General features: G+C 41.0%; 7 protein-coding genes, 1 long non-coding RNA gene and 3 other non-coding genes across 16 annotated transcripts; 6 read left to right on the forward strand and 5 right to left on the reverse strand.

Moving 5' to 3' along the window:
• The first annotated feature begins 69 nt into the window (after positions 1–69).
• trnas-gcu (transfer RNA serine (anticodon GCU)) lies at positions 70–150 on the forward strand. The gene has a single exon. It is a non-coding gene; the product is annotated as a tRNA-Ser (tRNA).
• Positions 151–1,551: 1,401 nt separating this feature from the next.
• On the forward strand, positions 1,552–1,633 carry trnas-gcu (transfer RNA serine (anticodon GCU)). The gene has a single exon. It is a non-coding gene; the product is annotated as a tRNA-Ser (tRNA).
• Positions 1,634–3,025: 1,392 nt separating this feature from the next.
• On the forward strand, positions 3,026–3,107 carry trnas-gcu (transfer RNA serine (anticodon GCU)). Its single transcript has one exon. It is a non-coding gene; the product is annotated as a tRNA-Ser (tRNA).
• Positions 3,108–91,070: 87,963 nt separating this feature from the next.
• ccdc85a (coiled-coil domain containing 85A) lies at positions 91,071–151,056 on the reverse strand. Of its 2 annotated transcripts, XM_049600629.1 has the most exons (4): positions 150,332–151,056; positions 147,096–148,173; positions 96,051–96,108; positions 91,071–91,337 (listed from the first exon to the last, which is right to left on the reverse strand). In XM_049600629.1, the coding sequence occupies exons 1-4, from the start codon at positions 150,569–150,571 to the stop codon at positions 91,322–91,324; spliced, it is 1,392 nt and encodes a 463-aa protein (XP_049456586.1). In that variant the 5' UTR covers positions 150,572–151,056; the 3' UTR covers positions 91,071–91,321. The 2 variants fall into 2 exon arrangements, with proteins under 2 accessions (XP_049456586.1, XP_049456587.1); XM_049600630.1 differs by lacking the exon at positions 91,071–91,337 and having other exon boundaries at positions 147,085–148,173.
• A 22,984-nt stretch (positions 151,057–174,040) lies between these two features.
• LOC125903613 (uncharacterized) lies at positions 174,041–181,168 on the forward strand. 2 transcript variants are annotated; one of them, XM_049600638.1, is made up of 5 exons: positions 174,041–174,078; positions 175,585–175,753; positions 175,847–175,958; positions 178,444–178,588; positions 178,942–181,168. In XM_049600638.1, the coding sequence occupies exons 1-5, from the start codon at positions 174,056–174,058 to the stop codon at positions 179,117–179,119; spliced, it is 627 nt and encodes a 208-aa protein (XP_049456595.1). In that variant the 5' UTR covers positions 174,041–174,055; the 3' UTR covers positions 179,120–181,168. The 2 variants fall into 2 exon arrangements, with proteins under 2 accessions (XP_049456595.1, XP_049456596.1); XM_049600639.1 differs by having other exon boundaries at positions 175,588–175,753.
• A 5,620-nt stretch (positions 181,169–186,788) lies between these two features.
• On the forward strand, positions 186,789–190,948 carry LOC125903608 (uncharacterized). Its single transcript, XM_049600631.1, has 4 exons — positions 186,789–186,955; positions 187,051–187,162; positions 189,871–190,015; positions 190,369–190,948. The coding sequence occupies exons 1-4, from the start codon at positions 186,836–186,838 to the stop codon at positions 190,544–190,546; spliced, it is 555 nt and encodes a 184-aa protein (XP_049456588.1). The 5' UTR covers positions 186,789–186,835; the 3' UTR covers positions 190,547–190,948.
• Positions 190,949–224,901: 33,953 nt separating this feature from the next.
• Positions 224,902–373,511, forward strand: slc24a3 (solute carrier family 24 member 3). Of its 2 annotated transcripts, XM_049600622.1 has the most exons (18): positions 224,902–225,231; positions 279,794–279,919; positions 340,617–340,693; positions 345,839–345,913; positions 346,062–346,146; positions 348,424–348,527; positions 349,206–349,280; positions 349,493–349,518; positions 349,639–349,692; positions 349,934–350,061; positions 352,187–352,347; positions 353,558–353,798; positions 358,369–358,535; positions 360,808–360,922; positions 361,582–361,694; positions 367,517–367,582; positions 367,698–367,849; positions 367,898–373,511. In XM_049600622.1, exons 1-17 carry the CDS (start codon positions 225,051–225,053, stop codon positions 367,845–367,847), a joined length of 1,944 nt encoding a protein of 647 aa, XP_049456579.1. In that variant the 5' UTR covers positions 224,902–225,050; the 3' UTR covers positions 367,848–367,849; positions 367,898–373,511. The 2 variants fall into 2 exon arrangements, with proteins under 2 accessions (XP_049456579.1, XP_049456578.1); XM_049600621.1 differs by having other exon boundaries at positions 367,698–373,510.
• A 1,810-nt stretch (positions 373,512–375,321) lies between these two features.
• LOC125903603 (ras and Rab interactor 2-like) lies at positions 375,322–446,512 on the reverse strand. The gene is made up of 12 exons (XM_049600620.1): positions 446,292–446,512; positions 424,831–424,930; positions 415,923–416,023; positions 412,028–412,238; positions 410,553–410,664; positions 402,879–402,951; positions 398,686–398,777; positions 387,572–389,203; positions 380,486–380,794; positions 380,213–380,344; positions 379,952–380,115; positions 375,322–379,771 (listed from the first exon to the last, which is right to left on the reverse strand). Exons 2-12 carry the CDS (start codon positions 424,885–424,887, stop codon positions 379,295–379,297), a joined length of 3,360 nt encoding a protein of 1,119 aa, XP_049456577.1. The 5' UTR covers positions 424,888–424,930; positions 446,292–446,512; the 3' UTR covers positions 375,322–379,294.
• A 2,713-nt stretch (positions 446,513–449,225) lies between these two features.
• Positions 449,226–476,821, reverse strand: si:dkey-187a12.4 (uncharacterized). 2 transcript variants are annotated; one of them, XM_049600637.1, is made up of 4 exons: positions 476,444–476,821; positions 455,113–455,336; positions 454,825–454,984; positions 449,226–451,007 (listed from the first exon to the last, which is right to left on the reverse strand). In XM_049600637.1, exons 1-4 carry the CDS (start codon positions 476,715–476,717, stop codon positions 450,823–450,825), a joined length of 843 nt encoding a protein of 280 aa, XP_049456594.1. In that variant the 5' UTR covers positions 476,718–476,821; the 3' UTR covers positions 449,226–450,822. The 2 variants fall into 2 exon arrangements, with proteins under 2 accessions (XP_049456594.1, XP_049456593.1); XM_049600636.1 differs by lacking the exons at positions 449,226–451,007; positions 454,825–454,984 and adding an exon at positions 473,986–474,518 and having other exon boundaries at positions 455,210–455,336.
• Positions 466,743–470,234, reverse strand: LOC125903609 (uncharacterized). The gene is made up of 8 exons (XM_049600633.1): positions 470,065–470,234; positions 469,743–469,948; positions 469,529–469,628; positions 469,273–469,435; positions 469,073–469,170; positions 468,678–468,825; positions 468,264–468,390; positions 466,743–467,610 (listed from the first exon to the last, which is right to left on the reverse strand). Exons 1-8 carry the CDS (start codon positions 470,130–470,132, stop codon positions 467,279–467,281), a joined length of 1,242 nt encoding a protein of 413 aa, XP_049456590.1. The 5' UTR covers positions 470,133–470,234; the 3' UTR covers positions 466,743–467,278.
• Positions 471,917–473,977, reverse strand: LOC125903614 (uncharacterized). 2 transcript variants are annotated; one of them, XR_007451319.1, is made up of 3 exons: positions 473,158–473,977; positions 472,092–472,258; positions 471,917–471,993 (listed from the first exon to the last, which is right to left on the reverse strand). It is a non-coding gene; the product is annotated as an uncharacterized LOC125903614 (long non-coding RNA). The 2 variants fall into 2 exon arrangements; XR_007451320.1 differs by lacking the exon at positions 473,158–473,977 and adding an exon at positions 472,677–472,736.
• Positions 476,822–507,743: the final 30,922 nt, after the last annotated feature.

The raw sequence follows: 507,743 nt of genomic DNA on the forward strand, positions 1-507,743 counted from the left end.
AGTTAGGATCAACTTTGTTCGTCTTTATGGTATCCGGCTCGGTGGTCACCTGAAAAGTGGGTCACCAGAGAGCAGGTGGCCAGTGGTTAAGGCGATGGACTGCTAATCCATTGTGCTCTGCACGCGTGGGTTCGAATCCCATCCTCGTCGTCATTCAGTTGCCTTTAAGCTGCCCTAAAAAATTACCTGTCAACAAAATAACCTTCTCCGTTATCTTTGGAACAAAAAGCTCAGATCCTCCAGACCATGTCCAAAGCAAGCCAACTAACGTTAAGAATGCACTTTAAGTGTAAAAGCAAGTCGCGTGACCAGATTGGTGCTTTCAAGAGCTCTGAAACACAGGGAGTTTCTTCATCTCATCTCCATCCTCCCCTAAGGTGGTAGGCATCAAAACTGTCATCATAGCTACGCTGTGGTCTTAAACCTACCAGAAACCAAAACATAGCTTCATTTTTTTCATTGAACTAGTGCAAGAAGTCCCACTGTGTTCTTTATTTCACTCATTTATTTCCAGTAATTACAAACACAGTACAAGCCAAAGTCCTCGGGAGACTGAAGGCATCGACCCAAGTACCTCTCACATGCTAAGCAAGGGCTCCACCATTTGAGCTTACTGCCCTGTACAGAGTACAATAGTACAGCCCCACCTTCCTCGTCCCGTCCGCTTCATCTCGATGCCACACTTTTCCTGACTTTCAGGTCCAGTGTAAAGATTCTGGAAGGTGAGCTGGATATGACTTTTACTGGAAAACACAAGGAACCTCAGGTGAAGTTTCCCAGCTTAATGCCATGTACTGCTAAACGATTGTGATCTGCGTGCAAGCTTTCCAATACCATCTGTAGTACAGTTTACTGTAGTATACAAGTAGCTGCCAGACACCAGGATAAAGCAACCACAGGGCAGCTTAGACCAGCCAAAAACAGGGCTGAATTCACTCCTGCAATGGATAGTCTGAAGAGAAGTGTCCTTGCGTGCAGAGCGCCGCTTGTTCAGTGGCATGGGTATTGCCATGTGGGGGAGGGAATTTTTGTTAGAATTTTTGTGTCTCCGTAGTAAAGCAAAGACAATGGATTAGGAAAGAGGGCCATTCTGGCAAGATGCACTCTGATTTATCACAGGCAGATGTTGCAGGGAACCTACTTGCCCTCTCAAAGGGATACATGTTACACCCTTTCAAGCAAAGAGCAGTGTGACTAAGCTTGCAAACCACAGGTTTCACTTCAGGCAGTGATATGAGGTGCTTGACAGTATGTCACTCTTTCCATCCAATCAGTGTTTTATATATCACTTACTTTCACTCTGTCCATCCAATCAGTGTTTTATATATGACTTACTTTCACTCATTATCTCCTCAACTGGAAGTAAAGCATGTGGAGAATGCGGGCATCGATCCCGCTACCTCTCTCATGCTAAGCGAGCGCTCTACCATTTGAGCTAATTCCCCTTTAAAAACCGATGAATTGCATTGCAAAAAAAAGTTGAGTTAGGATCAACTTTGTTCGTCTTTATGGTATCCGGCTCGGTGGTCACCTGAAAAGTGGGTCACCAGAGACGAGGTGGCCAAGTGGTTAAGGCGATGGACTGCTAATCCATTGTGCTCTGCACGCGTGGGTTCGAATCCCATCCTCGTCGTCATTCAGTTGCCTTTAAGCTGCCCTAAAAAATTACCTGTCAACAAAATAACCTTCTCCGTTATCTTTGGAAAAAAAGCTCAGATCCTCCAGACCATGTCCAAAGCAAGCCAACTAACGTTAAGAATGCACTTTAAGTGTAAAAGCAAGTCGCGTGACCAGATTGGTGCTTTCAAGAGCTCTGAAACACAGGAGTTTCTTCATCTCATCTCCATCCCCTAAGGTGGTAGGCATCAAAACTGTCATCATAGCTACGCTGTGGTCTTAAACCTACCAGAAACCAAAACATAGCTTCATTTTTTCATTGAACTGGTGCAAGAAGTCCCACTGTGTTCTTTATTTCACTCATTTATTTCCAGTAATTACAAACACAGTACAAGCCAAAGTCCTCGGGAGACTGAAGGCATCGACCCAAGTACCTCTCACATGCTAAGCAAGGGCTCCATTTGAGCTTACTGCCCTGTACAAAGTAGAATAGTACAGCCCCGCCTTCCTCGTCCCGTCCGCTTCATCTCGATGCCACACTTTTCCTGACTTTCAGGTCCAGTGTAAAGATTCTGGAAGGTGAGCTGGATATGACTTTTACTGGAAAACACAAGGAACCTCAGGTGAAGTTTCCCAGCTTAAGGCCATGTACTACTAATCGATTGTGCTCTGCGTGCATGGGTTCCAATCCCATCCGTAGTCCAGTTTACTGTAGTATACCAGTAGCTGCCAGACACCAAGATAAAGCGACCACAGGGCAGCTTAGACCAGCCAAAAACAGGGCTGAATTCACTCCTGCAATGGATAGTCTGAAGAGAAGTGTCCTTGCGTGCAGAGCGCCGCTTGTTCAGTGGCATGGGTATTGCCATGTGGGGGAGGGAATTTTGTTAGAATTTTTGTGTCTCCGTAGTAAAGCAAAGACAATGGGTTAGGATAGAGGGCCATTCTTGCAAGATGCACTCTGATTTATCACAGGCAGATGTTGCAGGGAACCTACTTGCCCTCTCAAAGGGATACATGTTACACCCTTTCAAGCAAAGAGCAGTGTGACTAAGCTTGCAAACCACAGGTTTCACTTCAGGCAGTGATATGAGGTGCTTGACAGTATGTCACTCTTTCCATCCAATCAGTGTTTTATATATCACTTACTTTCACTCTGTCCATCCAATCAGTGTTTTATATATGACTTACTTTCACTCATTATCTCCTCAACTGGAAGTAAAGCATGTGGAGAATGCGGGCATCGATCCCGCTTACCTCTCGCATGCTAAGCGAGCGCTCTACCACTCGAGCTAAGTCCCCTTTGAGAACTGAGGAATTGCATTGCAAAAAAAAGTTGAGTTAGGGTCAACTTTGTTCGTCTTTATGGTATCCGGCTCGGTGGTCACCTGAAAAGTGAGTCACCAGAGACGAGGTGGCCGAGTGGTTAAGGCGATGGACTGCTAATCCATTGTGCTCTGCACGCGTGGGTTCGAATCCCATCCTCGTCGTCATTCAGTTGCCTTTACGCTGCCCTAAAAAATTACCTGTCAACGAAATATCCTTCTCCGTTATCCTCGGAACAAAAGGCTGAGATCCTCCAGACCACGTCCAAAGCAAGCCAAGTAACGTTAAGAATGCACTTAAGTGTAAAAGCAAGTCGCGAGACCAGATTGGTGCTTTCAAGAGCTCTGAAACACACGGAGTTTCTTCATCTCATCTCCATCCTCCCCTAAGGTGGTAGGCATCAAAACTGTCATCATAGCTACGCTGTGGTCTTAAACCTACCAGAAACCAAAACATAGCTTCATTTTTTTCATTGAACTGGTGCAAGAAGTCCCACTGTGTTCTTTATTTCACTCATTTATTTCCAGTAATTACAAACACAGTACAAGCCAAAGTCCTCGGGAGACTGAAGGCATCGACCCAAGTACCTCTCACATGCTAAGCAAGGGCTCCACTATTTGAGCTTACTGCCCTGTACAAAGTAGAATAGTACAGCCCCACCTTCCTCGTCCCGTCCACTTCATCTCGATGCCACACTTTTCCTGACTTTCAGGTCCAGTGTAAAGATTCTGGAAGGTGAGCTGGATATGACTTTTACTGGAAAACACAAGGAACCTCAGGTGAAGTTTCCCAGCTTAAGGCCATGTACTGCTAATCGATTGTGCTCTGCGTGCATGGGTTCCAATCCCATCCGTAGTCCAGTTTACTGTAGTATACCAGTAGCTGCCAGACACCAGGATAAAGCGACCACAGGGCAGCTTAGACCAGCCAAAAACAGAGCTGAATTCACTCCTGCAATGGATAGTCTGAAGAGAAGTGTCCTTGCGTGCAGAGCGCCGCTTGTTCAGTGGCATGGGTATTGCCATGTGGGGGAGGGAATTTTTGTTAGAATTTCTGGGTCTCCGTAGTAAAGCAAAGACAATGGATTAGGAAAGAGGGCCATTCTTGCAAGATGCACTCTGATTTATCACAGGCAGATGTTGCGGGAATCTACTTGCCCTCTCAAAGGGATACTTGTTACACCCTTTCAAGCAAAGAGCAGTTTGACTTAGGCCTAGTCCACATGAGCACCACTGGAACTTTAGCGGCGAGCAGTTGTCATGCGATAATTTGTGGAAACCCTGGAGGTATAAAGCAGGGCTGGACTGGGACAAAAAAATGGCCATGGCGGCCCACTATGATTGGTGAAATGCCCTACGCACACGCTATGCTTTTACCATAATTAAAATAAATCTCAGTATTACCCTACATGCCCTGGAAGTGTGACTAATGATGACAGCAGCAGCAGGAGGCATCTGGCAGGATTACAGCAGCAGCACAACCACACACGTCACATTATCCAGGCACTGCTGCAATATGAGTTAAGCTGACAGACAGTGGAGCACAAAGACTCCGGAGAAGAAGCCGAGTTAGTGACATCCAGAATGGCCGAGTTAGCAGATGCAGTAATAGGATACGAGAGAGAGAGAGAGAGAGAGAGAGAGAGAGAGACAAGGAGAGAAGGTGCCTGGTGTATTATAGGGGGTCCTCCGGCAGACTAGGCCTAAGTCAGCCTAACTAGGGGCTGGTACAAGGCAAGCCTGAACCAGCCCCAACTCTTAGCTTTATCAAAGAGGAAAGTCTTAAGTCTAGTCTTAAATGTGGAGACGGTGTCTGCCTCCCGGACTGTAACAGGAAGATGATTCCACAGGAGAGGAGCCTGACAGCTGAAGGCTCTGGCTCCTGATCTACTTTTGGAGACTTTCGGGACCACGAGTAACCCTGCGTTCTCAGAGCGCAGTGTTCTGGTGGGATTATATGGCACTATGAGCTCTCTAAGATATGACAGAGCTTGACCATTTAGAGCTTTTTAAGTTAACAGTAGGATTTTAAATTCAATTTTGGATTTTACAGGGAGCCAGTGCAGAGAAGCTAAAACAGGAGAAATATGATGTCGTTTCTTAGTTCCTGTTAGTACTCGTGCTGCTGCATTCTGAATTAGCTGGAGAGCTTTTAAGGATTTACTAGAGCTACCTGATAATAGAGTTACAGTAATCCAGCCTTGAGGTAACAAAAGCGTGGACCAATTTTTCTGCATCTTTTCGGGTCAGGATAGGCCTAATTTTCGCAATATTACGCAGATGAAAAAATGCAGTCTGTGAAGTTTGTTTTAAATGAGAATTAAATGACAAATCTTGATCAAATGTTACTCTGAGGTTTCTTACGGTAGTGCTAGAGGGCAGAGCAATGCCATCTAGAGAAACTATGTCATCACATAAAGAGTCTCTGAGTTGTCTGGGGCCAAGAACAATAACTTCAGTTTTGTCTGAATTTAACATCAGGAAATTGGTGCTCATCCAGGTTTTTATGTCTTTAAGGCAATTATGAAGTTTAGTTAATTGATTACTTTCTTTCTTACTGGCTTCATAGATAAATACAACTGTGTATCATCTGCATAACAATGGAAATTTACAGAGTGATTTCTAATGATGTTACCTAAAGGAAGCATATATTTAGTAAATAGGATTGGTCTGAGCACAGAACCTTGCGGAACTCCAAAACAAACTTTAGTACGTAAGGATGATCATTATGAACGTGAACAAACTGAAAACGATCAGATAAATAAGATTTAAACCAGCTTAGTGCAGAACCTTTTAGGCCAATTAAGTGTTCCAGTCTCTGTAGCAGAATTTGATGGTCAATAGTGTCAAACGCCGCACTAAGATCTAATAAAACAAGTACAGAGACGAATCCTTTGTCTGAAGCAATCAGAAGATCATTTGTAATTTTAACTAGTGCTGTCTCAGTGCTACGATGCACTCTAAATCCTGACTGAAATTCCTCAAATAAATTATTTTCATGGAGAAAATCACACAGCTGGTCTGCGACTACTTTCTCAAGGATCTTTGAAAGAAAGGGAAGATTAGATATTGGTCTATAGTTGGCTAACACCTCTGGATCCAGGGTGAGCTTCTTTAGGAGAGGTTTAATTACAGCTACCTTAAAAGACTGTGGTACATAGCCTGTTAATAAGGATATATTGATCATATCTAATATATGAGCGTTAACTGAAGGTAAGACCTCCTTAAGTAGCCTAGTTGGAATGGGGTCTAAGAGACGATGATTTAGATGAAGAAATCACTGCGGTCAATTCTTGAAGAGAAATTGGGGAGAAGCAATCTAAATATATATTAGGTCTTACAGCTGTGTCTGAGGTTAGATAGGTACTATCTGAGGACAGGGGGTCATGAATTTTGCCTCTAATAGTTAGAATTTTGTCATTAAAAAAGCTCATAAAATCATTACTGCTAAGAGCTAAAGGAATACAAGGCTCAATAGAGCTCTGACTCTCAGTCAGCCTGGCTACAGTGCTGAAAAGAAACCTGGGGTTGTTCTTGTTTTCTTCTATTAGTGCTGAGTAATAATTTACTTTGGCATTGCGGAGGCCCCTCTTATACGTTTTGAGACTGTCTGCCCAGATTAAACGAGATTCTTCCAGTTTGGTTAATCGCCAATTCTTTTCAAACTTTCGCGATATTTGTTTTAACTTACTGGTTTGAGAGTTATACCAAGGAGCAAACTTTCTTTGCTTTGTTAACTTCTTTTTAAGAGGAGCTACAGAGTTGAGTGTTGTTCGCAGCAAGCCTACGGCGCTATCGACAAGATGATCAATTCGGGAGAGGTTAAAGTCGGTACTGGAAACCTCTGTTACTGAAGGACATGGTATTGAATTTAACGACGGAATAATCATTTCCTTAAATTTTGCGACAGCACTATCTGATAAACATCTAGTATAGTAACTGTTGCTGAGTGGCGTGTAATCAAGTAAAAAGAAATCAAAAGTAATCAAATGATCCAATAGCGAGGGATTCTGTGGAAAGACTGTTAGGTTATCAATTTCAATTCCATACGTCAGAACTAGATCGAGGGTGTGCTTAAAACAGTGAGTGGGTTCATGTACACCCTGACTGAAGCCAATGGAGTCTAATAATGAGATAAACGCGATAGCCAGGGAGTCATTATCAACGTCGACATGAATGTTAAAATCGCCTACAATAATAACTTTATCTGATTTAAGAACTAAACTGGATAAAAACTCTGAGAATTCAGATACAAATTCAGAATACAGGCCAGGAGCATGGTACACTATAACAAATAAAAGTGGCTGCGAGGTTTTCCAGGTCAGAGGTAAAAGACTAAGAACAAGACTTTCAAATGAATTATAATCTAGTTTAGATTTAGGGCTGATTAACAGACTAGAGTTAAAACTGGCTGCAACTCCCCCTCCTCAGCCGCTACCTCGAGGAATGTGGGTATTATTATGACTGGGAGGAGTGGATTCATTTAGACTAACATATTCATCTTGACACAGCCAGGTTTCGGTGAGACTGAGTAAATCAATATGATTATCTGATATTAGTTCGTTTACTAACACTGCTTTAGACGATAGAGACCTGATATTTAACAATCCCCATTTAATTCTCCTGTTTTGTCTTTCTGTCACAGAAGAGGTTTTAATTTTTATGAGGTTGTTATGCACAACCCCTGTTTGTTTAATTTTGAATTTAAATAATTTAGGTAGTCGGGGGACAGACACCGTTTGTATAAAACTATGAAAACTATGGCTGGGTAACTGAACTAGAAGCTCAGAGAGGCGTATAGGACTGCGACTCTGAGTCCTGATCTCAACTCTGGGTTGTCAGGGATTTAAATTACTAATAAAGTTTGCCAGGTTCCTAGAAATGAGAGCAGCTCCATCCAAAGTGGGATGAATGCCATCTCTCCTAATAAGACCAGGTTTTCCCCAGAAAGTTTGCCAATTATTAACGAAACCCATATTGTTTGCTGGACACCACCTGGACAGCCAGCAATTAAATGATGACATGCGGCTAAACATGTCATCAGTGGTCAGATTTGGGAGGGGTCTAGAGAAAGCTACGAGTATATTATTCACACACCGAGGCAATATTAATTTTAGTGACCTCCGATTGGCGTAACCGGGTGTCATTGCCGCCGACGTGAATAACAATCTTACTGAATCTACATTTAGCTTTAGCCAGCAGTTTTAAATTTGATTCAATGTCGCCCACTCTGGCCCCAGGGATACATTTGACTATGGCCGCTGGTGATGCTAACTTCACGTTCCTCAGAATAGAGCTGCCAATAACCAGAGTTTTATCCTCAGTGGGTGTGTCACTGAGTGGGGAAAAACGGTTGGAAACGTGAACAGGCTGGTGGTGAGCCATGGGCTTCGGCTTGGAGCTACGCCTCTCGCAAATGGTTACCCAACCTCCCGGCTGTACGGGTGTTACCAGAGGACCACTAGCAGAGGCTATGTTATGTGGCTCCGCACCGGCTACAGGGGACTGGCTAACTACCACAACTACTGAATGGTTTTCCATGGTGCGGAGCCGCACTTCTAATTCACTAAGTCTCGCCTCCAGCGCAGCAAATAAGCTACACTTGTTACAATTACCACTGTCGCTAAATGAGGCAGAGGCATAGCTAAACATTTGGCACACCGAGCGAGAAAGAGCAGAAGGAGAAGCCATCGCTAACTGTAAAGCTAATGTAGCTAACAAGGCTAGTAACGTGCAAACAACAGCTAAGAGATTAGCAGGGAAGTTGTAAAAAGGAGGAGAGCTATAAGTGCTTAAACAGAACTAGTGTGGGTTAAGACTTGAAGTAGATGTTAAAGCAACTGAAGTGTGAAAGCAGAAAGCCGGCTAGTAGAATTCACTAGAGCAGTACAGAGACGCTGTCACAGAAACACCGGAAATGACACAACTCGCTTACCGCAATATGTCAGCATGTCAGTCTCTACTGGTTAGGTATGTTGCTGATTTTTTTTTTTTTTTATAACGAGCAATTTTCTAATGTAGGTTGTGAATTAAGTCAGATGGGGAAAGACAGGGATATCACATACTGACGTTGAGTGAAGGACTAGGTGTCATTCTCTTCTGCAAATTCTGATTCAATACTTTATCTCTATGTCTCGTGATACCCTTGTGGTTTTATTTCTCATATCAATGGTAAAAAAAAAAATGGCGACCTGAGAGTATGTATTGACTCAAAAGAAGAATGAGAACATCAAGCGTGAGCATAATCAGATACAAAACGTTATGAAATCACCAGTGAGATGGCAGGTGTCACAAGGCTTCTGGCAGCTAAAGCTGGATGAAAGCAGCACCAAGTACTGCACCTTTAATACACCCTTCGGCAGATATTGCTTCTTGAGGTTACCCTTTGGTATCGTCTCAGCATCTGAAATATTTCATAGAGATATGGAACACATCATCGAGGGACTGGATGGTGTGAGAGTCTACACTGATGACATCATTGTCTGCGGGTCCACAGTCCAAGAACACAGTGAGAGGCTAACCAGAGTGTTTTAGCGAGTACGAAAATATGGACTGAAGCTCAACAAAAGCAAATGCCAGTTTGGAGCTTAGGAAGTTATCTTCCTCGGAGACAAGCTCTCAGCACAAATTGTTTAGCCCTGACCAAGAAAGGGTCAAAGCCATACATGCCAAGACCCACAGACAAGACAGGTGTATTACGCATAATGGAGATGGTTAACTTTGTAGGAAAATTCATTCCTAACCTATCTGCAAAGACATCCTACATTCACGAGCTCCTGCATAAAGACAATGGGCCTCATTCACAAACAGTGCATACGCACAAATCTGTGCTTAAACTGTGCGTACGATTGTTTGACGCACAAATCCGGGATTCATCAATATTTTCTTGCCAGAATTTGTTCTTAATCTGCAAACAAATTTAGAACTGTCTCAGACCATGCGTACACACAAATGAGGATGGCAGAACTGACTTAGAAAATGCAAACACATACCTTTTAAATACATGCAGAGCCTATAAAACCACATTCATTAAAAAGAGATTTAATTATCATTTTTTAAAATCATTAATTTACTAATATAACTAATATATTGGCCAAATGTATTAAATAACCATGAAATTGACACCAGGGTTTCTGCAGATATCAGCAAATCTAATTGAATACTTTTTAATGCCCTTTTTAATGCCACTTTTAACAAATTTAATGCCCAACTGCAGATACAGTTTTTTATTTATTTTATACATACATTATATATATATATATATATATATATATATATATATATAGACAAAATTGTAAGCATTTGACAATGCTAATCTTGAATATTTGAGAAAATCTAAATTTACATTAACTGTCACTCTATAGTGAATTAGAAATGGCTCACAAGATGGTTTACAGCTTCAGAATTTATTTGCACATTTCAAAAATAACAAAACCAGCCTGAAGAATGATGTGAAAAACTAACTCTAACCTGAAAAGGCTGGAGGCGGTCACTGTAGCAGTAGGTGTGGTGGTGGTAGCAGCAGCTGCAGTTGTGGTGGCGACAGCACAAAGTTGCGTTGCTGGTCACAGCAAAGAAATTCGGCACAGTTAACTGCTGCCTGCCTTTAATCGCTGACTTGTGACTATCTGACAACATGTGTAATTTCACCGCACTGACGCCCATTGTGCAAAGTTTGAAGATCTTTTTGCACACGCTGCAAAATGCCTCTCCAGGTTTACCGTCGATGGGCTTTAACCCTATGGGCCCGAACGACGCATAGTGCATCCAAATTCATGCTTTCATACAGCTTTGCACACACATTACTGTTGGATGGATTACTCGCAAACGCAGGCTCGCACAGACATGCCACGCATATTACATGAAAGCGCAGGAGCAGAGCTTTCCAGGGATACCACACACATCATTGTACTGTCATCCCATCATGCTATAAATACAGATTGATTGTCTACAAAATAAAAACCTGACGAATTTCTTTACAATCCATTATACAGATCTTGTTATCAGTCACTTCATATAGTGAGGAATATCGTATTGTAGTAAACCTGTGGTGGGAGGAGACCTGCAGGTGCTGCACGTCTTCACACACTTGATGAGCTGAGTGCCAGCAGCTGTGTGACTGAACTGAGACACCGAGTCAAAAGGAGAGTGGCAGGCAGACTTTCTTTGTCACTGGTGAGAGTTGTTCTGTTCTGTGAACTTGCACGCTCGTTGGGGAGAGGCATCGCTCACAGTTTTAGTGCAGCCAGCGATGAAGACAGCTGAACAGGGGAGCTGTACCAGAATCAGGAGGGGGGGCTAGTCGCCTCCTGTAGTTAGCTAGGGCCCGGGGTTTAGGAGCGTGTACGCTGACCTCCTCTCGCCAGTCCTGTGTTCCAGCACTCGGCACGCCGCCGCCCACTACCTGCACCGCCGGCCAATGCTACTTTCGCCAGGGAGTTGGACGGTGCTAACGCTCAGACCCCGGGGGAGGGTCTCGCCAGCTGGGCGAGATAAGTTTTATCACTTTCATTCTTCTCTCTGTTTATACATATTTGACTTGTATGTTTTGCTTTATTGTAGTCCACATATGAGCTCGTTTTAGATTGCAGAGTGAGTTACACTGACGACACTGTTAACCTGTGGGTGGGGGGACATTTGACACTGGCCACACTGTAGGGGTTTTGGGCGATACAGCCCCGTTTACACTTTGGCATGTGTGTTCATCTGATGCGTGCAGTTTTCTGTTTGCTGTGCGGAGTCCTAGAATTGGTTGTGTGTATTCACTCTTAAACGTGTCTGTATGTTGCACTGATTATCTGCGTGTGTTTTGCCGGTTACGGTAGAAGTCTGCCCATAGGTGAATCAGTTAGTTCAGTGTCTCACTGCCCTATTTTGTACATTTTAAATAGTATCTTTAAAGGCCCAGTGTGTAAAATGGGTTGAAAACAGTGACATCAGTGGTCAAATTCTAGATTGCAGGGCTCTCTCGCTCACCCCTCCCGTTGGGTAAATGACGGTGGCCTCGTAGGGACAAAAAGCCTTGTGCACGAGTTTTTCAGGAGTAGGTCTATCTAGCGACGAGGTGAATGTTTATTTAGAAATCTAAACCATGTTACAATATTGTAATGAATTCCTCACGAGCAGGAGACCAGAGGAGCGTTCAGGAAAAAGGCCTGTTTATTTGAGCACTCTAGAAACTCCGGTAACACTCCACTCCGTTCCAAACTCTGACTCTTCTAGCGTAACAGACACACTTCATAACTTCACACACATACTCGTTTACCACACTGAGTGGGGACCCCCCTCCCCTCTCTGCTCCACCAATCTCCAGCCCGCACACTGTCTGACAGCGTAGCCTGTAAACAGAGCTCAACTGTTTATTTAGCCTAGCAATATCTCCGGACTATAGTAGCTGCAATGGACGACTTTGAACGCGATTTTGAAGAGTTTCTTGTAGCGGACACAGACCCAGAGCCATACCTGGTCGAGCCGGAGCATACAGATGAGGAACTCCATGTGTTTGATGCTGAGCGGGTGAGAAGAGAGGCTGAATGCACAGAATGGGATTCGGTGCTACTGCTGCCACTGTTGGGAAGATATTTCTCCAGGAGGAAAAGTGCCGCAGAGAGTGCATCACAAGGAGTGAAGTTGCGTCTTCTTTTCCTCACAGATGACGGTTCGGGTTCATTCTCTCCTGTCGCATGATAAGTGTGGTCCATTCGCAAACTTTATAACTAAAAAAACTTTTCACTACTCTCCATCGACAAACTACTAACACTCTCTGTTGTTTCCTCCTCCTTCTTCCTTCCTTCCGCTGTCTTCGTTGGTTCATTTATACACACGAAACGCGTTCTGTGGCTGGCTGGATTGTCCACTCGGTCTGCCATACATACATGGCGGCGCAAGATGGCAACCTCTCTAAAGCAAGGTCCTTGCTATATATATATATATATATATATATATATATATATATATATATATATATATATATATATATATATATATATATATATATATATATATATATATATATATATATATATATATATAAGCATAACTATAAGGCTACGAAAACCAAACGAATTTTATTTTATAGCGATCATACACTTGTATAAACATATGAATGGGTAGAATATTCAGATTCAGATTCAGATTGACAATAAACCATGCCAAATATTACACACTGGCCCTTTAAATAAAGTTTTGTCTTTTATTTACATCCTGAGTTGTAGTGTTTGTTGGCCTCTGACAATGCCCGTTCCGGGCTGGTTCATTACAGTATCTTACCACGTCTTAGGCTTGCGTGTGTTTCTCCCTGTCTATCCACATTTGTAGTCCGGCTTTCAAGATGCAAATATCTCCATATTGTCCAGTTGACACTCCATCAAACTTTGTATGACAAGACCAGCGCACTTCACCTTTGCGCACCCAGACAACTGCAGCCTAATTATGCATGCTGACAGGGCCGTAGTCACCATATACATTGAGGGGGACATGTGCCCCCCCCACCAATGCCCAAAATGTTCCCCCAGTATATAACTGAAACTGAAAAACAACAACAAACTTTGTTTACTGCAAACAAAGTGGCAAATATTATCTTGGAGGACATCATTGCACTTGGTTGATTATTTTTCTATGATCTTAGATGTAAATATTGCATGTTTTGCATGTATTGCAGATAAAACACATTTTTGACTTGTGAATGAGTCAATGGAATTTCTTGCAATAATGAAAAAATATTGAAAATCATGTCTGCCTGGCACAAACCACATGTTTTGGACAGCTGTGAAGTGACAGAATGTCCCAGCATCATGGTTCTTATATTGCCAGATTCAAGAGAGTCTCCTCTCTTCATATATGGCAGAATATGTCTTCTTCCAACTTGCTATGATGAGATACATGTAAAAATGTAAGAATTTTGTTTTTTTCATTGATATAAAAATCAATATAAAATACAGGCACATAGAAGGACATGGGATGATGGCAAATCTGGTTAGCCCAGATTGTCCTGAAAAAAAACCCCAAGATATAGCATGTGTATGTAGCCTTTATAATGACTGTGATATGAGCTTAAAAGTAAAGGCAGTAAAAATACCCCAAAAACACCTGGGGCCCAAAGGGTTAACCAGGTTCTGAATAGTTCCTCATCCAACCACTTCTGCTGAAACTTGCATTTCCCCATTTTTACGACATTTGCTAATATTCCCTCCGCTCTTTCGCCACAGCATGAGCACGCTCACAGAACGTTGCATTCCAAGCATCCGGTGTTGTGACTTCGTGCACCGGCCGTAAACAATAGCCAATTAAAGGGTTCCGCCTGTCAGTCATCACATTATACTTCTGAACAAAATTATTAAATGTTTATATAATCAAAATAAATCGTGAATAACAATGTTTTTTTTCCATCAAGTGTATTTACTTTTTTAATGCCTCTGGACATTGAATTTAATGCTTTTAAATGCCATTTAAGGCCTTAATTTTCGCAAAATCTATTTAATGACTTTTAATGCTTTTTAATGACCCGCGGAAACCCTGTGACACACTTTCACCCTCATCATTGTGACAATTAAAATATTCAACGATAACAACAGTCCTACTTTACAAAGGAATATATGAGAATGTACATTTCGAAATGTAGGCCTAACAGTTTTGGCTTTCATTTAATTGTTTTGGCCAATAACGATCACCCACTCCCAACAATTTCTTGTGCCATGAAATTACGCATCTGTGGCCAAAGGCAATTGGTGAATTGGTAGCATGTTAAAGGGCATGCAGGGTATATAAACGATTCTGATTCACCTGACCAAGTGTTAAGATGGCATATCTAGCCTTGCTAGAGGATATTGCAGCCCGTGCCCTGAGGAGAGAGCGCATATTCAGGGACCGACACAATATGTTCGAGGAAAATGATGAATGGCTTATCAGCTGTTTCCGATTGCCAAGGCATGTGCACTGCAACTATGCGATTCTCTGGAGCATCTAAATCACCTGATACGCCGTTCTCTCCTTGTGTAACCTCTTCCTTCATTCATCAATCAACTCTACGCAAGCAGTTTCCTTATATGGAGAAATGGGGGCGTGGTAGTATGCTAATCACAAATTGTGAGCACGCGCCTGTCAATTTAGAATGATTCTGATTCACACACATGCGCAAGGTGGTGAGAACAAAATTGGCCGGTGCGCAGGTGTCACGAATCCCACGGTGATTTTGCGTACGCACTTATTTTGTGCACAAAGAACATTTCCACGCACATATTAGTGAATGAGGCCCAATGACTTCAAGTGGACAGTTAAACATGACCAAGAGTGACAAAGGCTCAAAGAAACACTAACAACAGCACCTGTGCTAACGTTCTTTGAACATTGAGAATGGATGGCCTGTGGGTTCCTGTCCACAGTTTTACCACATCAGAGGTGAGCTGAGTGTTATTAATGGACTGTTATTGAGACAAAACCGCATCATTATTCCACAAAACCTTAGACAGGACATACTACACAGAAGCACCGTGGCACAAAGTAGGTATGGACTTGTTTCATGTCAGAGGTAAAGACTATTTAGTGGTCAATGACTATTATTCAAACTTCTCTGAAATGGCATTGTTGTCAAACACATAATCAGCCTGTGTCATAACACATGTAAAATCCATTTTTGCTAGACACGGCATACCCAGCATGGTAGTGAGTGACAATGAACCATGTTTCAACAGCAGAGAGTGTGTGTCATGACTTCAGTAAGGTGGATAGCTTGGGAGTGGTCTGGGCTTGGTTAAGTGGTTGTTAACTTTTTCACCTGGGTTACACCAACCTTATATTATTATCTGGTAACTTGTCGTTACGTCATGATTATCTCACCAACACGTCTTATGTGAGTGCACCCCTTGAAGGACAACTTTGGTATTTTTCAACCTGGGCCCTATTTTCCCATGTGTATGTGTGCGTATGATTCATGGGTACAACTCGTTCTAAAACTGGTTCAGTATTGAGGGAGACAGATGCAACCGAGAGCCACAAAATGAGCTAAAACGGTAACGGGGGCAAATGCGTCCTGTATAAGTTTGCGCATTAAAAGTGCTTTTTTTCGCCACTGACCGGTTCAGATCGCCAGTGCTATGAGTGCTATGAGTGGAGTCAGCTGTCAGTCAGTTTTGGAGCAGAGAGGGGGAGGGCTGCCCCGCTGGGTACTGTAAGTGAGTATATGTGTATGAAGTATGTGTTTTTTCGCCACTTACCGGTTCAGATCACAAGTGCTATCTCTGTAAATAGCATACTAGCCTATCCCTTACCTCTGGGCTGTGTGATGTCACGAGCTTTGCTCCACTGTGTCTGTAGCTCTCTCTACTCGTGGGACAGCCGTCTTCTTGAGGAAGAGGTGTTTCGGGATTGGATGTCTTCTCTACTTCGGCTGGCAGTAGTCATCTTGGGAGAAATGAGCAATGCAGACCCGATGGTCTGCAAGGTGCAGTGTCTGGACAGGAGTGTTAGCATCCATTTGTAGCAAAACTAGCCACAACTTCAGCATCTCGTCGTCCGACAAAGGCAGCCTGTGAAAGCTGTACGGGGTGTTGTGCGACATCCTGTTCTTGCATTCGGGAAAAATGCCCGTTTGTTTGAGCACTCCAAAAACTCCGGTAACACTCCAGGGGGTAGCACGTAAAAGACTCTGTCCCAAACTCTGACTCTTCTAGCGTAACACACACTTCATACACACATACTCACTTACAGTACCCAGCGGGGTACACAGTTACATTTTCTTATGTAAAAACTGTCTATATTTGGGACTAACTGCGAGAGTAGGTGTTTCTGTGATGATCTGGAGAATGCAAGAATGAGGCAGATCACGGAGTTCTTTCTTAATGCACGTTTATTACGAGCTTGGATCAACATTTGCTACATGCGGGAGCCAAGTGTGATACATAAATAGCAAGAGACATAGTGCAATAGCAAGATGAAAAGGGTTGACATTTCACAGTCAAAAACTCCACATCCTGAGAGCAAAACTGGGAGATCCTCTTCACATCACAGTACCATGAATTGTTTGTGTATATTGCCGGAGCTTATTAGATGATGGCAGCCTCCCTGTCTGCTCTATGTAGTGTTAGCCTCGTTAGCTCAACACCAGAGTCTGACATGTTACCATTCATCCATGGTGTTGCTTTAACCCATAGATTGTTCTGTAAAAAAAAAAAAAAATCCTAATAAATAATAAGTACAGCAACTTCTGATCAACCCATACACTTCCAGGTCTTAATCACAACTTGTGGTTAAATTGTTTCAAACTCCACCCACTTCCAATTCAAACCAATTACAAGTACAGCACTGGAAAGAGAAGGTCTAGTTGGTTACGGACACATTCAGGTGTCAGATAATAGATAACAGATATCCCTAAAATCAATGAATAATCGTGATAAATAGTCGTGATCTAAAGATTTGTTAAAATATCCGTGATCATCATTTTGGCCAGAACTGTGGATCCTAAACAAGAAGACAGAAGAGCAGACAAAGTGGATACTCATCAGTCTCAGTGGGGAGTCTGGTCAGAGTTTGTTGGTGACTTGTTCACACTTGTATCAACAATCTGCTGTCTCCTGCTGAGTGTCACATACAACAGCAAGCTGGGGACATCATTTGTTCATTGTCTTATAAGTAATACTGTGTTACAAGCAAAAGATTCTCTGTATGTATCTGAAAAACTTTACTCTCCGTTCTTGGTTACACAATGCTAAAACACCTCTGCTGACACACAAAAAACACACACGGAGCAAAATTAAAAGAACACAGGCCATTTGATAGACTCACCTCCTCTCACTTCCAGCATGTGCTAGGAAGGGATGGGGGATGGGGTTGCCATGGTAACCGACCGGCAAGCGGCCAGACCGAGCCTTTAGGTGGACCTCAGCCGAAAAAGATGTATGGGTGTATTCCCCCGAGGCTCAGCTTCTCATGGCCAAAGCAAAGGCAATACATCTCCTCGTGTCCTTTGGAAACATGAAAAATCAATTAGATATATTGTCAGCCCGTGCTGCATGACTCAAAAGTGTATCTCAATTCTACTATGAATCAATGCCAGGAGCGCATGTAGGACTGCTGCCATTAGAATAGAATGGAGTAGAATAGAAAATGTGCTTGCAAAGCTTTAAAATGTAGATTTGATTTAAATAAACTGTTCCCTGATAGACCAGATGGTTTAAAGCAACAATTCAAAGAAGCAGTTTGTGCCTTTGTCAACAATTCAGAAGACAAATTGCCTGATTTTCAGCAGGGTTTTGCATCACGTTCCTTCCATTCATGGTACCCACATGAGCTTTTGTGGCTTATGTCACATGTGATATTGTTGTGTGACATTGTTAATGTGTTACCCCAGATGGCTTTTGTGACATTTGCGAAGGCATTTCTCTGACTTCACTCTGAACCAATATCAGGACAGGTTGGGCTTTTCTTTTTCCTCTGCCCAGTTGTGAGATGGAGTCAGAGTCTTGTTACTTTAACCCTCTTTGGATAAACCTGGAAATAAAAATCCTTTGTTTGTCTGATTAAGACAAGAAAAAGCTCTTTAGACAAGTCTTTACAAATCCAGCAATCTTTCCAGATGTTTTTGAAGTTTAATTTGTGAATATCAAAGCTTATTATGCAATTATTTAAAACTCCCAAAGCATTCTCTCTATATCTTTTTGATATTTGGACAGGAATGATTTCTGTTTAAATAGGGCTGCTGTCTGAGTAAAGGGAAGCTGATGTTTACTCACCTCAAATAAGGATGATGTGCCTTGGTGGGCATACAGCTCTGCGAAGGGAAGATTGGTCTGACAAACTCCTGAAACTGATGAAGTAAAGCCAGTTATGGCACAGTGCTGTATATAAGACCATTCTGAAAGGAACATTCACAGCATCTTTAAGTACAATACACAGGGTCCTATATGTGTGGTTTAACCTTTGGAACACGATGCTCACCAACATCTGCTGCAACTCCCATTATCCAAAGATGTCTTTTGCAGCAGTACACAAAAGGTAAAATGTAAACAGAGAAACATCCATGTTGAGTAAACATAGTATGATGTACAGCTTAATCTGATGAGGTACAGCTGTTGTAACAATCTACAACTGACTTAGGCTACATTAATAATACAAGTAGCGTGGACATGGAAATTAGATTTTTTCCCATCAGATCCGTGTTATACTTCTGCATTGAATCAGCGCCATACCCAAGCCATACCCTTACATGCACCTTGCCAGAAATCTAACTGCACATGGTGGCCATTCAGACCTGGCTATTTTCCTAAGCTGAAAACCATTTCCCTCACTGGAAACAAATATTTTCTTACTTTAATTTCACAGATAAGAAACAATAAATTGTGAGGACAGCCTCCGCAAAATAGCATTTTCTTGTGTGTGATTTATCCTGGCTTCATTTGAGTACAGGAAAACTCCGCTAGTTGCTAGGCTAATTTATACAATGTAAAATGCCTTAGGCTTGTGCCAATAACGTTAGCAGGTAATATTTGTTTGGAAAATGTGTTTAGTATGAGACCGTTGTTTTGTCGGTGAACCTTGTGAGTTGCAATGGAACCGAATTTTGTAATGTTACCTATGTTGAATGTTGCTGTTGTCCCTGGCTTCATATGAGTAGAGGAAAAATCTGTTAGCTGTAGACTAATTTATACAATGTAAAATGCCATAGGCTAGTGCTAATAACTTTATCATGTTGTATTTGTGAGGAAAATGTGTCCAGCAAAAGACAAATGCTTGCCTTAGAAGTAATCTTACTGGATTTTGGCTTTTAGATTGGATAAAATCTTGAAAATCATTTGTTCAAAAGAAGAAAAAAAAAAATCTGAAATCAGATTAGAGCATGTAATCCAGTTTTGATTTTGACCTGGATCAAGGTTCAGTATGTGTTGTTCTACACTTTTTAGGAGGATTGCGATACCTTTGAATCCAGAGACGTTGTTCTTTTGCTTGTAGCCTAAATTGTTGTATGTAGTCACATTTGGAGCACTGGTTATTAAAATTTGGTCATCTTCCCACTGAGCAAGCAACGTCTGTGGACGTCCAAGTCTAGTTGATATCATGTCCACAGACGTGATATCAACTAGACTTGGACGTCCACAGACGTTGCTTGCTCAGTGGGTTGAAAAGTTTGTATTTGGATTAGGGTGATCCAATCAGATGTTGTTTTGTAGAGCCGGCATAGAAGTAAAAGGGATTTGCTGATACTGGATAGCAAAACATGGGATTTCTCAAAATGTTCGAACTATGGGCCAAGATTGTTAAAACTGTTGTTTAGTGTTTCAGTGTGTAAAGGGGAAATAGACCTACCCAGTGTAGGCTGCGAACTGTGTGGCACTAAAGTTAAGAAAGACTTCCTGCCTTCTCTAACTTTCTCATTAATTGATCATTTTAAATGTCAGTATAGTCAAACAGCTGTTGTCATCAGCAGTCTATGATGTTGTCATTATAAAAAAAAAAAAAAGATGAGCATAGCAACTTGAGAATTATTTTTAACATTTAGTGATTATGAACTGCCATTAAATCACAATTTCATACCCATTCAGTTGCTTAACAACAGAAACAGGAAAGTATGTAGCCTAAATGATAACAACTCATGGTGAAGTCAGCTGCATTAAACACAATGCAGGTGTGTTTCTAACTTTCTCTGCGGTCACCCACAACCAGGGGCGGGCTGGCCATAGGGAGGTTCAGGAGTAGCCTATTCCCGAACGGCCGGTCTGTTCCAGGCCGAACCGGCCAGTGGTCGGCACGTTTTTTTACCCCATAAGACGCAGCCGCGGTTGAGCGCATCAACCTGCCCTCGCAGCCGCAGGTGGCAGTGGTACAGAGTGGAACATCAGACTGGGTCAATCTAATATTTTGCATATTAAGGGGGATACGAGCGGTTAGCAAGCACTGCCTACATGGCCCTATCATCCCAGACGGGTCGAGCCGGCCCAACAAACCCGACCGGACCCACGGGTTCGATCCAGGTTCGGGCCGAAAAAATATGCAAATGACTCGGGCCGGTTCAGGCCTCGGGCTTCCTTTTTTTCGGGCAGACAATTAGGCTAATGCTGGTGTGTCGGCTGTGTCGGGTATGGGCTTAAAAACCCGCAGGGTCGGGCTGTAATTTTCAAGTCGATTGAGAACTAGTTTGTGTTTTTGGATGTGTTCAGGGCACACGGAACATTAAAGGTAGCCTGTCAGCAATGTTACACCATACGTGCATAAATCATTAATCTGCTTTATCAATTAAAAATAAAATCCATACTGGCTGACCAGAAAAACACACAAATTTCTTTATTGCAAAAGAAAACATAGCCTATTTCAGGAGAGAGTCTGTGTTCAAAGTTAAAAAGATAATATTGGAATATAAAGGCTATACAGCTGTTTTCCTGTTCTGTTTCTACATTAATATATAGACATTTTTACCAGCTCAAGAAAAATACATTAAAGTGAGTAATTCATTTACAGTGTGTGTGTGTGTGTGTGTGTGTGTGTGTGTGTGTGTATGGCGCTTTTGTTAAGTTGATTTTTATATTGTATTTGTGTTCTAACACTGTGAATTCTTTGCAAAAGTGCTATAACATTTATCATTGTTGCTGTTATTTTTATTATTAGCTGACAAGGCCAGTGTCAGAGGGACAGGATAATGCCAGTCATAGGAGTGAGGAGGAGGAGAAGGAGGAAAGTGGAGCAGGAACCACCAAAAAAACAGTGCCAGGTGGTGCAGTGTGCAGTACTGGGTTGGCAATAGGTCTTTGCATAGAATTATATTATATTCAATACACTCTACTGACTGACTAATCTGTGTGTGTTGTGTTTAATATCATTACATTGTTGTTATACTGCAAATAAAGTATTCGTGTTAAAATTACAGTTCCACTTGCGTCCATCGTGCAATCAGAAAAAAGGCCTCTCCAAATCAAGCTCCCGGGTTGAATTTCAAACTGCCGGAACAGTTATCTTAAAACACTTTGCGATCTTCTTATAGCCTTTTCCTGCTTTGTGCGCATCCATTATTTTGTTGTTTGGAGTGCTAGGCATCTGTTTAGATGAACCCATGGCCGCTGATTGTTGGGACAATGTTTCAGAAAGAGTATTTATAAAGCTTTCAATTTTGCATCACCCGGCCTTTCCTAATGACGACTGTGACCAAGCCACAGTCCTAACAAGCTAATTAAGGTCAGAAACCCTGGTAAAAGTTGTCTGAGAGCTTAAATGTCTTGGGGTGCCCAAACTTTTGCATGGTGCTCCTTGCCTTTTTTTCACTCTAAAATTTTACAAAACAAAAATAATACACTAATCTTGCTTAAAGTTACAATGTGTAATTTACGTGGTTGTTTATTAGCAAATATCAACTATTGCTTTCATAAATATATATTTGCTAAAGTGTAATGCAATTCACATACAAATGGAAGCTTTCTCATAGGCTTAGAATGATTTCTCTATATATACACAGGCAGGGCGCGGTATGCTGGAGGCTGCCCTCTTGCGTCGCCATATTTGAATACAGTGGCCGAAAGGGATATATGCACTTCACGTTCACCTAGAACTTGCCGTCACTGGAGACAGAGAAGGTGAAGCTCAATCCGGGGGCGTGAACCTGCTTTGTACTTTTATGATTCTGTTGCACTTTAAATGGAGGACCACACATATGTTTTGCCCCGGAAGAGGGAAACCACGCCACCAAATAAAAGAAAAAGATCAGATAAGCGAGGACGGGACAAAACGCTAGTGAATATCGGCGTCGCTTATTCCAGGTGGAAAGAACTCCTGTGGAAGAACACTCTGGAAACGCATATATTATAATCGTACCAACCTATATTTGTCGCACTGTGCCGTGACTAAAACATAAAACGTGTTATTTTAGCATTACTGTGCTAATGTTTGCTTGTGTTACCAAAACAATTAGAAATAAAACACCCCTAACATAACGTTATATCTCATAGATAACCTATATGTACAAGTTACTGTTGGCCATAACTACGCCAAAATAACCAACAAACAAGAACTTAGCTGTAACTCCAACTGTGCACACAGCACACCAGCACGCGCACTCACACAGCTCTCATTCCCGTCACACTTGCACCCCGCCCCCCTACCTATAGCCTACTCATTCAATCCCAAACATGCCATTAACTCACAGAACATTGACATTATAACAGAACATTTACTGCAGGGTCGCTACAATATTGTAACATGGTTTAGATTCCTAAATAAATATTCACCTCGTCGCTAGATAGGCCTACTCCTGAAAAACTCGAAAAACTTGTGGATGGATCTCTGCTGTCTGCGCAAGGCTTTTTATCCTACGAGGCCTCCGTCACTTACCCGACGGGAGGGGCGAGCGAGTGAGCGCAAGTGAGCCCTGCAATCTAGAATTTGACCGCCGATGTCACTGTTACTCACCATTTTTACACACTGAGGCTTTAAAATGTTGAAAAGCATGTTTCATCTTTAACTTCATGCCTTTTGGAGATCAGTTCATCAATAGTTAAGGGAGTCTTCCACTCACTTAACTACTCACATTAAACAAAATTTTGACCAGGGGTGCCCAAACTTTTGAATGCCACTGTTATAAAGGTATAGGTTTATAATATATGAAATATCCATAGTAACCACCATGTTAAAGAAATGTATTTAATGTATATATACAGATTTATGAAAACAACTATATACACACATTTCGTATGCTTATATGTTTTTCTTATTAATTTATGACATAATAGTCTTTTATATTTACTTATATAATATCACATATATTGATATGCGTTTAGATGAATAGATATGTAGGCCTACATAACATATATGTCTTCAATATAAGCATATATTTCATATGTACATATATTAAAAAATATCTCTATGATGAACTTTTCTATGGTATTGTATGCTGCAACCATCCGTGTTAGCAAAATATGTTTAATTCATACATGCAAGTTTCTGAAAACAACATACAAAAATTCTACATATCAATTATTTGTGTAACAGTTATAGCAATAAATGTATCACATATACAAATATACATATTTGTTTGGGTTAAAAAGTATGTTAATAAATTTAATTGTTCTATTTTCTTGGTATCCTGTAGTATTTGTACATGTACATATACATATATCAATCAATCAATCAATCAATCAATCAATTAATCAATTTTATTTATAAAGCTCAATATCACAAATCACAATTTGCCTCACAGGGCTTTACAGCATACGACATCGCTCTGTCCTTAGGACCCTCACAGCGGATAAGGAAAAACTCCCCACAAAAAAAAACTTTGATGGGGGAAAGAAATGGTAGAGGGGGGCACGGTGGTGTGGTGGTTAGCACTCTCGCCTCACAGCAAGAGGGTTGCCGGTTCGATCCCGATTGTCCGTAGGTGTGAATGTGAGCGTGAATGGTTGTTTGTCTCTATGTGTCAGCCCTGCGATAGTCTGGCGACCTGTCCAGGGTGTACCCTGCCTCTCGCCCGATGTAGCTGGGATAGGCTCCAGCCCCCCCGCGACCCTCAAGAGGATGAAGCGGTTAGAAGATGAATGAATGAATGAATGAAAGAAATGGTAGAAACCCCAGGAAGAGCAACTGAGGAGGGATCCCTCTTCCAGGACGACAGACGTGCAATAGATATCGTACAGAACAGATCAACATAATAAGTTGACAGTAATCCATATGACACAATGAGACAGAGACAGAGAGAGATGCAGGACAGACGGTAACGGTAATAGCTTACGACAACATTAATGAAAGTAATAATATTATAATAATAATTAGGGCTATTTTGGTACAATATGTTTAAAGTATATGTTTTTATTTAATATGTATTTATATTTCATATATGGAAATTAAATATATATATATACATACATATTACATTTCCATTTGGGTAGATAAGGCAGGCCATTGTACAAGTACTTTTTCTTAAAGGAAGACACACGACAACAAAGTGAAACAAGTGAAACACACAACCTTTATATGACATGAACATGATTGGTGATGGAGCTTAGAATGATGAAAGATGTCCTATAATTGCCACTGTGCTATTGGTAGAAAAATAACGTTACAGGGACGCCAACAGTCACGTTCAGGTATATTACTCTCCTCTAAACTTACATTCTGCATAACAGAAGCTGCAATAATTTGTTGGTGATGAAGGTGTGAACGAGACACTTCTGCAGAGGAGACACCAGCAGCAGCACAAAGGAAGGTTTAACTGGAGACATTTGCAGCTTCAGTTTTGTGATATCCTCGACAACAGGAGCCCCAGCTGCCTGACTGCAAACACTGAGACACAATAAGCCAAATGGGAAATTACATTACAGCAGCTAAGTTATGCTAACTTCAGCGCTGGGATTTAGTATCCAATTCTGTTAGATTGGTCTCATTTGCAGCCTCCTAATATCGAGTTTGGAATTCAGCACAGGGCTCTCTGACTCATACAAGGTCATCACATACATCTTCAACAGAAATTCAAGAGAATAAACTATTGGTAATCCATGACCCTGCTGGCAAAATGTCAATTAAACAATCAGTGTCATGTTGTCCTCACTTTTTCAGTGGCAGATCAGTGCAGTCCAACATAAATGTTGTAGGTTGATGTTATTAGTGTCATTCTAGTAACTTGGTGAACGTGGATTAACAGTAGACTGATAAAATGATTTAAAAAAAAAAAACACACTCAAGGACACCATTAAAGTCATCCAAACATCCAGTTATCCAACTGCAGCCAGTCTTTTTTTATCATCACATTAGAGTCTCAGCTATAATGCATGCTTGGCTTCATGCTATGTTTTTTTTTCTCATCCCCTAGCAGATGATGTAATCACCTTAAAGGGGCACCTCACCAGTTTTACACATGACGCTCAGTATACTAACAGGGAGTAGTGCTCAGGCTGTGATGCAGTTGTAAGATGTCTTTTGTTGCTGTGGAGGGAACATCAGGCTATCTTATTTTGGGCTTTAAGACTACTAGCAGTATTGAGGTGCATTATAAAAACTGTATAGGATCCAGCGTTTTTGGAGTATGACATAGCCCATGCAACCTTGTCTCCCAGATATTTGGTTTACATACTACTAATCTGCAACAGCAAATATGTTTTGAGAGAAACAAGACTCAAATTCATTAACAGTTGACCACAACCACAATTTGTCCTTATTTTTCCTTTAAATTTGAGTAGGATTGGGGGGAACTGTTGTGTTTTTGTAACCTTAGAATGAGCCTTTTTATACTGAATGGGACTTTTTCTCAGAGTCCGCCATGTGGTTCGACAGTAGCCCATCTGCCGCACCACCACTTTTGTGAAGGCCAAAATATCTTAACAACTATTGGATGGAAAACAATGACGGTATGTACAGACATTATTGTTCTCAAGGATGAACTATAATGACTTTGGTTTTCACCTTGGCAAAACCAGCAGACCAGCAAGAAACAACGACCTGTTTCAGAGCCAGCGTTTATTATGTGCATGCGTGCAAATTTCAGAGCCAGCGTTTTAGACGTGCGCATGCCCAAGTTCCGGACCCTCAGTTTTATGTTGTACTGACAGAGATTGCTATTGGAGATATTTCTTATAAAAATGAAAACCTTTCCACTAGCTAGCACACTTGCAAACTAGTTCACTAGCTAAAGCTGACTGCTTATCAACTCCTTAATCATGGATTATTACAGAATTTAGTAACTTTCACCTTTGTCCATTTTAGGAGAACAACTGCAAGGGAAAGTGTTCTTTGATTTGATTATCAAACAGACAATGGATCATAGATACCTGTTTCTGGCTGCCAGCGTTAGCTAACATAAAGTTGTCTATTTCCACTTAAAATGCTGATTAAAATAGCGCCGTCTGTTGATACTTTGAATTGGATAAGTGCTCAAATGAATGGTCCAGAGAAACAAGGCTCCCTGTCCGGAGGGCAGCCTGGCTCTAAGCCCCAAGGACCCTCCAGCAAATCCAGCACTGACCCTGGCTGTGTTCTGCTCCTCCACTAGAAGACCCAGAGGTTCAGACCCTGAAAAAGTATTAACAGAGGGGAACATTTTTAATCAACATTTTGAAGCAGAAATAAACAACTTTTCAGCTAACTTTGCTAGCATGCTAGTTACACTACCTAACCCTGGCAGCCACGAACAAACAACTATGATTCATCGTCCATTAATTAATGAATAATTAAACAAAGAACATGCTCTCTTGTGGCGGTCCTTCTAAAATGAGCAGTGGTTGAAGTTACTATATTCTGTTATGATCAAGGAAATGATAGACACTACCTAGTTGAAATACTGACTAATCCAACTACTGTGAAGTGAAATAAAAACTGCTAAGTTTTTGACTGTCATGTCATTGTGAGCCTCAATAATAAATGATTGACAGATAGCCCACCCTTTCGAACCTGTGCATGCACATGTCTAAAACAGCAACTCTTTGGCTCTGCAGGTGGATGACATTGAAATTTCAGCTATCAATATTTGGTGTCGGGTGGCACGGTGGTGTGGTGGTTAGCACTCTCGCCTCACAGCAAGAGGGTTGCCGGTTCGATCCCGGGCATGGGAGCCCTTCTGTGCGGAGTTTGCATGTTCTCCCCGTGTCAGCGTGGGTTCTCTCCGGGCACTCCGGCTTCTTCCCACAGTCCAAACACATGCAGATTGGGGACTAGGTTAATTGATAACTCTAAATTGTCCATAGGTGTGAATGTGAGCGTGAATGGTTGTTTGTCTCTATGTGTCAGCCCTGCGATAGTCTGGCGACCTGTCCAGGGTGTACCCTCCCTCTTGCCCGATCTCAGCTGGGATAGGCTCCAGCCCCCCCGCGACCCTCAAGAGGATGAAGTGGTTAGAAGATGAATGAATGAATATTTGGTGTCATTCTATCCTAATGACTTTGATGATTCCCTGCCACTTTACCCAGCTCCATCAACAGGTAAGAATTGTAGTTTTTCCTGCAAAACAAGTTTTATTCCCATCAGCCTCAGCTGCACTTTGTGTTTAGCTCCCAATGTTAGCGTGCTAACATGCTAATCTAACATAGTGACTAATATACCTGCTAAGTATCAACGTGCTACATAGACATTGTTAGCATGTTACCATGCTGATGTTAGCATTTAGCACAATATGCCAAGTAGCCTACAGTACTACAGCGCTGCTAGCATGGCTGGAGACTGTTGCACTGTGTTTCTGAATAGTATACTTTACTTTCTGTACCAACTAGTACATACGAAGTATGCATATAATTGGGAAATACTTCTTTGTCTTAACATTGCACCTTGAACTTTAACCCTCTTGCTCATATATCCATCGCAATCTGTAGTGTGACCTGTCTTCTGTCTGTGGCTCAGTTGATGATAATGGTGATGGTAACGTTAGCCAGTAGTTAAACGTGCCTTTGCAAATCAGTCCTAAAGTGTTGAAATATTTTTATTTGTTTTCACTAAGAAAATCGAGCAGATACATTTTTTAAATTACAAAACTAGTAGTGACTCTCACTGTTGTGCATAGAGTGCATAGTGTAAACTGAGGACTTAATAAAAACACCATTATTGCTACTGCAAATACTGCACAGTAAATCAATAATAATAAAGACATTTTAAATAGTTGCAACTGTTACTTATACTTTTGGGGGGCCTTGGTTGCTGGCGGATATTAAAAATTGTGACATATAATGGATGGTTATTACATAGAAAAAGTTTGTGGGCTCTGCTTGTCTTTTATACCATCACATCTACAGCAGAACGGACAACAGAAGGCTGTAAAGACTCACTGTATGACCTTGTTTTTTCTTTACAACTGAATGTTTTATTCATGTGATTACATCTAACACAGGTAGTCATTAACAAGAGCCGTTAATTAGCAACCTGGAGATGTCTAAGAAGAGTCCAGTCAATTACCACACAGAGCTGCGGTTCACAAAGTGCTTAGGCTGGCAGAAGAAAAGCCCTTGTACCCTTTCAGTGCTCATCTCTGTATAATGCACCATGTGTTATCACGTTGACCTTAGCCAACAGTTTGACTAGAGAGCAGCTGATAGGGACGTACATTTCATATCCTGATATTTTTAGACATTAGAAGAAGCGCTATTTCTAAAAGGGAAGGCCTCTAAAAATATCTCAAGTTGGCATTAGGACAACTCTTCTATCGTACCCTATCAGTGGGTGTTTTTAAAAGTTGACTTTTTTTTAATTTACACACCATCTGTGTTTTAATTAAAGCCATACCTTCTCACACAGCTAGCATTTTCAAACCAAGTGTGATGTTTACTGCAAAATTAAACAGTGAGACAGTGCCGATTCTGACAGTTTCTTTATGTGTGGAGTTTGGCACGTGTTCACGCTTGTTGCCATGGTGACCCCTACATCATCTTCCACTCATCCCTTCATTATTCTCCCCAATGTGCATAGGGTGAGGTTACAGTTAGTTTTACCTTACTGCTGTACACAGAGCGCTTTATCATTTCTTTTAGACTGTGTGTAGGGAGTGTCTCAGGTGGCTGTGTGCTCCACCTGTGACCTTTTGTATTTACATGGTAATTTAAACTATTTCCCCTGTGGACACAATTATTCTAGTTTGAGTGTGTTTTCTTTACTCGTTTAATAATCTAATAATGTCTTCAAATTCAGTCTCATTAAATCTCTGTCCTACAGTTCATCTGACAGATCACCTGCCGTACAAGCTGCATCTCATCAGTGTTCAGTGCCAGTATACAGCACTGAGGGCATGCACATCATGTCACTGTATGCCACTGTCATCACTGTAATCAGACAAAACACATAAAAAAGAACAGTGAAACCCAAAAATACAGACGTGTTCAGGTAAAGTTTTTTTTTTCTTTTTTTTCATGGAAATCTTCAAGAAATGAGGAGACAATGGATCATTACAACCACAGTAAATCAAACCTAATCATCTTTTGAAGCTACTCAGTGAGTTATCCCATCACCACCACAGAAAGGGTTTCCTGTTTAGAGATGCAGCACTGACAGCAGCTTTTTCTCTTCACTGAGTGTTGCAGCTGCTGACATGACATCTATTTCTTCTGTCATATAATATTTACCAACTGCAAGATGTTGGGATGGATGATATTGTGTATGTGTGTGTGTGTGTGTGTGTGTGTGTGTGTGTGTGTGTGTGTGATCCTGCAAAATGGTCCTGAAGGCACTTATTGTAGCGGGAACTACCTAAGATGTTGTTTGGAGTATTTTGTCAGTTCTTTTTATGTCTGTCTGTCCTTGGACTTCGTAGTCACGCTGGCATGACAACTTTACAGGTGTGTAGATGAGATCAGAATAAATGGCCAGGTCTGAAAATGGGTGTAGTGCGAGTTGTAGGAGGGTAGGAATTATTGACCTCCCACTTACACCCCTGGCCCATATTTGCAGATCGTAGCAAAGACTGCCATCGATTAAAATGTTAAATTAAAAATACTTTAAAGGGGCTTCTTACCAGTCCTGTTAAATTCACCTAAAATTCCTATCCAAGGCATATCCAAAGTAGAATGAAAGCTGTAGGCCTACTTGTTAGATTTTTAGTAGGCATACATGCGTAGTCTTATTCAAAAGGTAATACTGAGTTAGATAAGCTTCAGCACCCTGAAATAAAAGTTGTTGGGGTTTTTTCTTTATCTGAATATTATCTTGTAAAAAGATGTTGTGGATTACTAGAACTGGGAGGTAATATCTGGAAAACACAATGGGGCCATATCATAAAGCCTTACATAGTCTAAATTCAAAGAAGATAACAATATAAAAAATATATATAAACATTTTCCATATTTTTTTCTAAAGTTTTGTCTCGCCGCTTTTCAAAGAAAGGGGGTAACACAATGTGTGAATGTGTGAATATGAGTGAACAACTCAGCACAGGCAGCGATGTCTATTTAGGAACTTACTCTGTATAGAAACATTCCTAGAAAACCTAAATTGATAACAAAGACCGTTTTTCCCTTTAGACAACAGAGGATCCATTTGTTTATTATTTATGTACATTCATAACAGTCTGTGGTGAAAGGAAGGATTTCAAAGCTCCTCTGGGGGTGAGGAGTGTCATTAACTACAACACCCATAAGTCACTGGGCCAATAGCTGGCTAATGATTGTAAGGCAGACCCTTTCTTTGAACACAGGCCCTTGTCAGCTGTTGAAGCTTATACTGTACTGTACTGTACTCTACAGTATCAGAGTTCCCATTAGCTCAAGTGAAGTATCAATCAAAAGCTCAGATTTTAGCCACCATTTTGATACCGAGTTTACATGCAAACAGATGTAATAATGTGTTTGGAGTAAATATTTCGCTGGATTTAGATCATCTGGACCTTTGGGAATGTATTTAGAATGTATGAGCTACATTGTTGTTGGCAAATAATTGATCTGTGGATCTAGCTTCTATTAAAAGGTCCTGAGAGCAAACTAATTGACCTATGGCTATGCCACGCCCCCCTCCACTCACTCGGACTATCAACATTCAGTGACCGGTGCTATGGCAGGTGTCACATTACACGGCATTTCACAGGAGGCAATTGATGTTTTTTGGGGACATAACCAGGGGCGAAAATCCCATTTCATAGTTGGGGGGGACAATAAACAGTAAAATTTTAGAGAATAATTCCAGAGGGGGGACAAGGAAAAAAGTTGTAGCCTGTCTTTTATACAGCATCTTTTACCGCAGTTTGACGCTTTAATCTTCTATCTCTCCAACAGGGAGAGTGAATGTCTACACTTACCTCCTCAGTTGCTCTTCCTGAGGTTTCTACCGTTTTTTTCCCCCGTTAAAGGGTTTTTTTTGGGGAGTTTTTCCTTATCCGCTGTGAGGGTCATAAGGACAGAGGAATGTCACATGCTGTAAAGCCCTGTGAGGCAAATTGTGATTTGTGATATTGGGCTTTATAAATAAAATTGAATTGAATTGAACTTATGAGAAATGGCTTAACAACTAAACATTTCCTGCAATTAAACCGGTGAACTGGTTTATAAACAGTGTGCTGTGAGATCTGCCACTGCGCACCTCACAACCGTGCGTAATAGTCGCGCGTAATGACCGCTCCTCGGTTAAACTGCACGTCTTTCATGTTTGTCTCACTGACAGGTGGAGAGCCTACAGACAGGTATCCATAGCTACGAGCCGCTGCGCCACAACCGTGCATAATAGTTGCGCGTAATGACCGCTCCTCGGTTAAACTGCACGTCTTTCATGTTTGTCTCACTGACAGGTGGAGAGCCTACAGACAGGTATCCATTAGCTACACTCCGTCACAACCGTGCGTAATAGTTGCGCATAATGACTGCTTTCATGTTTGTCTCACTGTCAGGTGGAGAGCCTACAGACAGGTACCCATTAGCTACGCTCTGCCACAACCGTGCGTTATAGTCACGCGTAATGACCGCTTCTCGGTTAAACTGCACGTTTTTCATGTTTGTCTCACTGACAGGTGGAGAGCCTACAAACAGGTATCCATTAGCTACGCTCCGCCACAACCGTGCGTAATAGTCGCGCATAATGACCACTCCTTGTCGGTTAAACTACACGTCTCTCACACGTCTCTCAGGTACCCATTAGCTACGAGCTGCTTTTATCTTAGCAGCACACGTAATTGAGTAGGCTTTTGAACAATGCAGGAGAAATGTTGCAGACAGTTTATATTATCAGCCTGGGCCTGGGGCTTGTTGTAACAGTAAATGGGATGTGTTGTAACTTGTGTAAGTTAAACTGTGTCTGTGTGAGTGTACATCTTACCCTGCGATGCGCGATGTGGGCAGCGGGTCCAGCCACACATTGCTACTGCTGCCATGCAGCCCTGCCCATTGGAAAGAGTGTGGGATATACCACTACTAGGAATGGGAGGGGGGGACTAAATCTTTTAAGATTTAAATAGCACATTATTGCGCGATTATAATGAGCACCGCTTATATTGTGCTTTTAATAAATACTACTGCATTGTTCAAAAATTATTAATTGTGTCTCAAATGATTCTAGGGGGGACAGCTTTACTGAAGGGGGAGTCATGTCCCCCCTGTCCCCCCCGGGATTTCCGCCCCTGGACATAACGATCAGATGTCATTAGCCGTGTTTCCATCAGCCTGTTTAGATGCGCATCTACAAGTATCGCATCGGAAAATTATGATGGAAACTCCAAAATTCGAATTAAAATCCCTTGATTCGCACAAATTAAAATATGCTCCCTTTAGCCGGGTTTTGGTTGATTCAAAAAAATGTTGATTCGCAAAAGTCTGACGTAGTGCACCTCTGTCCATGGTGATATCCACACTCCGGGTCGGGAAGGTGGTAATGCATTTACAAGCTGGTTGCCAACTGCCAGAAAACGTAGAAGAAGAAGAATGTGAGACTTGTTTTGTTTCCAGTTCTGCACAAAAATTTAGGTGAGTTCGTAGTTTTCACCAGAGTCCGTACATTTAATGGAAACACACAGGATTCGTCTTTCTTTTAATGCGCATTTCCCAGTGATTCGAATCACTTTTGGATGGAAACATAACTATTGAGAAGTAAGCAAAACTAAACTACGCATTGGAGGGATATATTCATCATTTTATTGTTGAGAAGGTCGATAAAAAGCTTAAATTACAAGCCAAAATTTACAGATCACAGTGTACGCTTGTGAACTGCATCACCATCAAAGACAACAAGTTAAAGTGCCACTGAAGTTAAGGTTTTTGGCTCAGAATATAAGAAAAGGATAACAGCCTTTTTATCATCTTTACCACGAGTGTCTCTGCATTAGTTTGGTGCTACAGTATTTACACTGAGTCATTCAGCATAACGTTTGCCAACCTCTGTTATCCCTGCGATTAAAGATAAGTTAATGAAGCTAAGCTCCAGAAGTTAACGTTAGCTTATCTAGAGCCCTTTGGACAACAGCTAACAATGATGTACGATCACCAAAGTATAAAACTGGAACAAAATAGGCTAATGAACTCCCAGCAAACAAGGTGACATGATGAACAACGCAGCTAGGAGCTAACATGAGGCTAACCTTAGCTAACGTTAGCTAGAGATGTTAAAGATAACTTTATATTTCTTTCCAGCAAAGTGACAATATGCTGCCTCAAACACAATGTTGACTTACCATAGAGCAGATGTAGACATCATTGTTAATCTTATTCACGTTGAGTTGATGTTGTGGTCTAACGTTACCGCACAACTTCATCCAAAGGCGACACTTGGTTCAAAGTGTAGAAAATACACCTCATCGCCCAGCCTCTCAGGATACCTTGTGTCGGAGTTGCATGTACCCCATGCAGACAGTTTTTAACACCATTTTTAAACTTCAAATCTCCGAAGAAGCTCATAAAACCAAACGAAACTGACTTTCTGTAATGTATTTCAATGAACGTCCAGGCAGAGAATGTCCGAGTGTATGGGAATGGCTAACTGACAGAGCTCATGGTGTTAAGGGGGTGCTAAACTTCTACAACAGTACTATGCTTCTGTGATGACGCCTTCTTGATTTTAGAAGTAACTGCTGTATGAGCACAGTGCAAAGCGGCAGTGATAAACACATGCACTAACATGCACATGCCACAGGACAGGCTTAGCACAAAAAAATACAGAGAAGCTCAGTTCATAACACACAAAGAGGGAGTATGACTTCATTCTCTGCACAGCATGCCATTACTCCACTATATCTTTACATAGCAAATAGTGGTTTGCTACTACATTAATGCTCTGAATGTTGCATACGTAGTCTTTAATGATATTAAAAATCATATTGCATTTTTTGGTTTTTTTTTTTGGACAACTAAAAAGAAACTACAAATTAAAAGTTACAAAGCCTAGCAACACCAGCAACCGGTTAAATAGAAAGTTAGGGCTGTGTGGGAGGAAAAGGAGAGGAAATGGCAGACCAGGTTGCAGAGGAATAAGTATTCTGAGAGGATCTACTTATTCATTAAAGATGAATTCATTAGCATCCAAAAAGGTTTTAGATGTGACTGTGAGTAACTTTGGGAGTGTCCTCCGGTACATCTCTGTGTCACTTTCTTATTGTTAAAAGACGAACTTGGCCAAGGTGAGAGGGAGCCCCAGATTGGGAAGGCATCCTAAACATTTTTAACAGCCCCGCACACACGCAGGACTCCTAATGAGGAGGCAAACTGCTGAGTCATGCTTCTCTTTGTCTGTGTCACTCTGTGCTGCTCTCATCACAGTTTCTCTGCAGTATTAGATGATGAAATTTTTAGCGATTGTATTGGCCATCAGTTTTTATGCTGTGGGGGAATATTATGACATAATTTGATTTCTCAAGAAATCTCTGAAAATCACCAAACACACAGGCCATATTTTGTCTTATGTACACACACATGCCTCTACAAATACCTCTGAAAATCACCAAACACACAGGCCATATTTTGTCTTATGTACACACACATGCCTCTACAACCTCAGAGGTATCATCAGAATACTGTGCACACTCTCACAGGGCATCCAATGACATATGCCCTGTGTGCTGATTTATTTCTGTAAAATTAAGTGCATTGATTTTGGAGTCTCCTGCTGAAGAGCTGAATGCTGGGTAGGACCTCAGCCACTGTGCCTGCATGAGAGGAAATAACTCTGACCAGCAGGTGGCAGTAGTTTGTATTCATCATTAAAAAATGGAAACTTGAAGACTGACAGGAGACATTCAAGATTCTAGTTAGCCAGTTAGCACATTAAAAACACAACACAATATTCATTTATTCATTCATTTATTCATTCATTTTTCGTAACCGCTTATCCTGCTAGGGGTTGCGGGAGGCTGGAGCTTATCCCAACTGACATTGGGCGAGAGGTACAGTACACCTTGGACAGGTAACCAGACTATCACAGGGCTGAAACATAGAGAGTGTTGGGAATAGAATGATTTTATGCATTTTACTATCAGTTGTGTTTCACTATATAAGTTTTAGATGTGTGAACAATGAGAATACTAAGATGATTTCAGCTGATCTGAATGTGTTTGCTTTGCAGAAGCGGAGAAGTACAGGAGAGGAAGAGACATGAAATCTGAGGAGCACATACCGCAATGCTTAGATAATTAGTTTCATATATGGTAAAAATAATAGAAAGTGATGTACAGATAGTAAGGTACAGCACGTGTAGGGAGTTGTGTTGTTCTCTTGTCTTTCAAAACAGGAACCACGCCCCCACTGTCAGCGGGAAGGAGTCAGATTAACACGAGGCAGGGGCGTGGTGTGGTGAAGGAGGAAGTGGAACTGCCAATGAGAAGAGGACAACGCCTTGCGTGCACAATGACACTCTGTTACGCTCAAATATACTGGGTCAGGGAAAGGACAGGAGGTCAGACTTAACTGACACACCTTTGTTGTTCGTCAGGGACTTGAAGTTGAGACCCAGAGCTCTGTAATTTTATTCCTTTACTGCTTAATAAACTACATTAACTGAGACCGAATATCTTCTCCTATTGCTTCATTAAAGAACATGCAGGACTGAGCTCACACAGCACATTGGAGAGTAGGATGAGCCCCAGTCCATCAATTGGTGACCCCGACGTGATTTGAAGCCGGAGAAGTGACGGGATAAAAGACATTCAACAGCGGAGGACAGCAGTATTGTGACAACACCTGCCGGCCTAAAAGAAGGTAAGCAGACGCCTGTTTTATCAAAGTTCTGCAATTGGAAACACTAAAACTTGTGTTGTCATTGTACTAAAGTCTCCTAGTCTGAAATGTAAAGGAATAAAGTTAGAACAAAACACAAAAGTGAAAGCCCGGGCAGGGTGAAAGGCCCTGGAGCAAATCATAAATTTGACTCCTAAATACGAAACATAGTCAACACCTCGACAGGACAGGGTGAAAGGCCCTGGAGCAAATCATAAATTTGACTCCTAAACATGAAACATAGTCGGGTGAAAGGCCCTGGAGCAAATCATAAATTTGACTCCTAAATACGAAACATAGTCGGGTGAAAAACCCTGAGATTAGGTTTTCCATCTAATCTCTAAAAAAGAAAAAGACAAGTGTCCTGAGGTGGATAAGCTCGGGGGGGAACCCATAAGGTTGCCTTGGACAGCTGAGAATATAGTCTGAAGACACGGGTTGTCTGAGGTTGAAAGACCTTTGTGTAGATTGCTACAACACAAAAAGAGGTTACAGAGTTCTGCGGGCAGGGTAGCGTTTTCCATGTGATCCCTAACACTGAATACTATCGCTCATGTTGAGACATCTATTCAGTGGTCCGCAGAACCACCCTGATATTGGGAGTGTAAATAAATAAGTCTTTTAGGGGATATTGTTTTGTGGGTGGCTTACCGACAACCAGCTATCTTTACGGGGCGGAAGAGTTGTGTAGAGTCTATTAGAGGTGACTCGAATTCCAACTCTTTCGTGCCTGAGCGGTGGTCGCGTTCTGTGGGGAAGAAAAGAGGAAGCTGTGTAATTTTGCCTTAAGATAGAAGCCAATTGTCGCCGAGCCATAGGCATCCCGCACCCTCCTAGGAGAGTGGTGTAGAAGCTTGGATGTGTCGGCCTGCAATTGGTGGAACTTAAGCAGCGAAATCACAGCGATAGAAAGGGGAAAATAAGTCCGCGCAGACTGCGCTGCAGAGCGGTCACGTGGCGCTGAGTATTGTGTGTATTGTTGTAATTGTGTGAAGTTTTTTTTTTTTTTTTTTTAACATCGTGACGAGTAGTACCCTCTGAGTAAAATAAGTAAGGACAGAGGAGGGACAGAGAGACATCATGGACGGTGAATTTGACAGGGACTGTCGAGCAGGGTGGATGTCCTCCCATCCTAGTAAAAACACAGTACGGGAGATTAGGAAACAGTTATTGTCAGGAGTAATAGATAAGCAGAGACAGGCTGTAGGAAAGGAGTTTGATGATTTATGGAAGGCATTACAGGCCCAAAATGAGCTTCCTCGGGATGAGGAGGCAGTAAATGTTACAAAGAAATTGCTGGCTGCAGAGTTAAAGGCGAGAGATGATTTGGAAGAACACGCTAAAAAGGAGAACGAACCTAAATTTATAAAGAGAAAATGGAAACATCAAAAAGAAATGAAGGAGCGCAAACGAGCTCTGCTCCATCAGATGGCAGTTACAGCCATGGCCTATTGGAAAAACACAGACAAAAGTCACAAAAAAACAAAACAAAGATAAGCAACCGCTGTCTGCTCCTGCAAAGGATCCAGCCTCACCCCACCAGAGCCCACCTCTAATAGGTTGTATCCTGAGATACCCCAAACACACACACCTCCAATTCCCCACCATATTCAGGAAAGAATATGCAAATGCCAATGTTGATGATTAAAGACGGTGTGCTTAATACAGATGTGATAGGGGAAGGAGAGTATGTGAAGGCCAAAGAGGAAGTGATGAAGGAAATAAGACAGGGAATAGTACAGGTGGAGGCAATGAAACAGGACGTGATGAATATTGTGGAGCGCAGAATGTGTATCAGGAGACTCTGAGATCTATAGACAGGAGTAGGGACATGCAGGATGATGTGTGCAGCATAGAGAGCAGAGACAGTAAGAGAAGCATGAAACAGGGCCCTCTTTCCTCCAGCACCTCTAACGTGGAAGCAACGGAGGAGGAGCCGAGGCCACTAGCAGAGGCAGTGTTTCAGTTGAGGGCACAAAGAGAGGTCAGATAGAAGCAACAGAGAAAGGAGAAATAAGGAAAGGAAAGAAGAACCAGAGGAGTGTTCTGAGATAGAGGAAATGGAGGATGAGGAAAGTCAAGGATGGTCAGGGTCAGACTCTGAGAGTGACCAAGGTAAGGCTGTAAGACTAACAGGAATAATAAAGTCAATCAAAAGGCCACACAGTGCTGCGGGCTCACGTTCAGGTTGTCCACATTCTCCTTATAATCTCCGACAAAATAAGAACAAGCCAAAAACATTTGCCATGCCACTCCTGGAAAAGACCCCAGGAGGAGGAGAGGTATACCAACCCTTCTCCTTTACAGATATGCACTGCATCCTGGATAAGATGCCCCCGCCATTAGAGGAGGAGGCCCCTGGATGGAGCGTTTCTGTAAACAGACCATGGGTCACAAAGTAGCATTAGGGGACTGGAGAGCGCTATTGGGACAACAGCTCTCCAGCTGGGATTTAACTGCACTTGAGACGTTGGCAAAAACAGTTAATTTAGCGGATAAAGAGCCATTCGCCCAACATGCCACTGCTATCGGTCGGGCCATGCGACAACAGTTTCCCATTCCATCTGGCGCCATGCACACGCTCACGTTTCACATCGAACCTGACGAAACGTCGCAACATTCCTTAGCAGATGTAAGAACACATGGGTAGATGTGGCTGGAGTACACCCAGGGTCTTGTGACCTACAAACCACCCTGTTCAGAAAGGCCGTGTTAGAGGGACTGCCTACGAAGGTAAAAGAATCATTAGAGAACAATCCTGACCTTCCTGGCTGTTCCACTGAACAGTGGGAGAAACACCTCACACACCACATGAAAAAACACAGAGCTAAACAGGCGGAAGAGAAGGAAAGCACAGACTCAGCACAGGTTCAGCTGCTCAAACTTCAATTGGAGGATGCACGTCGTAAAACGAACGATGTGAAAAAAGACAAAAAATCAAACAATCAAATGATTCAGCAGCCTCAGCCATCACCCACAGTTACCCCTGATCTTTATCCAACCCCTGAGGGGTAGACCCTCGCCTCCCAATTGGAGCGGCTCCGAGGTGGTACAGGAAGATTCAGAGGCAGGGGAAGACGCGGCGGCCCACGACGCCGTCAGGTTGATGGGGGGTGCTTCCTTTGTGGAGACCCATTGCATTGGCGGGAACGCTGTCCACACCAGACCCACTCATGTAATGCTGACCCCGAGTGGTTGGAGGACAGGATGCGAGGCAGGCAGCTCGGACCTCCCAGGGGTGGCGGAAACAGAACCCCCAGGGGCGGGTATCAGGGACCGCACAGGGGAGGTTATCAAGATTATGTGCATCAAGCACCCAATGCCACTGTCGCTCCGCAGGGTCAATATCCTCTGATGACCTGGGAAGATTCCCAAGGATATTGACGGGGCCCAAGAACCCCTACGCGGGAGGGACTGGCAGACCCCTACTTGCGACTGAAAGTACTGAATCAAGAACTGCCTTTCATGTTGGACACGGGGGCACGGTATTCCACATTAAACCTCCCTGTGTCTGCTACTCACATGTCATCATCAGCGGTTGAATTAACTGGGTTCTCGGGTCAATCAGAAAATCTGCCACTCACAAAACCACTCACCACTACCATACTCCAAGCAGATCAGACATTTCCTCACACAGTTGTTTCCTCAATGGCATGTCCTGTTAACCTTTGGGCAGAGATGTGTTATTAAAGTGTGGAGCCTCCATCCTGTGCAGCCCGGACGGACTGATAGTGACGTTCCCAAATGGATACACTGTGAACTGCTCATTGTCAACTGTACATTCATCTTCACAAATGTTGTTATCTGCAGACACATCCCCCACAGCTGAAGGACAGTGGGCAGATATCTACTGGGGCCTCCTCGAGCCAAACACCACAGCAACTCCTGGGATTTGCGCTCTCTATCAGTCATGGCGCCTTGGGTTCAGTCATTAAATCCTTACACACCTCCTCCTGATCCCTTCCATGTAACACTTTATTATGATAGAAAAGGGGATGAGATGTATCAGCAGGCATTTTATAACGAAATTGAAGGTCACAGGTGGGATATACAGTCGTCCTGTATACTGGTGGGTAATGAGGGAGTGGCTGCAGCTGTTGACCTCGCTTCAGAACAGCAACAGTGGTATAAGGGGGAGGAAGAAGCCTCCCCTCACATATCTCTGGCAATCCATGCAAAACATCAGGCCAAAGACTTGGGCCCTATGTGTAAGAGGCTAATGCAACTCACTGATTGGATCCGCACTCAAATTCCTCAGGTGGATTTCTCACCCTCTGAGAAAGCATATCGCATCAGGCAGGGAGCTACAGACAAGGCGATCCTGGAACACCGACAGATAGAGAGGTTTCATGGTAGGAAAAGACTGACCATCCAGACGCAGAACACATGTTACACACACTTCCTGACTCTCTCTGGTCTTCTGGGCCCACCGATGTGGGCTACTGTGCACAGGTCACCCCCATTACATTTGAGTTAAATGATTGGACACCGATTTGGCAGAATCAATATCGCCACAAGCCAGCGGCTGAGGCTGGTATTGCAGATACTATCGAGGGTCTGTTACAGGCTGGAGTGTTGGAGGCCTCAAACTCCAGCTGGAACACACCCATTCTTCCTGTAGAGAAACAGAATACAGGCAAATATCGCATGGCGCATGATCTCAGACGCATTAATGCAGTAATCTCCACACCCACAGTACCAGTGCCAAACCCATACACCGCCATGTCTAGCTTGTCGCCAGAACATAAGTGGTTTTCTTGTATAGACCTTGCGTAACGCCTTTTTCTGCCTACCTCTCGCGCCGCCCTTCGCGACATTTTCTCATTCACTCATCGTGGTAGACAGCTACGTTCCACCCGCGTCCCACAGGGTATGAACCTGTCACCTCGTCTTTTCAATCAGGTTCACAAACAGCAGCTGGCCGAATTGTCACTACCAGAAGGGTTGTGGTAATCCAGTACGTTGATGATATCCTCTTGGCCGCACCCGATCCCTCCACCTGCCTGGAGGCCACACGCTCTGTCTTACTACGCCTACACCACACAGGGTTCAAAGTCTCTAAAACCAAGCTACAATGCTGTAGGCAGCAGGTCTCGTTCCTGGGTCGCATAGTGTCGGCTAAGGGCACGGCCGTGTCCCCGTCACACAGAGAATCGATTCTGCATCACCCAAAACCACACACCGTGAAAGACATGTTGTCATTTTTGGGCCTCACCGGGTACAGCAAGCACTATGTGGCCTCTTATGGCGAACTAACCCATCCTTTGCGTGCCATGGTTAACGCACAGGGCATGCGCAATCTTACTGCTCCCCTGGTATGGACCACTGACGCTGAAACCTCATTTATCTCCCTCAAACAGGCACTCTCTGCTGCTACGGATCTAGCCATCCCCGACTACAAGCTACCGTTTTTCTTGATGTTTCGAAAAGACACACACCACCTCTGGTGTGCTTTTCCAGAAAAAGGGGAGGCAGACAGGTGCTGATGTATGTAAGCATATCCTTAGACCCAACCGAGGATAGACACCCACCGTGCACTCGACATGCAGCAGGAGTGGCAAAAATTTTGCAGAAAATAGCACACATAGTGATGGGACACGCACTGACTGTACTAACAACGCACAGCATAGTGGCATATGTAAACTCAGCGGCATTTACTATGACATCACTCAGACAGACGAGGCTGGAAAAGATCTTAAATGCACCACACATAACATTCACACATGAAGGTGTAAACATGGCAGATAACATGGGAGAGGCGAGCCACACAGATGTGAGGAAAAGGTGCAGAAAGACACCAGGGTGAGAGAAGATTTGCAGGCGAAGCCCTGACTAACGCAGAGGAAACACTGTTCACAGACGGATGCTGTTTCAGGCATCCAACTGAGGGACTGAAAGCAGCATATGCAGTGGTGAGACAGACAGAAACAGGGTTTGAGGAAGTCCTCACGGAAAGGGTGACAGAGAAAGAGTCCTCACAGTTGGCTGAGCTCCAGGCAATGATTGCAGCATTAGAATGGTCAGAAGGGAAGAGAGTGAACATCTACACAGACTCTGCATATGTTGTAGGAGCAATCCATGTGGAGATGACACAGTGGATCAGATCGGGTTTTCTAACGGCAGCAAAAACCCCCATTAAACACGAAAAGATATGAAGAGGCTACAGGAGGCTCTGATGAAGCCAGCACAGGTAGCAGTCATTAAGTGTAAGGGCCATGATAAACAGGGACAGCTATCGCTAGAAATGAGGCTGCAGACATGGCAGCCAAGAGAAAGGCAGGATATAGTCCACAGTATATCATGCTACAAACAGAGAAAACAGTACATGATCTCCTGCCACCGTGTAATGTAAATATGTTAATAGCAGAGCAGCAGAAAGCTTCTCCACAGGAGCTTACAATCTGGAAAGAGAGAGGAGCAGTGAGAACAGAGGGTGTGTGGAGGTCTCCGGACGGAAGACCAGTGTTACCCCCAGGGCTGATGAGATCAGTCCTCCAGGAGGCTCACGGGGTGGCTCATTGTGGAAAGGTGCAAATGGTGCGAGGTCTCACTCATTGGTGGCACCCTTTTCTGCCAGCCATGATTGAGAATCACATCAGAGAATGTAAAATATGTACAGAATATAATGTCAGACCCACAGTGAAACCACACCAAGGGAAATTTCCTCTCCCCAAACTCCCAGGTCAAGAGGTCATTATTGACTACACAGATATGATAGAGAGAGTGGGAGGGCACAGGTATCTTCTGGTGGCGGTGGATGCATACACCGGCTGGCCAGAAGCCATACCTGCCAAATCAGAGGATGCAAAAACAGTAATCAAATTTCTGATAAATCAATATATCCCCAGGCACGGGTTCCCCAAACGAATCAGATCTGATAACGGAACTCACTTTAAAAACAAAGACCTACAGCAGGTAGAGAAGGCATTGGGGCTAAAACACACATTTGGCACAGTCTATCATCCTCAGTCACAGGGCAAGGTGGAAAGGATGAACCAGTCTATTAAGGGAAAAATAGGCAAAATCTGTGCTCAGACTAAAATGAGCTGGGTAGATGCTCTACCCCTAGCTCTAATGTCAATCAGGAGCTCGGTGAACGCATTGACAGGGTTCACGCCATATGAACTAAAAACAGGACACCAGTTCCCGGGACCGGGAGCTGGGATCCAAACTACAGAAGAAATAGAAAGCCCTATGCAATACAAACCATATTATGACCAACTAACAGCATTGGTGTCAGCTTTCTCCAAACAGGTGACCACAGCTCGGGAGGGAGCAGAAGGGAAAGACCCCCCAACATCAGAGTGGGTCCTACTCAAGGTGATCAAACGAAAGTGGTCAGAGCCTAGGTGGACTGGTCCCTACAAAGTCGTGGAACGGACGTCCCACGCCGTCAAACTACAGGGAAAAGGTGACACATGGTATCACTGGAGTCAGTGTGCAGTGGCAGAGACACCTGCCCGAACACTGGAGGACATAAGAGACACTAAAGCTTAAAAAAAAAAAAAAAACACACGCACAGCTTACTCACACCGACATTTATTCATTTAGCTTAGCATAAGTGCGGAAGAGATATCCTGTGATCAATGTGAAGGTTTGAAGCTCCTCTGGAGCAACACTTTGCCCAGAGTACGTTTGAGTAATATAAAGCCAGGATACAAGAAAGACTCTTGCAGAACATTTACACTCCATATTTACGCTTATATTTTACACGTTTATATTTACCCTTTTGCAAAAAAAAAAAAAAATGAAATTATTAGTAGAATTATTAGGATTAGAACCACGCCACCATAAGTGGTTTGTGTTGGGAGTTGTTGTGTTAACCTGTGTTATTGTTTTACCTCTGTTGTATTATGAGTCTTCCCTCAGAGACAAAGCCGTAGAACCACCACGAAACCGAACCAGGAGAGACACCCCAGGGAGTGGAACGTCAGACTCCTGCATAGCTAAGTATGGTGGAGTAGAATTGACATACATCATAGGGCAAAGTACAGGGTTCCAGTTTGACTTGTGCTCCGTAATAAACTGTAAAGGAAAGGATCCAAATTGGAGGGTATGACGTGTACTTATGCGGATTCTCATGGGAGGGCCCACACACAATCCGTGGTGTGGAAGATGGAGAGATGTGATGACGTATTCTGGGCTTTGGGACCCACCACCATATAGGGTAGGAGGACAGGACATTGGGAAAAAGATAAAGATACAGAGGCAGCAGCTTCAGCCTCTTCCAGGCTCCCATAAGCAGAATCCGATATTGCTAAGTGTGTATAATCTCACAACAAACCCATGGTCAAACTCAATTAGGCACCGCACCAAATGTGGAGATCGCACCAACACCACAATGTATTTGGTGTTGGGAGTACCACAGTGGCACCGATACCATGGGACTAATTAAACTAACCTTATTGAATCCTCCCCCTACTAATACCACCGTATCCCCAAGTAATGGAACCAAGGCGCCTGAACCTCAACAGAACACAGGCGTGATAAACATTGACTACTCTAAATTGACCCGCAGTGACGTAGTCAGATTGGCCACAGGCTACGGAGACAAAAACCTATGGTTAGACTGGGTGACGGCGACAGCAGAATCCATGAACATGTCCAATTGTGTCGTATGTTCATCCGCCAGACCTACGCTGTTCACCACACCAGCCCCTTTGTATCCTGACACAGACCCTATTGGTTTCAACTGCATGATAAATATGACCATGTATCCTGATCCTGCTAATTGTACCACTCTGAGTTCTCTGTTTCCACACATAAAGAATCACACCATCCCACCAACGTTTAGTCCCAGAATCGCCAATTACACTTGTTTCCATAGGAACCTCTCCACCGGGTAGTAACTGATATGGGACAGATGCAAGCTGACTGGTGCCAGAGAACATTGAATGTGAGTACGTGGCAGAACGCCAGCAGCATGGTTCAGGCTAGAGGGGACCTGTTCTGGTACTGTGGAGATAAAACCCTCCACTTGTCCCTGCCATCCTCCTGGGTTGGTACGTGTGCACTGGTCCGACTGGCTGTACCCCTGATCTTGTTGGGGATGAGGATACCCAGACCAACTCAGGTAGACAGAAAAGAAATGCATTTGATATGAGCCAGGAACAACCACGTATATGGATGCCATAGGTGTTCCTCGCGGGTCCCAGACCAGTACAAATTGGCTGACCAAGTGGCTGCTGGTTTTGAAAACATACCCATATTAGCTGCACTGTTTCCCATCACCCCTAACAAAAATGTGGACAGAATTAATTATGTGCATTACAATGTTCTTAGACTGGCCAACAGCACTAGGGACGCGGTTGGAGGACTCTCTGAACAACTGGCAGCTACCTCCCTGATGACAGTACAGAACCGAATTGCGTTAGACATGCTTTTGGCGGAGAAAGGGGGTGTCTGCTCTATGTTCCAGGGCCTCTGCTGCACCTTCATCCCAAACAACACAGCTCCAGACGGGTCAGTAACTAAGGCGCTAGAAGGGCTGCGCACGCTCTCTGAGGAAATGCATGAACACTCAGGCATTGATAAACCCCTGGGTGGTATCTTCGAGAAGTGGTTCGGTAAGTGGAAAGATTTAGTGGTATCGGTATTCTTGTCTCTGGTGGGAATGCTCGCGGTGTTAGCATTATGTGGTTGTTGTTGTATCCCATGTATCCGGTCCCTCTGTGAAAGAATCATAGTGACAGCTGTGGAGAGAAAACCTCCACAGCCCCCACCATATCAGATGACTCAAATGGAGACGGCCACCCTGTTAGGAGAGCCGCCTACTGATTCAGATTCGGACTCAGCCTCAGGAGAAGACAGGTGTGAGTGGTCTCATGTGTATGAGACCAAAAGGGAGTTATAACTTTTGTTTCAAAAGAAACAAAAGTGCAGTAATCACAAGACCTAAAAAGGGGACCTGGATACGTTGGGACTGAAAAAGAAAAGTGGCCTCAGTCCTATGAGGCCAAAAGGGGACTGTTGGGAATAGAATGATTTTATGCATTTTACTATCAGTTGTGTTTCACTATATAAGTTTTAGATGTGTGAACAATGAGAATACTAAGATGATTTCAGCTGATCTGAATGTGTTTGCTTTGCAGAAGCGGAGAAGTACAGGAGAGGAAGAGACATGAAATCTGAGGAGCACATACCGCAATGCTTAGATAATTAGTTTCATATATGGTAAAAATAATAGAAAGTGATGTACAGATAGTAAGGTACAGCACGTGTAGGGAGTTGTGTTGTTCTCTTGTCTTTCAAAACAGGAACCACGCCCCCACTGTCAGCGGGAAGGAGTCAGATTAACACGAGGCAGGGGCGTGGTGTGGTGAAGGAGGAAGTGGAACTGCCAATGAGAAGAGGACAACGCCTTGCGTGCACAATGACACTCTGTTACGCTCAAATATACTGGGTCAGGGAAAGGACAGGAGGTCAGACTTCGTGAACTGACACACCTTTGTTGTTCGTCAGGGACTTGAAGTTGAGACCCAGAGCTCTGTAATTTTATTCCTTTACTGCTTAATAAACTACATTAACTGAGACCGAATATCTTCTCCTATTGCTTCATTAAAGAACATGCAGGACTGAGCTCACACATAGCACATTGGAGAGTAGGATGAGCCCCCAGTCCATCAAGAGACAGACAACCATTCACACTCACACCTACGGCCAATTTAGAGTCACCAATTAACCTGATGTACATGTCTTTGGACTGTGGGAGGAAGCCAGTGAAAACACCCGCTGACCCACAGAGATTGCAAACTCTCACTGTGCGCTCGCAAACTATAACACAAACAAGTACGAAATTTAGGGACAATGCAGTTAACATATTTTCATTACAAAGCATGAACATGGTGTGCTGCATATAGAGTTATAGCTACAGCTAATGTATCTGTTTACGACTTCAGTGGCTAAAAAGACTTAATCCTACCTTCTAGAATATGTTTGTTTCAACCTCGTGCCTTCTTGACTTTGGTCATTTGCTTGCTTTTCTCAGTTGTTTTTCTCTTCTCGTGAGCTGAACTGAAATGCCAATCAGAGTGATTTCTCTCATCGACGGGTTTCACTGACTCCGACACCAATTTCACATGCCGAATGGGCCAAACTAAAATGACTAAGGTGACTAATGCCAATAGTGCAAAACACACCGCAAAATCTAGGATGACAGATGCTCACCATAGCCTGACATCAGTGGTGTAGTGGTAGTTGATGAAGTGGGTGCACTACTAGATAGATATATAGGTTACTAAGAAATGAGAATAATCTCCAGTATATTCTAATGGCTTTTTGGCTGATAGGTAGGTATACTGTAACTGGTCAGAAAAAGAGGTGGGTATACTACTATACCTGCATATACCCTCCACTCCACTACTGCTTGACACTGACCAACAGCCAACCATCGGCTTGGTGTGTCAGGGCCAATATCTACCTCCGAGGTTGTAACTAACTAACTACCACCCATTGTGTAACGTTGATGCACCAGAGAATTTACGTGTCCACCGTGACAAAGTATCCTAATTTTCCATTTCCACTGGCAATGTTTGCATTAGATATAAATGATAGAAATGAAAAGGTCATGTTGATCATTTTTTTATTTAAAAAAAACAGGACTGTCATTACATGACTGTAATAAACACAACGTGAGACTGAATAAATTAAGTAAAACAAAACTAAGTCTGATTAGGCTAATGTTACAGAGGTAAGCAAACAATTACATACCATTATGCTCAATTGACTGTACAATAATTACCACTCCTACTACTACCACCCATTGTCTAGTCACTGATTGACCAATTAAAGTGTTTTCACTTCCACTGACGATGTACGTGTACGCATTTTCTGATTTATGACCTTGCAAAGTTGAAATTAGCGTGTGTGTGTGTGTGTGTGTGTGTGTGTGTTTAATAGCATGTGTCTGACATTGTATATCTCAGCTAATGCATTGATACAGTGCTAATTACAAGTGTTTATCTACCTCAAATGAACCGTGCCATCGTCTTCCACTGCACCTCTCCTCAGCATGCAGCTCACCACCAACAAACAGGGCAAGTGTGTGCCTTTGTCTATCTTTGGGAAGGTGTTACCATACATGTTCCATGCATGCCGTATGTAGGGCTCGATTGTTCTTAGCCAAAAACATGTCTTATACATCTTGTAGTGTTGCAGAAACAGAAACAGTTGTAGCGCTAGTGAATAAAATTTTGTCACTGAGCCCATGTACAGATGTGATAAATAAAATAAATGTGTTTTAGACTTTGTACTGTTTAATGCAAGCATGTGTGTGTTTGTGGATTAGTACATTTTCTTGGACAGGAAAACACAGTTATTCACATCCACTCATTGTAAGCCGGCTCAGTCCAGTGGTATTTATCCATCTGGCCCGCAGCCATGCTGGCCTCATTCAAGCAATGCTCTTATTGATTACAGTTTGAATGAAATGGATTCCCTCATTACTGGGCTATTGACAGAAATACCAGGCCATTACATTATCAACAGCTAATGTTACTGCTACTATTTATCTTGTAATGCATTGTTAAAAACACATTAATGTCAGAGATACAACAGAACTAGCCAAAAACGAACAAATCAGTGTTAGTGTGCCAGGATGAAAGGCCTGCAGTCAGCACAAAACACGACAGAATCAGCACTCAGTGGATCACTGAGGTATATAGGCCTTCTTTCTCTCACTGCCAAAACCTTTGGTGCTACACAGTGTCCCTCTGAAGAGTGAATGGTGTAATTTGTCCATTTAAATTGTTATAAAGAAAAGAGATTGCTGTAGTGTTTGTCTAAATGTTCTGTTTGTCCAGATCAGGAAACCTGCTGAAAACGAGGGTTTACATTTAGCGGAAAATGTGAAACTGTATTCTATGGATGGAAAATTATTTTGCTGGAGGATAACCATGTTGCTGAATTTCAATTAGTGACAAACACCAGACAATGCACTATTCGTGTTTCCGCTCCCACAGTTAACTATACACCAGTGCTGACACACCCTTAATTGCCTACTTGCACATTGATACTCCACCCATCTCCACCAGTCAATTAAAGAGAAAGTGTGTAACACACTTTGAATGGACAGAGCGGCAAAGAAGTCCTTCATCAACAGAGCAGCTGTCATAATGCATGACATTGCATCACAGTTGTGGATATTTATAGTACGTGCATTATCATTAATTGATTTAGTTTACAGTAGAGTGATCATATGGGGAGAGTATGAGAGTATGGTTGTATGAAGTGCTTCACAGTAATGCAGACAAGAATTAGCGCCTTGGGGTTGTATGCCCCGACAAACCCATCAAGTTGCAGTACATCCATGCATCTCAAAACATGGATATGTCACAAACTGGAGCCTCAAGTGAACGTTCAAAGGTGAAACAAATCTTGCAAGTTGAAACTTGCAACTACTTGCAATGCCCCATTCTGCAATGTTCTGAAAACCTGCCACTTGCCAGATGAGACCTTCTAGCATCTCCATAGCAACGACGATATGCACTTAGGTTCTAATTTCTATTTTTCCTTGCTTATTTTGTAGCTGAATATAAACTGTACATTTGCTTCTTAAAATGCTCATCTCTACAACAGAAATAGACATACAGTACAGAAGGCATCAAAACTATGAATGAACACATGTGGAGTTATGTACTTAACAAAAAAAGGTGAAATAACTGAAAACATGTTTTATATTCTAGTTTCTTCAAAATAGCCACCCTTTGCTCTGATTACTGCTTTGCACACTCTTGGCATTCTCTCCATGAGCTTCAAGAGCTAGTCACCTGAAATGGTTTTCCAACAGTCTTGAAGGAGTTCCCAGAGGTGTTTAGCACTTGTTGGCCCCTTTGCCTTCACTCTGCAGTCCAGCTCACCCCAAACCATCTCGATTGGGTTCAGGTCCGGTGACTGTGGAGGCCAGGTCATCTGCCGCAGCACTCCATCACTCTCCCTCTTGGTCAAATAGCCCTTACACAGCCTGGAGGTGTGTTTGGGGTCATTGTCCTGTTGAAAAATAAATGATCGTCCAACTAAACGCAAACCGGATGGGATGGCATGTCGCTGCAGGATGCTGTGGTAGCCATGCTGGTTCAGTGTGCCTTCAATTTTGAATAAATCCCCAACAGTGTCACCAGCAAAACACCCCACACCATCACACCTCCTCCTCCATGCTTCACAGTGGGAACCAGGCATGTGGAATCCATCCGTTCACCTTTTCTGCGTCTCACAAAGACACGGCGGTTGGAACCAAAGATCTCAAATTTGGACTCATCAGACCAAAGCACAGATTTCCATTGGTCTAATGTCCATTCCTTGTGTTTCTTGGCCCAAACAAATCTCTTCTGCTTGTTGCCTCTCCTTAGCAGTGGTTTCCTAGCAGCTATTTGACCATGAAGGCCTGATTCGCGCAGTCTCCTCTTAACAGTTGTTCTAGAGATGGGTCTGCTGCTAGAACTCTGTGTGGCATTCATCTGGTCTCTGATCTGAGCTGCTGTTAACTTGCCATTTCTGAGGCTGGTGACTCGGATGAACTTATCCTCAGAAGCAGAGGTGACTCCTGGTCTTCCTTTCCTGGCTCGGTCCTCATGTGTGCCAGTTTCGTTGTAGCGCTTGATGGTTTTTGCGACTCCACTTGGGGACACATTTAAAGTTTTTGCAATTTTCCGGACTGACTTACCTTCATTTCTTAAAGTAATGATGGCCACTCGTTTTTCTTTAGTTAGCTGATTGGTTCTTGCCATAATATGAATTTTAACAGTTGTCCAATAGGGCTGTCGGCTGTGTATTAACCTGACTTCTGCACAACACAACTGATGGTCCCAACCCCATTGATAAAGCAAGAAATTCCACTAATTAACCCTGATAAGGTACACCTGTGAAGTGGAAACCATTTCAGGTGACTACCTCTTGAAGCTCATGGAGAGAATGCCAAGAGTGTGCAAAGCAGTAATCAGAGCAAAGGGTGGCTATTTTGAAGAAACTAGAATATAAAACATGTTTTCAGTTATTTCACCTTTTTTTGTTAAGTACATAACTCCACATGTGTTCATTCATAGTTTTGATGCCTTCAGTGAGAATCTACAATGTAAATAGTCATGAAAATAAAGAAAACGCATTGAATGAGAAGGTGTGTCCAAACTTTTGGCCTGTACTGTATGTACAACCTGTTACAACAAAAAGGGTTTGGTCTCTATTAACGACAGCCATACACAAGGTGAATTTTTATGCAACTCACCCATTTACATTTTATTTAGGCTTTAAGTTACGCATAATAAAGTGTGGGGACACTTTGAGTGACAGGCTGTTTGCAGGTAGCATCCTCAGCATCTCAATCAGATTTACCTGTTGCAAAGATGGTCACTTCTGGCTCCAAAAAAATGAAGATGATGATGGCCAAAGCGCAGAGTTTGAGGTTTCAAATAGGAGTCCAAAAACAAATGGGGATATCACTGTAGCTACATCCATTATTTCTTGCAGTCTCTGGTCTGATCTGGGCTTTAAAACAAATGTAGGCCAGGGGTGTACAGTTGGGGCCAATGGTCCCTATCCTACTTCTTACTTCCTGTCCCCTTGCTTGTATCACATCCATCTTAAAACCCCGCTCTAATTTTGGTCTGAACTACACACCTGTAAAGATTCATGACTGCATCTTGCACAGTTGCTGTATTGCGTGACAAAATCTGTCAGAGAGACAGACATTAACACCTAGCAAAACCATTCTCACACTGACCTTGTCACATATTGATGTTTGGTCATGGGCTTTCCACATCAACCTATGACATGCAAGGTACATTGGTTATGGTATAGGAAATGTACAGTTTGTATACAGTCTCTTTCAAAATAAACACACTACTTTGGTACAACAGTGTGCAGTGTGAACTGTTTTTTTCTTTCATAACAAATGCATGTGCTCATGTTTAGCAAACACCTGCACATGGTTGGATTAAGGCAACAAAAGCATGTAGTTGGGTTTAGGAAAGAAGAACAGGGTCTGACTTTGCAATCTTTCGGGAAGCGAACACTGACCTCTTGGGTAAAGGTTGGTGGTTGCTGGACCCATCCACCACGACTTCCGCACACCCTACTTGGATCTCTGCCGCCTTAACTTCAGTTGTTGTCCTACTGGGTTTCCCCCTGACGCTGGTGACCAGTTTCATATCATGTTGACGTGAATAGACGGCCTTTTTCGTCGGTGTCTGATGCCAGCCTACTCACTGACCAAGTGTCGGATTTCAACGACTTTGGAGTGAGATCAGGTTGGGCAAAATACATCTTCTGTGGTAGTTCCCACTACAAAAGGTGTCACCAGGACCACATTTTGCCATGATGACACATACACACTAACACAGACTCACAAAGTGAAGACAATACCAGCCACAGCCCTTAAATATGTGTAATTTTGGACCTCAATAAAATGTAAGTGTGTGAGTTATTAAAAACAAACCTGGTTGTCATAAATGTTGACATTAGCTACAGAGACCAAACCAGGCCGTAATACATGTTTATTTCTGTTGAAAAGTTGGCCATTTTAACATGAATGTCTATGGGGACTGACTCTGTTTTGGAGCCAGCCTCAAGTAACCATATGATGAACTGCAGTTTTTGGCACGTCAGTGTTGGCTTCATTTGTCAGACTCGGAGTTTGCCATTTGGTATTCACTACATTCATTACTTGTAGCAGCATTACTTGCTCTGTTAAACTGGCACTAGCCGCTTCCTTAAATAGGAAAAATGTTATTTGTTTTTCACAAATATTGAAGTCGTACACACATTTTGAGATGCAAAATGAGGATTTGAACTGCTAGTGAACAAACAGCCACCAGCACTGCACTGATATAAAAGCCCCAGAGCAGCCTGGGTGTCACTGATATGAGTCATCCACATGGATCCAGATGAGCAGTTTGTTGCATTTAAAGCAGAGATGATCAATAAAAGTCATCTCTATCCATCTTCACAGCTCTGAAGTTACTTTGCAACATGAGCCAGCGTGGGAAAATAGCATTAATCCACCAGAGTGACAATTCCCATTCCAAGTCTATTATCTTGAGATGGAATTGTGAGGGTATGGTGGATGGAGGAACTGGGAATGTGTGGAGCTGGGGACGTGCACCCATGGGTCTTCAGTCAGTCTGTTTAAATAGCAGGGAGACTGAGCCCATCCATCACCATGGGAATCTCATTTCCACCATGTGTCCAATGCAAATGAACAGCACTCGCAATCACGGGGCTGTTGTTTTGCCAATAGTGGCAGAGGAGCAGGAGGGATGTTAGCTCATCCGTCTTGGCTTTGAGTAAACAGAGCATTGCTCAGATGAGGGGCTCAATTCACATTTGCATAGTCAAGCTGGGAACACAGTCAGTGTTTGTCATTTATGAGTATTTGTTAGCAGTGTTATTTTTGGTTATGAGTGATTACAATACTTTCATTGCAGAAGATTAGTTAATACAATACAGTGTGTATTGTGCTTCTTGTGGTTTTATCTCTAACATTTAAAGACAGAGGGAGTCAAGAAGGATGAAAGGGGGAGAGAAGGAGACAGATCTTTTTCTATTATAACTCAAGTTATCTCTCTGTACTGCATAACCTTTTCACCAGTAACAATAAGCCCTTTTATAGCACTTTTTACCAAATAGTACCAAGAAATAAGGAGCACCAGGAACTAAACTTTGGATATTTTTACAGGCCTTAGTATCACATGTCAAGGAGAGTGATAAAACATCAGTTCAACAAGTCTTTCACCTTTGGAAACTTTGAAAAAATCCTATTTTTACAGCAAAGAAACAAAAAGTCACAATCAGCTCCAATTATTGCACTTTTATTACTTTGACGTGATAAATGACATGTTAGGACACATTATGCCTGGTTCACACTACACAATGTCAGCCCGATTATAGCCCGATGAAGCGACGTGGGCTGTCGGCATGGATCGTGAACAAAAAAGAGTATCGTTCACGTTCATGATAATCCGTTGTTTCATCTCATATAGTGTGTCATAGTAGACGACAACCGATGCCACGTCTAGGACGTTACAACAGAAAGTCTAGCATGTTTGATTTGCTTTTTGTCGTTCACAACTGTTCCTGTCACAGCCGTCACTTTGACCAATAGGAACACAATGCAATCTGCTGCCGTGGACAACTGTATGACAACAACACCATAGCCTTTTTGATATTTCCTCTAGGGATGTTACCACCCAGAGTAAAAACGGAAAAACGCTGGCATGAAACAGCAGAGGCACTTTAGCAACCCTCTGAGTACTGCCATTAGCATCAAGCTAGCAAAGAATGTTACTTCTTTATAATGGAGATGGACATAAAGTAAGAAAATTTAAAAATAGTGGCTTTTACTCACCACAACTGCAGAGGCTACCGGCTTCATTTGACACAGACTACATTATAAATGGATGTTATTTATTATTCCCTCTGTATCTTTATATTTTTTACTTTTGATCTGTTCCCGTTGCCTTGATAAAGTTAATGCATGGCGCCATGATTTCAAACTCAACACTTCCTGTATCTTTTTCAAATTAAAAGCCCCTTATAACCTCGGCTGAGAGAATCCCTTCATTTTCTAAATATGCTTCTATCGTGAAACATTTGCAGGAACCTGTGGAGGATACAGTAACTTGCATGTTTACATGCGGTGCGGTCAAATGTAGCTCCTGACATCTGGTGGCGCTTTTTTTTACATTACTACAACAACATTTCGGCTGACACATGAACAGACACAGTGACTGAAATAATAGTAAAAGTAATAGAAATAGTACAAAAATAACCTGATGACATCACACACATCGTGAAAGACAACCAGGGATAATTGGTGTGGACCATTGTGTAGTCTGTCATGTCTGTTGGCCAAGTCACGACAGCAATGTCATGTAGTGTGAACCAGGCATTAATGGGTGTATGCAGGGCTGCATGTAAAGGGGAATATTAGTAGAATATTCATTTTCAATAGACATATGAATAGCTTAATAGGAATGTTGCCTTTTCAGAATAAGGGCAAAAAGCGGAATATTTTGTGCATGTAAATATAGTCACAGTAACACGCGTTTAGTGTTGTGAAATGAATGCATTAAAGTTTAGGCAACATAACTACTTGGTTAGGTTTTGAAAGAGAACATATTTTGCCTTAAAATAAGTATATTTGTTATGTTATAATAATGCTCCATGATGTAAAGGTTTCATGTGAGTGACATAAATACTGAATGTGATCGACAGGCATGAGTTATGTAATATTGCGTGAAAACAGCACTAACTTTTCACTTTAAAGTGTACAGTTCTGGTACAGTACAGTGCTGACATCAGCTTCATGACCTCTGCAGGTTTCTTTTGCAATGATTTTCCTGAGAACAATCGTCAACTTTCTTCCCTCAGCCCCTCTTGATCTTTCCTGCTCAGTCTCCCAACCCTGCAGAGTGGCGTTACAGATTGTGATGTGATTCCTTAAACACAGTGCTCCTCATATATCCTCACACGCATGCGCGCGCACACACACACACACACACACACACACACACACACACAAACACACTCATTTACACACACAATTTAAAGTGTGCTGCTGAGGGATCTAAACCAGAGAATTGCAGACAGTGGCGGCCTGGCTGACACTGAAGGATGAGAAAGCAATAAAGCTACTGAGACACTTTTTCATCTTCTTTCTTTCTTCAGCACACACACACACATTACTGTGGGGATAAAAGCATGTTTTATTCTGGTCTGAGTGCATATCCTGTGACTGGCTAAAGAAAATAATTTTTATCTTGGCATCATTATGATGATGTAAAATGTGTGCACACAGAACTGTATTATAATAAAAAATGCTTATCATAAATATATTTTTTTTTGTAGGACAAAGTACTAAGCAATTAACATGTATTACCTATTAATTGGACATAACTTAGCACAGAGATAATATGTGATGTATGGTATGTAGGGCATACAGCAATTATAAACAATAAAATGAGAGCTAAATATCATTCATCATACTCAGTGTGCCTGGAGAGGAATGCTTCATGTAAATTTCATTAATACGTCCCAGGAGTGAAACAATTTCATTTACCAAAGGCTTAACTGGAGTTACAGTAAACTGCATCTCCAGCATTTAAGGTCTGATTTCTTTTTCTCTGACTCAGCACAGACTGAAGTGTAGAACACGTTCTCTGGTCATACTATCAAGTCAAACTGAAATATTTAGGTTAGTGACTCTGTGTAGTCATAGTGTTTGCCTCAGCTCTGGAGAAACTGAGTCAAAATCCCATAATTTCACTAAAACAGGTCCTGTAAATTTCACCTAAACTCACCTTTAACACATATCTAAGACATACCCAAACTAACTTGAAAACTGTTCTCATTCCACTTTTAGAAAATTACGAACGGATGGTCTCCTTAGTATGAAGGAAAAGTAGGGCCAAGTTTTTTGTAAATCTATGAGAAAAAAGTTATAATATTACGAGAATAAAGTTGTAAATTTATGAGAATAAAGTTGAAATATTATGAGATTAAACCTCTAATCTTAGGGGAAAAAAGGCACAAATTAAGAATGGAAAGTTGCGCAACGTGGTATAAGAAGTGACAAAGTGTGATTTACAACTTCATTGTCATAGATTTACAACTTTTCTTCTTGAAATCTAAGATTTTTTTTTCTTTAACATGGCTCTAATCCTTCTGCATACTTTTGACAGGAAACACTGAAGACTTCTCCCCAGCTAGTCAGAATCACTGTGAATGTTACTGTCCTTCTAGTATTTTATAGTTTTGAGCACACTGACATAAAAGTTTTTCTTTTCTTTTTTAAAAATATTTGCCTTAATATTTTCTTGGAAAAAGATGCTGCACATGACTAGAACTGGACAACACAACACAACTGACGGAGCTTGCTGAATACAAAAACACTTCTAGAAAACCTAAATTAATAAGAAAGACTGCTTTTTCCCTTGAGACAGGGGAGCCATTTGTTTCTCATTTTATATATAATTTCAACATTCTATGGTGCAAGGAAGAAATTCAAAACCTCCTATGGAGGTGTGGAGTGTCATTGACAACAAGACCCATAAGCCATCGGGCCAGTTGCTGACTATTGATTGGCTATGAGACCAGGAAGTGTGAGGGGTGCACCATCCTTCAACACAGGACTTCTAATGCTCCTTTTGGCTCAGTCGAGGTGTTAATGAACGGTCAGGATGCCGCCTCTATTTTGACAGCAAGCAGTTCACATATTTACATGCAAACGGAAGAAATTATGGATAATATCTGAAGAAATATGAACACTTGAAACAAAGCAATGGCAGTTTGTGGATGTCATTATATGTTTGGACTAAATGTGTTGTTGGACTTAGATTGTTTGGACTGGTAGGGGTGTATGAGAATCAAATGGAAGTTGATGTCTTTTGCCTCGGTACAACTCCTTATTATTTTGCAGACAATGCAGATGTATGTTTACTTATGAATAAGGGTCAAAGTTCAAGTCTGAGCTCAAGATTCGTATAAAGATAAATGACTTCATCAAAAAAAAACAAAGAATTGCCACATTTCCAATTTTATGCTTACAATTAATTTAGCTAGGCACTAAAACAACTTTAGAGTCATTTCTCTCAGTTCTACACTCTGCTGAGTTAAGGTCTTTTGCTTGTGGAGGGCAGAATAGCTGGAATATCATTATAAGTTTCCTTACACAAAATGTGAGGAGACTTCAAATTTCAGTTCAACTTTAAAACTGACTCGTACTGTATCTCATTTATTTCTACAGATTCATTTTTGAGAGATTACTCTGCCAAGATAACTGATTGATATGCAAAGACTTGTGTTTATTTTGAAATCTTCCTTCTGTGTGTTTTATGACCATCCATTAATAATTTACAATATGAACAATCAGGCAAGTGGGTGTGTGTGAGCACTTCATGTGCTAATGTCTCTTGTTGGTAGTGCTGTGTGTGATTGTGTTGCATCATGTCAGGCTGCATTCAGCAGGATTAGGTTTCAGGGTCACAGTGTTTCACCCTCTGTGATCTTAATGATGTGACATGATCCTCTACACATTCTGTATATAATCTGATGTAACCTTGTGCCAACGGCTGTGGTCTTCATCTAATCTGATGTAACTGCAGCTGTCTCAGTCCAGTGCAGCAGATTCTGATTCTGATCATGCAGATTGATGTTCTGCACCTCAGATAACAGACAGCCTGATAATCTGGTTAACCCTTTAACAGTGTTTCCCACAGGACAGGAATCTATTCGTGGTGGTTTGGTCCTGGTTGGGGGGGGACCACACGGCCGGGCTCCACCAGCTGCAAACCTACGTCACATTAGCGTAGCGTCACAGCGTATTCATTTGGGCTCCACTGACTGCGTACGGAAGCGACACGTAGAGACGCCAGCGGGGTTGTTTACTGTTTTCCGAGCCAAGAGGCTGCATGAAATGTTAAAGCATTATCCACCCAAATTATTACATATATTTGAGTTATCTACAAGTTTACTGTACTGTTTGTCATCTACTCGCTTTCAAATGTCCGCCACGGACATTTACACAATGTCACGGATAAACATGGGTAAATGCATGGAAAAAATCATCACATATCACCTCTAATAATGGTTTATTCATTTAAAAACACATTGTGCTCGTTTAGCACAGTATTTCATATAGTTTTTATCTGCTGGAGAGTCGCGTAGCGGAGCATAGCGCGACAAAAATAAAAGAGCCGCGTAAAATAGAGAGTTGTCGCGCGACAGACGGGGGTTGTCGTGCCGCTCCCGTTGCCAGTGGAGCCGCTGTAATTGATTAACAGGGGGGCGAGCTGCTACGGGACTCGCGCTGCAGTTAACACCACTAACAGCGTGAGTTAATGTCTCTGCACATGTTGAGCTTCCAGCTATGTTAATACAGACACAGGCTAATAAAACAGCTAATATAACATGATGAGTTAGAGTTGTTCGGACAACTTTTGGACTTGTTTGCCCACATATTTGTACTGAGAGGTCTTTGGATCTGTTCTGCTACTACGTCTGCTTCTTCTTCTTCTGGTGGACCAGGTGCGTTAAGTGTGTCTTTACGATGAATACCGCCACCTATTGCACCGGAATTGTAACGACAAGCTACATTCACAGACAGTGAGTCCCATTATAATGTGTTTATGAGCGAGGTCGAACAGGTAGCGCCAAAAGCAGAAAAATCTATATGTGGTGGAGATAATTTATTCGTGGCGCACCGCCACAGATAAATGAATGTATGGGAAACACTGCTTTAACATTTTCACCCAGTAAGAGACAGTAAAAACAATAATATCAAATTGAGAACAGTTTATATCACACAACTTTGCTATGTGCTTACTGAGCGTAATGCTAATGTCACTATACTAACATGATAGCGTACCCTTATACAACAGTTTGTATGATATTCTACAAAAATGCACACCATGGTTTGTATAATATCTTATGTATATTAGCGCCCCACAAATGATGCTACATGCTTAGCGTAAAGTTACGTATTTTATGTAAAGATACAGCAGTTAGGTTTAGGCAAGTAAAATTACTGCGATTGGGTTTAGGAAAAGAAACACTGTGATGATGTACCTTAAAATGACTCAAAGCTCTCTCAAAATACACATGGTTCTAAAAACAGATCTCCTGGGAAAAGTCCCATGTTTTGAGAGCCATCCACAAACCCAACCTGCTTTCTTAAGGGAGCCCTTCCTTCTTTACTTCCATAAACACATTGGTCACATGCAAAGCATGAGAGTGCAGTGGAGCGGAGCGGGGAGCGGGGAGCGGGAGGATTTTGTGTTGCGCGAGGAGCGGCTATTTTTTTAAAAGGTGGAGCGGAGCCTTATCTCTCGCTCGAATTTCGCTCCAGTCGCTCATGCCCCACCCAGAATGCATCTTTGCACCTGTGCACACCCACACTATTTTCTTTCAAAACTATGGAGTTTACTGTGTACTTCAGAAAAGAAACTGAGAAGAGATGCAGCGGTACCTTGGAGAACGGTCCCTAAATGCGGGGAGAGGCGAGAGGGCTTCGGAGGTCGGCCGCTTAACCTGGTCTGTCTCTTCTACACTTTGACTATTTCCACCCTGCCATTGGTACCGTGTAGAACGGTCCCTAGCTACGAGGAGAGGGCTTCCCCGGAGAATCTACCAAGCTCATGTTTTATTGGTGCCGTAGCATTGTTCCGACCTCTCATTAGTCCAACGTCCCATTGTTCCGATATGTGATTATTACTGTATTTGTGTACCATAGAGGATCAGCAACGCAACAAAAGTAGGCTACTGGTCGAGATACAAGTGTCATAGAGAGGAGAGAATGAAACACCATAACCTCCTGTTATTAACTCTGGGGTCTGGGTTGTGTGGGGAGCTCTCCGCGGCTGAACGGCTCCCGGCGGCGGCTCCATGACCGGCTCTGGGTCAGCTGGGAAAGGCTTGAGGCGAAGCAGACTCACGGCTTATGTGTTTGCCACTTTCTTTTTCATTTTAACCCACACTATGTTCTTTTCCTGACCCTAACCAAGTGGTTTTTGTGCCTAAACCTAAACAGACCTTAACCACAGGGCATCATGATGATTTCGGAACAACAGGACTTCGGAACAATGGGTTTAATATGGTAGGAACAATGGGATGTCGGACCAATGGGCTGTCGGGAAAAATGGGCAGACCCCATTTTATTTGTGAATAGAAGATTACAGATTAGGGTAGTACACGGAGTGTTGAGCAAGTGGAGCGGGATAAAATTTATGATGGAGCAGAGCGGAGCGAAGAATGCGCAGAACCAAGCAGAGCGGACGAGCGGCGCAAAGTTACAGGTCTGTGAGCAAGGAGCGGAAATTTTCACCCACTCACGTGCTCTGGTCACATGATTACAGCCTTCACAAAAACATAGAATGTGTTACTCTTTATAGAAAAGCGTACAAACAGCGCACGAGAAAAGCCTTTAACATGCTCTTAATGACAATGCTAACATACTGATGCTAGGTAAGTATAATGTCTGTCATGTTCACAGTATTAGTTTAGCATGGTAGCATGCTGACACTAGCACTAAACACAAAGTAGAGCTGAGGCTGATGGGAATGTCATGAGCTGATCACCAAAGTTATTGCAATTCATTCTGACGGTATCACGAATGTCTGTTGCAAATTTCATGGCAAACCATCCATGGTTGTTAAGACAGTGAAGTGAACCACACGCTGGTGCTAGACAAAAACTAAGGGGATCACCAAAGTCATCAGAATTCCTCTGGACACCATGAATGTCTGTACAAAGTCTCCTGGTAATCCATCCAATAGTTGTGGAACTATTTCCCTGAAAAAACAAAAATGTCATCTTCATGGTGCTGCTAGAGAAAATGACGGGGCATCAGCAGTCATTAATGTTTATTTTTTGGGGACCTGAATGTCTGTACAAAATGTCATGAGAACCCATCCAGTGGCTGTTGAGATATTTTGGTCTGAACTAAAGTGGTTGCACAACTGATAGAAGAAACTGCCATCTCTAGAGTCATGCCAACAGCATGGGTAAAAATTATTTCATAAAATCTGACCCAATATGTTGTGTTAAAATAGAAAATTTGATACTAATTTAAGAAGCAGCACCTTATTGACAAGTGAAAAGATACAATGCATGTGAGGGTTAATAAACCACAGGCTGCTGAAGAGTACATATTATGAGCAGCTCAGGAAGTCTCAGCTTACATTTAAATGCAGACAGTCAGACTCTCTTTGATTCTGATACCAGTTAAAGATGTCCCCTTGTGTGAGTGTTGCCAGTAATTGCTCTACTCATTTCTTGATAGGTATTCAGTGTTGCTTCCCCTATTGTCAGGGGGTGCCCATTATAGCTCTGAGCTACTAGAATAAAGATTAGCCTTCAACAGGAATTATCTCTCAATGGAGAGCTAATTAAGTAAGAGGCTGAAGTTCTTGGTCTCTCATGTATCTGTGTGTGTGTGTGTGTGTGTGTGTGTGTGTGTGTGTTCTAAAGGAAGGATTGATTAGGATGAGGTAAGGGTGAGGGGCCCTTTAAAGGCCCTTTATACCCATCCATAGCCAAATTCAATATTAACCTGTAATTCAACAAAAATCAAAGACATAACATGAGCAATTGTGGTTCTAGACAATTTCAAATAGTCTTTGGGGATAAATGTGGGGTGAAAAATGTACAAAAATAGATGCCACAGTTAGGGTAGACAGAGGAGGGCCCAGCCTTGATATAACTGGGTAGTGCCCCCCTCTTAGAACTGCAAGGGGTAAGTGTCTACAGCCATCCTAGGCTCTGTGAGGCTGTACATTGAGCTAATGCTAACATCAGCATGCTAACATGCTCTAAATGACAATACTAACGTACTGATATATAGGAGGTATAATGTTTATGTTACTATAGAGCAAAGGCTGATATGAATGTTTTCAGTTTTAAAGGTGTTTGGTACCAAACCACCGTTTTTGACCTGATATTGGTGCTAGATGTGTACATTTTATGACAATCCACCCAAATGTTGAATTATGATACATTTCACGTAAAACTACAGATGTGAACATGACCATGGGACCAGAGGAAAAATCTGAGGATAAACAAAGTCATTAGGATTCTGGGAACCTCAACCAACACTGCCATAGAGCCATACTGCTGGTGTGGCTAAAGACACCTTCCCATCCCAAGTTGTCACATATTACCTCTTTGTCAGTGGCCTTAAACGTCTATATTTACATGCTAGGTATCGTCCTGTGTCTGCTGTTGAGGTTCCAGGATACCGCAACCAATGCCTGGACATCAACAAAAGCAAGAGGTCAGGTTTAGACAACAAAAGCACATGGTTAAAAACATCTGTTCCATTTATGAAATAAATCTCTCATTTGGTAATTCTTTCAGATCAAATGGAGCAGTTCCTGGGATTCCAGTTTCCATATTCTCTGACAAGTCAGCATCAACTACAGCTCTGGTGAAACATTTGTGAATTCAATAAAGTTAAACAGCATAGAAAAAAAACTACAGCTCCAATTAAAATTTACCACTGTGGCAGCGCAAGAACCTAATTCATGTCTGTTCAAGGTTGGATTTGTAGTTAAGCCGTGTTATTACAAATGTCAATGGGACTGTAATTGAGAATTTTCTTACTTCAGAACCCTAAAGTTCCAGTTTAACTTCAGTGACACCCATGTAGTTGAGCACACATGGTCTACATTTAATAAGAACATCTAACTCTTGAAAAAGATGGTAGATATATATTTTGATGAAGTATTTCTGACTCAAGGTCTGCTTTTGTATTTTTAAAGCTTTTGACTATACCTTACAGTGTTCGGCACTGGACTGAGTTTGCTTTAATAGGATATTGCTGAAAGAAGGAGGAGGTCCTCCCAGTGATTAAGGGTTAGCAGATAGAAATTGTCCAGTCCTACAAATATCTTGTCTATCTGGACAGTAACTTAAATTGGAAAAAGAACACTGACGTTGTATTTAAGATGGCTCAGTCAGTCAGAAAAATCTAGCAATTTATCAAATTTTAATAAATTTCCTCAGTTACCACTGTCTTTGGATATTCACACCCCTGAGTATGTAATATTTGGAGGATTTTCTCAATATCACTGCAGAATAAATCTTCAGTCCTGAATATCTCACAGTGGCAGTGTCACTGTGAAGTAAATCACAGAACGAGCAGAAAGGTTGAAAGCGCATCCAGTAGTCTGCAGGCAGTATCAATTCGTAGCACAAGCATTGATTCAAAAGGCTGCTGCTCAGTGAATGTGTGATCACACAGACATCGCTCACAGCTGATTTCATTCAGTCTACAAGAATATACTGATCTCAATACAGCTAAAAGGAATGGGTTTCTACACACTTGGCTGCAAAATCACAGAGACAAGACTTGAGAAAACAGAAAATGCATGTTAGAGTGGAATGCATAACTTTCTAAATGTACATGATTGTTTAGTAACACATAAAGAGAGATTGATGAAGCACAATTATTAACGATTTAAGAGAAAAGGAATTGCCTTATCAAAAGCTTCAACACAATAGGAAGAAGACATGATGATGGACGGGACTGCAACAGCAAATTGTGTTGGCATTAAGGTCATGAATGTATTAGGAGGCCCTATACAGTGGAGGGGCCCCGTTCATTCCTATGAAAGTTTCTCAGTGGTGCATGAAGCCCAAAAAGTTCTACATCCTGGTTGTCAAATGTCCCAGACCTTCCATATCATTTAGTACATAGAGCATAGACTTTTGCCAGCCAAGTGGCTAACTTATGCTGGTCAAACTGATGACTTCCAGGTTAGCCCACCACTAACTGGACTTGGGATAAACCTTTTATTCACGCACCTCTTCTAGACTTTCCAAATGTGGACTGATCGGACTGAGTGAATCAAATCTTGGTAGTGAAATGAGTCATTTCATTGGTATTGTGATGCTCAAAAAATGTATCCACTGATTTACAGATGTCTCTTTCCCAGTGTCAGCCTATGGGAAAAAGTCCTTCTGGGCCCAGTGGCATCACGTGACAGACCTGGAAGCTGTAGTTACACGGTTTGGCCACAATGTGAAATTGGCTTCAAATTCTGGCACACTTCCTGGGGGGATAAAGATAGCAGCAGAGTAATACTAGGAGTGTCATTATGGCTACTATGCACATCTATTAATATGATTGGACATTACCATTTAGCTGGTGTATGAGCCACTCATGTATGAGCTGCTGATGCTAATCAGCTGCTTTATCTGGTTCAGCTACAGCAAGCATGACTTGAGCCAGTTAGAACATAGTCTGGTTCTCAGGGTGTAGACTGTGGTTATAAAGCCTGTCACTGTCTGCCTATCTCAGATGGTAACTGTTATCAAAGTTCTCAATGTGAAACTAGCCTTGCATAGCCAGAACTTTTTCCACACTTTGTTTTAAAGCTATGCATTAAACAACAGCCTTCGAGTTAGCAATTTTCATGCTATAACATCCTTTAATGGTTTAAGTCGCATTTTTTTCAGAGATTTAGCCATATTAATGCCAGTGCTCGCCTCTCTACCCAAACAAGTTCCCTTCTATTGCTATATTGCAAAAGCACTGTCACTGCATGCTATGCTTAGTGCCACCAAGACGATTGTGATTGGTTTAAAGAAATACAAATGACCCAGTGTTTCTTCCCTTAGTGCTGAATTATGATGCATTCCACCTGCACTTTCTCCAGTGCTTGCGCAGGGCAAAATAAGGTCTGACTATGCCAGACTAATTAGTGAGCTTTGACAGGCAAATTTGTTGGCCAAGAGCAAGCTTGAAAGTACTGACATTTGAAGGACTAGAGAGCCAAACAGTCCAAAAAGTTATCATGGAAGCCATCATGGATCCACTTGTAATCTTCCTCTACCTGAGTATAAACTGTTCCATCAAACTGGTATTGGTTTGCAGTCAGTTGTGAGGGTCAACTGCAGCTAAGGAGGTAGAGTGGGTTGTTGTTCATATTGTTGTACTAACCAATGCAAGCTAATTAAGGTAGACATCAACCACAAGCATTCAGCATTCATGGAGAAATAGAATATGTTGCAAAGTATTTAAATACAACCACTGGCTTGCTCATAGCAGCTGAGTTTTTACTGGTTTGTGAGTTTCAAATCCAAAGCTGATCATGCTGGAAGATGAGTTTTAAAATCCATAAATCTCTGCATCCAGTAACGCTAAATCAGATGCTACCATGGCGACAATGTTTGTTATATAACATAACCAAGGTGCAAACCCAGATTCACAGTGTAGGCACAGCTATATCTATTTCAGTGTTTTCAGTTCATGAAGTTAATTGTAACATTTGGGTCATCTAAAAAAGTTTTGTGTAGCATTTGGTTGTACTTAAAGACCCTTAAAGGGAAATTTTGGTTTATTTCAACCCGTCTCCTATCGTCCTAAATTTGTTTCAAGTCACTAGTGACATAGAAATAACAGTTAGCATGTTAGCCATTAGCCTAGATACAGCCGTAGCGTCAGACCTGTTAAAACGTAAGTGAACGGGCATCCTTTCAAGTGCAAAGTTAGTCCACTAAACAAGCTTTTTCTCCACAAAGACCGCCTCATATCGTTAGGATAAATGTCAGAGAACATGTAGAAAATGACATGTAAACGTGTTGTCTTACCTTACCGGTGTGGTGCCACGTTTGTTGTTTACCATTTAGCTAAGGCTGCAACCGGTCCCATTCCTTGCAACAGAGGCATTCCTCTTCTGTGGGCACTGGGGCACAGCATTCACAGGTAACATTACACCACCAATCTCCAGAGCTAAATCCTTCCAGCAGCCATTCCTCCTCTGCCGTCCTCTACCTTTTGTGCCTCTCTCTCTCCTCCTCCATTCTTCAAGTTTCACGAAGCTCTTCGTCAGTGTATTCTGGCTCAAATAAATAAGGGCGGCCATCGCCTCTCGATGTGGAAAGCCTATATACTAACATTCCACATTTAGGTGGTCTTCCTGAGTTGTTGTCTTACCTTACGGTGTGTTTACCGTTTACCTCTGCTTCCCAAAGCGCGGCCGACATATCGCGAGAACAAGCAGCGATCTCATACCGTGCCTGAAATCTCGCGAGAACAAGCAGCAGCTGCAAGGCAGAACCGGACAGTAGCCTGAAAAGTTCATTCATTTATTTTATGAAAGATTTATAGAATAATGGCTGACCTTTTGCCAGACTTCGACTTTGTGGAGGAGGAATTTGATTTTGCAGAGTTTTATGGCCGCCCTTATTTATTTGAGCCAGAATGCACTGACGAAGAGCTTCGTGAAATTGAAGAATGGAGGAGGAGAGAGAGAGAGGCACAACAGGTAACGTTAGAGGACGACAGAGGAGGAATGGTTGCTGGAAGGATTTAGCTCTGGAGATTGGTGGTGTAACGTTACCTGTGAATGCTGTGCCCCAGTGCCCACAGAAGAGGAATGCCTCTGTTGCAAGGAATGGGACCGGTTGCAGCCTTAGCTAAATGGTAAACAACAAACGTGGCACCACACCGATAAGGTAAGACAACACGTTTACATGTTGTTTTCTATATGTTCTCTGACATTTATCCTAACGATATGAGGCGGTCTTTGTGGAGAAAAAGCTTGTTTAGTGGACTAACTTTGCACTTGAAAGGATGCCCATTCAATTAAGTTTTAACAGGTCTGGCGCTACGGCTGTATCTATGCTAACGGCTAACATGCTAACTATTATTTCTATGTCACTAGTGACTTGAAACAAATTTAGGACGATAGGAGATAGGTTGAAATAAACCAAATTTTCCCTTTAAGTGTAGCTACACTGTGTGACATGGATCTAATAAACTTGGGTAAGATATCAAGTTTGATATATGAAGACTGTGCGATGACAATTCCTACTGAATAGCTTCCAATACTGAGTGCACAAGGATGCTGCACAAGTTATTACTTCTCTATCTGTGAAGCAGAACATAGAGTGTCACATTATTAAAAATCTAAAGTTTGTGGGAATCCCACACATTTCTTTTAGCGTGTTTTGCCTTCATGGCAAGCTGCTATCCATCTGTTTGTTTGTGTTTAGTACCAGTGCATCATTTCATGCTGCATTTCTATTGGTTTGTTAGCAGGCATAGGTGGTAACAGCAGTCACACAGTGAAATGGTCATTCCAAAGTTCTGACCCTGTCAGAATTCTATCCCTGGTTGTCTTTGATCACAAGAACGTGACAACAGCCATACTTAGATCTCTCTCACTGTGCGATGTAGGACCACCGTTAGAGCAACGACCAAAGTTGTCGCCACTTTTGTTTACGTTGTTCATCTTTCGTCTTGGACAGCCCAAAATCACAGTGTGTACCAGGCTTAAAGAGTCAGATATTCAGTTTTTCTGGTTGTTTTAATAGTTTTAAGCAAAACTTCACATGAACATTTTGCCACCCTCTATGCCTTAAAATGGGATTACCCAAATCAATTGATGACATCACGTGGCTACATCCGTTGTTTTTATACAGGCAACATTTTATTGCAATGCCCAGCTCAAGCTCATATTCTTCATATTTGTATTTTGGAATGAACACCTAAGTACAGGGCTTGTACTGATCACCCTTGAATCTTCTGAGGGATTGTCAATGTATCAAATGAGAATTTCTTCAGTAGTTTCACTGTTTTGGTAGCAGAGACAGCATGTCAGTGTACATATCTGATACGAACTGACAAGCTGCTGTCTCTCACACACCCACTCAACAAACCCCCACACACAGGAAACACACCAAAGCCTTAAGCTGAGAAGCTGTCCTGCATCATAACTCGCTGCTTCCTCTGAAGACATGGTAAGAGACAGGAGCACGCCATGTCTCATATTGCATAATGCAAAGTGATGTCACTATTTTGCATCCCATCATTAAATATCAGGGATACAAAATGAAATGACACTGCAAATCATGTTGAGTTTCACTGAGTTTTATTTTTGCAGATATATCCTCCTGACAAAGGATACACATCATTTCCCAGTCCAAACTGCTTCTGTGAGTGCTTGGAGCAGGGCGCCTGCAGTGACTCCTGGGAACGTGAGTTTTCACAATCCAGGATTAGTGGAGCCCAGTGGCTGATACTAAACCAGTGGAAACATGGATAATCCCATCATAGCATGGGAGAAGAGTTTAGGTCTGTTACCATCATGACGAGGTTATGTTAGCCAGCAGTTGTTCACAGCTCAGCAGACAATTATGTAAGAACAAGCAGGGTCAATGAGGCAGAAATGAGTGTGTATCTGCTGTGTGTGTGTGCCAGTGATGTAAGGGGGGTAATGTGCACAGGATATATGCCTACATTTAGCTTGACTATCTGCCTCACTGCCCATTGCTCACTTCTGACTGCTCATTCAGAACAAAGAGAGATAGAAAAAGAGCATTTTTAAATGACATCAAACTGCCCACTTCTCCAGATCTTCATGCCAAAACCTAAAATAGGCCCTCAGCCTCAGGGCTGGCAGTAGGAGGGCCAAGCAAACTCATGACTTACACACTCAGCCTGTAGAATAAAGTAGATTCAAATCTAAGTCAGACTGCTGGCATGTCATATTTTATCACAATGCATCATATTGTAAGTAATCATATTGAAAACAACAGAACATGCCATTTTGGTCATGTTTATATTTTAACTATAGGCCATTGCAGTTACAGTACAATGCCCTCTAACTGTACAAACACAGGGCTTATGTAAGTCTATCCAGAACCTTCAGATAGACCTGGAATCAAAAGTTTTCATCTGACAGTGACAATATAGTGCGTGACAGTTTTATGTTGTGTTATATTGTAGGGTCTGCAATTGACATGCCTGATTTACTCTTCTTGTAACTGGATTTGGGGCATGGCCCTCTTATCTGAATGCATGGGTTCTATGGGTACCCACAAGTCACCCCTAAATGTTTCCCAGAAAATGGTTTGGCCCTTACAATCAATGCACTCCCTTAATTAAAGCTGTATGGGTTTTTTATTTTAAGGAAAAAGACAACCAGCCTATTTGAAGAGCCTATTTGTATAGATGTATTAAAAAGGGGTTGTTGTGGAACCTATGATGCTAACTCTACTGGTATTAGTGTCTGCACATCAGGTCATTGTTGTATTAACTGTACAATGAGAAACCAAAGTATATCAGTTTAAAATTCTCTAAATCTCTATATTCACATAGTTTTCAACGAGCTCGTACTTCAACAGCATAACAAAATTTCCAAAATTCACTTTTAGCTCCTAGTTTTGGTGTGCCACCCTAAGGTTGTCAGTGGCCCCGTTTAGCCACCTATGAAACATTTCTGGGGGCGCCACCGTGTATATTGTAGCACAGTTATCTTAGATGACATTCCTTTTTACTGCCCAAAGTGAGAGACGGTAAAAAGTAAATGGTCTTGCATTTGTACCGCAACTTTGTGCTTTTTCACTACATGTCACATATACCGAGTCATACACAAGTAACTAGGGTTATCATTCAAGATGCCACCCGCTACTCAGTTTAAACATTCACATGCACTTACATACCAATAGCACAGCCATCAGAGGCAATTCACAGTTCAGTATCTTGCCCAAGGATACTTTGAAACGCAGACTGGAGAAGCCTGGGCTTGAATCATCAATCTTCCAATTAGTAGACCCACTGTACCTCCTGAGTTAAAGCCAAAGCAGTCCAGATGTCTCAGGATCCTGTTTACAGCTGAGGGTTAGATGTCTGATTGGTGTTGTAATGAGGACACTGTGCCTGAACGTCCATTAGAGTTGGTCCAGGCGTCCGATCTGGATGCATCCCGGAAGCCTAAAGGTCTTCTGTGCTCATCCAATGGGGAGATGACTCCAGGGCAGACCCTTGATCCTGTTGTTGACCCATCAGCATACTGGGTTCGAGCTGTGAGGAATAACATAGTAATGCAACAGTTAATACCATCCTGCTAGATTGTTGTGACAGTGTAGAGTGCTCAGCAAAAATAAGGACCTTTTATTAAACTCTTTTTCTACACAAAAGCACAAAAATAAATGATAGCAAACTAAACTGCGTCATTTATGAGAACCAAGGGAAGATTGCTCATGTAGGACACTAACCACCTCTAAAGACGAGCTAATTCAGTAGAAAACAATGAGACCACTGCCAAGATGATTTGTGTTTGCTGTAATGTAATTGTAACAATGTCATCAGTGTATTTAAAATTTTCTTTAAATAGATTACTATATCAAAATCTCTTTTTTTATAGAGGAAAGATTGCTGTCCAAAATTAATGAGCGTTTATAAAACACAACAACTTCTCTTTTAATCTAGTACTTTTTAGAAAAGTAAAAGAAACTAGTTGAAAACTAGTACATTTTAGAGGAATAGTTTACCCCAAAACAATATAAACTGTATACAATACTTACCTCCCAAGGCTCTCTATTCCGAGAAGTTTTCTATTGAATGGCATTCAGGAATGTAGAATGCCCAAAAAAATGACAGCATGTCAGTGCAAACAGACTTCAGAGTCTGAATGAAAAACAGCCAAAACATTATAAACTTTCTAAAAAAAAACTTTTTTGAAATGTCCTGTGCAATGTTATCCAACTGTCGTGAGCTCATAGAAAGTCTAAACACAGTTATTGTCACCTGACTACAGCTAACTAAGCATTTTTGTATTGTCCTCCCATGATGGGATTTGTTGTGCACAAGCAACAAATTCAAAATGGTTTTTTTTAGCCATAGTTTCGCAAAAATAGTTGAATATATCTCCTCCATTGGAGTCTGTTTGCACTGATATCCTGTCTTTTTCAAATACTCTGCTATCTTTAAAGCTGGTGCAAGCGGTTTTCTGGAAAAGGCCCCCTGTCCTCTCTGTCCTAAGCCCTTTTCACCAGACAAGCATGGGCATACGCAAGCGCTTTATACAGTAACCCTGTGTTTTCCATACATTGATTTATGTGTTGTAGCCTGCAATAATATCAAGACTGAATACCACATATTGATTATTTATGTTGTAGCAGTATTTAAGGGTTATTTTGCCCAATGACACACACAGGCTCAATCCCAATTCTCATTTTTACCCCTACCCCTTCGTCTGTCCCTTCCCCTTCGTCTAGCCCTTGCCCCTCAAAACGGAGTGCCAAGGGCTAGGGGTGAAGATATTCCCCTAAGAAATGGGACAGCACTCAATTACCGCTACGTCATCAAACATTGTTGCTAGCTGGCTGCTATGTCAGCAGAGGCGACAAGTGTTTATCACAAACATTTAAAAAGGCCGTCTGCAAACGTTGTAATGTCCATTGCTTGGGTTTTAGTGTTATTTCTGTGGCTGTCCACAAGTCGCAGAAATCAAAGGAGGAGAAGATATCTTTGACACATACAAGTGCTGATGGACCAGTTTTTGGTATGTATGGATTGGCTGTAAATAGACGTTTTGTTGTATTTAACGTTAACCGAGCTAATCAATGCTAACGTTAGCTAACGAGCTTACCTAAATATGTGTCAACATTCGTGTATACATTTATAGCTCGCTTTGGCTGCTCATTGCGCCATTTTGCCGGTGTTTGCACTTAACTGTGGGAAAATTCCATGTACCCCTTGGTTGCTAGTGTGGTCCTGGAAAATCTTCGTTTTAAGGGCTATTTGGTACCTGCCCTCGATACACAGGAGAATTGGGATACCCCTTCCCCTCAGGCGAGTGCGCAATACTAAGGGGTAGGGCTAAGGGGGAGGGCTAAGGGGTGGAATTGGGATTGAGCCACACACACACACAAAAACCCCTGCATACTCTGTCTTAAAAACTTAGAGAACTAGACTAGTTTTTGGGGGGAACACAGACAGGTAATAGGTGAGTACTATGCACCATTTATATTGTTTTTGGATGAATTATGATGTTGCAAACATTTTCTGAGGAACCATCAGATAATGTAATAAAGCAGCAGAGGTGAGTAGTGTCATAGGTTTTGTCCTGTAAAGGAAAAACATGTTGTAAGTGATTTGCCTATCACTCTTTTACTCCTTCCCCCTTTGTAAGAATTTCTCAAAGCTTAAACTTTTGGAAGGCCCTCTTTCTATTTTGGCAGTAAAGCAGTCCTGCAGGTTTCCTGTCCCAGTTTGAACAGAGACACACTCTCTCCTGTCATCCCTCTCAACTCTCTTAGAGACTAGGAAGAACACCGGGAGGCCTTTTGACTGATTAACCAGAAATCATGAAATATGTGAAATCAGTTGGGTGTTGTCAGAAAAAAAGGACAGAGAGAGATAGACGAACAGACAGGGTGACTCACCAGCACAGACGGTCATTGAGCAACTGGGACAGACATGTATACTGGCAGACTGACAGAGACATTGAGAGCCCAACACTGCTGCATTGCGGAGTGAAGCTACAAGTACTGTATACTGTATGTGTGTCTGTGAGAAGGACAAAGTGGGAGTTTTATGCTTACAGTGACATATCTTAATAGGCAAGTTACCTCCTCTACTATGTGTGCCTGAGAGAGAGAGAGAGAGCAAAAGAGACGAAGAGAGAAAGAGAATGATAAGTAAATAGAAGAGCAGGTTGGTATATCATGCTGCTTGTGTGTGTGTGTGTGTGTGTGTGTGTGTGTCTGTGTGTGTCTGTGTCTGTGTGTCTGTGTGCATGCTGTGTGGGTGGCTCATATTCAAATTTGTTTGATCCTTTGCCATCCCAGCTAATAAATAATAGGGGACCATTTCCTCTGGCTGGCAGCCAGCCAGCCATCTGTTCACTGTACACAGAGCACACACACACATACAGAGAAATACACATACACTACTGCTATAATTGAATGAAATAAATAAAGAATGCCTGATTTGCTTACCATACACACACATGCTCACAAACACACACACAGACACACACACAAAGCAAGTAATGTTATTGATGTGGCAGCAGTGTGTGCACCATAAGCAAAGTGCGCCGCCACAGAGCAGGGTAAGCCATCATCTTAAACCAGCACATAGTAAATGGCAGCAGTCGGGTCCTGAATTGATCACGTTTTAACAGAGCTGTTGAAAAAGGAACTGCTACGCTTCACTGGAGCCATCACTTCAGCTGATTTTTAGTTTTGGTTTTCTCTGGATGTACAAATGGCTGACATTTTGTACCAACCATTCTTTTTTTATTTGAAACCTTTCATAAATGAAATGTGAAAGAGCTACTCCATATTTTTGTAGACTAATAAAGCATATACCCTTGCAACAATTGAATCCAGATGTATGAGGGGACATTAAAGCCAAAATCCATTCCAGCCCTCTCAAATACACATTCTCCTCTCAAATACATTTTAACATTAATTTATTTTAATATGATTTTATCATTCTTACTCCCACACATTTTTATTCTCATATTTATATATTTTAACCCACTCCATGCACTGTGTTCTCATATTCATATATTCCTAATTAAAACATTCATATAATTTAACAGACACATTCATAAATTTGTTCTCATGCACATGTAGTCAGTCTATGCATTTAATAAAAATATGTAGATAAAAAGAAAATGTATGTTGTCAGAAGAAAATATGTGTAGCCTGTCAAAGAGAGGAATGTATATGCGTGTGAGAGAGTATATTGGAAACTGAAGGCAGGTCATTTATCACGTTATGATTGGATTAAAGCGTTATCTTTTTTGGGGAACCCTTCTCTGTCATGATTGGCTACTACTCCTTACCTCATGGCATCCTTTCCTTGCTAGCTCAACTCTTTTTTTTTTTTTTTTTTTTTTTTTGACAAAGTCCCGCAAGCAACACTGGCAACACTACTGATGTTGACAATAATGTGCTGTAACAATAATACAAATATAAATATATTTTAAATAATTTATCCACAAGGGGTTGTAACTCAGTTTAACTATATGCAATAAAAAAATAAAACATATAACATTTCATATTATGATATATTTACAACCATAACTTTATTAAATGAGCAAATACATGTAATCTTCAACCATTTGTTTCCATTGAGATGAACAACAGTTGGAGAACTGAACAAAAGAAATTGATACAATTTACTAAATAAAGCATTTGTAATTTTATCAAGGGAAAAGTTACTAGTATAATTTTAATGTATGCCACTACTGTAAAAGGTACTAGTGTCCATTTTGTAAATTGACTACTTCCTATATTAAAACTTGCAGTCCTTCAAAAAAAAAGCTATGTGCCAGAAATGCACTGTACTTCAAAAGAAAGTGTGTTTTTTACAAACTTGACACATTCATGAGTCACTTGAAGTCTATTCAGAATGGATCCGTGAACCACTTTTGGACCACAACCCACCAGTTGGGAACCACTAGTGTAGATGATGCTGGGCTGCCTTCAGGTCCCCCATGGCTCCTGCCACTGGCCCCTGAACACCTTCGATCGGGATCTTGAATACAGGCAACCATACATGCACCAATAGTGCAACCGAGTAAAATACAATAGTATGACATTCAACACATCACATGTTCACTTGTCACCCTGTTTGTATTATAGCATTATTGTGAATGCCAGTAGTATCAATATTGTTGCTAGCAGGAGTTGGGGAAAATTCCAAAGAAAAACTGGTAGATCTAATATCCAAGTCCTGCATATGTATTTTCTGGAGTGACTTCCTTCTTAAAGCAGCTGTGCGGAACTTTTTACCATTAATAAAACTGTCCCTAGTTCGTATCACCCCCCCTTGAAGATCCGCATATTTATTTGAACCCAACAGCGACAAAAAAGCCTTTCTCTATATGGCTATTTAGCGTAGCCTCACTTGGGTCGGACACACAGCAGAAGTCAGCAAACCAGAATACGGCACCCGAGGCAGAAGTGATTCTGCTCGCCCGCCATGGCCCACAGCGATTAAACCACAGAAGAAGGAGCCGTGTTTACAGTGTTCTTCGAGTAAGCAGTACGCAACGGGCATTGCTGAACACATAACACATAACAGTTTTACCAGAGATGTATCTATGAGGACTTGGATGTACTTTTGTTGTCATGGCGGGTAACGAAGGAGCATCATCTAAAATTATCTGTGACTGTGACCATGAACACAAACATACAGCAGGCAGTTGTCCTCAGTTTATAAGAAATTCAGAGCTACACCAGAACATTTATGAACAGGTCTTACTTCGCTACTAATTTGTGTGTAACGTTAGCATGTTAGCATGTTTCCACTAATTACTTGGACTGACCTAACGTTAGTAGCGTTAGCTTTTAGCGTTTAAGGCTGCAGGTAACAGCTTTGCTGTGTTAGGATTATGTTATGTCTTCACTGTGTATCTTCACATAAAAGAATACTCCAACGATATGGGAGTTATGCCCTTTCTCTATCATTTTCATATTGAGACAACATGATCGATATCTTTTTTGTGTCTGTACGTCCAGTGGCTGGGCCTCAGCGTTTAGCATTGCGCTTATAGGGGGTCAGTACGTCCTGCGCTGTGATCCGCGGAGGGATACACCGGTGAGCAAGCACAGACGTAGCTTGTAAACAAAACTCAGCTGTTTATTTAGCCTAGCGATATCTCCGGATTATAGTAGCTGCAATGGACGACTTTGAACACGATTTTTAAGAGTTTCTTGTAGCGGACACAGATCCAGAGCCATACCTGTTTGAGCCGGAGCATACAGATGAGGAACTCCATGTGTTGGATGCTGAGCAGGCGAGGAGAGAGGCTGAATCCTCCGTTCCCATTTTGCTGCACAGAATGGGACTCGGTGCTACCATCGTTGGGGAGATATATCATCATGAGGAAAAGCGCCGCAGAGAGTGCATCACAAGGAATGAAAACTTTGCAGCAATCACTAATCCTGGCGTGACTGAAACTTTTTTTCATGTTCCTAACATGAACTGGAAAAACGCCCCAGGCCTGCAGGAGCTGATGGACAGCTTTCAGTCGGGTGAGTAATATCGTCCGTGTCGTCTCTTTGTTTGCTTTTACCGAGTGACCTAGCGTACCTGTCCCAGAGCCAGCTGCAGCTGTTGCTCACCGGTGTATCCCTCCGCGCAAGATGTACTGACCCCCTACAAGTGCCATGCTAACTGCTGTCTCAATATGAAAATGATAGAGAAAGGGCATAACTCCCAAATCGTCTGAGTATTCTTTTCACATAATAATGCGGACTCAGCAGATGACTTGTTAACTGTTTATTCCTCCTTACACCGAACGTACATGGCTGTTTCTCATTGTTTCCAGCAGCACAACAACGGTTACTACATTACCCAGAATAACTTGAGGCTCACACTACTACGGTAGCCTTAGTAGCTCAAAATACACAATAGATTAGATTAGATCAGAACAGAAACACGACAGGAGGATTTACTGAGTAATTTTGCTGTTTCCACTAATTACTTAGACTGACCTGATGTTAGTTAATCCTCTCGCTCTCCAAAACAAATGCATGTGGTAATTGCCGGCTGCAGTTGGAATTTTACAACACCAGGCTGTGGGTGTCATACCGCTTCGACCAAAGGGGCGCTATAATCAACGAAAACGAAAAGTTCCGCACAGCTGCTTTAAGGAAGAATTTCCTGACAGTGAAAGTACCAAAAAATATGAGACGAAGTACATGTATGTGAGTGTGTACATATGTTACAGTGACAATACATATATGTAAGTTGATTGATTTTAAATGTGAGTTCTTCTTCATAATATTCACTCGATGTCTCACTATGGGATGCAGCCTGCAGCCCTGATAGAAGCATTTATCTCAATCCGCCAATCTTGATTGGCTGGTGAAAGGTGTTCATCCGCGCCGCACCCAGTAGTCCCACCTACTGTATATAGTGTGCGTGGATAACACCCCCCCCCCCCCCCTCCCCCCCACCTCTAGGGTGACCAGGTCCTGATAAACCAAATGTGGGACAAGGAGTAGATTTGTGAGGGACAATGTGGGACACCGCCCCCAGCGCGAAGTTCAGTCATCAGACTTGTCACGGTACCAAAATTGGGATCCACGGTACAATACCAGTAAAAGTATCACGGTTCTGAGTAGTATCACAATACCACAACAAAAATTAGGCAGATGTGCCTTTTGTCATTTATAAAAAGATAAATCACTTTTCTATAATACATCAATGATATTTCAATGGAATAAATTACTTATTGACTTATTCATACTCCAAAAACAGCATCAATAAGTGATTAACATAGGGGGGATCAAAATAAAATAAATAAATGAAATAAAAATCAACCAGCCACCCTCCTCCCCTGACAAGTAAAGAACAGTCCCTTCACAAGTAAAGAACAGTCCCTAAAGTGCGATGAGGTTTGTGGGCCGTTACCTGCCACAAGAGAGAAATGTGAACGGCTCGTTTGTCCTCTGACATGCCACATACCTGTGTGCCGCCATGGCTCGGCTGTTCAGGTATTTCTGGGCAGTCATGAAATCAACAAAGAGGAAATTATTGGACCTGGAGCCGGACTTCTCCGTCGCCGGTAAGCCCTTATCTTGCGCCATATTTGACAGGAATACGGCATCTGTGACCCCCATTCAACCCACAACCGGCAAGATTCGGTTTTCATTTCTGCTGCTGGTTGAAATCTGTACTCGCACAGCTGCTACTGAATGATTTGTTTTGTTTGCGTAAAACTATTTTTAGTCGCAAATGCGAGTAAAATGTTCGCACCGTAGAGCTCTGTGGAAAACAAATCACTGTAGCATATATAAACAAATCTAACCTACAAGTAAAAAGAAATAAATAGTAACTTTCACTGCTTAAAGATACTCAATAGCTCAGCTAATACCTGAAATGTCACTGGATACAAACCACTGCAGCAGCATATTGAGTGCCAGGTGGCCAGCACGCACCGTTATTGGACGGCGCATGGACACTCACCCTCTTGCAATTGGACTTTGAACTTATCCCACAGTAGTGGTACCGTGAGGTACCATAGTACTATGGTATTCCAACAATGCTAGCACGGGTGGCAACCAATCATGCGGGATATGGTCTCAATTTGAATGACGCGTGAAAAGAGAGAGAAATGCTGTGCAGTCCCGCACAATGCAGGACATCTCGTCACCCTACTTAGCCACTCGCAAGCAGCAGCTAGTAGGGGGCCCCATCAGGGGGATTCCAACGTGTTGTCGTTGTTGCAGTGTCTATAGGGGTTCCATCATATTGTCATTGATATGGACCAATGTCAGCAGTCTCTGGGGGCCCCCTTCCAACTCGGGGCCCTAGACAATTGCCTAGTTTGCCTGTCCGGTTGCGACGGTCCTGCTAGTGTCGTGCTCTGGCTTCTGCCTTGTCCGTTCACACCAGACCGGACCGGTAAGTATTTTTCTTCCAGACCATCCACGGTGGAATTCCTCTTGGCTCCCCACCACAGACGTTCGAGTCGGTCGAGCTAAGCTAGCATACCAGCTACTCCTTTCGACCCCACACTAGCACACCAGCTAGCCACGGCCCTTTTCTCCGTTAGCACTCCAGCTTGTTGGCGAGATGGCGACCGCTAAAGATCCTCACACCAGAGGAGACTTTCGGCTCTGTTGCAGCGGGAATAAAATCTCGGGGAAGGACGCCCATCTGGTGTGCAGTATCTGCCTTGGGGTTGACCATGCCAGGTTAACCCTCGAGATTCCCGGGTCCTGTGGACACTGCAAAGTGTTCACAGTCAAGAGCCTCAGATGCAGGCTAGCCTGCCAAGTTAGCCTCGCGGGCCATGACCTGTTTCTCCCCACCGCTGACCAAGGCACAGCCGCGGAGGAAGACGAGGACATGGCCGGAGAAGCTCCAGAGACTGGCTTCGAATAGAACGCCCAGTGCGAGCAGCTCCGAGCTCCCCCGTTTCCCGAGGAAGACGTGCTGGAGATTGGCATCACGGCGGATGACGATGACACCACATTCCTCATATCAGAGGACGAGGAGGAAAACGACATCTTCATAACTCCAGCCCCAGCTGAAAACCCGAAGCTGCCCACTACCAACAGGGAGGAAAGCGGGGTGAGCTCTCCAGCTCCCTCCATCCATGTGGACCTGCTCGACATGTGTAAACGTGTGGCAGAGAAGCTGGAGGTACCCTGGCCGGTTGCGGTCGTGGAGCCCACCCGGTCCTGCGACAAAGGCAAGCGGCTACCCCTGGCCCGTAGTGTGGTGAAACAGCTTCTCCCTGTCTTCCCCCGAGTTGCTGGCCGAGCTGTCCAAAACTTGGAGTAACTGCCCATACAGCATCCCATCCTGGGCGCAGCATGCCTCAACTGCGAGGCGATGGAAGCCCAGGGCCTCCTCTCACTACCTCCGGTGGAAGCCCCCATAGCTGCGCATCTCTGCCCGGGCAGCACGAGCCAGCTATCTGCAGCCTCCTCCAGGCGTCCAACGCTGCCAACCAAGCCCGAGCGGTTCCAGTCTGCACTGACCGAAAGGGCGTACTAGGCAGCCGCGCTCTCGGCCAGAGCTCTCAGCGCTCTCTCCATCCTCACTGCCTACCAAGCAGAGCTGTTTGGGGCATCCGCTGACAAGCAGGACCCTGAGGGAGGAAATGGCGGTCATCGCTGATTTATCCCTCCACATCCAGCTTGTCTCAGTCCAGGCCACGGGCAAGGTGATGGTAACCTTCGTCACTCAGGAGCATGCGAGATGGCTCAGCCTCGCTAACTTGACTGACAGGGAGCAGGATGACATACTGGATATGCCAATTGTCCCGGAGGGTATCTTCGGCTCTGCATTGGCCATGATGCAGCAGAGATGTGAGGCAAAAAAGAAGGACAACAAAGACCTGAAACTTTGTCTCCCCGGCAAAGCATCCACGCCTTCTCCTCCAGTGCAGCGCAAATCATTTGCTCAAGCTGCTTCCCAGCTGCCGCATTTCAAGATCCCGAAGCAGCCGCAACAGCCCGGCCTGCCCCTCCCGCCGAGAAAGGAGTCCGGAGCCGGCTGGCACTGAAAGTCTCCCACCCTGACTGCAGTCCTGCCGCCCCCGACCGCTGCGGCCTCGGTCCCCCAGGCGAGGAAGAAAAAGAGAGTGGCCTGACAGCCGTCCTCTCTCCGGGTGGAGCATCCTGCCGTTCTCCGTTATGCAGGCCCACTGTTTTGGCTTGTTTGTGTGTGTCCCACGCCGCTGCTGCCTACTCCAGAGCCGGTCCACGAGAGGAGAGACATCGCCTCGGAGGTTTGCGCTGTTGCGCCCCGAGCCACATGTCCACAAACACACACATACACACATGTTCCCAAAAGTGTGAAAATAAAATGAAATCTGTCACAGCCAGGCCACGAGCCGAGGGTGCAGATAACAAAAAAAGCCAAAGCAAAAGGAATATACCCTGTCTATAAGCAGTGTGGCCACCGAGCCCTCTGCAGCTCTGCCTGTGGGATGGGCATCACCATTCCTGGGAAGCGGAGTGACAGGCCCCACTGTTCCTGCGATGCCCTTTCGTGCATGCGCAGTACAGCTCGGGGGTTATTTCCTCGCTCTACCGCAAGAGGGTGCCACAGCCCTGCTGTTGGGACCTCCTGTGATAGAGTAGGAGCTGCAATATGTTTTCTCGTTTCCCGTTTTCTCTTAAATGGTAAAATTGGAAAGCGACCGCAGCTTCACTGTGGGTGCTACGCACAATTTCTCTGGGATAGAGGCTCCAATTCGCCACCGTCCCTCCCCGTTTCTCCAGCGTAATACAGTCACAAGCACAGGGAAATCAGCTCGAGTCTTACAGGAGGAAATCCTCTTCCTGTTAGAAAAAAGAGCAATTTCTGTCATATCTCCCGAACAGAGTCTGTCAGGTTTTTACTCCAGATATTTCCTCGTTCCCAAATTGGGGGGAAGAGGAATCTGCCCTATTCTGGACCTGCGGGCTCTGAACAAATTTCTGCGGAAATACAAATTCAGGTTGCTGACACATGCGGCACTGCTGTGTCTAGTAAGACTGAACAATTGGTTTTTGGTCCGTGGATCTAAAAGACGCGTATTTCCACATTCCCATTTACCACCCTCACAGACAATATCTCTGATTCGCCTTTCAGGGGGTGTGCTACGAATACCGTGTTCTCCCATTCAGCCTGTCTCTCAGCCTGAGGGTTTTCATATGGTGCACAGAGGCTGCTGTCGCCCCACTCAGACGTCGGGGCATCCGGCTGGCCACGTATTTGGATGACTGGCTCCTGTTGGCGCAGTCAGAACAGGAGGCTAGGGTTCACACACACATTGTCATGAAACACCTAATAGATTTGGGCTTTGTGATGAATACGGAAAAGAGCCAACTCTCTCTGACGCAGGAGATATTCTTTCTGGGATTATCCCTGTGCTTCGTACCATTCACAGCTCGCCTCTCGGAGGATAGAGTAAAAACATTCAAAGCTTGCCTCGCGCACTTCCGTCGACACAGGTCCGTCCAGTTCAGACTGTGTCTTCGGCTGCTGGGTCTGATGGCTTCAGCCGTCCTCGTGATCTGTCTTGGCCGCCTTCACATGCGGGAATTTCAGTGCTGGGTTGCTTCACTCAGGCTGGATCTCTGCGCACTCTGGACGCTCCCCTGGGCGTAGACGCACTAGCACATGCTTGGCCGCACGAGCTGCTCTTCGCATTTCCCCCACTGGCCCTGATTCCCCCCACTCTCGCCAGAGTGAGGGGACACAACCACAAGCTGATCCTGATAGCTCCACACTGGCCAGCGATGCACTGGCTGGTGGAGATATATCGGATGCTGTGCGCCGAGCCTTGACAGCTGCAGGTGCGCAGAGACTTGCTCTCGCGGGGGCGGGGGTGGTGTTCCACCTGCACCTGGAACAACTGCAACTGTGGGCCTGGGACATGAGTGGCTCAATTTGACCACTGCTGGGCTCCCTCAGAGTGTGGTTAACACTATCCAAAATGCCAGGGCTCCCTCTACTAGGTCTCTGTACGACTCTAAGTGGGGAGTGTTTGAGCGGTGGTGTCTTGAACGGGGCCACATCCCCTTTCAGTGTTCTGTGCCAGCGATACTGTTGTTTTTACAAGACCTGATTGATAAAGGAAAAGCCTTTTCCACGGTTAAGGTTTATGTGGCAGCTATAGCGACTTGCCATATAGGATTTGGGGACAAAACAGCGGGCCATTTAGCGGTGGTTCTGGAAGGGCTTAAAGGCCCCCCATTTGAGCCATTGCTGGAGGCAAGTCTCAAACACCTGTCCCTTAAGACAGTGCTGTTACTAGCTCTTGCCTCTGCAAAACAAGTGAGTGACATCCATGCGCTCTCTGTGCACCCTGAGTGCGCTCAGTGAATACCATCTCTCTTATGTTCATGTGTGTCTGCCCTAAGGCTATACACTGGTTCCAAAACTATTTGGTAGATCAAACTAAGTGTGTTTCTGCAGAAGGCCATAAATCGGAATTTCTTAAGATAACCAAAGGTGTCCCCCAGGTTTCCATCTCGGAGCCTATTTTGTTTTCTGTTTTTATGAATGATTTGGGTAAAGACATTCAAGCAAAAATACACTATCAGAGCTTCAGACTGAGCTTTAGAGATTTAGTCATTGCAAACTGCTCTGCTGAACTTAAAATTGATTTTAAATGCTCAGAATGAAGTTCACAGTCTTCTTGCTCACAGTTGCTTGATGATGTGAGCATTTTCACTTCTGACGGTATATCCATTGACAGGGTGCCCTCATACAAGTATTTGGGTATATGGATGGATGACAAGCTTTCATTTAATGTACATATTGCCTCTCTAGTGAGGAAGCTTAAAGTGAAGATGGGCTTTTATTTTAAAAATAAACCTTGTTTTACTTTCAGTGCGTTGAAAAAAAAAACCTGTGGAAGCTACTTTCTGTCTGTGATTGATTACGGTGGCATATTGTTTATGCATGCAGCCTCCTCCATTTTACATAGTCTTGATTCAGTATGCCATGCATCTCGATGCTTTCTTACAAATGCAAACAAGTCCCCACCTATCACTGAATTCATTGTGATTTGGTGGGTCATCATTGACCACTCGCAGAAAACAGTACTGGTATATTTTATCTATGAAGCAATATTGGGAAAACGTCCGGCCTACCTCTGCACCCTTGAGTGTGTCAGCTCTGGTAATTACCAGCTACACTCCTCCAAGTGGGTCCTTTTTGATGAATCCTGGTTTTTAACAGATGTGGGAAAACTGCATGTTCCTACTATGCATCATGGGCATGGAACAGTCTTCAGAAAGATCTAAGATTAGAAACATTGATAATGACATTGATCATTTTAAGGGCATCATAAAGACTGGTGATGGAGACGTGTTCTTGTTTTTCTTGAGAGGCCACAATGTTTGAATAGTTGATGTTGTTTTATTGTGGATTTTTGAATTATATGTTGTACTTGTTGCATTTTAATATGTTTTGATTGGCTGCCAACTTGGCCAGGTCTCTCTTGTAAAAGAGATTTTCAATCTCAATGGGGCTTCCTGCTTCTTGGTTAAATAAAGGAAAAAACAATACAATAAAACAAATAGGCAACAGAGAGCATGTGGGCTTTATTCAAACAGAGGTTATGACCTAACCAAAGTTCTATACCTAACTCACACGATGACACCAGTTTTTTTCTGTTGCTTTTTAATGACCGAAATAAATCAATCAAAAAAAAAAAAAAAAAAAAAAAATGCAGTTAAAAACTGAAAATGGTCGTAAGTGGACCTTGTATCAAGATCATTTTGTGAAAACATGCCTCAGACAGAGCCAGGCTCTGTGTCATTCCCTGCTTCTTATCTGTAAGCTTAGCTAACCAAGCCTCTCATCTCAGTCTCGTAAAGTTGGCAAATATTTCCCAAAATATTGACCATGTCCTTTAAGAATGATTGTCTACATCACTGTACAGCTGTTGGTTTACGTATCCAACAAAAGCACACAGATACAATGAAAACTTTCACAAAGGTGTTGATTTTACATAAAGACACTTTATTAGCTTATACATACATCTCTGGTTATAATAATTAGTTATATTATACCAAGAAGTCAAAAATAATAACTGTAGTTATATATTTATAAAACTAAGCAGATATACTACTCTTGACTTTTAAAAACATAAAGGTCTTTGATAATATATTATAGTTCTGGTCTTGTTTCATCTGTCACCAAATCTAAAAAAAAAGGGGGAGGGTAAAGAGGTTATACAGTATGGGTTCAAGATAAATGTACATATATGTGTGTATGTCTGTATGTGTATACTATTGTGAGCCACTGTGTGTGCACAAAGTAAAATGTCACATTTTCCACACATCCAAGCATCCAGTCTTATAAGGACAACACATCTTGATCATTTCATCTGCTCTGCTTTTAAAGAGAAAGTAAACATTCTGGCATAAATCACTTCACTTATTTTGGTAAGGACAGATATCCCCCTAATGCTAATCCTGCTGAAACTAAGCTTGCTGTCAGGAAACGTACTGGCCCTGGTGAATCTCTCATGAATGATTTTAAACACATTCTCAACACAAACCTCAAGTTCTATTTTGCTAAGTCAGTAAGTCATTTCTTGTTAAATCTTGACCTTTGATTTGGTGCATCAGTGCTTCCAGTTAAATCTATTTTCCTCTGTGAAAGCAAAAAACAAAACAGAATTTGAAAATGTATGTGTATGTGGGAGCATTTATTCATTAAATCCAAGAAGTTTCCACTAACTCACCTACAGTAACTAGAGCCTTATTTTAGAAACTTAAAAGATGATTCTACACCTTAAAAATCTAAGAGCACAAGACCTATGGGCACATTTATGGGTTGACTAAAGGTTTGCGATTTTTATAATGAAATTGTGATACTAAAGAGTGCAGGTTGTTCTCACAATTTTTTAATTTTTATCCTATCCTAATTTTCCTATGCTTTTGGGAAGGCTGTGATCAAGTAACCAATGCGCTGACAGGAGTAAGGGAGGAAACGCTCCCTTAAGGCCGCAGGTTGGGGTGGTGGATGGGTCACAAAACACAGGACTTTCACGTAACTTTATGTTAAGTACATAACCTCATTCGTGGGGCATTCATTCACAGGATACAAACCATTGTATGAGGATACGCATGCCCAAATTCCTTTATTAAGGAGGAAAGAGCACTTCGTGTCATTTTTTTATTTATTTTTATTTTTGAAAAAAAAAAGAAAATATGTGTTTTTTGTCATTTATAAAAGACTATCAATGTTCAGAATCTAGCTCAGTAGATATGAAGTGAAAATAACACAAAGTTGTTGAAGAGTTGTAAGAATTCCTGTTAAATTTGTCAGCGCATCATTCACTGTTCACATTCACAGTCAAATGTTTGTATTCCTTGCCATTTATGATTTTTTTTTTAGTCTACCTTATGTTGACTCGAACGCATATGCATCAATGCATAATTTACTTTGTAAAATATACAGTATGTATATTTTTCTAAAACTAACTACTGCACAGAACATAATTCATCTGATCAACCGTTAACATTAAGATTCTATTGCACATAATTGCCAACAATAAGAGAATGCTATTTGGACAAAATTGCCTGCTTGAGCCTAAGTATAGTTGTGTGGTTACATCTTGAGCCAATTTGGCTGTTATCAGGCCATAAAATGCCTGTTATCAGTGGTGATAAGCATCATCTATATGGATAAGAAAGGGCCTGCCACACCCACTATTAGGTTGAGAGGGCCATCATCAGATCATAAAATAAAATGCTCCTCCAGAACAGTGGCGGCTACTAGTCTTTCAAACAGGGGAAGCTCACTTTAAGTTTACATCATAAAATTTGTCATATTGTAGCGAGGCAGTAACTTATAAAATGAATATTTAATTGAAACCGTTTTTCAACCACACTCATGAACCACAGCAAAACACACCTCAAAGATTTTCAGATGGGTTTAACGGTGAAAATGAGCTATATCGCTTATGGAAATAAGGAACTCCGGATGGCACTCTGACAGAAGACTCCACTCGCAAATATCTGCATGGGACTGAGCTCGAAATGCGCTGACTCCGGTGTGTATTTCAAAAGCGCTGTCAATCACTAAGGGGTTCAGCCTTTTAGACAGTTCCTCCGATCATCATGCATACACCGAGCCTCCTCTCCTGCCTACCGCTCCATTAGGTCCCAGGGAAGCTGATCCTCCCTGGAAGTGACAATTTTGTCGCATTTATCCAATGACCGTCTCGCTTTGCTGCATGAGAAAAACCCGCTCAGCGCTTTCTCATAGGAATGCTTGGAGGCTCCGCGTTCACCATGCTGACACAAGGATGTATGACAGGGAGCTCGCATTTGAAAACTGGTGATAAACAGCTGACGGTTAAACATCATAGTCATGAGGTTAAACGCATCCTAGCGCACGTTTAATGCAATGTAAATTCTTATTTTAACGTAAATTCAGTAGTGCATATTTGACCATTTCTTCTATGAAATTTTAGGGGATGTTCAGCCTCCCTTGTTGTCTCAGAGCAATCGCTCCTGCTCCAGAAAGACTTTTCCCAAAACAATACTTGCATAGGACTTTCTCCCATGTCCGAGAAAGTCTGCGTATAGGGTGGTATGGAGGGGTGATGGATTTCACCTGGAAACAGGGGTCCAATATTGAGGCCCAACTATGATTCTGTCTAAACACAACCATGTCGGTTTTTTGTGCCTAAACCTTCGGAAAGTGAAACCTAATGACTTGGTAACAGCTATGTATCAGCCCTCTGAACCTACTGACCAATATCTATGAGGCTTATAACCACAGATAACAAGATGAAGAGCAAGATGAAGTTTTTTGTTTTTGCGGGCATTGTTGACAATAAGTTATGTTTCTAACATCTCACATGTAGGAGACAACATCCCATATGTAGGACATAATATCGCCTACGTGAGATACCATATTGCATATGTAGGAGACGGACTTAGGTTCTGGCTAACACTGCCCACAGTTTTGTTTTGTTTTTTCACGTTGCTTCTCATGGCTTCTGTAGATCTGGTCATATTTATCTTGGAAAATGATGTTTTTGTCTAATTTTTTTTTTTTTTGCCTTAATGGGACTTGAACAACAAAAAACTAATTCTGACTCTTTTAATGCTTCTACCTGACTCTATTCATGACTTGTTTAAAATTATGAAGACTAATTCTTAGAAAATAAGAGCAATTTCAACACAAAAAAAAGAAAAAAAAAGATACTTTTCTCTTAGTTCTGCCCTAAATTAATGTTTGTGCTGCCTTGATAAACTTTCAAGAACTAGAATAGAACTAGTCTTTACTGTACGTTAATGATTTAATACATTTTCATTTTAGTGTTGCTGAATATCCACTGTACAGCCAAAAAATCCTTTCCTGGTCTGTCTTTGTCTTCTTGCAACTACATCATCTCTCATTAAAGGTGCAGTCAGCGATTCTAATCCAATACACTTTTTGTTAAATTCAGCGAATACCTCCTCATGGTTGGCTAGCTGTCAGTTTTGTGTGTGTGCTAAGACATACAGTGCACAGCCCTGGCTCTGTGAATGCAAACAGAGTGGCTTGTAATGAGCCACACAACACTATGTTGGCTGTTCTTCCTCTTCTACATCCCTCCTCCTCGGCCATGAGGAACAGAGCTACACCTTGACAGTAATGACACCTTAATAACATCAGAGGTGTATTTGATTGGGTGTTGAGTTTAAATATCAACAAGCTTTCTCCAGAATCGCTGACTCCACCTTTAACATGCTGTGATGAAATGAGGCACAAGGCATGTTGTCCATGTCTAAATACTCGGGAGTGTAGAAAATGACAAGCACACACACACAGCACCATATATATGACTGAACGCTGACACAAGGTTTAGAATACTCTAACACTGTCGGTATAGGAACAGACCTTGACACAAAAGCTGAACGAGGAGCAGAAGATGAGCAAACCTTTTCTCCTCCTCTAAACAACAACATATTTAAATTTTTCCCCCACATATCCCTATATGTTTTCTCTGTAACCCATTCAGTTACTGCACCCTGGGTAAATACCTCAGAACTACACAGGAACAAAATTTCTCACAGAAGCTATGTATACTTCCAAATATGGCAACTGGAACTGGTTTGGTTCTCCGTTAGCTTATTTTCATCAAATGGTGGTAAATGCTATCTGTGCTGGTAACTGCTGTGTCAAATTCTAGTAATCTGAAGTAATGGCTGTGTTGTAATTTCATCAACAAAATATTTGTTTGACGGAGGTCTTTAAAGTATAATTTGTCTTCATTACAACCTAGCTTTTTGTAGTCGTAGTAATAATAACAATGTACTCATCAAGTTTAGGGCTGCAACTCGCCTCGCATAGCCAGACCTGCCCTAGAGGTGAAGCCTGATTATACTTCAGCTCTAGAGGAGCTCACTGGACTTGTTAAAACCCCAGATGATTTGCTGGCTGGCAGACTTGGCAGACTTGGCAGAAGTGGCTAAAGAGCTCCAACTGACCATGCCAGAAAACGGATCAACATTGGGGGCCCCAGAGTCCTGCAAGTTGGAGTCTGGGATTTTCCGAGGTGCGTTCACAAGTTGTTTTATTGGCTGTAGATCTTTACAACAATTCACAGAAAGAACAAATAAGGCATGTGTTATTTGCACGTCCAAAATGTACATCCAAACTTGCCATTTTCAGCATGTAAGTTGTTAGCTCGGAGGTTGTTGTTGTTGTTTCCTGTAGTGAAGGGGATTTTGAAAATGGTAAAAGGCTTACAGCCACAGTCTGTGCGGTGAGTCAGACTTGGCTGCAACTAACTGCTATTTCAACCCAATCGCTAGAAATAATGTTAGCATTGCACATTTCTGCAAACCTCGGGTATGTTACATTTGTACTTTATTATGTAGTGGATACTGTGAAATTCAAAGGTTTAACAACATTGTGGTTTCGTCACAAAAAAAACCCACTTGGTTATGGTTAGGAAAAGATCAGATTTTGACTAAAAATACCTTGTTTGGGGGGCAATTCCAGCAGCAAAAGCAGCAAAAAATAATTCATTTTTGTCCCTAAAAATAGCTGGAAAAACATAATGACTGGCTATATTACAACCTGTTTGTTGGTCTCAAAAAGTGGTACACAGTACAGTGGGCTGGTGCTTGGCAAACATGTCCTCCACAACTTGAGACAGTCAACTCTCATATACTAAAGAAACATTGATATGATACAATGAAACTTGCAATTGTTAGCGTTTTTGTGGTTTGCAGAAATGTACAATACAAGTTTTCATTTGCAGTGAGGGATTACTTTTAACATGTGTGGTGACCTCACTTTCAGTGTAACGTCCAAATAAAGGTGGTTTTGATAATCTACCTAAACTTACTGGCTAAACGAATGTTTGAGAACTGCTGCTTTGTCAGTGATTTCGGCCTCAGAGACGGATGCACAGAGGCCCCTTTTGCAGCAGTATGATACGCACTGAGCACGTCAGTTCTAGAGGCAACAAGCAATGCTGCTGAGTCAGTGGACCTCTGCATTAGACACTGACGCAAAGAGGCATCCTTTTTGGAGGTATGATACGCACCAGTCTGCCGCAGTTTGTAACGCAGCCGGCAACTACTGTAATTATAAAGACCGAATAAGTCCTTCCAGGGCAAATGGGAGTGGAAGTAGAAGGGCAAAAAAGGGCCCGCTGTTCGGTTCTCATGTGAATTTTATGCCAAATCATGTTCTTTCTAAACCTAGCCATAGAGTTTTGCCTTAAATTGTCTTGCCTTAACTTCAGGATATCAACCTAAAAACAAAGTATTTTACCTACTTTGTAAGTTTATTTTGAAGAAGGCCTTCTGCACTTGAGCAGAAATTGTACATTTCCTCTGAAAACAGAAGATTTTTGTCATGTTGGATTGTTGTAGCGATGCTGCCGTGTTCTGTGATCTCAGCTATTACTTTGGTGAGTACGATGTTACTATAATTAAGGCTACAAAAATAAAGAATAATGGGAAGAAGCTGTAATAAAAACAGAAATATCTTTTATATAACTAAAAAACTTTTAGTTAAAATGACTCAGTAATTTCTTTTGTGCTTTAATTCCAGGCCCACATTGACTTTGTAAAAGTAGTTACCATCATCACATGTTGGGTATTAAGTTTAAAAATAATCACTGGCGCTGTGATTGTAAAGAGAAGGGGCTGTAACCTCCAGTGTTACTCTTCCATGCACAGGTTCTTTCATCCAGACGGTCTGTCTTTCCAAAGAGGTAGGACTATTTTGTTGGCAACACAAAGATTCTCAGCTGTCTTATCTCTCTTCCTGTCTTCATTTTGGCAATGCAGGGATGAGCCTCTGCCCATCCAAACAATGACATTCAGTCTTTTCTGGTGGTACACGGGAATGCATAGCAGCAGCAGCAGCAGCACAGCAGACAGGGCAGACAGAGTGTTCAAGTATTTCCAGTGTTTTGTAGCCTTGTTTCACTCATCTGCTCCCTCGCCCTCACTGCTTGATTCTGAATTTCATGATGATTTCTCCATCCAGTTATGTCTTCGATCAACTTGTCCTTCCATCCATCCAGCCATCCAGCCTGCTAATAACCCTCTGCTTCTCTCTCTGGGGTGTGTTGTCACAGCAGCATCTGATCAAGAGGCATGTCATGGTCAGGAGGCATCGAAGCTGAAAGACAAGAAGGAAACCATTCAATTACTGCATGTGCATGCATGTATATGTGTGTTTATATAGATATGTGTGTGTGTGTGTGTGTGTGTGTGTGTGTGTGTGTGTGTGTGAGAGTGCATGTGGAGCCTGTGCTCAGCAGAATGCAGGGATCCATCCTCTCCAGGTAAAGATGGAGGCTGATTTATTCACCCATTAGGAACTGCTTCATCATTAAATATTAACCCAGCGCCATCACTCACCCTGCGGCCAATGCATTAAAGCAGGGGTCACACCAGGGTGACCTCTCCTACTCATACACTCTCTCTCACACACACACACACACACACACACACACACAATTTCCCCTTTTCCATACTGCAAACCACCTTCACCAAAAACAAAAATATCTCCAGTCAGAGCCATAGCTACAACTGAGGACTGACACGTGATTTCTTTTGCTCTGTTTGAATCAATTAGAAATGACTGCCTAAATGCTGTGGCGATAATATTAGCTTGAAGCATTTGTGTTGCTCCTTGTTTTCATCTAGTTCCACCTATTGACTGATTGACATGTTTGAAGTATTCTCACTAATTTAACCTACTGTTGTGTAGCAGATGTGTCTTGTTTTTTAATCCATCACTCTCCCATCATCGTCCTTATAATTTACAGCAAAAGCAAATTGGCTCCAAACGTCAGACCTGTAGGTTATTGGAGGATCTTACATTTCTGGTCTAGTAATGGCCTAACTAACCATATTGAAACAAGCTAGCATAGCTTATCTGCCTCCCAGTGTGTCTCACTGGAGTAGAGTGTTTTGGTTTAGGGGTGGGAGGGGCAGACAGCATGTTGCCCGTCATGTTGTGCAGGCTGTCTTGTTAAGTGCAGTAGCACTGAGAACATTATAATGCACACAACACACCCAACTCTGATTCCTGTCCCTGCGAGTGGTGGGCCCACAGGGCACGCTGAGCCTGACCAGGCCCCATGGTCCAGGGCCCAGCCACCAGATGCTCGCTGGTGAGCTCCTCCCCACAGGTCTGGCCCATACTGGACAAGGTATTTGTGGTGTAGATGTGCCAAGTTATCAAGGCCGTCTTGGATCGCGCTTAGTCTGGCCCCTCCCCTGGGACCACTTTGCCTTGGGAGACACTATGGGGTCACGCAAACGACGCAAAGGTGGTGATTTTTGATATATATTTAATTTTCCAAATGTAATGGGGTTAGTTCAACAAACTATTTAGTTCGCAATGCATACGGAACCTAAACTCCACATTTATATATATGTGTGTGTGTGTGTGTGTGTGTGTGTGTGTGTGTGTGTGCAGAATCAACTTCCATTAGTGCTTATTTCATAGAAAAAATAATCAAGTTTTCAGGGGCTTTGAAGTGGATTCTGCTATTTCTAGAGTCAATATTGTTATCCTTATTACCCCTCCAGAATAATATGTAAAAGCAATGTAAAAAGGGTCACCCAAATTCCCTCAGTGCTGTAGTTCCTTAGGAGTGCTTTAGCGTATTTCAGATCATTGTTTTGGGGTTTTGTGGGGGGGCTTTTTTGCGCCTGCACCGATTGTTCTCCAAAATCTGTTTTCCAGCTGCAGAGGGCAGCTGTTTTGTAGAAATAAAGCTCTGATAACCCCACTGTACACCACCTGCCCAGTAGGGTTGGGTAACACATTGAAATTGTCCCACCAGCCACATTTAACCCAACAACCAGAGATTGTCAATACAGATGTGCTGTGTTTGTTTAAACTCAACAAGACAATTGTCATTAGTCATTCGAGTGTTCCAAAAATGACCATTTCATTTCAAAAACTGTTCAAAAATGTACTCTCGTAAAGCACCTATAGCTGATATACAGTATTTGTCCATTCGCCTAAGCCTATGACAGGCTACAATTCATACTTGGTTTCACATGTAACATCATACTCTCATACATACACCACTATACTCTTAGACAAACACTACTATAATCTCTTACATGCACAATCATACTCTCATACATACACCACTATACTCTTACACAAACACTACTATACTCTCTTACATGCACAATCATACTCTCATACATACACCACTATACTCTTACACAAACACTACTATACCCTCTTACATGCACAATCATACTCTCATACATACACCACTATACTCTTACACAAACACTACTATACTCTCTTACATGCACAATCATACTCTCATACATACACCACTATACTCTTACACAAACACTACTATACCCTCTTACATACACAATCATACTCTCATACATACACCACTATGTATGAGAGTATGAGAGTGAGAGTTCACATATGTAAGTTCTCTTACATATGCTATTATTCTGTTTCAAATATAATATTATTCTCTCATACATATATTAGAACTTTGTTTTACACATACTGTTACTGTCATGTACATACTATCGTGCTTAAACACATATAATATTATCCTCGGTTAGACTAAGAGTATGACAGTAAATAAAAGAAAACATGATGATAAATATAAGAGAGTGTAGTGTTTGTGTAAGAGTATAGTGGTGTATGTATGAGAGTATGATTGTGCATGTAAGAGGGTATAGTAGTGTTTGTGTAAGAGTACAGTGGTGTATGTATGAGAGTATGATTGTGCATGTAAGAGAGTACAGTAGTGTTTGTGTAAGAGTATAGTGGTGTATGTATAAGAGTATGATTGTGCATGTAAGAGGGTATAGTAGTGTTTGTGTAAGAGTATAGTGGTGTATGTATGAGAGTATGATTGTGCATATAAGAGAGTATAGTAGTGTTTGTGTAAGAGTATAGTGGTGTATGTATAAGAGTATGATTGTGCATGTAAGAGGGTATAGTAGTGTTTGTGTAAGAGTATAGTGGTGTATGTATGAGAGTATGATTGTGCATATAAGAGAGTATAGTAGTGTTGGTGTAAGAGTATAGTGGTGTATGTATGAGAGTATGATTGTGCATGTAAGAGGGTATAGTAGTGTTTGTGTAAGAGTATAGTGGTGTATGTATGAGAGTATGATTGTGCATGTAAGAGGGTATATTAGTGTTTGTGTAAGAGTATAGTGGTGTATGTATGAGAGTATGATTGTGCATGTAAGAGGGTATAGTAATGTTTGTGTAAGAGTATAGTGGTGTATGTATAAGAGTATGATTGTGCATGTAAGAGGGTATAGTAGTGTTTGTGTAAGAGTATAGTGGTGTATGTATGAGAGTATGATTGTGCATGTAAGAGAGTATAGTAGTGTTTGTGTAAGAGTATAGTGGTGCATGTATGAGAGTATGATTGTGCATGTAAGAGAGTATAGTAGTGTTTGTGTAAGAGTATAGTGGTGTATGTATGAGAGTATGATTGTGCATGTAAGAGGGTATAGTAGTGTTTGTGTAAGAGTATAGTGGTGTATGTATAAGAGTATGATTGTGCATGTAAGAGGGTATAGTAGTGTTTGTGTAAGAGTATAGTGGTGTATGTATGAGAGTATGATTGTGCATGTAAGAGAGTATAGTAGTGTTTGTGTAAGAGTATAGTGGTGTATGTATGAGAGTATGATTGTGCATGTAAGAGAGTATAGTAGTGTTTGTGTAAGAGTATAGTGGTGTATGTAAGAGAGTATGATTGTGCATGTAAGAGAGAATAGTAGTGTTTTTGTAAGATTATAGTGGTGTATCAGAGTATGATTGTGCATGTAAGAGGGTACAGTAGTGTTTGTGTAAGAGTATAGTGGTGTATGTATAAGAGTATGATTGTGCATGTAAGAGAGTACAGTAGTGTTTGTGTAAGAGTATAGTGGTGTATGTATAAGAGTATGATTGTGCATGTAAGAGGGTATAGTAGTGTTTGTGTAAGAGTATAGTGGTGTATGTATGAGAGTATGATTGTGCATATAAGAGGGTATAGTAGTGTTTGTGTGAGAGTATAGTGGTGCATGTATGAGTATGATTGTGCATGTAAGAGTGTATAGTAGTGTTTGTGTAAGAGTATAGTGGTGTATGTATAAGAGTATGATTGTGCATGTAAGAGGGTATAGTAGTGTTTGTGTAAGAGTATAGTGGTGTATGTATAAGAGTATGATTGTGCATGTAAGAGGGTATAGTAGTGTTTGTGTAAGAGTATAGTGGTGTATGTATAAGAGTATGATTGTGCATGTAAGAGGGTATAGTAGTGTTTGTGTAAGAGTATAGTGGTGCATGTATAAGAGTATGATTGTGCATGTAAGAGGGTATAGTAGTGTTTGTGTAAGAGTATAGTGGTGTATGTATAAGAGTATGATTGTGCATGTAAGAGAGTATAGTAGTGTTTGTGTAAGAGTATAGTGGTGTATGTATGAGAGTATGATTGTGCATGTAAGAGGGTATAGTAGTGTTTGTGTGAGAGTATAGTGGTGTATGTATAAGAGTATGATTGTGCATGTAAGAGAGTATAGTAGTGTTTGTGTAAGAGTATAGTGGTGTATGTATGAGAGTATGATTGTGCATGTAAGAGAGTATAGTAGTGTTTGTGTGAGAGTATAGTGTTGTATGTATGAGAGTATGATGTTACATGTGAAACCAAGTATGAATTATGTCTCAAATGGCCTCTCATACAAGCCTGTTACCCAACATCAAACAGCAGACAAAGTTAATGACTTGCTATAGTGGAGCATTTAGCAGCTAAAGAGCCAGATACTGTCCTTGGGGATAGGCAGAGTCTAAAACAGAGCTAAAAGAGCTAAAGGTATGTGTGTGTTTATGACTCACCTGTCCCAAAGCTTTACACTCCTACAGGAGTTGGTGCAGCAACCGGCAGATATCAGAGCTGCAAAAAAAAAAAAAAATCAGAGAAAAACAAATTAATAATCAAATCAATCTTAGCACTCATTGTTAAACATGGATGTGAGTGATTGTGTCTGACTTTCAGCTTCTGTCTGGTGGTTTCATCATTTCAGCCAGTTAGCTGGTGCTTATTCCAAACACGTACACGCACCTACAGCAAAAGGTGTATCTCTTCTGAAGTGCTTCGCTGACTGTATGACACACACTTTTCTCTCTATGTCAATCCACTCTGATTCCTGTCATGGATGGGTAGCCACTGGCAGCACTTCCTGTTACCCATCATCCTCTCCTGTACTTTTCTTTTGTGACAGTTACCATAGATACAGTATGTCAGTCTGAATCTGCTGAGCAGCAAAAAGTCTTTTTAACATTCTGATGCATTAACGTAAGAGAGGAGCTTCACAGTCAGACCTTGATAGGTTATTCTGTGCAATAATGATTATGAAAATGAACTGTCAGAGAGAAAATGCATGACTACTATGCTGACAAGTAAAAATGGATGCTGGTTTCTTTCCTTTCTCCAGGTGTGACCCTTTCTGTTCCACCAACACTTTCAGCTGAATGATGTGGCAGTTTGTAGGAACAGAGCCTGCCACGACAAATACTGTCACTGTCTACCACACACATAATGACACTGATTAGTGGGAAAAGAAGCTGTAATCTAAATTGCGGGTGAATTCTGCTCTGTTTCACTGAAAGCAGCTCTTTTGTCTTGGCAACAGAGGGAGAGTGTTTGAGACCAAGATGTCAGCTCAGTTTGATAGGCAAGAAGACAATTTCTCATTATCTGACAAACAAACTGTTCGCTGTTTCACACATCACACAGACATTTCTCTCATTGTCCAAGTGCCAAAGATGAACGTTGATTGGATTATACATAACATTGTGGTATTAATGCTGTTTCTCAGCAGTGATCCTTATATTTTTTTCAATAAGATACTCAGGACTGTTGATAAAACTGAATTGCAGCAGTGCTGATTATTTTTTGCAGTGTGTTTTTAACACAGATGGGATTGGCATGAGTTACAGTATCAGACACTAGTGGTTGTATCTTTCAGAGGATGTTGGCAGCCGGCTTTTATTGTTGTGCATGATTGCGCTAAAAGAGCACTTTTACTGAGCTTGCTCATATTTTTTGGTGAACAGTAAACTGAATGCATCTGTCCTCAACTTATAAACTTGAACGTGAGCGTTGTTTACTCTAGCAACAGTTAACAAAGCTTGATTTTTGGCACCCTTGCTGACACAACACAGCAGTGGCATGGCTAGTGCTAATGCTAATTTAGACAACACAGCTACAGGTACTGCTGTAGCCAGTCCATATGGATTTAAAGGATGTTTGTGAACAATTCAGTACAGATTCTAGCAAAAAAAAATCTTATATTCATATGCAAATTTCTGAGTTATGACTTTGAATGTTGGCCAAAAAAGGGTTTTTGTAGAACACTTCACTTCATCATTTTATCATATTAGACATCTGTGTGAAACCTTGTCATAATTAGCTACAATTCTTGAGTTATGGCCAAAACAGGTATTGTGGGGTCACAGTGATGCTCTTTGACCTTCAACCACCAAGTTCTAATCAGGTCTGTCTTGAGTTCAAGTGGGCATTTGTGCCAAATGTGAGGAAACTCCCTCAAAGCTTTCTTGAGATACTGCATTCAAAAGTGACCTTGACCATTGACCACCAAAATCTAGTCAGGGAATTGTTGAGTCCAGATGAATTCATTAAAATTTATAATATATTATAATATATATTATAAATATTTGTGCCAAATATGAAAAACAAAAGGTGTCCTTGAGATTTCATGTTGACAAAAATGAGACTGACGAGGTCACTGTTACCTTGACCTTTGACTTATGACCGCCAAAATATTCATCGCTGAGTCCAAGTGGACGCAAATTTGAAGACATACAGATGTATGGACAACCCGAGAACATTAATGCTTGCAGCCAAAGATTCTCAAACATTTAAAGAAAACAATTAGACCTTATTTCCAAAGAAATTAAGCTCCAGCAAAAGTTCAGTCAAGAGGACAACACTTTTCATGATCAGGCTGTAAGTTTTCTTTCTCACCCTGCCATTCACTCTTTGCACACATGCTCACTCACTATCTCTAGCTGTCATTGTCTGGGTCTGTCAGTTGAGTCATCAGCCTTATAGCATAGCGGCGCACCTTCTCTGTCAGCCTATCATCTTACTGCTCCTCATTTTAAATATGGTTCCTTCTCTGCCATAGTTCTTTTTTGTTGCAGCTGTGCACGCCCTCCACCTCCTCATCACCACCTAGTCTTTACAGAATCATCAGCTTCATCTGCCTCAAAGTCAGCAGCTACCACCAACAGTGCCTGGACTCCATGGGAGGATTTATTTTGCTGCCGTTCAGATGCCCCTCAATCACAAAATGTCTCTCTCCTGTGTTCAATCACCAAAGACTTCTGTTAAATCCTAATCTGTTCAAATCATCTGTTTATCTGTACACTCATTTTCCTTATGAAATATTACCTTTACTTTATTCTTCTATCGCTCCTGATTGAACTAATTTCTGTTAGTAATTTGGAAAAAAATTTGAACATTTGAACAAAATTTGATGATGTACCTCTCTGTGTGAGTTATGGAGGCCGCGCAGCCATCGGCCATTATCGGAACCAAGTTCCACTGATACTGATAGTTTGTAAAACCTCCTATTGGCGCCAATTAGTTGGCCGAGCTGATGTATTTGTCAACCTCTAGAACAGAGTGAGTTTTTTTTGTATTTTATATTTCTATATTTCTGTTTTAAATCATGATTTTGATATAAAAATGATTAATCATACAGCTTTTAACCCCAGTTGTATGCACCACAGTAGCAAAGGTTGTGTGCAGACAGAATATCATGGATGAAATGTCTTATATGGAAGCAGCGGTAGATCATATCCAGCAGGGGTGACAGTAACATGCAATGCAATTTACAATTTTATGCCCAATTACTCAATAATGTCTTAATTAAGACTTACAAGGAACAAGCTGAGCATTCTTTAATGTCATTTCTAACATTATTATTATATTATGTAATTTATATTTTCTTCAACAGCATCCCATTTTAACTACTTTATCAACCTTTATTGTAGTTGACTGACTATATTATATTTTTCTCATGTGATATCAGAGTAATATCATATAGCCTGTCAGTATGTACATCCCACTGAGAGGTGGGATGTACATACTCCAGACAACAGGGAAGATCTGTGTGCCATTCATATATCACTGATGTTACTGCACTCGTCAAAGCTGAACAGTATAAGTGGAAGATTAAGATTCAAAACACTCATATCAGCAAGTCCAAACCCAGCAGGGCACTGTGTACCAGTGCAAAGGGAAGATTACTTTAAGTGAACACACACTGCTGCAGCATAACAACTATTCCTGCCAGTTACCACAGTGTAAGCAGCAGCCTGCTGTACGTGTTGTACAACTCCAAGTGAGCATGTGGCAGAGCAGCTGTGGAGAGGAAGTGAAGCTGACCACTGACTGTGGTCATTTATCAACCCACAAATGCAGCTTAACCAGTCAGCGTGTGTGAGAGTGTGTGTGTGTGTGTGTGTGTGTGTGTGTGTGTGTGAGGGTGATGAATATTCTAATTACAGACGAAACACTGACAGTTCTTTGGATCAACCTGTGTTACTCCACCTCTCTCTCTCTCTCTCTGTCCCTCTGTTTCATACATTCATACTGTCCTCATTCTCATGTTGACCTGCTTACGCCTCTGGTTTAGTCTCAGTGGTCCAGGCTGTCAGACACATTCAAACACACACACACACATACGCCTCTGGGTTGGTTCACAGCTGTGTGCTCTGCTTCGCTTCAATGCACCTCACTGTGTGTGTCAGAGAGAGTGATGGACAGAGGGAGGAAGGGTTGGAGGAAGAGAAGAGAAGTCTCCATTTTGGCAGCTATTTTAGATTTAGTCTTTAGGCGAAATACTTACTGCTTTTAGACTCGTTTTAGTCATTTTTATCCCTTATAGTTTTAATCCAGTTTTGGTCAACAAAGTCATGACATTTTAGTCGTTACTTTTGGTCAAAATGTTTTTCTCTCTTTAGAACCTCTTCCACTCTATGGAGACACTGGCGGCGTCCTCAGCTGATAATACTGTCTGTAAGAGGCTGAGTTTTAATTCAGAGGAGTTGAAGATACTGCTAAAAGTCATAAGGAATCCTTTGGTACCATGTCATGCTTGTCGGGAAGGGCGTTAAGTAATGCATCAAAGTTGAGCTATACTTTGGCAAGGGAGACGCTGGCATGGCCTTTTTCACAAGGATCCCCTGACTTCTCAACTTAAGATACTGGGGTCCACAAACAGTCTTGGAATTGCATAAATTATGTCTGCAAAGCTGAGACTCTTGTGAATTCAATAAGTCCAACATATATATCTATATCTATATATGTATATATATATATATATATATATATATATACATACATACAGTACAGGCCAAAAGTTTGGACACACCTTCTCATTCAATGCATTTTCTTTATTTTCATGACTATTCACATTGTAGATTCTCACTGAAGGCATCAAAGCTATGAATGAACACATGTGGAGTTATGTACTTAACAAAAAAAGGTGAAATAACTGAAAACATGTTTTATATTCTAGTTTCTTCAAAATAGCCACCCTTTGCTCTGATTACTGCTTTGCACACTCTTGGCATTCTCTCCATGAGCTTCAAGAGGTAGTCACCTGAAATGGTTTCCACTTCACAGGTGTGCCTTATCAGGGTTAATTAGTGGAATTTCTTGCTTTATCAATGGGGTTGGGACCATCAGTTGTGTTGTGCAGAAGTCAGGTTAATACACAGCCGACAGCCCTATTGGACAACTGTTAAAATTCATATTATGGCAAGAACCAATCAGCTAACTAAAGAAAAACGAGTGGCCATCATTACTTTAAGAAATGAAGGTCAGTCAGTTCGGAAAATTGCAAAAACTTTAAATGTGTCCCCAAGTGGAGTCATAAAAACCATCAAGCGCTACTGTGAAACTGGCACACATGAGGACCGACCCAGGAAAGGAAGACCATGAGTCACCTCTGCTTCTGAGGATAAGTTCATCCGAGTCACCAGCCTCAGAAATGGCAAGTTAACAGCAGCTCAGATCAGAGACCAGATGAATGCCACACAGAGTTCTAGCAGCAGACCCATCTCTAGAACAACTGTTAAGAGGAGACTGCGCGAATCAGGCCTTCATGGTCAAATAGCTGCTAGGAAACCACTGCTAAGGAGAGGCAACAAGCAGAAGAGATTTATTTGGGCCAAGAAACACAAGGAATGGACATTAGACCAGTGGAAATCTGTGCTTTGGCCTGATGAGTCCAAATTTGAGATCTTTGGTTCCAACCGCCATGTCTTTGTGAGATGCAGAAAAGGTGAACGGATGGATTCCACATGCCTGGTTCCCACTGTGAAGCATGGAGGAGGAGGTGTGATGGTGTGGGGGTGTTTTGCTGGTGACACTGTTGGGGATTTATTCAAAATTGAAGGCACACTGAACCAGCATGGCTACCACAGCATCCTGCAGCGACATGCCATCCCATCCGGTTTGCGTTTAGTTGGACAATCATTTATTTTTCAACAGGACAATGACCCCAAACACACCTCCAGGCTGTGTACGGGCTCTTTGACCAAGAAGGAGAGTGATGGAGTGCTGCGGCAGATGACCTGGCCTCCACAGTCACCGGACCTGAACCCAATCGAGATGGTTTGGGGTGAGCTGGACCGCAGAGTGAAGGCAAAGGGGCCAACAAGTGCTAAACACCTCTGGGAACTCCTTCAAGACTGTTGGAAAACCATTTCAGGTGACTACCTCTTGAAGCTCATGGAGAGAATGCCAAGAGTGTGCAAAGCAGTAATCAGAGCAAAGGGTGGCTATTTTGAAGAAACTAGAATATAAAACATGTTTTCAGTTATTTCACCTTTTTTTGTTAAGTACATAACTCCACATGTGTTCATTCATAGTTTTGATGCCTTCAGTGAGAATCTACAATGTAAATAGTCATGAAAATAAAGAAAACGCATTGAATGAGAAGGTGTGTCCAAACTTTTGGCCTGTACTGTATATATACATATGTGGGTGTGGGTGTGTGTGTGTGTGTGTGTGTGTGTATATTTTTTTCCAGCAGTTTCCAGAGCAGATTTGCTCACCATCCAATTGCCGAAAAATCTCCAGATGTCACAGCATAGATTTTTCTATGGTTTTCCTCTAGTTCTGGGTGTCTTAAGTGGAATTTTGGAGGTATTTTTGACCCTTTTTAATCAATTTTTGGGTGGTCAAAAAGGTTTAAATTTAGCACCAAATCTGTGTGATTAATGGCATCAACCCCGAAGTTGCTGCAACAACTTAAGGTCATGATATACTTGCATCATAACATTCTAAGCCCTGAAATACTAAACTTTTAAAGTTTGAATAGGCACCTTATCAAACACAAACTCTTACATATTTAAAATCAGAAAAACCGCTCAAATTCTCAAATTAATCTTCAGGTTCCCAGCTTTCAGATGATGTAGCCTATACCACTTCTACGTGACATATACTGTTGAACTGGTATCTCCCCCTAAAGATCCCCTGTCCAAAATGGAAATTGAAATAAAGGTGACAGTCAGCTGCTCAGTAACACAGATTTAACCATAGCAAATGTATATGCTCAGTTAACACTGGTACTTTGTTTACTTTAATGTATCTGTCAGTTTAATCTGTCAGTGTAAAAGCATGGCAGAAGTGCTCAAAACTCAAAGCAATGCAGTTGCAACACGCAAGCATTCCCGAGCACCTACTTTTCAGGGTGCCACGGCTGTGCTCTATGATTGATAGAGTTCAACTTTTGGAATGCAGCAGCACGCACCGCATGTCATGTGACGAGCAACAAATAATGACAGCTGGCAGATATTTTTCCCTTTAAAAATCAATCTGTGGTAAATATGATGATCATTTAGGCAGGGCTACCCAGAGCTTTATGTCTGTCCCACGGACAATATCATAGGCCTAATACAACGCTTGGAAGAAGACTGCCCTTTTGGCCGTGATACGATGCTAGTTATGGTTGTTTAGCAACCTTAGATGCCACCTGCTTGCGCCCTTGAGAGATGGCACAGAGTAGACAGAGCGGCAGCTAGCACCAGACCTTGCATTTTCCAGGCAGTTAAAGATGCGGCATGTCTCCCGGCTCTGAACCAATACAAACGTTTACGTTGCTTAAATTTTGACAAACAGATTAATGCATAATTGAGGGAACATACTCTTCGTCATAGTTTTAATCATCCAAAATCTCTGGCCTGTCAATGTCTCACCTTTGTCATGGGAAAAAAAAGGTTGTTGACTTACATTTTTCATTATGGTTTGTGTTAGTGAAATTAACTCCAATTCCAAGAAAAAGAGAGATAAGGCTTGTGCGTATATGTGTGTACATGTATGTTCGTTTTTTAGCATTTTGTTTTGCAGTGATCTTTATTTCAATTGAAAAAAGATGGAATAGAGATAACAGAAGCAAAGGATCTCTTTGAATGAGAGAACTGGCCTTCTGTCCCACATCAAAGAGCAGACACACACACAAACACCTCACATACACACAATAGATGGTCCAGGGACAGAGCGGCGGCTTGTCTGAATTTCAACAAACTCTAATTTCTGTGGTGCTCTATCACACTGCTTCACACACACACACACACACACAGAGAAGATGAATATGCCGCATCTATTTGAATACATAACACACAAAGCAGGCTGTGAGCCGACACCTGGACACTTGTATTTTTGGGTGTGTATGCTTCTACAAAGGGGTTTTAAATGAGTCTGTGTACGTGTGTATTTAAGCGTGGTGCATGTACATGTGTGCGATGGACAGTGTACTAGAATATTAGCTCCACTAATATGCAAAATGTTCCTGTTTTGAAATAATAGGGGAAAAAGGCTTCAAAGCTGACTGGAGATGAATTGCCAGGGAAGCAGCTGTTGGCCTAGTTAGCAGGCCTGTCCTTAACACAGGACCTCTGATCACACACACATACAGTGTCATATTACACAAGTTCATGCACGCTCACACACACACACACAGACACACACACACACACACACACGGCCTGTGCTTGAACACACCCACACAAGCTGCCAGCCTCAGTCGAACTCTGCCAGAGACCTTTGCTGACCTCCCTGACCATCTCACCATTGTATATGTGTGTGTGTGTGTGTGTGTGTGTGTGCGTGCGTGCGTGCGTGTGTGCGTGCGTGTGCGTATTAATATACAGTACAGGCCAAAAGTTTGGACACACCTTCTCATTCAATGCGTTTTCTTTATTTTCATGACTATTTACATTGTAGATTCTCACTGAAGGCATCAAAACTATGAATGAACACATGTGGAGTTATGTACTTAACAAAAAGGTGAAATAACTGAAAACATGTTTTATATTCTAGTTTCTTCAAAATAGCCACCCTTTGCTCTGATTACTGCTTTGCACACTCTTGGCATTCTCTCCATGAGCTTCAAGAGGTAGTCACCTGAAATGGTTTTCCAACAGTCTTGAAGGAGTTCCCAGAGGTGTTTAGCACTTGTTGGCCCCTTTGCCTTCACTCTGCGGTCCAGCTCACCCCAAACCATCTCGATTGGGTTCAGGTCCGGTGACTGTGGAGGCCAGGTCATCTGCCGCAGCACTCCATCACTCTCCTTCTTGGTCAAATAGCCCTTACACAGCCTGGAGGTGTGTTTGGGGTCATTGTCCTGTTGAAAAATAAATGATCGTCCAACTAAACACAAACCGGATGGGATGGCATGTCGCTGCAGGATGCTGTGGTAGCCATGCTGGTTCAGTGTGCCTTCAATTTTGAATAAATCCCCAACAGTGTCACCAGCAAAACACCCCCACACCATCACACCTCCTCCTCCATGCTTCACAGTGGGAACCAGGCATGTGGAATCCATCCGTTCACCTTTTCTGCGTCTCACAAAGACACGGCGGTTGGAACCAAAGATCTCAAATTTGGACTCATCAGGCCAAAGCACAGATTTCCACTGGTCTAATGTCCATTCCTTGTGTTTCTTGGCCCAAACAAATCTCTTCTGCTTGTTGCCTCTCCTTAGCAGTGGTTTCCTAGCAGCTATTTGACCATGAAGGCCTGATTCGCGCAGTCTCCTCTTAACAGTTGTTCTAGAGATGGGTCTGCTGCTAGAACTCTGTGTGGCATTCATCTGGTCTCTGATCTGAGCTGCTGTTAACTTGTCATTTCTGAGGCTGGTGACTCGGATGAACTTATCCTCAGAAGCAGAGGTGACTCTTGGTCTTCCTTTCCTGGGTCGGTCCTCATGTGTGCCAGTTTCGTTGTGGCGCTTGATGGTTTTTGCGACTCCACTTGGGGACAAAGTTTTTGCAATTTTCCGGACTGACTGACCTTCATTTCTTAAAGTAATGATGGCCATTCGTTTTTCTTTAGTTAGCTGATTGGTTCTTGCCATAATATGAATTTTAACAGTTGTCCAATAGGGCTGTCGGCTGTGTATTAACCTGACTTCTGCACAACACAACTGATGGTCCCAACCCTATTGATAAAGCAAGAAATTCCACTAATTAACCCTGATAAGGCACACCTGTGAAGTGGAAACCATTTCAGGTGACTACCTCTTGAAGCTCATTGAGAGAATGCCAAGAGTGTGCAAAGCAGTAATCAGAGCAAAGGGTGGCTATTTTGAAGAAACTAGAATATAAAACATGTTTTCAGTTATTTCACCTTTTTTTGTTAAGTACATAACTCCACATGTGTTCATTCATAGTTTTGATGCCTTCAGTGAGAATCTACAATGTAAATAGTCATGAAAATAAAGAAAATGCATTGAATGAGAAGGTGTGTCCAAACTTTTGCCCTGTACTGTACATGTATGTGTGCCTCCTTGTGTTCATCTGGGCCCGTGTGTGTGTGTGTGTGAATGATCTCCCTCTACTGTAGCATCCCATAATCCACCAGGCCCTCAGACTTTCAGACAGACTTCCTGCCAAATATTCAGAGGCACCGCCACCTTCCTGACCCACTTGCTTATAAAAAGAGGCCCCACATTACTGTACATGTCATACATAAAATTAACCTGCAGCAGGCAAGATTTTCATGTACAAATTCATTAATTTCTATCAGCCAACATCATGAAATGTGGGGCTGTAAATGAGAAAAGAGTGCTGGGAAATGTATTCTATCCACAGGACATGTTGAATCACATCTTATATGTAAAATATGTACACGAGGATGCACTATTTACATGTCCATTCACTTTATGTGATTTCTGGGTAATGGAGTCCTTGGTCAGCCATTTGGCTTATTGCAGCTTTGCATCTGTCCTGAATTAAAATAATAATTCAACATTTGGAAAAAAATATGCTTATTTATTGTCTTTCCAAGAGTGAGATGTGAGAATTGGTAGTACCACTCTCTGTAGTCAATCACCTAGCTTAGCATGATGACTTGAAGCAGGAAGAAAACAACCTACAAACACCTCTAAATCTTAATAATTAACACACTGTATCTTGTTGGTTTATTCTTAATCTCTACCTGCATCTGTATGCTGTGCAGAATATGTGGGCAACAGGACAAGATTTTGGTATAGGAAGCATTTTGGTTTCCTTTTGTAGTCTGAGTAGTATTGACCAATACAATTTGGTCTCACTATAAAGTCACTGAATACTGGCGCTTGGTCAGTGACTTTCAGCACTAGACATTAACAAAATAAGCTGTCCTTTCACATCGCCATGATGCCCAGCCAGTTGTTCAACAGTGCATAATAGCACCAAGGGGAAAGTCAAAGTACGGCAGGTGGGAGGGGTGGTGCATGGGTCCAATTACCATCGACTTTCATCTGGGAGGCTGGTGTTCGTTTCCTGTAAGATTGTAAAGCTAAACCCTGTTTTTTTCCTTAATCCTTTCTGGTTGAAACCTGGTCTCGGAACCCATCGGCTATCGTCTAAAGAAAATTTAGCTGCTTTTTACCTTTTTTTAAATGTATCTGCATTCATATGTAGATATCTGTTTATAGCAATTAGCCGTAATGAGCAGCACATGGAAGAGGAAGTCTTGGCCCATATATTCGCCAAAATATTGACCATTGCCCCCAGAGGCTTTATCATCGTCAGATGGGTTCCAAGATTGGTTTAATCCAAAAATGTAAAAAAGGCATAAAGACTATAAAAAGGGGGAATAAGGCTAGCTTGGCTCTGTCCAAAGTGGAAAAAAAAGAAACACCAAGAAACACTTCAACTTATTACTTAACCATGAAATTCAAGACCAATTGATTGTGTTTTTTAGGGGGAGTTATGTGTTGCTACTATTTCTTGGCTAACAACTGCCTGGTGCAGTATCTATGTGCAGGTACCCAGAGTCTTGTTGCCAGTCAGGTTGGCAGATTTGGTTGCATTTTGATTGCACAGAGGCCTATACCAAAACATGTACTCAATGAAAGCATCTGGTAGCCCATGCTGTGACAGGAGTGTTGAGTGGATGGATAAACTGTTCTTCCCAAAATCTTTAGCTATTCAGTACCGTATTCACTAGGAGCCAACTTACTAATAAAATTGTATGTGATAAAAGCAATTCCATTTTTTTCTGCTTTAGCCTTAAAATGTGATTTCTGCTTTATTTGGGTTGAAAATGATTCCATTTTAATTTAATAATTAAATGTTGTGATTCTAATTCATGAATCTACAGAGACAAGAAGAAAAGTTAAAAAAACTGGAGGGATATAACAGAACAAACTGGACTTATATCAGTGTGTGCACTGCTAGCTATCAGCTATAGCTAATACTTGTACAGTCAGTAGTACATTGGCTGTTTATGTAAAAAAAAAACCACATGCACACAGACAAAAACACACAACAACAACAACAACAACAAAAAATGCTTTGCATTCAGTCAGAACTCAGTTGTCTGTGTTGCCTGATGGTTCACCTTAATGAAAAAGGTGACCTGGTCTGACTGTTGACATGTTTATAAAACAAATTTCAGATGTTGCATCAAGTGCTTTGATGTTTCACAAAGTGCTGTCAGTCTTTTTGGATGCATTTAAGTAAGCATGCAATGAATACGCTAATAATCTGTCGTTATTGTAGAGAGCATCCTTAAGCACAGTGACACACAATAGATGAGCAGACAGGGATTTGCTGATTGACACCTTGACAGGAGGGGATGACTGATGATGATGCTGAGAGCCTTTGGGGTCATGCTGAGGCCACACTGTTCAGCACTAGCATGGTATGTAATACTTAGGGGCATTGAGAGAGACAAGGTATAATACTACAGTGAACTGGTTTAAACATTTTTTTTAACTATTTGAACCTTCACTCTGAGTTGTTGGCATGTGTATAATGGTATATTTCATGCTGGAGTTTGAGAAAATGAATTGTAGTGGATGCTTGAGTCCACAGAGGAAACTGTACATCCACTCCTCTCACTCTTTTGTTATTAATCTGTCTTTCTTGAATACAAACTGCTTCTGATAAACTGCTTTCCCCGTATCTCTTTTTCCTTTATGTGGTAAGTACTGCAAATAGGCTTGTTTGGATTGAGTTACACTGAGGTAAAAAAATGGCAGTGGAGCATAAACTACTGTATACCACACACACACGCACACATATAGACACACACAACAGTGAACATCTCACAGGAAATTAGTGTGTCATCACTAGTTCAGCCTGGAGCATACACCCACATACTGCCTTCACTACATATCTCTCTCTCTCTCTCTCTCTCTCTCTCTCTCTCTCTCTCTACATTGATGCTACTGTCAAATTAAGTGTGCCTAGGTAATGTTCCCCTCCATTAGCAACACACCAATTGTGTTTCTGTGAGGTAGTCACAAAGACAAACATACATATGCACAGCACAGCAAGCTGGATACAGTTGGGTAGTGAGCAATGATCAGGTTTAAAATAAATCTGTATCAGTACGTGCCCAGTAGCAAAAGCATCCAATCCATCTGTGGATGCGGTTTAACAGCCCTGCTGCCCAGTGAGATCAAAGTAGAGGTGAGGTCTTATTCCATTCCTCCGTTGTGTTCACACCAACTCGTTTAACAAGTTTATTTGACTCGCTTCACATGTGTGAATAACTCGAGTCATACACGCGCAAAATCCCTGAATCAATGAATGAACTTCAGCTCATACATCCTCGGCGTCGTCATGTTGATGGCGTTCATTGTGTCGCCCGGTGGTAGTTTGCGTCTAATCGCATCTTTACATGTAATTCACTCACACGAATTGCTTTATTCCCCCGGTGTGAACACAACGTTGGTTAGAGCCTGTGTCCTCATAGACACTAGCTCTCATTTTTCTGAGTGCTAGTGTCTTTTTTTTTAATGTTATCAGTGAGGAATGTGAGACCTCATACGGCTGCCCAGAGAAAATTTCAGGCATCTTTTTCCAGAACTTTTTTACTCAGTAGCTCCAAGTGCTCCATAATTGAAAATGTATTTTTACTACACAAGTTCTAAGCTTGTTATTAGCTGTGTAGACAACCCTCTGTTAACATAGTGTTGCCTAGCTAATGCTAATATCAAGAGTTTGTCAGAAAAACAAACCTACAATAACGCTTCATTTAAAAAAAGCACTCGGAGGGCTTTTTTGTCAACTGCTGAAATGAAGCACCACTGCTTTTCTGCCAAAGAAAAATGCTATGTGGACACACACGCTGAGGCTATACAAGTAATGTGTTTGGCCACAGCATGTGCTTGATGCGCAATTACAGATCATACCAGTGTTAACACAGTGTAAAGTCCCTATTTCAACAGAAAGTACATAGCTAGATGAGCAAATAGGTGACAAGCTAACCCCTGACATGCTAGCCATCAGGGAACATGCCAGACCCCCAGGAACTGGGGTTCAAGGCTAATTTTCATAGTGGCCAAACAACGGTACTGCAATTTTGCTTATGAATGCAGATAAAGTAGAAAAACCTAAATCGCCTTCAGACAACAGCTGACGAATTCCGACATTGCATTCAGTCAGTGCGTTCTGCCTCTTTTTCTCTTTACACTAACTCATTCCCTGTAGGCAGCCAAAGGTTGCTCAAGCGTGATTGTACAATATTACTCTGACAGAATTCCAATACCAAAATCTTCTGCTGCCTACAGATTCTGCATACATGTGCAGATATCGGTTTATACAGAGTAGTCAAACACTGAATAAGCTACACTAGATTCCTCTGGTTTGGACTCTGTCAATATGGTTTCAGTGGTGTAAGTTGAACTGACTTTCAACGTGGAGCCCAGTGGTTGCATGTGTCTTTCTTGAAGAAAAAACTAGACATATGTACATGTGTATCAAACACTCTCCATTTGATCTTGAACGCAGCTCAGAGCAGGAAGTGCAAGGTGCCCCGATCCCTCCCCCACCCCCCCCGTTATGCAGCTTTGCCACTTCAGTTAGGCTGCAATCCCAGCCTCAAAAATATCCTGACACTATGCAGTGTCTGAAACCCCAGAGAATAAATACACACACACACACACACACACACACACACACATTTACTCAGTCTCTGCCTGTGACTCTGACACAAACTCTGATTGTGGTCCATCTCTGAGGGGGCTGCAGGTGGTGTAGGGAGCAGATGCAGGTGTATTTAACCCTTTGATGTTGAAGAAAAAGACAGTTACATCATGTTCCAGTACATTTATATCTAAAAGAGGGCTCCTGATCCCACCACGAGCCATGGCATCTAAACAACATAATCCAAGTACAATCCCAACACCTTTCTTTCCATATGCACTCTCTGTCATCGGCTAAATTAAATGATAAAGAAGATTTTGGCATTAAAAGAAAATTTTAAACACTTGCCCTAAAATCGGCAAAATTAAAACATATTTGAAACTAGAATTGCCTCCTCACAGTTGTATGAACAAGTCACGTTGCAGTCACAGTTTATATCCATGTCTGTCCAGACTCATATGTTGCCATGACAGAAGACAGTGCTACAAACAAGGATGCTGCTGCAAAGAAGTTTCCAGTTTTTAAACCTGGATGGATACATAACACACATCTTCAACCCAACAGCACACAAGATCTATACAATCACCACAGTTTCAAGGTGTGCACATAGGATTAGTGTCACCATTAAAGTGTCTGGCCAAATGTCTCCCCTTCTGTTGTCTTGAATAATGGCCAGAAAAGTGTTTTTACAGAACATTATGATGTCACAGTGAAGTTGACCTTTGACCTTTTGGATAGGAAATGTCATCACTTCATCATTTTATCCAGACATTTGTGAGAAATGTTGTCATAATAAGACACAATGAGCTCAGTAAACATCAGAGCAATCTGCCTGATCACTTGTAATTGTTGGACACGTTAAAGTTTTGGCACAATGTGGGTGCTAGAGAAAAAGTCAAGGGGAACACTAAAACTTTTAGGAATTGTCTGGTGGGAAACATGAATACCTAAAGCCAATTTCAGGGAACTCCTGACATTCATTTTACAGATATCTAGGTTTTAATGGTGGCACTAGACTAGAAGTGGAATTAAAATGAAAATCAGGGGGGATCAAACCAAATTTCATAGTTATCTGCCCAGTTTTATATTAGCTTTTGTAAAAAATACAATGTATCCTCAAAAAATGGCACATATAATATCCTACGAAAATGCACAAACAACAGTTAGTATGATATTCTACAAATTTGCACCTCACCATTGACGTTATGTCCTTAACATAAAGTCACGCAATTAATGCAAAGTTATGGAGGTTAGATAAACGAAAAGGAACATGGTGAGGATGTAGGAATAAAAAAAGGTTTCTCTTTATTGTCAGGTTTTTAGAGAGAGAAAGGTGTATGGGCAATAAAGAGTGACATGGATTGAGCAAAATACAGAAGCCCTGAGACGAAAGGTGAATTATGATGGCCAATGATGGCTGAAAGTTTATCTCATACATGGGAGATAATATCTTGTGAGTAGGAGATACTATCTCCTATGTATGATAATATGAGAAAACATTTTCACCTTGCCTCTCAGGGCCTCCGCAGCAAAAGAAGTTTCAAGAGAGAAAAAGGGGAAGAAAGCAGCACGAATAAGGGAGGGATGTGCGTGCTTCACCCAGAGTTACTCACAGTGATCCTGAAAGACGCAGCGACCTTCAGCTTGGCACATAGCTGTTATGACACATCACCAAGGTAAATACTCACTGTTCTTCAAACACACACACACACACAGTCACCGCCTGCGTCAGCCTGTCAACATGCGTCACACACATTGTTAGTCGTCCCACAGTCCCCTATTCAGTTAGATTCAATCTGAAAGTCTCAGTGGTGGAGTTAGACAACATATTTTCACTTTGGTGGTGTGAAACAAGAAGGCTCATACTTCTGCCCACAAACACCATATTGACACACACGCGCACACACACACACACTCAACATTTGATTTCCGGTTTTCTTACAAACACACATGCAGACATGCCAGTTGTCAGTAGCGTGGGGAACAGATTGTGGGGGCTTAGCTGGCACTGAGGGTCATGAACGTCTGTTCCAACCCCCCCCCCCCCCCCCCCCCACAGACACACACACACAGGGAATTCAATCTGGGATAAGAGCCAGTGAACTCTCCCTTCGTTCTGCCCTGCTGGACCTTCATCCTCACAGACCACTGCTGGACGAGGAACACACGCCCACATGGTGGAGATGTAAGTTTAATGATGCCCGTGGGGAAATTTCATCATTGCAGCAGCTGATTTTAACTCAAATTATAAAACCTAGAAACTCAGACTACATAGGAATGAAAAAAACAAAGGGAGAAAACTAGATATGTTTATAACCAGAGTCAGTAAGTGTAATATCAGATCAGCATCAAGCCTATTTCCTGCTTATTGGTACATGACTTACAGAACTCATTGGCCAGTATGTCCAATTATCATAGTTCCAGCATTGTTTCATCATCACTGGAATTTAATTGGTGGAATTCAAATACTTTTCTTCACACGCTGTAACAACACAACTACAGCTCCTAAAGCTAAGTGAGCCTTATTGCTTCATTCATTACAGTTCAGGGTGCTATAAACACAAATAAACAAATAAATTCTCAAAGATTATACTTATAATTACCTCAGCTGCAGAGAAAATCTGTATTTGAAATTGAATTGCCCTTGCTAGGGCTGCAGCAATATACCAGTTTTAAGGTATATCATGATATGAAAATTGACGATCGTCATATCGTTTCCATTTTCTACAATATTGGAAAAAAAATGCAACTTAGTAAAACATTTGTTCAACCGAATATTTTCTTAGATGGTTATTTTACCATAAAAATCTTCAACCCCTGCAACCCTACCCCTTGTTGTATTAGTATGTTTTAACATGTTTTTTTGTAGGACGCCTCCTCCTGATTTGCCCTGTCATTAACACTTACGGCTCTTTTATTTCGAGTCACTTTCACTTTGCAGTTTTTCATTCAATGTTAAGCTACAGTCAGTTACACTCAAAACTTCATACAAAGATGTTTCATATTCAAATCCATCCCCTTTTTCAGGAATGCAATGGGCTGGCTAAATATGATGTTAAAATAGAGCTTGGACGTTTATCAAAAGCACACACTTTTTTTTTTGTTTGAAGTAGCAGACACACACAAGCCCATGATGACATTACTACATCAATGAGCACTTGAGCAATAGTTCAACCATGCTGTTGCTGCGATGCTCGTAGTTTGAACCGATCATAAAGGTCAGGTTAAGCCTCCTCACCCAGAAAGCCATGAGTCTTAAATGATCAAAACTATTAGCCTTATCAATCAATCAATCAATCAATCAATTTTATTTATAAAGCCCAATATCACAAATCACAATTTGCCTCACAGGGCTTTACAGCATACAACATCCCTCTGTCCTTAAGACCCTCACAGCGGATAAGGAAAAACTCCCCAAAAAAACCCTTTAACGGGGAAAAAAAAACGGTAGAAACCTCAGGAAGAGCAACTGAGGAGGGATCCCTCTTCCAGGACGGACAGACGTGCAATAGATGTCGTACAGAACAGATCAGCATAACAAATTAACAGTAATCCATATGACAGAGAGAGAGAGAGAGAGAGAGAGAGAGAGAGATGCAGGTAATGACAGTAGCTTACAACAACATTAATGAAAGTAATAATATTATAGTTATAGTTCTGGTTACTGCGGTACAATATGTTGAAAGTATGTATTAATACCTGGCAGTATACATGTGTGACAATAATCATATGTGTATAATAACAGAAGAAGTATGACTAATGACTAATGATGGCAGCAGCAGCAGGAGGCATCTGGCGGGACCACGGCAGCAGCACGACCACACACGTCACGCTGTCCAGGCACCGCTGTGATATGAGTTAATCTGAGAGACAGTGGAGCACAAAGGCTCCGGAGAAGAAGCCGAGTTAGTGACATCCAGAATGGCCGGGTTAGCTAGATGCATTATCAACCTGTAAACCATGGGCACTAGCTGATTAAGCATCTTGCCAGCCACTGTACAGGCGCTGAATAATCAACTGAAAGATCTCTGTGCCTGCTGCAATTTCAAATGGGATATCACGAACTGTAATGCCTTTTGTTTTACCAAAACTTGGCTTAATCCTGGAATACTTAACAGCACTATTCAACCAGGTGATGCTCTTTCTTTATGCTTATCTGACAGAGAAGAGGACTCAGAGAAGGGAAGGGAAGGCACGTGATGTATGGTGAATAAGGACTGGTGTGACAGTTGAAATGTGAGATGCTGTCCTGTTCCTGCTTGCCCTGCACCACACAGGGAATGAACAATTTGGATCACTGCTGTACATTCAGAGGTGCCTGCAGAGCGCAGTTGCTGCCGCATTTGGGAAAAGTGACCTTGTGGCCATCTTGTTGAGGTCCAAATATGTAAGCAGCGAGAAATGGAGCGAATCAGAGCCTGCAGCTCATTCCAGAACACCACCATCAATGTCACCAATGGCAGCAATGAATTCTCCAAGGCTTCCCCCGATTTCATTTATTTGTGGCATCCCTCCACGATTAAAACATCTGCTGCCACTTTTTGATTTTCAATTTTTGGAGCTGGATGGTTCATTAGGAGCATTGTGGGTATATGCAATTCGGTTATTGACTGCTGCACAGTCTCGCAGCACAGAGAGAACTCTGGACACAGATGGAGCAGTAGAACGTCAGGTGTAGTGAAAGTGAAATTTAACCATTCATTGTGCTGAGTCTAAAAGTTTGCCTCTACAGCAGCTGCCCCTCTCATCCATCAATTTGAACGACTGATCAATTATCCACCCACCACTCAAAACTCCACAAACAGCTGCTGAGGGAAAAAAGGGATTCATGATGAGTTCCACCTGCACTGCATTCATGAACTCCATACCTCCAAATTTTGAGAGGGGATACAGACTGATACACAAGGACACACATTTAGAGATTCCCCCCGCCCTTTAGTGCACCCATGTTTACATTCCTCAGAAACAAGGGGCAATTCGGTAAAAATATAGTGGTAAATATATCTTCATATAACCTCCATTTCCTATTAACACTATGTGATTAAGCACATCTCCAGACAGCTAACAAGAACCAAGAAGCTTAGGTTTCAATGATTTTCTTCCATGGTCATGTTATACTTTCCAGCCTTTCAAGTTGACAGGGATCACCTGAATGCTGCAGAAAACTATTTACAATATAGTGGTTGTTTCCTCCAAATTTAGCCAAAACAAGAATCCATCTCTCAGCAAAAGTTGAAGACAGAGCTTGCCAGCCCTTCATGACACATTCATACTTAAGAGGGCCCATCCCCTGAATGAGACACAGCACTGTTGTTTATGTATGACCATAACTTCACCATTCAAAGATAGCCACTTATCTCTCTGTCTGCCATCTTTGTCTGGAGGGCAAAAACATTGCCTGTCATTACAGCATGATTTAAACCAATTGTTTTTATGATGGCACGGGGACAGGCTGTCTCAGAGGCACTTAAAGAAATCTCCCATTGCTGCTGAATTAAGATCATTTGATTATTGAGGGATTCAGTTTGTGACTCACTGTGACCGTTGTCTTTAACCCACTACAGCCGTAATGATGGGGCTCATCACACAGATAAAAGCTGACTCCGTCGAGGGAGGAATGCATCATGGGAGGAAGGTCAGCAGCAGAATCATTATATTAGCAATTATGTTCTATCCATTTTAAGGATTCTTCCCCTTGACCTAAAGTCTGGTACTAGACAACTGTTTTTCTTTCAATGTTTTGAGACCATGTATACGTACTCCTCATGGCTACATGTAATTAAATAATAAAGTAAAACCTTGTCATAGAAAAAACAAACTGCCTGTGTGAAAAACAGAGGCTGCTGCCTGCCTGAGTCTCAGTGTCTTGGCAAAGACACACTAATTAGGAAGAAGATGGAGCCTCCTCTTTCAGATATGTTGCTTGGTGCTTTCTCAAAATTCAATGAACAGTAACATGTCCTTTGTTCTTTGATATTTCAACCACTCAAACATGGGAAAAAACTACATATTCAATCAGTAATAACATAATTTAAAGTGGGTGAGTGCAACAAGCCATACAACCCATACTCCAGCTGGGGGATTTCCTAAAATGCACTGTCATTCTATTCATAAAGGAGCTTAACTTACCACTGGGAGGCATCCTGAACAGCACTTAACGTTTCTAGGTAAGAGAACGCCTTGAGAGTTATTCACAAAGCATCTCAGAGCAACTTTTATTGTAGATCAAAAAGAAAACCTGAACTAAAAGACAGGGTGGGGTTGACCCTGTTCCTGTGGATGATATCATGTTTCAGGAGTGAAATGGTTAGATAGATAGATAGATAGATAGATAGATAGATAGATAGATAGATAGATAGATAGATAGATAGGCTACATGGGTTTTGTTGAAATTAATTCTAAAAAATTGTTACCTTTCATGCATTCAAACTCGATTTAGTTTTTTCATTAAATGCAGATTTCGTTTTGAATTTTTCATTGTAGCCGAGAAACTTAAATTGCACAGACACACTGATCCCAGTGTTTAACGTGACAATTTGACCAATACCGATACCAAGTCATTCAGTCCTTCATCATAGTATCTTTGAATGAGTACAAATTCAATCATTTATCAAACTTAAAATAACCTTCTTTCACATGAAAAACATTTTAAAAAATAATTTCTTCAAAAGCCTTCTTGCCATGTATAGTGTATCATAGTTTGCTCTATAACATCTTTTTTATATTGTGAAAACACCAACAAATTTCTCCAAAAAAAACCCGTTCATTCATGTTTCTGATCAAAACCTACATTTTACAACAATACAAAGAAACACATCATGAAAATGTTATAATTCACCTTCACCCAATGCTCATTTTAACAGAAGTGAGCTTGAATGCATCACAATGTAACGCACCGCAACTTCCATCAGCGGTTAGTTCTGGCCACCAGTTGTTAACAGTTAACGCTAACGGGCTCTCCTGCTGATTTCAACACAGATTTGCTGTTCACAATGTGGAATTATCAGAATAAAAATAGGGTGTGTCCCGACATGTAGCTTGTGAGTTTATTGCATCCCCATCCCAGGGAAGATCAGGGTCATCCCTATGTTTCCCGGGTTCTATGTTTCCCGGGTTCTATGTTCCCCGTTCAACCAAAAAGGGTTCTATGTTTCCCGCTTGGTTGAGCGGAGAACATAGAACCCGGGAAACAGAACCTTTTTTGTGTATGCAGGGAACATAGAACCTTTTTTGCAGGGTTAAGTGGGGAACATAGAACATCCTAAATGTCTTTTCCCCCAGGAAAACTGGATGCTGTTGGTTTGGAGCCACTGCCATCAGTCAATGTCATCTTATTTCGCGAATATTAGCAGATTTGGATGTGTGGCCAATAAATTGGTGCATCCCTATTAAATTGGTCATATGTGACATCGTCTAGTGAGTCATGTCTGCTCTCAGGGCAAATGTAGGGAGGAAGGTGTGATGGATTGTATCAATGTCTCACTTTAAGTAATGCTGGTTTCAATCCTAAATTGTTAAAAACCCCATATAATACAAACCAACACAACAATACAATATTTTACTGTGGAAAAACCCACCAGAAATGAAGATTTGTATTGTCTTTAGTTCTAAATGTTCAGCCATTCTCACAGTTCTTGGAGGTAGATGTTTATATTTTTCAACCCGACTCATACAGTGACGATAAGATTACAAACATTTGTAGATGGTTTAATACCAGGATAGATGGATAGATTCATTATTCTTTAATGTTTTTACCTTTATTTTAATTTGCTCCCATTTTATTAATTTATGTGATTACAACAAGATGTAACAAATGGAAAATGTATTTGAAACACCTCACTGTCAACTCTTCACTGGGAGTGTTTTTCTTGTATACAATGCTGCAAGGCATTTTTATTTACATGGCATATTTTATTACAAGTAAAGCCAATGTGCTTTCAACTGTTCATAGCAAGCTCTGTGGATTATCTAGAGCAGTGGTTCCCAAAGGGGGTGACGCAGCACCTTGGGGTGTTTTGAGAATTGGCCAAGGGTGCCACAAGATTTGTTCATTTCCATTTCTTTCCATCAGTATTAGGGCTTTTCACACTGCATATTCTTAGCCCAGGGCTATATGAGTCACAGTGCACTTCTACTAGCCCTCGGTTAAATACTCATTAGAACACATGACTAATGTTTGCATTGTAGAAGGAGGCTTGACTACTCTTTAACAGCAAACAGCAATGTTGAAAAATCACCGTTAACAAAGTTTTATGTGAGAGTGGTGCTGGAATATCAACAAGAGATACAGCAGCAGAGAAAGTAAAGACTGAAAAAAAAATGTCTATTGTTTTACCTTTTCCAGCAAGCAGAGGAGATGTTGCTGTTTTCGCACCTCATGGGTGTCGTGTTAAGCAAAGTAAGACAACCTAACCGAAAGATTTGTTTTAAGCCCGCTAGCTTGCTTGGTAACTATGATTTCAGTTAGTAATAGTTACCATGGCAACAATGTAAACATAAAGCACTGGCATACTGATGACATGACAAAGAAGTCCTGTGATTGGGCAACAAAAAACGTAATGCAAATTCCATAAGTTTCGTGTCACACTGGCAACTTTTAGCCTCGTAATTAGTCAAATGTCTGGGGATAACCCCACAAACTGAAGGCTAACCCTGCTCCACAGCACAGAAAGCAAAGTCAGGGTAAGCCCAAACTGGAATGCACCAGGGTTTGCCAGTGTGAGAGCCTTCTTACCCCCTGTAGTTAACTGCAGTGTTGTGTGTTAAACAAAATAATTCTTAACAACATATACCCATGGTGTTATTTTAGCTGAAAACATTGCACCTCTATGAGTGTTGTGTGGATGGGTGGGCAGTATTTTCTCTCATTTGAGTATCAGCTTAGTATTTTGATTGTTTTTATTATTTGTACAACACCAGGAAGACTACATTAATGGGCATCTTTGAATAAACAATGAAAAATAAATAAAGGAGGATGGCTATGAAAAGACAATGATTATGGAGGGGTGGAGGCAGATATCTCAGAGACTGATATCTGAAAATCTAAAAACATAACTAAAACTATCTGCATACCATTTTTGATACCATCCATCCATCCATCCATCCATCCATCCATCCATCCACCCATCCATCCATCCATTTTCATCTGCTTAGCCAGGGGCACAGGGGCAGCAGGCTGACCAATGTACTCCAGACGTCCCTCTCCCCAGCAAAGCTTCCCAGCTCCTCCTGGGGGATCCTGAGGCATTCCCTGGCCATATGAGATATAAAATCTCTCCAGGGAGTTCTGGGTCTGCCCTGGGATCCTCTACCAGTTGGACATGCCAGGAACACCTCCAGTGGGAGGGGTCCAGGAGGCATCCTGATCAGATGCCACCTCAACTGGTGCCTTTCTACACAAGGAGCAAGAGCTCTACTCTGAGCCTTCTGACAAAACTTAAAGCTAAAACACTTGGGATAAAACTGGATTTATACATGACACGAGGAGTTAATTGAAATCCATTTGTTAATATCTACTCTTTAGGTTTTGATTTAGATTTCAGTGTCAGATTTCATTCACTGATGACACCACCAAAATACAACTTAGAACCACACTTAAATAATTGTATTAATGTATCTTTGAAGGAAAAGTTTGACATAGATTTTGGAAATTTGCTTATTGGTCTTTTTGTGGAGAGTTAGATACCACTTTAATGTCTGTGGCCTCAGCATATAGACTGGGGTCAAACAGCTAGCCTGGCTCCTTAAAATCCAACTGTTAACACTTCTAAAGCCCACTGATTAACAGATAATGGGCTCTATCATTGTGAGCCCATACAATACAATACAACACAGCAGCTCAAATAGATTGCAAAGAGCATGTCTGCTTTTAGGTTTATTTACACATAAGCAGCACCCTGATGCTGGTTGCAAAAATGTACCCAGCAGATCTGCCACACTTAATTGTGGCTTCACAGTGTGCAACATCACTCCAGTTAGAGCCTGCAGATGGAACAGCCTTAAGATGGCTGTACAGAGAGTCGCCAAGGTAACAGACAGGCCTTCAGTATGGACCACTAAACCTCTGAATCCTGTACAAGCTGACTACCTTTCATTGATGGCTGTCTGGCTGTTTGTGCTAATGACGGTCATGTCTCTAACTGAATATGGAAATGACTGAGTAATGTTAAAATGCTAATAAATACAAAGTAAATACACAGCAAGTTTTCTTAAGTAGTTCAAATGGTCACAAATGTGTTTGTGCTCAGGTTTATTTTAGTGACAGTCCAAAAGCTGCAGGTATCCAGAACTATGTGGCTTATGTTTATTAATAGCAGCAGCACTGCAATATATTATGTGCTCCCTTGACAGAAACTAGATGACTGACTCTGTGTGTGTGTGTGTGTGTGTGTGTGTGTGTGTGTGTGTGTGTGTGTGTGTGTGTGTACTTTCAGCTCGCCATGAAGATACTTTATGCCTATGCACAGTAATGTGAGCTCGGGCCAGCTGAGCCCAACAAAAACTGCTGTGTTATCAATTTCACCTAGGGCACTGATGTAACACACACACACACCCACACACACACAGAAAGACATGCAGACACTGTAATATACACACAAACATGCATGCAGGCCATCTGTTGCAGTCAACACCATCCCTGACCCTTGTAAACAAACAATAGCGCACCAAGAATACATGCGCTCTATACACACGTGTCACACACACACGCACACACCTGCTTCCCTCATTCATACACGCAGCCAAGAATTAATTAAAGAAGGTTATTTTGCAACAGAGCACAACGTGAGGGTGCACCAAAGGCCTTGTGTCACTAAATTCCTCGTAACACTACATTAGTAAAACTGTATAAAGTGTCTCTGAATAGAAACAGTTTGGGACTTTACACTCAGTAGTAAAGCTAATCAATAGGCCATTGTAGAGGATTCAGCCTATTTAACTCTGGGTCCATTAGCAGATGAATGATGACAAAAGAGGCCTTTCTCATTTCCTAAATCGGCTGTCAAACTGATAGTGCCGGGTGTGATGTAAGAGCCACAAATCCTCTCAGCCATTTGCTGGAATTTTAGATAGGAGAGGATGTAATGGAATAAAAAATGTCTTTTTAAATCAGTAAATGACTTTACCCTCTGACCTGGGTTCAGAGGTATGTTGCTTTACAGTATTCATTATGTAACAGTTTCATAATTGTAACCCTCCATTAGAATGTCCACAGAAATTAAGACTTCTGAAAGAACTTGTGGGAGTATGTAGGTTGTAGAATTTAAAAACATGTCAGTGATGCTAAGCTGATGTCCTAGAGTGTAAGAGGTATACAAAAACATGGTTCCCTGAATGTTTAAAGAGTAGCTTTGTAGCTTTTTGCTTCCACTGGCCCTGGGCCTTGAACTCATTTCTACATTTATTTACAAAGTATAAATCATTAAAAAAGAAAAAAAAAACTTGAAAACTTGAATAATAAACAAAAAAGTTGTTTTGGCCATTATTGTTATCAGTTATGACCACAACCCAACAAACACTAGGTTTTCAAGTCTTTATTTTCAAAGTCAGGGGACACTTCATGGCGTTATTGGATTCGTAATACTGATGCAACACTCCTAAGCAGCATTTTACTGTTGTAGGTGCTCGAGGTGGACTTTATCTTAGTTATACACATTGGTAGTTTAGTCCAAGGGTTCTCAACTAAGGGGTCAGACCCAGTGGTGTAGTTGTTGTTGATGAGGTGGTTGTATTTCTAGGTAGATGGGTAGGTTACAGATGAAGTGGGTATACTCTCCTATACATTCCAACGGCTTTTTGGCTGAAAGGTGGGTATACTGTGAACTGCCAGAAAAAGAGGTGGGTTTACATTGTATCTCTGCATATATACACCAAAAAGGTCATAGGATAAAACTGAGGGATCTTGAATTGATTGAGACTGAAAAGAAGAAGAAGAATTAAATTAAATTAAATGGCCAGTCCCTTTTACTAGCCTAGTGTGGACAAATAAAGGTCTGTATCAACTCGACACCTGGTCTGGTTGCCAAGCAGTTCATTATTATAGACGTCTTTTGGATGTATAAAACCAGGCTGTTGTCTATCCACTATAAATTGCACATATAAATATGAATATTTAAACTTTTGTCAGTACAGACATGCTACACATCATTAGCTTGGTTAGAATACAGTCTTCACAATTCAGTCATTCAGTTCACTTTACTGAAACCATAAGAACCAAAGAATAATTTATTTAGACTTACAGGCCTGGAAAACAAGAGGGACCAAAAAAAAAAAAAAAAGTGGTGACTCTCTACCTACCCACCCTAGTCAGAATATGTGTCCATTCCTCAATTATCCGGTAAGTTATTTATATTTCTTTAGTCCGTAAGGGTTCACTGATCAAAAGAATTAAAAACTTTCTTTCAAAAAAAAAAATTCAAGGTATGAATATTGTTTTAACAGGATGTAGTGGTGTTGTGTCAGTATGCCAGGGGCTGTAACCCTTAAGTGCCGTGAAACAAGTGTCATAACACTCTCTGATGCGCTGTCTGTCAGAGCTACATCAAATGAGTAATGGCATAGGCCTAATAAAGATGTTATTCAAAGCCTAATTTTTAAACAAGTAATATTCATACCAGTTCAAATAAACAACTTGATCATATTTTTCCAACTTTGCTTATCAACAGTTTTATGTAAAAGGAATTAAAGGCCTGTCCGTTATAGACGCCTCTCTCATATATAAGTCTGTTGAGTTCAGTGATTTAAGCAAATAATTGCCCGGGCTATGAATTGAAGTCTTACCATATTCATGAAAAAATATAAAGCATTTCAGTGGAACTGCTAATATACATTTGAAATGTCTGAAAGAGCCACAGCCAGACACTGTTTTTTTTTTTTAAAAATCTGTGGTCACATGCCTTACAGGATAGGATCCACTGAATTAAAATGATAGTTTGGATTTCTGATGTGGGGTTGTATGAGGTAGTTATCCACAGTCAGTGTATTAGATATAGTAGATGTCAGCTGTCACATGCCCAGTTTGGAGAAGCAGATGGGAGTACCACCACAGAAGCTATGCATTACTGTGGATGGAGATTACCCACAAAACGTATTTTAGCCACTTAAGAAAGGCCTACCCCAAAAACTTAATATCAGTTTACGTGGACGCTATATTGAGGATGCCATCGTTACTTTGCCGTCAGACAGCCATCTGCTTTGGCCCTACATTTTCTCAACCGTAGAATTTCTGTATCCTTACGCATCGCTCCCTTTCAGCCCATTCCAAGAAGCTCCAATCCTGACCGCATGGACAGCAAGACCATCTCTGCCTCCATCTCTGCATCCATATATACTTTAGAGGCACTGCTGCGATCCTGATCGCATGCATTTTTCTGCCAAACTAGCATCCTGCTAGTCACTGTACAGGTGTTGGATAATAAAGTGGATAACCTTTGTGCCCCATCAGTTTCCAATGGGAGAGAAATAGTGGAGGCATGTGCTTTATGGTGAATAAAAACTGGTGTGACTGTGGGAATGTGAGGTGCTGTCCCATTCCTGCTCACTCTGTTCCAGAAGGGGAATAACCACTCTGGAACACTACGATACATCTCTCAGAGGCTGCTGCAGAGCGGGGTTGCTGCCTGTGTTCTGAAGGGCGGCAGTAGCTCAGTCCATAGGGACTTGGGTTGGGAACCGGAGGGTCGCCTGCTCGAGTCCCCGTCCGGACCAAATATGGAGCGTGGACTGGTGGCTAGAGAGGTGCCAGTTCACCTCCTGGGCACTGCTGAGGTGCCCTTGAGCAAGGCACCAAACCCCCCCAACCGCTCGGGGCGCCTGACCAAGGGCAGCCCCCTCACTCTGACATGTCTCCACTTTGTGCATGTATAGGTCCTGTTTGTGCATGTGTGTGTCTTTCGGACCTGTGTGTAATTGACAAGCAAGAGTGAAAACACTGAATTTCTCCTCAGGGGGATTAACAAAGTAAATAAACTAAACTAAAGAAGTGACCATGATGCCATATTGTTGAGGTCAAGATATGTTAAAAAAGACAAAAAAAACATGACACATGCCTCTAGTGATGCAAGAGATGAAGCCAATCTGAGTCTGGAGCATATTCAAGGACACCACCATTGATGTCATCAATGACATCACTGAATTCACTGAGTCTGTGTTGGATTTAATTTGTAAAACAACAGAACAAACTGTACCTAAAATTACACTTAAATAATTCCACAATCAGAAACCATGGATTACCAGAACAATCCGGAGGCAAAAAAGGACTACACTGTAATGCACAGTATGAAGGAGCTGAAAGGATCACATCTGAGTGAAGCTGTACCTTGTATGACCTTATGTGACAAAAAAAGATTGAGAAATGACTGATGATTGATTGAATATATCAGAATGTCAGAACATAAAAGTTAATGTTAAATAAAAACGAAATAGCCAAAGTGATAAAAGACAATGGACCTTGATAAAGAGAGCTGTGGAAAAAGGTAAAAGGATTTATATATAGGAGCGGAATGATGAGAGAATGGCGGGTGGACGAGGTGGATGGAAAATGTCAGTGTGTAGATGGACGAACACTGAGCCACTGCCAGCTCCATCCCTCCCTCCGACAGTCAGGATCTCTGGAGGGCGTAAATTACATTCCAGTTTGACACCAAAGCAGCTGAGGTTCATGTTATGCACTGACACACACACACACACACACACACACACACACACACACACACACACACACACACACACACACACACACACACACGCACCACACAAATCACACTCATTTCAGTCTGGAGCAGACAAATTCAATTAGAGCAGCACTGCTTAAATGGGTTTATCTGAACAGTGCGAGCTTGTTACATGGAGCCCCTAAGCCTTGTGTGTGTGTGTGTGTGTGTGTGTGTGTGTGTGTGAGAGAGAGAGAGAGAGAGAGAGAGAGAGAGAGAGGGAGCTTTAAAGCATGAAACCACAAAAGCTAAACTTGCATGAGGGCATGTTGTGTTTCAAATCTTTAACGCTAATAGGAAACCATGAATGGAGAATGATTCTGTCCATTTACACACCACAGCTAAGTGACTGACAGAGGGGCTTTAACAGTGGGACTTAACAGTATACAGGAGATTGTCATGGCCAAGCCTTCCCCTTTAAGATTGGTTAGGTGTGTATGTGATATAGTCTGCCCGCGGTCATAATTGGAAGTGAGACTCTCCTGTGTTACCAAAACTCCAGTGGTCGGCAGAAAGTGTCTTGGCTCAGGTTACAGTATAACAACTATACAAAGGGCGATGCTTGGTGTTTGCTACACAGAATAAACAAAGCATCAGTTTAATGCATTGTTATCAGTGTGTCTCTTGACCATTCTTCACCACAGAGTTGTCAGCAAAAGTTGTGGCTGGCTACAAGCTAGGCTAATGCTAACAAGGTTAGCCTGTTTTGGCGGGGGCAGGACAATAAACAGAAATACTTCTCAAGAGCAATTTTTTTTTGCAGTCAAATTTACTGTTGTAACACATATAAATGGAACCAGCATGATCAAATTTTTAATAATTATATTAAACATAATATAATTAGAACAGCATCTTTTATCAATAGAGTAGCCTCTGCAGTATATAAAGGTTTTTAATATGTTCCACCTGTATTACCAAGAATGACTTCCCTGCCTCTATGTGTCTGGCTTTGCTCTCTGTGCTTCCTTTGCCCAATGATGCCATTATGAAAAATTTCCATAAGCACTTTTTTAAAGATTTTATTAAACTGCCTTTCATATTACGGGGTCTCTCTACTTTCTTGGCATTTTGGTGCACTGAAAATTGTTTTTTTATTTTTGCTGACCTAAATGGCCAATAAATTAGACACACACACACAAACACAAACACACACACACCATGCTGGTTATTTACAGTAGTAGGAGAGAGGCAACACCTGAATTAAAGCTAATATATGCCTAATTGGATTTAATTTTCCCAAAGAAACATAATTATTTGTTTTGCTGTCAATGTAAAACAAAAAAAATGCTCACTATGAAGGCTGCCAGAGACTTGATGTTTTTAAAATGTTTGCTGTAATTGTATCATTTTCTTAATTAAGTTATCATTTAACAAAATCTCACCATGGCAAGGACTTTAAATGCAGGAAAAATATACTTCATTGTTTAAGGTACGTTGATCTTAAATGTAGAAATATTACAGTTACCATTTACAAAAGATTAAAAAAAAAAAAGGTATGCGAATAAAATATTCTCTTTCATAAACACACCTCTGTAAATTGTAACAATCCAAACTGCACTAAAATTGGTCTAAAATTATTTGAGTTTGAATGATTTTTAGTGGCTGGGCTATTTGTATGACTGCTGCATTCACACAGAAGATTCAACCGCAAATAAAGTGAACAAACTGCTGTCTGGTTACAACTGGTAACGTGTGTTTTTCAGTTGAAAAGTAGAAGTAAATGAAGGTGTCCGACGTGTCTTGTTTAAAGTGAACTTTTGCAAAGTTACTTACTGGAGCTCAGTTTCCTCTACTCTGACACACTTCCACTGATCCTCCTGCCAAGTGCTGCTGTGTGCCGGTGTATGCAGACACGGACCAAACCATTGTGAGGCAGATGAGGGGGGAGGATGCAATCTTTTTAAAGTTATAAATGCATTGTGTTGCATATATATTTGACACAAGTGTTTTCAGTTTTTGTATAGTTTCAAATTCTATAGTTTCGTGCTCAGCTGGACGTGCTGACGTATTGCGGTAAGCGTGTTGTCATTTCCGGTGTTTTCTATGACCGCGTCTCTGTACTGCTCTAGTGAATTCTACTAGCCTGCTTTTCTCACCTCAGTTTCTTAACATCTAATTCAAGTCTTAACCCACATTAGTTCTGTTTAAGCACTTATAGCTCTCCTCCTTTTACGACTTCCTTGCTAATCTCTTAGCTGTTGTTTGTGCGTTATTAGCCTTGTTAGCTACATTAGCTTAATAGTTAGCAATGGCTTCTCCCTCCGCTCTTTCTTGCTTGGTGTGCCAAATGTTCACCAAGAGGTATGCCTCTACCTCCTTTAGCGACAGGGGTAATTGTAACAAGTGTAGCTTATTTGCTGCGTTGGAGGCGAGGCTCAGTGAATTAGAAGTGCGGCTCCGCACCATGGAAAATCACGAGTCGGAGGTCACTAAAATTAATATTGCCTCGGTGTGTGAATTCACTAAAACTATGTCGGACTCCGTAGTTTTCTCTGGATCCCTCCCAAATCTGACCACCGATGACATGTTTAGCCGCATGTCATCATTTAATTGCTGGCTGTCCAGGTAGTGTCCAGCAAACAATGTGGGTTTCGTTAATAATTGGCAAACTTTCTGGGGAAAACCTGGTCTCATTAGGAGAGACGGCATTCATCCAACTTTGGATGGAGCTGCTCTCATTTCTAGGAACCTGGCAAACTTTATTAGTAATTTAAATCCCTGACAACCCAGAGTTGAGATCAGAACTCAGAAACGCAGTCCTATACACTTCTCTGAGCTTCTAGTGCAGTTACCCACCCATAGTTCTATACAAACGGTCTGTCCCCCGACCACCTAAATGATATAAATCTAAAATTAAACAAAGAGGAGTTCTGCCTAACAACCTCATAAAAATTAAAATCTCTTCTGTGACAGAAAGACAAAATAGGAGAATTAAATGCGGACTGTTAAATATCAGGTCTCTCACATTGAAAGCAGTGTTAGTAAACGAATTAATATCAGAAAATCATATTGATTTACTCAAACAACTCAGAGACTCTTTATCTGATGACATAGTTTCTCTAGATGGCATTGCTCTGGCCTCTAGCACTACCGTAAGAAACCTCGGAGTAACATTTGATCAAGATTTGTCTTTTAATTCTCATTTAAAACAAACCTCACGGACTGCATTTTTTCATCTGCGTAATATTGCGAAAATTAGGCCTATCCTGACCCGAAAAGATGCAGAAAAATTGGTCCACGCTTTTGTTACCTAAAGGCTGGATTACTGTAACTCTCTATTATCAGGTAGCTCTAGTAAGTCCTTAAAAACTCTCCAGCTAATTCAGAATGCAGCAGCACGTGTACTAACAGGAACTAAGAAACGTGATCATATTTCTCCTGTTTTAGCTTCTCTGCACTGGCTCCCTGTAAAATCCAGAATTGAATTTAAAATCCTACTGTTAACTTATAAAGCTCTAAATGGTCAAGCTCCGTCATATCTTAGAGAGCTCATAGTGCCTTATTATCCCACCAGAACACTGCGCTCTGAGAACGCAGGGTTACTCGTGGTCCCTAAAGTCTCCAAAAGTAGATCAGGAGCCAGAGCCTTCAGCTATCAGGCTCCTCTCCTGTGGAATCATTTTCCTGTTACGGTCCGGGAGGCAGACACCGTCTCCACATTTAAGACTAGACTTAAGACTTTCCTCTTTGATAAAGCTTATAGTTAGGGCTGGCTCAGGCTTGTCTTGTACCAGCCCCAAGTTAGGCTGACTTAGGCCTAGTCTGCCGGGGGACCCCCTTTAATACACCGGGCACCTTCTCTCCTTCTCTCCCTCATGTCCTATTACTGCATCTTGCTAACTTGGCTATACTGCATGTCACTAACTTGGCTTCTTCCCCGGAGCCTTTGTGCTCCACTGTCTCTCAGGTTAACTTATATTGCTGCTGCCGTGGTCCTGCCAGATGCCTCCTGCTGCTGCTGTTATCATTAGTCATACTTCTACTGTTATTATACACATATGATTATTGTCACATACAGTACGGGCCAAAAGTTTGGACACACCTTCTCATTCAGTGCGTTTTCTTTATTTTCATGACTATTTACATTGTAGATTCTCACTGAAGGCATCAAAACTATGAATGAACACATGTGGAGTTATGTACTTAACAAAAAAAGGTGAAATAACTGAAAACATGTTTTATATTCTAGTTTCTTCAAAATAGCCACCCTTTGCTCTGATTACTGCTTTGCACACTCTTGGCATTCTCTCCATGAGCTTCAAGAGGTAGTCACCTGAAATGGTTTCCACTTCACAGGTGTGCCATATCAGGGTTAATTAGTGGAATTTCTTGCTTTATCAATGGGGTTGGGACCCTCAGTTGTGTTGTGCAGAAGTCAGGTTAATACACAGCCGACAGCCCTATTGGACAACTGTTAAAATTCATATTATGGCAAGAACCAATCAGCTAACTAAAGAAAAACGAGTGACCATCATTACTTTAAGAAATGAAGGTCAGTCAGTCCAGAAAATTGCAAAAACTTTAAATGTGTCCCCAAGTGGAGTCGCAAAAACCATCAAGCGCTACAACGAAACTGGCACACATGAGGACCGACCCAGGAAAGGAAGACCAAGAGTCACCTCTGCTTCTGAGGATAAGTTCATCCGAGTCACCAGCCTCAGAAATCGCAAGTTAACAGCAGCTCAGATCAGAGACCAGATGAATGCCACACAGAGTTCTAGCAGCAGACCCATCTCTAGAACAACTGTTAAGAGGAGACTGCGCGAATCAGGCCTTCATGGTCAAATAGCTGCTAGGAAACCACTGCTAAGGAGAGGCAACAAGCAGAAGAGATTTGTTTGGGCCAAGAAACACAAGGAATGGACATTAGACCAGTAGAAATCTGTGCTTTGGTCTGATGAGTCCAAATTTGAGATCTTTGGTTCCAACCGCCGTGTCTTTGTGAGACGCAGAAAAGGTGAACGGATGGATTCCACATGCCTGGTTCCCACTGTGAAGCATGGAGGAGGAGGTGTGATGGTGTGGGGGTGTTTTGCTGGTGACACTGTTGGGGATTTATTCAAAATTGAAGGCACACTGAACCAGCATGGCTACCACAGTATCCTGCAGTGACATGCCATCCCATCCGGTTTGCGTTTAGTTGGACAATCATTTATTTTTCAACAGGACAATGACCCCAAACACACCTCCAGGCTGTGTAAGGGCTATTTGACCAAGAAGGAGAGTGATGGAGTGCTGCGGCAGATGACCTGGCCTCCACAGTCACCGGACCTGAACCCAATCGAGATGGTTTGGGGTGAGCTGGACCGCAGAGTGAAGGCAAAGGGGCCAACAAGTGCTAAACACCTCTGGGAACTCCTTCAAGACTGTTGGAAAACCATTTCAGGTGACTACCTCTTGAAGCTCATGGAGAGAATGCCAAGAGTGTGCAAAGCAGTAATCAGAGCAAAGGGTGGCTATTTTGAAGAAACTAGAATATAAAACATGTTTTCAGTTATTTCACCTTTTTTTGTTAAGTACATAACTCCACATGTGTTCATTCATAGTTTTGATGCCTTCAGTGAGAATCTACAATGTAAATAGTCATGAAAATAAAGAAAACGCATTGAATGAGAAGGTGTGTCCAAACTTTTGGCCTGTACTGTATGTACACTATCAGATATTAATATATAGCCAGAATTAATTAATGTTGTTGTAAGCTACTGTCATTAACGTCGTCTGCATCTCTCTCTCTCTCTCTCTTTCTCTCTGTCTCTCTCTTTCTATCTCATTGTGTCATATGGATGACTGTTAATTTATTATGTTGATCTGTTCTGTATGACATCTATTGCACATCTGTCCGTCCTGGAAGAGGGATCCCTCCTCAGTTGCTCTTCCTGAGGTTTCTACCTTTTTTTTCCTCCTTATCTGCTGTGAGGGTCCAAAGGACAGAGGGATGTCGTATGCTGTAAAGCCCTGTGAGGCAAACTGTGATTTATGATATTGGGCTTTATAAATAAAATTGATTGATTGATTGATTGATTGATATATCGGGGGGTTACTGTATATACTGATGTGTACATTTCTGCAAGTATGCATCTTTGCATACATCTCTGTGTGTGGTTAAATAAGCTTGTGTGCGTATGTAATGAGCAATCATTTGTGTGTGTGTGTGTGTGTGTCTGTGTGTTTATGTCATTAGCTCTGACACACATGCTTCAATCAAGACAGATGTCGGGCTCCTAATGAAGTGTGGAGAATCTTCTGTTCTCCTCCTCTGTGGGAACAAAGCCTCTATCCCAAATCAACAGTCATCTGTACTGGAGCCTGCTTCGGGTTCTATGTACAGAGCCTAATGAGTTTTGCACACTAATTCTTCCCATCTGATTCAGCACATATCTACCCAGGGCTGACTACAACACCAGCTGGGTTCCACAGAACAGCTTCACCACAGAAATACCAGACAGTCTTCACAAAGCAGCGTCTTGTTACAGCAAAATGAATGTAACAGGAAGTTCTGCTTGTCTTGAAAGGGCCACTGCAAAAGTTTGTGTAATGTCAAAGTGTTGCTTTTTTGGGGGGGGTGGGGCTTTTGCCTTGATTGGACAGGTTGAGCGTGTAAGAGGGAGACGGGGGATGACATGCCGCAAAGGGCTAGAGTCAGGAATCAAGCCTGCAGCTGCTGCGGCAAGGACATTGCCTTTGTAAATGGGATGCCCACTTTACCAACTGAGGTACTGGGCACCCCAAGTCTGGAGGAGTTCTGTATAGTCTAAGAAAATAATGTTAATGATGTCACAGTGATGTCAGGCTATCGAAGCTTGCCCTTAGAGAGTACACATTTATTACTGAAAGCCTGTGCTACAAATCTGAGGTGGGGTAAAACAGGCAAACATTAAAATTTAGCAACCATTTAGAGATCCAGTGTTTCTGGGGCTTCTCCCACAGCAGGAACAAAAAACAAGGATATATCCATTGCCTTTTTTTAAATTTATATTTTATCTGTCTCTTGTGAATCGTGTTGTTTTAATGTAACATTGTGTAATTTACATACACTTGCATGGATGTCACTGGATGCACCAGTCATTTTGGCTAATCTCTATTACTGATATCTGCATATGAAAATGAATAAAAAAGAAAGAAGTGACTTGGTTGTCAGACAAAAGCTGATGTGTTCTAAGACTGCATTTCAGCCAATATGTTCTGCCTCTTTTGCTCTCCAGATAAACTGTTTACCTGCTACTCACATGCGATTGGTCAGTCGGACTACAGAGAGAAACCAGAGTGCTTCTGGTACCAAAATTTGTCATGTCGCGCTCCGATTCTGCATACATATGCAGATACCTGCTTAAAGAGTAGGGCGGACCAAAGAAAGAAATCACTGCTCAGTTGGCTGTGACGATTTTGCTTCCCACAACCACAGATGAAACCTTGCAACAAACACAAGGCGAGAGCTCAAATCAGCAGTGTCTTTTTTACAGCCTGTTCCTTCAGTGAATGCAAATGTTATATTTGCGAAGATAGTCGAAGCCAGCTTGCCATCTGGAGCAGGCCCAACCCACAGTGACAGAGTAGTGTCATCACGAAAGCGTAGCCCCATCCAATGCCATCCTCTAGTTTAAGGGGCCATACACATGCCATGTTTTTTTGTGACCTAAAATGTATTGTTTTCAATGTAGACATTCAGCAGGAGCTCTAAAACGCCAGAGTAATGCTGTCACGGCGCCTACTTTTCAGGGGTGCCGTGGCATTGTTCCGACCTCTCATTAGTCCAACATCCCGTTGTTCCGATATGTGATTATACTAGGCTATACTGTATTTGTGTACCATAGAGGATCAGCAAACGCAACAAAAGTAGGCTACTGGTTGAGATATAAGTGCCATAGAGAGAAGAGAGTGAAACACCATAACCTCCTGTTATTAACTCTGAGGTCAGGGTTGTGTGGGGAGCTCTCCGTGGTGCTGAACGGCTCCCGACGGGCGTATTTCTGCCTTGATGGTGCGCTACAACCGGCTCTGGGTCAGCTGGGAAAGGCTTGAGGCGAAGCAGACTCACGGCTTATGTGTTTGCCACTTTCTTTTTCATTTTAACCCACACCATGATCTTTTCCTGACCCTAACCAAGTGGTTTTTGTGCCTAAACCTAACCAGACCTTAACCACAGGGCGTCATAATGATTTCGGAACAACGGGACTTCAGAACAACGGGTTTAATATGGTCAGAACAATGGAATGTCAGACCAATGGGCAGACCCCCCTTTCAGGTCGCACCAGCTACGCCCTGAGATAAACACGGTTCTGCTTTTGGAACACAGCAGCACACACAGCATGTCATGTGAAGAGAGACAACCAATCATAGCCGGCAGATATCTTTCACTTCTTCTATAAATATCAGTCTGTGATTAATATGGAGAAGAAGTTGATGATTTTAGTGCGGAGATGCCCGAGCTTTACATCTGTTCCTAAGACAATATTTTTGGCCTTATACACACTACACAATAATGCTTGGAAGAAGATCAGCACTGCACTCAGGATTTCTGGTAAGTAGGCTATAATACGGTGCTGGTTATGGTCACTTAGCAACCTCAGACACAACCTGCCTCCACGCCCTTGAAAGCATCCAGTGCCAACCTCACATTTTCCAGGCAGCTAAAGATGTGGCACGTCTACGGTCCCTAACACCGTTAGCTCTGTCTGCACTGTTAGCACTGTTCATGCAGTTAACACTGTTGACTGCTAGCTGCTGGCTCAGCAACCTCCATGTCAAGAGCCATGTGCAGACAGTCCTAGCTCAGACTTTTAATCATAGATATGCTCTAAATGTCTTATGTAGCCCTTTTAAAAAATGTCATGCTAAACTTACTTAACTTTAACTAACTTTGTAATTAGCTAACAGCCTCACCACACAGCCCAGTGCTGTTCTGGAGGTCTGCTCTGCACTTGCTGACTTCTGACTCTGCACTAGTTCTCAACTGGCATGAAAGCACAGCAGTCACAGCACTTCTTGAAAATGTCGACTACATACAACCCAGACTGCTGTGCACAGGAACTTATGGCACAGTGCACGGGCTACTGTAGAAAACCAAATACAGTAACCCCTCTATCATCATGATGCACAGGTATCTCATGAAAGGACAACCTTCAACTCAAGCACTCTCAAACACAAACAGACACCCTGAGGGTCACATTAGTTTTAGAAACAGCATGTATTGATACTAGCAGCACTACTATAAAACGGGAAAATCACACAGGGCCTTTTCAATTATTTAGTGCACTAAGGCAGCGGTGCAGAGAGACCACTGAAGTTAATGACCTCAATTTGTAAAAGTGGTGGCCCTTGATGGAGGCAGCTTAATGAAGATTTACGCTGGTTGTAAGCGCGGCAGCAGCAAGAGGTGGAAGGCTGCAAAGAATAGGTATTATATGCTGGTGGCACGGTGCAGAGGCTTGGGGCTGACAGATGTTAACGGGGAGAAAATGGAAGTGGAATGAATGAAAGGTGGAGGAGATGGATGACACTGAGAAAGAAGATGAGGCCTGAGGAGCAGTGGGAAGATAAAGGCTGCAGAGAGAAACGGGGAAAATATAAATGAGATGTGTCATACAGAGCACTCAGCACTATAGGACAGATTAAAGAAGCAAGGAACTAATGATTATTTTCCATAAATATGACTGATTCAGCTGTTGATTAATGAGTCGATTGTTTTATCTATAAATTGTGGGAACAAATTATCTTGCATGCCTGCTTGCACAGTAAAAACACTAAACTCACCCTGAATGGTTTAATCAACTGATGATTTCATGGGTGCTCACACTGAATGTAAACCAGGAAAAACTGTCAAGTCCAAACTTACTCAAACAAGGTATTAAAAAGGAGGCTATGGTGAGGAAATTTTCCCACCAGTTAATATACACATGAAAACACTAGTGATATAGATGACACCTGACATTTTACAAGAAAAAACATGCTAAATATCTTATGTTTATGGTGCTTAAGATCTTTTCTTACTCTGAACAAAACAGAACAAGGACAGTTGGTGTGGCTGTGGCAGCACCTGCCTTTCTTTTTAATAAACTATCTAAAGTATTTTTCTCTCTTGGGCTGCAGCTCAAGCTCAGTGGCAGCTTCATCCTACTCTTCAGGAGGCACCATTCAGAAAGTCAAATCACACCAACATCTTCCTCATACAAGAATATAAACAAAAGATTGTACTGGTAGCTGAGGGAGGTCAGGGGTTGAACAGCCCTATCAGAGGCTACACTGTGGGACACATTCAGTATGTTAACATGACATTAGAGAAGATTGATTTATTGTGATAGTCCGATTAAGATTGGGCTTTTAAAATACATGTAATCATCAGTGTTGGGTAAGGGTTATTTTAAAAGTAATCAAAGTACATTACTGCGTTAATTTTTAAAAAAGTAACTAGTTACTTTACCGCGTTACTCCCTGAGTCAAGTAACTCAATTACTTTAAAAGTACTTCCAACGTTACTCCCTGAGAAAAGTAACTCAAGCACTTTTAAAGTACTTTTGAATATTCTACATTTCCTATTGGGCAATGGACCACAGGGCGCTAAGCCTACATTTTTTTGTCTCCAAAATTAAAGTTATGGACCACTTGCCCTTCACTGAGATCCAATTCTCCATCACAGCCGTCACTTTGACCAGTAGAAACACAGAACAATCTGCTGCCGTAGACAACTGTATGACAACAACACCCCAGCATTTTTAATATTTCCTCTCGGGATGTTGCCACACAGAGTAAAAGGGGGAAATGATGGTGTGAAACAGCAGAGGCACTTTGTCAACCCGCTGAGTTAACGTTACTGTAATTAGCATCAGGTTAGCAAACAATGGTACATCCTCACGGTCAGACATAAAGTAATAACATTAACAAATAGAGGTGTGGTTTTTACTCACAACAACTGCAGAGGCTCCCAGCTTCATTTGAAACAGACTACATTATAGATGGTACGTTATTTATTAATCCCTCTGTGTGTTTATATATTTACTTTTCATCTGCTCCGTTGTCTTTGTAAAGTTAACATATCGCACCGTCATTTCAAACTCAACACTTGTTTCAAATTAAAAGCCCTTTACAACCTCGACTGAGAGAATCCCTCCATTTTCTAAATGGGCTTTTATTCTGTTTTGTCAGAACTTCCTGTGGAAGATACAGTAGCTTGACAGTTTACGTATGGCGCTTCAAATGTAGTTCCTGCCACCTGCTGACGCTTTTAGGTGACTACAACAACATGTCGGCTCAGTGGCGGTTCTAGGCCAGTTTCAATGGGGGGGCCAAGCTAGGGCCAGTCCTTTTGATACAGGGGCACATACAAGTACGGTCAAATATCTAAGTCTGAACAATAAGATATATATATGTGTAAGGGGGTCCGGGGGCATGCTCCCCCGGGAGAAAATTTTGTATTTGATTTAAAGGCATCAATCTGGTGAATTCTGAGAGCAAAGTTATGATGGCAGAATATGCCTAGATTTCAACATCTTTGTGCTTTTTATGTGTGAAAAATGTTCCATTTTTACTGATAAAAACACTAGCTGTATGTTATGGTGAAGGGTTACACTTAAAATACAGCCTAAATACGTATTAGTGGTTAAATATTTCAGTAATCAAAAGAAAAATGACTGACGTACTGATCTGCCTCTGGAGGGCTATTTTAATATTTAAAATCATGTGCAGACAAAATATTCTTTTAAAATTCTCACACTCACAAGTACAGTTCCAGATACGCAAAACAATACAAAATACGCAAAACGAAAGGAAAACAAAAGGTGAGATTCAAATAAATTATACACAAACAGGCACAAATTACTGCTTTCCTCCCTCCCTCTCGATTTGCAAGTACAGCACCCTGAATCAGAGCATTTCAAAAGCCCTCTGGTAGTTGAATGCCTCTGGGACAGGCCCATTTATAGCAACCCACTGGATCCGTGGCGTGCACGATCCGGCCGAGGCGCGGGTGCTGGAGCTAATAGCAGCCATTCAAGAAGCTGCTCCACCAGCCGCGGCCTAGAAGCGGCTCGGCGCTCCGCTAAAATTACGCGCCGCGTCTATTTCTGACGGCGCGTCAATTTGCACAGACCAAATGAGTCAAACAGGAAGTCAGGCGCAGAAAAGACGAGAGTATCCAGTCGATTTTCAAAATAAAAGACCCATGAAAACTCCGGATCATATTTCACATCACTACATAAACATGATGTGACAGGCATGAGTCAAATGAAAAGGAAAAAGTTTTCAGAGCTTACCTCAATGGTGCTGTATGTTGCCGTGCAGGCTCAGAGTTGTCTTAAATACAGCCACACAATTCTCTACTGATGTGTTCTGGGTGTTTTCAAGAATGCTCACAAAGTGGATGTCAGTATTCCTCAATATTCCACTTAGAAATGCGGTCTGCTCTATCAACTCAGGCTCACATTAGCGCTAGGAGAGCGACGTCTGTGGTGAGGCCGGGGAGGGTGAGGGGGAAGGAGGGGGGAGCCGAAGAATTCCCAGTTGGAGCTCCAGCCGGTGCGCTACAGAGTGACGTTCATTTACCGGAGGCATTTTATATCTGGCCAGTTTTTGGAGACTGTGGCAGGGCAAATTAGTCAATGTATGGGAAACACTAAACACTAGAAAACTCAGGCCCTTTTCCTTCTTGTGTGGTGTATTCTGCATGATTCACTGGGTGCGCCTCTTTAAGTGGTCCGACCGGCAACCTGTTGAGACGATTTAGTTCCGCGTTCCCCCTCCAACTCCTCGGCGGGGGGGCCACAGGGGGGGCCGGACTCGGAGTTACGGGGGCACTGGCCCCTGCTGGCCCCCGCCTAAAACCGCCATTGTGTCGGCTGGCACATGAACAGACACAGTTCTGGCAGTGACTCAAATAATAGTGAAAGTAATAAAAATAGGACAAGAATAACCCGATGACATCACACACACTGTGAAAGACGATCAGGGATAATTGGTGAGTACCAGCGTGTAGCGTGTACCAGGCGTAATGCAAGTCCTGAGTCTGAAATATGTCTGTCAGCGAGTCCTACTCCACCTATTTAAGGTCCGTTTCCACTGAAGAAGTTCCTGGTACTATTTGGGGGGCAGGAACTACTACAGGAACGTCCTCTCGCTCGGCCCTTTCAACCGCCGTGTCTCCACTGAGAGAGTGGAGTACGAGGAAGGTTCCTGTAAAGTTACGGGTTCTGGATGTGACGTAATCGTTGCGTGACCATTTTGACCGGGGCGATGTAAGGACGCCATTAGCCAATAGCGGTGTCTGTAATAACTCACTAAATGGTCCATGAAAAAAATATTTTTTCCAGCGGATGTCTTAGTTACAACATGATTGAGCTAACTGGAGTAGTTTCATGTCATATCTGACAACAGGAGGCTTTTAACAGATCACATCCTGATGTTAGCTTTGCTGCTGCTGTTAGCTGTCCCTGTCAGCTGATGCTTTCTAGACATTGTGATTTCCCAAAACTGAATAAATACCACACATAGCAACACAAAACTGCTTTGCTAGCTCAATCATTTTGTAACTAAGATATCCGCCGGAAAAAATATTTTTTTCACGGGCCATTTAGTGAGGTTTTTTTACATGGCGGTAGAAGCTATATGAACGAACTAACCCTCGTCTGCTGAGTTTTAAAAATGCCGGCTATTTTGTTGCTTTCTGTTGACATCACATCCTTCCTTGAGTATATCCAGTCAGCACCAAGTAACCCCCAAGCCCCAGCCAGGAGTCTTTCGGGGCCGTTCTGAGTACCTACCCCGAGGCAGGGGCTTGTTTAGCCCCTGTAAAAGTTCCGGAACTCTGTCCTTCGGGGGTGGTTCTTGCAGTGGAGACACGCACCAACGACCCCGGCCCCGTAAAATTACCCCAAAGTTCCTGCGGTGGAAATGGGCCTTTAGACTCCACTGTAGACAACGGCAGCATTTCTCCGACCACGTAGCGAGCCACAAGCTCCATGGCTTCTTTCAGACTGATAGGTTTAACTTTATCTCTGTTATTAGAACCAAACAACAGCCATTGCTGTTTCGGAGCTGAAGGACCAGTGTTCTAAAAGTAACAGAAGTAACTGATGTCTTGTTTGAAAATGTACTTAAGTATTTGATTACTCAGACAGCAAACTAACGTGTTAGGTTACTCGTTACTGCAAAAAGTAATCAAAGTACTCTAACGCGTTAGTTTGTAACGCGTTATACCCAACTCTGGTAATCATGTTGGTCCAACGGAAATCCTACTAAATCAAATTTCTCAAAGTTGGACTAACACACCCAGATAATGTGATGGGGGGTCGGGTTATGGATCCATCCGTGCAGCTGCTTTTGGCTCAGGATTTTCTGTCGGAGATGTGAAGAAAAACAAAATGGAGTCCTACAGGCTGAGACATGAGGGCCGACTTGAACCTCCTCCACATCCTCAGGTATGTCACTCCTGCATTTTACTGCACATATTGAAAAATCTTAAAAGATGACTAATAAATCATTGAATCTTAATCTTGCAGTAATACAGAAAGATTCTAAAATGAGTTGGGGGCGACCACTTTGGGGTAAATATTAGGGATGCACGATAATATCAACATGTCAACAGTATCCGCCGATAATGGATTTGAAATGAAATGTCAGAACTGCCAACATGCTGATAATATCAGTACATCACCGGTATTGAAACTATCAGAATCAGCCAACATGCTTATTTCTTATTTGTTCAATGAATGAATATTACACACTTTAAAAAGTATCCTATCTCCATCTGCTGGTGGTCCCATCATGACAAGAGTACGTATACATAATATGACATTAATTCCACTACAGAAGAGACTCGATGATCACTAAAATTAGGGAGGGAAAAAGTGGATACATTGGTATTGGTTATTGGTCAAATGAGTTGTTACATATTGGCATATTGAATATCAGCAAAAATTCCAATATTGTGCATCCCTGGTAAGTATTAGGCTAACTGGATTTCTAATTTGCTCTTTTACATGTGCAAATGTGGTCAAGTCTGCACCTGTCACTGGAGTTCCCACTGGCTAGCTTTCATGTCCTGACAGTAAGGCTACTAAAATGTAGCAATTAAAGAAAACACATTACAGGGCAGTTGTGTTTTTTCAGAATTAAGTTGGTAAAGTGTTCATTCAAATTGATAATTTCATCATAGTAAACATGTGCAAACTGTCCTCACACAGGACAACCCAATCTGGTTGGGCTGTCTTTCTAAGTTAGTTGTAGACAAATCAAGACCAACATGTGAACGAGGGCTAACTGCATTTGGGGAGTTTCTGCTGATTCTTTGGTCTCCAAGAGGGGAAGTGAATTGCTGACAGGTATTATTTCCTAAAAAACACTATTTTCCAATCTAAACACACTGGAGAAGCAAGTAAGGAAGACACTGATTGGAAATGGGTGTCTATTCAATACCAAAAGGAGGGAGAAACAAACTTTAAAAAGAGGTGAGAATGAACAGGAGAGAGACAGCATAAAGCCTTTCTAGGCAGCAGCATCAGTTCACTAAACCCTAAGCTACAGTGAGCCTGGACTGACAAATATGTGAACAATCAGAGATTAATGACTTTTTATATGATAAATGGCTTCTAAAGAGCTCTCTGGATATTTCAGTTTCCTTATGATTGTACAAACTCATTAAATGTGGGCCCACTGAAGCTAAGTTATGGCAAGTGACACATCTTATTAAACTATATTAAGTTTCATGTATCTGCCACCCACAGTGTTCCTGAAAATGTTAATTCTGTCCTCTTCAGACAAAATTATAGCTCAATATGATGTCTGAATTAATCCATTTAAATCCAAATTGTTCTCCACGTCAGTTGCAATCTGAGTCATATGCTGATCAATGCATCTATTTTTTTACTGAACCGGACACAGTGTTCTCTACCAAGAATCCTAATGGGTGCTACAAGGCAGAAAAACTCAGGAGAGAGCTGAAGATTTACTTATCTTTCACTGTTTCTAAAGACATAGAGTATGCTGTAAATGGTATTAAGGTGCGCGTATATGTATGCATCATTTCAGCTCACGGTACAGTACATTCAGGCACTATTGTTTCCTGGTAACAGCTGAGTCAGCGATCCTGCGTCCACCCAAGGCCCAAGGTACAAAGCTATTTCCCATGGCCTCAGCTGTAATATAGAGCACTTTCACTCAGCACTATAGAAATCATTACTGCTGCTGGACACCATAGTACAGCACCGACACACTCACATTTCAGCAAATAGCATCAGATACAACATGAAGACTGTTCTATTATATAACCTCCAACATAGAGTCTAGAAGTTAGCAGTTGCAAAGAGCGTCACGGGTGCAAAGAGCATTACATCAGTCCGGTTGCTATGCTACACAAAGTAGCTCCAGAGCATCAATAGTAATCAATGAATATTCGAAGCATTGGCCTAAAGAGGGGAGGTTGTTAATAAAGATTTGTTTCCCAAAGGTACTGTGTGTTTTATGCATTGTTTGTGGCATAATAACAGCTTGTTGTTTTCTCATCATCGATAAATTACAGATGCACATAAATTCTTATAATAACAGGTTCTGAATCAGAGGCATTGTGCCACAAAACAGAGTGAAAAAGACGTGCAGAAACAGCATACTAGCTCAGACAAATGAGATTTGATTTTATAAGATTCATTGTTTCTATTAACATTTGGTCATGGACTTTCCACAGCGAGATATGACGTGCAAGGTACCCTGGGTGTGTTGGTTGTTGACATTCTGGGATACCATGTCAACCTCAGCCTGTTAGATGCATTGTCTGTTTTGAAAATACACCTCTGTTTTCACAGGAAATGTACAGTTTGCATACAGTCTCTTTTATAATGAGCTCACTACTGTATGTTGGTACAACACCAGGAATTAACATCTTTTTCCTCCAACAACATATGGATATGGTTACATTTATCCAACACATGCACATGGTGGGGTTTAGGAAAAAAGAACAGGATTTGGCATCACATTTATACAGGAAGCGAACACCGGCCTCCTGGGTGAATGACAGTGGTTGTTGGACCCTACCAACACCCATCCCACCCATCCTACTCTTTATCCCCCTTAACTTACATTGTTGTTGTTTCCCCGTGACGTCATAATGATGGTGACCTGCAGCGTATCATGCTGATGTTAATGGATGGCTTTTTTCGTTGTTTTCTGCAGCAAAAGTCACTGCCCAATCGCTGGTATTCGAGACCTGGTTGCTTCAACACTGAGCCATTAAATGGTCTGAACAACCTCACATTGGAGCCAAAATGGCTCAGATCTGTACTTAAACCTATTAACTATTTGCTGTCATACAAATAATTGCAATTAACAAGCAGATTAGTGTAGAATAGGTGAGATTTATTATTGTTGTCAAGCAGTTTGAGAGGAACTTTACTCAAGGTACTCAAGGTTTCTTATAAGCCACTGGCCAGCCTCAGGCTTGTAATAACAATGATAACACTTCCTTCATCATGTGCCTGTCCTGTGGTCATATATGTGGATGCACTGAGCTACAGAACAGTACAGCTGGTTGCTGTATGTTTGACTCCTACTGCTGTATGAGTGCACACTGGATTTCCCATACGCAGGGCTTTATGGCTCTGCAGTGTACAAGTTCCCCTAAGCACCTCATAATGCAAAAAACATTTCTCACGACCAAACAATGGTCACAAATGCATACGCAAAGAAATACACTTAACCAAATCTCGGAACCAAGCCACTATAGGTCTGACCATGATAAGTCTCTTGGGGAAACAGCTAATATGTCGAGAGATCCGGTGTTGCATATGAATGCAGATACATTTTTAAAAAGCTATTATAAAGCTAACTCATCGGCTGCTGATAACCAGTCAGATCTCATATTGCATTTCAGCCAATGGTTTCTGCTTCTCCAGACTGACAATTTACCTGCCACTCAAACATGATTGGTCAATACTAGTCAGACTACATAGGACTACCAGAACGCTTCAGGTACACCCTGGATGGCTGACACATAGAGAAAGACAACCATTTATGCTCACATTCACACCTACGGCCAATTAACCTCACCTGTATGTCTTTGGACAGTGGGAGGAAGCCGGAGTACCCAGACAAAACCCAGATGTAAACTCTGCATAGAAGGGCTCCCCCACCCCAGGGATCGAACCAAAAACCGTCTTGCTGTGAGGTGACAATGCTAACCACTGCAACACCGTGCCGCCCTATGTCAAAACAGCTGCCCCTATTCTTTTCTATTTACAACCTCATACCATTTGTGGCTTGGAGCACTCTAGCACCCCTGAACACGCCACTCCATGTCGCTTCATGCCACTGTCCTATTTCCAGCCTGATTTTAAGCTAATGCAGAGGTGGAAAAGGTACTCAGATGTGTTACTTTTGAAAATGTAATAATAACTTCTGTTGCAGCCAATGGTGTAGTGGAGGGTATATGCAGGTAAATGGGGTATACCCACCTCTTTTTCTGTCTCTTTACAGGACACCCACCTATCAGCCAAAAAGCCATCAGAATGTATAAAAAAGTATACCCACTTCCTCTGCAGTAACCTATCCATCTACCTGGTAGTACACCCACCTCATCAGCTACTATTTCACCACTGGTTGCAGCGCAAGCCTTCCTATTGGTGCCACGGGTGACACTTGACTCATGACATATGACACACCGCTCCGCTGCAGCAGCAGTGTGTTTTCAGCTTTAAAGAGTGCTCCTCCCAAACACCTTAAATGCTAACAATCTTTTTCAAATAAGCCAGCTTTGAGGTAACAGCCCCATAAACACACTCAAGTCAAATTCTGTTGCACAGTTCCAAAGATGGGTAAAGTGAGTCGATGTGGGTTTACCCTCAACTGACTCTCTGGACACAACACATTAATTTCGTCACACTCAGAATCACATAAACACAGAGAAACAACTACATCAGACACATCACAAGGGAGTGCTTTGGATCTTTTAATGGCAGCACAATTAAATCAGGCTGAAAGCCAAGAAAATGATTTTCAGGCCTCCATCGTTTCAGAGCACAACACGTGTCCTCTGCTGTCAAAAAGCTCCCTTTTATAGTGTGCATAAGGGAAAAATCAATTTGAACATATCAGAAGAGTTGAGCAACTGTCAAATGTGAGCTAATTAAAATGAGCAGACAGCCTACTCACAAAAACACACACTGTTCATGTGTGTGTGGACCTGTCTTTCATGTGTACATACATGTTAAAATCTCAACTGTCTCTCCAAAGTGTTGCTGTTGTGAGACTGACTCTCTCTGTTTTCACTTCAGTTTCTCAAAGGTGTGAATGTGTGTGTAAGTGTGTGTAAGTGTATGTGTATCTTGGCCCTGAACACACCTTTGCGTACCTATGTAACCCACACACCCTGGAGAGTTGCATCACCCACGTTTCCCAGCATACAAACACACACAGATGAGTACATATCGCCCTCACTCTCTGACAACTATTGCTATGGCCAGTAAATCCCAATGAGCCCTGTGTCTGTGTGTGTGTGTGTGTGTGTGTGTGTGTGTGTGTGTGTGTGTGTGTGTGTGTGTGTGTGTGTGTGTGTGTGTGAAAGAGAGAGAGAGATGGTAAGTCTGGCCTCTAAACTGGGTCTAAGCTTAGTTGAGCTCTTGAGACTTTGTGTGGGTGAATTTGCTTTGTGTCTCCTTTCTGTACATTAAGCCAAGGTCATCTTTGACTGTTGCTCAGCACTAACAGTCTAAACCAAAACTTGCAAGTATGTGAACACACAATTTGAGTCTATGGGAACATTTAATGTATGTGAATTTAGCAAACAAATACACTGGATGAAGAACCAGGTTCTAACCAGGTTGGAGGAAAGGCTTAGAGGCAAGGGAGGGTAAAGAACAGTGGAGTATATTATAAAAACTATCTCTGAATTTTTCTTGGTTCCAAATCAGTAAACAATGCATTGTGTAAAGAAAAATGACCTATAGTTAAGTATCACAACAAGTGAATTCAACAAGCATACTGTTACATGCCATTGGAAGGACAATTCTAAGATTTTATATATTAATTTTCAAGAGACATGGAAACAAATCCCTTGGGAGTTTTCAAGACCATGTCAGATAATCCTAAATTAAGGTCCATTTGTTTCTGTTATATTTTTCCAGAGCCTTTAACTAAATCTCATGGTCTCGCCCGGCAGATGGAATTTCCCCATTTGTCATGGAGAGGGCTCAAGCATCAACATGTGATTCATTAAACTTAAATGACATGATAGCAGGTGTTTGTAAATGTAAGGATTGTCATAACTCCTGTCTGAGCAATTAAGCAATCTCCATCCACTGATGAAGACTGAGATGCAGTTAAAAAGGGCTAACCTGTGCTCACCATCCAATATGGCCTGTTTCCTGGGTTTTGTACCCACAATTGTGTCCATTGTGACTACGAGCAAGGGCTTACCACATAAATTATACATAAATAATACCAAACGTTTGACTCTGATTCTGAGCGAAAATAGCTACTTCCTGGGCCACTTGCCAGCTAACCACACTAGGTGCCTCCTTATCTGCACATACCTGTATGTTTGCATGTATGAGGTTGTGGTAGAGCATGGACATGGTGCTTGTGCAAAGTTTTGTTCTGGATTATAAGTGTTCAGGTTGTTTTCAAATTCAGCAAGGAATGACATTTTACCAGCAATGTTTATCTGGTGAATTTTGGGATGTGACACAGCCAAACAGTTGCATCTGAACAAACCACAAAGACTACAGCCAACAGCCAAGGAGCACGTGCCTTCTGCACCTGTATGAGAGGAAGAACTCCTCTTACCAGCAGGTGGCGGTAGTTTGTATTCGTCATTGAAAAAGGGAATCCAGAAGACCGACAGGCCATATTTATGACAATAGTTAGCCAGTTAGCACATTAACAACACAACTCGATGTTGAAAGAATAAATGATGCATACTGTGCACATGCAAACAGTAATGCAAACCATTACGAACCATTTCTGCCAAAAAGCTCAATGCCTAAAAAAATAAACTTAATCTAACACAAAACACTTTTTGATCTCATGCTCTTGACTTAAGTCATTTGTTTTCTTTCTACATATCTGTTTCTCTTTTTGTGCACTGAACAGAACTGCTTATCAGAGGGATCACCATCGGGCTGAATTGGTCAAAAAACAGCTGACAAGGACTGACTGATGCCAACGGTGCAGGATACCAGGGTGACAGATACTCACCGACAGTGACGCCCGACCACTGGCTTGGGCCCTAAGGCAGATAATTTATTATTTTGAGATGCTACAGTGTTACATGTTGGTAGTGACTGCAATGTTTGTATTGTTACTAAACCTATGGCTTATTAGCTAGCAGATATTATATGAGTTTTGTGCTGGTGGGCTTTGTTGCCATTGTTATATTATTTATTTATTATTTTATTTAAGAAAAAAAATAACAAAAATATAGCCTTTATCTCAGATCAGGTTTGGGATTTCAAATTCAGCAGTACCAGGTGGGTTCAGCTGGGGCAGACAGGAAAGGTACGGGTTTGGGGCTGGGTTCAGGTCTTAGTTTTATGCACATGCAGAACTCTAGGTTGTGGGTCTCTGTTGATTTAGTGTGTTAGAAGATAAAGAAGTATAACTATAATAAATATGTATGAACTGAGAAATAAAATAGCCTCATATCCATTATTTCAAAGCCAGATGACACTGACTCAATCAGCCCAGGTGATTCTAAACCAACATTCCAGCATAACTTGATGTGAATTTATGAATGTTATCCTGTATGGGTCATGAATGAGTTATGAATTGAAATACAAGATAAGAGTTACCCTGTGCCTACCGTTGTACAGACTCTGGTGGTGGGGGGACATCTCCTCTCCTGCCATCCTCCTCTGACCCCCATCCCTGCCAGGGGAGCCACTGCTATACCTCCCCTTGTCGTGCTCCATCCCAGAGCTGTGCTGATAGTGATGGTGGTGCCGTATAGACTCTGGACTACCCACAATCACCCGCCCCTTTCTCAGGTGCTCAGGCGTCCCCACCGCTGTCGGCTTGGCCTCAGGACTCCCACAGCCTGCCCCTGCCATGTTAACCGGCCGGTGTCTCTGACTCAGCTCTGGGCTGGACTTGGCTGTTCCCTTCCCACAGCCTGCTGATGCCTGCCCTGACATCAATAGCTGTTTCTGGGCCAGTAGGTCAGAGCTGCAGGGTTTGGGGTGGGAGTCACATGGTTGCCTGGTGGGAGACTTGCTGTGTTTGTCTGGGCTGTGTCCCCGAAGACCACGGGGGTCCAGGTTGGTGAGGGACCCCCCACGAGGGCGACAGGCCTGGGGGAAGGTGTGGTACTCTGGGGTGGAGCTGTGCCTCCTGCCTGTGGATTCACACACATCTCCTGGTTTGTGGGGGTGCTCTGCAGAGACACATCTTGATCCAGGGCTGTGGTTGGAGCCCAGGGGAGGGGGTTTGAGGTGTGGGTTATCTGGGCTATCTGTACTCCCCGCACTGGAGGTGCTGCTCCCGTCGCCAACGTCCCGCAGTAGTCCAGGTGCTGGGACACCTCCAGCAAGCTGAGACAAGCTGCTCTGACTGTCTATAGAGCTCCTACGGCCAGGAACCCCATGACTGCCCACACCTCCACCTCCTCCCCCTCCAGCCACAGCCACAGCCCTCTCCTCCTCCAGCATGAGGCACACCTCCTTGAGCTCCATGTTCTCCCGGATGACCTCCACCTGCCGCTGCTCCAGTTCCTTCAGCTTCTGCAGGTAGATGGCCACCTCCTTTCTCATCAGGCCTGCACTGTAGCGGCCCAAGCGCTGCCACTCCCGCGACACCCGCTTCCCCTTCTGCCGGTCGTCATCCAGGAAGCAGCACAGGTCCCGCAGCTCCTGGTTGTCCTCCTGCAGTTTCTGGTTCACGTCCTGGTTTACACAGACACACACAGGAACAGAAACACACACACAAAGAGCAGCACAGTGAGGGATTACATGCATGCTCCTGCTGGGATTGATCATTTGATGAGTGAAAAGCGTGTTCCCATCATGCAGTTGTGTGTGTGCTAGTGTGTGAAGTGATTCTTGTAGAGCTGAACTGATGAGTTGATGGACAAAAAATGAATGTGCAACCAGGGGCGTAGCACCAAACTCTGAATCCTATGCATAAGCAGTCTCTTTGGGCCCCCACCCTTCCTTTCTTGATCCATGTCCCTTTCACGTACCTTTTGATTTTTCTTTTTTTCTTTGTGGAACCCTAATTTTCCTTTGTTGATGATAGACATGACAGTCTACTATTTATTCTGACAATTTCAATTCAGGTGCGCCACTAATTACAACTGCAAACAAAACCAAACTTGTCATGCCAGGCTTGCCTTTTTCACCATTTTCTGACATTTTATAGACAAAACCTTTCTCAGTTCAGACAAATTAACCATGAACTTGGACTGCAACCATCGATTATTTTCATTATCAGTTGGTCATTACTTATTTATTATTGAATAACTGATTAATTGTTTGGTGTCAAGAGATAGTGAGAAAAATCTCTTGTTTTTTTCAAACAGCAGTCAAAACCCCAAAGGTCATCAATTAATTACAACACGTTCTCATCCCAAGTTTTCACATATCGCCGCTTTGTCAGTGGACTTCCACGTCTATGTGCACATGGTTAATTTTAGAATAAAACAACAAGATTTGGCTCTACACTCATACGGAAAGTGAACACTGGGCTCCTGGGTGAAGGTTCAGGGCCAGTTGGACACATCCACCTCCCTTTCTGCCCGCCCTACAGGGACTTTCCAGCTCCTTATGTTACATTATTAGCAGTAGCATTTCAAACTGTCACCATCCAGCAGCATATCATACCACCATGGTAACATGTGTCATTTGGGTAGGTGCCGTCTGGACAACCTGCAACATACCATAACACTGCGACAGGTTCTGACGCTGCCAGGCGGTGTATCATACCTCAGCGAAAGGTGGCTTTTAGCGTCAGCATCTGATGCTGAAATCACTGACAGAGTGGCGGTATTTATTATGATACAGGGGTGGGGAAAAATTGATACAACATCGTATCACGATATTTTGTGTGGCAATATCAATACACGCCAACAAGTATCCACTTCTTTAATAACTAAAATTATTAATATTGCAAATACAAATTAAGGTTTGGGGAGCTGACTAGATTCATAAAATGCTTTGCCTTTTCAGTCCACTGAAAACATTTTGCTGCAATAAAAATGACTGAAATGAGATGGACAAACTGAAAATTGTATCTTATTAGATAACACAGACACTGACAAAGTTCCCTCTGGGGATAAATTCCCATCTGAAAAAAGGATAATAAATTACTTTTTATATCGTAATATATGTTATTGAAATACTCAACATATTGCAAATGGTAATAATGTTGTATTGTGACTTAAGTTAAGTTAAGGTCCTTTGGTGATTCCCACTCCTGTTATATAGGCCTACAATAAAACAGTGAAAAGCAGCAAATTTTCCATCAGAGAAGCCAGAACCAGAAAATAGTTATAGTTAAAAATAGTAATTTTTGCTTGAAAAATGACTGAGATAATTAATCCATCATAATTATGGCATAGGTGTTAAATATTCTGTCAGTCAACTCGATCAATCAACTTTTGTTAAACAACAATACGGTATAGAACTGACAATATTCTTAACACAATCATAGTTTAGTTTACTCATGTCTAACTGATAGCTACACCAGCAAACATTTCACTATTTTTGGACCAAAACAGGCTAAATGTCATAATTTTTATATGCTATTGGAAAGGCATTTAATCCTTAATACAGTTTATATTATGAATATAATGAGCATTAATTGCATCATTCCATGCAGTATTTTGTTTATCCCATATGCAACAGGTTTTATGATATAAGAATTATTTAGTGACCATTCTGGCCCTGATGACAATCTTTTAAGTGCCCATATGTCAGAAGGCTTCCCCTCTTACTTATTCTGTACAGATCCAAGATCAGCATGCTTATTATAGCCTACACACCTGTGTAAAACCCCACGGAACCTGGTAAAGCCTGGGTCCCCGGGGTCCCCCACCCATCTCACCTTTAAACTCCGTATTTCATTGAGGTGCTGCTGGAGTCTCCGGTTCACCTCCCGCATCAGATTGCCGTGCTCCACGATGGCGCTCCTCTTCCCCGCCTCTGCCCTCCGCAGCCGCCGCACCAGCTCCTCCTTGCCCCACTTCAGCAGCTCCTCGTCGTTTAATTTGGAGATGTCGTCCGCCGGACTCTCTGCGCTTTTGGACAGCTGCTGCGGCGGCTGCTGCTGAGCGCCCTTCTCCATCCTTTTAAACTACACTGGAGGTTGGCAGGAAAAAAAAGTACTGTGTTTGGAGAATTTAAGAGAACAAGACACCAAACTAAGCCCCAAAATACACCCGGGACAACTCTGATCCAACGCTACTCGGGTTCCCCCCACCCACCCTTCTTATGTCCGTGGAATTACATCGCTTTCCTTTAGGCTGTGCCTCTCTCCCACGCCCATGCTGCAGCTCCGATATCCGCCCGGTGCTCTGCTGCTATATCCCTGCTGTTAGAGCATCAGTCTGCATGCTGCTGTGTCTCCAGCTGAGCCCTTGGACGGCTTGGCGGGGCGGTTTCTCTCCAGGTGCATGCCGGCCGCCTTGCGCACTCCCGCTGCTCAGTGCGCACTACCGCTGTCCGACCGCCGGGGAGGAGGACAGGAGGAGGAGGACTGCAAGGGGAGGTTGCAGGTGCATAGCCGGAGAACCAGGATGGTAAGGTGCGTTAGTGTGGAGAACAGACTCTCTCCTCTCGCTCCTTCATCCGCTCTCTCTCCAAACGCCTCTTTGTCTTGTTGCGCCATCTGCTGTAGTTGTAAGGTATCAGGCCATGACTGCTCTACCTGTTCAAGGTGAGATTTCCATTTTGTAAATTTACTTCATAATGAGGACACTGTTGGCAGAACAGTCTACAGTAGGCCCTATAGCCTATATCGTGTATGAATAGAATGTGATCTCTTAAGAAACACAAACGCCAATAGAGGAACGAGGTCTGCTTATAGGCTATTACTGTTATTTATACTATATACAGAGATGGGCACAAATGCATCAAAAAGTATCTTGTTACAAATTACAAATACTTAATTCAACCTCAAATGAATCATAATAAAATAGGAAATACTGCTATGAGAAAAATGTATTCAACTGAAAAAAAGTAGTTTGTAAGTTGAAAATAAATAAATAGGCAAATTTCGATACAAGTCGATATTGGATGTCACATTCTAAGTATTTACTAGCCTTAATATGGGTATGACCTTAACCCTTCTAAACTATAAAGATGAGCTCTGCTAATTTCCCTCATACAGAGTACAGAATAGTAGAAGAGAAAGAGAAGCTCCCCTCTTTCAAACCTAAAAAAAATATTATCCTTTGTGTATCCCTTATCAGTGTAGTCCAGAAGAACACAAATTAAATACATGCCCTATAATTCTAGGGATGCATGATAATACAAGCACATCGTCAGTATCGAGTGATATTGGCTTTAAAATTGACTAAAATTAAATGAATTATCAGAATGAGCCAACACGCTTTTTCTTATTTTGCACACTGAATGTAAAATACATATATAGACAAGCATTCTATCTCATGTCTCCATCTGCTGGTGGGCCATCACCATAAGAGTATGCATGCATAATATGATGTTAATTTCACTACAGAGGAGACTTTATGATCACTAAAATTAGGTGGGGAAAAAAGTATATATTTTAATGTCAGTATCGGTTATCAGCCAAATAAGTTGTTATATATGGGATATTGGCAAAAAAAAAAATCAATATCATGTATGCCTACATGATTCACTTACATTAAAGGTCCAGTGTGTAGGATTCATGTGCCATCAGGGTAGGCAAAGTAGGCAGTGCCTACCCTATCACCCTTGTACATCACATTTTCCAGACCATATTATTTCATGAAATACATTTTTGTGTGTAATATTACTGTTTATTCTTGTGATTTCTATCTTTCATTTGTGTGTTAATGTGTTAATTCAGTAGTTTAGATGTTGAGAAATTTAGCAGTTGCACATCGAGTACAAAAATGATTGGGAGAAAGACAGTGCTTTTAATCCCCATTCATTGTGAATGCAAGCAAAAAGCATGTTGCACATACGCACATGGATCATGCATTCAGCAACACTGACGTCAAAAAGCAGAACTCTCCTGTGCCTTTTTACGTAAACATGCTAGAAATGCACTTTAAAGCATATAATACGTACAATAGAGATTCTAGGGGTGGGCGGTATGGCTGAAAAGTATATCACGATATAGCTGGTTCATATTGATTGATAACGATAATTATCGATTTTTTTAATGACCTATTTCAAATAAGGGCGAGGAGAAAAATACATTTCAACACATTTATTTTAAACTCAATAGCTTTCTTCTGATTTCAGTCACAGTCATCACAATCATCGCGCAATTTAAATGTGAAAAGTCTCATTGACTGACCTGTCACCTGTGTTTATGCGGAGAAGGAGAGGGGCGGAGGGAGCTGAGCTGTGGAAACATCCTGCAGTCCGACATACTATCATGCGCTTAAATTAGGCTACTTATTAGACGGATATATAGAGAAAGGCAGGGAGGCTACATTTTACAATGCTAATTGAAAATGTTAGCTGGGCTGCCAGGCTAACTTACTGACTTAACACAACCGTAATGCCTGACCCATTGCTGGGACCGAGCTGCTAATAACTCAAGCTCCAGACATTAACCCATCCTGGTGTTTCCTCTGCAGCCTCCACTTCACCCAGCTTCACTCAGCTGCCGGGGCTAGTTGGGAAGCTAGCGGAGGCTAACTGGCTGTGCTTCCCTCCGGTCATGCTGTTGCTAACGCCTTGCCAGCCACTCCCAGCTAGCTCCGGATTGTTATTGAGGTTAAAGTGGGAGAGGCAGCAGATCTGTGGGGCGGCTGAGTGAAGTGGAGCCTGAGGAGGAAGCACCGGTTAGCCCTGGTTTCATTCCGCTCTCTGCCATTTTATTTCCAAAATATGCTCTGCCATTGCTCACTGGCTGTAGCCTTTCATAGCAACCTGATCTCACAGAAATACGTGAAATGACCACGACCACCGCATTCCGTGGTGGCAGCACGTAATGGGTTGAAATTACGTGCTGCCACCACGAAAACAATGCCAATGTAAAGTCAATTAGGGTCCTCTCCTGTGGTGGACACACGGATTCCCTGATTCAATCACGTCACGTCAACCTCGTTTTCCTCAATGATATCTTTAACATTCCTGTATACACACAAAAACGCGGAAGTGTCCTTGATATTAAAACGGCAAATACATTCCTCTGTTATAATTTCCCACCAGTAATAATAATAATGGTAATAACGTGATAGTTCGGCTGTTCTAGATATTTGTTATAGCCTATTCAAATATTCAATCACAAAAACATCGTTTCTAGAGAACTTGCTAAAATATCTGAAATGAACCATCATGCTTACTTTTTCTTAACATATTTCATCTAGGTGCAGTGTCATTACTAGTTCAGCTTTACTAGACATTTGATATATTCAGTAGATGTATCTTTTTACGACCCTGTTTTACAACAAGCCGCAAAAAACCTACCGTCCCCAAAACGCCGTTTTTAGAGTACTATCTAAAATAGCTACGATTAGCCAACATCCTTTGCTTTTTCTTAACATGGTTCATCTAGATGCAGTGTAATAACTACGGCTTTACTAGATATTAGATTTATTCAGTAGATCTATCTTTTACAACCCTATTTTACAAGCCATAACGAACCTACTGTCCCAAAAACGCCTTTTGTAGTGTATTAGCTAAAATATCGAAAATTAGCCGACATCTTTACTTTTTCTTACCATATTTCATCTAGGTGGAGTGTAATAACTAGTTCGGCTTTACTTGATATTAGATATATTCAGTAGATATATCTTTTTACAACCCTATTTAGAGCCCTACTTTGCAAATCAGAAGAACTACAACTATGTTGCTGATATGTATCAAACTGCATGGCCGGTCCCAGGGAATTGTAGTTTTTTAAAAATCTAAGTGTTTTTCCCAGATTTGGAAGTTGTAAATACTGAATTGAGAGTACAGTGTGGACTTTAAGGGGATGGTAAACACATTTGTGTAATCAGATTTTAAATATCTAATTTCTAAATGGGTGAAAATGAATTTTATCCATATTTTATCCATATCTGACAGCACCCTCAGTTGTTGACTACACTCACATGATAGCTGAGGTCAAGAGCTCTCTATAACAGTTGGTCCCATGTCTGTACCCCCTTTCGTTGCTGAGTTAAAAGCCCTCAAACATGCACTGAGGTCAAGGTTCAAAGGTCAATGGCTGAAAGCAGGAGCCACGTAGAATCTTCATACTGACATATGTTACTCTCCAGGTTGAGACCTTTCCAATGATGTATTTGGTTTAGCTCTACGACAAAGTTTAGATTTTTTCATTTTTTGGACACAGGCCATGCCAGGTGTAGTTTCAGAGAGCACTTCGAAGGCCCAGTATATAAAATGAGTTTTGTTTGTTTCTTTGCTCGTTTTTTCTTTTTTTACTGTAGATAGTTACTAACATGAGTCATCCTCAGACAATACAATACTACTAAAAAGTAAAACCAATAATAACAATAATGAAATTAGCAAAAATAATATTAAAATTATATTGAAATTTTAAAATCTATTTACAGAGTGGAATGGTAGCCTAATAGATAACTTAGATAATATTTATTATTGTTTAGACACTTTATTATTGCTTAGATACTATTTAGCCTATTATTGTATTTACTTTTAGCATGTTCTACTTTTTGTTGGCTTTTTATAATACCTTTTTTTTTTTTTTTTTGCTGCTGTCTCCAGTTGAGAGTGATGATTTGCTAAATACATTCTACAATAATAATTAGATTAACATTTGGTCTATAATATTGTTGGCTATATTACGCATTTTAATTAAAACGAACGAACATGAACGCGCAGCCGGACCGGCTTGTAAACAGTGGGCTGGAGATCAACACAGAGGGAGGGTGTGTGAGGTCATGCTATACTCCAGATGAAATTACACCTGTAGTTCTTCACATAGCAATTTTTTAATTCCTTCAATCTAGAAATGATGAATTTCACTTATTGCTCCTTTAAAAGTGATGAAATATTTCATGAGAAATGCTGAACAGTAAGTTATGAAGTTAATCACTATTGTGTTACAGTAGTGTTTGAAGAATTTTGATGTGATTTTATTATGGCCATAAGAGACAGGAACTCAGACATAACCCAGAGAGTAATAGCCTTGTTTCTGCACAGGCTAGGTTTTTGAGATTCCCTAGAGAAAACCCCTAGATTTGGATGTGGATTCAGATTCTCCTTGGCGAAGGAGATGGCGAGCCAACTGTGAAACTGAGGATCTCCTCATCCGAGGAGCTGGAGTGACATCACCCTTGCCCCAAGGAGGAAACCCCCATTCCCGTCTTTTCCCCTTTCACCTCTGTGATATGACTAAAGGTCACACCTCACTACCTGATGTGACTGATATAAAAAGCGCTTGACTGAAATTGACTGTCTGAGTGATGTTATCCGAACTGAACTTAAAGGAACGGAACAAAGGAACATTGAACTCTTTTTCAATTAAAGGGACATTTTCTGTTATTTAAAGTGAACTGTGCAATTTTATGTGATTTGCCTTACCTGTTCAAAAGGGTGAAATATTGTTGAGTTGTTGCATTGAATGCACTTACGAGTCTCAACTGGCTGAGTGAAGCTAGAGTGTTGGTTTACACATTTTATTTTGTTATTTTTCCAAAGTGCCTTTAATATAATTTTACATTTAATACATCATCTGGCTCCAGCTACTTATTGTGTCTGTCATTCTCTCTTTAAATCCCTCCTACGAATCTAGACACTGGTCCTAACTATTTAACTACTCTGTGTACCCTATCAGAAGTGGGTTACAGTTGCATTCTGATACTGAACACGTTACTAGTGCTTGGTAGTTACATTTCAGAAACAGTTATTTTATATTCTGCTCTTGCACAGTATGTGAATCCTGTGTCATCGCTGATGAGAACTGGCATAAAGTGAAAGAGGAAACTGCATGAGGTTTAATCTGGTCTTGCACCCCTGAATTCAAAGCTTCTCACTTTTAACATTTCTTGATTGGTCACTTTGGAAATTACCAGAGCTCATTTTATCAACACAGCGGGGGTTAAAATCAGACCCATATTGATGCTACCTATGACTAGAATGTGATAATATCACTTTGTACCGAAATGTATTTTTGTATTTTCAACTTAACAAATTACTTTTATTTTAATCAAATACATGTCCATACAAGTATTCTGTATATTATTTTGATACACTTGATGAGCAAGTATTTGTAATTTGTAAAAAGAGATTTTTTGATGTATTTACCCATCCCTGCCATATGTGCAGCACGCAGTATTTGTTTTACAGTCCTTCTTTAAGGGGCATTGGCATCACTTCCATTTGCCTGCCCCAGCTGCAGCCTCAGGTGGATCAGGACCAGAAAAACTCACGTCTACAACCTGCTGGGCACTGACACTTGCACTGACACAGGCTTCATCACAGAGAGAACTAGGGGTACTGTCATCTGCAGAACCTTCATAGCTGACAAGACTACTGATGCTCACTGTGTTCCCCATTAGTAAACAATGCTTTGAGGAAGTGTCTGTTTTGTTTTTTGTTTTTTAGAATTTTGTCTTTGAACACGAGTCATGTCTTGGGTCTTGGCAGGGACAAGCCCAAGACAGTTTTTTGTTTTGTCTGAGTTCAATCTGTAGCACATATACACTCACCGACCACTTTATTAGGTACACCTGTTTAAGTGCTCTTTAACGCAAATAGCTAATCAGCCAATCACATGGCAGCAACCCAATGCATTTAGGCATGTATACATGCTCAAGACGACCTGCTGTCACCTTGAGTTCAATCAGAACGGGAGAGAAAGGTCATTTAAGTGACTTTGAAGGTGGCATGGTTGTTGGTGCCAGACGGGCTGGTCTGAGTATTTCAGAAACTGCTGATCTACTGGGATTTTCATGAAAAACCATCTCTAGGGTTTACAGAGGATGGTCTGAAAAAGAGAAAATATCCAGTGAGCGGCAGTTCTCTGGGTGAAAATGCCTTGTTGATGCCTGAGGTCAGAGGAGAATGGCCAGACTGGATCAAGATGATAGAGGGGCAACAGTTACTCAAATAACCACTCGTTACAACCAAGGTACACAGGAGACCATCTCTGAATGAGCAACACATTGAACCTTGCAGCAGATGGGCTACAGCAGCAGAAGACCACACCAGGTGCCACTCCTGTCAGCAAGAGACTGAGGCTACAGTTCACACAAGTTCACAAAAATTGGACAATGGAAGATTGGAAAAACGTTGTCTGGTCTGTTGAGTCTCGATTTCTGCTGTGACATTTAAATTGAGGGTCAGAATTTGGTGTAAACAACATCAATCAATCAATCAATCAATCAATCAATCAATCAATTTTATTTATAAAGCCCAATATCACAAATCACAATTTGCCTCACAGGGCTTTACAGCATACGACATCCCTCTGTCCTTTGGACCCTCACAGCGGATAAGGAAAAACTCCCCCAAAAAAACCCTTTAACGGGGAAAAAAAACGGTAGAAACCTCAGGAAGAGCAACTGAGGAGGGATCCCTCTTCCAGGACGGACAGACGTGCAATAGATGTCGTACAGAACAGATCAGCATAATAAATTAACAGTAATCCACATGACACAATGTGACAGAAAGAGAGACACAGAGAGAGAAAAAGAAAGAGAGAGAGACAGAGAGAGAGAGAGAGAGATGCAGGTAATGACAGTAGCTTACAACAACATTATTGAAAGTAATAATATTATAGTTATAGTTCTGGCTACTGTGGTACAATATGTTGAAAGTATATATTAATACCTGGCAGTATACATGAGTGACAATAATCATATGTGTATAATAACAGTAGAAGTATGACTAATGACTAATGATGGCAGCAGCAGCAGGAGGCATCTGGCAGGACCATGGCAGCAGCACAACCACACACTTCACGCTATCCAGGCACCACTGTGATATGAGTTAATCTGAGAGACAGTGGAGCGCAAAGGCTCCGGAGAAGAAGCCGAGTTAGTGACATCCAGAATGGCCGAGTTAGCAAGATGCAGTAATAGGATACGAGAGAGAGAGAGAGAGAGAGAGAGAGAGAGAGAGAGACGGAGAGAAGGAGAGAAGGTGCCTGGTGTATTATAGGGGGGTCCTCCGGCAGACTAGGCCTAAGTCAGCCTAACTAGGGGCTGGTACAGGGCAAGCCTGAGCCAGCCCTAACTATAAGCTTTATCAAAGAGGAAAGTCTTAAGTTTAGTCTTAAATGTGGAGACGGTGTCTGCCTCCCGGACCATAACAGGAAAATGATTCCACAGGAGAGGAGCCTGATAGCTGAAGGCTCTGGCTCCTGATCTACTTTTGGAGACTTTAGGGACCACGAGTAACCCTGTGTTCTCAGAGCGCAGTGTTCTGGTGGGATAATATGGCACTATGAGCTCTCTAAGATATGATGGAGCTTGACCATTTAGAGCTTTATAAGTTAACAGTAGGATTTTAAATTCAATTCTGGATTTTACAGGGAGCCAGTGCAGAGAAGCTAAAACAGGAGAAATATGATCATGTTTCTTAGTTCCTGTTAGTACACGTGCTGCTGCATTCTGAATTAGCTGGAGAGTTTTGAAGGACTTACTAGAGCTACCTGATAATAGAGAGTTACAGTAATCCAGCCTTGAGGTAACAAAAGCGTGGACCAATTTTTCTGCATCTTTTCGGGTCAGGATAGGCCTAATTTTCGCAATATTACACAGATGAAAAAATGCAGTCCGTGAGGTTTGTTTTAAATGAGAATTAAAAGACAAATCTTGATCAAATATTACTCCGAGGTTTCTTACGGTAGTGCTAGAGGCCAGAGCAATGCCATCTAGAGAAACTATGTCATCAGATAAAGAGTCTCTGAGTTGTTTGGGGCCAAGAACAATAACTTCAGTTTTGTCTGAATTTGACATCAGGAAAATTGGTGCTCATCCAGGTTTTTATGTCTTTAAGGCAATTATGGAGTTTAGTTAATTGATTACTTTCTTCTGGCTTCATCGATAAATACAACTGTGTATCATCCGCTTAAGAATGGAAATTTATAGAGTGATTTCTAATGATGTTACCTAAAGGAAGCATATATAGAGTAAATAGGATTGGTCCGAGCACAGAACCTTGCGGAACTCCAAAACAAACTTTGGTTCGTAAGGATGATTCATTATGAACGTCAACAAACTGAAAATGATCAGATAAATAAGATTTAAACCAGCCTAGTGCAGAACCTTTTAGGCCAATTAAGTGATCCAGTCTCTGCAGTAGAATTTGATGGTCAGTAGTGTCAAACGCTGCACTAAGATCTAATAAAACAAGTACAGAGACAAGTCCTCACAGAGGTCTGTGGGGGCGCATGCTCGTGCAGCGACCGGCAGCAAGCGTAGGCTCAGTGTTAGTTGTTTGTCAGAGTCTTGTGTGTTTTTCATTTTATTGTCGTTCTTTTTCCCCTGTTTCCCTTGCTTTATTGTTCTTATCATCCTAGTGTTAGTCAGTCAGTCCACTATTTATGCATGAAAACTGGACGGCGGCTCAAGGACTGTCTAGCCCCGTTGACGCTCTCGGGGGGCTGGCTACGGCGAGGCTAGTTAGCATAGCTAACACAGCAGCTCCAGGGAGGCTAAACATCGCCTCTGCAAGCTCCAGGGCTAACCAGCGTCCCGGCTGCCTCGATCGGAGTGGGGACGCGCCGACGCCAAGCGGCTAGCAGCTCCAGTGAGGCTTAACATCGCCTTCGCTAGCTCCGGGGCTAACCAGCTAACCAGCGTCCAGGCTGCCTCGACCGGAGTGGGGATGCGCCGACGCCAAGCGGCTAGCAGCTCCAGGAAGGCTAAAAATACATCGCATCAACCATGGATCTCTTCACCTTTCTCCTGACAGGGCTGCTATTCCACCTGGCCTGGTGTTTTGGTGGTTTACATACTATGGACTCCCATCCGCGGATTCAGTACAATAGGGAGCTACTTCTCCAATGGAGTACAGTCCATGTCCCCCCATCGGATCTCCGGGTGCCAAATTGGGACGAGGTGCAGTTAATAGGACACAGTGAGCTGCCCGGGGGACCATCACACCGTAAACCAAGGATTAGAAAACGGGGGAGCAGAGGGGGCGTACGCCTTAGGATGAAAAAACAGCCCCTCTCTCGCATTCCTTTGCCCTCCATCATCCTCTCAAATCCTCAGTCCCTCCGCAATAAAACCGACGAGTTGCAGGCCCAGGTCCGATATAATCACGAATTCAGAGATGCCTGCATCTTAGCCTTAACCGAGACCTGGCTGACTGACAGAGACCCGGACAAGGACCTGGAAATAGACGGATTTGGCGTACCAATTCAGCTGGACAGAGATGCTGCAGCTACGGGCAAGTCCTCGGGCGGGGGGGTATGCCTTTATGTTAATGAACGCTGGTGTAACACAAAATCTGTTCTAATCAGAGAAAAGTTTTGTTCTGCTGATCTGGAACTGCTCTCAGTCTCACTACGGCCTCCCTATCTGCCCCGGGAATTTCCTCAGGTATTTATTACCTTAGTGTATATTCATCCAAGAGCCAATGAGAGTAATGCATGTGATCTTATCCGTCAGAAAATACAGAGACTACAACTTTTGTCCCCTGACGCTCCAAACATCATATTGGGTGATTTGAACCACTGCTCTCTGTCAAAAGTTCTGAGGGACTTCCATCAGTGTGTCACCTGCCCCACCAGACTTAACAAGACCTTGGATTTGTGTTACTGCTCTGTTAAAGGCGCATATAAGTCTATTCCCCTCCCACCCCTGGGCTCGTCTGACCATAACTGTGTGCACCTCATCCCAGCATACCGCACAGAGCTTAAGAGAGGTAAAGTGGAGAAATCCGCGTGAAAGACTGGTCTGATGATGCCTGCCTGAATTTACAAGGTTGCATTGATGGCACTGATTGGAACATGTTTATAGAGTCATGCTCTGATATTGATGAACTGACTGAGGTTGTTAGCAGCTGGATAACATACTGTGAGAACACTGTTATACCAGAGAAAACTGTTAAAGTTTTTCCAAATAGTAAACCATGGGTGTCTAAAGTATTGACAAAATTACTGTACAAAAAGAGAAGAGCATTCAAAGATGGGAAATGCGTGAATTGACAAAGGAAATTAAACGTGAAATCAGGGCTGGTAAAAGGAAATACAAGGACAAAATTGAAACTCAGCTCAGGATGAATAATTTAGGCTCTGTATGGGAAAGTATGAAAACTATTACAGGTTTAGGAGAAAATAGTAGAAATAACTTGGAGCTTCAAGGCTACAGATCGGATTTTCAACTGGCACAGGATTTTAATGAGTTTTTTGTCAGATTCGACACATGATTTTAGCGACAAACATTTTCAACTTAGGAACAGTTTACAGTCTACATCCTCTTTCTCTCCCTCCTTTGATGAGCGCAGTGTAATCAGATGCTTTAAAGCATGCAAACCTAGGAAAAGCTCAGGACCTGATCACATATGTAGTAAGATGCTGAGAGTTTGTGCAGAGCAACTTGGCCCTATTTTTAACTACATTTTTAACTTGTCTATCACACAGCAGAAAGTGCCGGCATTATGGAAGCAGTCTACTGTGGTTCCTGTTGCCAAATGCAGTCTCCCCAAAGTTTTAAATGATTTCAGGCCTGTTGCTTTAACTTCTTTGGTCATGAAATCGTTTGAAAAATTGATTAAAGCAGAACTGCTGGACAAAACTGAGCACCTCCTGGACCCTCTCCAATTCGCTTATAGAAATGGGAGGGGTGTTCAAGACGCTACCATCACTTTAATGAACTTCTTATATAAACATCTAGAGGGAAACAGGAACCACGCTAGGCTGCTTTTTGTTGATTTCTCATCAGCCTTCAATACTATCCAGCCACATATGCTGGTTGAGAAACTGATTCACAATTTCAGTTTAGATCCAAGTATTGTCGGCTGGCTTCTTGATTTTCTCATCAACAGGACTCAGAGAGTAAAGGTGAACGGGAAATTGTCAAATGCCCGCATATCTTCTACCAGCTCTTAAAAAAGCTGTGTCCATTCAGTCCCACAGTGACCATCCTCTCAGCTCAGAATATAACCTGTTACCTTCTGGCCAACGGCTGCGAGTTCCAACTGCCACAAAAAACAGATATAAAAACTCCTTCATCCCAGTTTCCATCAGAGCCTTAAACGACTCCTGTAGGAGGTAACTGCAAAGGCGTGTCTGTGAATTTAATCAAACAAATTGGATTTGGATCGTGTGTATGATTGTATATATTGTATGTGTATTATTGTATATTTACTCTGTGGGGTGGGAGTGTTGGCTCTGACTGACAAAATGTGGAACTGACTTGATGCAGACTTTATTTACAAAGGACAGATATTGTCTAAATCTCTCATAGTTAATTACCTGTGTGGTAAATGGATTATCCATTCTGGTCTGAAAGACTGTGAAATTGATTGACAGATGTGATTTGATACTGATACTGATCATGCCTGATCTCGTTAGATCTCGGAGAGACCTAGCCTGATCCACGGGTTCTCTCTAACTGGTATGCAAATCGCACATAGTACTTTGAATTGCACTTTATGAACTCTGTCCCCCACCCCCACCCCCATGCAAAAATACTTGTCTGACTGACGTATGCTCTTAGGTTTTTATTTTTATTTATCTGTGTGTTTTGTTTCTCATGCAAATGTACTTTTTGCAAAGGTACTTTCTGCAATTTGTTTATAATGCCTGTGCCTGCTGCAACCCAATTTGCCCATATTGGGACATAATAAAGTTGAAGTGAAGTGAAGTGAAGTCCTTTGTCTGAAGCAATCAGAAGGTCATTTGTAATTTTAACTAGTGCTGTCTCAGTGCTATGATGCACTCTAAATCCTGACTGAAATTTCTCAAATAAATTATTATCATGGAGAAAATCACACAGCTGGTCTGCGACTACTTTCTCAAGGATCTTTGACATAAAGGGAAGATTAGATATTGGTCTATAGTTGGCTAACACCTCTGGATCCAGGGTGGGCTTTTTTAGTAGAGGTTTAATTACAGCTATCTTAAAAGACTGTGGTACATAGCCTGTTAATAAGGATATATTGATCATATCTAACATATGAGTGTTAACTAAAGGAAAGACCTCCTTAAGTAGCCTAGTTGGGATGGGGTGTAAGAGACACGTTGATTTAGATGAAGAAATCACTGCGGTCAATTCTTGAAGAGAAGACTGTTAGGTTATCAATTTCAATTCCATCCTGCTTTGTGTCAGCGGTTCAGACTGGTGGTGGTAGTGTAATGGTGTGGGAGATATTCCCTTGGCACACTTTTGGTACCAACTGAGCATCAATTCAGCGCCACAGCCTACCTGAATATTGCTGCTGACCGTGTCCATCTTCTTATGACCAAAGTGTACCCATCTTCTGATGGCTACTTCTAGCAGGATAAAGTGCCGTGTCACAAAGCTCAAATCATCTCAAACTGGTTTCTTAAACATGACAATGAGTTCACTGTACTCCAATGGCCTCCACAGTCACCAGATCTCAATCGAATAGAGCACCTTTGGGATGTGGTGAGATTTGCATTCAGGATGTGCAGCTGACAAATCTGCAGCAACTGTGTGATGCTGTCATGTCAATATGGACCGAAGTCTCTGAAGAATGTTTCCAGAACCTTGTTGAATCTATGCCACCAAGAATTAAGGCAGTTCTGAAGGCAAAAGGGGGTCCAATCTCGTACTAGCAAGGTGTACCTACTAAAGTGGGTGGTGAGTGCATACTCAGATTTTATGTGTGTGTGTGTGTGTGTGTGTGTGTGTGTGTGTGTGTGTGTGTGTGCGTTAGAGGTGTGCAGAGGCACCATTATCGGTATTTGTTCAACCAACACAATGATCCATCTCTGTGTCTGTATTTGGATAATACACCAGAGGTGGGTGCAGTTTATACCATACTATAAGTCACATTCAAGGGGGGGGGGACTACAGAATACCGATGACTTTTCAAAACTGTGTAGTAGTCTAAGTGAAACTACTTAGTGAAATCAAACGTTTATGTTGCAAAGAGAATAGGTATTTTTATCTTGTGGCCATGAACAATGATTGATGATCATCAATTTGATTATAACAATCAATTTAGGGTAGAATAAATCTGTTTCCATCACATTATTTGTGCTTTCCCAAATAATCTTGATTCAGGTTAAGATTGGACATAAACTAGTCAACGCATTTGTTACTTTTAGGCTGGGCCACCACAATTCCTTACTATCAGGCTGCTCTGATGAGACTCTGAAGACTGCACAGTTGAACCAGATTGCTGCAGCGCATGTAATGACAGGAACTAGGAAAAGATATCATATTTCTCCTGTTTTAGCTTCTCTCCACTTGCTCCCTGTAAAATCCTTAATTGAATTAAAAAACCCTCTTCTCACCTACAAAGTTGTTGATGATCAGGCACTGTAATAAGTTAAAGAGCTCATAGTACCCCATTATCCCACTAGAACACTGTGTTCCAAGAAGAAAGACCTACTTGTGATTCTCCAAAAATAAAACAGGAGCCAAAGCCTTCAGCTATCAAGTTCCTCTCCTGTGGAAAGCATCTTCCAGTTTCAAACCGGGGGGGCAGAAACTGTTGCCATATTTAAGAGCAGGCTTAAGACTTAACTATTTGATAAAGCTTATAGTTAGGGCTGGCTCAGGCTTGTCTTGAACCAGCCCCTAGTTAGGCTGCTATAGGGACTTATCATGATACACTGACCTCCACCAAATAAAGGCCTGTCTCAATCAGATGCCTGGACTGTTTGCCAAGCAGGTCTTTGTTGTTGTTTTTTTTAATAGAAGTTCTTCGCATGTAAAAAAGCGGGTTGTTGGGTGTCTCACATTACGTTGTCAGTCTTTGATTACTCTTTAAGATATTCATTCTTTAGTCTGTCAGAGTCCTCAGATCAAAAGAATCAACTCTTTTTTCATGAACATTAATCCAAGTTGTGAGTACTGTTTTAACAGGATAAAGTGGTGTTGTGTTGGTATGCTGGGTGCCGAAATCCTCAAGTGCCGTAACTCGCTCTCTCTGATGCGCTCTGTCGGAGCTCGATCAAATGAATGATTCATAATCGATATGTTATTCGAAGCCTAATTCTAAACAAGTAATATTCATAGTGGTTTAAATAAACAATTTGACTGTATTTCCTGATCTTTGCTGAGCAACAGCTTTGTGTGAAAGGATTTAAAGGCCTGTCCCATATAGATGCCTGTCCCAAATATTGGCCCATTGATTTCAGTGATTTGATGAAAGAAGCAACAGACAGCCTTTTTGCCTATATATATATCATTATGAAAATAATGTGGGTTGCACAGGGTAGTATACACAGTAAAATCAGACTATCAACGTTTACATAGGTTACTTAATGGCATTGCAATCTTTGCAATAAGCTTCTGCCACCGGGGACGGATTTTCGCAGAAAAAATCTGCTTTATGGCAGGAAATGTGTCATGTATTGCCAAACTGGTCGGTCAACCAATCAGGGACTGGAGCTGGTCCTTATGAGGAACTGGCCGGGGCATGAGATAGTTGAGTCAGGAGCACAATGTTAGATGGACAAAGTTTGGAGATAAGTGAAAAACGGCCTCCCAAAAGAAAATGAGCTAATCTGTCTGAGGAGGCAAGGATGCACAAAAAGGAGAGTGATAAAAGAAGAGGAAATATGAGTAAACCTCAGTCAGGCGGGTTTTTTTTTAAATTTTATTTAACCTTTATTTAACCAGGCAAGTCATTAAGAACAAATTCTTATTTACAATGGCAGCCTGGCAAAAGGCAAGAGCCTCTTGAGGAGAAGGGGACAGGGATTAGAGGGGTATCAAAGGATAAAAGAAACAGCAACACATACAACGTGCGCCACATAAGGGACAAACAGCATAAAGTGGCTAACAGAGAGCAGCATCACGCAGCACAGCAACAACAAACATAGCGCACACATGCAGCAGGACGGACAATGCAATATCAGCAAAAAACAAAACAAGCAATGCAACAAACAACAACAAACATACAAACAGACAAACAACAAATAGCAAGACAGACTGGCAGAGCAATAACAATAGCAGCAGGAACAAGAAGCATACAATGAGCAAACAGAAGGCAGCCAACAGACAGAAGTTCCAGAAAGAAATACGACTGGGTCATGAGCAGCTACATGTTTCAGTGAGAATGTCCAAAATTGTGCCCTTGAAAACTGACTTAGGAATAAAGTTTTCCAGCTTTAGCATTTTTTGCAGGTCGTTCCAATCTTTGGCTGCAGCAGCCTGGAAAGATGACTGTCCAAGTACACTATTTGTTTTGGGGATTTTCAACAGAATATGGTGAGCAGAACGAGTGTTATAGGCAGCAGATGTGGTTTGCAACAACCAACACAAATAAGGAGGAGACAGACCAAGGAGAGTTTTATATATAAGCATAAACCAGTGAATATTGCGCTGGGTGTGTAGGGATGGTCAGTTTACAGAGGAGTAAAGAGTCCAGTGATGTGTTTTAAATGGTGCATTTGTAGCAAACCGGATAGCAGAGTGATAGAGAACATCTAGTTTCTGGAGCAAGCCCTTGCAAGCTGACCTGTAAATGACATCACCATAATCTAACATGGGGAGGATGGTCATTTGAACAAGAGTTAACTTTGCAGAGGCAGTGAAAGTAGAACGCATTCTGTATAAAAAAAAAAAACCTAACTTAGATTTGACCCTAGACTGTAACTTGCTAATGTGGTGTGAGAAAGACAAAGTGCTGTCAAGCCAGATACCCAGATATTTATATTCAGTGACTTGGTCTAGAACAGTTCCGTCAAGAGTAGTAATATTTAGTGGTGGAAGGGGCATCAAACCCTTCCTACCGAACCACATGACCTTAGTCTTATTAGTGTTCAGCAGGAGGTTTAAAGAAGAGAAAGCCTATTGGACCCTATAAAAGCTATTCTGAAGTGATGTTAGTACTGCATCGGGGGAGGGACCAGCTGTGTAAAGAACCGTATCGTCTGCATAAAGATGGATTGATGAGTCTCCAGCAAGGCAAACAATATCATTTATATAAATAGAAAATAGTGTAGGGCCTAGGATGGAGCCCTGGGGGACACTATTTGTAACTGGAAGGGACTGCAAAAGAAGATGTTCTAACTTTACACATTGTACCCTATCCGTGAGGTAGTCAGAAAACCACGCCAGTGAATGAGAAGAGACCCCAATGTTAGCCAACCTACGAACAAGGATAGAATGATCAACAGTATCAAAGGCCTTAGCTAAATCAATAAAGATTGCTGCACAAAATTGTTTAGAGTCTAAGGCGGATATAACATCATTAAGGACCTTGAGTGTTGCAGTGATACAGTCATAACCAGATCAAAAACCAGACTGAACATCAGACAAAATATTATGAATACCCAAATAATCCTTAAGTTGCTTGTTTACAATTTTTCCTAACACTTTTGATATGCAAGACAGTATAGAGATGGGCCTAAAACTGTTTGGGTCAGCCTGATCTCCTCCCTTAAAAAGGGGACGCACTACGGCTGCCTTCCGTGCACGTGAGATTTCAGATGTGTGGAGGGACAGATTAAAAATATCTGCAATAGGACCTGCAATGACAGGAGCCGCAAGCTTAAAAAAAATAAGGATCCAAATCATCAGACCCTGCTGGTTTTCTTGAGTCCAACCTAAGCAGCTCATCCAGGACTTCACGCTCCGAAATAGCCTGTAGGGTGAGGCTGTGTGAGGGGGTGAAAGGCCTCGAGGGGGTAGGATGAGAGGCTACAGGTGGATTTGGGGGAGAGGTCACACTAGAGGAGTTAGCAGCTGAATAAATATAACAAGAGATGGAGGGAGCTCCGTGACCAAAGAGGCTTCAAAACCAATGTCCAGCTAGCTTTCTTTCTAATGGATCAGTAAGTAACACGGCTAAATGTTAGCTAGCCGAGAGAGGACTGTACTATACTGGCTGCTAGTTAATTCCTAGCTGGCCAGCATCCCAAATCACCGCAACCAGGGACCAGGTAGCAAGTGTTGGTCGGCTGACATCCTCGTTGCCATTCTATGGCAGCCCTCGGACAGTGATTACCCCCACTCCCCCCACCGCCGCCGCCGCAGGTACTGGGTACCCAGCATCTCCGACCGGGAGAAGTGGAGTAAAATCCTCTCCTCCGCTCCCGTTTGTCTGGTGAATGCCTCTCCTCTGTCAATACACTCTGCCAGCAGTTTAATAATATTGATGCCAGCTGTAACATTTGAATGTCTTAGTAGTAAGCCATGTTCTAAGCAGGATAATGTATAGTGAGCCGGTGACTGTTGAAAAATAACTCCACTGTGCGTCGGGGTTCCATTCCCCTGTCGGGAGTTATTTATCGGGGTCATCCCTATGTTTCCAGGGTGCTATGTTCCCTGCTCAACCAAAAAGGGTTCTATGCTTCCCGCTTGGTTGAGCGGGGAACATAGAACCCAGGAAACATAGAACCTTTTTCGTGTAAGCGGGGAACATAGAACCTTTTTTCCAGGGTTAAGTGGGGAACATAGAACCCGGAAAACATAGATACGCTCCCTATTTATCAACAGTCACCGGCTCACTATACATTATCCCTTACGTGTCTACTGTTGTTTGTACTGATACTGTGCATATTGGTATAATTTACTGTGAGTTGTTTGTACTGGTACTGTGCATTCTGGTATAATTATTTGCATTACTATTTGTTTTTTTTCTTCAGATAAATCTGATAATTGCTGCTCGGTCTCTTTACTCATTTATTTAGTATAGTGTCCACACACCTTCTCATTCTACATATACATAGAGGTATACTGGTGGCTTTACAGCCTATATTTTATTGATTATCTCTGATCCCCATGGTCAATTTGGTCTTTGCAACAGTGCAAGCAACACTGCTGACGCTAGGTGGCACCAAGCTAAAAAAAACCGAATCCTATCTGTTGCCTCTTTAAGCAAATCGTAGCCCAGGCTATTACTTGAAGCTCTAAGTAGCTCTTATTTTGTTCATGAATTTGTTAAAATCTGTGTCAGGTCAGAGATATACTTGTTTTTGTGTTTGCATGCACATGATGGCTGCCTCACGTCACGTTGGCAGAACGAGAGGAAGAAACTCATCATTGTAAAGATATGCTTTACACATTATCGCATCTATAATGCTGTCACTTTTTGATCTTCTGTCAGAATTAACCATACAATAACCTACTCAGTGTTACCATGTTTATTTTACATTGTGCAAATCTGAAGGTTCTATATAGTCGAAGTTCTCTAGTGTGCCCTCTAGTGGAATCATCCAGTATTGTGTGTAGTACATTGGTACATTGTTCATGATGCAGCCAGTTGTCTATGCAAATATAAAGCGAGTATTTCTCCAGCCTTAATAATAATCCATCAGATAATCCATCCACCTGATAGCGGTATCAGGATGCTACTTAAACAGCATCATCACTACAGAAGTGTGCCCAGGGTTACATTCCTGCAGACACCATGCCAGAGACACACTCCGTCAAAACTTGTGACTTCTATGGTATTGTGTTGCATGATCAAACTGCAAATTTAGAGTGGCTTTTTATTGGGACCATCCCAAGGCACACCTGTGTAGTAATGTTGTTGTCAGAGGGCCCATAATAGCGCCCAAAATGTCCAACAAGTAGAGCCGGACGGAGAATGTGCTCACCATGAAAGTAGGAAAGTCCCTAAAAACACGTAAACTGGTTTTGCAGAGTGCAGCAGTCCATGCTTCAGTGAGCTCCGTCACAGCCTCAGCCCATGTTCTGAGTGCATGTGTCATAGGTGTGTGTCTCACACACATACCATCACCATTAGCCTGTGACAAAGGGAATGGAGGGAAATGAATTGATTGGTGGCACACTTTTTTTTTTTTTTTTAAAAAAAACTTTGGGCTTGGGAGAAGTTATCAAGTACTTTAAAGTCAAAAGGCTCAAGTGCAAGTGACATCACGAGTCATTGGTGTTAAATTCAAGTTGAAAGTCGAGTCTAAAGTCATCAAATTTGTGATTCGAGTCTGACTTAAGTCCAAGTCATGTGACTCATGTCTTTTTCTTTATCTATTACTTAAATATGTCTGCCATTTTGATAGGTCCTCCAGGCAAAACAATTCTCTATAGACATTAGCTAGTGCTAGTTAGCAAGTTCTGTTGCCCTGTTTTAGACAATGGATATCGGTGATGCGAATGGTGCATTCAGCAATACTCATTCCAAGTACTGGAGCACGCTCTCTTACAAACTGGACTGTTTGTAAATTCACAGTGCTGTTGGAATGTACAGTTCGGTTATCCAGAGCACAGCACTCTCAAAGTAGCAGAGCATGAATGTGTGATTTGTTAATTTATATAGAAATATAAGGCTCCATTTCTTCAACCAACAGGGCTCTAATTTTAGTGTAGAGCGTCAGATAGAATTTATGAATGCACCATGTCAGATCACTCACTCTATGGGACAACAAGTGTTGCTTGAAAATGTAAGCACAGAGGAGGACGACACTTGAACGGTTTCCTCCAGTTTCTGCTATCAAAGTGAAGCTAATGTTTACAGAGAATATTCCTCTTATGACCTTCCCAATTTTGATTAGGTGGACTTGATAACCCTTAATACACATTAACATTGCCTCCAACTAATAAAATGCTGTCATTGTGACGTCCACCCTAACAGGGTCTATAGAGACAAATGGTGCTGCTGTGGTGTCGCAACATCCATCTACCACCACCTGCAGAGTCAACAATTGTCTTGGATTTCAGGGCACCTGCCTCTACAGCATCTGGATACTCGTTCCACCTCTTTCAGTGTTTTCGTTGTTTTCTCTTTACTATGCATCTCCTAAGCAAGTTCAACAACATAGTTTCTCCCTTTACCCCTGGGGTTTTGGCCAGGTTTTGTGTGAGTTGTTTATTGTCAATTTTCTGCCTCCACCCCAGTACAGTGAAGATCAATGAATACATTTTGTTTGTGGTGCTCACAGCATGGAGAAAGAACATTTAAGCAATTCAAGCGCAACATGTCCATATTCTCCAAAACACTGTTGTTGACCCTTTCAACAGTTTTTAAAGGGGCTTTCAGTATCCAAAACAATTCACTTTAAGGTTTATGTATTATCCAAAGAAAGTACGACATTGTTTCTTCAAAGAGCCCATGTTAATGATGATTAAAATGTTTTGATACTGTAAATGGCACAAATCAAATTCAGTTCACCTGCATTGTTTTGGCACAGAGGCAGACTCTCACACAGACATCTTGACTAGATTTGTGACATAATGGTGTTTTGTTGTTGGTTGTTTCTGTTTTGATGACTTTCATATTGTTGGGTTTAATGGATAGCGCAGCTGCTATAGGGGCTGCTGAAGCTGCTCATGTTCTGTTTAGAACAGTACCACAATCCATAGTGTTTATGTGCATATAGTGTTTGAGGTGGACATAGGACTTGACTGTAGTCATGATGTTTCATGCTGCTTTCATGTCAGAATGGGTAAGATTCCCTTGTTTACAATTTACAACTTGTAACTACACCCATTCGTCCAATACCTTCTTTGCATATGACGTCATACATCAGTGTGCAGTCCAGATGGAGGGCAGCAACTGGAGGCCACCAACGCTGCACAAATGCTTATGATTTACACTGATTAGAGCTGATCCAATCGATCAAATTGGGAAAAAATAAAGACCACTTAAAGTCCTAAAAACAGTGGGACATTAAGCAGAGAATTAAGAAGGAAAAAAGGGATCAAGGTGGATCAAAAACAACAGTCTTCAGTCTGGAGGAGAGGAGTCAACTAATTTCAAAGGTAAACATTAAAACATTCATTAAACATGCCTCAAGTTGGATACAATTTCAATTTTCTGTAACAACTTCTCTGTTTTCGCCACTACCCACCGAGCAGCTTAAGATAGCTATCATTACCTAGTAACCTTAGCCTGACAGCAGTACATCCATGTGAAGAGTTGAAATATAAAAGACTGTGATACAGCACATTTGCTCACCCAATCAAAAACAAGCAGTCATTTCAGTCATGGACCCAGCCGCACACAAAATAGTTATAGTCCACTCGACTCTTGTACACTTTCATCAGCTCGTTCATGTAACATTAGTAACGTTAGGAGGTCTGGAGGATGAGGTCATTTGACTAAGGTCATGTCCACCAGGCAAATTGGTTGTACTGTAGTTGAAAAATCACTTTTCTTTGCTTTGTATGGATCACATCCAACACAGTTTTCTGACAATACCTGTTGCCTGCAGGTTCATCAAACCCTTTTATGTTGTCACCGTCCTCATTATCCAGTTCACACACTATATGGATTTATCACTTCCTGCCCTCCATCTGAATTGTGCACATCCTACTAGTTACGTGATTGCAAACAAGCTGTTGGTTATAAAACAAGGTATATCAAAAGGTAGAGCTCAAGCAGGTGCAGGTATTTAGTGGTAATCCATCACATGGCCAGCGGCAGGAAGTAAACGTATGAAATCAAGCAAATCTTTCTACAAAAAATGCTATATAGAATAGCTAGAACAACATAAAAAATATAACTACAAGAAAAATAAAACCAATTCTTCCGCCATGTGACAAGCAGAGTTGGTCATGTAAAAATACCATTCACTGACAACACAACACTTTGTGCATTACATTTGTGTTTAATTACCCATTTTCTAAGTAGCACTTACAACATAGATGTTACGCTAGGCTATTTACAAGTTGGAAACTCAGGAGTGGCTTTGTTAGCAGGATTATTGCAGACGTTTACTGTGACGTTCTTCCACTTTTGCCTGTCACTTGTATGGTTGGTTTGGTTTCATGGCTTAGGAGCCAATGGGCAGGGTATAGAAGGACATCAGGAAACTGTCTACACTTAAGTAAATTTGGACTCAACCTATTTTAGTGGTTTCATTGTGAACGTCTCTCCTCCCTTCAGGTCTCCACCAACTGGTTTGGTAAAGGTTTTGTTTGCAGTTATAAAATCTTCCTCCGTACGCTGCATGAGTCACTGACCTACCTGATGAACATTATTATGTTCCTCCAACGCATGCTCATCCCAGTTCGTCACATGTTGCTCCTATATCACTGGCTTTTCACGTCTATTATGCAATAGGTATCCTTCTGTATCTGCTGTCTATGTTCCTGGATGCTGCTACCAACACCACTACCAACAAAAGCATGTGGTTAGATTTAGAAAAAAACATCATGGTTTGGCTCTATATTCATACAGAGAAACAAAAACATTAAAGTGTGGGTGTTTGTTAGACCCATTCAACACCTCTCTGCCTGCCCTATAAGGATTTTCCTGCTCCTTATCTTTCATCATTACCGGCAGCATCTCATACCACCACAACAGGTGCCATCTGGCTGTATTATGACCTCATGTCACCCGTCCACATATCAAACTAACAGGTGTGGTCCGGCTCTCTCTCTCCTCACTTTCTGAAAAGCTGGTTCTTCTTCACTTGCTAACATTCACATTCTATTACTGCATGTCACTAACTCGGCTTCTTCTCCGGAGCCTCCACTGTCTGGCAGGTTACCTCATGACGCAGCCGTCTCTCTTTATGTTTCATTTTGCAATATGGAACACTGTAAATTTATCATGTTGATCTGTTCTGTATGACATCTATTGCATGTCTGTCCATCCTGAATTTATTGACGACTTCGGAATGAGAACTGGCTGGTTCATCGGGTAGGCCAATTATGTCATTTTACCTTAAGTTTACAATAAACTTTTAATTTGTTTTATTCCCTGTGTTATTCCCTGATTTTTGTCACTGACTTTAGGCCAGTTTGTGACAATTACCATAGTTTATAGTCTATCTGATAAGGACATCACAGTAGAATTAAAAATGTATATTTATGCACAAGAACCAGATGCCTTGTGTTTAGTGTTTGTAGCAAAATGCTCATTTGCAACACTTGTTCACAGGTGACTGTGGTCATCTTCTTAGTCTAGCATATTAGCATACTAACATTTGCTTTTTAGCACTTAGTCAAAGTCAGGGGACAGCAAGGCAAATGTATTTAAATTGAAAATTATATACCCAAAGGCAACACAAAGTGCTTACACAGGTAAAAAGTAGGGCTGTCAAGTGATTTAAAAAAAAAAATCTAATGAATTACATGGTCTGTGATTAATTAACCTAAATTAATCTCATACATCAATTTTTGCTGTGAAAGTATTTTAAAATTTCAATTCAAATGAACGTTTTGCAGATGTGTCCTGGTCAAACTGCTGGATTTTGGACACAATTGTCCCCCTGTCCTCTACCACCAAAACTGGTCTGCAGTCCATTGCAATCCATTTTGCGAGGGAGTTAGTTTGTTGGTCGCAGGTAGACTTACTCAGTTTGCGTTTGAATGCCTGGTCAAGTGTGGCTTGACGAGGCAGGCTGCTAGCACTAGCATCAGAGGCTGTGCTAGCTTGGAACTCCAGGTTTGCTGCTAAATGGTCTTTCAGGCTTGAAGTACTCTAATGGTACAAAACCGCAGAAATTGCAGAGAATGGTGCTCCTATTAACAGTTCCATCTGGGCATTTTTTAATGTAAATGTTCACAGGGCTAAGCTGAATCATCTTGTCTGCCTCCATCATATGACAAAGCCACTGAGATGAGCGTGATTTATCAGCTTTTATCTTTTTAACATGTTCTTTTGTGTGATTAATTCATTGAAATTAACGTTTTACTTTGACAGCCTTAGTAAAAATCAAGACACAAATGACAACAATAAAAACAAACAAAAGCCCATAGAGTTTTATGATCAAACAAAACAAATAAAAAGACTGATAATATATGTCATATCATATCCCGAGTATATCTGTTTCTTACTGCAGTACAGTATGTGCTCTTGTCACATCATTTTGGCCTTGATCTTATTTGCAGTTAAGCATGATAAGATGAATCCCTGTTGACGTCTTAGACTTCTCTCTGGAGTGTAACGGAGGATTACTGACCTTACACCCTATAACCCAACAACTTCCACAATTGATGCATAATGAGAAGTAATTCAGGACAAGACATACATAACATATCTGTTGAATTTAAAAAAAAAAACAAAAACAAACAAACAAAAAAAAAACCTGTGAAACTAAGTGTGGCAGCAAGTGTGACATGAAGTAGAGAACAATGTAGGCATGCCTGTTTGACCTGATAAACTGCAAACGTCACTGTGTCATTATCATTTCCTTTAAATCAGCAGGACTGTTTGTGCAGATGAGTCTGTGGAGCTACTTTGGTCTGTGAGGATGGAGCTGCAACTGTTTCTTCTTCTATTGGTGTTGTTCTGCAGAGGACAGAGTTGGACGCCTCCAAAGTATTGCCATGACCTGCCATGCCCCAAATTCACATCTGGGAAGACATCAGTTGTAGGTTTTAGAGTAGTTCACACACACACACACACACACACACACAATAGAGTATATGCAGAAAAACAATTGTATGTTTTTTGTTTACCACAGAAAGATGTTGAGGAGCGTTTGCTTGATGACACTGAATGGATTTCCACCACGATTACAAACCCTACGTCCTCTGACCTTATGGCGGCACGTGAAAGGCTGAGTAAAGTTACAGGTATGTATGCCGAAAGTTTCACTCATAAAGTAGTTTGGTTGTGTGATGCTAGTAGCTAATTTGATATACTAGAGGAGCCTGTGCTATAATCAAACAAGTTAAACTTGAACTACTTAAATGAATCAAAGAATCGTAACTTTATAATGTTGTTCATCAATAAACAAAATCATGTAGATGAGCAAAACATCAGCTGAGACATTTCATTCCATTGTAATTAACTACCTACTGTATTACCTTCTGACACATCCTAAACAACAGTAAGAACAAAACAACTAAGTATGCATTCACCTGTTCCTGTAACTCAAGTGTAAATCAAAGCAAGCTCTTATTAAAAGGGCGAGGATTATTACTGAAAGAAGAACAAAATGGTGTGAGAGTGAGATTGCTGGGTATTGAGAGAAAGATTTATTGTGTTGGTCTAAATCAAGCTGTTTTTCATAGGGGTAGCCAGATGGGGCCATGGAAAATCTTGAGGTGGCACAAGCAAAAAAAAGCCAAAACTGAATTTCAGGAATCTGATTATGCTGTGGTACTATACACATGTATGCTAGCTGAAAAGTATGTCATCTTGGAAAGTTAGTGAATCACTAACTGATATACTTACTGGGCAACCATAGAGCCCATTTTCGTTAAGATATTCTGAGGTGAGAGTTCAAGGAGCCCCTTCAAAAATGGTTATGCCAGTTGTTACCATGCCAAAAATTAACCTAAAGCCCCTCTCTGCTGCACAAAAAATGCTAACATCTGGCTTTTTAATGTAATGGGAATTACAACTGGCAGTCACACCCAGGTCAAATGACTGCAGCAGTCATGGGTATTTATTAGGGATGGGAATCACTAGGGGATTCAGCATATGATATTATCATGATACTTCGATCATGATATGATATTATTGCGATATACTGAGTATTGCGATAAAATACATTGCGATACACTGTGTAATCACTGTGTAATCATTTTTATTGCAGCAAAATGTGATGCAAAGCAGACAGACTGAACAATAGCGTCATACAACCTGTCAGAAATGCTGCATACACCTGACAAACTGTACTGTTGGCAGATTTAACGTCCTCTCTGAGGCCAGATTAAGCGCATGAGTGAAACACTTGACATGCAGATATCCTTCTAACTGAAGGGCAACTCCTATGTTAGAAGTGTTGTCTGTTACAACCACAATCCCCCATTCTTGTGCTGCATTTTGCAGGAGGTCTGCAATGTTTGCTCCAGTGTGACTTTTGTGTACTGCTCTAGTTAGCTAACATGAGACAGCAGTCACCAGTTCGCTGTGAGATAATGTGCCGTTAGAGTCACATATGAATCCACTGACCTTGAAATCCAGGCGTCACAAGTTATTGCCACCCTTCCTGCTGTACTCAAAGATTCCTCAACTTTATGCTTCACTTCTCTGTAGAACTTTGGTACAGCTGTGTTGGTTAAAAAAAACATTGGGATGGAGTCACATACCTGGGTTCCAGCGTTTCTAGTATGTAACAAAAGCCTTTGTTTTCAACAATGCTGTATGGACACAGATCTTTGCACATGAAGTAGGTGATGGGCTGTGTTATTTTCTTTGCTCTCTCAGAGTTTGATGGTAGTTTTGTCAAACTAAGTGTGTCCAGTGTTGGTTGATTTTTCAGCGGAGCAGGTTCAGTGTTAGCTTGACCGTCAGTGGCTAACGCTTTCTCTGGATGGTGGCGTGTGAAATAAAGCATCAGCACCACCTAGCTGACCAACAAACCAATTGGTTTTATTATTCTAGTACTGTAAATTGTAATAAAAGGTGCATTGGAAAAAAAAAATTGTGATGTATATAATAAAAGATTGATATTTGGTGTCTGTGTATCGATACAATATCTCCACACAAAATATCACGATACTATGCTGTATCAATTTCTTCCCAACCCCTAGTATTTATTGGCTCCGGCTCTGACGAGCATTTATAGAAACACAATTTTGGCCCCTTAACCGATGAGATACAATAACATGCCATGACAAACACTGCAGTGCTCAAACATTGATCCAAATTAGTCTGCACCAAATTTGAAAGAGAGGCTGAGTAAGAAAGAGATAAATTAAAAGAGGTAACCATTGTAAAGTTTTCACTTACCTCTTGCTTCTTTTTACTGTTTACTAACCTGTTTTCCGGCACACAGAAAGGCGTACTGGCAATGGGAAAGGAGTCCATAGCCTATTTTTAGTGCTACTTACCTCCTCCAACATGGTTTGGACCACTGGATGTCTTAGGTTGTCTAGTTTCACGAGATACTACTACCTTTGCTCTAGCGTGAAGCATTCAGGTTAGGGTGGCCAAGATTTCAGACATAATTGTGAGTTTTTACTCAAAGAAGCATCAGAAGTTTTGTAACTGTTGGCAAGATGACAAATCACTGTATGCTTTACTCAGACACCTGCCTGCATCCCTGTAGTGCAGGACAGTTTTATATATAAGCTTGTTGACATTTTGTACCATGTTTGCCTTTTCCAGGTTATGTTAACTCCTGGCCAGTGTTGATCAACGTCACTAACGGCAAGACTTTGGCGTTATCCTGGTTTGTTGCTCCTGGATCAGTGCCCAAAATCAGTGATTCAGAAGTCAGACTAGAGAGAGGACCTAAATCTGTCTATGTCAGGTGAGCAGAACCTGTACTTTTACCTGTCACTTCATTGTTATATTGGAGTTTTCCTTAACACACACCGAATTCACAGTAACTGAGAATTCACAAACATCAAGCTACCTACTGCAGATTTAAATGATCAGACAATTTGGCAAATGCCAGCGATATCAACATGCATACAAACGAAAACAGAGGTAAAAGAGAGGGTAAATGTGAAAAATTAATATGTCACACATATATATATATATGTATATGTATATATGACCATTACACATGCCAGTCTAGACCTCACAGTAATTGATGACTTTGACAAAGTATTTGATGTACTTTGAAACCATTCTTTTCTTTGTTTCCAAATCATATAAAAGGAGCTCAGATCACTTTCCAACCTTGGAGAAAGGTCAAGAAGATAAAAGGGCGCTTTGTGACGACTTGCGTAAAGGTGGGAAAACCTGCACTGATGACCAAACTTATTTTGTGGCTGTCTATGACTCCTTTTTCTCTGTTGAACACTACAGTGAGATCTGGATCGAAAAAAACCCGTAAACTGCACATGATATAATCACTGCAGTAACTCTGGACTTATTCATTAAATTAAGATATTAACTGTTTCACTTTTGTGGTAGAAAGCCAAGAAGATGTGATAGTATCATACTCACTTTGCACACTTATTGCATTAATCCCACCGGTCACAATAGTGACCGTAAAAAAAAGTTTCATTTCTAAGGCTATAAAAATGTTACTGAATGATCTATCAATGCATTTCCAGCAGATATTGAAATAATAAAGGGTCTCAATGAAATATGTGCAGTGTCGCATGTTTACTGTACATTGTCACATGACCAGAGCTGTTTACTTCCTGTTTGCGCCAAGAGAAGAGGATGGCAGCAAGGAAGCTCACACAGAAAATGTTAGTAAAGTATGTTAACATAAATATAGGACATAGATTTTTGGTACACATCATGTTTAAGGTGTCTAGTATTGACATATGCATTTGCAATTTCTCAACTTTGTTTAATGTGGTCACAGAACTCACAAAGATGTCACCGGCAACAATAGTGACCGGTGGGATAACCCATTGTATCTACATGCTAATACACGTAGGCTAACTGTTCTACCTTACTTTCTGCTGCTACCTAACTTCCTACCTAATTTTACACACAGAAACACACACACACACACACACACACACACACACACACACACACACACACACACACACACGGACCCAAGGAAGACTAGCTAGCTAGCTAATTCTGCTGCTACCTAACTTCCTACCTACTGCAACTTTACACACACACACACACACACACATGAAGACTAGCTAGCTAACTAATTCTACCTAACTTTCCACACACGCACGCACACACACACACGCAATTACAGGTAGGCACACACACGCACACACCACACACACACACACACACACACACACACACACACACACACACACACACAAGTGGTTGCATACAGTTACAAACAAACAGTACTTTGGAGTCTAGGGAAAAAAAGCTGAAAAAAAAAACATCAAAATGTCCTAAATGTTCCAGGAAAAGATGTTATTTTTTAGTCATTCAAGGCATTGCTTTGCTCTTTGTTCTACAACCTATTTTATTTTGTTGTTCAGTCAGTCAGTGTAGGCCTATACTTGAAAGCATGTTCAGCAGCTACCTCTATCCTAAATGTTTACCTTCATGTTCAGTGTGCTCAATGTATACTGCACTAAAAATGAATGTGTTCAAATGAATGTTGCACTAAAGTAAGTTGCACTAAAGTTACAATGTTGAAATACATTGATGATTGTTGTTGTTTTTTGTCTTAACCTCAATATTCATAACGGTGCTCCCAGTATTCATATTGCTAGCCGATAGTATAGGGCTTATATGTAAAATATTCACACTACAATGAGAGAGCATTTAGAGGCAATGCTGGAACTTTTAAAAGTGATAATAACTAGCCTTTATATATAAGGATGTTATACACTCACGCGCACACACGCACATACACACACACACACACACACACACACACACACACACACACACACACACACACACACACACACACACACACACACACACACACACACAGAAACACACACACAAACACACTGCACAGGTCAAATAGACCTATATTTAGTCTGTCCAATGGTTGATATCACACAGTATCCCACCGGTCACAATTGTGACCGATCATAAAACACACTTTTTCACACACTTTTCCATGAAAATTTCTAAAAATTATGATTGATTGTTTCAAAGGGATACTAATGACACATGATTTGGATATTTTTGTGTCTGGGAAAAATTTGGGATTAAATGGGTTAACAAATTCTGTATACTACCTTATTGCAGTCCTGCTGAAATGTACAGACATAGTAGGTAGCCAGCAGACAGACATTCCTGCATGCTTCTGTTGCATGCTGGAAACTGGTTTGGGGAATGTTCTTGGTGTTTACCAGCAGCTCCTCCCGCTTTTGCTGATGAGTGATAATATTTTTGTCATGTGATAATGCTTCTTGCTCTGAACATACCTGCTGTAAATCAAAAAACAACCCGTGTCCCTGCCCTGAACAATAAATTGTTGACAGCTTCATCTTGGTTTGTATGTGTGATTAATGCCAAAAGCTATTCCTACCTCTCTCTCTCTAATGAATAGAAAACTGACTTCAGATCACCCCTGAAGGAACTCCCTGCCAAAGGTACAAGCTAAAAGCTAAAAGTACAAGAACGGCACATCTCCCATTACACAAAATTGTTACTGTGCGACAGGGTGTCACCTCCTCACATGACGAATATGGACTAAACAGGTGATTTGTAGTATTATGACCCAGCTCATAAAGGGAAAAGGAAGCAACATAAAACCAGATTTTTTTTGGTGACTCTTAAGGCTCATTTATGCTTCTTTTACGTTTGAAAATAGATGCATTGGTTTCAAACATTGTAAAAGTCTCTGCCCTCATACTTCCATGCGTTCTTTATGGTGGCATAGATATAGCCAATAGATGGCACGAGAGGTCATAAAAAGTCAAAAAGAGTCAAAAGTTTCACACCACAAATGAAACGACAGTGAAGGAGGTCGTAATAATGTACCTTTTCATGGAAGCAGCACTGTAGAGGTGTAGTGGTGGTCTGTGCGCTCATTATATATATCCTGACATGTGGATGGAGAATTCTTTTCACTAATTTCACTATATTTTATTTTTTTTAATATGTCTTCTTTTCATATTCTTAATATTATTACTAATTTTTTATTACTAATTTTTGGGGTGTATGGACTTTTCATGTTCTCCCCCTCTTAGTGTGGGTTTTCTCCAGGTGCTCCAGCTTCCTCCCACAGTCCAAAGACATGCAGGTTAATTGGTGACTGAATTTTTGTGAATGTGAGCATGAATGGTTGTCTCTATATGTCAGCCTTGTGATAGTCTGGCGACCTGTTCAGGGTGTACCCTGCCTCTCGCCCAGTGTAAGCTGGGATAGGCCCCAGCCCCCCCGCGACCTCTAACAGGATAAGCAGTTAGGAATGAATTATTCTTTATATTCCACCATTATTTGAATTTATTTGTAACCTCCCTCTGTAGTATCTCGCTTGAACTACCCTGCACTGCCCCCAAGATCTCTGGTGCTACTCCTCCATTTCATTTGTGTCCGTAATCTCTCAGAGAACATGCGCAAATACAGACAAAATAAATGCAGGGTACAGACAGAAGGCGCTTACAATATGGGTCATTAATCTTACCTGAACAAAACCAAAGGCGAAAATACAAACCTAACTATTCTAAAATACTTCATGGAAAACAAAAATACAGATAAAACAGTACCCTTGTACCCAGTGTCTATAACAAAGGAAATTATGCTGTGTGTGCTTGGTCAGTTCTTAAATCTACCCATTCCCCAGTCTCTGAGGTAGCTCAACAAGTAGGCTACCTCAGAAATAGTTTTGACCAAATGCTGATTCAATAATTGGCACTATCACTTGAAACAATAACAAATGGAGTGGGAAAAGTACCAGCTAGGACAATTAGGCTGGCCAGTCATGTTTAGATTCCGGCTGCACCCTCTGGATTGGAGAAGCCAGACTGGGTGCCGTTCCAATCAGGTCAAGGTCAAGGTCACAAAGTACATTTCTCTATATTTTTTGATTCACAATCAGGACACCCTGGCAAGAATAGCTTAACCATGTTAATATGAACTTCCAAACTGTTTTGAAATGCAAAATAAAGGAATTTTGAATATGGGATTAAAAATATGGTTAATCGCGATTAACTACTAGATTAGACTTTTTGGGACTTCCGGGAGTGAACGCTGGCACGTCTGGCTGCCGCTGCTCGCGGGGGGGACGCTTTTAGTGTTTTTTTTTAACGCTTTAATGATATTTTATTGTCCTACGGACTATGCAATTGATGTGAGTGTGAGTTTTATTCATACTTTTAATTCTGATGAGCTATCAGGGCTAACGCTCGTGGACGGATACCGACCTTTGCTTCACCTGACAGACTGGCTTACCTGGACGTACTGCTGCCTGTCCTGCCTACAATGCTGGGTGTTAACTCCTGCCTTTGCTCCGGGATCCTCTGGTTCCTCCTGAGTTTAATCCATCAACCAGTGACAGGAATCCTGCAGTACTCTGCTGACGAGCTGCTTCGTCTCCGCTTCCACGCGACAGGGCACTCGCCGGCTGTGCTTCACCTCCCGCCGGACATCGCTGTTCCTCTCCGCCGGAGATACATCCACCGAGGATCCGGTCGGTCGTTCCACCTGGACAACTCGGGTCAGATCAAGTCCATTTGGTCCACATCTCGACGCCCTCCTCGGAACACTGGCCGGGTTGCTGACTCCAGCGTGTTAGCCAGGCCTGCTAACCTGCTTTACACGGCTGGTAACCATGGTAACACCAACGCCAGCGTCTGCATTGGACAGCTTAACATCCGCTCGCTTACGAGTAAAGGACATCTTGTTCATGATCTCCTCACCGACCGTAAGTTTGACTTTCTATGTTTATCTGAAACGTGGCAACAGCCCAATGACTTTATGTCCCTGAACGATTCCACTCCTCCCGGGTTTGTTTACACCAGTCAACCACGTGACTCCGGCCGGGGAGGAGGTCTCGCGATGATTTACCGTGAGATGTGGAGAGTCTCGCCGGTCTCTTATCCAGCTCCAAAGTCGTTTGAATGCCTTGTTTCACAGCTTTCTGGTTCTGTCCCCACAATAATTGCCACAGTTTATCGACCTCCTAAGCCTAACAAGGATTTTTTAACTGAATTCTCTACATTTCTCACCCATCTTACCACACTCACCTCAAATGTTATTCTGCTGGGAGATTTCAACATTCACATTGACAACAGTAATAATCCCCTTACCCGTGACTTTACATCCTGCCTGGACAGTTTTGATTTACAGCAATACACCACTTTCCCTACACATTCCAAAGGACATATCTTAGATTTAATTTGCTGCTCTGGTTTTACTCCTTCTGACTGTAAGGCAGATCCTCTCACGTACTCGGATCACATGCTGCTCTCCTTCAGTGTAACACTCAATCTTTCCAGGACAATCCCCCCACGCACCATCTCCTTCCGGAATATTAAAAACATTCAAGTTGACTCTCTCACTTCTGGTATTGACTGCCTCCCCATTGCTGACTGCTTTTCAACCCCGGACAACCTGGTCTCCCATTATAACAGCAGTCTCCAAAATCTCCTGGATAACCTGGCCCCTCTCAAAACCAGATCAGTCACCTTCACCCGCTCGTCACCTTGGTTCACTCCCACTCTACGTCAACTTAAGGCCAAAGGACGTCAGCTAGAACGTCTCTGCAAGAAAACCGGACTCACCATTCATAAGGACATGTATATCAACCATCTCTCCCACTATAAAAACTGCATCTCTCAAGCCAAATCTACCTACTATTCCACTCTGATCAACCACAATGAAGGGGACTCCAAAGCTTTATTCTCCTTACTCAAAAACATCACTCAGCCCCCCTCCTCACTTCCTCCTCACATGTATTCAAATGCTTCCTGCAATAAACTCATTTCCTTTTTCTCTGACAAAATCACAAACATCCATCAGCAACTTCTTCCCGCCATTCCCGCTACCATTCCCTCCTTTCTACCTGCTGTTCCCCCTTCTCAGTCATTCTCAGTATTCAACCTGCCCTCTGTCTCTGAAATTGCTGATCTCATCAAAAAATCCAAAACCCCCACCTGTCAACTGGACCCCCTTCCAACGGCTCTTGTTAAAGCTGCTGCTTCTTCTCTGGCCCCTCTCATCACACACATAACCCACTCTTCCCTCACCACTGGTATTGTCCCCTCACCCCTTAAAACAGCTGCTGTCACTCCCACACTCAAAAAACCTGGTGCTGACCCCAACAACCTCAATAACCTCCGTCCTATCTCTAATCTTCCTTTTCTTTCCAAAATCCTTGAAAAAACTGTTGCCAATCAACTTCACTCTCATCTGCTCCACAACGACCTATACGAACAATTTCAATCTGGTTTCCGTCCCCTTCACTCCACTGAAACAGCCCTCCTAAAAATAACCAATGATCTCCTCCTTGCTGCTGATTCTGGTCTTTTATCCATACTCATCCTGCTTGATCTGAGTGCGGCCTTTGACACCATCTCCCACACCATCCTCCTGGACAGACTTTGCACTATTGGCATCACCCACACCCCCCTCACCTGGTTTAAATCATACCTCTCTGGCCGCACTCAGTTCATTCAGCTCAAATCATTCACTTCCCACCCCCTCCCAGTCACCACAGGTGTGCCCCAGGGCTCAGTCCTGGGGCCCCTGCTCTTCATCATTTACATCCTCCCACTTGGTCACATCCTCCGTAAGCACAATATACAGTTCCACTGCTACGCGGATGACACCCAGCTCTACATCTCCTCCAAACCGGACTCCATCCTCCCACCTTCCTCCCTCACCAACTGTCTCCTTGAAATAAAGTCCTGGTTCACATTCAATTTCCTCAAATTAAACAGTGACAAAACAGAAATGTTAATAATTGGCTCTAAATCCACTCTCAATAAATCCAATAACTTCACCATTCCATTCGACCACTCCTCCATCTCCCTTCCTCAGGTAAAGAGTCTGGGTGTCATCCTCGACAGCACACTCTCCTTCACAGCACACATTAACAACATAACCCGGTCTGCCTACTTCCACCTTCGAAACATCAACCGCCTCCGCCCCTCTCTCACCCCTCACACCACCGCCATTCTGGTTCACAGTTTAGTCACCTCCAGACTTGACTATTGTAATTCCCTTCTGTTTGGCCTCCCCCAGAAAACCCTCCATAAACTTCAACTGGTACAGAATTCAGCAGCTCACATCATTTCAAGAACACCATCCACTCACCACATCACACCCATCCTGCAGCAGCTCCACTGGCTCCCCATCACATACCGCATTCAATACAAAATCCTACTCCATACATACAGAGCCATCCACAGTCTTGCCCCTCCATACCTCTCTGATCTCATTAATATCTCTGTACCTACCCGTACCCTCCGATCCTCTTCCTCCATCCATCTCTCTGTCCCCTCTGCTCGCCTCGTCACCATGGGGGGCCGAGCATTCAGCCGCTCGGCTCCCCAGTTTTGGAACTCCCTCCCCCCTGACCTCCGCAACACGGACTCCTTACCCCTCTTTAAAACCAGACTGAAAACCCATCTGTTCAAACTCTCATACTCCGTCTGATCCTTGCACTGTCCATTGTATTTTATTGTTTGTTTTTATCCCTGTTTTTATGCACTTCTGTACTTTTGTAAGGTGACCTTGAGTGCCATGAAAGGCGCCCTTAAATAAAATGTATTATTATTATTATATTATTAACTATTGAAATTCAGCAAATCATCACAACTTAAAAAATAAACATTTGACAACCCTTTATTTTTAATAAAGTAAACTGTAGCATTAATATGTTCTCAAAAATCAGGATTGTAAACATGCCTTTAGAACCAAGGGGTTTTTTGTTTGGGTTTTTCCCAACTTGGACTTTGACTGGATCTTATTTTGATAGTAAGGGTATACATTCATAAAAATGCCCTGTGAGGCAAATTGTGATTTGTGATATTGGGCTGTATAAATAAAATTGATTGAAATTGATTGAAGTGTGACATGAAGTAGAGAACAATGTAGGCATGCCTGTTTGACCTGATAAACTGCAAACGTCACTGTGTCATTATCATTTCCTTTAAATCAGCAGGACTGTTTGTGCAGATGAGTCTGTGGAGCTACTTTGGTGAGGATGGAGCTGCAACTGTTTCTTCTTCTATTGGTGTTGTTCTGCAGAGGACAGAGTTGGACGCCTCCAAAGTATTGCCATGACCTGCCATGCCCCAAATTCACATCTGAGAAGACATCAGTTGTAGGTTTTAGAGTAGTTCACACACACACACACACACACACACACACAATAGAGTATATGCAGAAAAACAATTGTATGTTTTTTGTTTACCACAGAGAGATGTTGAGGAGCATTTGCTTGATGACACTGAATGGATTTCCACCACGATTACGAACCCTACGTCCTCTGACCTTATGGCGGCACGTGAAGGGCTGAGTAAAGTTACAGGTATGTATGCCGAAAGTTTCACTCATAAAGTAGTTTGGTTGTGTGATGCTAGTAGCTAATTTGATATACTAGAGGAGCCTGTGCTATAATCAAACAAGTTAAACTTGGACTACTTAAATGAATCAAAGAATCGTAACTTTATAATGTTGTTCATCAATAAACAAAATCATGTAGATGAGCAAAACATCAGCTGAGACATTTCATTCCATTGTAATTAACTACCTACTGTATTACCTTCTGACACATCCTAAACAGCAATAAGAACAAAACAACTAAGTATGCATTCACCTGTTCCTGTAACTCAAGTGTAAATCAAAGCAAGCTCTTATTAAAAGGGCGAGGATTATTACTGAAAGAAGAACAAAATGGCACAGAGTGAGATTGCTGGGTATTGAGAGAAAGATTTATTGTGTTGGTCTAAATCAAGCTGTTTTTCATAGGGGTAGCCAGATGGGGCCATGGAAAATCTTGAGGTGGCACAAGCAAAAAAAAGCCAAAACTGAATTTCAGGAATCTGATTATGCTGTGGTACTATACACATGTATGCTAGCTGAAAAGTATGTCATCTTGGAAAGTTAGTGAATCACTAACTGATATACTTACTGGGCAACCATAGAGCCCATTTTCGTTAAGATATTCTGAGGTGAGAGTTCAAGGAGCCCCTTCAAAAATGGTTATGCCAGTTGTTACCATGCCAAAAATTAACCTAAAGCCCCTCTCTGCTGCACAAAAAAATGCTAACATCTGGCTTTTTAATGTAATGGGAATTACAACTGGCAGTCACACCCAGGTCAAATGACTGCAGCAGTCATGGGTATTTATTAGGGATGGGAATCACTAGGGGATTCAGCATATGATATTATCATGATACTGCGATCATGATATGATATTATTGCGATATACTGAGTATTGCGATAAAATACATTGCGATACATTGTGTAATCACTGTGTAATCATTTTTATTGCAGCAAAATGTGATGCAAAGCAGACAGACTGACCAATAGCGTCATACAACCTGTCAGAAATGCTGCATACACCTGACAAACTGTACTGTTGGCAGATTTAACGTCCTCTCTGAGGCCAGATTAAGCGCATGAGTGAAACACTTGACATGCAGATATCCTTCTAACTGAAGGGCAACTCCTATGTTAGAAGTGTTGTCTGTTACAACCACAATCCCCCATTCTTGTGCTGCATTTTGCAGGAGGTCTGCAATGTTTGCTCCAGTGTGACTTTCGTGTACTACTCTAGTTTGGAGAACAGCAGTCACCAGTTCGCTGTGAGATAATGTGCCGTTAGAGTCACATATGAATCCACTGACCTTGAAATCCAGGTGTCACAAGTTATTGCCACCCTTCCTGCTGTACTCAAAGATTCCTCAACTTTATGCTTCACTTCTCTGTAGAACTTTGGTACAGCTGTGTTGGTTAAAAAAAACATTGGGATGGAGTCACATACCTGGGTTCCAGTGTTTCTAGTATGTAACAAAAGCCTTTGTTTTCAACAATGCTGTATGGACACAGATCTTTGCACATGAAGTAGGTGATGGGCTGTGTTATTTTCTTTGCTGTCTCAGAGTTTGATGCTAGTTTTGTCAAACTAAGTGTGTCCAGTGTTGGTTGATTTTTCAGCGGAGCAGGTTCAGTGTTAGCTTGACCGTCAGTGGCTAACGCTTTCTCTGGATGGTGGCGTGTGAGTTTGTAATATTCCCAGAGTATTTTGTTCTCATTTGACACTGCTTCCAAATCACGTGTCATATCAAAGTCCTCCTCGCCTTCTGTGTTAAAAAATCCCAAATAAGTCCGGGCCTTGGATTTAAATGCCAACGTCGCATTTCTAATTTTTTTCTGTGGTACCTCCATCTTTGTTTATGATGAACTTTCTGCCAAATGATGCTGACTGAGACCTCTGTTCACCTCCCCAGGAAATAAAGCATCAGCACCACCTAGCTGACCAACAAACCAATTGGTTTTATTATTCTAGTACTGTAAATTGTAATAAAAGGTGCATTGGGAAAAAAAATTGTGATGTATATAATAAAAGATTGATATTTGGTGTCTGTGTATCGATACAATATCTCCACACAAAATATCATGATACTATGCTGTATCAATTTCTTCCCAACCCCTAGTATTTATTGGCTCCGGCTCTGACGAGCATTTATAGAAACACAATTTTGGCCCCTTAACCGATGAGATACAATAACATGCCATGACAAACACTGCAGTGCTCAAACATTGATCCAAATTAGTCTGCACCAAATTTGAAAGAGAGGCTGAGTAAGTAAGAGATAAATTAAAAGAGGTAACCATTGTAAAGTTTTCACTTACCTCTTGCTTCTTTTTACTGTTTACTAACCTGTTTTCCGGCACACAGAAAGGCGTACTGGCAATGGGAAAGGAGTCCATAGCCTATTTTTAGTGCTACTTACCTCCTCCAACATGGTTTGGACCACTGGATGTCTTAGGTTGTCTAGTTTCACGAGATACTACTACCTTTGCTCTAGCGTGAAGCATTCAGGTTAGGGTGGCCAAGATTTCAGACGTAATTGTGAGTTTTTACTCAAAGAAGCATCAGAAGTTTTGTAACTGTTGGCAAGATGACAAATCACTGTATGCTTTACTCAGACACCTGCCTGCATCCCTGTAGTGCAGGACAGTTTTATATATAAGCTTGTTGACATTTTGTACCATGTTTGCCTTTTCCAGGTTATGTTAACTCCTGGCCAGTGTTGGTCAACGTCACTAACGGCAAGATTTTGGCGTTATCCTGGTTTGTTGCTCCTGGATCAGTGCCCAAAATCAGTGATTCAGAAGTCAGACTAGAGAGAGGACCTAAATCTGTCTATGTCAGGTGAGCAGAACCTGTACTTTTACCTGTCACTTCATTGTTATATTGGAGTTTTCCTTAACACACACCGAATTCACAGTAACTGAGAATTCACAAACATCAAGCTACCTACTGCAGATTTAAATGATCAGACAATTTGGCAAATGCCAGCGATATCAACATGCATACAAACGAAAACAGAGTGAAAAGAGAGGGTAAATGTGAAAAATTAATATGTCACACATATATATATATATGTATATGTATGTATGACCATTACACATGCCAGTCTAGACCTCACAGTAATTGATGACTTTGACAAAGTATTTGATGTACTTTGAAACCATTCTTTTCTTTGTTTCCAAATCATATAAAAGGAGCTCAGATCACTTTCCAACCTTGGAGAAAGGTCAAGAAGATAAAAGGGCGCTTTGTGACGACTTGCGTAAAGGTGGGAAAACCTGCACTGATGACCAAACTTATTTTGTGGCTGTCTATGACTCCTTTTTCTCTGTTGAACACTACAGTGAGATCTGGATCGAAAAAAACCCGTAAACTGCACATGATATAATCACTGCAGTAACTCTGGACTTATTCATTAAATTAAGATATTAACTGTTTCACTTTTGTGGTAGAAAGCCAAGAAGATGTGATAGTATCATACTCACTTTGCACACTTATTGCATTAACAAATTCTGTATACTACCTTATTGCAGTCCTGCTGAAATGTACAGACATAGTAGGTAGCCAGCAGACAGACATTCCTGCATGCTTCTGTTGCATGCTGGAAACTGGTTTGGGGAATGTTCTTGGTGTTTACCAGCAGCTCCTCCCGCTTTTGCTGATGAGTGATAATATTTTTGTCATGTGATAATGCTTCTTGCTCTGAACATACCTGCTGTAAATCAAAAAACAACCCGTGTCCCTGCCCTGAACAATAAATTGTTGACAGCTTCATCTTGGTTTGTATGTGTGATTAATGCCAAAAGCTATTCCTACCTCTCTCTCTCTAATGAATAGAAAACTGACTTCAGATCACCCCTGAAGGAACTCCCTGCCAAAGGTACAAGCTAAAAGCTAAAAATACAAGAACGGCACATCTCCCATTACACAAAATTGTTACTGTGCGACAGGGTGTCACCTCCTCACATGACGAATATGGACTAAACAGGTGATTTGTAGTATTATGACCCAGCTCATAAAGGGAAAAGGAAGCAACATAAAACCAGATTTTTTTTGGTGACTCTTAAGGCTCATTTATGCTTCTTTTACGTTTGAAAATAGATGCATTGGTTTCAAACATTGTAAAAGTCTCTGCCCTCATACTTCCATGCGTTCTTTATGGTGGCATAGATATAGCCAATAGATGGCACGAGAGGTCATAAAAAGTCAAAAAGAGTCAAAAGTTTCACACCACAAACGAAACGACAGTGAAGGAGGTCGTAATAATGCACCTTTTCATGGAAGCAGCACTGTAGAGGTGTAGTGGTGGTCTGTGCGCTCATTATATATATCCTGACATGTGGATGGAGAATTCTTTTCACTAATTTCACTATATTTTATTTTTTTTAATATGTCTTCTTTTCATATTCTTAATATTATTACTAATTTTTTATTACTAATTTTTGGGGTGTATGGACTTTTCATGTTCTCCCCCTCTTAGTGTGGGTTTTCTCCAGGTGCTCCAGCTTCCTCCCACAGTCCAAAGACATGCAGGTTAATTGGTGACTGAATTTTTGTGAATGTGAGCATGAATGGTTGTCTCTATATGTCAGCCTTGTGATAGTCTGGCGACCTGTTCAGGGTGTACCCTGCCTCTCGCCCAGTGTAAGCTGGGATAGGCCCCAGCCCCCCTGCGACCTCTAACAGGATAAGCAGTTAGGAATGAATTATTCTTTATATTCCACCATTATTTGAATTTATTTGTAACCTCCCTCTGTAGTATCTCGCTTGAACTACCCTGCACTGCCCCCAAGATCTCTGGTGCTACTCCTCCATTTCATTTGTGTCCGTAATCTCTCAGAGAACATGCACAAATACAGACAAAATAAATGCAGGGTACAGACAGAAGGCGCTTACAATATGGGTCATTAATCTTACCTGAACAAAACCAAAGGCGAAAATACAAACCTAACTATTCTAAAATACTTCATGGAAAACAAAAATACAGATAAAACAGTACCCTTGTACCCAGTGTCTATAACAAAGGAAATTATGCTGTGTGTGCTTGGTCAGTTCTTAAATCTACCCATTCCCCAGTCTCTGAGGTAGCTCAACAAGTAGGCTACCTCAGAAATAGTTTTGACCAAATGCTGATTCAATAATTGGCACTATCACTTGAAACAATACCAAATGGAGTGGGAAAAGTACCAGCTAGGACAATTAGGCTGGCCAGTCATGTTTAGATTCCGGCTGCACCCTCTGGATTGGAGAAGCCAGACTGGGTGCCGTTCCAATCAGGTCAAGGTCAAGGTCACAAAGTACATTTCTCTATATTTTTTGATTCACAATCAGGACACCCTGGCAAGAATAGCTTAACCATGTTAATATGAACTTCCAAACTGTTTTGAAATGCAAAATAAAGGAATTTTGAGTATGGGATTAAAAATATGGTTAATCGCGATTAACTATTGAAATTTTTTAATAAAGTAAACTGTAGCATTAATATGTTCTCAAAAATCAGGATTGTAAACATGCCTTTAGAACCAAAGGGTTTTTTGTTTGGGTTTTTTCCCAACTTGGACTTTGACTGGATCTTATTTTGATAGTAAGGGTATACATTCATAAAAGTATGTAAATTACAAGCAAAGCTACTCGCTCAAAACTAGAAAAAAGTTATATATGAAATACTGATATCTTGCTTTGACAATTTAGAAAAATTATATGTGACTGGAAAAAGATAGGATGCACTTCAACAGGTAAACATTTTTATGAAGAAATTTGGAAACCATTCAGACTTTATTTAAGATTTTCTGATGTTGAGAATCTCCTCATGAATTTAGTATTGGGTTATGTTTAAATGGAAATGTGATGATAAACCTAACGAAATTTAACTTAACCATAGGTGGACTATATAGGCTCTATATATTTCACTTCCTATTTTATTTTATAGATGTCAATGTTGTTGATTTTTTTTTTAATATACATTATTTTGGTGTATGTTAAAAGAAAGAAGTAGGAAGAAAGTGAGGGAAATGAATATGAAGGGTTTTTCCCTCTTTTTTGGCCACCTTCTGATTTGTATATGCTGTTTAAAAATCTAAACTAACTCAGTGCATTACATGACAGTGCATTTTTGCTAATCTTGGGTTTTTATGTTTGCACATTGCACATACTCTTCACATTGTGAACAATTGTGTATTCTTTTTTCAGTATTTTGTACATTCCATCCTTTTTGTTTTAAACACAGCACAGCTATTGAAATTTTAAACAGATATGTTTTACATATTTTACTGTAAATTATTTTAATTATGTAATTATGATTCATGACTTTTAGAGTACTTTTTCCTTTTCATTTCTCTATTGTGAAATTAGACCAAAATACCAAGGCAAATTCCTGTGGTGTGAAAACCTACTTCGCAATAAACCACTTTCTGATTCTGGTAATGGAAAAAGACATATATATTTGTTGAAAAAATTGGTAATATAAAGAATCTTTAAAAATGAAGCAAACACATAAAGTAGTCAATCAACACAAAAATAATATAAATGAGACAGATGATCTGTGGAGCTTTTAAGTCAACATGTCAACATAGTCAACATGACTATAAATAACTGTACTTAAAACGTCACTGATGAATTCCAGCACTACTGGGCTCTGTGGCATGTGATGTCTGATATGTAACACTAGATGGCGCTGATGGTGCATTATTAAACTTTATTTATATAGCGCCTTCCAAAACACAGTTACATAGTGCTTTACAAAACCCAATAAGAGACAAAGCAAATGAAACAAGATAAAAGTAATAAAAACAGAATACCCAAAACAAAGTAAAAGACATAATAATAAGGCAGTTAAAATCACTGAACGGCAATTTTAAACAAGTAGATTTTCAGAAGTGATTTTAAGGATGTGACTGAGTTTGCAGCCCTGATCTCCTCAGGCAGGTCATTCCAAAGTTGTGGAGCTCTAACTGCGAAGGCCCTGTCACTTCTGTGAAGTACTCTAGAACTCGAAACACCAAGAAAGGATGCATCTGAGAATTTAAGGGTGCAAAAAGGAACATATGAGCAAAGCCTCTCAGGGCTTAGTAAGTAATCAATAATTTTTATATTATATTTCCTATACAGCTGTCACAAGCATCATTTATTTGTTTAGTGGAACTGTCTCCAAATATTACACAGTCTACTGTACAGAGATACAGCCAAAACAGAACTATGTGAACAAGTCTGTGATAATGTTTATATCAGTTTAGTAATGCCCAGAGCAGGGCAGCACAAAGATTTTACTAGTTAGGTGAAGAACTATTACTAAAGTTAAGTTTAACGGATTAACTGAATTTCCAACAACAAAAAAAAAAATCATTTCATTTTTCATGTGCTCTTTCTACTGTCTGTAATAAGTGCAGAAAAATGCCCCAAAAAGAAGTTTAAAAAACAATTAAGTCTTAAGCAGTATTATGGGCAATGTGTTACAGTAATGTATTACTATTTAGCAATAACAAAGCAGAATAATGCCTTACCAACTTTTACAATGTCACGTAATGCATTAACACCCAAAATAAACTGTTGTTTAGTGTCATGTCAATACAGATTACATTATAGAAGGCTGATCAGCACATCTGGGACTGTGCATTATCATGTTCAGTGTGTTTCCATTAATATACCTGCACGTCTACAATGTTTCCGTTCTGCTTTTGCATCCTAATGCTGCCTGAAAGCAATGGGGATAAGGGGCTGGCCTCCGGTTTGCTTTTTCCTTGTCTCGATGATCAGCACATCTGGGTGAGGTTAGTATATGTTGGATGTGTTTCCACTCCCATCCCCTACAACTACAGAGTAACGCCGGCACATTGTCCCGTTCTTATGCATAACCCTCTCCAGTGCTGCCGTAGCTGACGGGCGCACGGGGAACCTATTGGTGGGTGACTGACTCACATGCCGTCCCATTTGTTTTGCTAACCTCAAAATTTGTTTATTGTACATGATGTATGATCCTCATCTATTTAAAATGAACATTAGTTCCTCTGTGGTCATTTTGGTGAAAGTAACTCAAAAGTAGTGTAATAAGTACCCTATTACTCTACACAGAGATTAATGTTGTAAAGTAACATGACTGTCGAATAAAGGTAACTAGCAATAGCCTATATAATGTATTGCATTTTAAGAGTAACTTGCCCAACACTGGTCTTAAGTCATGACCATGTATGGCAACAAGGTTAAAATCACAAACTGACCAGGGATATTTGTTTTGTTTAACACTGGCATTGATGTGCAAATAAAAAAAAAAGTGTAATGTTTTTGTTCTTTTATGACTCTGGAGGAGATACAGTACGGAGGTACAGTATGTCAACAAAATAACTGTGATGATGTCATGGGGAGTTACCTCAGCTGAGATTTTAAATCTTTTACAGAGAGCCTGTTGTAGACTGGTGGTGTGGAGTTTCAAGGACGTTGGCCAGCAAGAGGGTCTAATGGAAGATGCTAAAAAATATATATATTGCCCTCTGCTGCTTTGATTTTAAAATCTGTCAAAGTCTCCAACTTTACAAAATAGCAATACTTAACTGCTGAAATACCCCTTTAAGGATTTGCAGAAATGACCCCTATCAAGAGTGCTTCCTCTAGGGCCACAGAGGGCATTACACAACTGTTCTGACAGGCCAAACTGTCGTCCCAATTACCCGAAAACTGATCTTAATACGAAAAGCTGATTGAATACCCCATTGATATCAAAATCTCTGCATAGGAGAGTCAATGACAAAAAGTATTCATCTAATTGTTGGCTAATACTGTATGTATCTGTATGTAATGGCATAATCCAGAGGGCTCCATCAGGCTTTTATATGTTCTCCATACTGTACCATGGGCTGCATGTCATTGACTGTAATCACCATCATCAGTGTTGGCGCGTTGAGTGTGTGAGTGCAGGCTGGGGTTATTGAGTTGTCTTCTCCTATCATGTACAGTATGAGTCATTGATAAAGATCCACAGCATCTGTAGAGGGCTCATGAAACTCTGTTCAGCTACTGCTGCACAGCAGGTTTCTCTAAAGGAACAGAAAGTAACCTTGAACCAGAGCGGCGTATGGCTGTTCCTCATCACAAGACCGTCATCCACTCAAAGGACACGCTCAGTCACCACAGCAACCGTTTCTATAGCGGGAAGCCAGGCCCACTTCACACACTTTTATGGAAGGCTGGAGTAAAGGTAGAAGAGTGTGACCGTATGACTCACACTTAATAAGGACTTACTCACCCATCTACCCTTTTACATGCCTATTACCTCCCTATGGAGAAAAGGAACATTTTTAGAATCTGATTTTTATCTTTGACATAATTCAAACCTAACATGATTTAGACTCATTTTTGAACACAGAGACTTAAAACCTGGTACTTAGAGTATGTGCTACTATGCACCATAAATGGACCGCCTTTATACAGCTCTTTCCTTGTCTTAGAGACCACTCAAAGCACTCTAGAACGTTCACCCACACACATTTATACTCAAGCTCAAGTTTTCACTCGCTCATCAGGTGTAATGACCAGTCACACATACAATCACACAACAATGGTACAGCCATCGAGAGCAATTTTGGGTTCAGTAATTTGCCTAAGGACACTTGACATGTACACTGACCTTCTGATTAATGAACCACTGCTCAATATATCCTGAGCCATAGGAGGTAGACAAGGAGGTTGAAAAGAGGAGAAGTCATATAATGATATCGCATTATGTCAGTGGGGCACAACACCTGCATGCTAAAATCTGGTCTGCACTTCCTGCAAGGCTCGATAGCTGGCGCACTGGCGCATATGGGGATGATTGACCTGTTTCACTGAGGCGTTCACAGTCAGAAACATATTTGAAAAGATATGGGTGAGAATTACAATTCTGCAATTACTGAAAAGACTGTTAATAACAGACCAAAAACAAATGCTTTTAATGTAAACATGTTTTATCGGCCACCGTCAGGCTAGCGTACTCAAAAAGTTCTGTCAGGTTCAGCGCACCCAAAATGGCAAAAAAAAAAAAAAACCGCACCCAAATAGCACCTGAGTGGACACTATCCCTTTAGTCATAGTGCCGTCTACTGTAACCCTGTAACATCTCAGCTCCAGGTACATAATGCATGTATCTTACCCTATAGCTCCCATAGAATCATAGAGCATTTCCCAGCCTCCTTTGAATAGCCTTGGAGGTAGAGCATAAGCACTATGGGATATATTATGGCTGATATGAGCAAAGACATCTGACAAACTCATCTGGACACAGCTGTAGCAACTCCAATTCAGCCAGCACAAACACCAAGAGGGGTCTGATTCTGGACCAACCCGGCTTCCTGTGGCTCTGTTTCTTCTGAATTCAGATTGTACCTGGGCAGGCCACCCAAGTCCAGGGTGAGTGTGAATGTGAGTGTGAATGGTCTGTATGTGTCAGTTCTGTGATAGTCTGGTAACCTGTCCACCTCTCACCCAATGTTGGCTGGGATAGGCTCCAGCGCCCCACGACCCCCAACAGAATGAGAGTTATGAAAATGATTGAATGTCTTAATTACTGCAGGGGCCAGGGATCGGACCTCTGACCTTCTGATTTGTAGGCACCTGCTCTAGCTCCTGAACCACTGCTGCCTGTGGAGTGTGGCTTGGGCCCCATATTGCTGTCTGACCCTGATGGGCAGAAGAAAAATTGATTACAAAAACTGCCCTTTCAAAAAGAGTAGTAACCAAGCCTGACATGAGCCTAACTGGCATTCTATTTTTCATATTAGAAAGCCTTTCTTTCAAGTAGGAACACTAACTCTTGATTGTCTACTCCATTACCTCAAGATTCTCCTATTTACCAGCTTCTCTCCCAACAGAACACTTCTTTAATATCAATGAAAGAAGTACAGTACATACGTATTTTAGTAAAAGTGGTAATAAGATGTGGTCTTCTGTTGACGTGCTGCAGCACGTGTTCTGTGTACGCTAGGGGCAGCATATGATGCACTGCACCATGGAGGCACTGGTGTATTTTCAGCTTAACCCAGCAACAATGGAAATATATCCATGACTGTCTTTTACCTTCTGTTCACACTCACTGTTTGGCTTTTCTGATGCGTATCGGTGGTTGAAAGGATTGTATGTAGCTCTTTAGCATCAATGTATCATTTTCACATTAACTTTGTGATGTTGTTTTAATAACCAGTGATAAACAACACTAAAGCCAAGAGGATTAGAAACCTCAATGCAGCATTTTACTTAATGTGCCATCCGGGTGGATTTGGCAGGAAATCTGAGGAATTCTTTTGTGGCACAAACCTGGAAGAAAGCTGATGTTCTTGTAGAGAAAATAGTTGCAATTTTAAGAAACTGTAATATCAGCAATACCCCTTATAACAAGTGTGTAGTGGAGTATTTTAATTCTTAAAGATATTTTTACCTAAAAAGAAGAAAATCCAGATAACGTTCACTTAACAGAATATAATGAGGAATGCATGTATTTGTATGTATCTGATGTGGCTAAGATGTATCTGGAATACTGATTGGAAGAGAGAATCTAAATAGAAGGTTGGTGTGTGTGTAATGTTACGCATAGATTATGTTGGAAGTCCCTCATTTTCTCTCATTCTGTCTTTTTGTCTTTATCTCTCACATATATAAATCCTGTGTGGTTTTGGTTGAAACTGCCCAATTTGAAAGCAATGTGCTCATTGTAGAGCATCAAACTGTTGGAAATGCTAACAGTGATTTCAATGTATGAAACATGTATGAAAAATAATCTGCACTGTGACTTGCTGTAAAGTCCCCTTTGCCTATTTTTGTCTGTGTGGTTTCTTATTAAGTCCCTTTTCTTCTTTCTCTCAGACAGAAATACACACAGTCCTGCTTAAGCTATGTGTGTCTGTTTGTCATGTCCATGGCAGTGTGTGTCTGTGTATGTGTGTGTGTCTCCTCTGGAGGACAGTGGAGTCTGATAGGAGAAGTCAGTGTCAGCCCTGAGGGAAGATGCTTGCTAATAGAGTTTGCTCTGTGGAGGAGTGTGTGTGTGTGTGTGTGTGTGTGTGTGTGTGTGTGTGTGTGTGTGTGTGTGTGTGTGTGTGTGTGTGTGTGTGTGTGTGCAAACACTCATCCACACTGCTCATAATGGTACTCTAATATAGGTCCAGCTGAGGTTTTTTACTCCACTGCTGAACAAATTATGTGGACACACACACACACACACACACACACACACACACACACACACACACACACACACACACACACACACATCAATCAATCAATCAATCAATCAATCAATCAATCAATCAATCAATCAATCAATCAATCATTTATTTGTCACATGGAATTATACAACATACAGCTCCAGTGAAAAGTGATCCCATCATCTGCTTTACCTTGTACTCTGTAATTTAGTCCTTTTTTACATCTTCTTGAACTGTTGGCTGCTGCTTTAACATTGTCCATGTTTCTGGATTGTTTTCATAATTCATGGTTTCTGGCTGTGGAATGATTTAACTGTTCACACATCCTGACTCTGACGACTAAGCCATGCAGTTGCGTCCCCCGGACATGGGCAGCGCCGTGCTACAGCCATGTCTGAGCAGATGCAGTTCTCCTCAGCAGGACCAGGACAACACCTCTCGTGTCCACGTCACACCAGTCCTTTTTCACCATAAAGCACAGGTCTCCTTATTTCGCCAGAGTCCTCTGCATATAGAAAAGAGTCACCTGGTTGATTGGCGCCGCCCAGGATTTTTCCATGAATCAAAGCATATTACAGCTCCTGATATCCTGTTGAAAACTGATGGTCATCCAGTTTATGTTCAATGCTTGTACAGTGGCTACCAGGATGCTAGTTCAGCTGGTGTCCAACTTCTCCATCTTTTTCTTGATATTTACTGACTTTTGCATTTGAAAACCGAGACCTGGTTAGCTAGCCGCTAGGAGAGTTTATAGACTGGTGAGTTGATTTCCTCATCCTGATGATGACCCGCAGTCACACCCCACCACCGACCAGCACCATTCACAAAAAGCACCACCAAGACTTGCAAAATAGACATAAGAACCTAAATTTAGTGGAGCTGACAGACAGGCGACTGGAATTGTCCATGCCACGTCACTTTTCTAGAAATCACACTATTTTAGGCTTACATTCATTTCCTGGAGACTTACTAATAACCCTGACAACTACTTGCCTAATCCTAACCCTAACCAGCCCCAATGCTCTCTGACCACACTTAAGGACATTATTCAAGAAAAACATCAGGCAGATGCCCCTATGGTCCGATGTGGTCTGTTGGTTCGGCTCTGTACGACCTTTCGTTCGGACTCTTTATTGATTGATTGATTGATTGATTGAGTTATATTTGTGTCATGCACACTTACATGTGCCTAACCCTCATGGGTTTAAAAGACACCATTACAATGACGTTGCAGTAAGTACATCCCTTATGTCAATATATACAGGACAGTAAAACAAGCGAACCTCATTTTCAGGTTCACCATATTACACAACAAACAAACGCAAAAAAACAGTTTTTGTTTGTTTGTTTGTTTAAATAAAGCACTTACACATCATATAACCTTTTTTCCACTTATAAAGTTCCTACAAAAGCAAAGCAGATGCTTATCAGGTTCATTTCCACTCAGACCTTTAAGTATAGAACACCTACACGAAGGCACATTACAACACATTCATTACTGACTTCATTTACTGATTACCATACAGCACACGTCATTCACATCAGCACCTCAAACACACACAACAACCATAATGAGCACAAGAAACACAGATTTAATAATTTAAAAAAAATAGAAATGGCAGGTGGAGGAGATGGGAAGGAGCCTGTTCCCTGGACAAGGGTGACCAGGGCTACAAATGGAATTAGAATACCAGGGTCGAAATAGAGGGACTGAAATGGTGGAGTCAGCCTTGCAACAGGTTGGGCCTGTCGTTGGGAGTGTGGCCCTGGTGCCCAGACGTATCAGGAGGCCAGGGGGCCAGCAGGCCAGAACACTGTGACCTTCTCCATGAGCCCCTTCATCTCTCATGTCGCCCATGTATGGACGAGTCCACCACCTCCAGTCAGAATGAACCCATCATCTGTGAGCAGCGGAGCAACTCCACCACCTCCAGAGATGTTGTCTACTCTAGATGCCAGCCCTCTCAGGGACCTGTCAAGCAAAGGAGTATATTTTTTTAAATCCCAATGTCTTTGTTTCTGACACTGAGAATGATTTCATACCACTAATGGAAAATCTGAAAGAATCAGATATATCAATTTAGTTATATTTTGGGGCAAAGGTTAGGATCAGGCACCAGATTAGGAGTGGTTAATGTTAGTGTAAGTGTTAGTGTAAGTGTAAGTGTCAGGGGAACAGGTAAACATCTCAGCCTTGTCCCTCTGGATGTTTCTAGGCCTGAGTAAATCAGCAAAAGGCAGTGTTAAGAGGTCAACTGTGGCACTTCTCGACAAATTACATCAAGTTTTTCTTCAGAGGTGTGATCACCAAATCTAGCCTGGAGACTTATTTTGGGATGATTTCTACTTTTTCATGGAGGCTGACAACCAGATTTGAGAGGGTGACTTCCAGGTTCATGAAGCTAAAAGTATGTTAGGTCAAAGACGCCTTAGAGAAAGCTTTAAGGGGTGCTGTTTGGCCATCCCAAAAGGTAGAGTCACCAAATTCAACACAGTTTCAATGATGCAGATTTGCTCAAATGTAAACTAAAGTAGGCTAAATGAACTGAAATGAAAATAGCATTATTTACCGTACCTGTACCCTACCCGCCAGTCTCCATACAGGGGGAGGACACTGAAGTGGTACACACCTACAAATGTCTGACGCCCTCTACAGGACGGGGCAGAGCCTGTTCTTCCCACAGACACTGAGGTCCTTGATGTGTGTGGAGATGCTGATCATGTTCTATCACATAGTGGTAGCCAGTGCACTCTTCTACGCTGCAGTGTGTTGGGGAAGCAGCTTGATGGACAAAAACACCACACGCTTGGACAAGCAGGTTAAAAAAGCTAAAAGCTATAATGGACAATAGCAGATACACTTTCCACAGCCTCCTGGAGCAACAGAGGAGCAGCTGCAGCTGTCGGTGTGCACATCACAATAGCCACAACTGGACTGGACTGTGGAATGGACAATTTCAATTTAATTTAATTTTTAATTTCTGTTTATGCACTTATCTTATTTTATTTTATGTCTATTTTAATATCACTGTGTTGCCATTGATGAGGGGAAGTGTGGTTGTTGCTTTTTATGAGCTACTGGACAGTTGAATTTCCCTTCGGGGATGAATAACGTTCTTTCGATCGTTCTCTCTCTCTCTCTCTCTCTATCTATCTATCTATCTATCTATCTATCTATCTATCATTACAACTTTTTGATGAGCTCTTGATCCCCTTGAGATAGCTTTCATCTGATGATGGTGTTGGATGAAATGTCAGGGCATCACCAAACTGAGTAAAATTCATCCTGTGGAGAACATGAATGTCTTTACCTAATTTCATGGCAATCCATCCAATAAGTGCAGAGATATTTTATATTTGAAATATATCTGAACCCAAGTGGTGGGCTGACATGGCACTAGCCTGGTTAAGAACTAAGAAGTTGGCCCAGTGGTGTAGGACACAAACAAACCTGCACATCTGCCAGTTGAACATGGGGATCAGCTATGATTTTATCACTGGCTGTCAGACAATTGCTGTCATACGTGAGTTGAGCTGAATACAAAAACGATTTATAGCAATATAAAGTATCCTGCAAAATATGTAGCTACCCTTAAGTACAATTTATTGAAAAAAAAAGATAACAGAGTATATGTAACACATTACTAACCACAACTGATGCAAACAAAGGTCAGAAATTCATTCATCAAAATAATATAAATGCTGTCTTAGTTGGGAAGCAGCACCAAAGTCCCTGGTGCTCATTTAGTTATGTAATCTTGTCACGTATGCATGCTGTATTTGCATAATACTAGCAAGTAGAAACACACTCATTTGCATTTTATTTTGTCATCTTTGTGGGAAGACATTTGGTTAGACACATGACTTTACAGTGTTGCTGGAAAGCCTTTACACTGGACAGACAGCACTGTGCATTATCCTAATGTAGTTTGTTTCACGGCTGTCCTGTTGCAAGTGTACAGTGTTGATGTGGACTTGCATGGATTATATGGCATTAGTTTGCCCACACTGGGTTTGGTGCAGGATTAGTCAACTCACTCGAGCAGGAAGGCAGATTTTCTCAGTCATACGCTCTCTCTCTCTCTCTATGTCCATCTCGCTGTTACTGTAAGTCATATGCATTTACACACACAGCTCCCTTCCCCCATCCTACAATCACAGGTCAAGAAACGTGCTGTAGTCCACACAGACACGCACAGATTACGATGCCATGCTGTCTGTGGTAGATTATATATTTTCATATCTTTAGCAATCATTTAAGTCTGACTGAAAATATAATAGTGATATAATATGTTTCCAGTTCTTGGAAGATTTGGCATTCCATTGAACAGAGACACCCATTGCTTAAAAAAAAAAAGAAAAAAAATCTGTCAGCGCAGATGTTCCTCATGGCCTCTCTGTCAGCCTCGCTAAGTTTTGGTGTTGCTTTTGTAATTTGTGTTGAACAACAGTCGCGTGTGGCTGCAAGTTGCTCATTGGGATGAGGAAATCAACTCACCAGTATGTAAAATCTCCTCATATGTGACTCTGCTAGCTAACCAGGTCGACATTTTCAAATGTAAACATCAGGAAACATCAAAGAAAAAACAGATGATGGGCACTGAGTGAACTAGCATCCTGCTAGTCATTGTACAGTCATTGGAAATACACTGGAATGACCTCTGTGCTGCATCAGTTACCAGAGGGATATCACAAACTGTAATATTCTTTGATTCACTTAAAATTTGGCTAAATTCTGGATGGTGCCATTCAACCAGGTGACTCTTTTTCTAGTCACTGTACAGGTGAAAATTTATTAAATTACCTCAATGCCCGCATCAGTTTCCAACAGGAAATCAGGAACTGTTAATATCCTTTGTTTCACCAAAACCAAAATCCTGAGTAGTCCCACTCACTGAACATCTGTTTAGTTTGCTAACTTGTACACTGAGAAGGGAGAATTTAGTTGGATAAAGATACCATTGGCAAACTGAAAGCTTAAGTCCTATCCTATCATGTACAGCATGTGTATTTTTGCAACACCTAATTATACATCCATCCATCCATCTATCCATTTTCATTCACTTATCCAGGGCTTGGTCGCGGGGGCAGCAGGGCAAGCAAAGCATCCCAGATGCCCTTCTCCCCAGGAATGCTTTCAAGCACCACCTGAGGGATCCTAAGGTGTTCCCAGACCAGATGAGATATCTGAGATATCCCTCCAGTGTGTTCTGGATCTCGCCCAGGGCCTCCTACACACCCGGAACATCTCTAACGCTCTAACCGGAGGCGCCTAGGAGGCATCCTAATCAGATGCCTGAACCACTTCAACTGACCCCTTTTGATGTGAAGGAGCAGCACCTCTACTCCAAGTTCCCTCCAGATGTCTGAGCTCCTTACCCCTATCTCTAAAGCTGAGCCAAGCCACCCCAGGGAGGAAACTCCTTTTGGCTGCTTGTATCCGCAATCTCATTCTTTCGGGTACTACCCAAAGCTCATGACCATGGGTGAGGGTTGAGACGTAGATAGACCAGTATATCAAAAGCTTCACCCTCCAGCTCAGCTCCCTCTTCACCATAATGCTCTGGTGTAACACCTGTATCACTGCAGATGTTGCACTAAACCGCTGATCCATTTCACGCTCCACTCTACCCTTTCTCATGAACAAGACCCTGAGATACTTGAACTCCATCACTTGAGGCAGTAACTCTCTCCCAAACCAAAGGGGGTAATCCACTGTTTCCCAGCAGCTAACACCTAATTATGAAATAAAATATAACATACTACATATTACTTTGAGACTTCAAGACAAAAGAGAGAGGTAGAAGGGTGATCTTAAAGGGGAACTAAACCCCCCTCTCTGGGCATTACTTGATTTCAAAAAATTCAGAAAAGATAGGTGGAGCTGAGGGAGGACAGGCAAGCGGCTGAGGAAGGGGGCGGAGTGAAGATTGTCCCTCGCTGCAGTGAGAGAGGAGAGGGCGTCCCCGGAGGCGTCACACGGGCAGAAGGGAAGGCGGCTGGAGATCGGCCTCTTTCACCCTGTTCACCCTTCTCCCCATCTCCACACTTAGACTTTTTTTCACCCTGCTGACAGTGGAGCTTATATCCATTGTGCCGATGGTGGCTTGGAAAACCGCCCCTAACTGTGTCACACGGGCAGAAGGGAAGGCGGCCGGAGCTCAGGCAGTCCCCTTCTCCACATTTTGACTTATTTGATCCTACTTGGTTCTGTTTCTCCCTCTCTGGGAGCCTGGGCTCACTGTGCAGCAGCCCACCACATCCATTCATCCATCTACGCCTCCCTCCCTCCCTCGCGGCCCCGCACATATACTCCCGAGCCTCTGCGCCTCTCCTTGACCAACTAACCTAAATACTATAAACACACTACTAACTGTAAACCTACACTAAAATACACTATGCTAACAATACAATTCAACAAATTACTAGCTATTTTCTCTGCTCTACTACTCTCTCTGCTCTGATCCAACCTACTCGCTATCAGTCAGTCATTCGCCTCGAAAAAGAGTCTTCGCCTCCAATGTAATGTAATGTAAATTCAAATGTAGTAACCAGGTTTCAAGCTATAGGGGGCACTCCATACCACATTTTTAAAATAAAATGTAGATTTTCAACAGTTTGCACTAAACTGTCAAAATTTTGAGCAGGATCAGTCAGTAACACTACTATACAACCAGAAACAATGATTATCAGCTGAAGAAAATGATTTTATGGTTTAGTTACTCTTTAAGCAATTTCATCAGGGATTATACACTGTATTACATTCAGTGAGCAAACCACTGAACATGCACTGGTAAAAGCAGTCTGCTAAGAAGGCAGGTTTAGATGGTGGATTGGTCAAAACAGGACTTGCCCCAAGAGACCGGTGTTCGGAACAGTGTGAACTTAAAGTGAACTTAGAGTCATGTTAAGGTACGCCCTCACGATGTTTCTTTTTACAAACCTCAGCGCAATGACTTTACTTTCCTAAACGTAACCTCAGTAGCTCAATGTTACAGTAAGTACATAAAGCCATTTGTGAGGCGCTAATTTGTAGGATATCATAAAAATCATTATGTGTGCATTTTCATTGGATATCGTATGAACTGTTGTATGAGGATCCATCCATCCATCCATCCATTTTCAGCTGCTTATCTGAAGCCAAGTTGCTGGAGCTGCAGGCTGAGCAAAGTATTCCAGATGCCACAGCTCCTCCTGGGGGATCCTGAGGCATTTCTAGGTCAGACAAGATATGTAATCCCTCCAGCTTGTTTTGGGTCTTCCTTGGGGCCCTCTACCACTTGTACGTGCCCTTGTATAAGTCTACATTGTCTAATTGCATAGTCCCACTCACTGAATTAAAACATGGCTGAATGTTCAGTTCAGTTTGTGAACTAGCGAACTGAGAACGATCGTCAGCCAGTGTGCTGAGAATTTTAATTTGATGAGGACACAATTTGCAAACTAAAAGCAGAAGTCCTACCATTTGCAGCACAAATATTTTTGAAAAATATTATGAATAAATTAAATATTTGGTTTTAATTCTTACCTTGAGACTTCAAGTTATAAGTAAGAGGGAGTGACTCAGTGACTGTCACTCAAGACTGACATTGTATAGTACGTTAAGTGAACAAATCACTGAACAGGTGCTATTCCCTTGCAGTGAGAGGGTCTAAGACAGTCTCAAGCTCAGCCACCTGTTTCATATATATCACGTTTCACCACGCATCAACTATGAAAGGTGGTGAGATTAAAAAAAAAAAAAAAAAAAAAAAAAACTGTCCCCCCACGGTCGCTTGAAACTGACTGAGAGCTCAACTGAACTGAGGAATCAATGGATCGTTTCAGGAAGTGATGCGGTTCACTCCTTTCGTCCAGAAGTGTCATTCTTTTGAATGAATTGTTCACGAAGGACACAACACTAATTCTTTCCCTCCAGCTTGAGTCTGAGTAACTCATGGTGTTGCACAATGTGTCTCCTCTAATGTGTGAGCCCACTGTTTGATAATCTGTCACCAAGCCTCCCAACCTTCCCAAAAATAATAGATTATGATTCTTGAAGTCATGGCTCCAGATCAGCTCAAGTCTCTATTTATATGCTTCTGCATCATCCCACCATGCCTTCTATCCTGTGCTATTTTTAACAACGTCTCCTTTTCTGCAAGCGTATAGATGATCCATTTCTTAATGTGTATGTTTTTAAGCTCCGGGCCAGTGTCAATTTAGATTTTAAAGACCAATTTTAACAACTACTGTCACACACCACTTTACAGCATAAATAAAATTAAGCCAACCCAGACAAATTTAAGTTAAACATTGTAATTTCTAATTTGATTTGGGTCAGCCACAAAGACAGCATGTGCCCTCAGATATTAAGTAAACATTATTCCCGGTGTGAAAACAGCTCAGGAAAGTGTTTCCACATTCTTGTACTAAAACAGAATGAAACTTTCTCTATCTTTTGCCAGAGGATGTGACACTTTGCAGTCCCACAGTATCCGAGCCTGTAATGTGCTGAGAATTCCTGAAATATTGTGTAGCCGTATTGTGAGAGTTTTTGTTACATGGCAACAAACTAGCAAAATGTATTTATCATTATTTTATTTTAGACATCAAAGATCAATCCTGTGTAACCACACAGGGTCGATCTTGGGTGAGAGGTGAATTGTAACACAACTGTCTTACAGTCTACTCCACTTTAGGAGGTTCCCCGCCTCCCCTATGAAATTTGATACACACGTGTCTTCGGTCACATTTATTTGACAGAAGTTATACTGGATGGCATTACAATGTACTTTTCCAGGAGTTACTATTATTGTGTCAATACCTGTATGTTGAAATGTTACAGTACAGTTCATTTATATTGTGGTGAGTGTGGTCATTGGACAGCTCAAGTGCCTCTTGTAGGCTTTAAAATGAACTCCACTCTGATTACAATTTATTGGGGTCTTTAATTACCCAGTCTCACAATGGTGGATCAATACAGTGTGTGTGTGTGTGTGTGTGTGTGTGTGTGTGTGTGTGTGTGTGTGTGTGTGTGTGTGTGTGTGTTTTACAGAGGAAGTATATAAGTGTGTGGTGTACACTATGTTATAGGTGTGTGCACACCTATATTTAAATGCTACCATCTTCTATATACTGTCCATCTCTAAAGGTTTTAACATACTTAAAATGCAACTAGCAGACTTCTACATATAGCATCATACTCTTCTTTTAGCAACTGAAAGCATGCAGTTATGCATTAATGGCACTTCTGTTGGGATTACATGAATACTAATGTGCATGTGTGTGTGTGGGTGTGTGTGATTGCTGAGGCTAAAGAAGGCCTGTTCACATCGATTCACCTCCCACCACCTGCAGCACCGTGTCCCTGTACTTCACACGCTACTGGAAAATCTTAAAAAAGATGCGAAACATGTTTACAAGAACAAGACCGAACATTTCTGTAAATGTGTAGATGTCAGCGTCCCTGGAAACGGGTCATGAGCAAACAGAGGTGTGTTTGGAATAAGTGTGTTGCTCACAGTTTGTCTCCCTGCTGTGTTTTGGCTCGTTTTGTTGCAATCCATTATGCATCCTGCCAGTGTCACAGTGTGACCGGAGAAGAGATGAGGGTCATCCAGACAGATTGGCCTGACAGTAAATAAGCTCATTTATTCAAACAAACGGCCTCATCCCTCTGCTTTTGTTTTGCCTACAACCCTGCATCCTTTAGTCCAGGTGTCCTTTCCAGATGGAAGGTCTCAGTTGGCTGTCCCATGCAGTCTGAAAAAAAGGCCCCAAATTGGGTCCAGAGCTAAAGGATAATTCCAGTTTATTTCAATTTATCTCTTATTTTCATAGTTTAGGCCATTGTTTCTATTGGCGTTAACATTACCAAAGTAACTGAAGACATGGGAATACTATGACACCAAGTCTGACAGGGCAAAAAATATGAGTGGCCAGGAAGCTTGAAAAAATAATGAAAATAAACAGAGTGGAAACAACCATAAAATCTCAAAATATCGCAAAATAGTTTTTGTGCTTGTGCTAGGTGGTAGTTGTTATTGTTATACCGCTAAAAGGTAAATGTGGCTACGTGCATTCAAAACACATTCAACAAGTAGATGATGGCGTAATGTCATTGTCAGCCACTGCGAGCTTTCTTCATCATCTCTCTTCCAAGATCACCTAGCTGTAATATAACTCTCCATTTCCATTTTCCATTGTCCGATAATCTACATCCATCGTTTTCCTTCATTTGAGGTTTGCTCTTTTAATTACAGCATAATAATAACCTCTTACATACTCTTCTTCTGCAGTGGTATAATGCCACCTGACTGGAGAACTGGCATCATCTACTGCTTATGTCACAAGATTATGATTTCTTTTGCTAGTATTGTGAAAATTTGGTTAATTCTGCTGAATATTTTGCTGGATCGGAAATTTTATTTAATCATGAATACTCCAAGAAACAAATTTAACATTTGTTGGAAAACTCAATCAACAAAATGTGAGACACATGGGCATTGAAATAGGAGCTTTGATATGGAGCTGAGAGAACAAAAAATAATTAGCCAATATATTATTAATCTATTAACAGTTAATTTTATTTTTTACATGTTCTCTCACTACACCACTCTCTTTGATTTCAGTGCCAACTAAATATAACACATGACTGTCACAGACATACACAAGGAGCTGAAAAAAAACCCCCAGGAATTTTCCAGAGCTGATGATGGAGGAGTGAACCATCTTGCTTCATCTCCGTTGAAAGTTGCACATGCATTGTGCTATTGTGGTGCTTGCAAGAAAACAGCAGCACATAAAGACGAGGGCAAGTTACAAGTTTGGCAGCAAAGCAGGTAAAACAGGGTCATTTTTCATTTACTTAAAGATTAAACATGACACTCGGTTGTTTTTAATAAATGAATAATAAATAACTAAAACAGTTTGTACAGGGGCAAGTAAAAATTGTGAAAAAAGTGAAAAAACAAACAATAACATTGAACTCTGGCAGTATTAAAGCATTAAGTGAAGGGCGATGCGCTTGCAGTCGAAGACACCTGGCTGATCTACAGTCCCACTATGGCCTTGTTCAGACTGCCAGCCAAAATCCTATTTTTAGACAATCTAGATTGGAACCAGATGGCTCTTATGAAGTCTGAACAGTCATAAATGACATGAAATCTGATTTTTGCAAACCAGATTGAAACCACCTTTGGGCGGTAGTTTCAAATCGCATTTGGACAGATTTGTCTGAGTCTGAACAGCTCCTTATATGACATCACACAATACATGCTAGATGACACCTCCGCTCCAACGTCATGGCCACAGCAACCTGTCAGATTGGTCAATAATGTGGCCCAGTCTGAACAGAGCCAAATCCAATTTGGACACTTGCTAAAAACAGTGTGGACAGTCAGCAGTCAAAAATCAGATTTGAGAAGGAATCAGATTTGAATCAGATTCGCCTGCAGTCTGAACGCAGCCTGTGATCAGCTTCCTCTGGAACAACTTTCTACTGAAGGCATTTTTGTTCTTAACAGAGTAACTAGGACACTGATTCTAGAAGAACGTAGCCATTGAAATATGTGCCAGTGTTTCGAGAGCCACAAACAGAATCCTGTTTCCTCCATTGATGTGATTTTGTTACAAAGTTGCATAATTGCCTAGAGTTGGTTTGTGTTCTCACAGCAGCATTTTGAAGCAGGTTAGGGTAAGTACCTGCGCGAGAAAGCTGCTCTTGATTGGTCAGAATTTCCATGTGGGAAAAATCCAAGAAGTAAACAAAACATTGAAGAAGAAGTACGTTTTCAAAATAAATGCAACACTTTCTAATGTCACAATGCCGGGACAACTGCACGGGTTGATTTTGTTCTGTTGTTCATTTTAGGCAAATCATACAGTTTGAAAATGAGGCGCAGCTCCAACTAGAAAACAATGTTTTGATGCATTGGATGTGCCAAATGCACATATTAAGGCAGCACAGTAGGAGGTGCACATTAATAATCCTCCAGGACTGTGACATGCTCATGCTTGTTTAACCAGACCAATGGGTATATGTGACTGCTGTTGGTTTGGAACAAGATAGGAACACATTCTCACCACAAATGAACCGCACCAGAGTTCATTTGTAACCACACCACCTCTTCAAGAAGGTCTAGGCTCTGTATTTTTGGTGCGCACCTGAGTGCAGTTGCTGTGTTCACACCTGCCCAAACGAACCACACTTAGGGGGCTAACAAACTTGAGTTCAATTCAACTAAACCAAACAGGGCAGGTGTGAAAGCCCCCTTTATCAAATCCAAATCATATAATGGTAACTACTCTAACTGAGTGCAGACCAAAGTTTTGGTGAGCAGGAAAACAGAGTTGTTGCGTATCAGATCAATGGACAAAGAGACAGCAGACTGGTTAGTAAGTTTAAAATTCACTCGTTGCTGGTGCTGATTTATGCGAGTCAGCAGCTGGACATGACAGTAAGGCGCAGAGATTATTTTTGTAACATCTTAGCTCTGCTGGAAAGTTGGTCAAAATGGCCTTAACATTGCTGTGATGGCAGTGCAACTAGACGCGGCCTGGCTAATTTCATCCGGCATGCTGAGTTCAGGCTGATTCTTGGCCAGGTCATTTTGGCTACTTGTGAAAGAACAATTGTCCATTGTTAGTATGTATTTTTACATATTCACTGACCAATGGATACTTGGTCAAAGAAGCCCTGAGGATCATGTTCCGCCAGGACAGCTACAAGTGAGACTAATTTTAGTTGGCTGAAGGCCAAGTTAAATTTGGCAATTTCGCATGTGGCAAATGCTGATCCGAGCTTGTAATAAACGTGCCTTAAGAAAGAACTCCACGATTGTCTTCATCCTTGCATTCTTCAGATCATCACAGAAACACCTACTCTCATCCATCATCTGTTCAATTATTGATACACAATATGATCGCCAATCAGCATAAGCCTACTTATCCCTTCCGTTTAATACCTGCAAAATAAAGGACAACTTTGAATCTCCTCAAATGAAAGATGCAAAGCGTCCGCGTTCATTTAGATTTTTGCTACTGCAAAGGTTTCAGTACAAACTGACCTACAGTACTGTTTCCTTGTTGCACTGTTTCTTCTCTTTGTCTTGACAATTTTACATCAAGAATGCACCATGACCCAAAATGTGTTAATATGTAGGAGGTAGGAAAAATTTTGATTAACTTAACTGATCTCGGTTCAACCCAAAAATAAATTGTCTTTATTTTCATTGTATTCTGTCTTTTTTTACCTCTCCTTCATTTTCTCTCTTCATCACACACTCCTCTCCCATCTTACTCTTTGTCCCTGAAGTGACTTTGCAAACAGATCTCTTCCAAATATAGAGAAAGGAGTCTAACCATCACTACTGGAATAGCCCAGAGGGTAGAGACATAAGTGCTGCGGAGAATCCCCACAGGGAAAGCCTAGCTGCTGAACAGAGCTGGAGAGAGGCAGAGTGGCGACCAACACTATTGATCTGACAGAAGGACCAAATTACACCTCTTGTGTACACATGCACACGGGGACCGATAGCCACGTCTTCTTCATATGCAATACGTGAAAGAAAAGCACACAGTGTGTTGCTGTAACAGCTGTTCTCACTCTGAATCCATAAACACACACCTTAGACATACTGTACACACACAGGGAGTGGAGACACAAAGAAGGATTTGGTTGCAGGAAAAACAAAATGATCAGATTATTATAAAACTAAATTGAATAAATCAAATTAAACAGGTAAATAAAAATCAGAGTGCAGCTACAATGCAATACAAAATACAGATAAATAGTCCTAAGTTAAAGGGGAGATACTTTGCTCATTTTCAGGTTCATACTTGTAAGAATAGAAATATAGAATGTAAAGCCTGTATTGTCATTGTAATTCACACAATGAAAATAAGAGCACTGCTCCACTTTGTGCAAAGCAATCAAAACACAAGGTTTCCACTAAAGTTAAAGAAAAAATCATATTATGCATGTGCTGGAACACCTGTAGCCTATTCACCTTCTGTCTGAAATACCGTTTAGCGTCTGTCTTTTTAAGCTCCCCTCCTGAAAATATCCAGTCTGCTCTGCATGATCAGTGTTTGTGGGTCTTCCTTATCTGTTCCCTCTGAGTCTCTGCACTGCAGCTGGAGAAAGACTGTTAAAAAGAATAGCGGCACCTTTTACCATAAAAAATTAAATTACCAATAAAAGCTTTTTAGCACAACCAGACATGTTCTTATGATCCTAAATCTAGGAGAAACTGACAACACAAGCAACCAAGATTACTTGTTTCCCTGATGTTAGCATGTAGCTACATGTACGTTAGCCATGTACTTGCAGCGGGGGGAATGACCGGAGAATAGTGGCACTTTCTACTGTGAAAAATCACCAATAAAATCTTCTTAACACAACCAGACATGTTGCAGCAGGAATAGGATTCGAAAGCAGGGAACATTTACAAGTTTACGTGTTTCAGATTTCCTCTACTCATATGAAACCAGGAACAACAGCAACATTTATTGGAGCTTTCCTCGTGAGTTTCAGGAGCAGGACCACACCCCAAATACACCTCCTCCGTTCCCTATAAATGCCAACCTAACCTGCTCTTCTCTTTCGCTCCCGTCTTCTGCGCCCCCTCCCACCCACCCCATTCTTTCTCTCTGTTCCCCTCTCCTCCCTCTCCTTTCTCTCCTTCCTATGGTCCTGAGGGGGTCCGTTGTTGCCCGGGAGCTGCGGCGGATTCTCTAAGCCTCCCCACAACGCTTCACTGGCCGAAGAACAATGCTTCGCAGTTTTGTTTCGTTTTGTTTCATTTGTTTCTCAATAAATCATTCTATGCATTACTTTGATGTTGTGGTCCTTGCTAGTGAAACAAAGGAAACATTACAAGAGGCATCAGTGGATAGAGCAGGCTTGCTTCATCCTTTAATATGATAAAATGTAACAATTTAAACAAGCCATTCTGAACTGCGCCTCAGGGCTCTTGGAAGCTTGGTCCTATCACCAGTCCACGTTTCCACCAGTTTTGATTAGAACCATCGTAATCAAGCATGCGTCATCAGTGGAGGGTGTTGCACAACAGAAGTAAACAGATGTAACAAGATGGCAAATTGCATTGAATACTTGTGTGCTTTTGTTCTGTCAGATATTTGACTTAATCCAAACAAAAGTATTAATGGGACCACTACACACCCTTCCTCACTTAATGTATCTATTGTTGCCTTCTCCACCCTCTCTTTCCAAATTGTAGAATACGACATGCCTACTGTTGTTGTCATGGTTTGCATTTTAGGTTAATGAAAACTGGTACTGAACCAATTTATTTTGAGTTGAAATGCTCTCAAGATTAAATGCGGGAACTGGAACAGAACCTGTTCCATGTTGGAGGAAAAGGGGTAAACGTGAACTAAAGAGCAAGGAGTAGGTCTGTGTTTTCAGTGGAGATGTAGCCAATATACTTAATAGTTTGTCTACAGTTACAACTTATAAGAGTTTGTGTTGCTGTAAACATTCCTCTCAGTCAGATCAAATGGTTCTGGTGTGAATGACTGAGAAGAGGTGTTTGTTACCATCAGGTAATCCTGGAGCATCTGTTCCACCTCCAGGTACCAGCTCCAAGAACAAGTTTGTGAGGTGCTCCTCTCTGGTTGACCCTGCACTGCACCTACACTTTCAAAGAACAATACAGTTAAAACACAGCTGCAGAGGTCATTACAAGGTTTTCTTTCTGGCACACATATGAATGTGTGTATGGTGTGTGTAACTATGAAGTTGCACCTCTTGCATGTCTTGGTGTTCTGCATCTTTATGCATACTGTATCTGTATGTGTATGTGTAGACTCTGTGTGTGCCCCTGCACAAAAACCTCCCATGAACATCATTCTGCGTACCTTTATCTATGTGACTTTCAGTGCTCTGAAGTGCATATTTGCTTTGACTGTGCGTCTGTGTGTGCATGTGCATGTGATGTGTGTGCACATCTGTGTGAATATAAACAAGAAACCTGAACAAAACACTCCATAATCTTCTTACAGAGGACAGGATTATTCATCCAGAGGGCACCAAGGATTTCTTTAATACAACCTTTCCTGTTTGGACAAGCTGCAACAACTGTATACACTGCTTCACACTCACATCGTGACGCATGTTTCAATGACATCACTGCTTTCTCATATATAGTTCACCTGAGGTAAACTGCACATCAACGCAACACAGAGCTCAAATGTAGTACCTCTACAAAACAAGATTAAAGATCTGAATCCCCAATAGTGACCCACAGAAGTTGTGATGATCGTTACATAACACAACAAAAAGTACTTAGAAGAGCAAACAACAAACTGACAAATTGTCCTGGATCTTTGCCAGCTGGAGGGCTAAAAATGTTACATTAAGTTTGTTACATGGTAGAGTTAGAGTCGCCTGAAGGTCATGGAGTCATTAAATCCAAAAAAAGGTTCCCCTTAGGACACTGACACTAGCATACTTATCAGATTTCATGGCGATCTTATGGAACTCCCAAGTGTTCAATGTGAAATAGATAAGTAAATTTTTGTGAGACACATAATTACACAAATATATTGTGTAAAACCAACCCAGTCTCACTCCAAAGTCATTGAAACCCGGCCTTTGGTCAGTGACTTCCGGTGTCAGACACCAAAGAAAAAAGCCATTCTTTTATTGGCCGCCGGTCACCATTATTGTTCAACAGCGCCCAGTGGCACACCAGGGGGATATGCGACGGGACAACAATGAAAGTTAAGGAGCTGAAAGTCGACTAGAGCAAGGCAAGAGTGGTGCTGGATGGGTCCCAACAACCACTGACTTTCATCCAGGAGGCCAGTGTTTGCTTCCCATATGATTGCAAAGCCAAACCCTGTTCTTTTTTCCTAAACCCAACCACGTGCTTTTGTTGCCTAAACCAAATCATGTAAGTGTGTTGGCTAAACATAACCAGGTGCATTTGTTGTTGAAGGAAAAAAATGTCAATTCACACTGTTGTAATGATGTAGTGTGTTTATTTTGAAAAAGACTGTACATTTCCTGTGAAAACAGAAATTCATTTTCAAAACAGACAATGCATGTAACAGGCTGAAGCTGACTTGGCATCCCAGAATGTCAACAAACTACGCACAGATGGTACCTTGCATATCATATCTAGACATCCACGACCAAACACTGATATGTGACAAGGTTGGATTGAAAATGTGTTGGTAAAACACATACGAAACAATCATTTTTGAAATTATTTTGATTTCAGTCTTATTTCATAATAACTATTATAGGGGTCCAAAATGCTCTTTTCCGAAAGTCACATATTATTTCAGAATTTACTCCAGGGCTGTCAAAACTTTTCATAATGGCCAGATAAGATAATGTGAAATATCTGGAGGGCAGCTACTTTTCGCATCAAATGGATTATTAAAAAAAATTGATACAAACACCAGAGTTCATCTTTTAATGAAAACGCAGCAGCCCTAACTGCTGACTTAATGCTTCTTAGTTTTGGCCCAACTGCTACCTAGCAGGAAATGTCTGCTGTTAGGTAGCTGTTTGTTTGCTTGTGTACCATCTGTTTATGAAAACACATTAGTTCATAGATGCGTAGTTTCTTCTTGGTGCCTGTTTAAACACTGTATGATAGTCCTGCTACTGTGAGGTGAACTGAAAAAATGAATGTCATCTTGTCTTATTAATCAATATGGTGTGGTTGGCCACATATTGTATATTTTGGAAGACAAGCTGCGGGCTGTTCAAAATCCGTTTGCAGGCCACAGTTGGCCCCCCGGCCAGACTTTGGACATGCCTAATTTACCCATGGACTGTATATAAAAATTGACGACATGACAGCTCTCCAAAAGTGAAGCCAAAACATCTCATGCACCCCCTGGTGGCTGGCTGCAGTATAGGTCATAGAGCCTGCCCTCTTCATGTTAGTGGATGGGACGTGGGCCAAACCAAGAACTCAAAGTACACATCACTTACATTTTTTCCAAGGATAGTTTGTGTCATTTAAGGTAGTTTTTATCATGCTGCTGTAAGTTCAAAAGTTCATTGTTCGAATAGGTTTGGTTTTAATTACATATTTATTACCATAAACGGGGATTTTACAACATGGTTGAAAACTGTGTGAGCCAATCGGCGGGCTCGCATTCAGTGGTGCTGCTCGCAATTAGTATGACGAGTATATGGGCAGGAGACTTTATTCTGTGGAGATTGCTACTGTGCAGACTCTTGCTCCGAATGACATCACCAGAGTAAGATGGCATCCGATATATTTTAGCTTCACGTCTGTACAGTGGGGGTAAGAAGAGACGCGTCATCCATCTTTATATACATGGATTTACCCCAATGACACTTTATTTAATTTTAGGTGTATTTTGTAATGTCACTTTTAATCATACACATTTTATTTCATAATCTCATCATTCCATCATTTTGTTGCTTTTGTTGACGACGCGGCAGTAGTAGCAGCATTCCAGAACGTTAACAGCAGATGCATGAGGATACCTAGCACGTAATATGTAGACGTGAGGGGCCACTGACAGAGCAGCAAGATGTGATGACTTGGGATTAGAATGTGTTGAACAAGCAAAGGACTTTCAACCAAGAGACTGGTGTTTGTGGCCTGAAATCAGCGTTGACTTTTTTTAATAACAACATAGCCTAGTATGCTAGTATGTGTAGCAGACTACGCTAGTGACATATGTGATGTGATGTATATGACATCTGTCACGTGACATTATGTTAGTGACAAAAGAATTTATTTGAAGCCAAACCATGATGTTTTTTCCTAACCTAACTATGTGCTGTGTTGCCTTAATCTAACCATGTGCTTTTGTAGACGTCCCAGCATTCGTAGTGGCATCCTGGAATGTTACCAGCAGACACATGAGAACACCTAGCATTTAATATGTAGACGTGAAAGGCCACTGACAAGGTGGTGATATGTAACAATTTGGGATGAGAATGTGTTGAACAAGCAAAGGGCTTTTACCCCAAGAGACATGTGTTTGTGGCTTGACATCAACGTTGACTTCTTTTAATAACATCATAGTATTGAATGCTAGTATGTGTAGTATACTGTGCTAGTGACATATATGATGTGATGTTAGTAAAAAAAAAAAAAGAAGCCAAACCATGATGTTTTTTTCTAAACCTAACCATCTGGTTTTGTTGCCTAAATCTAACCACATGGTTATATAGGCTAGCATGACATGGATCATTTCATGACATTAAGGCTGGATTCAAACTGCGACCATTAGGATGGAAATATATGTTATTCTGGAGACAGTCATATATGTTGGTTTGGAAGTCAGTGGCAATGGACCTCTTGTGTTGTTTATGTATGGGAGAGCATTGGTGCCCGAGTGGGCCACAGCCTTACAGAGCTGGTAGCTTGACTGTAGACTCTGAGTCCTGTTTCTTCATCTGTGAAATGCTGACAAACCACAAGTGTCTACCCTGTGATATCTGTTTATCTGTAGATCTGATTAATACACATTTTTCTATGTGTTGTGAAACTGCTCTTTGCAATTATAGCATGCTATGCATGAACAAATCAGGGCACTGAATACTGTCATCAAATTGTTCTGTCATCTACAATAATTATCAACTATGTACTCTTCCATAAACTCTGTAATTCTGTGCATAATGTATATCCACAGCCCACTTTGGGAAACACTGTAATGAACAGTTTTTATCTATAATGTTTTAATTAATCCTCTTGAATTGAGTGCTGTAATACCTTCTTTGAAAAGAGTCATTTGTAACCTGTACTCCTGAGCCGATATACCTGAGGGAAAAAGCACATTAGATGTCCACTAGACATTCAAGTGAAAGATGCTCAGCTGTTGCTGCTTAGTCCAGCTTTCTATTGATGTAGCAGATGTTCTTTGGAGTCGAGGAGTAAGTTTCTTTTATAGTTTGCTTTTAAGTTGCAATTTATCATGAATATTTCTGTGGTCTACAGAAAACAGGCCGAATCAACAGTGTCTCAGTGGGGTGAGGGTGGGACAGTCTTCTGTGTCAAACGTAATGAATTTCAAACACACCTAATCAATCTTCTATGAGGGAAAAAAAAAATCCTTTTAACTGTTCCAACCAAATCCCTGATGATCAAAAGAGGCAGAAGCAGCTTCAATGGTCCCCGCAGAAAGGAATAAACATGGAATCCTGGAATGATTTACAGGACAATGCCTGGACTAACAACACATCAAAGGCAGGTGTAACATCACATAAATGCAGTGTGTGTGTAAGTGTGTGGTGTGTGGTGTGTGCATAGAGGGAGGACAGGTATGATGTGAGTGTTTGAGAGAAAGGCAAGGAGAGTGAGAGTGTAAAATCTACAGCAGACTTCTAATGCGATTCTATTCATGTTATAAAGGCTGCAGACAAACATGTTTTAATGTATCGAATGAAATCAGACATTAGATTTTGACAGGCTTTTAAAGTTGAAAGGACACATTTTTAGACAGTGTGAACTTCTGTAAAGACTTACCCCCTTCTCAGCTGGATTTTGAAATACAAATATTGAAAGCCTAAAGGTCTAGTATGTAGGATTTAGTGGCATTTAGTGGTTAGGCTGTAGAATGCAACCAAGTGAAACTTCTCCCTTTTGCCAAGGTGTTTAGGAGAACTACACTGGTCGGCACCAAAACATGAGCTGGTGTTTGGTTTGTCTGTTTTGGGCTACTGTAGAAACAACATTATGAACTCTGTGGAAGCAGACCTGCTCTGTATGTAGCAGTGTTCATTTTGAAAGTTATTTTAGATTTAGTCTTTGTTTTGAGTCAAACATTCTTTTTAATTTTAGTCACACTGTAGTCATTTTTATCCTTCATAGTTTTAGTAAACGAAAATTCAAAACATTGTAGTTAACTTATAGTCAGGTTTTCTATATGTTTTTTTTATTTTTAAACTAATCCAGTTAGGGTACTTCACGTCTGAAATTAGAATCAAGGTGACAGGTTGTATACAAATTTCATTTAGACATTTTCTTCTACAACTACAAATTATTTCTACACACTTACAAACTGTCATTTCTCCAGCAGCGTTTGACAGTTCTAATGGGTGATTTACGAGTACACACTTAGTGATCACATTCAGGTAGTGAGACCCTACCTGAATGTCAAACAGCATCAGCCCATAAACAGTAACGGTGTTCAGTTGCCCAGTGTGCTTCCATTACAACCTGTTGTACGGCTGCTGGCCACCACCCACTCGCTCAATACTGGACTAATTTCAAAAACTGTCATTCACATCAGCATCTTTGACCAATTTACACATGGAAATAGGGTCCAGGTCAAAAAATGCCCAAGTTATCCTTTAATGCACAGACATGAGAGTGGTATTGATATTCTCCTCTTACTTTGAGAATTTACGTTTAACTGTTTCTTTAAATAATATTAAAATGCCAACCATTGTTTAACAATATATACTGTTAAGTTTGTGCACAAATGACACACATTATTTATCTCTGTGCAAAATGTAGTTGCTTTTTCACTGTGACACCTACTAGGCTCTGTATTCCTTCCTTTAAAGAGCAAGAGAAAGTCATTGCAAATCCCACATGAGTTTGCCCAATGTAAAATATAAACATGGTTTGTTTTAGTGTGATTGAACAAATACCCAATCCTGGTGAGCGGTATTGGAAACTATATGCAATTTGTGGGAAATAAGCAAAAACATACATGCCCTCTGGTCCCATCCTTTATGTTCTATCTCATGTCAAGCTGCAGCATTGATTTAGTTGACATGATTTCACCCACGCAACATATTTTAATGCCCTGTCAGTAGCAACAGAACATGACATGGAGCATGTTATTGACATGCTAAAGGAACCATGAGATAGCTGGTCTCATTCTTCACTGAAACAAAACAAATTACTTTTTTTTTTTTTTAAAGAGTAGATGTGAAAAACAACATGTAGTTCTGTTTGGAGATTTTAGCTGAAGGATGAAGGGTAAAAATCCCTCACTGCCTCCTAATCCAGCACACTCCATGTCATTGTCATTGTCTCGAATCACGGCTGTCAGACGCTATTGCTCAGGATGAGGATTATGCCCAATCCATCATGAAGGAAGTGTGTGTGTGTGTGTGTGTGTGTGTGTGTGTAAACGCGAGCCAAGGGGCTGTGGGTGTAATCTGGGAGCTCTGCCACACTGCCTTCTATCTCTCACATAGCATTACGGCTCTCCAGTTTCTGTCCTCCCTGTGATGACATTATTACACACCTGGGTGGGAGGGCAAGAAATGAACAAAGAACCGGAGTGATTTTTGCAACCACTTTACACATGACATGTGAAAGTTCACTTTAGTGGAGTAATGTACTCCTCAGTGACAGAAAGCCTAATGCGACGGCTTAATCTCAAGTGCCTATTTACTTTCTCCTTCCCTTTCATGTTTAAGTTCCTTTCTCTGCTCTGCTTCTAGAATAACAGCATCCTTCTGATGTTTCATTATGAGGAGGTCACAGGGTGTGACCTTTGGTCCTCGTCAGCTGGTGTGCCTTTGAGTGTGTGTGCATGTTTTGAGGGTGAAAGATCAATCTCATTGTTTTTAATGGTCATGCTGATGATGGCTGTCCTCTTCAAAAGAGCTTTTGCCGAGCCATCATTACAACAGGCCTCTCTACTGTCGCACTTTATTATCACCCAAGAGACTCATTTTCTAGAACATAACTTCAGTCTTTTTTAGTTTATCTGAAAGAAAAAGACAACTCACCATAATTACTCTTATGGAGTGATTTAATACATTTGTTAAGCTTTGGAAGAAGAACACATGAAGCCCCGATCTTACTGCACAAAAAACCTACTAACACCAGCTGGTTACAAAAAGCACCATCAGTTTGCTCTTTAAGAATGATACTTAAGGTTTAGTTTTTTCTTAGCTGAGGAAATTTCTTAGGGATATTTCACAGAATCTCTTAAAAGGTTTCCTTAGTCAAGGAAAGGCATTAAGGCATTTACTGCACTGAAAGAGATTTTACAACAGTAAAATTTCACTGTTCCCATGAGGATCGTTTGTTTGCTTGCACTTGTGCATGTGATAGGCTACCTGTTAGCGCTATCTTATCCTACTCTTTCTGGGCCAGAAACTTTACAGTGTTAAGCAGATGGGTGACGACGTTTGAAACCCAGTGAATGAAGCAGCATACCATTTTTTTGTGTACGTGAAATGCCTCGCCAATTACTGATTGGAAAGATCTTGTTGCATAAAACCACAAAGCAATCATTAATTGTAACAGAATTGGAGGAACGCAGCTTCGGAAGGTTTAGTGATCCAACTTCAGGTGTTGAGACAAATCAAAAATTGACTTACGGTCAAATTTATAGTGCAAAATTAATTGTGCATCATTTAGGGTGTCCATCATGTTCTCCCGGTCATGTAACACTCCTCATTTATCACTGTACACTCAGTCATGTTGCCGTTAAGATGCAGTCAGAGGTACCTTATGTTTTTTACCTTACTTTGGTTGCTAAGGTCTTCTGTGCAACAGTTTAGTGAGCTTTAAGCAATACCTTAAGTATAAGACCAAGTTAAGGAGAAAAACTTGAGGAAGCCTTTAGGAGAGGACTTAAGGATGTTTTGTGAACTCTAATTCAGGTTTAAAGGAAAATCTTAACTTAAAGTTCCTTATGCAGCTGGCCCCTGGCTGTTGTATGTAATGGGACGGGTTACAATAAGCATTCACACTCAGGTCAAATGACTCTGCAGTGGTCACAGGTCTTTACTGGCTCTGGCTCCGATCGGCAGTGATGAAAATACAGCACCTGGGTGAATTTGCTAATTGTAGCCCCTGTACCAGCAAGCTGCAACGATACGCCACCACAAAATACTGTCCATCTCCACTGAAGCAGCACTCAAACGTCATTCCAATGTAGTCTTCACTGGTTTTGAAAGACTGAATAAGATATATACAGTACAGATATATAAAAACAAGCAACCGCTGTAACATTTTCACAGGCCTCCATGCTGCTTTCTGCTGTTTACTAACCTGTTTTCTGGCCTACCCATGAGGTCAAGCGTGACACACCAGTAAAAAAAACAACAAAGGCATGCTCATCAGGCACAGAGCTGTGTACATGGCTCTAGTCTACTGGCAATGGGGAAGGAATCTATAGGTGTTATTAGCGGGTTTCCCCATGCTTAAAAAAACCTGTGTCCACATGCTAATTTTGGTGGAAAAGGGGTATTGGAGTCAATTTTAGATTTAAGACCCAGTATAGTAAATAGTGGCCACTATGTATTATTGGTATGCATTAGAAAAAAAATATACCGTTATGCAGTACTAATAATAATGTCAGGTCCTGGTCAATATTTAATGTTATATTCTATGTTTTGTGTCAAAAATGAAAAATGAACATCAAACATCTTTATATTTACACAGTTTTATTTACACAATTCAGTCTCTGTTACATCACTGCTGATATGATCAGTATTGCTCTCTTTTACACACACACACACACACACACACACACAAACATGCACACGCCCCTCCCTCGTGTTTTTTTTTTCTCTCTCCCTGTGACATCTCCAACTCTGAAGCAGCACATCCGAAGTTGACATGCCACGGAGCCCCGGCGCTTCTCCACGACCATCCACGCCGAGAAACCTCACTCCTGTAGCGGATTGTTGAGCCACGAGGCTTGCCCTCGAAGAAGGAAGAACTGTGGGGAAGCAGTTATCAGCAACCACTTCAAACTGCGTCAAATGTTCTAGAGTTGGCTAATAACCGGAAACGGGAAGCAGAAAATAAAAGCACATAGAGCCCAGAGGTAGCCCATTAAACGTACATGCCTCATTTAGTGGAAGGGTGTATCACTTTTCTTTCTTTCTTTCTTTCGTCTTCTTCTTCTTCTTCTTATTATTACTATTATTATTGTTATTTAATTCTAGGACTTCTCAGAGTTCGCAAATTTTGATGATGACATATGACTGCATTATTTCTATCATATTCAAAAATATCTTCAAGCTATAAAAATATCTTTATTTTTTAAAATCTTCTGTTTAATATTTCTTTATTTTTTTTTTGCATGAAAACGATATTAAGTCGATTTTAATCACACATTAAAAGAATCTCAAAAATAAATAAGTAAAAATAAAAATAGTAATATATTTTGATAATTGTGATTAATTTGGGTGTACGTCATTGGAACAGTTTTGTATGGGCCAACTAGATGTTGGAGCAGGTCTGGGCTCTTGCTGCCTGCTTAGAGTAAAATGTGTAAGATATCTCGTGCTGTTTTTTATTTTAAAACATTCATAATTTCCATTATCTATCTATCTATCTATCTATCTATCTATCTATCTATCTATAGTCTACTATTTTGTTTAACCATGCGAGATAGGCCCATTGTTGAGTATTTTGGACAAAAATATCTTAAAGACAGATAAAATTCGATGTCCAATCAATAATAAAAAATCAATAATAATGAAATTAAAAAATAATAATAGCTAATATTTTTTTGTTATGTATAGCTACACATTTTTTGTTTTACCCACATTTTCAAAAAAAAAAGTTTATTTTATTTTGAAATCTTAGACCGGACGTCTCTGTTGTCATAGACCGATTGAGTTTACAAACCGATCGACAAGCCAGTCATATCTTCTCTCGTCGAGTAACTTCAGTGCCCATACAGCACATCTCTCTGTCTCTTCCTGCCCGCTTCAGTTTTTCGTACCTTTGCACCACCACCGGGGGTTCCGCCGGAACGCTCGCCGAGAGAAGAGCGCCATGGCCCGCGTGGTGGTTGAAGGGATGCCGGAGACGGCTGTCGGAGGAGGAGTGATGCTGAACCGACGGAGGAGCAAAGCCAAGCGGAGAAAGCGAAAGGAGTTGTTCGCCATCCAGATGTGCTTTGCGGGGGTACTGCTGGGGCTCGTCGTGGGGCTCAAGTCCGTGGCACAGAAAGCAGGTGAGGGGCAGTTTAAACGTCTCCGTCTGTTTCTATCAAACCAACGTGAATCAGCCTACATTTTAATTTGTGAAGAAGACAGCGTTCATATGGAGTTTGTATGAAGCAGAAACAGCAGGCATTTTAGAGGCAAAACGGCGGTTTTACCGAGAAACATACTGCGCTGTCATGAGCAGGCTATATTACAGATTTTTCCAGTTAATCTGTGCTTTTTGCTGCATTTTAAATTCCTTAAACAGCAGAATAAACCTTGATGGCTCTACTGTGGTGGACGTTAAGACAGGAAATGTATGGGCAATGTGAGTAACGTGAAAAAATATAGTAAAATCAGTACAGTAAGATCAGTATTGACTAACAAACACAAACATTTCATTTATGTGCAATAAAACACACATAATCAAATGCCATTTAGTGCCAATACAATGTTGTTACTGAACAAACTCACCACTGACCAGGCTGTCAAAGGTATAGGACCGTGTAGTTCCCATTAGGATTAGTGCAGATATATCAGATTGGATTTTTGTTAGCTTTCAGTGTGTCAGTGCACACATTTACAATCACTGTAAAGAATGAAACAACAACATGCCTTCCTGTAGCTCAACATCTGTAACTAATAATCCCCTGGAAATGATAGCAGTGACTATGCTGCTCTGTTGCTTGAATTACTTAAGAGAAATCCACTCTGTCTTCTACCATTTTTTGTCAGGCAGAGGACAGCTGATGAGCTGGATATGATATGAAGATACCTGGCCGTTTATTCTGGTGACATTGACTCAATGACAAGCTTGAGGGCAGCATTCTTTTACTGGAAATCTAATTTAAACTGTAGCTACATGTTCATCGCTGCTGGCAGGGATTTTTATATTGACTGGGTTATCAGTAATCATCTAGACATAATCAATGGGCTATTTTATGTCAGTTGTAACATTTAAATAGTGTAAATACTCTCTACACAAGCTTCAAACTTTTGTACAGCTTTAGGTCATTACCACCTCAGAGCTCAGCCAATGTTTTGGTATGTTTTGCCAAGTAGGTCTTGTTAATGGTCAAGTCAGCAGCCCAGTTAATGTTAGTGAATATTTCCCACTCCTTTCCAAAACCACATGGTGTCTGCAGGCCCTTAAAAGTCTTTAAATGTCTGACATTCAATTTTGTAAACATTCAATTTTGTAAACATTATTTTTTAAATTACCACAAACATTTATTCTAATTTCATTTATCCATCTTTTATTTTTTTGTCAAAATAAGTCCACACTTGTAAAGTTACAAATCTTTGAACCTACCACTCAGCCTAATACTGTCTTTTTAGTTACATGTACATACCTGATGGCAAAATGTTGATTAACTAACTCACTTACTCACCATGTTCCCACATAAAACCTACCTCTGCACAGCACTACATATACACTTCTTAGTTTGCGCGCTCTAGGGGTGTAAATCACTAGTTTCATCGCGATACGATATTATATTTACTCTTTGGACAACGATACAATATTTGCCAATATCACAAAGTCTGCCACGATTTGATTTAGATGATTAAGGGGCCTGTGATCAATATGAGATGATATAATATGCCCATTAAACACAATCTGGGACAGAATAAGCTACCACCCCTTTCTGTTTACTTTAAACTGACTCCTAACTATAGATACACGTTAATATCAGTATGTCATCAGTATCGGCCTATATTGGCTTCAAAATGAACCATCAGAATTGGCCATTGTGCTTCTTAATTTGCACAATGAATGAATATTACATACATCAATAATTATTGTATTTCTCCATCTGCTGGTGGGCCATCACGATAAGAGAATACATGCACAGTATGATGTTAATTCTACTACGGGGTCATCCCTGTGTTCCCCGGGTCCTATATTCCCCAGTCCTATGTTCCTCCCTATGCTCCCATGGTCCAATGTTCCCCCCTGAAATGTGAAAGAAAAACGCGTCACGTGGGCTATATCTTATATGCAACATTATACTATGTGGGAAAATGCTGAATTAAATCAGGGATGTCCTGCATAGGCTATTTGTTGTGGAATTCGGCAATTACAGTGGAGAAAATGAGCCCTTTCTAAATATATGTGAGTCTGGAGCATTGTCTGCGCCTTTGGGCATTAAATCACATGATCACATGAGGTAAGTGCATTTTTCTTTCGCGTTTCGGGGGGAAATCAGACCCGGGGAACATAGGTATGGTCCCTTCCACTACAGGAGAGACTTGATGGTCACTAAAATTAGGTAGCGAAAAAGTGGATATATTGGTATTGGAATGGGCAAATCAGATATTGGCAAAGAATCCAATATCAGGCATCTCCATTTTCAACCAAACTTTCTTTTCCCTAAAACTGTCTGGCTTAAAATCCTCAGAGCAGACTTCTCCCAACAGCCATAAAAATAGATTAACTACATCATTTAACAAAAGTATAAATTTCATCTTAATTATTAATGTCAGGGTTCGTAGACAAAACATTGTTTTTTGCTAGTACCCATTTTGAGCTTAAGCTCTTTTACATTGCATAAATTAGTGAAGCAGCTATCAGAGTTTTCCTCTACTCATAGCCCAATACATTACATGTCACGTTTCAGTCGAACATTGTTGCTGTGTTGCAGGGTCCATCATGTTCCTAAGTATTTTATCTAATAACGGCATCACTTACGTCTGTTTAACTGTATTTTCTCTGAAATCTTAATTATTTCCACACTGCTGATTTATTCCTGAGTAAAAAAACATTCTCCTCATCATCTTATTTTTGGCTGCTTGCCATAATCTGCCTGGTGCTGTTTGATGGTGACACAGAATTTCAAAATAAAGGCATATCTTGAAGATGATGATATGGATAAATGTTTTCACTTTGCATCGATCATACTGGGTCGTTCATCTCTAAATTCATATATCAATACAGATTGGCCGTCAATGCTTGAGTAAGAAAAAAAGGATTTGTCCAAATATCTGTTTAAAATTTGGTCAAAGAAATTAATTTGAAAAGGTCTTAAAAGCGGAAAAATTTAAGTGTCTGATACCTGTTGATGTCTTGAACCAAACAGCCCAGTGATGTCATCAGGATGTAAACAAAACAGCTGTCGCAGCTGTAAAGAAACTGTCCACCTCTGTCTACCTCAAGATGTTTGTGTTTGATCTTAAAATGAGCTCAACCACAGGTATATCACATGCAGTACGATTTTCTACATTTAGTGGTACTTGTTCACAAATGGCAACTGGAGTTTTTTCTGATTGTGTGCTGGAGCTTCTGTTTTTGGGGACCACAGAGATGTCTCCAATGTGTAACTAAGAAAGCAAGAAATTATCATCAGTGGCACATTTCACTTCATGAAATTTCCCAAGTCTGGGCACCTGATGAGACTTTTTTATTCAGATGATTTTCTATGTTCTCAGCTGTGGCATTCAGGCGTTGCAACACTAATAATGTTCCTCATGAACTGTCATTGTTATTTCGGCTCAACCCAAGCAATAAAAGCATGCACAGACACCCAAGACAACTACCATGAAACAAGTCGGTACTGAATTAATTAGTGGAGTAAACAATGACTTGATTTTGCAACAATTATTATCAAAGTATTTTGATAATTGAGGTCTGGGCTTTAAGTATTATTTAGTTATGCAATTTAAAATCAAACAAATGATGTACATGTCATGACAAAAAAATGTTCAGGGGGAGGAAAACGTTTTATAGGTTTAGATCTCGGCATCTTGTTAGAACTATACCTCTTCTTGTGAAATGTTTGGAGAGAGTCTGAACTGTGCTCTCTTACATTATAAGAAGTTAGGTTTCCTGAAGTGAAGGAGACAGCAGGGTGCAAGAATTTAAATGATTGCAACATGATTGCTAAAGGCATTCGGGCTACAACTGTAAAATGTATTATCAGTGGATCTGTAGTTCTGTCTCGTCATTTGTGAGATTTTCAATGTGTTATCTTGGTTTTGGACTGTTGTTTGTACATTTTTGAAAGATGGTTTTCCTCAGCAGATTCAGTTTAGATAGCCATCATGTCTGTTTGCAACACATTCTCACTCCCAGCTTATCAAATCCCAATGGTTGGTCAGTGCCGTCAAACTATGACACTCTAGGTACCCCTCTAGGTTCAGTTTTGGATGCTCATGCATTGTGTTTTTTCAAAAATAAACATCCATTTTTACAGGAAATGTACACTTCCATCCATCCATCCATCCATCCATCCATCCATTTTCATTTGCTTATCTGTGGCCGGGTAGTGGGGGCAGCAGCCTAAGCAAAGTGCTCCAGACGTCCCTCTCCTCACCAATGCTTTTCAGCACCTCCTGGGGCATCCCGAGGTGTTCCCAGGCCAGATGAGATATGAAATCCCTCCAGCGTGTTCTGGGTCTACCCGGGGGTCATTAAATGCATACAGTCTCATTTCACGTTGAACTTTCATTGTAGGTTTACTTTCTTAGATTCAGGCAACAAAAGCACATGGTTAGGTTTTGAAAACAATCATGGTCTGTTACTACTGTCATATTGCGAGATGTTACATTGATATATCAAATATATTGATTTATCGCGGCTTGTTCCACATGGGATGTGTAAAATGACTCTATCTTGAACATCAAGTAAAACTGTCACGTTTTTTTTAAGCCACTGGAATGAGACTTGCTTCAGCATTTTGGTTCTCTGTCTCTCTCCTGTGGCTCTCTGCCTCTCACAGACACAAACACACAAAGAAAGACTCACAAACATGATACTTGCAAACTTCTCCACCTATCCAGATCACTTTCTCCTGAGCAAAAGTGTGTGAGTCCGAAGCGTCTGTTTAATATCTGCCGGGCTCCAGACCGCTACTATTCAGTTGCATTTTGCGACCAACTTGCAAATATCATTTATATATGAACTGGACAGTTGTTAGTTTGTTTCCAGCTTACAGTGAGTAAATCCTCACATTTAATTGCGCTGGGGTAACAGTATAACCTAACGAGTTTAAAGATTGTGTGAGCAGATGAAATTGTGTTTACCTGCAGGGCTCCAGAGTGCTACTATTTAGTAGTTTTGTTTTGCGACCATGGAGCACCAGTGCAACTTGCAAATATCATCAATGCATTTGAGAGTTGTTGGTTTGTTTCCAGCTCACAGTGAGTAAATCCTCACATTTAAAGGCACCTCGGCAACAGTTTACCTTTCTGCTAAATGCTAACATCCAACCTAACTGTTGTATGGAATCTTCAAGTTCACAGCAAAATCATCTACACTTCCAGCCTGAGGCGAGCCAGGTGCTTCAACATAAAAGCACCAGTGGTTTCATTTTGATTTATTTAATTTAATTTTTTACTTTATTTGACTTTATTATAACAGTACTTTAACTTAATGACAGTACTTTGTCTAACTGTATTGTTACAGTACTTTATTTTGCTTTATTATAACAGTACTTTGTTTAACTTTGTTATGACAGTACTTTGCTTAACTTTATTATGACAGTACTTTGCTTAACTTTATTATAAAAGTTCTTTATCTACCTTTATTATAACAGTACTTTATTCAGCATTAACAGTACTCTAGTTATCATTATTGTGACAGTGACTACTTTATTTAAGTAATCTACAGTTGTTTAGAGGAGGTTTCAAACTAAAGACATATATATTGTGTATCACCATATAGTCTGAAAATATCACAATATTATTTTCAAGCCAAATTGTCCAACTCTACATGACATATACATCACTAGCAAAGCGTGCTAGAGATACTAGTGTACTCGGCTACATTGTTATAAAATAAAATAACGCGGTTGACATTTGGTTTCACGTGAGACAAGAACAGCTGTCTCCTGGGGGAACGTCCTGAGTTTTTTTGTCCTATCCTTCTTCCCTCCCTCCTCAAAAAAAGTTTTTTTGGTCACATCTACCTGTCCATTTCTCTCTCTGCTAATCTTTCTTTTGTAATTCATTTCTTTCTGAGGTTTTTCCTAACTTATAAAAACAAGTGAGGGTTTGAGGATGGATGCTTTTGAATTTGTCTGAGTGGTGGACCTACAGTGTCAGACTGTGAAAACCCCTGGTTTAATCTACAAAATTTCAGAAAATAGTGAAAAATGTCATAAATTTCAAATTCAAGGCGATATTGTCAGCTTGCTTGTTTTGTCCAAGTTCAAAACCCAACGTCATGGTGACAGAAAACAAAGAAATGCAGGAAATCCTCACACTGGAGAAATTGGTGTCATAGAATGCTTGACTTTTTGATTGATAAATAACAATTTAAAACCATTAACAACCCTGTGAGTAAAAGCTGACCACCTCTACCACCTTAGCTCCATGAAAGACAGATCATTTCAACACCAAACTCTACAATCAGTTCACCATAATGTTAACAATGACCCCGTCAAATGGAGAAATGTGTCGTGAGTTTGGTGCTTATTGACAGCATATTCACATGGACACCCACATGAGAGACCAGGACCTCTTCTCATGTCAGTAATAATTGCCCTCAAGCCACAATGAAGCTTTCAGGGTCTTCGACACACACATGTTAAGGTGTGTGTGTATTCCCTTATGTCTTTGCTTCTCCCAATGGCCCTGCGGACCGACATGTGGACACACACACCTCTTCTCATATCCCCTTGTCCTCCATCTGCCATTTTTTTCCACCACTATCCCCTCTAAGCGCATCCATCTCACCTCCTGGAAACACAAGGTAAAACCCAGACCCAGGACAAAAGCACTATAGGAAGGAGGATTACCCATATGAGCAAACACATGTTGCTGTTACTGTCATTTGGAGGTTTTAATATCATTGAGCCTTGCTGCTCAAGCCAAAGTCCCTCCATCACCCATCTGTGACCAACCTAAAAGATGTGTGTACCAGCCAGACAAATGGTCATGCTATGGAGAAGCCACTAATGGCTGCTTGGTATATCTGGTATACAGTATTAGTCTGCAGATGATCTCATTACATAATATAAAGCTCTCGTTGGTGGGTCCCCTTCTCTTCGCACGCTAGCAGAGGATGGGAGGGGAGAGCGGAGAAGCACAGACGGAGCACTTTGCGCTGACAAAGCCTCAGGACTCAGAGAGCAGAATTAGACAAAAAGGAAAAGAGACAAGAGTGGAGGAAAATGAGGAGGAGGAGGAGGAGGAGGAGGAGGGGGGAGGTGATGTGAAGAGGAAAAGTGGGAGCAAGCAAGGACAGCAGTGGCAGTGATGGAGGGAGGTGGAGGAGGGACATGCTGATGGAGTAGACTGGACGGAGGGAAGAGAGAAAGTGAAATAGAGAGGGTGAGATCGAGTTAGGGGAGGCAGGCGGAAAAAGAGGAAAGATAAAGCGAGGAGCTCATCCATGTTGAGGTGGATGAAGTGAGGAGGGAGTAAAGGTAGTAATGAGTCAGGGAACAAGAGGAGAAAGAGAAGGGAGAATGGAGAGATATAAAGTGATCACTGTCTGAATTTCTCTCTAAATATTAACTGCACAGGGCCTCTTCTTCTAAACTAATAACTGATTTACCTTTGAGACATTCAGCTGTTTTTATGCAGAACAATTTCCAATGATTACAGCAGCAGCAGCAGCAGCAGCAGCAGGGAAAACATTATTCTTAAATTAACATACAAAAGAAGCCACAGTTAAAGGTTAAGTTGTAGTGTAGCGGGCCTAACTGTGTGTTGTGTTTTATAATGGACAAGGATCTAACTTCAACACTGTCTGTCAGCACTCAGCTGCAAGAACCAGAAAGAGTATTAGCATAACGTCACTACACTGTCAGAGAAGCAAAGCATCCTCAGGGTCTCTCTTGTGTAAATGCTTCCAGGGAAAAGTCCGGAAAGAAAAGAGGAAGAGCATTAAAAAATGATAACTAGAATTCTTATAAAATGAATAACCAAGAAACAGTCTGCCAGTGCTTTAACCCACATACGTGTAATCTTAGAGAAACAAACATTCACAGGGTCTCTCTTATGTAAATGCTCTCCCTAACAGTGTAACACCTTGAACAGAGACATTAAATGTCCCACGCTGGGTAGCATCAACTCAGTAGTACACAACTGCAAGCTACAGAACAGGCTTGTCAAACACATTTCTCCACAAACATATCTTTCATTTAGCAGATTTGTGTGCATGAAAATGAATTTAGCTCCAAAATGTCAAAAATAATTTATATTTGGTATAGTTAGTTGCATGTGTGTATTTACTGGGGATGCACGATATTGGAGTTTTTGCCGTTCTCTGATAAGCTGACATGTAACAACTCATTTGACCGATAACTGAGACTGATGTTGATATATCCACTTTTTTCCCCACCTAATTTTACTGATCATCAAGTCTCTTCTGTAGTGGAATTAACATCATATTATGCATGCATACCTTTATCGTAATGACCCACCAGCAGATGGAGACATGAAATACAATGCTTTTCAATTTATGTAATATTCATTTATTGTGCAAAATAAGAGAAAGCATGTTGGCCAATTCTGATAGTTCATTTTAAAGTTGGCCAACATTGTGACTTGCCGATATTATCGTGCATCTCCTAGTGTTCATGTTTCCAATGCAGATTAATTCTCATGCATTTATAATGCCCTCTTCAAAATATTTCGTAGTCACTGCAAAACTCCTTCAGGGTCCAAAGTGATGTTACAGTGACCACAGAATGATTAACCTGTTAATGTCAGAGTATTCCAGAGAAAAAGAAACAATGAAGTAAGTAAGTAAAAGCACCATCAGTTAAACGCAGAAAAAAATGAATTACTAGCCATCAGAAATCTAAACAGCTATATTACAAGTAACTTGATATCTTCATCATATTCGTTGTGTGCTGCTCGTCCCTGGGTGGTACCTTTGAATGTGTGATTGAAAGGTTCATGAATTAGCAAGTTAAACTTTAGAGAATGCTGACAGAACTGCAGAGGTAAATGCAAGGAATATTTTGTTTCACTGTGTATCAAATGAGACGGCTGATTGTGAAAAGTGGCTGAAATTTTTATCCAAACAAATCTGAAGCCTACAATAACAGTAAAAGGAATATATATAAATTACACTGTATATGAGGCATTTATGTAAGTCGATAGGTACAGCTAAGGGTGTGAGTGTGTGCTGAAATTTGAGGATGTTAACAGGAAGTGATAAGTAGGTTGATGTGTAGTCATGCCTTTGCTCATAGTGAAATTTGTAACTTTTTAAATATGTTAGTCTATGTGATTAAGTTTGGCCAGTCATATCCTTGTGGGGAAGTTGAAAAGTTGCATTTCCCTCTTTCTGTGTGTTCCCATGTGACAAATGTCCACCTGGACTCAAAACTGAACTGATAAGAATTTGGTGGCAAAAGGTCAATGTCACTGTGACCTCACAAAACATATTTTTGACCATAACTCAAGAATCAATACACTACATGTAACTTTGATAACATTTCACACAAATGTCTAATAGGATGTAATAATAAAGTGTTAATAAAATGTTTTCTAGCCATTATTCAACATCATACCTCATTAACAGAGGATTTGGCATTTGGTCAGATACTTAATTGTTGGCACTAATATTGGGTGTCCACCTTGAAACTGAGCTGATAGGCAGATCTTCTGTGCTGCCGGGGGGAAGATGTGTGTGAAGCTCTAAGTGCAACTTGACTGGTGCATGGAGGCAAACGACCGTGAGGTTTTACAGTAGCTGTCTTTAGCAGAAAAACTGTGATAAACCCAATGACGCACCACCTAAAGGTAACAAGACAAAGTAAGTGAAAAGCTGGTGAACACAGTGGAGCATCTAACTGCTAAAGAGTCACATTTTTCCATAAGACTTAGCATAGCATAGACCAAAACAGAGCTAATAGAGTGAATATTATGACGTTTACTGGTGAGGTTGCCAGAAACTCAACTTCTGATTAGGGCTAATGTTGCTCTGTATCTGCTGGTTGTGTACACCGGGTGTCCTGGGAGACTTACATTGTAAAGTAGACATCAGTAAAATCAGGGGATACATTTTCTTTGAGTGTCACAACCCCTGCAAAATGACTCGTTTGACTATCGGAATTTGATCTATTTGGTGTGATTACATTTGGAAAGTCTAGAAGAGCTGCACAATTAAATCATTTTATCCTCAATCAGGTTAGCAGAGGGCTAAGCCTCAAGTTAGCCACTTATCCAGCAGACGTTAGCCGCTTGCCTGGCAAAGTCTGGAGTGTGCTTGCTCTATGGGGCCACTGTTGCTGAAGATGATTTTTTATACCTGAGAAGCCCTCATCCCTACACCATCATCCACAAACACACATGCACTAATGCACACACACCTCCAGACTCAGGACTGTGTCTAATTCAGCTGCATCTGGGTCAGCCTGTGTGAACAGAGAGCAGCACTCCCCCAGTCTGACAGAGACACAAACAACATCTCTCTCCTTTTTCTATCCATCCATTTCTCCCTCATCTGTCCTACTCTCTCTCAATCATCCCCTCCATCTAGCGGTCACTCTGCTCTCATCTTGCCCCTCTCTCCCTCCATTTCAGTGGCACTCAGCTATCATTTAGGTATATCTCCCTGTAGCTGTAACCCTTGTGCCCTTTGTAGCGCCCCAGCCATGGAGCAGTTCCAGTTTTCTTTTCTTTCCCCTTTTTCACCCTTGCTCACTCTCTGCTGTATCATCAGCACACACTCTTCAAAAGCCTGTCCACAGAATTTGCTCGAGCACAGTTTGCCTGTTTGTTGACTTATTTATTTGCTGCTCTTCCTCACCGTTTCATTACTGTGTCATTGTTTCTGAGTTAAATACAGTAGCCTACCATCTTTGCCCAAGCATGCTAAACCGCGCTCGACCCAAGTGGAAAAAAAGGTTTTTAAGATTTTTTTTTCTTTTTGAACAGCCAACTTTGATAACAGGTTTCCATACTATGATGTCCGTGTTTTAGTACTGATGCTTTTTAAAATACCTCAGCCATTTTCCACTGCAGGCACTCATATAGTGGTCCTTGTAGACATGACAATGGCACATGCCACATGAAGGGATTTTCCTAAAATAATACATACAAAAAGAATCTATCTCAATCATCACAACCCACTACAAGTGTGTGGCAATGTCTGTATTTGCAGAGATGCTGCTCTGACTGAATTTTCTTATTTTTCTGTGTTTGGGATTTCTCTGGGCATCAAGTCTTAGGCTGTGGTGTGTAACCCTTGGCCAATAACAGCATGCAGGGTGTGAGGACGAGACTCTATATAATGTAGCGACCAGGCGCCAGATCATAAGCACACACCCAAAAGTAGCCATTGAGGTGGGAGGAGGGGCCAGCTTTGGATGTTGTGTTTACAAGCTGCAGCCAGCAGACCCTACTCATTCTGCCTTTAAGTTATATTTTGTTGAATGAGAGAATTAGTGAGGGACGGTTTATGAAACAGATTAAGGCAGATGTGGGATTTTTTTTTAAGTGCCCTTAACTGATGTCCCTCTTAGATTAAGTTGTAGCATTAAGATTACACTAATTCTGGGGATAGATTTCTCTATATCCTTGTGATATAATCAGCTGTAAATCCACATTTTAAGTTTTTATTCTTGAAGCTGAAACACACTGCTGCCACAGCACCAAAGCTTCGCATATGTCACACATCAAGTGCTGCCCCTAGCACCAATTGGACCATGGTGATATTGTAATTGTGAGCATGTTAGCATGCTGACATTTATCTGTAGCTCAAAGCACCATTGTGCAAAGTGTAGCCTCACAAAACTTTTTGTGAAGCCAAATTCCCAAATGTTGAAAACAAGGCACCGGTACAGGACCTTTGCCCATATAACGTAGTCTAAAAGTATTAAATAGAGTGGTGCAGGAATGAGTCTTGAAACTTGGAAATAAGTTAGCATTTTAGTACTCCTAGCTTCCATGTCTTAAACCCTATAGCCTTTTTGTTTAGGGAGTCAGGGCAATGTTAACTTATGTGTCAACAAAAAAAGGCCTTCCCTGTGCTGGTCTGTTGAAGAAGAATTAAACAAGATTACAAATCTGACCACCACTTACAAATGTTTCTGTAACTTGCTTGGATGTTTTTTTATGAGGCTCTGGAGGCTTTCAATTGTCTTTTTGTCTTTAACGTTACACGGCTCGGCTTTCTCTCACATGCATGCTTCGTACTTTTCTCTCTGCTGTCTCAAGTGCTGATATAGATTGGTCGTGTTGCCGCGGGATGTGGCGACTTTAAATTTTAAACTTTAACGCAGCACGTCTTTCTGTCCAACGTTGCCGTACCTGAATCCAAAGTATCGCCATTTAATAGACGATGAGTGTTCTCCGCCACCAACTCAGCCTGCTCATGGTCGTGCTCATGCTCTTCTTTAGCGTCTGTGTCGGTCACTGCTGCATGCCAGGTGGTCACCTGACCATACGTGCTGCACACACCAGGATAGCTTGCGAGCGTGATGTCAACAAACTCCACACACTACAGCAGAGGTAGTCATGTTCACAGGCACACACGTTAACATTTATTTACATTAAATCGCAAATCCCAGCCTTTTATGCGGTTATGTAATCGCACAGCCTGACATCGCGATTGCGATTAGATTAATCGTGCAGCACTATTAAAGATGTTAAAATGCTCCATAGATCCAAATGGTAACTACAGATTTTGGTGATAATTCTCTGTAGGTTTGTCGTTATGAGTGACACCTTTCACATCCCACATAGTTATCTGATCCATTGTTAAATGAAAAATTTGACCAGTGCAGCTTTAACATTTTTTTAACCAACCTTGAGTCAGATCAAATCAAGTTAAACGCATTGAATAAATTAAATCGTGTGAACTGCATGTGCAACAGGCACACATATCAGGTACACACAGATTAACCCCTCCACTTTGCTGTAAATGACAGCGCTAAGCATGGATGAAGTGCCCTTCATCTGCACTTGTGCACAATATAATAGATGCGCATCAAGGTTATCCACTCACACAAACACACGCAACCTTTTCAGGGTGTTAATGTTTCTCACTATACAGGAAAATGCTGACACTGTTGTGCACTACTGCCGCAAAATAAAAAGCGCACAGCAGCTACATGACACAAAGGAAGCATGTGTGTATGAGCCTGTGTGTGATGAATGAAACAGTCAGAACATGAGGTGCAAATGGCAAGCCGGTGTTCATCAGGGACTACAATATATATATTTCTCTCTTTCATGCTTTCTCTCATTTGCTTTTATCACTGCCGCTTCATCCTCTCAGTTCTCTTTTCTCACTGTGCCTGTTCTCTGTTATTCACCCCTCTTGATCCGATGGTCATGTAGCACTTCATTATAGGAGTAGCTTTTTGCAGGCTTTGTGACAGCAAGTCCAGGTTTTGATAGATGGCTTTGTGTTATTGTAACAAGCTGAGCATCTAATGGAGCCTGTCTTCTCTCTGGGTTAGATTGCTGGGAACCATACTGTCCTCTTCTCTGACTGAATGATGGATAAAGAGACTCTTTGTTTTTCAGTCCAGTCATTTCAATACCGTAACGATAGTCAAGGCAAGGACCATGTGCAAATATATACAGCTGTAGTTGTGAAAGGCTTGAATTCAACTGTACAACCTGACTTATCTGTGAGCCCGGTCTCACGCCAAAGACTTTAGGCATCAGACATTGATGAAAAAAGCCATCCTCTCACGTAAGCCCCATATGCAGCTGGTCGCAGTTATTGTTTAACAGTGCCCCGTGTCAACAAGAGGAAACACGTCGGGACAACAATGAAAGTTGAGGTGGTGACAGTCCAAGTAGGGCGGGTGGGAGTGGTGGTGGATGGTCTTACCCTATTCTTTTTTCCCAAACCCAGCCATGTACTTTTGTTGCCTAAACCCAACCACGTACGTGTTTTGGTAAAATGTAACTGTGTGTGGTAGTTGTTGAAGGGAAAATACGTCAATTTGTGGTGTTGTACCGACGTTGTACATTTATTTTTAAAGAGACCGTATGTAAACTGTACATTTCCTGTGAAAACGGAAGTGTATTTTGAAAACAGACATGCATCTAACAGGCTAAAGTTGACATGGCATCCCAAAACGTCAGCAGCCAAAGCACCAAGGGTACCCTGCACGTCATATGTCAAAGGGGAAAGTCCATGACCAAATGTCGATATGGGATGAGGTCTGAGTGAGAATTAGTTGGATCTGGACTGAGAAGATAAAGTGTTACACATGTGAAGCTACATGAAGGAAATTGGTGGTTTTCACACAGAATCAAATGACTTTCCATGATGTGAAGGAGATATTAGTATTGTTGTTACCACTGAGACGCAATATATATACAACTAGGGTTACAACGATATGAGATTTGCACGGTACGATAACCGTCTCAGAATAGGGTTAGGGTAATTCTAGTTACGTTTATAGTATGGGCCTCAAAAATCAAATTTTGAACTATAAACATGACCAGATGGGAGTGTTGGTTTTTAGCTAATCTAACCAATGACCTGAAACATCAATGCAGCACTTCATCACATTGATGCATGTTTCATACTTAATCTGCTATTTCCACAAAGCAGTTACTCTCATTGACTTGCAGGCAATGGTCAAATGCAAGCTTAGACATTCAGAGGATAGGTAGCATGGTAGAAACAGTCTTGCAAAATCTCTGTTGGCTGACAACATAATATTGTGTCAAGGTTCATTGACCTAAGGCTATCAAGAGACTCAAGTCCTGCACCGTCATACTATGTGTGTACAAAGTGAAAAACTAATGGTGAAATGGAGTCCTGATGCTACATCACAGCTTTTTTAAGCCCAAACCTCATGTGGTGTGTCCCCTGCCTGAGGAGCGCTGGTGTAGGGACTCAAGCTGCTGTGACACAGCCGGGATAAAAGGATCTGCTAAATGATGTGTGTTTTCTTAAAGACATAGTGAGAGAGCATCATCATAGGAAGAAAAATACTGAGAAATGTGTAATAGTCAATAAATGTAGTGCAATTTAAACTCGACCATAAAAGGATCTTTGTATCTTTTCCTTTTACATCAGATTTCCTGTGGAAACTGTGAAGTTATGGCAGGGCAATCAATCAGTTTCATTTGTCAGATGTAATCATATAAGGTACAATTACAGTGAAATCTAATCCTGCTAGTCTCTAGACAGGGTCGTCACTTAGGGTCCTTGTGGCCTGAGGGTAGAAGCTCTTCCTGAGCCTCAGCGCTTACCTTGTGTATCCGGCACCTTCTTCCTGACCTCGACATGGAGAAAAGGCGGTTATCCAGGTGGTTGGGATCCATGTCTTTGGCAGGAATTCATGTTTGAATTAGTATTTTGCATCAACACAAATGCTCCTAATTTCATCTGAAGCTGATTCAACAGAGAACAAGTTTGTGCTCATGACAAACAGTGCACAGTGAGAGACAGCAGAGTCCAATGCCAAGAACAAGCTTTTTAGGAACAATTAAAATGCGTCAGAGTCACGGAAACCCAGCGGAGGTGAGCAAGAACAAATATATTTATCCCACAATTCTGAAAAAAACATTGTTCTTGTACTATCCACCTTATTTTTCACGGAAACATGGAGGCAAAACAGAACGCAGCCAGCTTCCGTTTTTTTGTGCGACACTTCCGGCCCAGCACTCTTACCACTGTGTAAATGGGAATCGCCTTGTTTTTTACCTTGCTGAGTTTAGCTCTATATATGTATATATCACATTTTTCACATCACTATATCACCGTTTAGACTAATCTGATGTTTGTAAAGTCTATAAACACAATGACGGAACAAACATTAGTATTTTCTCTGTAATTAATAACATGGTTATCGTAGATTAGCTGGGCTAACCGTTAGCTGTTAGTCGTTAGCCGTGTCTGTAATAACTCACTAAACTCACAAAGTGCCCCGTGAAAAAAATATTTTCTCCAGCGGATGTCTTAGTTACAACATGACTGAGCTAACTGGAGTAGTTTGATGTCGTATCCGACAACGGGAGGCTTTTAACGGATGGCGATCCTGATGTTAGCTTTGCTGCTAGTGTTAACGTTAGCTGTCCCTGTCAGCTGCAGCCACTGATGCTTTCTAGACATCGTGATTTCCCAAAACTGAATAAATACCACACATAGCAACACAAAACTGCTTTGCTAGCTCAATCATGTTGTAACGGCTGGATGGTTGATGCGTACATGCTGATTCAGGTGCTATCAGAGCCGATCCGCGCATCACTATGGCTTAATGATCAACTCAGACAATTAAAACATCCCGTCTTGTGTTAGGAGTGTATGTTGCTGACAGAAAGAAAGAAAGAAAGAAAAGGGAAAAAAGATAGAGAAGCAGTGTACACCTCACATATTTATTTCTCACAGTTGCGCACACGTTTGGCTGGCATGCAGAAGCACCGTCTGTATGTTGAGGGTGCGAGCCGCAGCTTCAGCTGCTCAGGTAGAGAGGCTTAGCCCGGTGTGTTTTTTCGCTGATTCGGTTCTGCAGGTTCTCTGCTGGTACACTGGAGACGGGGATCAAGCAGTTTGTCTCACTCGGGATAGATTATGCTTTTTTGGTTCATAGTTTATAATTGACGTGCGATTTATTCGTGTTTAGAGGGAATAAATTTCCGTTATAACGGAAATGTGGGCACAGTTATCTATACAAAATACACAGACTAATTAACTAACTGATTAACTAACATAAACAACTGAAAATTGGAAAAAAAAATAGCTTGCACCGTTAGCTCCGGTAAGGGAAAGCATGAGGGCAAGTGGCTGACCGGAAGTCACGCACAAAAAAACGGAAGTTGATCACTATTTACTTCCATGTTTGAAAATAAGGTGGATAAAACAGTTATCATCATGCTGTGTGGAACCAGATCCAAAACCCATGTTACTTTGAAAACAAATGCAACACTGCAAATCACTACAACCATCTTAAATGTCATCGAAAGGCCAAAAAAAACTTCATTGGAAAATCCCCATCGGCCAACTACTCAAACATCCACAGCAGAAATCTTCGAAAGACTGCAGAGGCTACGATTTGTGGCTTTTTTAACACTCCAAAACAAGGGATTAATGCTTTGCTAGATGAACGCTGCTAAATGTCTCCCTGCAACTATTCCTCCTGTTTTTTTTTTTATGAGTGAAGACAGTATCATGAAGAGTCTGAGCGAACAGATTGTGAGGATCCTTGAGTATCACTCAGGACTGAAGCAGATTCTTACCTGCTGGAGTTTGGAGGTGAAAAAGACGGTTTTCTAACAATGGATCAAACATTGTGAAAGCAGTCTCCCCACATAACAGGACTAGGCCCCCATATTCTGTGCTACATATGACATTGGGTGAGCTGTGTTTTAGTTACAGTTTCTATATTTTCTATGCTGTATTTACTTGGACTCAACGATTAACTGATTAGATTTTTGTGGCCAGAGGTGAAAGGTCAGGTTTGCGTGACCTCATCTGTCTCATTCTTGTGAATTTGATATCTCAGGAACACCATGACCAAATTCCAGGTCAGTGTGACCTTGCTTGTGTCTCAATTATCGTGAACACAATATCTCAAGAACACTTAAAGAGAATTTCTTTAAATTTGAAACAAACATCCATTTGGACTATAGTATAAACTGATTAGAATTTTGTGGTTGAAGGTCAAAGGTCAAGGTCAGTGTGACCTCACAAAATATGTTTTTGGCCATATCTCAAGAAGTCGTGCTAATTTTGACAAAACTTCACGCAAATGTCTAATAGGATAAAATGATAAAGTGATGACATTTTATATTCAAAAGGTCAACTTCACCCTGACATCATAATGTTCTGTATAAAAAGCTTTTCTACCCATTATTTACTGGCATATCTGAGGGACAGAAGGGAAGACATTTGTTCTGATACTGAATTGGTGAAACTAATCTTCATCCACCTTGAAACTATGCTGACTGTATAGATCTTCTGTGCTGTTGGGGTGATGATGTTTGTGAGGTATCCATGTTTTCACAGACATGGATGTAAATTGTAAGAAAAACTTGACTGGTGCTTGGAGGCATACAGACATGGGGCAGTAATTCTAGTTTTAAATGCACACTGTAGGGAGCATATCTAATGGTGCATTCCGTTTGCACTGACCTCACTAACCCTGACCTTAAGATCTAAGATGTTGTCAGTGCATCTACAGTAGTGAAAGCTGTAGTAATATACTGTGTAAGAGCACGGCTGCCTTATTTTGTCTCTTTAAACCAGTAGTTTACACAGTACCATCCAGCTTTGTTAACAACTGGTATTGCTAACAATATCTTGGTTTTCCAACTTGTACTGGAACTCTGTCAACTCAGGGTTCACATCATTCTCGGCTCTGACCTTCAAAGTCCATGGAATGCAACAGATGTTCCAAGGTCCTACCTTCCGTAGTCCAGTATTCTCCTATTGTATTCTTGCCACTTTCTTGTCACTCTCTTTTCCAAAAATAGCTTTGGTTTGCTTATCAAAACATAAGACATATGAGACGATGAGCCATGAATATATTACAATTGATGAGTAACATTGCAGATGAGGGTTTCAAACCCCCTTTTTAGGTCTTTTTTTTCTAACCTTAACCCCTTTGAAGATGGGTAGTTGTTATGGATATCTCACCTTATCCTGACCTTGATTTTAGTCTCCTAACCTAACCCTTGTCATATTAAGCGCATATAGAACTGGGGGACATCCTTCTTAGTGTCCCATTATATGCTATAAAGAGCTGGGGAACATAGAACCCTGGAAATAGGATCCTAGGATCCTTTGTAATGTTATGTGTTATTTAAATTTGGCAAACATGGGACCCTAGCAACATAGGAATGACCCCCTTGAAAAAAAATTCAAAAATGTTATAAAGAGACAGACATTATCAATTATTCTTAGATTCCCTGTTTTATGCAGACCCATGAGTACATGTATATGAGTTGAACAGTGTGTTCTTTCCAGTTTTCTGGTTTTGACCAGAATCTGGCAGCCCCACAATTCTATATAACACATGAGTACAACACATGAGGAGTAGCAGTTACCCTCTACCATTTCATCAGTATCATATGTCGATATCCAGGTCCCTCAGATCAGACCTTGTCAAACAGGGGTGTGCAGGGTCTAGAGAGCCTGTAAAGTGTCTGTGTGGGTTGAATGAGATGTCAGCGCTTTCCGTTTTCACTGCTCTGCTCTAGCAGTGTACCTTCAGCTGACCAATGAGCTGCAGGTGTGAGTCACTCAAAGCTTTTATTCTCCCACTGTATAAATGTGTGGGTGACGAGTCCATGCTTTGTCATTGAATACCAGGCATAATCACTGCAGGAGGCCCCTGAACACTCATACACAGACACATTCACTCATAGTGCTGTGACAGATGTTGATTGTTCTTGACTAGTCTCATTGAAACAAGAAATTACCCATCTGGCAGCCAACCGTCCCAGACTTGCTTAACATGCTCAAATTGAAGTTTATTCATTCTGCATCACATGTATGTATGTATATATATATATATATATGTATATATATATATATGTATATATATATATGTATATATGTATATGTATATATGTGTATATATATATATATATATATATATATATATATATATATGTATATATACACATATATATATATATAAAATAAGCTATTAAGTTAAGTTCACTTTTATATGCCATGACAGTTCTAGTTGATTTTCTCTGCACATTTATCTCAATAACAGTTTGAAATCGCCCTAAAATGTCAGTCAAAGGTGATTCCTAAAGTTTAAATTAATGATGAATTTTACTACCCTACATTTACACTCCAGTCATTATTTTCCCAAATCAATAATCTTTTCATTTTATTCTAAATTGTTAAGCTGATTGTAAAGTCTGTTTAAATATGAGTGCACAGAGGTAAAGCTATTTACCTTCTGCAGGCCTCAATATGTTCTTTACCCACTGACTTTGCGTTTGTAAGTGTGTGTGTGATGTAGCTTAGAGCTCACGCTTGCCAGTGTCACCTCACATTTTTCAGATTTGTACACCTAATAATTAAAATGATACATAGGCTCATTCCATGACACATTACTTAATAATTTAATTTACTGTGATGTGTGTCTCTGCTGTCCTAGAATTGTCCCAGACACTGTGCCCCAGGTGCTATTTTTATGGTCCCCAGGACAACAGGACTCTGGTAATAATTGTGTAAATACAACATTGTCATGGTATCACCTGATTAAGTTGTTGAAGTGTAGGCTACATGCTAGCAAACAGTTGCCTAATTTCACATCCAACAGACAAAACATCATTGATTGTAATTGTGTCTACCTGATGGTCTTCTCCCACTTCTTCAAAATGTTGGCACTGTACATTTCTGTAAACCATGGGTACATTACATTTGTACTCTATGATAAAGTGTATACGTTGAAACTTGATGTTTCAACAACGCTGTCATTAACATGTGGTTAGGTTTAGGCACAAAAACTTCTTGGTTATTATCAGGAAAAGATCATGTTTTGGCTTAAAATACCCAGTTTTGGTGACATAATTCCCACTCGAAACAAGCAATGTCTCTGTAACAAACAACCACTTTTCGTGGCACTTCCCGGCAGAAAACAGTGGTTTCTTAGTAGCACTATCCCCGATGGAAACACAGTGTGCTAAAAAAAACATCCATGTTTAGGGGCTAAAAAGCAGCCAGAAAAACATCAACGTCTTGCTAAAAAGGAACCAGTTTTGTTGTTTGTTGGTCTCGAACTGTGGTCTGCAGCTTGGCAGGTGTCTCACGTAGTTGTTACGCCATCCACCATCCCCTCCACCTTCCTATGACAAGTCAACTCATATATTACGTCACTTTAGAAATGTTGATGTTGTATGAATGAAACATACAAATGCATCTATGGTTTGCAGAGAAGTGCCATCATTTTCCTCTGGCAATTGGGCTGGGAATTTTAGCTGCCAATGGCTTGATCTGCTGCTAACTTTTTCTGTCTGCTGTTGGTCATTGCTGGGTAGACATTGTAAGAGGCATTGACTGATGAGAGCGGTGAGCCTAAACTAAGATGTTGCGAGCCTTTACACAAAAACAAAGAGCTGAAAGACACTAAAATGTGGCGTAGAACTGAGAGGAAAAGGGTCCATGTCATTGGTTCGACAACCCATTGGTTCGACATCCCATTAATCTGACTGTCCGCGGTGCTGAACGGCTTGCGGCTGGCGTATGGTGCACCGCGACCGGCTTGAGGCGGAGCAGGCTCATGGCTTATGTGTTTGTCACTTTCTTTTTCATTTTAACCCACACCATGATCTTTTCCTGACCCTAACCAAGTGGTTTTTGTGCCTAAACCTAACCAGACCTTAACCACAGGGCATCATGATGATTTCGGAACGGACTTCGGAACAATGAGTTTAATATGGTCGGAACAATGGGATGTCGGACCAATGGGCTGTTGAACCAATGGGCAGTTCCCGAGGAAAAAGGGATAATATTTGCTGTGGTTTTGTCACTACAAGCGACCCCTTACACATTACACATAGATGTTTGATCTATTGTTGTTATAAAAATACAGACTAGAACAGCTGTAAGTTGTTTATAATGACAAATTGCTATGCTGTCTTAATTTCAACATGATGCTAAAAGGGTTCAGCTCACCCGCTTTTTTGTGTTATTATCATTCCTCTGTAACACAGAGCACTACCAGGTGCACGCTAATAAGCAAGATGTGTTAAGTTACCTCTTGGCTTTTTACCTTACACACTTGTAAATCATCACAGTGTACACACAATATCATGTATGCCCTTCACATGTAACAAAGCTCTTCTGCACTGACAGTTGAAGGTAAAGGGAGCTGAAAAATAAAAGCACTTTACACACACACATACAGAAACACAGGTTCTCACAGAGTTCTTGCAAATAATGAGATTATCATGAGGTTCCTGTTGATTCCATGAAGTCCCTGACAGTGTCTCTGTTTAATTTAAGCCTTGACATGAATAATGAATCCACAGTAGAGCGGATCCAGTATGTAACAGACTATGTGATACTTTGAACTGTGGGGGAAGACTGTGGATTACATGCTGAAGAGCAGTGTGGGATCATGTGCTGATGCTGCTCTATAAGTCTGCAGGGAGTAAGGATGCTTTGATGCAGCTCCTCGAACATTTAAAATCACAGAATAATTATTTCGTAACTCCAGTTAGAATAACGTCACACTAAGTTCAGAATTGTATTTGTAAATGAATGTTGTGTGAGAGAAAAAGAGATGATGAGTGTGTGCATGCGTTCATGTAGAAAACATTCAGAAACATCCTGGTGTTGAGCTGGTTATTAAGTGGCCACTTGGCTCATTAAGCAGCAGCCAAATCTCACTGTATGTTCAGGCTGTGAGAGAATCCACACTAATGTTCTGTAAATATTGTATGATGCTTTATGTAGCCCAGACAAGACTGATCACCAACATGGTCAATTGAGCCCCAGGGGGTCTAGGGATCTCTTTGTGTGTGTCACTTAGTTTATAGTAATTTGATGAATTGCAAATTTGTTTATGAAAATATGCACCAGTACAGTTTGATATCAACTGAAACAACAAGCACCTAAATAAGCGTCTTGCAATATTCTAGAAATAAAATTAGGAGTTCATTAATCAAAAACATGATGAGCAACAGTTTCACAAATTGTTTTAATCGTTTGATAAGTTGTTTTTTAAGCAAAAATGGTAAGTTAAATCAATGGTTTCAGCTTCTCAAATGTGAATAATTACTCCATTTGGTTTATATCATTGTAAGAAATTATATGGGGCTCTGAGGAATTGTTACAGTCATTATTCCATATTTTTCTGATATTTTATTGACCAAACAATAAATCTAATTCACGAAAATAACCAACAGATTTATCAATAGTGAAAATCATTAGTTGCAGCTCTATCTTAAGGGCAGTCTTTGAAAGGGGCTCTGTGCCAAAATTTAGTTCTTATTTAGTGGGTGTTCTTCTTACATGTTGTAGATTCCTAAATCAGTCATGTTACATGATTATTTTAGTCAAATTACCACAAACTCATTAACTCAAACAAGGTACTTAACTACAGTTTTAGGGCTGTACTTGGCAGGTCCTTAAAGGCAGCAAGCTACATTACTATTGCACTGAGAAAAGGACAGATTGGGGTTAACAAGGGCTGCTGACATAACAGAATACTGTGAATAGAATAGAATGGTATAGTATAGTATAGTATAGTATAGTATAGTATAGTATAGTATAGAACCACATGCAGACGATGTGGTTCTGTTGGCTTCATCACACCGTGACCTCCAGCATGCACTGGGGCGGTTTGCAGCCGAGTGTCAAGCGGTTGGGGTGAGAGTCAGCACCTCCAAATCTGAGGCCATGGTTCTCGGCCGGAAACCAGTGGATTGCCCCCCTGGATTGGGAGAGAGTTATTGCCTCAAGTGAAGGAGTTCAAGTATCTCGGGTCTTGTTCATAAGTGAGGGTAGAATGGAGCGTGAGATAGATTGGCGGTTTGGTGTGGCTTCTGCAGTGATGCAGGCGCTGTGTCGGACCATCGTGGTAAAGATGGAGCTAAGCCAGAGGGCAAAGCTTTCAATTTTCTGGTCCATCTATGTCCCAACCCTCAACTATGGTCATGAGCCCTGGGTAGTGACTGAAAGAATGAGATTGTGCATACAAGCGGCCAGAATGAGTTTCCTCCGTGGGTTGGCTGGGCTCAGCCTTAGAGATAGGGTGAGGAGCTTGTAAATCCGGAGGGAGCTCGGAGTAGAGCCGCTGCTCCTTCACGTCGAAAGGGGTCAGTTGAGGTGGTTCGGGTGTTTCAGGCATGTCCCACTGGTAGGAGACCCCGGGGCAGACCCAGAACACACTGGAGGGATCACATATCTTATCTGGCCTGGGAACGCCTTGGGGTCCCCCAGGAGGAGCTGGAAAGCGTTGCTAGGGAGAGGGACGTCTGGTGTGCTTTGCTTGGCCTGCTGTCCCTGCGATCCGTCCTTGGATAAGCAGATAAAAATGGATGGATGGACTATGGTATAGTATAGCATAGAATGTTACTTTAATAGTCTGGTATGGTATGAAATAGTATAGTATAGTGTAGTATTTGGCATTTTGTTTTTTTTTGAAGCCGGAAGTGGCAATATTTGGATGAGAGGGTGGAGCTGTGGTGGAGTGACGGGTGGATCTGACTCACACAGTTCTGCAATGCTTTGCAGATGACTTGTTATTAAAGCCCCACCCTTTAATATGCATAACTTTGGCCCTTAATAAAATGTAAACTCCACCTTCATTAAGATAAGTTGTTGAAAAAGCAAAATATGTTGGATTCAAGTTCTGAATTTTCAGACATATACATTCATCACATTGCATTACATACATATTATTTTTTAGAAGAATAAAAAAAAACATTCAAAAACATTAAATTATCAGACAAGAATTAATCATTGTCAGCAGAAGAAAAACTGACTTGCCACCACAGTATGGTATATCAGTATGTCATATGATAGTGATAAATGCCCATGGGAGGTTCCCAGACTCCAAGGTGATGTCTTCAAATTGCGTATTTTGCATGATCAACATTACAAAACCCAAAGATAATACGATATTGAAACAAGCAAAGCAGCAAACCCCATAATAACTTTACCTGAAGAGCCTGGGATATTGTGTGTTTATGTGTGTGTCCCTGTCTCCTGATTGTCCCCAGTCTGTTAACAACAGCTTTATCTTTCACCCTGAGGAGTCTTGTCACACGTGTTCATAATCCAATCATATGGACACAGAGAGAGACACACACACACACACACACACACACACACACACACACACACACAAACACGGAGCTCGGTTATGATGGATGAACAAATCTAAGCAAGGGTCAGTGAGTTTGTCTGTGGGCCATGTTCTGTATTAGATCTAGCTGTGATTAAACATTAGGAGCTATTTTCTGTCTCTCACTCTCTCTCTCTTGCCATTGCTCTCTCTCTAATATTTCTCTCTCTCTTTCGCTCCCCTGCTCCCCAAATACGCCCTGGCTAATTCATCACCCAGCCCAAAGCCTATTTTAGCACCCGCCATGTGTATTCTGGGATCCTCGCACAGCTCGGAGAGACAGATGAAAGGAGGGAGAGTTGAAGAGGGGTCCATCCCTGAGGAGGAGTATGACCATTGTATAAGATTCTGTAGACCTGCTGTTGTCTTTACTTCTCTCTTTCTCTCTTCCTTTATAACTTCATGTTGTCACATCTGATCTCCTGCTCCTCCTCATTGTCTTTTAGCCTCATTGTTACAGAGTGTGTTGGTAATCATAATTGACATGAGGCTCAGTTTATGGCTTAGCACTATCATCCATTGTTGACATTTTCCGTAGTTATTGGGGGATTGAATTTCATGCTCCAAAACACAGCCCATGCAAAACAGTAAACTGAGTTTTGAAAGCTAATGGTATTTTTCCACCTGGGTCTCTGTCTCCTTATTGTGGCCATTCTGGGTACGGGTCATGCTAACTTTGCACTCACCACCTTGATTGTAGACAAGTCCAACAAAAAAGGTACACTGGGGCAAGCAGCATGAGCCAACTTAAACTTTCCAAATAAACTTACATTTTTTATCATCCATTTCAAATGCTTACACATCAGACTTAAAGCAATCACATAAGTGAACAGGAATATCTGTCTAGGCCAACTTGCTGACCAACACAACTAACTGTCTATTTATCTGCATAATAACAATATACTGTATATTACAAAATGTCCTTAAAGACTTTGGTTGCTTTTAAGGGATGGTCATTGCTGTTGCCTAGGGTCTGGCTGTTTGGTGGCCTCTGACTTCTCTCCCAGTGAACTGAGGGAGGTGAAACACTGTTACGAGGATGACAGTGTTGATCAGAGCTGCATATTTGCTGGGATCTTTCTCATCTATTCACTTCAAATTTTCAAGTCTGTCATTAATCGGCTCCACCACAAAAATTCACATCGTGTTTGGTGTGAACAACATTAAAGCTTACAGATATGGACGAAACAGAGCGGCATCATCGGAAATCGTCTACTTTAGTGGACCTCAAGCAAGATAAAACCATGGGAGACTACAAAGACGTTTAAAAAATGGCGGAACAGAACATATTACTAATATAGTGAAAATAATTTTCTGTTGTCATGTTGTTATGTATTTGGCCTGACAGAGCACCATTATCTAACACTGCCTCCATTAATAGGTACATTATTACGACCCCCTCCACCATCGCCTCGTTTATTATAGTGTGAAACTTTTGACTCTGCCATCCAGTGCCATTTATTGGCTGTATCTATGCCATCATAAAGGATGCAAGAAAGTATGAGAAGAGGGCAGTGATGTTTACGTTTGAAATGGACATATCCATTTTTGCATGTGGAGGGAGTATAAATGAGCCTTTAGTTGGCAGGAGGGCAATAAGTGCAGGAACACCACCGTTAGCATGACCAATAGTCAGACTGAACACATTAATGAGAATACAACCCAGGTTGAAAAATACTGAAACATTCCCTTAATTGTGTGAACATGCACGTAATTCCTGGATATAATAATTTTCTTCTTTATTGCTACTTTAACTCTTAGAATCATTTTTTCTCTTGCTCACCCAAGCAGTCTTTGTCAAATTGTCATAAAGGTTTTTAATATCATGTCCCACTGCTGTCTTAAGCTCACCTTGTAACTGTACAAAGAAAAGCACTGTAAGTTCAAGTTCAAATTCAAGTTAATTTTTATGTGCGCAACAACTACAGTGAAGGCTCCCTCTAACAGTGCTTATACAAATGTGTGTAGACAAAATAAATCTTGCAAATTAAAATCTCAAAATAATCTAAGATATAAAGACATAAAATAGTGCAGCAGGAGAACAAAAGGTCTTCATTAAGCATTTGATTGAGAAACTTGGCAAAGATGTGCCATACCTCTCACTGGCCCTCTACATTCTGACTTTCTATACAGAGGAGTCCCTCCTTCTACATTAGAAATGGAACAGACCTGAGTCTGATTGTATTAGTTTTCTCAAAAGACTTCTGCAGTGAAATGTAAATTAGTGGCTATAGATTGAAATCAAGGCTATGTGTCCTTGTGCTGTAATGTACAACAGGTTCAAACATTTGAACACCACTGCTAAGGTTAACACACCTGAGTACTTCTATTCCAATGTTTCAACCAGACAATAAGTCACGTTCTGTTGTTAATAGAATTTCCTTCTGTGTGGAGGTTACATTTTCCCCAGGTCCTCCAGCTTCCTCCCACAATCCAAAAACATGCCGATTTGGTTAACTGTTGACTCTACCTTTTAAATAGTTTTGATCAAGAGCAGGACTGGTTGCCTGTCTCTATGTGTTAGCCCTGTGATTGCCTTGCAACCTGTGTAGGGTGTACCCCGCCTCTCACCCAATGTCTGTCTGAAATCACCTCCAGCATCCCGGGATCTTCTATAGATAAGTCGTTACAGACAGTGGATGGATGGACGACAAGTTATCTACCATACTAGCAGCTACTGAAGGCAGTACATAGAAACAGTGTTTCTTCGAGCTAAATGCTATCCACAATGATGACATGATGGGAAAACGGGAGGCTTTCCCGCTTCTACATAAATGAAGGTTTGTGTACAGATGTCACAGTCTTGAAGGATGGTACAGACATCCCTTGAAGCCTTTCGTTATAGACTGTAAACCCTTTTTTCACTGCGGTGGTTTTCCCATTTTTTCTATTCTGTTTTTATTCCATCTCAGGTGTGTGTTAAGCCCCTTTCCCACTGGACAAGAAAAAAACAACAACACTAACACCCAGTGACATCTGGCTCTTGTTTTTAGTGGGAAAGTTTACAATTCATCTTTATATTAGGCAATTATCCTAGTGACGAATGACTCTACAGTAATTATGGGTATTTATTAGCTCCAGCTCCGGCATTGATGAAAACATGATACCTGGGTAGACACACTAATTTTTGCCCCTTTTCTGGGGTGATGCAATGACACATCACCACAAACTCCGTCGGCCTCCATCCAGGCAACACCTGAACATCATTCCAAATTAGTTGGCACCAAGTTTGAAAGAAAGACCGAATAAGAAACAGATATAAAAAAAAAAAAAAAAAGATAACCACCATAACGTTTTCACTAGCTTCCATGCTGCTTTCTGCTGTTTATTAACCTATTTTCTGGCAAGTTTGTGACTTTGAATGTGACACAGCAGTAAAAACTTGCATATATGTGGTAATACCGGTTTTAAAAAAGGTGTTAATGAGGCATTACAACACCTGGCAAACCAGATTACTATCACTGAGCAACAACATCTAGACTACGTGCTGAATGTTCTTGGAGTCCTCAACAGAACAAACCTCAGCCATGAACTTACAAAATACAGATGTTTCTTATTTCATCCCTCGTCTGTTCCGACATCAGACAACCACCTGCATGCCCTGACACCCCCTAACCCTTTCCCACTGATCACCTACCTACATTCAGGATCTGTCAGGAGGATCTATGTCAGGTTCTTCACAGACAGAACACAAGGAAAGATCAAGGCCTTCTTCCAGCCTGAAGACTGTGCGGACAAGCTGACCCAGAACTTTATACGGATATTCAACAGATTACTGGAGCTGTGTGAAGTCCCTTCCTGCTTCAGATGCTCCACTATTATCCCAGTCCCCAAGAAACCATTCCATTCCATTCATTGTAGAGACTGGTGCACCCACCTAAGAGACAACGCAGGACTCCTGCTGGACCTCCTGCATTTGGCCTACCATGCAAAGACATCAGTGGACTATGAAGTCAACGTGGGACTGCACTATAACCTACCCTACACCTTGACTCCAGAGGAATATGCAAGGATACTGTTTGTGGACTTCAGCTCAGTGTTTAAAACCATCATCCCAGACATCCTTCAAACCAAACTCACCTAGCTCACTGCCCCAAGCCTCTACCTGTTAGTGGATCAAAAACAGCTGCCTCTACCTGCCTGCTGCCTCTACCTGACAGATAGAGGCAGCAGTTGAGTCTGGGGACAATCATATCTAGCACCTAAACCCTTAGCACTGGCACCCCACAGGAAGGTGTGTTCCTCCCACTCTTCCCATTCTATGCTAACTGTACCTCAGGAGACTTGTCTGTTAAACTCCTGAAATTTACAGAAGACACAACAGTATTTGGCCTCATTCGGAACAGTGACAAGTCTGCATAGAGACAGGAGGTTAAACAAATGACCCTCTGGTGTGGTCAAAGCTACCTGAAGCTTTACGCTCTAAAACTGTGCATGAGGATGTGCCCCCAACACTGCCCCCCAACACCATACTAAACAACCATAGGCCTGCTGTGGAAAACTTCAGATTTCTGGGATCCACCAACTCCCAGGACCTCAAGTGGACCTTCAACATAGACACAATCAGGAAAAAGGCCCAGAAACCCCATGAGTGTGCTTTATCTCTGAATTCACTGAGTGGCTCTTGTTGATGACACAGTGGGATGTGTGATTGAGCTCTCCAACAGCGATTAGCCTGCAGGGCCCTTTTGTTCCCCTGACCAAAGCAAACACAATCACAGTGCTATTCACCTGCTCTTAGCGGGGCCAGAGGAACTCACTATGCTTTTAATTAGTCCGGTCAGATTAATCATACTCTCAGATGACTCTGAATGAAATTTAACAATCTCAGTGTCAGTGTTTGTATGTGTGATTTTGTCTGTGTGCATATGCGTGTTGTGAGACAGCTGGAGAGAGGCTTATTATGGTAGAGATTAGAAGAGCCCTTCCTATTGAAAAGACAAATATGCTGAGGATATTCATCTCCTCACTGGGAAGATAATGAGTGAAACTGTCTTCTTATCTGCAACCTGCTCTTCATCCAGAGGACTCGCTGTTTAATAGTCAGTCTGGCTGCCAGAAACCATTCTATTCAAGTCTGGCTTTATTATAAGTTTGTTTCCAAGTGGCATTGATATTGTGAAGTAGAGAACTTTGGGAGATGGACTAACAGAGGCTTTTAGAAGTTCACTGAAATGTCTTGGCTGCCCAAGTCATCTTAAGAACAGATCGAGTGACAATAGGTTGGCATGCCCTCCACCAGTAAAACACCTAACAGGTGCATCAGAAATTATATGTTGTGTATAGAATATATTTATATTTCAAAGTAGACAAGCCTATGTGCACCTTATTTATCATCAACTGAATGGGGTTGCACACCAACAGAACAAAAAAGAACAGGCTAGAATGACTCTCAATGGAGCACACAGGAACAATGCATTTACATGTTTTTTTTGTGTGAGTTTCCTCTGCAGTGAGGGTAACTCCTGGTAACTCATTAAAAGAGTCTGAGAAATCCGTTTAGAGAAACATTAAGGACATTGAGGCCTAACGACGCCACAGTTTATTCTATATTGATGAAGCTTCCCCTCTGTCTGGCACCACTGTGGAGTCGGTAATAATTTCGCTTTCAGTCATGCTTGTTGTTGCCCTGGGTAACAGTATGACGTCAATATGTCAACAAGCGGAAATATCGCGTATCATGATATGAATTTTTCAAATCATGTTAAAAATATACCGGTATTATCATGAATGTGATGATGTGGCACACCCCTAGTAACCAGTCAATGGACTGCAGTGTTTCTCGCTCAATCTTCTAGTATCGGATCAGTGTGCTAGGTACCTTAACAGAGCGGTGAGGAAAAATAGGGATGGTAAGGAGTGGTTCTCTTTGTACCATCCACAATTTTTCACCATGGAAACCCAAAAAATAACTTCTAATGTGCGCCAAACTGAACTGAACTGAACTGGACATCTTGCTAACAACGAGGCTTAAGTTCCTTATTGTGGAAGTCAGACAAAGGAGTCTAGCCCACACAAGAGTTGATGGGTGAAACAAACTCTGCAGGGTCAGGGACTTTATTGGCCTGTCAGAATGGCACCAAAGAGCAGAGCATCCAAAAGATCCAAAGATGATGAACTGTGTCAGGGCAGCGTAAAGCCAGAGAGGATTCCAGTGGAAGCCTTCAGCATCATGGCATGCAAATCAGTCATCTGACCTGGGTATAGGAGTGAAAGACTAATTGAACCATTTAGTTGCTGGTTCCTTCCAAAGTTTACCTTTCCTGGTGTTCAGTGTTGCAGGTGAGTTCAAGATGACGATTGGGGAAAAACCTATTCTTAAACATAAAATCAGTGAAAAGCCCACTCATGTAAAGTTGAGGAACAGGCTGTTCCATTTGTCAGTGTCGGGCTTTTGGTAAGTGATGGTGATCTGCCATCTATAAAGTTAAAGCTTGGGTAAGTTTAGACATCTAAAACTACTTGGTTAAAGTTTAGGAAAAGTATTGTGGGTCACAGCATTTTGGAGTTATAGTTGACTTCTGTCTTTAAGTTGGTATGTACACAGGCTAGAACTTTTGACAACATACTGTAAAATCAGTTATTTTATTAACTCAGTCTTTTGTATTGCTTATTCAGTTCTTTGATTCATGCTTTGGAAATGCTCCAGCTATCAGTCAACCAAGCGCTCACACCAGCAGTGAAAAGAGCAACATTTTGTAATAAAAGCAGCTAATTTACATCAAATTGCTGTGATCAAAGGATTCTCTCATAGAGGCGAAGCAAATCTACACGCACCTTTTTTGTTTCATTCAACTTTGATGACCTTTGACATGTAAAGTCTCACTTTGTTGTCCAATGGCAAACTGTTTTGATAGTGCTGACCCTTGAGGGGATGAAGAATTGCAGTGTCTGATAGAACATGCTCCTATGTTAATATAACCTCAACAAAATCAACATGGTTTGCAAATATGTCTCTTCAATAAATTGAGAACTAACTGTCTGGTTACCTGGTTACAACTTGGAGAGTTTGTTCTTAGCTTATCAGTCACAGTTGGTCACAGACTTGTTCTTACAGTCATACAGCTGCGCACACAACATCAACTTCTTTAGAAATATTTTCACAAATTCCCGTGAGATGGTACATTGTAGAGATACTAAATTTTCACCAATACTTGTGCAAATACTGCTTAAGAAATAGCATACCAATTGGCCAGATGGGAGCACTATAATTTAGGATCAAAATTTGAATTTTGAAAAGGCCAAAGGTTGAAACTTGACACACAAGTTCAGTTCAATGTGCTCTACAAAAAAGGCCTCAAGAATCATTAAGGTCCACCAGACTAGATTCTCCACGATTTTAATATTTTTGAGAAACACATTTTTGACTTCTCCTCTTAAGCTGTAAGTCCAATTTATACCAAATTTTCTATAGATCATCATTGGACTAAGCTTATCAAAAGTTTGTTGATATCTCATTGCCTTTTCATTATACTGACCAACAAACTTTAGAGAGGGCGTGGCTCAGCACATAAGTAGACCTTACTCCTTAACCATAAAGCAAAACACCACAAAACTTGTAGTCCACGCAAGTACCTGAATCATTCCCTGAAAGTTTTATTCAAATCAACCACTAGGGGGGTCTACAAATGCAAAAAGTTTATATCTCATAATTAACTATAGATTTGTACAAAATTTGGTTTGCACTATCTAGGGTCGTGTTTCAGTGGATTTATCAAATTTGGAAATGATTACTTAAAGATGTAAATCTAAATTACAGTAAATCTGAATTTTCAGACATTTTACATTCCAAACTTCAAAAAAATCATAATAAATCACTAGTATTTTCTAGTATTACTAGTTTTTTCAGAGCTGAAGTGTTTTCAGCATACCCACTGAATCGTGACACTAGTTTGCCTCACTGCAACCCATAGTCAGTTCAGAAGTCTGTCACTGTAATTTTTTTTAAGAATATGCTAAATTGATTAATTAATGTCTATATCTCCAAAATTCTTTATTCAAATGCAACCAAAATTGACACAGACATTCCTTGGATACTAGATATTGCATGTTTTAAATGGTGTTCAGATCAGTTTCATGGTTAACTCACAGTGATACTCAGTATCCTGTTCTAATTTGTATTGTCCAAGCAATGACTGCTGCTGGAGCCCTATTGTTTTTGCTCAGATTTTAATGATGAGCTACTCATCAGAGTACTTGCAGGAATTGTCACATATGTACCAACATCATACCCTACAAGTGTCATTTAAATTGGCCACTAGACTTAATACAGATCAGACAGGTTATGTTAAATAATAATGATGAACCACATGTGTTAAATTATTTTGAAATTAGTCAATAGGGAGCAGAGCCAGTTCGAAACAAGTGTAGTGGCGGTTCACAATATTTGGCCAGAAGTCAATGAGGGTTGGTACAACCATCACTAAACTCAGGGTTTTCTTTTTAACTAAGCCATCATAGCATGTCCCCAAAATGTTTCGGCAATCGGCCAATAGAGGAAGCAACAGTGTTTCCAGAGAAGAACGTGGCCTGGCAGAGGTTCCAACAGAAATGAATGAGCATCCGTCTGATCTTCATAAAACCTGTTGGTAATCTTTAATGCAGGCATCGTGAACTGTCAAAGGTCTTGATCCTACCCAGCTTTCAAGTTTTAAAGGGCCATGCTGTCTTGAACCCGGAATCGCGCTTGGGGCTATATTTTATACTTTCTCTTGCTCAGTGGTGACTGCATCTCTTGACAGAACAGCATGGATGAATTAGAGCATGTGTGCATTTTTTTTAGACATTGTTGAAAGGAAACAGCTAATGTTGCTGTTGGGCTGCAAGAAGTTTGCAGAGTGAGATGCCTGGCCAGGCAGGTACATCATGTTTCCTAAATATTTTATCTTACAACGGCATTGTTTGCTTATGTCATGTGCTTCATCTGTTGACCCGTATTTTTGCTGTGACCGAAAATATTTCCACATCCATCCATCCATCCATCCATCCATCCATCCAAAGTAAACAGCGTTATCCTCAACGTCTTTTTCTTGGCTGCTTGTCACTAGATTCCTGGCACTGTTTGACAGTGATGCAGTATTTCAAATAAAGGTGTATCCTAAAGCTGATGATATGGATTGATGTTGATGAATCAGTACATCAATTAAAACTGATGGATTGTTGCACCCCTACGTCTTCCAGTCCATTTTTGGACGATTTTTGCAAATACACTGATAAATACTAGAATTTTTCCACCAAATAGAGTGTTTTACCTAGTCCCACCTTACTGTGCTGTTACTATGGTCTGTGATTGGTATGTCAAGGTTGTAGGTGGTTTTGGATAGGACAAAGAGGTCATGGTTAGGGTTAGTACTATACACACAGCACAGAAGGGTGGGACTCTGCAAAACACTGTTGTTCGGTGGTTAAATTCTAGCATCTACCAAATACACCCTGATTACATAACTGTCTTGTCTGAAGTCATTTCTGCATCAGATAGACAATTTATGCTGAAGTGTGTGTTTGTGAGTGTGTGTTCTGTCCGATCTGTCTACACAAAACATTTCCACAGTGATAATCTTCCTCTCTCGCACACACACACTTTCTTTTTGCTGCTCTGAAGCTCATGCATTATTTGCTTTGTGTTGCAATGTGGACAAGATTCATGCAGAGAGGCAGTGAAAATCTCTTCAGGTTCTGGACCTGGGTGTTTCGTACATCATGTGTGTTTGATTGACACAGGGAACATGACACTTATGTAATACATGTACACATTGTGACACATTTGACATCGTGGTGATACCATGTTGGTTATTGTATGTGACATGTATACTGGACGAGTTGCTCATCCAAAGAGACATAGATCTGCTGTGGGCCAGAAAGAAAGAGCAGATTTAGTTGATTTGTCTGCGGGAAAGGTCAGAGAAGTCAAATCAAAATGAAACAGAATCAGAGTGAAAGTTATTAGGTATCCCCCATTTATCTTTAGGCCCCAGTGTTTCTTAAATAGGAAACAGGACTTTACTCAAAAATGTCATCACTCAGGTGATAATGTTGCCTTTTTTCTAGCCTTTTTGTTTCTTTGGTGATTTTTGCACTTGGCTCTACTGAACATAATGAGGCTGTTTATATGCCTCCATGCCAGCGCTAGCACTGTATCAGAGGGATCATGTTTTCTGTCCGTCTCTCCGTCCCACGCGATAATCTCAAGAGCACCTTGAAGGAATTTATATAAATTCGACACAGATGTCCACAGCTTAGATTTTGATGAAATAGATTTAGAAATGTAACGGTATGAAAATTTCATGTCACAGTTATTGTGACCAAAATTATCACAGTTCAATCATTATTATCGCAGTATTGTTGAAATGTGCTCAGAATGTTCAGAAAGTACTTAAACACACACTGAAATCATTTAACCAGTGGAAGCTTTATTGTCTTCACAATTTCTGTGAAATAAAAGTAAATAAAAGCTTTGTTTCCACTGAAGGAAATGGTTTCAGCTTGCAAAAGTAGACAGGAGGTCTGTGTCGCTGTGACATGCAGTTACATTTCTGGGGAGGTACATGTCAGGCTACGGCATAGGATATGGTCCATGCAAAGCCTAAGCTGTAGGTTAGTGCTGCACGATTAATCTAATCGCAATCGTGATGTCAGGCTGTGCGATTACATAACTGCATAAAAGGCTGCGATTTGCGATTTCATGTAAATAAATGTTAACGTGTGTGCCTGTGAATGTGACTACAACTCCCGTGGTGTGTGAAGTTTGTTGACATTACGCCCACAAGCTATCCTGGTGTGTGCAGCAGCAGTGACCAACACAGACGCAGAAGAAGAGCATGAGCAGGACCATGAACAGGCTGAGTTGGTGGCGGAAAAAACGCAACGTCTATTACATGGCGATACTTTGGATTCAGGTATGGCGACATTGAACAGAAAGACGTGCTTTAAAAGTTAAAGTCGCCACATCCCGCGGCAACACGACCAATCTATATCAGCACTTGAGACAGCACAGAGAAAAGTAGGAAGAATGTATGTGAGAGAAAGACAAGCCATATAACGTTAAAGACAAAGAGCTCTGGCGGCTCTCAGTTGTCTCAACAAAAAAAAAACAACAACATCCAACCACAGTTACGCAAACATCTGTAGGTGTCACGGGGAAATCACGGACTCCATAACAAACTATATAATAACAAATGAAAAATTGAGCAATTTTGCTCGGTTTCGGCCCACTTGACATGCTGCTGTGTTGTGTGATGGCGTGCTGGAATTTGTCATTTACGTGACAGTGCCTGAACGCAACACAGGCTCGCTCCCCTGCAGGTACAGTGCCGTGCTGCACTGCTGTGTGAGCAGTGTGTTTGACTGTGCTCAGTTTGTTGATGGTCATTTACACTGTCCATAACAATAACTATATCAGGCTAGGTCAGTGCCCCGCTAATATAATGTAGGGGAAACATTGAATCAAACAAGAATTATATTGTAATCGCAATCGCAAATCGCGATATTGTCCAATCAAATTGCAATCGCACATTTTTATCAAATCGTGCAGCACTACTGTAGGTACAGCGTCGATTCGATGCAGAAGTATAAATCCTGCTATAGGTTGTGCGTTGATGCAGAGCCTATTCGGTAGGTATGGTGTCGATTCTACACAGGAGTATGTATCCCGCTTAAATCTAAGAACTTAGGTTGTCATAGTTTGAAGTAGGGCTGACCCAAAAAATTCAAAGCTTCGAAGCTTCGAAGCTTTGTTTGATGGCACGGGATTCGATTGTGAAAAAAAAAAATTCGAAGCTTCGGCGCTTTTTTTCCCATTTTTTTGGGGGGAGGCCTTAAACGCAACACTAACCCCGTCAACGAGCCACGAGCGCACTCAAAGCCACTCTGAGTCTGGTGTCAGAGACACTTCTGATGCTCTGAGTTTCACATCTGTTTGATTGTGCTGCAGTGTGCGCCGAGAGTTTTAATTTAAGGTGCTCACAGACTCGGGCGCACTGTAAGCGGAGCGTTGAGCGCACTTCCGCGTTGTAGTTTCCTATAAAAATGTCCGTGAAACACTACATTACCCCCAATTCTTGCATGTTTCTGTCATGGCAATGTGAAAAATACATGCCGAGCAGTCTTTTGAGTGACACTGGTGCGCGGAGCAGTCGTAAAATCTGAGCTTTGCGTGCACAGGGCTTGCAGACATCCGCTTTTAGTCCACGCGGACCTCCGCGGATTATATTCGTTTTTGAGCTCCGAAGCTTCAAATGTCCAAATATGGATTCGAAGGTCAGCCCTAGTTTGAAGTTTAAGGCCCCTACCAAGCATTGGTATTTGACAAGTTAAGAGTGAGAATGTGTTTGCTATTCATAGTGTAAAAAAAACCAAAACATTAGTCATCTAAAGACATCACCAGCTTCCAATATTTTGGTTCTCATTCTTTCAAGATCATGTTTGTTCAGTAGCTTTGTCTTTTTAGCACAAGGGTTCTATTGTGGCAGATGATGCCACAGCCTGGTGGTAGATTAGTAGTCTTCCTCTGGGTGATATCAGATCATGCTCCCTTCAGTCACACTCACATGATCAGACCTGCCTTGGATTTACTGCAGGTATATCAGTTTTATCATGGCAGCTGGTGCAGAAATCCGTCCTGTGTACACAGGCTGTAAACAAGACAACAGAGCATTTACCACCTGCAAAAATAATTTTGTCTCGAGTGTAAAAATTGTTTGGCTGAATCTGTTTTTAGCAGACAGCATACTGGTAGAAATTAGCTTTGAAGAGTTAAGAGTGACAGCCAGATTTAAAAAAATAGCCACCATTATTGTGCTTTGAAATGTTCATATTGGCAGATACTTGTGTAAGTTATTTTTGACAGACCTTATGTATGTGTATTAGGGCATTAATGACTTTGATTTTTTTCAAGTCGACTTATCTGTCAATAAAGTCTAAGTCAAATTGACAAGTCATTTGATGACATCATCACATTAACACGGCGGAGGAAATATATGTGATGTGTGTCTGTCACTCAGGCCCGAACATACTCGGGTGTACTATTAGCGGAGCAGACTCCGCGAGGAATGTCGAGCGCACTTCCGCGTTGTAGTCTCCTGTAAAAATGTCCGTGAAAAATCCCTGCAATGTGAAAAATACATGCCGAGCAGTCACTGGTGTGCGCGGTTGTAAAATCTGAGCTTTGTGTGCATAGGGCTTGTGGACGTCCGCTTTGAGTCCGCGCGGACCTCCGTGGAGTCCGTTCCGTGTACGTTCTGCCCGAGTATGTTCAGAGACAGCGATTGCATTCCGTACACAAGCACACACAGAGAGAGAGAGAGAGAGAGAGAAACGGAAGAAACACACAACTTGTCGACTCCTCCCGGGGGGTGTCGACTTGTGCCACTGACGTCAACACGTCGACAAATCGACTTTTCTGTCAATGCCCTAACGTGTATGAATGTCCTTTTCAAGGACACTTAGCTAATGACAGTCACCTGAAATTGACACAGTTGACCTCCTGCCTGGGTCACATCTTCAGACAGAAAGAGAGATGAGAGTGAGAGGCGATAGGAACCTTCTGAGATGACAGCACTCTTACACACTCACAGCAGGAGTGGCGTCTGACAGTGACAGCTAATGAGACCATTAACGAGCTGTCACGTTCGTTAAGCAACAATTAAAGAAAGCTTCTGACAAGTTTTGAACATATTGATCTTTAATGTACTGTACAGTAGCTGTATTTTTTACCCTTATGCATAAGTTTATGAATATATATGTAATAGATTATTCCCATTGACATAACAGGCAGATGCACATACAATATTTCTTTAAACACAAGGGACCAGTCTCACTCATAGTCATATTGATTTATTGATGTAATCACACGGCAGGGCTTAGCTGGTGTGTGTGTGTGTGTGTATGTGTGTGTGTGTGTCTCTGAGAGAGTGAAGTGTGTGACATGCAGTTCGCAGCAGTGCCTACTGCATTTTACACAGCTCTTGCTCGGAGATATTGAGTGGATGTAGCTGAGCGCTTGCAGATAGTGTGTTTCTGAATTTCACTTGGCAGCGTGACAGTCGGGATTTGCAACAGCGCATTGACTGCTCGACTATCTGGAAAAGTAAATTCTGTGTGGAAAGGTGCTGCCACTGACAGCAGGAACTGTTGATGCTGTGTTCTTTTGTTGGCGAGAATTTTGATTCACTTTTATTCAATTCTACACAGAGAAAGATTGCGGTGATGAGTTAAACTAGAGGGCCCTGGAATAATGAAAATGCCCAAACACCAGACCTCATGTCGCCGTGATGTTTGGTGTTAACATTTCTTCCGGAGGAAAACAACGGCTCACACCGGCACAAAACATTCTGTAGCTCATCGTGAGGGCGTCAGGGAATTTACTCAAATTCATTTCTAATTTTTTTTAACCTCGTAAGGTTAAAGCAGCATTGCATAAGTCATTACCATAGACTGCATGAATAATAGACGTTGCTCCTGTGACGTCACCCATTGGCTTGTGGACTCCCATTTTGAAGCCTTGAGTTTGGCATTTTGGCCATCACCATCTTGGTTTTCTCGTGCCAGAAGTGGCCATGTTTGGACAACAGGGTGAGACTGTGGAGGAGTGAGGGGTGGATCTCATTCATAGAATGTAGCACCTTGCAGACAGTCAATCAAGCGGCCCTACCTAAAATATGTGTAACTTTGGGCCTTGATAAAATGTCAACGGGTATGTTATAACTTCCTCATACAGTTGTCATGAATGGGAAAGTAAGCTATAGAGACCAAAACAGTTTTTGTACCAGGCTGTAAACAAGTTTATTTCTACTGTGAAGTTGGGCATTTTTGCATGGGGGTCCATGGGGATTTACTCTACTTTGAAGTCACCCTCAAGTGGCCAGTTGATGAACTGCAGCTTTTGGTACTGTTTTACATGTTATACTTATTGCTTTACTTTTGCAGTAATGGATAATTCCAGTGTATTCCAACTTTTTGAATTTTTATAGCTGTGGCATTTCTAGTGGTTTTGAGAAAACTGTCCACATGAAAGGTATTGTTTAGATCTAGGAACACAAAGTAGATAATCTAAACCACTTTCTTAACAAAACTGAAGATGACTGCATTAACAATTGTGACAGCATTGATGATGTTGCTTAGGGATGCACAACAGTATCGGCACATTCTCATTTTAAAGCCAATAGCGGTATTAACCGATATTTGGTATGGTACCGATATTTGGTTTTACTAACATTTCATGAATGAGACCAACTAATTTTATCGGGGATCCACTCAGATGGGCATCTGTGGGTACTAGGGACTCTACACTGAAAACCTATCAACATCACTGCAGTACAATTCAGCACAACGTTTGACTAATAATTTTACTGTTCTTCTAATTTCCCCTCCAAAAAGGCTGACTAACCTGTTGAGTTGTTTGATAGTCTGGTTGCTTATGTCTCACCCCATTTCCTCACAAATCTCAGTGATTAACTTCTGACACTATTTTCAAAAGCCAACTTAAACTTATTATGAAAATGAAACTAAAATCTCTAACAGCACTACATTACTGGAAAAAGTAATGCAAAGACAACCTCTGGTACAGACTATGGTGCTCGCTCTGTTGAGGTATCACCTCCTCTGTCCAGCTCTCACATTAGCTCAACATTTGACACTGAAACAGTGTTCTGTAGCTGTGAAGTTTTCACACACAGCTGCGCAGTGTGGCACATCATCTTCTCACATGCACTCTAATAGATACAAGACAAAGCTTGTTCCAGTGTGACATGCAATCTTTGAAGAAGTGGATAAGTATTAGCTGTAAAGGTCCAGTGTGTAGGATTTAATGGGATAACGGTGAGGTTACAGAACTGAAATTTCTTTAGTGTGTCAAGCGTGTAGAACTATGGTGGCCAATGTGGAAATGCTAATGTCCCTATCTAGAGTCAGTGTTTGGTTTGTCTGTTCTGGGCTACTGTAGACATGGCAGACTTTGTTGAAGAGGATCCCCCCCATATGTTGATATAAACAGCACATTTTAACGAAACAAAAACACTGATTTTTATTTTCAGGTGATTATACACTAAATAAAACATAGTTATGAAAATTATATTCTAATTCTGGCAGCATGTTCCCCTAACCTTTAATTGTTTTTGACGATCAGTGGTTTATTGATTGGATGAATTTTAATGACTTTTTTCAGCTGATGCAGTTTGTTCTGTTATTTAGTTCTGAGGTTGGCTTTATCTATCCTGCTGAGTGAAGGCCTGGTGGAGTAAAATTGTCAGGATAACAAAAGAGAGTAAAAATGTAACGGTGTCCCTGCCACTGCTGTCACATTTGTCGAACACAAGCCAGATATTTGTGGACTGACTGAATCAAAAGGTCAATTTAGGGCTTATTTCACTGTTGTTAAAACATGAGTAGTGGATGTGAAGAGCCTATAATAAATTCAGTAGTTTTGATAATCAGTACGGAATAAAAGTGGGGTATTAATAGACAGGGTATCTCTAAATTTACTGTGCATATTCATATCCCCCAGAGGATGAACCCATTCCATTTTGATTTGGCATTTCGGCTGTTACTATCTTGTTTTTTTTTTTTTTTGAGCCAGAAGTGACCATACTTGGATAGGAGGGTGGAGCTGTTGAGGAGCAAGGGGCGACTTATAGATTGTAGCGACACCTCACAGACAGCCTGTCACTCAAGCTGCCTTGTCCTTAAATATGCCTGACTTTGGGACCTCATAAAATGTAAATGGGTGAGTTATATACAAATTCAACCCCTGTACAGTTCTTATAAATGTTGAAATTAGCCATAGAGACCAAACTGTTTTTTTTTTTACCAAGCTGTAAACATGTTTATTTCTTCTGTAAAGTTGACCATTTTAACACAAAGGTCTATGGGGATATACTCTAACTTGGAGCCAGCCTCAAGTGGCTCAGTAAACAGTTTTTGGCAATTCAGTATTGGCTTCATTTTTCATCTTTTGAGGTTGCCGCTTGGAGTGACCCCAAAGTGCTTCCTCTTGTGGCAACAAAAAAACGGCTTTTACTTTATCTTATAATTATTTCTTACAAATGTTTTGGTGTGAATTGTTAAATTAGTGCAAAATATTCTAATGCATTAGGCCTACCTATCAAGAGTTTTTTTTTATGCCTTCATGTCGATGATAGCCATAGCTGGAGGCTCTTTGTGTTTGGGTTGTCCGTACATCCATCCATATGTCTGTGTTTCGGTATGTCCATACATCCTATTCTCATGAAAGCAATATTACTTAAGAACGCCTTGAAGGACTTTTGGAATTTGTCAACTTTGTCCCCTTGGATGAACTGATTAAATGTTGGTGATCAAAGGTTGAGGTAAATGTGATATCTCATTCTCATGAACACACCACCTGAAGAGGACCTTCAGGAATTTTATTCAAATTTGACACAAACGTCCACTTGGACTGAAGAATTAGCTGATTAGATTTTGGTGATCCAAGGTCAAAGGTCAAGGTCAGTGTGACCTCACAAAACATGTTTTTAGCCAAAACTCAAGAATTCATACACTAATTATGACAAAATTTCACAGAAATGTCTAAAACGATAAAAAGTGATGACATTTTTTATCCTAAAGATCAAAGGTCAACATCACTGTGTTATCATAATATAATGCATAAAACACCTTGCTGGCTATTACTCAGTGTCATATCTCAGGAACAGAGGAGGAGACATTTGGATTATTGGCGACACTAATCGCAACTGTGCTGGTTGTATAGATCTTTTTTATTGCTGAGGGGAAGATGTGTGTGAATCCATGTTTTTGGCATAGATGTAAACTTTAAGAGCAACTTGATTGGTGCACAGAGGCATACAACTGTGGGGTGGTAATTGTAGTCTTTTTGTTTTTCTTTTTGTACACAGAAACAATTTAACAGTTATGTAAGTAGGGATGGACATTTGAAGCAATTTCCATATTTGAGTACTCTTATTAAATTATTATACAGTGCTTGAGTACTAGCAAAAAGCATAAGAATTTCAAATATAAATTGGCCAACAACGGAAAACAAGCGCCATGCGAACTTCATGTATTGAACAACCACGCATCAATTAGCCTATTTAACCAAAAAAGTAACGTTAACATAAGAAAAATCAGCCAACTTTCTGTTGTTACTGTTACATAGGTTGGACACAGTACCTAAGGACCATCCTCAGAGCAGCTGTCCTCCAGTCAGTTCAACATCTGCCCAGTTAACATGAACTAACACAGCAGCAACACCTGACACTTGACACAGAGCCGTTTAACGACCTAAACAAACTCACACCAAATCGGCCTGACTGTGTTGTTTAAACCTGTTCATAACTGTTAGGGAACATTAGCATAGCACATAAAATGCTATACTATTTATAATGTGGACTCTCACTAACTGTCCCCGGCACAGAGCTCACACTCCTGCAGCAGTAATCTTTTAGTGTCTCACGATAAACCAAGAGAGCAACAGGGTGCAATATGCTGCACACAGCTCTACAATGAACCATGATTTTACCCACTTCTAATAGGAAAAAAAAAAGAAAAAAAAGAAAACACGTTCTCATGTGGGAGGTTAGTACTGTACTTCTTGAGTACTCGAGTACTCATGCCCATCCGTAACTGTTTGTCAGCTCTACCCTGTTTTCGATGCATTTTACTGACGTTATATATCCATCCAGCATAAGAGCCACTACATGTGCATTTATTTTCTCACTTTTAGGATAGTGTTAGTTGCTGTATGTCACACAACACCACTGCATTTTGTAGTATTGTGTAATTTCCTCATGACACTATGGTACAGTATTCAGCATTCCCAACACAGAATGGAAAATATCCCTTTGATCAACACTGGTGCCAATGCTAATGAAATGAGTTATATAATCATATAATTGTGTATGTATATTTATGTATATCTGTGTATGTACTGTACAATGTATGTATTGTATAATAATGCACATAAAACAGTAACCTAGAAATTGTATGTCCTATGATGGGGAGCCAAGGATGTTGCTATCACGTGTAGCATGGTATAGCACCGTATAGTAAGAGCCATGTGCTCATGGCCTGATTTTTTTCTCTCCAGAGACAAGGTTGTAGCGAGCACTCGCTAGAACGTGCACACAGACACACACAGACACATACACACACAGCAGTTTAATAGACAAGTAACGGCCCTGGACCAAATTATACAATGTACAGATACATACACACACCACACATGCTCCATATAGAAACATACTCTGTCACACAGATACACAAGGACTCAGATGTGTCTTCATGGAGAGAGAAATATAGGCACACATTTGTACTCACATGCATACACACACATTCCTGCCAAGAGACACTAATGAAGATAAAGGAGCTAATTAAACATGACAGTGAGGAGCGATGGGCAGCCATGTTATGTGACGGTATGGGGTCGGCTTGGACATATAGATTTGGCCAATATAGGACACTGTGTTAGTGAGCGGGAGAAGGGTGGCTGGATGAATGTAGTGGGGAGAAAGATGTATCAAACTATATATCAAGACATAGATGGGTAGTTTGGAGGTTTGCTCCAGCTACCTTGGTGTTGATTCCCCTGAAGTTTTTTTTCAGTACACACATACACACAACTCACTTGCATACACTGCTGAGCTAGATGTATGAGAGGGGTGATTCCTGCAGGTGCAGCACATCTTGGCTGACTCCATACTCTCTGAAATCTGGAGGAAAATCCAGCAACATACATTTATCCAACTAGTGTTAACTTCACTGTCTTGTTATCTGTGTGTGTCTCTCTGTTTCACTGACTGTCTGTAAAGGTGTCAGGTTATGTGTAATTTGAAAAGAGTCACTCGCATTGACAAACCCGCAGAGAGTTATCAGCTCATTGTTTTGGCTTATGGCCTGTGACTTCATTGTTTGGTTCCGATTCACAGCTCTCATCAGTATTGTTTTTAGCAGCAGGCAGGTTTTACCAGTGAGTAAGTTCTGATAAACTCACTGCACACTACCTGCCCAGCGTCAAACAGCAGACAGACTCAGTTAGAGACTAGCTGGTGAACATAGTGGAGGCTTTAGCTGCTAAAAAGCCAAAGCTTTCACTTAGTAGGTGTTAAAGACTAAAACAGAGCAAGAACATAGGTTACATGATTGAGATGTGGCAAATGCATAAACAAATGGTGGCTAAACCAGCAGACACAAAGCAATATTAGAATTCATTTCATTTGAAGTCTTGTGTCGGGCCACCTGCCCAGTGTAAGTCATATATTCACTATGGCTATATCAATATCGGATATTAGTCAAATGTGTTGTTACATATTGGCATGTCGACAAAAAAATTGAATGTCGTGCATCCCCACTGTAGAAACTTAATATGTGTGAATGTTAAAGAGGTATTAGCAGATTTTTGGGCTCACTAAAACACACAAAACAAACCTTTTATTCCCCATGAAATGAAAAATACATTTTAGCGTTCTTATTCCTGTATCCCTGTGTAAATTGATCATTTATCTCTTATATACCAAATTTATGTCATATAATTGGTCTCAGAGTATTTTTACATCAAAACCTCTTTTTTTCTCTTTCTGTAATAAAAGGTTAAACGCTTTTAAATTGTTGATGACTCATCCTGCACTCAGGGGCATTTATGAAAGTTGAATCAGATGAGACCTTGAGCAACCAGCTGAGCACACTGGTCATATAAAACAACACTTCAGTGTTTGTGGGTTGTAGTAACTAGAGATGTGTGTTTGGATATCAGTGGGCAAAACCTTTGTTTCCAATCCCAAAACAATGTTGCCGGGGATTAATACATTCATGTGGAGCCAACAAACTGCTGTTTCCACCCTAAACTCTAAGCCTGCCCACTTTTCAGCAGTCCAATCAATGTGAAGTATTTGATTTCAGTTCCTGTTGTCACTTGCTAGAGCGTATTACCTGGGTTAATAAGCTGTAAATGTACATATGTGAAAAATTGATGTATACATGTATACAGTGGTGGCAAAAAGTTTTCGGACACCCTTAAAATTTTACACAATCTCAAATATTATCATGAAATATTTGTGGAAAAATCTTTTTTGTGTTTCAAAAGGTGTGGCTGCATTAGACAGATACAAACAAATACAAATTATATTTTTTTGTTTATCGAAAAGAAAAACTAACAAAACTAAATTCTTGACAGTTTCAACATGTCAGTTCTCAACGTTGTCGGTATCAAAGTCAACAAGTAACAGAGAATGTGTTCAAAACTGAACAAAAAATAAATAAACCATCACATCATCAAATTAATATTTAGTAGTCCTGCCATTGGCACGTAGTAGAGCCCTAATCCTGGCTGGCATGTTCCCCACGAGCCTTTCACACTGTTGAGGGGTAATCTTGTCCCATTCTTCTTGAATTACTGCTTTTAATTCTTCTAAATTCTTTGGTTTATGCTTTGAAACAGACCTTTTGATAATCCACCACAGATTTTGAATGGGGCTCATGTCCGGGGATTGAGCTGGCCACTCTAAGACCTGGATACTGTGTTCCTGCAGCCAAGTTCTACTGGCCTTGGATGTGTGGCAAGGGGCATTATCTTGTTGAAACATCCAGTTTTTACTTCGACGGAACAGTGCACGCAGAAGGGAGCATGTGGGTTTAGAATGGTACAATACTTGGTAGAGTTCAATGTGCCATCACAGGCAGTGAGATGACCAACACCAGCAGCACTCATGCATCCCCAAACCATGATACTGCCTCCACCATGCTTGACAGTAGGTACTGTACATGCTGGAGATAATGCTTCGCCTGGCCTTCTGCACCCTCACATTAGTAGGAGGAAGATAAAGCTGGAAACTGGACTCATCTGACCACAAAATCTTCTTCCAATTCCTGGCTGTCCAGTTCTTGTGTGCCTGGGCCCAACGACGCCGGGCTAACCTCTGTCTCTCATTGATCAGGGGCTTCTTGATAGCCTTGTAGGACCTTAAGCCATGATCTAAAAGTCGGCCACGTACAGTGCGGGTGGAACACTGGACACCAGTTTGGTTTGACCACTGCTGCTGAAGCTCCTGTGATGTCATTCGGCGGTTTTGCCTGCACATGTGGATCAGGATGCAGTCATTTCTTGCTGAAGAAACCCTTGGACGCCCAGATCTTGGTTTGTCTTCCAAGCTGTTGGTTCGTCTGTATTTCTGCAGAGTGTATCCAACTGCTGAAGGACTGCATCTGCACTTCCTGGCTATCTGGCGGCAGCTGTACCCTTCCTGGCTGAGAATCTTTATCTTCAGGCGTGTTTCCTGTGTTAGGTTCCTTGTTTTAGCCATTGCTGTGTCTGAAGAACTTTCAAATGTGTTGGCTTTATGTAGACACGAAGCTTGGCAACAAAAATTGTGTCTTTTAATAAAAAGAACGACCTTCATCACTGGTACCAAAATGACCCAATACTCAAAATTTCTTATGTATTTTTATGGAGCCAATCAATTTTAAGTTTTTAATGGCTTTTTTAGGATTTATTTAGTATTTTGGCTGTGACTGTACTAAAAGAAATTGCACTTGAAGACCTAAGAGTGATTCTTAATGCAATATTTCACAAATGCATGGGGTGTCCGAAAACTTTATTCCACCACTGTAGAGGTGGGTCAACAGGTTTGTCCATGAGGTCATTAAAGAAAAGGGTTTAACCCTTGAGAACATGAATGTGCTCAGAAAATTTGAATAGAAACAGGACATTTGCTGATTGTATGTATCACTCATTTTTGCTCAAATGGAAATTTGAAATAAAATTGACAGAGGAACTATCATGGGATCACCAAAACAGTTGTTCAGAAAGTGATCTTATGGAAGTATGTGAAATTACCATGAATTCTTACTACCGCATTAGGTGATGGTGGCATGTAATGTGATAAATTAGGTGCAGATGGCATGGTGGGGCTTAGACACCGACGCTACTTGGTTAGGTTTAGAAAAAGATTGTGTTTTTGGTGAAAATAACTACATTTGTTACATATGTAACGAAAGTATGTTTAAAAGTGACACTTGTCTCGTAACGTGACATAATTACGTGAAGGAAGTCAAAAGAAGTTCATGCTGAGACATGAACAGCAGTCTAATTGGTGAAAGTCCTGTGTTTTTGACTCATCCCTATGTGGACTGTCTTGCTCTTTGTACTGCCTATGGCTAGGGTGGGAATCGCCAGAGGACCCACAATATGATATTATCACAATACGTGGTTCATGATTCGGTATTATTGCAATATGTTGACTATTGTAATGAAATATATTGCGAAATATTGCAATTTAATACATTTCTCCGACTGCAAATTATTTCTCCAAAGGAAAACTTTTGTTAACATCAGTTTTACCTCATACAGTATAGTCTGGGGACACTCCTTTCTAAAGTGTGTTTAACACACCGGAGAAAACGGCCGGCAACAAAGCAACGCCTCTTGCATTTTTTAAAAGGACACGCCCTCCAGGAAATGTGCGCTCTCCCTTTTCTCGTCCGAAAGGAAACAAACACACAGAGAGCTTGAAAATGAATGCCAAGAGATTTAACTCCGTTTTATCAAACGTGTGCTCAGTCCACAAGTTTGTGGAAATGATGGACTTACAGCGACTTTGTTTAAAACTTTTAACGCAGTTGGACTATGTTTACAAGCACAAGAGTTCAGCGAGCCACCGAAGGACCGCCCTGCAGATTTACTATTGGTTCTGCAACATAGGGAGGTTTTTAAACTGAAATTGTATCCGCCCATCTAAACACAAAATCAGGGAGAAAGACATCAGTCTTTAGTTAAGCAAAGCATCTACAGACTGACTTGTGAGTCTACATACAGTAAGATAAAGTTTTCAGTCTGTTCATCTGACTTTAATCATTTTTATTGCAGCAAAATGTGATGCAAAGCAGACAGACTGACCAACACCATCATAAAAAGTCCAAAGTAAGTCGACGATTGGACAATTGATTTTGGTGAACTTCCTGCCAAATGCAGCTGACTGAGACCTTTGCTCACCCGACTAGGAAAAAAAACCCTCAGCACCATCTAGTGGACAGAAAAATCAATTGATTTTATTATTCTTGTACCAAAAGTTGTGTTAAAATGTGTAATTGCAAAAATTAATAATGTATATAATAAAGATCGATACTTGGCTTCTGTGTATCGATACGTTATTGCCACGCAAAATATCATGGTACTCTGCTGTATTGATTTTTTCCCCCTACCTAAGGCATGTAACATTACCCACCTCATGTTGCGTGACATAGGTGAGCAAGGAAATCAGTGTGCCCACCACAGCAGATGGTAAAGACCCTTACTGACTTTCTAGTGGAATTGTTTCCATGGTGCCAGTACACATTATGTGCAACTACCATTTAATATGGTGTTTAGAGGTTGTGGTCATTTTACATATTTCTGTGCAACCAGCTTGGTTTTAAATACCATAAGTGTTGCCGGAGTTTTGACCTTTTAAAAGAATTTCCCTCTCCCTGCACAGTCGGTATGACCTGATATCCCTACTCTGCTTCATCAGCCAAAACAACAAAATTCATCCACGGGGACCATGAATATCCAGACAAATTTCAGGGCAATTGGGACATTAAATTTCTAAATAAGAGTTTGTCATGTGGAAATTCTGGGCTGACAATGACACTAAACAAAGGTTCATGAGGTCAAAAAAAATCATCAGGTGTCATCTTCTGGGGATCACAAATGGTGTGAATTTTAATTCTAAGGTTATCAGTACTCTTACTCAGTGTTGGGGGGAATCTAAATTCTGAAAACTACATTAGTATTCCTGGTAGCTCTTCACAGACAGATATGAATATGAAAACCTGAATTTGACTTTAAAATGAACAAATATTAACATGCAAATTGAAAATATGGATTTTTAGCTATTCACATGATCCTGATCAACATGGCTTACATTCCTGTCTGCCATGTGGAACTGTTATGATAGAGAGCCTGTGGCTGCTGAGTGTGTACACCTGTGTGACTGACGCTGTTGCACAGCACATTTTATAGCATGTGCTTGTAGTTTGGTTAGTCATTCGTGTGTGTGTGTGTGTGTGCGCGTGAGTTACTCAGTGTTATGTCACGCACCACCCACCGCCTGCATCTTATCTATTACGTCACATCACCATAGTAACCTCAGCAGTGATGATGCATTCTGCTTCAATGGATCACCAGCCACCTAAAATACTCACCAAGGTCTGTCTGTTTAAACGTTAAGTGTGTCTGCACGCATCTCACACAGATGAGTGTGTGCGTACTTTCACTGTGTTGATTCTTGCTTGCTGTGTGTGTGTGTGTGTGTGTGTGTGTGTGTGTGTGTGTGTGTGTGTACGTACGTGTGTGTGTGTGTGTCTGTGTTTGTTGGTGCTGTCTAATGGTGCACAAACTCAGATTATTGAGTAATGACAAGAGATAGAGGATTCCTGATGAGTATGTTGAGTGTGTTTCAAACTTAAAAGTTGTTCAAAGTCTTCTATTAATGTCACACACACACCCACACAGAAGCATTGGCTCAGGGGAAGAGCATACAGTAAGAGGGCAAAAGGCGTCACAGCTGTATAGAAGCTTTGGCGCTGATGGAGCTTGGCAGATTTCACCCTTCAGTTCTCTTTGTAGAACAATACACACTGTAAGCAAGTGTCACAGCACAGCTGTGCATTGTGTTTGGTTGAACGTAAAACGAACATTTCTTTTGCAGCTGATATTCAAGGATCTGTTCGTGGACCTCTGATTGTATCTATTCATGCAGAGGGTTTCAGTTTTATTGTCCAGGTTTTGACATGTCTATGATCATCAGATACAATGATGCTGAATAAAATTTTGTTTGTGATGCTCAAAGCATTGAAAAATGACTGTACATGACATCATTTAACAGCAACATCCCTCTCCAGAAATAGAGCACACTGTCAGTTGCATTTTTTTCTAATAAGAGGGGAGTATCTGTTTGGGACTAAATCAAGGATTTTATCACTTCACTGATGCAAAAAAATCTTGAAACTAATATTGTCTTAAAGCAATCCTGCAATGAGATCAGTTGGGCTGGGTAGCGCTGGGAACTGTGGACAAAAAATTATATCTCGGTATTTTCAGGCTGACTGGCAATACAAGGTATATCTTGGTATTCTCTACAAAATGGACTACATGTTCAGTTTCAAGTCAAAGCACATTTGAGATGTCACAAGCACTTTTATAAAAACAGACTAAATCAGAATAAAATGCAAAGACGGGGATTTTTTTCCCTGTTTGAAACTATACAGCTGCACAGCGTGTAAATGAAAAATGATATAAGATAAATAGCAGGGCTGTACATTACATTTTTGCACAGAGCACTGGATCTACAGAGGTTTAAAGGTTTGCAGCACAGGACACAAAACTATAACTTGACTATAAAAGTATTAAGTTGGCCTAAATCCATTGTAGTTTGACACAAAAGGGAGTTAAAAAGTCGTTTTCCATGGCCTTTGAATAAATGAATCTAGTGCTGGGAAGTTATTTAAATATTTTTGTTAATTGAGGCTTTTAGTCTTATTTACTGTATTCACAGAGCATCAACACAAAGGCCCAGGGTGGGAAGGAGCGAAAGACGATTTGTCCGTGTTATATACTGTACGTCTTGTATAGGAAATGTCTGTGTTGGTGCTGGACCTCTGTTGGCTGCATCCAGGCACTGTCTCAGTGTCACACAATAGACTACAACCACCAAGAAGAACAGAGATGTGCTGTAATCCTACTCACACACAAACTAGCAAGTAGCTCTTCACAGACAGCTAACAAATGCTCACCTGACGCAATCAAATAGCTTTGTCTCCCACACATGCAGTGCAGCACTGTACTGCACGTGTACTATGGTCATTTCGTCCATCTCAGACTGATTTAGCATTGCACGTGCAACATATAAACTGATGTCACACTTTAGACTAATTTATGACAATTTAAACAGAGGGGCAGCTCTGTGTCTCTCTTAGTGTTGCTGGAGAACTTGATAGTGGTTGAGTGGGGCAGAGCTGTGTAGAGAGTGTGAGAAAGGAGAGATGAACACTGTCATGGCCTATCAAAACAACGACATTATTTAAGGCAACTTGACCCTATATCGATATAAAAGGTGCTGTCTAAATGTATATCTTGCTTGAAAATATATCAATATTTTGTACATAGTTGATGAGCCCAGCTCTAGGGCTGGGTATGGTTAAAAAAAAGTACAATACCTGTACTAATACCAGTACCAGAGAAGTGATACCGAAACCAAAAGACTACTTCATTTAACACCTTCCTTTTCTATTTCTCTTTCTATTAAGATACCCATCATGTGAATGGAAGCATTCAATTGTGTAAAATGCCACCATATTTTAAACATTTTGGTGACAACTTGGCACAATCAACTGCCAAGTAGATCAAATTCGCAATGCTCGTCTTCACCATACCACAGACAGTATGGGTTTTAGCACCGGTAGTGGGCCAATCACATGTTGCATTATATCAAAGAACACTTGAGGTGATTGGCTACGACAAAACCATACAAATAGTCTTTATTAGTCTTCTCTAGTTCTAGTTCTGGGTACAAAAAGGATCTGATGCAGAAATCATTTGATTGGGAAAGTGTTGATACTACCTGGTACTGGGGTATTTTGGCCAATACCTTATTGGGTATTGGGTACCAGTACCCAGCCCTACTGATCAGCAACAATTGATACAGTACATCAGTAATGTCCCAGAGGGGTTATTTGGTCAGCACAGTCAGCAGAACAAAATCTTTGCACTGTACATTTCTAAAAGTCATGATTGCGTTACATTTGCATGTTTACTGTGTATCATATCAAAATATCTAAAGTGACATATTATATGAGCTGATTTTGTCATCAGAAAGTAGAGCGGATGGTGGATGGCGTCACACCAAGGTCAGACTCCTGCCAAGCTGCAGACCACTGTTCAAGACCAACAAACAACAAAGCTGCCTTTACAGCAGCTATAGGAGCCAAATATGTTATTGGGAGGTTTGTTTTAACTGTGTAATTCATTGTGTCGGCACTGGGGGGCACTGTCACCTGGTGAGTTCAGGTGTTTAGGATGTGACCTCACTATGGTCATCAGGTGTTTGGCCCGGAAGGGCAAATGGTTTTTGATCACAATGGCGTGGAATGCTACAGTTTTGTTTGTTTGTTTGTTTTGTACTGAACGTTAATGTGTATGTAACAGATGGACTTTGCCATGCACTTGTGGAATAAATGTTACGGTGATGCAATGCAAGAAGCTTCATGGACTCTGATTAAGCATTTGGATAACGAAGGTAGCATAGCGTGTCCAGCAACAGGCACGTCAACCCTGGTCAAATACCTCAGTAGCAAGTAGTGGACTTAGCTCCTTTAACAGCAGCTTTTAGCCCCCAACCTGTTGCTGTTTTTCCAGCTGTGATAGTAGCACTAAGAGCAGTCATTTTTTTACCAAGTGGATTGTGCCAACAATACTTGGCAATTTAAGCCAAAACATGAACTTTTCCTAACCATAACCACGTGATTTTTGTGCCTAAACCAAACCACACATTAGCGTTGTTTTAACATATTGACTACATAATGATGTACAAATATAATGTATCAGTGGTTGCAGAAATATACAATGCCAACATTGATTCTGATTGGATTGAGCTTGGTAAATGGACAGCAGTTAAAATACAATAGATACTAAAAAAGTAAAGTAAATACACTGGTTAAAGGTTCTCTGTGAAGTTTTGACCTCTAGTAGAACTAAGGTGATTTTTTTTTAATGAGTCTGTCCATATATTGTTTGTCCCATGCACATGTACAGGCACACATGTTCAAACTGGTGACACGACATGCAGTCCTGTCTAACAGTTTCATGCCATTCCACTGATCAACAGGTGTCTGTAGAGACATGCAGATATGCAACAGCAAAAGCAGGCAAGAATAAGACCTCACAAGACCCACATTATTGCATTACACTGGCAATGTGGCAAAAGGAAGAGGGGTAAGAGGAAAACAAAAACTTCAGTAATTTAATTGTACTGACCCTTTATAGTAACCGCCATGATTTAGGAATGGTGGGAATGCAACATTGCCATCAATGTGAAACAGAGCTCAATAAAACATAATAATCAATCAAAATATTTCGTGAGGAGGTAACAGTTCTGCTTTTTGGCTCAAGGATGGTTGTTGGGCTACACAGTTTATTAGCCTAACATGCTTCCAAGCACACATCGACCGTCCAACAACAACTACAATCATCACTCCAGATCATCCTGTTCGTGCTCTCTGCCTTTCTATTCTTCCTTCTGCCCATGACATAGCTGTTTGCAAACATTTTTTGTCTCTGCGTTTTGATAAATATAGTCAAGCTCGATGCTATTTATAGAAGCCCCAGCGTGCTCTGCACCTAAGTCGGGGCCTGTTGCATGGTGGGAGAGGAGATGGGTCGGAGGTGGGGCGCTTGAGGATACTGTGACCCAGATGACTGAGCTGGAATGATCGGCCCCGCGGCGCTCAGCGTGCTGCCGTACTAATGCTCCCGCAGGAATGTGGTGACACAAGATGCATGTCTCATCTGCCTTTGTTCTGTTGGGAGAGGGACAGTTTGGAGTATTCAGGAATGTCAATTAACTACGGAACTGAGAACTCAGGCATCCCAGTCATTAGTCTGTTTGTGTATGTGAGTGCAGGAGGGGCATCATAGCATGCATCTGTTTGAAGAATAAAAACTCACTACCTAATGGTCAGCTGTAGAAAATACAAAAAACAAAACAAAAAAACATAAGAGATCTCTGTGACAGTGTTACTGTTTTGTTATGTAAAACCAAGTTTCCTGAACACAATGTGATGCATTTGGTGTCTGCCTTGGGATAGAGCTGCCATTAATGGTTTGTCTGGTGGTTTGTTTGCAGTGATTAAGTTGTTATTGAAACTATTCTAACCCCTCCATCATCTCTGTTTCCATCTTTTCTGACTCTATCAGGATATCATGTTTCCAGCTCGGTGGTTGAGGAGGGCACAAGGTGGGAGAGTCGTCACCTTCTACAGGAAGCGTATGACAATGAGTCAAAGCTCTACTCCGAGCCTGAAAAAAATTGCACAGAACCAGGTAAGACTCACTGTGATGTTTGGTGTGATGAATGTAAAAGAAAATGCGTCACAGGAGCAGGTGGGTCTGCCTGTGACCTGTGAGGTTTCTGAAAGACTGAGCAGTTTAAATAACCCTATGTGTGTGTGCAAGTGAGGTAGAGGCATTGATCTCAGCATCTCTGAATACAAACACCAGTGTGGGATTTAAACATTGATTAGAGCAACCAAATGATTATGTCAAGAGGCTCTCATTACTGTATGATACATACCTACTGGGTCTAATTGTGGAGTTTAAGAACTGTACTACATCAGATCAAAAAACCCAAGAGTCCACATTCTTTCTTTATTCAATTGGGCATAATTGGGTCAGGTGGGTGCTGGCATCCATATTGTATTCTTTTGAGATGGTTATGCAGCCCAGAAAAATGTTGTCATTTTCCATTTCTGCAAACCACAAATATGTTATATTTGTACATTATCATGTACTAGATATATTGAAACTTTACAGTTAAACAACACTGAAGTTACTATGGGGTTAGTAACCACTTGGTTATGGTTAGGAAAAAGATCATGTTTTAGCTTAAAGTACTTGGTTTTGGTGGCACAATCATGGTTGTAAAAAAACAAACAAAAGAAAAACAACATCGGGTCTGTTTGGTGGCAGAAAAGCTGCTGGAAACGTGCGATGACTCATGAAAAAACAACCAGTCAGTGTTATTTTCGTTGACTAAAACTATGATGACCTTTTTTCCATGACGAAAATGAGACAATGATGAAATCTATGTTTCATTTTGTTGATGAGACAGGATGTGCCGAAAATGTTAGTGCTGGACTATCGGACATTGCAAGACGAGAACATCCATGATAGTAATGATCTTCTAATGCCACATGAGCGATAGGCTGGTAAAGTCTAGTAAATAGTCAGTGTCAGGATGTTTCGCTAGCCAGCAAAAACATGCACACCGGAGCAGCGTCAGCTGTTGGTGCGAGTTGTGAGCTGTAATTCAGCAGTAAATTATCACCTTTGTGTATCTGACTGTGGATGTTGGAGCTGCTGAATGGATTTGTGGAGTTGGTTAGTCATGGTGGCTGTTAGCGGTTAGCTCAGACTGCAAGCTGCTGAATGGCAGTGGAGCAAGTAGCCACCGGCTGCAAGACTTCCCAGCTGATCCCTGCAGCCCTCCACTCAGGTTTGATGCTGTTTGACTGTGAATGTAGCTGTGCTGTAAGTAAACAGTCTGAACTCTCAAGTTCTCTGACAGAGATGAAAGTTTAGTTTTAACCCTGTGAGAGGACATGCGTTTAAACCTCCAGACTAACATGTTGCAGATTAAGAAAGAATTCAGGCTTTAATTATTTTTCTGCTTCTTAACAGTGAGATGGATAAGTCAGAGTTAACAATGAACCTGGGTACAAAGCGTGGTTGTCTCAGAATTATTATTTGTGGTGTCAAAGTTTTTTAAATCATAGAGATGTTGAACTTTTCAAATGAGCAGAGACGGCTGGCATACATGGGCTAGCAGGGCTAAGCCCTGCCTATCTTTTACAATAAAGACGAGAAAATTATTAAATTACAGAAAATAGTTATTGAACCTTAGAACTGATTGTATTTGGTGGAACTTATAGCAGCAACAGCACTAAAACAGTCACAAAAACGCAGGATTTATCTAAATGAGCTGATTTTGTACGGCCCATACTCCTAGAATCAGCTTCCAATCATTGTTGTCACATCGTGAGTGACAGGAGTTGCGACCAGCCCCCTTGATTTACTGTTCAGCTGGGCTAAATTCATTCAGCCCAGGCCACTGACTTTTGGCCAATGACAGTGCATGGAAGTACAGTGAGGGCCTGCCCGCTGTTACTGTAGTGGGACAGTGAGCATTGAGTGTTAGCATCATGCTGAACAAGGTGGATTATTTTAAATGCTGTCTATCGAGCGGGACCTCATCCAAAAATCATCAGACTTGGTGACTTGGTGATTAACCTGTTTGCATCCCAGAAAGGCCGTCCATGTGAGCTTCTCTTCAAATGGGGCGGCAGTAGCTCAGTCCATAGGGACTTGGGTTGGGAACCAGAGGGTCGCCTGTTCGAGTCCCCGTCCGGACCAAATACGGAGCATGGACTGGTGGCTGGAGAGGTGCCAGTTCACCTCCTGGGCACTGCTGAGGTTCTCTTGAGCAAGGCACCGAACCCCCCAACCGCTCAGCTGACGCCTGACCAAGGGCAGCCCCTTCACTCTGACATCTCTCCAATTTGTGCATGTATAGGTCCTGTTTGTGCATGTGTGTGTCTTTTGGACCTGTGTGTAATTGACAAGCAAGAGTGAAAACATTGAATTTCCCCTCAGGGAGATTAATAAAGTAAATAAACTTAAAACTTAAACATAAACTAAAATAAGGTAGGCCCAAGTAGGGCTGGGCGGTATTCGCGGTGACAGTAACTTACCGCCATAAACATGAGCCACGGTACTGCTTTTGTGATTACTGTCATACGGCAGTACTCCGGCTACGGCGGCAGAACGGGGCCTGACGGCCAGCCGGCCTACCTGCCTGCCTGCCTGCCTGCCTCACGCACCTCCCTTGCTACGTGATGGAGGTGGCCTGGCCGACCACACCAAACCCAGGCCCCCAGGAGAAGGGGGCCCGGGACCCGCCGGCCCTCCCTCTTCCCTCTAACGTTTATACATACTCTATAACGTTTTATACACAATAATAGATGGATTAGCAACCATTTCAGAGAGAGAGCTTTTGGCGTCAGAACATTTTTGTAGTTAGCCTAATTCTCTAGTTTTGCTGTAGTGCATTGTTGCTGTATCCTGGTACTGTATCTCGGTGTGATGTTTCTGTTACTGCAGCTGAACTATTGATCAGTATAGGCCATAGGCCCAATGCGTTAGCCCTCCCACCCAATTTCACCACGAGCCGCTACTGCAAATGATAATCAGTAAGTGTGTGCTCGTATATCCCCCCTTAAAGCTGTCAAACACCGCTGGAGAAATGTATGTTTGTAAGTGTGCAGAAATTTTTTGTAGTTGTAGAAAAAATGTCTTAATGAAATGTAATTGAAATGACTACAGTGTGACAAAACTAATAAGCATTTTCAACTCAAGACTAAGATTAAATCAAAAATAGCTGTCAGAATTACCACTGACAACAATGGCTTGTCTTTTCTTGGTTACTAGTAGATTACAGCATAATAACTTAAGTAAATATAAACAATAAGAGAGAGCAAGAAAACGCTGCTGGTACCTGTGAATCGACACTGCAAAATATGAATTTAAAGAAGAAAAATGGAAACTATTTCAGAATCAATATTGTTAAATTGATGTTTTTGACAACCTAGATGGGCGAAAGTTTTGCGGTCAGTATGTAAATATGATAGCACATTGTGAGGTTGTGTTAATTTTCAAATGTGCAACAATTTCAGACAAAAAATATGGACTTGGTGTGCAACAGCCTCAAGTCCTGTCATCTTGTCATATGTGGTAGTGGTTATTAAATAGGGTTGGGTATTGTTTGGATTTTATCAATTTTCATTCTGATTGCAATTCTGTTTATCTATTTAGCTTCTTATCCACTCCAAGTTTCGATTCCAATATTTTATTCTTATAAGTGTTAACTAAACACTTACACCTTGTGGTCGGCAGGCAACATTACAAAAGGAAACCCACACTCAAAATGCTGGAACTAGTTCAGCATAATAACAATGGCTTAAATGTTTCGTCAGATTTGACGTGCAACCTGACTTGGAGCCAATAAACTTCCCACATGCATTTAAATTTGCCTTGTGGTCTTTTTCTTCTACAAAGGGAAGCCAAGCTTTTGACCATTTCCTGCGGTCCATTCTTTGCACTGTGACTGCTACTGTGACACGCTAGGCATGCTTGCTAGCGCTCTGGCTCACTGCTGTGTTTTATGCGTGACGTCACAGGTCCTGACTCCTGGCAGATGAAAAAAGGTCCTGAAAGGTAGCCAGATGAGCCATGGCCTTGGAGATATATGTAGCTTTTGTTTGCGCCAATTAATTTTTTATGTCATGTTTCGGAACCTTTTTTTTTTTTTTTCGTTGGTACCCAGTACTTGGCATTATGTACTTGGTTCTAATTTAGAATCAAGTTGCGGTTCCCAGCCCTATTATTAAATTTGTTGGGTTAGGTTCCTGTATGATGACAGAATTATCAGGTTTACAGAGACAGAAAAAAGTACTGTGGCAACCCATCACTTCCCTTCACCTATACACACACATAAACACACACTCTCCACTCTCAGGAGAGCTGGCTACAGAGAAACTGAGGATGAAAAATGAAACAGCACTCCCTGTGATGAGGAGCTGAAGACAAACCAAGGGAGAGAAAGTGAGGGGAATGTTGACATTAAGATAAATGCTGATGAAAAACACGAACTTTTCCCAGGTAGAAATCCCCTCTGCTTCCCCAGACTAACGCTGCCCGTGTCACTGTGCTTGTATCCCTGTGCGTCTGCTCGTCTCTTCCTCAGTGTGTACCAAAAGCTCTCTTGCCGTATGTTTGTTTTCTCTGTGGGCTTGTCAGTGTGTATGTGTTTTCCCCGTGGCGCGGAGTGTGTGTTTTCCATGTGGAATCCTGGGGCTTTACAAGGCTGACGTCCTGCCAAGCATTTTCTTGATCTCATTGTAAACATACCGCCCCTATCTAATGCCTGCATGCACACACACACACACACACACACACACGCAAGCACGCATGAGCACGCGCTCCTCCTGCTTGCAGTGTGGGGCACGGAGACACTGGATTCTGTGATATGACTGAATTCGTACGGGCGAGTTATATTTAGACAGCACATAGTTTATAGCCTGTTTCTGTTTAATTATGCTTTGTCTCCTGAAACACTAATTATCTTAATAGGGATTATTCCTGCTTTCCTGCACTAAAAGGGGCCTTCGCAACGTGCTCCTTACGCCTCACTCGCTCTCTCTCTGTCTCTGCCGCTCCGTTATCATCTGTTTAGCTTTCTCGTCCCCCCAGAGCACTCGCTGTCTCCTGCTTCTTCTTTGTGTTTTTCCTTCTCTCTCTCTCTCTCTGGTGTCTTTTTTTTTTTTTTTTTTTTTACATACACAATCATCAGTTGAATTTCAAGTCATGGAGCATTCTTGTCGTGCACAGGAAAAGATACTGCATGCACATGCATGGTGACACAGCATGGTGACACAGCACATGCACACAGTGAGGAGATGCATGCATGAGTATCTTTGTGCATGCAGCTGATATGGTAATGTGCACGCACATATCCAGCTAAACAAATACCTGATCTTATGTGGAGAATCTAAGGCTGTTAATTGGATTTGTTTTATTTGTTTAACTTCCTGTAAGATTATCATCTTACCCAAATTGAATTGATTGAGTTGAATGATGTTGCATGTTTGTGGTCGAATTACAGGACAAACAAGTCAACTTATTTCAACCTCCTGCCAAAGAAAAATCTGAAATGGAGGATTTGATACGGTGAGGCTGACAGTTCTGTCAGTGTGCAGTCTCTTCCTTTGTAAGAGAGATAAGGAGAGAATTATAAGGGAATAAGGGAGTAGGATATTTGCTGGAATGGGCTCTGTTGGGAAAATAAAATTCAGTTCTTCTTGAGCTTTTCACAGCAACAGTTTAGGAGAAATAGCCCAGGTCCTATTTTTAGTGGCGTTCGCTTGACAGCCCCTCTGCAAATACGCAACAATGGAGCTCGGACACGTGACGGCAAATTCCCCAAAATAACGTTGCTCCTTCTGCTGTCGGCTCAGGCCAGCTGGGGTCTGTGCGGCTCTGTCAAGTGAGCAAATCAATTGAACTGTGCTGAGCTGGATTCAGTTCAACAGAGATGATGTTGTTTGTGGGTGTTACATGTGCATCATGAGGTAGGCTTGAGAGAATGTGCTGATGTTCAATCATCATCACCATGGGTCAGAAATGTAAAATATATATTCAGGTTCTGATATTAAGGTTATCTAGTATTATTAGATTAAACATGCCTTACTGTCTTTTTTTGAGTTTATTATGTCATCATTTGGTCTCTTGAAACTCCACCGTGTGAAACTCGACGAATTCATACAGTAATTATTTGAGAAACATTTTCTTCCCATGACCCATATTCAGGAAGTTTTGTCTAATTTGAGTTCCCAGCTTTTACAAGAAGTTTATACAGAGACATGTCAGGATCCATATTTTAAAATGTCTGCACCTTGACAAACTTGCCTTGTTGCATTTTGTGTTTTGGTGATCGCTATAAAAATGTTCTAAACCTGAAAGTTCATTCTTGAGCTTGGGACAAGTGTTTGACAAAATATACACCAGTTGAAGGTGTTTTCTACTTTCATGTACCCACCTTTTCATCAGTGGATTGATTTCCTTTCACCCAAATGTCCATCGTTCTAAACTCCTGGGGCTGTACTCACAAAGCTTCCTGGCACAAAGGGTTGCTTCCTGTGACAAAATTCACAACATTCTTACAATTTTAAGGTTTTCCAAGAATTTCTTGACGAAAACCTAGTAAAGATAAAAGTTATTCAGAAAGCATCTTGGCCCTTAAGAACTCCTAAGGTGAAAAAGTGTTGAGGCTCAGACACACCAAACCGGCTTCAGAGAACTAGCAACGATGACCCTGCTGTGTTGCCTGATGTTGTCGTGTCTCAGTCAAAAAGCTGCACATGAACACACCATAAGGACTACACCCGATGGCCAATCAGCACGTACGCTCTGCATCTGCACGAGAGGAAATAACACTTCACACCAGCCGACGGTGGTAGTTGTTATCGTCATTCAAAGAGGGAAACCGAAAAACCATTTTGACGCTAGTCAGTTACTGTAGCACATTAACAACATAATCCAGTGTTGAAAAAACAAAACATATTTACTGTGTGCTGGTGGACAACAACACAAACCATCACAAAATGTTTTCGCTAAAGAGATCAATGGCTAAAAAACAAATCTTACCTTATATAACAGGTTTGTTTGAATCTCACTCCCTCTTGACTTTCTAGTCTTCTGACCAATCAAATCGCTTTTCCACCACACACCACAAGTCACTTTCACTCGTTCACACACATTCACACACTGGTGGCCGAGGCTGCAATACAGGGTGCTGCCTGCTACTTAGTAACCATTTGCATTTCATTAAAACAAACTTAGCAGGAACTTTCAGCCCCCTCCCTTTCCAGCTTAGCTCCCTCAAACCAGCTGACACCCTTGTTGGTTTCTGTAGTGAAATAAGGAGGCATCATGTATTTCTCAGGTCAGCTTCATGAATCAGCCATTCTTCACCTATTGCAGCACTTTCAAAGGAGCAACAGATAGCCTATAAATAGAAACAGGCTGTCTGACAAAAATTCAACTCTAAACGACACACCACATCACCTGCAGCCACTTAGGACACCTCTTTTGTTGGCTTAAAATCCAAATGTTGCCATATTGGTGTAGTTTTAGTTTTTTTGGAGGGACTCCATCATGTCTACTTTGTCACCCGAAAACACATGAACCTACAAGTAAACAACCACCACGTGTGCAGCTCTGCCTCTCCCACCTCTACTGAAATCTCCTTCATGTTGCCGGTCTGGGCTCACAGCTTGTCAGACACTGTTGTCTCTGTGAATCCATTTATAAGCAAACATAATAAAGTTCATAAGGTTAAAGTTGGATTCAGTACAGTGATGCTGTCAGCACAGGTTAATGGTATAAGCTAATTTTTCATTTGCAAGAATGTGTCATAATGATGTGAGTCAGTTCAGCTGGTACACCAGACCAGAACGTCAAAACTGGGAATCGACGAACTCTATCACAGGTGCCTGCAGCATTTGATTGACAGTGTGAAGTACGGCACAACATACAAGCAGCACTGAGCGCTAAAAAAAACAAAAACACAATGGGAGACCAGCAGATTAGAAAATGTCAGCGCTACCTGTGCAAGTGAAGAGTAACACTGACAGCTTTACCAGACACATTTGCAAAGCAGTCAGTGTCTGGGGTTAAACTCTCGCTCTCAGTGCTCACAGCAGCAGATGCACAACTGAGAAAAGTCTCCTCTTATCAGCTGGAGAAGATGCTCCTTTGTATTCCTATGGCGGCAACTGTCTCTGCAGCACTCTGTTTGTGCTGTAATTGGTTGGATCAATGGCACTTACTTCCTCCTCTCATCTCGCCACACAAAGTATACAGACAGTGCAGACGCATACTCGTACACACAGAAGAGCTAATGTACACAGACAGGCTTCGACAGGCGCACACCCCGCAGGAAATTCATATACAAACACACAAACATAGACACGCACACACACGTAGATGAAGCAAACAACTGTGTATACATTTTTTTTCCCAGCTCGTGTCTGGCATGGCTGCAACTTTTTTGTCATTTTCCATCCTTCTAAGGTCAAATACCAACACACACACATTCAGCTATGATTACGCATTATAACAGTGGAGTGTGTTGGATTAGAGATAATCGTGTTTACAATTGCTGGCTTTCTCCTCTCTGCTCATGCACCGCAAACTACAACCTCTGCCTCATTAAAATGTGTGTATTTATTTGTCTGTGTGTGTGTGTGTGTGTGTGTGTGTGTGTGTGTGTGTGTGTGTGTGTGTGTGTGTGTCAGGGTAGCAATGACCTCTGTGTCTGTCTTTTTCCTCTGACTCATATCTATTCTCATCTAATTCAATCACGCTCCATCATAAAAGACAGCAGAGATAGATTTGGATGTCTGAAGTGATTGTGGTCCAGCAGAATTGTGATCTGCCTTATCAGTTACACTTTAGCTCACATTTCACATTTCAAGTCTTAATCAACCCTATAAACTACAGGACATCATCTCTCTCTTCCCTCTGCTCACTTTATTAATTACAGTAAGAACTAAAAACAAGTTTCCAAGTTTCAAATGAGTTTCCAGACAGTTGAGCTCTCTTGAAAACAACAAACAAACTAAAAACAAAAATGTTTTCGTCACATTCTTATTTTTGTGAAGAGTACAGTATGTCAGATGATGTTAATATTGTGTGCATTGTTAATATGTATGTCATCTAAGCAATCCAATTCACTTTATTTTACCAGGATAATCCACTCAGTATTAGGGCTGTCACAGTAACTACTTTTGTTGGTCAATATATTGTCCCAGAAATAATTGCAAATAACAATGTTATTGTTATTTTGGGAGCATTTTATGTCACTGATTTTAACAATGTTTAGACATTGGAATTGGACTTTTATACTTAAAGTCAGGACCACTTTGGTCAAAGAAAACTTTGTTTCTATTTGCAGTATTATATTTGGCGGTATGGCTCTGTTCTGGTGCCTTTCTGCCTTTCCTCGGCCTACGCAGAAAGCGTAAGGCAGAGAGGGCACACCTCTCCACCCTTCCACAAGCTTATGTGGAAAGCCATAAGGCAAAGAGAGCACACCTTTCTGCCCTTCCATGCACAAACAAGGAAAGCCTGAGGCAGAGAGAGCACACCTCTCTGCCCCTCCATGCCCCTCCATGAAAAGCCTAAGGCAGGGAGAGCAGTAGCAAAGACCCCCAAGGAAAACTAAAACTGGTTACCTCCATAATCTTGCCAGTGTGCTGCACTCAGCTCCTGGGTGTGGATGGCCTTGGAGCTGAAAACTTTGCTGGTGAATTTGCGGAGTGAATCAAGTTGTTAGAGGGTAAAACTATAAACAATGGACTTCTTGGCTCTTTGCTAGCGGTCAGTTATCCATGAAATTTGCCGTAAAAAGTCAGTCCATAGAGGATCAATCCCTATGTTTCTGGTGACAATCTTACCTTTTCTGCCACACCACCATCAGACAAAACGTTTTTACTTTTACCTAACAAATATCACATTCTGATCATCACGTTGCCATGCAAGTCACAGAACACAGTCATCTCTTTGTGTTTTCTTCATGCATTACCCCAAGGCCAAACCTAAGAGCTTTCATTCAGTCCAGTGCAGCAAAATTATACCACCTCCAAATGCAGAGTGTTTTTAGGGTGCATATCCACATGTAATTTTGGCATACAATATACAAAATATGTGGCTAATACACAAAAATAGATAAAAACTACCATCATACCTAGAAATTGGAAGTACACCCACAACCTGTTTGTATGTGCATGTAAGATGTCTCATAATCTAACTGGCATAGAGTGTAAGGACATTTTCTAAGCACATTTCTGCTCCTGACGGACTAAACCTTATGATTGTAAGGCCCCTATGGCATCACCCACAGACATTTTTGTCCCCCTTACTGGTTAGGCTCTAAGAATAGCTATAGCTTACTTCAGACTTCAGAACTTTATTTCCGAGTCAGTACTGTCAGTGCTGTGTGTCCTGCTGCGGTTTTCTCCAAAGTCAAATGCTTTGTAAATTCTTTTAAGAACACATGAGAAACTGCTGCCTTCACTCGCAGCATGATAAACAGCATGTGTACTGCAGGTTTTCCTAACATGCGGCTAATTATCTGCTTAATGGGACTATTTTCCCTTTTTCCATTACTGCACACTGAGGCAAAATGAACCTTAAAGACAGAGCGAGAGTCTATTTAGAGACCGTTTAGAATGGAGGCTGCTAAAAATTACTTAAACTGTGTCTCTGAAAACACTCAAAGTCTTGCAGTTACAGTGAAGGAACCTGATTTTTAAGAATTTAAAATCTTCATTTACTGCTCACTATAGAGTAAACTACTGAAGGTCTGTTATATATGGAGTAGTGAATGAATCAATGGGGGAGAGATGAAGGACACAGCCATGATCATCGTAAGGATGTTAACATGCTGGCTTTAGGATTTAGCTATAACATGTTAGCGTGGCTGTGACTGTGACAAAACATCAGGGGGTTACAAAAAATATTATGAATGGTCTAATGTATTCCTAATAGTTGAATAATAGATCACAATTGTCTGTATCAAATTTCATATCAGTGTTTATTTTGATCATTTTCCAACTTATACAACTCAAATACACACACAAAAATATATATAAACAAACATAGATAAATTAAATAATTGATTAATATTAATGATTATTATAACGGTAATAATAAGTACAATCATTTATCATTAAATATTTTAGGTGTATTACACATTTTCATGACGTTTTCAAAACTATACCACAAATAAACTTCTTACAGGGAATTTATACTTCTGCATTGAATTGACGCCATAGCTACAGCCTGAAGTGCACCTCCCCGAACTGTAACTACTCGTCGTGGTGACGCAGACCTCCTTTCTGTTTCTGTATACTTTTCCTCAGTGGAAACAAAGCTTTTATTTACTTTTATCTCACAGATAAGAAACAATAAATTGTGAAGACCGTAAAGCCTTCACTGAAATAGCATTTTAAGGCTTGTGTGTAATTTATCATTGAGGGATTTCTACTTTGGGATTTAATTAGGCTGTAAAATGCCATAGGCTGGCGTTATAACGTTAGCATTTTTTATTTCTTTTTTGCAAAACGTGTTTAGTATGATAGTTGTTTTGTCGGTGAATCTTGTGAGTTATAATGGAGCCAAATTGTGTGCCGTTACCTTTGTTAAAGGATAACTTTGGTATTTTTCAACCTGGGCTCTATTTCCCCATGTGTATGTGTGCGTATGATTCATGGGTACCACTCGTTCTAAAATTGGTTCAGTATTGAGGCGTGAAACGAGCTAAAATGGTAACGGGGGCAAATGCGTCCCGTATAAAAGTGCTTTTTTTTCGCCACTGACCAGTTCAGATCGCCAGTGCTATCTCTGTAGATAGCATATTGTAGCGGCCCTGGGACAGTGGTGAGTGGAGTCAGCTGTCAGTCAGTGTTGGAGCAGAGAGGGGGAGGGCGGCCCTGCTGGGTACTGTAAGTGAGTATTAGAGTCCTGCGCTGGAGCCCGAGGCCCGAGGGGCCCGGCGGCCCGACAGCCCGAAGGCCGGGCTTCGGACCAATAACCACATCATTTCCTCGGACACGGGCCGGGCTCCGGCTTTTTTTTTAACATGCCAATTAGAGAGGTGTGTGTTTGTGTTTAACTGATTTAAACGGCAACACTTGAACGCAGCAGCCGCTGTGCCTCTCCCTCTCCGCTGCACGTCACTCACCATATTGTAGCGTCCGCCAGGACGTGTGGAAGGATGACGCAGTTATTCGGCAAACCACTGTTTGTTACTGAACAGTACAGGTTACTGTTGGCCGTAACTACGCCAAAACAACCACAAAACAAGGACTTAGCTGTAACGTTAACTCGAACCATGCACTGCTGCTCTCTCCTCCAGCTTGCTCCTCACACACAAGCACGCGCACTCACACAGCCCTCATCCTCATCACTCTCGCACCCCGCTCACACAACATTGACGTTACAACAGAACATTCACTGCAGGGTCGCTACAATATTTTACTGATCCCATTCATAAACACTGTGATAAGGTTTGTTTTGTTCGTGTTTGTAGCTTAGGCTTGGATAGACGTGTTTATTTGTTAATAGACCTGCCACCTACAATTTGCAATATTAGGCGCTGCAGTTGCATCGTGCACAGTCACTTCAAAAAACAAAATAATCAATTAAACAGCCCCCAAAAATGCTTCGAACACTTTTCTAAATAATCTTAATATTGAAAGGAAACGAAATATACCCACTTATGCCATTAAAAGTGCTTAGATAAGGTCGGAGGTCTATAACTGCACATATAGAGAAGCATTTTGGGGGTTGTTTAATTGATTATTTTGTTTTTTGAAGTGACTGTGCGCAATGCAACTGCAACTGTGCACAGCAACAGTTGACAATTCTCACTAAATAGGAGAATACAGTCATTAAGTTAAATAAATTCATATTTAACTTTATCCTTTCAATCAAAATATAATGAATATAGCTTAATACCATGCTAGAAACCCCAATTAAACTATTTTAATGTCTGCAACATTAACAGCCTACATGTTGTTATATATAAAAAAAAAAAGTTGGGCTTTTTTTCGGGTTCGGGCATGAGAATTCTGAAAACCTGTCAGGCCGGGCCGGGCTGGGGCTCCATCCCCTCGGGCCAGAGCCGTGCCGGGGCCAGATAATAGGCCCATGCAGGGCACTAGTGAGTATGTGTGTATGAAGTGTGTGTGTTACGCTAGAAGAGTCAGAGGATGGAGTCTTTTACGTGCTGCCCCCTGGAGTGTTACTGGAGTTTTTGGAGTGCTCAAATAAACGGGCCTTTTTCCCGAACGCAAGAACAGGATGCCGCGCAACACCCCGTACAGCTTTCATAGGCTGCCTTTGTCGGACAGTGAGATGCTGAAGTTGTGGCTAGTTGTGCTACAAATGGATGCTAACACTCCTGTCCAGACACTGCGCCTTGCAGACCATCGGGTCTGCAGTGGTCACTTCTCCCAAGATGACTACTGCCAGCCGAAGAAGAGAAGACATCCAATCCCGAAACACCTCTTCCTCAAGAAGACGGCTGTCCCACGAGTAGAGAGAGCTACAGACACAGTGGAGCAGAGCTCGTGACATCACACAGGCCAGAGGTAAGGGAAAGACTAGCACGCTATTTACAGAGATAGCACTGGCGATCTGAACTGGTCAGTAGCGAAAAACACACTTCATACACACATACTCACTTACAGTACCCAGCGGGGCAGCCCTCCCCCTCTCTGCTCCAAAACTGACTGACAGCTGACTCTACTCATAGCACTCATAGCACTGGCGATCTGAACCGGTCAGTGGCGAAAAAAAAAAGCACTTTTAATGCGCAAACTTCTACGGGACGCATTTGCCCCCATTACCGTTTTAGCTTGTTTCGCGGCTCCGGTTGCATCCGCCTCCCTCAATACTGAACCAGTTTTAGAACAAGTTGTACCCATGAATCATACACACACATACACATGGGGAAATAGGGCCCAGGTTGAAAAATACCTAAGTTGTCCTTTAAATGTTGCTGTTGTCCCTGGTTTTATATGAGGAGATGAAAAGATTGTTAGTTGCTAGGCTAATTTATACAGTATAAAATGCCATAGGCTTGTGCTAATTACGTTAGCATGTTATATTTGTGGGGAAAATGTGTCGGGTGTAACACAAGTGCTTTGTCTGTGAATTCTGTGAGTTACAGTGAAGCCAATTTGTGTACCTGGGTTTGAAATTGTCTCTATTAAGCCATGTTTAATGTGTGTTTTGAATCAATTAAAGTTTACAGCACTTCACAGAAACCTCCGCTGTCAACTAGCGTTTTGGAGGTGTAACTGCAGAGTGACACAAACACACCACCGCACAAGTAAAAATGCTCACAATGGCGTAGGCAACCTGCGTAGGCTATGTGCGTAGGGTCTATGCACAATCATAAATCCACTTTTACACTGTTATACATCTTTGTTTTAAAATTATTCTCATCTCTGTTTTTGTAAACATAAAAATCTATCTCAATTCATACTGACTCACTCCAACTTGGAGCAACTAGATATAGTCAGGAAGCATTTTATTTCTTTCTTCCTCTGTGCCAGTGATAGCCGTGGACAGAGGCATTATGTTTTTGAGTTCTGTCTGTCCGATGGTCCAGTACTTGTGAACGCAATATCCCAGGAACACCTTAAGGGAATTTCTTCCAAAGTTTCACAAACATTCACTTGGACTCAGTGATGAACTGGTTAGATTTTGGTGATCAAATGTCAAAGGTCAAGGTCACTGTGACCTTGTTTGTCTTGTTCTTAAGAAAACAATATCTCAACAACACCTTGAGGAAATATCTTCACATTTGGCACAAATGTCCTCTTGGACTCAGCTATGAACTTCGGTCAAAGTTCAAGATCACTGTGACCTGTCTGTCTTATATTCTCATGAACACAAAATCTCTCTCTCTTTATATATATAATTTGGATTGAGCATGTCTTTAGTTTTGTGGACTTCGACGTTTTTGTCAGCATGATTTATTTGTTGTTTTCACTACAGTTTGTCTGTTTGGTCTATAACAACTTCCAGGAATGTATTTTCATAAACGCTCTCTCTTTTAACATCATCTACCATGATTTGCACTGAATTGTTGATTTTTGATATCCCAGTACTGTAAATTTCATTTTAATGACAACTTGTTAATATCAAACTTTTGTTTTAAAGATTTCAATTCTGTTTGCACTGAGTCCAGAGGCTGTTCAAAATCTTTACGGGAACAAAATAAATTTGTATCTTTTGCAAATTAAACAAACCTTGTAATTCTGGACACTTTGCAAATATCAACAATGTACAATACAAACAGCTTTGGACCTAGCACTGAACCTTGTGAAACCCCACATATGACCCTCAGCAAGCCAGATTTATCATTGTTTAATTGCACATATTGATATCTTTCATCAAGATAGTTTTCTGTTAGCTATCATGACATCTTTGGATCGAAGTTTTGGGTGGATGGTCACCATCCTGTAGCTCTGCAGCCAGTGAAAAGACAAGGTGGAACTGTGTTCTCCTTCAGTTATCTACCTTTGACAGCCAATGTTGGATCAGTTCTAATTAGTCATATTGCAACATATCCATCATATCAGAGGTGGACAATGCTGATTGGAGCCAACTGGATTTTTAATGAACCGCAAATTTATGTAGCTGCAACAACATCCACAGCTACACTGCTGAAGAATCAAACCTCTGCAGTCAGATTTATATAGACATATAGCCCATCCTTGGTCCAGGCTAGCTGTCATGTGGCCTGTGGTGCTTGGTAGGGCAGGAGAACAAACAGGTTGTGAAAGGCAGGCAGGTCATGTATCCCCATGTGTGTGGAGCCCTGGGGATCCAGCCCTAAACACAGACCAAGGCAGGAGAGAGGGCACAATGCCAGCTCCATGTAGGGAATGAAGCTTGTGTGCTGACATGGGGACGATTACATGTAGTCGCCCCCTGTGTGAGTGTGTATGTATTTGTACCTCTGCGTGTGTGTGTATGATTATATGACTGTGTTTACCAAGCCATTCCCTCCTTGCCCGGGGTCCATCTGTCACTCCAAGAAAGCTCACTAGGCATGTCAGAGACTGCGGGCCAGCTGGGAGGATGTGTGTGTGTTTATGTGTCTGTATGTGATGGGGGTGGAGGATGGGGGGTTATCTCTGTCACTTCATATTGCATCATTTCCTGTTAAGGAATCCCATCAGCATGAAATAATCCAAAGTCTGAGACAGGAAAGGAGAACATTATCAAGAAGAATAAAATTGGCCAATTTTGTGGTATACAGCACAGTCAAAACAGTTGTTTTCCCACACAGTGAATCAAACTGGCTTGGAACAAAAAAAACCCAACGATAAAAAAACAACAAAAACATGAGTAATCCAAATATATTTACATTTTTACAGAATCAGCAAATAGCTATACCTGTATCCATGATTTCTACATCTATAGAATCAAAAACATTTTCTCACATTACTTACCACACGGTGTCATTGCAAACACTTCAGCGCGACATGCTAGTTTTCTTTATTTACCGTTAGCAAACAGAACAGTTACATCCTCCATGGAGTGTAAAGCACTGTTGTGCCCATGGATGGGCAGTATTTCTGATAAATGCATTTAAAATACATGCATTTGAAATACATTTATTGAAATGCCTAAAATGTATTGAAATGAAAAAAACTATTTTGTAGTTTTATTTGATGGACTTGATAAAGAGTGTCTTAGTATTTCTATTAGAATATAAGATAAGATAGGGTAAGATAAGATACACCTTTATTAATCCCACAATTGAGAAATTCCAGTGTTGCAGCTGTCAAGAAGAGAAAGAGTCAGATTAAAAATTTTAAAAACGAGGCATGCAAAAGATACAAAAAATACAAAAATCAGCAATAAATAATAATAAACATAAGTAGTGGCCTAAAAGAGAGCATATTTAGTGCAATGACTATTATGTAATTCTGTTGTTGTTGTTTTTGTATTATTAAAAAAAAAAAAAAAGATAACTTCCTGTGTATCTGCATGATGACATCACATACTACACCAATCAGCCAAAACTTTATAACCACTGGCCAGCCCACTCCCATTACGAAGTCGTAGTATACTACCGCTTTGTCAGTGATTTTGGCATCAGACATCTGATTGTGGCTAGGTTCAGCAAACCCAGGGCCTTTACCTGAGCCTGGTTTTTGTCTCCTGAAGGCCAAACCAAGATGTTTTTATCTAAGCCTAACCAACAACCAACCTAAAAAACAAAGCTTGGATTTTCATCCATCATGAGATGCAGCAGATTTGGTCAGCTTTGGTTCACAGCAGATACAATGAATTCCAACAGTGATCAGGATTCACTTGGGAGAAAGCATCAAAACATTCATAGAAACCTCTTGATCCACTCCTGCAGAATAATCCACTTCTCCACTCAGTGTGAATGGTCAGATGGTGAACCACTATAGTAGATACTGAACACATAGAGAAAAGGTCTGCTCGGGGGATAGTGAGCATACCCAGCATGCAATGGATGGGTGTGCAGTCTCCCAAGGATGGATTCTGTTAAAGTGCAGTTGGTAGTAAAAGAAAAAACAAAGCCGTTTTGCCTTCTGGGATGTCAAAGCACCAATGCTCAGATCTGCACTGCATCAACGCATAATCTTGCAAAAGTGTGATATCCTTTTTGAACAATGGTAGCAGATTGTTGCTTCATCCTTGTTGGGCAGACTGTTATGAATGTGTGTGTGTGTGTGTGTGTGTGTGTGTGTGTGTGTGTGTGCTTAAATCTGCGACCTACTGCTGTGTCTCTTCTCTTGTATGCAGTAGGAAGTCAAGCCACACTCTGCATAATGGTGTAATATTATGCAGAGTCTGCCAGTGCACTTACTTTTCCTCTCCACAGGAACATGTGTACACACACACACACACACACACACACACACTCAAACACACAAGCACAATCTTTAGACACATATGGAGAGGAAGGCTTAAATGTCATATTACTCAACAGCATAATGGCGAGGCCAGCTACACACGAGGTGTCAGATTTCATCAGTGTCTGGGAGGTGTGTGTGTTTAACTGCAGTCTGCTCGCCTGGATTATCATTGTAGCAGAACCTAGTTTGGAGCTTCGCCTTCTGCCTCACCTTTTGCTGAGCCAGGCAACACAGCACAAAGAGGTGTGAAAGTGTCAGGGGAAACGTTAAGTGGCCATTTATGTGTGGTTGTGAATGTCTGTGTGTACATTAGTCTGTACAGTACATGCTTACCCTCTAATTCCATCGGACCTTGTTGCTCTTCAACCTCTTGGTGCTTACGCTATTCACTGGCAGTCATGTCAGCTGTGTCCCTTTTCATGCATGTGAAATAACAGCACAGGAAAGGAAACAATTGAATCCTGTTTCTAGAATGCAGTGGGGACATGTGGAAAGTCATGCAAAAGCACACAATGATGAGATGTTGTGAAATGCTGCACAAATACCAAAGGTCTGGATTCTATTCATATGACATCGTCATTTTTAATGGAGTGAGATTTGATGAAGATGCTATTAACCCCCAAAGGACTTGACGTGAGACTTATTGATAGTGGCTTAGGATGTGACTTGGGTCTTGTTGGTCTTGACGTGGGACTTAAGACTTGTTAGTCTTGTTAGAAAATTGCAACCAATGTAGTGGACCAGAACGGGGCTCGGAAATGTTTGATGAGTGGGGTGTAACGTGTAGCGCATAGCGCGTAGCATGTGTGTCTGTGAGTGTGTGTATGTGTATGTGTGCACTGCCCGCACTCAGTGACGGGGCCGCTCCGTCACAACCTGGGACTTGACTTGAGAGTTGTTGGGCGGCTGTGGCTGTGGTTCAGAGGTACTGTAGAGCGGGTCGTTCACCAATCGGAAGATCATCAGTTCGATCCCAGGCTCCTCCTGTCTGCATGTTGAAGTATCCTTGAGCAAGATACTTAACACCAAATTGCTCCCGATGATACCTCCATTGATGTGTGAGTGTGTTGAAAACTGAGTAGCAGGTGGCACCTTGTATAGTGTATGGTTGTCGCGGCCACCAGTGTATGAATGTGTGTGTGAATGGGTGAATGTGACTCGTAGTGTAAAAAGTGCTTGGAGTGGTCGGATGACTAGAAAGGACCTATATGAATGCAGGTCCATTTACCATTGTTGGTCGTGGCTTAGGGACTTGGCTTGGGGCTTTTTTGTCTTGACTTAGGACTTGTCGAATGTGTCAGACAAAACAAAAAAACAAAACAACAAATAATATGATAGGAAGATATGTAATGATATGAACATGTTCCCTTTTTTCACTATGCCGTTTATTTCAGCACACTTAAATAAACAAAGCACACTGACATAAAGGGAATATCTGACTGGAAATGCAGAGCATTTAATTGCTATGTCATTCTTACTTTCCATTACATTCGCTTGCATTGATTAGATGGAGAGGGTAAGTCCAGCAGAATTGTAAATGCAGTTTAAACACTCAGAAACCAAACTGTGTCATCCAGTGTTGAGGTAACTCAATCAGAACAGAAATGAGAGGCAGATATACTGAGAAATTAATTAATTAAAATTAATTAAAACCTGCATGCAGATAATCAGAAACACTGATACAGTTTTGATTGAATAAATAATCAGGTTGCTCATGTCCCATGCTAATATATCCTGAATAAAACAGAAACAAGCATAAGACTCAAAAGTGGGATACCAGTGTGCATATTAATGAACTCAATGATATTGCAGGGCACCAGTGAAAACTTTTAGATCATGAACCTAAGTTTTGTTAACAGTCACTCTTTTAATTCAAGCAGCTGTGCAAGAACTTTTGTATAAAAACAGTATCAAGATTATATAGCCTAATAATGATTCAAAACAAGCACAATCTTATCAGAGTATATGCCCTAGTTTCAGACGCAGCATTTAGTACCTGAAAATTGTGAGTACTTTGTCATATGCATGAGGTTATTACTATTGCAGTTACAATATTGAGGTTTGATAATTTGTTGACACCAAATTCATTGTGTTAAACATCAATTCCAGTATACAATATGTATACTATCATAGCATATCATACCCAATTTGTAATATATATCGTTCTGAGACCTCAGCTTCTGTTTGGTTTGCATTTTTGATATCTCCTATCTATTTGGGATCAGTAGGACCTAATAAGTATAAAAAGTAAACATTGCCTTTGAACAGGAAGTAATTTTAGAAAAAAAAGATGTCTTCATATGGGAACAATGGGTTTATTTAAATAGTCACAAGTGTGTAATAAAGTATAAAAGAGTGCATTTCAGCACCTGAACACTGGTACAAAAACTAAATGAGAAATTATGCAAAATATCTAAAATTCTTGTGATTTGTTCATTTTGTAACTCTGGATGATTTTTTTTGTTCCATACTCCAAGCAAGTTATGTCCTTTTGTCTGTAAAGACAAGTCTGTCACACCTAATTGGTCCCAACAGCCTCAAACAAGATGATTATGAAAGCTTGCTACTGCTGCTAAAATTGGTCAAATTTGTTGCCATGTCAAACTATAAACATTACTTAATCATGAATAAACAGGTTTCAGCCAAAAAAAACTGATAAGGTTTTGTACCTTGTCTACCTTTGTGACGGGATTGGCTGCCATCTTTTTTCTTACATGGATTAGTGTATTGTGCTTTTGCCACCGCTAGATGGCACAAAAAGTGTCCATGAATGAAGACAACAGGTCTAAGTTAAGCAGAATGAAGTAGGGAGGATATATGATGAGATATAGATTTTACCCAGCCCTAACTACACAGCAGCACACATACACCTACAGTGCCATGAAATGAACTGAATGACTGAGTTGATTTTATACCCTGTGACATTTATCGACATGTCACTATTAATTATCATCTTCAATGGCTAGTGGTCAGTGTGATCAGCCATTTTGACTGAAGAGTGACAGCAGTGATGGATGTCTGCAGGCTGACTGGATGCTGCATTTAGAAAATCCTTTGAGGTTACAGAAATGGAAATGTTACTGATGACAATGATGTCAAACCCAACTGGGGATTTCAGTTTGTGATCTGGTATTCACAAACCCAATTAATCATCCAACACACACACACACACACACACACACACACACACACACACACACACACACACACACACCAGCTCCACACATTTGATGCACATACACACTAACACACCCCAGTAGTCCTCCTTAGACAAAAATCAATGTTAATTGACTGTAGCTGTGCTTTAAGCATACATCTCACTGAGTGAAAATGATAAATGTCCTAGTGTGGAACCCTGCAGGACAATTCTTTCTTCTCCTCAATTGGACTTCCCCCCTGGGCCTTTCCTCAACACCAAACATGCACATGCTTAAAATATTGAGTGAGGTGGATTTTTCTTGTCAGAGTATAATCTTCTGAGGAAATTACTGCTGAATTGAAGGTCCCCTGTGACTTTGATCTGTTATCAGTGACCATAGACACACAGTCCTATAAAGGATGACCTTTGACCCTTTTGGTATTTTTTCAGTCTGTTTTAACTGATGTTTTTTTTTTTTTTTTTTTTTTTTCTCCGTTCAGAAAGACAACCAGGGTTCATACGTTTTGAAAAAACCTGGAAAAGTCATGGAATTTGAAAATGTCATTTTCCAGGCCTGGAAAAGTTTTGGAAACATAAGTTCACCCCAAAAGTTCTGGAAAAGTCATGGGTTTTTTCTCAATTAATGATAACATTTAGTAATAACAGTCTGTAAAGTTGATTTTTAAAACTGAACAATAAATATTTCGTATCGAAAAGTCTCGCGCATTGATCTGACCAGCCTCTGTTTTCGTCAGGTCACACGTAACGTGCGCAGCGTAACTTAGCAAGGTGCAGATCGGATCGAGTGACAACATGCTAACAGTTTAGCTCACAAAGATGCCAGGAAGGTGCTCATTCAACAACGTTTGGCTGCACTCAGAGAAGTATAAATCATGGCTGGAGAAGACGGAGGACAAAGGCAAGGCTAAATGTGTCGTATGCAATAAGACGTTTGATATCTCTAATATGGGGGAGGCAGCATTGACTAGCCATGCTAAAGGAGCAAAGCACCACGCTGCTGTGACTGCCCGCGAAGCTAGCGCCATCACAAGCTTTTTCCGACCACAGACAACCCCCCAGACGGCCACTGTGACACCGGCTGTTTGCAGCAGCAGTACTGCCACCTCCTCATTGAAACAAGGGACTCTCTCAAATGTTGTCACCAGAAATGAAGTGCTAACGTCAGAAGTTTTATGGGCGCTTAAGGTAGCTAATGCTCACTTTTCATACAAGTCATGTGAAGACATAAGCCAGCTTTTCCAGGCTGTTTCCAGATAGCCAAATAGCAACGAAATTTGCTTGTGGCGAACACAAATGCGCATATCTGTGTACAATTGGACTGGCGCCCTACTTTAAAGGACTCACTTTACGTCGAGTGTCAAAGCAAAGATATGTCATGTTATTCGACGAAAGCCTGAATCACTACTTGCAGTCTAAACAGGTAGACATGCATGTGAGAGTGTGGGACGGGCCCGAGGTGAAAACGACGTACATCGGCTCGGAGTTTCTGGGTCATGCAACAGCTGCAGACATTGTTGAGACACTGAACAACTTGCTTTCGGAGATCGGAACTCGGAATCTGGTCCAAATCTCTATGGACGGGCCGAACGTCAACTGGAAAGTGTTCGAAATACTCCAGAACCAAGTGGAGACTGATGCGGGAAAGACGCTTATCAACATCGGCTTGTGCGGTTTGCACATACTGCACAACGCATTCAGGGATGGATGCAAATCCACCGGATGGGAAGTTGAACACGGACTCTCAAGTCTATACTGGCTGTTTCATGATAGCCCAGCCCGACACGAAGATTTTGTGAAAGCAATTGGATGTAACACAACCATGCTTAAATTTTGCAAGCACCGGTGGGTGGAGAATGTCAACGTTTCAGAGAGAGGATTGCGGCTCTGGCCGCATGTCAAAAACTACGTTGGGATGGTAGGGAGAGGCGAGCTTCCCAATCCAAAGGTGAAGTCATTTGAGGAGGTGAAGAACCGATGTGCTGACCCTCTTTTCACCGTGAAGGTGGCGACGTTTAACAGCATTGCAAGAGAAATCGACCTCTTTCTCATCTTGTATCAGACGGACAAACCTATGCTGCCCTTCCTCTGCGAGGATATGAATAAACTGATCAAAGGTAAGATTAAACATATTTATTATGTATTTGCTGTGCTTTTGATTTGTTACGTCCAGTCTATTTATGGTTAGAAACACACAACACTTTGAAATTGAACCAATGTGTGGTAGCCTAGTGCAGAATTATGACTTTAAACATAACATGTTTAAACTTACAACCTGTTGCATGATTGTGCATTACCAAAATGTGTGCGTCTTAATACAGTTAATGTTCCTATCCTATCCATCACCAACACCTGAAATTGCCCTTATGATGCTCGTTACATTGTAAAATGTAAGCTACCTTTCTCAAGGCATCATCTAAGACAGCAGCCTTATTATCGCCAGGTTACTGTCTGTTTCATAACGCAGCAGGGCAGGACTGGGACAAAAAAGCGGACCTGGCACTGTGGGCCCAGACCGGCCCACAACACACACATGCCGCCGCCAGGACTGCACGCACTTGACGTAGCCTACCTCCCTCTCCTGTCCTGTGCTCTGACTGTGTGTGTGAGCGTGTGTGTGTCGCGCTGTGGCGTGCGCTCACACACACGCTCACACACACACATCACCCAGCACTGTCAGGACACGCGAGGCACAACGTCAAGTGCGCACATGGAGCTACACTGTGCACGTGAAATGCACCACGCGCGCGCATTTCACTGCGCGCGTAATACGCGTTTGGAAAGCTCCACTTGTCAGCTGTACAAGCTACACCAGGCCCGCGGGTGTTACCGCGGTTATGCGGCATAGAAATAACAGTCTGTAGCAAATTCAATTGATTTTGAATAAATAACTTTATTAAATTATGTTTTTGTACAAGATATAATAGTATAGATAAAAGAAGTTTTGTAATTAGGAAAAAACAGGTATTGCCTGATGAAGATGTGATTTTGGCCCACCATTCAGTTGGTCAGAGAAAAATTTGGCCTGAGGCAAACCTAGTTGCCAACCCCTCGTCTACGCTATTATTAATAATAACTAAAAGCTAGAATGAGATAAATGGTAATTACATGCAGACAATACAAGTAGCACACATCATATGTTTAACACAAATGAAAGTGATGCATGTATTGCTGTATTATGATTTAGGCCTATAATTTGCTACTTAAGAGTCAAGAGTTATGGAGAAGGGGTGGAACTATATGAGTTTAGCTTCAGCCCACTCCTTTTCAGACGTGAACAAAAGTTTGCAAAGTGCAGCTACTTGCTTACATTGTTTTCTTTAATTGTTTACTTACTCTATTTTACATGATCAAAATAAATATTTTAATCATTCATTCAAACCAAACATTCTGTTTATTTGAATCGTTTGCAGGGCTCATGGGCCGATTTGTGGTGGACAAGCACCTGCAAGAGGCAACATCCACACTCAAACTTCTGGAGGTGCCTTTCCAGGACAACAGTCTACATAAGGATGCTTCACAAATTGACATTGGATTTGCAGCAGACACCATCCTGAAGCAACTCAGATCCTCAAAACAGGTGTCAGAGAGGCAGGCGATCGAGGTGAGATTGGACTGCAAGAGGCTTTTGATCACCCTCCTGGAGAAGCTGCTGAAAAAGGCTCCATTGCAGCACACATTAGTGAGAAGCATGCAGTGCCTTGACCCAAGACGCATGGCTAAATCCAAGGAACAGTGTGTGAAACAAATGACAAGAATGTTACACATACTTGTTGAATGTAAACACATAGATGATGCAGTGTGTGATGATACCCTCAGAGAGTTTAGGGAGGTTTGTGATATGGCTCGTTGTCACGCTGCTTTCAGGGAGTTTGATCCCATCACAGATAGAGTTGACAGCCTTCTCTACGAGACAGTGGGGACAAAGCCATCTTTTTGCAGAGTGTGGGATCTGATGAAGCTTGTACTGGTCCTGTCTCATGGACAGGCCAGTGTGGAAAGAGGATTTTCACTCAACAAAAAATTGATTGTGGAGAATCAGAAAGAACTGTCTTTGGTGGCGCAGAGACTCATTTTCGACCATGTGCAATCTGTTGGGGGTGTAACAAACGTTAACATCACAAAAGAGCTGCTCATGTCAGCAGCAGGTGTTCGACAGAAGTATCATGCCTACTTGGATGAGCAGAAAAGAGTCACAGAAAAGCAAACTGTTGATCTGAAGCGGAAGGCCCTCAATGATGAACTCCATGATTTGAAAAAGAGGAGGGCTACAATTGAGGCTGATATTTGTGCCCTAGAAAAGTCAGCTGATGAATATGCTGAGAAAGCAGAGACCACAAGCAAACTGACATTCATCGCCAAATCCAACAGTTTCCGGCGTACTGCAAAAGAAAAGAAAGCTTCTCTGCTGAAGATTGAAAAGCAAATTGATGAGAAGCTGGCAGAAATGAAAAAATGAATGATGTACGGATTGTTTCTGTGGGAGGAGGCTATAGCTTGCACGTTGATGTGAAGCTTTTACTTTAATGTAAAGTTTGTTAAAAAAAAGTCAGAGCTCAAAATTTTTTTTTTTTTTTTACAGTGGCCTAACACTCTTCCATAAAATCCTGCTCTCGTAGCAACACGTCTCTGAAATCCAGAGCTCAGAAACGTTCTCCTTTTAGACTTTAACCGGATTGTAGGAAATTATCTCTGCTTCTGTCCAAACCTGTAAATAGACGGAGCCTTTTGTGCAGCTTTGTTCCCTTTTAAGCATTTTGCACTTTATTGGAAGAAGCAGAAAGATGCAGGAATGTCCCTTGACTCCCTTTTTTCTTAAGCAGAGTGCAAAGTATTTATTCCATCACAGAGCTGACATAGTACTGATCATATAGAGCAGGAAACTGTCTAAAGGTTGTTTTGTTTTCGCCTCCATGATGAGCTGCTTTAAAACGTTTCCTCCTTATGTTTTATTATTAACGTATTATTGGGTACCTTCATTTGCTTATTCATTTTTCAGACCCTGTTACCTCCGAAACATGTATGCCTCGTGAAATTATTCCAGAATAACAATAATAACATATACCTTACCTTATATAAACTGGTATATCAGTGTTAGTTTAAACAAATATTTATTTTGTATAAAACCATAATTGTCATTAGATCCATTTTTTGACATTTCCACTGTGATAATTTGTTTACATAGTTTTATTCCTATATTTCATGCATACATAGATGTTTTAGAGGTCATGTATTGTCATGGAAACTTGCTACCAAGTCATGGAAAAGTCATGGAAATTTGTTGGTTAAAATGTGTATGAACCCTGGACAACATACAGCCTGTAGGCAATGCTGCATATATTCACAAATAAAGGGTAATTATTCTATCGGTTAAATACTGTAATTAAAGAAGAATTCCACTGCTCCCAAAAGGGGTTGTTATTACTGGTTTATCTGGTAATACACTCCAGTCAACGCTCATGTAATCCATAATTTTTAACAATCACCCTGCTTTCATAAGCAGAGATGCCCATCACATCATTGCTATACCTGCTGTAGCATGTGTCTAGATTCCACCAGTTGAGTTTAATGTGATGTGTGGTACAAATGCCGACATCTTGAAAAGTCAAATTTTGTACCTGTCCTGATTTATAACCAAAAATATACTGTTTCCAAGTACATGCATCAAACAAGCAGCAACCCCCAGGGCTGAAACATGAAGTCAGTGCGGAAGCGCCAAAACTGCAGTTCCTCGAACGGCCACTTGAGGCTGGTTCCAAGAGTGAATCAGTCCTCATAGACCCCCATGTTAAAGGGCCAGTGTGTAAAATGGGTTGAAAACAGTGACATCAGTGGTCAAATTCTAGATTGCAGGGCTCACTCGCTCACCCCTCCCGTTGGGTAAATGACGGTGGCCTCGTAGGGACAAAAAGCCTTGCGCACGAGTTTTTCAGGAGTAGGTCTATCTAGCGACGAGGTGAATGTTTATTTAGAAATCTAAACCATGTTACGATATTGTAATGAATCCCTCACGAGCAGGAGACCAGAGGAGCGTTCGGGAAAAAGGCCCGTTTATTTGAGCACTCCAGAAACTCCGGTAACACTCCAGGGGGTAAAAGACTCCGTCCCAAACTCTGACTCTTCTAGCATAACAGATGCACTTCATACACACATACTCGTTTACCATACCAAGTGGGGACCCCCCTCCCCTCTCTGCTCCACCAATCTCCAGCCCGCACACTGACTGACAGCGTAGCCAGTAAACAGAGCTCAACTGTTTATTTAGCCTAGCAATATCTCCGGACTATAGTAGCTGCAATGGACGACTTTGAACGCGATTTTGAAGAGTTTCTTGTAGCGGACACAGACCCCGAGCCATACCTGTTTGAGCCGGAGCATACAGATGAGGAACTCCATGTGTTTGATGCTGAGCGGGTGAGAAGAGAGGCTGAATGCACAGAATGGGATTCGGTGCTACCATTGTTGGGGAGATATATCATCAGGAGGAAAAGCGCCGCAGAGAGTGCATCACAAGGAGTGAAGTTGCGTCTTCTTTTCCTCGCAGATGACGGTTCGGGTTCATTCTCTCCTGTCGCGTGGTAAGTGTGGTCCATTCGCAAACTTTATAACTAAAAAAACTTTTCACTACTCTCTATCGACGAACTACTAACACACTGCTGTTTCTTCCTCCTTCTTCCTTCCTCCCGCTGTCTTCGTTGGTTTATTTATACACGCGAAACACATTCTCTGGCTGGCTGGATTGTCCGCTAGGGCTGCCGTACATACATGGCGGCGCAAGATGCCGACCTCTCTAAAGCAAGGCCCTTGCTATGTAAGGGATAATGTATAATGAGCCGGTGAATACTGGGAAAATAACTCCCGACAGGTTTCATTCCCCTGAAGGGAGTTATTTTCCCAGTATTCACCGGCTCATTATACATTATCCCGCTTATTACACGGCTAATTATCAGTTAAATAAATAATGTTGTCTGCCTCTGTGAAGTGCATTAAAACCGACCGGATTCGACAACTTTTGGTGAAAGTTTTGTACTCACCCAGGCTTAGTGGACTGAACCGAGGCATAAAACTCGCGTAAAATGTCATTAAGCATGACTGCCGAGTGTGTATTCAAATCCGTCTTCTTTTGTTTTTGGCAGAGAAAGTCCGTAGGTATTCTTTTTCTTCAGCGGCATCCGTTAAAATCAGCCACTTCTGTTTGTTTTTTCCCTTGGAAGTTGTTTGACAGCTGCAGTGTTGCAGGGCAGCATCCCTAGCAACGCTGGGCTACATAGCAACTGTGTGTAATGACCGTTGCTACTAGCAGCGGTCATTACACAGTAATATCAGACCGCAGAATGCCGCTACTGACCAATCAGAATACAGCATTTAATAGAGCCGTGTAATAAATATATATATATATGTATATATAAAAGCATAATTATAAGGCTACGAAAACCAAACGAATTTTATTTTATAGCGATTATACACTTGTGTAAAAATATTAATGGGTAGAATATTCAGATTCAGATTCAGATTGACAATAAACCATGCCAAATATTACACACTGGCCCTTTAAAATGCCCAACTTTACAGCAGAAATAAACATGTTTACAGCCTAGTACGAAAACGTTTTTGGTCTGTATAGCTAATTTTCCCATTCGTGACAACTGTACCAGTGTTTTATTAAGCCTTAAAGTTGTGAAAAATTAAGGGCGTGGATGCTTTAATTTACTGGTGGGTGCCATCTGTTGACAAGTAGCTACCACAGTGACAACGTTGGTTTGGTAATTAACCATGGTGCAAGGCCCCAGATCCACAGTATTGGTGTAGCTGTAGCTTTCGCTATTTTAGTGTGTTTCCAGTTCATGAAAGTTAACGTCAACAAACGTTTTGGCTGGCTAAAAAGTCTTGTTCATTGTTTGATTAAAGTACAAGACCAAGGAGCTGGCTTTTTAGTTTTTCTGGTAAGTAATGTTATGTTTTGTTTTGTTGGTTTAAAGCCATTTTTTGCCATGGAAAATTAGCATTAGCATTACCATGCTTCACCAGATGATATCATGTGGCTATTTGCATATTGGTGATGTCATCACTTATTAACTCAGTTTACTGTTAAGTTACACTAATACTGTGCAGTTTCTTTGAATATAAAACAATTTCCAAGCCATATTTTACACCATTAAGGTGTGTGTGTGTGTGTGTGTGTGTGTGTGTATGTGCGCGCGTGCGTGTGTGTGCGCGTGTGCGTGCGCGTGTGCGCAGAGTAATAGCCCCTCAAACTGTCTGTGCCTGTCCCTGCCACCCACCTTGCCTTTATTAACAACTAGCCTTTATTTGTTTGTGCGTGCCACATACTGGGAAAGTATTTAAAGCATGAACATAACTTGAATGCCACCTCTTTTTTGAGAATTTACAGTTGGACTCTCTGTAGATTCTCTCCAAAGCATCCTTCAACTTCAAGCTAAGAGGAGGTCCAATTAACCAGAATAAGTTGAAATGGGGACACACACCACTGTAATTACACCAAATTATTTGTAACAGACCAAGAAACAGAGTGGAATTCCCCTTTAACAACAGAAATGTATTACAGACGTACCAGATGCCCTCACAGCCCCAAAAGATCTGCAGCCAGCACAAACAGACTCTCAGGAGAGAGCAGTAACATGGCACCCTCACTATAACCTGGCTGAAATCACTACAGCAGAAGTGTGTGTGTGTGTGTGTGTGTGTGTGTTTGTGTTTGTGTGTATGTGTATGTGTGATGAAGGTACACTCTTTAGGACCATTCTGCAGCTCAGGCAAATCTGCAAATTTTTTGCTGGTGGGAATAGACCCTCCTCCCCCTGTTGCCATGGCAACCAGTGAACTGTGTGACCCGCCAGTGGATTTTGTGTGGATGTGTGTGTGTACGCGTGTGTGTTCATGCAGTGGTGTGTGTTTTACAAAAAGGAAGAAGTAGCTGGAAGAGAACACACACCATGTCCAATGCATTTTTCAATACTGCAGCTTTTCCACATCTCTCTCCCTGTGCATGTCAGCTTCATACCTGGACGCACCTACCCCTTCCTCTCTTTGTCTCTCTCTCGCTTCTGTGTCTCTCTCTCACTGCATCTCAGTTGATAGCCAGTAACAGTGCACGATGCCAGCTGTTGGCATACCAGAGGCCTTGCAGCAGTACTTGGCTGTCTCTCGTGCCTCGGCGTGCCGCTCTGCATTCCTCAGCTCCACGGGGGATGTTTACATTTCAGAACTCTCCCGGTGGAAAGGAAAGAGCCGGAGCTGACAGAGCCAAGTCAGAGGGTTCAGGAAGAAAAAGACAGGGACATGGACACTGGAAAATAGAATAGAATAGAGAGGTTTTGTCATGGAGATTTGCTTCTGATCTCATTGCCTCCTGCAGGCAAATCGCTATGTACAGGATGCCGTATGTGTGTGCGATATCATCAGTGTTTGAATGAGGAGACTTTATTGGTTTGACTCTGTGTTCAACTCCATCCTACTGACAATAAAAGGAAACACAGGGAAGACAGACAATATTTTCAAGAGTACACAATTTTCACTTTTGTATTCCGGTTTCATGTGACCATTTGCTTCATATGTTTTCTGATCTGCCACCTCTGTGGTCAAGCTTTGTTAGGGCCAGTGCTGGGAGTAACGTGTTACTAAAGTAATGTGTTACATTAGTATAGCCTGTTATTTTTAGCAGTAACAAAGCAATGTGTTTTACTACAGTAACAAAACTGTGGTAATATCATTACATTAACAATGTCAAATAATGAATTACCAATGACATTAAGTGTTTATTTACTCATTCATCTGTGCTGCACAATTTCAGCGGCCCACCACAGAGGAGACCCGCAGCTTGTTGAAGGTCTGCTTGGAGAAAGTGATTTGTGATGCTGTCATCCACATGCAGCATGCTAAAAAGAAGACTGTGACTGCCATGGATGTGGCGTACACTCTGAAGAGGCAGAGACGCATACACCCACTCAACTCAATCACGAGTCAGTCACAGCTATCAATCGTAAAATAAATGAATAAAATACAATAATAATGAAAATGATAATTTTATGGCATGGTCATACATGCTTTAAATGAACATTGGCAAATACACATTACATTCACTTTCACACAATGTGAACGAAGGGGAGAACAAAACGTGGCAAAGCAAGGTCGTACCTTTGCCTCACATGGCGTCAAGGCGGATTTATACTCCTTATACTCTTGTAGCCTATGCAAGTGGCCTACGCCATCATGAGCATTTATACTTGTGTGGTGGTGTTTGTGTAACTCTGCAGTTACACCTGCAGAACACTAGTTGGCGGTGGGGTTTCTGTGAAGTGCTGCAAAATTGAGTTAATTCAAAACACACATTAAACATGGCTTAATAGACCCTTTTAGGGCCGACATCACAATGATGTCAGTTTGTTAGCTGGAGGCAAAACACGTCTTACCACCACAGGGCTGTAGGCTACATAGGAGTCTTAAAATGTCATCTTGTTGTGTTATTGGGAGCCAGAATAGTTGGAGTCATGGCTCGAAACTTAAATTTTAGCATATACCACCCGACACTGCCCGTCAACACAAACAAAGACAACTATGGTTAAATGAGATAAGATGAAAGGACTGGATGGAGGCAATCATCAAAAATGCTCACATATGCAGAGCACACTTCATGTCAGGTTAGGGGAAAAGTATTTCCTGTTGTAGGGATGAATAACGTTATATGTATTAAGGGTTATCATGTCCACATAATCAGAAATTGGGGAGGTACTAAGAGGAATGTTGGATTTCTCCGTAACGCTAACTTTTTAGTGCATTAGCTAACATTAGCTCGATAGCAAAACAAACTGGTGGAAACCGCTGAAGTGTCGTCCTCCTTTGTAAGATTGGCATAGTAATCAACCACAAAGTCCGCCGTCCCACCTTCAGCAATCCTGTCAAATAGGGTTGGGTCGGTATGAGAAAAAAAAAAACGGTCCGGTTTTTGTAAAAAAAACAACAAAAAAAACCCGCATCAAGTCAGTAATACCGGATTTTCGCCACTTGGGGACGCAATTGATTCATTTAAAATAAAAAACTATCTTAGGACAACAGAGTGACAGTAACAAGTTGTTTCTTTTATTCCTTACAAATAAATTTTGCAGCTTACTCAATCAGTACAAACAAGGGTTGCCTCCTTCGTCTGGCTCAAAGACAAAGTGTTGCCATAGTGGCGCATTCTTTGATTTCGTCGAGACTAAATTGTCCGCCATTATCGACTCCCCGTCACTATTAAACAAACTCCAGGCTACAGTAGAGACGCATGCATACTCGCACCTCCTAGCTCAGTCCCCGCCCCACCCCCTCTCTCTCTCCTGCTTGCTGTGCGTTTGGTGAAGAGGCAGACACAGGTGCTCACAGACTCGGGTGTACTATAAGCAGAGCGGACTCTGTGTAAAAATGTCCGTGAAAAATCCCTGCGATGTGAAAAATACATGCTGAACAGTCTTTTGTGTGACACTGGTGCGCGGAGCGGAGTCCGTGCGGTCGTGCTTTGCGCACACAGGGCTTGCGGACGTCCACTTTTACTGGGCGGACCTCCGCGGTGTCCACTCCGCGTAGGTTCTGCCTGAGTATGCGGTCCGGTCGGTCTCAAAAAATAAAACCCGGTCCAAGACGGAGTACCGGACCGAATTGGTATTACCGAGAACTGACCCAACCCTGCTGTCAAATCATCCATCCACTGTATGAGAGCATACGGGTCGGCCAGTCTGGTCCCGGAGAGTGAGTGACCCGTCATAGTGCATTCATAAACTCAGTCTGACGCTCTACACTAAAATGAGAGCTCTGTTGGTCAAAGTAACGGAGCTTCATATTTCTATATGAATTAACGGGCAGTTAAGTTTATCACACATTCACTCTGCTCGGTGCTCTGCTGCTCTGTCTCCAAAGACAGAGTGGGTGCTCTGGATAACGCTTCATTCAGCATTTACGAACAGTAGTGCGCTCCGGCACTTAGATGAGTATTTCTGAATCCACCGCTTGTATCATCTCCTACCATTGTGTAACACAAGCCAAAAGAACTCGCTAGCTAGCACTAACTAATGTCTGTGGAGAATTATTTTGCATCCTGCTAAGCCCCGCCCACCAAAAAACGTCATACTGTTTACTAACAGTAAAAGGGTCTATACTGTAGCAACAATTTCAAACACAAGTACACAAATCAGCTTCATTATAACTCAGAATTCACAGACAAAGCACTTATCTTTTGCTTGACACATATTCCTCACAAATACAACATGCTAATGTTATTAGGACAAGCCTATGGCATTTTACATTGTATAAATTAGCCTAGCTGCTAGCAGAGATTTCCTCTAGTCATATAAAGCCAGGGACAACACCAACATTTAACGAAGGTAATGTTAAAAAAATCAGCTCCGTTACAGCTCACAACATTAACAGACAAAACAACTGTTTTACACTAAACATGTTTTCCAAACAAATACAACATACTAATGTTATTATCACAAGCCTATGGCATTTTACATTGTATAAGTTAGCCTAGCTGCTAGCGGAGATTTCCTCTAGTCATATGAACATAGATATCATATACATAAGATACCTTGTTGATGGCTTTAGCCCGTTTCAGCAATACGTCAATGTCGCCACCATCTTGGGGAGGTCATGGCCGGCTGCCTAGTACTGTTGTGTATGGAGATAAGTCTTCAGCAAACTTGGCGTGCTCACTCAAAAGTCCCAAAGTGTAATTGGGTGCTGGTCCAAAAAATCCGACAGCACTCACTAATAAGTATAATACTTTTTGATTGAACAGCAGCAGTTGAACGGATGCGTTTCAGCTCATAGCCGTCCTCGGCGTTAGAAAATGGCCACTTCAGAATGAAAATACAGACAGTACTTACTGACCCTAATGCCGACAAGAAGTCCAGTGTAGTTTTTAATCCACAAAACTCATTCGGTTTATCGAACGAACATCCGCGTGAAAAAAAACTTTCTAAAATGACAGACACCATCTTTAGGAAAAATTTATTTGACATGTACTTAGATTTTTTTATTCTGGCACATGTCCTATCTGCTGATATGGGGGAGGCAGGGTTTAAGACCTGTACTGCAGCCAGCCACTGTGGGAGATTGAGCTGTTTGGCTTTACTTTTGCAGAGCTGTTATGTCGTCCATCTTTATATACAGTCTATAGGGGTGACCAGGGTTTAAAGGGAAAGTTTGGTTTCGAGTCACACTACCTCCATCTCTGCTTCTGAGAGACAACAGATATTATTTGCACAACCCCAAGTGACCTCTTTTCACCAGTCAGGACACGTAAGGACACAAAGACTAGAGGCACAGTGAAAGAAATTAACTTGAAAAGTTTGTTTTTTAATTCTCATATAGTTTACGGATGAATTTAATATAGCATATGCTTTGCTTCTGTGTATATGTTGTAATGACAGCTTGCTCATCCTCTCTTCTCTCTCCAACTTGGAGTTGGACACAAAAAATAAAGCAATAGGTTTATTTTCTTCTCTCAAATGTTTTTCATGCTCTAAATCAGTAAGCTGCAAGCACATTTCTATCCTGATGCTGTTGCTGTTGTAGCAGTGTAGATATCACCAGTTAGAGGCCAGAAATGGAGGATTATATCTTGATATAAGCGACCAGCCACATACACACACACACACACACACACACACACACATACACCTGTATATCTGTACTTGCTACACTAGATGACAATATTGTAATTACTAAACACCTTATCCTTACTGTAACCTTCACAACCTGTAGATAAAAGGTTTGTTTTTTACTGATTTCCACTGAGAAATATGCAGACCTGATGTTTGTGTTCCCACACATCAAAAAAGTTCCCTGCAGCAAGAGAAGTGTCTACTGAAGTGAGGACAGCTCAAAATATACATCAGTGAAGAGAAAATGGGAAAGGGAAAAAACTGATAATGCTACACATCAGCTAGTGTACAGTGATACTGCACACACACACGCACACACACACATTGAGTCTCCGGACTGATGTCATGATTTGCAGCAGAGGTTTGATGTAAAGCAGGATCATGTTAGTCTGGAGAATAAAAGGAGCATTAAAGTAACATGGCAGTGTGTGTGTGTGTGTGTGTGTGTGTGTGTGTGTGTGTGTGATGGGATTAATATCAGGCCCATCTGTTTATGTAAACACCGATGTCATATATATGATAGAAGCACAGGCTGTGTGAACAGTACATGAGGATGAACAGTATTGTCTGGTGTTTGTGCATGTGTAGAGCAGGACTGGGGTTTTATGGAGCTCTACAGACGATAATGGTATAAAGACAATGGTGTATTCCATGTCAAGAGGGCACATGCTTAAGAGAGGGCACATGTAATCTCCACATTGGTCAGAGGGAGGATTGTGCTGTTGATTTCATGGTATTAACTCTTGTGCAGAGCATTGAGAGAGGCACTGGACTGTACAATGTACAGCAGATGCCATAAGTGATTGAAAACAGGCCCATATTTACAAGTGATATGCCAAGAATTCGGGTTAATAGTGTTTTATGTAATGTCATGCCAAACAGAATATATAAAACTTAAATATTTAAAGTCAGCATGCAGGGTTTGACTATGGACCGATGGTCTGTGACCACAAAAAAGTTACTCTGTGGCCACCAAATATTGCCTGTAGGTAGCCCGCTGAGGCTATCATGTCTCATTGAGATTACCTCTCAAAAAAAGGTTGAATAAATAAAACAATCCCCACACTGCGAGCTTTAGCCAACACAACATTACAGTTCCACAAACATCCCAATTCATTTGTGCCTTTTAGTTTAATATTCTGCAAAACAGCAAACAGTACTCATATTTAGCTAGCCAGGGCTCAAGACAAATGGTGTTCCCTTATCCTGGAATTGAAAAAAACAAAACAAAAAAAACTCCCCTAGTTATGGCTTCCACGTCTTGTAATAATTCAGACACATAATTATGGCATCTTTTCCCCTCAGTTATCTATTTTGTTTATGGTGGTTTGGGAAATGCTATAATTACACAGCCTGGTTTTAAACTGCTGAATCATAGCTTAAATTCTGTTTGTTACTCTAATAGGTCAAGTGATATTCTCACTGATGGCATTTTCAACCAATAAGGGCTTAGTAGGCAAAAGTCCATGGCCAGCTTCATTCATCACAAATTTGGTTATAAAACTTTTGAGAGAGTGGTTTATGTTAACTAATATTTTTGGATGGTCTTAGACCATAAGAATGACATGTATGAATTCTGAGAATGGGCACACTTCCCTTTTTAAAAACATTAGAGTATTTAACCAGCTTGGAAGCTTAAAATGGAACCTCGTATCAGAATCCAGCTCTCGATGTTCCTGTTGACCTAGAGGTAGAACCTCTGGACTTGAAAGTATTGTTATATTGCTATTGTTATATTCCTTTATCAGAGTAACCATGGCCAGTGAAGCTTATACGTCTAGCTTTTAAACACAGCCATGTGCCTGAGATCATAAATGCAGCTGCTGAGTTGTTTCAGAATGAACTACACATTTAATACTCTGCCACTTAGCAAGTAAAATTGCATTTCCATCGTAGAAGTTAATGTGTTTGCATTCACACAAGTAACATGACATATATCCATTCCACCTGTGTGGGCCCCATTGGCTGGTATGTGGGTGGATGTATAGGATTGATTATCTTTTATATTTTCATTTTGTTGTCTGCTCTGTATCTACCCTGTTTTATGATGACGATGATGAAGGCCACAAGCTGAAACATCTTGGTCTAACAAAGCATTGTGCTAGAAATCCCTTCTCTGTCCCAGGTGAATGTTAGATTTGGATTGAACAGTCACAAACATACTTTGGATATCCAGTCATGTACTAAGGTGCAGAGGGTCTGACTGTTTCAGGGGTCAGAGGTCACAGATGCCTCATATTAAAACCGTGCTGACTAAAACAGCCATGTCCTCTTCACTGCAACCCTTTGGCAGCTTTTCTCTGTGTTTCCCTCCTGCTCTGGGACTGTGATTACGTATGCAGTGACATCGAGTGAACACACATGCACACTTGCACTGTGTGTGTGGTGTGAATCTGTAAATGCACTAAATCGTTCTCACAGTCACCACAGTTTGTCATTTGTGTTGCCGTCACAATTGTTGTATCATCTCCCTGCCTCTTTACTGCACCACACATCTGTACATCTGCACGACAACACACTGTACAATTCAGGGTGTCTTTCTTTTTCGCACGCACGCACGCACACACACACACACACACACACACACACACAGATGTGTCCTGTCTACTGTGCTGTGAGCAGCAACAGAGACAGCTGAAGAGCACTGTTATATGTATATATATATATACATACAGTACAGGCCAAAAATTAGGACACACCTTCTCATTCAATGCGTTTTCTTTATTTTCATGACTATTTACATTGTAGATTCTCACTGAAGGCATCAAAACTATGAATGAACACATGTGGAGTTATGTACTTAACAAAAAAAGGTGAAATAACTGAAAACATGTTTTATATTCTAGTTTCTTCAAAATAGCCACCCTTTGCTCTGATTACTGCTTTGCACACTCTTGGCATTCTCTCCATGAGCTTCAAGAGGTAGTCACCTGAAATGGTTTCCACTTCACAGGTGTGCCTTATCAGGGTTAATTAGTGGAATTTCTTGCTTTATCAATGGGGTTGGGACCATCAGTTGTGTTGTGCAGAAGTCAGGTTAATACACAGCCGACAGCCCTATTGGACAACTGTTAAAATTCATATTATGGCAAGAACCAATCAGCTAACTAAAGAAAAACCAGTGGCCATCATTACTTTAAGAAATGAAGGGCAGTCAGTCCGGAAAATTGCAAAAACTTTAAATGTGTCCCCAAGTGGAGTCGCAAAAACCATCAAGCGCTACAACGAAACTGGCACACATGAGGACCGACCCAGGAAAGGAAGACCAAGAGTCACCTCTGCTTCTGAGGATAAGTTCATCCGAGTCACCAGCCTCAGAAATCGCAAGTTAACAGCAGCTCAGATCAGAGACCAGATGAATGCCACACAGAGTTCTAGCAGCAGACCCATCTCTAGAACAACTGTTAAGAGGAGACTGCGCCAATCAGGCCTTCATGGTCAAATAGCTGCTAGGAAACCACTGCTAAGGAGAGGCAACAAGCAGAAGAGATTTGTTTGGGCCAAGAAACACAAGGAATGGACATTAGACCAGTGGAAATCTGTGCTTTGGTCTGATGAGTCCAAATTTGAGATCTTTGGTTCCAACCGCCGTGTCTTTGTGAGAGAAAAGTTGAACGGATGGATTCCACATGCCTGGTTCCCACTGTGAAGCATGGAGGAGGAGGTGTGATGGTGTGGGGGTGTTTTGCTGGTGACACTGTTGGGGATTTATTCAAAATTGAAGGCACACTGAACCAGCATGGCTACCACAGCATCCTGCAGCGACATGCCATCCCATCCGGTTTGTGTTTAGTTGGACGATCATTTGTTTTTCAACAGGACAATGACCCCAAACACACCTCCAGGCTGTGTAAGGGCTATTTGACCAAGAAGGAGAGTGATGGAGTGCTGCGGCAGATGACCTGGCCTCCACAGTCACCGGACCTGAACCCAATCGAGATGGTTTGGGGTGAGCTGGACCGCAGAGTGAAGGCAAAGGGGCCAACAAGTGCTAAACACCTCTGGGAACTCCTTCAAGACTGTTGGAAAACCATTTCAGGTGACTACCTCTTGAAGCTCATGGAGAGAATGCCAAGAGTGTGCAAAGCAGTAATCAGAGCAAAGGGTGGCTATTTTGAAGAAACTAGAATATAAAACATGTTTTCAGTTATTTCACCTTTTTTTGTTAAGTACATAACTCCACATGTGTTCATTCATAGTTTTGATGCCTTCAGTGAGAATCTACAATGTAAATAGTCATGAAAATAAAGAAAACGCATTGAATGAGAAGGTGTGTCCAAACTTTTGGCCTGTACTGTATATATATGTGTGTGTATATATATGACCTCCTGAGACCTATTTATTTTTAAAAGTCATAGTGTGTAATAAAGTATAAAACTGTTTATTTTAAAGTCTGAGCACTGTTGTGCAAAAACTACATTGCAAATAATGTTGAATAAATGTTGAACTTTCCTTGTTCCATACTCCAAGCAAGGAATGTCCTTTTGTCTGTGGAGACAATCTGTCACACTTAATTGGTCCCAACATCCTCAAACAAGATGATGATAAAGTCCCAATGCCCTCAAATTAGATGATTGTAAAAGCTTGTCATTGTGCTAAAATTGGTAAATGCAGTGCCATATCAAACTACAAACATCATGAATCATAACTAAACAAGTTTCATCCATAAAATTTGATCAGGTTTTGTATCTTGTACTCTTTTGTGTCGGGATCAGCTGTAGACTGACTTGGCAGAGATGGCTGCCATCTTGTTTTTACATGGGTTAGTGTATTGTGGTTTTACTATGGCACTCAAAGTGTCCACAAATTAGGACAAAAGGTCTAAGTTAAGCAGAATTAAGTATTTGTTTTTATTGTGTTATAGTCTTTAGCTTCTGAACAGGAGGGAATTCTTACTCATTTCCTTCCCAACCTCCTAACTTGTGTTTTAATGCCAAACTGATCTGTAAACTGAGTGTAAAAGTCATGTGGAATCTCAGAGCTTGTAGCACTTTAAATCCTTAGTTATGACTTCATATTTCAACAGTGGTTATTTAGCATAGTTTTATGGTAAGATAATTTCATGACGATTAAAATAAGAGCAGATTCAGTGTTTTAGGATTATGAAAGGCGAGATCAGTACCATTTCTCATGACTTCTGATGAACCAAGGTGGTGCTATACCTTAAAAATACAAACTCAGAATTATTTAGTGAATCAGTATACTGATGTGTGCGTGTATGGATATGAGCACAATGTGTTCCTTTCCTTCTGGAAGTATGCAGTAGATTTTTACAGATGAATACTGTCCAAAACACATTAATTCAGCAGCAGAAAGGAAAAACATGAAAAGGCTCATCTTTATTCTCTTTGTCTTCTCTGACTACCTCACAACCTTTTTTTTCCTTTACAAGCACCTCCGCAAATGTGTTTGTAATTAAGCAGCAGGCTCACAGTCACATGCTGTCAGAGCGGCCCATTACACCGGCACAGGGTACTGTAAATGAGAACTATTCAGTCCACATACAGATTGTCTCACATTACTTCCAATTGTTTTCCATCATTGGTCCTCATGATCATTGTTCTGTACACGGGTAACATATAACATATTTTGTACATGCTGTATTGTCTTCATTGTGAAGACAATAACACTTATGTAGAGTGGCTGTCACATCAGTGTTGGTTTAAATCAGCTGTGCGGAACTTTACTACTAACCCTTTACGTACTTTTTGTTGATTATAGTACCCCCTTTGGTCGAAGCAGTATGACACCCACAGCCTGGTGTCGTAAAATCTCGACTGCAGCCGGCAATTACCGTATGCATTTGTTTTGGAGAGCGAAAGAAAAACCATAAATGTTCTTGTGTAGCTCTGAATTTCTTATAAACTGAGGACAACTGCCTGCTGTATATTTGTGTTCATGGTCACAGTCACAGATAATTTTGTGGCGTTTGTTGTAACGTTACTAAACAAAAGCGGATCACATCAGCTAACGTTACATTTAGCTTGCTTATAACTTCCATGTCGTCATATATTGAAGTGAAACAACGTCTAACAAGTTGCAGTATATTCTTTAAATAAAAACAAAACTTACATACCTGTCGATTAGGAAAAGGGCCAACTCGTGATGAGTTTTAAAACCTTTCAAATCTCTCAGCTCTCTCCACTTGGTGAATGCCCGACGAGTTTGTGCTCGAGCCCTATTACTGTCCTGTTTAGCCTTCTTCTGTTCTTTTATTCTTTTTCTTTTAGACAGTGCTCCTTCTTTATCCGCCATGACATCGAAAGTACAACCAAGTCCTTATAGATACATCACTGGTAAAACTGTTATGTCTTCAGCAATGCCCGTTGCGTACCGCTTACTCGAAGAACACTCTCTGTAAACACGGCTCTTCTTCTTCTCTCAATTTATTGGCAGATCGCAAACAACTTCCAGGTGCATACCACCACCTACTGTACAAGAGTGTGCAACATCATGTCATTTAGCCTGTTTCTTAAATCCTACTCGTAAACACGGCTCCTTCTTCTTCTCTCATTTTATTGGTGGATCGCAAACAACTTCCATGTGCATACCACCACCTACTGTACAAGAGTGTGCAATGTGTCCGAAATCATTCACTACTCCCTACTACATGTCATTTAGCCTGTTTCTTAAATCCTACTCGTAAACACGGCTCCTACTTCTTCTGTGGTTTAATGGCTGCGGGCCGCTGCGGGCGTGTAGACTTACTTCCGCCTCCGTTTGCTGACTTCCGCTGTGTCCGACCCGCGCGAGGCTACGCTAAATAGCCGTATAGAGAAAGGCTTTTTCTGTCGCTGTTGGGTTCAAATGAATATGCAGATCTTTAAGGGGGGGTGATACGAACTAGGGACAGTTTTATAAATGGTAAAAAGTTCCACACAGCTGCTTTAAAGAGGTCATTAGAATCAGCTTTAATGTCCTACCATGTGTGTATTCCACTATTTTGGGAATAAAAAGATAAGGCATAAGAACCCTGAAAGCGACAGTGATACCAACACAACATAACAAAATATACTGGATATATACGGTCTCCATCATCCACAGATGACACATTGGAGAAACATTATATTGATTTTACTATGCTGTACAATATGAGTCCCAGGTCAGCATGTGTCATAATCTGATTTCTTGCTGCCCACGTTTGCTGCCTCACTGATTAAATGCCAGTATTACCATGTAACCTTTAGCTGGGAGGTAGCACACACACACACACACATGCACACACACACACACACACACACACGACCAACAACTTTCTAGTGTGTAGTTTCCTCCATCTGCAACAAAAGTAGCTCTTGCTGTCATTCATTTCCCTCAGAGGGATACAGGCCTCCATACACACATACATTTACTCCCTCCATCTCTCTTTCTATCTTCTCTCTCTCGCTCTCTCTCTCTCTCTCTCTCTCTCACGTTCTCACATGATTGCTTGTTGAACTACAGGTGAACCTGCCTTCCTGTGAGTTAACCCCCCCCCCCCAGCACTTTACTCGACAGCACAAGTCAAAAATAGATGCATTTTATGAATATAACGTCTCCCTGGGGGGTAAAACAAGCTCCGCAGAGACACAGACGCAGTCCTGCAGCTTTTTTGACGCAGACTGTACAGAGAGAGAAAACCTACTGGTCAGAGCTCGTTAAAAGCCTTTCACAGGGGTGGGGTCACTTTGTGGAGAGGACAGTGGTTGATCGGGAATGTGTCCCATCAGGGGGAATGTGTCAGAGTCATGTCTTGATCTGATATCTGCTGGGTTTTACTGAGAAAAGATGCAAAGGAGGAACATACATAGACCAAAAGCGAGATGGTTATTTGTTCACATGTGTTTTGTTCACCTGCTGTCTTTTTACCTTTTGAAATGAACTGTGGGAAACTAATTTTAAGACTATTCTAAATTGGGTCTTGTTGTAGTAGTTTTTCTTATTGTTTCTCTCGTAATCATCAAGTTAATTACTGAAAGGGAGGCTCAGTTGTGAAATAAGAGTAAAGAGGTTTGGCAGTGTACAGTTAAATTGTTATCATTGTCTATTGTAAACCTATATTCATTAAAATCAGAGTATGTAGTAGTATACCAGCACTGACCCTCGGCTTTGCTGTTTGTAGTGACAAACGTCGCTGGCAGCAGATAATAGCAGCTGTAGCCTCCTACCTACTGCAAGATTTTAGCAATCTTATTAGTTTAGTGTAGCTACACTCTGTGCAGCATGGATAAAGTTGGGTATGACATCAAATTTGATGTATGCAGACTGTACGAGGACATTGCCCACTGAATCACAGGCTACAGCATACGATGCAATCGCTTCCCATACTGAGTGTGCAAGGATGCTGCACAGGATATTACTTCTCCAACTGTGAAGCACATCATAGAGGGTCACATTATTAAATAACCTAAAGTTTTGTGGGCACTATACTGCGGTTTGTCTGTGTCTGTGTGTTTGCCAGCCGCTAGGTTACTCACTTGGCAGCTGCAAGTCCACTGCTATTTCCTCCCATGCGTCGTCCTTCTTTAAGCAGTCATTGTAAGAGCTGGAGGACACATCATACACACAAGGCTTCTGCTGCCACAACTCCACAAGGTTTTCCTCTTTGCTGGAATCCCACACATTTCTGTTAGCATGTTTTGCCTTCATGGCAAGCTGCTATCCATCTGTTTGTTTGTGTTTAATGCCAACACGTCATTTCATATTGCGTTGTAGTCGTCACACAGTGAGATCGTCATCCCAAATTTCTGTCAGAATTTAATCCCAGGCTGTCTTTGATCACAAGACCATGGCAATGTCTATCCTTGAACTTCTCTCACTGTGTCTTTCACGTTGGTTGTCTTTCATTTGGGACAGCCCAAAATTGCATAGCGTATAGCCATAGACTGTATAGCGGTCTTAATTCATCTTAATTCCTTGAACCCCTTGAGTTTTTTGCCTCTTGAGTCAGTCACAAGATGTAAACACAACTTTGATATATTCTCATCTTGTAAATGTATGACTAATGTGATAGCAAGCAGTCACCTGTTCACTTAACTATTCACCTGGTATTGTACGCTTTTGGAAACCACAGATATGCTACATTGGCATGTTATTATGTAGTGGATACGCTGTAACTTAGGGCTCTAGTTTCGCAGACCGGGCGAGGCGGGGGCGCAGAGCACCTGCGCTTTGCCAACTGGGTGTGGCCAGGCGGATTTTGCAAGTTTGGCACACCATACATGCTGGTGCAGCTACTCCTCTTTCCCACCTCCGTCCCTCCTAGCTGCGCAAGTCGGAAAGAGGGAGGAGAGAAGGCGTGGAGTGGGTTTTACACACATCACACCAATCAAATGAGCCCCTCTCCTCGCCGTTAAATGCACCGTGCGAAGGCGTAATGAGAGTTTACTCAATTCGCCATGGCAGAAGAGAGCAGCAGCGTCAGACGGCCAAACTTCTCCCAGGAGGAAACTGATGTTTTGGTCCGGGAGGTCCAAGCTCGCAGTGTCTGAATATACGGAACTGCGAGCAGACCTCCACGGGCTGATGATGGAAAGGTAGCCTGGGAGGAGGTCACCACAATTGTAAATCAGTGTTGCGTTTCTCTCGTGCGTGCGAGGTCTCTCTTTCTCTCTCGCAGTCTCACTCTGTTTCTTTTCTTTCCGATCTGATCACCCATCGGTGATAGCAGGGTTGTTTCACGATGTCTTTTTTAAATGACGATGCAAAAAGAGGAGCAGCTTCAGTAGTGTGGAATAAACCGTGGCATCCTGAATGTTTTATGAACATCCCTGGACTGCTCAGGCTCTTTAGCGTCGTACTGCTCAGAGGGAACTCATTCAGCAGCTCCTCTGGCAGAAGCACAGCGTCTCTCCCTCTCTTCTCTGGTCATGCTCACATGGGAGTCAGTGTCGTCACATGATTTTGTCATAAACCTTTGGTAATGTAAATCTATATGATGCTCGTGGCTCGAAAAAACAAAAACAAAAAGAAAACATATATGTGAATGTGTAATTGTTATGGTAGCATAGCCTGTCACAGGTTACATCGTGATGATTACAGAAGAAATGGCAGAGCATAAAGGTCCTGGTGGGAAAAAAACTCAATCATTAAGGATTTTGCAAAATGAGAAGTAAATCACCTGTTGATTTATACGTATAGATTCTAGGGTACATTTTTGTATTTGAAGCTGTTTAAATGTGTAATTTGTGGTAGATTTTATTTTATTGAACCATTAATATTGTATACAGAATCTGAATCTCACACTGACTCGTGTTGCTGTTTACAAACTAGAAAGAAATCAGAGATCATCTTTGTTTACTTTTTTACTCAATATCTGAGGCCAGCTGTTAGGTTGACATGTGAAACTACATCACTTATTTTGTTGTGATTCTATATTCTTAAATAAATAGTAATTTTATTTTTTTTTTACTAATTTGTCATATTGTCAAGAATATCATTATTGCAAAAATACCCTAAAATATTATGATATTATTTTAGGGCCATATCACCCACCCCTACTGAAAGATACTAAATCACAAATACTGTCTAAATGCTAAAATGAAACTCGGCTTTTGTCATTTTGCTATACTTTGTGCAAGCTGTTGCCTGTACTGAGAGTTGGTTGTTAGTGCAAAATCACCACTCAATGATAGCAAGTGGACTGTGTTTTCCCAGTTGTTAAACTTAATCCAAGCGCCATAACAAAGAACAGAAATTAGTTTTTCCAAACTAACAAGTACGGCAGTGCTGAGGTTAGTTGCCCAGCTACTGGAGCTCAAGGGTGGGCTAGTGTGAACCCCAGCGCCTCCCTCACTGAGCCACCTCTGGTGCTAATTGTGGCCTGAGGCTGCAGACACTTAAAGGGACAGTTTATAGAGGAGCAGAGCGAAGGGCAGCTCAACCTGGACAGTCAATCTCATCTCCCTTTCTCCTCCTCCTGTCTTTTTCCTTTTTTATTTTTGTTTTTCCTTTTAAAGTAATTTCGGTCGATTCCTTTTTATTTTACATTTTGCACATTGCTGCAGACATTTAGAGCCATAATAAAGACATGTTTATTTGTACACGCGGATGTTAGCAGGCAATTTACAAGAAAATGTTGTAAAGAAAGTAGACCTCTCTTCCCCCTTGTTTTCTCTAATTTCTACACTTTTTTCCTGCTGACGAATGTCCGATGTGTTAGGTAATACCACCCACTTACTTGTAAGCACTTGTGGCAGAAAATAAATGCAACCACATGCTGCTGTTTGTGTGTATGTGTGTTTGTGTGCATGTGTGTGTGTGTGTGTGTGTGTGTTTGTGTAGTTGCATGGTTTCTTATACGCTAAACTGTTAACCACTAGCAGGCGTAAGGCCACAGGGTCGAGCATTTTAAACTTACATCATATTTCTCCCTTGTAACCGCTGTATCCGTGCACATGGTGTGCTGACTTAAGCTGCTCAGTTGAGAGAATAAATACACGAGGCAAAGACAGTTTGCATTAAACACTGAACCTAAATGACACTTTCAGGATGGCACTTTGTCAGGGTCTAAGTCTTAATGCTGTGCTTACCTCCCAATAAACTGCCGTCTTTAGGAAAAGAACAGCTGCCACAACACTGGCATGCTGTGTGTGTGTGTGTGTGTGTGTGTGTGTGTGTGTGTGTGTGTGTGTGAGAGAGAGAGAGAGAGAGAGAGAGAGAGAAAGGGAGAGAGAGAGAGAGTAAGGGAGGCTCATAAATACTGTCAAATATACTTTATCAGTAGGTAGTACAGGAAGTATGGATGATATGTATGAGACTAATGATCTAAAAAATAATTCAGCTCAGCATGATTTTCATGGACCCAACATTTGCTGCATATTAATGTGATATTGTTTAATGGTTTGGGGTAGATGCTCTCCAAAAGAATGTTTCAAGACTGTCCAATGACCAATGTAATAACTGGCTGTCTGTAGCCTTGGCAGTTGTTACAATTTAATTAATTTTTTTCAAATTAAATTAAATTCTCTTAACGGAGGCATGACGTTGACAAGAAGATCAAGGAGCAGCCTCATTCTGAAATTTTTCACATTGTTAAAATCGACTAAATACTCAGCCATGACACTAAAAATCTTTTAGATAACACTAAGCTACACTCTCTGTACTCCACCACAACAAAATCTTCTTGGCACTCTGCTCTCCCACTCTCACTGTTCCCAACCTACTGTTGAGGTTACTGCAACAAATCACCTCTCATGAGTTTTCGGAACAAGACTTCTCCTTGACCAAGACTTGGTTAGACACAGTGACAAACAAACCGGATCAAGCAAAGAATAAAGAGGAATGTTTCATTTCTCTGTAGAGTCGTTGTCATAATGTTGTAGGACAATTCTAATAACTATCTGAGCCTCTCAGTGGCAAAACAAGCACTTTTAATGAACATAAATTGTTATTAACATTAGCCACGTAGACACAAAACCTTTAACAGAGAAGAGTATTCGCCCAAAAAACAGACAAACATTCAAAGATGAAAAAAATCAACCATATAGATAGAATTTGATTTTATAAAAACTAATGTCATTGAAATAATTAGAATTGGTTCTGAAGGCTGAATTAAGAAAGTAGATCGGAAGATTTGTCTGATTTTATTCATTTTCACTCATATTTATATTATTCTGTATTTTTGTACACATTTATTGTCATATGTATATATTTAAACACATTTCAGTTTGTAATATTTAAAAAGAGGAGAAAAAGAAAAAATATATTATGAATTTGCATGTCAGCAGTGAGGCTAGCCGTATACATTTCTGCAGATTTGTCAGATTATTAACAGTGCTACCACTGGGGCTGTAAATAGTTTCAACAAGACGTGATAGAATTTCATTCTTGACAATGATCTGAAATTTGCTAATATCACAAAAAATCTGCCACAGTTCAGATTCACTTTATTTGTCATTTTCCTGAGTATTTACATACAAAAATAAACAAAATACTGTTTCTCATCAGCTACACATTAAAAAGACTAGTAATAGTTAAAAGGACTAAAAAACAAAAAACAAAAACAGACATCAACAAAAGATAAATAAAATAAACAACATTTGGACACACCCACAAACATTCAGACACACCCGGTTAACAGACAACAGACACAGTGCAATTTCAATTTAGCTGCCACCCCTTTCTATTTCGGCTTTTGGCATTGAAAGATAAAAAACATGGATAAGTTAACCCCAAAAATATGAGGTCATAATGCTTTTTGGAGATACATGGATTTCACATGACAGCACTGTTTGTTTCTGACAGCGCTCTCTCTCTCTCTACACACTGCATGTATGTATATGTGTGTGAATGTCTCCATCACCACAGACGCTAACCATGCTTTGTCATAGACGGAGGAAAAGCCATCTGTCATCTGCATAAAGCTGCGTCTTTTCTGCAGCTCTTAAAACACAGCGGCCTCCTCAGATCCCTTTAATGATGTATAGGATTTGGAGGATTCTCTCTCTCTCTCTCTCTCTCTGTGTGTGTGTGTGTTTCTGTCTCTATTGGAGCTGCAGAGCCCTTATGTAATACTTGTGGCATTACGTAAGTGTTGGGGGTGGCAGCGGCCTGGGTCGGGGGGGGGTCAACTGTTGTTCCTCTGCCCCTGGAGTAACGAGCCGTCCGTCTCCACTCGGGTCAATCCACATTGATCTCATACAGCTTGGGGATTTGACAACTGACCATGTGTGTGTGTGTGGCTGAAGCTTTGCCTCATATTTGTATCATTCTCGGAAACAGCCAAAATTGCTGCAGGGATTCTGCAAGCTAAAAGTCTTTTCATCATACTCGGTGTGAGTACGTGTGCAGATTGGAAAGAAACATAAAATATTAAAGGACTGGTTCACCCAAATTACCAAAAAAAGTCATGCAGATACTTTTGGTTTTATCTGCTCAGGCACTACTCACTGAAACTTGTTACCACCAAAGAAATAGTCCTCGCTGACAAGTTCAACCAAACTATGTGCATGGTTGCATACCACCTGAGTTAAGCTAGGTAATGTATTTTTCATATTTTGGGTCAAGCAGCCTGGATTGACCTCTCCTGGGCTGGAAACTGAACTGTCAAGCTCATCAAAACAGAAAACCATATTCATGAACTGGCCAACACAACTGGTGTTTGGATACAAATATGCAACTATTTCTTCGCTTCTGTAACTTTCAAAGACAAACATTTCAAAATCTCCAAAACCTCTATACAAAACTTGCTAAAAAGATTCCCATGTGAAATGTGTCAAATGTCCATGTTTCTGTCAGAAGACATTGCGTCATAGAATAACCCAGGCTATAAGGACCCATACAATTGTCAGAGGTCAATCAGAGGTAAAAACTTTTGAGGGAATAAGATGCACAAAGATCTACACATGCCACAGAAACACACACGTGTCAGCCATAAGTAGAACAAGAAGAGGATTGGGTTAGATAGTGTGATTAACCCCGCTCTTCCATTCACACATTCAATTAGATGGTCTTAAGCTTTCACACATCCCTGCAGCACTGAGGTATTTAACAGCCTGTGAGCTCGGTTAAGGAAAGTGATTTGAGAAAGAATTGAACGTCAGGGACTGCTCATGTCTAAAGAGACAAACGTGACTTCCTATAAATGGTAATGTTGCCTCATGTCTCCCGGATGTGTAAATAAGAAATTGCTTGTTAACACAGCCATATTAACTTTAAAACCTGAAGATACAGCATGTCAGTGTTGTGTTTACAGATTATCGTATTGCCCTGCAGTGGTTATGAGGGAACTTTCTGCTTTGTTTTAGTGCGACAAATTATTTTCCAAAAACCACCAATGTTCTGACTGGTCAGTGTGTGTAGAGATAGTGCTTGTGCTGTGTATTGGCTCAGACTCTGATCACAAAACTACCAGAAATCCCAGTCTTTGTTTTTTCTTACTTTTTTAAGATTATTTCCTGGCCTTTTCACCTTTGTTTGAGAGGACAGATGAAGTATGAGGGGGAGAGACAGAGGGGATGGCATGCAACAAGGGGGCCATGGGCTGGAAATTAACCCACAGCCACTGTGGCAAAGACATAGCCTTTGTTCATGGGATGCCTGCTCTACCTGCTGCGCTATTGGATGCCCCATCCCAGTCTTTGCCATGCTTTTTTATCCTCTTGTCTCTGTACGTTTATGCAGTCATGCAGCCTGAGGATGAGTGCAAATGTTTTGCTCAAGTTGAAACATCATGTCCTGCAGATGTATCTTCATCTCAGTTCATGGCACATGGATCAAATTTGCACCTGTTTACTTCCACTCACACAACAAGAATAGGTCAAAAAAAGTGTTTGGCTGGACCATGTATGAAACACTAGATGGCTTTTAGTTTGAAACAGGAAGTGGTGGCATTCACTCAGTTTTATGTATGGGTTCAACTACATGTTAAAATGAAGTACAATACAGTTAGACACTGTCATACAGTAGAAGGGACCTGCTTCTCTGGAGCTGGACCCACTGATCATTTAACACAACCCTACACTCTTCAGCTCCAGTTGGTGATGTACATCTCCCTTGACTGACATTGGCTGCACAGCCATTGGCCAGTATCAGAGCCAAGTTCCATCGTTAACAATAGAGTGCCCTCGGAGTTAATCCTAAAACCTGGAAATGAGTTAGCATTTTCGCTCTCCTTGTTCCCTCGTTTTTAAGTCAATGGGTTTTTTGAATGGGTTTTTGGTTAGATGCTTGAAAAAAGGTCTCTGGTGAACTACAGCATAGTTAACATGAAATTCCTCAGTAAGCACTTATTTTTAAATACAAAATAAATACAAAAATATGGGTTATGGTATCAGTTATCGGCCATGAGAAGCAGGTGATTATCAATTATCAGTATCAGTTAAAAAAATCCATATCAGTGCATTCCTACTATAAAACCCCTTTAAGTCAAAGGGAGCTCTAGATTCATAATTATCTGTAGGTTCACTATGAGCAGTGACCCCTTTCACACTGTCACATTGTTCTCACATTGTCATTTGATTCATTGTTACTAAGGAAACATCAGTCACAGCTGATTTAAGTGTTTTTTGTGACACTTTCAGCCTTTATCAGAGACAGTGTAAAGATAACAGGGAATGGGGGGGGGGACTCTGTAGCTTAGGACACTGACCATGAACTAAATTCATATGCAGCTGCACTACTTCTAAAATCTGCCTCTGAAAGCACCTTTTGTGTCCCATGTGTTCTGTCCTCTCTTCACTACACAAATGCACCAAGGCATTTAGGGTTAGGGCTAAACACACACTTAACAGTTCATTTAACAGTTTATTTTGGAGTTGCCCAGCAGCAGAATGGAAACCACTTATAATAACTAAAGCTGTAAATGCCAGTGGCTGAAGGTGTGGTGGGACATCCTATTCTTCTCTCTCTCATTTAATAATATAGTAACAAAATGTATTTCTATAGCTCAAAAGGTTATAAAATTGCATTAAACAGATTCAAAGGCTGCAAACACTTTAACTGATAGAAATAAAAAAACAATAAAAGCAAGACAACTAGATTTTACTGTAAAGCAATGTTATAAAGATAAATTGAAAGGCGTGCATTTGAGAGGATTTTTATGCTTCTGAGTGAATCCAAATATTGTCCAAATATTCAGCTGAAGCCACCAAGGACCCAACTGCCTTAATGCAGACGAACAACAGTCCCATCCCCTCTGACTTTTGTCCTATACTGTATGAAGCTGTTCAGAGAGGCCGCAGACTGCACTTAAACCAACAAAATACCAGATAACTCAGATTATACATGTTCAGCAACAGCTTTAATGCAGCAGCTACTGTAAAATCATATTGATTTTATTCTTTCTCTAAATCCGGATTATGCAACGCTTTTGTTTCACTCACGATTTGACATGCATTTTTTTCACGGGATATTTAACAAGATTAGTGCAGTATGAGAGGGTGATGTCAGAGTGGACCAACCACCATCTACCATATGACTTTGTTTAATCCTAAATCATGATGGATACTCGTATATGACTGATTGTGCTTAGCATGAGGAAGAAGCATTTTGACATTTATGTTTTAAGCAGGGGCTTTTATCCAGAGTGGCAGAGGGCAACATAAATCCTCTTTGACATACAGAAACACGACATGTAGCCTAACTGAAACCACAGAAAGGTCAGCAGTCAAATACAGTTTAAAAATCACATGTTTAGGTAGAATTTGGGAAATACCAATTACTTATATTAATTTACTTTTTAAAATAACTTAGTAAACATAGCACTCTTTTTCTGCAAGTTATTGCTTTTATTCCTATTCATGTAATTTCTATAAAGAAAGGGTTGTGTAGAAAGCATAACAAAGTAAGACAAAGTTCTCAAATGTTAAGTGAACACAAGCAGGTGCACAAGAACTTTGCCTAAGTTGTATTAGATTTGATACTGGTTTGTTTAAAGACCAAGTAAAGTAAAGTATGAATCTGAATATGCTTTTGATTCCTTTGCGTTTTGAATTGATAGTATTGTCTGTCGTAACATTTGTTGGTGTTATCTGTCTTTTACAGAGGCCCAAGAGGCAGGCTATTTTTGCCATGTCATCTTTCTATAGATACATAATTTGAATTGTCCATGTGGATAGTATAATGCATGATGCCTTTGCATCAAGAGCACAGTAGGCAGAACATTGGCAGAGAGAGAAATAAAAATGTAAGTTACAGGTCCTTACTGAAGAGGTGCAAAAGCATTACTTAAAACTTCAGGAAGGAATTTATACATGACACAGAGATTTAGTATTGTTGTCTGTCATTTTTGATGCTGTTTTCAGATACACCCTCATGCGTAAATGCACACGGCATCTCTGTTAATGGCAACACACAGCAGCAGTGGTTAGCAGCTCGGCTCTGCTCTGTTCTCTGCTGGGCTGACATGACAATGTTCACTTCTCACTCACTCTCTGCATAGACTGTGTATGTGCACACATGGATGCACAGTTCCATTATGTTTTACAGTGGAAATTTGTAGTTAGTCAACTAAGAGGATAAAATCTTTTGTTTATGCTGCATTTGGCTGAACTTTCAATGCCCTTTGTAGTGTGCACTAAGCGCTTTGTTCGGCACAGCTTTTTACTCTCAAAACAGCCTAATTAAGCAGACAACATGTGTAGGAGATAATATCTCATACGTAGGAGATATTATCCCATAACAAGGAGATAATATCTTGTACGCAGGTGGGAAAATCTCATGAGCAGGAGATATTATTCTGTACATAGAAGATAATGTCTTGGATGCAGGAGATAATATCTCGTACATGGGAGACATGCTGTATGTAAAAGATGAACTTTGGTTTTGGCCAGCATTGTACATAGGAAATACTACGTTGTACAGAGGTGAGAATATCTCATATGCAGGTGATATCATCCTGTGCATAGGAGATAAACTTTTGGCCACAAAATGTTTTCACCTTGTCTGTAAGCTTCTGTAGCGTTTGTAATAAAAAGATATTAGTAACTACTTAATACTGAATGTGTTTGCTAGCATGTGTGTTTCAATAGTAGATATTTTGTATTATGTTGCCTGTCCTTCCCTCAGGAGGCATCTTAAGTGCCAGGTTGAGGAAAGCCCAGCATTGTCTTGCACACACACTTATACACACACTTACAGAGACACACACACCTCTGGCAGAGTCTGCCTGTGTTCATGCCTGCATCGGCCAGGTTCAGTGAGCCTCTAATCTGTGAATTGAAAATACAAAGACTCCTCATAGACGCTCCAAAAGAACTAGTCATGCCAACAGACCGACACTATTGTTGTGGTTATTCTGGGGCTGTGGAACTGGCTAAAGCGATGTCTCATCAGTATGTATAGAGGGCTGTGTGTGCTTGTGTGTATGTGTGGTGTGAGTGTGCATTTGAAATTGTATAATTGTTACTGTGTGTATGAATATGCAATATACAATATGTGCCAGATGTGAGACGATACAGAAACTGAACTTAATTGTTGTCTTCCGTGCGTGTTGACAGTGTGCTGTGGCTCTCTGTTTTTGTCCATGTTTGTGTTATGTGTGTGTGTGTGTGTTGCACTACTCTTGGCACAGGCTGTCCTTGCTGTTAAGGTTCTGTGGGAAACACATTCCGCTGCTGGCAATGGCCCCGGCAAAGAAACTGAAGTTGTTCATTTTTAAAGTAGACTGAACATCTGAGGAGTTCAGCTGATGTTCTTATACTACACAGGTTTAGTTGGGGCAGAATTTTAAGTGGTCTAAAAATAAAGGGAGGAAACGTGGAAATGTTTGACTTTTGTAAAAATTTGTGGCACAAAATGCTCTTGATTTAGATTGAATTCGTTTTGTGAGGAAATGTATGAGGAAATGGAAATATATACAGAGTATTATATACAGATGTCCACTGAAAATGATTCACTGTTGCTGATTACTGTGGTAGAGGAGATGATTTAGAGTGGTGAACATGTATTACTAAGTATTTGCTTCACTGGAGTAGAGCAGTGCATTTTACAGACTTCCAGCTCCAGTATTTACAGTTCTTGAATTTATTAGCTGATCTTTTTGTTGTATAATTTAACTGCTGTTTCCTTGGATGCAGCCAGCAAGAAAGGCATGCAACTGCATTTCAGGAACATGTGTATTGGAATTCTTAGATAGCTTAGTAGCACTGGGTTAGGGGAAAATACCGACATAACAAAGAATCTCGATGTTTTGTGCGGCGATATATCAATACACAGATGCCAAGTATTGATCATTTATTATATACATTGTTAATTTTTGCAAATATACATTTTTATGCAACTTTTGGCACTAGAATAATAAAATCAATTGCTTTTTCAGTCCACTAGATGGTGCATGCTGATGTTTTGTTTTTGTTTTTTTTCTGGTGAGTAGGGTTGTCACAATACTAATATTTCAAACTCGATATCAATACCCAGGAAAATATTCAATACTCGATACCATTACAGCAGCAAAAAATTAAGAGGCATGTCATGTTTTAAATAAAGATCAGAACAGTAACATCAATGGTAACAACAAAAAATCCTCCCAACATAAATAACAACCAGAAACAAGATCTGTCCATACAAATGTATTTATCTACAGCCCTATTTATTTTCTGTGCTTCTGGTGAATTTGCACCATATTTTTGTTGCTGATCAAATAGAGTTGGTAGTTTAGGCTCAGGATGCTCCTGTTTCTACCTCACTATGTGATCAGAGAACCAGGGGTTAGGGGAGAAACCAAACGTTTTTTCAGCTTCAATCTGTGACTTTACAGTTAACATAACTTTTCAGACACACATAATTGTGTTGTCCTGTTAAACTAACATTGTCTATTAATGTTACAGACCGGCATGACTGCTAAAGTTTTCAGCTTAGCTCCCACATTAACGTTAGAAGTTATATTTTAGTTTGATGCTGGCGACACCAGCTGCTCAGCTGCTAGTGAGGGGAGGAGCTGTACCTGCCGTCTGCAGCGTGCTGTGTTCACTTCACTAAATATTTCCAAAGAGCGCTTTTTTCTTTATCATTTTTAACGAAAACTGGCTGCTGTGATCCTCCTGCAGCCGCGCTGGCCATATTACAGCAACAGAAATGTGTGCATGCATGCACAGCAACGACAACAAGCCGGGTTGCAGCGAGGGCTCTGTGCCTGCCAGACGCTGCCTGCACAGCGCGTGTCCATCGGACCCGTCGCGTGCAACCGACAGGCGCTGAAGTGGCGTGCACGATTAGTATTGATACTTTTGTAAATTAGTATTGCATCCGGATACAGCGTTTGAGTATCGATACTTTTGACAACCCTACTGGTGAGGTGGTATTGACCAATAGAAACACAGAGCAATCTGCTGCTGTGGACAACTGTACGGCAACACCACCCCAGCCTTTTTGATTTGGAAACAGCATAGATAACCTCAGCCATTAGCATCAAGCTAGCACAGAATGTTATTTCTTCATAATGGTGGATATAAAGGAATGAATTTCACAATTAGTGACAGGGCTTTTACTTACCGCATCTGCACAGGGTACCAGCTTCACTTGAAACTGACCACATTAGAAATAGGCCTTTATTCACTATTCCCTCTGTATTTTTCTACTTTTACTTTTGATACAGTCCTCGTTGCCCTGTTAAGTTAATGCATTGTGCTGCCATTTCAAACTCAACACTTCTTGGATCTGTTAAAAATTAAAAGCCTCTTATCATTTCAGCTGAAAGAACCTCCTTTACTTTCTAAAGAGGCTTTTATGGTGAAACATTTGCAGGAACTTGTTGTGGAGGATTCAGTGACTTGCATAGTTTTCATCTGGTACTTCAAATGTAGCTCCTGACATCTGCTGGCACTTTTTACGTTACTATAATAACATTTCAGCTGGGTCATGTACAGCCACTGTGACTGAAATAATAGTAGTAATAATAAAAAGAGGACAAGAATAATCTGATGACATCAGGCACGTCATGAAAGACGATCAGGGATGATTGGTCGTGCACCAAGGTGTCGTCTGTTTTGTCTGTTGGCCATGTCACAGCAAGATTTTACAACTCCACAGCCGCCTAATCTGACATTGTGACTATCAAAATAGACAAAAATGTCATGTAGTCTGAACCAGGCGTTGTAATGTGCACACCTTTTAAATTGCTGGAAAATACTGCGCCATTGACTTAAGACCAGATTTTTGTCTGTCAATGGTGCAGTCACTTTCTGCTGCGTTAAAATAGCAATACACCAGCAATGCACCTGGCCACACCAAATTTTAAGACCTACACGCCTATGGGTGCACAGATTGCCACAACAACATGGGCTCTGGCCATAAAAATGACAGCTGCTCCAGTCTGAAACTAACAAGGACAGCTGCATTACGCTGTGCACGCTTTGCAGTGGTTTTAAGATAGAACCCATAAATAAGAAGTAAAGGTCTATTTTAGTAATTCCATTCATTCCTTTGCTATCTGGTTAAATTTAAACTCTTTTTAGATTTTTTTATTGGCAGCTCCAAATCATGTGAGATTCTGTCTCTTTTGTTACCCTTCCTGCTTCTCTCACTCTCTTCCCCTCTCCTTCCCTCTCTCTGCGCTGCTGTCAGTTCCTATGAGCAGACAGGCCCGTGTTGTGTTTGGGCCACACAGGGCAGGCTGAAGCTGAAGCCGTCTGACTCACAGGCTCTCGGCTGTTGAGAGAGAGAATGTCATTGCGCATTGGGTTGCCTTCATGTTACACAAACGTATGCACAAACACACACAGCAAACAAACACTCAATGGTAAGGTACACACACAGACTCACAGCACACAGACAGTACACACACACAGCAAGCCAAGCAAATCCCAAATACACACAGTCACACTGGGTTATTTTTAGCCCAGCCACTCGCATGCAGACTCATATGCAACAGGAACTGCACATGATGGCTCTGAATGAATATGTGGCATATTTTGGCATGTTGTGATTTGCCGCTGCTGCCGGACAATGATTGATTCATGGTGTCATCTCTGTTGAGCCAAGATGGAGAGAGAAAGTAGCGTCAAAGTGATATCTCACTCAGGACTGCTTCACAAGTGGATCATTGGATTCAGACTCTCAGGAGCTTCCACCTTTGGTTCAGGTTTTTATTTTGGCCCGAGCATAGCAGTGCCATGAACCCTCAACCCAAGTAACTCCAAGTAATTGCACCTGTATGCCTTTATATGCAGCTTTGACTCCTCCCTCCAGCAGAGCTGTAATGTGATTCAATAGCACTGAAAACATGAGGATCTGTTCTGGTTACTGAGACAACACTCACAAGTCTGTGTTTATGTGGCAGCTCAGGCAGAAGGGACCTAATTTCAAAATCACTTACATTAACAGATTTGTTCTCAAAGGGGAACTTCGGTGTTTTTCAACCTGGATTCTAAGTTCTCATGTTTTTGTGTCTAAGTGACTCATGGGAACAACAACTTTTGCAGGTGGCCCAGTAGTGATGGAGAGCACTGCAGCTGGCAGTGGCAAAACAGGCTGCAATGTAACCACTCAGGGCAGGTGTGCCCCGTCAATTTAGGTTCATCAAAAGTGCTTGTTTTTGCCACTGACAGGCTCAGATTGTTATTATGAGTGTCTTACAACCTGGGTCTTCAGAAGGGGGTCCATGACCTCTAGGGGATCCTCAGAGTTAATGCAGGGGGGGTGCCAAATTATTGTTTAATTGTTTTTGATATATACTTTATTTATTTATTTATTTTTCCTTCAAAAAATTAAAATGTGACTAGAAATACACATTAACACAAACCCAACACATTTTGTCTTGTGGAACAATTTATCTTTGTGAAAGTAGAGTTTCCACATTGACCGAACTGAAAAGCAATTACAGGTCAAGACTGCAACCTGAGGCTGATATGGCTCTCTGCATGACAACCTCTTCCCTCCCAGTTTAATATGCTGTGCGACTTAATACAATATATGTAGTAGAGGATCCCTACTCCACCTCTCTCTCAGCTAATGTGTCCTTGGTCTGAAAAACATTGAAGTCCCCTGTCTTACAACATTCTGGAAAAGACCCAATAGAGAAATGAAAGTATTTTTCCATACCTTTTGCTTGTTCCTGTCCATTTTGTCTCCAAGACTTTTTCCCACTGCCAGAATCGCCTAATTATTCAGCCATGACACTAAAAATCTTTAAGGTAAGACTAAGATGTGCTTTCCGTTCAACCCAACAAAAGCTTTTACTGTGGAACCCCTCTTTCCAACTCTCTCTCACATTTCCACAATTTTCTTCCTGCAACAAGTCACCTCTCATGAGCTCTAAGCCTGTGGCAAAAGCAAGCACTTTTAATGACTATTGCCCCGAATGATGAGCCTACATCGCAGCCTGGTTCACCTCTGCAGACTGCAGCACCCTCTCTCCATACTGGACCAACTTCAACAATTGTTGTTCCCACAAGTCGCTTAAGACCTTTTTTCTGTTTCCGCTGTGAAAAGTTGTGGGTGGTACCAGTGGAACCATTCTTTACTGTTCCCATTTTTGGTCGATAGAGGACGGTCACTCTCCTCAGGGCTGAGTTGTGGCTGGTTTTGAGGCTTATGTAACCTCTGCTCATACCGTGGACAGTTTAACTTATATTAGCTAACCATAACTATAAAATGAGATGATGTTTTGCTGCATCTTGCAGCTTGACTTGAGTGAAAAATAACTTAATTCACCGGGCCAACTGCCGGTAACTTTTATGGCTGAACATTTACTTGTGATGATACTCAATGTGTGAGTTGACGACGTGAATCCATGAACACAGCTTATATTTCAATGTGACAACTTTGACCATTCCATTTGTTTTTATTGTCTCTCTTGGGTGACATACACTTTTACGAACGAGCCCATCTTCAAGCGTTAAAAATATATATTAATTTTGACCATAATGTGTGAACTGTATATATTTTAATCCTCATTTGGAGAAAAAAAAAGGCGTTGTTCCTGTGGACTACGGCAACACTAAACCCCTGAGCTTGCCTGGGAAGGACTACATGCCCAAAGCTGCTATTTTTAAATATCCAGTGCAGAGACACTCTCACTCCAGCCTGTTGTATTTTGTTCTGGAAATGTCGGCATGCAGCCTTGTTCTGTGGACGATAAACAAGGTGCAGACTTCCATCTGCGTCACTGGTGATGAGGGAATACTGGAGTGATGGATGGAGCAGTGAGTGACAACAACCCCAGCTACATTTAAGAGTACTGCTTGCAGTGGAAAAGCTGAACAGACCTAGGGTCTAGTACCATGTCTGAAGGGTTACTTTTGGCTCCAGGTAAAAACATACAGGCATTCCCTTTTAAGTGGCACATGCAGGTGCTTTATGAGAGCTCCCATTTACCAGCTTTTGCCTGTTTAGAAATGTTTTGATTGGTATGGCCAGATTTTAGAAGTGGTCCACACCTGTTGTAGTGGACCAGTGTACAGATAGTTTACTTTTGCTTTTTTACAGGGGGAAACATTTGTTTGACTTGAGATTTTAAGTTCAAATATGGTACTGAAACCAACTAAAAAATATCTGTTAAATATTAAAGTAAAACTAATACCTGAGGTTCGACAGCAAGAATTTTGTCTAGATTTTATGGGTATTTCAGCACAACCACTGCTGCTGACTCCTAAATGTGTTGTGGTTTTGTCTGCTGATTTCAGACAGCAGAATTTGAAGCTCTGCAGACTGAGTGATTGACACCACAAACAGAGGAGAACATAGCATATGTAGCGATTGAATATGCTAATGTTGACGTAATTTTAGCATCCCAGACTTGAACTAACAATGAGACAAATAATTAAAAAAGTATTTATACATATGATGATTCTAACCGTCTGTTACTTGACATATTGTGGCACATTCTTAGCCCAGTTGCCAGAATAAAAAAAAAAAAAATGTTGAAAGTGATGTATTATATAAGCTGACGTGGTCATCTGGAGGTGGAGGAGATGGTGGATGGTGTGATCGCTGCACTTCCAGCGGCTTAGCCACCAAAACACAGGTGTTTTTATAGCCAATCATAGTGCCATGAAAACAATTGTTTTTTACTGAGATGTAGACTAGCTTCCCCAGCTGTGATTGTGCCACCAAAATCATGTTATTTAAGCCCAGACATGATCTTTTCCTTACCCTAGCCAAGTGGTTTTAGCACCCCAACCAAATGTAATGTTCCCATGGTTTGCAGAATGGTACAGTGCTAATACTTTTACTAGCGATCAGGGTGCTTTTTGTTTTGCATGTACGTACGTCAATATGACATACTAACTAATGACCAAAATAAGAAGCCACAGAAAATAAAAATTATTTTTAAAATGGATAATAGACAGAAGATGGAAGTATTGTGGTACATTAGCTTCTCATTTATCTGTCTTTTCTTTCCTGTGGGATTTTTATTGATAATTGGCATTCAGAGAGTTTGAAAAATTGCTAACACAGAAGCACTTCCTGAAAAAGATGAAACAGATAAAAACATGAAAAGACATTTGTCCTTGTGTTTATCCTTGGATTTTAATTATTGGATTTATTTATGTTCATTGTAGTGCCACTACTTTTTTACATGTTTTACTGGACATTATACAGATTTATTTTATGTTTATTTTTCTGTTTGTTTTGCTGATGAGACATTCCACATGAGTCCCTAAGGATATCTTCCTCCCTCACCTGCAGCTGACAGTTAATTTTTTGTATTTTGTATCCTTACAGTGTTTCAGCATATGTGTATTTTTTCTCTGCAGCAATCCATGAGTTCCCCAGAGATTACTTCACCAACCAGGAGCGTGTTGATGGAGCAGTGGGCCTGCACGTCCTCTGTGTGAGTGTTACCTGCAGCACTGTATACACACACTTAGAAAAGGGTGCCAGTGCTTAATAGAGCTGCTGCATTTCAAGTAGCTCCTGTTTTCTTCATTCGTGTTTAAATCAATTATAACATTAGTTGGACATTGGACATTAGAAAAGGCTGCTGTGAAGGAAATCACAAAGCTGCTATTACAAAGCAAAAGCTCTTGAATAAAACACAGTTCAAAAAGTGATTCAAAAGATGCCAAATTGTGAATTCTGATTAGTGATGATATTTCCTGCCAGGACTTCACTGGTGTTGAGACATGTCTTTCAGGCATTTGATGCAGCAAATCAGTGTGCAGGTTGCTTTTTTTTTTTTTTTTACCAAGAAATCTGTGTAGTAGATCCCGAAAAAACAGTTATATGCCTAAATATAGTTATCAAAAGGCATTAAAAAGAGGTTTTGATTTACAAAACTTAACCTTTTCAGCTAAATTTAGTCCAGATGTAACAGACAGGTAGAAATCTTTCTGTTCAGCGCTGTTATCAGTTCCTCCAACAACATACCAAGACTTTGGGGAGAAAAATGAAAAGAAAAAGCCATAAACCTTTGCTACATGAAATAAATGTACTTCCTAAATCTACATTAGTATTGATAAATTAACATGTGCTATACTACTTTCTCATTGTTATATAATATGCCATATAACATTGATTATCATTTGCAGTCTGTCGTCTGCTTTTTTACACTATTTTATTTCTTTTTGTTTGTACTCATCTTACTTCTATTGTACATTTTTTTTGTTTTTGTTTTTTATTTTTTGCTATTAGGTTGCTTTGACTTTCTTTTTTCAACAAAAACATTTTCATTCACAGGAACACTTTATGTTTTTTTTTCTTTTTGTTATCACTGTTATGTTACCATTAATGAAACATAATAGTTCAAATTAAAACCTACCAGTAAAGAAATTATGTCCTTTGCACTGGGAGGCTTTTCATGTTGAACATCTGGAGGTGTTGAGTTTGTTGATGGTACCGTAACAGTGATTTAAAAAAACAACAACAAAAAAAAAAAAACGTCAAAGAAGAAGCATTTGTTATTGATTAGTGAGCGAGAACAGGATTTCTTTTAAAAAGAAGAATTTAAGAGCAGCAGTGGTGAGTACGACAAGTAAACAGCAACTGAAACCTGGAGCAAATCAGAAAACAATGTGACTGCTCACTAAAAGATGAAAAAAACATACAATTATGTATAAAACTGGACAAATTAGAAATAAGGGCCTGTGTCTAATACTGTACTTACTAATACTAACATACATGCACATGCCACACGCAGAGGAGCTACCCACTGAGCCGGCTGCCAGTGTGGTGTAATGCGGAAGTGTTTGGCAGATGTTGAGCAGAGGCTTATGTGTTATGTGAGGACACTCTGACTAACTGTCTAAAGATTCAGACACCAAAACTGCAGCTTTACATGCTGAAGTTACATCATTTCCTAAAATTACATTCATCTCTGGAAGCCTGCTCTGTTTGCCTATGAATGCTATATTCATGTCAACATAAGTTTCGTAACCAACAAGCATTTACTGAAGCAATTCTGAAGCAGTCTTCTGTCTCAAATATGTTAACTGTCAATGCGCAAATATCGTACAGGATGGCAGGGAACAAAGTCTGTATTAGAGATTGGTCTCTTACTGATATTTCCCTGGTGTGTTTTTACAGAAACAATATCCCCAGCCAGCATTTGTATGTGGGCCCATGTGGGTAGTAAATGGGCTGAAAAATGGGCCCTATATGGGATTGTACACGGGCTATCACCACAATGTGCGCCCAACTGCTGTGATGTAACTGTGATGACCACTCCACCCAGATGGGTGTTTACCCAAGTGGGCCCCAAATAAGATGCCTGTTTTGGGCCCATACCCACTTGGCACCCAGGTAGCCCCAGCATAGCCCATGTGGGGCCCACTTGGTTAATCCCACAGATGTAGGTGATTGGCCTGGGGCCAATATGGGACCCATGGACAATCCCATGTAGGGCCCATTTTTCAGCCCATTTACTACCCATATGGGCCCCACATACTCATGTGTCTAGGTTACTCTGTTAACCCATATGACAAGCTGTTAAAAGATTCTGTAGGAACTCTTCCTTGGGTTAGAAGAAATATGTAAAATGAATGAACTAATCTTTTGCAAATTTAGGCATGTTTGTCAGCTGACATGCCCAGTGCATGAGCTAGAATAACCAAATCACCACAAATGCATTGGGTTTTATATAGTCAAGTTGCTGCTGTAGTTGAGTCACTATTTGAATTTTGGGTTGAATTTAAAGTTTACGGATAGTTGCTTGTCCAGCACTGAAGTGTTGCTTCTAGTATAGCAAACATGTGGAGTCTTTGCCAGTTGTTGATGTAGCCAGTGTGTAGATGGATTTATTCAACAATCATTATTTAACAAGAATTAAAAACCACTCTGTCTGCTGTTGCTCCAAATATTCTTATAGCCCCAGGATACCTTAATCCTTTCACATGAAGTGTCTGTGAGAGTTAGCAGTATGAGGAGGCCTATGTGAGAGAGAAAGTCGTGCCTGAAAGAAATACATCCATTTAGAGCCGAGATGTCAATCACGTCAATCGCTGGGGAGCAATGCTTGATTTTCATTCGACTGTTTTCAACATGGCAACCAGGTCATAAACTTTGTCATTATAGAGACTATCTCGCTCTGATTGGTTGTTTTTGTGCACATGCAGTAGTTTCTTGCAAATGCCATTAGTAGCACTTGGAAGAGCCAGTGGATCAAATTTTGGGATTTTTTTTTTTTCATAGATGATGTATTGTGTAACACTATCAGGATATAGTGATGTTTAGCAAATAGGAAAAAAAGTTATTTCTTATGTTACCAAATACAGCTTTAATGGCCTTCAGACACACTGCATTTATTACCTTCAGACGGAGCCAGGCTAGCTTCAACTGTTTCCAGTTGTTATGCTAAGCTAAGTTAACTCACTGCTTGAGGTAGCTTCACAGACATTTGAGTAGTGTCAATCTTCTCATGTACCTCTAGGCATATTGCCCAAAGTATCAAACTTTTTCTTTAGATAGGATAACATGATCATATATCTCTGCCGTCTACTATCTAGGAATTGGAGTGTGGCCCAAAGACGTAGCCTCAACTAGCCTTAGTTAGTTAGCAGTCATAAAATAAGTTAGTGTTAGCTAAGTGATGTGAGACTTTTAGGCTCTGATATGACTCTATGTTGGCTTTAAGATAGACATGGTTCTGCTCCACCTCCTTTGTTAACACACACTTGTCTTTATTACTGTGGAAGTACTGATATGCCCACAAGCTTTTCTTATGCTAGCTAAATTTGCTACTGTATGTTATCTGAGGCCTTTTTCTATGAGTACTGCAACACACTTTATATGGGGGGCAGTGGAACCTCCATCGCACGTCTTCAACTGGTACAGAACGCAGCTGCACGTCTTTTAACTGGCACAAGAAAGCTTGAGCATATTTCACCGATTTTAGCTTCACTCCACTGGCTACCCATCCATTTTAGAATTTATTTTAAAAATCTTTTATTTGCTTTTAAATCTCTAAATGGTCTTGCCCCAGCGTAACTCTCTGAGCTTCTGCACCTCTACACACCTCAGGAGCAGCTGGTCAGCTGACCTGAGGGTTCCCAAAACTAGGCTGAAGCTCAGAGGGGACTGAGCGTTTTCGGTTGCAGCTCCAAAATTGTGGATTGAACTGCCGCTGCACATTAGACAGGCCTCTTCACTGTCTAAGTTTAAAACTCTTCTTAAAATGTACCTCTTTTCTTTGGCTTTTAACACCACGTAGGTTGTTGATTTTATGTAGTATTTTGTCTTTTTATTATGTTTTATTGTGTTTATTTTACTGTACAGCACTTTGGAAACCTTTGTGTTTATTTAAATTGTGCTTTATAAATAAAATGGATTGGATTGGATGAGTAAGGTGGATAAACTGCTGCCTCTGGGAGGCTAACTGTTTTTAAGGATCCTTGGCAAACGTAAACTGTTTAAAATGTACGGGTGTATTATAGTGCAGAGTCCTGCACGGGTCCAATTTTCAAGATCCGCCCCGACCCGACTTGGGGATGTACAAAAGCGCACCCGAACTGCAAACCCGCGCATCAGGCCAATTAGTGCCGCAACCCGGTCCGACCCGTTGAAACACGACCCGCAGCCCGACCCATAACCCAGATTTAAAGTAATCATTTTGGGTTATATTGGCTGAATATTGAACAGCATATCGCCACAGTTAAGGTGCCAGTAAGTAAACAACGACCTGAATGAAGCAGCTCTCACAATAAAAACCTGACTTCAGCTGCATCATCAACCCTCTGTGTTCTTCTCCATACGAGTGTAAAAGCACCCGTTTGTTACGTTTAATGCTTTTAAACTTTTAATATATGTAAAGGAACTTTACATGTGTAATAATTGACTTACTTTCTGTCCAGAGCGACATTCAGCAGTTACGAGCCGTCACATGTTTTTAGAATCCATCGAGGAGAGAAGTAATCCATCAGGGAAACACTTTAGAAACATTATAAAGTGATAGTTGTACATTTCATCCACTTATTTCTCAAATACCTAAATAATTATTTACTGTTTTGGAAGCGGCACTTGTTAGACAGTGGCAGCCATGTTGATTCTGTTGTCCAATCACAAATTGTTTTATTAGATGGTGAAACGCGTGTAAACAGCTGAACCAATGACCGTTGCAGAATAGCGGAGGCGATCCTCAGAGAGTAAATAATGACCAAGATAGTTATCTGTAGTTTACCGAACTAATGACTGATGTGTTTATCTAAAACCCGTGATCTGACCCGCATGTTAATTTTTCCGCCCAGATCCGAACTCCGGGAAAAAATTGTTTTTTAAAAACCACCCTCAAATCAGCTGTTTTTGCGGGTACCCGCGGGTACCCGACCCAGTGCAGGACTCTGTTATAGTGTCCACTGGGTGTATCAAGGCACTCATGGTTAGCTAACGTCAGGTGAATGATGGTAAAACCGAGCAGCAGGTGACTTTGACAAGTGTGTATTGTTCCTTACCAGTGTGTGTGTGTGTGTGTGTGTGTGTGTGTGTGTGTGTGTGTGTGTCTGTCTGTCTGTCTGTCTGTCTGTCTGTCTGTGTTTTGCCCCTCTAGGCGGTCTATATGTTCTATGCCCTGGCCATGGTGTGTGATGACTACTTTGTCCCCTCTCTAGAGAAGATATGTGAGGTAAGAAAACACTGCAAGTTATTACTGCACCTCACTGAGCTGACATCACTTCTAAAGATGAGTGTTCTTTCTTTCTTTCTTTCTTGTTTCTCTCTCTCTCTCTCTCTCTCTCTCTCTCTCTCTCTCTCTCTCTTTCTCTCCCTCTCAGCGTCTTCACCTGAGTGAAGATGTTGCAGGAGCAACCTTTATGGCAGCAGGCAGTTCAGCTCCTGAACTATTCACCTCTGTCATTGGTGAGAAACCAATACACACACACACACACACACACACACACACACACACACACACACACACACACACATTTGCATTCCCATATTCATACATCCTTTGAAGGAACAGCCTCAAAACAAGTTAAAAGTACATTTTCTGAGATAAGACTGCATTAATATCACATTATTTCATCATATTTAACTTAGGCTAAATGAAGACAATGAAACAATGCCTAGAGGAGAGTTGCTTAAAAATACTCCAGAGCAATTGGCTCATATCACAGTACAGTATATGGCAATAAGAATGAGTCAAAACTAAACCCTTTATATAAGAAGGCCCAACAGAAGGACCTATTTTAGATTTCTTTCCATCATACTATATAAAATCATAACAAGATTGTTTACTGTATCGTTATATATTAAGGCCCACAGTGACTCGTCAGTAGCAGCATAGTTTCAAGACTGCTGTTTATGTAATAGTTAACATCATTAAAGCTGTGTCAGTGTGTGTTTCATCCAGGGGTCAGCCATCATCAGGAGTGAATAAATTACATTTAAAGGTTAATGGAAAATCTATCAAAAGGCTTACTATCTCAGCTTTATTTTAGACCGCCGTCTAAAATTGGTAAAATGGGTTAAAAGGAGAGAAAGGGTCAGAGGATGATGTTACGCTGCAAATGTCTTGTGCGTTTCATGATTTTGTTACATTGAAGTTGCTGTACCACTTCATGATGAAGCTGCCCCCAGAACAGAAATGATTGTAACATGATTAAATTCACTTGCTTGATGTTCATGAACAAAGGACTGTATGTTGAACCACAGAACTCAGACTGAATTACCAGAGTCTTTTTATTGTAGGTGAAGCAATATTTGAAGAGTGATTAGGTTAGCAGCTTTCATGATACTTTTGTTACAATAATTTGTATTTTCTGTTTATTGTTGGTATTTTGTATATTTTCATATCCAGATAATTGTGTTTTTTTGCCATAGATTTTTTTTCCACACAATTCCATTCAAAGATAAGAGTGCAAATAGGCTTGTTTTAAGGCTTGTGACCCCTTAAATAAAAATGTCTAGTCATGGCCTCTCATCACAGGCATGAGAGTTCAACAGTCATTTGTCAGTGTTCTTATCAAGGATTTTCAAAGGATTTTATTCTTATTGTGCCTCTGCGCCAGTGTTAGCTGTCAAACCTCATGCTTTCACTTTGTCCGTACCCAGTCCCAGTCTTGTGAACACCATATCTTAAGAACACCCTGGGGGAATTTCATCAAATTTGGCGCAAATGACCACTTGGACTCAACAACAAACTGATCAGAATTTAGTGGTTGTAGGTCAAAGGTCAAGGTCAATGTGACCACATCTGTCTTAATTCTTGTGAACATGTTATTTCAAGAAGGCCTCGAGGGAAATTTTACAGATTTGGCACAAATGTTCACTTGAATTCAGTGATTAACTGATTAGATTTTGGTGGCAAAGGTCAAAGAGCAAGGGCACTTAAACCTCCTCTGTCTTAATTCTTGAGAATGCAATATCTCAAAAACAGCTTAAAGGATTTTTTAAAAAATTTGTCACAAACATTCACTTAAATTCAACAACGAACTGATTAGATTTTGGTGGTCAGAGGTCAAGGTCACTGTGACCTCACAAAACATGTTTTTGGCCATAATTCAAGAATTCATACAGTATCTTTGACAAAATTTCACACAATAAAATGATGAAGTGATTTTACATCCAAAAGGTCAAAAGCTGACCTCACTGTGACGTCATCATTTTCTGCAAGAACATCTTTCTGGCCGTTATTCAGTGTCATATTTTGGTAACAGAAAGGGAGACATTTGGTCAGATACTGAATTGGTGACACTAATCTTGGGTGTCCACCTTGAAACTGTGCTGATTGTATAGATCTTCTGTGCTGCACGGGGGAAGATGTGTGAAGCATTCATAGTTTTCACAAAGATGGATGTAAACTGTAAGTGCAACTCGACTGGTGCACTGAGGCATACAACACCAGGGGGGTAAATCTAGTTTAAATATAACTATAAATACTGTTAATATAACCAAGCTTTAATTTAAAATTATTGTTATTGTAATATGAACTCAATTATTATCCAGTTACCATTAGCATGGCTAACATAGCAATTGCAGAACCAAGGCATTGTGGATCAGCTGGCTCTTTGACTACAATCACAACACAGAATCACGTCAACATCACCAAAAACACAAAACCAGAAGATTAATCCACAAAATGTGAATAGCTTGTCACGTGTGGTTATTGGTGTTTGTGTATCTGCTGCACAGGAGTTTTCATCACCAAAGGTGATGTCGGGGTCGGCACCATTGTGGGCTCAGCCGTCTTCAACATCCTCTGCATTATCGGAGTGTGTGGGATATTTGCCGTACAGGTACACTGCGAAACACACATACACCTATCAATAATGTTTTTCTGTCATTTTTCCCTCCAATAGTCATGCAAGCCTGTAGCAGGCATTTTAAACACTGCACTATTAAGTCTGCATGAGCTGATCTGTTTGTGCCAAGCCTCTGGCACTGTTTGTTCTTAAAGAATTATATTTATATTACATTTTCTGCAGTATGCCTAAGCTGATACAGTTAACAAAAATGAGCACTTCACATTAAAAACCTTGGATGGAAACTATGCTTTCTTTCTCTCGTTATAACTTAATTTATTTTGCAGCAAAAGTGTGTGTCAGAAAAATGATACGTGTCCCATTCACTGCTGTAATCCCACGAGGAAAAGAGAAACACACTTGAAAGAATTGTTTTCCTATTTAGATTACATGTTATGTAAGACCAAAACACACACACTCTCACACACTCACACACACACACACACACACACACACACACACACACACACACACACACACACACACACACACACACACACACACACACACACACACACACACACACAGAGCTTGGTTCATCTTGTTAGTAGTGCACAGCATTGAGTACCTTGTGGGATGTGTTACTCAACAGAACAAAAAATGTAGTTCAGTGTCGGCAAGTTTTTGCATCGTCTCACTTCTTCTCCCTGTCTGTCTGTCTGTCTCTACCAGACAATCCGTCTCACCCGCTGGCCTCTGCTCAGAGACTCTGTGTACTACACCATTTCTATCTCTGCTCTAATAGTGGTAAGAAACAGATAAACACAGTCATATAAACATTACAAACAAAAGGATACACCCTGGAGTGTGTTGGGTGGAGAGATATAAATAGATTTTATCATATTGTTGATTGTCCACATGTAATTATGCCTTCATGTATTGTGTGATTTCAGCAGATTTTTGAATAACATATTCAAATCTGCAATTTTTACATCTCATTTTCCTCTCTCTTATTACAGTTCATATATGACGAAAAAGTGGTTTGGTGAGTCTGATTTTGTTGATTGTTTAAAATGAACCACAAGGATTAATGAGAAGATGACAGCATTAAATTACAGTTTACTAAATAACTTATGTGGTGAATTGACCTAACTGTGTTTTCCAGGTGGGAAGCTCTTACATTGATTCTGATGTATTTCGTCTACATTTTGATCATGAAGTAAGTATTAAAACTTTAAAAATTAGAGATAAATATTGAAACACAATAAAGCGGCGCTGGATTTTAGGTGGTGTGAAGTTGGTCAAGCAAGAGCCCAAGAGCAGCTCAAAAAAACCCAAAAAGCCGAATACAAATGAAAGTACTTTGTGATAGAAATTTCAAGTCATGGGGCAATATCCCATCCAGTTAATTGTACATAAATGTTAGATGTGATTGAGACTTAATGTGACCTTTGTTTCAGGATGAACTCCCATGTCGTTCGTTTTCTGGAGAGGCGTAAGAAGAACTCATCCAGTTTGAGGAATGGAGCGGCTAATAACGGCGAGCTAGATGATGGCTGTGATGCTACCTCTGTTCTACTGAAGAAAGGTACACTTTCTGTTTAACAAGGGTTCAACAGCTGGGCACAGTACTGGGTAGACGGATAAACTCTTGTTTACCAGGAAAAAGTTTCAATACAACTCTGTCTTAAATCAGAAAAGGTTTGCATGTTGTATATTTCTTTTTGTTTACCGCTTAAACAAAAGAAAGATGCTAATTACTGAGCTTCACACATACTGTTAAATGTATTTTTGAGCTTGTGACAGAGCATGGCTAGCTGTTTCCCTCTGCTTCTATTCTTTGGATATTGAAGGCCTCACTGCTCCATCTCCATTCTTGGCACTGAAGACAACAGTTGTGTTTACATGGACCCTAATATTCCACTAACAATCACAATAATAGCCCAGTCAGAATAAGAATGTTTCAAGTAATCACCTCAATCAGAGGAGACGCAGCCCGATCAGAGGGAATTTCCAATCAGGTTGAGAGGGGTGGTGTAAACATTTGAAAATCTGATAGGAAAATATTAGTGCCTGATGACAATGCTTAATCTGACAGTTTCTCTCTGGTTGGAATAAATAGATTCTTTTCATGCGTGTTTGCCCCACCTGGGGGTAACATTAGGTCACGCAGGTGGTGCATTCCAGGCCCTCAGGAAAGCAGCTCAGCCTTGCTTACAATGTTTTCCCAGTCCTCACTCACAGTATTTAAGCTAAAAAAAATCCCCATAGCATTTTCTCCATAGACCACCATTGTAAAAGACACATCTATAAAACTGTTGACAGGACATGTCAAACTGCAAACGATGTCAATTATGAATTATGAATCCTTCTTTCATGATTTTTTTGATCCATGGTGGTTTGCGGGAGCTCGCAGGTGGAGCCACTGCTGTGCATATTCAGTTCGAGAAATTCAAAAAATATTTAGCGCTCTGCTAGTACTACATTCTTAGTGCTCTGATTAATAAGTGTATTCTTTGTTGTTACAGGCTGAACTGTTGAGTTGACTACCAGTAGCAGTAATCAAAGTGTTGAACTTTTCTTTAAGCGTCATTTCTTGACTGCCGAGTTGTATGATCAGATGTAAGGCACTGTAGCCGCCTGTGTGGAACCATTTCTATGGTTACAAACATTGTGAGAATGTATTCAGGCAACTTAGTTATGTGGGATCTGAGTGTCTGCTACTGAACTACACTTACCGGCCACTTTATTAGGTACACCTTGCTAGTACCGGGTTGGACCCCCTTTTGCCTTCAGAACTGCCTTATTTCTTAATGGTATACATTCAAAAAGGTGCTGGAAACATTCCTCATAGATTATGGTGCACATTGACATGATAGCATCATGTAGTTGCTGCAGATTTGTCAGCTGCACATCCATGATGCGAATCTTCCATTCCAAATTTACGCCAAATTCTGACACTACCATCTGAATGTCGCAGCAGAAATCAAGACTTATCAGATCTGGCAATGTTTTTCCAATCTTCTATTATCCAGTTTTGGTGACGCCCTGTGAAATGTAGCCTCAGTCTCCTGTTCATAGCTTACAGGAGTGGCACCTGGTGTGGTCTTCTGCTGCTGTAGCCCATCTGCTTCAAAATTCAACACGTTTTTCATTCAGAGCTGGTCTTCTGCGTACCTTGGTTGTAACGAGTGGTTATTTGAGTAACTGTTGCCCCTCTATCATCTTGAACCAGTCTGGCCATTCTCCTCTGACCTCAGGCATCAACAAGGCATTGTCACCCAGAGAACTGCTGCTCACTGGATATTTTCTCTTTTTCAGACCATCCTCTGTAAACCCTAGAGATGGTTTTTCATGAAAATCCCAGTTTCTGAAATACTCAGACCAGCCCGTCTGGCACCAACAACCATGCCACCTTCAAAGTCACTTTAATCACCTTTCTTCCCCATTCTGATGCTCGGTTTGATCTTCAGCAGGTCGTCTTGACCATGTCTACGTGCCTAAATGCATTGAGTTGCTGCCACATTTTGGCTGATTAGCTATTTGCATCAACAAGCAGTTGAGCAGGTGTACCTAATAAAGGGGCCGGTGAGTGTATATGTTCTATCACAGATATCTCATGGTTTAAAATACAGTAGATAGATATGTTCTCTTGTGGTCACAGGTGCATGTGTGTATTTCTGTGATTACATGCGTGTGTGTGTTTCCTACAGCAAACCACCACAGGAAGACATCGGTGTTGATGGTGGACGAGCTTCTGTCGGCGTACCCCCACCAGCTGTCCTTCTCCGAGGCCGGCATGAGGATCATGATCACCAGCCACTTCTCCCCGCGAACCCGCCTCACCATGGCTTCACGAATGCTCATCACTGAGGTCAGGATACACACAGGCCAGGCGCACTACAGCTATGCTTTTGATTGAAAAAAAGAGAGGAAAAAAATTTGCTGCCATTTCCAATTTAAAGCAGACTGCAGTGTGTTTTCCTCAGAGGGAGTAGTGTTTCAGACAGCCTCTTTAACAAGGTAATCTGGTGCTGCACAGAAGGTCCAGCCGACAAATCAGTTCCACCAATGAACATCCTGGGCATTACGTTTTTTAGTACATTTCTCAAGGATAAAGCAGGACATGATGTAGAAACCTGGTCAAAAAATGACAACATGTCATGCCCAGCCTCAGTCTCCTTTTTGTCCACGTCATATTCAATAGTGTTTTTTTTTTCAACAGCCTTCATACATTTGTACTCTACTGATCACAGGCTGGTTGAGTTTTGAGAAAAACTGCTCTAAAAGGAAAAAATATATTTTTTTGGTTTTATAATGACACCCTGTCTGTGCTTACACCACCCAGAATGCTCTTTATTCTCCATCTAAGTTATGAACAGCTGCATGCTTGACCAGTTAGTGAAATAATAATCCCATCTGCTGGTATTTTGATACCGAATGATGACACAGTTGACAGCTTGGCTTCATAGCTGCTCAAGCTAACCTTCAAAGTTCTTGATGTGACATTCAAAGCATTGATGTAGCAGGAAATCACTATTTGCTACGTAAATATATAGTTGAGTAATGGTGTGCTGAGCAGAGAATGAAATCACTCTCCCTCTCTGTGTGTTGTAATGCGAGCTTCTCTATGGTTTGTTTGTTGTTGTTGCACTGCAGCCATGTTACTGAAGCATAGCACCCACCCTCACAATAAAAAAAACACACACTCTTTTAAATACAAATTTAATATAAAAAAATAAAGTGCTCAATTTTAGTGTCAGACATGACAAAGAGTCGCACACTCTGAGCTGCAACCCACATTAGCTAAGTAGCCAGTCAACTATATGACATTGAACCCCTCACCTGCACATGTCAACAAAGAGATGACTTGTGCTTTCAGTTTGATTTGAATTGTTTTAATTGACTGGAAAAGAGGAAAGAAATTCCCAGTCAATATTGATATGTCATCTGGTTCTCAATTTAATCTTGATGAATGAAGCTGCTGTATGAAATAAATTCAGCATTTAAAGTAGTTTTTTCTCTCAGTATGTTTATATAACTGTGTGTGTGTGTGTGTGTGTGTGTGTGTGTGCATGATACAGAGGCAGCGTCTGATCAATACACGGACTTTTACCAATGGTGACTCGGATGTTCCAGTGAAAGGAGGAAGTAGGCGGGGCATAGAGAATGGACTGTCTGGGGCTGAAAGGGGTGTTAGTGTTCGCCATGATGACCGAGAGACGGGCAATGAGACGGAGAACGAGGACAACGAGAACAATGAGAACGATGAAGAGGAAGAAGAAGAAGATGGAGATGGACCCTTAGTGCCCTTCCAGTGCCCAGGTACCTGCTGTAGATGAATCTGTGTGGAATGTGTTTTACACACTGTTATAGAAAAGGATCTATTTTTGAAGACAAACAAATTTTTTTTTTTTTTTTTTTTTGGTAAATGGTGTGAGCAATTTCACGTAGGAACTTTTTTCTTTCTACCAAATTACATCAGCCAACTGTATCACTGCATAAGATGCGTGCATCTACTCATGGACGAGAGGCTGGTGACAGCGTGAGATGTAAACATTAATGGCCATTAATGGCCATTAATGTAAACATTAATGGCTGTAGCTTATGTTACAGCTCTACTGAGCTGTAACATAAGCTACCTCAGTGATGCTAGGTGAGCTAGCAGTAGATGCATGCTTCCTTCTGGGCGCTCATATGGTCTAGACTGTTTTAGTGTGAGTTGCAGACTATTGGAGATATTACCTGTAGAGATGTCTGCCTTTTCTCAAATATAATGGAACTAGGTGGTTGGCTTGCGGTGCTCATAGCACTAAAAAAGGTACATTTGAAAAACTCAGCAGCAATCTCTCATTCCAGAAATCATGACCTGGTTATTTAAGACAATCCACGGACCCTGTTGTGAGCAGTTTGATATAGGAACTATTGTGTTTCTACTGAACTACACCCACCAACCGCATCACCACGCAGAAGAAAACGTGCATCTCTGTTTGATACTGCTAGCTCAGCTGAGCTAGCTAACATTACAGCTCAGCTGAGGATGAAACCATCAGTGTTTACATATCGCACTGTCACAAGCACAAGCCTCTTGTCCATGAATAGATGCACTCTTCCTTCAGCACACTGATCCGGTAGGTGGGTGTAGTTTGGTAAAAAGAAAATAGTTCCTACATGAATCTGCTCACAACAAGGTCTGTGGATTAGCTTGAGTAACCACGTCATGGTTTCTGGAAAGACACATTGCTGCTGAGTTTTTCTAATGTATTTTTGGCGCTTTGAGCATCACAAGCTGAGTGCCATCTAGTTCCATTATATTGGAGAGAAGGCAGACATCTCTACAGCTGATATCTCAACACTCAGCAACTCACACCACAACTGTCTAGACTGATAAACAGCACTACAGGTGAGAGAAAAAAAAAGTGTTTTTTTGATTTTGGGGTGAGCTGTCCCTTTAAACAAAAGAGAAGTGTTAATTAGTTGGCTTTAGAAGTGGTGGCAGGCATATTTATGAATGTCAGGCTAGCTAATTCCCCTGCTTTTAGTCTTAATGCTAAGCTAATCATGTCCCAACTCCACAGATGTGAGATTAAGAAAATAAGCAAGAATAAGCCGATTTCCAAAAATGTTTAACTGCTCCTTTGATATATGAGCTTTGCAGTTTGGATTTGTAGCAGTGAACATTTGGTACAAACAATTCTGTTTTCAGAATTAGTAGTAGTTGTAATGTTTTTAGTACATCAGGAGAAAGATTTTTCCCATAATGCAGTCACAGGTTGTTGAATGTTGGTTTGAGGTTGTTGACAATCATGCACAAAATATGTATCCCAGTTAGCTTTTATTTTATTTTTGACACGCTTCAGTTTCCACTTAAACAGCAGACTCTGTGGTATCGTACTCCATCAGTTTTTCTTACATCAGTGCAGTGCTCAGACAGAATCTTTCAAAAATGCTAAAGGCTTTTCATAACTGAAAATAATCACAATGAAGAGGATGATACACAAAAATGTAATCCCAAAAAGTTGATGAAAGGTTAAAGTGAACTGATAAATCTGCTGTTATTTTTCGTCTTATTTAGATAAAGACATGAATCATGTGATTAAAACACAGATTAACAAAAGCACAACCATGACACTGTTTGCTGGGTATCTTTAAGATTTATCACTGGTGTGAGCATCTAATGTTTATCATCTGCAAGAGTAATTCTTATCTAATTAAGCGCGTTTGGATCAGACGTCTTCATCAAAACAAGTCGAATTTGAAAAGAGTTTATCAAGCTTTATCAAATTTATTCATTTTTATCCATTTTTATATTAACTGATTATCATAAACATTCTTACATGCATAAACCTTGTATATTAGATACTGCAACAAAATGCAAATTGTCTGTCCCCACATTTCAAAGCTATATAGTAAAAAATAAACTTGCATAAATCTTATTTAAATTGAAATTTATTTGAAACTGTGACAACTACTTACTCTTTGGTTAAAAACAAATCACAGACATATACCCATACCTAAATACTGTTTCATAATCTGAGGGGCTTTTGGTTCATTGATCTTTTTAACTTTTTAATTGTGGGCTAAAAATGTTTTGTCATAATAATGTTAGTCTTGGGGGCTTTTAACAGATGACGTCCTGATGTTAGCTTTGCTAACTGTCCCTGTCAGCTGCAGTCACTGATGCTTTCTAGACATCATCATTTCCCATAACTGAATAAATACCACACATAGCAACACAAAACTGCTTTGCTAGCTCAATCATGTTGTAACTAAGATATCCGCTGGAAAAAATATTTTATTCACAGACAGTTTATTGAGTTATTACCTTATTTTTATACAGTCTATGGTTATTACAGACACCTCTAACGGCTAACATAACAGCTAATGGTTAGCCCAGCTAATCTATGATGTTATTATTGTTATTATTTACAAAACGTACACACAGAAATAGTAACGTTTGTTCAATCATTGTGTTTATAGACTTTACAAACATCAGATTAGTCTACACGGTGATATAGTGACGTGAAAAATGTGATACATAGCTAAACTCTGCTGGTTTTCTACCCAAAGTATTTGTAAACAACACGGCGATTCCCTGGGGGCACCGCCGGAAGTGAAGGGCGTGAGGCCCCTGCAGTTCCGTTAGTCGAAAAACTCCGGGCTGTGCCTCCAGAGGTAAAGGAAGAAAAAAAAAAAAAGTTTTTTTTTTTTTTTTTTTTTTTTTTTTTACCAATGGATTTCCAGATTGCTTGTTGATATTGTCTGCCTGTGTTTTGTTTTGTTTTGTAATTGTTTATTGTATGATTTGTACCTGCCTTGGGACTACGGATGAAATTTAGCATCTGTGCTAAGTCTGGCACATTTACATTGATGCTCAAAGCAGTAATGTTGATTAATGTGCATTGTCCCAACTCAATAAATAAATAAATAAATGAAATGAAAATGAAAACTGAAATAGGACAACCAACTGTTGTGGGTGGATATTATAGACTGTATACAGTCACTCACTAGTACTGTATGTGGACTCCCATTTTGAATTCAAAAGTCTTGGAAAGCTGCTTACCCTTGCAGCAAACTTTTTCCAGTGGCCACTAGCAGTTGTGCAGCGAAAAAATCCCCTATGGCCAGAAAGTATTTTCCTCATAAACCACCACACTTAAAGAGATGTCTGTCAAACTGCTGACAGGACACCTCCAACTGCAAACAATATCAATTATGACTCTTTCTATTATGAATTTTTAATCCATGGTGGTTTCATATTTGTAAAACATACATGGAGCCAAAAAGAGCAATTTAAAAATCTGTGATGTCATCACAATGTAAAGTCTATGAGCTGAGCGAGAATTTGCAGGAAGGGCCATTGGGTGAAATGCTACTGTGTATATTCAGTGGGCCATATACCGTGGAAGTAAACCTGGAAGCTAGTCAACTTATTTGGTTTATGTACCAGGCTAGCAACTACACTGGAATGAGTAGGCGCCATTGTGGCATCTAGTATTGTTATAATCTATAGATTCTGGACTTCGCCATCTTGGATTTTTGGAGCTAGGAGTGATTTGGATGAAAGGGTGGAGCTAACCCCTATGCTAGCTGCTAGCTTCTTGGGGTTAGCTCTACCCAAGCTGCTAGCTTGGTTAGCACAGTGAATTTACAGCTATGGCTAACTGTGATAAAGCTAATTTTAGATTTTTGCTGGTAAAGAACAGGCTTAAAACCATTAAACCCAAGTGTATTTACTGGAAAAATTGGGTATCTGACTCCTTAGAGAATATTCTAATGCAACCAAACGCTGAACAAGGCTTTTTTTTTTAAGGCAACCAAATTGTTCTAATGAACTTTCATGAACTGAAAACACACCGAAATAGCAACAGCTACGGCTCCACCTTTACTCTTTGAATCTGGGGTTACACCATGTTTACATCACGTAACCAACATTGTTGCCATGGTAGTGGACAGCACCCACCTGTTACTCAAAGCAGCAGTGCCCATTAGTTATGCCTAACTTTAAGCCTTAATAACATTTTAACGGGTGAGTTTGATCAAAATTCACCCCCTATACAGTTGTAATAAATGGGAAAATTAGCTAGAGAGACCAAAACTGTTTTTTTTTTTTTGTCTAAGTCTATTTCTGCTGTTAAGTTGGACATTTAAACATGGGGGTCTTTCGGGACTGACTTGCTCCTGGAGCCAGCATCAAATGGACATTAGAGGACCTGTAGTTTTTGGCACTTTCAATTTTTAGCGCCAGAGGTTGCTGCATCAGTGTTTGCCGACAGATTTAGAGGTCTCATATAGTATGAGGGGGCATAAGAATCTGTCTTTGTACCCTTCCTCCCTCTTGAGACAGTCCATGTATGTATGTCTTGACATTGTATGTTTCCCTGTGTGTTTTCAGCGGGTATGTGCAACAAACTGAAGTGGCTACTGGCCTGGCCTCTGTGCCTGCTGCTGTACTTCACCGTCCCCAACTGCTCCACGCCTCGCTGGGACAACTACTTCATGCTATCCTTTGTCTGCTCTACCCTGTGGATCGCCGGCTTCTCCTACATCATGGTCTGGATGGTGAGAGACTGGGAGGAAAAGATGGGAAGGGAAACTGGCAGTTATGTAAAAAAAATATATATTTTTCTCAGTGACATGCTATTCTGCCGTAGGCTGTGTGATTTTTTTTTTTTAATTTACATTTGTGGTAAATCTTTTGTGTCTCATGTAACAATTTAGCAGCTAAAGAGCCAGATATTTTCATCAGGAGTTGAAAACCAGGAACAAATGAATGCTAATGTTGCTTCAGAACTGCTGGGTGTGTATATTGGCAAAAGTCTCTAATATGTCAAATCTGTGCTGACTTTTTCAAGTTCACTAATGTGGCTAATGGCTAATGTTAGCAAACTGCCGAGTGTTAACACTTAGCAGACACATTAAAGGTGCTTAAATTAATATTTTGTTGCTTCAAGGTAGTGGAACAAGCTGGAAGTAGAAGGCTGATGTGTCATCGCCTGATAAAATTCATTAATATGTCAGCGATCCCTGGCTCAAGCCCTGTTTACACAGGACTAGTATTAGCTGGGGACCTCTGGCATTATGGAAACAATTCAGAGGTCGTCTATGATTTTAATCACATGTGAATTTGTCATGGCCATAATTTTTCCATCACAAATCAACTACCTTATTTCACCAAACACAGAGGTTGTGTGATAATGCTAGTCCTCTGTAAATTGGCATCTGGGTGATCTGGAGGTTGTATTTAGGTCTTCTGTTTGCTCCTCACCTTAGCCCCTTTTACACTGCCAGATTTGAATGTTGGGCCATTTTGCTGGCAAGCTGTGAGTGTTTAGACACACAGAGCCGGATTGGCGAGTTGATCCGAGGTGCCTAATTTTACAATACAAGTCTTGTGTGAATAGGGCTTTATTTACAGATTCAGCACACAGAGACAGAGCGACATTTGGAGTCACCTGTTGTAGCGATATGGGGCAGTTATTCTATAAGTAGGTCCACGTTTTATATCGCACATGAATTGCACATGCACATGGATGACACTATACACAGTCCTATCAAAGGTGTCACCATATTCCATCAATCAACAGGTGACAGTAACATGCTAAGATATACTGCAATATATTAGCAAAGGCAGGGAAGAAGAAGGCCTCAGTAACAGCAATACAAACCAAAACTGTAACATTTTAAAAAAGACAGTTTCATAAACTCCACTGTAAGCTAGGACTGAAACATTTGGTTTTTAGAGTGGAATATTTTAATTATGACAATAATGAATGAGGACAAAACAAATACATGCATTAGTAGATTAGTAAATTAATGGTTTTGTATGTCATTGTCTATTAAAGCCCTTTTTGATCAATGTAGTTTTAATATGTAATGCATTTACTTACATTTTCTAAGACAGTCAGGCCTGTGCGTACACATGATGTGAGGAAGCTCTAAATTCTTTTGCAGAGTATGAAAAAATTCAGGTTAGAAAAACATAATGAATCCTGGACTTCTACCAAAATATTCATGCACATGGTTTCTGCACAGATTTGCGTTATGATGAGTAACACTGAATGTAAACACACATTTTCTATGTTTACAAGAAAACTAAACAGGGAACCTTAAAGTCTTACATCAGTGTTGTTGCCTTTGTCTTTCTACCTGTGGTGATGGACAGGTACTGTGCACTGGGTTGGTCTGAGCTATTTACCTCACAAAAACTGCTGCTGGAAATAAGTGTAATAAGAGTTAAGTTTTGTGAAATATTCAGACAAAGAACCAAAGAGAGGCTAACAAGCTCTATGGAGCTGAATGAATCAGACCAGTGATTCACAGCGACACGAAACCGGTTTAGAACGTCGCAGAAAAAAGTTGCAGCGGTGTGAACTGGCCAGTCTAAGCACTGACTCAAGCGGGCTGATGGTGTCACCTGGTCCGCTGGTCAGATCACCGGTGCCTGGTTTTAGAATATAAAGCTGGTCAAGTGTTTCTACAGCCAATCAGCTTGTAGTGAAGTCCGCTGGTCAAGTCAAAATGACCGCAGAGGGCGTGTTTTTTATTGAATGCAAGTAGTTGCCTGTTTCAACTCATATCATCGCAAATCTTTGGTCTGAAGTAATTTCATCCATTGTTGATATTGAAAAATATTGATAAGTGCATGGTTTTATTTTATATTTATCTAAGTCCAAAATGTTATTTTAAGCAGGTCGGTTAAAAGTGTTTCACAGTAATTTGTGTTCAAAATGAATCTCGAGCTGTCTCATCTTTCTCCTGTCTCTCCAGTAGTAAAAAAACAAACAAAACCCACACACAGCCGCCAAACAGTATGTTTCTGTGTGTCTGTCAGGTAACAGTGATAGGCTTCACACTCGGTATTCCAGATGTCATCATGGGCATCACCTTCCTGGCAGCCGGCACCAGTGTCCCTGATTGCATGGCCAGCCTAATAGTGGCACGACAAGGTAAACACACACACATACACACAATCACAGGTTACCAAGCTGTCATTTAACACCAACACACACACCTACGGCCCGATGGAAGCCAAACAACAGAATCAAAGTGAAGCCACTATCAAAGAGCCAGAGAGGGAAGGAGATGACAGAGATAGAGATGGCCGGGGGGGGCAAAGATTGTGGGCCTGTCATCTTTTTCCACTGTCCCTCTTCCGTCCCTGTGGTGAGGCTGTAAGAGAAGGGGGGAGGTTGATAAGGGAAGACAGCCCGACAGGGTCTCTTCCTCCATCCTTTCATCTGTGTTTATTCTTGCTCCTGTCATCAAATATTTAAACGGCTCTGTCTGTCGGCGTGCGGGGGCTCGCTGGGAGACACACACTCGCCACTGCAGTTTAGTCGTCCATCCTTTGCTTTGTAGCTGCTGTCGCTTCATCACTGCGTTGTTTCTGTGGGATGTCAGGCGGACAGATAGCTCCACTAATCTCGCCTGTATCAACCCACCTCTGTCCCAACCGGTCGCAGCTTCTCCCCCCACACACCCAGTGTAACTTCCTGTCTCCTCGTTGCCCACTCACTTTTCCTTTCATGCTGTCTCTCTGTACCTCTCTTTATCCGTTCCCTCTGGTTCTTCTGCTTTACATCTCTATCTTTATCCATCTGTTCAGGAATGGGAGACATGGCGGTGTCCAACTCCATCGGCAGTAATGTGTTTGACATCCTGGTGGGGCTCGGCCTCCCCTGGGCCCTCAAGACTCTGGCTATCAATTACGGCTCTGATGTAAGTAACACACTCCTTAATGTACTTCATCCTCTTCTTCGTAGGGTCAAACCAGGACACACAGATGTCATACACATATTTCTAAAATCAGCGCAGCTTACTCTTTCCACTGGTGATATCTAATGCAGTCTTTGTTTTGACATAAAAAATAGTTTGGGGAAAAAAAGAGGAAAAATGCAAAGTGAAAATAATCAATAAATATATAGTAAATAAATACATTTAAAAAGAAATGCTAAAATAAATACCCATTTAAAAATTATATATATATATATATAAATTAAAGGAAAAGTTAAATGGTAAAGTAAATGGCGTTGGTGGCTTAGTGGTAGAGCAGGCGCCCCATGTACAAGGCTCAGCGGCCCAGGTTCGACTCCAGCCTGTGGCCCTTTGCTGCATGTCACTCCCCCTCTCTCTCTCCCCCCTTCACACTTGTCTGTCCTATACATTAAAGGCTAAAAATGCCCCCAAAAAATATATTAAAAAGGTAAAGTAAATAAAAATTAAATTAATAAAATCACCTGCATGGCCTACAGCTTTGCAACTTCCACTGAACTGTAGGACCCACTCATCTCCAAGCTGCAAATTATGAAGTCCATCCATTTTTTTTTTTTTACCAAAAACTATAAAACTAATTAAACCTATCTACTCCAATTTTTTTGCTCAATTCACACCAAATATGCTACAAAGCATCTTCAGACTGTCCCACGTAAACATATTGTACAGATTTTCAATTGATCAGACCACAGTTTGTCATAATGCATCACGGTAAACAGCTTCTGCACATTCTCATTAAATGAAGTTTAAAAAAAAAAGGGAAAAAGACAATATTTTGCTGTAAGGGTAGATGTAGTGGATTTGATTTTAGCATTTTAGGTCAAAAACTGAAAATCTATACCAGTGAGGTAGCTCAACTTGATAACAACTTGCCACTGGTGTCTAAAGGCTGTGAGTTGAGGTCCTGGGTGGTGCAGATTGATGCCTCCTCAGATGTTGTGCTGTGTGGGTTAGAACACATGTTTTCAAGGAAATTTTTGGTTTTTCAGCACAGAAAGCTCAACTGGATCACAATTAGCAATTGTTCTTCTTGATGCTGCTCAAAATGCCCGGCCCTGACCACTTGTTGCACAGAAGCTATAAATTATTTTTGATTTTGGCAGCTTCGACCCTTCATACATTTCCTGTTTGTATCATTCAAAGCATGATGGGAGAAACTCATAACACACACACACACACATATATATATATATATATATATATATATATATATATATATATATATATATATATATTAGATTGTGACAAGAGAAGGACAAGCAGTGTGAAAGTTACCTTTTTTGTTTAACACTGTCAGTAGAGATGAGCACAGACATTTGGAGGGGAAGTTAAAATACACCTCTCATCTATAAATTCATAGCTACCTACCACTTTAACCAGAGATATGAAGAGAAACATACTTTATTGGAGATAAAGTGTACTATATGAAGTGGATGTCAGACATTTCAGTAATGATTCACCTGTTGTTTGTCTGCACACACAAGCAAAATCAAACATATAAAAATTCCCGGCAAGATCGCGTGATTAAGGCGTGGTGTACTGGAGAAAAGTTATGTGGCATGTTTTCGTTTTGAAGGACTTGCATTGAAGCACAAACTGGACTGCACCTCGCTGTGTGTGTGCTCTCAAAGTCACAAATTCTTATTTCGTGGTTTAACATGCAGGCGCACTGGGAGCCATGAGCAGTATCAAACACAGTCATCTTTTAAAGTGAAATCCATATTTCCGGGGTAAAGGAGTAAACAAGACAGAGCTGTGTCTAAGCAGCTGAACAGATAAGATAAACATCATATTTCCTTAAGTTTACATTTGAGTTGTCTTTGTACAGTGATAAAATACAGCCGCTGATGGATGAAGTGAGAACATCTGATAAAAACTGAAAAAGATGCTATGCAGTAATCTGTGCACTTGAGATTATAAAACCCAACTGGCTTTTAAAGATCAACCCAAAAAAGTCAACATGATAAAATGATACACAGCTTCATGAGAACACAATCTGAATGACAACACCAGCTACAAGATGGAAAAGAGAAAAACAAAAAGCTATTAAGTGACAGAGAAATAAGCATGAACACAGGCTGTAATGGAGATGAGCATGGTAATAAGCGTGTGTTTTCCTGTGTGTGTGTATGTGTGTGTAGGGAGAGAGAATAAGGAATTAGGTGATGCACTGCGCCATCCTGAATTATCAACACAAGGAAAATAAATGAGTGTTTTTCTGTTGTACAAAGCAATTAAAACTCAGATTAAACAATGTGCCCTTAGTTTGAGTTGTAATTTATTGATTTTACAAAAAATAATTATTAGTTTTTGAACAAAGCATCATTTGTGTTCTGTCCCCATTGAAGTAGAGGGCATTAGGTACTCAGACGATGTGGTTTGTAGACAAAGTGATAAAGTCTGTACTAAATTGCACCTTTTAATCTAGTCTTAACTGCATAGAAGTGATATACTTAAGGTCTTTTTTTTATGCCTCCATGCCAGCAAGAGTGCTGGCTGAAGGCATTATGTTTTTGGGTCGTCCATCCGTACGTCCCGTTCTTGTAAAGGCGATATCTCAGGAACACCTGAAGGGAATCTCTGCAAATATGGCACAAACATCCACTTGGACCCAAGATGAACTGATTAGAATTAGGTGGTCAAAGCTCAAGGTCACTGTGACCTCCTTCTTTCTGGCCATAACTCAAGAATATATACGCTAATGACGACAAAATTAGTGTATATATTGGTGTGACATAATATTGTTTTCTAGCCATGATTCAATGCTATAACTCATTTGGTCAGATAATGGATTTGTGACACTGATCTTGGGTGTTCACCTTGAAACTGTGCTGATTTTATTAATGCATACTCATACAACAATTCGTATGATATCTTGCGAATTAGCTGTTACATACATACATATTTAACATATGGTTATGTAGGTTAGGTTTAGGCAAGTAAAGTTACTGTGGTTAGAAAAAGAAACATGGTGGAGAACGTACCTTGAAAAGACTCAAAGTTTACACAGTTCCAAACACTGGTTTCCGTAGTGAAAGTCCTGTGTTTTGCGATACATCCACCACCCAATCTGCTTCCTTAGGGGACAGCTTCCTTCTTTACTCCCATCAGCGCATTTGTCACTTAATCGCCGCTTTCTTTAATATGTGGGTTATACAAGTACTACTCGCTCATGATAACATGGGATATGTATAACGGGGTGGGTGCTTTGCTCTTTTTTAGGAAAATGTACAAACAGGTCATGGGAACAACTTAGATTGTATAAATCTTCTGTGCTGCAGGTTTGAAGATGTGTGTGAAGCACCCATGTTTTCCAAAAACTAAATTTTATACCTTTTATTTAAAGTTACAATGTGTAATTTACATGGTTGTTTATTAGCAAATATCAACTATTGCTTTCATAAATATATATTTGCTAAAGTGTAATGCAATTCACATACAAATGGAAGCTTTCTCATAGGCTTAGAATGATTTCTCTATATATACACAGGCAGGGCGCGGTATGCTGGAGGCTGCCCTCTTGCGTCGCCATATTCGAATACAGTGGCCGAAAGGGATATATGCACTTCACGTTCACCTAGAACTTGCCGTCACTGGAGACAGAGAAGGTGAAGATCAATCCAGGGCGCTTCTGTGTGAACCTGCTTTGTACTTTTATGATTCTGTTGCACTTTAAATGGAGGACCACACATATGTTTTGCCCCGGAAGAGGGAAACCACGCCACCAAATAAAAGAAAAAGATCAGATAAGCGAGGACGGGACAAAACGCTAGTGAATATCGGCGTCGCTTATTCCAGGTGGAAAGAACTCCTGTGGAAGAACACTCTGGAAACGCATATATTATAATCGTACCAACCTATATTTGCCGCGCTGTGTCGTGACTAAAACATAAAACGTGTTATTTTAGCATTACTGTGCTAATGTTTGCTTGTGTTACCAAAACAATTAGAAATAAAACACCCCTAACATAACGTTATATCTCACAGATAACCTATATGTACAAGTTACTGTTGGCCGTAACTACGCCAAAACAACCAACAAACAAGAACTTAGCTGTAACTCCAACTGTGCACACAGCACACCAGCACGCGCACTCACACAGCTCTCATTCCCGTCACACTTGCACCCCGCCCCCCTACCTATAGCCTACTCATTCAATCCCAAACATGCCATTAACTCACAGAACATTGACATTATAACAGAACATTTACTGCAGGGTCGCTACAATATTGTAACATGGTTTAGATTCCTAAATAAATATTCACCTCGTCGCTAGATAGGCCTACTCCCGAAAAACTCGAAAAACTCATGAATGGATCTCTGCTGTCTGCACAAGGCTTTTTATCCTACGAGGCCACCGTCACTTACCTGACGGGAGGGGCGAGCGAGCGAGCGCAAGTGAGCCCTGCAATCTAGAATTTGACCACTGATGTCACTGTTACTCACCATTTACACACTTTTTAAGTCTTCACTACATATACTATATGAGTCTGGACAGACATGGATGTAAACTGCAGCTTGACTGGTTGACAGAGGCATTTAACCACGAGGCGGTAATTCTTTAGCCTGTCAAATTTTCACATGTGAATTTTACATAAGGTCAGAGGTCCAAAACAATAGCACAGTGTACCAACAAATGAAAGTCCTTAACATTCCATGAAGTTGTCCATAACACAATAACAAAAAACTCTATGTAGAACATTTCATTGGAATAATTTCTCTGATTGCACCAACTCCATTGCAATGAACTGATTTTGCCCCATTTTAAATCTTGGTGTGTCCATGCCATAAAACTAAGAGGTAAGAGGAAAGATACTCATTAGAACAGTGGTTCTCAACCTTAATTGTGTCAAAGACCCCTAAAATGATATACATTAGACTACAAACCCCCATTTGATTAGATCTCGCTTCATTCATCCATAGTTGTCATGTGGTGATGTGATGTAATTTGTCATGAGATAACTTTGAAGGAAGTTAAATCTATGATCTATGATCTGAATCAGACAATTTGGCCGTTATCAGGCCATTAAATTGCCATTATCAGTGGTGATAAGTGACATAGATATGGAATGGTAGGGGCCTACCACCTACTACCAAGCTGAAAAGGGTTATTATCAAGTCATGAAAGGAAACGTTCTGCCAGAAAGGGGACTGGCCCTGGACTTTCACCAAGGAGACTGGGGCTTAAGTCCCATGTGAAACCAGTATTTATGCTCAACCGTGATCTTTTTCAAAACCTACCCACATTGTTTTGGCACCTCAACCTATGAAAATTGAAACCTAAACTGGTAACAGGCATTGGATGGGCTTGTATCAACCTTCTGAACCTACCAGTAGGTGTAGCGGTCGCTGGTTCTATGAGGCTTATAACCACAGATAACTTTTATTGAATGGGTTGATAACAGCCTTCTGAATCTACTGACCCATAACTGTGAAGCTCAAAAGCACTGATAACGGCCATTGAATGGGCTGGTAACATCCTGATTGGGAGCCAGAATGGACACCCTTATAACCTTTACTTACACTTCTAACCTCAAGAGTGGAGGGAAAATTAATATTCCCCCATTTTCCTGGGGACTTCCTGGGACTCAGTCGAGGACCCCTGGGGGTCCCTGGACCCCTGGTTGAGAACCATTGAATTAGTGCATCTTTAAGTACATGACCGTGATGAAAGGATGATTCCAAAATTTCTTTCTGTTCATTTTCAACTTCTTTTTCTACACACTGATGTAACCGCACTAATGTGTCACACATTATCTTGTTACAGATCAAACTGAACAGTAAAGGCCTGATCTTCTCTGTGGGGCTCCTGCTGGCATCTGTGTTTATGACTGTGAGTATATGACAGCATGTCCTATCACACATTCCTTTGACAGGTTCTCACCTCTGTCCATGTGTTTGTCTCAATCTGTCTATTGATCTGTTGACCTGCCCGTCTGTCTGTCCAGGTCCTGGGAGTTCACCTAAACAAGTGGACACTGGACAAGCGCTTGGGTTTCACATGTCTCCTCCTCTACTCCGTCTTCCTGTGTTTCTCCTGCCTCATCGAGTACAACATCTTCACCTTTGTCAACCTGCCCACCTGCCGGGATGACTGAAGCACACACACATGCGCGCGCACGCACGCACACACACACACACACACACACACACACACACACACACACACATGCACACCCACTGATATTATATGTGCACATTTACACTAGGAGTGATGTTGCAGGGAATTCTAAGTGAAGTATTAAACAGATGGTGGTTTCCGACGATAGAATGCACAAAGTATAATTTTAAATCTAAATGACACCAAGCATTATTTCTAAATACCATCTGACAGCAGTCTGATTCACACTCTGTTTCCTGCTTTTATTCTCTTTTGTGAGAAGACGTCCCACTCTGCTCAGCTTTGTTTCTGAAGCCTGTCTTTCTGCTCAGTGCAATATGGAGCTGATGTCTGCTCACAACAGGAGTGTGGGATTGATTTCAGGAGCAGAGATGAAAATGACTGACTCGTTACAAGCACAGGACAGCACTGAGGACAGCCACAACAACAACAACAAAGAAGTCTTTGTCCGACTACTGCTTGCTTCTGATGTGAGGACCTTTATTTTGAAACTCCCGGTATTTAGATGTAGAAGTGGTCATGTTTACTAGCTGCTATCCTTTCCTGAGAGGAAAGGCAGGTCTTTTAGATCTACTAGAGAGTAATAATTCTAAAAGCAATGATGTAAATGGATGGGTGGGAGGGTTGTAGGTTAGGGCTGTGGTGCATAATGTTTAAACAGAGTAAGGGTCAGAGTGGAAGTGTTCAGAACAGAATCTGTTATGCAGATAAGCACATTTTCCAAACGCCATTATCTCTATTTAGATTTCCATTATGTTGTCATAAATAAGTCTATAGTTTGCTCAGAACATTTTCACACATACAGCTATAGTTCTTGGGGGAAAATACCTAAACCCCCCTGCCTGCATAGTATCGGGGCATTATTCAGTCACCTTTTTATAAATTAACTTCAATAGCATCACAGTTGTAGCTTCAATGTTTTGTACTGGAAAGTAATTAGCTTTATGGAGAGTTTTTGTTTTCCTTCTGTAAATAGCATCCCACTGTACATACCCCCAGATGTCATATTTATTATTTATTCATGTCATACGCACATTTCTCCTCTGGAGGTCACGAAGCACCCGGGCAGGTTTTATTTCTGGACCCGGGGGTCGCTGAAATTCACACCTAAGATCTTTTCAAATGACCACTCGTACGAACAAGCACAATTTCCTCTGAAAGTGTTTGTCTTGTTGATTTGACTTGATTTAGTTCTGTCGTGTGTGTGTGTGGATGTTAAAAACAGACTTCAAACTTGCACTGAAGAGCTTACACTAGCTTCACGGGGAGACTGTAAGTGTTTCTCCTCCTAATGCATGCTGATTATAAGGATAGCATCCTTGTAAAATGAAGCACGTTTGTATGAAATTGTCACGTCTAGGTTTTAACGAGGCAAATGTTGTGTTTTGGGGGGGGGGGTTGTTTTGGAGAGGTGTCGTTGTCTGTGCTGCCACCTGTGGACGGAAACTAATGAACTGCTGCTTTTTGTTTTCTCAAACATACCGACCAAATAGACTGAAAACAGTGGTGGCATTATTTAAAGCAACAGCCGAGCATGTTGGACGAGGTACTTCCTCTCTGGTGGATGGATGTCCTGCTTCACTCCTCTGTGTTCTCAAAGAGGAAGTGAGGTATAAATGTGGTAGTATTGTAGGAGTAGAGTAATGATGCAATATAAAGCATCAGGACTTTTATCCCAGCTCTAATACTTCAAGGTTGGGGTTTCAACTTATTTTTATCCAGGAGTTCTTTGTATTTTGTAATGCCTAATGTCTAGATTTGTCCAGATATAGTAGGTTTGTGGTACATAAATATTCCTACTAGTTTTTAGAGCATGTACAATGTGGTTCGTGAACCCTCCGGGGGATTTTTATTCCACTGCAGGAATCGAGGCACGCCGGCAAAGTCACACTATTCCTCAAAGACTTCTACCACTGCGGAAATGAACACTTTGTCTGTCAGAGCCTGTTGATTCTGACGGTATCCATCAAAATGTCAGCTGTTCCTCCACAAAGGTTCATTTGAAATGTCATGTGTTCTACTCATTTTTTTTATTCATTGATGGAAGACAATTGCTAAAACACAACTAAGTCTAATTTTTTTCAGGTACATTTTTAATTTATTGATCAGTAATATAAACTATCAAATCAGAGAAATATTGTCTTTCGAATGTACAAATAATTAATTTTGTTTGTTGTTGTTTGTAAATCATACATATTTATTTATTTCAGAGACACAGGCAGAGTATTCTGTGCTATGACCGGAAAACAGGGTTTAAATGTTTTGAGTCTCATGTAATGCAATAACTATGAGCTTACAAATATGTAAATATGCCGCTTTAATGATCAAAGATACATTTATAATAGAGTTTAACATGATGTATTCAAATAGTCAATGATGTCTTTCAATATGTGACACTGTATCAGCATCGTTTATGAAGTGATTTATAGACTATACACAATCAAAACCGGACTGTTATTCATATACTGAGCCCTACAACTTTAAACATTATCATGGTCAGTTCAGCATAATCACATTAATGGTACGCTGATTGTTACAATGGTCATCAGATACTGTAGATTCTAGTTACAATATCTGCCTAAATGGAGACCCTGATATTTAGAATCTGAGGTAGTCATTTTCTTCATCACTTTAATCATGTCTTGTAAGGACAGAAATGTTACTGTACCTCAGTGATCAAAGACACAGCTTTTAAGTGTTTTCTTTATGAGTCCCATCTTTCCTGGCAATTTCTTGGAAAGTTTCCCTCATAGAACTATGTAATGTGGTTCTAATTATAGAGAAAATAGAGAAATATAATAGTACAAAGTACATAGCTCATATCGGGGAACTGTTACATAGGTATATGGAGTTTACAAGCAGTTGCTAATGTATAGGAATATATGGAAGCCCATTTCCACCAGAAAAAGAAAAAACATTAAATGTAACAAAAATAAAAATAATCCTCAAAGTAATATAATACTGAGTCAGTGTTTGAATTTGTAAGTTACAATTACGAGCTTTAACAAAGTTGACATCATGAGATAGTAAGTCAAATTTATGAGGTAGTCAAAAATTTGAGAATGCACTAAACTGATGCCAAATAATGAAATACGGAGTTGAAATTATGATATATTTTGACTACATCATTATTTTGACCTTGATGCTATGAGAGACCATTTCTGTCACAAAAAAAATACAAAACAAAAAAACAAATATTAAATGTTACAAAGATAAAAAAAAAAAAAAAAAAAAGTATTGGTCAAGGTAATACTGAGTCAAAAGTTTGGTGGGTAAGTCACAATTATGAGCTTTAACAAAGCTGACATCATGAGTTAATAAGTCAAAATTATGATGCAGTCAAAAATTTGAGAATACACTGAATGACTTTTAAGCCACATAATAGAATACTATGTTGATATTAATATATTTTTGACTATATCGTAATTTTGACTTTGAAAATATGGAAGCCCATTTCTGCCAAAAAAAAGGAGGAGAAAAAAATATAAAACATTAAATGTAACAAAAATAAGTATTAGTCAAAGTTATGAGATATTCAGTCAAAAGTTTGACTTTGTAAGTTAAAATTATGACCCTCAGGGGCGTCGGTGGCTTGGTGGTAGAGCAGGCGCCCCATGGCCCTTTGCTGCATGTCACTCCCTCTCTCTTTCCCCCCTTCACGCTCATCTGTCCTATCAATTAAAGGCTTAAAAATGCCAAAAAAATATCTTAAAAAAAAGTATGACCCTCAGTAAAGATAAATAAACATCATGACATAGGTCAAAATTATAAGGCAGTCAGAATGGTTAGTATGGGAGTCAAAACGTTAACCTTTAAGTGAAATAATGAAATACTAAGTTGAATATTAATATTTTTTGAGTATGTCATAATTTTGACATTGATGGGTTAGGGTTACAAACCCACAAAAATACCCCAAAAATAAAACTAATTTAGTCAAAGCACTAAGATCCTGACTCAAAAGTTATACTTGGCAAGTCACAATTATGAGCTTTAACAAATAGTAGGGCAAAATTATAAGGTAGTCAACATTTTGACTTTTATGCAAATAATGAAATCAAAATTAATATATTTTTGACTATGTCGTATTTTGACTTTGATTTTGGCTAACCCAATTTCTTTTATTATTGAGTATTGTCATTTACCCTGACTGAGTATTTTTAAAAATCAAAATCACAATTTTATTTTGAATAAATGATGTTTGACTTTCAAAGTCATGAATTTGATTCAATCAAAATTTTGACATAGTATCTTAAAATGTCGAATTACTTGGAGTTATTTCATATTGTCATTCCTATCATTGCATTTTTTTCCTGGCAGAAAAATGGGCTTCCATAAATTATCTGAAAGAGCAGCTAATATCTTAATGAATGCAAAGCCTGACAGAGATTCATCAATCCCAAGTAAAAATTCCTTTATAAATGAAAACTAAATGAAATGTATATTATATTAAACATATGCTTGCCTTTGACAAATTAAGCATTTTTGCATATTCACCTGACCTGATGTTCCCTACTTTCAGACTTAAGGCTAAGCTATATTAGCAGTATTGTTGGAAATGTACCAACCTGAGCACAGTCTTTGTTTTAATTATAACTTTTCCAAATTACATAGTTTACATAGTTTAGATTAGTTATTTCCAGGAAAGTGTTAGGAAATCATGGGACCAATGAAATAAATTGTATCTCTCTCAAATCCCCAAATGCTGATGACTGTTGGTTTTTGGAAAATCAACACTGTTCAGTTTGAAAACATCAACAGTTGGTGCTTTTAATGATGTGGAGAAGTGGATCTTTAAGCATGTGTACTGTAGCATTCCTAGCTTGGATCAGTATCTATCACTAACCACAAGCTCATCTCTGCTCATTCTTGGTAGGGTGACTAAGATACAGGTATTTACACTACAGTACATTACACACTATGCTGGCTGTTGGAAGAAAAATCACTGAAATCACACAGTCATCCTTTAATGTTTGAAGTATTATCACTATCTGTATAGCCCAGGGCATTTTCCCCACTTCATCATATATATCAGAAAATATCTGTATCATGCACTTTACCATTTAACAATTGATGCTACAGATTATTTGGTTCAATACATTCTGTGCTGCTATTTACCTGACACCTAAACAAAGGGTACTATGTCTTTGAAACTAACTACCACAAAGACGCTCACATTTTGAAAAAAAAAAAAAAAAAAAAAGCGTCTTGTAGAGGAGATTTCTAAATAATTTGTGATATTCACATGGGTGATATTGCTGATGTACATATGTATATAGATAGGTGTAAATGTATTTATATATTTTTTGTCTCAATCTGTATATCTGTTGAATATATTTTCATAGATCCTAGGTCTCCCTTGTACCCCCTTTGATGTGTTTGAGACCTCTAAAACTATTGTCCTTTGTTTATTTGCATGGAGATATTTCAATATAATAAATTATTTAAGGCAAATCTTAATGTACTTTGGGATGAGAGTCCAATGAGTTTTTAGATGACACTGGATTTAGTTTGAACTGGATATCCTAGGGGACTGCATGCTGTTGCTAGTACAGGATATGAGATGGTGAGTGAGAGCATTTGCAGACGATACGTTTCTCTACGTGTCCAAGCTTTACCTCTTCATACACAAGAAACTTTTCAACAGAATGGTTTACTTTGTGTTTAGATGTTTCAAATGTAATTTTAGAGATAATTTTGCTACCTGAGCATTAATAAAGTTGTCTTTGCTTAAGGTAACACAAGCCTTGTCCTGTAATAAGATTTTATTGGACTTACAAACTCACACATGCATGCAGAAACTTAACAGGCTGACCAGTACCTTTATATTTATCCTATAAATGGACTGCATTTATATAGCACTTCTGCGTTGAATCAATGGATTACACTACCCTGCAGTATATAAAGTAATTAAAATGACCTCCACCCTTATCAGTTTCAACATCAAAGGAATGTACAATGATTATAATATAATAATATATTATTCTGCAAAGTGCTATTCTGCATTATAAGTATTTACCTTTTGTACTTTTGATTTTGTATATTTTGATGCCAATACTTTTGTACTTTAACTTAGGTAAGAGTTTGAATGCAGGACTTTTAGATGTACTTAAGTCTTTTTAGATGGTGGTGCTGCTATTTTTACCGAAGTAAAAGATCGGAGTACTTGTTCCACCACTACTTTCTTTTACACAGTTTAGTTTTTCCCATGCTCCTGTCATGTTTAAGACAACAAATCAGTTTACAGACAATGTAACTGAACATTTAACTCAATGAAAAACAAACAAACAAAAAAGGCACACAGTTTCTAAGATATCTAGGGGTGTGTTGGGGAAACAGTTTCAAAATCCTGGCTATGACCCTGAGTTAAGGTGAATTACTCTGAAGCCAGTGGAGATGGGAGGAGAGTGACAGCTTGAGTAACACCATTTAAAGATCAGCACTCAGCAGGTGATTGGTGAGTGACAGGTTTTGAGCTTAGATAGTGGACAGACAGCCTCGGAAGGTTAAAATGATGAGGTCAGGTTAATAAATATGTGAACAAATATAGGGAACATTGTGACAGAAATTAAAGTGAACCTTCACAAAGGCATCATTCTTTGCTTTCATATTAATTTATAATAACTTTTAGCCAAGTCACCAAAATATAATGTTGGAATTGTACTTTTCTGCAAACCACAGATATACTACACTTGTACATTATATCATATCAATGTTTCTTAAGTGATGTCGTATATGAGCTGAATATGTCATCAGGAGGTGGAGGGGGTGGTGAATGGGCGAGACATCTGCCAAGTTGCAGACCACCAATCGAGATAAACAAACAAACATGGCTGTTTTTAGCGACCTGTCACTGTTTGTCCACTTGAGATAGCAGTTGTTTTTTACCAAGATACCGTTGCATTTTCAGCAGGGATTGTGTCCCCAGGACTGGGTATTATGGGCCAAAACAGGATCTCTTCCTAATTATAACAAGTGGTTTGTGCCTGAACCTAACCACACATTAACCACAGTGTCATTGAAATGTACATTATAAATGAACAGTACATATATCTGTGGTTTACAGTGCCATCATTTTTTCTGGTGATTGAGTTGTCATTTCAGAGTCTGAGAGCCAAACATCATGGACAACACCTATCGTCTCCTATATGAAGCTCTGAGGTCCTTCAGTGACAGACTGCAGTCCCTGCTGCTGTCACACTACTTAACCATTACTGTATTCATTGGATAAAAACTCAACATACATAATTTCCATCGAGCCAGGTTTCATTTAAGAGTCTGACCAGTGGCTGATTTACACCTGGGATAATAACAAGATACAAACAGCACTCTGAACCACTGATAGTGTGGAAATGTGAGGTGTGAGCACCATCTAGTGGTGAAGTACTGATACAACAGGGCTCCTGAGAAAAGTTTTGATCAACACAAACACAAAGTCAGGCATGTTATTCCATTTCTAACATTTATTAAGTGCAAAAGAATATTTTTTTTTTATCATTCAATGACATATAATGAACAGGAAGATGTCTCCTGGATGAAAATGACATTTTGACACCATAAAGAATATTATAGACATGGTAAAGCCATCTGTGAAAAATCCCCGCACAGAGACATATAAATAGTCACTTAATCAAAGAAAGTTAGATTACCAATAGCATGGCAGTACGAGTCAATTCAACTTTGAACACTTGGCCCCCAGAGATAAACACGGTGAGCTCCGTACACGTTATACTGACCTTACATGACATTAATGCCAGTCAACTCCTCCAACAACTCTCAGGTTCCCTCTCTACTGACCACACCTCACACATTTAGACCTCATGATGCTGTAAAATGGGAATGAATGCAGTGTTATAGTTCAACACACTCAGTAAATAAACAGCACATTAATTTGATTTTCCATCTACTGGAACCTTTAAAATTCACAAGAAAATTTCAAGTATTTTTTTTAACTGACATCACCAAACTCAATACTGATGTAGACTATATTGCAGAGCGAGCCCATCTCAGTAACATTCCCTCTCAGACCAGCTTTGAACTTTGCACATCCTTTCTATAACTGACCACAGTGTGTTTTTTTTCACCAGGATAAAAACCTTAAACATTTGTCAGTAGTACAAAGCTTTGTAATATGGCAGCCAGTCTTTCCTCCATCACATATTATCAGAATCTGAATGGAAAAGATGCCCCTTAACAAGCAATAGATATCAGGTATGATACAGTATCTTTCATATCACCAGGATAATCAGTACATACATAAATGAATGTTACATGTATTAAACACTGGCAGACCTGCCTGTATCTAACATTACACTTAAACTACATGCAATAACAAGTATATACACATTTTAAAATGTTAATCCTTATCATATAAAAATGCCATATTATATATTAAACCCTTTATTGATAAAGTCAGGGTCTGTCTGAAATATGCTACTTTATGCCCAGGAAATGCTGCATGTGGCTCATCAGTAGATCTGATAAAGAAATAGACTGTTATTTGATTATCATCCATTGTAAAATGGAAACAGAAAATGAGGCTTGTTTGACTCCAACAAGTTAACAGAGAAAATGCCACATCTTGTCTCTCTTTTTTCCTTGTCTGCACACTTTTGGCAACAAAGTTTTTCTGACATTATGGAGCATTTGCAGCTTGGCGACGTCAATGGTTAAATTTGAAGGGTTACACATGTTGTTCTTTAGCTTAATTTTGCTACTTCTCAGTTTAGTAGTAGGACAGGCACTATGCTTTACCACATCGAGAACAAAGCTAATAAGGTGTACATGCTACACTCGTCAGCTAGCTGCTCTGCACTGTGCACCAGGTGGGTTGGGTGGGAGCTAGCTAGCAGTGCCGCAACACCGCATGTTGCTGTGGATACATGGTGGTTACCCTACGGTCTCCCAGTCAGGTTGCCCTGGTGAGTAAGCGTCTAATGTTCAGCCGCAAAATCCCTTTAGCACTATTAACCACTGTTAGCTCTGTCAGCATCAATGCCAGCATCAGCATAACTAGTGGTGTTAACATACCTTAGTAAACAATGCTACTGATTTTTGCAGCTCAAAATAAGAAGTGTGTCTCAAATCACATACTTCTGTACTAAACACTAAGCACTTTGAGTGCACAAGTGCGCTGAGTGTGTTCACACTGCATAGTACGGGAAAATGCAAAGTACTACTGGCGCAAAATGGTTTAAAAGTTAAGTGTGGAATGATGGACACTTCTCACCCTCCACTGCATCACAAACTTCTTAACTTTTGACATGGCGGCTGGAGACAACAAGCCTGAGCTGGCTACAGTGAACACTGCTGCATTATACAGATGTAAATTGTGCATGTTTTTTTACACTAAGTTCCAATACTGTTGTCAAATAGAAGCCGTGAGAATTGTTTGTTGGGTCTGTAATGATTTGGTACCGCAAACAATAGCGCTCGCTAGCTAGCTAACTTGCTCCTAGCAATGGCAACACATTTTAATCAGCATTGACATTGTAGTGTTAGTTTGGTTTATGTGTGAGTGGAGATAGCGCTCAAGTGTTGGTGATAATGCTCCACCGTCTGTTTGCAATTTGCTGTTTCAGAAGAAGACAAAGAAGAAGAAGAGGCAGTTAAAAAAACACAAGGCTGTTGTCACTTCCAGTAAGTAAAAAACAGCAGAGCGTAAGATGCGACATTAGGCTACGTGTTGAAACTGGTGCACCGTGCAAGAAGTACATAATGTAGTAGACTTCAGTGTACTACACTAATGAAAGTACGTGATTTGAGACATACTTTCTGACTGAGTCGCTGACTCACCTGGGGCGACCCGCGGGAGATGGCCACCATGTTTCCACAGCCATGCTGTCCTGCCACCATGAGTAAGGACAACATTACTGGCAATCACAGAATGAGCAGCACTAGCTCGCTCCCACCCGATCTGGGCTCGCTATACAGTGGAGACCAGGAGCAAGTAGGCACCATGTTTCTGCAGGTTAATGCAGCTAGCTGGCCATGTGTCAGCAAAGCCAACAGAAAATGAAAGGCAAAACATGAGCATCATAAAACATCAAAATCTCATCACCTCTAAATGAATACCAGTTTGAAATGTGACGCTAAAGCTCAGTGAGTCAATGGTGCGCTGGACTAAAAGGAAAGTGCCTCTTGTTTTTAATGTCATTTATATTTATTTCTTTCTTCAAAATGCCCAGTTAGTAATCGGTTGATGGGTGTAGGGCTTTTAAAAGCAAAATTAAGTGTCATCCCTAGTTTGCATTGTGGGTAATGGAGGCAACAGCTTTTGACAAGGACACGTGGAATAAAAAAGGTAATATCTCTGGTTCTGTTCAATGATTTTGATCCTTTTTCAAAAACTGTCCAGCGTGAGTCAAACAATGTTATGGAATGCCTGCTGGCTTGTTAAGGTTGTATCTGTACAGCTCTTTTTCTTTTAATGAGAAGTAGAAAATCTAGTTGTAAATTAGTTGCTGCAAAGTGCTGTTTCCCCCTACAAGCCATACATGTTCAGTTTCCAACACAACTCACACAGTATGTGTGTGTTTGCTACCACCAACAGCCATTTACTGTGTGTAAACAAGGTTCATATTTAATGTTCATCAATGAATCTGGAGTTAGAGGCCGCAGCATAGATTTCATATACCTGGATTATCTTCTAATGTGCGTTGGAAAATCATTTTTAACTTTACCACAGCACTTTATATATATTTATTTTACATTACACGTATTCTTCAGATAAATTTTGTTGCAGTAAGGCGTATTGTTGAATTCTTGCTGTGTGCACCAGCCACCACTGGGTGTCGCCAAACCCGTCAAAACATAGAAACAATCTAAAGGAGAAACAGTTTCAAAATACAAACAACATAACAGTTTACCAGCAACTGTACCATGAGTAAAACAAAGTTATAGCTATCACCTAAATAAACAATGCTGTAAATTTAAAGTGACTGATCAAAGATTAGTCTCACATGGATTTGAGATCTGATTTCTCTCTATATACCCTAAAGGTGACAACAACAACAGGTTACCCTGAATCTGTATGTGAAGCACCAGCATGAAGGCAGGACTGTGAACACACTTTAGTGTTCATTGTCTCCGATATCACTGTTTTAACCATGTGTTTAGACTTTGAGAGTGTTGCTCGGATACCAAATATAGAGCTGAGGAAATAAAAAAAACCCTCTCATTTCCTTCTCTCCTTTCTTCTTTTCCTCTTTCACCCATGTCTGTCTGACAGAACTTTCCAGCGAGAGGATGTTGACTGAGACAGACGTGCCATCCAAAAGGAGAAGTCTTTGCAAAGACTGGCACGACACAGTGTTTTGCCCAGTTGAACCCTTTATGGAAGCATGTTTGTTAGAGATAATGGGCGATACTGTCACGGCTGGGAGACAAAGACCCCGTTCAAACTTCCATTCGGCCCTGCTGTTCCAGTCATATAGATATAGAGTTGCCATTGAGGTGGGTGGGCGGCAGGCTGAGGCTCAGAGTGGGACTGAGGCCTGAGCTGAGAGCGGGCCGGGGGGAGGGGGCTGACAGGTCCATGCTGAGGTCATGCAGGTTGGCCTGGGGGTCAGAGGTCACGGTGAGGTCGTTGAGGTTGGGCGTAACATTGAGGGGAGCTGACGAGGAGGTGTTGCTGTTGGCTATGCGGCGGAACACGAAGTGGAAGGGTGTAGCCTGTGAGCGGCTGTGGAGCTCAGCCTTGATCTTCTGAGGGTGGGTGTCTGATGCCAGCTGCTGGCTGCTGCCCTCCATCAGCAGGAACAAGCCGTAGTTCTCAGGGTCTGACACTTTAAACTTCTGGGCGCACAGCTGACACACCTCCTCCACTGTGGCATAAGGACGAACCTGGAGGGTTTTGGCTGTACAGCCGCTGTCCAGCTCCTGCAGCGCCACCCGCAGGTAGTTCTAAGGGGGACGGTCAGAAAAGAAACACTGTCAGACAAACATTTCAGCTCTGAACATAATTTCCAATATAAAAAAAGCCCAAATCCAGGTGTGTGACTTTTTTAATTCTAAGAATGAGCTATGTCAACATTACTGTTGTGACAGCTGTAAAATTAAGGCAAAGTATGACTGTGCTTCTACCTGGAAGTCATCGATGGAAGGTGCAGAGCGCAGGGTGGTGCGTCGGCGGTGCCACTGATGCAGTGTGTCTCTTGTTTCAGAACTCAGCACTCTGGCTGCCTGCTCCTCCTGGAAATTTTTGATCAGGGACATAGCTCCATACGCGCTGGTCAGGTAGTAGCCACCTGGACAAACAGAGGCAGAAGGTAAACAATGTGTACGAAGACGGTCAAAAGAAATATTCTTTTCTGTGGGGTGATTATGGTGGAGGTTTAAACAGACCTTCTCCGTGCAGCAGAGAGGGGTCCAGCAGCTCCATCATGTAAAGGATCTCGTTGTCCAGCTGGGGCATGTCGCACTGGGCCAACACATAAGTCAGCATGGGCAGGAAGTCATCAGCACCGTACAGACGACCTGAGAGGCAAAAAGAGCAGACAGGTGACATCCTGCACTTTCACTTTCATCATCTGACATCTTTTATACATCTTACATTTTATTAAATGGCTTGAGGATTTTTCATATTAAAGAAAACTGGCAGAATATTCTGATCTCTACCTGAGTTGTCCTCCATGATGGTGTAGATGAGTTTGCAGACTCTCAGCAGCATGGTGACCTTTTTCTCTGGGGAGTACAGTTTACTCATGGTGTGGAACTTGTGCTTGATCTTCTCTATGGCCATGGGGTCCGGGGGCAGTGTGTCGGCCACGCCCATTTCCTGTGGCTGCCGGGCCTTTGCCAATGCTAGGTTCTCTTTCAGCTCCTGCCACTCCCCGCTGCGTACCTGGAACTCCTGCAGAGCCACACTCACCACCGGTTTGAGGGGCTTCAGGACGCATTTGTGCATGGCCTTCTCCAGGACTAGGTCTGGGCACAGGAGGAAACAGGTGAGCTTCACATCAAGCTACTGACTCTTTTTTAAATGTAATATTGTCCATACTTTTGGTAGAGTTTTGGAAAAACAAAACAAACAAAAAAACAAAATGGCAACTTCATATGAACTTTTTCCAGAATGTATTGTATCCAAAGCCAACTGAAACAAATTATATAATGCCAGACAAACAAAACAATATTTTTCATATTAATAAAATAGTTGTACCTAGCCCCAGTTTGTGCATCTCATGTATTACAGGTAGATTTGAGCCCCAGAGCCATGCGTCAGTTTTATAAATAAATAATTATACTGTTTGCTTTACAGTAAAACAGTTTTAACCCCAGCAGAGGGATTTTTATTTATCCAGAAGACTCTTGAAGTATCAGATAATAGCACTGTAGAATAGTCCATAGATCACTCGGACTACTTGTATTCCCACCTCTGAAGACATGTCTGCTAGGCTGACTTGTGATCTTAAATTGTTTATTGTTTATGTGTCAGTATTCAGCCACCTGTTTGTCTATCTGTCTACTGTCAGTCTACTGTGAGGTCATTACATTTCAGAGCACAAACCAGGTAAATGTTAACATCACATTCCTTAGTGGTATTGTTAGTCAGGACCTACAAGCTCCCTGGAGACTACCATGGTGTAATCACTACTGTTGGATCAATACTCATGTGTGAAACCCAAGATGTCATTGTTCACCATCTGTATACATCAAAGTTCATGGCAGCTGGGAGTGTTGTTGTTGGAGCAGAAGAATCCAGATTCCACACAGCGACAGTGTCAACACCAGCTTTTACAAGCTCAGCTGTGCAGTCCCACCAACACCAACCATGATATCATAATACAGACAGGATGGATACAGAGAGGGAGGCCAAACCACAACACTGCTGAATAAGGACCATGTGTGCATGCTGTCTGTGTGTGTGTGTGTGTGTTGCTGATTTTCCTCCAGAAAAAGGTGAAGTCAGCAGTTTTTTTGGCTGAGCACATCTACAAACACACATTTTACTTTTCACCACAGCCTGATGGCATCCAGTGGCTGCTATTCACAACAATCAGTCTGTCAGTAACTATGAGTTGTTGCTGGTCTTACTGGAAAACTTGTCCACACCCCCATTACTGCTACCTGCTGATACCTCTGCTGGAACCGAATCAGACTGCACATTCTCACTTCCTCATTCTGCAACTACATACTGATAAAGAGCTGCCAGTAAGTAGGGTGCCCAGCATGTTGAACCCGCATCAGCACAATTAGAGATGTTTTTTCTGCTACACAGATTATGAGACTGAGAGGACTTGTTGGTCTTTGTCTTTTAATTTTAGTGTTCCAGGATGAGACTTTCTTTGACTTCATGGTTTTCAGTTATTTTGGATGAAGAAGACATCCTGTTGAATTGGAAACAACCATCATCCTACCATTTTATATTCCCCCTGACATCCCGACACTCCACTTTTACAGAAAGACAACTATGTGACAGAACAAGATTTGAAAGGGAAATAAAATAAATAAAACAAATATTTTGTGCTGTGATTCCTGGCACAACCTGAACCAAGTACAAGGAACAAACAAATGTTTTAACTCTCAAACTCTTCCTTCTTTAAAGGACTACAGTGAAAAAATTAGATACAAGATATTTAAGACAAAAAAGCTAAACAATAGCACCAGAGCTGCAAGTAACCATTTCATTAACTCATTCATCAATAACTAATCTTGAATGCACAGTATGCATCTTTTTGGCTTAACAACAAAGATACCTCTTATTTCTTGCATTTTCTTTTTCACCTAATACTTCTCCTAGACTGTGTCTCCTGCAGCTCAATAATCACTGGACTCCCCACGGGTCTGTTACAGTGATTAAAAACAGAGAACACATTGCCAACATTCCTCACTGTGGGCAAAAAGTTAAGAGTTCTGTTCATGTCATTCTAAAGGAGAGAAAAGTCCAGATTTACAGATAGACAAATTAGCCTCCTCAAAGAAAAGTAAAGAGTGAGTGCTGACCCCCTTCATGTTTCTGTGTCCTGCTCTGCCTTCTAAGTGAATTCATGTATCTATCTTACATGGCACTGTGACTTCACCATGGCTAAGTCATAGTCTGCCTTGTGTTGCACACATACAGATGGTAGGAAACAGAAGAGTCAGTCTGCTTAAGAGCAACTTATCAGTCAAGGTCAGCCAAAACAGGCGATCAGACATAAACACACACCTCTGGCAACAAAACAGGGCCTCTTCCTGCTTCATATAAACATCCTCTCGACCCTCTTCTGGCCTTGAACCAAGGGAATTTCAACATTAGTGTTCCTCTCCCATCACTGTGCATTTATGGTCAAGGACTGTGATGTTTTGACCTTTTTTACTGTAGTTTTGAGTTCCTTGTCACAGTCACCTTTAATGATCATTCTCCCAATGATTTAAAAAGTAATTTTATTTCCTGTGTGCCAGAGGATTTTTTACCTGATGGACAGCAAGCATTCAGAACGGAGCTTTATGAAAAGGCCGTATTCACCAGGTCTCTGTAATCCATTTCTGGTCAACACTAAGCAGACATAATCTAAGTAAAAACACATCAAACCCACACCCATACACATGTGAACACACACCGAGTGGCAGAGACATGTGGACAATGAGACCGTATCTCCTTAAAGTAAAAATAGCCTGTTGTTATCAGGAGGAGAGGTGTGTCTATCTGTGTTGTCACTGAACCAAGAAGCTCTCCTGATAGACAGGTTGCTTTCTTCCTGCTTTGATAATATACATCTTAAAGACAGCCTTTGTACTGATCCTTGAATCATACACACAAGCAGGTCGAGGGACCAGTTTTTAGAGGATCCCGTATTAATCAAACCAATTAGCAAAGAATAAAAGCAAGGAAACATCTTACATCTCAACTTCTACTACATGGATTGGAGTGATTGGAGTAATTATCAAGGCCTTGATGAAAGAAGAAGAGTTCTGACTTCACTCTTTTCTTTCTGGGTTGTTATTGGGAAGGATTTAGATTCAAGCTACCATCTGAGACCATCTAACAGAAATACAGCAAAGCACCAGAGGGATGTACAAAGAAGTGAGATTAGTGGGTTAGAGAGGTATGTTGAGCCTGAAGCCAGAGTTTTCATGTTACGAAAGTGGCTCTCTCTTAACCTAGCTTGATCACCATGGTAACTTATGGTGCACATCTGACCTGGTCTGGAGCAGGTTATGTTGAAAGCGCCTTCCACTAATCACCTTTGGGAATAGTGTTGCCTTTCTTCAAATATCCAGTGGATCCAGGTGACAGGATTGTATGAGGTAGGGATGCATGATATTGGATTTTTGCTGATATCCGATATGCCGATAAGTAACTACTAATTTGGCCGATAGCCAATACAGATACATCCACTTTTCTCCCCAACTAATTTCACTGATCATCAAGTCTCTTCTGCAGTGGAATTAACATCATATTATGCACGCATACTTACTATCACTATTGTGATGGCCCACCAGCAAATGGAGACATGAAAGACTTGAATGCTTTGCTTTTCAATATATGTAATATTCATTCATTGTGCAAAATAAGAAAAACCATGTTGGCCAATTCTGATAGTTAATTTTAAAGCCAACACCAGCCAGTACCAATAATGTGCTGATATTATTGGGCATCCTTGGCAAGAGGTTCTCTTCAGATAAGAGGGAGAGAATGTTTAGTGATTGAATAGATCTGTTGTTTTTTCCTGACAATATTCTCTATGAGTCATACACATTAGAAAATGAATTAGTCTATTAGTATTTATCACAGATAATATTCAATCAATAAAATTCATTTCACTTTGATATGGCCAAAAACTAAGCGATTTCCACCTAGGGCAGAGCGATGTGTTAAAAATCAAATATCAATAATAATATATATACAATATACAATATTTCAATATGATATTGTTACAATATTGTAAGGTTGACTATTGGTGCTTTCACTAAATATTTACACAATGAGATTTTTGATAGACTGATATATTTTTGCAGCCTTTAAAGCCAGGAAAATACAATGCTTATGATATTACAATATTCAAAATCGATGACTATATCTAGTCTCATATCACAATATTGATATAATATCAATATACTGCCCAACCCTATGTCATGTATCCTTCTTGTGGAACAATCTCACACAATATGTCAAATTTCATAGTACACCACATAGGTCTTATCCAGCCCTTGATGTAATTATAACACATGAATAATTGGTGAAGCACCACAAACAGAGCTTCATGACGTTGTGTCATCTCAGGCTATCGCAGTGTGGGATGAGTGGAGTACAAGGAACTCTATTCTCCCCTTACCCCGCCTGAACATCCTGGACCCAAACACACACATGGTTGGGTTGCTGAATGAGTGCTAGAGGGGAACAACAACAACAACATCTTCCACATTTGAAACTCTGTGACTGCCTCCCCTTAATATCTGCACATTTGTTGTTTTCTTTGTTTCTAAGTGACCTAGAAATTTGCTTATTGTAGCTAAAGCTGCATTACTTTTCCTGGTATTTAGGGTAGTGTTATAAATGACCATACTGTGCGAGAAAACAACCACCCATCCGTAATTTACATTAAACACTGAATGAAAGCACTAACAGTCATACCAAAATACTGGTACACTACTTCAAAGCAAGGAGAGTCTAAGATAGACAGAGAAAACAAAAACACAGAAACCATGAAAAAAATACGAAGAGAGTGTCAAAGAACGACAGCGTGAGACAGAAAGTGGAGGGGGCTCGCCTCAAATTCTCTCACTCTGATTGGATAGCTAATTTGAAAGAACTGGAGTTGGAGTAAGACAGAGATTGTCCGACTTGGCAGACAGTCACCCAAATGCATCTGGGCCAGCCGGCCGGCCTTGGAGCTAAACAGAAAACACTCTGAAGCTGCCACAACAAAATGTTGTGCAACTATTCCAAGAACTGAAACCCATGCAGTTCCCACTGTGTCATCCCTGTGAAAAACAGGTCATTCAGAAAAACAGCCAGCGCCACACGCAACACCCAAACATGAAAAACAGATATTTTCAGTTTTTTGGTCTTCTTCTTTTTCTTTACTTCAGAACTTATACTATTGGTAGTTGCCAATCAAACCTAAAACTTTTAATATCTGATGACCTACTCATATTTTTATATTTCATTTGGGGCATTTCATGTTTTATTACTATGGGTCATGCTGCAAAAACACTGGATCCTACATTTTTAAATGCTACTGGGTAGTCTTACATTAGACTTTGCCTGCTTGGTAAACAACATCTTTTAAACTTTACACCTTCTGTTTGTAATGCAGCCTTTCTTGAAAGAATTTTAAATCTGAAGCACGGGCTAAGATGACATTGACATAATCAGGGTTTTCTTCTGACTTTGGAAAGCTCCCTTCAGAGTCACATAAGGCATCACATAACTGCTTTCACTGCTTGCACTCCTCCATAGGAGTAAACTAAACTTAAGTGTATATTTGTTGAACTGCCCCTTTAATAAAATGTGCTTTAAAAAATCACATAACAGATGCTGACATTTTATAAGTTGAGTAAAAATATAGTTTTAAAATATAACTAGAAATTAAAAAGCTGTCAAAGAACTAGCTTGAAAATGTAAAATGTTGGCATTTAAGATTAGTTTTCATGTTATGTGATGAATGCTGATAAAAGAGATTTTCACCCATTTCTTGACTTCATAATTATATCCCTGTGGTGAACTATTTGAATGGGGCCAGTAGAAACAGGTTGGTTTAACAGCCCCCTTCCTCCTCAGATAAAACCCTCTTTGTACTCTCTGTTTACATGCCACTCTGTCCAAGGTCTAATGCAGCCACTGAGTCTTGGCCTAAATGACTCAGACCACTCTTCCGGCAGGTGTGTGTGTGTGTGTGTGTGTGTGTGTGTGTGTGTGTGTGTGTGTGTTCCTATGTATCTATGTGGTTGGGCTCGGTCCCCCTTTCATATTGCTGTCATGGTATTGTCGGATGCAATAAAGGATGGATATAATAAAGAGCAATAAAAGGGAAGTGCAAATGTTAGTATTGGACTATATATATATATATATATATATATATATATATATATATATATATATATATATATATATATATATAAGATTTGCACTCAGTTTCAAAAGGTGAGATTGATTTTAATCCATGCTCACCTGTCTTTATTTTCTTTTTCAAATGGATACTGACTTACTAGCATGCATGACATACAATTAACAAAAATGAGCCTGGTGGCTATGGCTTCAACAGGAATGTATACATATACACACACGTGCAGGTATCCAGCTGTAAACACGTGAGGACAAGTTTTCTAATGGCCTCACTGCTAAATATTGAAGTGAAACTGCTGCGTCTGCATTGAGCACGTTTTCTGTGACATAGTGTTTCCACAAAAATTAAGATTTCTCGATTAATACACCAGTCATTCACACTTCCTTAAAATAATCACTAAAACATTTGCAAACACACACAGAAATTACTCCCACTACCCTCCATGTTGAGTTGAAGACAAGGTCATAATGCTTAGAAGGTAGAAATGTTGCAATTGTGCAGCCTCAGCATTTCAACTGTTGACCAAGCTCTGTGGCACACAACATACGGATACCCACAGTTACTGTTGTTAAAGCATTAAGCTGAAATTGCTTTTCAGAATGAAGCAACAGTTACATTTGCAGTGCGTGAGCCATTGCCGGTATAGTTAGTAAAATAGGGGTAACAAAACCGAGCTTGAGTAAAAGATGGAATAATTTTATTTGGTACTCACCGATCTGGTCTTCAGGAATAAGGCTCTCGATTGGCGGCTCTAGCTCGGAGCTCTGTCTCAGGTAGCTCTTCATCTGAGTGATAAACTGGCGGAGAGTCTGCAGCAGCTCTAGTCCCGAGGCATAGCCCTGCCAGGCCTGGGTGCCAGCACCCTCGCCCATGTAGCTTAGGTAGTCCTGCACCAGGCAGCCGAAGTATGAGCCTTTATCCCTGGACAGCTCCACCACCTTGCGGATCGCCCTCTTCTCAGGCGTCAGCAGCGAGTTGAAAACACCACTCATTTTGCGCAGGTGCCCTCGCAGAGCCTTCTGCAGGACCAAAGCACCGGCACTGGTGCGGCGCTTGGTGCGGTGGCCTGGAGGCACCATGGTCAGGTCCTGGTCTTGGTCCTGATCGCTCTCGAGACTAACACCGTAGTCGGGCTCGTCTTCATCCTCATCGTCCTCATCATCGTCGTCCTCCTCCATGCTGCAGTAAGGCAGGTGGGATGGTGGGAGGGAGAGGGGGAGGTGGGTGTTAAAGTCAGCCACAGTGGGGGGTCTGGGGTCATGCAGAGGAGGAAGGAAGAAGGCTGAGGACTGAGAGAAATCCAGGGAGTCTGAGGAATCTGTGGAGAGGCTCATGTCACTCAGTCGCTGGCTGCCACCACTGCATTCTTCGCCTGTTTCTTCTTCTTCTCCCCTTGCCACATGTGTCTGCTTGCTTGCTGTAATCAGTGACGGGTCTGGAGGAGAGCTGGAGTCTTGGGCAGGGGTTCTGGTAGCGCTGAGCTGAGTCATTCTGGCCCTAATGAGGGCCTTCTCAATAGTTTGGTCCTCCAGCGCCAAGTGGCACTGGGCATCCTCCTGGCTGGACGATGATGATGAGGCCTTGGCCCGACGTGGAGAGGAGGAGAGCGATGATAGAGAGATGGGCAGGGAGGGCCGGGGGATGGATATGGGGGAGCTGATGCTGAGTCTCTTGGGAGGGGAGGATGAGGGGCTGATACTAAGAGAGGAGCCCAGACGAGATAGGATGCTGCTGCCTCTCTCCCTCTCCTCCACCTTCTCCTTGGGAACATTGATCCAGGAGATTTTCTCTGGCATGCTGCGCTGTCGGAGAAGAGGGGCTGAGTGTTGCGGCACAATGCGAGGCGGGGGTGGGCGTGGAGGTGGGGACCGTGGCACACTGTTTGCAGCACTTAGCCTCTGACTGCTGCTACTGGTTTGGCTGTTATCCTCCCGTAGCTCTGTGTTACTGTGACCTGATCGGCTACTGTCGCTTTGATCTGAGCTACAGATCTGAGGATTGTCTCTACACGTGTGCTGCGTGTCCTTATTGTTGGTTTTTAGGCTGTCACTAACGAGCTCCTCCCTCAGACCTTGCTTTGCTGTACCAGAGGGATTTGAGGCTGTGCTGTGGTCACCATCTGGCTGGTGAACCTTTATGAAGAGGGGGTTGATGAAGCAAAGTGCTCCGTTGGACTGGCAACACTCGAGCTCAGATGGGGTGCGAGTTTGAAGCCGAGGGCGCCCTGGTGTGGTTGCAAAGGAGACTGGTCTCTGAGCAGGAGGAGGTGGTCTGTCGGGAGCAGCTATTCCTGTTAAGGAGACCGAGCCCTTCCTCTTGTGGCACAACTGAGCATCCCAGAAGCCTGTGTGAGACAGTGAGAAAATTATGCTACCAATAGTGTATTACGTGGACAGGGTGTGATACAACATTTAAGTGCAAAATTAAATATGTCTGGGCCCTGTCTCATACCCAGGGTTGACATAGTAATATGTGTTTTGAAGCCAAAATTAAGTTGGCCAAACCTGGACCACAGACTTAGTAGCTGCCTTACCAGCTCACCAGGTGAAGTACAATAAGTTCTCCACTGATTTAGCGTTGCATCCCATAAAATTGTTGGACTCATGATGGATAGTTAAAAAAGTATTAAAATCAATACAAAGGAACCAGAGATGTCACCTTTATTCTTCCATGCATTTTTGTTCCTTGTCAAAACCCATTGCCTGCTGAACATGAACTACATGCAAGTGGACTGCCGACAGTTAGGTCAGAGACTTTGGTGTGTTTTGTTAGTGGTAGCTAATGTAGCCTGGAGTCTCTACCCTGCAGCAGAGATGAGCAGCAGGCGACAGAGGTCTGGTAAACTCATTTCTTTTGACCTCCACACCCCCAGGTTTTTTTCATTTTCAAACATGTAGTCTTCAGCCCCAACGGCACAGACAACATTCACATGTATAAAATAGTCACGTTTTTGCACTTATTCTGAAAAAGAAAGAACTTTCCTACTAAGCTGTTTAAATGGCTAATGAAAATGAATATTCCACAAATATTCATGTTTACATGCAGCTATGCATACTGAGAAACATAGAAAAGTAGACCAACTGTCACTTGTGCCAGGATTTTTTCAGAGTTTTCCACTGGTGGCGGAGTTGTTGACCATGCAAACATAGCCTCCTTTTTTCATTCCTTCAACCACCTTTCTTGAAAAGGTTGACATTTGGATATTTGCACAAAAGTTTTTCATAATCTTTTAAAGTATGTTTTTCCTTCCTAACAGAAATGTGGACTTTTCTTTGGGCATGCATCTCCACCCCACTCTAAACTGTTGGTTAGTTGGTTTATGTAAAATGCACAGAGCTGACCATAAACAGAAAAGAGGCCGTGTGTAACAAACTGTGGTAAAAATCCTTAATGAGACGCAAATTCCTAATGCACTGTAGACATGTCCAAAGAATGCTCCTAAAACTTGAATAATACTAGCATATCCAACGTCTTGATTGGAAAATGCTACATTTGGAATATCCAAACGGAATATGCTGTGAACATGACCTGTATCAAATTCAGAATACTGTCATATTCTGAATAGTACTGGAATATTAGCGTGGATGTAATTGTATCCCATGTCTCAAGTGACATCATCTGAGGACATTTATCAGATTTCAAATAGCTCCCACTGAAGACACTAAAGCTTTTACACAACTTGTCTCACATACACAGTGGTACACCTCAACATCTGTAAACAGACTTTGATGTGTAAAATCGCTTAAGTTCACCTTTGACAAACACCAACTCTCATTATTGTCAGTGCATCATGGAACATTTCTAATAGCACGGATTGTCATCGCTATTGAGGATCGACAATCAGAGGTGTAACAGGGCATTCAGCACAAATTAATCAGTAATTACAGGCCATTTAGTTGATTACACATTTTATTTTGGTTTGGTAAGCTCCATGAGCTAAATAATTATACCCTAATTAGTTTAATAGAGTCTAATACAGTAGTTAGTCTGAGTATAGTCTACTTCAGGGCACCCAAGAAAAGCAATTGACACATGTTCCAATTTTCCAATCATGCAAATGAGACCTGCCCAGCTCATAACATCAAACAAGGGTCACCATTGTTGACAAAGATTTGCTTGAAAATACCTCCACTGACCACTATTATTCATATGTGATGGTATCACCTAGGAATGTCAACTACTGCAACTAAAAACAGACGGAGGTTTAAATCCTTCTGCCCGTGGTGTTGGAGCAGCCTCCCACTGCAGATTCGGACTAGGCTAAAGACATATTTTTCCTTCACATTGTGACGACTCCTGCTCAGTCTGCTTTTGTGTGTGTGTGTGTGTGTGTGTGTGTGTGTGTGTGCTGCCATCGGCGCCACAGGATATAAAAGTTCCAGCTTCCAATGTGACTCGCTCTCTCTTCCCTTCCCTCTCTTCCCTATGTCTGCAACCCCTTTTGCTTTGCTCAGCCCTTTGTTTAGGTTTTTACTTCACAGCAGCTTACACTGCATTATTCACACACATCTGCATGAACACTACTTTGTGTGTGAACACAACTCACATACAAATTTAACTCTCAGTTTATCTTATTTGTTATAATAAATAACTTATATGGCACCTTGGGTACGGTCTGGTTTTAGTCATTGCCGGGTTATGATGAATCAGTTTTGGAATTGGGTTGAAACAATGTTCATGTATATGTAATGTGGCTTTGTGTATTTCAATTACTTACTAAGCATATGCAAATGTTTGATTCCATCAGCATAAAAAACAGCCTGTAGGTGATTCGTGTTTTTCAGAGTTATGTGGAAAGACCCCCAACCTGGCAGCAAAAACTATATATATGCTGAAAAATGCTTAACTTAATTTATGCCAACTTAGATTAGCTCCCTCATCCACTCCCAGTGACTCAATACAAGTCCTCCAATTACAACCAATCTTCAAAAACCTCTAAATGTTGCTTCTTGTAAAATCACTGCTGTTCACTTTTGCAGAGTAAGAGGCTCAGCCTGTCAGGGAGCTTTTTTACCGGCAAACAAGAAAGAAGAAAACAGCACTAAACTTCTATAACACAATAAGCTGTTGAACCTTTAGAGTCCAAGCCGTACCAGACACAGCAAAACAAGACAGACACACACCAGGGGAACAATACTGCATGAGGAATATGAGTACCAGACACAGAGCAACTCCTTCACAGAACTACAGAGCAGAGAGAGCGGCAATACTCACGGTGATCCCAAAGCTCAGTGACACACAGGCAAGCTGTTGATCTCAGTCTAACTTCTCTAATAGTTTTGCAGAGGATACACCGCTGCGTCGGCACAAGCTGAAACTCGACTGGCTGTGTTATGACTCACTTCTGTTAATGAGTGTGTGGGCGGGCTGTTAGCATTGTATTCCTGCCTCCCTCTCTTCCTTTCAGTGGAAGTTGCGTAGTCTCTCTCACTCTCTGTTGCTCTCTCTCTCTGTGACACACTGAGACCCGTTTTTCCTATTTCCCTCCCACTCTACTCTTGTTTACTCTCTTTTCTGGTCGAATCATCTTTTTCCTCTGGTACATACTCTGATACTCATTACTGTTGTTAATTCTATGTCATCATTCTGTTTGTTGAAGATATTTCAGCATTTGGTTTTATGACACTTCTAATTCCATGAATTTACTTTGATTACTCAGTTGTACATGGCATGTTCACACAAGTATATGCAAAGCACAGTAAAAAGCTGCTGTACAGTGTTCAAACACACACACATACTCAGGACTTAGTGCACAGAGGAATGTGGTTTGGTGTGTTTGATGTAACAACCGGGAAAGTCAAGGTTGAGTCAAAGGCAGCTGGTAGAGATATATGCCAGCTGAACTGGAGCCAAAAATAGACAGAGCTCACACACTGTAAAGCACATGAGGTCAGTCACTTTGGTTCTTGTGCAGCTGGGAATATTTCATAAACGTAATTACTGACTGGGCTTATGTATAGAACTGGGTAAAAATGGGTAGATCAAACAAATGTACTTATTACATGCTAATGTGGGCTGTAGATTTGACTTTGGTAATCACGCTGCAATACTTAAGCTGAGTGATAAAAAGCAACAAGTGCTATCACAAAGGTCAGAAAATGAGAACTCTTAGCATCTCTAAAACAAAAAGAGGTAAATAATCTTCACTAATATGTGGCTAAGTCTTCCAGTTTTACTAAGCTGATTGCTCATCATGACTATAAAACAGGCTACTGTCAAGTTTATTGTACTGTTTATTGTTATTTATTGTTCTGTTATTCTTCTTCAAACTATGTGGCTTTGAGGTGGATTATCTTGTCTCTGCAAACTGTTTATAGTACATTTTGGGAAATATCAGGAGCAAATGACTTCCAGGAGATGAAGCAAAGATGCAGCAGAGCACAGTAAGGTAGGTCTCATCAACCCCTTGGTCATAGGCATCTTGAGATTGGAGTTGCGACTTTTAAGAACTAACCCATTTCTTTAACTTTCTAACTCGTCAGTATAGCCCACTCCAAACTGTGTAATGACAGGAAACATCAGCATATCAAACTTTGCTAAATATGGGATGGCTTGCATACAGTTTGGCAATGAGCAAGACCAGAAACAATGCCATAAATACAGGATCCCACCTGTGCATTTATTCTGCAAGCAGCACTGTCAGCAAGTCACTAGAAACAATTAATCATTTTTACTTGTCACACGTTACCACATAAGGTACAATTTGTTTCATATAGGGTTCAGTTCCAGTGAAATGCATTTAATGTATTTGTTCTACTAAACAAACTAGAATTACCACCGTGCTGTTGCATGCCTCTGCAAACCAGTAAAGTTGTCTGTAAAAACATGGATACTTCACTCACATCTTCCAGCATAGCACAGAAGATCTATTCAATCAGCATAGTTTCAAGATGGACCCCCAGGATTAGAGTCACCAATTAAGTATCTGATCAAATGTCTCCCCTTCTATTACTGAGTCAAGGCCCGAACATACTTGGGCGGAATGTACGCGGAACGGACTCTGCAGAGGTCCGCGCAGAGTCAAAGCGGACGTCCGCAAGCCCTGCGCGCACAAAGCTCAGATTTTACGACCACGTGGACTCCGTGCACCAGTGACTGCTCGGCATGTATTTTTCACATTGCGGGGATTTTTCACGGACATTTTTACAAGAAACTACAACGTGGAAGTGCGCTCAACTATGGAAGCCTGAATGACTGCGGACATTCCTTGCGGAGTCCGTTCGGCGTACGTTCCGCCTGAGTATGTTTAGGCCTTTATGATGTTGAATAATGGCCAGAAAAGACCTTTGAACTTTTGGATATAAAATGTCCTCACTTTATCAATATATCCTATCAGACATTTCTGTGAAATAGGGCATTAACGACTTTGATTTTTTTCAGGTCGACTTATCTGTCAATAAAGTCGAGTCGAGTCGACAAGTCATTTGATGACGTCATCACACTGACACGGCGGAGGAAAGTGAAGTATCTCCACACATGCGATGTGTGTCTGTCAAGGCCCGAACATACTCGGGCAGAACGTACGCAGAACAGACTCTGCGGAGGTCCGCGCAGACTCAAAGCAGACGTCCGCAAGCCCTGTGCGTGCAAAGCTCAGATTTTACGACCACACGGACTCCGCTCCGTGCACCAGTGACTGCTCGGCATGTATTTTTCACATTGCGGGGAACGCCCGAATGACTGCGGACATTCCTTGCGGAGTCTGCTCCAAAGTATCAGCGTAATCAGAGGCAGCAATTGCATTCCGTACACAAGCACACAGAGAGAGAGAGAGAGGGAAAAAACACAGGGCTTGTCGACTCCTCCCGGGGGGTGTCGACTTGTGCCACTGACGTCGACACGTCGACAAATCGACTTTTCTGTTAATGCCCTACTGTGAAATTTTGTCGAAGCGTATGGATTCTGGAGTTACAGCCAAAAACATGTTGCATGAGGTCAAAGTGACCTTGACCTTTGACCTTCAACCACCAAATTCTAATCAGTTCATTCTTGAGTCCAAGTGGACATTTGTTCTAAAACTGGAGGAAATCCGCTTAAGGTGTTCTTGAGATATTGCATTCATGAGAATGAGATGGATGCAAGGTCACAATGCCAGATCTAACCAGGTCATTGTTTAGTCCAAGTTAACATTTGTGCCAAATCTGAAAGCATTTGCTCAAGGTGTTCTTGAGATATTGCATTCACAAAAATGAGACAGACGAGGTCACAGTGACCTTGATCCTTAACCACCAAAATCTCAACAGTTCATCCTTGAGTCCAAGAGGACGTTTATACCAAATCTGAAGAAATTCCCACTTTTTGAGATATCACGTTCACAAGAATGCAACGGACAGACAGGCGGATGGACAACCTGAAAACATAATGCTGCTAAGGCATAATACAAACTCAACATAAGCTGGGTTGACAGTTCATTCTTGATTTAAGAATAAGTAGTTTGACAAATAATCCAAAGGTCCACTCACAAGCTTCTTCTGGAGCTTTAAACTGCATCTTTCTGCCATCATGAAGACAACTTCATGACACTGAGTCTAGCCTTTTGAAGTTTTCCTGTTTTTTTTTTTTTTTTTTTTTTTTTTAAGTCTACAGGAACTAATGTCTCAAGCAAAGTTTATTCTATCGTTCAGGTTACAATACTTTTACACATTCTCTTGTAGCCTATATATTATTGCTACTTAACTCATGATACGTATTTGATATTGCTTTAGAAAAGGAATGCCAAAGTAGTAAAAATGAACATCCCATCAGTTCAGTCAAAATACAGCAACTAAAAACTGTTGGTAACCGTTGCTACAGAGACTGAATGAATGTAACTAATAGCGCCAACACAGAGTTTAATGACAATGACAAAGAAATTGAAAGTATTGAATGTGGATCAGTTACATCTGGCTGATATCTGATCCACTGAATTAGATTAGTATCAGCCCTGGTGCCAATCCAGAGGACTGGATCAGTGCATCGCGTGTAAAATAATCCATCAAAGCACAAATACAAACTAAATAGTAAGGTCGTCTATAGTAAAGCCCTCTGTCAAAATCAAGTTTAAATATCTAATATTTTGGCTTGATGAGGGTTTATTTTAATTATGACAAACTGACCTAGAGCTGACTAATATTCCAATATAGCAATGCTGGTTGGTTTCTGGGAATGTCAGAGCTCCATAATGGCCAACAGGCCATTTTTACACCATGGTGGGTTAAACTGGCCCTGCCAAGCTTCTAATTCTCTAAATTAATAATTTAAACAAACAAGCCTTCAAAAGGCATCACAAAAGAAAACAAACTGCAGTCATTACAGGGAGGACAGCCATACAACAGGTAATAAGACACTGTGAAGACGTCAGAGTCAACAGTACATCTTTCCCAGCCATTAATGTTGCTTGTATGTACGTCAGAACTACCTATTAGATCAACTATTCATTGCCACTCAAGTGCCTTCATAGACACACAAAACCCACCATTGTGTCACCTCACCAAACAGCAACCCTTTTATGAATAAGAGGGAGAGAAAGAATGTATGTCTGTAGATCCTTTGAGACCAAAGAGAGTCTCATCAAATCATCGTGTGTCATCTTGAACTCTTTAAGAGACTGTCAGGCTGAGGGACACTGGACGTCTGACACAGTCAGCCTAGTGTACACATGATAGCTCAGAGCTGAGTCACAACACAGCCTGAAAGGACACAAAGGTTACACTGACAGCTGAATTCACAAAAGGGTTGCGCGGCTTTTGCGACTGCTAGTCCTGCACAAATAAGTTAAAAAGCAACCATGTAATTCTCAAAGCACCCGCAAAGGGTGCTATCTGCATGTATTTAAATTAGGTAATACACATACATTTTACACTAAACTGAACGTTTTATACCAATGAGACTCACTGTAAAGACAGTCCCATTAACAAAGATCAGCGCTAATAACAACACAGAGTTACAGTGAAATTAGTAACGTCTTTTAAGAGTTGGTGGTGGTAAAACACCAACAGCACTGACAGACTGCAATATTAAATCTCAAAAATGGTTCGTCTCTGTCACGTTTAAGAATGCTGCCGCATCTCATTGGTCAGTACCTGTAGCTTGCAGCCTAAAAATGTCACTTTTCTAATCCTCTGTGCTGCTGTTCAGCCTACTGTGTTCTTGCTGCAAAGGCAGCAATTATACTTTGCTGCATGGATAATTGCAACCAGATGCAAAAAAGTTCAAACTGCACTCAGGTGCAAAACTTAATTGGTGTGTTTGTACTAAAATATCATTAATGCAATATCTTTTGTGAATCTGGTGTTGAGATGAGGCAGATAGTGGTTGCAAGTGATGCACAAGTCATGGTGCTATCAACACAAAAAAATCGCCAGAAACAAATGTTGGCATTGTACGTTTCTACAAACCACAGATATGTTACATTTGTAAGTTATTATGAAGCGAAACATTTGAATCCTTACATTTAAACAACACTGTGGTTAACCTGTGGTTATTCTTAGGCACAGTAGCCAGTTGGTTATGGTTAGGAAAAGATGTTTTGGCTTAAATACTTGATTTCGGGGGCACAATCCTCGCTGGCCAAGCAGTGATGAACTGGTAAAAAAAAAAAAAAAGCTTTTATTGTGGCAGTATTCACACTAAAAAAATACAGCCAACAGGTTGCTATTCTACACCCACATTTGGTGCCATAAACCCACTGGAAACAATACAATGATATGCTAAATCACAAAAGGTTTTGTTTTTCGTCCTGAATAGTGGTTCACAGTGGTCTGCAACTTGGTAGATGTCCATCACCATCCACCATCTCCTCCACTTCCCGATGACAAAGTCAACTGATATACTACGTCAGCTCAGAAAAGTTGATGTAATATGTATGAGATGTTCAAATGTAATGTATTCGTGGTTTGCAGAAATGTACAATGCCAACATTTTCTTCTGGCATCTGGGCTGACCGCAATCCGGTCTTGTGGGCTATGAAAAGGGTGATGGTGTGGAGGATAATTCCACCAACATCTGAATACTTTAAAACCACTATTTTCACTTCAACTAAGTAAAAAAGTCAATAGTGTAAATAAGAAGAAGCAGGTAAAAATTAAAATAATATTTGCTCTGTTAATAATTAAATACATAAATTAGTTTTTAATGATGACAATCCATGATCTTGTTAACAGTAAAAACTGACTTCACCCTCTCTTGAGATGGTGTCAGCTTGTATCATTGCAAATGTCCAATGTTTTGTGGTGACGGCTGTAGAAGGTTGAGGCCCTCCACAGCTGTGAGAGAGGCAGCCAGCTCTCGCCTGAGTCCTTGCCCAGCTGAGCAGCACTCATCTGGGCCTGGAAGAAGCTTTTGTCCGTGGGGTCGAGTCATTTAGCACTGCCATGCCAGTTAATCCTTCGAGCAGGGGGGAATGTGGTTGAGATGAGCTTTAGGAGTGTCACGCCTCGGGAACGTTTTTTTTTTTTTTTTTACACACAACAGATGTGGGATGGAGGAAAACACTCTACTTTTCTAAATCAGCAAGAAGCTGAGGGAAGTGCACAGATCAGTTTGACTGCAAAAGAAGTGATGCAATATCCCCAATAACTGACTGGAGAAGTGTTTCTGTTGATGCAATAAAGGAGATTTATAGTAAACAAAACTCAACATGAGACTCTGCTCACAAAGATGACATGGTAACCTTTGTCTGTGGTTGTTTGCACTCATCTCTCTCTCCTACCAAGCTATATTTTGACTACTTAATATAACCATGGGATCACCTAATAATGTACATTTACACACTGGCTGCCATCAGTTCACAGTATGCCCCAGTCGCATGCTTATTCCCCAAATATGTATCCAAATTTTATAACAAACCTGCTCCAAGTTTAGCAACCTCCTCAAGATCAGCAGACGTTCTGGCTGAAGCAATGGCTTCTGGAAGCTTCAGAGTGAAGGGCAACACGTCCCTAAGAAAAGAGAAAAGACCGAGTGAAAGTGAGAAAGACTTGGTCAACAGCGAAAAGGAAAATCGAGTGAAAGAGGGCGGGACAGAAAGCCCATTCCAACAAGTGTGTGATTCACTGTGTTGGAAAAGTGGAGCGTGGCGTAGCCTGGGTGTGTGGTGAATATTCAACCACACAGCCAGAGGGGAATGTGTGCCCACTGCTCTCCTCCCTGTGGGCCTTTTACAAGTTTTCCGAAGGCCTTAGTCAAACAAACCTGAGTGATCAAAGCTGAACATTTTACCTACAGATCTGTGATGGAAATAATCTCTCGGTGGACACTTTAACGGAGATAAATGACTGCAGCTGTTGAACGGTTGGGTACATGGCTACCAAAAGAACAGGGAGTGACATAAATGTGAAATGACATTTGGGTATTTAGGAAACAATACAAGTATTATGAAGAAATAAATACCAGTAATATACAGTAGAGTGTAAGTTATTAAAACACTAAGCTCTGTTTCTGACCTCTAGCAGCACCACAGAACAGTTTTTTTTATGTGGCCTACCTGAAATAAAATACCTTTATCTAGAAAAACTCATCTTTGTTTTGCTATATACTGTTGGCAGGGTGTGAGCATTTCACTCACATTTGGGACCACAAATAGATATGTGTGAACTGTAAATATATTTAGGAGCATGTATGTAAATAAGCTAATGCCAGGGTGTGTTCACACTTGAACACTTGTAGATGCATGGTAAGTTTCCCACCTTAGACTTTGCTACATTTTTGTTTTAATTAGTTGTCTTTTTGCTTTTGTTAATGGAGCACACATGGTCTTTGACATGGACAGTGTTTTCACTGGTAATGTTCTGTTGTGGCCGTCACAGTTAAATCTTTGCTGCCACCACACACAAAAAAAAGAAATAAAAAATGTAGTAACTGAATGTAACTTCGGTTCTATGAGTACAAGAACTGCACGGAGAGGAAGCGGAAGTGAGACTAGCGATACGACTCATGACCAGACATTATAGTTTACAACTAGAATTAACGCATCGTGGTTATATGCCTGTGCGAACCAGTCAAGTTGCAGTTACATTTCACATCCATACTTCATGCAGATTTGTTTGTTGTTTTTGCCTATCACTAAAAAGCAGTTCTGTTATGTACTCTTGAGCTGACGAGACGACGAGACTCCACGGCTTTTCTGGATTCAGTGGAACACTTGAAATAGTTCCTCTAAAACACCTGTGTTTTTGCACTGCCATAGAGTTTGCTTCACAAGGAATGTAATATCTAATAATATTAGACAAAAAACAAAGCAATTTCTCTTTCCTACCACAGATACTTGCGTATTGCACATGTAGCTTGTATCCTATATAAGGTTTATTGGAAAAATGTTTACCTGAATGACGCTTGGTGGTTAACCATCAAGTCAAAGTTGATTGACAGTGTTTCCCTGGTTTTCTTGTGTAGCATAAAGGAACTACAACTGCATTTCCTGGTGCAACCCTGTGTTGCACAATGACAATAAATTACCTTTGAACCTTCTGCAGTTTAAAGCAATTTAAAGTATAAATAATTACATAATTATCAAATAAATTAAGTTCAAAGCAGAATGTAGTTTTTTTATACTGAAATAAATTAAATAATTTGCTTGTAAATGTCTCCTTGTATTGTATTTTTGAGGGAAAAAAAAAACATTATCATCTAGCACTGCCTTAACCCTTTTGGGCATGGAATTCACCAGAGCTCACAGGTTGCTTCAGGAATCTTCTCCCACTCCTCCATGATGACATCATGGAGCAGATGGATGTGAAGATACCTTGCGCTCCTCCACCTTCAGCTTGAGGATGGCCCACAGGTGCACAGGTGAGTTTAGGGCTGGATACATACTTGGCCAGTCCATCACCTTCACCTTCAGTTTCCTCAGCAAGGCAGTTGTCATCTTCTAGGTGTGTTTTGGCTCATTATCATGTTGGAAAACTTGATAATGAAAACTTGCAGCCCAGTTTCTGAAGAGGGGTGATCATGCTCTGCTCTGAATTCATGTTTCCCTAAATGAACCGAGCTCCCCAGAGCCGGCAGCACTCATGCAGCCCCAAACCATGATGCTGCCACCACTATACTTGACTGTAGTCAAGGGACAGCTGTCTTGGTGCTCTTCACCAAGGTGCCACACATGCTGAAAGAGCACCAAGACAACTGTCCCTTGCCTACAGTCAAGTATAGTGGTGGCAGCATCATGGTTTGGGGCTGCATGAGTGCTGCCGGCTCTGGGGAGCTCGGTTCATTTAGGGAAACATGAATTCAGAGCAGAGCATGATCACCCCTCTTCAGAAACTGGGCTGCAAGTTTTCATTATCAAGTTTTCCAACATGATAATGACCCAAAACACACCTAGGAGATGACAACTGCCTTGCTGAGGAAGCTGAAGGTGAAGGTGATGGACTGGCCAAGTATGTATCCAGCCCTAAACTCACCTGTGCATCTGTGGGCCATCCTCAAGCTGAAGGTGGAGGAGCGCAAGGTGTCTTCACATCCATCTGCTCCATGATGTCATCATGGAGGAGTGGGAGAGGATTCCTGAAGCAACCTGTGAGCTCTGGTGAATTCCATGCCCAAAAGGGTTAATGCAGTGCTAGATAATAATGGTTGGCACACAAAATATTGACACTTTAGGCACAATTTGGACATGTTCACTGTGGGGTGTACGTTGCCAGCTGTTTAGATGTTGATGGCTGTGTTTTGAGTAATTTTCAGAGGAAGGTAAATCTATACTACTATACAAGCTGTACACTGACTACTTTAAGTTATATCAAAGTGTCATTTCTATAGTGATGTCCCATGACAAGATACAATAAAATATTTCCAAAAATGGGAGGGGTGTACTCACTCATGTGAGATACTGTATATTGATATAAACTGTATTGTCTAAATCTATGTCTTGCTTGAAAATATATCGATATATTGCAAAAAAAATCATATCGCCCAGCTGTAGTGTCTCCAATCATAATGCTTAAATCTTAATCCTACTTTCAAAAGTAAAAAGGCTCATTGTCTGTGCTATTTGAATGACACAACGATGACTAAAGATATGACAAATCTGCAAGAAAAAAACGTCTTCTTGCTCTACCACCAGTGACACTACATTCAATGGAACAGTTGTACACTAGTCATGTATTTCTATTTTAACTGTGTATCCATCTAAAAATGAATCTCTGCTTCCTTGTTTAGATGAAGGTTAAAGGTGGAATTCTTTGTGGAGTGCTTTTTTTACTTGACACTTCCTTCTTTGCCTTTGTTATGATTTGTAGTGTTGGTGAGTTGTATTAGGACCAAACATAGACTGTTTCCTCCTCATAAAAACAACATATCTGTAAGAGTTATACTGTGAAAAAAAAAATAGATTTATATACAATGTAGATTTTATTTCATACATTAATATACTTACATGATGTATTTTGTATATTGTAGTATCCAAAATTATGAATATATTTATATGCACAAGCACAGCACATCACAAATATCTGTAAATGAAGGGATCGAGCACAGTCTCAGTGTTCCACATATATAAGAATCATGTTGATGGGACATTCTGAGCCTTAGTAATGTATTAAAAATACCGACAGTGCAACTTTTTTGCAAATTAGCACCATTAAACCCATACCAAATTACCTATTAGGAGTTCCTATTTTTAGTGTTGCCATGAATGTACAGACAACTATCACTGATTTACTCTGATACTGAAGAAAATGTGTTGATTCTCAGGGAAAGGTCTGGAGTTCTTTTTTCTATGATTTATAAACAGACTCATGGATGTTTATATGAAGGATCTTCTACAAGTGTGAGTCCCACTGGATCCTAAAATATGTGGATCATGTCTGAGTGTGTTCAGATTTGATGACTCAGGGAGGGAGAATGGATTTTTAAGTATATTGCAGCTCACGCCTCTCGACTCTCCCTCTGCAGATGGATAACTAGACAGTGGTTTATGTAATACACTCTATTCTACTGAAACTACTCTACTCTACTGAATTGGACATATAGATGAAACATGGATTACATCAGTGTGGTTTGCATGTCTTTCTGTGATCATGAGTAATTCTAAATGCTCAACTCACCTGCTGATGCAGCAGAATGCCACCAGACGGAAAAGGTCTGCAAAGCTCAGCCCTGATCCCACCAAAGAGAAAGCTGTAAGAGCAGAGAACATGATCATGACACAGGAAACTGTCAGAGGAAAATAATTTAAAAAAAAAACTGTGTCTAAATGAACCATGTGACTGAGCAGTTTAGTTCTAAATACCACCAAGCTATGCTTTGCATCGATATTTTTGATTTTCTGGTTCAAAGAAATCCTGTGATGAGGATCAAAAACTGGAACTCTTTAGATATAAAATCATGCTGATTCTACATGTATCATGTTTTAACTTATTTCACTGGCAAAGGATGGATAAAACATAGCTGAGAAACAAGCACAATAACCACAGCCAAGTTTTAAACCAGTACATACAAAGAAATGGATTATATCTTTATAATCCCTAAATTGACTTGACTTCCCCTGGGGATAAAAGAATAAGACTGGTATTATAGGTGTCATATAAATAATCAGAACAAATAGTAATGAGAGTGACTGTGGTGGTAACCACTTTTCCCATGTGGACTCAAACTGTTGCTTAATAGATGCGTAAAAGACATTTTGCTGAGAAAACAGATCACGTAATAGTTGGGAGGAGGAAAACTTTTGCATGTGTTTTGCCTGTAATAGACTGTAGGGAGAATGTTTATGCTCACAACCTGGGACACAGGTACAACAGCTTCCAGTCAAGCCCTCTTACAAAGATCTGAACACAACCAAGATCTGAGTATAGGCAGAGATAACAGACATTTAGCGTATCCCAGCTGACACTGGGTGAGAGGCAGGCTACACCCTGGACAGGTCGCCAGACTATCACAGGGCTGACACATAGAGACAGACAACCACACCTACAGACAATTTAGAGTTCCCAATTGACCTATCCCCAATCTGCATGTCTTTGGACTGTGGGAGGAAGCTGGAGTACCCGCAGAAAACCCATGCTGACATGAGGAGAACATGCAAACTCTGCAAAGAAGGGCTCCCACACCCGGGATCGAACCGGGAACCCTCTTGTTGTGCTGCCCGTGCTATGAATTGAATTCTCAAAATGTATTGCTGTTCCATATCTAAAGTCTAGCACGAGATGTACAAGGTGTGATGAAATAGTCAGTTCCCAGTCAGAAACAGCTCAAAAATTAACCATGTGATTTAGTAGTTATAAAACCACCAAACAATACTGTGCTTTGAGATTTTTAATGTGGCACATGGCACATTGGCCAATCAGCAGGCCCACATGGATTCTCTCTACTCGACACTGAACATTCCATTTTAATGGCCGTTTGTCTCACATTTTGTTGACTGACTTCTTAAAAGTATTCATGATTGAATCAAATTTCTGATTCAAAGTTTCTACTATCTTACTGAGTAGTTTGTTTAGTCTGCTTGAGGTAATTTTAGGTTTAAAGTATTGTGTGAGGTTATTTTTGTTCAAAAACAATTGTTATCATAAATTAATATTGTCTATCACATTACGGGCAAAAAAAAAAAAAAAACATTCAGCAGAATTCTGCAGATTTTCATTTTGGATCACCGCTGAAAACAATCAAAAAAATCCGCAGATTCCGTTTGGGCCTGCCAATCGGTCGTCTTTGCATCATCTGCACAGAGTATGTCTCAATATCTGGAACACTCACAAAACTCAATACAACTCACTACAACAGTTCTCTGTTAAAGAACACAAGCTCAAACAGGCCGCAGCACACTTTAATCAAGTTGCCAACTGAAATGAGTCACATAGTGTGAAACAGAAATTCACGTCAGTAAGGGAAGGTCAAGGTTTTAATATTGCAACATATTGCATGCTTGAGTTAAGTGATGTGGCTTTGTTCGTGTGGTGATACCAAAACAAATGTGAACAAAGCTTGATACGCCCCCCCCCCCCCCCCCAAAGAACCTTTGAATTAACATGAACATACAGAAAGAAGCACTCTGAAACCATAACCAGTAACCAGATTATTAATCATCTGTCATTTGTCACATAGCCATAGTCAGTCTTGGATGTGATGTGATATCCGGTCAAGTTCTCCAATACTTGAATTACTGTAAAAAAAAAAATGCAAACCTAATGACATTCCCATCACCCTCAGCTGAGGCTCAGATGAGCTAGTGGTAGATGCACGCTTCCTTTTGCGAGGAGATAGGTGCAGTTTGGAAGAAAGAAAATAGTTCCGTGGAACTGCTCACAACAAGGTCTATGGATTATCTTGAGTGACTCGATCATGATTTCTGGAAAAAGACATTGATCTTGATTTTTTCAAATGCATTTTTTCGGCGTTTTGGGCACCACAAGTCGTTTGCCATCTAGTTCCATTATATTGAAATGAAGGCAGACATCTCTATGGCCAATATCTCCAACACTTGACATCTCACACCAAAACAATCAAGATAGATCAAATTCATCAAGACTCTGATCCAGAATGGTGCAGTGCTTGTACTGACAGGAACTAGGAAAAGAGATCATATTTCTACTGTATTAGGTATTTTCACTGGCTCCCAGAATTGAATTTAAAATATTTTTCTTCACCTACAAAATGCTTTATGATCAGGCAACAACATATCTTAAAGGACTCATTATCCCATTGTCCTAGAACACTGTGCTCCTAGTAAGTAAGTAAGTAAAGTTTATTTATATAGCACCTTTCACAGATATAAGGTAAGATATAAGGTCACAGATAAAACAAACCCATAAGAAGCAATAAAAGGAGGTAAAAACATTTAATCAGTCAGACAAAGGCCTGTCTGAATAAAAATGTTTTAAGTTGCTTCATAAAAATAGTACAGGAATCTGTGGATCTCAGAGAGAAGGGGAGAGCTGGAGGTAGTTGTCAGACATCCAGCTCTTAATAGCATCCAAACAATCATTTAAAATAGACAATTGGCTGGACTCATCAGTTTTAAAAGAGCAGTATAGCTGAATATCATCAGCATAAAAATGATAAAAGATTCCGCTGTACTGACTAATAATCTGTCCAAGAAGCAGTATATACAGGGAAAATAACATGGGACCCAGAACAGAACCCTGCGGGACACCGCATGACAACGGCGCTGCGTCCGACATAAATTGGCCAGCAGCGACTGAAAAACTCCTATCACTGAGATATGAGGAAAACCAATCTAGAGCAGACCCAGAAATACCCACTAACTGGTTTAACCTGTTTAAAAGAATGCCATGGTCAACCGTATCAAAAGCAGAGCTAAGATCCAGAAGCACCAGTACAGAGCATTTCTTTACTCCTAGAGTAAAGTTCCTAAAGTCTCCGAAAGTAGAATGAGAGCAATAGCCCTAAACTATCAATCTCCTTATAATGCTGCTCCCGTGTGTAATTTTAGACTGCATCCCAGCATTGCGGAATCAAAATGAGTGTGACATGTACCACAACAGCATTGGCCTCTGGTGTGACACGCGCAGCAGCACTCAATAACAATGGCATAACATGGTAATAACAATCATTTACCATCCCTCCTATAGGGCAGCTATTCTAGCCCTCTGCTCAGAGGGTAAGGGGCTCCTGGAACTTATTGCTTTCCCAATTTGCAGAAATTTTCAGCCACTGTTCTTCATCTTTAAGTTAGCTGCCAGCTGCCACCAGCTACTTTTTAAATCTCCCACGGTGGGTTGCATGGTGGGTATCACGTTGTCAAAACGTCATACCTGTGCCATCCATGATTCCATCCTGCTGGCTGTCGCATTTATACAGATATTGTTTCAGCGCTGTTAGTGCCTCTGTTACCTTCTTGAAGGTGAAACAACACTGTTTCCTCATTCCCGGATCATACCTTACATACACAACAGCGAGGCGGAATAATGTGACGATATTACCTTGAACAGGCAGTGAAAAACAGCTTCTAATGCTCACTTTGGGGCTTATCCCATTCGCTTTACCAAGCAGTTGAGAAGCAAGTCACAGGAACTTAACTTGATTCTTAAGGAGCTGCAGTGTTTATTCATGCACAAACTAACACTGACACATTACATTTACTACAGCTTGACAAATTTACTGGTAATTTCTTCTGTGCTCCAATTGCCAACACCTGTCTGCTCTGAGCACATCTACCCTCACTCTTTCTTCCTCTCTTGACTACAGATTCACTACGCACTGAGCTATTCCTTAAAGGAGCTACATTACTCGTATAACATGACAACGGCGTGCTAATTGTTTTCAAGGAAAAAAAAAAGTTTTTACACTAGAAACAACCCGAACCATAATTCAATTTGATCCATTCTGAGACCACCTCTTTTTGTCAAAGAGTGAGGCTGTTTGGTCTGGACCAGGGTCCGGAAGAGGTTTCACACCCGTAGAATTTGGGTTTAGATGAAACTGAAAAGTCTCAAAGTCTGGACCAAACAAGGTAGATGTGAAAGAGCCCTTAATCTTGTTTGAGGTTATGTGATTATCCACAGATTAACTGCAGTAACTCGGCAAACAAAAAAAAAGAAAAACAGGAACTCCTGACTCCTACAATAAGTTATGTTACATTTGTTTAAATAACTGTTCTTATCCAAAAACAGCCATGTATTAGAATTCTCTTTTTTTTTCTCGGTTGGTAGTGAGATAAAAGCATACATGTAAAAACTGTAGTAAGAAATAGATCCAAGCTATTTGAAGATCTATCAGACACCAAAACAGTACAAAGTGGGATATAATACTGAGAGGTATAAATTTATAATTCTGTATAGATATCACAGGGACCACAGTTTTATCCAGGGTAAACAGGAATGTGCACTTGTTAGTTTGCATGTTTGATTTGCCAACACTGCGCCTTGCAAGATGACATTGCATTAAAGTGAGTCAACTTTTTGCCAGCCAACTCTGTAACTTTCTGCTACATCAGTACACTACATCAGCACCTCCCCTGCGCCATGCAATTGGCTTGCGGAAATGGCTGTGTTTTTTTCTCACACTGCTGTTGAAAAGACTCCCTGGACCCAGAGCTTTCTCAGTTCATTTTTCTTTTTAAATAAATACAAATAAATATGGTGAATCTCCCAGAGTGAACCCAGCAGATACCTGCCACCTGACCACGCCCACCTTACCTGCTGGGTAAAGGGCGGAGACTATAAATTGTTTGTTCACCCCTCAGTTCATCCTTTTGCACTCCCTGCCAGCACATGTATCCTGATTTGTGTGCGTCTTCAAGTTAACGTGAGTGGTCAATTCATCATTTTGATTGTTTCCTTTGTATGCCTTTTGTGGTGGCTTTGCTGACATGTGCTCTGCTACCCTAATCTCTTTGTTCCCAGACATGTGCCAGGAGCCATGTAAGATTGTTTGTTGCTTGACCATTTTATTGTTTAATTATGGATTGTATATTCTCCCATACTTATTTGTTGTTTATTGTTTAATTGACCACTCCGTTGTTTGTTTGTAATTATATTGTCTCTTTGCTTATCCTTTTTCTGATGCAGCACACGAAAATAAGCTGTGACAACGACAGAAAGATCAAATCAAAGAAAAATAAAGCTACTGGTGTTGCATCGAAACCTGCCTTCTCCCTTGCCTAATTCCATCATTCCACTCCTTGCCATTGATGTCTTCTGACCGAGACTCTGTTTACTCACCACACACTCACTCTCCCCAAACCACATCATCACCCCCTACAGTTCCTTCAGTTGTTGTTGGAGTGAACATGGCCATGCTGCCAATGTCCCATGTATAACTGTAAACTAATATGAACTGTGTAGAATGAGTCACTTAATTTAGTTTATCATCATGCTGTTGTCTTACCTGTGAATCAAACAAAGACTTTGGTGGTGCCACTGACTGTATTCCTCCATTTGATTTCCAGTGTGACATAATTTACAAACACACTTATTTAATCTTTAGGTTTAAATGGATGAGTAAGTGGGGTTCTGGAGAATCTATCCATGTTAAACAGATTATTCTTAATCCAAAAGAGAGGTTTTGCATTCACGTTTCCTCCTCCCTGTCATTTCACTTAAGGAGACGTTACATGTTGGGAGTGACTATGACTTATACAGAGACTAGCAGGTTTTGCATGACACAACTCTCAGTGAATTGAGCCCTATTTATTGTTGCGTGTCTTCAGTCTACACCTTTTACCACCTGTCAGAGAAAAAAGGGAAAGGGGAATAGAGGCTGCAGTGGGACGCAAGACATACTTTCACTCAGTAAGCATTTGGAAATTCCACTCTGGTTGTGAAGTGTCAGCACACACAGGTGAAAGAACAAGACACTACACATTCACAGCAGTGTGATATTTGCTCAAAGCTTCAGGAAAATCCCTGATTATCAGGTAACTGAAAATAGAACCAAACAAAGAAGAAGAGCAGGGGATTTAGTGGTATGGGGTGATTGAAGAGGAGGAAGTTGAAAAGTAAAGCCTCCACGTCACCAAACGTCTCACAGACAGAGATACAGTATATCAAAGAGTCTGACAATTACATGAGATATCTCTCTGACTGGAACAAAGCCTCAAGAGGAATACTGTGCAGACAACAGGAGGTCGATCAAATCTAAGGCTGCCAATAATGTTGACCAGAACTATTTATTGGTTATGATGTTTTTGCAAATTTTGAATTTGTATTTCTATTTCTGTGAAATGTGTACCATGATCCACAAATATCTCACTATCCACAAACATGATTATTTTTGTTGTTGTTGTGTGATGTCACATCCACAAAAATACAGAGCAATCTGCCAATACACATAACTTGCTTATAAACACTTATTTTAATTTAACATAAAAATGATAAAGGTTTTATAAATGTAAATATTTTCACCACAACAGATATAAAGTCATATTACACATTTGTGGATACAGACTGGGAGGACAGACCAGAATGCAGCAAGATCATGGCCAGCAGCAGTGCTGGGTCTAACCTGTATAAAGGCAGCAACTCAAAAATTTGCTGATCTGACAGGGGAGCAGGGCAGTCCATGATCAGGATCAGACACCCAGCATTAGGGGTTGCGCCAGCTGAATTCAAGTTTCTACAGACACTAACTGAAGGTCTGTCTCCGGAGTTGCCATCCACTCTCCTCCCTGTGAAGTATTCTCCTACTGGTGGGGAGTGACACGGAGTGACTGGGGTGCGCTAACAAACTAATTCTTGTCTCATTTGTGGCCTGATAAACAGTCCCTATTTTTCAAACTGCGTGAGTGGGGTTTCCATGACTTTCCATGTCACTGGCCCTTTTTACATTGCTTGTTCAAGGTGGGAATTCGTGCTGTTATTCCGCCTCACTGTTCTTTATGAAAGGTACAATTGCGGAATGGGGGGACAGAGTTGTCCTGCCTTCAAGTCAGCAGCAGAGGTAGAAACAGTGCTAAATCAACATCTGTGTAAGAGCAACAACCAGCATGATGCAATCAGGGATGGGATGGGTGTGACATTTTGAAGACATGTTGTGTGTGACCCACTGTCAGGAGATCTAAAGAGCAGCTACAGGCAGTTAGCAGCTAACTCAAAGAAGAAAAACGACAGAGAATGTCCGCAAATTGGAAAACAATGAGCCCTGGGTGCTCCTTACCCTCCATGCAGAGGATGACATCAGCCGCCATATATCCCCGTGATAGCCTTGTCCATTTCATACCACTGTCTAATAGTTTGTGTTGCTATGGGAGGACTGAGAAATCGGACTGGCAGCTTTATGCATTTCAAAGTATGAAAAAACAAACATTCTCAGATGCTTACTGTATTGGCTCTCCTTAACAGGGAAGTCTTTGACGGCAACTGCAGAGTCTTTGTTCATACGAAGAGATATGACTTTCCTCTGCAGGCTGGTTGACTTCCTCACCACGAATGTCTGCAGGCCAGGGGAGGAAAAATCCAATCAGACACATACTTACTGTGAGCTCTAAAACTGTTTTGCTTACTAAGTGTCTTGAATGATTAATGTCATAGAGTTTTTGTCTGTGTACCCACTAGTTGGGAAAAGGTATTGCCATGCACCTCTAGACACCAAACAGTGTTTAGCATTATCTATATAACAACAGGATAATAATTCTGGAGTTGTTTGAGTAATTGTGAGCAAAGTAAATCAAACCACAAACTTCTGATAACGCAAATTGTTTTGCGTGTTATACTCTTTGAAACAAGTAAAGCTTTGCAAGCAGTACTTGTTAAAACATTCTGAGTGGCACTTGAAGTGATGTGATTATATTTTAATACGGTTCAGTAAAATAAATCACAACACCTCTGACTTTATGATTTATATAAAAGTCTAAGTTGTCTTTATACAGAGAGGCAGTTTTGTGAACATTTTATTTTTAGTTCAGAGGATGGTCGGTAGGGTTGAAACAACTGATAACCTGTACAATTAACCCAAATAGTGAACACAAACTGCACAAAGTCTGTGTTAAACCAGTGATTTGGATGAATTCTGAGCAGATTATTTCCTGTGAATATTTCATTAGAGATGAGTTTTCCTGATGATTTTCAGGAACTTTTTATTCAATTCTCTGTCTATACCATGCATTTTTTTATTTTAACAGTCATACATACTTAATAGGCATCTTTTTTTGATTAATTAATGTCTTCTTCTCCCTGACTCTTGGCCAGTGTTCTATTAGCACTTTGGTTGCTTTAACTGCATACTTGTCTAATGCAGGACGAGGGTGTATGGCAGAGATTGACAGCTCTGTCAGTATAGCTTTCGTTCAGGTCTCCACTGTGCCCTTATCAGTTTCATTTTTCTACATAGTTTTCTACACATGAATGCTATATATATATATATATAACTTGAGATTTTCAGGTTGAGAAAAAGAAATGCCAATTAAGATTAACTGTCATGTATAGAAGAAAACAGCTGATTTGAGTTCAGTGTAACATCATTCATGAGCCTTCAAAAACATAGGAAGGCCTGTAAGGCCTAAAAAGGTGCTGAATCTTGACTATAAACACATAGACTTTCTATATTTCTTTTTTAGGTTAAGACTGCAGTTTGTTATCATAAAACACTCACACTTTGGTTGGCTTAAAGCTGAGTTATTTGGTAGCAACTACTTTGAAAGCAGTAGTTTGTGGTGCATCATTTTGAATTATCCTGAGGAGGTGCTGTAATGTTCTGCCCGTCTTGTTGGGCTAGGAAGTTCAACTTTTACACCAAAGTGGAAGCTTTAAGTCAACAGTGTGGATAAAAGGAGTCAAAGTAGCCGATGTTCCCTCACCCCAGTCGGTTGGTTCTGCAGTATTTGTATGGCATCCTGGTGGCTGAGGCCCAGTTGTAGCCACACAGCATGCGTGTGCACCAATCTGTCCAGAACACTGAGCCTCCGATGGAGGGAGTCGTAGCCTGAATCTCTGGCTCCAGCCAGCCCCGCTCCGATCCCAGCACGAGGGGAGGCCTGCAGGAAAAGACCTCCAACCTCTTCACCCAGTCTGAAAACAAATCACACAAATATAAAATATACAACAATTCCTGTAAAGTACTTTCTTATGTCACCACAGAATGTTGTAATAAACACTTTCACTTTTTTACGAATTCAGTCGAACGCCAGTGTGATTGGAATATCTCAAGTAATAATGAGACTTCTTTATGCTTATTCATCATTAGAGCCCACGTGTTAAGACACACCATGCCACCACCATAATGACTTACTTCACCAAAAGACATTGCAGCCACAAAGAACACACAGTGAATGACCGTGTAAATACATTATGATAGGTAGACACGAGAGTCAAGTCGCTACGACAGAGAACCTGAATTCTTGCATGTAACTGTGCCAAAAGAGTTTCAAACAGTTTTTTTTCCTGCAGTCTGAGCAGAGAAGGGAGAGAAATTGATGAAAAAAAAGCTAATTAATTGGATGGAGAGATGAGGGCAAGATGGACTTTAAACTCTACAGAGAAGGCTAAAAGTAAGTGACCCTCACCATAGTGAGATGGAATTCAGTTAGTCTGAAGCTCTGCACTGAAACATAAGGAAGGGTGTTTCAAAATAACAGACAATTAAGTATGTTGTACTATCTTTTGCTGTGTGATTATTCATAATACAATGTAATCCACCGTGAATGTTTGCTTGCATGTATTTGATTGGCCAATGCAGCACTTTCATAATGACCTATCATAATGTTGCAACCAAAGTTTAAGTATTTTACTGCTGGAAATATGTTCTTTTTATAACACTAGGCAGTCTATGCAGTAATACTTTTTCAATAGGTGCTAACCAGAAAAAAATGGAGAAAAATGGCTGTTGCATTTGCTTTTGCTCAAGAGGTAGAAAATCTGCAACTACCAGAATGCTCTGTGCTGCACCAGACCAATAAAAGCTTTTGCTGGTAGGTGAGGCAATGCAAGCTTGGCTGTTTTTGGCACAGGAAACAATATGTCGGCCAGCTGGTAACAAACAATCTGGCATAACAGTTCAACAGTAAACTACAACATTGCTTTATTTTGCCAGACTCCTCCTGTGTTGGCACCCTCGCTGCCCCAACAGACTGACACCAAATGAATGAGAGGGGCTACATTTTTTTTTAGTAGCGCTCTGTTGGTCTGAGTGTGGCCCATCACAGCTCATCAGAGTTTGCCATTTGCTCAATATTTTCAGCCACTTTTGTTTTGTTGTGTTTTCATGTCTCCAGCTTGCATACGAAAATGCAAACTGCCCTGATTACACTCTCCAACATCAAACATATGTTAAAATGATAATAATCAGGACAACAAGCAGTGACTGGATCAGAGGAGAAACAGCAGCACACTGTATTATCTCTTGTCAACACCAACTGACCCATGCTGAAACAGACTCAGTCCAACCAGTTGTGCCTAAATCATATTTATATTAAGCTCAATGACTGTGACAATCCGCCCTCAATCACACTTTTACAAACGTTGGATTACTGCACTGCTACAGTGACAATCTCCCTTTTCATCCCATTGCATTGCTGCCAAAGCAAGCTGTTCCCTGTTAGAGTTTTTTTAATGCACATTTAAAATGTGACCAGCGGGATCATATGTGTGTGTAATCTCTTATCTGAATGCCTCTTGTTGACATGATGTTGAAAGATGTGTTCAGCCAGTATGTGGTGTATATTTTAGAAGCAGATGAAAAGATACAAGTGAAATCAAACAACTATGGAGAGTTGATGCAAATGGAAGTAAAGACGTGTCTGCTCAAGTTAATAATGTTTCACCTCGAGGGACAAATAACACAGCTGTATGACTCCACTGCAAGAACGGACAGATGAAGGGAAAAAAGAGATTCTCAAGTTCTTGGTAAATTTTGAAATTGGTCTGAGTCACAGCTAGGTCTCACGCTCACACACACCCACACACACACACACACACACACACACAAAGTTGAATTATGAATGAATATGAATCTGAATGTACGTGATATACAGTAGCTGCCCTGCACTGCAGTAACCTGTAGAACCATGGACTGTAAGTAAAGATGGACGACGCGTCTCCACTTCCTCCCACTGTTAAAAAGAGAAATCAAAATATCAGTGGCACAGTTGCTGCCGTGTTGCACTGGTGAGGTATCTTGGAGACAGTGTCTGCAGCGGTGATCTCCACGATATCCAGTTCCTGCCTGTACCCCATCCGACCAATCGTGAGCAGCACCACTGATCCAGAGTAAAACAATTGGCACACACAGCCGTAAATCCTGATGTCAACCCCCCCTTTTATAGTATCAAATAACTAATTAAGACCAAACTTATCAGAAAAAAAAGAATACTTAAAAACATCAGGACCAAACATCACCACCTAAAATGACAGAAACCATATTTGGGAAAAATGTATTCCTGCACTTCGATATTTTAGTTTTGCCCAAGTCCCAGGGGGCAGGGTTTATGACCTATACTGCCACCAGCCACCAGGGGGAGATCGAGATGCTCTGCTTCACTTTTGGGGAGTCGTGATGTCATTCAACTTTATAAACAGTCTATGGTTTAAGTGTACACAAAGTAGCAGGCTAGTGTGCAGGAATGTTTATATGTTGCTTAGCAACAGTCCAGCTGTGAAACTTTAGTGTGTCTGCTAAGCTAATTAATGATTAAACAAAATCTGAAGAACTTTTGTGTAAAATGTGATGTATGTGATACTGTGTAAATATTACATCATTAGATCATTGTTACTGATGCATTTTTGTGTGAGTAGCATTTTATTAGTGAAGTAGGTTGGGGCTGAGCTAATCTTTAAGTAGGCTACTTTATACACTGTTGGTTAGTTATTCTTTTGACAATACATCATAGTTTAGAAGCTCATTATATTTTTGTATGTAAAATCTTCATTTGTCAAGAAACTCTTTACTACAGCTAATGGACTAATAATCCACTGATTATAATAATCACAATTCTTTCCACCCCACAGCAAGTACTGACTTGACACCCACACACACCCACACACACACACACCACACACACACACACACACACACACACAAAGAGACTTTTAAATGTGTGGGCAGCACTAATATGTTTCGAGTGCAGCAAAAAAAAACATCAGACAGTGTATGACTAATTCAGTGACTTTAAAGATAATTCAAAAGCAGATGAACTAACTGGAACTGATCACAGTGACTCCATACTGCCAGTCCTGTCACACTTCCTTCAACATGTAACAGGTACTTTCTGGATTACACAGAAAAGATATCTGAGAAAATAATTACCAGAACTGCAAACCAAACATTCCAGTTCCTGGGCATGTTGTGAAACCTTTTTGAGATTATTTACACACACACTCTGAGTTTTCTTTATATAGCTGATGTCTTTTCATCAGAGAATTATCTGGGATCTAGATTTTCTACAGGTTGAAGATGTTGTCCAGGTTCACAGACTTACGGTCCGCACACGCACTACATAACAGTTCCCAGACAGCTTATCAGTTTGTCATGCTGTCCTCTGATTCTTGACATAGCTTGGTGACAGCTTTGTGTCAGTATGTTGTCTTCACATTTCACATAACACAACATTAAAGGTCTTTTAAGAGTGCCCTCTGCTGGTATCTACGGGAAACTGCACTTCATTAAATTTAATGGCAATACTGGCTGGCCCATGAAAAGAAAAGTATAACACAGTCAAAACCAGAAAACTATCTTATGTACAGACACAATGAGCTCACCCATCAAGTGTATCTGTCTCATGGCCTCCTTCTGCAGGCGTCGTCTTTTTCCCCATCTCCTTCTTTAATGTGCCGATCTCCCAGGCAAATGAGTCAATCAACTACAAAAAGACACATGCAACAATACATTTGTTTAGTTAAAAATAAAACAGGTCACTATTTCAACCAGAATCTGAGACCAAATGTAGGTAAAGTAGAAACAGGAATTCTGAAAATTCTTTTGTCAGTATCAGAATCTCCGTGTACTAAGATTATCTCTAAACTATATAAAGATGTACTCCATCCCAAATCAGGAAATACGTGGTATATAAAAGAAAAGTGGGAAAAAGAAGGCAATTTGATTATAACAGAGGATGCTTGGAAAAGAATATGTCTCATACAATGGACTTCAACTTGCTCCACTAATTGGCGTGAATTCTGTTGGAAAAACGTTGCTAGGTTTTTTATTACACCTTTACAAAAGAGATATGGGGGAGGGGGTTCCAGCTGCTGGAGACAATGTGGGATGGACGATGCCAATCATTATCATGTTTTCTGGAACTGCCCAGTCATTGTTCCCTATTGGCAGGAAATCCATAAACATATTAACAATATATTTGGAGTCAATATTCCTTTTACTATGGATACAGTTTATATGGGAGATATTCAATTTGACAGATGGAGAAATAACGATAAAAAGTTGGTTCTAATTCTCCTGGCTGGAAGCAAAAAAGTTATTACGAGAAATTGGCTCAAACCCCACTTACCCACTATAGATGGATGGATAGACATTATTTATGAAATCTACATAATGGAGCGGCTGTCATATTCCCTTCAAGTCCAGAAAGATAGATTTTACAAAATTTGGAGCAAATGGACTGAATATGTTAAACCTATAAGACCAGACTTCTCTTAAATTATTGGAAAAGGTCAGGCAAACAGTGTTGTATTGACCTAGGTAATTTTTTGTGACCTTTAACCTGAACTTTTTATTTTGTTATATGGATGTACTGATATTCTGTTTCTATACCTCTCCAATGTGAAGGCCCCCCGTGTTCTTGTAAATAATTCACACTTAATGTTTACATAAAGGCTCAAAAACATCTGAAAGAGCTATATGGAGATATACTCAGATGATCTGTGACTACTTATTTGATAATGTCATTGTATACATATGTTTTATGCTGATTATTTTTCCTGATTATGACATTGCCATTTGAAAGTGCTCTTTCTAAATAAAAAATTATAAAAAAAAAAAAATAAATAAAACAGGTCAGAGATCAGCTTAGAAAGAAAGAATACGTATTTCTGTGGAGGTCGTTTCAGGCTTTTCTACTGGATTTCTTATTAACTGGTTCTCATTGATGAACGTTTTGTGTGTGTGTGTGTGTGTGTGTGTGTGTGTGGCTGTTTGCGAGACAGTCTACCCCCCGCCTGACCACTTCCCACTGATCAGAGTTACTAAAGAGGAACACTGGCAGGAAACAATTGGTACAAGCCTGTCTGTGAATGATCCTTCATGTATGGGTCACATAACACTGTTATAAACACATGATTATTTCACAGAAAAAAAACTTTAATTTGTAAAACCTTTTACACAATTCATATTCGTAAATCACATCATACAATTTAATGTTCATGAAGTTTGATCTTTTTGCTATTATTTAATAACAAGATTCAATTATTATCTGTTCAATCTTTCTTAATTCATTGTATTGATGAGCCTCTTTGCCTGCGGCCCCTCAGAGTCTAGGCTTGTCACAGTGTTTGTGTCACAGTCCCAGGAGCGTGAGCACAGTGCGACCAAGAGTTGCGACATTCTGATGCCATCACCACAGTGTGTGCAGCCTGACCATTTCACCAGCCCTGAATGTGACTCCTTTTGCAACCTTTTTTGCACAGCTTTTCTGGGTTGAAGGCTTTCAGTTAAGAAACATTTGGATTATGTCTGCTCCCAATTTAACTCACAAGCTACTCCCACTGAAGCGGAGACCATAATCAGCTTCTCGGATCAGGTCTAGTGAGATCATTCTGTTGAGTTATAAAAAAGAAACTGTAGTTGGTTATTTGCTGCTGCCGTCACTGCATCCACAGCATGATACATGGAAGAGATAATCTGTGAAAAAACATTATCTTCATGTGTAAAATTAGAAAGTTTGTGACCCAGTCTCCATGTTGAAAACAGTCGAGCCGAAGACTGAGCACTGCCCACTGGCCGGAGCAAACACTCTCATGATACAGCTAAACAGTACACTCTAATATAATTCTGAAAACATTTGAGGTCAAAAAGAGGCAACGCAGTGACAGAATCTTGATTCACATTTGATCAGTGCTGCCTAGTTTGACAATCTGACCGCAGTTCACAAGCAATGGTTGACATGATTGACAGCTGTTTAAGAGACTCCTCGGATCTTATTGGTTGTTTTCCATGAGCCGCGGTAGATTCTAGAAAATGCCATTGGAAGCACAGGGAGTGAGAGGAGGAACATGATTTTTTTACAGACTATCTGTCTCATGTGCTTCTGTGCAGACAGTCATCAAATATGACAAAGGTAACAAAAATAAGCCTACCAGCCCCTCGAAACATGTTATATCTTTTTTTATTTAATGCATAAGCAAACTAGTCTTGGGTGGTATCATGGTAAAATGGTATACTGAGGTATTGGAAAAATTCCAAAAGTAAGATTTTAAATACCGTCAAAACAGTTTATTAGCTACATAATTTTATTCAACACATCATGTCCAACAGCAGGTGTCATCAGGTCCTCCAGCAAGAGGGGTGCCTATTCATGTATTCATTTTTCTATGGGCCATATTTAAACCCAGCAGGACTTATCTCCATCATAGACTATATATCAAGAAGGATGCATGTCTCTGCTTACCCCCACTATACAGAAGTGAAGCTAAAGTATAACAGGTATATCGGCTGCCATTTTGCTCTGGTGGCATCATTTGGAGCCAGAGTCTGCTCAGCAGCAATCAAGTATCAAGTTTCTCACCCACACACCCTTCCAATCAATCACAAGCAGCACAACTGATTGCAAGCCCACTGGATGGCTCACACAGTTGTAAAATCCCCATTTTATAGCATTAAATAACAAACCTACTAGAAAAACAAACACTTGAACATACAGCAGCATGATAAGAACTACCTAAAATGACAGAAACCATTCTTTGAACAAATCAATTTGATGCATACTTTTTAGTTTTTAGTTTGGCCCATGTCCCATCTGCTAACATGGGGGGCCAGGCTTTATGACCTGTACTGCAACCAGCCACCAGGGGGTGAGGGAGATGTTTTGGCTTCACATTTGGGGAGCTGTCATGTTGTCCAAAGCCTAACACAAACCAAGCCATGAAAAAAATAAAGTGTAAAAACAACAAATTGTGGTTTTACTGAGGGTGGGGAGTTATGTGCTGAACTATATTTTGTCCAAGAGCAGTGACTTCCTGAGTCTTGTCTTCACCAAAGACTCAATCTCTTCTTCTAACTCTAGCCAAAATGCAAATTATACTTTTAATTTCAAATCTATTACATACAGCTACAAGAATTTTATTATCATCATTAGTTCTTATCATATATTCATACATGCAATATTTGGCCTCTCTTTGAAATTAGGCTTCATCACTGCTCCTTGAACTGTGTGTTCTCTTCATTGTTTCATTGATGTTTTAGAATCTCGATGTTTTAGTCTCTCCAAATCTTTGTTTGATAGTATTAGACCTGTCTTATTTATTAATTTCTTGGTTTTTAATCACTCTTGGGTTCTTAGTGTCCCATTTTTGTTCAATTCTTATTTAGTCAGATAGTTTGTGTTATTAGTTTAATGTCTGTAACTCACAGTTATTGCTGATTTTCTTGGCCACAACAAAAATAGATTTTTAATTTTGGCAAGACTTTCCTTCTTAAACAAACAAAAAAATAGATATGTGAATTTCTGTAGTATGAGTAGTTCTTAATTTTTTAAATCTGCTGCCAAATAAATCAGCATGTTTTGATCTCTTAGGCAAACTTGAGCACTACTTTCCAGCAGAGGTCTCCATTTCTAACCGCACATCTACTGTGCGTTGTATGAAACCTGTTGACCTCCTCCTACCCCCTCAGTTAGTTCCATTAAAGCCATGCTGAATCGGTACATTTACTACTCTTTACTACTCCTGAGGCTCTGAGCAAGCTTTTCTAAAAACTACTCGCAAGGCTGCACGTTTGACCCTGACTCAACCCCTTTAAGTCAAACAGCTACCTAGTGTCAATGCACTGACAAGAAAATGTGAGCTTACACACACTCATACAGAGATGAGCCTTAACAGTTGAATAAACAACAGGCACAGAAAGCCAAAAAACAGCATGAGCTAACAGCCTTTACCACTATGACACCCTGGTGTGATCAACATCTCCATCTAGAAAAGTTTCATTTTGAAAATGTTAAGTTGTTGTACTTCTCCTTTTTGTTTTTCTTTTCCTTTAGATGATTTTAGGGCTGAATAATAATGCCATACTTTAAGGCTATATCGCGATGCATGACATATATCTTGGAATTTTGAAATTTCCTCTAAACTACTGTAGACTACTAAAATATTATACTACCAAATAAACTACTGTTAAGTAGTAGTACTGTTCGGCTACTTTAAAGTTAAATTAAGTGCTGTTACTGTATAATAGATCGAATAAAGTACTGTTATAGTGAAATAAATCAAAGCACAACCACTGGTGCTTTTATTCTGGAGCACACGGATCGTCGCGGGCCACAAGTGTTTTTTTTGTTTTGTTTTTTTTTTTTGCTGTAAACTCGAAGCTCCCTGTCACACTGGTGCTCCATATTTGCAGAATGCGACTAAATGGTCCCAATCTCGAGCCCTGCAGATACAAAAACACACTCCTCATCTGCTCACACACTTTTGCCCAGGACAGTGGCTGAGTGGTCTGGATGGGCGGGGAAGTGTGTATGTGACGTACCACGTTTGCCTTTTTTATTTTCTTCTTCTTTTGTTGAGTCCTGCATTAACTCTCCCAGTTAAAGCTGCTAAGCTTTCTATATATTTCACTATGGTTATTGTAGTTCATGGAGTTCATAGATTCATGGATTTTGGAGAACGTGGTCATTGAATGCATTTTGGGTAAGAGAAATGAAAATAGGATTTAAAGCTTGGTCCACATAGACTTCTGTTTCATTGACTGTGTGTGGAGTTTTGACAGTGTGACTTCAGTTTTAACCAGTGCATGTTTGCACTGTTTGTAAAAGCTTTAACTGGTGAAACACAGGGTGGTTTTCATCGTGACAAGCCACAGAAGTTAGCAATGACTCCAGTTTTTCAGCAAAAATGCACCCAGAACACAGACATGTCATTTTTTTGTCAGCAGACCAGTCAAATATTACTGGGAGTAATGAAGCAAGCTCAATGAGTTGAACAAGAAAGAACAAGAGACTTAACAAGTTCAGACAGCTTTTGTTCTATAGAAATACTAAATACTGGAATTTAGATGACCCTGCTTCTTGTCAGTGTGACACTGCCGTCATTTGTTTCGCTTCCCAATTATCTGTCTAGTTGGGCAATGCTTCCATTGGGTAACATCACATCAGCGGCTCGAGCGGAGCAAAGAAACAATTAGCTCAGCTGTTTCAAAGGAAATTGTAAATGTTGACTCATTTAATTTGCCAAAGGCACATTTGAAGATCAAAACCTCAAATACTAAAAATGACAGGGTCGCTTTCTAAAATAAGTCCCTGACATGATTAATTTTTTTCCTTTCTGCAGACATATGGCCTCCACTTCAGAGAGTGTGTTGGATTTTAAGGATTGGCGTTTCATTTTATAGGAGCTTTATTCTAAATTCAAAGAGCTTTATTGGCCTAACCACTCAGATGCAGTACAAACTTCATTGTGTTATTAATATGCTGGGAAATATTTGAAATACTAATTGAAAAACTACAAAAACATGAGTGTTTGAGATGAATGCCTGCAAGCAACAGGCTAAACCAAGAAAAACATGATTGCAAGGTAGAGGGTTAAAAAAACACACACACAAACATTTACTTATGTAGATATTGTGAGTATATAAGAGCAAGAGTTGGTGGTGAAATCATGCTAAGTTTTACAAGGAAACTGGAGCTAGAAACCTATAGCTAGCTATATTTGGCAAGTAGACTGCAGCTAACACAAAATGGTATACAGTATGGCACTGCTGAAAATTCCACAAGGTCAAGTGCCCACTGCATGCAATAAAACCACCTTTAACTAACAAAGTCATCCTTCAGGCATCATGAGGAAAGTATGTGTGCTTGGCATGGGACTGGCCAGATGCCAAATAGGGCAGAAAAAACATTAAGAAAGAAGCTGGAAAATGCTGTCTCTACATCCATGACTGGCATGGCTGTCTCCAACCACCTATTTTGCTGTGGGGAGTTACGTTGACTTGCTGTCAGCCAACTCTCTGTGTGACTTTTCGCTATAATTTGCAAAAACTATTGGATAGCTACACTAAAATTCAACTTTTGTACATGGTGTTAGCTTAAATTGGCACATCTATTTTATGTTCTACAGTATATTAACTTCTCATGAGCCACACAAGCTTGTATTTGTACTGATCGCTCCATTTTATCTCTTGACTGGTCTGTATTGGTAGATTCCTGAACTTACTGACTCTTCTATTATTAGCTCTTTTTCTGGCCCCCCTTTATTTTACCTTTTCCCTCAGGCTCGCTTGCTGTGAGGTGTGGTTACACTTCAGGGCCATGTGTGTTTAAGCCAGGCCTGTAATTATTACATGCTGCAGATAAACAGTGACACAGCCTTTACACTAAAGATGGGCGAGGATCAGTCTTTGAACTCTTTCTATCAGGTAGTTAAGCACACTAAGCAAGTGAACCACAGTATAAGGTGATACTAAGCTTTGACTATTGCCTGACTATTGTACTTTTGTGTTTCATATAGAGACCCAATGCATGCCATTAATACTATACCTTATACCTATACTACTTGTGATTAATTTTAATACAACAATTTAATTCATTGTTAATTCATTGATTAATGTGTTGGTCAAAGTGCTGAGCAGTAGTCACAGAAACAAGCAACAACATTTTCTTTGGATTACCCAAAGCAAATAACATAATATATTGACTTATATTGACACTATTTTACACTTAGTGTCCCAGTAAAATAGAGATGCCAACTTAGTTGTCATTAAGGGTGTAACAATCCATCAATCTGGATCAATATACTGATTCAATAATCAAAGTGAAACATTGTCAGATAGCAGTAGGCAGATAATGGCAAGCAGCTGATAACCATTAGCTGATCTGCCTCAACAATGTTCGGCTGAAAAACGTGCAGGCTGAAATTCAACTGTGCTGTTCTGTCCGGAAATGCAGTGACTTAAACCAATGATGAGTAAGAAAAACTAGGAATAATAGAGGAGGAATCCGCTAGCCGCCGGGCTAATTTATCCAATATAAACATGCTTGAGCTAATCATGGTGACTAGAAAAAAACAGTAGTTTTGTCTATGAACCTTGACAGTTTTTACTGAGCTGAATTTGACACCTTTGTAAATAATCTTGTTATTAATCCATGTCTTATGGCTGTTGGGAGAAGTTTGCCTTCAGAGTTTTAAGTCGGATAGACCTGAAGTTTTAGGAAATATATGATGGTTTGATTTAAAATGGAAATATTTTTCCATAAAGTGCTTTCTGGCAGAAAGCCCTAAAGGTTAACTTAATCCCACGTGCTGTTTTATGTGTGTTAGTGGAGTCAGTATAAAGTAAACTTTTCTGCACTTAAGAGGTTACAGTTACAAAAACTGGTTTTATCTTTTATGGCTAAATGGATGGCAAGATATGTAGGCAAAACACCTGTCAAGCTGCAGACCACTGTTCGATAACAACAAAGTTGTGATTTCATGAGTCATTGCTATGTTTTCAGCAGCTTTTTAGGCACCAAACATGGGTGTTGTGACTCACTGACTTTTTCCAGCAGCTTTTTGGGCACGAAAGGCGGTTGTTTCTTAACAAGACACTGCTGCATTTCCAGCTGGTATTGTACTCCCCAAATTAGATATTTTAAGCCATAACATTATCTAACCTAACCATAACCAAATGTTTTTTGTGCCAAAACCTAACCACACATTAATCACAGAGTTGTTGAAACATAAAGTTTGAATGTATCCACTACATAATAACGTGTAATGTATTGTGGTTTGCAGAAAACGTACAATGCCAACATTTTTTCTGAAGACTGAGTTGGCATTCTATTTTTGGGTGTTTCCATCTTGTTGTCAATATTTTTTCACCTCCATAGACCCAATATGATCAAGTGGTGGGAAGGATATGCAGCTGTGCAGTGGTACGCATGTCTATAAAATACACACAAATGTACAAGAGCCAGCAATGGATACTGATCAGTCAAGCGTGAGAGACAGGACGTGTTACTAGTGGATATGGCAACTTTGATTACTACATAGCTACAATCATATAATATCAGCTAGTGTGGTCTGATGTATACAGTCAGTTCCTGTATTGTCATTTCTTGACTTGGTGAGGTGGGAATATTTGATGAGAGTCCTACTTCTCATTGTCTGACGAATATGATGCCCACTATTACTCCTTTCTTAAAAACAAATCTCTGTTAAGCAATCCAGGAGAAACTGAGCTTTAGCAGAACAAGCAGAGATGAAAAGGCTGACAGTTAAAACAAGCCACTGAGCTGTACTCAGGCCAGCTCCACCTCTCTCTTCCTCTTTAATCTTCCTCAGGATTTAGCCCGTAACTGAAAGGTTTGTTGCCCTCCACCCACAACTCCCTATGTGGACTTAAAACAGATTCGTTGAGGGTCTTCATGTAAACTACAGAATGGCTTATCCCTACTGTCCTTACAGTTCTGTGTGCGAAATTGATTTTGCCCTGCACAGATATAATTATTGGAGTGGCACGTACCTTGAAGAAACTGCCTTTCCTTTCCTGCTTGCAGGGTTGACTGGTGGTGATGGACATGTTGTCTGTAGAGCCTTTTCTGTCTAGCTGTCTGCTGAACTGTCTGTGAAAGACAAAGGACATTAGAGCTATATGTACAAGACAGACAAAAACAAGGCAGCTCAGTTTTCCCCACTCAAGATCAGCCTCAGAGGAGATTTCTGACAAGAGTGGATTGAAAAAGATATTACTGAAGTTCCTCCAAACACTTCTTAATAAATAAATGTTGATTGTGTGAAGAGGAAAAGAAGACAAAAGACTCCTACAATCAAAACAAGACTAGCTCCTTTTTTGTTCAGCCAAACCAAATGGTATAACTTGTCCACCGATCATTAGGTTGTTTAATTAATTGTTCACTACTGCCTCCAGGGACACAAGTGAACTTTGAAGCTCAGCAATAACGCCAGACTCGACAAGAGGTCTTAAATTGCAGCTGCCTGAGCTGATTGTGGCCACTCTTGACAAATCCAGCAAATGTGCTGAAGCGTGTTTCTGAAACACGGCACAGCTGCACCATGTGGCATTGTCCCTCCTAGCTCCCTTACAGTCAAGATGGTGGCAACACAATAACAACAAATGTGGAATTATTCATCTCTGTAGATGCTCCAGTTCAAAATGAGACCAAACTTTTTCTATCAATGTCAGTTTTTGAGCCATGATGGAGGCCAAAATGTGCCCAGCAACAGACTTGTTGTTTTTAGTAGATTTCCAGAGAATTTGTAGCCCCTACCAGCCAGTTAAGAGGCGTGAGGAGTCAGCAGTCAATGACGATGTAAAACAGTCAATGAAACAGGTTTTTTAACAATTGTGAATCACCGCCACAGAGTATATGGACGACATATCTTTACTTACCCCCACTGTACAAAAATGAAGCCAAAATATTCCAGGTATGGCTGCTGCCATCTTGCACTGGTGACATCAATTGAAGCCAGTTTGTGCAGTAGCAATATCCACCCATAGCAACCCAACCCTGAGCATCGCCACTGACTGTGAGCACAACAATTAGCTAACTATCAAATGATCAAAACCAAACTTAACAAAAAACACTTGAACATACAGCAGTGTGATAAAAACTACTTTAAATGACAGTAACAACTTTTGGGAAAAATGTATCTGAGGTGTACTTTGAGTTTTTAGTTTGGCTCATGTCCCCTCCACTAACATGGACAGTGCAGGCTTTACGACCTGTACTACAGCCAGCCACCAGGGGGCAATCCAGATGTTTTGGCTTCACTCGTGAGCAGCTGTCACATTGTCCATCTTTATTATTCAATCTATGATCACTGCAACTAGTCCACTTTCCAGTGAGTTTAAGTTCTTTGATTAGCTATATGGCCCGCAACTTTACTGTTCTTGTTCACTCTCAGTGCCCTTATAGTGTCATTCAGCCAGCTGATTTTATAAAAAATGCTCTAAAAACTTAATGCACACATCTGCACATCATCAAACAACAAACAAATAATGTTAGCAACTAGCCAGTGCACACAGTGGAGCATTTAGCAGCTAAAGTGCCAGATATTTCCATCAGGAGTGGATAGTGGCCAAATACAGACCTAAAAGAGAGTGAATATTGGTCTGACATCCATCAGGTTGACAGAAACATGACTCCAAGTGAGTATTTATGTTCCTCTTTTACATCACTGCAGAACCTCGACTACTGGAGGTCAGAAGAAAAAACAAAAAAAGGTTTCGCCTAGTGTTGTCATAAAGTCTACATTTTCATCTTCAGAATCATTGCTTTGTAACAATACTCTTTAAAGACCCGGGTCACTTGCAGTAACAAGAATCTTTTCTTTGTTACGTCTTTGATGAAGCTCTGGCAGCAATTTCATTCAAAACAATGAAGGCTCGGTCAATGTGGTTCCGACAAAACAGTTCCGTTGCTGAACACATGCACAAATACACACAGGCAAGTTTGACCCAGATGTTTCGGCGGATCTTATTACAGCACCTGATATGAGCCAGCTGTGTAAAGGCATGCAAACACCTCCCAGACCTCCCTATTATGAAAGGCACATAAAGAGGAAAATGCCATCAGCATCCATCTACTGACAACAAATTCATATCCTGACACAACAGCGCTTTGCCAGAAGATCGTTATGGAAGCAAAGTCTTGTGGGTATTGTCAGACAGACTGGCATGTTTGGTATCTGACTCATTAAAGAGACTTGGGAAACCTGCTGAACAAAACATTTGCTGTTCAGAGCAAAAAAAAGATGAACATATCCACATTCTATATGCATCTGGCCGGCACACACTTTGGCTTAGATCCAATCCAAACTTTTTCTATCAGTATATCAGTTTGCCTCCTGATGATGATGGCTGACACTCATTTCAGTGGCTTCAGGCGGATTTCTGAAGCAGCAATGTGGGTGTTGTACTCGGTTGTCATGGTAAAGAGGAAGCTGAGCCTGAAAAAAAAATTATCAATCAACCAATCTAAGTTCTTGCTACTCTAAGTTATCTTTAGGTTGTGACTGAAAAAATCAAACTGTGGATACAAGTGACTGAAATGATTATCCTTTGACAGGTGGCGGCTGGGCTCACCCTTAGAGTCAGGGTAAGGACCTCAGCCACCTCGAAGAAACTTCTATTAGCACAGCTGTTCCTTTCACATCAAACAGAACCCCTAGGACTTTTTTGTTTTGTGCCACTGTGACATACATAGCCCCTCCACTAACATGAGAAGGGTTTTGGATACCTATTTGTACGGAGTTGTAGATGTTGAATTGCGTTTAATACTACGCTTCCCATACCCTATATGCTGTTAACATTGCTCCTGCATGTGGGGGCAGATGTAACATTTGACATCAAATGTTTCAATCAATACTGTGACTTTAACATTGCCTGTATAACCAGTTGATGACTGTTCACAAGTAGAACCAGAAACTGTAAATAACAATGGACAACGCGTCTCCACTCCCACTGTACAAAAATGAAGTCAAAGTATCCTGGATACAGCCACTGCCATCTTGCACTGGTGACATCATTTGGAGCCAGAGCTGCCTTCACAGTATTTAGTTCTAGTCCATACACTCATCCGATCTCGAGCAGCACCACTGATCGTGTCAAACCCTGCTTTTTCAGCATTAAATAGCCTAAGTAATTCAAAACAAACTTAGCAGAAAAACAAACACCTAAACAAACATCAGCCTGATAAAAACTAACTAAAAGGACAGAAACCATCTTGCAGAAAAAAATTATTTGATTTGTACTTTGGTTTCTTAGTTTGGCTCATGTCCCATCCGCTAACATGGAGGGGGCCGAGGTTTGTGACCTAATCTGCAGCAGGCCAACAGGGGGCGATCGTGTTTTGGCTTCACTTCTAGAGAGCTGTCATGTTGTCCATCTTTATTTAACAGTCTATGAGTAGAACACAGATACAACTCACCTACATAAAAATTGTTTCCAAACAGTTCAGGAAATTTTTGAATTTGGCATCAAAATCAAAAACTGTTGCCACAGTCTCCCCTAATCAACCCCGTGTTTCCAGTGGCAGAGATAAAATGACTAATATCCTGGAGAAATGCAGATGAAAAATGGCTGGAATTAGGACTGGGTGATATGGCTTTAAAAAAGGCTATATCACAATACACAATATAGGCTATATCTCAGTATTTTGAAATCCCAGCTGAACTACTATAGACTACTAAAATACAAAATTATTATATGAACTACAATCACAATAAAGTAAAACAGAGTGGCTACTGTTATATAATTAAGTTCAATAAAGTACTGTTAAAATAAAGTTGAATAAAGTACTGTTGTAATGAAGATAAATAAAGTATTGTTATAATTAAATAAATCAAAACGGAACCACTGCTGCTTTTATTTTAAGCACCTGGAGCCTCTTGGGCTGGAAGTGTTGATGTTTTTGTCATGGACTGTTTGTGTAATGAACTTTTGTCATGAACTTCAATTTTCCACTCCACAGTTGTTGTGAGCAGTTAGAAGAAAGTTAAACTGTTAACCATGGCACCTTAAATGTGAGGATTTACTCACTGTAAGCTGGTAACAAACTAACAGCTCTCCAGGTTATATATTAGTAGTGTTTGCAAATGGCACTAGTGCTCCGTGGTCGCAAAATGCAACTGCAAGTCGCTGTTTTGAGCCCTGCAGGTACAAAAACAAACAAACACCTCACCTGCTCACACTATCATTAAACTCAGTAAGTTAAACTGTTACAGCAACGCCGTTAAAAGTGGATGGTTTATTCACTGGAAACTGGAAACAACATACGAGGGGATTTTTATATAACAAATTTATACATGCCATTCAATGGGAAACACTGGACTTGGGCAACTGCTGAACGTGTCTAACAAATGCCATAATTTTTACTGCATGTTGTTATTAGCCAGTTGTGCAGAGGTGAGAAAGTAAGCAGGGTTAGGATTTCTCTCTTAAGCTTTCTCTTTTCAATCAACACAGATATAATTCAGGCTCCGCAGTAACATAATCTATGCCATTCAATGGGAAACACTGGACTTGGGCAACTGCTGAACGTGTCTAACAAATGCCATAATTTTTACTGCATGTTGTTATTAGCCAGTTGTGCAGAGGTGAGAAAGTAAGCAGGGTTAGGATTTCTCTCTTAAGCTTTCTCTTTTCAATCAACACAGATATAATTCAGGCTCCGCAGTAACATAATCTATTGAGGAATAGTTTTATGAAAAGAATTCTTCATTTAACAGCCATATGCCATATAACCAAACAAGACCCAGTGGTTAAGGACAGCATGACTTTCTTTGTACAATGTTTTCACACTGAGTACGGAACACTGACAGAAAATACAGGAACTTTTTTAATAAAAAATATAAACCGGTACTAGCTATTAAAGAAGCAAACTGCCCCAACTAATCACACACATTTGAACATGTACAGTGTTTGGCTAAAAGGCCTCTAGCTTTTGAACTGAGGAAAACAATATTTGGAAAAATATTGGATTTATTTTCCATGTTTTTTTTACGGGCATGTGTGTACATGCCACACTGAGAAACAGAGAGGGAAACAGGTATATTTCCTAGAAAGCAACAGAAGCCACAAAGAGACATAAGGCACGCAGCCTCACTGTTTTTTACCAACTGTCTCTCTCACTTTTCTTTCCTCCACAAATCTCTAGTGGTGCTGTGTTGGGCCAGCCCCTCGTGTCAAAACAAAGCAGTAGAGTGGGCTTTTAGACTTGTTTTGATTTCAGGAAGATGTGTGTGTGTGTGTGTGTGTGTGTGTGTGTGTGTGTGTGTGTGTGTGTGTGTGTGTGTGACTGTAAGATTGTGTGTAAATCACAGCCTTTGCCTGGTAAACAGGAAAGCCCCTGTGGTTGTCAGTCAGGGATAAATAAACACTGGACTGTCAGTTGTCCAATGAGACACCAAATAGTCCCAGAGACACACAAGCCCCTTTTACACATGCAGTCTATCCCTGAAATGTTCAGGAACATTTCCTGCACGGGGTCATGTGAATGGGAGCAGGGACTGATACTCAGGGATATCTGTACTACCAATTTTCTGCCACAAGACATTGCAGGGAAAATGCCGGTATAACAGTGTTGTGAATGAAAGCAGTAACACTGCAGGGACAAATACGTAAAGGGTTTCATCTGCCCGACAAAAGACTTGGGCTTTAAAGTTCTGGTGGGTTGTTCGATTGTTTGGTTGTTATGCTCTTGTCCAACCAAATTCTCATTGGTCATACAATCACTGGTGTTACTTTAATAAGGCTGTGTGTCCACCAAAGGTTTCTTTACCCAGCTGAAAAATGAAAGCTGTTCCTATTCAGCGCTTGTGTTTGTCCTCTGTGATGATTGGTCTATGCTGTGCTTGTCCCATCCCTTCTTTGCTGCGATTGGCTGGTGACAGTGTTAAGTAGGGATACACCAAAATGAAAATTTGTGGCCGAAGCCGAAGCCGAATAAAATTAAACACTTGGCCGAATACCGAGTACCGAATATCGAATATCGTTCTTTAGTTTTTTATTAGTTTTTGCAGATGAACCCCCTCCAGATTAGTGTTGTCACGGTACCAAAATTGGATCCCACTGTACGATACCAGTGAAAATATCATGGTTCTGAGTAGTATCATGATACCACAGCAAAAATGAGGCAGATGTGCCTTTTGTCATTTATGAAAAGATAAATCACTTTTCTATAATACATCAATGATATTTCAATGGAATAAATTACTTATTGACTTATTCATACTTCAAAAACAGCATCAATGAGTGATGAACATAGGGGGGATCAAAATAAAATAAATAAATAAAATAAGAATCAACCAGCCACCCTCCTCCCCTGACAGTCCCTTCATAAGTAAAGAACAGTCCCTAAAGTGCGGTGAGGTTTGTGGGCCGTTAACGGCTCGTTTCTCCTCTGACACGTCACATACCTGTGTTCGGCTGGCTCAGCTGTTCAGGTACTTTTGGACAGCCATGACACCAAGAAGAGGATATTATTGGAACCGACTACTCCGCCGCCCGGTAAGCCGATGGCCGTCGTATTTGACAGGAATACATTACTGTCTGTGTCTGTGACCCCCGTTCAACCCACAATCGGTGGGATTCGCCTTTCGTTTCTGCTGCTGGTTGAAATCTGTAGGCTGCTCACACAGCGTGCTGAATTATTTAAGCCTATTTTGCTCGCTCAAAACTATTTTTAGTCGCAAATGCGGTGATGGACGGATCGCCACACTGCCGACATTTTATTCCGCCCGTCACGGCACGCTGTTTGATTGCATTATCAAAACACGCCGCTATTATTAAGCCTTGCTTTTAACTTATTCCACCGAATACCGAATGTGTGTTTTTTTGCAATATTTGGCCGAATATATTTGGTTACCGAATATTCGGTGCATCCCTAGTGTTGAGTGCAGCATTTTACCCAAACATTTTTCAACTCTCATTTTTAATCGGAAAATGGATACATAATCACAGAGGAAATTCAATATCGGATTCCACAGCTCAAAATTGGATCACCAGAGACCTTTTTTGAGCGGCAGGATGGCTAACGTTAGCTTCTGGGCTAAAAATAGTAAGTCTCCCTCTTGCATGTAGGTTACAGAGATATTTAGCTTTAGTCAAATTATGTTGTTATGACATCATCAACCCCAAAGTTAACTTCTAAAGTGTTGAGTATGTCAGATTTTTCTTATCAGTCCTGTTAAACACTTAGTGATGAGACAGACTAGGAACTTTACTTGGGTGTTGAGGAGCTGCAGTGTTTAATCATGGATAACCTGAAACCTACACTCTAAATTAATTGCAAGTTGACATCTCATGATCGCCAACATCTGTCTACCCTGAGCACATCCATTGTAACATCACTCTCTTTCTTGTACTCAACCATTTCATATTTTGCTCTATCGTTTATATCGTTGTGACTCAAATTACACTTTTTATGGCAATATTTTTCGTCATTTGGAGTATGTCCATCTTTTGCACGGATCACATTGATAAATTACTCTTCTTGGCTTTTTAATTCATGAAGCTTTTATGGCACTTACAGTAACATACAAGTTTATATAACTCCACCGCTGTCTGTCTCTGTTGTGCTGCACACGCTCAGCCTCAACTTTTTATTCATTGGATTTAAATTTGCTATATCAGGATATGTATCGTTATCGGGATATGAAATTAATTATATCGTGATATGAGATTTTGGTCATATCGCCCAGCCCTACTTCCAGTCAACAGCTGTTGTGAGTGGTTAGCAGATATTTAAACTGTTACCATGGCACCTTTAAACGTGAGGATATACTCACTAAGCTGGTAACAAACTAACAGCTCTCCAGGTCATCTATTAGTAGTGTTTGCAAATAGCACCTGGAGCCCCGCTAAACCCTGAGTCATTATTTCAGACAAAATTGACATGTGAGGTAGTAACAATGACTGGGTGTGTATGTGTGTGTGCATCTTTTTACTGATGGTTATCAGTTAGAATTCTTTGAACTTCAATCAAAGCAAAAAAGGTTCTGTGGCCAATGGCATTGCTTTTATATAGACATGTCTTTATGTTGAGCATTTTCTCTGTCCCCCAAATTTTACACACCACAGCTAACAATTTGCCAGCGTTTGGCAGGTGGCGGATGCTAATTTCATAACCTGAATATGTGTGAAAAAGAATACTGGCTGCATAGTATATACTTTGTGGCCCTCTGACAAAGGGCATAACTTTACCAAGAAAAAAAAAAACAAACAACAATTAACGCCCCGCAGTTGTATGCCTCGGCACATCAGTCAAGTTGCTCTTACAGTTTACATCTACGTCAGTGAAAACATGGATGCTTCACACACCTGTTCCCCCCGGCATCACAGAACATCGATACAATCAGCACAGTTTCAAGGTGGACATCCAAAATTAGTGTCACTAATTCAGTATCTGACCAAATGTCTCTCCTTCTGTTCCTGAGTAATGACACTGAATAATGGCCAGAAAAGTATTTTATACAGAACATTATGATGTCATAGTGAAGTTGAGCATATGAATTCTTGAGTTATGGCCAAAAACACATCTTGCAAGGTCACGCTGACCTTGACCTTTATCTTTCAACCACAAAATTCTAACCGTTCATGAGAATGAGACAGATGCAACATCACATTGTCCTTGACCTTTGGCCACTGAAATCCAATCAGTTCATTGTTGAGTTCAAGTAAACATTTGTGCCAAATTTGGAGAAATTCCCTCACAGTATTCTTGAGATATCGCGTTCACGAGTATGAGACAACGTCACAGTGATCTTGACCTTTGTTGTGTACGTATGGATGGAAGGACAACCAAAAACATAATGCCTCTGGCCACAGCTATCATAGGTGCAGAGGTGTTAAGAAAAACATATTAAAATGTTTCCCCACCTATGCATCCGCAGATGTTGCACACACATCTTCAACACAGCAACATAGATAATCTATACAATCAGATCAATTTCAAGGTGGACACCCAAGATTAGTGTCACCAAATCAGTATATGACCGAATGTCTCCCCTTCTGTTCCTAACATACGATATTGAAAAGTTGACCTGTGACCTTTTGTATATAAAAGAAATAAAAAGAATTTGACCTATTAGATATTTGTGGGGAATTTTGTCATAATCAGTTATGGTCAAAAACATGTTTTGTGAGGTCACAGTGACCTTTGACCACCAAAATTTTATCAATTAATTTTCAAGTTGAAGTGGACATTTGTGCCAAATTTGATGAAATTCCTTCAAGGTGTTCCTGAAATATTGCATTCATGAGAAAGGGATGTCCACACTGACAACCTGATACTGCCTCCGGCCACAGCTGTCGCTGGTGCTGAGTCATAAATACAGGCAGGTGCAGGTTCCAGATTTCAGGGTTACAGTCACTGGTCTAGGTGGCTCGAAAACAAGGGCACGAAGCAACATTTACAACCTGCCAGGGAATGGGTGAAACAGGGCTGGTGCAAGGCTGATAAGGGAAAGTGGAAACAGGTGAGCAGGTGAATAAGAGATGTCTGAGGGCATCAGGTGGATGGATGAAGAATGGCAGTGCAGGGGACTGGGCAAGTGAGAATTTGCCTAAAGAAAGGGACAGAGGCAGAGCGTGAAGATGGACTTTGTGACATTCTTTTGGTTTTTCCTTTTATTTGTCATCCATCTATACATACAAGGGGATTATACTGTGTGTGCACACTGGGACCATTAGTCATACACTGAATGGCCGTCATTAAGCTTAAACTCAACAAAGGTGGTTGGTCACTACAGTTGAAATACTAACAACACAAAATGGGGAAATGGGAAATTGAATCATGCCTGTGTGTGTGTCATTCTGTTGTTCTCACAATAAAGCAGCCACTAGTTGAGCAGGGGCAGTATCTACAGTCTCCCAGGAGTTTTCTTTGTAATTTTTAACTGTGAGGTATATCTTATTGCTTAATGAATATCCAAAGTGACAGGTAAAATATTGAGTAATTCCAACCTCCAGTAGTTTAGAGTTTCGTACAAGTGGTTTCCATGTTTCCATTGTCTGTAGAAAACCCAACATGTAAGAGATGTCAACAAATGAGCCTCTTCAAAACAAAAGAAAACCTGTGCTTTCTTCGAATTTCAGCAAGTGTTGTCTCTACAATCATGGCCTGGCAGGAGGATCTGAGATGAGTTGGATCCTCTAACCTACAAGCCAAATCCTCTTTACAACTCAGGCTTACAGTGCATCATGCATCATGCTGGAAAATGGGTGAAAATTAGCTCTTCCATCTGGGTGTCGTATTTCTATCACTGATGCTTGGAGCTGCTCGGAGCTGGAGCCAATAAATACCCATGACTACTGCAGAGTCATTTGTCCTGGGAATGAACGTCGATTGTAACCTTTCTCTATAAATACAAAGCCAGATGTTAGTGGGTGTTTGTGGGGATTTTTTGTATAGTGGGAAAGAGGCTAGAGAAAATAAGGATGCCTACTTAATCTCATTAATCTCCAGGCATGACATAAAGTTAAGATATTGGCATCTTATTTAATACATTCTAATACTGAGAGAGGTTAACTATACCAGAAGTAACCAAATAAGACTGGAATGGGATTTAATATTTATTTTGTAGCCTAATATGTTACCATTTCCATTTGGGGCGGCAGTAGCTCAGTCCATAGGGACTTGGGTTGGGAACCGAAGGGTCGCCTGTTCAAGTCCCCATCCGGACCAAAATATGGAGCATGGACTGGTAGCTGGAGAGGTGCCAGTTCACCTCCTGGGCGCTGCCGAGGTGCCCCTGAGCAAGGCACGAACCCCCCAACCACTCAGAGCGCCTGTCATGGGCAGCCCACTCTGACATCTCTCCACTTAGTGCATGTATAGGTCCAGTTTGTGCATGTGTGTGTTCGGACCTGTGTGTAATTGACAACAGAGTGAAAAATTGAATTTCCCCTCAGGGATTAATAAAGTATATAAAATTAAATTAAATTAAAAAAGTCAGTTCTTTAAACTACTATGTCACTATATGCACGTGTTGGGTTGTGAAAGACATACTAATGCCTGGATTAAAGTATAGCCACATTTGGCATATGTCATATTAAAGTTAATTTGCAGTCGAGCCTCACTTTCATCGTGTCCTGCTCTGAGGTTATTTTTTCCATTGGTTCCTCTCATTTATTCTTAGTTTCCTGTTTTATTTTGCAGTACTCAGTTCTTTCTCATTAAGGAACTTCTCATCCTGTCTTTGTGTGTTTCTTGCCTAGATGTGATTGTCTGCCCATCATCAACCCTGCTTTCACTTGTCACTTGTTATCACCCTCCTTTCCTTGTGTATTTAGACCTTGGCTGAATTATACAGTGTGTCTCAAATCACATACTTCCATACTAAACATTTAATATTTAAAGTGTACAAGTGCGCTAAGTTCGCTCACACTGCACAGTATGGGAAAATGCAGTGTACTAGTGGCGCACTCAAAATGCTTAAAAAAGTTAAGTGAGGAATGATGGACACTTATCACCCTCTGCTACCTCACAAACTTCTCAACTGACATGGCAGATATAAGTTAAATATGTTTTTTGCACTAAGTACCAATACTGTTGTCAAACAGAAGGTGTAGGTAAAGTTGGGTCTGTCATGATTCATAACCGCACACAATAATGCTAACTTTCTAGCTAACTTAAGCATTTGCTAGCTAGCTAACATGCTCCTAGCTATGGCTGCACATTTTAATCAGCATTGATGTTGTGGCAAAAGTTGTTGTATTTCATTCTTCCTGACCGCCAGAAACGGTATGAAATACCTGGATAAGCATCACGCGCATGCGCAAATCAACACATAATACCAACAAAGTCATATGACCTGGGTGATGCAAGCGACCTGATAAAGGGGGCAGGCACCCAGCAATCGTCTCCTTTTCATCTTCTCGCCTTAGCGCACAGGTTGTTTTTGTATTAGCTTGCCGCCTACGCCAGTAGCCTCGAAACCACATCTTACCGGTTGGAGCTACGAATTCGTCTTCCAGAGGCTGCGTAGCCGGCGCTCATCCCCACCGTGCATATCCGACCACAGCTCGGACCGCGACAGGTAAGTAGCTTGTTTTTCATCGCCGGCAGGCGTGCTTCATCCCCGCTAAGCGTCTCCACTCAGCTGGGTTGATTACTGCATTTGCTAGCCAGAGCTCTCCTGTTACTGACTGCCCTCATGAGGTGCTTTCACCTCTCTGACGGCTGTTTCGGGGGTTAGCAACACTACTTACGGTACTGTAAAAAGAAAATAGGAGGTTTGTTGACCACGGTCGTACTGATTTGTAGGCTTGAGTGTTTTTGCTCTGTTGCTACATCGTTAGCTTATTTGTCGTCGAGTGTTTCTTGCTCTGTTGCTACACCGTTAGTTTATTTGTAGCTGAGTGTTTTTCGCTCTGTTGCTACATCGTTAGTTTATTTGTAGCCAAGTGTTTCTCGCTCTGTTGCTACATCTCCAGCTTTACGGCACTACAGGTGCTGGGTTGACGGAATTCATAGCCGAGTGTTCCTCGCTCTGCTGCAACGTCGCTGGTGCTTATACTGTGACACAGTGCTGGGTTGGCTGTAGCTGGGTGTTTCTCGCCCTGCTGCTACACCGCTTGCCTTTCGGCGTCACTTGCTGGTTTTTGTTGGATTGTACTTGAGTGTTCCCGCTCAACTGCCATAATGACAGCCTCTGTGACTATGCTGTCTGTTTGTATCTCCTGCATGGCTCCTCTCAGCCCAGAGGATGACCATGACAGATGCCCTTCGTGCCTTGGCATTGAACACCTCAGGCAGGCGCTGACTGAAAATGCTTGCATTAATTGCACCTGCATGCCATTAGCAGAGAGGACTGTGAGTCTGGTTAAATTTGATAGTGGCTTTGCTGAGGCTGGGTTACCCCCTTCTGGGACACCTGCATACGGCCCTCCTCCCGGCCCCAAGCGCCGTGGACACACACTGGTTGATGCCTCTGTCGCTGGTTGATGCTCCGCTGCTTCAGAGCCACCACTCGGAAAACCACCACAGAGCTACGATGAGAGTGATAGCCTAGCTTCTTCGCCCCATGTTGCTAGCCAGCAAGATGAGGACACACTGTCTATTGCAGCCTCTGGGAATCTCTTTACTGATGATGAAGCAAGGGGACAGGAAGAACTGGAGGGGGGGTCCCCTCTTCCCTCAGTGACAAACTCTAATGGGTCGGGCGCAGACTCATTGAAGGATGCTGAGACCAGTCTTTCTACAGTTAAACAGGCCATCCAATTGGCCATCTCACAGCTCGGGTTGGATGCTGCCTCTGTAGAGGCTGCTCCCTCTAATGCCTTTTTCAAACATGCCCCTCAACCATCTTCCTTCAAGGTTCCACCCTCTGAGCTGTACGTCAATGAACTTCTGAGGTGTTGGCCGGACCCCAAGGCTTTCCTTCACCTGCCGTGTGACTGCAGGGCTTTGGCTGCCATGAGGGACGCCGCCCAATATGGTCTAGATCAGATGCCTGCGATTGATGCTTCCATCGCTTCTCTGATAGTGTCTCCAGATGAAGCTATTAGACCTGACGCCCGTTGTCCACGTCCACAGTGTAGGATCACTGATGACCTCCTTACCAAGAGCTATGATATAGCGGCTCGGATGGGGCGTATTGGTAACTGCCTTTCCCACCTGGTTCTGGCTGTATCACAGACTCTCCAGACTTCTGGAGCAGTTGCCCAGGCACAGGGCTTCAGTGATGCATCACTCCAGGCGTTTGCTTTCATGACTAGAGAGCTTGAGAGACTGATGTCCACCTTGACCTTGGCCCGGCGCCAAGTGTGGCTTGCCCAGTCCCCCTTGTCAGAGGCATGTAGAAAGACACTCCGCACGCTACCTGTCATTCCAGGCCAGATGTTTGGACCTGCAGCCCAACAGGCTTTAGAGCACAGTGTGCAGGTGAACAAAGTTAAGCAACAGTTTGCTGACTTACGCCAGGCACCATTGCCTAGACCAAGGCACACTAGCGCTCCCCGCTCTGTAGCCAATGCTCAGGGTGAATCGAGAGCCAGCCGCCCCTCGTTCCAGCAGGGCCGTTTCCATGGGGCCCCTCAGCAGCCTGCCTTTCGGACGCCTAAGGATAGGGCACCCAGATACGGACCACCTGCCGACCGACACCCCAAGCCGCCCAAAGGTCGCGGGAGCCGGACCTGACTACCTAGACCCGGGTGCCAGCCGATTCTCTCCACAACACCTAAGCCAGTGGGAGGCCCTGACTTCAGACCCTTGGGTGTTGTTAACTCTTTCCAAGGGATACAGTATTAAGTTCAGGCATCGAATGACTGTTGTCAAGGACCCCCTAAGGTCTCTGGCTCTAAAGCGGGAGATTTCAGTGCTTCTGGAGAAAGGCGCCATCGAGTGTGTAAAAAGTTCGGATTGAACGAGAGGGTTCTATTCAACTTATTTTCTTGTTCCGAAGAAGGACGGCGGCTTTTGCCCCATCCTTGATCTCAGACAGTTGAACCAGTTCATAAAGGTTCATCGTTTTCATATGCTTCGCAAAGCAGATGTTCTTCAGGTGGTCTCAGAGAGAGACTGGTTTACGAGCGTCGATCTGAAAGATGCTTATTTTCAAGTGCCAGCAGCACCCCACCACAGGCAGTTCCTTCGTTTAGCCTTCGAGGGACAAGCATACCAGTTCCGTGTTCTCCCCTTCGGGCTCTCACTCGCCCCTCGGATCTTTACCAGATGCATTGCGGGAGCACTTTCACCTCTGCAAAGCAATGACTGGCTCATATGCTCTGCGACCCGCGAGCAGGCCATCCACGACACAACATGTCTTTTGACCCATGTGACCTAGTTGGGTCTTACTGTGAATTTCGCAAAGAGCTGTTTAGTTTCCAGTCAGCGAGTCGTGTTCATCGGGGTCGTCCTCGACTCGGTAATGATGAGGGCCTCTCCCTCCCCACAGAAGGTGGACGACATCCTCAGCCTTGTCTCACGTGTTCGGAGAGGTACAAGGTTGACATATGGTCTATTTCTCCAGCTACTGGGGAAATTGACAGCTGCATCGACGGTCATCCCTCTGGGACTCCTCTCACTGCGCCCCTTGCAGGTGTGGGTCAATGGTTTGGGCCTCGACCCCAAGAGGCACCAAGGCAGGATGGTGATGTTCTCAGGCAAGTGCCTCCGGTCTCTCAAACCCTGGAGAAGCAGGGCCTATGTGTTCCCTTGGGCTCTCTTCCTTCCCGTCGGGAGATAATGGTTACAGACGCCACCCTCTTGGGCTGGGGCGCTGTTTGGAACCACAGGACAGCCAGGGGAATCTGGAATCCTCAGCAGAGGCTCCAGCACATAAACGTGTTGGAGCTGCGTGTGGTACACTTAGCCCTCAGGCACTTCCTTCCCTTTTTGGAAGGGAGGCATGTACTTGTTCGGTCAGACAACACTTCGACGGTTTATCATGTGAACCACCAGGGGGGAACCAGATCCAGTCATTTCCTGCGGGAGGCTCAGAGGCTTCACCTCGCCTTGCAAGTCTCAGGACAATGCATTTGCCGGGTGTGCAGAACACAGCTGCAGACATGCTTTCTCGCCAAAAGCCCCCTCCGGGGGAGTGGAGGCTGAATCCCACAGTGGTTCAGATGGTATGGGAGAGGTTCGGCAGAGCGGATGTCGACCTATTTGCCTCAGAGACATCGACGCACTGCCCGCTGTGGTTTTCCTTCTCGGAACCGACCAGCCCATTGGGGCAGGATGCCCTGGCACACTCCTGGCCAGACCGCCTCCTGTATGCCTATCCTCCGATCCCACTACTCATGCTGACACTTCACAGGATAGACAGGTGCAATCTCACAGTGTTGCCGGTTGCTCCCTACTGGCCCGGGAGGATATGGTTTCCTTTTAATCGTCGGCTTCTCAACGGAGTGCCTTGGCCTCTCCCACTGAGGCAGGATCTCCTGTCACAGTTGGGGGGGAGCATTTGGCATCCTCACCCGGAGCACCTCCAGTTGCATGTCTGGCCCCTGAAGGGCCGGACTCGTTACTGAATTTTTGTGATCAGGCTGCTGTCCAGACCATAATCGGTGCTCGTGCATCCTCGACTAGGCTGCTGTATGCCAACAGGTGGAAACTCTTCTCTGGTTGGTGTGGCAGTCAGAATGTGGACCCAGAGCATTGCTCTGTACCTGTATTGCTCAAATACCTGCAGACATTACTGGATAAAGGGCTCTCTGCCTCTACTATAAAGGTGTATGTTGCTGCTATCTCTGCTCGACATGCCTTTGTGGATGGTCAATCTGTGGGATCACATGCTCTGGTGGGCAGGTTTCTGAAAGGTGCTCTCCGATTGCGGCCTCCACATGCTGTTCGGGTGCCTTCATGGGATTTGCCTGTTGTCCTGGAAGCCTTGTGTTCTCCTCCATTTGAGCCCCTGGAACACGCTGACCTCAGGTGGCTGTCTTGCAAGACTGCGTTTCTTCTCGCGGTTACATCTGCAAAGCGGGTTGGTGAGCTTCATGCCCTGTCCGTCGCCAGTGACTCTTTGCGGTGGAATTCTGACAGATTGGGGGTCACTATGTGGTCCAACCCCTCTTTCCTCCCTAAGAGGCTTTCTGCTTTTCATGTTAACCAGCCTACCAGTTTGGCGGCTTTTGCCCCAGAGTCAGGGGTGGAGGAACTACCTCCTAATGCCACCTTTCTTTGCCCTGTTTGTGCTCTGAAACAGTACATAGAGGTTTCTGCTGGTTTTCGTAAGTCTGATGCTCTGTTTGTCTGTCATGGAGGGCATAGGAAGGGCTGTGCCTTGTCTAAACAGAGGCTCTCGCATTGGGTTGTTGATACCATATCTCATGGATACAGGCTCAGGGGCCTTCAGATCCCCCCAGTGAAATGTCATTCGACCAGGAGCATCTCCACGTCGTGGGCTGCTTTGAAGGGCGTTCCGCTGAATGACATCTGTGCTGCAGCTGCGTGGGCTTCCTCCTGTACCTTTGCCCGCTTCTACAGAGTTAATGTGGCCGTTCCTCATCCTGTGGCAACAACTGTCTTGACTGTTCCTTCGGTCTGCAACTGAATCTCGGTGAGTGCGGATTCCTCATGACATTGTTGGTATAGGTCATCCAGGTATTTCATACCGTCTCTGGCAGTCAGGAAGAATGAAATAGAACGAGAGTTACACATGTAACTAAGGTTCTATGAATTCTGGATGACCGCCAGAGTTCACTGTCACTTGGAATCTTGACAAGAAGATTCTGTAGGAGACGATCACTGGGTGCCTGCCCCCTTTATCAGGTCGCTTGCATCACCCAGGTCACATGACTTTGTTGGTATTATGTCTCGATTTGCGCATGCGCGTGATGCTTATCCAGGTATTGCATACCGTCTCTGGTGGTCATCCAGAATTCATAGAACCTTAGTTACATCTGTAACTCTCGGTTTATGTGTGGGTGGAGATGAGGGTCAAATGTTGGAGCACCATCTATTTGCAGTTCACCATTTAAAAAGAGAATGAAAAAGAAGAAGAGGCGGTTAAAAAGAAGAAGCTGTCGTCACAACGGCAGAGCACGATTTGAGATAACACTACCCTGTTGAAATTAGTGCACTACACAAGCAGTACATAGTGTACATAGTGTTCAATATTGAAATGTAGTTACGGAAGTATGCGATTTGAGACACAGCTCAAATGTCCAGATTTCACAGCACTTGCAGACTCCTGAACTTCCTTGGCGCATTCCCGGGAGTGCAAAGGGCTGTCCAAATCCACAACTCATTCAGTCCACAAGGGGCTTCAAGTGGACTTTCTGTAGACTTCCAGAAAGTCCGCTTGGGGTGCAGACTTCAGACTGATGTTACTACCCAAAATTCATTACAATATGGATGTGACGTAGATTTTTTTCAACTGCTGACTAAAAAAACAAAACTTATGAATGTGTAAAATAGTTATTGATAGTTATTAAATCTTGAAACTACTTAAACTGTGTGGGCCAGAAACAATATTAACCACATCATGATACAGAAATGTGTAGAAGTATAGGCTATAGAAGTAATGAAAATTAATTCTATTACCGCAGCCTGCGCAGTGTTAAGCCAAATTTATAGTATAGAAAATTAATAACAATAATGCATTTTATTTATAGGTGCCTTTCAAAGCTCTTTCAAAGCTCTCAAGTACACTTTCCAAGACACAGTAAAAAAAAAAAAAAAAAAAAAAAAAAAAAGCAGAAATGTGTCCATAGACTATAAAGTCAAACAATTCAGTAATATACAGTAACAAGTTAATAAAATAACTTGACAAAATCATTATACAATTAAGTATAAAATCATCATCATAAAGTCATCATCAGTGCAAGTCTTGATGTGTGTGTCACCATTAAATTAGGCTGAATATGCCAGCTTGAAAAGGTGTGTTTTCAGACGGGATTTGAGAGTGGAGAGGGAGTCAACATTGCGAATTTCATGGGGTAGAGAGTTCCTGAGGTTGGGGGCAGAACGGCTGAAGGCTCTAGAGCCCGCAGAAGTCAACGGGCTGAATAACAACAACAAAAAAGTCTTGTAATGTAAGTAATATCCAATTTATTTAGTCACTGTCCTGTCCTTACTGACAAACACTTCTGTATTTGAATGTGTGTGTATGGAGATGTATGAATATAACTTTTTTTTAGTCACAAAAAAGCCTAGACCTATACATGGAATAAGGACAGATGAGCAGGCAATAATCTATCGACTAGCGTGAGGAATATAACAGCAGTGATCACCATGTACCTGATTGTAGATGCAGGATGTGACTATACACATTAAAATGAGTCTGTAAAGATTGTGACAGTCCCACAATCACACTTTTTACCATTTTTAAAAGTTAGTTTTCTTTTCCCTTCAGATGAGCCTAGCACATGGCATGTACAACAGGAAAGTTTTCAGCATTCTTTGTTCTTTGGAACTCTTACTCCTAAAATAACTGTCCTGGTACATGAGAGTTTAGTAAAAAAAATAATATATACGTACATACAGTGGAGACACACACAAATGCCCACCCCAAAACCAACTTTTACCAACTATTGTGCAACGCATGACTTAAGTACCACACATCTCTACTTCTGACTACAGAACTGAATTATCCCCTACGCTTTAGGTTTAGGCCAATATGTGAGCATCTTTCACATATTTTAGTTATCATGCTTGTAGGTGATGATACTTAAATTGCTTATTTTCCATCAAGATACCTCTCCAGATTATGTTTGATCTATGACCCCTATAATTCTATCACGCCACCTGAGCAAAGAGTGAGCTTGACATACAGAAGAAGGTGGTCAAACAAACCAGGCAGCCAGACCAATGCACCCCTCTTGAATTCCTGACCTGTGACTCAGGTTTGAAGTAGACATAAGCACTAGTCTGCCTAGGTCCAGAAACTGAGCACTAAGCACATTAGCAGATTTCTGGGGAGATTGAAAAACCAGGGTCTTGAGCCTGTACCAAGAAATACTTTGTATTTTCCTAAGAAAAAGGAAGGGAGATGATATGGCGTGCGAGACTGGTGATCATAGTATAGGTTACGGTCCGAGAACCCTGCAAAAGCCTGGCAGCAACTTTTCAACAGCAGTCCAATTACCATGCAAACAATAGATGACACACCAATCTGTGAGCTGGAAACTCAGAGGCAAAAGAAAGCCAAGTCCTGGGTCACCAGATACAAAACACCCCTGCAGACAAGTGGATTTCTAGGATGAACTGGAATTTCACACTCCTCATATATCAGCAGATGCTCCAGGCTATGAGACACTGAGGATAAGCTTATGCTAACATGTTTTCTTGACACTATGTAAGTTACTCTCTTGTGACAATCCTCACTAAAAACACACATATTCTGTATAAAAAGTTGTGTACGTTGAGTAATTAAGTGTAAAGTGTGTTAAAAGAATGAAGTAGTTATAAATCACCAAGTGCAGTGATCCCCGACTTACAGCCCATGGACCAATGCTGTCCCACAATGGGGTTCCGAGTTGGCCACCAACCATTGCACCATAATGCACAATAAAAAAAAAAATAAATTCACACTGGGAATTTCTTTCGACTTTGAGTGTTAATACTGGGCATAAAAAGGCATCAAAATAAAGCTTGTTATATATGATTATCACTGCCTTTATTTAGCCAGGAAGTGCCATTGAGATTGAAAATCTCTTTTATAACAGAGACCTGCTCAAAGTAGTAGCCAATCAAAACACATTAAAATGCAACAAATACAACATATGATACAAAAATCCACAATGAAACAACAACATCTATTCAATCATGGTGGCCTCTCAAGAAAAACAAGAACATGTCTCCATCACCAAATTTTTTATGATGCCCTTAAATTCATCAATGGATATAAGTGTTTGTAATCTTAGATCTTTCTGAAGACTGTTCCATGCCCATGGTGCATAGAAGGAACATGCAGTTTTCCCCAGATCTGTTAAAACCCACAGATGGTACAATGAAAAGCAACCACTTGGAGGAGTGTAGCTGGTAACTACCAGAGCTGACACACTCAAGGGTGCAGAGGTAGGCTGGACGTTTGCCCAATATTGCTTCATAGATAAAATATACCAGTACTGTTTTCTGCGAGTGGTCAATGATGACCCACCAAATCACAATGAATTCAGAAGGGACTTTGCATTTGTAAAAAAAAAAAAAAAAAACATAGAGCATGGTACACTGAATCAAGACTATATAAAATGGAGGAGGCTGCATGCATAAACAATATGCCACCATAATCAATCACAGACAGAAAGTAGCTTCCACAAGTTTGTTTTTTCTTAGCACTGAAAGTAAAACCAGACTTATTTCTAAAATAAAAGCCCATCTTCACTTTAAGCTTCATCACTAGAGAGGCAATATGAAGGCTACATTAAATGAAAGCTTGTCATCCATCCACATACCCAAATACTTGTATGAGGGCACCCTGTCAATGGATATACCGTCAGAAGTGATAGTAGGTACTGTGACAACTTCTGCTTCTCAGAGGACAAATAGCCTACTATTTGGCTGGTGCTAATTCCCAACCATGACGACATGGAACAGGAAAAAAACACTTCATAAAATGTAAGGTGTCGTCTTCAGATGCCTTACACCATAGCCTACTGTCTCTACTGTCTCGGCTTGTTAAAATGAACTGAGTGTTTGCATAGCTTATGTTAGGTCATTTATTTACATGCCGAATATATGATTGGTTCGCAATAAATCTTAAATCACAGCATATGTTAATTGTGACCGTGTAGGACAATTATTTTTTGTTGTTAGGAGTCTAATTGTTGCGGTAGCAGGATAAACACTGACGCCGCGCAACAGGTGGTGATAACATGTACAACACGTCCCGCAGGATTCCTGCTGATTATTAATGACGCCCTTACAACTAATAGTAACCCTATGGCTGGGAGTTTCGTTTTCTTACGAGACTGAGATAAATACCAGTGTGGAAGTTAGCGAAAGACGACAAAAACACGGTAAAATGTCAAGAATGTCAACACAAAGGATAGCTGAGTTAAACGGTACTTGCCTGTTACGGTGTGAATGTTATTCCAGTTTGGGAAAAGAAAAGTTGTTGGAAATATAAATTATATTATAACGCCATGTCGGGTGATGTTGCCATCGGTTGTGATAATTAATAAGTATTTCTGATACTTTCAGGTGAGGAAAAACAAGTGAACAGAGTTCGTCCTGCGCCGGGTGCCTCCATGGTCCGAAACTTTGAGAAGCTCTTCGCTGACTGCGTTGTTGTCTTTCTGTAAAAGACGACACAAGAAGGGAGAACTTCCGTTTGTGCTTTTCAAAATAAAATGTCTATCCCTGTAACCCAGGAGCCCACTCCGCGTAACACTGAATACATGAATTTAAGAGTTGATTTTCGGGTATCTGCTGTTTCCACAACAAATTTCATACCATCTAAACGACACTAACCTATCGATGAAATGGTTTAAATAACTCAGATGACATTTTTTGACTATAGCTAAGGGTGAGAATCACCAGGATCCACCATCCTATGATATTAGGACGATATTGAAGTCATGATATGATATTATTGTGATTTTAAATATGTTGCCATATGCTGAATATTGCGGTATTATTTATATTGTGATTAATTACCCTTTTTTTCAACTCTAATTTATGTCCCCAAAGTAAAACTGTGTCAACACCTTTTTTATCTAATAAGATAAAGTTTTCTGTCTGTTCATCTTACTTCCGCAATTTCTTTCTTTTTTTTTTTTTTTTTTGCAGCAAAATGTATCTAGTAGACTGAAAAAGCAACTAAATACATTATTCTTGATTATTCTTGTAGACTACCAACAGTCCAATTTGTACTTTTCATAATAAAACTGTACATAATAAACAATAAAAAAAAATCAATACGTGGCATTGTGTGACAATATGATATTGCTCCACAAAAATATTGCAGTGCTGTGCTGTATTGACGCCCCCCCCCCCCATCCCTAATAATAGCTTGCTCCAAAGTATTCTATCCAATGCAACATAATCAGCTCAGTTAACCAATCCAATTGATTTTTAATTTGACTGATCAGTAAAGTTATTATTATTATTCTTATCATTATCATTAATAATAATAATAATAAACTTAACTAAACAAAAAAAAATGATAGAAAATTTATACTGGTTTGTCAGTGCTTAAAAAATAAAATTGCATCATTGTCAGAATTTTTTTCTAGTGTGTTTCTGAGCTGTGTAAGTTGGAAAATAAAAAAATATTTTCTAAACAGAAAAAGCTTCTGAGTGGTCTGGGTAAAAGGCTATCATGTTATTTAGATCTGTATCACTTTGTCCGTGCTTTTACAAGTTCCCAAATATTTTCCAAATGGGTTAAGGTTTGAAAGCATTTTTAGAATAAATCACTTCCCAAATGTACCCTGGTCTATTGGCCGACTGATGCAGGTCTGCCATGACACATTTTTTCAAAGGATCAAATTCCATGCTTTTAATTTGAAGGCAATGCTACACACCTTCCGCAGGCTTTCTACCTCTAACTGTCTCGCTTGGTGTCGCTGCCTCCTTCCCCCCACAGCACTGCGAAGGAACAACAACACTCTGCGTTTACTTTCATATCACGTGTCCCGACTGGGAAAATGTTACAGGTCCCTCCATAAAGCCTGAGGCTTTACCAAATCACAATATATTTAGATGCCCTTTCAAAAAATGATTCCAGCCGATACACAATCACTCTTAGAATAAGACCATATATATTTTCACCGTAATAATGACAAAGCAACAAACCTAAACAATCTTATTTATCTGATGTTTGTCATTTTTCAATGCAGCTCAGGTGATTACATATACACACCCTTTATTCAGGGTTTATTTTAAAAGCTAGCATTATTATCAGAAATTGGAAGAGGAACAGAAAAAAAATCACACTTGTAGAAATTGTAATTGTGTAGAAGAAAAGCATAGTGCAGTAGTAATGTAAAATTAGTTTAATCAGAGTGGGACTGCATTTAGCTTGATCCCTGTCATGCTTCTCCCTGAGATGTCATTACACTTCAAAGCCAGTTTACACTATGTTAATAGGTTATTTATTATTCTGAGTATTAATGTGGAGTTATTATTAGGACTAACTGTGGCCATATGCCTATGACACTTTTAGCACCAAACTGTCAGAGACTTGTACACAAGTTTTTCGAGAAATACAAAACTTCCTGCATTCATGACACGTCTCTGTAGACATTTTGATCTGGGACAGGTAAACAATGGCTCCGTTCATTTAAATGTAATCATTTAGTGTACACTTATGTCGATAGCGACCTACAAATGAGGTACAATCCAATGATTCCTTATTCACTTATGCATGGACCTGCACATTCTGACTTTAGACAGTTTTCAAGTCCTTGGTGCCTCCTTAGAGGTTTTCCAGGCACGTCCAACTGCTGGAGGCCCTGGGGCTGACCCAGAACACCATGGAGGTCTCATTTGGCCTGGGAATGCCGTGGGATCCCCCAGGATAGGGGTATGCAAACAGCGGCTCTGGAGCCACATGCAGCTCTTTGGCCCCTCTCCAAGGGCTCTCATAAAATCATATGGGAATTAATAACAAAATTTTTCAAACTATTTCAATTTTCATTTATCAGTGCCCTAGGCCTAAAGTGATTCTTACATTCTCCACTTGTAAAACTGTGTAGTCTATAGACCGAATTAAAAAAAGTTTTGAAACATCATTTTGGACACTAAAATATGCATCAATCGTCCTCAGCCCAGCGCCTTTTCCTCTACATTTTGCCAAATCTAACTGGTTCATGCCCGAGTCCAGGTCGAAGTTTGTGCCAAATTTAAGGAAATTCCCTCTGGGTGATTTTGAGCTTTTAGTTGTCCAAGAATAAAATGGACAGACAATCCCAAAAACATACTGTCACCAGCCACAGCTGTCACCACTGGTATGGAGAAATAAAAATCACACAGACACACATTTCATTTAGTTTAGCTTGGTTTATACTTGAAAACACATACACAGAACCAGCTGAGTTTCCTTCACCCTGGGATTAAGAATAGTGTGTACTTTTACTGCAGCTAAAAATAACTGTTTTGTCACCTGAATTAATAGCAACATTAGAACTGAAGCACATCATAAAGACCTATATTTTACAAGGTTAACATACTTAGATTACAAAAACTAACCAAATAACTGAAACAACAGTCTAGTTTCTATTTACATCCTTTAACCCCATATGCTGTCACTGTCATCTATATGTGCTGTTGGGCTGCTTCGGGGAAAACAATTTAAATTTAGACCTTAAACCAGATTTCTTAATCAAAGATTAGGTCAATCCTGAGTGTTTTACTTTGTCTTTCCTATTCAACTCATGTATTCCCAGCTTATATACAGAGAAGCCTTGTTATAACTGTATGTGCTTGTGACATCTGCTTTCATCTTCAAACCTACTAAATTCTAGCAGCTTCTAGTAATTCAACCTACAAGTTACTGTTAAAAGCTGTTAAACACCTCAAAACTGAGCATGTGATAAGCTAGTTGTTTCATGCATTCCTAAATGGTATAAATATTACATCAATTATTACTCTGCAGTAAGACCTCTCCACTGTGTAATTATATGAATAAAATACATCTCATAATACATTTTCTTTAGTAAGCGAGTCATTATTCACATCTTAATGACAAAGGCAGGCTATGAATATGAGCTTTTGCAGCACAATGTGCCTGGAGGTCTTCAGGAGTGATTCCACCACAGAGTACATATTTCCATCTTCCATTAGTGCTGCAAGGTTATTAAAAACAGATTGTACCTTTCCTGAACTCTTTGCAATCACTCATGTAATCAATGTTACAACAAAGTGTCAGAGTATATATATCACATACTCATCACTAGAAGCACTTTTCACCTGTGTAGCTGGAGGCATAACCAAATGAGACACAAGAACATGTGGAAAAGGTCTTTTCTGGGAAACATCATCATCATCGATTTACCAAAATATGCAAACTGTATTAGATGTTACTGTTTCATTTTAAGGCAGGACATGATAAGGTTGACAGAAAATAACCTTTAACCTCTTTAAGAGAAATGCTTTGATTTTATCACCCTCTACAGTATAACCTATGAACATCCACTGTACAAAGTCTCACATAACCTCAGCAGACTATTAATGCTGCATTAGGCAATAAAAAAGGAGAAAAATAATTGGTAGAAAAAAATCATACAATAGATGGTTTGATTCTATGACATTATATATCCTCCTATAAACAATGGGCTCTGTGCGTCAGTAGTGCAGCTGACGCACAGAGCCCATTGTGACTGATGGCACAGACCAATAAAATGTTTGTATTTTTAAGTGAAAGGCACACCATTGTCAGATTTAGTTTCTCTAACACAGCTCACTGAAACAGACAAAGTATCTTGTCATTAATTTACAGTGCACAGGTTATTTAAGAAATTGCAATATTGGTGTCATAACAGCCATCTTTTCATATACAGTGTTTTTTTTTACATGTGGATATTTACCAGTGGATATAATTTCCGAGTGGAAACCCTAATGTTTATCGATCTTGCGATACCTAGTAAGAGAGATAAATGTCAGTTTGTGCAACTTTGAGTAAAACTGTCTTTTTCCTCTGAATCTGGAAACTCAACAGGAGGTTTGTAGCAGCGACGGCCGGTCCCTCCCTGCCTGAATGGAGCAAACCGCAGCCATTTCTTCACCACATCAGCGTACTGGTGATGTGTGGCCTCCTTACCCACCGGTGTTCGTTTCAGAGCACCTATGAGGGGAAGCAAGAGATTACCCTTTGGACACCGTGGTTTTATTTATTTACCATCCTTGTAGACCATTTTACTCAGGGTATATGCAGGAATCCTGAGGTTAATTTCAATACCTTTTTAAGACTTTTTTAAGACCTTCCAAAAAAACCTTAAGACCTCATTGCCACGTCAAGCTGTCATTAGCAGCAACACATCTTTAACTTACTAAACAGTTGTAGTCTGCAATTAAATCTATGGAGCACAAACATACAACAGAACTCAGATAAGATAAGAAGGAATAAAGCTTGAAAGAATAAATTAAACCAAAGGAAGGTTTATTAAAATACACCTTGGGTCATAACAAATAACACAGCTCTACAGCTCAACATCAGCTATTCAAGGCCAACTTGCTGAAAACAACAATCTTATGGCTAGCCCCTTGCATGTGGGATTTAGGGCTGACCCAAAAAATTTGAAGCTTCAAAGCTTCATTTTGATTGTGAAGAAAAAAAAAAATCCAATATTCTGCCTTTTCTGGGGGGGACCTTGAACGCAACACTAATCATGCCGTCCGTTTACGGTTGTTTTTTCCCCTTTAGCCATAACCAAACTAAACTAAAAGAACCAGAAGCAATATCTGTTAGGCACATAAGATTTCATGTTTACGGTCCGGGAGGCAGACACCGTCTCCACATTTAAGACTAGACTTAAGGCTTTCCTCTTTGATAAAGCTTATAGTTAGGGCTGGCTCAGGCTTGTCCTGTACCAGCCCTTAGTTAGGCTGACTTAGGCCTAGTCTGCCGGAGGACCCCTCTATAATACACCGGGCCCCTTCTCTCCTTCTCTCCTTCTCTCTCTCTCTCTCTCTCTCGTATCCTATTACTGCATCTAGCTAACCCGGCCTTTCTGGATGTCACTAACTCGGCTTCTTCTCCGGAGCCTTTGTGCTCCACTGTCTCTCAGATTAACTCATATCACAGCGGTGCCTGGACAGCGTGACGTGTGTGGTTGTGCTGCTGCCGTGGTCCCGCCAGATGCCTCCTGCTGCTGCTGCCATCATTAGTCATTAGTCATACTTCTTCTGTTATTATACACATATGATTATTGTCACACATGTATACTGCCAGGTATTAATACATACTTTCAACATATTGTACCGCAGTAACCAGAACTATAACTATAATATTATTACTTTCATTAATGTTGTTGTAAGCTACTGTCATTACCTGCATCTCTCTCTCTCTCTCTCTCTCTCTCTCTGTCTCTCTCTCTCTCTCTCTCTCTCTGTCTCATTGTGTCATATGGATTACTGTTAATTTATTATGCTGATCTGCTCTGTACGACATCTATTGCACGTCTGTCCGTCCTGGAAGAGGGATCCCTCCTCAGTTGCTCTTCCTGAGGTTTCTACTGTTTTTTTTTTTTCCCTGTTAAAGGGTTGGTTTTTTTTGGGGAGTTTTTCCTTATCCGCTGTGAGGGTCTTAAGGACAGAGGGATGTCGTATGCTGTAAAGCCCTGTGAGGCAAATTGTGATTTGTGATATTGGGCTTTATAAAAAAAAATTGATTGATTGAAAATTGATGTTCCAGTTCCAGTTTGTGTTTTTAATTGATTGACTGTTTTTGGGTGGTTGACGAATAAAGGCCGGCCCCATTAGGCCGAGTAAAGAAGTCATCTGGTCTGATTGTTGCATGAATTGCCTAAAAAAGTTTCACAGTAAATCAGAGAACAGGGATATTATTATTGCCACGGGTTATTTGAAATGGACAAAGGTATTCTTTACCGGTGAGTTAAGGGAGATTATGTAATTAAAATGTAATTAAAAAAGAAAACATCTCTGACAAGGAAATAGAAAGCCTGACGTGCAATAAATGGAGACCTATTATCCTGCTTGAACACAGACAGGTAAATTCTTTCAACAATATGACTAAATAATGATAAAATAGATTTTATTGATGTAAAATAATATGCTGATGGTGACATTTTCCACCGGTCCGCTGGCTCTGAGTCTGGTGTCAGTGACACATGCTGCTCTGAGTCGGGCATCTGTCTGCTTGCTCTGCAGTACGCGCCGAGGGTTTTAATTTTTAGTGTTAAATCAAAAGTTTAACACTACTTATCAGCAACCAGAAGTGTTTATTCATTTGTGAATATTTTTATCTTAATTCAACGGTTGCAAGAAACTACCTTTTTGCCATAATTTTTAAGTTATTAACTTTTTTGGACTTTTTTTTTCGCTCAGCACCTTGTTTTCGACAATGGAGGAAGATGATCAATTGAAAATATTGCATTTGTTGGGGTCTATTTTCAGACGTGGAGTATTTGAGGCAGCAAGCGGTACTAACAAAGTACTGCACTTTTATTACCTAACTGCAAATAAATGACCTAGTTTACAACAAAAAATAAGATCAAAATATTTGCCAATCTGCTTTCAGTAACATTTTGAATGTGTTATAATAATCATATAATTCAATAATCAATAAAAAAAAAAAAAATTAACTCGTTCAGAAGAATAAACAATAAAGTAATATCTGACATTATGAAATAATAATGTATAAATTAGCTTTCTAATTGAACTCAGGATGCATTTTTAAATTCCTGGCCGATAGTGATACCAATTTCTAAAATAACAATTTGGCCAATAGCTGATGCCATTGTTTTTATATTGGTGTTTTTGTTTTTTGTTGTTTTTTATTCTTCTTTTGTGCCAGGGAAACACAGAAATGTACACTTCTTTCCTGTGAAAAACATCTTTAAAAATATAAGCAAAAAGCCTTTTTACGATCATATAATTCCCTCTTTAATATCTATTTCATAGTGCTGTGAAAACATTAACAAATTTCTCCTTCAAACACCTGTATTTATTCAGGTTTCTCATCAAAAGCTACATTTTATAAGACTACATTGAACACCTCATGAGAACATTATATGTTACTTACGTTCACCCAATACTGCTTTTTACTGAATAGAGCTTGAACGCTTCACAATGATCAATGCAACCTCTGTGAGCTGTTCGTTGCAGCCACCAGCTGCTTAGAGGAAATAATAATTAGCTCTGCTCCTGCTGATTTCAACACGAATTTGTTGGTTTGGTTTTAATTTTTTCCATGTTCTGTCTCCTCACATCCACTCCTCTCAGCAGTGCATGGGTAGTTTAGTGGGCACCAGAGAGTTTTTGTCATTTTGACATGATAGCGATACAGTTTATTTCAGGGTTCACGGGACATCAGATAACTCACCCATCTCCCCCAGAGAGCAGGTAAAGTGTAACAAGCTGAAGAGGGGGGCCGGGGGGCAGCAGGAACCCAGAAAAACGGCATGTAGGCTTTGCTATGTAGTTATGTTATGGCGTTGTGTAGTAATTCAAAATAATAGTAGTAATAGTATTAGTAAAAAATAGTAAGAGGTAAGTGTGATTTTTTTTTTCTTCCCCCATTTGTGGCGCCCCCTATGGATGACAGCGCCCTTAACATTTGTCAATACTGCCTATGCCACGGGCCTGCACTGTGTATGTGGAATTGTATCACAAAATACCACGGTGTGTTTGTTCATGGTAGTGAATGAACATGTCACACAGTGCAACAGTCTGGCTCATTACTGTTTTTTATGGAGCTCTATGGCACAATGGAATAAGATATATCAGGCTTTGGATACAAATCCAGTACTTGCTAGCCAGGTCACTAGAAAATCAGTATTAATAAGTATTTCACTGAATATGTTAACAATATAAAACAGAGAATATTACCAGACTTATGCTTTAAGCTTACAGACCTACAGTATATGTATGACATTTCATTCTCCCTGTGAGGGATCAATAGAGTTTATCACGTTACTTACGGAAAAGAACCCCTTGGAGACGAGTCTTCCCAAAGCTTCTCTTTTGTCCGCGGCCCACCCAGTTAAGCTCAGAACCCACAGCGAATGAAAGCACAGCCTGCATAAGACGTCTCACTGCATCATCAATTGTAGCCCCGCCCATCCGTGACAGGTAAGACACCTTGAAATTGGACAAGGCATCAAAAACGGATTCTCAGAATCAGATACTGAGCATTCACACAGCAAACAATTTAAGGTACTCAGAGCACTAAGCATCACATGACACATAAACTGCACGATTTTAACCACCATTCTCTTCTGTACTCCCGCATCATCTAGCTGTCTCTCCACGTCATCCAACTGCTCGAGGGTCCTCAGGGGGATATCCATATCCAGAGCCTCCACATCCTCTTCCTCGCAGCTGGTTTGACTTTGCAGTCGGGCTTGAAGATCCCTCAACACAGCCCACTGCCTCCGCTGCTCCTCTTTGATCTCCACCAGCAGGGCGATGATCTTCCGCTGAGCAGCAGTCTCTAGAGAGCGATAGTTGGAGGGAAGTTCAGTCTGACAGGATGGGGTGACGGTAAAGATTATTGTTCAAGTTAGGTGACTAATCTGAACAGTGCTGTGGATAACATACTGAAGAAGACCATCATGTGATATTTATGTGATAGATGTCATGTGAAGAATGGAAAGGTCATGACATAACACACAGCAGAAGTTTTGTATGAAATAAAGTTGAGTGTAACTAAGGTATCATGAAGCTAACAGTTATAAAGTGATCAAAGCCATTAGAAGTGCCAGTGTCTGGCATGGGGCATTTCATTCTTATAAAAATTCTTGTGTTCATGTGCTTTACTGGGCTACCAGTTGTAGAAGTAGTGATAACAGTTAGCTGAATGCCTTACTTCCTGACTGTTGTCTTGAGTTAGCTTATCTGGCTAACAGAGCAACAATGTATTTATAATATGGAATATATACTAAAAATCAATTCACTTAAGTATCAAAATCAATTGTTAATGTTTGAATTGATATAATTCAAATATGGAGATTGGAAAGAAGTTACGGCTTTCATTTTGGTAATCCATAAGTAATGTGAGGTCCTAGCCATTTCAAGATAAACAACGGCAAAATGAGAAAGCAGGAAATGATGAATGGTCTGAGGGACAGACGTCCAGCTGCGCGTATAACTCAAATTCAACTCAAATTCAGCCAGCCCAGTGAGAAAACTCTGCCGGATTAGCAAACTCTCTGTTGCTGCCATTACTAGTGATGTTCCTGGCAAATCATTTCCCTGTCGACTAAACAAAGATTTTAATTAAGACCAGTCGACTAGTCTAAAAAAGGTAAAAAAAAAAAATAAAATAAAAAAAAAAAAGTCAAAATTTAGCACAATTTATTTTTAAGTATTTGAAACATTGTCCCAAAAAATATTGTTTGCATTTAGAGCCCTTTGAAGCCTTTAATCACAATCATCAACAACCATGTCGGATTTTAAAAGCCACTGAAATACGCGCCATATGGTATGAATTTGAACATGACAGTAACTCAGTCAAAGTTAACCACTAAAATAACATCTAAAATAAATAAATTGCCTCTGAAATGTGAGGCACAACGAACCTTGCAGATTTTCCGACAGAAATGACAGCAATTTACTATAAAGTTTATAAAACAATATCTAAACTATAATTAAATTTCAGATGAAATGAGAGGGCATTTTGCGCCATGCACATTATCTGACAAAAACTCCCTTAAAGTTAACATTAATATAACATCTCAAAAAAGATTAATTGCTGCTGAATTTATTTTCTTGAACAAAGTACTGCAAAACCCCGCTGATTTTGTGAGAGGACATCTCTCCAGTTTCCCACTGTGCTGTTTTAAAACTCCAGTCTACTGGAGCATTACCACGGAGAGGGGGACTGCTGTCTGACAGCTCTGTAGCACCCACTAGTGGCGGGCAGCTGCATGACAGTTAAGCGGCCTTGTACATGAATAAAACGCTAACAGGTTTAACCGCCTAATATTTCTGGTGCCCACTAGCGAGGGAGCGAACGTTTAATCATTTAGACATCTAATTGAGCTCATCCCTAGCCATTACACAGATTAATACTAATAATAATAATATTACTACTACTACTAATAATAATAATAATAATAATAATAATAATAATAATAAACTTTATTTATATAGCACCTTTCATACAGGGAGGTGTAGCTCCAAGTGTTTTACAACAAAAATGAAAACAGAAAAATACAATTAAAAAACAAACAAAAAAAACAAGTGCAAATCCTACACAATGAAACCAAGAACAATATAATATGTAAAAGATAAAAGTAAAACAGCGGAATGCATGGACGCAGATAAAAAATGTGAAGGATGGGGATAAAAACCAGCGAATAGTGACAGTTAGTTGAAAGCAATGTTGAATAAATAAGTTTTCAATTGTCGTTTGATAATGTTTACAGAGCTTGTATCTCTTATATCCTTAGGTAGTGAGTTCCATAATTTTGGTGCATAGTTAAAAAAGGCTGAACTGCCAATTTTCTTATTAGAGTAGTTTGTATTTAAAAAGCCGGCAGCAGAGGATCTAAGATACCGTGAAGGATTATAAAACGACAAAGAATTAGCAATGTAGGCTGGTCTCAACCCATTAAGCCTTAAAAACAAGTAAAAGCACTTTAAAATCAATCCTAAAAGATACTGGAAGCTAGTGAAGGTTAGCTATAACTGGGGTGATATGCTCTCTCTTTCTTGTTCTAGTTAACAGCCTGGCAGCAGAGTTCTGAATTAAAGGCGCCGTATGTAAGAATGTGGCCAAAACGGTTACTGCACTCAAATTTAAAATACTGCCGCGAGTCATGTCCGCCACCCCTCTCCTACAGATTCGAGGTTGCTGGACAGCGGCACGCTGGAGACTAATTTGTTTGCCCACGGGCGGCTGCCATGGCAGGGCTGCGTCGCCGCGTACTTGATCTTCAGTTTTCCAGCGGACCGTTCGAGTAAGTTCGGCTTCTCTGCTGCTAATGCTGCTGCCGGGATACAGCTGAGGAGAAGCCGGCTGCTAATGCTCTTATGCAGTCTATGCTCATGCTATGTACTGGGACACTGCTAATGCTGGTTGCCGTGCTGCTGTAGCTCAGTCGTAACTGTAACTGATGCTGAGACTCTACTGACTGCGTGACTGGTAGACAGCGGTGGGTGGTGCAACAGGCCAAAACACAAATTCAAAACATAAACATGATTTGCGGACCGTAAAATCTTTTTTTAAATGTGAATATTCTGGCTGTACTATTGTTGTCAGTGAGATCAGTATGTTATATGAACATTATTCCTTAGTCTCTGTGACATATTAGGATGATTTTATGACTATTTGCTTTAGATTTCTTACATATAGCACCTTTAATTGTAATTTGTCAATGGATTGCTTTGGAAGACCGGTGAAGAGAGCATTACAGTAGTCAAGTCTGCTTGAAATGAATGCATGTACCAGTTTTTCAGCACTTGTTGGGATAGGAATGGTCGCACCTTTGAAATATTTTGTAAGTGAAAAAAAGCTGTTTTGGTCACCTTCTTTATATGAGATTTAAAATTTAGGTCTGAGTCAAGGATAACACCCAGGCTTATGACTTCAGATTTAACCTGCACAGCCAAACTGCCAAGTTTGGAAAGAATTATCTCCCGTTTTGCTTGGGGACCAACTAATAAGATTTTGGTTTTGTCACCATTTAATTTAAGAAAACTGGTTTGCATCCACTTGTCTACTGCAGCCAATCCAGATGTTAGATGACAGATGGATTGGTCATCACTTGGGTCTAGTGAAATATATAGTTGGGTGTCATCTGCATAGCTGTGGAAATTGAGGTTATGTTCTCTGATGACATTACCTAATGGAAGCATGTACAGTGAAAAAAGCAGAGGACCAAGGACGCTACCCTGAGCAACACCAAACGGTAATTCATGTATCCCTGATACATGATCTCCCATAGTAACAAAAAACTTTCTTCCCGTTATATGAGCAGAACCAATTTAAAACACACCCAGAGAGGCCAGCCCAGTTCTCAAGTCAGTCAATAAGAATATTGTGGTCTATGGTGTCAAAAGCAGCACTTATGTCTAGTAAGACTAGAATGGAGACCTTGTTAGCATAAGTGCTAGTTCTGAGATCACTGACAACTTTGGTGAGGGCTGTCTCACTACTGTGATTTGCCCTGAACCCTGACTGAAACTTTTCAAAAATATTATTTTTGTTCAGGAAATAGATAATTTGGTTAAAGACAACTCTTTCTAGTATCTTACTTAAGAATGGGAGATTTGATATAGGCCTGTAGTTATTTAAAACATTAGCATCTAGGTTTGTTTTTTTCAGCAGAGGTTTTATAGCTGCAATTTTGAAAGATTCTGGGAAACAACCGGTTTCAAGGGACATGTTAATAATCTTACCGACAAAGTGAAGCACACAGTTAAAACAATTCTTAAAAAGTATGGAAGGGACTGGGTCAAGACAGCACGTTGAAGTCTTACTCTCACTCTCACTCTCACTCATGAGCTTATTAAGTTCCTGATCAGAGATAGTAGTGAATTTCGATAGGCTTTTGAGATTTTTGCTGGGCCGATTAATGCTGTTGTCAGCATTTATGAGAATAGTCACTCATATGGAGGTAATTTTGTAAGAAAAGAAGGTTGCGAATTCCTCACATCTAGTGGAGGACATTTGGTCCAGAATGTCATTGGCAGGGATAGGATTTAGTAACCGGTTTATAGTTGAGAACAATGTTCTTGGATCATTGTTACTCTCAGTAATCAACTTGGAGAAATTAGCTCTTCTTGCAGAGAGTATGGCACAGTTAAAAGATAATATTTGTTCCTTGTAAATATTACGATGGACCTCTAGACCAGTTTTCCTCCACTCTCTCTCTGCTGCTCTACACAATCGCTTTCACTCACGAACAAAATCTGTCATCTATGGTGATATTTTATCTGATGTTCTCTTTCTTTCCCTGAGTGGCGCAACTGTATTTATAATGTTTGTCAGGTTGGCATTGAAAAGTCAACCATTTCATTTACTGGGCCATTTAAGTCAGTTTGGTTGGATACAGTAATCAACTCTGAGAATTTGCGCTGGGTTTCGATATCTAGTGACCTTTTGTGAACAATAATTTCTTTGGTGTTTTGGTGGAGAATTCAGATAAAAAAACAAGGATTAGGCTTGGGAGGACGGTAAATAACAGTACAGAGGACGGGATCTGTGCTGCAGAATTTGAATAAAAGTACCTCAAAGCTTATAAAATTATTCACAGGTAGCTGAATACATTTGTAGCGCTTTTTATATACAACAGCAAGCCCACCACCACGGCCACTATGGAGCCAGAACGGTGACTTTAAAATTTGGCATCCAAAAAAAAAAATTGGCATTGAAAACAAAGCCAGTACTGAAAAAGGAAACATTGGCATTGAAGCATTTGTATTGAAAACAGTTGTATTGGCATTGAAACAAGTATTGGCACTGAAACAAGAAACTAATTAAAATAATTAAAATCTGAAAATCTTATTATTTTATTTTATTGGGATTTTTTTGTATTTTTCAATGACAATCTTCAGATTTTTTCTTCATGCCACTTTTTTTTCAGTGACAGATTTTTTTACAATGTCACTTTTTTTTCAGTGTCACTGATTTTCAGTTTCAACTTTCTGTCACTGTTTTGGCGTGGAGAGGGGGGGGTCTGAGGGGAGGGGCAAGTAGACCGTGGTTTGCATATAATTTGCATATCGGCATACTGAAGACGTACGTCTCTTTTCCGAACCCGCCATCCGCTCGGAAGCCTCTGGCATGGTGGCTTTACTAAGATGTCATGTTCACCGGGAACTTCCAAACCGCAAGTAAGTCTGTTTTTTTCTCTGCTATTTTCATGTTTATTCACATGCAACCTGGCCTGTCTGGTTAACTTTTAACGGCCGTCATGCTGTTTTTGTAGAGGTCCGCTGGAACATGTCAGTTTCTAACATTAACGTTAGCTGTGTTGGCTAACTTAACCTGTGGTTAATGCAGGATCAAAAATAAACACCCAAGCGCCGAACACGGCTAAAAGTCGGTTTTGGCAGAAAAATAAATTAACGTCATGTGTCACCGGCCTGGCGGTAAATACTTGTTGCTGCCAAGTAATAATACATCACAACGGCGGCTAACAGTAACATAGCCTGGAACGTTAACATTGACGTGATAAACAGCAGGGCTTCGGCTGTGTAATTTAGCTACTGACATCCCCAGCACACGCACACACACACACACACACACACACACACACACACACACACACACCATACAGCCTCTCATCTTTGAGCCGCTAGCTCAGCTTCAACGCAGGTAGTACACAATAACTCTCACAAGGGCCGGAAATTTGCTTCTGGTGACGATAAAAATGTTCCAGCGGACTCGGTTTCCAGCGCGGTCAACGAGTCGGAGCAGCTAACTTACTGAGCTGTGACTACCAGCTCTGCTTTTCTCAGTTTACCTGCCACTAGCAGATGAGCCAGAAAGTTAAATGTGGACCCTGGGTAAATGGTAGCTAATGTTAAGTCTCAAGCCCTGTGATGTTTTGCCGTTGTGTTTTTCACAAAGACCCTGGCCGAGTTAAAGTTAACTTTGAACGGCTGTTGTGTTGGTTTGGCAGCGGTCCACTGAAAGAAATGCTAAGTTAATAGGTGTTGGCTAGCTAATCTGTGGTTAATGCTAGTTAGCGTTAATTCTCCAGCCCTGTGATGTCTCTTTTCTTTTTCTTTAGGAGTTAGAGGCCAGTGTTATTGCTGCTGCACAAGGCCTCATAAACGTGCTAACGCAAAATATTCAGCAGCATCACACCCCAGCACAGCAGAATCCAGTGCAGTCACATGAGCAACAGAATCCACAAGCACGAACCCGAATATTACTTCAGTTCAAGGGAGGTGTTGTTGAAGTTGAGAGAGATGGCAGATTCGCGACCCCAACAGATGACGGTAAGTTAATCAAAATATGTTTGCCTATTAGCTTTTATATATTTGGCTTTTTGCTCTGACGATCCAAGGAAATGACAAGTTTCTTTAAATAACATCTTTTGTTACTTCATGAATTGCACTGAGTTCTGCTTACCTCTCTGTAACAATTTGAAATCAAAATTGAAGTGTTGCATTTGCTCTATGTGGAAAGAGGGGTTTCTAACATTAAATTATTTGATTTAAATGTAATTAATATTTAGTTACATGTGCGCCAATTCAACATTTCTATAGCTGTATGGCAGATCAAAGGTAGAGTAGCTTGAGCGCTGATAAATGTGTCATCACATTAGTGTTTTTTTTTAAATATTAATTACAGGAACCTTCGATTGTGAGGCAGTTCATGGAGAGAATGCTGAGAAGGCTTCAGGAAGTTCTTCGACGTCAGCCTGTGGATTTGGATTATTTACACTTTGTTTTAAGTCATGAAGTGGGACTTGTACGCTCTTTTGCCAATGTAGTAGAACTGCCTCAAGATGTTGTTCGTGCTTTATCTGACTTATTAAGACTTCTTCGTTTACAAGGGGAGAGTTATCCAGCTGCCACCTATGTCGAGGTTCTGAGGGGTGGTAGGGGACAGCCAAAACTTGCAATTTCTAAAGAATGTCTCCAAAACCTTATCGACATGCAGTTGCCCATCCCCTGTGTAGCTAAGCTCCTGGGTGTCTGCAAAAGGACAGTATATCGGCGGATGCATGAGTATGGACTATCAGTTACGGGATCATACAGCAATATCACAGATCTGGAGCTGGACAATCTTGTGCGCTCAGTTAAATTGAGGCTGCCGCACATAGGCTATAGAATGATGAAGGGCGAACTGCAAGCGATGGGACACTGAGTCAGATGGGAGCAGGTTTCAGCATCCATGCACAGGGTGGATTCTGCAGGGATCTTGGAGAGAATGGCACGCTTTAGGCTGTGTTGCTAGAAGAACATATTCTGTCAAGGGTCCCCACTCACTGGTCCACGTGGACACAAACCACAAACTTATCAGGTGTGTGTGTGTATGTGTTATGTTTTACAAGAATATTGTTATAATATGTTCATATATTTATATGCATAAATGTTGAAATGGTTTGCAGAGTGAGTCTTGCTCGAGCTTTTACAAATAAGTTCTATTCATGTTTGAGGGATGCTGGTAGATGTTGTATGCAATTACAGCATAGGCTATAGATTGCTGGAGCTGTATTACAACAAAACAAACTTTTGTAATACAGTTTATTAATTAAGCTGCACATACAGTTAGTTTGTGCCCCATTCTATAAAATTTCAACATGTGAATGGGTAGCTATTTAATGATTGGTGCTTAGTGACTCTTAATCCATTCCACACTGTGTGCATCAGCATCCATGCTGTAAATTAAAAACATTCCTGAAGAAGCCATGATCATTTTAGCATGGTTCTTTAAGGTTGTTTAATTCAGCGTTAGGCAGTAAATGCAGTAGTTAACCATTAAAAAAACAGGATGAGGATGTCATACAGTCAGGAAAAGTCTGTTGTGCCACACATACTGAAACATGGTTATGTGTACAACATTGGTTTAACTGTTACATGAAATAAAGGAGGGAAAATCAAGGGGAGGGAAAGTCATTTACACACTGAGGCTAGCTTCATTTCTCATATCATATTATAGGGGGATGTCCCGTCTAAAGTGCAGCTTTTACAAATAATTGGACTTCACTCTATGAGACCATCTCAAGAACATCATCTTGAATACTGACAGTTTTTCTTTAAGGTCTTTGCAGTTGTCTCCAGTGAATGTGTAGTCCTCTTTGGACAGTGTGAAATTAATTAATTAAGAAATTATTTAATAAAGTGATGGTAGATGTCTTGTATACCCCCCTAGTAAACCATCCATTTAATATTGTGGACAATATACCAGAGGATGCTGCCCATCTTTGCTGATTAAACCTTTTTGAATACCCTAATTTTTTTTTTTATTGTAATTTGGTTAAAGCAGAATCATGAAGATAACCTTTTTTTTACAGTATAACTGCACAGTGAGAAAAGAAACATGCAATTCTGTAGTGAAAAGATGCTAAATGTTACATGGGTTCATTGTAAATTAACATGAAACCGGAAATACCTTGTGTGAAAATCTGAATTGACCAACTTAATGATTTGTGTATGTAGAGCTATTATAATTTTAAGGGTTGATACACTTTCTGATAATTTATTTTTCCTTTCAGATATGGTATCGTTATCTTCGCTGGAATTGATGGTTATTCACGAAAGGTAAACATTTGACACTTTTTCAAAACAAAGCAATGGGGCTGAGCCTAGTATTACCATATTCTATTTAGTATGGCACATTCACACAAGTATTTTGTTACTGTACTCTAGATAATGTACCTGGGTTCTGCGAATAATAACAAGGCATCAACAGCACTTGGCTTCTTCATGAGCTCAGTTGAAAAGTTTGGCTTTCCATTAAGGTAAGAAAACAGCAAGAGCATGATTGTCTTTTGTCAAAATTCATTGACTGAAAACATTTGACTTTATCTCTGTTTCTTATGTCATAATTTAGAGTTAGAGGAGACCAAGGGGTCGAAAATGTCGGCATTGCTCAGTACATGTTCACTATTCGTGGCTGTGGCAGAGCAAGCTACATATCTGGGAAAAGTGTGCATAATCAAAGGTAAAAATCAAAGTTGTGTTTCTTTTAAGTAACCCTAACCCGAATCAGAAAAAGACAGTTTTTCCGCACATCAGTGTTTTTATTTACTGAAATGTCAGTCTGTCACTAACACTTTTGTTCTCACAAAATACAATGGAGGTGAATGTGATTTGTTTTTTGATGCCTAAAGCATTAAAGAACTGCATTGCAAAGACCGTAATACCAACATCTCTGTCCTAGTAAATTTGGATAATTCACAGACTCGCTGTAAACAGTCTTCACCAGAAATTATTTATTTAAAAATGATTTCTGTCATAGAAATTCTTGGGAGCAAGTCAATTCTTATTGACAGCCAGCCGGGGAGACTTACAATAGTAATACAGAGTGAACACTGCAGTACAAAACCAAATCTGAAGGATACATCCTCACAGGAAGCATTTATCCTTTGTAGGCCTACAGAGATGCACTGTGTCCAAATTAGGTTATTGTTCACCACTTTATACATGTGTGAAGAATCTTAGATTTTTGTTCAAATCAAGACACCATGCTTACCTAAGTTAACTTAAGTCAGTGTTTCCACATATAGACTTTACTTGGGTGGGCCACCCAGGTATATGAATGGCCAGCCCAGGTATATTTGGCGACCCATTCAACATTTTGCAGCGAAAAATAGAGAAGCAATCTATTATGTTACAATACATGCAACACTTTCTACAGAGTGTCTATCTGTATTGAAACAAAATATAGATGATCTCAACCTTGGGTTACCTAGGAAATGGATAGCAGTGCATCCGTATCAAGACAGTTGCGTCAGTCAGTTCACCAAGCAGGCAGAGAGGAGAGACCAAGTCTGACCTACATTCTGAGTGTCCCTGGCTGTGATTCTAATATTAATATTTTTTGTTTTTTTGATCCTTCAGAGTGGAGCGCTTATGGCGTGACGTGTGGATGGCAGTAACAAGGGTATATTGTGAGCTACTTCATGGTCTTGAAGAGGAGTGCCTACTTGATCCCTCCAACAGCCTGCAGTTATTCTGTGCCCAGTACATATTTGTACCACGCCTCCAAATGGACCTAGACACTTTTACAGCCGGGTGGGATAACCATCCTCTGCGAACGGAACAAAACCTGACTCCCAATCAACTTTGGACCATTGGATTTCTCCAGTATCCTGTGGCTGCTCCAGAGAATCTAGAGGTAGACCTCAAAAATGTTGAATCCAAGCTATGTTTAATCAGGTTTACCCATTGTGTCATATATTTTAAGCTCTGAAACAATTGTGACAAATAATGCAAAAATAGATCAAATCAGAAGTCAAAAATGTTTTTAACGACAATGTATATTCAGTATTTTCATACTCTCAACAAATAAATAATAAAATGAATTCTTTGAAGATCAAATGTGTGAAGTATACAAAAGGCAAGTGTTATAACAAAATTACTTGCCATTTATAGGATTTGCAAGATCACTTGTTAGACAACCCTGACAGTTTGAGAGAAGATGCTCCTGCTGCTGCTGCTGCTGCTGCTGGTGGAGTAGTTCTGCCACCCATCCAGTGCCCTCTGGGGCCACAGGCTATGGCTGGACTGAGGGCAGCCATCAATCCTATCACTCCCTCCCAGGACAATGGAAGAGACATTTACAAGGCTGCGCTTGACTATGTAACATTTCACTCAAACTTGGCAGGATAACATGCAGTCTGCAATATAGAATAGATGTTCAACAGTTTTGTGATTTCAAAAAATTGTTTCTGATTCTTGAAATGAAATTGTAATTGCTTGCATGAATAGGTATTTGTGCAGAACTATTGTGGAGATTGTTTAGGATATAGGTTTTACTATGCAGTATATAAACAACTCAGTCTGTCATGGTAAAAAAGAGATCCACTGTTTTATTCTGCTGTTACTTGTTTTAAACAACCAAATGTAACCTCCCACAATTTTATTGGCCAAACTTTTAAATCTAGTGTATGCAGATATTTTAAACTGGTGTCTTAAATACCATTAGACAGTTATCTCACACTGCATAAGACATCTACCAAACTCAATATGTCATGTTCGATATTTTGGTAATGAAGAATTTAAAATAAAGCTATGTGGATTTGAACACTTTGATGCTGCATAATGTGCATCTGTATTGTGTTGGGCTCTGAAGTGAAATGCTGTTTTTTTTTCTTTTCAGTGGAAAACAGCACATTAGTTCCATTTTACAGCATAATACTGTATACATACTCAAAACACTTCAGTCAATATTCACAATGAAAAAAATGATAAAGGCCACAGACCACATTATATCCATATTTATTGTTGTCAACTTAATTTTTGCTGACGATTTAGTAAAAAATCCAAACCCCCAAAAAGTTGATTTCACTTGAATGACATGAATTTACCTTACACATGTTGAAACTAATGCGTATGTGGAAGACTGAACAATTTCAACTTTTCAACAGTACAAGTAACCTTGTAATATGAGGAACAGCATCACATTTCAAGGTTCTATATTACATGTACATTTGTCAGTGCGCTGTAAACAAAATGCAAATACAGAGTTCTTAAATTACCTTTTTTCAAATAAATTGTTAGCAGTGATCCCAAATTAAAAACAATGCAATGGGAGAATCAAGTGTAAAGAACCAAACCGTAATATTGAGCTGTTTTTATGGTTAGGGTTATGCTATCTGTATTTTTTTTATTAAGACTCTCTCAGAACAATAAATAGCTCACTGAACAGATTTAACAAAAATGCCAAAAAAAAATTCACAATACTGGCTGACTTTCAAGTAAACATCAGTGGTCACAAAACATGACCTCTACACACGACTGAAGTCTCTACCCATTCTGATTGCTACTGTCATTATATCTCTGAACTCTGTGTATGTTTTCATATGTTCGACAGGAATAGTTATTGTATTTGTGCAGGCACTTACAAGTGGGAAACATGTGGTGACCAGGCATTTTCTCATTACAGTGGTGTTCAAATCTTAGATTTATTTTAAAATCTGCCCTCTCTGATGGAAGAAGGGGCTTGTGCCTTTGTCCAGTTAACCACTGCATTACTGTTGGGACAGACAGGCTTGCGTGTTTTTGTTGATTCCAGTGCCCTTCACTTAGCAGCTCCTCTTGGGTCAGAGGCTCACACATTTTCTGGTCTTCATTCTGACCTGCATGATAAAACAAATCAGAGTATTTCATTACAATGGAGTAAAAATCCAACACTGCAAGAAGCCAACCCTATTTACTAATTTGCACGATTAATTCCAAAGGCTAACCCTACTGCATTCATTTCTATTTGATATACACTGAAATAACTGAAAGATAAAAACAAAAAGGTAGGAATAGTCCTAGAATAATGTAATCCAAAAGAATACCAGGTATACAGTATGAAATCATTTGATTACATTTGTAGTGTACTATGTTGTCACCACAGGCATATGTTTCCATTCAACACTGGAGGGGACACATAAGCTTAAACAATATTCCTGCATTCTGGGAATTAATTTTTTTTCTTAAGAAACATGTATTTTGATCTATTACTTATGTCTTTGGGCTGTGGAGGGCAAAGTCCAGAAAGGCTCTAGTGAAGTTCAAAACCTGGACCATTTTGCCATAAGCATTGCCACTCGCCACTACCCACAAAATTAATGTTTCTAAAAAGGAAATCTATTGATGGTCCTTTTTGGTGGAGTGCTAATATTCATCTCCCTAATCAAAGACTGTGGAATCATATTCTGCTCTATTCATTTTAGGTACCAGCTGTTTGCATGGCAAATTTGTATAGTACTTTAAAATGTGATAAAGACAGGTTAAGTCAAACCTGTGATTTCTAGGTCTTGTAGAAAGTCCTGGAGGAAGTTGATGATGGCATTTTCTCTTGCTTGCCTTGGACTTCCCTTCTCACTCAGCTCAGGCACTAGGATACTCATTATGTAATCAGCATCCGGCTGTGTGTGTGTGTGTGTGTGTGTGTGTGTGTGTGTGTGTGTGTGTGTGGGGTAAAGGGGAAAAAAGGAGGAGGGTTGACTACACATATAGGAACACATAGAAACTTTGAAAAGACCACAAGTCCACATTACATGACTTTGTAAGCAATAACAGAAATTCATAAAAGATAATGGTATAAATCATAAAGAGATGCAGCTTTACTACTACATCCTGTAGGGTTTCTAAGCATATTATCAAGTCATAGCAGTAAAGCAAATCTGGATGATTTAATGCCCAGAATCCTTACTCTGTCATCGTCCTCTTTGGGGACAAACAGGCTTGAGCAGAGAGTTTGATGCTTCCCAATCACATCCAGAAGGTTGTAGATCTTCATCCCATTTCTAATTTGCTGAAGCATAGGAGTCAGACGCATTGTAGCATGCAGAACAATGGCTCTATTGAGAACAGGGAACAAAGTTTGTCTTGATTTGCAGAAGACCCATAAACAAAAGGGAAATACATGCTTTTTTCCACACAACTAAATTAAGACTAAGACAAGGCTGTACAAATTTATATTAAGTTCAAATGCTGCATTTCTAAAAACAGTAATAATACTATTCTGTTATAGTGACTACTGATGCTGGGTGCATCAAAATGAATTGTACAAAAATAAAAATTGTACTCTGGAAAATAAGTACGGACCTTATGATACTGTCCTTTCGGTCCATCTTTAGCACACCAGTGTAACCACAACTCACGATTTCATCTGTCAACTGTGTCAGATCAGTTGCTGCCTCCACCTAAAATTACAACAAACTTATTAACACTATAGCAATGAAATACTGTACACTAAGAAAAGCCTTTAATAGTCTTGCACAGTTGTTCATAGCAGATGTACTCACCCTTTCGATGAGTAAAGCATATTCAAGATCATCCACATCATCTTTGGTCAGCTGCAGAGCATCAAAATCCCCTGTTGCAAGAAACTGGTAACACCAATTTCTGAAGAAGCATGGTGCTGGGCCACCCTGAGCTAAGCTGACAGAAAACACTTCTCCTGCAGTTCTGCATGTCATCAACAAACAGTGCAGACATTGTAATTGTGACTTTTACTTGCATAAACTGCATAATGTAGGATAACTAGGAAACAATGCAAACCTGTAGAAACCATTTTCTAGGTCACACATAGAGTAGACAGGACTCTTTCCCTTCTTGCCACTGCCCTCAAACAATCGCCTCTCAATGCCATGCATCATTTCTAAATACAATAAATGATGACAGAAAACACAGTTCAGTAAATAAAAAATATTGTACCTATGAACCTGATTTCAGTAGTGTTTGGTGCGAGAGATTGTCATAAAAGATACATTACCAGTCAAAAATTCTTTGCTTAATGCTCCAGTGTCGATTCCAGCTTCACCAATGAAAGTCACATTGAGTTTGTTGACAGGGGAGCCCTTCTTCTGTCTCTGCCACTGAATTAGGCCTCTTTGGATGAGGTTGTCCCGGGTGATGCAGATCTTAAAATCTTTGCTTGCATCTACTTGGCTTGCAAGCCACTGGAGGACATCATCGTCACTATTAAAAAGCAGCAAAAAAAAAGAAGAGAGAAAAAAATCAATTACTTAACTTTGAATTTAATGATGCCGTAGGAAAACAAATGACTGATGAAAAAAGATGGGGGTAAAAATCACCTAGACATATCGGCCATAGATACGCTTCCCTCGCGTAGCACACAGCTGTCTGTACTGTAGTTCAACATGCCCTGTAGACTGACAAGGATCAACAAAAACACATTCAATTTGTATGTAATATTCAGTAAAATATATTAATGTTTATGTTTCAGCACACCTGAAAAACAATGGTAAAAGGCATTCTACTGATGTTATTTTGGACCTATGTGTCAGCCTAGATGCCCATTGAGTGACCTTGCCATTACACTCTTGTATTATCACAGCATTTCTTGTACATTATGAAGGCCAAAACAAAGATGCAAATTATAGTTAAATTAATCCCAAATCCCTGATATAGTACATAGTAGATATATTACAAGGAGACACTGCTTTAACAAAGACAATATGTTGGGGAAATAAAATGTATAATAACATGATAGAATGGCAAACCTTTCCCCACACAGGCTTGCATGCAGAACAATTTCATCTGATGGAAAGCAGCCACAACATATAGGGCATTCCTTTCTATCCTGTAGACAAAAGATATTCAAATCAATTGCACAAGGTCTCTGTCTGCAATTTTACATATCTTTCAAGATCTCAGCTCAAAATCATTACCTGGCCACAATCTCTGGACTCTTTGTTAGGTGCGCAAGTGGTGAGTTTGTGACAGAAAGAACCTGGACCTCATTCTGCCAGTCCTGTAAAGTAACAAACAGCTGTATCCATGAATACATAAGAGGAGAAATAATCAATGCTACGACATACATACAAACAATAAAAATTTCCGGACACTTTTTTGCAAACAGTGTATTATCTCAATTGTCTATAAAAAACATCTGAGGAACTCAGAGCACTTCATGATGTTCTGAATTATTACAGTACAGGGTTTAATTCTTGCTTCGTAAAGTCCAAATTTATCATCGTTAGGAGTATAGTTTATATATAAGATATTGAGATATGTTTTATGTGTTATTAAATAGTGTTACCATAGACAAAACAATGTGATGGTATTTTACCATTAATTACGCTGTGATTCCCAAATATATGTACTGTTTTGCCATATCTTCTCTGTTATATGCATTTACCTCATCATCATCATCATCTGCTGCAGACTCCATACAACCCTCGATGTGCAATGCTAGGATATGCAGAGGCATGTTTTCTTTGCACACTTGGCATGCAGCCTTAGGCATTTTTTGAAATTCAGTGGCATCAGATGGCAGTGGAGTAAGATCAAGGTCCTGCTGCAGTGGAACAATGTACATGGTCGTCTTCCCAGCACCCGAAACACTGCGAATCAGTCTACCTGTATAACCGTCTACATCAGGAGGAATGGCAAGCAATTTTCTTCTACCGTGGCCACCTGCAAATACAGAAAGTGAGAGAAAGAGTTTTGAATGTTGGTGTTCCTGCACCATCCAAAGGAAAGGTGTTTGAAAATGGTATGCACCTGAAGCCTTGTAGAACAACCACCCTTCCACCGCTCCATTTTGGGATATTCTTCAATGAGAATTTTATTTACCTGAGAAATCAATAACAGAAATGGGAAAAGGCAGTTAGAAAAGGACAGTATAATAAAACGAATAAAAGTATTTATAACACTTTAAATTGTTTTGTATAGTAATAGCATCACAATAACAACATTGACAAGTTTAATAGTGTGCATGCAGTTGGACTGTAATGCCAAAATTATGATTAACTTAAATTTAAAAAGTGGGTGCAATACCATTGCATGGCTCATATCATCTGTCAAAGTGAGGACCTCTTCCCCAACCCTGCTTGACTCAACTCCAGCTCTTCAGCTGCAGAAGGCGTGCTGGTACAGCCCTTATTCACCAAATATACATACACACTGAATGGCTTACAGCCTTCGGCTTCCCTGGAGTGGTTTGTAAGGGTGTAAAGCGGTTTTTGCCTTTCCTTTTGGTAAAGAAGCCAGGAAATGACCTGCATGTGGGATGTTAACAGAAGTGTATAAATCAACATTATGAAAAATAATTTTCCATCAAATCAGTCCAACATATGATCACAAATAAATTAAACACCTGGCCATCTCCTCCTGCACTGTTTGTTTTGTTGTTTGTGCTTGTGGATTCTGTTGCTCATGTGACTGCACTGGATTCTGCTGTGCTGGGGTGTGATGCTGCTGAATATTTTGCGTTAGCACGTTTATGAGGCCTTGTGCAGCAGCAATAACACTGGCCTCTAACTCCTAAAGAAAAAGAAAAGAGACATCACAGGGCTGGAGAATTAACGCTAACTAGCATTAACCACAGATTAGCTAGCCAACACCTATTAACTTAGCATTTCTTTCAGTGGACCGCTGCCAAACCAGCACAACAGCCGCTCAAAGTTAACTTTAACTCGGCCAGGGTCTTTGTGAAAAACACAACGGCAAAACATCACAGGGCTTGAGACTTAACATTAGCTACCATTTACCCAGGGTCCACATTTAACTTTCTGGCTCATCTGCTAGTGGCAGGTAAACTGAGAAAAGCAGAGCTGGTAGTCACAGCTCAGTAAGTTAGCTGCTCCGACTCGTTGACCACGCTGGAAACCGAGTCCGCTGGAACATTTTTATCGTCACCAGAAGCAAATTTGCGGCCCTTGTAAGAGTTATTGTGTACTACCTGCGTTGAAGCTGAGCTAGCGGCTCAAAGATGAGAGGCTGTATGGTGTGTGTGTGTGTGTGTGTGTGTGTGTGTGTGTGTGTGTGCGTGTGCTGGGGATGTCAGTAGCTAAATTACACAGCCGAAGCCCTGCTGTTTATCATGTCAATGTTAACGTTCCAGGCTATGTTACAGTTAGCCCCCGATGTGATGTCTTATTACTTGGCAACAAGTATTTACCGCCAGGCCGGTGACACATGACGTTAATTTATTTTTCTGCCAAAACCGACTTTTAGCCGTGTTCGGCGCTTGGCGGGTGTTTATTTTTGATCCTGCATTAACCACAGGTTAAGTTAGCCAACACAGCTAACGTTAATGTTAGAAACTGACATGTTCCAGCGGACCTCTACAAAAACAGCATGACGGCCGTTAAAAGTTAACCAGACAGGCCAGGTTGCATGTGAATAAACATGTAAATAGCAGAGAAAAAAAACAGACTTACTTGCGGTTTGGAAGTTCCCGGTGAACATGACATCTTAGTAAAGCCACCATGCCAGAGGCTTCCGAGCGGATGGCGGGTTCGGAAAAGAGACGTACGTCTTCAGTATGCCGATATGCAAATTATATGCAAACCACGGTCTACTTGCCCCTCCCCTCAGACCCCCCCCTCTCCACGCCAAAACAGTGACAGAAAGTTGAAACTGAAAATCAGTGACACTGAAAAAAAAGTGACATTGTAAAAAAATCTGTCACTGAAAAAAAAGTGGCATGAAGAAAAAATCTGAAGATTGTCATTGAAAAATACAAAAAAATCCCAATAAAATAAAATAATAAGATTTTCAGATTTTAATTATTTTAATTAGTTTCTTGTTTCAGTGCCAATACTTGTTTCAATGCCAATACAACTGTTTTCAATACAAATGCTTCAATGCCAATGTTTCCTTTTTCAGTACTGGCTTTGTTTTCAATGCCAATTTTTTTTTTTTGGATGCCAAATTTTAAAGTCACCGTTCTGGCTCCATAGGCCACTGGGTCTATGCAAGCTAAAGCTATCATATTCTGGAGGACATAATTCAGCAAGCTGACTAATCATTTGGCCTCATCTATGTCTCAGTTAAAAACATGAAATCAAAATCTCTAGAAGTGATAAGATCATTAAGGATAAAAGTTTCGTTGGTGAGCGATCTCACATTAAAAAGGCACATCTTAAATAATGTAGCCTGGTGGTGTGTGGCTGGGGGGGTTGATTTTATGGTGGAGGACTGCAAGAGTGATTGCAGTGAAATTCCTAGCATTAATAGTTTTTGTTTTGGATTTTGTGGAAAATAACCTTGGGGTAATGATGACTGGTATTGCAGTCTGGGTAGACCAGGCATGGATGGTAGGCAGCAGTGGTGACAGCGGGCGCCGCGTCCTGGACTGGGCGAGGTGGGATGGAGTGCACAGCAGCCAGGTCTGGGGGGGCTGGAAAATCCACTATGTATAGGAGGTCATAACAGTTGGATGTGGAGATGCTTGGAGGTGAAGGAACTGAGTTTGCGTCCTTTTTGCGACCTCTTACCGCCACTTCAGTCCAAGGAGTAGAACAAGTGGGGCGAGGACAAGCAGAGGAAGGGTCCCATAACTCAGTGTCGTTGTTTGGGGGAGGCTTACTGGACTGCTCTGCACTGTTCAAGATAAACCTGGAGAGAGTGGGGAGGTGGTTGGTGAAGCCGGCTAGCTGCAGATCTTTCATCTCCAGCTCCGCAGAGAGACGGTGAATGTCTTCTTTGAGGTTGGCAATTTGTTCATACGCCTTCTGCAGGACATCACTGTCCTCACAGTAGACCAGGGATGGTGGACAGGACAGGGTCATTGTGTGCGCTGTAAGAGAGGGAGAAGAGCAAAAACAGGCCAGCGAGCGCCAGGAAGGAGAAACCAGATTGGTGTAGAGGCCTCCGATGTGTGGCAGGTAAAAGGGCTAAAAGTAAAACTTACATGCCTGGGCTCCGTCGAGGAGCCCGCGGCGGTGATATGACAAATATAACCAGGACTGGAGAGGGAAACTTACCACCGAGGGCCCAAGACAACGGGCCTGCTGCTGTTCAAAGTCTTGGGTAAGTTTCCAAGTTTTTTCCCACGCTGTCACAGGCAGTTCGCTGTTGTTTAGATTCACGGAGCAGGTTAAATCGGTGCCTGATAGTTCTCACTTCTACACACGGTGATGTATATAATTGTGATCTATTAGGCTACAAAACCGTATGTTGAAGAAACTGTCCAATTTATAGGAAAAAATAGAAAATAAGTCATTTTTTAGCCAGAACAGCTGACGGAGGACTCAGACGCTGTTTCGCAGGTTGGTTAAGATCCAAGAGCAGGTGTTAAAAACGGCTTTGGGGGTCATTTGCTCTCATGCGAGTAGTATCATGGCATTTGGTCAAGTTTTAATCAGAGAAAAAATAATGTGGGTGAAACCCCTAAACAAAAATTAAAATAGCCTACTCCTAGCAAGTTACAAAAATTGTTTCATGCCCAAACTTTTTCATCAGGACCTCTTCCTGTTTTGTTATTTTGAAACTGTAACAGATTGAAATTAAAAAGTAATCTTGCTTAAAATATTAAAGAAATGTGTCATTTTTAACTTGTGCTTTTTGGAAATCAGTTCATCTTCTACTTACTTAACCACTCATTGTAAATAAAACTTTGACCAGGGCTGCCCAAACTTTTGCATGCCACTGCATTACCGATCACAGCTCTGATTTTTATTATGTTATATCACAGCTTGGGACCTTCAGTATTATGGCATTTGATTCTTTGTGAAAGTGAAGGAAGTGAACATGAGTTTAATTGTTTTACTATGTGCTTTAGCTGTCACAGTTCTGTTCCTTTGCTCACCTCATGCAGTACTTTTCCATTTACCCCACCTCTGCTCCACTCTGGCTGCCAACCACACCCATCTCATCAAGGCAACTCTGCTCACCTGCTCTACTCAGCCTGCCACCTAATCAGCCCAACTCCACTCACCTGCTTTCAATCACTGACTGGCTCAGTATAAAGACTCCTGCCCTCCACACAAACTCACTGCCACATTGCGCTTCACCTCTTTGCATGCAAGACTCTCCAGCACCACTTCCTGGACTGATTTCCTGTTGCCAACCTTGCCTGAATCCCAGTAATTACCCCAGCTTCTGTCTGTGACTCTGATTCCTGCCTGCTCAGCTCTGTGGCTGCGTGGTGCAACACTAGTCCTGCATCCCTTGTTCACTTCTCAGCAATAAAAGTCATTACCAACTGTCTGCCTGCCTCTGAGTGCTGCATTTGGGTACTATCACACCCCATGACATTAGCTTTAGTAGATATGTTCCAAATAATGCTGTCAACATTTTTACATATAGGCTACATTACTTATTACTTATTAAATGATGATGATGATAACCATAAATGATATTAAAAAAAATAAAAACAATAATTGATGATGATGCTGGTAGATGGGTTTTCAAATAAAAACAAATTTTACTATTGGAAATAATATTAAAAAATGGGATGCAGTTCAATAGATAATATACAATAATCAGAAACAGTAAATGTAGGCCTACATAGAGTAGCAGAAACAGTATTTTGATAATGACATAAATTGTACAGTGTGACAGAGTCTTGTTTTAAATTCTTTAAAGTACTCATGTTCACGTGCATTCTTAATACACTTGGGGCGAGTTTAAGGCTTACATTAACTTTTGTCCATCTTCCCTGTGGACCAATCTTACACATTAGGACTACTCCCAGGTTGTGCTGCGGTGTAAAGTGTTTACCTGTGGATGGGACAGAAAGTAACTTGTCAGGGTTGCAGGCGGAGGAGAGCGGCGGCTCTACACCGAAGTTAAGGTCCCCTCGCCGGGGCTCGTCTTTGAACTCTTCCCCCGAGCGTCTGGAAACATGTTGAGCCAGACTGTGCACCTCCTCAGACACAGCAGTCAGTCTCTGCTGGAGGGTTTCCAGAGCAATGTCTGCCATATGTTGGCTCACAATACCCTCCACCCGGCGTTGCATCGGCCAGTCGTGGTTTTCTGCATCACCATGCTCCATTTAAGTTAAAGCTCCTCACAGCAATGCGATGAAACGTTCCCGAGAACCTTTCTGAACCGTTTGATAACGTTTCTCTACTCTCACTGCAGAGGAGAAGCGGAAGTTGAATTTTACAGCGGACGATATCACGTTGCACAAACGTCACCAAAATGTTGAAAGAACATTGGGGGCTGATACAAAACAACATTTCCCACAAGGCAAGCGGCGCGCTGCCTACATCCACAGCAGATGACCGCTATTTTATTGAGTTCATGGAGGACAGCCTATATTGTAACAAAAACAAACGGCGAGCTATGTGAGCAAGGGCGCAGTATAATATGCGAATAATAATAATAATAATAATAATAATAATAATAATAAGCTTTATTCATATAGCACCTTTCAAAAAACTTTCACAAAATGCTGTACAATAAAAGTAGGCCTAAACACATTTAAAAGGCAGGGAGAATAAAACAAATAAGGTGTCGTAAATTGTTATCTAGGTAAGATAAAATGAGGAAGGCCAAAGTTACATTGAGGGATTAAGATGATAATAATTGGGAAACATCAATAAGATAGCAATAAAATAGACAGACAGCTCAGACAAAGTCAAAATATGCTTTCCGATAGAGGCAGGTCATCCTCAGATAAGTCAAGCGATATATTTGAGTAAAAAGTTGTAATATTACAAAATAAACATGTAATTTAATGAGAATAAAGTCATAATGTTTCAAGACAAAAAAAATCTACATGCACAATCTGCTTTACATTACATTATTGCTCTGCTGATACAGTAGTTTCCCCTTCAAACCCTCTCACAGATACAGAACTCCATTTGGGACTCTCACCCGAGAAGGCAAAGTTAATACAGATGGGCACTGCTCTTCATTGGCCCGAATACCAAAACTAAATGAAAACAGTTTTAATCAGGCATAATAATCCAGTGATGGCAGTGTCTGCAGCCAGAATCAGGCCAGTTGATTTTAGCCTGATTCTGGGGCATGTTCTATACCAAGTCTCAGCCGATCAGTGTTTGTTGGCAGTTCTTATGGCCCAGGGGTAGAAACTATTGCAAAGTCTGGAGGTGTGTGATTTAATTGACCTGTAGCGCCACCTGGAGGGGCATCAGTTCAAACAGGTGATGGGCTGGATGTGAGGGGTCTGTTGTGACAGCGGGATTTGGATATGTCATCCAGTGTGGGCAGAGGGCAACCAATGATTTTTTGTGCTGAGTTGATCACTCTTTGGAGGGTTTTCTTGTCAGCTGCCTTGGAGCCAGTGTACCACACACACAGACAGTATGTGAGGATGCTCTCCACAGAGGAACGGTAGAAGGCCAGCAGCAGCCTCTTCTCCAAGTTGTCTTTCTTGAGAACTCTCAAGAAGTACAGCCGCTGCTGTGCCTTTTTCACCGTAGCTTTTTTCTTTTTTCGCCATAGCTGTGATTTTATTATAGAAAATATTAATGGAGTTTGTGTCTGCACACACATAATGTTAAATATACATATATAATGATACAGATACAGTTATCAGTAGCAGAACAGCAGTGTTTTCTCTCTGTCTAACAATCACCTGCACATGAACAACAACCTGAGTTCTGTATTTATAATCTGTCCTGTGTCCTGCTCAGAGTCACACTATGTGTTTATATGATTTATTCATTATTATTATTATTATTATTATTATTATTATTATTATTATTATTTGTGAGTTCATTATTTAATAACCCAGAATACGATGACGATGTCTTTGAACACTGGAAATAATTTATGAGGCCAAATGTTTCAGGGAAAATTAAAATTCTGTAACTCATCAGCTTGACGCTCAGGAATGATCAGCCTCAGTGTGACTGAATGGAAATGACAATCACTGATATTAAAGGGTTTCTTGCTGGTAGACAGACTGTCTGACAGACAGACTCTGACTTTGATTATATCCATAATTAAAGTTGATGACGGAAATAACAGATCGTGAAGAGCACAAACTTTCTAATAAATGAAGAAAGTAGTTTGTTTCCTTTTCTTGTTCACATTTTTAACTCGATGGTGAATCAGAGAACAAATAAAATATATAACACACCCTCCCTCTTTCATTCCTTAACCATCTCCTTGAAAAGCTCAGCATTGTGATATTTGTGTACATCTAAAAATCTGTTGACATCCAAGTCTTTCATAACGTTGTAAAGTAGATGTGTTTCCTCTTCAGACCAGAAATATGGGCTTTTTTTTTAGGGGCATGTATCTCTACATCAGCCTTCCAAACTGTTGGCAAGTTCGTAGTGTACAATGTATCCCTGACAATGCACAGAGCCATCTTTGAACAGACGAGAGGCCGTGTGTTGCAAACTACAGTAAAAACCCTATTTGAGACATATTTTGAATGTGCTGTATACTTGTCTGAAGAATGCTGCTAAAACCTGAATAATATCGTCATATCCCACATCTTAATAAGAAAATGCAAAACTTGGAAAAAGGCCTTATTTGGAGTATCTTCACAGAATATGTTCTTTGAATGGCAGTTGATGGGCCAGGCTGCTGATTGTCTAAATCACATTGTTCAGGAGTTGAAGACCGACTGAGTTCAGATGGAGTTTGACTGGGAAAGATTGGTGTGGAAATAACTGTGTCTGTGGTGCACTCCCCACCCCAGAGCCACTATGTATTTCATCCATTAGCTGTAAAAAGGAGAAAACTTCAGTGAAAATAAGAGAAGCACAAGTGTTCTCCACTTACTAGTACTTTGATAGCATCTTTGTCATCTTTTAGGGTAACTAAACTTTAACCATGGTTGCTGGTCAAAACCAGGTTCTGCAGGTGCAGACCTGTCACTGGTGGCCTGCGCTGTAGGTGAGAATGACAGAGATACAATTCCGACAACTTCAGGCAGCCGCCATCCAAAAGTCCAAGCAGACCGCACCAAGCGCACTCCTTGATCGCCTGAGCGGATCCTGCACTTTTTATCTAGCGCCTTCCTGTCACCCTCCAGCATCGCAGCTCAAGTGACACTGCGCATGTGCAGTCCCCCCATGTTTGACCCCGTGTCTCAGCCTTCTCTTGAATAGCCTTGCTCTGAACAAGGAAGGGACAGAAACTTTTACCTTAGTGAGGAGGTGTGGTTGACCCCGTCGCTAGGTATGATGCATTCTTTTAACAGATGTGATTGGTTGTCACAGACATGCCCTTTTGCGAGCCTGCAAAGTGTGGACACCCATCTTCTTCTTCTAACCGCTTCATCCTCTTGAGGGTCGCGGGGGGGCTGGAGCCTATCCCAGCTGACACTGGGCGAGAGGCAGGGTACACCCTGGACAGGTCACCAGACTATCGCAGGGCTGACTCATAGAGACAAACAACCATTCACGCTCACATTCACACCTATGGACAATTTAGAGTTATCAATTAACCTAGTCCCCAATCTGCATGTCTTTGGACTGTGGGAGGAAGCCGGAGTACCCGGAGAGAACCCATGCTGACACGGGGAGAACATGCAAACTCCGCACAGAAGGGCTCCCACACCTGGGTGTGGACACCCAGTGGAAAGTAAATGAACTGCTGACTGTGAAAGTGTTGTCATTGTTAGTGTGATCTTTCTGCTGATGGAAGGTTGAGACACACTTAAGTCATCACTGCTGCACTGTTGCATTTTTCCAGTTCTATTTTAGTTTCATGATTGTTTTATTTCTGGCATTATAGCATTAATTGGAAAATGTGTGCATATCCCTAATGAGATCAACCACACATATTATCACTGCATGATCTAATCTGTGGCATTTCATTAGTTCATTAACTCACTGTCATCCAGCATTTGGAGAATATTTCTCCAACTTCATCATCTTTCCACCATTTTCTCAAAAGTCCTCCTCCCTGCTCCTTACCCCCATATTCCACCAGATGTGTGTGGGTTGCACTCTCAGAATGGCAGCGGAGCTGATACATTTCAATTCTAGTCAATGTGTGTGCTTCCGCTGGCTGCAGCTGTGTTGCATTCCAGCTCTGTCACAGCTGTGGCGCTCCGGAGCCCTCCGCAACAGATACGCAGGACTTCTATTTTTGCCAGATGCCGGAGCACAACAGCAAAACAGCATGGAGCAGATCGTGCGGGACAGGAAGTCGTGCAGAGAAACAAAATAAAACATCTGGTTAATTTTCAAAATAAAATACACAGTGCTCACAGCGGATCATATTTCCCTGCACTACACCTTGAAAACGTCATAATGGGCGGAGGCAGGCCTGAAGTCAACAGGTCAGAGGTTTTCAGACGTCATTTCACCTGGTTGACACCATGTATGACAAAATGTCTTCCTACTACTCCTCTAGTTTTGTGGGTCTGTGTATAGAAACTACATCTTGTTATATTGTGCAATTATGCGTGAATTCATGAGATCTCATGGGTCCTTGTGACTCCCGCTGTCCGGTGGAGCACGCAGCGGATAACCAGCGCAGCCGTTCCACAACGGACACGCATCCAGTGGAATTCCAGCGTAACAGTCTTTCACCTTAGGAGCTGTTTTAAAGGGTAAGAAACTTTGTGAATAATTGTTATCTTTGCAAGGGCCTAGTCTTAAAATTAATGGGAAAGTCTAAGAAAATGTCACAAGTCTTAGAATTTCATCACGAGGAGCAACTCTTAGCACTAGGAAGCTTTGTGAATATCAAGACAAAATCTGGACAAGAACATTGAAACATCAATACATTTCACAAGACAAGTGCAGAACATCAAAACATACCAATTAAAAAAACAAAGGACACAGCTTGAATGTACACCCCAGCATAACTCACCACAAGAATGAGGAGCAGGGTGTTGCAGCCTTAGGTTTTGCTTGGTGTATATATAGAGGAGCATAAATGAGCTACACCTGGAGCCCATTCAAACCTAATCAGGCTCTCTAAAGGTGGACTGAGCTTTAAGGTGGCTGAGCCAACCCGACTACATACTGAAGGTAAGTATCATTGGAATCACATTCAGATCATCTAAAATAGAGACACTGATGATTTGTGTGTTCATAAGTGCTTCACTTTGGGGTTGTCACTATTAACCTAACTTTAGCATTGACTTGACTGTTAAATCAGTAAGTGCTACTTGTTGGGGCAGTTTTACTTGACAAAATCACCTGAGTGTATTGGAAGCTATATGTTCACTCTCAGATCACCTCAAATAGAGACACTGATGATTCTTGTCTTCATAAGTGCTTCACTTTGGGGTTGTCTTAGTTGTGAGTGCTTCAACGGAAATTGTACTGGACAGCTGCAGAAGAAGTCAGTTTACATCATGATGATATGACCAGAGGAATGAATAAATTTGGCATTAACATTACCCAAACACAAGCACTGACTTGAATCCTGAATGCAGTAAGTGCTTCTTGTTGGGGTAGTTTTGCTGACCGCTCATTTCCCAGATCAGGGAACTACTGCCTGCATGAATTTAAAATGCCTGCATGAATTTAATATCCATTTATTTGGAAAAACAAGCAGTGTCTCTTTAATTGTCTAGGGATCTTTTGGCAGAACATGACTTTTGGAGGACATCTTCAGTGCCAACTGCTCTTCTTTGTATTGCTTTGAAGTACTTTTGATGGAGTTGCAACTGGAGGTCATTGTGTGGCAATGAGTTGCATCAGTAAAAGTCGTTGGATTCTAATTGACCACTCATCAAGTGCAAATGGTATGCATACATTTAAGTACCCATGATGGTCGTCTGAACATACTGTACAAATAGTGCCATTGTTTACTTACAATACTAAAGACCACTGAAACTTCATTTAAAGGGTGCCGGAGTTGGATGGAAGTGGCTGCTATCAGTATTTAAGAAATGCAAATCTCTGCAAGGAGCACAACTACTTCTGCTACTGTGACACAACGCAGAAGATGCTAGAAGGAAAGATTCCGGACTACAGAGAAACTCGTAAGAAGAGAAGAATGTTCACTGCACATCTTTGACTTTGAATGTTCACTGCACATCTTTGACTTTGGCGCAACTCTAGGATTGACAGAAGTTTGAATTCAGTAAGTGCTTGCTTTTGAGGTGGTTGAACAAGACATATGCTGAAGACTGAGGGTAGCTATCACTGGAATCACATTCAGATCACCTCAAATAGAGACACTGATGATTTGTGTGTTCATAAGTGCTTCACTTTGGGGTTGTCTTGGTTGTGAATGCTTCATCAGACATTGTACTGGACAGCTGCAGAAGAAGTCAGTTGATGATATGACCAGTGAAATGCATAAAGTTGGCATTAACATTACCCAAACACAAGCACTGACTTGAATCCTGAATGCAGTAAGTGCTTCTTGTTGGGGTAGTGTTGCTGACCACTCATTTCCCAGATAAGGCATTCTACATTGTGTGTTGCTGGTTGAAGAATATGGACATTCTTTGAAGTCATTACTATTACCCTAACTTTAGCATTGACTTGACTGTTAAATCAGTAAGTGCTACTTGTTGGGGCAGTTTTACTTGACAAAATCACCTGAGTGTATTGGAAGCTATATGTTCACTCTCAGATCACCTCAAATAGAGACACTGATGATTCTTGTCTTCATAAGTGCTTCACTTTGGGGTTGTCTTAGTTGTGAGTGCTTCAACGGAAATTGTACTGGACAGCCGCAGAAGTTTACATCATGATGATATGACCAGAGGAATGAATAAATTTGGCATTAACATTACCCAAACACAAGCACTGACTTGAATCCTGAATGCAGTAAGTGCTTTTTGTTGGGGTAGTGTTGCTGACCGCTCATTTCCCAGATCAGGGAACTACTGCCTGCATGAATTTAATATGCCTGCATGAATTTAATATCCATTTATTTGGAAAAACAAGCAGTGTCTCTTTAATTGTCTAGGGATCTTTTGGCAGAACATAAATTTGGAGGACATCTTCAGTGCCAACTGCTCTTCTTTGTATTGCTTTGAAGTACTTTTGATGGAGTTGCAACTGGAGGTCATTGTGTGGCAATGAGTTTCATCAGTAAAAGTCGTTGGATTCTAATTGACCACTCATCAAGTGCAAATGGTATGCATACATTTAAGTACCCATGATGGTCGTCTGAACATACTGTACAAATAGTGCCATTGTTTACTTACAATACTAAAGACCACTGAAACTTCATTTAAAGGGGGGCGGAGTTGGATGGAAGTGGCTGCTATCAGTATTTAAGAAAGGCAAATCTCTGCAAGGAGCACAACTACTTCTGCTACTGTGACACAACGCAGAAGATGCTAGAAGGAAAGATTCGGACTACAGAGAAGAGTAAGAAGAAGAATGTTCACTGCACATCTTTGACTTTGAATGTTCACTGCACATCTTTGACTTTGGCGCAACTCTAGGATTGACAGAAGTTTGAATTCAGTAAGTGCTTGCTTTTGAGGTGGTTGAACAAGACATATGCTGAAGACTGAGGGTAGCTATCATTGGAATCACATTCAGATCACCTCAAATAGAGACACTGATGATTTGTGTGTTCATAAGTGCTTCACTTTGGGGTTGTCTTGGTTGTGAATGCTTCATCAGACATTGTACTGGACAGCTGCAGAAGAAGTCAGTTGATGATATGACCAGTGAAATGCATAAAATTGGCATTAACATTACCCAAACACAAGCACTGACTTGAATCCTGAATGCAGTAAGTGCTTCTTGTTGGGGTAGTGTTGCTGACCGCTCATTTCCCAGATAAGGCATTCTACATTGTGTGTTGCTGGTTGAAGAATATGGACATTCTTTGAAGTCATTACTATTACCCTAACTTTAGCATTGACTTGACTGTTAAATCAGTAAGTGCTACTTGTTGGGGCAGTTTTAATTGACAAAATCACCTGAGTGTATTGGAAGCTATATGTTCACTCTCAGATCACCTCAAATAGAGACACTGATGATTCTTGTCTTCATAAGTGCTTCACTTTGGGGTTGTCTTAGTTGTGAGTGCTTCAACGGAAATTGTACTGGACAGCCGCAGAAGTTTACATCATGATGATATGACCAGAGGAATGAATAAATTTGGCATTAACATTACCCAAACACAAGCACTGACTTGAATCCTGAATGCAGTAAGTGCTTTTTGTTGGGGTAGTGTTGCTGACCGCTCATTTCCCAGATCAGGGAACTACTGCCTGCATGAATTTAATATGCCTGCATGAATTTAATATCCATTTATTTGGAAAAACAAGCAGTGTCTCTTTAATTGTCTAGGGCTCTTTTGGCAGAACATGACTTTTGGAGGACATCTTCAGTGCCAACTGCTCTTCTTTGTATTGCTTTGAAGTACTTTTGATGGAGTTGCAACTGGAGGTCATTGTGTGGCAATGAGTTGCATCAGTAAAAGTCGTTGGATTCTAATTGACCACTCATCAAGTGCAAATGGTATGCATACATTTAAGTACCCATGATGGTCGTCTGAACATACTGTACAAATAGTGCCATTGTTTACTTACAATACTAAAGACCACTGAAACTTCATTTAAAGGGGGGCGGAGTTGGATGGAAGTGGCTGCTATCAGTATTTAAGAAAGGCAAATCTCTGCAAGGAGCACAACTACTTCTGCTACTGTGACACAACGCAGAAGATGCTAGAAGGAAAGATTCCGGACTACAGAGAAACTCGTAAGAAGAGAAGAATGTTCACTGCACATCTTTGACTTTGAATGTTCACTGCACATCTTTGACTTTGGCGCAACTCTAGGATTGACAGAAGTTTGAATTCAGTAAGTGCTTGCTTTTGAGGTGGTTGAACAAGACATATGCTGAAGACTGAGGGTAGCTATCATTGGAATCACATTCAGATCACCTCAAATAGAGACACTGATGATTTGTGTGTTCATAAGTGCTTCACTTTGGGGTTGTCTTGGTTGTGAATGCTTCATCAGACATTGTACTGGACAGCTGCAGAAGAAGTCAGTTGATGATATGACCAGTGAAATGCATAAAGTTGGCATTAACATTACCCAAACACAAGCACTGACTTGAATCCTGAATGCAGTAAGTGCTTCTTGTTGGGGTAGTGTTGCTGACCGCTCATTTCCCAGATAAGGCATTCTACATTGTGTGTTGCTGGTTGAAGAATATGGACATTCTTTGAAGTCATTACTATTACCCTAACTTTAGCATTGACTTGACTGTTAAATCAGTAAGTGCTACTTGTTGGGGCAGTTTTACTTGACAAAATCACCTGAGTGTATTGGAAGCTATATGTTCAGATCACCTCAAATAGAGACACTGATGATTCTTGTCTTCATAAGTGCTTCACTTTGGGGTTGTCTTAGTTGTGAGTGCTTCAACGGAAATTGTACTGGACAGCCGCAGAAGTTTACATCATGATGATATGACCAGAGGAATGAATAAATTTGGCATTAACATTACCCAAACACAAGCACTGACTTGAATCCTGAATGCAGTAAGTGCTTCTTGTTGGGGTAGTGTTGCTGACCGCTCATTTCCCAGATCAGGGAACTACTGCCTGCATGAATTTAATATGCCTGCATGAATTTAATATCCATTTATTTGGAAAAACAAGCAGTGTCTCTTTAATTGTCTAGGGATCTTTTGGCAGAACATAACTTTTGGAGGACATCTTCAGTGCCAACTGCTCTTCTTTGTATTGCTTTGAAGTACTTTTGATGGAGTTGCAACTGGAGGTCATTGTGTGGCAATGAGTTGCATCAGTAAAAGTCGTTGGATTCTAATTGACCACTCATCAAGTGCAAATGGTATGCATACATTTAAGTACCCATGATGGTCGTCTGAACATACTGTACAAATAGTGCCATTGTTTACTTACAATACTAAAGACCACTGAAACTTCATTTAAAGGGGGGCGGAGTTGGATGGAAGTGGCTGCTATCAGTATTTAAGAAAGGCAAATCTCTGCAAGGAGCACAACTACTTCTGCTACTGTGACACAACGCAGAAGATGCTAGAAGGAAAGATTCCGGACTACAGAGAAACTCGTAAGAAGAGAAGAATGTTCACTGCACATCTTTGACTTTGAATGTTCACTGCACATCTTTGACTTTGGCGCAACTCTAGGATTGACAGAAGTTTGAATTCAGTAAGTGCTTGCTTTTGAGGTGGTTGAACAAGACATATGCTGAAGACTGAGGGTAGCTATCATTGAATCACATTCAGATCACCTCAAATAGAGACACTGATGATTTGTGTGTTCATAAGTGCTTCACTTTGGGGTTGTCTTGGTTGTGAATGCTTCATCAGACATTGTACTGGACAGCTGCAGAAGAAGTCAGTTGATGATATGACCAGTGAAATGCATAAAGTTGGCATTAACATTACCCAAACACAAGCACTGACTTGAATCCTGAATGCAGTAAGTGCTTCTTGTTGGGGTAGTGTTGCTGACCGCTCATTTCCCAGATAAGGCATTCTACATTGTGTGTTGCTGGTTGAAGAATATGGACATTCTTTGAAGTCATTACTATTACCCTAACTTTAGCATTGACTTGACTGTTAAATCAGTAAGTGCTACTTGTTGGGGCAGTTTTACTTGACAAAATCACCTGAGTGTATTGGAAGCTATATGTTCACTCTCAGATCACCTCAAATAGAGACACTGATGATTCTTGTCTTCATAAGTGCTTCACTTTGGGGTTGTCTTAGTTGTGAGTGCTTCAACGGAAATTGTACTGGACAGCCGCAGAAGTTTACATCATGATGATATGACCAGAGGAATGAATAAATTTGGCATTAACATTACCCAAACACAAGCACTGACTTGAATCCTGAATGCAGTAAGTGCTTCTTGTTGGGGTAGTGTTGCTGACCGCTCATTTCCCAGATCAGGGAACTACTGCCTGCATGAATTTAATATGCCTGCATGAATTTAATATCCATTTATTTGGAAAAACAAGCAGTGTCTCTTTAATTGTCTAGGGATCTTTTGGCAGAACATAAATTTGGAAGACATCTTCAGTGCCAACTGCTCTTCTTTGTATTGCTTTGAAGTACTTTTGATGGAGTTGCAACTGGAGGTCATTGTGTGGCAATGAGTTGCATCAGTAAAAGTCGTTGGATTCTAATTGACCACTCATCAAGTGCAAATGGTATGCATACATTTAAGTACCCATGATGGTCGTCTGAACATACTGTACAAATAGTGCCATTGTTTACTTACAATACTAAAGACCACTGAAACTTCATTTAAAGGGGGGCGGAGTTGGATGGAAGTGGCTGCTATCAGTATTTAAGAAAGGCAAATCTCTGCAAGGAGCACAACTACTTCTGCTACTGTGACACAATGCAGAATGTTCACTGCACATCTTTGACTTTGAATGTTCACTGCACATCTTTGACTTTGGCGCAACTCTAGGATTGACAGAAGTTTGAATTCAGTAAGTGCTTGCTTTTGAGGTGGTTGAACAAGACATATGCTGAAGACTGAGGGTAGCTATCATTGGAATCACATTCAGATCACCTCAAATAGAGACACTGATGATTTGTGTGTTCATAAGTGCTTCACTTTGGGGTTGTCTTGGTTGTGAATGCTTCATCAGACATTGTACTGGACAGCTGCAGAAGAAGTCAGTTGATGATATGACCAGTGAAATGCATAAAGTTGGCATTAACATTACCCAAACACAAGCACTGACTTGAATCCTGAATGCAGTAAGTGCTTCTTGTTGGGGTAGTGTTGCTGACCGCTCATTTCCCAGATAAGGCATTCTACATTGTGTGTTGCTGGTTGAAGAATATGGACATTCTTTGAAGTCATTACTATTACCCTAACTTTAGCATTGACTTGACTGTTAAATCAGTAAGTGCTACTTGTTGGGGCAGTTTTGCTTGACAAAATCACCCGAGTGTATTGGAAGCTATATGTTCACTCTCAGATCACCTCAAATAGAGACACTGATGATTCTTGTCTTCATAAGTGCTTCACTTTGGGGTTGTCTTAGTTGTGAGTGCTTCAACGGAAATTGTACTGGACAGCCGCAGAAGAAGTCAGTTTACATCATGATGATATGACCAGAGGAATGAATAAATTTGGCATTAACATTACCCAAACACAAGCACTGACTTGAATCCTGAATGCAGTAAGTGCTTCTTGTTGGGGTAGTGTTGCTGACCGCTCATTTCCCAGATCAGGGAACTACTGCCTGCATGAATTTAATATGCCTGCATGAATTTAATATCCATTTATTTGGAAAAACAAGCAGTGTCTCTTTAATTGTCTAGGGATCTTTTGGCAGAACATGACTTTTGGAGGACATCTTCAGTGCCAACTGCTCTTCTTTGTATTGCTTTGAAGTACTTTTGATGGAGTTGCAACTGGAGGTCATTGTGTGGCAATGAGTTGCATCAGTAAAAGTCGTTGGATTCTAATTGACCACTCATCAAGTGCAAATGGTATGCATACATTTAAGTACCCATGATGGTCGTCTGAACATACTGTACAAATAGTGCCATTGTTTACTTACAATACTAAAGACCATTGAAACTTCATTTAAAGGGGGGCGGAGTTGGATGGAAGTGGCTGCTATCAGTATTTAAGAAAGGCAAATCTCTGCAAGGAGCACAACTACTTCTGGTACTGTGACACAATGCAGAAGATGCTAGAAGGAAAGATTCCGGACAACAGAGAAACTTGTAAGAAGAGAAGAATGTTCACTGCACATCTTTGACTTTGAATGTTCACTGCACATCTTTGACTTTGGCGCAACTCTAGGATTGACAGAAGTTTGAATTCAGTAAGTGCTTGCTTTTGAGGTGGTTGAACAAGACATATGCTGAAGACTGAGGGTAGCTATCACTGGAATCACATTCAGATCACCTCAAATAGAGACACTGATGATTTGTGTGTTCATAAGTGCTTCACTTTGGGGTTGTCTTGGTTGTGAATGCTTCATCAGACATTGTACTGGACAGCTGCAGAAGAAGTCAGTTGATGATATGACCAGTGAAATGCATAAAGTTGGCATTAACATTACCCAAACACAAGCACTGACTTGAATCCTGAATGCAGTAAGTGCTTCTTGTTGGGGTAGTGTTGCTGACCGCTCATTTCCCAGATAAGGCATTCTACATTGTGTGTTGCTGGTTGAAGAATATGGACATTCTTTGAAGTCATTACTATTACCCTAACTTTAACATTGACTTGACTGTTAAATCAGTAAGTGCTACTTGTTGGGGCAGTTTTACTTGACAAAATCACCTGAGTGTATTGGAAGCTATATGTTCACTCTCAGATCACCTCAAATAGAGACACTGATGATTCTTGTCTTCATAAGTGCTTCACTTTGGGGTTGTCTTAGTTGTGAGTGCTTCAACGGAAATTGTACTGGACAGCCGCAGAAGAAGTCAGTTTACATCATGATGATATGACCAGAGGAATGAATAAATTTGGCATTAACATTACCCAAACACAAGCACTGACTTGAATCCTGAATGCAGTAAGTGCTTCTTGTTGGGGTAGTGTTGCTGACCGCTCATTTCCCAGATCAGGGAACTACTGCCTGCATGAATTTAATATGCCTGCATGAATTTAATATCCATTTATTTGGAAAAACAAGCAGTGTCTCTTTAATTGTCTAGGGATCTTTTGGCAGAACATAACTTTTGGAGGACATCTTCAGTGCCAACTGCTCTTCTTTGTATTGCTTTGAAGTACTTTTGATGGAGTTGCAACTGGAGGTCATTGTGTGGCAATGAGTTGCATCAGTAAAAGTCGTTGGATTCTAATTGACCACTCATCAAGTGCAAATGGTATGCATACATTTAAGTACCCATGATGGTCGTCTGAACATACTGTACAAATAGTGCCATTGTTTACTTACAATACTAAAGACCACTGAAACTTCATTTAAAGGGGGGCGGAGTTGGATGGAAGTGGCTGCTATCAGTATTTAAGAAAGGCAAATCTCTGCAAGGAGCACAACTACTTCTGCTACTGTGACACAACGCAGAAGATGCTAGAAGGAAAGATTCCGGACTACAGAGAAACTCGTAAGAAGAGAAGAATGTTCACTGCACATCTTTGACTTTGAATGTTCACTGCACATCTTTGACTTTGGCGCAACTCTAGGATTGACAGAAGTTTGAATTCAGTAAGTGCTTGCTTTTGAGGTGGTTGAACAAGACATATGCTGAAGACTGAGGGTAGCTATCATTGGAATCACATTCAGATCACCTCAAATAGAGACACTGATGATTTGTGTGTTCATAAGTGCTTCACTTTGGGGTTGTCTTGGTTGTGAATGCTTCATCAGACATTGTACTGGACAGCTGCAGAAGAAGTCAGTTGATGATATGACCAGTGAAATGCATAAAGTTGGCATTAACATTACCCAAACACAAGCACTGACTTGAATCCTGAATGCAGTAAGTGCTTCTTGTTGGGGTAGTGTTGCTGACCGCTCATTTCCCAGATAAGGCATTCTACATTGTGTGTTGCTTGTTGAAGAATATGGACATTCTTTGAAGTCATTACTATTACCCTAACTTTAGCATTGACTTGACTGTTAAATCAGTAAGTGCTACTTGTTGGGGCAGTTTTACTTGACAAAATCACCTGAGTGTATTGGAAGCTATAGGTTCACTCTCAGATCACCTCAAATAGAGACACTGATGATTCTTGTCTTCATAAGTGCTTCACTTTGGGGTTGTCTTAGTTGTGAGTGCTTCAACGGAAATTGTACTGGACAGCCGCAGAAGAAGTCAGTTTACATCATGATGATATGACCAGAGGAATGAATAAATTTGGCATTAACATTACCCAAACACAAGCACTGACTTGAATCCTGAATGCAGTAAGTGCTTTTTGTTGGGGTAGTGTTGCTGACCGCTCATTTCCCAGATCAGGGAACTACTGCCTGCATGAATTTAATATCCATTTATTTGGAAAAACAAGCAGTGTCTCTTTAATTGTCTAGGGATCTTTTGGCAGAACATAACTTTTGGAGGACATCTTCAGTGCCAACTGCTCTTCTTTGTATTGCTTTGAAGTACTTTTGATGGAGTTGCAACTGGAGGTCATTGTGTGGCAATGAGTTGCATCAGTAAAAGTCGTTGGATTCTAATTGACCACTCATCAAGTGCAAATGGTATGCATACATTTAAGTACCCATGATGGTCGTCTGAACATACTGTACAAATAGTGCCATTGTTTACTTACAATACTAAAGACCATTGAAACTTCATTTAAAGGGGGGCGGAGTTGGATGGAAGTGGCTGCTATCAGTATTTAAGAAAGGCAAATCTCTGCAAGGAGCACAACTACTTCTGGTACTGTGACACAATGCAGAAGATGCTAGAAGGAAAGATTCCGGACTACAGAGAAACTTGTAAGAAGAGAAGAATGTTCACTGCACATCTTTGACTTTGGCGCAACTCTAGGATTGACAGAAGTTTGAATTCAGTAAGTGCTTGCTTTTGAGGTGGTTGAACAAGACATATGCTGAAGACTGAGGGTAGCTATCACTGGAATCACATTCAGATCACCTCAAATAGAGACACTGATGATTTGTGTGTTCATAAGTGCTTCACTTTGGGGTTGTCTTGGTTGTGAATGCTTCATCAGACATTGTACTGGACAGCTGCAGAAGAAGTCAGTTGATGATATGACCAGTGAAATGCATAAAGTTGGCATTAACATTACCCAAACACAAGCACTGACTTGAATCCTGAATGCAGTAAGTGCTTCTTGTTGGGGTAGTGTTGCTGACCTGTCATTTCCCAGATAAGGCATTCTACATTGTGTGTTGCTGGTTGAAGAATATGGACATTCTTTGAAGTCATTACTATTACCCTAACTTTAGCATTGACTTGACTGTTAAATCAGTAAGTGCTACTTGTTGGGGCAGTTTTACTTGACAAAATCACCTGAGTGTATTGGAAGCTATATGTTCACTCTCAGATCACCTCAAATAGAGACACTGATGATTCTTGTCTTCATAAGTGCTTCACTTTGGGGTTGTCTTAGTTGTGAGTGCTTCAACGGAAATTGTACTGGACAGCCGCAGAAGAAGTCAGTTTACATCATGATGATATGACCAGAGGAATGAATAAATTTGGCATTAACATTACCCAAACACAAGCACTGACTTGAATCCTGAATGCAGTAAGTGCTTCTTGTTGGGGTAGTGTTGCTGACCGCTCATTTCCCAGATCAGGGAACTACTGCCTGCATGAATTTAATATGCCTGCATGAATTTAATATCCATTTATTTGGAAAAACAAGCAGTGTCTCTTTAATTGTCTAGGGATCTTTTGGCAGAACATAACTTTTGGAGGACATCTTCAGTGCCAACTGCTCTTCTTTGTATTGCTTTGAAGTACTTTTGATGGAGTTGCAACTGGAGGTCATTGTGTGGCAATGAGTTGCATCAGTAAAAGTCGTTGGATTCTAATTGACCACTCATCAAGTGCAAATGGTATGCATACATTTAAGTACCCATGATGGTCGTCTGAACATACTGTACAAATAGTGCCATTGTTTACTTACAATACTAAAGACCACTGAAACTTCATTTAAAGGGGGGCGGAGTTGGATGGAAGTGGCTGCTATCAGTATTTAAGAAAGGCAAATCTCTGCAAGGAGCACAACTACTTCTGCTACTGTGACACAACGAAGATGCTAGAAGGAAAGATTCGGACTACAGAGAAACTCGTAAGAAGAGAAGAATGTTCACTGCACATCTTTGACTTTGAATGTTCACTGCACATCTTTGACTTTGGCGCAACTCTAGGATTGACAGAAGTTTGAATTCAGTAAGTGCTTGCTTTTGAGGTGGTTGAACAAGACATATGCTGAAGACTGAGGGTAGCTATCATTGGAATCACATTCAGATCACCTCAAATAGAGACACTGATGATTTGTGTGTTCATAAGTGCTTCACTTTGGGGTTGTCTTGGTTGTGAATGCTTCATCCGACATTGTACTGGACAGCTGCAGAAGAAGTCAGTTGATGATATGACCAGTGAAATGCATAAAGTTGGCATTAACATTACCCAAACACAAGCACTGACTTGAATCCTGAATGCAGTAAGTGCTTCTTGTTGGGGTAGTGTTGCTGACCTGTCATTTCCCAGATAAGGCATTCTACATTGTGTGTTGCTGGTTGAAGAATATGGACATTCTTTGAAGTCATTACTATTACCCTAACTTTAGCATTGACTTGACTGTTAAATCAGTAAGTGCTACTTGTTGGGGCAGTTTTACTTGACAAAATCACCTGAGTGTATTGGAAGCTATATGTTCACTCTCAGATCACCTCAAATAGAGACACTGATGATTCTTGTCTTCATAAGTGCTTCACTTTGGGGTTGTCTTAGTTGTGAGTGCTTCAACGGAAATTGTACTGGACAGCCGCAGAAGAAGTCAGTTTACATCATGATGATATGACCAGAGGAATGAATAAATTTGGCATTAACATTACCCAAACACAAGCACTGACTTGAATCCTGAATGCAGTAAGTGCTTCTTGTTGGGGTAGTGTTGCTGACCGCTCATTTCCCAGATCAGGGAACTACTGCCTGCATGAATTTAATATGCCTGCATGAATTTAATATCCATTTATTTGGAAAAATAAGCAGTGTCTCTTTAATTGTCTAGGGATCTTTTGGCAGAACATAACTTTTGGAGGACATCTTCAGTGCCAACTGCTCTTCTTTGTATTGCTTTGAAGTACTTTTGATGGAGTTGCAACTGGAGGTCATTGTGTGGCAATGAGTTGCATCAGTAAAAGTCGTTGGATTCTAATTGACCACTCATCAAGTGCAAATGGTATGCATACATTTAAGTACCCATGATGGTCGTCTGAACATACTGTACAAATAGTGCCATTGTTTACTTACAATACTAAAGACCACTGAAACTTCATTTAAAGGGGGGCGGAGTTGGATGGAAGTGGCTGCTATCAGTATTTAAGAAAGGCAAATCTCTGCAAGGAGCACAACTACTTCTGGTACTGTGACACAATGCAGAAGATGCTAGAAGGAAAGATTCCGGACTACAGAGAAACTTGTAAGAAGAGAAGAATGTTCACTGCACATCTTTGACTTTGAATGTTCACTGCACATCTTTGACTTTGGCGCAACTCTAGGATTGACAGAAGTTTGAATTCAGTAAGTGCTTGCTTTTGAGGTGGTTGAACAAGACATATGTTGAAGACTGAGGGTAGCTATCATTGGAATCACATTCAGATCACCTCAAATAGAGACACTGATGATTTGTGTGTTCATAAGTGCTTCACTTTGGGGTTGTCTTGGTTGTGAATGCTTCATCAGACATTGTACTGGACAGCTGCAGAAGAAGTCAGTTGATGATATGACCAGTGAAATGCATAAAGTTGGCATTAACATTACCCAAACACAAGCACTGACTTGAATCCTGAATGCAGTAAGTGCTTCTTGTTGGGGTAGTGTTGCTGACCGCTCATTTCCCAGATAAGGCATTCTACATTGTGTGTTGCTGGTTGAAGAATATGGACATTCTTTGAAGTCATTACTATTACCCTAACTTTAGCATTGACTTGACTGTTAAATCAGTAAGTGCTACTTGTTGGGGCAGTTTTACTTGACAAAATCACCTGAGTGTATTGGAAGCTATATGTTCACTCTCAGATCACCTCAAATAGAGACACTGATGATTCTTGTCTTCATAAGTACTTCACTTTGGGGTTGTCTTAGTTGTGAATGCTTCAACGGAAATTGTACTGGACAGCCGCGGAAGAAGTCAGTTTACATCATGATGATATGACCAGAGGAATGAATAAATTTGGCATTAACATTACCCAAACACAAGCACTGACTTGAATCCTGAATGCAGTAAGTGCTTCTTGTTGGGGTAGTGTTGCTGACCGCTCATTTCCCAGATCAGGGAACTACTGCCTGCATGAATTTAATATGCCTGCATGAATTTAATATCCATTTATTTGGAAAAACAAGCAGTGTCTCTTTAATTGTCTAGGGATCTTTTGGCAGAACATAAATTTGGAGGACATCTTCAGTGCCAACTGCTCTTCTTTGTATTGCTTTGAAGTACTTTTGATGGAGTTGCAACTGGAGGTCATTGTGTGGCAATGAGTTGCATCAGTAAAAGTCGTTGGATTCTAATTGACCACTCATCAAGTGCAAATGGTATGCATACATTTAAGTACCCATGATGGTCGTCTGAACATACTGTACAAATAGTGCCATTGTTTACTTACAATACTAAAGACCACTGAAACTTCATTTAAAGGGGGGCGGAATTGGATGGAAGTGGCTGCTATCAGTATTTAAGAAAGGCAAATCTCTGCAAGGAGCACAACTACTTCTGCTACTGTGACACAACGCAGAAGATGCTAGAAGGAAAGATTCCGGACTACAGAGAAACTCGTAAGAAAAGAAGAATGTTCACTGCACATCTTTGACTTTGGCGCAACTCTAGGATTGACAGAAGTTTGAATTCAGTAAGTGCTTGCTTTTGAGGTGGTTGAACAAGACATATGCTGAAGACTGAGGGTAGCTATCACTGGAATCACATTCAGATCACCTCAAATAGAGACACTGATGATTTGTGTGTTCATAAGTGCTTCACTTTGGGGTTGTCTTGGTTGTGAATGCTTCATCAGACATTGTACTGGACAGCTGCAGAAGAAGTCAGTTGATGATATGACCAGTGAAATGCATAAAGTTGGCATTAACATTACCCAAACACAAGCACTGACTTGAATCCTGAATGCAGTAAGTGCTTCTTGTTGGGGTAGTGTTGCTGACCGCTCATTTCCCAGATAAGGCATTCTACATTGTGTGTTGCTGGTTGAAGAATATGGACATTCTTTGAAGTCATTACTATTACCCTAACTTTAACATTGACTTGACTGTTAAATCAGTAAGTGCTACTTGTTGGGGCAGTTTTACTTGACAAAATCACCTGAGTGTATTGGAAGCTATATGTTCACTCTCAGATCACCTCAAATAGAGACACTGATGATTCTTGTCTTCATAAGTGCTTCACTTTGGGGTTGTCTTAGTTGTGAGTGCTTCAACGGAAATTGTACTGGACAGCCGCAGAAGAAGTCAGTTTACATCATGATGATATGACCAGAGGAATGAATAAATTTGGCATTAACATTACCCAAACACAAGCACTGACTTGAATCCTGAATGCAGTAAGTGCTTCTTGTTGGGGTAGTGTTGCTGACCGCTCATTTCCCAGATCAGGGAACTACTGCCTGCATGAATTTAATATGCCTGCATGAATTTAATATCCATTTATTTGGAAAAACAAGCAGTGTCTCTTTAATTGTCTAGGGATCTTTTGGCAGAACATAACTTTTGGAGGACATCTTCAGTGCCAACTGCTCTTCTTTGTATTGCTTTGAAGTACTTTTGATGGAGTTGCAACTGGAGGTCATTGTGTGGCAATGAGTTGCATCAGTAAAAGTCGTTGGATTCTAATTGACCACTCATCAAGTGCAAATGGTATGCATACATTTAAGTACCCATGATGGTCGTCTGAACATACTGTACAAATAGTGCCATTGTTTACTTACAATACTAAAGACCACTGAAACTTCATTTAAAGGGGCGGAGTTGGATGGAAGTGGCTGCTATCAGTATTTAAGAAAGGCAAATCTCTGCAAGGAGCACAACTACTTCTGCTACTGTGACACAACGCAGAAGATGCTAGAAGGAAAGATTCTGGACTACAGAGAAACTCGTAAGAAGAGAAGAATGTTCACTGCACATCTTTGACTTTGAATGTTCACTGCACATCTTTGACTTTGGCGCAACTCTAGGATTGACAGAAGTTTGAATTCAGTAAGTGCTTGCTTTTGAGGTGGTTGAACAAGACATATGCTGAAGACTGAGGGTAGCTATCATTGGAATCACATTCAGATCACCTCAAATAGAGACACTGATGATTTGTGTGTTCATAAGTGCTTCACTTTGGGGTTGTCTTGGTTGTGAATGCTTCATCAGACATTGTACTGGACAGCTGCAGAAGAAGTCAGTTGATGATATGACCAGTGAAATGCATAAAGTTGGCATTAACATTACCCAAACACAAGCACTGACTTGAATCCTGAATGCAGTAAGTGCTTCTTGTTGGGGTAGTGTTGCTGACCTGTCATTTCCCAGATAAGGCATTCTACACTGTGTGTTGCTGGTTGAAGAATATGGACATTCTTTGAAGTCATTACTATTACCCTAACTTTAGCATTGACTTGACTGTTAAATCAGTAAGTGCTACTTGTTGGGGCAGTTTTACTTGACAAAATCACCTGAGTGTATTGGAAGCTATATGTTCACTCTCAGATCACCTCAAATAGAGACACTGATGATTCTTGTCTTCATAAGTGCTTCACTTTGGGGTTGTCTTAGTTGTGAGTGCTTCAATGGAAATTGTACTGGACAGCCGCAGAAGAAGTCAGTTTACATCATGATGATATGACCAGTGAAATGCATAAAGTTGGCATTAACATTACCCAAACACAAGCACTGACTTGAATCCTGAATGCAGTAAGTGCTTCTTGTTGGGGTAGTGTTGTTGACCTCTGCATCTTCAAGTGGGTTAGCTGTATGTATTTTGAGAATTTCAAATATGCCTTTCATTATTGGTCCCTGGGTTTGGGGAAAATAAGGGAAGTGTTTTGGGGTTGGGAAATGAATTTGTGCCTACTGCCTGCATGAATTTAATATCCATTTATTTTGAAAAACAAGCAGTGTCTCTTTAATTGTCTAGGGATCTTTTGGCAGAATATGACTTTTGGAGGACATCTTCAGTGCCAACTGCTCTTCTTTGTATTGCTTTGAAGTACTTTTGATGGAGTTGCAACTGGAGGTCATTGTGTGGCAATGAGTTGCATCAGTAAAAGTCATTGGATTCTAATTGACCACTCATCAAGTGCAAATGGTATGCATACATTTAAGTACCCATGATGGTCGTCTGAACATACTGTACAAATAGTGCCATTGTTTACTTACAATACTAAAGACCACTGAAACTTCATTTAAAGGGGGGCGGAGTTGGATGGAAGTGGCTGCTATCAGTATTTAAGAAAGGTAAATCTCTGCAAGGAGCACAACTACTTCTGCTACTGTGACACAACGCAGAAGATGCTAGAAGGAAAGATTCCGGACTACAGAGAAACTCGTAAGAAGAGAAGAATGTTCACTGCACATCTTTGACTTTGGTGCAACTCTAGGATTGACAGAAGTTTGAATTCAGTAAGTGCTTGCTTTTGAGGTGGTTGAACAAGACATATGCTGAAGACTGAGGGTAGCTATCATTGGAATCACATTCAGATCACCTCAAATAGAGACACTGATGATTTGTGTGTTCATAAGTGCTTCACTTTGGGGTTGTCTTGGTTGTGAATGCTTCATCAGACATTGTACTGGACAGCTGCAGAAGAAGTCAGTTGATGATATGACCAGTGAAATGCATAAAGTTGGCATTAACATTACCCAAACACAAGCACTGACTTGAATCCTGAATGCAGTAAGTGCTTCTTGTTGGGGTAGTGTTGCTGACCGCTCATTTCCCAGATAAGGCATTCTACATTGTGTGTTGCTGGTTGAAGAATATGGACATTCTTTGAAGTCATTACTATTACCCTAACTTTAGCATTGACTTGACTGTTAAATCAGTAAGTGCTACTTGTTGGGGCAGTTTTACTTGACAAAATCACCTGAGTGTATTGGAAGCTATATGTTCACTCTCAGATCACCTCAAATAGAGACACTGATGATTCTTGTCTTCATAAGTGCTTCACTTTAGGGTTGTCTTAGTTGTGAGTGCTTCAACGGAAATTGTACTGGACAGCCGCAGAAGTTTACATCATGATGATATGACCAGAGGAATGAATAAATTTGGCATTAACATTACCCAAACACAAGCACTGACTTGAATCCTGAATGCAGTAAGTGCTTTTTGTTGGGGTAGTGTTGCTGACCGCTCATTTCCCAGATCAGGGAACTACTGCCTGCATGAATTTAATATGCCTGCATGAATTTAATATACATTTATTTTGAAAAACAAGCAGTGTCTCTTTAATTGTCTGGGGATCTTTTGGCAGCACATGACTTTTGGAGGACATCTTCAGTGCCAACTGCTCTTCTTTGTATTGCTTTGAAGTACTTTTGATGGAGTTGCAACTGGAGGTCATTGTGTGGCAATGAGTTGCATCAGTAAAAGTCGTTGGATTCTAATTGACCACTCATCAAGTGCAAATGGTATGCATACATTTAAGTACCCATGATGGTCGTCTGAACATACTGTACAAATAGTGCCATTGTTTACTTACAATACTAAAGACCATTGAAACTTCATTTAAAGGGGGGCGGAGTTGGATGGAAGTGGCTGCTATCAGTATTTAAGAAAGGCAAATCTCTGCAAGGAGCACAACTACTTCTGCTACTGTGACACAACGCAGAAGATGCTAGAAGGAAAGATTCCGGACTACAGAGAAACTCGTAAGAAAAGAAGAATGTTCACTGCACATCTTTGACTTTGAATGTTCACTGCACATCTTTGACTTTGGCGCAACTCTAGGATTGACAGAAGTTTGAATTCAGTAAGTGCTTGCTTTTGAGGTGGTTGAACAAGACATATGCTGAAGACTGAGGGTAGCTATCATTGGAATCACATTCAGATCACCTTAAATAGAGACACTGATGATTTGTGTGTTCATAATGTGGCCGGGGCATGTAACCCTAGAGTACAAGAGGTTGACAACACCACTCTGGGAATTTCACTCAGAGAATGATTATGTCAATACGTAAGTTATTTGAGAAGAAAAGGAGCAGAGACGTGAGTTTCTAGTTTCAAAATAGCACTTTTATTTAAATCCAGCAGTAATTAACTTATTGGGGAAAGAAGCTGAAAATAGTAGCTATAAGTAAAAAAAATATGGTTCTTTATTACAAAATAGACTCTAAAATACACTCTAAAATGTTAATATTTCTGGGCTGAGCTCATTACCAGTACAGGGGCAAGGGTGCCAGGGAAACCCACAGGAGGATGGGAGTGAAGGGGGGCACCACCAGCTACACACAGCAAACACATGCAATTGACAATGTCCCACTCAACGGAGGGACACATGCACACACACGTTAAGGCCACAGTAGATAAAAGAAAAAAAAACCTGGATAGCTGAAAAGCTCCACCCAGTGACCAACCACCTACAGGCATATGACAACCCAACCGTCCTGTAACTGGCAGAAAAGAAACCCAGCAATATCATAAGTCTCAGGTTATACAGGCTACACACCCACGTCAATTTATAAAATAAAGGTGTACGAAACAGAGTAAAATGGCTCCCTCACGTTACGGGCCTTCACATAATCCATATACACATACACATACACAACTGAGTCTGCCTTAAGACAGAAAATAGTCCAAATCAACTATCACAAATGAATAGAAGCAAAAAAAAAGGGGGGGGGGGGGTATGAAAACTAAATTAACTACAGGACAAAAACAGCAGTGGCAACAGAGCTCCGCCTAATAGGACAAAACAAATTCAATATTAACACATAGGTCTTCACTTGAATAAGAAAACACTATAGGCAGTTGAACAATGGTTACCTTTGCTCAAGTACAACAGAACTAGTGCATATGGGACACCAACATCATACTCCTTGCTCCTACGACAGACTGACATTACCCAAAGTATGACATTAGGTAAAAAGTATGACATGTACAGGACTCATGTATGAAACTACAGTTGTAAATAGTAGCATACCTTGGACAACAGGTTACAGTGACCAAACAGTTGGCCCACATGTGATCCAGCACACACACACGCAGCACTCGTGGTGTCGGGGGATGGGAGTGAGTCCTACTGCAAACAACGCCTGTGAAGATGCCAGAGAGAAACTTAACATGTGTAGCCGGAGCACTGTGTACTCCCTCTCGCAGCAGGGCACTGTAATGATGTTATCTGAAGCACTGATTGATGGGCGGCGCCGCGCCGCACCATGCCGCTATATAATGACGCCATACCGTGCGCGCCTCTCTCTCTCTCCTTCCTGGATCTGCTGGTCCCCCGTGGTGGCTGTGGCCTGGTGTGTCGGGCCTTGTGCAGGTGTGGTGGAGCTGGCGTGGCTGTGTTGTAGTGCTTGGAGGCACGTCTACAATTGAGGCGCACGCTTCCTCTCGCAAGGTGCGCACCACTGCTTCCTTCTCCCATTTAATGTGCCAGATTGCGTAATGGTGAAACGATCTTCCCCTTGATGCAGTGTGGCAGACTGCTGGTGGCGTGGGGCCGGGTTTGCCCCCCTGGGCGCCCTCCTGGGTGCAGGTGTGTCTCCAGGTGGTAAGTCGGCGTTGTCCGCCTCTTTTCTCTTTGATCTGTGTCTCCGCTCCTGGCTGATTGTAGTTATTTTGTGCTGCAGCCCTAGAGTATCTCTCCTCTGGCCCACCGTGAGTCTGTGCCGGTGAGGCTCGGAGTGGTGGAATTTACTGCCACCGTTTCCTGGACGGCTCTGCTGTTTTGGCTCTTTAATTCATGGCCTGTTTTGGATCTCCCGGACCCGGTATTGGTCCTTGGGTTTGTGTGGCGCTGTTTGGCCCGTTGACTCTCCGTGGCCATTTATCTCTTCATTAAGCTGGCGTCTGGACTTACATTGCCACTAGCTGTTATTGATTTATTGATTGACCTCATGTTCATGTGATTTATTTTGTATGTAAATTTGATGAGTTTATTATTACATGTTTAATGGTATTTTGGTTTCTTTTGTTTATTTTCTCATTTACTTCATTGTTGTTTTTGTGTGTGTGTGTGTGTGTGTGTGTGTGTGTGAGCGTGAGCATGTATGTGTTTTAAGGCAGCTGTTTGTTCACTGTGAGGCCTGTTTTAATTCTCCCTCACCTTGTGGACAGGTGCTGCGGGCCCAAGGTGGCGACCCGATCCCTGGTGGTGGGTTTTGTTCACAGATCCTCAGTTGTGTGTGTGTGTGCGCGCGGTGCCACGGGTGTTTCTCCTCCTTGATTTTGGTTCTGGTCCGCCGTGGTAAGCCCCAGCTCTGTCCACTCATCCATTCATTCCTCTTTTTGGCCCAAGTGCAGTTATTGCGTGTAACAGCTGGATTTCATTGATTGCTGTTAAATTAAAATTGGTGGTATATTTTCTATAAACCGTCTCTTGCTCTGTGGTAATTTCGGACCTCGTGCGACCTTTAACATTGTTAAAATTAACTATTTCAGGGGGGCAATTCCCCAGGTGGCGTTGTCTGGCAACAAATCTTTTTCCACCCTCCTTCGGTCGAGGTCCCTAATTAGCCTTCTGTGTGTGCCCTCTGGACTTTATCGTTTGTTTTCTTTCATCACTTCCGTTTCTCTTCTTGTGCACTGATTTGCTAAGCTGAACAGCCAATCAGAGTGATCTCTTTCACCAACTAGTTCTGCCGCCAATTCAACCTGCTCAATCAGCCAAAAAGCCACCAACGCGGAAGTGCAGGTGGTGCGGGACACACCACAAAAACTAGGCCGACAGACGCTCACCGACAGCCCGACGACTCGACGGCCTGACAGCCCGACAGCCAACCGTTGGCTTGGTGTGTCAGGGTCTTTAGAGAGCTCATAGTGCCATATTATCCCACCAGAACACTACACTCTGAGAATGCAGGGTTACTCGTGGTCCCTAAAGTCTCCAAAAGTAGATCAGGAGCCAGAGCCTTCAGCTATCAGGTTCCTCTCCTGTGGAATCATATTCCTGTTGCGGTCTGGGAGGCAGACACCGTCTCCACATTTAAGACTAGACTTAAGACTTTCCTCTTTGATAAAGCTTATAGTTAGGGCCAGCTGACTTAGGCCTAGTCTGCCGGGGGATCTCCTGTAATACACTGGACACCTTCTCGCTCTCTCGCTCTCTCGCTCTCTCTCTCTCTCTCTCTCTCTCTCTCTCTCTCTCTCGCTCGCTCGCCCTGTTACTGCATCTTGCTAACTCGGCCGTACTGCATGTCACTAACTCAGCTTCTTCTCAAGGAGCCTTTGTGCTCCACTGTCTCGCAGGTTAACTGTCAGAGTTGGGTATAACGCATTACAAAATAACTTGATTACTTTTTGCAGTAACAAGTAACCTAACGCGTTAGTTTGCTGTTTGAGTAATCAAATACTTGAGTACATTTTCTACAAGCCATCAGTTACTTCTGTTACTTTTAGAACGCTGGTCCTTCAGCTCCAAAACAGCAAGGACTGTCTTTTGGTTATAATAACGGAGATAACATTAAACCTATCAGTCCAAAAGAAGCCATGAAGCTTGTGGCTCGCTACGTGGTAGAAGAAATGCTGCCGTTGTCTCCAGTGGAGTCTAAAAAAAAGTGGAGGAGGACTCACTGACAGACAGGTCAGACTCAGGAGGACTTGCATTATGCCTGATACACACTACACAACTTTTCTGCTTGTTCTGAAAGTCACTATGTCACATTACGGGATTGTGGAGTCATAAAATCGTGCCGTGACTTGGCCGACAGACACGACACACTACATGATGGTTCACACCAATTATCCCCGGTCGTCTTTCACGACGTGTGTGATGTCATCGGGTTATTCTTGTCCTGTTTTAAATAACTTTTACTATTATTTGAGTCACTGTGTGTCTGTTCATTGCCAGCCGAAATGTTGTTGTAGTCACCTAAAAGCATCAGCAGATGGCAGGAGCTCCATTTGAAGTACCATAGGCAAACATTCAAGCTACTGCCCTCCACAACCAAGTTCTTTCAAATGTTTCGGAATGAAAGCCTATTTAGAAAATGGAGGGATTCTCTCAGCTGAGGTTATAAGGGGCTTTTAATTTGAAGGAAAATCAGGAAGTGTTGAGTTTGAAATAACGACGCAATGTGTTAACTTTATGAAGACAACGGGAGCGGATAAAAATATAAAGATACAGAGGGATTAATAAATAACAGACCGTCTATAATGTAGTTTGTTTCAAATGAAGCTGGTAGCCTCTGCAGTTGTGGTGAGTAAAAACCACACCTCTATTTGTTAATGTTATTACTTTATGTCCGACCGTGAGGATGTACCAGTGTTTGCTAGCTTGATGCTAATGACAGTAACGTTAACTCAGCGGGTTGACAAAGTGCCTCTGCTGTTTCACACCATCATTTCCCCCTTTTACTCTATGTGGTAACATCCCTAGAGGAAATATTAAAAACACTGGGGTGTTGTTGTCATACAGTTGTCTACAGCAGCAGATCGTTCTGTGTTTCTGCTGGTCAAAGTGACGGCTGTGATGGAGAATTGGATCTCAGTGAAGGGCAAGTGGTCCATAACTTTAATTTTGCAGACAAAAAAATGTAGGCTTAGTGCCCTGTGGTCCATTGTCCAATAGGAAATGTAGAATACGCAAAAGTACTTTAAAAGAACTTGAGTTACTTTTCTCAGGGAGTAACGCTGTAAAGTAACTGGTTACTTTTTTTAAAAAGTAACGCAGTAAAGTACTTTGATTACATTTAAAGTAACCCTTACCCAACTCTGGATAGTGTGACTTGTATGGTTGTGCTGGTGCCATGGTCCTGCCAGATGCCTCCTGCTGCTGCTGTTATCATTAGTTATACATCTACTGTTATTATACACTTGATTATTGTCACATATGTATACTATCAGATATTAATATAGACTTTTAACATATTGTACCACAATAGCCAGAATTATAATATAATTACTTTCATTAATGTTATTGTAAGCTATTACCCGTCTGTCCTGCACCTCTCTGTCTCTCTTTCTGTCTCATTGTATCATACGGATTACTGTTAATTTATTATTGCACATCTGTCCATCCTGGACAAGGGATCCCTCCTCAGTTGCTCTTCCTGAGGTTTCTACTTTTTTTCCCCCCCGTTAAAGTTGTTTTTTGGTGTTGCGTGCCAGACAAGGAAGCCAGGACCCAGTTGCAGAGTTAAGTTCAAAAACAGTTTATTTACAAAGTAGCAACAAAAAATCAGTTCACAGAAAAATACGAGCAAACAAAGTATCGACTCCTTCTGAGGGAAAAGTAACAACAGAAAAGGCTAAACAGAAAATCACCATTAACATGGGAAAAAGAGCAAGAACAAAAGTGCAACAAAAAGAGTGACAAGGCACAAAAACTCACTAAACCTGGAGACCAACACTGGAGCACAAACACATGGCGGGAGGCAGGAGATCACTGAGAGCACGAGCGTAATGCTAGAGCAAAGAGAATAATCCAGCACTGGAGACAAAGAGTGTGGTTTAAGAAGCCGGCTAATTAGGCAGAACGAGCTGCAGGTGTGCCGGGAGCCCAGTGCTCCCGGAGATCGCCCTGCCCCTCGGCACTCACTCTGCAGGGAGAGGGAGAGAAGGATCAGATAGGAGCAAACACAATTGCACAGAAAATCAGGACCACAACAATTGGGCTTTATAAATAAAATTGATTGATTGATTGAACAGGTAAAATGAGTAGAACACAGCGCTAACTGGCCATATGCCTATTACTTTTAACTGGTAGCAGAAATATTAATCTTTGCATTATCACCTAGAAACTGCTGCATGAGCAGTCACTGCCTTGTGTAGGTTATCCAGACCCTTTATGTGTAAATGTTGAGGCAGATTTTGCATTAAAAGCAAAGCAGCTGGTAACATTATTGAACAAGGCATCTTTACAACTCGAACTCATTGACGTTCAGTCATCAGAAGACTTGCGACTAGCTGGTACGTTTTGAAAAGTTCTGGACTCATGAAGTCAGCTACGATAAATTCTGCCATGAGGTCTTGTGCTTTTTCTCCCAAGTATGTTTGGCTCAGGCGGCACGGTGGTGTGGTGGTTAGCACTGTCGCCTCACAGCAGGAGAGTTGCCGGTTCGATCCCGGGTGTGGGAGCCCTTCTGTGCAGAGTTTGCATGTTCTCCCCGTGTCAGCGTGGGTTCTCTCCGGGCACTCCGGCTTCCTCCCACAGTCCAAAGACATGCAGATTGGGGACTAGGTTAATTGATAATTCTAAATTGTCCGTAGGTGTGAATGTGAGCGTGAATGGTTGTTTGTCTCTGTGTGTCAGCCCTGCGATAGTCTGGCGACCTGTCCAGGGTGTACCCTGCCTCTCGCCCGATGTCAGCTGGGATAGGCTCCAGTCCCCCAGCGACCCTCAAGAGGATGAAGCGGTTAGAAGATGAATGAATGTTTGGCTCAACATACACCTGTGAGTCGTCATTCTCTCACATGAATGCCATTTAGAAAGCTCACAATTGCATATCCGTCACTGCCCAGTATCTGCACCACTGCTTATGTATTCCTTACACAACATATACAGCTGACATCACTGCTCTTGCTAAGTTTAAAGAAGGTCATCTCTCTCATAAGTTGGCGAATATTAGCTGCAAGGTAACAGGTATGTTAGTCAAGTAAGCAATAAGGACTGATTTTTGAACAGTATGATGCAGTTTATGCGCTTTGATATTAACTTAATAATGCCATATTATGCATTTATTGTAGCTATTGATGTTGTGTGGCTTGGACCGATTATTGATCTGATGCAATTTCAACATGAGCAAATGTATGTAGTAGTCAGTGTGTGTGGACTTATTTGGGGGCTGTCAATTTTATTATTTTTTGCTATTTAAGAAGAAAGAAAATGAGAAAAAAAATCAGGGAAAAAACAATAGTAAAAACATCCCCATCAAATCTCTTTACCAGTGTTTCTGCTTTTAGCAGAGTAGTTGGAGCACAGCAGATGGTCAGTTTAACACTGGAATTAACCTGTATCCACATCAAGAGAGAACAACTAAGGGGCTGGTATGTTGTTATAATACCATACCTTACAAACACTTTGGTTTTGGTTTTGTTAGGGCACTTTAAGAGGATGTTGTCTGTGAAATGCTAAATATCTGTGACATGGCTCACCTGGACTGATTGTTGAGGTGTCTGGTGCAATTTCAAAGAACAAATGTGAGTGCAGTCGTGGTCCATGTGTGGACTTAGGGGCAGTCTCTTTTACTTCTAGGAGGAAGGAAAAAGCACTAAAGTGAAAAGCCCTTGTTATTTTCAGTCATGAGTGTATTCAGTAAAGTTTGCAGTGTTTCTGTTTTCAGCCAGTAGGTGGAGCAGAAGAACAGTTTGATGTGTCTAAGAACACCCTTTACCTTTTTGACATTGGAATTTATCT

This window comes from Epinephelus fuscoguttatus, linkage group LG16, assembly GCF_011397635.1.
Source record: "Epinephelus fuscoguttatus linkage group LG16, E.fuscoguttatus.final_Chr_v1".
Classification (NCBI taxonomy): domain Eukaryota; kingdom Metazoa; phylum Chordata; class Actinopteri; order Perciformes; family Serranidae; genus Epinephelus; species Epinephelus fuscoguttatus.

Coding starts and splice junctions, on each gene's coding strand:
- ccdc85a (XM_049600629.1), bottom strand. CDS start 150,571: ATGGAGAAGGGCGCTCAGCAGCAGCCGCCGCAGCAGCTGTCCAAAAGC. Junction 148,174..150,331: donor ATGAAATACGGAGTTTAAAG/GTGAGATGGGTG, acceptor TGTGTAAACCAG/GACGTGAACCAGAAACTGCA. Junction 96,109..147,095: donor CCACCAGAGTCTGTACAACG/GTAGGCACAGGG, acceptor TTTTTTTTGCAG/CTCTGATATCTGCCGGTTGC.
- LOC125903613 (XM_049600638.1), top strand. CDS start 174,056: ATGAGAACTGGCTGGTTCATCGG. Junction 174,079..175,584: donor AGAACTGGCTGGTTCATCGG/GTAGGCCAATTA, acceptor CCTTTAAATCAG/CAGGACTGTTTGTGCAGATG. Junction 178,589..178,941: donor CCTAAATCTGTCTATGTCAG/GTGAGCAGAACC, acceptor ATCATATAAAAG/GAGCTCAGATCACTTTCCAA.
- LOC125903608 (XM_049600631.1), top strand. CDS start 186,836: ATGGAGCTGCAACTGTTTCTTCTTCTATTGGTGTTGTTCTGCAGAGGA. Junction 187,163..189,870: donor AGGGCTGAGTAAAGTTACAG/GTATGTATGCCG, acceptor TGCCTTTTCCAG/GTTATGTTAACTCCTGGCCA. Junction 190,016..190,368: donor CCTAAATCTGTCTATGTCAG/GTGAGCAGAACC, acceptor ATCATATAAAAG/GAGCTCAGATCACTTTCCAA.
- slc24a3 (XM_049600622.1), top strand. CDS start 225,051: ATGGCCCGCGTGGTGGTTGAAGGGATGCCGGAGACGGCTGTCGGAGGA. Junction 349,281..349,492: donor CTATCTCTGCTCTAATAGTG/GTAAGAAACAGA, acceptor CTCTTATTACAG/TTCATATATGACGAAAAAGT. Junction 358,536..360,807: donor CCTACATCATGGTCTGGATG/GTGAGAGACTGG, acceptor TGTGTCTGTCAG/GTAACAGTGATAGGCTTCAC.
- LOC125903603 (XM_049600620.1), bottom strand. CDS start 424,887: ATGTCCATCACCACCAGTCAACCCTGCAAGCAGGAAAGGAAAGGCAGT. Junction 402,952..410,552: donor TGTTAAGGAGAGCCAATACA/GTAAGCATCTGA, acceptor CTGCTCTTACAG/CTTTCTCTTTGGTGGGATCA. Junction 379,772..379,951: donor CTTCCATCGATGACTTCCAG/GTAGAAGCACAG, acceptor CGTCCCCCTTAG/AACTACCTGCGGGTGGCGCT.
- LOC125903609 (XM_049600633.1), bottom strand. CDS start 470,132: ATGTTGAACTACAGTACAGACAGCTGTGTGCTACGCGAGGGAAGCGTA. Junction 469,949..470,064: donor TCTATGGCCGATATGTCTAG/GTGATTTTTACC, acceptor GCTTTTTAATAG/TGACGATGATGTCCTCCAGT. Junction 468,826..469,072: donor CGAAAGGACAGTATCATAAG/GTCCGTACTTAT, acceptor TGTTCTCAATAG/AGCCATTGTTCTGCATGCTA.
- si:dkey-187a12.4 (XM_049600636.1), bottom strand. CDS start 476,717: ATGGAGCATGGTGATGCAGAAAACCACGACTGGCCGATGCAACGCCGG. Junction 474,519..476,443: donor ACTTTCTGTCCCATCCACAG/GTAAACACTTTA, acceptor CCTCTCTTACAG/CGCACACAATGACCCTGTCC. Junction 455,337..473,985: donor CCAGTCATCATTACCCCAAG/GTTATTTTCCAC, acceptor ATCGCTCTCTAG/AGACTGCTGCTCAGCGGAAG.